The sequence below is a fragment of the Chroicocephalus ridibundus genome, chromosome 2, assembly GCF_963924245.1.
Source record: "Chroicocephalus ridibundus chromosome 2, bChrRid1.1, whole genome shotgun sequence".
NCBI lineage: Eukaryota > Metazoa > Chordata > Aves > Charadriiformes > Laridae > Chroicocephalus > Chroicocephalus ridibundus.
Genome location: NC_086285.1, coordinates 6,471,326 through 7,015,388, shown reverse-complemented (window position 1 = coordinate 7,015,388; position 544,063 = coordinate 6,471,326). Strand labels below are relative to the sequence as shown.

Sequence of the window (544,063 nt, the reverse complement as noted above, 5' to 3'; positions counted from 1 at the left end):
AAGCCTTGAGGAGGGGTGAGATTTAAGCCTGCAGCAATCAGCCCTTCCTGGTGGCCTTCCATGGACCTCGTGCTCACCTTATCGGTGTCCGTCCTGTGCACTGGGTGCTAGGCTGGGTCTCCAGGCAGTGGTCACCCAGCGGTGGGCACATCTGGACTCAGCCTCGCTCCAAGCAGCTCCCACCCCGCGGCAGAGGGCTGTGTCTGTCTGTCTAAGGAGGTCGGATACGGAATTACAAACCAAAAGCTAAATGCCACGTAACTGGTGGTTAGTGGTGGGGAAAAGGGAGATGGGATTTCTTTAATTAGAGCTGGATAATTTATTGACGGTGAGCTCAGGTGTCGATGTGTCTGTCTGTCATTTGAAGTGTCTCTCAGCCAGCGGTACAGCATGGCTTATAGGTGGTTACGCCCAGCTGAAGGTCTGAATTTATCATCCTTTTTTTGTCTTCCTGGAGGGACTGTGACAGCCCGGGGGAGGGGGACAACAACAGACAGTAAACCAGCTTTCTGTATGCTATCTTTATTTAGGAAGTATGTTTGCATTCAAATAAATGCAAATCTGATTTCCTCCCTTTTGAAAAAACAAATTTAAAAGTCTGTCGATGGCAATGAACCATCTGACTCTAACAACCCTGGAAGGAGAAGAAAATTTGCTCGTGGTGCAAAATAGTGTAGAATCTTCGCCACAACCGATCCCAACTTCCCAGCTTGGCTGCGGCACGGGCTCTCTCCGCTCCGTATTCGCTCCCTGAGAAGTGGGTAGTGTGGGGGAGGGAAGGGCTTGTTTATTAATTTAAGAAAATATGTTTCCCAGCATATTGGCACCGAGACTGGAAAGGAGCAGCTCGGTTGCCCACTCCCTCTGCCGGTCCCCGCAGGATCGTTCCCCACCAGGGATGATTAGTGCCTTCGTCTGTCCAGTTTGAAATGTCACATTTCCGTCGGCAATTAGCAGGAGCTTTTATCCGCGGGATGTTTGCGTGTGTCTGAGGGGGTGGTTTCATTCCCTCCAGGTGAATGTTTTAGTAAGCAAGGTCCAACACATAACACAAATACTTGAAAAGAAACATTTTACTATTACTAAAGACTGTTACTGCGGCTTTTACGACCTTTTAGAGATCCCTGGGAACCTGAAAGAAGGAGTGGGCTTATAAAAGGAAGCGTGACCTTGTTTTTAAGCTGGGGCAGAGGAGAGAGGCGGTTTCAGCGTGCTCAGTTCCCAAAAGGAGCTGCTCTCGCCCTTGCAGGGCTTCCCAACGCCAGCCTGCTGGGACCCAGCAGCAGCAGATGCTCCTCCTGAGACCACCTTCAGGCAGCTGGTGGCACAGGTCCACCACATTTTGGTGGGGACAGGCAGGAGATGCCAAAGGGCACATGCCACAGGTGAAATACTCCATTACACCAGCTCTGTGCCGGGGCTCTGAGGGTTCTCGGCATCCCTTCGCTGGAGGGGCTTGAGCCCAGGCTGTGGGGCTGGCTGAGCTGGGCAGGGGGCTGGAGAACCTGCTTCTGGAGACTCCACGGCAGCAGGAAGCATGCTAGGAAAATGCACAGTCCAAGGATAGGGCTTGGGTATGGCGCTGGCAGCATCTGGGCTGTGTGAGGTTTGGCACAGTTTCTGTCACAGACTTACCCCATGCCATCCAGCGCTCTTCTGTTCCATGCCTGGACATGGGTCGGGTGATGACATGGGCCCAGGACATTTCTTCTTGAGAAATCTGGATAAAAGGAGCCGGTCTGGGGGCAGGAAGAGACACGTTACTGCAAGTCACCCTGTATCGTTTGTAATAACTAGGCCTTACACTATTTAATTTACTACTACAGACATATCTGAAGATGCCTTCAAGGTCATGAAAGAACAGTCCTGCATGAGGATTTCATCCTAAATATGAAGTTCCTCTGATTCTGATTCGACAATGTATCTACAAACTTAGGATGAAATTTTAAGTTCTGTTAGCTATCAAGTAGACCCGCTCTTTATAATGATATAGTTCCAAAGGAGCCAACACGGCAGAACAGAGACCTTGACTATAAAGTGTAATTTAACAGGATTGTGTGTTTGCTTCCTGCACCTTGTGTATGCATGAGAAGACGAGGTTCCTACCCAAATGACTTAAAGAGGTTTCAGGTATGATCCTACAAACCCTTATTCACACAAGTAATCTCAGTTACTTCAAAGGGGGCTCTTCATAAAAAGGAAATTTACCTCTTTAGAGTTGAGAAGGTAGAAAATGAAAACATTGAGTCAGTCGTGCTGCACCACCTATATAATTTAGAGTACACATTTAACAATATAAGCACTAATATATTGGGCTGGGCAGCTAAGACTTTCAAAATTAGAGCCCTAATATTAGCTCTCTTCAGCTATATTTGGGATGCAAAAAGCCCTGAGGCAACAGGATTCCGAAGGAGGTACCTAACTTCAGGTATATAAAGGGGTTGTTGACCTTCTGAACATTATTTGAGGTGAAAGCTCAGTATTCTGTGAAAGGGAGGTCTGAGAAAGTGCTCTTCTTTTTACAATTACTGTACTCCAGGCTGCCATTATTCCTGTTGCTCTTGGGTTGTCACATTTAAGCACTTTTTACAGGGTCAAGTAGATCTGCACTCATAGTCCATCATGCTGGCTCCTTGGCCCACCTTTACCTTATTCATGGTTTTTGTCTCTATCTCCGTACAGTGGTGCTACCTCTCCCTGAGCTGGTTTTCAGCTGCTAGCACCATCCTGGTTTTGGCCCCTGGTAGTGCTGGCTGTAGCAGGCACCACAAAACAGGAGTGTAGGAACGGAGGAGGATCAACACGTGGAGCCCCAGCTCGGGATGTTGTCTTGGTGTTTGAGTCCCCATCATCAAACATCTAATGTCAAAATGATGTCTTGCTGGTAAAACATGGTCGTCGTCTTCTGTTGTGTCTTAAGTCTTGGTGTTGCCTAAACAGCCTCTTTCTTGTGAATAATTTGGCAATTACTCCTGCTCATCTGTGGCCTTGCCATAGCACCAGCTGCACCTTGTAGGTCAGAAACCATGTACAGAGAAAACCTGTTCTGCGTCCAGGTGAGATGCTGTTGGGCTGGCAGGGACAAGGTGCACTTGCTGTGGCCGTGCTGCTGTTACGTATAGCTTGTGGATGGTGCTGCATCCTTCACTTGGTGATCCCCAGCTCAGTAAAAGCCAAAAGTTGAAGCCTCCCAAAAATAGTCTTAAAAGCCACCTGGTACACTGAGATGAATATGATCGGACTTTCAGGAGACACTGCGGGAGATCAGGTCCTCAGTCTGCTACCTGACACAAATAATTAGAAGCCACCTTACGTGGACTGCATTAGTTTGTCATCGGTCCTAGTGATAATGGAGGCTGAAGTGGTTCTGCTATTGACCTGGTATTTATTTTAAAGTGTGCTTACGACCTAATTTTAAGCATTGACGTATGAAAATGCTGCCCTTGGTTTTCAGTAGAAAGTCAAAGAAAAAGAGAATGAGGAAGAACATAGTGAGAAAGGAAATTTGTGAGGAGGACTCGTGACAAAGGGCGCAGATATCATGGGTCTACCAGCACTCGTAACTCTCTTGCTTTATAGCCACTTCAGAGCACAGGATGAAAGCTCAAAACCCAAAAGAGAAGACTTTGTATATAGGTTAGCATCTTCTCTAAATCACTGTTATTCCACGTTACCTGACATGTGTCCGTGTGTCCTACTACATGTGTTCTCTGTGTGTCCTACTACATGTTTCCTTGCACCGCGGGGGCGTGTGTTGTCATTTCACTTTTGGGGTGACTTTGCACCGATCTCAAACGAGGCACCGAGCAATGGCCCAGGATGCTTGTGGCTGGCAGGTAGTCCCCCTCCCATTTTTCCATCTACCTTACTGTTTTTTGTGTACTTTTTCTCTCTCATTTCACTTGTTCTTCCCTCATTCCTTGGTGTTCTGGCACTGCTTTTGCCATGCAGCTCACAAGGTTTTGTCCAATTCAGTCAGGGCTGGTCTGCAGGGAAAAATGACTAAATTTTTGAATATAGAAAAGAAAAAACATGAAGCCCAACATGTTAGTAAGGGGCAGGCTTTAATTACCTGGCCATTATTGGATTACTCCAGAGTAGAGGAAATATGACTAATGCGATGTCTGTGCTTCTGGCATACGACTGCTGTCAAATTCAATAAGGACTTATTAAACATCACAGAGGTGTGACTAAAGAAAATGATGAGCCGAATGTGGAAAATAGCAATCACGGTCCTATTGTGTGTGCTATGAATTTCTAATCTGGGATGGTGGGGGAATGTCTGTGGGGGAAGAGCAGGAAGAAATTGCCATATTTTGCCATCAAAGAAAATCAAAGCCGGGCTTCAGGGAAAGCCGTCCTAACTATACCGTGATCCTCTGGCCCAGGTGACCCCGGGGTGCTGCTGAGTCTTCTCTCGTGGCCTTTCTGGGTGTTGATCCCTGCTTCAAGCATGGCTTATTCCCTTTACAGGAGACAGACGTTGGCTGAAACGTCTGTTTCAGGGAATGGTCCTGAGAGGAGAGACCAGAGCGCAGGTCTGTCCTCCTCTGCATGGCCAGCACTACAGGGTGACGGTCTCATTTTCCATCTCTCTGGCCTAGGTGTGGTGCAGCTTGGGCATCCCAGCTCCAACTCCAGAGCTGGACACAGAGGAAGTCTGAATCTTGGCATACCCACAACCTACAGGAGAGCTAGAATAGAGGAGCTGTTGGTTGGAGCCTTTTCTTGCTGCTTAGAAACTCGAGTCTCTCATCTGTCAACCCCCCAGGGCACCCAGTGCCAAAATATACCCATCCTGCACAGGCTGCCTGGTGGCTTACTGGTGGTGGTTTGGAGAGCAGGAGCTCTACTTTGATGACACAAGAGAATGCAAATTGTCTGAAGATGTCCGATGTGAGATCCAAGCTCTGGGAGAGGCAGGAATTTGGGTACACGTCTCTGCCTGGTGCCTTCTACCAGTTCATGACTCCTGCTGGCTCCCCCTCAGCTTCCTGGCTTCAGAGGTATGTCTCCTCCCACTGAAGGCACAGGGACATCCCCAATTTAGGAAGTCTGGATCATCCTAGCATAGCAAAGCACCTCGTATTTTTTCCGTCACTGTGCATCTATTAATCACGTAAGCAGGTCATTGAAAGCGTGCCGGCAGCACCCTGAATCAGACTCTTCTGAGATGGGCTTTTATTTAGGAGTCAGCACTGAAGACTGCACTGCAGAGTCAGGGCCTGCTATGAAACATGCAATTATCTCCTCGGAAGTGGTATAATTGTAGAGCCAGATTGGCTGCTAATGTAGAAACTGCCAAAAACTGTGGTGACCCCATCGGGCCCGTGCCAGCCCATGCCAGCGGCAGTTGGCCCCGTCCTCCCCATGTCTCCCCTCTCATTACCGTCTCTGTCTTTAAAATAAAGACATGATCGACAAGGGTTTGCCCGTTTTTGTGCATTGAGCAACGAGAACAGCAATCACAGGATTTACATCACTTCTCCTTTCGATACCTAACGTCCCTACCTTCCTCCCGAACGAGTTTTTAACGGCTGTGTTGTTTTGAAATGTGGCACAGCACCATTAGCGGCTTTCATGAACAACTGTATTACGTTTAAGTAGAGCATTACAGGGCTGAGTACCATTTCTTTCAGGGATGCAGTGGGGTGGGTGATGGAGCGTGATGCCTGGTCGGGTAATTGATCAAGTGCTGGTCAGCTACTGCCCCGTATGAATCGAACGATCAATGGTGATGATACAAGTTTAATAAAAGAAAGGGAAATGAAGGAACAGTGGGGTCTGAACTGGGTGCTTGTTGGGTTTAATGGGCATGCTGTGTGCTAATGAAGGCCAGAAAGAGAGAAAATCAAAGCTCGAGCTTAGTTTTCTGGTTACCCACTTACCCCACCTCTGCTGCGGAGCTGCCAGAACCTGCTGGGTACAGGGACCACCTTGGAGCGAGCGTGAGGGTGTCCTGGTGGGCTCTCTAGCCTGGATCCTCTGCAAGCTCTTCCAGGGAGGGACCGCTCAGTAGAAGCTCTTTGTGGACTTCCTAGCCAGGGCTGCAAGTTTGCAGCACACCTGTAATGCAGGTTACGTTTTGAAGGCAAACGAACAGAGAGACGCAACTGTCTTGAGGTCAAACGTGGAGTCAGTGAAACGCAGAAGTCCTGGCCCCATTGTGCAGGCTTAGCCACTTGATTAAATTATTGCACTGATTTCTTTTCCCTTCTTTTCCTGTTGTAACACTATTATTGCCTGCTTAATAAATGGCACAAATTAATGATCCGTGAACATCTTCTGGAGAAATAAAATGAATTGGGAATTTCAAGCTCTTGAAACTTCAACTGAAAACCTGAAACCAAAACCTTAAAGACACAAGTCTCAATTTAGCTGAAGTTCTCAAAGCCATCATTCAGCTTCTGTCTAATCTGTAGGTGCCCCAAGGGTCTAAGTTTCTTTTGGTCGACATTTATCCCCTCTTTCTGAGTTTGTATAGCAAAAAAAATGTATTTTAGATGGTTTCATGCATGGCAACACAATTGATCTGAAATTGTCCTCGTCAGCGTATGGATGACTGAGATGTGACGAAGCCGTTCAAGTCCCTGTTTTGCTGTACCATCCGTGCTAATCAGTGACATCAAAAGAGCGTGGCGGTGCGCTGTAAAGCTGTTGTAAAAGATCCAAGAAGCAGAAGAAAATTCCAAATTTCTGTCAACTAAAGCCAGGTAATGGGTTACACCCTGCTGTAAGGATGAAGTGCATTGACTGAATCACTAACGTCACAGTGTCCACAGTGGGACTCTTATTTTAGGTATTAAACTTTTCTGCCAACCATAGACTGTAAGTATGTCAGAGAAAGGGAGAACCTCATCTCTGGAAAGTCTTTTCTGGTATGGCAGCATCTATGTTTCTGTGATATTGCATGTATTTAGCTGAATTTTAGGGAAATGAAGGGAAAGAGATGAATCAGGCACATGTAACAGGAAGAAAAAGAACTGCATTAAACCATAGCTGGAATTTGTGGCTGAGTTATAGGAGCTGCTTCTAGATCAGCAAGACAAATATCAGAGGTACAAGAGACATTCATCCACATACTGTGGTTCCCTCTACAAGTGTCTTGCTTGCAATCATTACAAATTTTTTCCTGATCAGCAAAAAATGGGAGGACATCTTTCCATCTTATTTATTTTGCACAGTTTTGGAGAAATTTGGACCTAACTGTTGCTTGCAGTTATCCTGAACTTGTGGTGGGGAATCAACATGACTTTACACTCCTTTTCTCAGCCTGAGTTTCTGTATGTCCAATTGAAGGAATTCTAACGTCGATGGAGTACTAAAAGAGAGATCTTAGCAGCAAGCTAAATGGTTAAGTCCCTTGTGGAGTCTGCTTAAGAGATCTTAAGGTTTCACGATCCGGTGTGTTCAGGCAAACACAGTGAAAAAGAGTAGTTTCAACATTTATATTACAAATCAGGAGCCGTTAATGGTGATGGGTACATTAGGAGGCTCATACATTAGCAGAGCTTCACAAAGCTTGCCCTTGTGACTTGAAATATTCAGGGCTCCAGCCATGGACGCTTCACTGCGGTCCCTTCCCACAAAGCTGTCCAGGAGAAGCGGTTGGAGAGGTTTCCTCCACCGGTCCAAAGAGAGTCTCGCACGGTCCAAACCAAAGCAGATATCCCTGGTTTTGGTGCAGAGAACACGTCTGGAGGAGAAAGGGAACATCTTTGTCTGCTGTTATCTGTGGCTTTGGTCATGGCCTCCAGGAAATTCTGGCAACGTGTTTGGAGAAACTTGCCCACAACAGAGAGAAGGACAAAGTCTCGCTGGGCTTCTCCAGCTTGGGTCTGCATGTGCTGCTGAGGGCTGGCTCGTCGCTCCAGCACAGAGGAAGCCTGGTATTCTTTTTCTTTCTCCTGCTTTTCCTATCTGTTTCCCAGCATTTTTCATGCTTATCTATACGCCTTTGAATACAGTTCTGTCACTGCACAAGCAAGGGGACTCTCGCAGCTTGCTGTGAGATTTTTAGCAACTGGGACTTTCCTTGGCAGCCTCCTTGATGGTGCACTGGAAAATTAACGGTTCAAATCCCTCACAATGAAATGTGAGATGAAAGGGTCAGTGGCCTGTGTCTTTCTGTCTTATAAATACCCCCCGACTTCCAGATTTGTGAAGAGAGACAACACAAGCCACTTGCTGGGCTGCCCCCCTGCCTTCAGACATCAGATGACAGTCTTTCTCCTGACTTGAGGAGTAGCCTGAGAAGGGACAAGAGCTTTCTGAAGTGAAAAGTGCCCTGTGATGAGATACGGGAGCCAAAGAGACACAAACTGCTCCTGGACTCCCAGCCTGTGGATAAGAAACCCTAACTGACACTTACGAGTGAGTGGGGAAAAAATGCCTTAAACCCATGTGACGCTTCTATAACTTGAGGCCCAGGATGTTTTTCTTACAAAGGAAGGACGAGTATTGCCAGGGGCGGCTTTCGTGATAAGAGCAAGCCAATAACCTCTGAAAATGGAGAGTTACTAAAAAACAAGCCTTCAGGAGAAGCCAGGAGGTTGCTTATAAACCTTGTGCCCCTCTTGACGGTAGCAGGGCAGGGAGCTTGGGCAGCTGCTGGTGGCTCCCAAAACTGGCCTAAGTCAAGGAGCTGAGATGAACAAGCATTTTGGGTGACACAAGACACAGGCAAGCAGGATTTCTTGGTGGGAGGAGATGCTGAAGAGTGGGGGTACACAAGAAGAAGGGGAGGAAGGCGCTGTGTTGAGAATGGGGGCTGACACCCCACCTTTGGAGCAAAGGAGACCTCATTTTACTTGGTGAGGTGGGCCCACGGTAGTAATTTTTCCTGGGACCTTCCTAAAACCAGCAGGTTCTCCTTACTCGTTGCAAGCCTTTCATTCCCCTCCAAGAAGAAGAGTGAGAGAGCACAGGAGGACTGGAGCGGGTGGCCTCCTGTCCTGAGATCCCTTCCCACCTGAATTTTCCTCTGAACCTATTGGGATAGTATAAAGAAGTAGGTGCTTAGAAGTGGCCATTAATACTGCACCTTTGAGGTATGGAATATATGACAAAGACAGGGAAGGGACATGGGGTGGATGATGACAGTGGGCTACCATTGAGTGTTGACCTGTACACAGGTGTTTTGCCAGGTGACCCATAAGAAGCTGCCATTTGGTGGCCTATTAGCTGGTGCTGACAGGGTAAGTCTGGCACGCCGCACTCAGGAGGCAACCGCCAGGCTGAGCCCAACCTTGTCTGGCCAAATTTAGGCGCTTTGAGACAGGTATCAACAATGGAGGGAGTTCAGACCAACCACCTACTTTAGTTGTTTGGCCCCTTTGTTATTTTGAAAGAGCAGTAGATGCCTCCAGGTGCTTGGCACATCTTACCCAGGTGTAGGCAGACCCTTGATCTGGAGTTTGTCTCCCCTCAGAGCTTTGCCTTCCCCCCTCTATCAAAGCACAAATACTAGCACCACATTTAGCCTCTGTCTTCCTCATCAAACCATGTTCCTCATCTACAAGCAGCCTGAAGAGGGACCAGTCTTCAAACTCATCTGCCCAGCTGCTGGGGTGATTGCTAAATCACCATTTACATGCACTCAAAGTGTCTGGAGGCAAAACATGTAGCTGCAAAAGCTAACAGACAGGCTGAAAAGAGATGGGCCTTCATGCTTTCAGAAAAATGCGTCCCCCGCAAATACTTCTCTGGAGTCCCACCTAATGATATTTAATACTAGTGAGTCCCACCGTGCTCCAGGCGAAAAAGCCACCCCAGCACAAAGAGGCTCTACAGGATTTGGGTAAATCTGGTAAAACTCATCAGTCTTACCTCGAGGATTCGTTTCAATCTCAGCGTTAGGGTCCCGTGTCCATGTCTTTTGCTGTCTTGCAGCTGCTTTCCTGCCCTATCTCCATGGCTGCCCTCCTTTTTGCAAACCGATACGAGGCGGCAGGACAGCATGGATCACGAGCGTCTCCTGGGCAGTGGCAGCTCTCTTCCTTTGTGACCTGCACCCTGAAAAGCCGGAGCCACCTGACCCTGGCATCCGCATTCGAATGGCTCCCCTGGACCTCCTCTAAATCCCCACCTGAGGTCAAGCTTTGAAAGAAAGGTCAGTTCTATTTGAAGGCTGTTCAGAGAGAGACTGAATCACTTAATGATGAGTCATGTGAAAATTAAATTGATGCAAATGTTAATTTGACAGCCTGCGAGCCTGGAGAGAGTTCCGGCCAGACCACAGGCTTTGTGTGGACGCAGCTGGGCCGCCGCCGGCCCGGAGGAGGTTTGGCAGCAGGTAAACACAGGGCGGGAGAGACGTGGCTTACGCCAGAATTATCTTTTCTTCCCCGAGTCTGACTCATCGCAGGTATCTCGCAAGAGGGGAATCTCTGCAAAGAGCCTGTATCGTCACCGTGTCGCCGTCTGGCAGCGCTCCTGATTCCGGGCTGTTGGATTTTTTTCGTCCTGGGCATCAAAGGTGCTGGACACAGCGCTGCCGGCTGAGTTGCAGAGCGGCTGAACACTTGCAGCCCTCCTAATAAATCATTAACTACTCCAGAACGATCACTGAAGTGTGCAAGGAAATAAGCAATTACCTCCTGCCCTAGAGGAGCAGATCCTGTCGAGAACACGAAAGCGTCTGGGCATAACAATGTAACTGGAATAATTAAATGCTCTTTTATGTTTGCTAAATTCCGGATTATATTCATAATTTTACCCTGCCCCCCCAATGAAAGTGAGAGGTAATTAACTTTGAGGCATCGTTACTGGCATGGACCGACCTTCGCATCTTCTGCGTGAGCTCAGTCATGACGTTTTGCGCCTGCTTTGCGGGGACGTGAATGGCTACAGCAAAGGAAGGCGAAGAAGAAATTAGATCTGCCTTTGCCACGTACGATTAAAGGTCTTAAGGTTACGCGGCCGAGCTCACACCGAGAGTGGAAATGCCAGAATCAAGGTTGTCTCTGTGGTACTCGCCGCAGAACATCAAAGAGATGCTGGGCCCTGTACGAACTTTTAAGGCAAATCTAGCTAAAGATAGATTCTTGCCAAAATATGGCCATGTCAGAGCACTACATCAAGTGACATTTGAAATGCCCTTTATTTTGAGATTATGATTTAATGCAGAAATAGGATGACTTGCTTTGTCAAAAGTAGAGTCCACTCGGAAAGCCTGAATTCTTTCTATCTTTAGAAGTGACCGCTAAACCTTGGCACTTTTGTTTGCCCTTTGTCAAAAGAAAAGTTCTGGCCTGCTACGTTTTGAGTTGGATTCTTCATTATTTTTTATTTTTTTTAGTTGTCTCCCAGCTCAGGAAGCATTCAGAAAATACTTTCAAATAAGATTTATTATATTGTATACCTAATTAGGCAATTGATACACTTTTCTTAATCATGTATATGACTTTATTTATTTCAACACTGGTTGAACAACTTTGAATACCATTTCTCGTCATCGTGATAGGCTTCCAATTAGTAAATAAGAGTTTAGAAGAACTTTAATGGGGAACGCTTGTAATTAAAGGTTAAATGAAACACAGCCCCAGCTTCCTTAAAGATGATAAAACCATATCTTCTTTATATATGTAAAGTTTGTCTTTATACATGTTAAATAAATATAGAGGGTTCATAAAAGCTCTACAGTTTTCTTACCTCCTCGTTTTCTGCCTCTTCTGACTGATCTGGACTATATCTAACTGTGTTATTGTCTCAGTTGGGAACTGATAAACCAGCGCGAGTTAAACACAAGCAGTTTTAAACTTTGGCCCAGGAGGTGAACAATGTTTCTGGAGTCTCTCCTGCCTGTTTTCCTTCTGCAACCTGATTTATTTGCTCCGGAGCAGGCTGCGCTCGCCGTATTTTCTGGCTGGAATGGAGTGCTGGGATTCCCATGGGAGAGACTTTCAAGCCAAGAAATGTTCAACACAAATAATTTGGACAAAATTGGAAGGAAGTACTAAGATAGAACTGAAATCTTTGATAATCAGCCAAGGGTAGGGGAAGTGTAAAATTCCGAGGGACAAGTTCTGCTCTTTTAACCTGTATTCAGCATCATCCCCCTGCAAATAGCACCAGTAACATTCCTGCAGGGCAGGCATGCTGGAGACGGCTAAAATGTAAAATGTTTAATTTGCTTAAGCAGGAAAACAGGGAGGAACGGAGTTTCTCAGTGTAAATAAAGATCTCACGTCTGTCAGGCTGATTTTGTCCCAGAGAAAAAAAAAAGAAAAAAATCAAACAGAACCTATGGGATAAAATATCAAAACCAGAGAAGTCAATTTTTCCAGGCTCAAATTCAAAGTTTATTGAATTCCTTTCAGCAACATGTACCTCATTTGCCCCATTGCCAGCTAATACGGATTTACTGTACTTGCAAAATAACGTGATTTGACTTGGTGCTCCCAGTACCAGAGACGAGACAGTGCGGAGTTTGGCTTTCATGGCGAGGTCTCACCCCAAATAAAGCCCAGCCGCCGTGACGGAGATGAAAGTATGAGAAAGTCCAGCTCTCCAGAGACATAAACTCGCATCAACTGGGGAACAAAGAACTAAAAACGACTTAGAAAAGGAAAAAAATGAAACACATGCAGTCTCAGCAATGAAATTTGGGTTCTTCAGGACCCTTCCCAATGAGGTTTGGAGGGTTGGGATGGGGAGGTTGGTGTCGGTGGTGGGGTTGGGAGCATCAGTCCCGGGAAGAGCACGGGGGGGATGCAGGAGCGCTCTGCGCCGTATGCATCATCCCAGATTTATCCAGCAGCGGGCGTACCTCCCTCTTGGGCCTCCGATTTATTTACACAGACGAAGGCTTAGCTGGCTCCAGCACGGGCCGAAGATGAGGATGAGGGAAAGGTCAACGGTAGCGGGCAGCACCGCTGTCCTCGCAACCCCCCCATGGCCCACGCGTGGGGGCCCTGCCAGCAGCCCCCCAGGGATGCAGCACAGCCTGGGTCGCGTAGCAACACGCAAAAGCATCCGGCATCCAGCGCCGCGGCCGCTTGCTTGTTAGTTGTTGTCATTGCCATTTTCTTCTTTTTAACTGAAGGCTTTTTTTTTTTTTTCCTTCCCTTTTTTTAATTTATTTTATCGGATCTCGCTGAGCCTTTGTAAGAGAAGGGAAATGTACGTGGGAGGAGCAAGGGGGAGGTTATGGCACGGCTGTTGTTAGAGACGGGGCTAATGGCCCTGAGATTTGATAAATAATTCTGTTTAATTTAAGCCTCGGGAGCTTCTAATCGAATTGCATCACCTGGGGTTCTGCTGCTTTCTTCCAGGCCAGAGAGAGGGAAGAAAAAAGCCCGAACAGAAACCCCCGACCTTTGCTACAACCAGCTGTGAACGGAGGCTTTCCGAGCCCGAGCGAGCCGGGTGGAGGCGAAGGGAAGCGCGTTCTCTCTGACAGCCCTTTCCCCTGGGGAGCCGAGGGGATGGACACAGCCCAGGCGCCGTTGGAAGAAGCCTGGGCAGCTGGCGGGGTGATCACGGGGACCAAGTCGGCCAAATACACCGGCGGGGAGGTAGAGCAAAGGCTTTGCCTTGCTCGGTGGCAACGCAGCTGGCACACGGTCCCCCAAAAAGCTGACCCCCGAAGCCAAACACCAGCTTTTGCATCTCCTTCCGTCAGCTCACGAGTAAAACAAGCCCGGGGGTGAAAGGGAGAGGACATGCTTTGACGCCGCTGACATCGATGCGTTGTAACATGGATAAGGGCAAAAATAGCCCATCCCAGAGCAATAAGGGCTACAGGATATCTGATTTTGATAGCTACTGCTCTTTTAAAGGGAAAAGCAGTGTTTTCAACCAAAACACTGACTTTTTTAAAGTTTTTTTTTCTTTACGTGGCTTAAAACTGGGATCTGTGTCCCAGAAGTTGCATCTGCCTTGCTGCAATATTTTGAAAATACCCGGCACCTCGGGCTTGGAAAGCAAAGCTTGGGGAGGGCTGATGATGACCTGGAAGATGACCGGTATTTACCCTCCCTGAATTGGGCAGTAAATCTGGAAGGGATCACTAAAATCACCTTGATTTTAGTTTCTTTCCATTTCCAGCTCCACAAGGGCAGGGTTGGATTCCCGCTGTGCTGGGCACACGTCTTTTTTTTTTATTTTTTATATTTTTTTTTGGCTCTCAGTCATCCATGCACAGCTCCGCGCAGGTGAGAAGGGGCAAGAGAGACGTGGAATGGTCCCAGAAGCAGATGCTGCTGCACAGCAGCCTTTGTCTCTTCTGCTCATGCCACTCAGCGTTATTTCTCTCGCTGTTACTACTGAGAAGTGGCTCAGATGTAGCCGGGAGCAAAGCAGGCTGCGAGCAGTGTAAGCTAAACCAGAAAAAGGCATCCTTATTTTGGGTTAAAAAAAAAAAATAAGTAAAGTCTGCAGAGGGATTTAACTCTAGAGGCATCGTACAGCTAAAAACATGTCCCTGTTTGAGCCAGAGCTTTAAAATATGGTAAAACTGGACAGAGTGAAGGGAATGAAGAGGGGACATGTGGGACAGAGGACAGGTTTGCAGAGACAGGAGCGCAGGGTGGAGGGACAAGGAAGCGCAGTGAAGGGCTGAGAGCGTGCGTGGCAAGGCAAGCTCAGCGTGGCTGGGGGAGCTAGGCATGATGTACGCCTTTTGGGGCACGGGGAGGAAAGCCGGCAGGAATTACAGCACGCAGCTGGTTTTTCTGAGCTCAGGTTTTTGGCGAAAATCAGTGGGCTCAGAATGAGCCCCGCGGCCCAAGGCAGCACACGGGGAACTCCTGAGGGGGGTGAATGGGGACGTGGGCACGAGAAGGAAGAAGTTCTTTACAACGAGGGTGGTGAGACACTGGCACAGGTTGCCCAGAGAGGTGGTGGAGGCCCCATCCCTGGAGACCTTCAAGGCCAGGCTTGATGAGGCTCTGAGCAACCTGATCTAGTTAAAGATGTCCCTGCTCACTGCAGGGGGGTTGGACTAGACGAGCTTTAATGGTCCCTTCCAACCCAACACATTCTATGACTCTAAGGGCAGAAAGTTGTGGCAGCAGAGACCCATGGGTGCAGATGCCCGCTGTGAGGCACCCGCAGAAGCTGAGCTGGAGATACTCATCCCATCCATGGAGATAAGGTGGAGCAGAAGTAATTCTGGTGGGTCATCTGAGTTGCCCCGGGAGCACACCATCACAAAACACCAGTTCAGGTCCCCATAACTAATGCTTTCCTGCTCAGGGAGGGCTGTCACTGGCAGAGAAAGGGTGCCCGAAGCCAAGGCTGAGGCACCGTAGTGTATGTGCATGGGTGAAGCTTGCACTGAATCAGCCAAGGGCTCGCAATGAGTCCCGTCCCTTCAGACTCATTTTGAAGGATGTTTTTCCTCTGTTTTGACCAAAGACCAGGCCAGCCCTTAAAAACAACCCCACCCCATGCAGCTCCACAGACGGCTGTCTCCTGCAATCAGATCAGGATGGGCAAAAGCCGGCATCCAAACTGCGATGCATGGGCTTTTTAAGATGCCATGTGAGAGCAGGCGCTTGCCTTCGGGAACCGATCTCAGGGTGAGGAACGGGGTGACTTTTATTTTAGCAAGGACGGGGGCGAGAAGAGACCACGGCGATCATCTGATTCGCCTTTCTGCACGGAGAAGGAAGGTCATGAGGATGCGCCCAGTGATTCCTGCAGCCATCCCAGGCTTTTGGGGTGAGGCGATGGGTACCAGCAACAACATTTATAATTACGTGCCCCCTCCCCAAGTATCTACCCATAGCCCAAGGAAGCAAGAGCTGAACGCAGATTTCAAAACACTATAATAACAATTATCACCCTTGAGCTGTTTTGCCTTCATGGATATGCTTGGGGGTATGCGTGCGTCATAATCTGGGGGCACTGAGCACATGCTCATGCGATATTGACCCCTTCATTTCCCTGACATTGATTTTTTAAAAGAAACATTCAATTAAAATCCCATTTAGTCTGGCTAAGCAGGAGCCTGTATTATTCAACTGATAAAGAGAAGAGAAGGCATCAGCAGCTTCACGCATGTTACAGGACTAACTGCTGAAGCTTGCACTAGGACATAAATCCTGGAAATCTGGTTTCCTTGGATTAAACGCTACAATACTCAGCCTGACTCTTTATTGCCCTGGCATCTCGTGGACCCCGCAGCCTTGGGCTGGGCACTAGGGAGTTGCACGCAGGAGATGGAGAGGTTCGGCGCTTTAGTCTGGGACCACGAAAGCCGATGGGCAGAAATCTCCCTAGGCTGGCTCGGAGGGAGAGAGGAAAAAGCTTCATGTCTTCAATTCTGCCCTTTGCCAAGAGTTACGAGTCTTCCAGCGGGTGTTCCTGCGCGCTCAGGCTTTGTAAACAATAATTAAGGAACAGCTGATTAGCAGTTTGAAATAACCACATTGTCAACGTAGCTCTCTGAAGTTGGAATTAGCGGTAATTCTTGTGTGGATTTAACCATTTGTGAAAAAATCATGCCCTGTGCGTAAGGAAGCCCTGGCTTAGACTTTTGCAAGTGTTGGTGCCCACATTATGACCGGATCTCCAGGCTGGACTCTCAGAAGCACTGACCATTTATTTCGGTGCCTGTACAGAGTCTTTTTAAAAAACGCAGTCCTAGCTATACCTGCTGAAGCTCCCCAAGAATAACCTGCTTATAAATATCCCCTAAATTCAAATACGCCAACCGTACAGAGCCTTAAATTTGAAGCTAAATTTGCTTTCCTTTCTTGTATGTCAGACTATTTGAATTACCGAAACAATCACGGAGCCGGATGATTAGAGCGGCACATATACCCATATTTTACTTGCAGTTAAGCTAGTTTCATAAAACGAGTCACTCTTTCTGAAGAAAAACAGTCCCTAGTTTATTTAATGAAACCAAACACTTTATTTCAAAAAAAAATAAGACTGTGCAAATAGGTTCATTATATTCCAATTCCAGAAGAACTAAGACAAAGATCAATCCAGGAATTCATTAAATACCTTGTGTCAGGATGACCTTTAAGGTTTGCTAGTAATCTACATTTTCAAATTTTTAGGCCTTCTTTTTACAGAATGTCAGAGTGAACAAAGAAGCGTTGATCATACTTTACTTACGAAATGGGGAATTTTCCGACCATTTTATGTCTCCCTGTTTTATTCTATGTGAAGTTAACAGTTACGGGCTGCAGATTACAACAGAAATAAGGTGCACTGGAAATTCAAGTATTATGAGCTCTTCTTCTTCCACAAAGGAGTAACAGCTATTTCAAACAAAGCATCAGAGATTCATCTGCCGTCCAAACCCCTCAAAAAAGCACGTACCACAACTTCTCCCCCTTCCACGCAAAGCGAGAGACTTTTTCTAACCAGACAACCAACTTGCCCTAAATCTGGTGTCATCTGCAGGGTTACTCCTGGTTGGAGTCTGGCCCCATGTCCTCTTACCCCAGAAAGCTACACTTTTTTTTTTTTTGAAAACTAGTTGGGATTTGCTGAAGGGCTGTGCTCAAATCTTTATTTCATTCTGGTGGCTCCCAGGAGGGTTAATTATTGTGAAATCGAGTATTTTGGATAACTGGATTCTCGGAGCCCAAGTTAGAAGAGCAAGCCAAGGACAGGATTTGCAGACACAAGGCTGTTGCACAGGGCAGCCATCCACCAGGAGAGAGAAAATCACCACTCTCCTGACTACTTTGTCTGGGTGAAAGCTCTGAAACCTGCTGGTACTAGTGACCAAAATGCTGTCTTATGGTGTGGTAGCTCCTGTGATGTGGGACACCCAGCCCAAAGCAGGAGTGGAAGTCCAGTTCTTCAGGGCAGACCAACTCTACCCCATAGCAGGTCCCATCCCTGAATTTCTGGGGCTAAGAAAGTTGGATTTTGCCCACCCGGTTGAGATGTCACGAGAGTGCACTAGGCATGATTCAGTGCTCCTGGGGTCCTTGATAACCATCTCAGCTCACGTGTCCCATGTGCCTCCCCAGGCCAATGCTGGGCCACTAGATAAGGAGAGACAATTATTAGTCGCTTATTGGGGATGGGAAATGGTAGGGCGTGGGGTGGCTTTGCCTGTGATTACACAGAAAGGCTGGGGCAGAGCAGGAAACCCGCCCAACCTACCCCCCTTACCCACTCCTGTTGGATTTTTCCTGCGCCCAAGACTTTTGCTGCCAGAGAGACAAGGTCTGACTGACAGCACCAAGGGGCGAGAGCTTGCCTTCCCCTACAAAACAGGTACAGCCCTCTTATGAAAGGACCACCTGCTAAGTCCTCAGCCTCTCCGCTATGGCTATTAATAATCACTTCCCGTGATTTTCATAGCTTTCTGATGCGGACGCTTGACCTCTTGTAATTGTGTTCAGATTCCCCACTCATGTTACACAGGATATCCAGCAGCCGTGGCGCTGGCGATGGGCTGAGCCTCTCCTCCTCACCGCGCAGCCCCGGAGCCCCTCTGCCGGTATCCCCACTTTCATCTCAATCGGCATCCGACGCGCTGTTTTTCTTGTCGCTGCTCTTGGCAGCTCTCCATTATCCGTATTCAGATTTAAACACCAGGTTGCACCTGTTAGTTTAGCTGTTGATTGGGAGGAACCGAAGCGGAAAGTGACCCCGCGTGTCCGGCTAAGCAATCCCTCTCCGCTAATGGAAAAGAGCCGGCGTGTTCCTCCAGGCTATTTGTATCGCTGGTGTTTCTGCCTTATTGACTGCCTCCTTGGAAAATAATTCTGTTGCTTAATTGATTGTAACATTTCTTTTTTTTTTTTTTTTCTTCTTTTTTTTTTTTTTTCCTCTCCCAGTCCATCAGCCTGGGGACTTATTTCTCGCTTTTATTTGGTTGCTGTTGTGCAGCAGGAGCCGGTCATAGGATGGTAGGCAGCACACACTTGTGCATCAGGGACTTTGGTATTGTCTCAGCACAATGTCTTTCTTCAACAAAAGACAAGGGGGTTTTGTACAGCTTTGGCTTTCCAGGCCAGCTCCATTCACCTCAATCCTCTACTTTGCACAAAGACTCACGTTTTCCAAAGTTGTTTCCTGATTGTGTGGTTTCCTATGTGTCCATAGGTGGGCCCCAGAAACTGGGGCTTCAAAATTAAAAGATATGAAAGAAATGTTGGCTGGGGACCTTCACTCAAGCAGCACAAACCACTAGAGTCCCTCAAAATGCTGTATCAACACAGCAAGCCGGGTCCTCCCTGGTGAGAATAACCATCAACCAGGAGAACCGTCAACCTGGGCCCTTGTGGCAGCCCAGGACACACTCTAGGGAGAAGGAGGGACAACGCTTTTTCCTTTTCTTCTGAAGTTAAAAACTCTGAAAGTCATACATTAAGCTAGCCCTTGGATCACCCTGTTGCAGCCCATATCTGGATACCTCGCAACAGGCCATAAGGAGCTTTCAGAGGTCCCTCAAGCAAGCCTCTTCCTATCTCCCATCAGCCAGCACCTTCTCAGGGTGGCTCAGCTCAGATAAAAGATGTTCTTATTTTCTGCGGGTTCGCAGTGTGACATACGTATTCCTCCCAGTCCTACTGAGGAGGGATGATATCACGTGTATTAGGCAACGAGGGGAGAGGAGACGAAGGGCAAAACAGCTTGGCAGCTGCTTCTCAAGTAGACTATCGATGCCTATCTGCTAGCAAATTTAAAATAAATCAGGGAAGAGTTCTCATTTACAACTTTCCTTCATTTTTCACTGGCTAGCAGGCAGGCTTTTGCATCCAACAAAATAACAAGTGTTTCCATGAGCTGTTTATTTGACACCGCATTGGAGGAAGGTGAATGATTAGGTCTCGGGGGTGTTAATAGGGTCATTTCATGCTGTGGTTATTGGTGGACTGATAGAATGGATTATGTGCCTATAATTATAATTTTTTGCTGCTGGGAGGTCACCATTTCCCATTGTAAATCTGCCTGTCAGGGCACCAAGACATATTTCCGTGGGTGTTTCTTTTTGTTATTTAAAGGTAAGGAAATAATTTCAAAAGCGCAAATTAGGCTTGGTTGCCAACAGGAAGGAGATAAGGTTGAATGAAAGGAAAAAAAAAAAAAAGCCACTGGGAATCTGACAGTCCTTCCCACATGCAGCCACACTCCTGCGGGATGGAGGGATGCGTGGGCTGCTGCTGGCCCCCACGTTCGGCTCTGACGTGAAGAGCTGGGAATCAATCACTTTGATGTCTTATCTTATCCCTGAAGATAGATAGCAGTGGCTTGTTTGGTGACTGCCATAGCGCTACTTTAACAGACCCTTTTGAAGTACTTCAGCACTTCAGTGGCTGTTGTGCGAGCGGAAAAGCTGACACCAACGCTGCTTTGGGAAATGGCCACCGGGGACGTGGGGAGGATGATGGGCTTGTGCTGAACGGTGTCTTTCCTCGTCACCCATGGGTGTCACGGCTGTGACTGTCGGTGGGTGGCTTTGTGTGTACACATCTGATCCACCTGTGCCTCTGCCCTGGGCGCGTTCATGGCTCTGATAGATTTTGCTCTAGCAGAGGTGCACTTGCTGAGCATGAAGATGGCAGAAAAAGGCAGGGAGGTGTTCCAACACATTCGTCTGCTTCGTGGGGCCTAGATATCTCACTGGCATTTTGGGTATCCAAACTGAGCTGCTGACTCCATCCCTGGCGAGTCTCTGTGGACAACATGAACTGGGTTCCTATCAATGCCCTTGATGAGAGTCATCTTCTACACCTCCAAGTTCTCCCCACACGGGCTATTTCTTCTTCTGTGTGATTTGTTCTTCCTACTATCACAAGATGCAATCTTTCCTATGCTCCCACAGAGCTAAAAGCCAAAAGTTTACGTTACCCAAATTTGCAGCAACCTTTTCCCTAGCCTTGGCGAGCACAGTCCTACTGGGCACATGCCTGTTCACCCCTTTGCTCGGGCTGGCACACCTCTCTGCTTTTATTTTTCCACTGGTTTGCCTTGCCTTTCACGTCAGGCACAGCAGCCTGATGGTATTTTCAAGGCCTCTCTAACCTGCCCCACACCAGCCTCTGCTTCTCACTCATAAGATCTTTGAACAAGCACCTTCATGTTTGCCTGTGGACACCTAGAAACTATCCGCGAGGTGCCCTCATTGCCCTCCTTTGAACTTGCCTTTGCTGCAAGAGAGCCCTCGGTAGTGATTAAGTTGCTGATGGACAAGTATCACAGCCACCGTGCTGACGGACACCACTTCATCATTTCCCAGTAATCTATTGCGCCTGTTATAAATGTTGTCTTTTCTTGAGGTTGGAAACTCTTAGGAGGACTTTCCATTCAGCATTTTTACAGTCCCCAGAACAAAGATATCCTGGTCTCTCTCGAGTGCTGTAGGAACTCAGGTGATTAGCAAAAGAATAGTAATTTAGAACTGACAACTTCTGTCTAGTTCGGTGCTAAGGATAAAAATCAGCTGACTTGCTTTCAAAATTTTCTGGCCTACGCATCAGTTGAATGAAATCCGAAGGCTCTGTTCTTCATCACCTCAGCTAGTTTGTTTGCAGTGCCACTGTGAAATTTACTTCCATTAATGAAGTTTTTCCTTTTTTTATGTTTGGGTTTTTTTTTTTTTTTGGCAAAAACTTGAAGCCTTGCATTTTAACCAAATGCATTTCCTTGCCCATGTCCCCAAACACCTCCGTGGTGCATCACGGTTTTCCCTCTCCCTGTGTTATCGTGCAGAGTAAAAGCAGATCTTGGAACCAGTATGTCAGGATGCGACCAAGCCCGATTCACAAGGTATCAGCTCCTGCCACCTGCCACCAGAAACCTTCTGAATGACATTTTTTTCCTTGCAGTCTAAGTAGAAAGGCCTTGGTGGGTCACCACGCATGTTTATCCAGTCTGGGCCTCCTTTAAAAGCATCATCTCTGGTCCTCACCAGTAACAACCGCACAAGGGACATGCTGGATTAAAGGTCTTCCTCCGGTACCCCTGCTTGAAGTAAAAAGTCTAAAGTATAAATATAAAGGCAATATCTGTGTAGTATATCCACAAAGCTGGCTGTGCTGGGCCAGCTACACTTGATTGTTCTCTTCATCAGTTCAGGTCATCTTTAAGCGTCACATTTTCCTGACCTTACATGAGAGAGCTCATTACATTTTATTCCTTCTTCTTCTTTTTATCCTGTGGATTCGGAAGTGAAATTGTTTAATATAAAGGAGACCAGTTCTGCTTCAATTTATATAGCCAAATATTGAAATATAATGCTGTGAGACAAAGTCACCCAGATCCCAATTTCCATCTGGCGATAGTATTAGTATTTGCTAGTGACTCATTGCTGAAAATCTCAGTTATTTTACATTGTGGAGAAAAAGTGACTTGGTGGCAGGTTCCCTTCAGATGCCTGGACAAAACTGATTGTATTTTTTTCTAAATTACTGTTTAGAAATCCAAAGATGTTCCCTGCTATTTGCTGGCATGTGAAAAGGCACACTAAATGGCACTTGGGGGTTAATTTTCATGACCCTGGCTCTACCTCTCAACAAGATAGATTACATTTTCAATTCTATTCCTTGGTGTATAAGAGAGAATCATTTTGTAGAAAATGAGAATTGATCCAAATCTTCACCCTAAAGTCAAACGGCAGCTTTATTGACCAGAAAGGAAAAAAAAATAAAAATAAAAAGGATGCGTTTCTTTAGAACACAGCGTTCCCCATTATATCCCCCGTGCCCAAACAGCATGAAACAGGAGCAGAGCTGCCACCTCCATGGGGAAACCAATGTCTAGAGAAGGGCAGGCCATGCCTGGGAGACCCAGCTCCCTCCTACGGGCTCATTTGCAGCTTGTGTGCAACCTTCACGCCTTTTCTTCTCTGGCCGTGATTTGGCTCACTGCCTCCTTGCCCTCTGTGCCTCTTCCAGCCTTTGGGGACCATATACGGCCCGACGCAGATAAAAGGCCCAGGGGATTTTCGAAGGTGTGAACCGGAACTAGGCGCCTCCCCCCTGTTGAAAGTCCCTGGGAATTCCCTTGGGCAATAACGGGGCAAAGGGAAGCTCTGGCATTTGGGTGATGGACACCCCGCAAGAGAGTTGTCCAGGGCCAAGGACAATTGGGCACAGCTCAGGTGGACCCTCCTGGAGCTTGGCTGGGGACACCCCACCTGCAAGGCACGCAGGCTTTGGGATTTCATCACACTGCCCTGGCTGGGCAGAGGCACAGGTTTTACTGCTGGCCGTGTCCCGAGCTGGCTGTCACTTTGGGAAAGGTCATTTCATTGCTCTGCTCCTATGTCTCCTCGCTCACCTTTGGCTTTGCTCTGCATATCTGCACTGCCAGCCCTCCGGGGACGCGCTGGGAATCAGCCTTGCTGAAACAGCGTGTCCAGGTGTCCCAGGTTGGGTATAAAGTCTGATGTCATTTTATCTTCCCCTTCCCTTGAGAAATTCAACATAGTTAAAAACAACAAAACTGTTCCGCTCCTTTACCCTGGGAGAAAAACCTTTGAAAATGTGAGCCTGTAGGGCAAAACAAGCCCAAACTCTTTGCTTTCTTAAGACATATTTAAAAAAAAAATCCCCAAGTTTTACTTATTGTAGGGCTTTCATGTCCCACTCACCCCACGTCCCTGACTATTTGGGCTGGCACTACCAATGCCAAGCCGGGTGCACCGGCATTTTGCTCTCGGCACCTTGTGTGCTGCCGGGTGCCGGCGGGAGGCCAGGCTGGAGAACGCTATTTTATCACCCTGCTTCACAGGAAAGGAAAATAAAACCCAACAGATCCCCAACCCAAGAACAAAGCCTTTCTGCAGGAGGCAGAGGGCAGTGTTTGCACACACATAGTAATTACGAGCGCAAGCGGGTCAAGTTCATCCCTGATGTTGATGTTCCCCCCGCCGTCCTCTTTGGGGAGAGGGTGGTGGCCCACTGGGTTTTGGTGAGATGGGAGACAGATTTATGCCAACTTGGATGTGTTTAGAGAACCTCGTGGGGGCAGTTGTGGTGCTCACCTCCTCTGAAAAACCACCATGACCCTTGAAACGGGGGAGAACGGCTCTTCCAGAGTGGAGACCTGTGACAGGGAGCCCCTGGTGTTGTTTTTTTTCCTCCAGGTGGGGGAGTTGCCCTCCACCAAGCAAGGTCAGAAGCCAGGTCACAAATGTTATGGGCTTCACAGAAGGCAGGTGCTCACAGTTTGGATCTTTGGTCCTATCCCTGGGGCACCCATAGGTCTGGAGAGAGGGAGAGGGGCAATGTGCGTCTTCTCCCTGTCTACATGCCTCCGAGGCTAATTTGATCTTCCCCCCCCCACCGTGCCACCTCAAAACAAACCTACATCTTTGCAATGTGCCCCACAGATTAGCAAGGGGAGAAGACTGCGGGAGCGTCTGGCTTCTGGGAAATGACACCGGCTAATAGCACGACACAGGGCGCTCGCAGGCCTGGAGCCAATCCTTTGGCAGGAGTCTGTAGGTCTGAAATCAATACCCCCTCCACTGCCCCTGCCCCCCTGCTGCTGCTCGTCCCCTCCAGGGATGAGCTTTCCCAGGGTCCCAGCCCAGCTGGGAAAAGATCTGCCTCATCCGGATGCCCCCCATGGCAAAACGGTCTCTAAAAGTAAACGCGCTGAAAAACGGAATGAAAACTTTTTCCAAGCCAAGGTCAGTTTGCGTTTGCAAACCGGGCTGCTTTAGAAAACTAATACATTTCACACTTCCCTGCTGGTACCCTCAGGGGAAAAATATCACAGCTCTGAAGCCCTGTTCCTACAGAAACAGTTAGTGTGTGCTTGCGGAGCCCATTGTAGTTTGTATTCATTTGACCAGGGAGTACATAAGACTCTCCTTAACATCTCTTTGATGTCACCTGCAACCTCCGTTGCAAGAGGCAAGTTCCCCTTTCCAGCAGCAGCTGCATTTCACATCACGGTAAAGATGACAAAAGGAGATTCCTCTGCCACTCAATGCTAACCACCCCGTGATTAAATTCATCCTTACTTCAGCTTCATTGTGCCACTGGAGCACAGTCAAGGATTAATTTATCCCACATAGTTTATGAGGTCCTCAAGAGCTTATGACAGAAGAAAAATATGCTACGTGACAGTGGTACACCCAAAGAGCTATTCGAAAGTTCTGGTTTTGACCTGAACAGGCTCTAGAAGGAGAGTGGTGGTATTTAAAGAGATGTATAACACAGCCATGTCTAACTCATTGTTAAACATCATGCCTGCGCAATGCGACGTCAGCTCTGAGATAGCATTTCATACCCATCAGAGTATGAACGTCCAACGCTCTCGTTGAAGCGTGGGAATGACTGCTCCCCATTTTGAGCCAAGGAGCTACCGAATGCTGAGGGATCCCCAGGCTGTTTCCGGCAGGGCTGGGAACTGTCTGTAATCAGGTATTTATTTGATGCAGTCTCTGATGCTCATTTTTGGTCCCCCGGGGCTGCAGGAACCAAACAAGAGCATTTATCTTCTCTTCCAGGCTCTCTCCTCCAGTTGGCACCTTAACCTTTCTCTGTTATTTTTTCTAAGGGGCATCCTGTAAATGCCTTCTCACTCTGCTTAGCAACCTGCTCGCTCCTTTTCTGCCAGCCACCTCGAGCCAAGCACACACACGCAGAGCACTCTGCCTGCACCAGCGCACGGGTTTCTCCTCTGGCCTCCAGTCCCAAGGCCAGGCTCTTCTGACGTGGTTTAATTCTGATCAGCCTTACACGGTCTTCTGATCAGTCTTGCAACTCCAGCTATTTTCATTACAAAAAACTTAATTACTGCCTCCATCTCTCCTGAATAAAGAATGACCAGCCCACCTATATGGCACACAGCTGGGACTGGGTCCCAAACCTATTAAACCCACAGTGGGAGGGTGACGCACACTTAGATTCACCCCAAATGGGATTTCTTTTGTTAAAGATTTGAAAAGTTATAAAAATCCAATTATTTTTATAGTGTGTTTCTGATAGGGCATTTTGACGACTCAGACTGATTTTAGTCCTATCCAAAGCTTCTCAGAGACCCTGCGCCACTTTGTGTCCATGCCAGCTGGCCAGGACACCTCTCTGCGCAAGCCCACCCTTCTGCTGGGTGATGTCTACCTGGAGCTCCAGTCTTTTTGTTGGAGAGGAACCTCATTGCCCTCACACCTGCCCCAGCCTTTGCTATCATAATTGTATTCTCAGTTTTGGAGGTTTCCACTGTGAAATCCTGTCCAAAACCCCTGTCACCTCTTTGGGTGATCCATAGGGATAACTTTGAAGGCAGACCTGAGCCCAGCAACACCCTGAACAGAAATTAACTTTTTGAGACAGCACCGGACAGTCCTTCTGCCACAGTTTATCCATCTTAGGATTTCTAGTTTTCCTTCTTCCAGGGTTGTGGAAGAAAAAGCAGTCTTGGATTTTAAACGTTTCATAATTTAAATGAGCTCCCTATAGAAAATGAAGTAAAATCTTCTACCTATGGAATTATTTTAGTAAAACTATTAGCTTTTAGAATCCCTGGAGACCTCAGAGGGAATTCAGAGATCGGTGATGGCTGGGAGAGCCTTGGGCGGCTTTGCTGCCAGTTGGTGAAGGCATCAGTGGTACTTCCATGGGAGAAAAGCAGCGTTTGGGAAAGCACCATGCCAGTGGGAGGCTTGAGAGTGGCATGGGAAGCAGGAAGGTGGGAATGGAGATTGGAGATCTTGGAGGCTTTGGGGGACTTGAGAGCAGACAAGGACGGATTGGTGCCTCTCCACTGGTATTATAGGTCCCCCCTGAAAAGAAGTAGGAGAGAAGGACAGAAGATGATGGTGGTGAACAGGGCTGTCCCTGCTGCCTTACAACCCTTTCTTGTCCCTTGAAGCCCATAGAGGACTGTCCAGGCAAGAGGCAAGCAAAGAACAAGACCACTCACTCACCTCAGACTCTTCTCATATGCCCAAAACAAGCATAAAGCAAGAACTTCCCTAGGAAAAAGTAGTTCAGTGTTCGTGGTCAGTCATGGTCTCCATTTTAGGTGTTCTTCAAAACTTCAGCAAAGCTTCCGACAGGGTGATTCTGGGTGACTAAAGCCATAAGCTTTGTGACATGACATCCTTGTGTAGTGTTGGTGGTGCTGGGGCTGCCATTGCCTACAGCATCTCACCATGTTTGCAACAACTGGACATACCCGTTGGGAGGGGACCGTGAATGCTCAAATCACCTAAGGGAAGTGCTTTGAGAAACGCATTGTTTTAGGGCGGTCAAGTGTTTTTTGCTCCTATCTGTAGGTGAAAAAAATGGAAAAGATCTTCACTAGAATGACTTTACTCAATCTGATATTCAGAGCTGGAGAGAAGCCCAAGGGAGTAACGGGGCCCTTTGCTGCCCAGTGTGGGGGAGCTTGCAAGAGCTGCCTGCCCAGCAGCGCCTCAGCAGCACTTTGGGCACCAACCTGGCAGGAGAGTTGGTTGGGAAACGCGTGGGTTCCAGAGAAGAGCTGGTTCCCCTTTGGTTCAAGGAGGATGAGGTCCTCAAAGCTCCCAGATCTCCTTTTTTTAAAATTTATTTTTATTATTTTTTTCCCCAAGAGAAGCTTGTGCTCCATTGTCAGGGCTCCGATGTGAGCTCTGCCTGGCTCTCCTTCATGGGGCAGTGGACAGAGAGAGGTCTTTGCAGCACTGCAAAGCAGCACACGGCCCCGGGTGAACACTGCTGATGTGACAGCTGGCTTGGAGCTGCAATCGCCTGGTGGCAGCGCCTCAGGGTAGAACCAGACTAAACTTCCTACGTGGCAGGAGACACCTCTGCCTACGTGCTCCAGGACTTGGGCAACGTGCTGCCCTCAGGCACCAAACAGCAAATGCAGCAAGTGGGGTTATGGCATGCTGCTGCTGTAGCGGTTCAAGTTTATTCTGCATTTCTTTTCTGACATCAGAAGTCTCTTTAATACACTTTCAGAGCTTGTATATGAAAATTTGCTTCTTAGGAAAAATTCCTGGTAGGAACCCACTTGTTCCCAAAAGTCATGATGGGGGACTATGGTTTGTTTAGGAGGTGTCCCGCTCTCCCTGAGCACTCTTCACCTAGCAGAAGTGCTGCATAAGTAATCACAAAAAAAGCCTACCGCTTCGTGGGAAGTCAGATCTGGGAAGAATATCACTCCCTACTTACTTTGGCACAAGTCTTTAACATCAGGCTCGGTGCTCAAACCAGGACACATCCACTTAGAACCAGTCTGTCTCCATAGATGGTGTTGGTGTGCCCTGACCTCCGTGCCTCCGGGGATGCTCCATGCCAACACGTGCCTCGTATATATTGGGATATGCTCTGTAAAGACAATAGATTTAGTCCTCGGTGACACTGTGTAAATAAAACAGATTTTAACATCTGGTCTTCTGTCTTTAAAACACAATGGCACTTCATAAATAATATAGCATTATAGCTCCCAGAAGGCATTTACAAGTACTTTATTAGGTGTCACGTCAGTGCTCCATTTTGCAGCAACTGCCCAGAACTAGACGTCCTATAATTCAGTTACACTCTAAGTAGCCTCTAATGAGGCATATTATTATAAAGAGCCAATGCTGTACTGCTACACTGCAGTAAATCTGGAGTAATTCCAGTGAAATCAGTGCTAGAGCATGGATTTGCCCCTATGAAATGAAAAGCAAAGTCTATCTCAAAAAAGAAAAAAGTTTCGAAGAATTATTGTGAGCCTTTGAGGAGACATTTGTGGAAACCTCCTAATTCTTATTTTCTGCCCTTCCCTATTCTCTTTTCCACTCTGTTCTCATCTGTCACTCATATATTGAGTATCCTGATGATTAATGCTCCTATTTTGTGGGTTTGCATAGTGCCTCCTGAGTACTTAACAGGTCTTAGAGAGTTCAGTTCAGTAAGCTCTCAGATAGTCTGGCAGTCCCTAATGGCTTAATAATGTGAAATCATAAACTGGACTGCAACTCATTCCTCTTTCCCATCTACCCTTTTATCAGGGACTGCTGTGTGTGATCTGGAATACAGAACGTGTGCTGATGTGTGCTGAGTGGGATTTTCCTTTAGCAAGCACAAGCCTGACCTCCAGGTCCAGATATAACCAGGGATTTGGGGGAGATGGATTTTCTGGAGGTAATAACGCTTCCTTTGCTATAGGATGAAGTAGATCATAAAGCAGCTTTTTTTTTTTTTTTTTCCCACTCACCTCTTTCCTGAGATTGCTTACTCAAATATGCTCCTGTAGCAAAGCTGAAATTGCTATATGCTCTCACGGTATATAAATTGGGATGCAACATGGCTGCATGATGTAATCTAAAAATGACCTCACCCTCCTCAAAATCAGTCTTATTCATCCAGTTTCCAGCTGATAGATTTATTCTTAGCCCAGAATGACATTATCTCCCATAGTAGACTAAGAGGCTTGTTTCTGATCTCTGCTGATTAATGGAAAGTGGGTTTCCAGAGACAAACCCTGGTGTGTGTGTAAGGATAGGTCACTCTGTGGGCATGTGCATGTATACGTGTGCGTGTGCTTGCTGACAGCACGCCCATCCTGCTAGTAAGTCACAATCGAATTTACTGTTTCCTTTGGATCCGAACAACGTCATTACCTCCCGCTAATGTGGTTAGGAGGGAGCAGGAGATGCTCTGGGATGTCGGCTGGTGGTAGTGAAGCCAGCACCAGTGCACGTGTGCAAACCGTGGGCTCTGGGGACGATTGCTACTTGCAAGGCAGAGGGATGCTATATCCTGATCATGGGATTGGAGGAATGGTCAAATTGGATCACTGAAGCATAAAACGTCTCAAGCTGAGACTGCTTTTAGCAGCAGTAGTCAGCAGCAGGACGCCCACCTAAATTTACCTTTGTGTTGCAGTTTTCACAGTTTAAGACAAGTCAACCTTGATTCAGCAAAATACACGTGAAAACTTGAACTGGGCTTCCCTGGTGCTGCCCACGGGCTGGTGGCGGGCAGATGCCTCCATGGACCCCCCAGAGATGGTCAGCACTGTGCAAGTCCGCACCCAGCTGGGCTCGCGGCTCTTCTGCTCTTCCATGCTGGAACGCCAACTGACAGCAAAGCTGGACAAAAGGGTTGAGGTGGAAGAGCTGTGTGTCTCTGAGGCGCTCAGGGAACAGCACAGAGCAAAGATTTTTCTTTACTATTAAGCAGTAAAATATTAAGTGGACTGGAAGCCAGCTACCCTCCCTCCTAGGGGAGCACCGTAATCATGAAGCTATAAAATCACACTTCTCTCTTCTTCCCAGCCCAATTATCATTTAGTTCTTTCAGAGACCAGCATAATGTCAACGTCAGGGCATGAAGCACACATCACCGCTTCAGCACCCTCTATGATTTTGTGGCCATGGTGCCCTGAAAATGGGTTCAACTCCCATTGTTGGAGACAGAATCGTATTTTAGTCTTCCACAAATGAACCAGCTTCCTCAGCGGTGGACCTACAGGAGAAGAGCAGGGAAGTGTTTAATTTTGCAGAGGGCAAAACCTGGTCTTGCAAGAGCGCTCAGAGCACATTTGCAGCCCAGACCCCACCAGGGAGCTCCTACTTTGTGCAGTGTGATAGCTTGAGGAATGAGCTTGATGCTGGGATACTTGGTCCTCCAAAGACTGGGACATGTTGGGGAGTGCTATTGGCAAACCTTTAAGTACCTGGAAATGCCAATGTAAAAAGACATTAGCAGCTCTGAACTTCAAGGGCCTCCTGAGCCTTGCCTCTGCAGACCAAGAGTTTTTCACCTTGGAGCCCCAAGCAGCGTTTAGGCAATTGGGACCCCTGTATGGAGGTAGGGCTGTGCACTTCCAGCTGCGAAACAGGTGTGAGGAGGTGAAAAATGCTTCGAGCGTGAAGTGCTTGGGCACTGCAGCAGTAGGAGCTACCAAATAATGTAGACAAGCAGAAATGGAAAAGAAAAAGTGTTTACGCTGTGTTCCAGTGGCAGAGAAAGAATAAGAAATGATACATCACAGAATCACAGAATGGTTCGGGTTGGAAGGGACCTTAAAGATCATCTAGTCCCAACCCCCCTGCCCTGGGCAGGGACACCTCCCACTAGACCAGGCTGCTCAAAGCCCCATCCAGCCTGGCCTTGAACACCTCCAGGGATGGGGCATCCACAGCTTCTCTGGGCAACCTGTGCCAGTGTCTCACCACCCTCACAGTAAAGAATTTCTTCCTGATAGCTAATCTAGATAGATAGATCTCTCTCACTCTCTCTGTATATATATATTTATATATACAGGGTCCTAGTTCCCTACTCTGGGTATAAAAACAGACTCCTTTCCCTTTGGTGCAAAGATGCACTCAATTTCCACTTATTCTACAGAAGAGTTTCCTACACTTGCTTTTTAAAACCACCACCATGTTTTCACACAGATCTTTGTTACGCAGCATCTTTACTCTTTGCATAAAATACCTTTTTTTCCTCAGATCGCTTGTACAAGGTCTATTTGCTACGCATCTCCTCTTGCTTGGCACAGTGAGTCTCTGTTCACACAATGCAGAATGAAGCCACTAATTAAACATGTGATTTTTATTAGGCTCTAGACAGGCTATACTTACAAGACTGTGCAGTAAATGACTTGTTTGTACTATTCTTTAACTTATCTCCTGCCCCTCTCCAACTGCTTCGAGTGCAAACAAGTCTACGCTCGCAAGGTATGACGGCCAATTCTCTCCGGATTCATGCTTTTGTACACAGATCCAAATTCATAAGTAAGGAAGCCTGGAAAAGTAATTACTTGGCTGCTTGTGACTCATTTGGTTAGCCTGAAGTAGCTCCGAGGCTGGAAAGGGCCCTCTGTGCTCATGCTGAGCTGTTTGCTGACTTTGCAAGGAGTTCATTGAAGTGAACGGTGTGTACCCGCTCCCGGACTCACACGGGCAGAAAAGAAATTGGGGTGAAAACGTGCCGAAGAGCACAGCCTTATGCAGGTCTTCATCACAGAGCTGAGGTGCTCAGTTCCCCTCTTTCCCTTAAGCAGGTGGGCAGATTCGTGGCAAAGGTCTGGTTAATAATGAACCATATTCTTCTGCTGGCCCCGCTCGTGTGTGTGAAACGGCCCGGCTGGGTCCAGCCACCGTCCCCAACAGCTCTGCGCTGCACGGAGCCGAGCAGTACCGGGGGGCACCCAAGGTTTTACCTCCCCAGAAAACAAATGGGTTATGGTGATACCTCAGGGTGGGGGTGGGGTGGGGGGGGTCTGCGCAGCAGGTGAAAAATGGGTGGAAGCAGGCAAAGAAAAACAGCACTTTGCAGTCACTCTTTCCATGACTGAACAGATTAAAAGCAAACACGCAAGAAGACGCAGCATCCCAAATCCCAGCATAAGACTCTCTTGGGTTTTTTTTTGCAAAAAAACCATACAGCCTCACAAAGATAAGAAAGATGATGTTTGTGGGAAAAAAAAGCAGCTCAACTTCTGTGTCTCTGACAAACGCTCTTTTATAGTGCGGATGTGTGCTATTTTCTTATGGCTTTTAAATTGGTTCCTTGATTTGTTTCTTTATCTGCTCCCTGAGACTTTCCTGATTAGTTGAGATTTTTGCACTCACTAGTTGATTAAATAATGAATACATTTGTTTGATTTGCAGTTGCTTACTTAATTAAAATTTCTTTTCAGTGCCCCAATTTTCATTATGATTTCAATTTTGCATTTAATCACTGTGTTGTTCTTTGCTGCCACCTCTCTTAATAGAGGTCTACTCTCCTGTCAGCCTTATTGCAAAACTTGGCTCCGAGCGGCACATGGGCGCGCAGTAGAGAGAAACCTCCGTTCGTGCAGTTGGTTTAGACAGGGACTAGAAACCTGGGTGGCGGGGCAGGGGGAGGATGGGAGGAGGTTGAGATTGCAGGAATATCCAAAGAGTATAGGTGTGTTTTAGGCCAGAAAAATGAAGGTAAACTATTCTAACATTGTCTGGTCAAGGAGCACCACGTTCAGATTTTATATTTGACAGTCTGTAGGTCAAGTATAAAGACAGGGCTCTTTGTCCCATGGCACAGAGAGAATCACCATCAGTAGGGGGTTTGTAGCCACGGGACGATATTCTGCCCCTGAGTCAGAAGTGTGGCATTGGTGTTTCAAGAAAAAGGCGACTGTCATCCCATGTGCAGCAAGCTCAGCAGGTTGGGTTTTTTTTTTGTTGCCAGGCAAGGCAGAAACACTGTATGGCAAACCCATCCCCAGGCACACGATAATACTCTTACGATGGGCGTTCTTGGAGAGTAAATTATTTATGATATGTTTTGCCATTTGCACAAGTATTACAGTAAGAGTCATCAAAATATCCATCTGGAAAAACTGATCCCCAGATCGGAGGTGAAGAGGGTGCGACACGGAGGGGTTTGAGGAGACAGGCACTGAGGACAACTGATACTTTGGGAAGCTGGGAGGAGGGAATGACCAGGGTTAACGGCTTAAATCCTTATCCATCCAGGAAATCCCTTTAACTCCGCTGAAGTGAGTATATGTCAGCTTAGAAATCACAAGAACATCTGGTTTATGTATTTGCAGAAGTAAGTTTTTTTAAGGACTCATTTTTTTTCTGTGCTTCCATGTCTGCAGCTTTTAATTCAGCAAGAAATACAAAAGCATCCTTTAAAGCTGTCCACAAATAACAATGATTCTTCTGGAGTTACGAATTATTTTTGTTCACACCAAAAGCAGTAGGAACAGATCTTGTGATCTTGACAACTGTTCGTGATAAGGCTATGGCAAACGTGCCTTTTCATAGAAATTAGAAATCAGCTATTCATAAAAAAAACAGAGCCGAAAGAAACCTCTAAAATTCATCTTTTCCGTGCATAGGGCTTCTGGGAGCCAGAATCAGAGCAAAAGCTTCTCTTCCCCTAAAAGCTGTCTTGTTTTTAGAGAAAGAGAAAGAATAAATGAGGGAAAGGAAGGATCTCATCCATCATCTGTTTGAGAAGTGTCCTGACTCCGAAGCAATCCCATGAAGAAGTTTTCAGAAGGTATGTACTGCAATGTAGACCTTTAAAATAAATATATGATGTCAGGAGCATTAATCTAATGCAAACAGTTATGCTTCCTCATTCTGGATATTTCAATAGCTCTCCTGCTCAAGGAGCAGCAGCCCAAAGCTGCTCTGGTCTGTGGTTTGGATCTATCCTAGTCCCTGGTTGCAATGACTGTAAAAGTGGGTTACACCTGTTTAAACCTCTTACGCCACTGAAAACATCCATTTCTGATCTAGTCACCTGCTTTTTTGCATAGACCGTGGTGTTTGGAAGTCGGAAGAATCCGTGGTACCGGAGGCGCAATTCGCCTTGTCCTCTAAAGCAGGTCAGGTGAGCCGTGCCCTCGAAGTGCCTGTTTCTCCGCGCTGACTGTAAGGGGAGCTGTGCCAGCTGCGGTGCAGCAGCCCGCACGGCAAAAGTCTGAAGTTGGAAGGGTATTAATCTCGCACATCATGAGCCTCTGTATTTTTTCTGCTATCTGTATTGACGGACTCAGGTCTTATCGCTAGGAGAAAGATCTATGTGTGCAGCGTGGAAGGTGGGAGCGATGACCAGCCGCACAACCTGAACAAGAGGTTATCTCTTGTCTCCGTCAGTCTTTTCAGGTGGGATTTCCTTTAATATTATTTCTTGCGAAGTTAGGTGCTAAAAGGTCCATTTACAGTCTCTGGTGAGAGGCAGGTGCCTCACAAAGGACAATTCATCCCCTCTTTAATTAGATATCTCAGATAAGTGGGGTGAAACAGACTCAAGAGGAATTTATCCCTGCCCACCAACTATTTATTAGGTTCAATTAATAATGTAGTTTGAAAGTTTAGCCTTTGCTGAGCAGTAACAATGGCAGCAGGCTTGCTGTGAAAGAGCGGTTGGCATCTAAAGCTCTGAGTTAAGTTGCTGGTAGGCACTTTGTTAAAATTGCCTCCATAAATCTGAGTGCTAAAATGTAAGGAGAGAAAAATCAATCTGATGCAAGATTTGATTGGTTTTTTAATTCTCTCACCATTCAGGAACCTTCCCATTGTAATGTGTAGCAGCTCATACTGGTTTAACTTGTGGAATAACCATCCCTAAAAACATAAATCCCATTTTGCTAATAAAAGACTCGTCCCACTGTAAGGCCTATGGAGCAGTTGAGCATCTCTTGATGACAGCGTCCCTGGAGAAGACTTTTTTGACTCTGTGTTTATCACAATCCAAAGCACCGTCAGCCTTAACGCCTCAAATTTAATTATCTCTTCTTCACGCAGTTCATAATTCAGATGGCTTTGTTGTAAATCAACCACAACATAATAACCTAAGTCACTTTTAAGCACTCACTGGACAAGTGTACGTTCCGTGCTTCAATAAGTATTGATAGCAGTTTCAAGTTAGAGAACAAAGATTCAATTATATCTAGGACTAGCGAGGTCTCAAGGATTTCTGATCAGTGCATGCATTACGGAGCGAGTGCTGGAGAAAGTAAGAAATAAATCATTTACGTGAAAAGGGGATGCTGTCATTCTCTAGTCCGACAACTGAAAACAAAATGCAAAAAGCAGTGGGGGTGTCTCATTTGGAAGGCAGCTGGAGATTTTGGTAGGGCAGCACCCCTGTCCTGTACGGAAGGAGTGTAGTCCTAACCCTGCTGAATATCCGGATGCACAACCCACCACCCAACTGTTTGAGTCAAGCTGGAATCAGTGGAAATATTTGCTGAATAAGGTGATCTCCAACAAATGCATGACCGATGTAATTTGGACCTTTGGTAATATCGACTGGCCCAAAACCTGCTGGCTAAAGCCTGGGCTGTTCCTTGCACCACATCGGCAGCGCAGGGTCCTGCTGCTCCACCTTGAAGACCAGGGCTGGGAGGAAGCTGATGGTTTTGGGTGATGGTTTCTGAGGAGGTGGACCGAGAAACTGAGGTATGAGAGAGAGACGCGTTGTTACAGAGACCCACAGGCTGAAAGAAGGAGAAATATAGAGGGAAAGCCCAAATGCTGTGAAGGAAAGAAGGAACAGCTTTTGGCAGGAACAGACATCTAGAAAGTGCTTGAAAATTATGTGTGACTGAGCATCGAAATCCTTTAAATAGACATTTTGGCTTATGTTTACCCACGGTGGTTAACAAGAAAGGAAATGGAGACTAGCACTCTAATGAGCTTTTGTTCCCTGAGGCACACGTTGCCTTTTCTCAGGTAACAGCACCCTTTCTAGCACTAATGATTTTCTTCAGTGTACCAAGGCAGATTTTTTTTACCGTTTACCCTCCACCTATGCACGACAGATGGTGCGACGTGCGGTTTTGGGAGCTAGTCTGGGGTGCATGAACTGATATGCATTAGGCTCACAAATTCAATTGTGTCTTACCTGTCTGCCCGAGGAATCCATCTACTAGAAGAAGTGAAGAGCCAGAGAAAGGCAGCAGCTTATGTTTGTTTATTGTGTTTTTCTTTGCAAAAGAAATAGTTTTTTCCTTTCTGCCAGAACTTTAAATCACATTTCAACAGAATATGTCAAGGGCTTAAGGTCATCCTCTTATGAAAGCACAGGCAGAGGGTCTGGGAAGCTTCAAGCTCAAATAAGGGTTTCTGGTCTAGATAAATTCAGGGAATGTGGTAAGATGCTTTGCTTTTATGGATTTAGGCCCAAAGCCTGCAAGCTCTGAAGTACTTTACTCACACGAGTAGATCAGCCGAAGCCTGCGCATCCATTTCCGGGAGACAGGCTAGGCATGTGCATAAATAACAATAAATCAGGTTGAAATCAATGCTTTCTAACCTCTTCAGGGGGCTACGCCTGCTTGTTCAGTTACGATAACAATTCCTGTTGGTGCCCATCTTCCCCCAGTTCTGCCTCCGATGGAGGATACATGGCTGAGGCCTGGGGCGATCTATTGACCCACGCACGACCCACAGCTCGGCGAGACTGACTAAAGCAGCGATGTGGGGCTCAGCATCATATAACCATTGAAAAGGACAAATATGGTAAAATAGAGTACTAATTGCAGGAACATTGCTAGTGCACATCCTTTGGCTTCAAAGGTGTAATATTCCCCCCCCCCCCCCCCAGATTATACAGGTCTGTATTGACAACAAGGTCACACTGTGCCCATGGCAAAACTCTGCTCCTGGGCAATTCTTGCTTTCCTTTTGTTGAATTAGAAGAAGGGTGGGTAGAGAGAGAGTTAAGACATGGTGGGTCCCCAAAGAACAGACTGGGATAACTTGAGTCATCCCCCACACTTGATACAGGGTTGAGCCAGACTATTTTGCCAAAGCAAAGAGCCAGACAAGGACAGCCTGACCTCTTCTTCTGCCAGCACAATATTGCACTAATTTTTGGACTGGGAGAAGAGGAGCTGCATTATTGCAGTATACCCTTGCAATAATACTGCAAACGAGCTTTCGGAGATCAGACCTAGAGCATCTGTTGACCAGCTCACAAATTAGCTTGCAGGACAAATGACCCTTGTAAGCAAAAGTGTTAAAAACATCTCTGGCGCAGCGGTCTGGGTGGAGGAAGGCTCATAAATTGATGTACATACAGTGAAAAGTTATCATTACTGACTGTTTTCAATGAGCAATGAGATCTGGCAAGGGAAAACATGTCAGCAATGTAGTTTTATTTGTCTATTTAAGACATAACTCTCAGTTTTTTGGCCCCATTCACCCCTTCCTAGCTGTCCAAACTTATGGCCTGTGGTGAAACTTGAGACAGCTCTAACTCAGATATTCATATGCTCCTTCCTTCTCCCTTCAGATGGGTCCTTGCAATGTGTCATCTAGACCAGCATCAGCAGTCCTTGTCCTGTAAGTGTTTAACACCAGCAAAGGCTGGTTTGAAAGCGTGCATGAAGAGTTCTCCTGTAGAAGGAAGAGTGTTAAATGGGAGTGCAATGGAAAAATAAAAGTTAAAAATTCCTGAACCAAAACCTTGCAATCTCAAGTTGCACCATTTCTAAGGTCAGTTTTTTACTTTGACCCAATGTAGAGGTAGTGATCAAAGTCTGGGATGTTCTTTGCTGAGGAGCAAAAGAAATAAGCTTGTTCCTCCTGCTCCCTCTCCTCTCCACCTTCCAAGAGGTTTCTCAGCATGTTCTACCCAAAGACTCATTCCTCTATGGAGTGCAGGGCTGTAAGCAAGAGGACAGTGAAGGAAAAATTCTGGTAAGGATTATTTAAGGGAAAAATTACAAAAATATGAGAATATCATTGCTCTAGATGGAATTTATAAATTAAATTGCCTGGTTAACTTTCACTGACAGCTAAACAAAAAAGTAGATTTCTTCTTCTCCCAGTCATCCCCAGCCCAGGGCAGCACAGACACCATTCCAAAGTTACCATTATTTCCAGTTTTCAAAAGCTGAGTTTTCCAGCATTTTGTAAAAAAAAGAAATGTCAGCTAAATGAAAACTTCCTGTGGAGAGTTTTGGCCAAAAGCCAGAGGGGAATTACGAGTTCATCCATTCAAATCCTTCTATGCCAGAGCCACCAGCATATGGGATGTGGACCAAGCCCTGGCTTTAATGAGGACATTAAACAGACCTGAAGATACGGAAGTGTGACCTCATTTAAAGCAGGTTGCCGTGACACCAGTTCCACTGGTGATTAACGGGGTTCCTGGTGACTCAAACCCATGGTGATGTCGAGGTCCACTCATGTCCAACACAGTTATCACAAATGTGACACAAGGGCAGAGTTTAGTCCACGATTTCATGGGAAAAGGGCTGAGTACAAGGTGTAATGTATTAGTCACTACAGTGTAAAGAACTGAGATTGTGTGGAACAGAAATTTATCAAAAGATATAGAAGCACATCAGTGATGTCCAGATGATTTCTTTCTCCCTGACCTTCTGAGGGAGCCTTGTGCCCTACTGTAGAGACCAGACCACATACGTTAATTCTTTTTCGATCAACACCTGTATTGAGGTCATTCTGCACACAACATTTCTTAAATTTCCTTCTCAATTCTGTGCAAAAATGAATGGAAAGATTTGGTACACCTTGAAGCTTTGAACAGGAGTGAACTTGCATTTGGACCATTCCTTTCTCGATGCTGGTGTAGGACACAGCATGACCCCAAATCCTGATCCTTTTATCTGATCGCAGTGAAGAAGGTGACACTACCAAAAGTTCACCAGAGGAAATGCACTACTGAAATAATAAATGTGCTGACCTTTTCTGCCTTTCCTGATCTGATGTGACAGCAGAGGTCTAAGATGGAAAACCTTTTTCATTTTCCCTCATCCTTCGCTATTTTGATGTTTTACTCTCTTCTCCGCTCTGCGAACATGAAGCTCTTCACTTGCTTTCTCCCACCAGCACCCCCAGAAAAAACACTTTGGAATTAGGTGCTGGAATTTGGGCTGGGGAGGTAGACATGGAGCTTGAGCAGACAAGGTTCCACACTGCAGGATGATGGGGACCAGGACCTGAATGTGGGTGCAGACCTTCGTACCCACTCTGCATGGAGTGGCGCAGCAAGGCTGGAGAGACCCTGGCTCACAGGGAGGAGGGTGAGCACAGAGAAGCCAGGAGCAATGCCAATTTTGAGAAGGTGGCTTCTCTACAGCATCTACTTTGCCTTATTGCACATCTTAACCCATTTCCTTATCACGTAGTCTTGTGGAAACAGGCCTGTAATTCAAGCCATATTTGTTTTAATTGCCTCTGGCTTTCCTCGCCATTTGGCATACGTACAAAAGGAGGATAGAAGAGCTTTTATGGGAGTAAAATTCTATAATCAATCACTTACATACAAACCAGACCACATACTAATGGGGGGGGGGTGAGAAAGTTGCTTTGACCATGGGTGGTTTTGTACCATTAACTTATTACTATGCACCCCAGAAAGGAGTGGAAAACTCTTTGCTTCGCAAAGTCTCTCCTTCGCTGCGCTACAGCGATTTTACCTACAGCTACTGAATTGTACTATGTATAAAGGAGATTAGACAATGCATTTGCCATATGTAAAATTTAATTGCAGCATTTTCATGACGACAAAACTGACCGTACTGTTTCCTGGATGCTGACACGAGGTTTGGGTGTTGACTTCTCCCAGTTATAACATACTCCAGACCTGATTTCGTATTCTACATCCGGCGTTTTTGGCACCACCCACCTGGCACTAAAGACCATTATCTGACCAAACTACCCAGTTTCTGAAGAAATTTCATGGGGAAGGACTGGACGATGGCAAATCACAGAGAGAATGAGCTTCCATGCCAACTACTCCAGCCATCTCGGCATGGGGATGTTTTGGGGCTGGAGCCAACTCCTCGCAGGCACACGGTCCTTTCGCCACTCCAAGGCACGAGCAGATTGAGAAGCGCAGCCCTTTCCCAGCCCCTTATATGGAACAGATTTCAGTAAAGGAGATAATCCAGCCCGAAGGGGTTACAGATAATACCCAACAGGCGTGATGGAGGCATGCTCTGCTGAAATCCCCTTATATGGCATAGCTGAATAGACCCACATCTCCCAAATATCCGATTCATAAGACAGTTCTGCATGAGGTCATACAGCAGACGGAAAGCCACGGTGCAGGGGCAGTGCGCATCTTCCAACCATTCTTTCTAAAGCCGGACCTCAGAGCATTGCAGCTTCTCTGCCCCAACGGTTCCCGTGCACCGATGGTAGTTGTCCCTGCATCCCACCTGGGTGGCTGGATGACCACTACCGTGCTGCAGAGCGGTAAATCCATCACACACATTTGCTACGGGGCAGCACCTAAAGCGAAATGAGATGAATCCCCTCCAAAATGCAGTTGCATTTTGGAGGGGATTCATCTCATTTCGCTTTAGGTGTCTACCGTGCAGAAGAGCTACTCACCCTAAACTCCTGTTGAAGTCATGGAGAGACACATGCACTTCTAGCACCATTTTTCTGCCCTGGTTTAGGCATTGGGACAGAGCCAGACCACGGATACCATAAAGTGCTTCACTCCTTGTTGGCTGTGAAGGTTGGTGCCCCAACCAGACACTTAGACATTTGCACTTAGTCAAACAAACCCGTAGTTTCCATATGAAACCTGGCACATCTTTAGATATCTTTTTCCCACCCCCACTTCCAAAACAATTGCTCAACTTATTTTTTTTTTTTTAAGCGTGTTCTTTCATCTTCAAATGAATTGATGAAAAGCACTTAGTGTAGGTACTACCAGAACAAAATGACATGTTGTTAAGGCATTTTCAGAAAGTTGTTTGTATCTACAAAACTCTGTTTCTCGAAAGACTTTTTTTTTTTTTTTTTTTTAATAAATATGAAGTATTTCTTCCAAGTCCAGAACTTGTAAATTTATGACAAAATTCCAGCCCTGTCAGACTCAACTCAACAGAGCTATTTTACATTTCAAAACAAAAAAAATACGAAGTGACTGGTTGCTACATTTTCTGGCACACGTCTCTTTTTGAACTTTATTATAATCACTGTGCAGCTGAAGAGCAATTCTGCATAAATTTGACTTTGCAAAGCCCACGGTGCTCCAGCAAAGGATGCTTTCCATAAGCCAGACCCAGAGGGCCCAGTGCCAAGCCACCTCCCAGCAGGGAAATTCTCCTTTTCCCAGGAGACCAATGCACCTTTCTCCGTGATCCCCATTCCTTCACCTTGTTTCTCATGCATCAACATGTATTTCAGAGTATGCTGTGGAGGGATGTCTTGGCAACTGGCAATTTTGGGGTGGGCTCATGACTTGTATGGTCAGCCATTTGTTTCGCGAAAAAAAAAAAAGGTATCAGAAAAGATATCAGCCTGGCATATTGCTAAACCCAAGTCTTCTCTGACAGTGGAGGCCGTCTCCTCTTGAGCCTTTGCAAAACTTATGCCGGTACTAAGTATTTTATGTTTTTTCCCATTTACTTGATAATCACCAGTATGGTACACTTTGTAAGATGAAAAACCTGAGCTGTTCTGAAGCTTCTAAAATTCCGAGACTGATTTTTTTTTTCTTCTGGAGAATGTCATGTAATAGAAAAGGAGCCGATCTCTTGTGGCTCTGCTCTGTAGGGAAGAGTGGGAGGGAACTGAGTAGCAACTTGTCTCCATCTGAGATTTCCGAAAGGGAAAAAAATGCTTAAAAGTTTCAGAATAGCATCGTAACTAGTATATTTTACTGCTCGCTAATTGCATAATTTACTGCTTACAACTGTGTGGTTTGCACACTCTTGTAGGAACAGAGTATCCTCTACTGCAGCTCCTGTTCTTCAAGCTGTTTATTTGTTATTGCATTAAGCAGGCAAGATGCTAAACCTGAATTAATCCAAGGAGCACCGTGGTCCATTTTGCACTGAAGAGGTGGATGGTTCTCTGGCCTCCTCCCTTCTAGCAGTTTCAGTGCCTAAACCTGCCTAAATCACATTTAGATGTTTAATCCTTTATTGGGACCGGTCCTAAGTAAGGTCCCAGGAGGTGCCCTACCTACCAGGGTGGGAGACCCACTGTGCCACGACATACTGCATTCCTCCAATCACTGCTCTGCATTCATTTTTAAAAGCTTAAGGATTATGTGCGCTTGCAGCTGAATAAACATGCATGGATATCACAGGCACAGGCAACACTCATGCAACGGACACTTGGGTACCCCATGTCAACAATTACGTGTTTGAAGCACACGTAGTTGCCTATTTACATGGGTACGAAAGCACGTGTGCTAAGCAGGTGCCTGACTTAAAAACGTATCTGCTCAGTTTTGCTCTTTTTATTTAGGCTTTCTTCAGCAATTTCACCGACCAACAGATGCATCAGAAATGCATGATGCTCTGTAATGGCTGCCTAGCAACACAGTGGGATGAACAAACTCAATTTCATTTAGGTGTTAAATAACCTGAAGTGCAGTGAATTTATCTTAAGCAAACATCAGAGGGCTTAATAACAGCAGCGGCAAAACACAGCATTGGCGTAATGGTGAGGGTGTCCTAATATAATGGAAAAACTGATATTTGGTACTTCTGAAACTGCAGTTTGAGACATTTCTAAAAAGCATATATCTACTAAAATGAGTGAATTATTTTATGAGTTTTGACTTGGTAAAGATGGACAGATGAAGTAACGGTCAGATCACTGCAAGCATTCCAGGTGTGTTTATCTGGGGCTTCATGATATACTTCTATCTAAAAATTTTGAAGTTTGGGAGACCTGAAGTCACTGCTTACCAAAAGAACAGTTCTTACTTCAAAATATTTGGCTTCAACTTGTTAAACAGTTGATTTCAGATTTTTAATTCTGTCTGGTAAGCAGAATAGAAATTTACTTAGGGAGATAAAAGGTAAAAACCCCAACATTGTTTCTGAGTAGGATGTGTTTGTGTTGCAGAGTCCTACCTGGGATGGACAGAATCTGCCAGGTAGAGATGAGGGACAGGAATATATGAAAATGGTATGGAAAAACTAAACCCGCTGCAGCCCATGAGCATTTCGTGCTCTTGGATAGTTTAGTAATGCTGATTAAAATGACAGTTCAGACAGTGCAAAGGAAGGAGTCAAGACTGAGCTTTTTTATAATATATAAACCGAAGATAGCAAATTCACAGCTTGTGAGGCTCGTGGGTGGTTGCTTCTGCTCCCAATGAGAAGAGCAATAATTTGCTTGGAGGTCACCGCTGTGCCAGGCAGTGGGGAATGCAAACTCAGGTGGCTGCTATCTTGGGACATAATCAGCTCCATTCAGCTTGGACTTAATGAAGTTGCTACAGCAACCCGAGATGGTTACTGTGTGGTCCTGTAACGGCCAAGTTGTCTCAGAGATGTGGAGAACCAGGAGCGCTACTGGGGAAATGCCATTTCCCGGTGTCATGGTTTAACCCCAGTGGGCAGCTCAGCCCCACGCAGCCGCTCGCTCACTTCCCCCCGGTGGGATGGGGGAGAGACTCAGAGGGTAAGAGTGAGAAAACCCGTGGGCTGAGATAAAGACAGTTTAATAGGTAAAGCAAAAGCTGCCTGCACGAACAGAACAAGATAAGGAATTTACTCATTGTTTCCCATCACGGGGCAGATGCTCAGCCGTCTCCAGGAAAGCAGGGCTCCATCACATGTAATGGTGACTTGGGAAGACACACGCCATAACCTTCAACATCCCCCCATTTCCTCCTTCTTCCCCAGCTTTCAGTGCTGAGCAAGACAGCATAAGGCGTGGAATATCCCTTTGGTCAGTTGGGGTCAGCTGTCCCGGCTGTGTCCCCTCCCAGTCTCTTGCCCACCCCCATCCCACTCGCTGGTGGGGTGGGGTGAGGAGCAGAAAAGGCCTTGGCTCTGTGTAAACGCTGCTCAGCAGTGACTAAAACATCGTTGTATTAGCAACACTGTTCTGCACACCAATCCAAAGCACAGCACCATCGTGCCAGGGGAGGTTTAGACTTGATATTGGGAAAAATTTTTACACTGAAAGGGTTATGAAGCATTGGGACAGGCTGCCCAGGGAAGTGGTTGAGGCACCATCCCTGAAGGTATTTAAAAGCTGTGTAGACATAGTGCTTAGAGATATGGTTGAGTGATGTTTTTTGTCAGAGTTAGGTTGATGGTTGGACTCCATGATCTGAAAGGTCCCTTCCAGCCTAGGTGATTCTATGATTCTGCATGAACTACTGTGAAGAAAATTAACTCTATCCCAGCCAAAAGCTACACCCAGGCACCGGTGATGCTCTGGATACAAATAAGAGATTGTGCATCAGAATGACCCCCCCAAAGCATTGCACTATTATTAACAGAAGTGTTCCTTTTCCTAATGGATTTGCTGTGAACTTACACTGATGGGAAAAACAGAAGAAAATAAAGCACAGTTAGAGTTAGAATTAGGGTTAGAGTTGGTTGGTTAGAGTTAGAGTTAGGGTTAGATTTAGAGTTAGGGTTAAAGCTAGAGTTATAAAAAACCTGAACATTAGTTTTTACTTAATATTCTGCTTCCCCCTGGAAGTTTCCCCTTCGGCAATAATGAAGCAAAATCAATTATTCACATAGATCTATTGGAAATCAAGAGTAAAGCCTAGCACATCGGTATCATTACACAATAACAGCAACTGAACAGTCCTTAGAGAGGCAGAATCTGTTTCCGACCAGTGGGGCAGATCTCAGTCTCTGCTTGTCGTGGAAAGCAAATAAGCAAATGTTTTGCAAGTTAGCACGTGTGTGTGGGATGCAGATTTTCTACAATAGTCTTTAGATTACCCAAATAAATGTTCTTCTCAAATAATAGGTCCTCCTAATTGCAGAATATCTGCTTTGTAGATGGAGGTCTTTGTGCCAAACTGCTTGCTAATCCTCTTCCCCTGTAAATGTATTGGCAGAGAATACAAGTCCATTAAGACTCACATTTAATATTTACAGATCCCTATTTATGTATAAACGCTCTCCCATCCATTTCTCAGTCACTCTAGCATCGCCTACCTGTCTGCCTCCCTGCATCGTATGTCGGGCTGGAATATGCTTTGGTTTGGGAGAACCTGCTGCTCTGGCTTTTTGCAGAGCCTTTACAACAGTTTTTATTACACTTAAAGTGTGGCAAAACACTGCATCCTCTCACTTAAGATTCTGTTTTTCCAAAGGAAATTCGTTTAGCTTTAACGTATTTCCAACCAAATGGAAAGCCGGCCTTTGTAACCTGTATAGGTCTCCTCTGAGAAGAGTCCTTGCCTTTCCTTTCCGCTTGCTACTGAAATGACAGCAAAATCTGCTGGCCAGGCCTCCCCTTTTATCACAGGCAAAATTAACGCGTCCCTCATGTGTTTTGGATTCCAGTCTAAATATGGACACTGGGAGCTTTTCTAGTTGATTTTGACCTTGAAATAGGACGTGGGGGTGCAGCTGAGCACAGCTGGCTGTAGGGTCTGGGGAGCTGAAAGACCCTCAGGAACGAAATCGTTAGCCAAGTCCACCTCCAAACTCTTTTACTTCCCTTTATCTCACCCAGCAAGTCCCCGTTTCTTTTGTCTAAGAGGGCCTCCTAGTTTGTACCCTAATGAAATCCGGCTCAGAGATTTGAAACCCATTTAGGGCTTTTTTTTAGGATGTGATCAATTTAATGACAAGACGCGGGTATTTTGACTTCACCCCGTCTTGGGCTGCCACCACAAGTACAGATGCTCCGTCCAGCATCTTGCAGGCTGCATTTCAAAGGCCCGTTACAGAGCACCTTGCTCTGGGGTTGGCAGGGTAGGGGCGGCCACCCAGGTGAAGCGTTTTCTGAGTGAGACGTTGCTCAGAAAGGGGAGATGGGCGGCAATGACCATGTCGGGTGCAAAAGAGAGGTGGGGTACAGGTCTGCGTTCAGTCGCGAGCTCCAGTTGGAAATATCCCTGCTGCCCGCCTGAGGCTGCAACCCAGTGCTCTCATCCATCCCCTTCATCCTACCCCCTTTTCTGTGCTCTCCAACGGCCCATAATTTATCTGGGGGAAAAAAAAAAGAAAAAAAAAGATGCTTTTGTCCTGGAGCCCTTTGTCTCCTCCTCCTCAAATTCCTGCCGCACTTTGGGACTCCGACCCTTTCTGCAGCGAGAGCTGGTGATATCAGAGGTAGAGGACCGTGACCTTTAAGTGTGAACACGCCAGAGGAGGAGATAAGTTATAAGAAAGTTCCTGCATGGAATAATTCTGTGACAAGGTGTTTTGAGGGACAAAATAGCTGCAAATATATAGCCTGGAATTTCAAAGCTGAGGGGGAGCCCTAAATGATCGCCAAATAAGAAAGTGGTAAAGTAAAGAATGCCTTCAAAACCCAAGGATTTATTTTGTTACCCAAGCCCTGGGCTATCCCAGTGCATGCAGGGATATATAGGGCTGAAACTATACTGGATTAGCAGCACTGTAATGTTTGAAAGGCCTATGCTACAAAAGAGTGAAAATACACTCAGTGAAGGAGAGAGGATGGAATTTATATAATGGGAACAGTAAGTAGGAGATTGAATGAGTTTGTTTTGTTGTTGCATTTTGCCTACGCTGAAAGCAGAGCATTAGATGGCTCCAAATTTCACTAACAGTGAAGACACTTGTGCACCTGCATGGGATCGTCTCTACTGAGCCAGAAGACTAAGACAGTCCGTGGATAACTTTGGATTTGGAGCTATATCAGCTTTTCATTTTTTGGCTATATCCCCTGTCCGTACTTCAGAGCCAGATTCTTCATGCTGGCAACCTGTATCAAAGGCAGAAGTGATTTTTCAAATATATATAGACTTAGCTGAGAGCAAGATCAGAGTCATCTTGTGACTACATTTTACAAGTCTGGGAAAACGTAACTGTAGCTGAAGGAAGAGAAAATCAAAAGCAGGGAGATGCTTTTCTTTGAGGTAAGGAAATCGGATACAGAAAATGAGTGCTCAGGTCCTGCCTTTGGCCAGGTCTCAGTGTGTGCTCTTGGGTAAGTCACAGAGGTTTTGTACTGGAAATGCATTTTTAAGACTGTCCTTGTGGTTAAATTATCCAGTTGTCTGCACAGTTTGAATAGCAGAAACCTTAACATGGGTTGGAGCTGAACTTGCGGCTTTCCCTGCAACTGGAAGAGCTCCTGTTTCTGCACCCATGCCCATCGCATGGAGGGAATGGCATCTCCCAGGGCTGCAGAGCTAAAGCAATGCTGTCTGAAAAAGGCTTAAATAAAGTTTTGTGGCTGAAATCCTTTGCAGAGAGCTTTACGGAGAAAACATGGAAGAAGCACTCAAAGCATAGCCGGAGCTATGCTACTTGCCCGTGTGAAGGAGGCCCATTACGTGGCTGGGTGAGCCCCATCACAGGGGACCTGCTCGAGCAGGCAGAGGTCATTCTCAATGTTGTGTCTTGGGCTCGCTCCTGATGTGTAAAAACAGGGCTGACATTTTGAGATACTAACAGGAAACTGCTCATTTTTGGCAAATAAATGCTGCATAACAGGAACATAAAAATCCCTATACTGCGCCAAACCAGAGATCGGTCTCGCTGAGTGTCCCACCTTCGCCCATGAGCACGAGCAGGGTGAGCAGATAAGGGCAGAGTCCTGCGGCACCCAGCAGACTCTCTGTGCTCAGCAATCCTTGGAGAACTTTTCATCCACCAGTTTGCACCATCGCTTTTTGAACCCACGTGAAAAAACATAATATCTGTAGTGCCCAGCGGTCCAAGCTCCAAAACTGAAGTGGAGAAAGGGTGCAGAATATCTCCTTTTATTTCTTTCCCGCTTGCTGGTTTGTTTGTCACCTCCTTAGTCTTTGGATCAGAGGAGTCAGAGTCTCCTTCCCTACTCATTTTTTCCAGGCCAGTCATGATTTTATACCCCTCTATCACATCCTCCTTCAGTTTATCTGCCCTGCAGGCAGAAGAGTCCCAGTCTATTAAATCCTTCCCCACATGGGAGCTGTTTCATACCTTTGATCCTGCCTGTCACCCTTCTCTGCACCAACTCAGCAGCATCTTTTGGGCAAGGGGGAGACGGGAACCAGGCACGACAGAGACTCACCCCCACATCTGTGGAGCAGCACATTGATATCTCTCCCAGTAATGCCTAAGAGTTAAAAACAAACTGTCCTTTGAGCTGACATTTTCTTAGAATACCTGTTCCAGCTCCAGGATTTCTTCCCTGAGGAGCGGCAGCTATTTCTCCGAAATAGAGGCTTTTTGCCCACCTCCGTCTGAAATCAGCTGCGTGGTGGTGGCACAAGCCAGATTCCCAGCTCAGCTGGGAAAAGGATTAGAGACTTCGGTGGTAACTGCAAAGCTACACACGTGAGGGGAAAAGGGTGTCTCTTTGTTTGCTCTGGATCCAAAAATCGTGTAAATCACTGATCAAACCCACTGCTACTAATGGACTTGGAACAGGTTGCCCAGAGAGGTGGTGGAGGCCCCATCCCTGGGGACATTCAAGGCCAGGCTTGATGGGGCTCTGAGCAACCTGATCTAGTTGAAGGTGGCCCTGCTCACTGCAGGGGGGTTGGACTAGATGACCTTTAAAGGTCCCTTCCAACCCAACACATTCTATGATTCTATGATTCTATGACTTCAGAGACATGAATGAAAAGAAAACGAATATCTCCATGTAGACCTTTATTCCAGAGTTGGGTCTGCATAGGTGGGAACTAGATCTGGTGGGCCCTGGTTGCTACCCCTGCAGCAAAGGACCTGGGGCATGTATTGCTATTTTTAGCTTGTTTGATGAAGAGGACTTCCAGAAATAGTGCCTAACTCCAGAGTCTCCTCGCGGTTTCTCTAGTGCTACTAGTGTCCGGAATTCAAACTGCGGGGGTCTGCCGGTAGCCCGGGTGCCAAGCACTTTTCACCACCCCGCGCAGGATTGAAAAACAGTGACTTCTTGTAGAAAATACTTTCCCTTCATGTAGGACATGGGTTACCAGAAATCTCCAGGACTGTCAGCAGTTGGTAGCTGGAGCAGCAGCTGGTCTGATTTCTGCTTTGAGCTTTCGCAAGCTCTGGAAGGGTTATAAAATGTTTAAGTTACATAAATAAATCTCTTTCCTATAGGTTGCTTGATCTTGACTGGGTAGGGAAAATATTGTAAATTTGTGCTTCTACAGCATCTTTCACGCAAAGATATCAGAAGTGCTTTATAAACATTAGCTAATTAATCCATTAAACCACACAACACCCCACTGAGTAAGTAAGGATTTATCGGGATGTATACAGTAAGAAGATTAAGTTTTTACTCTTAGTAGTTGGGGTGGTTTTTTTTTGGCTGAAAAACGGAAAAATAAATGCAGAAATTATTTTTCAATATTAAATGACTTAAACATCGGATAAATCAGGATAATGTCAGCAGATCGGAGACAGGCGGGCTGTGGGTGGGTGGTCCTGGGGCCACAGCAGTGAGCACCCTGCCGGGAGGTTCCTCAGCATTTCCCCCGTCCTGTACATTGACGGAAGGTAGGCACAGCTCGGTGTCAGTCCCCTCAGCTTTAAAATAGCCCCTGCCCATTGGCACTTCAAAGTGTCTATGCTTTGAAGAACACAGATGCCCACACCGAAGGCCTCTGGCATTTTTCCCACACCCATCACATTAAACACATCTCTGCTGGGGGAATATAAATGCTCATAGGCTGATGGTGCATATGTTCATGCCTAAGTTGCATCCGACAGCCTGGAGGAGAAGAGAAGGGAGGACGGGGCTGACCACCGGCTGCGGGAGGACGAGGTGCACCCTGGGTCTCGGGAGGGGACAAATCCCACGCTTGTGGCGGGATGCCGCAAGAGCAGTGGTGGCGGGTTTCAACAGCCACCACCATGTCAGCACACCCGACTCAACAGCTCGCTCGAAGCTTTTGGGTTCTCAGCCACTTCGGTATCGCCCCGAGGCACGAAAGCTGTTTGGTATCGCGTCTGCCTGTCATCTGGTCTGAATCAGGGTGTCAGGGCTGATGGCCGGGAAACTTTGGAAAGTTTTTCGGCTCGCAGATAAACAGCAGCAAGCGTTCTCAGGACAACACATTCTGGAGCCCCAATCTTATCAGGGCACTTAGGACGCAGTCTGTATACACGTTTCAAGCCAGCCAGACAGAGCACACAAACAGCTATAAAGACCATGTCGACGGCAGCAGGTTTTGCTTGCTTCTCTCTTTCTTTCTTTCTTTTTTTTTGCCATCCTGATATAACAGGGAATGCTCTGCAGGGCTGGTAGGAGAGTGCTGATTAAAGCCAGCTTTGCAGAGACTGATGCAAAACCTAATAGCCCTGACTGCCTTTAGAGCTCACCATGTTGTCTTGTGGAGATGGTGGTAGAGAAAAGCAACCCAGGTCATGCGTTCAGGTGTGAGGAGGGAATTTAAGACAGTTTTGGGTCCTGTGTTCCCTGCACACAGCTTAGAGGGAGTGTTGCACAGCATTTGGGGAAGAAGTTTGCTGCCTTGCTGGTGTGCAGCCCCCATTCACCCTGCATTGCCCAGGCGAGGGTAAGCCAGGCCGGCAGTGCGAGTGTGGCCATGGGGCTTCTGCTATTGTTTGGCTCAACTTTGTCAAAGTAAGCTCAAATCTGCCTGCAACGTGTATTATAAACAGCCTCAGTCCTCGCTTAGCCTTCACAAGTGGTTCGTTGCGTAGTTTGTAAAAACTCATCCCACTGCTGTGACTCTGAGAGCTCAAAAACACAAGAAACAGAAATGAGCTCTTGTTTTTAAAAAAAATATATCTCAACAAGAACAAGTCTCTCTTCATGGCTTTTGTTTGGGTAGGGTCAGGGAGTTCTAACTGAAATATGTGCATTATGAAAAATGGAGTTGGAAAAAATCAACGTGTTTCACACCTACATGTATGGTGTTACCTAAAACACCTCCTCCTCCTTCCTCTCTGCCTGGAGACTTCCCTGCTGCTCAGTTCCTGCTGGCGGATCTCTGTGATCTTCCTCCACCAAAATGAGCTCCCCCGCTAAATTCATTACAGCCAGAGGATGTGACGGATATGAGCCCACACATCAGCTCCAACTTCACATTGAAGTCAGATGTAAACTTCAGGTGAACTCCCACATACGGTGGGAGAGAGGGAAGATGATGCCTGATCCCAGACTCCTCTTTTCTCCCCTCTCTTCTCCAGTTTGGACCGGGCGCTGTCACAACCAGGTCTGTCCAACCATGCCCCCACCTCCTCTTCCCTGCTGCTTCAGGATGGGGTTGTGGCCAAGGTCAGGCTGAGCAAGGAACATGATGGGCTTTAGACACCTTCCAGCAACCAACCTTAGACATTCAAAGGGACAACAATACAGCCAAAGCCTACTTGTTCTGCAAGCAGAAGGGGCAGGATTGCGAGGGTAAAGGCTGCATCTTCCCATTGCTCCTCAACACCTTCCCTGGGTTGTTCCCCCTAAAGGCAAATATAATTTTTGGTGCATGTTTGTAATTTTGGTGCTGCAAACACTTTCCCTGATCCTGCTTCGCTGCTGTGGGTACTCAGCGTTTACCAAGCTCTTCTTGGGGCGTCTCTGTGATGTGGGAATGGGCCAGCTGCTGAATGAAAACTGGGAGTCAAATAAAGAGTCATCAGAGATAAAACATTGCATTTTAAGGTGATGTTTCGTATTCTATTTCGAGTTGGATGTAGGTATGGCAGCACAGTCCATCCAGCAGTGCTGTGCTGTTTCTGGGTATTAAAGATGTTGCTGCAGATGTACCATTTAACCAGGAAGCCGAGCATAAAACCTCACTGACTTTTATTGGCAGCTCTTTATTTAGCCATGATTTTGTGTTTTTCCTTTATTACTTATATTAAGGCATTCTAAAATTTCCAGGTCCTTTTATTCTAACCAAAGCAATCCCCTTGCCTACTAACCTTTACAAGCTAAAAATCAGATTCTGCCAAAACTTCCTCCTCATTACCTAATGTTAGGACAGATATGGGTAGAAAAGGACATAACTTTTTCCTGCGCTTGCCTGTTCTCTTCACAGCATACCTATAAAAGCCCAGCCCATAAGTCTATATTGTCATATTATATAAGTAACTCTAATCCTGATTTATTTTTAACCCTTCTGTCTCCTGCTTTTTCTCTCACTGTCGTCTACCATCTCTCCTTCCCTTCCTATTAACTGTTTTCAGAAATCAATACATGCCAGGAAGCCTCCAAGGTCACAAGGGCTACCAAGATGATGAGGGGACTGGAACACCTCTCTTATGAAGAAAGGCTGAGGGATTTGGGTCTTTTCAGCCTGGAAAAAAGACGGCTGAGGGGGGACCTTATCAACACTTATAAATACTGAAAGGGTGGGTGTCAGGAGGATGGGGCCAGGCTCTTTTCAGTGGTGCCCAGTGACAGGACAAGAGGTAACAGGCACAAACGTGAGCATAGGAAGTTCCACCTAAACATGAGGAGGAACTTCTTTGCTTTGAGGGTGGGAGAGCCCTGGCACAGGCTGCCCAGAGAGGCGGTGGAGTCTCCGTCTCTGGAGACATTCCAAACCCACCTGGAGGCGTTCCTGTGCCACCTGCTGTGGGTGACCCTGCTCTGGCAGGGGCTTGGACTAGATGATCTCCAGAGGGCCCTTCCAACCCCTACCATTCTGTGATTCTGTGATTCTGTGACTTGCTCTTGATATGGCCAAGGCCACCTCCGAGGGCCTCATGGTCCACAGACTCCTTTGACTGGTGGTGGAAGGGTTATGGGACGTTGCTGTCAGACTTTGGATGGCTCAAGGGTTCCCAATTTCCTTTCATCATCAGAGATGGGTACGCTTTTGCAGTGGGCTCTTCACAGCACTTTCTATTGCTTATTTTTGATCTTTATCACACCAAGGATCTTGCACCAGGAGCAGAGAGCTCAGTACTCACATTGAGGCTTTTTTTTATAAAGTCATTTGACATCTTCATCCCAAGTTTCCGGTATTATCTGGTATGAGAATGCACTTAAGATAAACATCTGTCTGAGACTTATTGGGGGGGGAGATTATGTTCACAGAGAGCAAGTGAAGAATACGGGGATTTAAAACTTTTCCTTCTGTTAAAAATTAGTTTAAACTTTATATAGTCTGAAAAAGCAGAACGACAAACTTAATTCAACATTCAATGGAGTTTTTTAAAAAATTTCTTCCTGGGGTATGAGCCGACCTTTTCCCAAATAACAAAATGCCAGTGGCTTCTGTCAGAGACACTCCCAAAAATGGCAGTTAGGTGTTTTTATGCCATCTCTCCCCATATCTCCTATAGGAGCTGGTTTTCTCAAGGCCTGACTGTATTTATCCTTATGAAAACCCTGAAGGAAGCAGAGATGCAATCATTCCTACTTTACCTGTTGGGAACCGAGACCTAGAAGAATAAATCTTGGATTTTGAAGCCACTATGGAGCACTTTAGCTGGGCAGTTAACAAACTGCGGGCACGAGTCCAGGCATGAAGTACGCAGGTTCAGACCCTCGTGTCTCTGGGCATGAACGTATGGGCAAGCTGTCCATAGGGTGGCCATGGTGAATTATCACTTATCAAGGACATAGTACAGATATCGACTCTGTGACTGTATCTGTGGCTGCTGTAAGAGCCCCATGAGTTGGATGGAGACAGGATGAGACTCTTCATCCAAGGGACCTCAGCTGAACTGTTGCTCCAGGCTGTCTTTAAGTTAATGGAGAGAAATAGGTGCCTCTACAGAGTGATTTGTCTTCTTCTAATGTGGCTGTCTGTGGGGAATTGCTCTCTGAAATTGCCCGTTTCCATTGATTCCCACTGGAGCTGACGGTTCCTATCTTGGTCTGAGACACGCAGCTTTAGGTGAGAAACTCAGAGTAAGGAATTGAACCAGACTCTGCCCAGTGCCACCTAACCTTTGGAGCAAGCTTTCCTATGGCTTTGCATTACCCAGGGCACATCGTCCCCATATCTCAAAGCAGCTGGTAAAGTTTGAGTGCTCTAAAACCCACCTCTATGGCTAAACCAAATTATACTCCACAGGGGAGACACCAAGCAGGTCCACAAGGGGTTTGCCTTCCTTCCAGAGGGTTTGCTCCAGCCATTAGACCTTGTTGCCAAGCAAGCTGTCAGAGTTAGAGGGAGAACTGCCCCATATAAAATATTCTGGGTTTACATTTATAAGAATCTCAGTCATGAATAAACCACAGAAGGAGAGGAGATTACATTTCAGTGACATCATCTGCGGGCAGAAGAGCAGTGAGCGCCCCTGAAGGCGAGCACTCAGCCATTCAGCCTTAAAGACAGCAGTAAAGAGAAACACGATCCACGTCTGAATTTTCTAATTCCCTTAAAGTTTAGATTCTCCATACTTCAATTTCATGAAGACGGTTAAGCGCTTTCCAGCAGGAGTTGTGACGAGGAGGCAAAATCTTCCAGCTCACAAACACTGGCACAAACTTTCATTGCAGGATTAAATAAAAAAAGTCCCGCACTCGATCAGCGCAGTTCGACTCCCTGTTCTGCATCCAAGAACGAGCATTACACGCCGCATTTGCAGAAATTATTTCACCCCCCCTCCCCATTTCGTAGTCGTGTGTATCACAAACACAGTCAAAGCAAGATACCGGCTCACTCAGCAGGGCTTTACTTGCATAATTGACCCTTCCGTCAGTACGTAACACCCGGCGACATTTCTTGGGTGGACAGCTGTGCGCAGCTGCTGCGGGGAGCACCAGCCCTTGGCTCCATCCGCAAGCGACACGTCACAGGGGCAACTGAAGATGAGCCGCTGGGTCATTCTGCGGCACCCGCACCCTGCAGAGAGCAGATCATCCAGGCACCAAGAGCGTTTTGGGGGTTGGAAGGGCTCATTCTCCCCTCCTCACGGGTGGGCAGGGCAGTGCAGTTGGGAGCTGGGGGGCACATCCCCGAGGCTGGAGCAGGGAGGATGGGAAGAGCTGCCAGCCCACGCAAGAAAGTACCCTCCCTTGGCAGCCGTCATCTAGCAAGGTTCCATCAAAGTGGCACCGAGAGGGACTGTGCCCCCACCGTCTTAGTAGCCAGCTCATAATGCTTGCTCACGCTAATTAGGATCTAAATCACTGTTCCCATAATTATGGGTTCTGCAAGAGGCAATTCTCATCTCTTGTGAGGTTGTCCAAATTCTGGACACCTTGTCTTATACACAAGCATTTAAATGGTGGTCTGGAAACAGGGTATGGAGAGAGGGACCCAAGAAGTTACTGCTTACATCTGCTTTTCTATTACCAGCGTGAAAAAGGCTGTTATAATATTCCCAAACAACAGCTCCTTCAAGTACATATTACTGTCCAAGTAATAATATTCTATAGTAGCTCTTCCCTGCGCTATCACCTCTGTTCTCTTGAGAATCATTTTATTTTTAGCAGAAAAATAATCATACAGTTGAAATGAGCCAGCCAGAACACCCTCTCTGAAGTGATAGTCCAAATACTAGAATAAGTAGCCACTGACCCTGAGAGGAATGACGTGAATGGGATGGGAAGTCCTTCATCTTTTTTTTTTAATGCGGAGTAGATGGTAGGTTTCTAGACGAAGAGAGCCTGACTTCCATCTTGCGTGCATGCCGCGAATTTTCTCACACTGAGTGGCTAACGACTTCTTCATGTCTGCTAGGCAGGACAGCTTTCCTAACCCCGTGACCTTTGTTTCTGCGAAATACAACAAATATGGGTCAATGGCTTTTGGAGAGGTAAAACTCCAGAGCAATCCTGTACTGACGCTGAGATAATTCCAGTGCATGAAAAGTGAGAGCAGCTGTGGCTGCTTCCACATCCACAAGCAATGCGGCTTGCTCGTTGCCAGTGATCCTTAATCCTCTTTTAACTCCTGACTTTACATATCAGATGGTTGCTGCATGGAGTAATATCTGTGTATTATTGCCCATTCACTGTAAGTATTTTACAAGGTGGTACAAAGTCGGGAAATGTATTCTCAGGAGCCACAGGCACAAAGGTTACTGAATGCAAATCATATTTGCGTTGGCATCGGTATCTGACGTGTTTGTAAAACCGGGAGCAGGGTATCAAGTGTTAAAATGGGAAAAATTCCCTCTGCATCCTGTGAAAATGCCGGCAGCCCAAGGGCAGAGAGTGCCCGCGGGTGTGGTAATTCAGTATGGGCACTGCTTACTAAACAAAGTTATCATTTCAGCCGCCAAATAAAGGGATAAAACTAGTCCAGAGGGCAAAATGGAGTCTCTCTTAATCTGGGGAGAAGTAATAGAAGCCTTCAGGTCTGCGTGAGAGCCATAGATGAAGGAGTGCACTCTGTTAGTGCTTGCTCTATGAATTACTTATTTTGCAATAGTCTGTGTTTTCCTTAAAGCCCTGGCTTTGGGAGTCTAGTGATTAGGTGCTTTAAACATTTTTTTAGGAAGGATTTTTAAAAAGCAGGTTTTTTATCTTGCAGTGGAGAAAATGCTCGTCATGTTGCAGTCCGAAAATATGACCTGCAGGTGTTGAAAAGTCAGAAGCAAAAAGAAAAAAAGAGGGAGGTCGAACTTTTCTTGGTTTGTTTTTTTGTTTGGTTTTTTTTTTTTTTTACATACTGTTTCCTTCTCCCACCCTGCTGTTGGGGGCAGGAAGGGACAAACAAGGGGTAGCTGGTCACGATGTGGGAGCATGTCGTGTTGGTGATTCGGGCAGCCAAGGGTACCGTGCTCCCACAGAGAGGGATGCTTCTTCAGACCAGAGACACTCACTGCTGGGCAGAAGGTTATTCCTGCACATATATATTACACAGAGATTAAGAATATTTTTTTTTTTCCCCAGATGTTCACTGTTTTTTTTCCCTCTCAAAAAGTTTGCTTTCTTTTTTTTTTTTGTTTGTTTGTTTGTTTTTGTTTTTTTAAATAAAAAAATTTGGTTTCCTTACAAGATTGAGATTTGTTAATCACAAGCAAACATTTCTCACAACAGATGGCTTCACCGCAGAGTCAATTTCTTGGTGAGAAGGGATTTTGACAGAGGAAGAGTTCTCCGCTCTCCATTCCCCCAGTCTGTCTCTTTTGCCCAGGGATGCTGGCACTAGGGCTACGTGGTCAGAAACTTGTCAGCCGTGTAAGCCACATCCCAAGATGAACCTGCCTTGGAGTGGATGCTAGCCTTGGGTTCAAGCTGATTTTTGTCCAGTGAGAGTACGTATGGTAAAATTAATCCCTATGCCTTAGGCTGCCAGTGCATTTATGGGTGCTGTGCTGCAGGGTGTCCACCAGGACCCGTAACCAGTCCTTGCCAGGCAATGTCTCCATGAGCCTTCCTCCAAGCCTGCTTGTTGTCGTCCACATCTTCGATTGCAGACGGAAAGCCATTGATCACCAGCTTTCTCATGGAAAGCCATTTGCTTTATTTGCTTGTATTTGGGTCAGCTTGATGCACAATACCAAGGTTGGGTCTTCCACAGGGAGACTGAGGGCTCTCAAGTCTGTCCCTGGGAAAAGGGTGGGAAGAAAGTCTGTTTCCCCCACCAAATCTGCTACAGAAAGCAAATGAAGAAGAGTTACAAGAGCCAAGATGCTCCTGCGGGTAAGCCACTTGTCCTGTCAGCTGAGCAATATATCACTGTCAAAACCTTCCCACAACCCCATTGCTAATGGCTCCTGAACTAGGTCCATGCACCACTAGCATCCAGAAGTCGTCTCTGGACTGAGCCCACACTTGGGAGGCCTGACGATAGATCGCATGAAGGACGAGCTCCACATCCACGTCTCACAGAAGGCATTTGCTTTAACAAGGCTGGTGGAGCATGTGGGGCCACGTCTGTGTCCTGAAGCACTCTGACTGCAGCCGACTTTTGACCAGAGTGGAGATGACCCCTGGAATCAGAGGCAGAATGAGTTCTGCCCTCAGTTGCACACGTGGAAATCCAAATGCAGGACGCTTTCTTGAGTTTTTACCCGTGAACCTCAGCCTTTTGCATGAAAAACTGGCAGAGCCTTGTGAGAAGCAACCTGAAGGACTTGGTCAAATTTTATTTAGGGAGGAGAATGCATACGCCAGGATAACATAATCCCCATACTTCAACACACATTTAAAGATACTGCTTTGCCCTGAGCTCCGCTTACTCTTATTTTCCCCAAATAATAGAAAAAGATGAGGCTTACAAAGGAATAAGGCAGTTTCCTGGAACACATCAGCTCCTGTCCTCATTTTCTATGCAGTCATGGTGTCAGTCACTGAGCATCATCTTAGGGCAGGCATGATCCTAGCAGGAAGAAAAAATGATGATTTTCTACACTTTTAAAGTCCATTTCTGAAGCTTAAAATCCATGCTGGGGCAAGGAACAAAATTAAAATGTGAATTTACTATTCAGATACCAGGGATGTTCGTTCAGCTCAACACAAGTTAAATGTCAAGGAGATGTAATAAAGGGGAACGAAGCCAGAAGCAGTAAAACCGTAACTCATTAACATCATTATTCACCAACAGCGTATCCCACTGATGTCCTTGCAGAGCAGGTCACATGCAGAGTAAAAGAGATTTCTTACATTAACGGAGCAGACACTAGAAAATGGAAAGATGCTGGAAGTGCCGGGGCAAAGGTACCTCGAGGCTGCCTCATGTTGTGATAGGTTGTAGGGATACTTGTGTTTGTGAAACAGGCAGGTTTGTTTCTATCCTTGTAAGAGCACGTGTCTGTCTTTCTTACAAGATAAACGACAGGAAAAAGCATTTATGGATAACATACATGGAGAAAAGACTCACTTGGAAGCCATAGGCATGGAGTTCTTGCTAGGGGGTAAGTAAAAATGATGTGCTGTGATCTGCCCCAGCCATGATTTATGTCCGTGCCAGGGTCTAAATCAGCCTCGCACAGCGACTTCCCTGAAACAGTTTTCCCAATATTGCTCGGGTTCTTTTTTTCCAAATAGGAAAACCACACATTGCGGGCCTTTCTTAAATTGCCTTTGGGCATACCCTGTTAAACGGGTTCTCTGACAGGGCTGATGTTGTAATTATGGCATGCGTTGCGTGGTAGCCCTTCCTAGTCATTCCCGATACGCTGGGCAGGAGGGGTAGGGAGAAGCTGTCAGTGGTGGTGTGCAGCAGCATAACCCAGCTCCCTGGCTGCCAGCCAGGGCGGATAATAGACATTTATTTGGTAGGTGTTCCTCTGACAGACCCCAGAGAAACTTCCCCGTGCATTTGTGGCACTGGAGCGGCACTTTGCACCACCTCCACTGTCTATAGGTACTGCCAACCTTCTCTTGCAACACCCTGCTGCCACCTCACTTCGGAAGACAGACCTCCAGGTCTCACGCATTGCTCAGTGCGGCTCTCACCGGCCACTCCTCTCCTCCAACGAGGGCTGTCCTTCCTGCATCTACTCAAGCGACCCTTGCTTGAAGATGTGGACTCCAGCCAGGGCCTGGGTGACTTTCCCTAGCGCTGCAGATTTATTGCTTGAACCGGTTGCATGCCAAAACTCATTCCTGTTGCAATTAACAGTATCAAAGGAGTAACGTTTTGCCTTTCTTGCTCTTCGGTGAATTTCAACAGGAAAATTCATCTGACAGGAGGTTATAGCACATCTTCTCTGCAGGGATTGTTCTTGCACAGGGAAAAACCCCTCTTCCACAGGATCCCAGGGAGCGCCAAATCACACCAAGCTCTCAGACCTTATCTCCAAGGTGCCAGCAGGTCCCTGCTCCTCTCAGAGGTCCAAGGGTCAGACGTCAACAGCAGTGCTCTCAAGGCATTGCAGAGCTGTCTGTGATAACGATGAAGTTCACATGTGCATGAGGAAGAGCTGCAGTGGATGCCAAGTTCAGCAAGGGTATAACCCAGGAGCTGATGGCCACCTCAAACCTCAATGTCTTCTGCTCAGACCATCCTTCACCTTGCCTTTTCCATAGCAGCAAGTACCCAAACCCCACTTTTAGTGTCCTCAAAACACACTTGAGAAAACCTGATGCCGGTGTTGTTGGGGCAGCTCTGTGTGGGTGAGAGCTACTGTGCTGATAACGGCTAATGAGTTTACAGAGTATCTCCAGCACGATAGCAGCAGCTGCAGCCGATCCCAGGGACATTCCCCAGCCACTCAGTGAGTCGTCAGAATTGTTAATGCTGGGGTATTAGTGATCCGAGGAAGAAATGATGGAAGAGACACAGGCTGCTGCTCGGCCAGAGTTATGGGGGGTGTCTCCCCTCAACATAAAACTCAAATTCAGGAGCTGCAGAAGCTCTGAATGTGGCAAGCTTGGGAGGAGTGACTGCAAACGCTACACTTGGCTGCTGCTTTGTCTTGGTTTCTCAAGCTTCTGGCAGATTCCGGAGAGGGTTTTTTGAGGCAAAGGATTGATGCAGGGAGATGGATTGTCCAGGGAATGCCCAGACCCAAAGCCTAGGGGAGGTAGATGCAGATGTTGACCATTGTTGGGGTCTTGACCACAGGTCTTGTGATACCTTCTGCTGTTCCCTGATTTCATCTGCAGCTTCAAAAGCACCATTGCAATTCCTAACCTCTGCTTTAACATTCAGGGCTCTGTTTCTGCATTTCAATGACTGCTTTAGACAGCACCTTAAGTTTTGAATTCTTCTAAAACACATTTTCTCTTTCGGAAGCTGATACACGTGGAAATGTCAGAACAGGCACTCTTTCCCCACAGGTCATGCTAATGAGCGTCGCTGAAACATCCTCACCACTGAGCCACCCCAGAAGGTGACTTGCCATGTTAAGTAGTACCATGTTCCTCAGTAGAGACAGAAGAGAGCCAGGCCAGCACATAACATTCACGTTAATGGATTCGATCTTCAGCTGATCTCCAGCACACCCCTAATAGCCCATGGAGCAATGCTCTGTGGTGCATGCTTCAGAGATGCTGCAGCCTGTGCTGCAATCCAAAGTATTCCCAGGGTACTTCTTGGGTAAAGCTTAACACTTTAGGGGGGATGCCTGCATGGGGTGGCTCTACCACAGCTTGCACTTTCACCAGGTGTGACATCTATTTGACAATTTATTTTCTGAAAAGCCTCAATCATTTCAAATCCCAGGGTACCGCAGAAAATAACTAGGTGGTGGGGTTTTTTTTTTTTTTTCTTTTTTCTTTTCTATGGATAATTAAACTTTGCTTTATTCAAAGCCTTTCAAAGAACAGCTGGCAGAAAATAAACCCTCAAACTCCAAGAAATGAAGGAAGGGTTGCTTTTACAGAGACATCTAAATTACACACACTTCAAAAACAGAGCACTGGAACCAGCAAAAAAGAGGCATTTAAATAAGGGTCCCTTGTTCTGTGGTTGCCAACAAAGACATTGCTGTTACTGGACCGTGCTGCAAAGCCCTTTTTTGGCTCAATATAAACAGCCTTTTAAAATCCAAAGAAGTCTTTAAAAGGTTGTTAAATTAAGGTAAGAGAAAGATTGTAGCTACATTACATTAAAGGCTGCTCTACAAGCCAAGGGGAATGTCTCATGTTTTTGGCTGTATTTGCTTCTGCCATCCTTACTGTTCATTTCTGGCTTACCGTTAGCTGCGCTGGGATGCTGCTCCTACCAGATGCGTCTGCTGAGAAGAGACAAATGGGCAGGGCTTCCCCTCCCGCAGCGTGCCCTAAGGATACCTTGTCCTCTTGCTATGTAAAAGGCAACATCACCATTTTCAGCCAGTTCCTGCCTTTTTTAAACTCCGGTGGTGTTCACATCAAGCGGGAGGAAGAGGAGGTGTATTAGACACAGGCTTTTGTTTGCAGAAAGGATCCTCCAACCCCGTGAGCATCTGATCCTTTCCACAGTTGTGTGCCACAACTGACTCATTGCAACGGGTAAAGAGCATGGAATAGATGTTCGGCCACACAGCCCAGCTTGATTTAATTAGTGGCATTTTTAATTAAACTTTACCATTTAAGTTAGTAGCAGGAGGATGCTTATATAAAGACCATTTAATGAAGATTTCCTTGGCATCAAAGAAGAAAGGTGTGACTTCAGCTTAATTACTTAGACCAACAGAGGTAGAACATGGGTGGATCTGAGAATCGGTTGCAAACAGCGTTCATAATTCAACCACCAAATTAAGGCTGCAAACAAAGGCATTTGCCATACACCCCGTGGCTGTCCCGCAGTGTTTACTAGCATGGTGGCTGTACGATTTGATGACAACTGAGATACAGCTCTGCGGACATTTTTTACTGTTTACATTAAACAATTGATTAGACGCACAATTATACTGTGATAATTGCTAGCCAGGAAGAGAGACTTCTGCACTAAGCAGGCAGGTAATAGGGCATACTGTAATATTAGGTTCCCTTGAAATTCTCAACCCAAGAACCAGATTTATGTGTTGCCCAAACCTTGCTCACATGGAGCTGGGAAATCTGAACCTCATCTGAACCACTACCAGGGTCAGTTATCTCTGTTGGAGGGCCATGTTGAAGAAAAGGAGGAGTTGCTGAAGTTCCCTCTTAGAATCATAGAATCATAGAATCTTCATGGTTGGAAAGGACCTTTGAGATCATCGAGTCCAACCATACACACACACACACAAAACCAAAAGCAAACAAAAAAACCCAACAACCTACAATCTCTGCCCTTCAGACCATGCCCTGAAGTGCCACATCTAGACGTTTCTTAAACACCTCTAGGGATGGTGACTCAACCCCCTCCCTGGGCAGGCTGTTCCAGTGCCTGACCACTCTTTCAGTGAAGTAATTCTTCCTAATATCTAATCTAAACCTCCCCTGCCGCAACTTCAGACCATTTCTTCTGGTCCTGTCATTCTTTACTTGGGAGAAGAGGCCAACCCCTGCCTCTCTACAACCTCCTTTCAGGTAGTTGTAGAGGGCAATGAGGTCTCCCCTCAGCCTCCTCTTCTCCAAGCTAAACATGCCCAGCTCCCTCAGCCTCTCCTCATATGCCCTGGTCTCCAGACCCCTCACTAGCCTGGTAGCTCTCCTCTGGACACGCTCCAGCACCTCAGTGTCCCTCTTGTACAGAGGGGCCCAGAACTGAACACAGCACTCGAGGTGAGGCCTCACCAGTGCCGAGTGCAGAGGCACCATCACTTCCCTGCTCCTGCTGGTCACGCTATTCCTGGTACAAGCCAGAATGCTGTTGGCCTTCTTGGCCACCTGGGCACACTGCTGGCTCATGTTAAGCTGCCCATCCACCAGCACCCCCAGGTCCTTTTCTGCTGGGCAGCTTTCCAGCCACTCTTCCCAAAGCCTGTAGCATTGCTTGGGGCTGTTGTGACCGAAATGCAGGACCCGGCACTTGGCCTTATTAAACCTCATACAGTTGGCCTTGGCCCATGAATCCAGCCTGTCCAGGTCCCTCTGTGGAGCCTTCCTACTCTCAAGCAGATCAACTCTCCCACCTAGTTTGGTGTCATCTGCAAACTTGTTGAGGGCGCACTCAATCTTACTGAGAGTGTACTCAATCCTGTTCTCCTTCCAGAAAGGGGACACTTGTCTGTTTGTGAGTCACTGCACGCTTGGAAGTAAAGTCTAATTTGCCTGCTCATTGCCAGAAACATCAACATCCCCAAGCTCATCATTTTCTACCAGAGGGAGAGAGAACAGCCATTAAACCCAGCAGTGAAACAAGAAAATCATATGCACAATTTTCTGCCTGCGCCTCTCCCCTGGGACTCCAGGGTTTAATGCAATTTGGTGTATCCCAGCCAGTGGTGCTTGGCTGCTTTTAATTAAAAAAAAATTAAAGGATTTATGTTGGGATTAAATGGGATAATTATTGATTGATCTCTGCCTTCTAAATTGAAAAGCATTTGGATTAATCAGCTTTTAAGTAGGAAATCACTCGGCTCTGGACAGGATGCCAGCCTCAGGCCCTGCACTTTGCTTCTAGCAGGGCTTTATTTTGTCCTCTTCTCCAAACCCCAATGGGGAATATTTTCCTTTCTTCTCTTCTTCTTGGTTCATACTCACAGCTCAGAAGAAAATTGCTTTCATTGAGACAGGCTCTAGGTCACAAGTCTTAGGGTCCTCCTACCTTTGCAGGTTACAGAGAATATCTGCATCCCAATGCACATGGCCAGGAGGTCTGCCATCCTCCAAAACCCTTGTGCTGGGGACTGGGCAACCCACCTCCCAGGCAGGTCAAGTCATCACTGGAACACTCCATGCATGGAAAGACCAGGTTTGTACCAACAACAACGCTGGTAGATCTGTCTTGTAGGTCAAGCAGAGCAGACAGCCAAAAAGTCAGCTCAACAACCAGAAGGAACTTGCAAATAAAATGGTGTAAAGCTTGCTCTTGGTTACTTCTGGGACTGTGTATATGACCCCACCTATACAAGCAGTTGGAAATTAGGTTAAGTAGGTGAGGAAGGTGGTACAGCAATATGAACTAAAAATAATAACGGCACACTCAAAATAATAATATTCTCCATCCCCAGCTGCAGAAGTAGGCTGCTGACCTAAGCACTGTGTGTTCAAGTTTCTGCATTTATGCTGGAGCAGAAATAGTGTAGTTGTGTGACCCTCATCTCCATTTGGATTATTCCACCTGCATGAAAACAAAAGCTGTGTCAATCCCCAGGAAACCCCAAATGGAGAATCTGGAAGAAAAGATTTGCTACTTCAGGAGAAATATTGTTTTAAAAACCAGGGAGTTTCAATGGGATTTTTCAGCCTCTGAATAAAATTCCGGTTCCCATGAGTCATGTTTCCAATGCTACAACTTAGAAGCAAGTTTTGACTTTACCCTTTGTGAACGAGGAGAGTAATGCCCACATCACAGTCTTTGTCTTCTAATTTATCTAGTGCTGGGAAATATTCCTATTTTATTTTAAAAAGTTCCTCCTTCTTCTAAAAAACGTATCCCCTTTCAAGCCATTTTTTTTTTTTAAGATTCCCCATCAGAAGAATGGATGATACCCCTCCAGAGAGACTACATTTTTCTAGGAAGCATTTTTGCAGAAGTACTCCAATCACCGCCATGCCGATTCGGCATTGACTCACGCGCAAACCTCCCCCACAACTAATCTCCCGGAGGTAGGTGACCTGGCAGCATGGGGGCAGATTACAGCCCTCTGCAGATGTAAAGTAATTCATACTTGAAAGGATGATTTGAGTTCCTCACGCAGTAGTCAGCTCTATATTAATTGGAACAAAAGCCTTTTCTTCAGCTCCGTGAAAGCCGCTCCTCCACAGGCAGCCAAATTCGGAGAGCAAAGCACCCATGTTGTTTCTGTACCCACTCTCTGAGCACCCTGAAATTATAACCACCCTGGCCATAGCCCCTGAACAATCCCTCTGCACAGCTTCATTAGGAAGAGCGTACTCAGAGCTCCTCAGCCTAACTCACAAGCGTGTCGAGAACTACTGATGAGATTAAGTAATGAAGATATAAAAATGGGTGAACTGTTGAACTCTGAAGTCACTTGTCTCATCTCAGTTAGGAGGAACAGCTAGTGCATTTTCTAAAGTGGCCTGATCCTCGGACTGACTTCACAGGTCTTGGGTATGGGGCTCCCATAGGATGCCTTCTAATGGACATCAAGAAATACCTGAGCTCCACCAAATGTTGATCAGCTCCAGTGGGGCCATTCAAGCCTCTCTGCACCATACTGCTGGTGCGTGTACTGGTCTGTATTTGGAGGTGAGCAGAAGGAAGAGCAGTTTTGTCTACATGTGTGTGCAGGCATATATGTACAAGTCTATGTGCACAAGTCTATGCAAGTGCATGAGTGTCCTGAGAAAGGGTGGATAGATGCATCCCTGTGCATGGTCAGCGTGTCTCTCCACCATGTCCTCTAGCTATTTCCAGAGCTGATTCGATCAGGTGCAGCTCTCAGATGCAAAGCTACACATGTCTCTGTGTCCCCAAAGTGCTGTTCCCCTCTGAGCCTGGTGCTGTAGAGCATGTGACATGGGATGCAGACTCAAGGAGGGTCTGCAGAAGTCAATCCAGACTTAGAAAAACTTGTTGGGCCATGTGGTACCCCAGCTCCTTCTGCACAAAGCATCTCAGGTATTTTCAATACTTTCTGTTTACCCCAGGCCTATATGATGGTGGAAAACGATGGGAGCTTGGTTGTCTTTTTAAGAAGAGACTACGTATAATGAGGCACAATAAAATGAATTGTCTAGAGAAGATAACTGAATGTGCTTCTCTGCAGCAGAGTCATTACATTAAAAATATGTAAGAGCCAGTGACACAAAAAATCGAAAGCTAGACATGCTCCTTTGAATGCAGGCAAGAAAGTGTAAGATCGACTCTCAAGGAAGGACCTGAGTGCTCCTTAAAATCTTGATTGGACCTGTCCTGAGACATAGGAGACTGTGACTGAATTTTACTTTACCAGACAATGTGTAGCAGAGTATTTTCCTTAACAGTGTCTTAAGACATATTTTGGCCTCGTCCTTCAGTTAATGTGCTTACTGGGAGTCTGGTGTTGTCACCTCAAAAAAAAAGAGGCACAATCCTACCAGTCAATCAATGACCTTTTTGAATTTCCTGCTTTCCGATCTCAGAAGCCACACATAGCAGGCATCAAGTGGCGTTTAAAAGCCTGCTCATGTGCTAGATGTTACTTTCCCTGGAAACCGAGGGGAGCAGACAACATGCTGGAGGTCAATGCTGCCATTCAGCCAGAGAAACGGGCAAACGGGAACCTCACAGACTGCAACAAGCACAAATGCTCTTGCAGTTTGCTCAGCAAGAGCAAATGCCCCAGTCCTACACCCAGGGCAGAATAACCCTGCACAATCAGGCGGGCTGGGGACTAAAGAGCTGGGAGAAGCTTTGCAGAAAGGGTCCTGGTGGATAACAAGTTGAACACGAGTCTACAGGGGTCCATCGGGAAGGTCTACCACGTATTGGGCTGTATGACACAAGTAGAGCCAACATGTCCAGGCATGTAATTGCTTCTTTCTCCTGAGCCTCATAAGATTATCTGGATTACTATGTCCAGGTTCAGGCTTCCTAATTCAAGGAGGATATGACAAACTGGAGCTTGTCCAGTGGACGCGAACTTGATGGCTAGGGTGTTGGAAGGCACAGTGTGTGAGAAGATTTGCCTTAGCTTTGAGGGAAGAAAAGACTAAGAGGGGACCACACTGCTCTTTTTACCTACCTGCTGTGGGATCAATGAGAAAATAGAGCCATATTTTTTTCTTTTCCCAAGGAGCACAGCAGAACAATAAGACGTAATGGCACAATTTGCAGAAATGGAAATTTCTATTATTTATAAGAGGGGGAAAAAGTCCCCAAAAATGTGATGCAGCGTGGAACAGGGACCATGGAGGCTCCAAACAACATGATTTAACATCAAACGCTTGAAGTGTTTGATGACCAAGTGCAAGGTCCTCCATCTAGGTCGGGGCAATCCCAAGCACCGATATAGGCTGGGCAGTGACTGGCTTGAAAGGAGCCCTGAAGAAAAGGACTTGGGGGTGCTGGTGGACGAGAGGCTCAACATGAGCCGGCAGTGTGTACTAGCAGCCCAGAAAGCCAATCGTCTCCTGGGCTGCATCAGGAGAAGCGTGGCCAGCAGGTTGAGGGAGGTGATTCTCCCCCTTTACTCCACTCTCATGAGACCCCACCTGGCGTACTGCGTCCAGTGCTGGAGCCCCTACTACAAAAAAGCCCCCCCAAGAAAGATATGGACGTGCTGGAACGTGTCCAGAGAAGGGCCACGAGGATGATCAGAGGGCTGGAGCACCTCTCCTATGAGGACAGACTGAGAGAGTTGGGATTGTTCAGCCTGGAGAAAAGAAGGCTCTGAGGAGACCTTACAGTGGCCTACCAGTATCTTAAGGGGGCCTACAAGAAAGCTGGGGAGGGACTTTTTAGGATGTCGGGTAATGGTAGGACTAGAGGGAATGGATTAAAATTAGAGATGGGACAATTCTGACTGGATGTTAGGAAGAAGTTCTTCACCATGAGGGTGGTGAGACACTGGAACAGGTTGCCCAGAGGGGTGGTGGAAGCCCTGTGGGATTTCCCCGTGTGCCAGGCATTTTGCACTGTGATAGCTGGCAGGTAACAAGAAGCATCAGCAGACAAGCTGCGTCACTGGTGGGCAGAACGGGATATTTGGGTGGGGGACAGCAGAAAGACTGGATTTCTGGGTGATGCTCGCTGTAGGTGTTGCTCATGGTAGGTGGACTGGTGACTGAGCTGCCCCCGCAAGAGGCTATAGCATCAATAACCCCTTACCACCTCCTTGGAGGCAGAAATTGGGGCAGGAATGAGCTACTAACGTCTCTCCTGCCCACATCACCATAACCTGCCTAAGGTGCTGCCTCTGCCTTTAGAGCCAGCTCCGGTACAGGGTGACTGCGCAAAGAAGGTAACCTTCACCCATCTCCAAGAAGCCTCGCAGTGCGTTTCATTCTTCTCCTCCCCCAGCACTTTTCCATGACCTCAAATTCCCCCTGGGGACTGTCAGAGTTTTTGAATGATTTATTGCTGTAACGGCAAAAGCCCTGCAGAGCCCAACCCCTTCTTCTCCGCGACTGCCGGCTGTCTGGGACAGCTCAGGTCACCAGAGGGTGCTGCTGGGGCCCTCCAAGAGCCAGCCTGGCAGATTGAAAGCGAAATAAAGGTGCTCTTCTGCTCCTGCTCCTTTTTTTTCTGTGCGGTGACCCGTGTATTTTCAGGCAGGTTGGCCTTTTCTCCTGTGCACTCCCCATTCCCTGTGAAGGCAGGCTGTGAAAAACCCGCTTTTCTCAGGGTTGCGGCATCCTGCGGCGAGATGGCGGGTGTTCTCCTGAAATTTTGCTCGCGCTCGTTCAAAAAGTTGTCTGGCAGCCCCTTGGTGCAGGAGGGTCTGTAAGGCTGAGAGGTTGACCGCGGTTACAGGTCAAGAGGGTCTTCCACCACCCCAGAGAGGAAAGGAGAGGATGTGTGTGTGTGTGTCTGCGCCCATGGTACACGTGCACAAGCACACACGGGATCCCTTAAAACCAGTAAAAGCCAAGGCATTAGTTTCATGGAGCAGCAGGGAAGTCTGTCTGGACCTTTTGGCTTCTTGAGCCTAAAGCTGCTGTTGTGCCAGATTACCCTAGCAGTTTGTGAGGAGTCCTTGAATCTAGTCTTACATGTTTCTTTACTATTTGGTTTCAGACAAGTTAATCCTGGCTGTCACTTGAGTACAGTTAATGATGTTCTGCTCAGAGATTTGCAATTGGGCATAATGGGGCTAAAGGCCCTCCCTCCATTCTTCACGCTGCTTTCGTAAAGCTTCTGTCCGGCACGCAGGAGTCACCGAGCATTTTGCAAAGGAATGCCTGAAAATGAATTCTGCAGTCCTAAAAGAGCTGCTTTATAATCCTTCTATCTGCTTCAGGCTGCCTCAGATTAACACTATTTGCCAGTCACTTCCCCCTCTCTCTAAAAAAGGCACATACTTTCAGCCTCTCAACAAACCTGACACATTGGAGTTTCCCTTGCGTGTAATCCCACTGTCACCATTTCTAAGTGATTTTTTTTTTTAAAAAAAAAACCCCTCTTATTAACTTCATGTAGTCCAGGGATGGGAATTTAAGATCAGTAGTTCAAGCAGCCGGTGCCTATGGATACATGTGCATTTATAATCCTTGCAAGAGACACAGCCTCCAGATTGTACTAGGGGAAAAAAAAAAAAATACAACATAGGTTTCTAGAGCCACAGAAAGGCTCTTACTGGAGACAAGCTCTGCGGTTGGGTCAATGGCTCTCTCCTGCCCACGGTTTTAACGTGCCCTGCACAGGCCAATCGTGGTTGTATAATACTGGCTCCGGAGCAGATGCTGCCGTGCTGGGGACGGCAGATTATAGCTGGCACGCACGACTAATGGAAGCTTTCTGACAAAAGCAGCCATCCCCGTCAGGCGGGGGATCTCGGAGAGGCAGCCGCCCTCCAGCCTCCGGCTCGGCGCTTCTTCCCTGCGATCCTGTGCAGGGATGGGGACGGGGACCGGAGCGGAGGCTGCGGTGGGACCTCGTGCTGTGCTGGGAGCAGGCAGCCTTCCAAAGCAAGAAGAAAATCCTAATAAATTCACCCAATACTCTCCTGCTCAACCCATGTGCGGCTGGAGGTGTACTACAGGCAGTGACTGATGGACTGTAACAGTTGTCCGGCACGGGTGTCTCGTTCGGAGGAAGATGATATAGCACGCCCAGGATGGTTAGTGTGTTCCTGTGGTTGAGTATCTGATTGAGTATTTCTTCATGTTCCTTTGTGATTCACCACATGTTTGGTGTATCGAGTGTCTCATCACCTTTTTCAGCGCCGTGACTTGGCGTTGTGGCATGTGCGGCGCAATGCCACCGCGAAAAGGGAACGGGCCCTTATCACAGTGTGCTGGGTACAGAGCCGAGATAGGTGTTAACACTTGGGTACCGAAAGGCTATCTTAACAATCCCAAATGTGCTCTGACTCCGCTTCAGAAAACCCCACGCCTCATCTCTTGGTGGCACGGGCTTTTTCCAGGCAGGTAGGAGAGAGGAGGGAAGCAGCAAAATCTCCAGCTGCTGTTCACGGCAGCGCTGCTCCCATCCCCACCCTCGGGAGTCTTTCTATGTCTGACTGATCGATGCCAACCCCTTGCTGTCCCTGAGGGGCTGCAAACGCAGCCTCCCAAGCGTCCTGCAGTTTGACAGCCGCAGCCGCTGCAGCCTGCTGACTCCCAGCACGTCCCTTCGAAACCCCGGGCTGCTACATCGCGTTAAAGTGATGGACGAGGAAGAGCTGTACCCAGCGGATTCAAACCGCTCCTTGTTAATGCTTAAAGGTTGCTTCACATCTGGATCCCATTAAAAAAAGCTATCTGGTTTGGTTACCAAATAAAACTCACCCAGGCATAAGATTAAATGAGCAAGCACTTCTAGTAAGACCAGTATTGTCTGGTTTGAGATGTGTGCCACCACTGATGTCCTTATGCTACCTTTGCAGAAAAAGATATGCCATACTAGGCATAGGATCCAACTGGATCCTTTTCCTCATGAAATAAAATAATTAACAGGCCACATCCTACTTATCCCCATCTGGCCATTTCCAGCTTCATCTCTTCTGTTGCGTTCTGATGTCTGGTAAAACAAGCCTTTTGTTATCGCCACCTGCATCTGGGCCAAGCAGGGAGATGAGAGGGGTGGTGCATTCCCATGGTTTACTCCATGGGACATTGCATCTGTCCATATGGAGCTGTGGGAGAACTCCCAACTCACCTCAGCCATTTCCTAAATCCCCACTGAGAAGGGGTATTTCTGAGAAGATGAGCAAAAGGAGATCTGAAAAATATGTAAGTGCCTTAAATTTGCCTAATAATGTCCCTTGGGAAGGTCTACACAGGAGATTCTTCCTACAGAATGGTAGGGGTTGGAAGGGACCTCTGGAGATCATCTAGTCCAAGCCCCTGCCAGAGCAGGGTCACCCAGAGCAAGTGGCACAGGAACGCCTCCAGGTGGGTTTGGAATGTCTCCAGAGACGGAGACTCCACCACCTCTCTGGGCAGCCTGTGCCAGGGCTCTCCCACCCTCAAAGCAAAGAAGTTCCTCCTCATGTTTAGGTGGAACTTCCTATGTTCAAGTTTGTGCCTGTTACCTCTTGTCCTGTCCCTGGGCACCACTGAGAAGAGCCTGGCCCCATCCTCCTGACACCCACCCTTTCAGTATTTATAAGCGCTGATAAGATTCCCCCTCAGCTGTCTTTTTTTCCAGACTGAAGAGACCCAAATCCCTCAGCCTTTCTTCATAAGAGAGGTGTTCCAGTCCCCTCATCATCTTGGTAGCCCTTCCAGTCCCAGCTCAGTAGCCACCCCTCCACGTACGGCCCTGAACAGTGACAGGTCAGACGTGTCAGAGCCTCAGCCAAGGGAGGATTAGACCTTGCTGGGCTGCAGACACATGTATTAACTTCTAATTAACACTGTAATCATTCATTTTTTGCCCTTCCACCAGCTCTGTGCCCACACACTCCACCCCGTTTCACTAAGGGCAGAGAAAGCAGACAGATTCCTCAAGGGGTCAATCTGCAACGTAACCCTTTGGTTGCACTTCAGGATCTTCAGGGGTACCTGAGCTCGCTTTAAGCCTGCTGGCTTGTAGCAATCTAGTGAAAGGAGCACAGAGGTCAGAAAGGGCTGCATAATTCACCCAAGACAGCAGATGAATCAGTTCACAGAGGGCTCTGTGCTCATGTCTGTGGTTCCATTGCCACCAGCACCTGAACTATGTTATGCCCATCTTGCAAAGACATGTTTACATGATGCTGCAGCTCCCAGCAGTGGTGTTACCAGAATAAAATCTTGGGCTCCAGCCACTGTCCAAACCACAAAGCCTCCCTTCCCTCAGTAAACAGCAGCTGCTTCTCTTCCCAGAAGTGACCACATTTCAGCGATGGCTGTCGCAATGTAAATATTTTCTAACCCACCAGAAACACGTGGGCAGACTGTACTTAAGGGTTTGTGTTCTTAAAGTGAGAGATGCAAGCGTCAAGCTGGATGGTCTTACTGGGTTTATTTGTTCATGGGGAGCGCAAGAATAAATGATCACGTATTTGCCGTTTAAGAGCAGTGCTGTCAGCTGAATCCAACTACAAACGGTTCAGTCTGTTACTTATGCAAGAATATTAGAAGCATTGAACCGCATGGAGGAAGAGCAGTGATGCTTTCGCGAACCTAACTGCGGCGGAAGAGTGGCAGCTCCATGGTGCCATGGGTGCACAGCACTGCTGGAACTGGGGAGCCCACGCCACTCGTCTGCACCCCAGCTCCTTGTGCTTCATTTGGAAAGCAACAGGAGATGAGGTTGCAAGTCATCGTGACGGCACAGTATCTGATGGTCCCGCAGCCCCAGCAATATCCAGAGAGGCCATATTTCACTGTGTAGCTGGAAGGAGGCTATGGAAGAGATTATTAACATGACCACTACCACCAAAATCCTCTAGGACTGTGGTGATTTTCTTAGGCTGTTCTGGGGAAAGCAAACATGATAGAGGGGCCAAAAAACGTTATGGTAGATCAAGCAGACTTCAGGTAACAGCTTGCAGTTGCTGCTTCACAGCAGGATACTTCTGACCGCCCCTTTTGCAAATTTGCCTGAAGCTTGACATAGTTAAATTGTTAATAGCATATAAAGAATATCTACAGTCATTTGAAGAGATATTAGATGAACAGGGAGGTTGTGGAGTCTCCTTCTCCAGAGATATTCCAAACCCACATGGACGCGTTTCTGTCCATCCTGCTCTGGGTGAACCTGCTCTGGCAGGGGGTTGGACTAGATGATCTCCAGAAGTCCCTTCCAACCCCTACCATTCTGTGTGATTGTGTGTGTGTGTGTGGAGACCTCCATGCTGAGAGATGGAGGGGGAGGGGGTGTGGAAAGAGAAGAGGAGCCACGGTGTTTCTGGAGAGCACATCAGCATGGCTGATACCCCTGGACTGCCATGTGGCCTCCCATGGAGCCTCTTGTGGTCCACTGAGCCTTGAACAATGGCCATGAGCAACACAGGACATCAGTTGTCAGTGCTCTTTGGAGCATCTGCCCCATGGCTAGAGGAGATCAGTTGTTAGTGCTCTTTGGAAGGCAACTTGCAAAGAAAAGGGGAATCCTTGACTGATTTCCCCCTCTCAGAGACCTGGCTCTTGCCGAGCATGCAATCTTTATAGAGACTCCAAGTGTCAGCAGAAAGCTAACTCCTGGAGCTTGCCCACTGCTTCTCACGCTGATTTGTGGCAGAAGATTACACGTGCTCTACATAAAAGCCTTTGCTTGTGCACAGCTGAGTGATTACCCATTTTTAATGTGCTGTGACAAGGACGACTGGGTCTTGAACCTTTTGGCCCCGCTGCAAGATCACTTTTAGCCTGCAGAGCAGTTTGAGTTTTCCTGCTGAGTGTGGCAGGAGACATACCAAGATTTCTTAGATGCCTCTTTGCTCTGAACCGAGGGACAGCTGCTGTTACGAGAGATGCCCAGAGCATCCTTTATGGATCAGCAGTAGTCATGATGCACGTGGGGAGAGGAGGAAAGCTGATTTACTGCTGAGTCAGATGCATTTGTCTCACTCTGGCCTTGGGTCCTGTGATGATGCTGCTGTCACTAGCCTGATGGGTTGTCTCTAGCTCAAGGAGCCTTCTGCCTCCCTCCGTAATCCCCTATAAACAAAAAGGAAAGAGATTTAGCAAGCGGGAAGCAACAATAACAGCAAACTGCACTTATATCTTATGTTGCTGGCTGCTTGGGGCAGGTTTCTAGCCCAGCAGGGTTTCTCCCCAGGAGTGGCGACAGCGGTAGCCAGACCGTGCTTTGCATTCCTTGTGGTCATCTTCTTGCAAGCCAGCAAACATTTGAACTCCACCAATATTAGATTTTGCGGTCACTTTGTAATGCAAGTGTAATTGAGCCCCTTTGTGGTTTTGGCTTCATTAACGTTGCACTCGTTTTTAGAGTATAAAATAATCTACCTTCTCCATCCTCTAAAAATGAAGAGCATGTTTTGGCTCGGACAAATATCCTCAGTAGCCCCGGATGGAGACGTGGAGTCCTCTCCATGTAAATCACTCTCAGAAATTCCTCCTGCAGCCGTGTATTTCCACGTATACACACACACGCATGCAGAGCTTTGCTTTTCTGGTTTTATTTTTTATAACATGATGAGATTGGTTAGGCTTGTGGAAAAAAAAATATAAAAATCCATTCCCCAAAGTCCTCAATTCATGGGAGCCTACCAAGGAGAACTCTCAAACCAGAACGTACCACACCTTTTGATGACTTGACAAATCAGCCAGGTTTCTCATCGGGACTGAACAGATGGAGCAGCCGCCTGGCTGGGGAACTTCCCGGGTTGCTCCCCAGGTGTGCGAGCCCTTTGTCAAAGCAATTATTCCTATACCACTAAACGAGACGTGGCCAGGCACAGACCTCTGTGCTGGCACACTCTCATCTGGACTACCAAACTGCTCTGAGCGCTGCACTGCTTGCTCCCTGTGTGCTTTCTGGTAGTGGTAGCAGCTTGGTGGTGTCCCCAGGTCACCCTGTGACACCCATATTGAATTCCCCCGTGCCCTCATACCCCTTCCCTTTTCTCATTTATTCTCTCCCATAATCAGCTGCCTGTTCTACCTACATTTCATCTCCCAGCAGCTGTTTTCCCTCTCGGAAGGTCTGGAAGCTTTGGTGGGGGCTGGTCCAGCAGCAAGCCCTGACAGGTGAACAGTGAAAGATCCCGGGAATCGTTCTGCTCTGCGTTAACCTGCACTTCCCAAACATATTTCTCAGGGTTTAGACTGTCCAAGGGCTGCTCCAGCTAAGTACGTTGGAAGGTGAGACGCTGCTCAGGGAGATCGGAGTTTAGTCCTGCGGTGCTATTTAGCCTCTGGGCAAGAAGAACAACGCATTACTCGTTTTGGTGACCAGCACAGATGTTAGCTGGAAACACAGCCCAAGATGTGGACCAAAACTACTGATGTCTGAGGTTAACAGGGAGCATGTTTTCATGGTGCTCACCTAAATCCTACGGTCAAAGTGGAAAAAAACCCCACGTTACTCAGAAATGAATATATATCCCTACAAACAGGGAAATCAGCAGAAAACTAGTGCTTGGAAGCAGTGTAGGGAATCTCAACCATTTCGGAGGGGTGGGGGAATGAAGTATGTCTCATGCTGGATGCGTAGCATTGCCTTGTGCACAGTTGTATAGCAAGCGCTGTAAGCCAAGGAATGCTTGATTCATAGTGAAGGGACCACCTTCTCATAGCCCTTGTCAGTGACGTGACACCCTTAAGAAAACCCGTGTCTTGCAGGCAGACCTGTCCGACCCCATTAGCTTGGGAGGCAGATGAGTGTTTGGAATGGAAACTCTTATCTTGACTCTTTCGTAGTCCAATGAGACAGAGCACCAAGGTGCAAACATCAGAGTGACTCATAGCAAGTTGAGCTGAAATAGAGATGATATCGGAGCATTAACAACAACATCTTTGCACTGCAGCATTTAGAAAACCAGCTTTAGTGATGGCAAAATGGAGTAGAAGACCTAGAGAGCAAAGAAGCTGGTTATAGGTGGGTATGACTGGAGAGCGTGAAGTCTCCCTCCTTCAATAAAGGGATTTATTTGCTGAGTAGGTGATAACATCAAACTGATACCCCTGGAGAGAGAGCATCCCAATTTAGGATAGCATCACGAGTATGTTTTGCCAGTCGCTATGAAGGTATTTACATGCATTTAATCCACACAGTCAGCTGGTGTAAGAGTCAAAGCTCTCAAATTAGAGCTGGGTAAGGACCTTAAGCTTCAGGCTCCAGGGATTTGGACACAGTTCTGAGACCAGAACTGTGATACTTGCAACCATCAACTTCCTACACCAAGAACGAAGAGGATTACAAAAGCTCAGATTGCTAATTGCAAACATCATCAGATAAAAAGATTCCTACACGATCATGTTTTATCTCATTCTTTACTCTGGGAAGCTCCCTTTAACTTTATTTGGAGTTTGGTTCAGGACAGATCACTAAGGAAGACACACCCTGGTTGCATTCATGGAGGTGATAATGTAGTTTTATTGAAAATCCCCCCTTTTGCCCCACACCGGTTCTGAGTATGGGGGCTAAACTCCTTTTGGAGGAAAGTAAGGAGGATGGCCCACTTTGAGCATGAAGGGGTGTGCTTTGTCCACCCTTACCAATACGTGTTGCGACACTGAACTGGCTTGAGAAGTGTAAGCCAGCAAGTCAACCCCCACTCCCCACGTCATGTACAACCTTATAAAGCAACACCCCTACTACCCCTGTTAGATTTGGACAGGGGCCACGTTTACCACCTTCTGGAGCCTGGGTAGCTTTACCCCTCCCCCTGTCAGTGTCCAGGAGTGTTTCTATGTCAAACACTCCAAGAATTCAAAGGCTGACTAATCTTCAGGCTGATCTTCCCACCCTTCCCAGGGAGGCTGAGGTGTGAGGAGATCGCAGCTGCAGGGTAGCAGGTTCACGCTCTGGCCCCTAAAGCTGTTAAGTCCTTGAGAAACTACCCAAAAATAAGCCCCACAGCCTTTGTGGATTATGATTCCCAGCATACGAACACCATATGTGAAACGCAAGACCTGCTCACAGTGCAAGAGCATGGGTCAACAGGGGGGTGACAAACTGGGGCTTTATCTTTGGTGGTCACACCTGGCCTGTGGACACCCGACCAGCTTCTCCTTGCACCATGCACTCCTGCTTTCGCCAGGGACAATTCATCTTCAGCTACACTAAGGCAGCCCCGTGTCAGGCGCAGAATAGGATCAGAAACCCCACTTCACCCAGCGAGCGGTTCCCTTTCTGGTGAACCAGTAAAAGCTTGCAGCAAAATGAAGAAATCCCCTCCGGAGCCTAGGAAGCCTCCGTGGGAGAGAAGTTACATGGTGTCTCTGCTGGCCTCTGTTGCCTTCTCAGGAGAGAAAGTGGGATCACTCATTTAACCTGGCTCTATTGCAAATGCTATTGAAAGCAAATAGCTGCAAGGAGCTATTGCAAGGCACAGGCTCCTGGCAGAAGAAATTTCACCATGGCTTGAATGGCAAAAAAGACTTAGGCTTTAAAATAGGGCATTTTAATTGTGGTTTTTCTTTCTTGTCCTATACCAACACCCAAGCGTGCAGAGTGCCCTATTTTATGCAAAGGAGAGAAAGAGTTTATCTTATGACTACCAGGGGTAGCAGCACCGGGGTTGTATATTACAGGGTTTCAGAAGGGCTTTCCTCTGACAGTCATGAGAAAGAGGACTTGAATCCAAGTCCCCCAACACAGCCCCGAGTTTTAAAAACAAAATAATGAAAGAGGATCCTATTTCCCGTGGACATATTTTCTAGCCCACCTCACCTTCTCTTTGGACTTAACTGCGTCGCAGTGCTTTGTGACACACGTTCTGGGAGGTGAATCCAACCGTTGGAGCCCCACGTGCAGGAGCACATCCAGATTGCTGCCCTCTGCACCTCCCCGGCAGAAATGAATACTGGAGCACCCGCCTTGCAGATAAGCAGTTATCTGTGCCGCGCACACACGGAGGCATCCGTCGTGGCACTGCAGGCAGCCCTGAGCTGCTTACAAGTCTGCATCACCCCTGATGCTATCGAGATGAGCGCCGCCTGTTGCAAGTGATTTATGCCAATGTCATCACCCCTGAGCTTACCCCCCTCACCCACCCACCGCACTCTTCAATAGCCGCTGTACCAAAGCAAATCAAGGTATTTGTATACTCCTACCCCTCACCTTGCTTAGTATCATAGAATCATAGAATGTGTTGGGTTGGAAGGGACCTTTAAAGGTCACCTAGTCCAACTTCCCTGCAGTGAGCAGGGACATCTTCAACTAGAACAGGTTGCTCAGAGCCTCATCAAGCCTGGCCTTGAATGTCTCCAGGGCTGGAGCCTCCACCACCTCTCTGGGCAACCTGTTCCAGTGCCTCACCACCCTCATAGTGAAAAATTTCTTCCTAATATCCAATCTAAATCTACCCTCTTTCAGTTTGAAGCCATTACCGCTCATCCTATCACCACATGCCCTTGTAAAAACTCCCTCCCCAGCTTTCCTGTAGCCCCTTTAGGTACTGGAAGGCTGCTCTAAGGTCTCCCTGGCACCTTCTCTTCTCCAGGCTGAACAACCTCAACTCTCTCAGCATGCCGTCGTAGGAGAGCTGCTCCATCTTCGTGGCCTCCTTTGGACCTGCTCCAACTGCAGCTCCCACAGAGAAAAGGTGTGAACTGATCTGCAGCGGGCGCGTGGTTTTGTCTAGAAGAGAGCCTGTACGGAGGGGACAGCTTTGGCCTTAGGGACAACTTTTCCTTGCGCCTGGGCTGCAATTGCACAAACATTTTCTGAAAAGCCAGCCCTGTGAGATGCAGGGAACTTTTCTGCTTCTCAGACATCACCCAGAAAAATGGTGCTCCTGCTTTCCTCCTAGTAGGACTTTGCCAGGCCTCAAAAAAGCCAAAAATTCCTTTTCACTCCAAGGTGTCACTGAGGCCACGGTGGGCTGAATTGTCCTATGTTGCACCGGGCCCCATGACTCCAGGTTTGGGGTCCAGGCTCTGTAAAAGCCCTTATTGCCTGCACAGCTTGTCCCTGAGCTAAAAATGAAAATTATTTTATCTGTGCTTGGTCTGCACGTTTGGGAAGATTAAAAATTAAGACAAATGTGAGCAACTGGGACAGTCTGTATGAAAAAAAAGGGATGGGAATCTGGGTCCTCTAAGGGCAATTGCTAAATTCCCTTTGGCTTTAGAGTAACTGGGATTTCGCAGAAAACACAGATGTTTTAAAGTACGGGTACCTAGTTCAAGTCGCCTTTTAGCAGCCAACAGCATTTTAACTCCTTTTAGGGCCCCTTTGCATGGTTTTATCATGAGTTAGAATCACAGAAGTTAGAATCATAGAGTCGTCTCGCTTGGACAGGACCTTTAAGATCATCGAGTCCAACCATTAACTGATTCAGTCTTTGGTCTTTTCCTCTTAAAGCTCCAGGTTTTTATCCTAACATATAGTTGTTAGAAAAACAGAAAGCTTGGAAATAAGACCAGGACATAATCTTCAAGTTTGAGGGAAATAATAATAATAATAAAATTAATAATAACAATAGCAACAAAATAATAATAATAATAATAATAATAATAATAATAATAATAATAATAATAATAATAACCAAACAAGAGACATTCCTTTTGAATTAAAATCTCACTTTTTAAGCCACTCTGGTGATGTTTAAGCACTGGATCCTGGTTTCTGGGACTGTGCAGTATTCAATACAGTTATTTTCTAGGGGAAAAAAGACCCCCCAGTGCCCTGGCCAGGGACTCACTGCCCGACGTAAAGCAGCGAGACTCCAGGGACAACCACCAGCGGTCTCAGAAACTTTGCCACAGCAGAAGCACGTGGGGCCAGGAGCGTTCAAAGCCCTGTTTGTCAGCTGGCTAAAATAGCTCGCGTGGAGGTGCTGACAAACCCATACCCACACTGCAGCCCGACACCTCCGGCCCTCGCGGGGTTATCGGTGACGTTCGGCTCCGAAGCATTTTTTTTTTCTCCGCTCGCTGCCAATAGCTATTCCCCTCGGACTATTTGCTTTCGCATGCTTTCCCTTTGACACGGCTGCTATTTCTTCGCAATATGTAAACACTCAGAAGGATTTCCATGTTTGTTCTTCACCCGGCGCGGCCAGGCTTTCACAGCTCGCTGGGAGAATTGACGTGAAGAAGCAGCCGTTTCACAGGCGTTTGGTATTTATTTTATTTTATTTTATTTTATTTTATTTTATTTTATTTTATTTTATTTTATTTTATTTTATTTTATTTTATTTTTTTGATGTGCTGCACTCCTGTCCGTTTTCTCATGCTTTAAATCCAGCGCACAGCAGAAAAATGCATCGCTCTTGTCAGAAACACGACACGTACTGTCATCCTACATGGGCGTCCTTTAATACTGGAGCCCAGCAGAGGCTTTGTGCTGCAAAGCATTTTTTTTTTTTTATTTCTCCTCTTCCTACTGCAACTTTTGACAATTATAAAAATTCTCTTTAAAGCAAGCTGCTAATGTGTGGCTTTTTCTAAGAAAAGCGCCTGAGTTTGCTTGCGCTGCTGTAACTCTCTCTCTTAACGCAGACTTTTTTCCAAAATGATCCCGGTATTTAGTAAGACAACTTACATCAAAAGTAAGAAGGAACTGAAATCGCTAAAAAAATCTCAAGACGAATCTGGGAATTGCAGGCCCTGTCTCCAATCTCACAGATTTCACACAGGTTCGATTTAATAGATCTGTGGCTTTGTAAAATCAACATAATTTGACCAATTAAAAAAAAATAAACCCACTATAAAAATTCACATTTACTGAGGAGTCAGTTTTCCAGGTTCCTTGCTAGGGCTGAAAAACAAGAAATCCCTTTGGCAAAATCTTTTTAAAACTTCATCCTGAAAAACAGAAAGTCCGAAAACCTTTAGAAACTTCCCCAACATCTGTATGAAAATACAGAGTCCTGTAACCCAAAGCAGCCTCTAGCGCAGCGGTGGGAATGTATGTATAGGAGTTCAGAGATTCTGATAAAAATCTCGGAAATTTTCATAGTAGGGATTACGACCCTGAATTTCCTTCCCATGGGAATTTTGACCACAAATTCTAACCAGAAATTTCCTTAACTAACCTGACATGTCTCCACAGAGAGTTTTTATTTCAGCAAACTGCTCCTTCCAATCACAGTATCTTGCTGAAAATTTTTCAGACAGATTTATTCTATACACACAATTATTCAAAAGTCATATTATTCTATGACACGTTTTAGCGAATACTTATTTTAAAAAATGTCTTTTCCACAAGCCAGCCTGCCCCAGGTTAATGTAAAACATGATTATAACCTGATTTTATTAAACTAATTCGAAGGACTGAGTGGACTTTTTCATTGCAGTTTAAACCAGCTCAATTTTGTCCTGGTTTAATGTGATTAGGAACCTGCCGCGTTTAAATAGAAATCAGAGCACTGACACAGGGTAACCAAATTGGTGCTGGCCTGGGTGAAGATAAGGCTGATTCAATCATTGCTGGTAACAGCTAAGGGTTGTCCATGTCCCTTTGGAAGCTCCTTCCAGGATTGAGGCGTGCATGTGTTGGGAAGGATGTTACTCTATTTTTAGTACAAATTTTAACATATAACTAATAAAATAATAACTAAAATGCAAATGAATATAGTTAAACTGGAAAGACATCCATATTACTGTTAAGAAAACCTCATTTTTTTAATATTTTTTACAATCTCTAGGTGGGATCCCATGTTTACAGTAAAACCCTTCCTCCTCCAGCTAATTCTACCAGGCACGATGGGTTGAAATAACAATGCTGGGCTCATTCTATAAATTACTGTTTTTTAAGACAAGCTTTCGAGTCTGCTTCAAATCCATCTGAAGTACCCAGAAATTCTCCATCGATTTCAACAAGCTTTGGCTGAAGCCTTTAATGCCCTGTAGTTAGCCTTACAATTCAAGACGAACTGGAGGGTTTATTGTTAACAAGACTTCTAACAAAAGTCATCATGCGCTTCCCAAACAAACGTGCTGAAAAAGAGTCAGAGAAATCATAACATAAATGTTGATAAAATAAATAAAACAAAACAAAAAAAAAAGGCACAGGAAATATTTGTTATCCTTATTTATTTAATAAAGAAACATAATAAACTTGATTTTTTCCAGGTACAAACAGCTTAATATGTCCTATGATATTGGCTGATATTTTCCTTGCTCTTTTCGTAGCTTGAGTGATTCATGTGGTAGCCTTTATTGAGCAAATCAACAGAAAAAAAATGGTAGCACTCACCAGGCTTATAGACAGTGTGGGCCAACTATTGAGTTAGTGTCTTTAACTAAATCACTGCGCCGGGAGGTTGTATCACTGCTAGACTTGGATCGGCATCTCCATTAATAAAGATCTGCAAGTGAGGTTATTTGAAGTTTTTGAGGGGAGTTCTGCATACCGTACAAAGATCCCATTCCCTCTTCAGCTCTAAAGAGACGTGCCCCAAAACAATAGAAAACCCAATAGAAAACCAACCTTCCAGATACAAAGGTTTTGAAAGTAATTTACAATTCAGTTTTAGAAAGTCGCACTGTAAACATCTATAGTTAAGACCCTCTTTCAGATTTTTTTTTTTTGCATTATGACTTTTTTTTTTTACAGGTTTTGGGTAGCAGACAGAACCGTTTGTAATTGCATCAGTACTACAGGGTCTCACAGCAAGGACAATAACATGTTCAACGCAAGGGTGAAATGACCAGAGGAAGAGCTTTTCTCATAATCAGTGACCAGCTCATTGTCCCATTACATCCCCGTTCGTCACTGGGCTTGACTCTTAATAAGAACATCAGTTGAATATTTTCTAATGTAAGTTGCAAATAATTAAAATATTTTTAAAACAGCATGACCAGCCCTGCACTGCTGACTGCAGGCTGGCTTTTTCCTTGGGTTTTGAACAGTCTATATTGTATGTGAAAAAAAAATCACATAAGAAATGCTCCTTTTTTTTAGTATTTTTCCCTCTTTTTTTATTCTAAAGCTTTGAAAGGAAAATAATTTTACCAGTTGTCAGCCAACAAATGCTTGTTCAGCAAGCAATGAACATACTATTTTCTAATTAAACAGTTTCATTATAGGCAGCAGCTCGTTGCTAATGATCAATAAATCCCATTGAGAAGAAAACATTTTAATCAGTAAGTCGTGTCCTCTGAGTGTCAGCCACTCTATAAACTCACAAGATACATATATATGTATAGATATACGTATGTGTGTGTGTATATATATATATATATGCATATAAATATAAAAATCGCATACTCTTTCTGGGTGATATGTACAGTCAGAATAACATTACAGCATAAATACACGGGGATTCTGTATAAAGTTTCTCTAATTTGAGAAGCCTTGAGCAATGTTGGTTTTGTGGAGGGGGTTAGGGATGGGGAGAGAGGAAAGAATAAAGAGTATATTCACTTTAAGGAACATAAGAGTCGTTCCCTTAAGTTAGAATCTAATTACATACAAGATTTAAAGGCAACAAAATCTCCAGAGGAACAGCCCTATGTTATACACCATAGACATGGGGTTAAAAGGGCAAGAGAGCATGATTATAATAATACTTATATAGTACGTTTCATTCCCTTATAGCACTTTGCAACCAGAAAGTCTTACAACACCCCTGTGAGGTAGGTAAGTATTATTATCCCCATTTTACAGATGGGTAAACTGAGGCACAGATGGGTTAAATTATTTGCCTAAAAATCGTGTAGTAAGGATCAGGAATAGACCCCAGGAATCCTGATGGCAAATCCTCTGAATTAACCGATAGACCACTCTCAAGTGAATGCCTGAGACACCTCTCAATGAACGGAGAGAATATATTAGCCCGTATTTACACAGATACATCGTCATCCTTTTGACATGTTGTCTTTAAATGTTCTGACTTGTTTAGAGGACAGATAACAATGGCCATAAATAAACTTGACTGTAACATGTCGCTTAAATTCTTGTTGCCAACCCCATGTGAATTTTTACTCCTTTACAACCTGGGATGTAACTAAATGTCAATGACAATACACCTTAAATACATTCTTGATATCGTTGCTTCTCCAAGGAGAAAAGCACAATTACTCTTCCTTAAAGTGCAATGGCTAATTACAGAAATCTCAAGATTTTCCGTGAAGTCCAACCAAACCCAAGTACAATCAGTCTGAAAGTGAAAAAGAAAGAACTTGTCTGTAACGATGGACTTGTCTCTATATTCCATAAATACTTTCTCACACTCTATCGAGGCTGTTTTATATAAAGTTTAATAATAAATAATAATCTACGTTAGCATGTAAAACCTCTAATACTTTTCTACAGCCACACATCCATCTTTCACCCCACTGTCATTTCTTTGGCCTGAAGCTGATGAACGCATCAACTGTAAATATTACTTTGCCTACAGGAATGAGAATATATCCATTTTCTAGTAGATTCTTTTTATTGGTTCCTGTATTTCTCGTCCTTCCCCAGTAATTTAACTGTACCATCTGAGAAAATGAAAGATGGACACTGAGTAGAAAGGATTCAAAACCTCAAAATTTATGTACAGATCCAGAGGCAATTCCCCTCCCACCTTCTTGATCACACTGGCGCAGCTGTTCTGCTCGATCCAATTGGCGTTGATTTTATTATTATTATTAGTAGTAGTAGTAGTAGTAGTTGTAGTATTTTTGGAGTAATATTGATGCTCGGAGTTTCCAATAAGGCTGCTTAGCTCAGTGTTCCTGGGGAAAACGTAACCTATCCCACTACCTTAACAGAAACTTTGCCAGCGTAGATGGTGCTTTTGGAGCACTACACACAAACGTGATGCACTACTTCTATGGCGAGTTTGACTGCGGTATTCAAAGCAGATTCTTGAAACATACTAAAAAATTAGTGCTTTTATTAACAGTTTTACAAACAGAATCCATTGCTGTCTAGTTTCCTGAAGGATAGAACAAGCCATTTCTCTCATTATTTTGACATTATTTCCTTCTCTGTTTTGTTTTTTTTTTTTTTGTATTTCTGCTGATGAGCAGTTGCAAGTCCCAAGAGGGAGGGCTTAGTGTAATAAACAGTGAAAATGTTGCTCATTTGATAGTCTACTTTGCAACAACATTCCTCTTCAAACGATGGGAATCCCGCAAGTTCCTATTACCTTGACTCAGAGTTCATCATGAAGAGTGTAAGGATCATTAATCTCCATGGAAAAAGAGACTTTTTTTTTTTTTTTAAGTAAAAAAATATCAAATATAATAAATTTATGAAAGACCATTCACAACATATACAGTAAGTGTTACATTTTGCTACAGCAGCTGTGATATTTTTTTTTTTCTTTTTAGAATGCAAGGTCATACATTGCCATAAGTAAACACACTAATATGAGTAAGACCTTAAATGAATGTATACAGCCAGGCTTTATCTGTGGATAGATATACACTGTGTTTACTGTTTTACAGTCTAGCATATTCTTATTCACACCATTGATATAACCGCTATGACCCTGCAAAGATTCTTCCTGTGCATATATAAATATAAATATTGAGCCAAGTCAGAAAAGAGCAGGGTCAAAGGTTATATGACTTACTTATTAGACTCCTGTAGTTAAGGGTAAAAACTCCATTGTTTCTTTTGCAACTAATTTTTAATAAGAAGGCTGCTTCAATCATTGTGTAGTTACAGCATTACATTCTGTAAACATTATTTTAAAGCATTCTAAACAAACATTTAAACAATTGATTCTTTATCCTTGTCTGGCGAGAGAAGACAATCTATAGCCTCATCGCTTTTGCTCGAGTCCGTCATCTTCAGCTGGAGATTATCACTCGTGCCTCTGGTGACGCTGTCGTAGGATGGAGGGAAAGACGTGGAGGACAGAGTTTCTGATTTGTCTATTGGCCTGCCGTAGTTTTCGTTCATCATGAACGCAATAAGACCCTCCTTCTCGGGTGCATCGTCCTCGAGGATGCTGCCATCAAAAGTTCTGTGCCGGTACAAATAAGATGCCTGCTTCATGGAGCGCCGAAACAAATGTCTCCTGTAGGCCCGCTGGATGACAATGGCGGAGACCTCTTCTTGTTTCCGTCTGAGAGTTGTTGTAATCGGTTCGTAAGAGATCTTAGATGGATTTGCCGCCATGAACTTTTCTTCCATCTGTATTTTAAGGGCATCCATCTCTCCAGATTCTCCTAGCACCCTTTTTGTAAAAGCAAACAAAATATCCAAGCAATGGATCCTGTCTCCACTGACCATGGGCAGGTCCATTGCGATGAGTTTGATTTTGTTTGGTTTCGCTATGCGCAAAGGTTCTGACAGCGCATCTGCAAAGTCTGAAAGTGCAGAATACTCAATAAACTGAGTGGCTTCAGGGTCAAACTTCTCCCAGATTTCATAGAACATATCAAAATCATCCTCGCTTAGAGGCTCTGTACTTTCCTCAGTGGCTACACTGAAGTTCTCTAAAATAATGGCTATATACATGTTTACAACAATGAGAAATGATATAATGATATAAGTTACAAAGAATAAAATCCCTACGGCAGGGCTTCCGCAGTCTCCCTTTGAACCATTTGCATTCGGAAGGTTTGGGTCGCAATACGGTGGTCCGGTGTTTAAAATAGGATTGAGAAGACCATCCCAGCCAGCTGACGTGGTGATTTGGAAGAGACAGAGCATGCTGTTAGCAAAGGTTTGGAAGTTGAACATGTCATCAATCCCATACTCCTTCTTAACATAGGCAAAGTTAGCCATGCCAAAAATGGCATAAATGAACATGACCAGAAAAAGCAAGAGGCCAATGTTGAACAGAGCAGGTAGGGACATCATTAAGGCAAACAGGAGAGTTCGAATTCCTTTGGCTCCTCGGATGAGTCTTAGGATTCGGCCAATCCGAGCCAAGCGAATGACTCTGAAGAGTGTGGGAGAGAAGAAATATTTCTGGATGATGTCAGAAAGTACGGTGCCTTGAAAAGAAAAGAGACAAACAGCGATTTAGTACATGGGAAATAACCCCAGGCTTCCCTTTAAAGCAATCAGTAAGGATTACGGACAAAACCAATGAAAAATTCCCCAGATTGGAAGACACATGATAAAGGGAATGGCATTGTCCTTTGCGTTGTCGTGCCCATTTAGTCCATGCAAACTTTGTTGAGACCATGAGCAAAGGTGCCAATGGTAGCGGCAGTTTTATTAAGGGAAAGCTTATCTACTGGGAATGAGAAACCAGGATCAACTGAGACAGGACACAGATATCTCCAGCTTTTGGCCACGACTCACCTGAGAAGTTTACCCTGACTATAGCTGGTCAGAATTTTACTAATATGACAATATTTTTGTCTGTAAAATGTTAGCGAGTCAGCACTGGAATGCTGATGGGCTGGGCCTGTTTTTCCAAGTCACCACCGGAACAGCGCAGGTTCCTACTGGAAATACACTTTGTTGCTTGCTTGCTTATTAATTTTTCCAGTTTCCCTGATGGGCTGGGAGGGAACTAAGGGCTAAGACTAGCAAGGAAATGAGCTTGCATCCCTGCAGCTAAACTCTTCCTGCAGAAACAGAGCAGCTTGCTCCAAATCGTCTAATGCCAACAGTCCCTGGCTGCACTGAGCCGTGCTGAGCTCATGTCTTCCAGCCCAGACTGGAAGAGGGCTCACTGGCATGGCCCACCTCCTCTGACACTGAAATGACCTGGCTGATCATGGGGCAGCAACGTGACAGCTCTGGTTAACCGGCTGCTATGGGCATATCCAGAGCAGCCGGCATCAAGGCTCTGATGACAGCTGCATTGGGTGACCCAAATCTGTGAAATCCAGGTAGTCCGAGGTCCCCAAAGCACAGGCTGCTCTCTGGGCACCAGAGATCTCCTGCATTGGGATCTTGCAGGTTCCTCAGTGCACCAGAGAGAGTTTAGAGCAACAGGAGCACCAGTCAATAAGAAGGTGGCTCTGTCTTCCTAACATGACACTTTTTCTTTCATCTATTCCCTCCTTCAAAATGGAAACTATATAGGAAGAGCCAAATTTCTGAGTTCCTTCGGCTCACTGGATCAGTTGATCATCTTCCAGTTGCTACTTTATTTCCAACTTGCATGAAAACTCTTTTGGCAGGCTTTCAGATTCACATTTGACCTGCATTTCTGTAGCACCTAACATACGATCTATGGCTGGGGCTGCAGGACAGCAAAAGGCACAAATTAACAATAAAACTGTTTCTCTCCATTTCATCCCTTTGGTAGATGAGGATTCAGAGCTCCAGAGACAACAGGGCTGAGAACAGCCAGACTCACTGCATCTGCCCAAACCTGCCCTGAAGGGCTATTTCACACTGATGTAATAAAAAGTAAATAGCAAAACAACAGCACTCTGCATGTGCCTTTTTCACGTGGCTGTTTTACTTCTCTGTCTTCTGCTGTTACTCAGAACTGGGGTTAAGTGTATGGTGCCAGTTCTGGACCATGTTTTATCACCGGTAACCACCAAATGTACGTTGAAATTAATATTGTGGTGTGATAAACCTCATAATTTCACTTATTACACAAGTTATTGTCAGGCAGTATTATGTTGCATCGTTTAAATATTTTAAATAAAATGCTTAGGATCTAAGTCTCTGAGTTGAAAGTCTATTATATTGCACAAAGCCTTCAACTTTGTCTAATTAAATTTATGTCTGCCTTTTTAACTTTGGAGTTTGGGTGAAAATCCAGATTCACCTACCTACGATAGACAGAATCACGACGACAAAGTCAAATATGTTCCAGCCATTGGTGAAGTAGTAGTGTCGCAGAGCCAGCATTTTGATGATGCACTCCCCAGTGAAGATGGCGACAAAAAGCATGTTGATTTTATGGAGGATGTTCACTTTTTCTTGACTTTGGTCATCTGTTTCCACCATCATGGTAACCATGTTAAGGCAGATGAGAATCATGATGGAGACATCAAAGGCTTGTTTTGAGACGACATCAAAAATAAAACCTTGGTATTTGTTCTGGAGGAAAGGAGAAGATTTAGTTAGGAAATTTGAACACTGTCAAAATGATGACATCATTGTCTCCGGATTGATCAGAAAGTAGAGGAAAATAGACAATGTACTGCTGCTGATTAGAACTTCATAAAGATGATGACGAATGGCTGGATGATAGTGTTTTCAAACCCAATTACTCCTAATGCTTCTTGGAACTACTGAAAAAAGACCTTGGACTGGGGCCATGAATTCATTCAATGCAGGCATGTGGCCACTGCCATGACTGCATATGTAAATTGAACTTTTAGTCAATATTGCAGAACAATGGGAATTTCGTACCACACAGGTCACTGCACTTGCAAATACTGTCCAAAATCAAAACATATAAATACTAAGTGGTTTTCACCTGGAAGTGATCACCCTTCCTACACCGGGCAGTTGAGTTGCATTCATTCTATTAGATAAATATTCAGCTCACGTAATTCAGCTGAATTACGCCATTCTTACCAGTGGCCTTGGGATTGGCTTTTGAGGTTTCTTAGATCCCAGCTTTTTCATTGCATTGTAATACTTTTTCTGTTCTTCTGTCATAAAGATGTCTTGGCCACCTAAGTATAGGGTAAGAATAAAGCTATTACTTTTGATGAAAAGACCTCCATTGCCTCCATCCAAAGTTCAGGGCTGCATCCTCTTCTATTTTCTTATTTCCCTTTTCATGTAGTTTTCATCAAAATATCTAAGGGCTTGATGAGATGCGCGCTGGGAGCTGCTTGTTGCATGGAGGAGAAGGGCAGGAGACACAGAGCAATGCAGACAGGAGCAGTGGCTCCTGAGGAGCAAGACTCAGGTTCTGTCTGCGCTTGAGGTAGGCCCAGGGTGAGAAGGGAAAATGTAAGAACCTCAGCCCTTTGTTTAGAGCCTACAAAGCAGTGAGAAACACAGCTCTCAGGCCAGGCTGCTCCTCCCTGGCCCCGGCTGCACCCTGGTGTGGGGCGGTGATGGGTTGAGGAGAACAGGTTGCACCTCTCCAAAGGACGGTGGTGTTTGTGCACGGGGGACACCGGGGCAGAGCTTGTGTGGGAGATCCCATCTGCGTGGAGCTGCTTCACTGCTTTCTGTGGGGTATATAATCCCCCAGCCTGTATTTTGAGGACACTCACCCTGTGGGGAGATTAGGGGCTGCTACAACTATGCTCGTGTGAAAGTCCTGCAAGACGGTTTCTGCGGCTGTTCCGTCAATGCCAGTCTCAAGCCTATGAGATATATGGCAAAGCCGCTGCCTGTAACTCTCTCCCTTGCCCTGGTCTCTGCAATCACAGGGTGACGTGTAGCATATGCACTACTTATCTTTTTCTTTTGTTGGTTAAAATTGTCAATGATGACACCAATGAAGAGGTTCAGCGTGAAGAAAGACCCGAAGATGATGAAAATCACAAAGTACAGGTACATGTATAAATTACATTCCCATTCAGGCTGCTCCTCACACTGCAAATGGAAAAGGGAAGAGGCGAAAATGACACCGTCTCTGCACATATCACAATATTAATGCAGTTAAAATAAAACTATCCATTGACAATAAAGATTATGAAAGAGGAAAAACAGTGTAACACCCACTAGCAGAGTCAGCGCTCCTCCGTCTCTGTTTGAAGTTTACTGCTGGCATCTGCGATGCCACGGTCATTTCAGCTACATTTCACAACCCTGTCACAGCAGTCGCGCTGCTTCAGAAAGTGCAACTTCAGAATAAATCCTATAAAATGTGCTCAGTCGGAACCCAGAAGGGGAAAAGAATCAATTTTCTGATTATCCCTAATCTTATATCAACTAATGGTACTTATAAAAAGCAAAGGTACGATCGCAGTATAATTACATGCTACTGAAAAACACTGTATTGAGACTCAGTATATTTAGAAGCACGATCTTCCTTTTATGAGGAGTAGAAATAAAAAAGATCTCTTGCTGAAGGACTGAGCAATGCAGTCTGATAGCCTCAAATCACAGGTATCAGGTCTGGCAAAACTGCTCAGATTGGCCCCACCAGCTCCAGGTATCTAATCAAGATGCCAGAAGCTCCCATTTCCCTAAACACTGTATTTTCTCGTGTGCAACCCACGCGTTTCATTCAGCAGCGGGGATTCGCCCACGTATACAAGTAGTACAAGAATAAATGAACACCATGAGTTATGTTATGCAAATGTAGCTCTCTGCCCCTATGGTGCCACCAGGTTTTTCCACCCCTTATTCTTCCATTTAGGGCTCGACTCCCTGTTACTCAATTCAGCCTGTCAAATTCCCAGTACCAGACAGCTACCTCAAAAACTGACAGTAAGTGTAATCTTAGAGTCATAGAATCATAGAATGGTTTGGGTTGGAAGGGACCTTAAAGATCATCAGTTCCAATCCCCCTGCCGTGGGCAGGGACACCTCCCACTAGACCAGGCTGCTCAAAGCCTCATCTTGCTCCTTTAATATTATCAAAAGAGGGAAAGGAGCCAACAGGTCCTTCAATAAAAAATAAACAAACCGCATGTGATGTAGGAAGGAAAATGCCTTTTTTTAAGGAAACCTGAAAGCTGAACAGGATTCAGGTAAGAACTGGGCAGTCACAAGCACCCAGAGCTCCAGCACATCTCAAGCCAGAGCTGGAAGCTGGTTGCAGAGAAGCAACTTGTCCAAAGTGAAGATATAAGGAGGGGTGAGCATGTAAGACCAGGTCATATGAGGAGAGGCTGAGGGAGCTGGGCATGTTTAGCTTGGAGAAGAGGAGGCTGAGGGGAGACCTCATTGCCCTCTACAACTACCTGAAAGGAGGCTGTAGAGAGGTGGGTGTTGGCCTCTTCTCCCAGGTGAAGAATGACAAGACCAGAGGAAATGGTCTGAAGTTGCGGCAGGGGAGGTTTAGATTAGATATTAGGAGGAATTACTTTACTGAAAGAGTGGTCAGGCACTGGAACAGCCTGCCCAGGGAGGTGGCTGAGTCACCATCCCTAGAGGTGTTTAAGAAACGTCTAGATGTGGCACTTCAGGGCATGCTGTAGTGGCAGAGATTGTAGGTTGTTTGGTTGGACTCAATGATCTCAAAGGTCCTTTCCAACCATGAAGATTCTATGATTCTGTGTGGGTTACAGAGGAATATAATTTAAACCCAGCGCTTTTAAAGAGGTTCTATTATCAGAAGTTAGATGCGTGGAAAATATGACAGTGAACAGCGAGAGTGGAAGAAACAGAGAGGACAATTTAGGGCCTTGGTAGACTCAGTTTCACCCTGGAGGTGCCGCTCTGTGCTGGGAGTTTTGCCGTACGAATAGTTAAATCATTTGTGTAGAACTGGGGGCAACATTTGTTTTAATCTCAGGGTCTTGCTTCGGTACCAGCTGCAAAAAATGAAGGTCTGCAACCGTCTCAACCAGAGTAAGACAGGGACTGGCAACCTGCATCTATTTTTTTTTTAAATTGTAGTTGTTAAACACCGTCAATACGACAAAAGTCAATGGGAAAGGAAATTATTCATTTCCTTGGTGTGACCTACCTCTCGTGAATCCACTGCTGCATACATAATATCCATCCAACCTTTAAATGTGGCCTGAAAAAAACCCCACAAAATACATAATTAAGTATATACAATGAGCAGATCTTGAAATGATGATATCACCTCTGTGATGAGCTTTTAAAATGCAGCGTTGAGCATGTTCTTCACAGTTAATGAATTGCCTCTCCTTTAAAGCAATATGTATACACAAGTTTATGTTCATTTAGACATTTAAAGTCATTCCAGAATGCTTTTCCCCTGGATTCTCTCATTCATTGTTTTCTGATTTTCTGCAGTTGTAGGGAGAAAACAGAGGTTTTTAAAAGATATTTTAAAAAGGAGAGAAAACAAGGCAATTAAATCTTTGGAAGTTTTGACCTTAAGAATTTCAAGTAATGAAGAGATACGGCCACACAGCACAACCCAGAGTGCTGTCCTGCGCACGTCTCGGCCCAGGTGAGATGATCCCACCCATATCGCCTGTTCAGACTGACGAGCAGTGACTACACCGGATCCTGCCCTCTTTTAAAATGGGGTAAATCCAGGCAATGTCAAAGCCCAGGGAGTCGCGTAAATCACAGCTGACTTGAAAGGAGCAAAGGCAATCAGCACCTGCTGCGAGCCTGGCCCTGGAAACTTAATCTGCTTTACTGTTCAGATTTCCATTTATTTATTTATTTATTTAAATCAGGAGTTTTAATTTTTTTTTTTTTAATTGTTTAAACAAGGAGAGATTCCACAGAAGTCAGCGTCTCTTACTGGAATCTGCAGCGACGAAAGGGCAGTGACAATATTGCGAGGAGAAGAAAGTAGAAGTGATTTTTTTACCATTCTGTAGCAAAACCATGAGTCTTTGCTCTCCATATATGCCTCTCATTAGACACAGCCTGATGCCAAACGTACCTGGCATTAGGTCTGTCTCTGGCCTACGCCACATTGCCTTTATATTAGTTTATATTCATTCTCTGGGGTTGTTTCTCTTTTGACTTCTGACCCGTTTAGACTTACCTTGGATTTAAAATCAGCGTGAACAGAAAACGAGCCATTTCTATATTTATTCTTTTAGTCAGATTTACACTAGTGTGCACAAAAGACCCACGCCCAATATTTTTTGGCATCCTACTGACACTTAGGTTGAATTTTCTCCTGGTGTGTAGGCATGCAATTCCAGATAACATTAATAGGAATTTGGCCAGTGGTTCCCAGGAGAAACCCAGGTATTTGTGTCAAGCTAGGTAGATCCAGCATTTTTAGAAATGCTCTATTATACACTCTCCATTATTAAATTAAGTCCTGGAGGTAACGCTGCCTTCCCATTTCCCTCTGCAGGCCGCTGAGCCAAAGGAAAATGTTGTACAAGAGGTCAGCCGTATTTCACATGGAAGTTTATATTAAATAATGTTTGAAAGGTTACATTCATTTTTATCTACTGATGGAAAGAGACTAAACTCCCCAAATCAGAGTCCTTTGGAAAATCTATTCCATGGTACTGTGTGTTAAAAAACACTTCAGAAGTGTTTACAGGAATGATCACCAGTTTTATTGAAACAAATAATTATTTGAACCCGTCATGCTGATCCTCCTTAACTGTTCTAACATTTTCCTTTTTTGCTCTTCTCTTTCTAATCTGATGAAAGATTTTCTGGTGTCATTACAGTCACTTGCAGCTTCCAGCTCAAAGTGCCATTCGGGAATGGTGGACGGGATGAAACAAGAAATCCACACAAAACGATATGATCTTAGCCTGTACTTTTCTCCCACTTGGGAGGAAATCTTTTCTCTTGAGTAGCTATTTTACCCCTCCATGTGTACCACAGACACAAGAGACTCTACTGCAAGGCACCGTGGTTTATCGTGACAACAGATGATGAAGTGATCTGACAAAAATATATATTAAGAGAATAAAGTACTGCAATTTTCTGTGTTGCCCAGTTGTCCAGAAGTAAGAGAATTAAAAATCCACAGGGCTTCTGGAAAGCCTTCCTAGACACTTCATCGTCAGAGGGTAAAAGATACTGAGAATGAAAGAAATATAACACTGGGGAAAGAAATTATTTATCTGGAATTAGTAACCACTTACACTCTGGATAAGGAAGTGACAAAATCTTCATGGGAGTGTTTGTGATATTATCCTGCCTGGAAGCTATCCAGAGAAACACCATTTTCTACTGAAACTGTCATGTGATGAGATTATCTACCGATAAACTCATCTTGGGATGGGATTACATTTTGTTATCTGACTGGTGGTTAGAGCTGCAATGCAGTAAATTAGCGGGGAGGAGGATAGGTGGGGTGGCACTAGCTGCCCTCAAACCATCTATTGTATAACCAAATGGCGCCTTAAAATAAAAGAAGCCTTTAAATCTGTGAGGTTGTTGTGGTTTTGTTTGGTTTTTTTGGTTTTTTTTTTCTAGGAAAGGACTGCAACAGTGCAACAAAAATGGCTGCTTTTGATGGCAGATACACTGGTCTTCGCATTTCCGAAATGCTTCTTTAAGCGTGACTGTTGTCGAGAGAAACTTCTGAAAGCTGAAACAGAGCCACCAACGGTACAGCCAAACTACACATATTTAAGTTGGCGACGCTAACTCCACTATCTGCTGGCTTTTCTGTTGAATTTTTCAGCTTGTTCAGTTTCATCGTAGCAGCAATTTTATACCAAACATTTGTTTTCTGTTTGTTTTGCTTTAAAATGCTTTGCCGGGGAGGGCAGCCCCCAGGACTGGATCCACCAGAGCACCCCAGAAGTCTGCACCGTGCTGGGCTACGCGGGTTCCAAGGGCACTGCCTCTGCTCCCCTTGAATTTCCACCAGGAATTCCTCATGCGAATCCTACTTAGTCCTCATCTTTGGACAGATTTGGAGAAATCTACCCTGCTGCACAGGGTTGGTTCAGAAGCACAGATTTTTTTTTTTGTACATTTTGCATCCCCCGTGAAAGTAAAATCTAGCATTACGGTATACACAAGTGCAAGAGATTTTGTAACTCCGTAACTTTAGACACACGCCGCTGTCTCATGACCGTTTTGTAGCTGATTTACGAGCTCAGTCATGACTTCGAACCTGGCACGAGGAGTCCATTTAACTCTACAGCTCCTGATTGCTCTACCAGTCTAGGAGTGCTTCTGTTATCTTCCCGTTCCTTATCTGGAGTCCCAGAGTGACAAAGAGTTGTAGGACATATTAGATGTAAGCCTGTTCCCGTCTAAGGAGAGCTTTTCCAAGCAGGCCAGATGGTGTGTGACAGACCACTTGTTTTCTTGGTGTTCTGCAATGGATTGCTATGTTGCAAAAAATACGTGGAGGTGATCATAACAAGAAGGGAAAGATTCTGCAAGGGAAATGCAAAACTCCTACTGGAAATTTAAGATATTTCTTTGTTCAGCTCAAATACAGATTTATGCTGTGATCGGCAAAGCAATTCTGGGAATATAGAAGAAGCATTACTGAAGCACTGGGTTGTAGCAATAATTTTTTCCTAATAGATTGGGGTGTTAAGGGTGTTAAATCCCCAGAAGAGTGAATCATCCTTCTTGAAAATTAAAAAGTCGTGATAATAAAGATCTTTTCCTCCCTGTGAATGAGGCATTTCTCTTGCTTGTAGGGTGAGCAGAGACTACCTCCTATTTCAGTAATCTGTTGTGAGGCAGCCCGCTTGTTAGTTGGAGAAGCTTGAAACTTGACTGACCGCTTCAGGTGAATGTTTTCTGAGGCTTGTTAATTCAAAGTGGCACCTTCAGAACAGCCTGATGGATCCTAAACAAAGTAGGAAAAGAGCAAAGGATATTTGGGGAAAGTTTCATGCGGTTCTCAACTACACTGTCAGAAAGTTTGGCTCTGGACAGTAGTAAGCCTTAAAGTTTCCATAGTAGCAACTTCTCATTTCTTTCAAGGATGCTGTAGAAGTGAAGACAGAACATTAGGCAGACAGATTTGTTTTTCGTATTTCCATTTGGATTTCAGACACATTCAGGCATCCAAAGGTAACTTCAGAGTCACTTAAAGAGTGCGTTGGAGCAGCTGAAAATGTCAACAGTCAAAAGACAAGTCCCACTTAAAAGCTCATATTTTTGGATCCCGGAGGGTTGTAACCAAAACGCTTATCTCATCATTGCGGCGCAGTGTCTCAGCGTGCACAAAGATGCGTGGATGTGTCTGTCTCTTTAGGAGAGCTGAGCTGTTAACTGATCCCCTGCAATTCCTACGGTGCTTTGCTCATGAAATGTGACCCCTTATGGAGCGTATTTGGCAAGGAGCACCTGTAACCGACACGCCTCGGCTGCAGTCGGGCAAAGGAGATCCAGATGTTTGGGCCCCTTCTCTGTGGGTGTCATCTTTACACTTTATTGCCTAAGACTGTCGTTAGCAGCAGACATAAGAGCTCCAGGCACAGGATGAAAGTTAAAATCAATCCCCTGATGGCACCTGGCTCCTGCCCTTCCTCCTGGAAGAAGGAGGCAGCACCTGCCATAGAAGCTGAGCAAGGTTTTAGGGCTCCCTCATTTCCTGCCGTAATCACTTTGTCCAGCCTGCACGGACTCTACGTTTATGGTACTTCTTTTGTACTTCTGCAACTGGAAAACCTACTTCTCTGCTACCCAATACAGGATGACAGGTTTGAGAGAAACCTGCAGGGTCATCAAGTCCATTTTCAGCTGGAAAACAGCAGTGCTGGACCATCCTTTCATAAATATGCTGAGATTACCTTATGACCATCTCTGATCCCAGCAGAAGGCAGTCCCACCTGCTGAATGCAGCCAGTATCACCAATGCCTAGTGCTCAGGAACTAATACTGCAGAACAATAGAAAAGACTGCTTCAGCATACTCCTTAGGCAATGCCAATTTATGAAAGGTTGCAGGTTTTCAGAAAGCTGGAGCTTGAGCCTTATAAACGAAATGGGGAAGGAATAACTACTAACCTGACGGAGTTTTTTGTGCCAGACAAACTAGGCATCTGTTATACAGTCATGGAGGAGATGAGAAGCTTCAGGTGAGGCATACTATTTCAAACCTGGAAATTTTTGCTCAGCCAGATTGGATGTTTAAATAAAAGGCAAAGAAAGCACTACATAGAACAGAAAATCTAATTAATGACATTCAAAGTGAATTAATCCACCCAGCATGGGTGAGCTGAATATCATAATTACATGCAAAAGATAAAAGCTTTCGCTCTCAGCAAGTTCAGCTTTATGTCATGGAAAGAACCAGAAGTGGTTGTGTCCATTCTAACCTTTCCACTTTCCAGAGGGTATGAAAGCCAAGACTTGATGGACAGTGGTCAGAAGATCTCAAACTCAAGTGTATGTGTACCAGGGAAAGCTACTTCATGGAGCTATTTCATGCATCTGTGATAAAGAAAAAAAAGATCTGGAAGAAAGAAAATTTGCACCATGGGAAGGAGCAGGGCTGGCAGATCTGATGGGGGACCTGTGGGAGGCTCATGCCCTCCTGGAAGGGCAGGTGGGGGCCTGGGGCCATACCCTACTGCATCAGAGAGGCTGGATGTCTATATGTGACACCTGAATTGAGCTCCCAGCATGCAAGTTTTTTCCCAGAAGCACGGAATGCTATCAATGGCGCTTCAAGACAGTAACCTCCCCTGTCCAAGGATGTAGCGAGGGACTTGTTTCACTCTGTGTACTTAAAATGCAACACAACAGACATTCCTGGTGCGTATCCAGCCCTTGTCATCATTAGACTTCAGAGTAAATAAGGAACAACGAAAATAACTATTTTACATGAGGGTGCCATGGAATTGAAACGCAACACAATTTGTGTAAAATCACTCAGCAGTCCAGTGGCCGAGCCTGGACAAGAAGATGGAGTCTCCTGTGGCTCTATCCTACAGGTTAGAGTAGGATAGAGGTACCTGTGCTGCGTCACAATCTCAGTGCATGCAACCCGTTTATCTGTGTTTTACATTTGCTGCTGAAAAAGCTTGCAAAAGTGGCTTACTTCTGTCTTTATAGATCAAATATTGCCATCATTTTTGAACCTCAACAGTCTCTTCTCTGAGATGTTCTTGCCACCTTTCCAGAGAAATCAGGCTGTGTGGAGTTACTGCAATCTGATCACCACCACGTTTCATAGTTAGGTTCAACCAGACTCACTACATTCAGCAGGTGGAAATGAGATGAGGAAGCAGAATGAGAGGCATCAGTGTCCTTTTTGAACATCTCCATGGAAGGTGAACAGAAGACTCTAAATTACGATTTCTCTGTGACTCCAGCTTTATGCAATAACCTCAGGTGAGTAACTGAAGGTTCGGTAACTTCATTTTTCCCTGCAGGGTATAGTGAAGTCCCAGGCAGTTCAGGAAGGCCAGTGCGCTCTGTCTGCATGAATAGTCCTTCCTGGACCATGACTTTATGTTTCTGGAACTGAACTTTGCTCTAGGTTACAATATTGGCAAAATGATCTTTAGTCCACCTCAATAGTCCAATCACCCCCCAGAAGACTACGTTAGTGATGCACCAGAAACTCAAATTAAAACCAGAAGCTGCCATAAATATCTCTAGGCCAAATTAATACACCAAATATGACTCATTTACACTTGAGGAAAGGCACTCCTCTGGTGGGTAAGTCTGAAAACCCCAGGAAAGTCTAGAGGTTAACCTGAGCATATAAGCTGATGATTTCAATAGGAACAAGCAACATTTGCCCATTAGTTTCTGGTGGTCACACTTACCACTTGTAGTAGAGCCAGGTACCCAGCACCGACATTATCGAAGTTAACTTTAACTTTTGTCCAGTAAAACGTGCCTGACACGTTATAGAGTATACAGTCACTCATGTTGTTAACAATTTTGGAGTCTAAAGGCATATCTCCTTCTGTCTTATTAATGCACTTCCCAAACTTCCCAGCAAAGAGGTTCACTCCCATGATGCTAAAGATGAGCCAGAAGATGAGGCAGACGAGCAGAACATTCATGATGGAAGGGATGGCTCCCACGAGGGCGTTGACCACCACCTTGGGTGAAACAGGAGAGAAAAACAGAATTAATGTCAGCACTTACATAGATGCTTCACTAACAAGCTGTTGTGCAACCTTGGTTAACTAGGCTGAACATGGTGACAGGTGGATAACTACTAACACTAGCTAAGAGTCAGACCACCATTAAAGGCTTCACACATGATTTTTTTTTTCCCTTTTATAATTGAAGAGGTCATCCGTTGGCATCAGGAGGATTCTTTTAATTCAGGAGCAATCTGCAAAGTCATCATGACCTCTCAGATCCTGCTGGATAATACACTTCAGTCTCTAAAAATCACACTATTAATTGGAAATGGCTGAGGTGCATCACAGGGTCTTCTCAAAATAGACCAAAAAAGATTTCTGAAATCTTTTACTGAACTCAGGCCTCTGTAGTCCTTGGGATGTGAACTCTAGCTGTGACAAATTTTGCATATTTAAATAATAACCAATTGAGGCATAATGTGCTAAACCAACTTCCCCTGTCTGCTCAGTACGCATGATTAAAACGGTGAAACTATTCTAATTTAACAAAAAATGCATTATATTTTTCCATGACATGCTGAAAAGTTCCTGCACACCAAGCCAGGCGGGGCTGCAAACCCCTGTGTAAAACCAGACGTTTTCTGAGGGAAGAACAGTATCACAAAATGTAGTTTTCCCCTTCCTATGTCAGCAAGGTTTCTCCATATTCACAGCTTTTGGAGATTCTAGCATTGCACAGTCCAGGCAAAGCTGCCTGATAGCATTGCTGGGGACACCAGCCCCACCATACGAATTTGTCTCCATCTCTGTCTCGTATTTTCGAGATCAAAATCTGGTAGGCAGACACTAAGCTCTTCCTCTTATCCATCTACATTTCTGAAACCGAGACAAGGTAATATTGATCCATAAAAATTAAATTTTATTCAGTTGTGAATCTGATTATGGAAAATGTCAGCCCTTGTTTTCTCTTGTATTAGTGTCCAATTTTCTGACAAGATAGTAATGTAACATTCGTTTCCCCATCATTTTTGCATTGCTGAGGAAGAAAAACACCCGGAAGAGTGAAACGATTTTCATGCATGTATAGCAGCAGCTCCATCTACAATATACAATACAAAATTATGTAGATCTTTCAAAACCCAGATTTATATTTTGTGCATTTATGAATGAAGCTAATTTGCACACAGGAAAAGCTGCTTGACCAAGTTTTTTTAAATTTTTTTTTCTGTATAGGCCCATTCCTCATGACTTTTCAATTTCTTTCTTTTTTTCTTTCTTTTTTTTTTTTTTGCTAATTTTATGTCTTAGTTTTGGATGTTAATCAATTTCTAACCTCATTGTTTTAAGACCAAAATTACTGTGTTCACCAAAATGACGAATAATTTCCAAGTCAAGGGCTTATTTGGTTGTAGCCTTGGCCCTTGTCAAAGCTTTCATTTGCTGCTATGTGGGACAACATTTACGTTCAATTTTAATCCATGCCAGCACAAAAGCACTGCACTCATGTCACATATGCTGCCGAACCCTGCTCCCTCCCGCGAGCCCTGTGACAGGACACAGACGTCCCGGTTTCAGCAGCCCAAGCGATGGCCATGCCCGCGTCCTGCTTTTTCCCTTCTGCTGAATTATGTTCAATGGCTCGTAGATAACAAAACACGACACGAGGCTGGAGCAAATCCCGTAACACCTCTCCGAATGAATTATTAACAGGGGGTTTCATTCTTCCCTCACCGCTTCTGCTCTTACACCAGCCCGATGCCGTCTGGTCTGCTGGAAGCACTCCCGCTTTGCGCTGAGGCAGGTGAGAGGAATTAAAGACCCGAATACATAAAGGCAAGTTATTATCATAAACTCATGTTAAAAGTTCAGCTGCAAACCTTGCCACGGAAAGGGCAGTATTTCTGCTGCATCCAGGAACAGCAATACATATAGCCCTGTATAAGAAAAGGTTTCGTACCTCTGGATTTCCATCAATACCGTTACAGGTGAAACCACCTCCCACTTGGCTTCTTTAGGGATCTCCTAGAAACTGAGCCACCCTCCCCCCAAAGCCACAGTGGTGCAGATCTACAGCTTGTGGTCCAGCTATAGATTTGGTAGCCCAGCTCTCCTGATCTCACGGGCCACCTTTTCAGATGAAGCTTGTTCAGATTTTAAATCCAGAAATGGACATGCACGGTGGGTTTATCCTCCCTTTGCCACAGCAGAGCCCACCACACTTCCCACAGTAATTTCAGGTCCAGGCTTTAACTCCTACCCAAGCCTGGGCACAGCTCTGGCAAAGATGCCTAATTTACCGTGTCATGATTTCAAATAACAGACAAAAGAATTATTATTAGATAATCTATTCCTGGTGTCCTTTGCCCTCACTGTTAGAAACAGGTGCTGCATTTTCAGGTTGAATTTGCTGAACTTGAGGCACTAGTCATCTGCTGTTAGACACCTTTTCCTATCATCCCAGCCTTCACTGCAGGTGAGCTGCCACTGAACAGTGCTTCGGGTAATTAAAAAAGCAGAGCTTCTTTCTAACTGTCATCATTCCTTCAGATTTGTAATCATGCTGCAGGGACTTTCCCATTTTTAACACTCCATGTCAAGCAGTTTGGTGGAATTCCAGTATTGAAGCAAAGTGCTCTCCCTCTGCTTGTTGGGTTATTTCCCCGTGTACTGAGGGATTGTATTAGTCACCTCGGAGCTGCCCCAAAGCTTGTGTCCTGTTGAACAGTCATCCTGACCCCTAAGTCCTTCTAGGCGCCGTTTTCCAAGAAACGTCCCCCAGAGTGACCTACTTTCCTCCTCCTGAGGTGTACAATGCATGTGGTTTTATTAAAATGCATGTTGTACCATTGATCTGTTTTTCACTGTGATCCAGATCAGTCAGTATAATTCCCTTATCCGTAATATCACTTACTACCCCGCTCACTTTGTGTGTTGTCAGCAAAGATTTTATATTTTCTTCCAGATGCTGTCAAAGTCCGGATTAAGGACAGTTCTTATTCTGGAGGATCCCTCACCCTGAGACACTCATCTCCGAATTTACAGTGTCATCACTGCTTACAATTACTTTTCGAGATCCATCACCCATTTAAATTAATTTAAAATATGTTTACTTGGCTTGGTACAAAGCTCGTGTTTTCATCATAATGTCCCACGGTATCAGATTCCTCTCTGAAATCTAAGGATATTATATCAGCGCAGTTACCGTCATCAGCATAATTTGTAATCAAATCAAAGGACCATATCAGTTTTACAAGAACTGTTCCCATGAAATCATGCTAACTAGCGTTAATTATGCTATTTCTTTCCTGCGTGTATCTTGTAGCAGCCTCACCATGACTTTGCCTGGTATCATTTTCGCATTAAATGGTCTATCATCATCCCACTCATCCTTTCAAAATACTGCCATAACCTCCCTTGTTGGGAAGAAACTTGTAGGGAAATGGCACCTCTGAAATAATCTCCTGACGGACAATAAAGGAGGGGACATGGGAGACTTTATGATTTGGGACAGGCAAACCTAAATTAATGTACGCTGGGCTCTAATATGGCCTGGGAAGCGGTGGGTGACGCAGGGCGGTGGCCCAGGGATGGCAGCCCAGGGTCTGCAGTGACTGTCATGTAGGATACTGGTCTTACTGTGGTCTTTTGCGGGGACAAAGGGGCAAGATGGCAATGGTTCAGCTTTATTTTGCAGATCTCTTATGGGATGGGAGCTGCTGAGACTTGTGTCAAACGCAGACAGGTCCCAGCCTGTTTGAAGATGGGGAAAGGATTGAAGTCTGGTGGTAAGGGGTCCTCTTGGCCATCCAAGTGCTACTCTGTGCCTTTGCGTCAGGACCAATTTTTTCCCCAGTTTAGGTACAGTGTCAATGAAATAAGTCTCCTACTGCAGTATAAATGAGGGCTTTCTTATTCCTGTTCTAGTCATGCAGAAATCTTCGAGTTATTCAAGAAAAAGACATCATAATAGAGCAAACTATTATTATTTTCTTACTGTCAGTGTTTGCTTCTCAACATTATCATTATTTAATCCATCACCGTGCTGGCAATTTTCCTGTGCATTCTGGAGCATATGAACTCCTAATCATGAAAGGTCTAACTGTCCCTAGTCATGTTAAGTGTGGTTAGACAAACTAAAAATAAAATGATTTGATTTTCCAATAGCACGTATTCTCAATTACACTTTATCATAGCTTTCAAGCTAATTCACTACCTCCAATAGACTGAATATATTTCAGCTGCAGCAATGGTACCGGGAAGAAAAGGGATGTTGAGTCAGGGACCAGGGGAGCCTACAAGTATGAGACTGTTGGGAAGAAAACTTGCTGGGCTGATCTGTCGGTCTACACCACGTAGGATCTCCACCAAGCCAACACCTTGCTATTCTAGAAAGCCTCTTGATAGAGATGTGAAATTTTTCACGTTCTTTCTTTCCTATTTCATTCTCACTTTTCCAATGCTTTGAGCTAGTCTTCCCACTGCTTTTCAGGTTTGAATCCAATTCAGTTAAACTGATGCAAAGTCATGAGTGAACATTCTTATGTCAGCTTAGAATATGTTAAAGAACTTGCAAATCCACCAGTAGAAGCTAAGCCTTCATAAGCCAGATTTAAATTGATCTGAGAGAGCCCATGCACAAATCACACTGGTAGTTAAACTAGTGCAGTTTTTGCTGATACCAATGTTTGCTCAATTTACGTGTGTTTAATAAAGACTTGGAGTGAGGTCATCAGATGACATAGGAGCGAGAGCTTTAATTAATGTCAGTAGTGCAACATCACTTTGTGCTAGCTGAGGATCTGCAGATGGCTTTTGTTTTATTTTGGGAATAACCTTTAAAATATTGCCCGTGGTTGCTGAAAAGAGTGTGGTGAACAAAGCGATTCAGGTTTGGGTGCCCAGGCGAACAGAGCCTCTCGAATCTTTTTGGCTTGGTACTAACACAGAGGAGAGAGGTGTGCGACTAGATTTGTCTGATCTTCATCCACAAAAATAATCTGATTTAGATAATCACAAGGTCTGTGGGACAAAGCCGTAGATCCCCAGTTCTGGTCATCCACGGAACGGGCAAAGTATGGGTATGGGGGTTTTCATAAACTGCTCTATCACCATATTTCCTGGATGACCTGGGTCGTCACATCTCCAGCCTTCCATCTGTCTTACTGCAAGGGTATTGCAGTAAGAGCTGCTAATTGCTAGGAGCTCAGTGCATGAACTACACATTTTAGTCACTGATGATTCAGACCAAAATTTTATCTACGGGAAAGCTTTACCCTGAATATATCTCAGTATGAAAAAGTTGTAGCATTTTCTTTGACCTCGTAGGGACCATCGGGACCATCAGACAATGCAAGTAATTTTGTCACAGATTTGTTTTACCTTACTATGCAATCTGCAAGACTACCAGTAACCTCAGCTCATACAGAACACAGCCGTCATCATCTGCAAGTCATGCACGGTGCAAGGAAGTTAAATAAAGTGCTTATTTAGAAATAATTGATTAGTGTAGCAGGTAGGCTTAACAAATAAACAAGTATGCTGTGTGGATATAGCCACGCCAGCAAACGAATGCAGGAGGCAAAGGGATGGGTGCATAAGATGGAGCAACAAACACAAGCTACATACTTCCAATGTTAATCCTGACATCCCATATTAAAACTGCAATCTGTTCAAAGGCAAGATTTTATATAATCATTCATTTGCTTTCCCTGTCTTCAGCATTTCTAATTTTTCCTTTAATTATTAGTGAAAACGTCCTTAAGAACTTTCCCAGTCAGTCTCATTTTAATGCATGTCAAAAGCAGGGAGTAAACTTGTAACTTGGTTATTCCCCTGATACGCCTTATAATTGAGAGGTAATTGTTAGCCAGATGCTTCCTCGGCCAAAAAGCTGTTTTTTGAAGCGCAATATGACAAGTTAGGCAGCAGGATTAGTTTATCATTAAATCCACCAGAGGATAAAGCTGCAATAATACAATTGCCATCAAGACAAAGGAGGGATTTCTGATTTTGTTGTTTTGATGCAGCATTATCGTTCATTTCCTTTGGCAGACAAAATGAAGACAAAACCACGTGCAACTGTTCCCTGTTACGTGCTTCGTGTCACACAGTTGAGCTTTGATCAATGCTTTATCTATTCTTACCCTCATCCCTTCGAATCGTGACAATGCTCTTAACGGTCGCAGGGCTCGGAGGGTCCTGAGGGATTTAATGGGACCCATCTCGGAGTATCCAAGCGTATTGGCTATGAGGCTTATTAAAGAGACCTGAATGGAGACACAAAGCAAAAATACAATCTATTAGTACGGTCCTGCCATTTTCCTTCTCTTCTGACTTCCCTTCTTGAAAAGAAAGAGCTGGTTAGCTGGAAACTGCTGGAACAGTGGGGAAAAAAACCCCACCTTAAATGGAAGACATTAAATTAGACCAACACACAAAAAAGGAGTTTTTTACATCAACACACACACAGAACTCTTACCAACTCACAAAACCTTTGTTCCACTTTAACACAAAATTTGTAGAAATACAGACTTTCAAAGATGTTGGTTTTCTTCTAACTAAGCACACAGAAATCCTCTTGCACAAAGTGGGTGAGAAAAGAGATGACTGTTACAAAACCACCTCTCTCCGACGCCTGGGCTGGAGGTTTCCTCTACACTCCTCAAGGTGTGTGCATCTTCCACTATTGAAAATGTGAGTCACATAAGTGTTCTAATTTAGGGTTTTCTGGATGAAAGCACCTGTAAGATCTAACCATTTCCAGCAGAGATAAAAGATTTAAGCGTTACCATTCAATTACCAATCCTAAACTTACTGATTAGAAACAAGTATCCTAGATTGCTGATAGACGTGCTCTAAAAGGACGATGTGCATGACTCTCTGATTCTGTGCTTTTTCACTTTTCCTGGTTTCTGCACGGCCTCTAAGGCAGAAAGAAACTTGAGAGGTGCTCAATGTGGAGGTTCATACCTCTCAAAGACGATTTAGTTGAAATAAACTATTTCCAAAACTGGAGAAAGCATGAAGGGGTTCCAATGCTCTTTATGTTCTCAGAGCTTTTGTAGTGCCAGGCCTGGAATCCGGATGAACTGAATGGCAGTGGAGATTATGGGTCAGATTCAGAAACTTTTGGGGTTTGGATGCTCAAATCCGTGTTCACCGCCTGAATTCTTCCTGAGCAGGGAGTGAGAAACAAACAGCTCTCCAACACCACAGGTATCGTGCCAATTTGCATGTATTTAAAAAGGATCCAAAATCAATCCCCACATATTATAAAATGTTATTTTCTTAGAAGAGAGAGGCCTGCGCATACTGCTCATCACAGTTCCCTTACTCCCATCTTACTTACTATCTGTTTTCACAGCCTCATTTATCGTGGTATTGGATTATCTCACACTTACTAACATGAGTGCACAAAGCTTACCTGGAAGGAGTGTGCTTTATTGCCATTTTAAAGGTAGAAGCAAAGTCTAAAAGTAGGGATTCTTCTACACTATATGAAAAATAGGTGCTTAACGTAAAAGGAAACTCTAGTCTCCCCCATGAAGACAGCCACCCCTGGTGGGAAATCTTCCTATCCATTTTAGGGTAGGTTGACTTTGCCTCTGAACCCCACTGTTGGTTGACTAGCCCAGCGCCACCCACGAGGGCTGTGATAAAGCAGGATAAGACGACCCTGGTCCCCTAAGTCGCACGCTCATGTCCTTTATGGAGCGACCTTCCTCCTGAATACGCTTTCATTTATGAACAAGCGCTGGCTGCACTGCTAAGCATCTTTGTAAAACTTGCTCAATTTGTTAAATTATTTACCTATTGATGGCTTTATTGTGGCATGTGGGTGACAGCAAGCCTAAAGGCAGGAGGTCTCAGAGACACCAAGCCTGGGCTGGATGCAGCAGGCTGGATATCCGCTGGGATACGACAGCCCAGATTTGGAGACGACGAAGTGGCACAGAGGCTGACTGTCACCCTTTAACATGTCCCTCTTTAACAAGGTGTGACACAAACTCACCTCTCGTGTACAGACCTGCAGGCTGATGCGGAAGGAAGGTCATGATAAACACTTCTGCATTTTAGTGGTGAGTGTGCTGTGAAAACAACACAGTAGACAGGCAGACTGGATTCAAAGTCTGATGTCTTAGGACCCTTAGACACTAAGGAGGTGAAAATCACCAGTGAAGCCTTTGCTTCCATCTCTAAGATCTGAACCCGTGAGATGGGCATGCCTAAAAAGTTATTTTGATGCTATAGGTTTGACATATATTCACTAGTAATGCTTCTTTCACCTAAATCTTGCTCAGTCAATGCTCGCAGTTAAAGATGAAAATCTGGGTTTGACTTCAAAATCATCTTAAACTCACCAATGCTTCCAAATTTTCCGTCTTCCCTATTTCCTACCAGCCTTGGTTGCATCCTGTACTCTGAAGTTGCATTAACCTACAGGCCAAAGCCTTCTCCTTTCATTCGCTCTCCCCATTGACTTCATGTTGCCTAAATAAGGAGAAAGGATTTGTCTAATAGCAGTAAACAAGCGCGCAGCACACTTATATACTAAAGCCACTCAACTAAGTCATCTTAAAAGTGTAGTAAAATTGGTATTATTGAGATATCATGGTAGGAGTAACACCGTGGCATGTATTTCTGTCTTTGGTGGAAGGTTTGGTGCAGAAAATGGCCTTAACCTCACAAGGCCTTGGAGCTCCCTATCTAGAAAGGCTGGAGGTATGAGAATAACAGCTCGATGACAGCGTGCTCAGCGACAGAAACCAAGACCTCTACACTCATATATTTCAAGGGAAGCTCATTTATCTGTAAAATTAATGTGCAGATTTAAAAGAAAATTAATCAAATACAGACCACGCCACACCCTTTTTTGCTGGCTTCACCCACAATGACTGAGAGTCAGATCTTCTCAAGGTCTTCAAACCGCCTTGGTTTGTGCATCTGCGTGCTTCCCCCCTCGTGTCCTTTCACTCCCCTTCCTCTCAAGGCAGTAGATATTCCATTCAGATCCTGCAAGACCAGACTTCGGATCTGAGCGGGTTGCCATTTTCTTTAAAGTGCCGTAAATGTCACCCTGAAACACATCACAGGTGCTGTTGTCCTCCTGACGCAGATTTACACAGCATTAGATATCTCTTCAGAGGATTAGGCCGTGAAGCTGAGCGATATTTGGCAATGATCTACAAGGCTGGAGTCAGAACTGAGTTTGAGACAACTTGTTTAAATGCTCGGCTGTTGGTTTTGAAGGTATCCCCGTCAAATTTTATTTATCGGAGAATTACTAACGCGGGGACTTGACCATTTGGACTTGATGAAAAGTGACCCGGAAGGCTATTTTTAGGAAAAAAATCAAGCAGTTTTCAAAATTGGTGCTGACTGCCCCACATAATCACAGCAAAAGGTGAAGTCAGCTGTTTCTGTTAGTTTTTTTTTTTCCCTATTACAGGGCTGTGCAGCCCAGAGCTACTCTAAGGTTCTGCTTTGTGCTCTGCTCAGTATCAGAAACTTTCTGGCACCCAGAAAACACCTCCAGGGTCAACATAACCTCCAGATTCACAATATGGCACACATTTCTAATCTTTTCTGTTTGCAAATAGTTTTGTAGGTTTTTCAGTAAAAAAAAAAAACCACACCAAAACCTCCTAAGACCAGGCAGCACTGTGACATTGTGGAGAGTAGGTGAATCCTAAGGAATCACTATTGTCTGGAACCATTTCCCATAAAATGCACAACCTGCTGTTGGGCTTGAGCTTTCACCTCCACCTTTCACACGGCATGTGTGCTCACAGGTAAGCTGCTGAGTCTCTCGTACGCCTGTGCACTTCTTCTGACCCAAGAAGCCTTATTATTGTTCTTATTTGCAGATGCTTTGCTTCCAGCATCTTTCTTGGGGGTCTTTTCAGAACCTGATAGATCTTACTAAGAAGCTTTCACACCTTTTTGTCGAAACGTTCCTTCCCTTAACTTAATGAAGTAATAATATCCCCCATGTTAGCTCTAAACTCTTTCTTATCCCCTTGACTTGCTGTTTATTCAGCTCCTCTGAGGTTCTCAGGGTGATGCCCTCACTGGAGTTGCTGTCTAGCGTGAGTCCCAGTGTACAGCCTGGCCAGCAATGAGGGTCTTTAAGGTGGGGAGAGTGGTCCTCATAATTCTGTATACGCAATCCTGCCTCCACCGACATTAACGGCAGGTGTCTCACCGACCATGTGGGCTAGGATTTCAATCATGTGGCGGCTCTTCCCTTTTGCTCTCCTCAGATCATCTCAGCACAGCACAGCCTCAGCGCTGGCAGCCACTTCCCCAGACTTATTCCACCCTGAAAGAGTGGAAAAGGTGGAAAAGTCAGAAATTACTGCCTGGCTAAATGGTAAAGTTCCCCAGGCAAAGCCACGTTGATGTTTCCTACACACCTTGGCTGCTTCTTACCATTGTAGACAGGCAGGGGGTGTTGAGCTCTCTCTGATCCTGACATTTAAGCAAGTTTGTTGCCCCCGTTCCTTGCTTTTTTTGCCCAGAGATACTTATATCTATATATCTCTGTATGTCTATACTTATATAACTATATATATAGAGAGATATCTATAAATATATACTATATCTATATGCCTATATCCCTGCATTTCTGTGTTTCTCTAGTCCTACATAATCCTACATCCAAGTTTTTCTATATAGATTATACAATGTTTTGTGTGACAGCCTCCTGGAGCTGGGTAAAGGGAGAGATAAACGAACCCCCCAGCCTTCATTTTTGACATTTTCATTGCTATGCTCAAGAACAAAATGAGAGCTTCTAAATCTTGAGAGTGCATTGAGCACTAGAAATACCAGCCATGGGGATTGCCAGGTGTTTTAAAAGCCAGCCTCCTGTCACCTATGTGGCTTAGTGGCATCAGCAGCTCGGGTCTAGAGTGCTGCGCTGTATGGCATTCACATGCGTTTCCAGGGCAAAATCAAGAAGAATCGATGAATTTAGACTGCTCTAATATAGGCAATGATCTCTGAAAAGAGACTCGCCTCACTGATAACAGCTCAAAGTTATTGCTAGTATGTTCTAATGAGATTAATGTCTGAATTTCTTAATTATTTTAACAATCCACTACTAGATTATATTGGACCAAAAAAGAAAATAAGTCTTGTCTGGGAATCAAGACCTTTTTTTTTTTCAGTAACTGCCACTTTTTGTGGTTTACTATTTTAATGCATTATTGCCGTCCTAGAGATGAGAAATATGCCTTATGTAGTGTTAGGCTGCCACTGTGCTCAGCGTTGTCTCTACGTACTGGCCGTGGCGTGCCATGTGTCCACCTGTGAGAAGCCAAGCCGGGCGGGAGGAACAAGAGCAAAGTGAGCTCTTTTTAAAACGTTTCAGCTTCTTTCCAAGAGCAGCCTTTGTATGGCGCATTTCTTTAAACTATGAAAAACTTTAAACTCCTTGAAGGATCCCGTAGGGAGCGCGTTGGTGCTCGCAGTAATTCAAGATACAGACAGCGCTCTTTGACAATTAAAATTGTTCACTGTGAACACAGAGAGATAAAGTTACACGCTAGGTATATATGTCTTCACTATCATGCAGTGACTTAGGAAATCAGTGTCGTAAACCAGTGTAAACCCCAGTAAAGCTGTCAAAAGAGAATTTTAAAGCTGCAGAAAAACAGTTATAAAGGAGGAAGTGCAATAATGCAGCTTCCTTTCAGCACACACAGGGGAAACGGTCTTTAACCAAAAGATCACAGACTCTTTTTTTCCAAGGAGCTATTGCATCTATAACAGCAGTGAGGTTCCTTCCTATAGACATACATTTTTAGAGCGTAGTAGCAGCACAGACAGACTCCCTAGCCATGAAATCATGCTGGCGGCAGCAACCCGAAGGGCGAATCCTTTGGGAGCAGTGTTTCACCTGAGGCTGACAGTTTCCTATAGCAAGGAGGTGGGTTTGAGATGGAATGGGGGCCACTCCTCTCTTTTTCGTGTTCCTTCCCACCAGCCTGAAAGCACATGGTTTCAGACAACCAGCGGGCATCCACTGGACCGCGCTGGAAGCAGACCTGAGCAGCACCATTCAAAGGCAGGTGTTACTCAGCATAGAATCCATTTTTGAATTAACCCCACATCACTACTGAGACGAATTCATAGCAGAGCCCAGGGAACAAGGAGTTCTGCCTGGGAAATGGTGAAAATCCTCCTTGGCCGGTCATAAATCCTAAAACCCATGAGAACAACGGGAACCTCCACTAAATATCTGCCTGCTGCAGCACCCGGCTGCTGGCTCGGGGAGAAGAGGAGACCTCCTTCTCGCTTTGGGCAACAGCACGTGTTTTATGCAGCTAGGGATTTCATCGAATTAACCTGCTTCTGCAAATTAGAGGGGAGGCAGTGGGGAAAAATAAAGGACATCCGAAAGGGAACACCACAGCTGAGTTGAAAGCTCTGGCCACTTATTTAAATAAGCAGTTTCTGCTAATGCAGGCCCCCAGTGCTCTCAAAGAGCTTTTTGTGTGCCCCAGGAACACCTGTCTCTCCATCTCTAATTGTGCTTTTTTAATGAAAAAAGCAGAAGAAAGAGAGCTTGGGTTACTCTGGGTGCCTCTTTTCAATCCAGTCTGGTTTCTCCTGTCCGTTGCTGCCAAGGATAACGGTACCCAGAGAGCAGATCTTCACGGCCCGAGCAGCAGCCCAGCGTCTTGTGTCTTTAAAAGCCAGGGCTGCAGTCTCCAGTCGCTCCCCTTGATTTAAAAAGGAACCAAATTGGGTCCGTACCCCAAACGCAAACGGGAAGAACTACAGGGAAAGGGGAAATTTGCAAATAAATTGAAATACACGGAACTTCTTGTTGCCACTCTGAAATACTGTTGGGTGAAAAGGGCTTGTAATAAGGTTGGTATTCTCTTTAGCATCTACCTTTTCTGAGCAGACGTTTTATTATCGCCTTATTTTTTTTAAAATATCTCTTTACCCTTTCACTCTGACATTGCATTTTCTGCCATACAGATGCCTAACTGTACAACTGCATCTGACCATCCAGAAATTGCACGTTATGAATGAAAGGCATAAAGTTAAAGGAAAGTCTTAAAATTTGGACACGAGGGAGAGACTAAGGTGACCTAAAGCAAATTCCCACCCCTGCTACCTGTTTCCTTGAATCACAACCCTCACGTTCAGGTACAGACTGCGAACTCCTTAGCGCTGCTCTGGAGTTAGTCCGTGGCATGGAGATGAAAGCTCGTTTGCAAACGAGTTAATGAACAGCTTCCCTCACTGTCAGCGGAGTTCATTACCACTTGTGGAGTGCTCTCATGTATTATAATATGATGGGCTACACGAGTGGCTAGATTAATTATAAACAAAAATTATCTCCTGGAAAGCCCAATGCTACTTCATATAACTCGTTTTTAAAAAGGCTTTTACATCATGTCTTTTTCCCCGGGACATTTCCTCTCCTTTTTTTTTTTTTTTTTTTCCCCCCCATCAAACAGTCAAACTAAGGCTGTGAAACTCTGTTATCATTCCATCTTCTCAGCTTGTTTCCTGTTCCTCGTGTCCACGCTTTTCAAGGCCATGTTTCCTTTTCAGAGGGCAGCCTTGTTGCAAACAGCATGTGCCACTCCTGTTGGCTTAAACGCTTTTAAATAAATCATTCCTGCATCCTAATTGCTTCCTGGCGGTTTCCAGCAGAACCTCTTTACGTCTTGCTGTTCTCTTAATCTGTCACCTCCTTTACACCTGCTCAGGCTTTTCTAACAACTCCAGTCAATTCCCAAGGCAGATGGCTGCGAATCAAGAATTAAACCTCGGCTAATTTCTGAGGGCGAGTCGAACGACCTGCCGCTGCGAGCTTACACCCAGCGAGACGGCGAACTGACTTATTGATTTGCAGTTTCCCGCCCCCCCCTCCTTTCCAAATGGATTTTTCAGCCTGTCTCAATTCACTTCTTCACTGCAAACAGACACCCTTTGCCAAACCTGCGGCCCCCGTTTATCATCAGCGCTGGGTAGGGACGACAGAGGGATCGCTGTGATTTTTGGGGACCACACGACACTCCTTGATGAGCCAAACCTTGGCCAAGACCCAAAAGTCTTTCTCCCTGTTGCCCCAGCGGTGGCTGTGCGGGTGCAGCTGCCTTTAAAAGTCTGGTATTTCTACCGGGATTTAGAGCAAAAGAATTTCTTCATCATCAACTACGTTCTGCTTCTCATCCAGACACCATGCAGAGACAGCCTTGATTTCGGGCAGCTGAAGAGGAAAGATATAGATAAAAAGATCTCCAAAACCACCGCACGATTCATCCCAGGGTACCTTCTTGATGCTGAGTGCTGTTGTCAGGAGTAGACGGGAATATGCTTGATTACTATTTATTATTTGAAGATGGCGTTATAACGCCAGGGGTGCGTATAGTGATTATTGAGAGAACATTTCCCTGGGGGCTCAGCCCCATCGACTCTGCTCCATTTCCGTCCCAGACAGTGGGAGTTGAGGTGCTGAGCTGAAGGCATGCTTATTTCTGGGCAGGATTAGGATCAACTCCACTTATATGTGATGTGATGCCAAAAAAAAAGAGAAAAAAGGGAAAAGTCTGTTTGGGCTGTTTCCACAAGGTGCTGTTCTGGATTCGCTCGATTCCCTAAAGCATTTATTTAATCAAATGTTCCAAATCAATATGAAAAAATACCAAGTTGATGTGGGAAATATAACAGTCTTGGCTTGAAAATCATCTGCTTAATTGGATTCTTGAGCCCAAGTCGATCCTGATATTCTATTGACTATGCTAGGATGGAGAGGGACTCTGAAGAATTATAGGTTCCCTGATTTCTGCCAGAAAGTCCTACATACTATGAGTACGAGCCCTCATCTTCATTTGCCTTAGCCCAAACCACCCCAAAGACAGTCATACCAGGGTAGGAGACCAGCACAAAGTCTCTACGCCGGTGGGGCACAGCTTTCACATTTCATCCCAATTCCTTCGACCTCTCCCCCCGCTCCCCAGTAAAGAATCCCTGACCCCTCTGCAAGCTGCACCTCTCCCTTCGCTTCTTCCTTCCCCCTCCTCCTGCCATCAGTCTCTTGGGCAGGTCTGGCCATCCTGGATGGAGCCACAAGGGTGGTGGGAAGATGTTCTGCAATACCTGGGGTTGCAAAGGTCCTCAGGGAGAGGAACTGTTGGACAATCCTCCTCTGTCCTTGCAGAGCATGTGGGACTCTGGGCCGTTAGGTACAGCCTACATCTCTGTCCCAGCCCTGATCCTCCGTGCAAGGGAGAACATCTCTGTATAAGGCATTTGGCTGCTGCACTCACAGCAACGGAAAGGGCCAAGCGAGCTGCATGCGAGAGCTCCAGGGTTTTATTCATTATTTTTTTTTCAAGCATATTCTTCTAAAAAAGGACATTGAAAAGCGCTCCATCTCCAAATAACTTCAAGAAATAAAAATGTGCGGTAAACCTAGTTCAGCACAATCTGAGTTGAGGCGGGTTTTTTGCACCACTTCCCAAAGTTGAAATTCTCCCTCAGTAATTGAAATTCTTCAGTAATTGCAGTAATTCTTCATATGGCAACTGTTTCGCAAGAGGCAGTGAGCTACGCTTATTTCTGGACTTTCCTCCTCACCTTCATTTACGGTCCCTTTTCCTCCGGCTGCAGCGCGCTTTGTCCTGCTGTGCCTTGTCTGACACCGACCTTGTGCTTCCACTTGGCAAAGCCCGGCTGCTCTCCTTTTAGCATCTATGTGGTAACTAACATGAGGTGCAAACCAAGATAAGACAAGACATTTGGATGTTTTTGCATGTGTTACGTTGAGATAAAGCATGGGGAGGCAGAAGGGAGATTTACAGCGTCCGCTGACCTGCTAACACACATTAAAACCACTTATCTCATCTTCATGTGGATTTTTTTTTTTTCACTTATCCTGAATTAGGCAACATGTAGTTAACAACCATTTTTTTCTTTTTTTTTTCTTTTCTTCTTTTTTTTTTTTCTTTTTTTCTTTTTTTTTCCCATAAGCAGGCTCCCTGGCTTCTGGAGAGGGATTCTCTTTTCTCTTAGTTATCTGGGAGGCTTATGCCATCAGCAGAGGCCCAGAAGAATGTGCCCTGAGACATCTTCAAAAATCCCACCTGAGCATTTGCTTGAGGAACTTGAAGAAAACCAGTCAAAAAGCGAGCTCTGAAGTAACAGCACCCTGATGTAACTCATGGATTTTTGATAACTTGCAGACAGCACTAATAAGTTCACTTTTAAGATGCTTCTCCAAGTGACAAGCCATATTATTTTTACTTCGCCTTGGCCGTTTTTTTGCCATTCTGTTCCTGCGTGCTTTTCTGAACAGAAAGTAGATGAAATCCGCATGCTTTTAGGGTAATTTCCCAAGAATACAAATTGGATTTCAGTGCTGTTTGGGAACAAGTCATTACAGCAGATTGTGTAATTACTGGTAAAGCAAACAGAAATCACCTTGTTAATCAGCAGGGAATACAGATGGAAAAAACAATTAAAGTAATCAGAAGCCATCAATATTTACTTCACACAGCAAGTTTTTAATTGTCACTTAAAGACAATCTGAGACAAGGGCATAATTTAATTCAATTCAATTTTTAACTAGGGATAGAAAGAAGACTGTTTTAAATTGTTCATCTCAAATTCAAAGATTATTAGCTGCTTTTTAACTTGTCCGTCAGTGAAGTATCCTAACTAGAAATCTTGGAGCATGTACTTTCCAGGAAACTATCTTGGAAAATGTCCTATCTGTATTTTTTTAAGCATTCAGTGAAAATGATGGTGCATTGAATGACTGAACATCTATGAACTGTTCTCAAACAAGCAAACAGGCAATTGGGCAGCAAGCAGGACATTTGGCAAGCTGCTCAACAGGGAATACAGAGCTCTAGGTACAAACTCAGCAGATCCAGGCAAGCACCAGGACCATGTTACCTTATAACCATTCACAAAAGGTACGGGGGCCAGGGGCACCACGTGTATTATTTTACTTCCATAAAAGCATCTACAAGATCCTGCCTAGAGGACCTGTTGAATAACTCGTTTGAGGTGTCTGGCCTCCAAACCCATTGCTGAGCCTCGCTTGAACTATTTTGCAGGCAGATACACCGCTTAAAGCTGTTGTGAGCCCCTGCCTCCACGGCGGCAGCGCAGCTCTCTGGGAAAGGGGAGGAAAGGAGCAATCTTTGTTTGTGGTGGCTCGGCTGGAGAGAAACTGGTGGCGCATCAGGGCAAAAATTGAGAACTAGAGACGATCTTGCCCTCCCCGCTGCAGGACATAGCGTTAGGGCCCATTGCTGGAGATGGATGAAGGGGAAGGAGGTGGCCAGCATCACTAAAGAAGCAGTTTCTTAAGAAAATAGCGTTCCCCAAGTATCAAATCCTGAAAGATGGGATAATCTTAGAAAGAATTGATGGAGAAACCCTCATCTCCCCTCATCTCTGAAATCAGTAAATGGCAATCAATTTTTATTTTCTTTTTTTAAGCCTGGATTGGGACTAACTTTTGGTCAATTAAATTGAACCCAAAAGCTGCAATGGAGGTGGTGGATTTGTGATAATGGACTTCTGTAGAGAGATGACATTAGTGCCCATTTAAGAGGCTTTCTCTGTGTACGCCACAGGCAATGAAACTTGGCTGTGACTTTTTTCCTGAGCATTCTTACTAATGAGTTAGGGACTTTATATCCCTTTCCAGAGAGCTTTCTCGTGACAGCTTCTGTAGGGTACCCATCTCTCCCCTCTGCCTTCAATGCACGATCAGCGAGAGAAGACGCTGGTGACTGCGACACCTGCAGCCTTTGAATGATGCTAAGCTCCAGATTGATGCCTTTCCCGAACTGACCACTGCAACAGAATAATCCATCCCCTGTCAGCAGAGACTGGGACATAGCTCAGAATTAATTGGCTGAAGCTCAACCTCGATAAGCTCAAGATAATACTTATAGGTCAGAGGAAACAATTGAAAGGAACGTCAAACATGACACCAGCATGCACAACCGGTGGAGTTTATCTGCCCCTTGCTTTAAAACCCAACTGTCTCTGCCTGTCGCAAGACGCGCCTGGTCGAGGGCAGTTTTCATAAATGTTCATTTTGAATGCCACGCGCCTCCATATCAGGCCAAGTTCAAACTCCTTGTTTAATCTGCTTTGTACGAAGAGGTTTTGATGGCACGAATGCTCGGAAAATACCTGTTCTTTGTGAAAATATTTGCCTGTGCATCCTAGCGAAGAGGACGGTGCATAAACACCATTCCCGTTGGCGATACTGATGGCTGCCTACACTTCAGGTACACTATGGTCCCTGCTTTCCCCTCGTTTGAAAAGAGCTGTGAACTGAGTGCCCACCACTCCAATTCATGTGCATGGAGAAGCCATGTTCACCGTGTAGAAGGGGATTACTTTTAGTGGTATGCTTGTTATTCGCAGGGACGAAACATGCACATTAATGCTGTTTGTTCAGTATATCCAAATTTCAGCAGACATCCAAGGCATCTTTCCCAAGTGCTCTAAGTTGAAATGAGCCTGTTTTTTTGTGGTTCAATTACTCATTTCTCCCTTCCTCCCAAAGAAATCTGTTGCAGCGTTGTTGATAGGACTTTATTGTATTGCAATGTACTTAAGAGCACTCTCTTACGGTTTTGCTACACTAGCACACTTCTTTCAGATGCAGAGAAGCCCATTATCAGAGATCATCCTTTAGGGATTCTACATCCAGCAAAAATAGCTCTCCGTTTGTGGATTACTGTGTGTTTTGATGTTCAGGCTTTGCAAGACAGAATTTTCTTTAGTAATCCACAATTGTGAGATGAAGCCTTTGCTGTTCCACAGGCCCAAATCGGTGTCAAAGGTCTTTCACAAGGCAGGGCAAGTACAAAAAATCTAAAAAAAAATAAAGCAGCAGCAATATGCTTATACCCCTCCTGGGTTCACTTGCTATTTAGAAATAGTGAATACTTGTAAATTTTGAGCTGTTTTTATGAATTATTCACAACAGAAAAAGGATTCTGAGTTGCGTTTGTACAATGAGAAAACACAGATGATAGATGGCTTCACATGTCCAATGAAAAATCAACTATCACAGCTTGAATTTTGAATACCGATACCAAACTACTAATGAATAATTTGCAGATCAGGAATTTTTAAGTGAATAATTTTAAACAAATAAATTTGAGAAAATCAGACAAGTGGTTCATCTGCTTCTTTTGGAGCAGCTAATGCGCCCATTCACTCCCTTCTGCAGCTCAGTTGCAGTGATTTGGTTCTCAAAGGACCAAAAAGAAAATGTAAATTGAAGTAAAAAGTGTGCTGTGAAAATGATAGCATGTTACTCTGCCAATTCAGAGTGGCAGGGTGTGTGAGCAATAGGGTAGGAGAAGAGCATCTGTTAAACCCGCTAAAAATATAGTACCAGGTTCTCATAATCTGCATTGGGAAATGACTTTGAAGAAAAGAATGGGGCATGGGGAAAAGCTTTATTCACTGAGAACACTACAGGCAAGGCAATTTCCTAGTGTCAACTATTAACTAAAACAACTCAAGGATGGAGTAACTTTCTGGCTAGCTCAGGAGCCTGCAAAAACATTTAAATGGGGATTAAGATAATAAAAAAGTCTGGGTCAGTAACTCTGGGGTGGATTTGCTGGGGATAAAGGGAGTCCCAGGGGCCCATGGTCCCCTTTCACCCATAGCACTCCTTTACGCCATATGTATATGGCATAATGCCCAGCCCATAATATGGGTTGTGCCCAGCCCACCTATGGCTGCATCTACAATCTGTCATTGTACTCATAAACCCCACAATTAAAAAGCAAACATGTGCGTAAATTTTGGGGTTACACACTGACTTTGCATTCTCGTGTAGTTTCTGTTCCATGGGGCCTTTTCGCCTGGGGGACAGGATTTAGCTTAGTTCCCGTTTTACGCTCTTATCATGCTATCAAGTACATATTTTAACAAGTGGTAACTCATTTCCAACTGTTAATGATGCATCAGGTCTCCAAACTACTTCAGCAAATTCATTGTGCAAACTGCTGTTCCCATCAGGAAGACCCCTACTGATAGTTGTGACAGCATCAAGCCCTCACCCAGCCCTTCTAGTCTTCAGAAGTTCATTAAAACAATAACTCCACTAACAAATTCCTGGAAGCCTATACAATACTTTATGTGAGTCCTACTAGTCCCATTTTACAGGTGGAGAAACTGGGAAAGAAAAGCTGTGTCACTCGACCTGAGCCACAGTAACCAGAGTTTTCAGGGTTGGGCTATAACTTAGGAACTGGTGGTTTCCAATTTTGTGGTTAAATAATTAAACCGGGCCTTCCTCTTCTATTGAAGCTAATTTGTGAAAAATGAGTGCCTTCCCTTTAAGAGGTTTCCAGGCCTGTATGCACAGATGAATTTATGACCTACAATTTATGTAAAGAACTTCCTTTTCATAAATCAATTTATTAAAGTTCTGGAGAAGCTTCCAAAGGCTCTGATCCAGCAGTGCACTTAGACATGTCCATAACTTCAAACAAGTAAATTGTCCCATTGAAGTGCTTTCCTGGACTGGGGCCAAAGAAAGTGCAGCTCTCCCCTGAGTCAAGGTTCAGATGTAAAATGGGGAAAAATAATTTATCAAAAGTTTAATAAGTTACCCAGTCATGGCAGAGCTCTGCCAGCCTTCCACATTAATACCTCAAGCTCATAAGAAATGGCCTCAGGGAGATAATTGCCTCCTTATTGATAGGCTGTGATGAAATGTTAACCCTCATCATGGAGGATGCGGAGCTGCTGGCTTTTCCTGAATTTGGCAGATCCCATGACCAGGCAATCTGAAACTTCAGAGGGGACATGCCTGGTTCTAGCAACACTGCTGGGGCATGAGCTCCCTTTTGTTCAACTATTACTCCCCTTTAAGGATTACCTTCATAGGGGAACCAAGCATTGCGGTATTTCAAGGATTTGGAGTATTTTGTGAGGTTTTTCTAATAGTGAAATCGCTTTGACAAGAGGACTATTCACACCTTCTTCTGGACTCCTTCGGTGGTAAATACTTGGGAGACGGTACTGAACATACTGTTACATGCCCTTGGCAGTCTCGCCGGGAAACTACGCCAAGGACAGCTTCTCTAATCTGCTGAAAGACTTGTGTGTCGAGGTCATGTGCGGAGCAGTCGGAGGTAACCGGACCTTGTGCTAGCTGGGAGTGTGGAACGAGACATTAAATGCTAAAAGAAAAAACGAGCTCCGAGGGACGAGAAGGGAATGTGACTCAAATTAGCAGGGTGACACCTCTGAGTAACGACGCGAAGAGATCTCCTCCGCTCTGGCACGATGATCCATGGGGATGCAGGGTTACATACCAAGTCTCCAGACCTCCTTCAAGGTTCATCTAGGGTTCTTACTCAGAACGAGTGGCAGCTGTCATTTTGCAAACACAAAGCTGCCAGACTTAACAGCCCGTTCCTATGCATTATAAAATCCAACGCAAGAAGCATCGTAGTTCCAAAGTGATACTTACATCTACAATTAGGAAGTCAAGCCAGCACCAGGCATTGGTGAAATACTTCTTGAATCCATAAGCCACCCATTTCAGGAGCATTTCCAAGACAAAGATGTAAGTGAATATTTTGTCAGCGTATTCCAGCATGGTTTTTATGTTTTTTCGATCCTCAAGGTAAATATCTTCAAAAGCCTGGAAGTACAAAAGACTGATTACAAACTTCTGCTAAGCTGTGTTGGAAAGCAGTGGCTCTGCCCTACAAGTCTATAGTACTATTTGTATTGTCTGTGATTTCTGATATATTTTAATTCCACCATCCGAATGAGCCCACGGGCACAAATAGGACTGACCCTAAGCAAACAAAGGTCCGTTCAGCTTTCCCTTATCGTGGACACATGGCTCAGCTGTCTCTGTCTCTCCAGCCTCTACCGGATGTCTACTGAGCAAACATCCTTGGAGTGGAAGAGGAGCTCAAGCACCCTAGATTTGGGAACACGCCTCTGGGAGCAGGGAGCCACCCCAAGCTGCCCAAGGGCTCCTGCTGTCAGTGCCGCTGCTATCCTGGCACCTCAGGTGCCCCAGGCCATAGGATGCCTGTCTTTAGGAGGCAAAATGTGACCCTTACATTCAGTCAAATACTTCTTATTGCTAATGACGACAAATTGGGTTATTAACCTGCTTAAGCCTGTGTTATAGAGTACTGCAGTTCCCTGGCTTCTGTTCAGCCATCACATTTAAGGTAGCTACAACTATCTGCCTCAAGAAATGCTCATTATTATTCCCTTAACAGAACAATTATGTTTTAAAGGTCAAGATATCTATCTACCCATCTCATCTGTCTCTCTAATTAATCTTATACAGGGCATCATCAAAGGACTTTCAGTATCTGTATCAAGTATAAGCAACTTAATAACCCCGTTAAAATATTTAAGATATAAAACAATATGCCTACTAAAACAAAACAAATAAAGTTGTCCCGCAATTTAGCTTTCACTTTAGAATGTATGTCAAATAAAATGCAGGATCCTAGTGGCAGGGTTGCCTATATACGGCCTATATACGGTTTTGGGGTTTCGAGCAGCGGTTACGGTCTGCTTCCCCAGCTGCTCAAGCCACCGTCATTACGAGCTGCTCCCATGTCCCCACCACCTGGATGACCCCAGCTTTGATATATATTGGTCTTGTCCCATCCTGTGACCTGGAGCACTTGGCAGCAAGAAAGCACACCACTGCTTGAGAGGATCTGTGCTCATCTTCTTAATTATCTGCATTTGCATATTTCAAGATCGGTAGCTACTTTCTGAGGAACTTCAAATAGTTAGCAAACACCCAGTGCCCGGAGATACAAGAAGCGTGTTACTTGTCACTCAAGCAGTCACACTGCTCTTTTGCCTGCCAGGGAACAGTAATTAAACTGACAAGAAAGCTTTGGCAGCCTGTGCCAAAGCTTGTCCATTTGTCCCCACACTTTGGGGTGACGTTTTCACTGCAACTCTGTCTCCTATCTTGCCCTCAAAAATGATATTTCAAGGGTGTGAAAGAGCTGTTGGAGAAAGCCACAGAAAACAATACACAGAGAGATTGGAGTTTATCACTTCTTGTAGGGGCTCACTCACTTTGTCAGATGACTTGCTGTACTTTGCAATTACTGCAAAAATAACAACAAACTATTTAAAGCTATTTCCTCCTCTCCCTCCTTTGCTCTCCCTATTTTCTACCAACTTGTCAAAAAGTCTATTGTTTGTTTTGTCTATTAAAAACGCGCTGTGAGTCAGGAAGCAGCTTAATAAGGGATGAAAAATACACTACTCGCATGCCTCAGGTGCGCCGTGCTTCTGCAGGAGACGTGGATATTACCCAAATGACAAAACTCTGGTGCTTTGCATTTTTTTCGTGGTGACAACGGGTGAAATCTTTGCAATATAAAACATCATTAAGGGTTATTTCTTCTGCTTTGTTCCGTGTGTTAAAAAAGAGTTAAGCAGGATACCTGCAGTGTTACCTGCAATTGCTATTAAAACACAGGCTCCCAGTTTGGGTGCTTATGGCTTCAATGGGTCCTTATGGCTTCAATGGGTCCTTATGGCTTAAAGATAGGTTTTTGGATCTTTTGCAGCAAGCTATAGATATATTATGATGGTTTAACTACCACACACAAGTATCTACTGGCTTTTAAACTCCCTTAAGAACTTAGCACGTCCCAGGGATGCAGCCAGATGAACTCAGTTTTTGGAAGAGCTCACCCCAGAATAACAGAAGGGAAAAGTTGTGTATTCCCTCCAACATCTCCAGTCCAAATACTGAAGCACAGGGTTGATATGTGAGAAAATGCAGCATAATTTGCCCTTATACAGAATTGCACTGGCTAAATTGAAAATCGCAAAAAAGTAAATGAATGCACGCAATGAAAATTAAATGAGATTTATATTGCAATGTTCAGTGTCTAAGGCACTTTTAATTACATATGTAAGGATGTGTATTCATCCAAAGTGTATTATAGCAAGTGACATGCCTCCTTTAAAATGTGTTAAGAAATTAACATGCTGATCCTCAAACTGGTACAAAAACTGACAGACTCCATTGATTTCAGCAAAGCAATGGCAATTTTCAGCAGCCTACTATTTACCCAAGTTTTTCACCCTCTTGCTTTTCATAATGAAATAAAATCCACTGGGTGAAATTTCAGCCCATCCCTGGTGGACCCGGAGAACGGTCCATTCCTTTCCTTCTCCATCAACATTTATATATTTTCATCTTCTTGTCTCCCTGCAGAGGCTTTCTTTAAACTACATAAACCCAGTACTTCTGTTTTCCTCTTTTTTTAGGCCACTGATAATTTGCGCTGCTCTCCTCTGGAGTTTCTTCAATTAGCCCATGTCTTTCCCAAAGTGCAATGCCCAGAGCTGAAGCCAGTGCTCCAGCTGAGACCTCCTTGATGCCAACTGGAGTGGAAGAACATGCTTATTTATACAGCCCAGTGGGGTGTTCGGCCTTTGTGCGGGGCTGCGATGTAGTTTACTCGTTTGTCCTGTTTGTTGCCTGTTCTCTCTCCAGCTCTTTTTACTAAACGTGCTACCTTATCAGCCATCCCGCATCATGCCATTCTGCCCATGATTGTGCCTGATGAGGTGAAGCAGGCACCTTTCTGAGATTATGTTCCTTTTACTATTTAAGGCAGATTCATCTGTTTGGCTGAAGTTAATCCTCACCTCCAGAAATACACGGATAACCCGTCCAAACGTGACACTGCCTGCAAATTTGCTATGCGTATTTCTTACTCCGTTAGGGAGGAGAAGATCAGTGACCACCAGACCAAAGCCTGGAGAACACTTGATGTACCCCTTTGCTCTACGCCCAGATGAAAACCTGAGAGAAGTCCCACCAACTTCAGCGACATCCCTGACATGTAATTGAGCAAGATAAATATATGCTGCCATTGCTACAAAGAGCCCCGAGCTGATAATACGGAGAGGATAATCCCAGTACGCAGTGGGATCTCAGGAGGAGAGCATCCCTTGTTGGAGTCCTGGACAATGACCAACCAGCCTCCTTGCACACACACCCTTTTGGATGGAAGCAGGAGCTGTCTGTGCAGGGAACATACAGTGGTTTAAGCTAAGGTGTGTTCAAAACATGACAGGCACCCACCAGCTCCATGTGTAGCACCGATTCACTGCCCCCTGTGTCTTCTATCATAGATCACAGAATCACAGAACATGTTGGGTTGGAAGGGACCTTAAAGATCATCTAGTTCCAACCCCCCTGCCACGGGCAGGGACACCTCCCACTAGACCAGGCTGCTCAAAGCCCCATCCAGCCTGGCCTTGAACACCTCCAGGGATGGGGCATCCACAGCTTCTCTGGGCAACCTGGGCCAGTGTCTCACCACCCTCACAGTAAAAAATTTCTTCCTAATATCCAATCTAAGTCTCCCCTCCTTCAGTTTGAAACCATTACCTCGTGTCCTATCATTACACTCCCTGATAAAGAGTCCCTCCCCATTCTTCCTGTAGGCCCCCTTTAGGTACTGGAAGGGGCTATAAGGTCTCCCTGGAGATTTTGCTTTGCTGGTTAAAAAATGTGCTAAAAAAAAAAAAAGAAAAGAAAAAAAAAGAAACGTGCCATCCAAAAAAGCCATCCCTGGAGCAAAATACAAGCCTCCAGATGGGAACAACCACGGAGCAGTTATGGGATGCTGAAGTAGTAACTCTGGGATACTTCCTCACACACACTTCCTTAAGGATTAGCTTTTCAAAAGATGTGCACATCATAATTTTATGTTATAGCAGAAGACAGTTCCCCCCCACATACGGTAAAGGCAGGATAAATCAGAAAAGCAGAAGACCTGTTTTAGCCCCAAATATGCTTTGCTTTCAGAAGTGAGCAGTAAGAGCTCATAAACTCCTAGAGGGAGCCAACAGGAGAACACCTTCCCTGAGACCCATGTCCACTTTCAACCAGCTAGGCAATCCTGTAACATTTACCAGGGCTCCGCTGCTCAGCAGGATCATGAATATGATGAAAGTTTCAAACCAGTTGTGTTCGACAATTCTGTAGCAGGTTTTCCGCAGCCTCCACCAAATTTTTCCTGGGAATTTTGTGGTGTCCACTGAACAGCATGGGAAGAATCGCACACAAACTGAAAAGGAGCAAAACAAAACCAAAGTAATTGTTAAAAAAGGCCATTTAAAGCTGCAATAAGGAGCTGCAAAACAAGATTTCTTCTAGCAAGAAGCTGCTGCATGGAGTCACCCCTCCCTTGTTTTTCTCACCAACCTCTTCTGCCCTGCCTTCCATTTCTCCCTCTCACTCTTCTATTAAAAAACATTCAAAATCACTTCAAATGTGCCCCAGTGATTCCTCCCAATGATTTTTATGATACAGAATACATTGGCCATGAGTCACCAGTGCCCTAGGTCGATCATGTTGTGTTAGCTGAGCTCAGGCAGCACCCCTGATCAGGACTAATGACTCCTGCAACAGTTTCCACAGCCTTCTGAATGGAGGAGGAATATTTTCTTGGTATTATGGTACCACTAGAATTATTGATTAAAAGTGGCAGTCTGATGAAAGGGAGATGAGGGGAGGAGGTGTTGCAGTGCAGATGGGAACAATGTGCTGCAGAGGTTCAGACTGGAAAAGCAGGAGCAGAATTTGATCTCTTGGACTCTCATGAGCATAAGGAAATCATTAGGATAATGCTTTTGGGAAAGATATTTAGGTGGTTAAATCCCCTTTGATGTCAGCAGAAATTTAGATATCCAGTCTTCGTCCACTGTGGGTTCCCCACTGGTGCTTCAAAGCACTTTCTGACCTTAGTGACAAATGTTTTGTGACAGTTAAATGTTGTGGTGGTCCTGGGGACCACACATGGATTTCTGATAGGCAGAACCATGGCCATTTTTAGTCTTTTTAGCAACATCCATTAGTAATGGACAGATCCATCTCTCCCATTTCAAAACCCACCCTGTGCATTGTCTTGTGTTGAGTAAGAACTTAAAACTGTCTTTTTCCAGGCTGGAATTTCACTCAAATTTCACAACATCTGCTGATGAGAACGACCCTCAGAAACTACTTCATTTTCAATAAGCAATGGTTTTACCCTACATTTAATACATGTGTTGTATAGAAAGAGGGGTAGCTATGGAGCTTTATCAGTCCCATCATGAGAAAAAAATCATGGGCCAGCTGCTCCCATAGCTGAAAGGTGGTCAAGGTTGCTAACTCGTCTTGAAGCACGCAACAGCCTCTCAGAAGTGACAAGGGAGGACATCTCACCATGGTGATGTAATGCAATGTTATTGCAAGTAGAAATAATATTCAGGCAGGGAAGCTGGGGAAGGAAAGAGGGTGAGTGCCAGGGTGACACAGACAGCAGGTGCTGTTAATTCAAGGTGGCGTAACAGAGGTGCTTGGGCTGCATGTGATATGTGAGGAGATCAAGGGCAACTCCCGGGATGCTGGGATTCCCAAGCAGCTGGAAGCGGGGCGCTGCTAGCAGCAGGCTCTGCCAGGAGGACGAGAGCAGCTCAGCCTGCTGTGGTCCTCCTGGCATTTTCTGTAATTTTTCATTAGCCCAGATCCCTGCTATGGAGCAGCAGAACTGTAGGATGTTTCATGAATCGCTCCCAGATCTCCCCTTTCCCTCACGTTTCTGAAATGTTTGGTAGGCGTAGGCTCTTGGATGTGTGAGGTTTTTGGTATGGGACTAACAGGACAGCAAACCATTTATGCAAGGAGCTACCTGTCCTCTAAATGCCTCCGTCACACAGATCCACACCAGTTCCCAGTTTACCACTGCATTCTGGAATTCAGAGAATTCCGGGCTCAGTCGAAATACACTAATTTAATCAAAATATTTGAGAAGAACATAACGCTAGGAGAAGATAGAAGTGTAATAATCAGCCCTCTGCTTCTTTGTAGGTCGGGGACCACTCCAACAAAGGAAAGTTTTATCCCTCTAAGCACGTCAACGCTGAACACCAAAGAATCACGTCAGGGGATAAAACAATATCATGTTAGTCACTACTTTTTGATAAAACCTGTACAGTTCTCAGAGACGGTAATGCATGTTATTTGGGTGTGTTTTAGGAAGTAGGTACGTGGAACAGACTTCAGGCTCCCTGAGCTCAGGTACTCGTATGGCAGCTCTGCCCAGAGACGCCCCTGCAGTACAATCCCACCAGCACGACGTGACAGAGGGGGCTGTTAGTTGCATCTCCCAGCAGGGCTGCCAGAGAACTCCTACGCTCCATCTCACCCCACAACCCCTATGGTCCTCACCAGCTCTTGGGTGTCTGGTCCACGCTCTGTGCTGTTGTGCAGGTAACACAGGCCACCTCACTGTCAACTCAGATTTGGATCGGGAAGACCAAAGGCTTGGATTTAGATCCCTCTTTCGTCACGTGAACAGCCTAATGAGCAGGCTGTTCCCTATGAGAGTGTGGATTTCTTATGTGAAGTTGAAACACCCCTTTGTACCGGAGGTAACCGCTGCTTCTAGCAGAATAAAATTACAAACTTTCCCTAAGCCTACCTTGTTCCTATAAACGATTTCATTTGGAAAAAAACCAGCATTTTTCAGACTTAAAACCTTTGTCCAGAAACTTTCCCCTCTGTTCTCCTAAATTACTTCCTACTTGGCTTTTTAGTTTCTTAGATGATGCTTAGGCTCTGCCAGTAACGGGTATGACATGCTCTGTCATGCTCTCACAGAGCAGAAATGCTCTGTAAGTACTGTTGGAAAAGGTTAGGATCTTCCAGGAAGTGGTCTTCCCCACCGTAAGATAGCTGGATGAGTCATTCCCTGGAGGAGTCTGCCTCTGTCTTTCCACTACACAGGGAACCTGATTTCCTGAGCCCAGGCAGAGCTAAAATTAGGGGATCACCATCAAATTAAATACTAATGAGCAGGGCACCGTGAATTCCAAAGTCACTTCATTTGTGATGGAAAATGCTCAATAAATGGTAAAAACAAGCTATTGCTGATTCAGTCAGCTTCCATCTGATAATCTACAGGTACAGAGAGGTATTTTTAAAGACAGAAAGCCAGCTAGGACTACTAATCTTTTTTTTTTTTTTAATGCTCTTTGATGGCTTTCATGCTATTCCGAGCTGAAAAAAACGGTCCTAGTTACTGACAGTAATACCTTGAAAAATCCAAAATAGCTTCTCAGATGAGTCAGCCCAAAATCACAGCGCTATTAAATCCCATGCTTTTGATTGGGCCCAATTCAGAAATGTTTAGACCAGATTCTGATACAATTACTAATGTCAAGTAGCACTTCCGTGAATAATCATGCCGGCTGCAATTCGGATGAAATGCTATTTTTAACTATTCATATATCAAACAGAAAAAATGAAAACTGAAAGAAAAGAAGAAAACCGAGGGGAAAAAAAGAAAACTGACCACAAACAGGTCTTTTAATGAATCAGTAAAGTTCTATTTCCATTTCAAATTCTCTGATTTCCCTCACTGACTGTTATTTCATGCCTGTGCTTTTCTGAACTCTCTCATAATGCTGGTGGCTTACTGTTCTGGTGACCTTGACCCACGCTTAATGCTGAATTGGAAGCTTCACATACATACCCTACAAAGAAGTTTACCTGACGTTGGTCAGCATTTTAACAGGGTTTTGGTGTTGTGTTTTTTTTTTTCATTTCTGTGAAATCAAAATATCAAACCCATTCCAATGTGTCTAAGGCAGGACCTGGTGAGGGTCTGAGCAGTCATAACTCCAGCTGGCTTCTACACCAAGGCAGGTGGTCAGCAGACCCCAGCTTCAGGTTTTGAAAGCTATTTTATGCACACGAAGATGACTATTCATTAGCACCTTTTAGCACAGTAAGTGTCAGGGCAGGAATAAATGCTTTGGCATTTCTTATAACAGCATTACTCACACTGCCTTGTCTCATAGATTTGTGCTGTCCCCCTGAAATCAATGCTAGTAGGGAACGGGTCATGCAGAAGAAGCTGACCACCTTGTGATTTAGTCGGGACTTAGTTTTGCCACCCTAATTCATGTTGGGCTACATCTTTTTTGAGAGCAAACTGACTCGTTTACACCATGGCCTTTTGAGTAGTAGGTTACTGCTCAACAGAAACACAGAACAGCAGAAAAAGTCCTCCCAAAGGGTTGAGTTATTTGCTGGTAAATCAGTGAAGCTGCCTTAGTGGTCAACTTGTCCAAGAACAAGGTCTGTTTTCAATTCACATTACATATAATTTGTCATGAAACAGAGACCTATTTACCAAGAAACCTCTTCAAATGTATCAGTAAACAATGATATTATTTAGGTTTTGTTCGTTTTTCATAACAAGGGAATTGTTTCCTTCCATCACCGGGGGTGTCCTATAGCGCAATCACAAACTGCAGATTAAAATGTGTCCTGAACGGCAGTTTCCACTGCAGGTGTGACAAAGAAAGCTCTTCCTTAAGCATCTGCCACAATGATAAACAAGTTACCAAAAAAAAAACCCAAACAAAACCCCCCAAAAACCCAGAAAGAGCAGGAGGAACTTAATTTACAATGCATTTTGTGTGAATATTCCTTTGGTTCCACGTTCACATTTTCTAGCCTGGTGCATTACAGTCACGGAGCTGTTAGACCTGATTGCATTACTTTGGTGCACTGGGAAAAAAAAATCTCTTTATAAGTGTGGGAGCTATACTGCAAAAACTTCCTCCTGCGCGCACGACAGCCAAGCCTATTTATTTCAGGCTTATGAGTAAAGACTTTACAAATCCACTGCTTGTTCACACCAACATGTACATTTTAATTTACATGAAATGATTAGATATGTTTTGGCTGGATTGGGCTGCTGATTCTCTTCAGTAAACCAGGAAGACTAATTAATTTCTTTTATACTGTGGTCCAATACGTCTGGTACCTTATGTTCAAACCGCGGTAATTCTATAGTTACTTTTGCACAGGAGTTCCCAATTATTGGGACACTCATTTTTAGAACAAAATGACATTTTGCTTAGCTTTGAACGCTGGTTACAGCATCGCTTGGTTCGACACAGAGAAAATACAGCTTCCTCAGCATGAACTCAAGCAGGCAGGTATTCATAATGCGTTTTTATGTGTGTATATATATATATATATATATATATATGTCAATTTGGATTTCTAATGGCCAGTCTGGCTAGCTGTGTTTGCTCGAGCAAGAAAGCCAGCCTGGCTGTAGTCCCTTCGTAAGACACCAGTATGTCCCCATGCGTGGAGGGAACGTGTTCTTTGCAGACCCTCCTTATTTAACCCCTTTTTCTTCTTCTGGCCCCACTAACCCGCTGGCATGCATGGCTGGGGCTTATACTGTGCAGCTCTAGGGCTAACACAGAAGAGATTTGCCATCGCTGCCGCCAGTTTTCGGGTACCTGAGACACACATGGACATTTGAGTCTCTTCTTGTGTACTACAAGTGGTTGCTGCCAAGAGAGTGTCTGACAAAGCCACAGCCTGCCAGGTGTTTTTACTCTTCCAAGGGCTTTACAAGGGTACACTTCTTGTTTATCTGCTGCTGTTCTCCTCCAAACATATCTTCTCGGAGGTCACTACAAATAACGATGTGACGCCTTGAAGCAAAGGCGCTGGGCAGCCTGGTCCACTACCGATGTCAGCCCTGCTTTAAGCGAGGGGGTGGATGCCTTGAAATCTAGAGGTCCTGTCCAACCCGAATTAATTTAATTCTGTACACGCGATAGGACTGTAAGAATTTTATGATGTCTGAAAACTGGATACAACAAAATACTAACATGCCCTTTCTGATGGAAAACCCCCCGCTGTTATCTCAGATACTATGGCTAGAGGAAAAAAGAAACCTTAAAACTTGTTTTTGTTCTGTAATTTTTTTCCCTAGGAAGACAGTTAACTTGTTTTGTTGGGCTTTGTTTGGTTTTACTCAGCTTTTAAACATCACCTGCTGGAAGTCCCCCATAGCTCAGTTCAGATTTGTTCAGTTTAACGGTCCGTTTGAGCTCCTCTTTGCTTTTTTGTTTTTAAACAGCCGCTAACTGCGGTTGGGGAGGGCATGACGCAGATCCCACCATTAATCAGAGGAACTTCACTTTAGCGCATGGCATTTTCCAGCTGCGATAATTGCTCCTAACGTGATCACGTGAAAAACTGTTTGTGAGCGTCCTCGGTGTCACGAGTTGCGATCAACCATGCGTTGAGCAAGGTAGCTCATTCTTGCACGACCATTAGATGATACTCCTTTGAAACCTTTGCCAGCGGGCTTTGTCCGGGGAATTACGCTTGAGGACTTGGTGAAAACTTTCTCCTATTAGGGTCTGGGAGAGAGGAGCGTGCTGGGGCCAGGGGGCTCTCTTTGGACGACCTTCTGAGAGACACAGAAGAGCATGTCCAAACAGATAGCAATTTTTGTTGCAGAGAACACATACCAATGGAGGTAACAGGACTGGAGTGCTGCGAGGCATCTGGAGGAAAAAATACCCAAATAGCTGGCATTGCCTAGATGTTGCTTTCCCATCAACTGGCAACAAGAACAACCTCTCTTTTTCTATCAGGTTTTTCCCAGCAATACTTTCTAGCTGCCAGAGCTGTGACCCTACCTTGGCTTTACATTTCCTGACCCAAGAATATTCCCCGTTGACCCTAATCAAAGCTATTTTGAGATGATAACGAATTAACAAGTCTCCCCAAGAAAAAACGACCTATGGTTTATCTGGGTCACCCAACTCCGGGAAAACTGTGACCTCAGCAAACTTTCAGCAACTATTTCAAGAACATGCATTATCTTCGTTGCCTTTGTTATCTGAAAAAGGGGGCTGAATCCGGAACATATTTGTTCAGGACACAACCTATGCTGGATGTATTTAGAAATGTCATAGTTTGAATTTAGACAGCTGGTGAGCTAACAAGGTAAGAACTTAACCCTTCCCCCTGCTCTTCCTCTTCGTCTCACTTAATCTCCTTCTTTCACAAGTATTAGCTGGTCATTCTCCCAGATATACCCAATATTGTTGTATCTTTTTATACAAGCCAGTAAAGGCAACACTAGATAAACTTGCCCAGTGCTTGCCCTTCAATAATTCCACTTTAGTAGTGTATAACCTTGTCATACCTTAGCTAACTAGACCAAGCAAGCTTGTTTGCTTGCTTGTTTTTTAACCAGACTGAAATGATAACTGCATGAGGTTTAACTGCAATGGTAAATTTAGGTAAAAATACTGGAAGGCATTTAATAGAAGAAGATTATGGGAAAACACTTTATTTCTCTGCATAAATAAAAACACATGTTGATGTCATTGCAGTAAGAATCATTTAGACTTTCAGTTTATGGCACTTCGACTTGAAATTTTATGACCGAACATTCACGTGTCGAGTTTATGCATTTTTGCCAAATCCATCCACATTTAGCCTACACAGTAGCCTCTGAAAAATCTGCATGGATATGTGCTGCGCAGGAAAACAGAGCAGATATGCTGGGGAGGACGTCACCTGCAGCTGCATCCCCAGTGCCCCTGGACATCCTGCACTGGGCCAAGGGCTGGGAGCGGGTTCCCCTTCAATTCCCATTCAGAGCTCAAGGCTGAGCTGGCCATACACTGGGAGAAGAGGAAAACACCCTGAATTGAACAGGGACTGGTGAGGAACTGGGTGAGATGAGGAATAAAAGGCAAAAGGCAGGAGCAGGGATGCTCAGGGGGAATGAAGCAGGAGCCAGCAGGGTAGATGTAACCCAGGGCAAGGTTGGGGTTCAGCCTGCAGCACCTTCATTTCGACATTTCTCTGCTGCCAGGGTGATGTGTGGGCTTCAAAACTGGCTTAATGCTTCCAGTGGTCCATCTAGAAGAGCATTGCTCGCTACCCTGCATCCCATTGACAGCAGTGGAGAAGATCTGACAAACTGGGTTGGTGCTGACGTGGTCCTGCACGATGGAGTTTCAGGCAGTTTTGCTTATTTTAAGACAGAGCAAATTACAGTGCTACTGCTCTGGGGCTGAATCGGGGCTGTGCACTGAATGAAGCGATGGGTTGTGTGATGTCCGCCTTATTTCTTTTAAAAATGGGAAGGCGATCATGGCCAAGTACAGTTTCAGAATTTGTAAACTGGCGTCTGACTAGCGCTGGTCTTACGGCACTGGCTTGTTTAAACAATTATAATATAGTTTCCCACTTTGCAGTGCTGCTCACTAGACTCATTAAGAAATATATTGTGAAGGAATGAAAACACCAGATCTAATTTCTAAATGTTATTGTATGGGCCAGAATAGTTACAGCATAGTACCATGCTTTCTTCCGTCAACTGCATTAATTTTTGGCTACTGCTTTTAAGCAGAGCTGCCAAAAAAATGTTTAGATCCTAGGGACATTTGTAAGCCCTGCAGGGTTCCCTTACCTCATTCAATCATCTTTCTCACACATATAGAGATGCACATTTTTGCTGACTTTAGGGGCATTCATATACCCAGCAAATCATCTCTGTCTGATCCCATCTGAGCAGCTCTGTTTTTATTTACAATAATCCTTGAATTTTCAAGGGAGTATTCTAACATTCAGCTAACCCTATTTTTCCTAACCCAGATTTAAAGAAAAATGAGGAATTATTTTTGGAATAGAACACACTCTAAGAAGAAATAACTTAGGATGCTATTTACCTTATGTATTGACTTAAAGCTAGATCTTCTGATGTAGCTGGGTTTTAAACCTGTGTTTTGGAGCGGGTTGGTGATAAAAAAATTAATAAAATGCTGGTTTATTCGTGTATTAAAAGCAGTTATGTAAATGTGAACTGTTGTTATCTAGAATAATTAAGTAAAATACCCTATACATAGCATATCCTTGATCAGATGAAAGGATGAAAGTTACAGGACACGCTAATCTTAACACCCTTTAAAACAAATGGAAGAGAATCCTGGGACTCATGAACTCTGCAGGCAGTTTCTGTTAACTGCCTATGCACGTTTCAGCAACAAAACCATCCTGATCTGGTTAGTTTGCAACCAAATTTGATCACGCACACTTATTGGAAGGCAAAAATCTTCACTGGCCAAGTTAGAAAAATCAACGTATTAAAGAAAAACCCTCTATGGCACAAATCATGCTGAAAAAAGCCTAGCACGTTAGAAGCTGCACAGCCATTTAGAACACGCTTTTGGCTTATCTCACCCTGGAAATCCAAAGAGTAATGTTAACAAGTGATTCTGAGTATGTGTCTGGAGCATTACAGTACCTAAGAAATGAAGTGCACCCAGTGAAATACAGCAAGCAGCCAGAGCAACGTGGTGTGAAGGTGGGGAGATGTTCCCTGAGTGAAGAGCAGGATCCTTCCCTCAGCATTACAGTGAAAAGTGCAGGCCCTTACCTTCAGGGAAGCAGTCTTCAGGCTCCATCAGCTCCTCAGCAAACTCAGGGATCTGCTCCAGCAGTTCTGCAGGATTTGTCAAATCCACTGTGCTGCCTTCAGAAAGACTGATTTCATCAAGCTTGTTGTCAACAAGAGCAAAGATGAGGAAAACAAATTGATCAATCGCCTCGAAGGAAGCAGACGAGTTTTTGTTCCACTAACCAATATCCCAGCTAAAGCCACCACAACAGAGACATCGCCATGCACTTCACGCGGTGCCCAATCCTCCAATGACAGCTCTGCCTACCCTGCGGTGAACTAACAGTCGACCCATCAACAAGAACAACAACAAAAGTTAACAAGTAAAATGTACTTTTTAAAAGAAAAGAGAAGCAAACCGTAGAAAGATTGTGAACAGCCACTGAATATTAATGGTAGGTGGAAGCTTGGCATGACTGAACCACTCGTGATTTTAAGTCTTGTGTGTCCTGAAGGCTCATACCTTCAGACGGCGGGGACCAGAAGCGGCACCCAGCTCCTGTAATGCTGATGGATGAATTTGAGGACCTGTGTTGGATTCCTGTCTCTGGAGCCTCATTCCTGAGGCTCCTCACCCACAACTGATGGGTGAAACCTTCACCCTGTCAGTCGGGATCATGCTCCACTCCCTGCTGCCACAGCTTCTCCTCCGAGATGAGCAGAAGTCCCTCTATCACCAGGGTCCGGTCACACGATTGCCACAGGCACGCGTGTGTGAGAGGGCTCTTCCACCTGCCTCATCCTGGGGCTAATTTGTTCCCACCATGGGATGTGGCCCCTAGCCTGTTGGCCACACACTTCTCATCTCAAGGTGACATAGGAGGAGGGACACACAGCTATTGAAGGCCTTTCAGAGGCTCTATTGCTTGCCTGAAATATTTGACACCACCATCTTAGGTGTGTAGTTTAAATTCAGCGTTTCTCAAATCCCCCTCTGGAAAATGGGGACAAGAATAATCCCTCTCCCTGAAGCATTGGTTGTCTTATCTATTTAGAGCAGGAATCCTCAAGTAGATCTGGATAAAAATTTCTGGGGAATAGATTATTTTCAAAAATTGTTTTAAAGGCTATGCAAGAAATTGGGTTGAATACAGCAAAGGATCTTGGTAAAAGTCTAATGTTGTAGTTGGAAATCTGGCTGAATTTGATATTAAAAGAGATATGATACATGATTAAATAAGTCACCCAAATATGAAATAGAAATTTCATTTCAGGTCAAAACTTTATTTTAACAGAATTAAAACATTTTCTTTAGAATAAAATGGGATTTTTACCCCCATGTTTTATTTTTCATAATAAAACATTTCCATTTTGTATTAATCCAAAATTACATTTTACTTGATTATTCGGCTCAGCCGCTAAAGTGAAAGATCCAATATTTGCCAGTCCTGCCCACAGTTTGTTTCTCACTGTATTAGAGAACCACCTGGCACAAGTGGGCAACACCAAAGCTGGTATCTTCTACGTGTCATATCAATGCAAAATAGCCATAAGCAGGAGTCAGGAGAGGTGGGATATTTGTTAACTGTCTTATTCTGTTCTCTGATTACTTACTGAAGTCTTTCTGTGCCTTATCTTCCAATAGTATTGTCTCCATTTAAAAAAATGAGGACAATAATACTTACCCATGCTTTTAAACAACCTGTGAGATAGTTAGATGAGAGATGGCACGTACACATAAAGTATTATTTTCATGAGGATGATGGTGATGGAGTTAGAGAACAGGTACAGCTTTATATATTTATTATTAATGTGCAAATGGGGCCTCTGTTTTCCAGTATACGCAGCCAATGCAAAATTTATAGCTTTATTCAGAGAAATGCTGAACATGGGGTAAAATGGTCAAGATTAAACATTCCAGCAATGCTTGCAAGCGGGGATGGAAGCTACTTGTTTGCAATTAGCTGCAGCATCCAGAAGGTCATAGTCTTGGCTGGGGTTTTTAATGCTCTACTCAAAAAGGACTGCAAACAATTGAGAAGAGACCTTTTAAAAAGAGAGTCAGAACAGAAAGCACAGGTCAAAGACATGGATAAAGCTTCTAAAAAATCCATATTCAGAATGCAGCTGTCGTACAGAGCCCATTTTCTACAGACTACCAACGGTATATGATGGTGGGAAAAATGTCATACCAAGTTTTAGCACAGTCAGAACTTTCTGATACTTTTCATTAGAGAATGCATTTAGTCAGTATCTGTTCTGTTATGAAGACGTCAAAACACACATCACTGAAATAGTCCTCAATCATATACAGCTGTAGGATGTAGAAAATAGGGCTTCCGATGAGAAAAGAAGCCTTGTTGGATATAATTCCTACCAATAGACAGAAATCAAAGAAAACTGTGAGAACAACGTCAGCTCGATAGCATTGTCAATGAGAGAGCTGTATTTAGCAGAGACAGGTTAGGAAATTCACAGAGCACAATACGATGCAATTATAATAGACTACAAGGAAAACATCTTAAAGAATCAAGAATTCTTGAGAGTTATTTATCAGGAGGGGTTTTCAGAAAATATTAGAATCCATCAGCGTCAAAGGGAGACGGGGAACGTGCAAGACAAAACAGACAGAATTTCCTCCGAAAAGCTTCCAAAGAAGAGGCAGCAAACACGGATTCAGAAAACACCAGACAAAGGTTTGAGGGTCCAAACTGGGACTAGAGAAAGAAGGAACCGTATGTATGAGAGAGGAGGGAAAGATTAGGAAAACTTGTAGGAAAGAAGCAAAGGTTACTCTTTGCCAAAAAGGTTAAAGGGATTAAGAAGGTTTTCATGAACTCACTAATGGAAAGAAAAGAGCTGGAGACATAACAACAATTGATGAGGGAGATGTAACTAACCAAAATTCAGTTGCCTAAGAAAACAAACTCTTTTTAAAAGAATCCAACAAGGGGATCAATAAAAAGAGGGGGGAGAGCCTGTTAGGATTAATACAAATGTAAGTGGGGAAATATCTAGAAAGCCCGAGACACACGTAAGTCAGCAGATCCAGGCAAGGTGCATTGTAGGGCGCAAAGAGATCCGATAATGCCAAGTTAACACACCATTAGCAATCAATAGTGGATGCTCATGGAAAACTGGAAACAGCCCAGGAGAGCAGCAGTAAGTAAACACAATACTGAGCTTAGAGAAGAGGAAAAGAGAATAATCATGGGAATCACAGATCACTAAACACTTGGCATAGCCTGTGATTAAAGTGAATTAAATAAAGACTCAGAGGAGAAAAGGAGAGTGCTTTATCAGAGTGAAATGTCCGAGAGATGTAAAGGCGGTGAGGTGGCTCTCCTGTCTGCTAAGGGTACTGTGCACAAATGGGGTGCAAAGAGGACAAAAGATGGCAAAAAGGACAACACAGAATCCCCTCTTTCTTTCTTGGAATAAGCGAGTGGAGGAGGTGTACCAGGCAGAGACAACGGGACCTGTCACAAGCCCCTTTGGGAGACCTCCCACTAGTGCAGGAATTCATGCTGCAGAGGTTCGTTTTTAATGTGTTTTTGGGTGGAGCGGCTGTTTTCAGTAGCCAGACAGGGCTTCCACACCCACTGCTTGTGACTGTAATAGTGGCAAATTGATCTGAATGGGTTTTTCAAAAAGCCTTTAGTGGTGAGATGCTGAAATCTCATTGAAAGTTTGATGTTTGTTCAAGGCTTAACTCTCTTATCTCCCTTCCTTTCTCCCTCACCTATGAAGATCACAGCCTTAATCTGTCAAATTGACGTACGATATATAAACCTTAAGAAAATACCTGGATGTCTATTATAGAAAAGTCTACTTTTGAAATAAATTGTAATTGGCTTGGATTCACCCATTGCTGTGTGGAGAAAAGCCATCCTAAGGACCCGAATGTAACATAAACTTTGTCTTCAGGGGAGGAGATCTGTAGGGATTAGAGTCAGCATTATCTTCACTGAAGATATAGACGAGGTACTGTCCGATATAATCCTTGCGTTATCTGATAACATTAAATTGGAGAGAGTATTGAAACCAAGGAAGCAGAAAGGAAAAGACAAGTGAAACGCGGAGAGAATACAGCAAAAGGGGACTTGACTCAAAATAGTACAAATGAGAGAGTTCCAGGAAAATTTCAATGGAAATCCTGGAAATCTGGAGTAATATTAAAAAATTATGGATGTAACAATGTAGAAAATCTATATGAAAGTATCTTGTCTAGATAATGAGAGGCTATTTCCTCTCTTTTTACCTCTGTGGAAGTTGTATCTGGAATATTGTGCTTACTTCTTGGCAAAACAACTCCAAAAAGGAACAATTGAGGGAGTTGCAAAGAAAGAGGTAAAAAAAGTCAAATAAAGGGCACAGAAGAGATACTCATTTACAAGAAATAATGAAATGGAAGAACAATGGCATGTGATTTCAGGAGGTAAGCCAAAGACAAAAGGAAGCGAACAACAGCCTATTAAATTAAGTGATATTAATTCATTAAAAGACAATGATGGATAAAATTGGTAAAAGAGAGTAATGAAATGATACTTTGAAAGGAAAAAAAGAAAAAAAAGAGGGATGGTTGCTAAGGTAATATACTCAGCCATGAGATTTTTTCTAAGCAAGTGAATTGTTCCCTTTGGTAAATGAAGAAATCTAAGTTGCCTGATACGTTTAAAAGTAGATTCCACAAAGCTGTACAAAATATTTTATGGGACAGCATTTTGGCATAGAAATCAACCTGCTTGTTCTCTGAGGTCTTATCCACCTGTAACGTCAATGATTTTATTGCTCTCGTGTCTTTCAGCTGATTTATATAGGATGAATTTTTAATCATATAATGGTATCCTTTCCTGACATCAACAGTGTTTTATTCAGAACACATTCAATGCTTCCTGTTATTGACTGAATCACTCAAAGCCCTGCCTCTTGGGCATACCAAATCTGTTAAGCTACTTCCTCGCAGTTGCTGGCTTTATTTGGCTAGTCGCAAGTTCTTGGGACGTTCATCAAAAAGATGATTAATGTGTCTTTGTGTGCCGGCACAAAGATTACTTCTGAATAGGAGGACTGTAAGTATGTAACGTCCACGCGAGATCTGGCCCTCAAAAATAGCATCCTTTGGGCTTTGCTCTTTCATGTTGGCATTCATAGCCTCATGTGAACTTCCGTTTGATTTCAAGTCATCCCTGGATTATTGCCATATTCCTCCACCTCTTTCTAAGCAGCCGCAAATAGAATCAATTATACTCTACTATAGAAAGGTGACATTTGTGTCCCAGGACCCTTTGAAAGTTGAGGGAGGAAATGGGGATTATTTCCTTATCACGATGTTGCTGAATATATCAAGGGTAGAATGTTCCTGTTTTATCGTGACATTTTGTTATAGCACTAACAAAGGACATAGTTTTCCAGCCTCCGTGTTAGGGTCACAGGGTTTATTTATCTCCAAAAGACATTTAAACACGGAGGATACCTAATCCCCTGAGAGAAATGTTCCTGAAATGGTCTTCTAATTCCTCCTAGTTATAATGCTTCATCTCATTATTTTAAAATTTTGGGTTTCTTTGGTAAATATATATACATTTTTTTCCTGAGACTGGCATATCAAATATGCGAGTCTGCTTGAGTTCAGGACCTTTTCTTTCTGAAGAAGTTGTTCAATATGCCAAGAAGTATTCTGGCAAGGAAGATTGCTCCTTAAAGAAATCCTTCTTGGCTAGAGGATTTCTGGTTACTGTGAGTGGAATTTAGCTCACTTAAGCACACAACTCATCTAGTTACCCTGAGCTCCCTTTATAGTCAGTGGAGAGAAACAGGCTCTTTTAGAAGATGATTCATCTGACCTAATTTAAATGTTGATTTCGGTTGGAGATGATACACATTTACCCAACTACATTGGCTCCAGATCCTCATTGACTATAAAGGGGCCTCAGACGACAAGTTCAGATGCAGATGTCTACATTTAGCCAGTAAATTCTACCCCCTATTACAATATAAACAAGGAGGCCTGGAGAAGATGAACTCTGGCTCTGTGATGGGTCTGTTTCCTGTTGTCCTGTCAAGGTTTCTCCATGGGATTGCTCCTGCTGGGCACCAACTTGCCAGCAATTTCATAGCAGAATTGGGAGAGGTGTGATGCATGTTGGTACTATGTCATCCTTTCCCTTTCATTAATTCAGTGCCCCCAAACCACCACTGGTTCCAATCTCAAGGAGCCATGGAGTTCCCCAAACTCCCAGGACATCACCCAATCCCTCCAGTTCCTGATTTCAAAGAGAGGTATCCATCAGTTTCTAATAATAAAGGCAAAGTTATATGTCAACAGAATGCTGAATCTGAATGGGAAAAAACCCTAACAAGTCAGCAAGTAGGATACAGGAAATGTAAAGCCTGGAGTCACTCAGTGTACAGTACAAATACATATATTTTTGGTATTCATGTTTATAAGGACAACATAATGCTACAAATTGAAAATAAATGTCAGTGTGTACACATCAAGAAACAATGAGCGAGCTGCACTTTGTCAAACATCAAGTGAATGATACCAAGGCTTACTAGTTAGTTCGCATCTTCATATCAGCCACTTAAACTGTTGCACCTTTCTTGCGTCTATGTGCTAACCCGAAAAGAAATGGCAATCTGTGACAGATAGCAGATGCCCTCCAGTGAACTCAGCGTGCGGATCTGCCAAGTCAGCAGATGCCATCCTTAGAGCCACTTTTCAGTGGGAAAGCACACACATATTTGCTCCTAAAATAAGATAGTAACATTATAGATGGTTTTGTGGTTTGGGTTTTTTTGTTGTGTTTTTTTTTTGTTTGTTTTGTTTTGTTTTTTTTTTCCCCAAAGCCTCTTGGAATCTCATCTTAATTTATAATGCACATTTTCCAAGCTTTCAAATTATTTTTATAACAACAAAATCCTCTCTCTTCTTCACTAAGACTGTAATACCTACTACGTACTATTGCTTTCCTACCACTTGACAAACATGTATTTTTACAAGCCATAAACCCCACATAAATCGGTGACATGCACTACGGAGATGGTGCAATGGGTTGCATGCAGTATCAGGTAGGAAAGTTGTTTCTGTTACCTCTTTTTGCCCTACTGGAGGTGGTGGCTCAGCCTTCAACTGCTTATCCACGTGCAACTCACTTAACTCTTCACAAATCTCAGAGTTCTGACTCCGGACGCCTGGGCTTTGGCATCGCTGCCCCCTCAGCTGCAGCTGTTTTTCCTGCTGGAAATAATCCTAGATGGGTTTATTTTCTTTTTCTTTCATAGCATGCTTATTTCTTAAGGAGATCTCCCCAGCTAGAAGAGAAAATAACCTGGACTATACTTGTCAGGGAACGTCATCTTAAGGAAAATGGCAAGAAACAAGATAACACAAGCTTATGCTGCAACTTTTGAGATTTAGCAACTGTATATGTCAAGATACCTGGCTGTAGAAAATGGAAATACAAATAGGCCAACTTTTTTTCTGAGCTGTTGTCGCTGGGGCAGAAGGAAATTCCCTTCCAACCTCTATTTTGAGTCTGGTTTTTGAGACACAAGCTTTCTCCAGTCATCCGAGGCGCACAGAAAGGTGTCTGCAGTTCAGGGGAATAACCGAGGGGTGTACCCTGGGGTCACGACGATACTCAGTGTTACAGCTGGAGGAAGGCAGGAGTGCCATACCCAGTGCTGTGCTATGCGTCTGCTTGAAACAGTGCGGAAAAAACACCCAGGGGAGACAAGATACACATTGAAGGGGAGGAAAACCGAAGTTCACAGGAAGAGATAAAAGGTACCTAAAAGCAGATGTGGAAAAACTGCAGGTAAACACGTAAACGTACACAGCTCCTATTCAGCAAAACACTTCAGACTACTTTGCACCCACTGATGCCAACGGGACTTAACCGCAGCTTGAAAGGAGAGTGTATTCTTAAGTACTTCACTAAAAAGGGATGGACTCTGGAATCAGACCAATATTTTTTTTTTTTCCTGCAAACACATCTGACTAGACCCAGTGCTTGCTTATATGAGTGGTGCCATTAAATCCAGCCACTTCTTCTTGGGGTGATGATTGTTGCTGCCGAGCTTTCTAGAATTACTCCCAGGACTAATGGCAGAGGAGAGGATGTTTGCAGGGTTGGTCCCTACATCTGGAGGCCCAGGTTCTTCGCTGGTGTAAATCAGTGTGGCTTTATCGATTCACCTAAGGCAGGGGTTTCTCTGAAAACTCCATAGCTCATCACAGCACTACCATCGTTCATGCCATTACTAATGCTGCTACTAAAACATTAATAAAACTGTAGCTGGTTTCAAAGGGTTGTGCTGAATTGCTTACAGAAGGACTTCCATGCTGAGAAAAAAATTACAAGCATAACAGGATTTCAACAGTAATTATTTAAACCTATTTATCTTTCACTTGTCCACCTTTTTTTTTCCCTTGGCTTGACTGACATTCAACGTTATTCGTGTATTAAGTGAGTTTCCCTTCCCCAGGGAGCCGCAGCCTGCCCGCCTCAGTTCTAAAGCCACATCACCACAGGAAGTCCCTCAAGAGGTACCAGGAGCAGAAAAACACTTTATTCCAAATATAACTATCTGAAAGAACAGATGACACAAAGGAAGCAGTTGGTTAAGCAAATTGCTCTCCGTATAAATGCTTTCGGACTGTCAGGTTTGTACCAGCCCTCTCAAATGTCGTTCTGTGTTTCTAGCAAATTAATTTAAAATCAAATTACTTGTTTCCTGCTTCAGAGGGCATGTGGTCTAAAATATATTCTAACTTTAATAAATTAAATTACGCACGTCCAAGCCTGTATCCTCTGCATAAGAATGTATTACATACAATTTCTAGGCACAGTTTAGCACTGATGTTCACAGGGCAGAGATTGCTCCATAATCATCGAGTTACAGTTCCACCCCTGTCAAAAAGTAACACTCTTTAAGGCGCATCTTTGGAAATAGTGCAATATTCAGGGGAGAAGCTAACGTGGAAGGCACAGTACGCGCAAGTAAGGCACTCAGCCATAAAAAGGGTTTTTTTATAATGCAATGTGCATACGACACAGCACCAAGTAATCTTAATGGCGTGATATTGGTTATAGCGCTAAAACAACAGAAACAATTGTTTCATGTTAAAAGTGGAATGCAATCTGAGGTGACATCTCAAGTTCATTTATGCAGAAAGGTTGTGCGCTCAGATTCATTAGAAACTATGCAGTGTACGGGAACAGGCTGTGTAGCGCAGTTGATCTGACGAATACTCAAGTTGTTAAGCAAATTACAGCGCTAAGCTAGAGTCAAATGCCAAACTTACACCAATTCTCTATTTACTAACCCCTCTGTGTGGTACCAAGACTTAGCAACGCTTTCCAAGAGACTAAACTCCAGGAGACCTGGACCCAGCCACTTCCCAGAAATCTTACTGGTACCAAGCATTCGATGAGTTAACGTTAATTAAAACTGATGCAATACATCCTGTCAAATTATCCAATGGGGAAAATGGGCGCATGTGTTCGGACAACGATCTGGTCTGTCACCATGTGTTTCCACACTTGTCTTGCAAATTTATGAGGTGGGAGAAAAATCCCGGAGAAAAATCCCTAAGAAGAATAGACTCTTCAAGACAATCTGGTTGTATAGATTGATCCCAAAAGGAGCGTTAGGGAACCAACGGAGTTTTTGCAAACAAGTGATGCCAGCCCTGCTAAGCCACTCTCCTGGGATGCAAGAGCCTCATTGCCACCACACAGCACCCGAAGATCGGCACAGACCTGCCCGGGGAACGGTGCCTTTGGTTTACGTTGTTTAACTTCGGACTGTTTGCTTTTATTCTGATTCCAGATGATTCGTTCTTCTGGCAGCAACGGCAGCAGGTTTATCTCCTGCAAAGCTCCCCACCGTGGGTGGTTTATATAATTTGTTTTTAATTTTTGTGCCATGTTGCCAAGGCAATACACATTATGTTAATATTTATTGATTCGGTTGTTTTCATAATTTATAAAGGAAAACCATCCAGCGATGCAAAAACTTTGCGCATGGAAACGGAGGGCTGGGAGCCCAGGTCAGACCTCAGCCCCTTTAAAGCGTAAACCAAAAGTTTGCTCACCTCTGCTCTGATCTGGGCCCTAAAAAGCGGCGATCTGCCAACACCGCACCAGTAATTAGCACGTGGAGGAGGACGGACGCAGTGTCGTCCCCTTGCATGCTGCGGGTCAGTTGTAGCACCAGAAAAAACAGCAACCAGATTGAAAATAGAGCATAATCTGGGTGCCATCTCAAGCGTGTTTGTGCACGGACCCACATACTTGTTTGCTGACACAAATAAATACAAAGGCTCCACACTGCGTCCTGCCTCTGAAAAGCACAGATCGGCTAATTGTTTCAGGCTCAAATGGGGATTAGTGCAAATGCCGCTCCTCTGGAAAGAGGACTTGCTGTTGGCAAAACAAGACAAATACCTGTCATCAGCACAGATTCGCTTTGCTCCTTCCCCATGGAAATATCATTTTTTCCATCCTGTGCAAGCAAATTTAGAAAGAGGATCCCAGGACCTGCCTTTCAGACGGCGATCAGCTCGGATGGGTTCTCCTGATGCTTCACTCACTCCCCAGATCATGACCCTGGCTTGTAACATTTGTTCCCTGATTCCCTGGCCACAGTTGTTGTGGGAAAGACGACGTGCAAAGCCTGTGATAGCAGGAAGCTTCCTCTCCCAGGCAGGTGGGGAGGCAAGAAATGGGAATTGCCTCTGGAGCCCTACCCGCCTTGCAACTGTCACTGCAGAGCCAGCAAGGAATTATGAAGGATTTGGCACAATAAAGTTAATTTAAGTTATTTTATGAGGTGGACAGGGTATCCCCTGTCTCTGGTGAGCCAGTGCAAATGCAAACTGCCCTTTACATAGTCCACAGTGCAACGGGAAGCTTCAACCCTATACATCTTCTCTGCTCCCCACCGGGCTCATACGTCCCTCTGTCTCTTTGACAACCAATTTTGAGACGCTAACGCGATCTCAGGGACGTCCAGGTTCTTCAGTCACTTTCCAGGAACGAGCTGGTCAGGACATTTCCAGGAGCAGACTCAGAGCGGTGGGGGTTTGACCGGGTCCCCCCACATACAAGTCTGCACACACTTGGCCATACAGGTGGGACTCCCTTTTCCCATGGGGTGCCGCCCATCAGAGGAAGCATCAGCAGCAGGCAAGGATGCTGGCAACAGAAATATCACTGCTTTAGCCATTCATAGATGACTGCCACTATGAAATTGAGCCTCCTTGAGAAATGCAGCTCAGCAATTAGTCCCTTAATAGATGACAACATATTTTAACCTGCAAAGCTTCCTATAGCCAGTTTTCGGATATAAAAACCATAGTAAGAGTCTGAGGAGATTTTCATCTACAGTAAACCCAGTTTAGCAGTGTGACACACATAGCTACGAGAAGACTGTTTACTCTGTAGAGTAATTGTTGATGTTTATGTTCCTCCTTGCGTACAGCTATGGGTTTCATAAAATTACCCTGCCTGGTAGCAATTGGCATCCTTTCTCAGCAACAGTTTGCATCTAGTAACTGGCATCCCTTCCTCTGCAAAGAAGCCAAGAAGTAGATGATGGTGAGAACTGAACTGTTTACGCCCTACCTCTGCATGAGGGGGGAAGCAAGCAGATTGCGACGCCGCTGAACTACGGCGAGCCTGCGTTTCTGCCTGGGTGGCACCTGCTCCGTGTGTAAAATAAACAGGAGACTACAGTCTGCAGAGCTGCCGGGCTGACAACTCTCAGACATGCTGAATTCAGCCTTTCTGAAAAGTCTTGAAAAATCAGAGCTAAAATGGGAGAGAAATAAATAACCGTGAACCAGGGAAATGAATCGCGGGTTCTTATTACCAGAACAGATCATTTATGATCTTGGTTCTCTCCTTCAACAAATAAATGTAAATCCTTGTAGCACCAATAAAATCAGTGGACTTATATTTCTGCACGTTTAGCATGAGAAGAAAAATCACCAAACACATCAGGAAAATCCCCTTGCTTCCTTAATACGGGAAGGGGAAGATTAATATCACTTATTCCGCCAGGAATAAAAAAGGGCTGGTGTGCAGCTGTCAATTTTAAGTGTGCGCATTTAAGAATCTCTCTAACCCGCTTTGAAGAATTGCTTCTGTAAAGCAGAGTTGCCGCTACTCAATTTAATGAGAAATCAGAGGAAAACCTGGAGTGATACCACACCACAGCACTACGATATCACTAAGACACAGAGGGGACTCATGCTACGCTGTTTTCCTTTGCAAGTGCATTTTATTAGCAGACTACAGCATTTGCAAATACTGATGTAAAGCGTGTGAAGTCCTCCCTTAGGGTTACACATGTACGTAATTTAAGACCTTCAAGTTCCTCAAAGAATGAGGTATGAAAACAGGAAAGAGAAAGCCTAAACCTGATTATTTGAGACTGGTCATCCCCACTCTCCATCCTATGCCACCTGGCCCATCATTCCACTTCAGCAGAAACAACCAGACATCGGGCTAGCTCAGCGGACTGATTTTTGTTCAGTTTTTCAGGCCCCTCCCATTCGCCTATGCAAAAGCCAGAAACAATCTGGTGCAAAGGCAGCAGTCAAACGTCAGAATTAGAAGGTGCTGCCCGTATTTGCCACGTGAATCCATCTGGATTTTTTTTCTTTTTCTTGGTGACCCAGCCTTTTCAGTGACCCCGTTTATTAAAACCCAAATCACTAACACAGACATGCAGAAGAGCAACACGGGCAAAACACGTTAAACACAATAGTCTCCGAGTTCAGAAACAGCACAGGCCTCTTGCCCGGCTCCCAGTGGATGTACCAGTGGATGAAATGATGCCCCTCTACTTGGACGCCCACAGGTCCCAAAGGAGTTTCCAACTGAGCTGTCATTTGTCGGAGCTAATGCCACTGTAGTTTGAATTTACACTTATGTAGCTAAACACAGAACTTGTCCTCTTAGTGCACCTCAGAAACACATTATTTTTTTTCCCCCTAAAAGTTGTAGGCTATTTGGAAGCAAAGTGCAGTACTTGTTCTAAAAAATAACGCACCTCTGAGTACTTAGCTGGATAAAAATACCAGAACTCGGCCCTTAAAATTCAGAATGCTGAAGGCTAAGACTGGCCAGAAACCAGCTGCTCAGCAGGGGCTGTTAACAGCAAAATCTGCCCCGGAACCAGCCTGCCCTGGTATTTTCCTTCGTTTTGAATAAAAGCGAACTAAAACTTCGCCAGAGAAACATCATCACAACCACTAACGGCTGGTCACTGCACAAGCGCTGGATGCTTTGCCAAACGCCGTCCCACAAGGAGGGGAACAGGAGTTTAGCAGCGCTCTGTCATGGATTCATCCAGAACATTTTAAGCGTTTGAACTCTGACCGTGGAGGAGAAAGGCACGTTCTTTCTAATGGCTTCTGCCTTGCTGGCCTGAGATCTTTTCCCACACTGGGCAACGCACTGCCCATAATAAAACACAGATTCATTATTACAAGGGTTGACTCTTAAAATTAGTCTAAGTGGGAGAACTTGGCAAAAAGATGGACTGCCAAAGTTAATTTAGCCTGTTATCAATTCAATAGGCTTAAATAGGCGGTGAAAGTGTTTCATAAGTGTTCATTGTTCAGAGTTCAAGCTAATACCTTCTGCTAAATTGCATTTTGAAGTTTAATCACAATCTACTTTATGTTTCTTTTGGTAATAGGGATCTCTCCACAGTATAATGTGAAGAACTCAAACTAATGGGCTCCTCTGATGGAAGTTTAAATTTTGGAAGCTTGCCTCAAGGTGCAGTGAGTGAAAGTGCCTGAAATAACCCGGAACCTTTCACCCAAATGAGGCGTCGGTATTTTGATCATTAAGGAAGTCTCGTATTATCACAGGCAATAACAACAAAATAACCACTATTTTAAATTTTGCTATTTTGGACCATAATTAATGGGAGTAATTTCAACCCCCCGACACACGCGCTCACACACTGTCTCTCTTGGCACAGGAGCCGCTGGGGAACTGGCTGCTGTTCTTTTCGTCCAAAATGTTAAATGTCGGCATCTTCTTTACCAAAGGGAGAAACAGTGAGAAATGCTCATTTCTGGGCAGCGTTTTGCTCCAGGGAGGGATATGGATACTGGGAAATGGCACCCAGTAAGCTGTGACTGACGTGTAGTCCACGGTCTGGGCACTTGTCCAAATGCATGTTGTCAACTCCGCTACGCCTGATATCGGTTCTTTCAATGCCAGGCGCTTTTTTTGGTGGGGTTTTTTCCTCTTTTTTTTTTTTTTTTTCTCTCCCCTCTTTCTATCCTCCATCAGCTCCCTGTGTTTCCCCCACCTTAGGCATTATGCTGTGGACAAATACGTTTCCCTGCCACCGCGCACTGAATAAGTACCCTAAAACCTTTCTTTGCGGTGTGACTGCTCTAATCACGTCAGCAGAGACCAGACACAGAGTCTTCTTCTGCCCCATCATACGGAAACAAAATAAACACAAATGTCTTTCTATATCTAGAAGCAAAGATGAAGACCTAGGTGCTTTAAATCTGCTGCAGCGATTTACAGTCCTTTTTCTTTTTCTAATGGCCTTGCTGCTACCCTTCCGAAGACAGTAACTACATCAATGTTCTATTTTATTGCTAAAAATAATAAGCAAATAATTGACATCTATGCATTTTGCAAGAAACGCAAAGCAAAACATACAGTTTAAAAAGGGTGAAATCCAGGCAAAACTACGTATGTAATAATAAGGAAAAAACCCTGCTACCTTACTTAATGATTAGTAAAATATTGGCGCAAATAAAGCTGACAAGAAGAATGCTCTAAGATTTATTGCGTGCCGCATGCATGTATACACGTGGGCTCACTCTCCTGCCAGTAGGAACTGGGGAGCCATCCACAGAATTCAAAGATATTTTATCCAGTGGCACTGAGAGAGAACGTATCCCACAGACTGGAACTGAAAACAGACAGAATATAAATACTGTTTGAAAGGGCATTACGGTTCTTGACAATAAAGTATATTTCCCGCAGTGAAAGGCTGAAATTAATGCGCCCTGTCAAATAAACGCATGACTTCATGGTATCTCTGATTTATAGACGTTGGAATTATTAGGAGCATAAGACATTGTCACAAACAATTTTATATCAAAATCTTTATGCACCGGCATTTTTATAGCAATTTTCAATAATTTCAGCTACACTTGTGTCAGACTGGAAGAACTCTATTGGCTTTTATAGAATCACTTCAGGTTTAGGAGCAGGTCTGTAACGCACTGAAATTGTACAGTAAAATTTCCACTGTATGCAGAGGAAACAGATGTGCGTCCAGATGCAGATGGTGAACTCTCTGTTACCTGAGACATTTCAGTCTTGTTTTCTATCTTACAAATGATGTATCATGGCTAAAATAAACTTACGGGCTCTGCGCAGAAATTAGTGGTTGAAGTCTTTGACCCAGCGTTCAGAGAAAGCTAAACCATGATGATCCCTATGGCCCTCTCTGACCTCAAAATTATGAAACCCTTAGTGGTAGAAACATGCAAAAAAAAAAAAGCCATCAGAAATAGTTTCACCTTGTCAAATGAAATAAAACGAGTCAGTAATTCTGAAATAAACATGGAGAAGAAGAGAATAAAAGCTTGGGGTTTGATCCAGTTCAGGGCAATATAGAAACTGCAGGAGTGAGTAGAGACTGCGGTGGCAGCCAGCTCTATCGGTGATGTGTACAGAGGCATCATCTAAAGTCTAGAAACCTGGTTTTCCTGGGAGATGCGTTTGGTGGACCCCAGACAAGGTTATACATGAGGGGAGAAAAAAAAGTCGAGAAAAAAAATGTGAATATGGTTGAGAAAGCAAGGCATGCTCTGGAGCGATAAATACTCATTCAGCGTGCAAAATCCTGGTAATGTACAGCAGATCCAGACCCACACCTCTTGCAAATCACCGCAGAGGTGCTGCTCTGCCTTGGAGGGGTCTTGGAAAAGCACACTGAGAAGTGCAGCTGGGAAACTGGGAAAACCTGAGAGGCAGTGAAAGACGTGGTCCCCTTCCTGCGGGCAATATTCCCTGCCGGGTCACGGGAAGGTGAGCCCTAGCAGGCACAGCAACAACTCTCTGCTATTTAAGGATTTCCACAGCCAGGGGTAAGCCTCGGGCAAGAGGACGGGCCAGCCCTCGGCCGGCTTGGCAATCCCAGGGTGGCACAAATTGGGCACGGTGGGAGCTGGGACCTGGTCGCCACGCACGGAAAGGCAGCCAGGGCTCCCACGGCGTGTCGCGCCCGCTGTCGAGGAAGGGGTAAGAAGCTGCAAAGCGCTCCGTCCCGGCAGCAGGCAGCCAGCACTTTCCATATGACCCAATTAGCCACTCCGTCGGAACAAATCAATAATGGCATTTTCTGAAGACAAGCAGGCAAGTGCTGCTGGCTCGGCACTGCGCTGCATGTGAAAATACAAAGGTGTTATCTCTGCGGAAAGCAGCATCCGTGCCTGGCTTTGTCACTGCAGAGGCGGCGAATCTGAGATGCTTTTCAGACTGCTGTGGCCAAGAGCCACTAGCCACCACGGCAGAGACGATGTTCTCAGTGGCACGCTACAGACAGACCAAGTCGAGGGCAGTCATTTGAGTAAGGCAGCACACGTAGTAATTACATTTAAGAAAGGGGAGAAAGCAATAACAACCCTGTCGGGCTGACTCAAACAACGAGGAAATGGCAGAGCCATTTTCTTAGGTTGTACTAATAAAATTTGCTGACTGTAGGAACTCATCAATGCAGAAAACGATCCGGATAGCGTGCAGAAAGACCTGGACATCACTGACGTCTGGGGTAATAGAAACAAGACAGAGCTCAACAGTATAAGCGCAGGACACAGACTTCGGGCACTGATTTGGGACACCCAGCGTCACTCATCTGGACCCTCCATTTAGTCCGTTAATCACAGGATTCCTCTGACCCACAAAGTGATGTCACTGAGAAAAAGGCGCACACTGTTCTGGGCTACAGTTATGGGCACCTTGGAGGTTAAACATTACTAAAGTAGGAATTTTGAAGATTTAAGCTTGGGACTTAGATATCCAGTGTAAACGGTACAAACCCCTCTGATGTCTGAAACTGTCGATGTAGTTAAACTGCAGGTAAATTCTGGTAGAATCCACTGCGTCAGGGGGACTGAATTGCGCACACCGAAACGTCCCATCACCTCTCTGTCCCCATAATCTGCTTCTTACTCCTTTAGGAGACTGTAAGTTGATGTCACACATGAAAAGACGTTCTTTATAAGCAATTACAGGACATTCTACGGAGGTTCAAGAAACTAATTTCCACATTTCAATCATCTAGGAAGCCAAAATGACAACCCAAAAGAACCTTGAGAAGATGCAGCCAGCATGCTAGTGTGGCTGCTGCTGAGCTTTTGGGAGCTGTTTTCCTGCTAGGACAACCCATATTTAAATTATACATCTCAAAGACAGAGGAAAAATGGAAGACAGTTATTCTTGTTCTCTTTATGAGGCTAAAGTTATCATCAAATCCTGAAGAAATCTTGTGGACTGGCAGGGAGAGCCCTCCCCAGCACTATGAGCAGGGCAAGGAGGGGGAGTTAGATAAAGACATAAGCTAGAAGGTTGCAGTGACTGGCATCAACACACAGTAATGACAAATGAATTAAGTTCAAGGCGGTCCTTCCTCAGCCTCTCTCCTCTTCTGCCAGCCTCTTGCCCCTGCGCTGACTTTTATTGTTCAGCTTTTCTTTCTGATCCCTCGACCATCTGTGTGGGCTACAGGCACGTGTCTCCTGGCTCTCCGAGCCGGCAGAGCATCTCACTTGCATCTCAGTAATCAAAGGAGATTTAGAAACTATCAGGTGGGCTCGCTCCGTCGAAACCCTCTCAGTGACAGCGCCACAAATTGGTAGCTTTCAGGAAGACGGCAGCTGCCAGCGTAAGATTTGATAATAGAAATGGCAGCTGAAATTTAAACTTAGACATTTCTATTACTCAGAGGAAAATGTGCAGTCACAGAAGGGTTTCTCATCATCTGAAATTTCAGACTGCTGCGTTCTCATCGCCTCAAAGGATTACTTTTGAGCAGTTTTGTTACTTCTTGGGAAGAGCCCGTCTCTGGTACAGGACCTGTAAGCTCAGCTGAGCATCACCTCAAAATACCCCATCAGCATCAACAACTTTGCGGTTCTCCCCAAGACCCTTCAGCCTCTCCGTCATGATGGATGAGTCCGGACCGATGCACGAACACGATGAACAGAATATGGTCCAGGATCTTCAACTGACAGAAAAGCGTAAAGGACGTGTAAGGATTGTGTAGGTTTACCTAGCCATGCCCTTGAGAGGCATACATACATATACGCCCTGTTTATGCATCTCCTTTCGCCTCCTCTCCCCTGCTATTGCACAAAAAACTACGTGCACGAGGAGGAACGCAGGTTCTGGCAATATTGCCAAAGGGCTGCTAAATTCCAGGTCAGCCAACAACTTTAAAGTGAAGCAGGGTACATTGTCTTCTCCCCAGAAGTAAATATACATACACATTCTCGTTGTACATGCTAAAATATTTAAATATGTAAAAATATGGATTATAATTAGGGAAAAGTTAGAATAGATTTGAATGTTTAGTGTCCCCTTGGTAGTTTCGCTTCTGTATGGTGGCCTCCACACAGAAAGATACTTCACCGTAATTGTGCCCTTTCGGTGCAATCATGTAAATTTTGCTCTTGTTCGCGTTGTTCCTCCCTTGTGAGCGCTGCCGGGGTGGTCATGGCCATCCTGGAGGGAAGGAGGTAAGGACCCCCACGGAGTTGGAGCTCGCAGGATTAAAGCATCTAGGAGCGACTGGGGAAGTTTATTCCCCAGGGCTGCCCTTGATACGCAGGTTAGCCCCCTGTAACGCCCACAACTCTATATCCAGGGAGCTGGGATTTCTTATTGACCTCCAGGTGCAATAATTTCTTCTGCAGAAACCTAGGTGGTGGTCAAGAGAGGTGGGGTTTTTTTTTTGTGTGTGTGTCCAGAGATCGTACGTCTTTGGAATGGGCGCCGTTAAAAATGACAGATCTTTGAATCGTTTGGGATCTGCTTTCTCATGGCTCTGTTCCTTACGGAGACGTTTACAGCTGTGCAAATTTATGAGGGTTTTGCAGGAAAGCAAATGCAAAGCTCATCACACAATTATCATTTCTGCTGTTGAGCTTCTTCCTATTTTTGTTTGTTTATTATGCCCATGTATTTTGAGCCTTTGAGTTGCAACCCCCTTGCACGCACACATTTTCCTCTCTGGAAATTTGATAAAATTCTTTGCTGGATTTATGAACTCGCTTCGTGTCTGGACCCTTTCAGCAGCAGACCCCTCAGGCCTGCAGACAAAGGTTGAAAGCCATTGATCAGGGCTATGCACGGGGGAACAGCGGTGACCTGCAGCAGCTGTTTGTCAAAGCCCGGAAAACACTAGTGACAAGGCTAATGAATACATTTCTCAACTCCGTGCCTTCTATTTAATGCACACGCCAGCAGTGAACCATATTATTTCACTGTAATACAAATATCTTGTGGTAATGTGACAATGTTCCTCTAATTTCATGAAATTTCATGAAAAGATAGAGGGTGAAAACAGTATTTTGGATTCTCTTGCTGTTTTTTTTTTTCCTCCTATTTTGTTTCACTCTGAATCCTTGATGTTTACGTTACATACGATAATGTTTCATATTGTTGAAACAATTTGAAGAAGTTTTCATAATATCTTCAGATCAACTTTTATTCATAGTTCCATTTCGCTACAATGCCTATTTTTCTACATCAGTTCTCTCCTTTATGATGCTAATAGATCTCACTAAATGTCCAATTCCACATTTACTTGCTGTACAGCATAAAATTGACAGCTACCTGTTCTGTCTACTAACATACACACCAGCACCTACATGGACACATCGTGCAGCTAAACAGAAATCTGCGTTTCTATACTTTTAAGGTACGGTAAGACGTAAAAATCCCAAACCCTCTGCGCTCTATGCTGCAGTTTAGCTTGCAATTGTAAATGTTGCCACTTCTCTTGAGGAAGGTGGAATACAGTCATGCAACACACACACACGTGTGTGCATGAACGCACACGCACACACGCTTCCAGACCTCATGGACACTTACGTGCAAAGTGTCAACAAACTTCTGCTTTGCACTGCGAAGGAAAAATCTGAGAGTTTTTAAGACTGTGACCCTCTGTCAGATGTAGCAGAAAGGTGTGGGTATCATCTTTAAAGGCAAAAAAACACCCAAACAAAACCACAAAAACCAAAACCAAAACTCCAGAATTAAAGACATTTATACGCTATTAAACGCATTTATACTAGTCAGTATTTGCAGATTGGTTGATACGGAGAAACCCATAGACTATATTCATATTTCACTTTTCAAGTGTATCTGCTTGTAGGTTCAACTAATACAACACTGGGAATAGAGAAGGACTTCAGAGAAAAAAATAGGTATTATCCATGCCACTCACACTGATCCACAGGCCATTTCAATAAAAGTATTCCTTAAAACAGATACAAAAAAAGTCCCTAAAAGTGTTTACCAATAATTTCAGGCTTTTTTTTGTTTTGTTACCTAGGTGTCTATTTGGACTGTGGAACCTGATGATAAAGGTTTCTGACCCCTTGCTGTTCAGCTCCCCAAGGGGACGATCAGTGTGCAAGACTCGCTGGTGAGCAGATGCACTAACACTGACAAGATTTCCGCAACAGAGCGGCAGAAGTTAATGTTCAGGAGATGATTTGTGCCCGCTTCCTGACACAGAGTCCTTGCTTGGGGCGTTTTTAGGACGGCCCTTCTCTAAGGACAGTTTTGCTTCAAAACTTTCCTCCCCTCAACCGAGAGATGGGGGATCCCTCCTGACAGCTGGATCTGAAACAGGAGCTTTGATCCAGTGCCTGCTGAACTCTGCGGGTCTCAGCCGGCGTCAGAGGATGCTGGATCAAGGCTGGAGGGTCTGGAAAACATTAACTAGGTATGGTGTGTGGAGCCAAGAGATAAAGCTGGTAGAAAGGGGAAAGGGGGAGAAGGAGAGAAAGGAAAATGTTCCCGCGAAGATTTTTCTTCTCTGTTTTACACCGACACTTCGAACTACGCAGAATTTTTCAGCCTTTACTACAGGGTGCTCTGGGGAAAACGAAAATCTGCCATGTCACACCAAAGAACAGGCAAATAACTATTTTCCCTGTCTGAACACATATCTTCTCTCTTTCTGTGGTGCCTTGTCATATCAGCCCTTGCCTTGTTGTACTTCTAAGAGAACTACCTGGCCCTCAATTCTTGCTACACAAATCAAACCAAGCCACTGCCCATTTTTGCACACTGAGAAAATCCCCTGTCATAGTCACGGGACCTAAGATTTGTTCTGTAACATTCCCATGATTCAGCTGAAAGAAAAAAACCAAACAGCCTCCTGTGTGAGAAAGGGTTTAATTGCTCTGGTTAGAAGAATTAATCTAGATAAGCACAAAGAATACAAAGAAAGGGAATGCCTCTTGTTGGAGACTGAATTTGGCTCTTGGATATGCAGCTGTAACTTCTTCTGAAGTTAACAACATATCAAAGGCAGGATTAGGCCATAGGACATTTGGATCATGAGCCATGGATCCAGAGCAAGGGTGGGAACAAAGGCCCTCTTAATAAGCTGCAACAAGCAAACATTTTAGTTGCCTACCTGCTCCATTTCGGTAAAGGTGCTCTGCTCCTCATCTTCCTCCTCGATATCCGACTCTCCCACAGCAATAGGAACACAAATGGACAAGTCAGGGTTGGTCATAAAATCATCGTTATCTGTAATTCCTAGGTGTTTCTCCCCGTTTTTATTCATGCCATCCTCAGCGTGGTTCTCTTTGTGGTTCTCCATCTCTTTGCCAAGCTCAGCGGCTGTGAGACTGTTCACACAATTATTAAGGGCACCTGTATTCTGGGCGGCAAGCTTCATCATCGCCTTCTTTTCAGCTGTCGTCTTGGGGTGCCGGAGGACATTGCAGCAAAAATTCCAGGTGGCGTGTTTCACGTACTGAAGACCCCTGTTGATCCGAGCAAAAGCAAGCTGGAGGTTGTTCATCTCCCCGTCCTCATCTGGTGCCGAGAGGTTGTCAGCGCTGAAAGAGCTTAGCAGCAAGGCAAGGAACAGGTTGAGCACCTGAAACCAATGAAGTTAAAAGGAAATCAATGATTAATTGTGGAGGACAAATGTTTGGTCTTGGAAGCAGGAAGGTCTGAGTCTCATCTAAGCTGTGCCACTGTAACACCACCATTGTTCATGGAAATCCCTCTAATTATAGGGGATTTCGTTAGGAAAAGGAGTGCAGATATTTCCGAACACTTCAATTTCAGGTACAGAAGTTTAGCACGGACAATAACACTCTGACATTCCCTTTCCCCCTCCAATATCCCAAAACACAAAAAAGAAAAGACAAAGCTCAGAAACAGAATATGGGATAAAATTTTCATTGGAAGCTACATAGTGTAAGTATTCTCCTAAGTGGTGGTATAATGAATTTCCCGTAATTGCCAGTATTCCATCTTGGAGAAAATCACTAATTGCAAGACTTACTGACATCCAGAAAGGCACTGCTTACATGTAGAAAAAGACTATAAGAAGAATGTTTTCAGGACCTTTTTGGTTTTTATTAAGTGTGAGTATTTTTATTTATATTTCATCGTATATAATGATGTACATATGCATGGCATTTAAACCAAATAGTATATTTGGAAACATTTCTAAATATTTGTATATATTTTCACGGATAGTCTTGATTTAAATATCCTCTGAGCCATGAAAAAAATCTATTGTGACTGTGAATAAACACCCAAGAGGTCATACAGTTTCAAAACTTTTGCCCTCCAGGCAAAAACAAGCCATCACGCTCAGGATTAATGTGGCTAAATCTGTGCGGGGCTCACCCCCAAAGCAGGCTTGGGCCTGGAAATGCTGCTGCTAGTCAGGAAAAACTTATTTGAAGATTTTCACTGATGTATGGGAAGATCCAAATGTGACTGGAGGCCATAAATTGGCTTCCTCTTGTTCCTGCAACTTCAGAACAGTCTGCCTTTTCTGGTAGTGCACTGCAGGATCAGACACAACTACACATTTGGGTGACATATTTGATGGTTGAAACGTCTTTTTTACCTTCTAGGATTTTTTTTCTGCCCAGTATATGCAATTATAACCCATAAATAAAACCAGTTCCTTCTAGAAGGCTGTTCCCAGTGATACATCTTGCGGGCTGATCACCAGCTGCTGTGTATGGGACATTACACCTGCTTGTGGCCTGAGAAGGAATAAATTACAGCTTTCGTGATGGATTGACAAGAGCAAGAAGCTCACACCGGAGGTAGATGCCTGGGATGACTAGAATGAGGCAAAGGTGACTCAAACCAATATCAGCTAAAAGATATTTACCCAAAATAAACCAGGACAAAGTTACCTGGTATCAACTCATCTGCTGCCTGTACAAGGTGGGTGGGTGCCAGCTCCGTGGCACTGCGAGGGAGAGACCAGCGCTGCAGCACTCCTGCCGTTTGAGCAATAAAATGGACTTTGTGAAGATACTTTCTCTGTGATCTCTTGATGCTACCAGAAATACTTGTAAGTCCCCTGGCTTCTGTCTTTCTGATGGTATCTTAAATTGATAAAGTCCACCGGACCAAAATAAACAGTATAAAGAGCACTGGGCCTTACCAAAGAGCCACAAGTTTTTGCTATTATCCCCCCACCCTGTTTCCCCTTATTTCAAATATTCAGAATATATGAGCTGGAATTTTGAAAACTAGCCTGGTCTTAATCACTCTGGTGACACGGCGTTTGAAGTGTCCTGTCAGGATTGTTTTATAAAGTACTCTTTGCAATCACTGTGATTACAAAGGAAAGCAGTTGGTAGCACAGCAGATGCCCATGTCCATTATGAACTGCTGAATAAACTATCGCTGCACTGAGCACTACGCTGCTCTAAAGGAAAGGGAGATTAAAGCTAATTGTTTCTTGGCCGGTCCATCATACTGGAGCATCACTAACAGCTTGTGCGGGTCTCCTCTTAATCACTGTGGTGGTCTGGCATGAATCAATCTTCCATTGCATATCCCACTCAGAGGTATTGCAAGCGATGTCGTCTAACAGGTAGTTGATAACCAGAGTACTGGATATAATCTCAAGCAAGTGGGAATGCATCAGTAAAGGAGGCACTGGCAGAATCACTTTAGCCATTTCCAACAAAATTTGATAGAGGGATGAGGTCTCAGAGATAACAACATTGCTACAAGCATCCTGAAAGTAAGCATGTGGGTAAAGAAGAGACACGGCCCAGGCCACCTGTGCAGTCAAGGCTTGGAACAAGCCACAAACTTGTGTCTCCTTCCAACTGGCAACTTATGGACATGGGAAGGAGCTGGGGGAAGGGAGGGGACAAAGAAATCCAGAATAAAAATCATCTGGACTTTAAAGGTTCGATTCAGTTACCTTAACAGAGGTGTCTGCTGTTGTTTGAGGTTATCTGAGACGCCTGCACCAGACCTACAGGAGATGTGCGTCCTCCTAAATCTCCAGCTATCATCCAACCAGGGCATGACAGGGTATTGCAGCAGGCAACAGACTGGTAGTGTTTAGGGAACTCAACCATGCTTCAAGGATGGCAGCTGCCTCCAGACTTAAACACCAAAGTTTGAGTGTCTAATGAGGCATCTAAGCCCCATTTCAACCAAAAGAAATTCATCATGTAGACAACAGAGCCTGACCAAATACAGGTGACCACGTTAGAGCTGCTTGCATCTGCCGATATGTGGTCGTCTAGTACCAACTGACCCTTGCGTGCCCGAGTCATCCTGAGGCAACTGGCCGACACCACACACTATCATGGGAGATCCGAGTCTGGGTGGAGGCCAGGATGGATACCCTACAGTATCCCCAGTGGAGCCAGACAAAACTGAGTCAAGCCCTAGATCTCTGCAGACTGCAGTGGTAGCTCGGACGCCTTCTTCACACATGAATACCTCCATGTAGGCACCCAAATTTTCTTACCTGCATCTGAATTTCATCCTATAGTTAATGAATTCTGCTGTTCACAGAATAATTTGTTTGAAATGCCTTGTTTTACTTTTCTGTATTTATTTCGTATGTCAAACTACAGTTACATCAGTTTAACCAGATACACCTGCAGGTGTATATAATAGGTGGTAACTTTCTTAGTGTTGTTATTTACCATGGATTATTAAGGCGATGTTGTTTACTTCCCAGCAATGCAGATGACATTTTGCACAAAAAAGGTATTTGCACTTCATGCTTTTAGCCAAAAATAAATCTCAAATATCATTCCCTCCTCCCTTTATGAGCAGGTAACCTCAGAGGTGTATTGCTGGGCGTTCAAATAGAGTGAACTGCGGTATAAGCACTTTATGTTTGCTTATTCCCCCCATTTCACTGTACACTGCATTTTCCAGAAAAATATATGCTCAACCCATGACACACCGCATTTCCTGTAAAAGGTTACTAATAATATCCAGTCCTCCTGGTTGCTAACGCAATGCTTTCAGTTTAAGTAAACGCAAACTAAAGACTAATTTAGTTTTCAAAAGCAATGACAGATTTGTATATCCATATGGATCCCCTTAAAAAGAAACCTGCTTTCTGGTGACACCGAGCAGCCAGTCTCTGAAAGCAGGTCACTGTTTTGGTCTTTGAGGTTAAGAATCAGATGGCAGATGCACTCAAAGAAATCCCAACTCCTTTAGCATAACGATATTAAGCATTTACCCTAATGACAATACAGCATGTTTTCATAGGCTTCTTTATAATAATAAAAAACTCACTTTTTAATGCCTTTCCAAAGCTAGTGACTCTGGTCGTGCCATTACAAGGCACAGAGGATCAGACTCTTCCAGCCATATGTCAGCTGCTTAAGCTGGAGGACTTTTCCTAGGATGTCTGTAGATGATGGAGACCGTCTGACATGCCAGGAGATGCTGAAGAGCTGAACCCTCTCTGGCGGTGCCTACTGAAGCCTAGCCTAGCTTGGGTTTCGTATCTCACAGCTAGATTAAAGCCAGCGTCTCCACTGCGGGAGATGGAGGATAGGAAGGACAGTTGAGGGCACCTATGAGGGACCTGCGCCACTTACTGATGCAGACCAAATAGCTAACACAGAATCATAGAATTTCTCAAGTTGGAAAGGACTCATAAGTATCACCCAGTCCAACTCCCTGCTCCTCCAAGGACTACCTCAGACTAAATCGTATGACTAAGAGCATCGTCCATGACTTGTCAAACCCAGACAGGTGTCCAGAAAGTCCATCTTGGTGCCAGTCTGGTACTCCATGTTCCAGGCCAGCATTATAACTAACCCACCCTTATAATTAGGCAGCCTTCCTCAGGTGAGAGGAGAGCACGGGATGCTTCAGCCCCATCCTGAGCAGAGCTGAGCTGCGGCACACAGGTAACAAGCCTGGCATTGCACAAAGTGTTGCACCTATTCTGCAGTCACAGCAAGCGAAGAGCAGAGAAGCATGAAGTGGCGAAGTTAATTCCTAGCTTCCCAGCCATGGGGAGAAAGCCGGCTGCTGGAAGGACCCCTTCTCCCCAAGGAGCACTAGGCAGGGGCTGCTGGTGGAGTCTGGGAGCCACATATACTGCCATGGTGGGTTGCAGCCTGAACACCTCAGCTCCATCACCCCCTTTTGTTTTGGCCACCACAGTACAAAAACAGAGAGTGTAATTTCAGATGACACCTTCTGATCAAACCCTCTTAAAAAATATCTGTCTGCAAACTCTCTTGCCAAAGTTAAAATATTTTTGGAGCAAAAGCGTGTGGCTACTCCCTCATTTCCCTTCCATTCTTGTATTTACCTTGATTTGGCAAAAACGGAGGGATATAAATCTATGTATTTAACCTTCCACCTGTCATTCAGTCTAACAGCGTCCAGCCCGTGCAATCCTCCTGCTCTCCTGTGAATCGATTCAGCAATGTGTTCACTGCCCTGCACTCTCACTGGGGTCACACGCTGTGCTGAATACAGGCTGAAAACCCGCTGGAAAGTCTAAGGCCATTTCTTAGCAGATTGAAAATAATTCTATATTTCATTCAGTTAGGAGCGAGAATGATGTTGCACCCGCAAAAGTTCAATGGCACGGTTAAGTCATCTCCAAAGTGAGGTCCTCAGCTACGGGTCTTGTTTGATTGCAGGGGATCTAACATGAGTTCACCCGTGTGGCTTTTCCTGTAGAGGAAACGGTCTTGACCTCACACTGCCATCAAAGCAAGGGAGTTGGATTTTCAAACCCCTGGTCCTTTTCTGTGCATGAAGTTTATTGAACTTCACACTGAGCAGCAACTAAAGTTAGATGCTCTCATCTGCCTGGACCACAGAGGACAGATCCTAGTAGGATGGAGTCAGAGATGGGATCACCTTTTCAGGCGGGAGGTTCATAAAGCAGAGCAGTTCAGAAGCTGCTCTCATGAGCACTTATTTGCTTTTAAGTCATAGAACCATAGAATCATAGAAGAATCATAGAATGCGTTGGGTTGGAAGGGACCTTTAAAGGTCATCTAGTCCAACCCCCCTGCAGTGAGCAGGGACATCTTTAACTAGATCAGGTTGCTCAGAGCCTCATCAAGCCTGGCCTTGAATGTCTCCAGGGATGGGGCCTCCACCACCTCTCTAAGAAACGTAAGTCCAAAGGACCCTTCAAACAACTGAAGATATTCAGACTGCAGATGTGTACCGGAATCTCCACTGTGGGAGATGGAGGGTATGAAGGACAGCTGAGGGCACCTATGAAGGACCTGCATTACCTGAGGGTGCTTCTCTGTGGGAGAGGAATCTCCTAGGAGCCAGATAAGCAGGTTTTTCCAAAACAACAGGGTCCAGAGCAGAAGACGTGCCCCATCAGTGAATTCTTTCATGCAAAAAAGAAAGCAGCTAAAACAAATTGCATCCCTGTGGCATCACATTGTCACTGCTGTGACTCAGCTGCATAGAAAAGCCCAGGCAGAGCAGCATGGTGACGTACCTGCCAGGATCATCAACTACTCATTTAATATTTTTTTTTGTGGATAAAACAGGACCTATACACCTCAACCTGTTCAAACCCACTTCTCTGGTAGTGCCTGTTAGACACAGACCAGCAAGAACCCCTTCAGGCACTCTCTAACCAGTGGAAGAAACTGATTTTCTTCCTTCCCATTTGTTTTCTCATGGCAGTGGACATCTGCGCTGTTCTTTGGCTATCGCAGATGGGAAAGACGCGGTTTTCTCTTCGGAGACCTTGATGACTTCTAGCAAACCTAATACAATATGTACCAATTATTTTATTTTCTTTACTGTAGCAAAATCCATGGAGCTGCAAAGAAAAACTGCTCATAAAGGGGCTTTCACTGCATCAAGGAAGTGTGAGATTTAAATTTAAGCCAGAGACCCACAGTAACAGGTCATCTAGTCCATCTCTCTGCTACAGGAGGATTATTTCTTTCCTTGCAAGTATATTTTCCAATCCTTTGTACGTTTTCATCCCAGGGCAAAATTTACCAAGAGAGACTACTCCTGCAAAAAGCAATTTACATGATCAGTTATTTTCTATATACCCTTTTCTATTATTTCAGCTATTTGTGCTTTGTTAAGAAGCTTATATCCTCCCAGCCCAATTCCTCTTCATCCTGTAGTCAATCTCATAATGCCATTCTCGTGATTCTCGCTGTCAAAAATGATCATGATACCACAAGTATGGCATGCGGTCCTTGCGGCCAGGGGCAGGCGGGAGATAACACAGGTTGGAGCAGGATTGATCTCCTTCATGTTTCTTGCCCAAGATCAGCTAGGAAAAAATTCTTCACAGAAAGAGTGGTCAGACACTGGAATAGGCTGCCCAGGGAGGTGGTGGAGTCACCATCCCTGGATGTGTTTAAGACTCGTTTAGACGTGGTGTTAAGGGATATGGTGTAGGGGAGAACTTTGTAGAGTGGAGTTGATGGTTGGACTCGATGATCCCAAGGGTCTTTTCCAACCTAAATGATTCTATGATTCTATGAAAACACAGGGAAATGGGGATATGGATTTCCTGCCTTGCAGCCAGACATCTTCCCAAGTGGACTGTGTTCGATCCTACAAGGCAGCTAGAAGTTGTAGTTGAGAGGTTTGTGGGGCACTATGGTACTATTTTGGTGCAATAGGAATTTTTTTCTTAACAACTCCACATTAATCTGTTCAGTGACATAACTGGTTCCTCTGTTTAAATATAAATAACAATATAAATAAATATAACATAAAGAGAAAATTAATAATAACAATACACCAATTTTGGCTTATTTCCCTTGTAAGATCCCCACACTACTTTATGATGGTAATGCGAGCGGATGTTCTGCACAGGAAAGAAAAATGGAAGTAATACGGAAGGAATAATTTTCTCATATGCAAATACAAAAATGGCTATAAATTCAGTGATTTCATGCAAATTATTTCCATTTTCCCTTAGAAAGAAGAGAACAAGGCCTGATTATTTTTTTTGCCCCTAGCCTCACAGCTACCATGTGCATCTCCCCTGCCTGTGCAGAGCAGCGCTCGCAGAGAGCACGCTGGAAAGTGCGGCCTTGGGCACTCGCACTCCCTTTAGGGGAATCAAAGACATTCAGGGCTCCCTTTACAGACAGGCGAGACCCAATCCCTACAGCCAGAGGAGCATGACCCCAACGTGTCACATCCTAAAACTGACGGCTGCACCAGGTGAGATGAAATGAAGGAGTAAAAGTGCCTTTTCTCTCCATTGACTGTGAAGAATAGGTAGGGTGGGCCATACAGCTGTATCTAGCTGCACAGTAGACTGTAGGAACTGGGTGAGGTGAATGTTCCTCCCCATCCCATTAGCGTTTTTGTGGTATTTACCATAAGGCTAGGAGCTTTGCTGACCATCCTCCACTTCTGATATTGATATTACGTTTCCCCGCAGTTTCAGCGGTCTCTTGTGCAGCCGGTTGTCTTTAACCGGTACGAGGCAGAGAAGTGATGCTGGATGGCAGCTGTGCTCCCCCATGTTCGATGGTGTGTGCATGGGTGGGGGGGACAGTCCCCCTATTTCTCGCGTCAGAGTTTAAAGGGGTATGTATAATTAATGGGACAGATTCCTCGGTGCTGTTCTCGCCACTTTACGCAGGAGTAAATCTCCTTGAGTAATGGAAAGGTAGATTAAGCCTATTAATTACACTTCACAGCACCTTTGTGTCACATAGGAGTTTTTTGAGGTCGCTTTAAGCTGCCATTCATCCCTCCCTGCTTTCAGTGGAGCTACAGAGCTGCACCAGCACGGGGTATGTCAGACCTGACGTGGGTACATCCTTTTGAGAGGGGGAGGCAGGCAGAGGGCACCACATCAAGATTGGTCTTGCTGCCAGTCCAACACGCTGGACCACACAATGAAAACAGCTCTGCAGAGAGGGAAGCTGAACTGGGAGACGAGGCTGGTGCTTCCCCAGCTCCCGTCTCGCAAGGACCAGCCACAAGCCTCTGCCTCTCCTCACCCCCAGCCTCGGCAGCACCCCGAAAGCAGGCAGAGTGAGGGGACCTATGGCCCTGTCACTCTGAAACACAGACTTGAGGCAAGCCATGACACTTCTTACCTCAACCTGGTGGATCCCTCATGTTGCCAAGTATTGTTCATTTGTTATCCACCTACATGGGTATAAACACGCACGCAAACTGTGCCACTCCAAGTGCTGGTCAAGAACTGCTGAACTGAAGTTAGATTATTTTTTTTTAGCTGATGGCTTTCAGTGTTTTTTTGAAATTAAGTCCCTTAGAAGTATCAGAAGATGAGTCTCTGGAACCCAAGTGCTTCCTGATCTGAAAATCTTAGTCTCCAAGTCGTATATGAGAGAGGAGGGTGGGATCGTGAGTGGAGGTAGATAAATTCTTTCTACTACTAAAGCTGCAGCATAAAACCAAACATGTTCCTGCAGGTTTTTCATCAGATATCAAAACAACACTAATTCACCAGCATAGCAAGAGCTTCATCAGAGCTGCTGTGGACTTCTCAAACCATGGTCTAGACATAAAACGTGCTATCAGACAAGTCCTGTTACAAACCTCTCTCAGCAAGACAGCTGTGTTTGCGATGTTAAAGGCTCAATATACCCCAAAAGCATCAGGGAAACTACAGAAAGTTTATTGATTATAAACCAAGAGACAATTAGCTTTGTCCTAAGTCAACAGAAGTGTTTTAGCTGTCTTGGTGATGAGGATGTCAAGACAATTAGAGAGCCAGACAGGCTGCACAGGCTTGGACTGATCATACACACTTGAGAACCTTTGCTGCTCCCACCAAGGAGTGACGATAGGTGAGAGATGCCCACGTTATCCCTGGAGTATTTTCACTACTCATATGCAAACATCACTTCATCAGCTGCTCTACCAATTACTACATGATGACAAGGCACGAGGAAGAAAACTAAGTTGGGAAGTTGAAGCTTGGTGGTTTTTACACAGAACCGTAACCCTGCATGGCTTGGAATAGGCTGCCCAGGGAGATGGTTGAGTCACCATCCCTGAATGTGTTTAAGAGTCGTTTAGATTTGGTCTTGGGGGATACGGTGTAGGGGAGAACTTTGTAGAGCGGGGTTGATAGTTGGACTTGATGATCCCAAGGCTCTTTTCCAACCTGAATGATTCTATGATTCTATGATTCTATGGCTGGGCTCACGTGGAGGACACTGCCCAGCCAAGGCAAAGTGAGATCCCTGGAGTCATCCCTTTAAAACAAAGATCCTACACCTCTCCTTGAAGGGGGACAACCAGCCGTTACTAAAGACTGCACTAAGTTTTGCAGTCAGTCATCAAATACAGGCCATCATAGAATCAAAGAATGGTTAGAGCTGGAAGGGACCTTAAAGATCACTTAGTTCCAACCCCACTGCCACGGGCAAAGACACCTCCCACTAGAGACCTCAAAGCCCCATCCAGCCTGGCCTTGAACACCTCCAAGGAAAGGACATCCACAGCTTCTCTGGGCAACCTGGGCCAGTGTCTCACCACCCTCACAGTGAAAAATTTCTTCCTAATATCTAATCTAAATCTACCCTCTTCCAGTTTGAAGCCATTACCTCTCATCCTATCACTACGTGCCCTTGTAAAAAGTCCCTCTCCATCTTTCCTGTAGGCCCCCTTCAAACACTGGAAGGCCGCTATAAGGTCTCCCCAGAGCCTTTCTTCTCCAGGCTGAACAATCACAACTCTCTCAGGCTGTCACGTCCCTTGGGCAGTCAGGACTGGAGATCAAGAGAAAGAGGTAATAATCCTTCACACATGATGGAAAACATGTGGGGAAAGGTAAGCCATAGAGAACCAAAAGGATAAAAAAACCTCCTGGAAACAGAATAACAGAGAAAGAAAACCAGCGATAATGGCCACAGTAAGTAACGACTTCCCTGGAGCCAATACATTACAGCAAAGCAAAATCAATATGAGGGTAAGCCCAGAGACTAGAAAATTAAATCAGAGAGTCAAAAAATAATTAGTATTAAATTTTTATTTTTTTTTTAAACAGGAAGGGGAACGGTATTTCCTTTAAAATATTACTTTCTAAGCCATTTCCCAGGTTTAGTATTATAATTCGGGTTCCATCACAGAATCACGCTTTCCTATTAAGTGAAATGTGAAAAGGAGGGCTATTTAGTGAATGTGAGGAGTGTAAGGAGGTTCTAGTTTTCTGCATTTTTGCAAGTGTGGATTCCTGGGAGGGCAGAACAGAGCGACAGAGCTGTCTGCCAGCCAGGAGAGCCTCTTTCAGGAACGCTACAAAACAGATTTCTACTAGTAATTTTGCACAGTATGAAATCTCCTGCCTTCACAGCACATGGTTGGGCTTGCAGCTTCCACACACCTCTGCTGGAAAAGACAGATGGCTCAAAAGCAGGAGAAAACCCTATCTTTCATCAAAGAAACAGGGCAGGAGGGTTTACCAGCAGCGGTGCCAGTTGTATCTCCAATAGGAGAGCTGCCCTGTGTCTGCAAGGCAGGAGGTGCTGACACACACGCCTCTCTGCTGTCCTAAAAAGTGACCTGTTTCCTCTGCCATCACCTGCTCCTGCCTCCCAGTCAGCAGCCTGTCCCCTTTGGTCTCTGCACTGTAGCTGTGGCTTCTTCTACAAGTTTCTTTGTGCTTCCTAAAACCCCAGGGAGACACCCTTGTTCCTTTGCAAGGAAAGGAAGGAGGAGGTGGATGCCCTTTCTTCCTGCAGTGTGTAACTACAGGATAAAGCTGACTCTGAGCTGCGTTTTGCAGAGCAGTATTATTAAAAACTTAAGAAAAGCACTTCACGAAGGATTGGGTACCAGCATCCTTCAAATCAAGTCTGTGCTCAACCCCGTGATCAAAGCAAACTCTTCTTTCCAGGCATGATGACCTCATCTTTGACTACATTCTTATGTCAGGAAATACAAAAGGTATTTTGCTGATGTGGAAATTTGAAAGTTATCTTATTTATTAATTGTACTCTGTGTGCATGGCTGAAATCCCAGAAACTGGGGTTGCTCAAAATCTTCTTTAGTGCAAGATGGACATAAAATTGGGGAAGCAAAGGAAAAAGTCAGTGGTGTAAATTGTCCATAAGAGTATTTTTGTGATTTTATGCCCACTGCCAGTGTGCTAGAGAGAAGAAAGGAACCGAGAGCTAGGCAGCTAGTCCATTTTATGATCTAAAAATTGCATCTGCAGTAGTAAACAAAGACAAGCCAAGACCTGTTCTCCATCCCTGAGGGTAAGCAGCTGACCTCCCTTCCCCGCTTTTCCCCCAGGCAGGATTTCTTTGTGGCTGCTGTCCCCAGCCAGGGCTGTCCCCTGAATGCGCAGGCACCAGCTGGGATGGGGTGGCCAGGGAATGTGCTAACCAAGAAAGAGGAGGGACACTTATAATATTTGAGTTCATGCCCTGGCCACTTACAGCCACCTGCCTGTGTTTTCAAGCAGAAAAAGGCATTTTGCGCTTGCTGAACCTCCCAGAAATGGGACAGCATGATAGCTAGATGTGGGAGACAAGAGATTACAGGAGAGAGGAAGGGACATGGAAGTCCTCCTTGAAGAAATACCCATATGAATGAGTTTGTAGCACAACAAGCACAAGAGTGCTCTCAGTCAAGTGGCTGCAACAAATGAGTATATGTGAGAGGGGCCAGAAAGAGAAGGGAACTAGTGGTGGGGAGGAGGCAGCAAACAGAGGAGAAGAGGGACGAACTGAGAGTAGAGCTGCTCGAGAAATGTCCATCCCCAAAGACAAATGTAAAGTGCCTCTTTTCATCTCTGTGAAAATTCAGCACAGAAAATACCAACTTTTTTAACAGTACACTTCAATCCAAACCTTGATATCAGTTAGCATGTATTCATTTCCCAAGAAAATATGACAAAGACCCACACAAGGCAGAGCTTCAGTACAAGAATTGGCTTGGTCAAAAAATAAAACCACTTCTGCATTGAAATTGTTACAAGAATTTCAAATGGCTTCAGGACAGAGACTTGAAATTTGCTTGTGCATTGGGAAGGGTGAAGTCAAGATACATGATGAGCTGGAGCTTGCAGAAGATGTCATGAAAGGCAGAAAGCCAAAGCAAGGTTGAAAGAGGAGAAGATTTGCTCAGAGCATGGGGCTATGAAGACTACAGCAGAGATATGTGGCAAATCAAAGCGGGAATTACTACAATCAAGGTCAGAGCTGACCAAAAAGAAAGAAAATACATCTTAGGCAGAAGAAAAATAAAGGAAGAGCAGATTTGGGTCATATTCAATGAGAACTAATTCAAAGAAGAGTCTGGCTAGCGATGACCCAAACAAAACAGGAAGAAGAAAAGATAACACATGAAATCTAGAGACAGGGAAACAGAACAAAAGAGATTTAAATAGCAGCAAAGAAAGAAAAATGTTAAGGGGGATGAAGAAACAATAGGTCTGATTCTCCTTTCCTTTGCACCGTTTAAGGTAATATAAAATCCATGGAGTAGATCCATATTTGTTGGAGATTCTCCTTGGCAAATGTGGACCAGCGGTTTTATTGGATTTACAGGAGTTTCACAAAGCGAGAGCCAGCCAAGCTGACTTTTGGGAACAGGAGGAAATGTGGGATGGTAGCAGCAGACCAGAGGCGGGACCTCTTTGACCGCAGGAACTTCTTACTGTTCAATAAGGCCCAAAAAGGCAGGAAAGTGGTATCTAATCCTGTGTACTACATTTAGTTTACCAAATGTATTCTTCAGCATATTTCCTTGGGAAGCCACAGATCATGTTGCCATGTACGTGCTAGGTGGAGAAATGCAGATATGAATATGCACTGTACATGGAAAAGATAAATTCCAGCCTCTCTTAGATATCATACACCTCCTAAGAAGGTTAAGGCTGTCGTGACTAGCTGATTGTTTCACATATCCCTTTTAACAAGCTATTTCTAGAGGCAACTGTTAGAATGAACTCCTTACTGCTTAGTTTTGGTGGGGAGGGAAAAATAATATTTTTAACTGATATTTTTAAACAAAAGTATAAGATATTTAGGACTAATGAATAATGTATTAAATTTGTGCCACCTGGTCTATTTTAACATTAAAACGTTGCCCTTCCCTCAACACATGCTAGGAAGAATTTTGTTGTCGTGACCCTTTCAATGACATCCAGACAACTCGCACAGTAACATTAATAAAAAGAGACACATTTAGTTGTACCTGCCTTTGCACACTCTTGTACAATTAAATTTGACTCAGTGTCTTCTAGATTTTTAATAACTACCTAGCTATTAGCAAGAACTTAACCACTGACGAAACCCTACTTTACACTATTAACCACGGACAGATGTAGTTAAAAAAAATGTGCAGTATTTTATCCTACTGATGCCCACTATGCTAACAGGGCTGCCATTTCTATTTTGAAAACTCCTCTTCAATCCCTGCACTACAACAAAATCTCAACAAACAGTTCACTAGCACCGTCTTCGCAAATAAAATATGTATAATGTACATATATATATGGTGGATCCTATTAAAAATATTTAATCTTGTCAGTAGTTCATACAATGGAGTTAATGTTTAAGCAATATTTTTAGAGAAACATCTCTGCTTGGAAACACAATTAGAACAAAAGCCATAAGGATGGTTTCCAAGGAGCAGGTTGATTGAACTAGCGCGTTAGCATCCTTCTTCCTCTGTATTTCTAAGTCACCTCACACCCATGAAGGTTAATGAGATAGTTTCATATTCCCCTATATATATACCTACAGAAGAGCACCAGCAATATTATCAGATTTTATTCCTCTCTGCTACACCCCAGTGACTCATTTATAGATCAAGAAGTAATACTTATAATTCTACTGATGAAAATCTGCACCAAATGCCAAAATCTGTCACAGCCCACCAATGAATCTGGTTTGGTTTATTGCTTTTGGTTTATTGCTTTTTATTGCTAAAAATGAGCCTTCGTCTAGTTTTTGTTTTCAGCTTCCTTTGAGCTGCATCAGAAGGAAAAGCTCACTCCTCTTCTGTACACCAACTTTTATTAGGATTCTGGCTATTTGTATTTAAAATGATCTACCTTTCTGTGGATGGATGTTGCAGGGAAAAAATTGTCAGATTTTAGTATATATTCCACATGGACACCGTATCGGACCTTGAAAACAGGAACTAAACACACTTGTCCCCTAATACAAGACGTGTGCTCAGATGTAGTGACCAAGTGCCAAGATTCAACTCTTCAGAAGAAACAACTGAGCCTGTGGCAGGATACAGAAACTCATAAATCTGGAGTGACAGAAGGACGCAGATTGCTTTTCTTTTAGAAGTACATTTTGAAAGTAGTTTCTCCCCCGATCTGTTCTCAGGTGCATTTCCCTCACATCTCTTGGTCGAAGCAGCCCGACACCTCCCTGCTTTGACTGGATTTTACTTAATCTCCCATGCAGTGGCATTTTGGAAACCCAACAGTCTTTGATGGTCCATCATAAATAACCTGAGGTTAATTTCCCCAGAATTTTTAGCACCAGAATCTGGTATTACACATGCAGGTGGGATATATCTACTCAATAAAATAAACGAGAGTTATTTATATGGGCACTGATAAATCAAACAATTTTTAAAGCCTGGAATCTTAGGCTCAAGGTTTGTCTTTACAGTCACCCATACAAGGATGCAAGCTTTCCATCTCTGCTAGAAGTCATCAGAGGCAACTGGACGGATTGATGGTTGGTGTCAGGATGAATCTTTTTGATTCATCACATGGTGCTATCTGTTTCTGGTGGACCTTTAATTTCTCTTGGGGATGTTTAATACTTGAGTAGCTACAGCCAGATGTTTGCTCAAAAGCATCAGCTACCTGAGTGCTCTGCTTCCCAGACACTGCCCAAACAAGGATGGATAATGAGGAATACAAATAGCAAAAATTGCTCTGGGACACGTGGGCTATGCAGGTAGCTGGCATGAAAAATATGAAGGCAGAAGCTGGGAAATCTGCTGGGGTTTAGCTACTTTCCTCTGAGGTTTGAATTCTCCAGTATCACACTAAATGTACCTGCTGCCAGCCATAAGCATCAGTAGAAGCAAAAAGGTGGTAACATGCTGACAGTCGTTTTGACTCTATTTTGCTTGTGTCCCCAAATGTGCTTATTCATGTATTCTGGGCTGCTCTTCTGCAAAGCACCATGTGACTTGAGAAAGAAAATTTGCCTTGCTTATATAAGTGTCCAAGTTGATGAGGCAAACTCATCTGACATTTCCACCTCTCGTTAATGGTCCCTTGGGTGCCCTGGCTTCTTCCGGACCCTCTAACTCTCCAGCCCCCTTCTCCAGTATTCCCCCAGCTCTCATTATGGCTCCTGCAGCTTTCTGATGACTCCTCCTCTTCCACGGCGCCCCACACACACTCCACTTGCCGCTTCGCAGATTTTGTGTGTCCTGACGATGACTGTTACTGACATGCCTATTCTTGCCTGTTTGTCTAGTGGCCTTCTCAGCTGATGCAACCAAAACACAAATGCACATTTCCAGAATGTTGGGAGCTGCTGAAAGAGCAGATAAGGTGAACAACAGCATCCAGGATACAAACATGGGGGTGCAGAGAGAACAGAGGAAAGGCAATGATCATGCAAGACTTGGGACAGCGTGAACTTTTTGAGTGCCCTGTGGATGCACATTTCCTTGCAAAACACTGTTCTTCACCAGTTTTACATGGTTGCATCTTATCACCTCTTCTTTCTATTGTGCAAGAAGTGGAACCGGTGGGCTCCAAGGAGAGCACCTGCTTGATTGTAGAAGTACAACACACAAAGCTCGAGGACGCAGACCTCTACAGTGGTTTGAAAATTAAAAAACTAAAACCTAAAATGTAACTTAGGCTTGTAACGCTTTCTCCCCAAACTTGCTTTTATTTCCAGCAAGCAGATCCAACCTAGTATTTGCAATTAGAAGGCACACAATATTTTAAATTTCCAGTTCATTTATATTAATCATCAGATGCAATACAAATACTACATTTCCCTCCAAGGAGATTAACCTTTATTCACAGAGTGGATGTCTTCAGTGGCCTCCATGAATAACAGCATGCTTGTCACTAAATGCAAAAATAATTACTTGATTCAGGGCAGCAAGTCTCGCTGCAGCTCTTGAGTTGTACATTTCTCTAGGGATAGACAGTAAAACCCATGGAAATGGGCCTTCAGTAGTTCTAGATTTGTACAGAATTTGAAAAGAAAATAAGGAGATAGCTGGAAAAGTGCTATCATATGTCATCACTGTTCCATTTTCACTCCTTTATTGGCACAAGAGATCTTAAGGAATGAGGCCTCGTTCCTTTGGGGTAAAGCAACCCTTTATCACCCTGTAAAAAGTTTCACGGTCTTGAACCCCCCTGGTGTAATGCTTTATGTCTTTTAAAAGCGTCAGAATCTGGACGTTGCTTCCCTCAGTGACAGTCCCATCACGTCAGGCAGAAATACAAGTCTCATCTAAAGACCTTCTTTGACCATCATAATACGCTTTGGCTGTCTGAGCTCCTGAGATGTAAAATTGTAATCCACTTTTACCTAGGCCTGTTAGACGCCTAGCTATTTTGCTATTACTTGTGATTTTACCACAAGGGACAGAGATAGTTCTCTATATCCATTTCATTTAAACAAAGAGAAAATCTGACGCGTTACCATAAACCTCTTTCAAGCCCGGTTGTGATCTGCTGAGAAATTCGCAGTGATGGAGACGTATCAGTATTGAGTGAGACAGGACTTTATGGCTACTTCTACACTAACAAATCAAATGTGCTCAGGAACATTTTCTGGCACTGAGGACAAAAGATCGTCTTGCTCCACATTATTAAACATACCCTGCACCGACCACAAACTTCCAGCTGGGATAGTCCCTTGCCTGTGAAACTCCCATACAGTTGGCCAGCTGATGGATTCCCATACGGTGGGCTACCAGTTCTCCTACACAGGTGGCCACATACACTCCCTCTTATGTTCCTCGATTAGACATTTCGGTGCTTATGTAGTAACAGTCAGTAATTAACTATAGGAAATGGTTTTATACAGAAACACATGGTGAAGACTTTACAGTCCAAATAGCAGCCCCCTCTTACACGTTTATACATTATACATCACAGCTATCTCTTTTGTGAGTTTTTTGTTCTGTCTTCTTGACTGCAAACACCAAACTAAAGGCAACATTAGCAAATAAAGAAGGAAAAAAACCAAAACAATCAAAACTAGTCAGAATCGAACATTTATCACATGCCTTTACTTTGTTCTTCATGTTAAAAATACGGGTAGGAAAGAAAACAATTGATCTGGATAGACAGGAATTTGCAGGCACGCATAGAAAATGATTTTGCCTAACTGTAGGATTACAGCCATAGCTACGAAGTATTAGAGAGGCACATGGGACCCAAAGACTCCTGTTATTTAGGGTCTGTCCCCTAGTAAAGTGACTTAGGACAGGAAATTGCCGTGAATTTCTTCTCACAGACCAAGCTTCACATATACCTGTAGTCACTTCTGTTCCCCACCCAAACAATCCTCCCCCTCCCAAATCTCTCTCTTGCACATCCGTCAGGCGAGGATCTGTACTAAATGGCCCTTCATCCCTCTCACCCTTCTCCTCCTTCTAGAATATTTATTCTCATCCAGGTTGTATTGGTGGTGCTCAGGACAACCTTCTAGTGGTAGGGAGGGAGACTCTTGTGGAAGAACATTTTGAGGGGGAAATGCTGAGAAGTTATGCATTGCTCATATTCCCTATAACCTGATTTCTTTATTTCTTGCTCTGCTGCATAGACATGTCTCCGTCAGAACAGTTCTGGTAATATGTCAATTTATCAACAGACTTTGGCTGTTAAAGATCGAAACGGTGGTGAATGAGACCTAATGAGGTTTTCTTGGCACCTAACCAGTCTGAGAATCCACAGATTTTAACCTGATGGAGGTTTAGCAGCACTTTCCAAGAACATCTCTTCAAGGAACTGTCCTACACCGACTTGTAGGAAAGGCATGTAGAGAGGGACAAACCTCTTCTTTCCAAGACTGTGATATTTCCAGATTTCTGTGTGTCACAGTCCCAGGCCATGTTAAAACAGAAAAAAATATCCATTAAGGCTTCCTTAGATGTGGAAGCAGAACAAGCAGATGGGTTCCAGGCATATCTGACTATTTCAGAGGAAAAGTTTCAACTGAGTTTAACCAAAGCAGGCCACTTCACATCTCATCCAAACCACACTGAGCAGCTCTGCTGCCAGGCACTCAAATTCCCACAGGAAGACAGGACTGGGAGGTCCTCTTGGATCACCAAGTCAAGCCGCCTGCTAACATGGATTGTGTCCTTCACAAACTAATCAAGTTCCATCTCACACGCTGCAGGTTTGGGGGTAGTCAGTCTTGCTGGAAAGTCCTCCTAAACAACCTCACTGTGCCTCCTTTCCAATTCCAGCCTAAAGGTACCTACAGTGATTTATACTCCTTTGTTCTGGGATGAGCAGTATCCCATCACTGAAACTGTTCTCCTCCCATGCCTAGCTCTGCATTCCCCTCATCAACTCCATATTCCAATACTGTGCTTTTCCCAGTAGTACTTCCATCTTTCTTGAGCACCGTTAATGGGGTGTATTGCATATCCAGTATTGCAGATTGCTGTGCCACAGCATCGATACTCTCCTTTCTCCTCTGTAATTACCTTTCCTGATATGTATTAGAATCTCATTTTACTTTTTTAATGGGTGCAACGTATTGGTATATCGGTACGTTGTACTGGCTCCATAAGCCAGAGTGATACGAATGTGTGGATATCTGCAGCTGACTTACTTAGCATCTCAAGACTTCAGGGACTGAAATAGGTACTTTTGGGGTCTATTTAACCTGATGTATTTTAAATGTCTTTTTGGGTAAGATATTTTATGACTTCACAGACTCCATTAACCAGATCTGACTACAAAGGCATCTCTGCGAAATTATCTCAGATGTAGATGTCCACAGTGAATGATACGTATACTTTTATTATCCTTTCAAACATTTTCTGTTGGTAAGCTACTTGATCATAACATAAATTCTTAAATAGGGCTGAGTGCATGACCTTACACTTTGTATTTCATAATTCCATGCACCATGCATTAATTCAATGACAATGGTTATGCAAGTCTTCCTACAGGATAGCCTGATACCCTGAAAACTGGTGGTGCTTTCTCCCTTTGTGTTCTCAGAAAATGTCATTAATATTTTCCTGAGTGAATAAAATTTCCGTGGACAGTAGGTAAAAAACGCCTTGGACTGATCCTAAAAGAGCACTTCCAGCCTTATATTTCTCCTTTCGGGAAAATTCTGAAGATGTCACTTCCCTGGTTACAGACACTACACCTTAGTGTGCTTGTGACCCCAGGAAGATGAAATCCACCGTGGAAATGCAGCAGTGAATTTCCAGCTTGTGGTGGATTGGGAAGCGGTGGTGGATGTGCATGGAAGTAGATGGGGATGTTTGTAAATCAGGCAGAGGTGGGACAATGGCAGTCCGAATTTCAGGGTGAGTTAACACACTGTGGCTGTTAGCTTGGGTTAACACTAACCGATGCCTTCTGGGTGACATCTGTGTCATACACAGCCAAATCGGAGCATAAGTGGAGACAGTGTGTGCATTTCTGACCCTCATTTAGTGGCGTTCCAGGAAACGCTGGTAGAAAACAGCCTTCATCCGGGTGGCCGGGAGAAGAATAAAAGGGTGGCTTGGCCAGGGTATGTCACGCAGACACAATGAGGTTGGAAGGTTGTTCCTCCTGTGATTGAAGTGTCAGTTTAATTCATGCACGTTGTTAGCGCCCGTTACCTGCAATTGTCCCCTGAGAAGTGGCTGGTGTCACGCTCGACTCTCGCACCCGCTGACCCGGCTGAGCAGGGGGCACCGGGGACTGCCTCGCCGCCCAAATTCCCCTACATCTTCTTAATAATTCCTGTCTTAGTGATTTTCCTTATTAACCTCACTAACACAGATGTACGTAGGAAATACGTTAAGCCCTTTATAAAACTTAACAGTAAGTGTAATTATTCAGTTAGCAGTTTCAGAAGCTCTTTCTTACAAAGGAGGGAGAAACTATTTTATTATCAGTCTGATTTGGCTTTACCTTCCAAAGCAGCTTCAATGACTTTAAAAATGCCCTCTGACAACAGTAACACAGTCTTACTGTGCAGAAGGCACTTACACAGCACATGATTTTACAACTATGCTGTAAAGTTTAGTTCTTTGAAGATGACTCAAAGATCAGCTGACCATCAGTAAACACAGCTTCATGTGGCACTGCACGGGTCCAAGGCATTTTCAGGATATATGAATACAAACCAAAGCCTTAAGATTTGCTAAAATTCCTTTCAACAGCTGGACTGCTCTGTAGCATGATGCTGCCCAGGGCACTTACTACCTTTCCTGGCTTTTCTTCCACCATTCCTTTGAATTTATGTTAGCGAGGCTCAGTGAGACCTGCAAACCGAATCGACGAATGTACCACAGAATCGCAGTGGTTGTAACTCTTCCAGCACCAGTTTCCAGCCTTTACTTTACAGTAGGTAAAGAGCAGGTCTGCTCTGCAACGCATAGCCTTGTAGTTGGGAAAATAACCATATACACTACCACAAGTACTGGCATATGTGACAGACAAAGGTATTTAATCTAGACGAGCAGATCTGCTGCACTGGGAAAAACGATACAGAATTTCCTCCACGCTTTCAGAGACTAAGAAAGCATTCAGAGTCCAAACGAGATACCACCTCAGGATAACGTTTTTCTTAGCTCTTGAAACTTGACTCGACTCTTGGAACTCAGAGGAGGAACAAGGATCTCATCACGTTAAAAGAGGAATTCTGCTGGCACTGAATGCAACCAAGTTACAGGTAGAAGACTTGGTGCTCAAGTTTTCTTATTTTAAAGGGTTCATGGGGTTTTTCAGCTACCAGAATTTTTACATCTGATTATGTTCATCAAACAAGTGAGTTTGTGAATTCAACCCACTCTCACTGAAGAAAGTAAGAATTTGACTGATGCCAGAGAAATAAGAGGACCTTCTCTCTACCTGCTAATCACCACCATGAAATCTCCGTGTAACGCAGCTGACACTGGATGAGTCTCATGATTCAGAATCTGTTGTTCTTTTCACACCTATGAATCATTTCCTCTTTTTTTTTCTTTTTGAGTGATCTCCAGACAATAATCATACCTATTCACAAGGCATTGCTGCATGCTTACAGAGCTGTTGGCTGAAAAGGATAAAGCCAGCATTTTTGCTTTCAGCTGACCAGTAACTTCAGCTTATCCAGGCTGACGGAGGTTTTCAGCATATGGTTTTACATTTGGGACAGTCTTTTTTGAGCACTGATGGTTAGATATATGTAGATAATGTCAGCGCAATCTCCTCTGAATCACATTTTATATTTAACAGAACTTATGCACATTGATGAGTGTTAATATCTGAGGCAATCAGATGTTGCAAATTCACATCTTTCAATAATCCATTAATATTTCGAATGTTAACATTTTCCCCAGAATGTATTAGGTCTTATGTTCAGATTTCATTACCATACACAGAATCCACTGCTTAATGGCAGGGGGAGATTAAGCTTCTGGATCTCAGGCTAAACTCTCAAAAAGGTGTGCAGAAAGTAATGATTTGCCCTAACTCTTCTAACCACATCTAGTTCTCAACAGATCTATAAAAATGGGAACTTAGGGAAAAAACCATAAGTATTCTGCCACTTTCTGCGCAATCATAATCTTTGATTTATATAAAAAAAACCCTATAAAACATAATTTGCTCTTGCAATCAACATTTTCAGTGCAAATTTAACTGTTAAAATCTAAATTAACGTAAACAAAGAAAACGTGCTTTGTTTTTCTACAAGCTCTTTGAAGAACTTTTCTATCCCAGCAGCTGAGAACCAAAACATTGGGTACTTAAAAGCAAAACAACCACTAAAAGCAATCGGTAGCAAAACCCAACATTTTTTATAGCAGCATCTACCATTAAACAACGCACTACATAAACAGCAAGCCCATTAGAGCTACAATGTCAAAGCCGCTCTGTAAGCTGAACGGGCGAAACATTTCCACAATGACTGCAAGCCAGCAAAGCGCTCCATAAGATGTCAACAGGGAAATACAATTCAGTCTTAATAGGTTCAGAGCTTATGTAAGCCGTGCTTATGGGATAGTCTATTAAAAAAGCAAGCGAGCAAGTGACATTACTGTAAACACAACCTGCAGCTTCCTAGAACACGCAGGCTAAAAGACATTCGAAACTCCACGCAAAGACACCGTACTAGCTGTAAGGTTCACGTGTTCTGGACCAAAAATGACGGGAAATAAAAGTATCTCCCGATACAACGATAGTTGAGGTGATATTCATTCCTGTATAGAAAAGAGATCTGGAATCCCTTCAGCCCTGGGAATGGCTTAAGAAATAAAAACATTATAACCAGCCCATGTGCCTTTCTTCTAGTAAAACATTATCTTTTCTTCTGCAAAAAAACAGTAAGGCTTCATTCCTAATAAGTAATGCAATGCTAGCAATTTTGTATTTGGGATATGAACAAGCTTCTCCGTGTGACAACTCAATTAATTGAATTAAAGCAATGTGAGATTTGCCATTTCTGGATTTAAAAAAAAAATAATAATGGTACATTTGCACACACCACCAGGAAAGGAAGAAAAAAAAAAACCATCTCGAGAACTCACCACCAGGTTTCCTATCACCATGACCAACAAGAAGACGAGAAGGCACAGCGGCTGCCCAGCTACCTCCATGCAGTCCCACATGGTCTCGATCCACTCCCCACACAAAATTCGGAAGATGATGAGGAACGAGTGGAAAAAATCGTTCATGTGCCACCGTGGCAAATTGCCGGTCGTGCTTATCTTCTTCACATTGTCCAGGTAACTTTTCCCAAAAAGCTGCATTCCTACCACGGCAAAAATAAAGACGATGATTGCCAGCACAAGAGTGAGGTTACCGAGGGCACCCACTGAATTACCAATGATTTTAATGAGCGTATTTAAGGTCGGCCAGGACTTTGCCAATTTGAAGACTCGCAGCTGCGAACAAAACATAAACAACAGTGTCAGTTCACAGGAGCAACAGACATTTCAGCCGATGAATTATTAAAGTGGGTAATATGTGAAAGACGTTAAATGCCACAGTGTGTGCGGTACAAGGTGATTTTAGCCATACTTCCTGTTAACCTCACTTCATCTATTAATAAAATATCAGTTGGGCTTCGTGGATGAGAATTAAGTTTTCCAGAGCTATGCCCTGCCTTATTAGATAGACATGCTTTTAGAGGCTCCTTCCTCCGATACCATGGTGGGCGGAGAATGGGAGGAGGAGATTTCAGGTCTTAATATTTTCCTTTACGTTGTTTTTCCTCCTCAAATTAAACAGCCTGGAAGGCACTGGGGGGGACGGGGTTTAGGGTTTGATCCCACAAAGAGGGAAGCAATTCCTGTGCGTTTCAGAGCCAGCCTCAGCCAGATGCTATTAGCTGTTAGCTCCCGGGGTGAAAATCACCCCTGCGCTGAGGATCACGCAGTCTGCGCACAACCCACATCCCACTTAAGACCTATTTTAAGGATGTAAATGGTTCCTAGCCCTTGTGCTGTGTTTTCCACTGAAGGTTTAATTTCAGCCCTATTGAAGAAGGATTGCTCGGAAACCGACAGGAGACTCTCAGGACCTAGCAGCAACGGTGAAAAATCTGCAATTTTGAGCAGGGCAGAGAATTTTGGAAAAAAAAAAACCAAAAACATCTTCCGCTAAATGTAACCATAAGGGCTTATTTTCCTGGTCTTTCCATGTTGTGAAGCCCTATCATGGCCAGAATGATAAGCATGGACATCCTGGTACATGAAGTGCAACACAAATGTCAGGCTGGCAAGGAAACTACTTTTCTGTTCCAATATGTCGACAGTCTCTCATTAATAGAATGCCACTATCCCATGCATAACAAAGGGGCTGACAGCTAAGGAGTTCCCGTGAAAGACAGATGCTATGTTATGCTGATCAGTTCTAGAAAAAAAACACATCATTCCGTGAATAATTCAAAGACATTTTCTTTTGACAACATTTAAAAGAGCGGTGGCATGTTTATAACATAATTTAGGAATAACAACTTCTAAAACGACAAGTTACTGGCTCTTGCATTTCTTGGGCTATCAATTATCTGCTGACTGTGCTAACAGGTGTACAGGTAGAAAATGGCAGATCTTTATTACAAATTGGAACTCAAACATTTAAAGTGTGCCACAAGTACCTGGCACAGCTAGAAGGAATCAAATTATGTTCTCGTTTACTCTGATGTAAATCTGGAACAATTACATTTATCACGCAGCCTATAATTAGTGTCACCAGTTTGCAGCAATTAAAGTCTTTATCGGCAGATGCGTTTTTAAGAGAACACGTAGCATTCATGTCAGAGTTTATATATAATAAAAGAGGAGGGGTAAGAACAAAATAAGACTGTTACCAATCGAAAGGAGCGTAAGACAGACAGGTTTCCCATGCTGGACAAACCCAGTTCCATCAGGCTTAGTATAACAATTATGCTGTCAAAAATATTCCAGCCCTGCTGAAAATAGTAGTAGGGGTCAAGGGCAATTACTTTGAAGATCATTTCTGCTGTAAAAATCCCAGTGAAGACCTGCAGAAAGAAAATATGATGTCAAAGTAACCTTTTAAGCACACCTCCTTGCTTGTAGACTTTCCACTGATACCGTGAACGCAGCGGAAAGCCAAAAACATTTCACAAGCAAACACGTTATTTTTCATGGCCGATTCTTTATCAGTATTACAACTTCGTCTAGTCTTTTCACAATAACATTTGATAGTGCTGTAAACTTACAGTGACATCTGAGTTCAAGCTCTGGGTTGGAACATACGTTTCCATCTCCTGCCGTCATCTCAATAACCCCAGTGGTGAGAAGCAAAGTGTAAAGGTGCCTTTTATAAAGGTTAAATCTATTCACTTCAGTGGAGAAGCCCGAATGAATGGAGTGGGAGTGTTAAAGGGGTGTTTGGGTTGTAGCGTACCTGCTGTATTATCCCTTTTTATTTTGTTATTATTATCAATACCAGGGCAATGCAAGCCTCCAGTCTTTCTGAGGTTATTGCTGGCAGCGAAGGCGATTAGAAACTCTAAGTTGAGTCCCAGTCTTTTTTTACAAACAGTCACAGCAATTTTCTTTTCACAGCAACTTGGGAACACATTGCTTATTTATGACCCAGTTCAAATGTCATATGGTGGAAGTCCTAATTGGAACATTTTTCTTTAAAACAACATACAAATATTACCTACGAGGCAGTGGGAGAGGGAAAGGGAAAGCTGCTGACAGCAAATTCAGTTTTAACACATTCCTGCAAAGTATCTCAGAGATTCAGATCTTGTCCTTTCGTATGTCCTTATTAAGTACCAGTTTAAATGCACAACGCAAGGCTACAGTCAACTTAAAATGACAAAATGTGGGCATCAAGCTCTTCATATACTGTTTTATTTTTGTTCCAAGTCCCAGTACAAGGTGCACAGAGCTCTGTGTTTCTGAAAATTTCTCTGTTGCACTTATATATTAAAGCGCATGGTTTTCCGCAAAACAGCCGATATCAGTGCACCGCGTAGGCCAAAAAAGAGGGGGGAATCCAGAGCTCACATATCAGCAACATACAGTGAAGGAGAATGTTTTCCTTCCAATAAGCTGAATATTCATGGCAGTATCCCAGCAAACCTGATCGACTCTGATCAACAAAGATGAGAAATCCCTTAAGACGTGGAAGGGAAAAGTTAAGATTATATAACTAAGATATTAAGGAATAAAAATAAATTATCATAGCCTGCATTGGCAAAGGAAAGCTTGGCTTTACTTTGGAATGCTTCAGGAATTAATTCTTCCAAGTGGCCATTTTACACAGTTCTTTATGTAAAATACTTGCTCTTTCTCATGAGGAAAATAAAACCTTGGGCTGCAACAATTTGGACTGGCAGCCCTTCACCGCCTCATACCAAGAACCCAACAAACCAACCTGTCTCATATTTCTAACTAGCCAACGATTCCCGAGTCACGGTGGTCAGAGATACCCCAAGATTCCCACCAGAATGCTCCAATTTCCCTTAGGACAGAGAACAAGACAAAACTGGATGTCTGTGAAATTGTATCCAGGGGACTGCCTTAAAACCCACGATGCCACGCTGCGTGCATTATGCAACCGTCTCGCTGAGAAATGACTCAGGAGGATCACTTTCTGTGCCTGAATCATTTTAATCAATAGCCTTCCGAGAAGGAAATGTCACAGCAAGGGAGGAAAATGTCTGAGCCTTCCTAAAGGCATGGGGAATCGTGTACGTGCACCAGCTACGAATTGCAAACAGCGGTTGTCCCATCGCCGGCACCTGGTACGCGGCGACTGCGCTCGTACAAGAGTCTGGACACTCGATACGATAAAGGCTGGAAAGAAAACAAGTAACTTAACATCCCACTGGTGCTAAATATGCCGCTGCTGATTCGGGGGACTTCGTCTTAAAAAAAATTCTTATATCTATCATTTCAGCTCTTTAAACTCTAATTTTGTATAAAAGTATCTCATTTTCTAAAGGAAAATAAAATTGGGGAGACTCTTGCTCTATCTACCTATTTTTTAAGTGGTGGCACTGCACAGGCAGATGAACCATGTAAAGATGTACAAGTGCTCAGCTAGTCTTCCGATCACGTTTGGAAATGTTGATTCCTGTAAGTGATGAGCTAAAGGAGTCTGAAGGTAGCAGGTGCTGCATGAAGTAGACGGACAATCAGAGCGGGAGATCTCCGATGACTGGCAGCAGGCGAAGAATTGCTCTCGGAGAAAGCAAATCCATATTCCACTTTCGTTCTTTCATTTCTCTCAGAAACATTTGTTTTGAGGAAAAAAATGCCAAAGATCTGCCCTTTTTCATATTTCCCCGTCCCATTTAAAGGTAGCACAATCACTCAAAGAGGGTTAGATGCAATGGGAAGATGACAGCCAGCCAGCGTGGGGGTCTGGCAGTCTGCGGATTCAGGGATGCCGACACCTGGCAGCCTGCCCTGGAGCTGGGACTCCCTTCCCTTTCACGGGGGATTTAAAAAAAAAAAACAACAAAAAACCAAAAAAAACCCCACGTCAATTTTCATTACAAATGACTTTGCAAAATCCTCCGCAAAATGGAATTATCTCCTTCTGACCTGCTCTACTCGCAATCAATCCAGTTACGCAGGGGTTTAGTAAGGCTGGCGAGGGGGAGCTGGGTGGTTTGGGCTCTCACCAACCCATCCTGGGAACTCGGGAAGGGGAGCCCCGTGCCATCAGCCTGCTGCAAAAAATGTTAGCCGGCTGTTCTGCTTATTTTACTCTTTAGCACAAAGAGGAGAAATAGCTCTAGGACGTGCTGAGAAACTCTCAGTGAGATAATTTTTGGTTTTTTTTACTTTTGCAAAATTTGCTTTGCATTTCCCTGCTCCTGCTCGTTGTCTCTATTTCCTTGTCGGCACCGGGCTCAGCCCCTCTCGGTCCCGGCAGGTCGGCAGGAGCAGCCTTGGCAGGAGGGATGCCAAGGGCTAAAGTTTCACTGCCCGTGGTCTGCAAAAGGGAGAAGCTGACCTGCCAAAAGCAGAGCAAGGAGCAGACAACATTCACTCTCTGGAATGCCAGAGGGGGAAACAGCAGCATTGCCACCTGCTCTGATGGGTACTGGGTCGGAAGGGGTTTGTTTTTTTTTAAAGTCGTCTCAGAAGGCTACAAATTGTTGAGTGACAACCCCACAACTTGTTGAGCAACAACCCCACGCAAGGGCTGGCTGCAAAGGGGAGCTGGATGCAGCCCTGTGAGATGACTGTCCGAGCTACCCTTATCTCTTGCTTTCCACAGAGGGCCAGAGCATGGCTTTGAAGCAAGAGAGACCCGAACAGGTTTTTGCTTAGCACAAGAAAAGAGAGAGATTTGCCAAGACACAGCAGCTGAAAAACTAGAGACTGATCCCACAGCCTAGGAGAACCTCAACCCGCCCAAGGAGGCCCACAGCTAAAAATAACAAGGACCAGAAAAAAATCCGTACGTGATGTACCACATATTGTAGGACTGATACAAAAAGCCTGATTATTGCTACTACGCCCCCAAACCTGCTTCTCACTAAAGGCAGACATCACATCCGTAGTGTCTCTGCGTACTCCCTCTACAGTCAATGGTCACTACAGTCACTGGCCTGCAGGACATAGTTCACCTTATCCAAAAGTAAATGTCTTTAAAACGTCACGTTAATTGTGCCTTAAAATTGTCTGTTACTCTCCCCTGACCTTAAAGGGAGACAAAGGCAACCAGCTCCGAGAGAGACTCCTACGCTGTAAATACCTAAAGTTAGGCAAGGGGAATCCCACTTTGATATACTGCAGCTTTCGATTTGATAGAAATAAAGGGCTTTTCTCATCTCTGCTACGTGCTTCTCCAATTCAAACTTAGCAGTATCCACATTCCAGGGTACTCCAGACTTAGCGGATATCCAGATAAGAGATCTCCTATAGGAGATCTCTGCTTCTACCACCAGATTTTAGGGGTAATTCCACCACGCCATAGCTAGATGGCATGTGCCTTTTCCAACACAGACTATTCTAAAATTAAAAGGGCTTTAAACATTAAGTTTTAAAGCGGTAAAACATGGTAACTTTTAAACGTAAACACAGAGAAAGACAACTAAAGAAAAAGCTTCCGTTTTGTAGTAGCTGCAGAATTTTAGTGGCCCCCTGGGTTAACAAATTGTACCACGTCGCCTCTGGAAAGGCTTTTTTTGCTGTCCCTGCAGCTTGGCTGTCGATCTGTCAGTCTGCTCTTCCTCGGAGAAGCGCGGTCTCTGCTTACGTTGCAGCTCTCTCTCCGGCTGCTCCAGCTTCCACATTCAGAGTTTCCCCTCGAAGCACCAGCCGTGCTTTGTCCCCTGTCCCCTCTGCCCCGGGGTCCGCGTGGGACCCGGCACACGCTGCTGGGAGGCACAGCAGGATGGAGAGGGACAGCAAATGCACCATAGGCACCTTCCCACATACATATCTACATACGCTCAAACATCATTCTGTTTCCCTGCAAGATCTCGCCTTGGGTTTTTTTTCTGTCATTTTTTTTAACTTAAAACTCACCATTAGTCACCGAGAACTGCTGCCTTATCATTGCTTTAAAAGAAATCCCAAATAAACCTCATTAACCTTTCTCTTATCTCATTTCCCTAAACAGATACAAACGAGATACCTATCAGGAACAGCCCAGAAACATGGCTTTAATGGTTACTAATAACATTAGAATATGTTAATTTAATTAAAAATGTACCCTTGCTCTTCATTCATTTCTCTTCACCCCCAGAAAGAGGTGACGGTGTGGACTTGCTTGATACGTCATAGGCAAAGTCATGCTGACAGCATATCAAAAGGGGGTCTTTCCAAGCGTCAGCCAAAACTTATAAAAAAAAAAAGCAAGTTTCCCCCCACTCCCCCCCCCCGGCTTTCCACAAAGGAGGAAATCCACTCCTCAGGTAGCCCTTCAAGTTCACGTTCACTTACCAAATTGCCTATGTAAAGCATGTGGTCAAATTCCTTCGTCATCTTGTAATGCTCCAAGGCCATGAAGAGCGTGTTCAGCACAATGCAAAGGGTGATGGTGAGGTCGGTAAATGGGTCCATTACCACAAACTTGACAAATTTCTTGATTAAAAGCCAAAGCGGGCAGCAATCCCAAATGAGAAATTTAACAGCAAAGTGGTTCCAGCAGGGAGGACATTTCTGCTGCGATTCCTCAAGCTCTAAGTCACAAGCAGTAAAGTAACAGTCAATTCACGCTGAGTTATATGACAAGAGAACACTTAAAATGACTCATAACTTAGAGGAAGGCCCCTGAATTACCCCAAACTCTTTTTTAGGATAAAAATATTTCTGTCCTAACAGGCTGGCAAATCACACACTTTGAGGTTTTTGCCAGTTGACCTGCACTTAGCAGACAGTGACCTATTCTGAAAGGAATAACCTTTTAAAAGTGTCACAAGCCAAATGGGAGAATCACACTAAACATGTAAAGTCTAGTATTAGACTTTCACTCTGTTTAGATTTTTACTCTGTTTTCCATTTTGGCAAGCTCAAATGGATAAGAACACGCTATCTTCATTTAACATTCCCAAGTCCCATTTTAGGAGTATCTGAAGTAATACCTTTTAAAGCGGTTAAGAGATGAAAGAGCTTAAATCCAATATTTAGAGCTGATTTAAGCACTTGAGAGCCAGAGTATCACTGGTTATCAATAGGGTTTCTGTTCTTGATGTGCAATCCAAAAAGGCATTACGCATCTGATTCCTTCTGAAAGGCCCACAGAGAAAACCCGGGGAGGTCCATAAGTCGGTTTGAAAATGCTGCTAAAGCTCCAGTGTGCTTTTTAGAGGTGCTTTTAAAATGTTACCTAAAATACAACCTTTATATGTTCATTTTACTTGAGCACAAAAGAAGTGAAATAGCTTCATAAGTATAATTTGTATTAAACGGTGGAAAAGAAAAGCCCAAAAAGACAGTTAATGGCTGGATGATAATGATTAGTGGAATTGCTTAACGCTTTCCTTTTCTGATGCCTTTATGGGCATGGAATGCTGTGTAACGGTTTCAGTCTATATAATTAGAACCTGCACTGATAACAGGAAAACTTCAGCCAAGGCTGTTATTTCAATCAGTTTATAAACAGCCTCCTCTCTCAAGCCAGGATAAATTTGCTGTGCATTTTCCTTCACTGGACAACAGAACCGTGGCATTAGGTGTCCTCTAACAAGCTTTCACAGTATCAGATGACGTCCCCCACACACAGGTTTTGCACAAACATCTACACTGCTCCAAGATCTCTGTGAAACCAAATTGCTCCCAAAAAATAACTATGTCTTTCCAGCCTCCAAGCAGAGAGTTTACAGGTAAGTGCCTAAAATGATGCGAGAACCATCTGAACTCCAAACAATTTCAATGCAAAATCCTAACTTTACATTTTTTTGGAAACTCACCTCAAAGTAATTAAGACTTTGGGGCAGTCACTTCCTAAAGGACATCATTTTCCAGGTAAATCCAGAAGAACAAATCTCCCCGTATCCACATCCCTCGTAATCACTTCTAACCAACCCTGCTTATTCCACTGTTAATAATTTTGGGACCTTCATGATTGACACAGATCAGATGTGTGAATCTGGAGCCCTGAGGCTCCATGCTTGACACAAGCCCCTTTAACTCCAGGTTGCTGCTAAAAGGGGTATTTTTCATCCCTCTCAGCATCAGACACATGTTATTTCTCTGTCCTTTTGACAGCCTTTGCGCTCCTGGTCCTTCTGGTGAGCTGGTTCTGCTCATTGATCCAGTTGAAAACCAATTGCTCGTCTAATCAAACTCCAGGAACACAGCCAAGGGAGGAAGAAGGCGTGACTGTCCTCTTTTGACAGCGATGTGGCATTAGAATGGTTTAAACCTATCGAGAACCCTCACCGTTTCCCCACTATGGGCGACCTTTGGAAATCACAACAGATTTAGTAGTTTTTGAAAGACATCTACAAAAGGAAAAAAAAAAAAACCACTGCGTTTTTTTATGCTACTTTATAGTGTTTAAAAAAAATGGTCAGAAAAACACAAAGTTTGTAGTTGAAGGTATTTTTCCTCTTATTTTTAAAGGAAAAAAAACCAACAAACAACTAAGTCCATCCTTGTTTGCCAGGCTTTGCGATGTCTGGGAAAAACAGGCCTGTGATGACTACCTAAGAGCCAAGAGCAGAAACCAGGTAACTAAAACAGAGGGGATTTCTGGTCTGGCCGTTTCACGCAATTTGGCACAAATCATACAGCTATTATTATAGTTAAAGCCTGTGACACCTTTTATTCTGATTTGATATTCCTCTTGTTGTTAACAAGTATTCCATTTCAATGACTAATCAAAGCCTGTGGGTTAGAAAAACTTTCATAAGGATTGAAACAGTTTTCTTCTCTATGAGGCTAAAAATGTACATCCTCTGAGTTACCTGAGACTTAATGGTCTCTATTTCTGTGGTAAAAAGTAACAGAAAGCACCATTAAATAAATAAGCAGAAGTCCAGATCAGGCCTTTTAGGCATTCTTAACACATTACAAGAAGCAAATCAATCACAAAGCTATTTGCTAAAAACCCCACAGAAAACAAGTAAAACCTTTGCAGACTACACGAAACACTGGAATAGTTTGAAGTGATTATTTACCTATTAAGAATACAAATCTTTTTTTTTATTTAAACATATATATATATCTGCTCTGGCCACAATACTGCTGAATATAACCACAGAGGATGGTAAAAAGCTGAGGAAGAAGAAGGGCTTTGTGGTTACACCCTGGGCTGTCTCCAGAGAGTTAGATCCAGTCCATTTCTGTAAAGCATCTCCCAGATCATAGAATCATAGAATGGTTAGAGTTGGAAGGGACCTTAAAGATCACTTAGTTCCAACCCCCCTGCCATGGGCAGGGACACCTCCCACTAGACCAGGCTGCTCAAAGCCCCATCCAACCTGGCCCTGAACACCTCCAGGGATGGGGCATCCACAGCTTCTCTGGGTGACCTGCTCCAGATAAGTCCCCCCATCTTGCCTTGCCTTCCTATTTGTCAGTAACACAGAGAACAAAGCTGCAGGAGAATCCAGAAGTTCCCTTGCTCCGCACTGTGTCCTTGACAGACATTTTTCTACACTCTCAGTTGCTGCCTCCTATCTCGTCTCAATTTACAATGTAGGAGACAGGAGGAAATGCCTTCACGCTGCATGTAAAGAGCCTAGAAATGTGATGTCTTGCTATGAGTTGTCATCTTGCTGTCAACAAACTCGTGAAAGGGAAATGCGAAGTTCCTGTGTATGGAAAGACAGGGAAGGAAAATCCTCCTGCATCTAATGAGAAGCCTAATGAGCAATGGAAAAAATTTGCCGAGTAATATTTGCATGGACAAATGGGTCCTTTTGAGCAACCTTAAGTTTCACAGTGGGATTCAAACACCCACCAAACCATTGTGTCCCGCTAGCTGCTCTGCAAGGAGGAGATGTTCCTCTCCGACAACTCGGAAGTTCTGCACGTAGCTGGTGACTGCGCATGCCATCAGCTCCAGAGAGACGAGATGCAAATGGATGCACAGTCACCTAAACAGGCTGGTGCTCCACCGCCCTGAATCTTGGTTAGCCTTGTGCCTATTAAATGCCATGAGGGCACAAAATAATACCAGATCTGAATTATATGACCAGCATTTGTCAGAATTTTTGCAAGCACATGAGTAATTCAGTTGATTATATTACCTTCTGTTACAGCTTCACCTATACTGTAGGAGTTGGAATAACTATCTATAATGCCTTCTAGCAAAACAACAAAAGTTCAGTATTAGGATCTTTTGTGTCACTTGTTTCTGCCAGTCAATACGGCTTTGAGTTGGGGAACTAAAGACGTGTCTTACCTTCCAGGGCACTGGTGATGATGCTGACAGCGCTCACTGCCCTCTGCCTCTGAAAGGGTTCGTCCGAGTGGTCCACCGACGGGCGGTGGGGCATTAGAAGCTGCTTCTTGCTTGCCTCATCCGAGGGAGAGGTCTGTTTAAAGGAACACATCGGATTAGCAGAATAAAAGCCAGGCAGATATAGGGTAGCATTTTCAAAATGGCCTAAGCTCTGTTTTTCCCACCTGAGAAGTCCAAAGCTCACTGATTTCCCAATTCGACACACGCTGATGGGGTACTGCTTTTGGAAATGGCACTTTGAGCAATTTTGGAAACTTTGCCCTGCCCTTTACCTTCATGTAAACAGGTGAAAGATACAGGTGAAAATAAAGCGACGCTTCCGATGCCGGAGAAACAGCAGTGCTGCTTTACCATGCTCTGTGCTTGTGAAAGAAGCCCTGCTTAATTACATTAATTATTCCATTATTTCTGAAATGTGTTAACTGTTTAATTATACTGCTAGAAGAGGAAAAGGGGCGTGGGCAACAGCTCCATTACCGGCCTCTGGTATCATACCAAGCAAACTGACTCCTCAACACATGTTTTTTTCTTGTTCTGAAACACTGCCAAATCTCAGGAACATATTGTCATTCTGGTGATCTTTGGTGTCACGGATTCTGAAGCTCCATAATTAGGGGAGAATCTCAGCTTCTTTTTTTCTCAGGAAAAATAAAAAAAAAGCCACCCAAAGTATCTAGCTCTCGTGTTTCTCAAGCAAAAGCTTAAAAAGAAAAACAACCCACAAAGAAATCAAATACCAGAAAAACAGACCTCCCAAACTGTCTTTATTTAATGGTTCATTTTAAATTAGTTTTATGCTTTTTGAAGCCTTGGGTTTCTGAAGTCAGCCAGAAACACAGTATGGCTGCAGACACACACTGTATTAAATACTTTATATTGTCAGCTCACAGGAGCAAGACGTTAAGACTTTTATTACTACCACTCCCGCTTGCTTTACTCCTCCAGCTCTCCCGCAGGTAGAAGGAAAGGCGGTGATGGAGATGTAAGGATCTGGGAAAGCCAAGTTCAACGACATTTTCTGTCCAGGGCCTTCTGGTCAAGGCACTCAGTCTCCCAAAATGTTTTAACAGCCCCTGTCCTGCTCCTCGAAGCATACCGGCTGTGAGACCAGAGAAGCTAAACGAGCAAGAGAGAGGCACTGGAGATAGATGGGTCCTGATGGCTCTTGCAGTATAGCTCAAGGAAATGTGAAAGGAGAAGAAATCCCTACAAAGGTGATAACCCTTGGTTTATACAGATATCAGAGCAGCTGCTTTTGCTTCTCCATCGTCAAATGAGCTACAGGAATTGGAATTAGTCTTCTGGATCTTCTCTCATCACTTGGGTCTGAAATGGCCCTAACCACCCCGAGCAGCACCCAGGATGCCAAGCGAGATGAGCCATGGGCAGCAGCTCCACAGCTCTGCTGTCTGTCTGGGACATGTACCCAGAGGGACTCAGGATCCCTCCTCTTTGCCATTTCTCTATCAAAACTGCTCTTCAAGAGGGGCAATTCCATGAGAATGACAGGAGAAAAGCACTGAAGCTCTTTGAAATGTCTTTCTGGAGTGTGACCTCTTCAGGGCAATGGACAACCCCTTGTCGGGTGGTTCCAAAGGACAAAGCCACTTGGCCACTGGTGGACACTGAAAATAATAGCTAGTTTACTGGTCCCAGGTCACTTCAAAGTACTGCAGATAAAAATACCAATCACTCCAAGATCAGAGAAGAGTAAGGGCTTTTAAAGCAAGGACTTAAAATATTAGCTAAGGCAGGAAAGCAGAAATACTTCAAAAAGGCACTTTTTTTTCTTTCTTCACCTAAGATGTTCTCTTTTGTTAAAACAATTGGCTTATTGTCTATTGAGTTACTGACACAGTCATCTCAAAAGGAGAGGTGTAATCAGAACCTATTCAAAGAGACTCCTACTTGTGCACAACATAACAAGAAATCACTCTATCATTGGCTTTGGAGAGGAGGAAACCAGGAACAGTATTTCAGACGCATTAGTTTGCTTGATTCCCTTCACCTCAAAAACATCCAATAAAAACCCAAAGAAACAACAAATGTTTTATTAATGAAGAAAGCATCTACAAAGTTGCATAAACATTTGCACCAGTTTGGAGCACACAACAAATACATTGGACTGAAAAGGAATAACTAGAAAAAGAGAAAAAAAACCAAAACAAAACAAACCATGAGGGACGCAAACTCCTGAGTAAACTAAAAATGTGGAAGTAAAGGAAAAGGAAAAAAAAAGCCAGATAAACCCCCAAGTCTTCCAGTTCCCTCTGCCTGTAGAATGAACCATAATAAAACCTGAAATTTCGAATTTCTCTGGATCATCTAACTATTTTTAAACTACCATCTTCCCATCCCATTTGACTCAAAACTCAGGACATACTAGTAGCATGTCTTTATACAATCCCGTCCCCAGAAGTCCCAGTTTTCTGACTGTCAAGAAAGATTCTATATTCCTATTCATGCATGCAGAAGTGCTTTTGCAGAAGTTATGGGTTGGTGGCCTTTATCTGAAAGCCACCTTTTATTCACAGGTGCAAAGAGAATTCACTGCAGAGGTAAAAAGTAGAAGGAAAATCATTCAGAGATTCATTCTTGTTTTTTGATTCAACTAAACCAGGGCAAATGAAAAGTCCAGGTTGGGCATATCCTTCACAAAAAAAGGTAGCAAGGAGCTGACTTTTTCCCTAGGTTTGATGTGATATTCCCAAACCAAAAATGTTTTTAAGTCACCCTATTTTTCTTTCCAGCCCAGCATCCTCCATCCTGTCATCTGTGTCACGAGAAGCGGTCCCCAAGACTTCAGGAGTCCCGCTGGAGAACAAGGGGACTGTTTGCAGCGTGCTGTCCTCTGCCTGCAGATGGGTATTTCTGAAGGAGATATACGCAAGGCTCCTTCCTTCCTTCATCTCTGGAGGGGTGAGGTGGTTCACTTTGTTGCTGGCCCACGTTCAGAGCAAATGTTACCGCACGTGACAGCCTCCCATCTGCCCGGCTGCATGTGCCCCTGCTGGAGGGCAGAGCCCGCTGGTTCCCACCTCAAGGGAGGTGATTCTGCCCCTCTGCTCTGCTCTCATGAGACCCCACCTGGAGTCCTATGTCCAGCTCTGGAGTCCTCAGCATAAGAAGGACATGGACCTGTTGGAGCGGGTCCAGAGGAGGCCACAAAGATGATCTGAGGGCTGGAGCACCTCTGCTGTGAGGGCAGGCTGAGAGAGTTGGGGTTGTTCAGCCTGGAGAAGAGAAGGCTCCAGGGAGACCTTATAGCGGCCTTCCAGTACCTAAAAGGGGCCTGCAGCAAAGATGGAGAGGGACTTTTTACAAGGAGCATGTAGTGATAGGACAAGGGGTAATGGTTTTAAACTGGAAGAGGGTAGATTTAGATTAGATATTAGGAAGAAATTTTTCACTGTGAGGGTGGTGAGACACTGGCCCAGGTTGCCCAGAGAAGCTGTGGATGCCCCATCCCTGGAGGTGTTCAAGGCCAGGCTGGATGGGGCTTGGAGCAACCTGGTCTAGTGGGAGGTGTCCTTGCCCATGGCAGGGGGGTTGGAACTAGGTGATCTTTAAGTTTCCTTCCAACCCAAACAATTTTGTGATTCCATGCTCCCTGCCAGCCTCTGGCATGCAGTGGACGTTCGTCCCCAGAGCCAGGACAACGTGTCGGGCTGTAAGGAATACTCCTGTGCTCTTGCAGGAGGACGTGGTCTCTTTCCCAATAGAGCAGTAGATCTATCACATAGTCAGCTTGCCATTTGCCATAAAGTACTTTTCCAGAAAATAAAGTTTCCAGGTGAATTGCTTAAAATATTTGAAGTTACTTAGGCAAGTTTATAAGCTTTTGTTCTTTGTAAAGAATAGATATGTGAGGATCTTTTTTATTATTATTTATTTTAGAACAGAGATAACTAATAGTCATGCAAGGAAGTGGCAGCTTTTGCACTCTGAGATAGAGAGCAGTTCCAGGAACTGGACAAACAAGGCATCATAAAGGCTATTATCGTTACAGAGAGAATATACACAGGCACAGTTGTTCATCATATTTATATTTCTATAGAAACTAAACAAAAATAACAGCAGTCCCTATGCAAGAAGTCTCCTTAGGATCCAGATGAGAAATCACAATGGAGCTAAACACAGGCACCTCCAGCAGGACAAGATTATTTGTGTTGCTCCCTGATTGACTGGAAATGTTTCTCCTTTGGATTAGCTAAATTCTATAGGGACAAACATACTATTCAGTAATTTACATGTAAATGAGGATGCATAACGCTGCAGATTTATTTTCTTCTGAGTGCCTACAGTTCTGAGCTATGTCAAAACTGCTACGTGAAGATGGGCTTATACATGGCAGCATTTTAAAGACCACATTTGGGAACCTGGACAGGTTTAATTTTCCTTGTACAGTAAAAAGCTTTTCAAGCATAAGAAGAGGTGGACAGGCCACGCCATGAACAATGGACCCAGTAAGGCACTAGCACAAATATTTAATGAGATTGAAGGTGACCATAATAGCGCACAGTATTACAAAGAAGCTATTTAATTGTGTGGATGCTTGATTATTTAAGGAGATGCACTGTAAACTGGAGCAGCTTGCAATATTTGTGCCAAATGTGAACGATTTGTGCTTAGGATGTGTGAAAATAAAGTTTGAAAAGAGCAGAAAGTAGAGCCACGGTGACAACTCTCTGTGCGACAGCGGCAGAGGGCTAGGGAGCTTTTGTCCATATAACGTATTGGCAGCAATTTTTGCTTGACTTATTTTGTTGACCTTTTTCTCTGAACATGGAAACTGCTAACACTTTCCCTTTACACCAGTCCTGTGGCAAAGCAGGAAGGGAAAAACAGAAATTTTACCTCGGGGCGGTTCTAGGGTCAACAAGAAAACCTCAAACCAACATGGTCAGCAAAACAGTTTTATGCTTAGCAGCAGCAAAAGCCAAGGTCTTTCCTTTTTTTTTTTTTTTAATTAAAAAAAAAAAGGTTTATCTAGAGATAAGCTTCTAAATCCTTAATTGGGCACCTCAAAAAGCAACCTGGACTTTCTTAAGGGCTCATTCCCCACTAGTTTTCACTTCTGTCAAGCTACCAATACTCAGCATTTCTAGGTTCCTAAAAGAAAAAGCATATGTGTGACCAAGAGAAAATCCAGGGAAGGTTGTATGTGCAAGAGGGACACCCCAGATAACTCCAACCTCAGCCTTGTTGCCCATCCCAAAGCCATGTCTCTGGTGGCCCCACTCTGCTCCTGGGCTGATGGGAAGCTCTGGTGAGCAGATGCCCCAGGGAGAGCAAAGGAGTGGGGACCACCAACTACAGCCCACTGGCAAACATCCACCTCCTCAGTCCTCCTTCTCTGCCACTTCTAATCTCCAGAATAACTGGAAAGTCAGGCTAAACTAAAAACCTTGAGATATCCCTGCAGAGTTACAGAAAGGGCTCCCGTTGGGTTTAGGAGGCAAGAGGGGATGCTGTCATGTGTATTTCTTAACCCTCAAGAAATTCTTGACAACCACAGGTGATATCTTACTCATCCTCCTCAGATCCCATGGATAAATTGAGCTCCAGATAACAGCTCATTAACTTAATCCAATTCTGTTCAAACGGATCAATACCTTGTGAAGGGAGACGTTATTCTAACCTCTTAACTGAGAAACACCAAGACACAACAGAGCAATGCATAGCTACAAATAAATACTACAGGAATGCACAGAAACTTTAGGTTGCAGTGTGTCCTGAAGTTACTTACATAATGTATAGACTTTCTCTAAAAAAGGTGAAAGCCCAAACTCCCAGCCCAGCAATCAGCAGGAGCATAAAAGAGTATCATTTTTCAAACCTCTCAGTCTTAAGTTGTGCCAAAAAAAATTAGGACTTTCAGAGTAGTCATCAGGTCCTGCTTGTGTCGTATTTACGCTGGGGTAAGTTTGATGAAATCAGCAGCTGCACCACTTGAAGGAAGCTGGTAGGAGAACAGAACCATCCCTGAATCAGTCCTCTGCAGGACACACTGGAGTTTTCCAGGAGAGAGGCTAGGACTTAACCATGGGTTTCCTGGGACAAGCTCCCTGCGCCCCTCAGACCGGAACGCCTGTTGCGCTTCGTACCCAGGTGAAGACTGCCTGACCCAGAGCCACCTTTGGGAGGGTGTTTTCGGATCATACTTTCATATACTTTCATACTTTGCTCTTCATGTGATCTCAGCGGCTTTCTAGCTTGAACATTGCATTGTAACCCTCTGTGCTCCCAACAACGTTGCCACCACTCCTTGCACGTGCTCTTATGTGGCATGGGAACATCAATGGGTGTAGCAAAGTGTGCAGAGACACATGGGTTCCCAGAGGATAGGATGTCCCTGTCCCAAAGGATAGGATGTCCCTCCTTTGCTCAGGCTGTGCACTGAAGCACCTGGCGACCTGGCAGAACTGTTTTGATGCAGAAGACTGCATGGATGGATGCCATTCTGCATGTACTAATGCTGTCCACGGCCAGCAAGCCTGCTGACCAGACTACCCCCGCTGACAAGACTGATGGCCCTAAGCACCGTCCATTGCGGTTATTTCTCTAGCTGTATTTAGGGATTCGGGGAAGGAGATGGAAAGCGCAAGCACACTTGGTTTCTCACGGAAACACACTCGCATCCATCTGCGCCAAGCAGTCAGGGCCATCTGAAGAGCATTTGAAACTGACTTTTTTAGCTTGCGCGCTCTTCTGCAGCCAAGCGTCAGGAGACCACTCATCTGAGTCACCAGCCTGACTAGTGGGATAATCTGCTGCAGCCACCTCTCCCACAGGAGAGGGCACAAGCTGCATGGATGCCTTCATGTCAGCTGAGCCGCCACTCGCAGCCATTCCCGTGGGCAAAAAGGGACAGGGGGTGGCAGTAGCAATGATGCAAAGACATGAAAGTTTTTCACCGTGGTCCCAACTACCTTGCCTGGGGTAAAATTTTCAAGCTGAAAGTCGCTAAAACTGATCAAGTTAAAATTCTCAAAAGTGGCTAGAGAATTTTTGTGCTTTCCCTGAGAAACCATAGGAGGGTCCGGTTCGAAATCATCTGCTGAAACTACGGTCTGCTTAAGGGCTGCAGGTTGGAAACGCAAAACCAGAGACAGTCAGGTCCTGATAGATGTTTACTCTGCCTTTTAAATCAGAAGTGCTCTTCCAGGCTTTCCCCAAACCAGAATTCGGTGGTGACCCCACTCAGTAGCAATCAAACAGGTCTGTGTTATGCTCAGCTGACACTACTGAGCATCACAGAGGGACCTAACAGCTGCGTTTTGCCAGCTCCATCAACTCAGACGCTGCATTTACAAGAGTGAAGGCTTAACTCATATTGCAGTAATGCCTTTTCATGGACTGGTCCTTTATCTCTTCTTCAGGGAAGATACAACACACAGCACAAGCGCGTCATTCTTCACCATGGGCTTACACTCGTACAAAATAAACAACAGCGGCAGGGTCAGTGGGGTTAATGAGGTAACTACAGCTCCTACCCTGCAACATCTTTCTCTTGCCTCCCACAAACATACCAAGAGACTATAGAAAGAAGCCAGAGCTGTTAAAGAAGAACAAACTCAACTTCAAATTTTAACAAGAAAAAGGTGAAAATTATCAAACACAAAGCCCAGAAGCATGTTGATTTATCTCCAAGCACACTGAGGTGTCGGATTTGCTATTTCCCTTTGCCTGTGCTCCACAGCTGAGGCTGCACGTTTGTGCCCAGCGCTTGTAGTTCCTGTGGCGAATACATCTGTACAGCAATGGGCTTCTTGCCAACTAGCTTTTAACTCCAGCTCACATTTTCTGGATAGATTAGATACCGAACCTGTTTTGCAGAAGACACAACATCCTTCACATTGCATCACTGAACGAGCATCTGTTACTATAGCGCCTGGCTGTTATTTCCTAGATGACCGGGGAACTGCCAAGTGAGCTCACCCACCCAGGCCATTTAATTTTCAACATCCATTTTTTAAAAGGCAGAAAGCTGGCAAATGAAAAGAAATGCCAGCAGAGCTCAAAGCCTCCCTGTCACCTCAGGGCCCAATCCTGTAAAATACCGATATTTCCTGTGAAAGGTTGAGTGCTCTCATGCTTTGTTAAGCTTTTTCTGACAGCTGGGAGAGCCTCAGCAGCCCGCAGAGCTGCTTTCCTTACAGAGGAAAGGGGGACATCCAACTGCTCATCTACTGAAGCCTTTCTACTTTGGTTCGAATTACTTATTTTTTTTAAAAAGAGGTGCAGAAACTCTTTCTTGCGCAGTTTCTTTAACCCACAGCTTATTTTGCTTTGAGTCAAGTCCAATAAAAGTCCACTAATACTGAAATATACTACAAATAGTGTATAAACTGAAAACACTACAAACAGTGTTTCGGTTGCTCGGCTGTCTAGAGACTGCCCTCAGGACTGGTCTGTCTTCTCTGCGGAGAGTAAAAATGGGAGTTGCAAAGTCCTAAATGAGCAAAGGTGTGAACATCTGAAAAAGCAGCAACAGCCTCAAAACTGTCGACAAAACAGATAATTCTCACACCACCCAGCTTCCCACGCGCAGCACGGGCCCTCCTCTCGCCTACAGCGTGAGAGTCTGTTTGCAGGACTACAGGGAATGCCCGGATAGGTGAGGAGAAAAATTCAATCCGAAGCTTGAAAGGGAAGAAGCTGCCTGGCTCTAGAGAAAGAAAAGCTACTTCTCAATTTACTGATCATCTGACACCGCGTCTGGGATCCATCTCACTCGCCTTTCTCTTCAGGAAATACCTTGCCTGATACATGTTAGAATCACATTTGCTTATTTCCCCACCAATGTAACCCGGTTTTGGCACCTTGTTACTCTGAGTGGGTTTCATCTCACCTGATTTAAGACACACGCAACACAGGGTTATTCACCTTGGGCTCCCCTTGTAGTTAAAGTGAACAGAAAGAGGCACTTTTAGGGAGAGAGATTATTCTGACCCGTTTTGGATCTCTAAGATGAACTAAATCCTGCCCACGCTGACTGTAGTGACTAGACCTCCGTTGCTTCAGAGACTGTTGAGAGTCATGATCTCCAATGTAGATTATCTACATTAAAAGAGATAAATTCCCACCATATCAAACTGGCAACCTGTCCAAATTGCCCTGCCTGTGTAACAGCTCTTTCCAAAACACCATCTTATAGTTTTCCAAGCGAACTTGTGCTCGGTTCCTAATGGTACCAGCCTTAATAGTTTTATTTACAGCCTTATTAAATATTTTGCAGCAGTGGTGCTCTGCAACAAAGATCCTGGCAATCTGCAAAAGGCTTGAAGTCTGTTGATTGTCTGCTCATCTTTCCTGGCTGTTATTTGAACTGGATGCTAAACCCTTCTGGGAGCTACCTTTGGACTGTAAGAACAGTCCTCCACAAGTAGCTATACAGACGACCAGAGGTTAGATGCAAATAGATAGCAACCGGTGGGAGAAAACGCAGCCTCAAGATGGTAAGACTCACACCGAATCGTTTTAAAAACATCATTTTCTAGCCACCGGACAATGTCAGAAATTCAAACATCAAAAGAAACCAACCTAAAAAATGCCCCTACAAGAAAAGAAAATCCGTAGCAAACCCAAGGTATTTGCCTCCAGCCAGCTCTGAAGAGTAAGCGTCAGCAGAAGTCATGAACCTCTCTTACGCAGCACAAGACACACGTTGCTGTGTGAGTTAGCCCGTTGTCTTCCCACCCTGCCTAGGATGGTGGGTCTGGGTTTCTCACTGCAAACTGCGTATTGTGTAAATCAATTACAGCAAACTCCAACAACATTTAGAAGGAAACAAGAGCGTGAATCACATACAAAAGTTATAATGTACTCACCAGGTCGCCTGTCCCAGGTTTTTCCATAATAACTGGGGGGAGCAGTAACCCTGCAGGAGAAGTAGGGTCTGGGTTGAGTGCCCCGGTGCCTCCTCCTATCAGGGAAACCACACCATTGCAATCCACTGAGCTGTTCCTTTTGCCCGTCTGGGTGTAGTTGGGAGTAGTAGGGTGAGAACTATGGCTCACTTGACTTTGCACGCTTGGACGCCTCCCAGATCTTGGAATTAAGAGAGAGCCCCGGTGGCTTTCATTTTCCCCAGCAGTGCTGATCTCATCATCGGCAAAATCTGTTTCGGAGCCAGTGTCTCTACCACGGAGTCGGAAACTGAATATGCTTCCGTGGCTGGTTCTGCGCTTCACCAAGTTTGCACTGGGACCATAACTAATGCCAAGGAGAGTCTAGAAACCCCCAGAAAGGAAAAAGGGGAAAGAGAAACAACATTTTGCAACATGTTTTCAGGAGCGAGGAAGGTCGGGGGAGAGCAGTGAGTTCCATTTTAAATCAAGTGGTTCAGAGAAAGACTTAACTACATGTACTCAACCTTCGCAAAGTTAAGAGGTTGAATAGTCATTCCTAGGCATTAGGTATTTGTCTAATACTTGACAGTTAAAGATGTACTGAAATAGGAAGGGTCAAGGTGGCATTTGCCTCGTAGCGTGATACTCCCTTTGCTTCTACTCCCTCCCCGACTGGTAAGTGCCAACGGACCTGGGAAGGCAGCACAAGGAGTGGAAGAGAGGAGCAGGGAAAGGGATCCAGCTCCAGTTTACCGCATTATCACACATCTTCATAACAGCTAGGGAAGGAACGTTGCAGTGGGAGAAGAAGAGATAAAGAAACAGGGCAGGAAATGAACTGCAGGGAAAATGAGAAGAAGAGGGAAGAAGAAGAAGAAGCAGAATACGACGGAAGAAGGTGATAAAGGAAAAAAAACAACAAACAAAACAAGAGCAAGAAGAGGGATATGGTTTATTAGCTTGTAGAATGTTTATCCCAATGCACATGGCTGCTTTAAGGGGCAGGTAACCTCGGTACACAGAAGTCTCCCTCACACCCAAATATCAGCCTTGACGATCCCCTCTGACATCAGTTAGTGAGAGTGCAACTCTGACAGAGCTTCAGCAAGACGTAGCCAAGCACTAAACACACCTAAGCCCTGGCAGAGTAAAAAGGATGTTCAGAAAAATGCATAAGGAATTCAAGTCTATCCCCTGCCCTCGTATCTGGAGAGGAAATTATTGGAATAAGAGTGTTTAGGCAGAACATACTTTTGATTTTATGGCCTGCACAGAATTTTCAGCTTCTTCAGAACTTTCTCATGAGCCAAGTATATACGAAGAGAGGTCAGATCTCCACAGCATCCACAAACCAGACAAACCAAATGAAGCCTGATTTCATTTCGCACCGTAGCTCACACCACTGAGTTACGTAATGATGCTATTTTGTGACACTGGTACAAGGAAGAGTACAAAAACCAGGCCCCTTCGAACTAAAAACAACCCATTTGGATTGCTACCAAATTTTAGCTGGTCAAAAATCCATGCCTGGGTTTCCATGGCACAGTCATTGAGACTGATTTCTGATGGCAACACACTTCCAGCTGCTCAGATTGCATCTGAATGATGACTCAGCCTTACTCCCTCCAACCATGCCAGACCCAGCCTTGCAGACAAGATTTACTATAAGCTTTGAAATGTCTCTCCCATGTTTCTCATGTATGTGACATCCCGGGGCGAAAAGTGAAAGCAAGAAATATTAATCTAAGAAACAAACTGGCAATGCACAGCTCCAATCCACGGTCATTCTGGAACGTGGTCCCTTGAAACCCATCCAGAATGAAGCTAAGGAGCAATTCTAGCTTTAACAAAGGTGTCATTTGTAACGCGACCCACTCCACCAATGAGACAAAGCCAAAAACTACTAGATTAAAAAATGCGTGTCATTTACAGAAATCCAGCTCTGTGTAAATTTTGTGAGCTGGGGAGTCATTAATTGGTCACATTTACTTACATATTTTCTATGAGCTTTTTATGGCTGCCAAATATCCCTAAATTCACTGACAACAAAATAGAAAAAGACTTAGCCCATTACATGGCTATTCAAAAAAACAAACTGATTTAAACTTTGCCCTCAGTTAAGCAAAGACAAATTATCTGGAGCTATTTACCATCATTTGATACATACAGCATGTGCAGATTCATATTCATGCATGTCAGTAACATTTACATAAAACCCTATTTAACAACAGTCTCACTCTATTTTTTTCCCTGTAATAGAAGTAGAAACATGTGCCACAAAGTTTTGACTTCAAGGCAACTAGCAAAGGAATACAAAAATGTTAATAACGTCTTTATATAGCATTTATAAAAAGCCCTCAGAGACAAGTTTCCTCCTTTTCTCCTCCTCTCTCTTCATTTTAAGCTTTGCAGGTTTCTTCTAAGAATTTTTTTATCTCTAGCAGGGATAGGATAGGTATAATCAGATGAATGAAATTAAAGTAAGAAAATAAACCAGACTGTGGGTAATCTTGAAGCGGAAAAAAAAGGCAAAAAAAATTTGAAAATAAATAGATTCATAAGAATGTTTAATGGGCATTTTTAATTCATTTTGAAAATAAAGTGGTAATATGTTTCCTTCCACGTTTCTAGCACAGACGGTCTGCAGGTCAGTCATGGTATTAAATATCTGATTCTTCTCCATGGCTGAAAATTTCAGCTTTAATTGCCTATTCAGAGCCTGGCCTATCCAGCAAAGTGCAGTGTGGAATAAGTGATGTTTCTGACCATGGCTTACCATTCTCCTCTGGCCATCATCATAGTCACACTTGGGATTCCTTTGGTCTTCCCCATACTCTTCTGCCCCCAGAGATTTCTTTTTCTTTCGCTTGTTTCTTCTTTCCTTGGCATTTTTGGATGCTAAAGGCGACATTTCCAATGAACTTAGTGACATTGAATCAATTCCTTTAGCAGCTAAAGCCTAAAACAGAAGATGGTAGAAGGTGTAAAATAACTTATTATTTGAGTTAAGGATCTCAGTGAGAACTAATGATTACTCTGTTCAGCACTTACTTTTCATTTTAAGTTTTAAGGTTGTATAGGAGATAAGTTAAAAATTTCAGATGGTCATTAATCATAAAACTATCTGTCTTGCATGGTGGGAACTGGTCTTAACCTGTTCCTAACCTCTACATTTAGCCACGGGAAAACAAACAACAGGCAAGACATGTTCCTAGTATAAATGCTCACAGGCAGGTTGGACACCCAGATCCCATGACAGAGCATTAGGAATGGCTCCGCAAAATAACGTAGAGCTCACACACAAGATCCTTCAACATTTCAGGAGAGGAAGAGCCTGTGTGCGCCCACACCTGCGGGTGTACGCTGCGCACACATCTCGGGAGGAACACTGCTGGTGCCAGTCAACAAAAATCTCAATCTGGGAAACCTCAGACTAAGCATCCCCTTGAACGGGGATGGCAGGACAGGATGGCAGCCAAGTCGTCTGCCGGGATTTTTCCTCCCCTATCACGGAGGGATGCGAGGAACGGCAGGCAATTCAGCTGACACATCTTTGTAAACACTTATCTTGAGCAGCGGCGCAGGCAGCTATGATGAGAGATGCAAAGAGAAAACCGTGGGCTTAACCGGAGATAAGGGGGACTTTGCTTCTCCGTGTGCTTCAGTGCTGGGCTGGCTATCTGGTGGGATCGCTGCAGGAGCTGGCTGATAACGGACCAACCGCTGGAAACCCAGCAGAAGCCGAATGCGAAAGCCTGAGCACACAAAGCCACAGCCTTGGAAGCAAATGAGCAGCCAGGAGGAAGAATCGATACGCTCAGGGAGGAAGCTGCAGCCCACGCCAGCGCTCTGGGTTTCCATCCCTGGTGCGGGCAGGAGGAGCGAGGGGACTCCGAGCCCAAAGCACGAGGTCAGGCTTGGAGGTGGCCACATCAGTGGCCTGGAGACAAGCCCATTTGCAGAGCCCCCAGACGAAAGATGTAAAGCGAGTGAATTACTAAAAAAAAAAAAAGCAAGCCCCTCTCCAGGTTCCCAAGAACAGGAGAAATGGATGAATCCTCAGTGCTATTGTCTGTAAGCCACTAGAATCAAACAGGCAATCAGCTCTCCGCAGCAAAATACTCCCTTCCTCCCACAGGCATCAGTCCAAGGAAAGTGAAGGCACTTAACAGTCGTGTAAAGAATCAATCATGTATTTCAAGGAGTAGCGGTAGCTCTATCAAGCTGAGAGCACAACAAAACTTAATTCCTGTGGGAAATATCTTTCATGAGCAAGCTGCTTAGAGCAGAGAGGAGGAGGGCTCAGACATCGGTCTAGGCTGTTCTGGTTTGTATTTTTTTTTCTTCCCCGAGTCAATTGATTTAATTGCTATGCTGAAGTGCTTTCTCTTCATAAAGATTCAGCAAGTCTTTTGGTGTTAAGTTCAGGTTTAGGAATGTGTTAGACCAATTGTGCGAATTGACTGATAGTCCCCAAGCAGGCCTATCAATTATATTTGTGCTCTCTTGATACTGCATAGTGTAAAAGATGGTCTACAGAATTTTGGCTTTCGTTTCTGATTGTCACCATATTTTATTGATCTGGAAAATATTGTGAGTTGTGCTACTAAGCAGGCTGTTTTCTTACTGCAAAATAAGCTAATTTTCAGCTTCTTAGCATTTTCTTACCTATTGCTCAGGTTGGAATGCTTCTGCCCTGCATACCTTTTTCAGCTGTTGAAAAAGGATTTGCAATATATTGTTTCTCAGGGAATGGAGGATGTCCCCACATCCTGCCTATCTACCCTTTCTGCTTGGGTTCCCATGGCTGGACCATGTCCTGCCCCTCAGGCAATGCAAGCCATAACCCACTACACTCAATCCCAGGGTAAGGAAGGAGTTTGGGAGCGGGCACATCTGGGATGGGTGGTGGGTGGAGGATGAGAGAAAAGCTTAGCTCACGCGGGCCTTGGCATGGGAATTATGGACCACAAGAAATTAGTGGTACAGTGAGAAAGTCAAAACCAAGGTCTTGATAAAGGCTTGGAGAGCAAGGTTAAAACTGAGTAGCTCTGACTGGGGCAAAACACCCGAGGAGGACATCTGAAAGCTACGTGGTGCGGACACCCAATTCACTTTCCTGAGCCTCTTCTTCCAAATGTCTAATTTGAAATGTTGGGGGTTGATTTCCAGAATTACCAGGCTTCACTAGTGAACATGATGGACCCCAATTCCTTTCTATAAGATTAGGACAATTCTCCAGGAGTACTGCAAATACAAATGAGTATTTTTGAAGCACACGGAGTCTAAGCAGTGACAAGAGGCACTGAAAAAACCTCTGAGGACGTTAGTCATTTTGTCTTTGAAGCAGGCTTTGAATGCCTGAGTCGGGAAGTCTGCCCGAGCTGGCCTAAGGCTACAGAACAAATGATGAGAAAGCGAAGACCTGCTCTTGAGTCATGCACTGTCCACCCTTTGTACTGAACAGGGCACGGGAAAAATGAGACATGGTTGGCTGAAGAAAAGACTATGTTATAAAGTGTATAGACAAATGGGAACAATTTAGGTTTTCACGAGCAACCTTCATTTTGACACATTCTGACTTTCAGGGCTTAATGTTCCTGTTTTGTGTGTGTATATACAGGCTTAACTGAAATCAAAGCCTTCAAAAGGAAATTCTTAAATATCTTTAATTATAGCTGGGGCAACAAAGTTGACTGTTATTAGGAAGAGCTCAGCTGGAGTCAAAACACATGAAAATTTGTATAAAATAGGTACGAGTTGGAACTCAGTTTGTTCCCTTAGGTTATGGCAGAAAGTCACTCTGTTCAAAGTGCCTGTACATGGACTAAATTGCATTTACCTATTACTTAAACCATCAAAGAGGATCTTTAAAAGGACTTAAATGATGTATAAGCCTCTACTAGCACTTTGTAAAGGGTGAATTGTGTTTTCTATTTTCTTTCCAAGGATTTAAATGGGCTTTGGATTAGACTCTGAAGCCAGATGTACCCAAAAGAAAATTATGTATATTAGTTTATATTGTGTATCAAGGATTTATTTCTTTCAACTACAGTGCTACGTGTTATTTCAGACTAATTTTCTTATTGTCTTCTTGTTCACAGCTCCTAAAATGTTCTCTTCAGCTGTTTAATAAAGGCTTTCTACCCCACATAAACCCCAGGCAAATTAACTAGTACTATTAAGGCTATATGGCTACATTTGGCCTCCCTGTTTTGTTTAAATTTATGACATAACATTAAATCCATATCCTTTGTATAATTTGCAAAGCTTAACCTCAAGATCTGCTTGTTTACTTGTTCAGGAATGAAGTTATATCTGCTGCAAACAGGTTATCCTACATCTTTGTCTTCATTATTGGACAGCTGGATATTCACGGCAATTTGAACGAGACAGTGAGAAAATGAACATGAGCTGAAGTGGTGGTGGAAGAATGTTCAGCTATGGCTGAGCTACCAAAATAGCTGTTCTGTGCTCAAATGCAGATGTAGTTATATCATCATTGAAATGTCTTACATGCCAACCCATATAATTTCTTCTGCTGGCACATGTGGTACAGTTAAACCAGCACAACTCTGGGTATGTAAACCCTAAATGGCCCCAATCCTAGCAGGAAGAGCCATCATTTTTCTTTTAGAAAGGATTGTAATAACTGTCCAGGACAATAAACATTAAGCTGCTTTCAAGCAAACCCTTACTTTGATTATTACATAAATGTAAAATAAAGAGAATGTGAATCTCAAGGTACCATCTGTTCAAGTTACCCAAGGCTAGACATGTCACATAGTTTACTGACCTCCTGCTCTTTCTTTAACATCTCCATGGCTTCCCGAAATTTTCTTTCCTTCTCCTCTGTTTCAGCAATAGTGGCTTGGTTCTGCTCTTCATACGCCATGGCCACAACAGCCAGAATCAGGTTCACCAGATAAAATGAGCCCAGAAAGATGACCAGCATAAAAAAAAGCATGTAGATCTTCCCAGCAGATCTGAGAGTCTGTAAGCACAAAAGTAAAATCACTAACACTTGTTTACACTGTTCTTTAAAAGAAAAAAAAATTATTAATTTTTTTGAAAACTTAGATTTTCAAAATCTAAGAAATTCAATATAATTGAATTCAGCCTTTGTTACTAGCCCAAACAGAGTCCTTTTGATGACAAACGACAACCACATGCAAGGAAATAACCCTCTCACCAACAATTTTTTATACCTTATTCAAAAATTATGTGCCTTGCAGTAGAATTCATTTTTAAAAGAAGAATGTTTCTTTACCATATATCTCTGCTGGTTTTCTTTGAGAACGGATAATCTTACAATCAGCTGCAGTGAAAGCTTCCCCCACATAGCTCAATCTATTTTTGTCCAGTGCATAGAAACTTTCGAAGTGGATTCATACCGTATGCCTTCAGATGTCTACAGTCTGGGTCCTTTACAGTCAGTGGGGAGAAAAAGATACTTTTACGATGCAACTCATCAGAGCGTTAGTTGGACGTCTGCCTCAGGATAAGAACCACCAAACCTCGGGCACTGTTGACTGTGTTGTCTGGTTCTCCACCAGATTTATAGGCATAACTGGAGTTTAGAGTAACAGGCTGAGCTTCTATTACAGGGGTGTCCCATGGTCAATGACTTGATGCTAGTAATAGAAACCACTGTGTGACATTGTAAGGTCAAATAATAAGAGGGAGGGATTTGCCATGACAGTTTCAGCCTTCCAGAGTTGTACGTGCAGCTCTGTGCCAAGTAAGTGAATACAGTTGTTTAAAGAATCTTCAATTTAATTGTTTTATGTTTTCCGGAAATGAAATTGGATAACTGGCTGCATGTGAAGCTTAAATCCCCAGTACCTTTAAAAAGGTCTACCTCAGGACCTTCAGAGTAGTATCTGTCAGCACTAACACCTTTGATTTCCTTACGAGCATGCTCCGGTTTGGGCAATTTCGAGATGCAGAAGTAAATCTTCAGCATCTTCATGGACAGAGCATGTAATTCCGTACCAAACTATCATGTGTAGTTCTTCAGAGGTCGCATATATTTCAGAAAATGCATGCCAAAACGTGCATTTAGTAGCAGACCACCTCACACGCACGACTGTACGTTCATCTGACTCCACTGTGCCTCTGGCTCTCAGGTGTCCATGAGGAAAAGTTTGCAGGTTTGCAGCAGGGAAAACTGAAAGGCACCAGGTAGTCTTGCCATCGGCTGAATTTATCTTTATTATCATGCCTCGAAAAACCAGATACGCCAAGTACACAGATGCTTCTCTTGTCCTTTTTGGAGCTGGACTCAAAAGATTAGTTCACGTTACACCAGCCAGAAAAAAAAATCATGAAGTGGTGACATGATGACCTTTACTAAGTGGTGAATTTCATCCAGATTCAGGTAACTTACCCAATGGATATTTAACTGTCACAACATGATGTGTTTGTTTTATATTTTTAAAAATAATAAAACCATCTCATACCTGTTGATAGAGACGTTCCCAATAATCTTGAGTCATAAGACGGAACAAAGAGAGAAAGGCCCAGCCAAAAGTATCAAAGCTTGTGTAACCATGGTCAGGATTCTCCCCAGCCTTCAGACATATGTATCCCTCAGGGCACGTGCTGCAAGACATGTAAGACAATACATTAAATGCATCATAGATGGCTTCAGCATGGAGAAACTGATTTCCAAGTGAAAATATTGAATGCTCTTGGTTAAGAGCAGAGATCCTCAATGGTAAATTCCTTCACCGGGTGAAAACACAGGAAACAGGTGGATGATAACATCACAATACCAAAGATCTTGTTTTCCCTTTGAGAGGGTAAACTGGGAAATGGTAACCATAGCTCGAGCTGCAATGGCAAATGGGCATTCTTTTCAGATATTTGGAATAGATCGGAATTAGGTGCCTAAGAAGGACTTTAGTGCTTAAAAGTGATTTCTCTTGGCACTTATTCCTAATTAGGAATCATAAACTTGGTGTCTCCTATTACGGTTGTGGGTAATACTGTGATGGTGAACCTGCTTTTCCATAGTCTAGGTTACATAGTCTGACACTGGGCTGGACGACATCAGCGTGTGCCATCTGAGCACCTTCCCGATGGCTTACTACGCCTGACCTTGCACTCACCCTCTGCAGGGACTGAATCTTTAATCTGAGAAACCCAGTCCTTTGTTCCACTCACCGCCGTAGTCTGGGGTCATGGCATTTTTTCTGTTTCTGCCACAGCGAAGTTTTCCTTGTGTGTCTTGCAGGTCCTTATATTAAATGGCATGCAGACAGCATGAATTCCACCGGCTCTCATTAAAGTTTGAGCCTCTTTACAATAATTTTCTAGCCCCGTATGCCAGAAGAGAAAAAGAATGCTCTGTGCTTTACAGCCAGCAGCGGTACTATGTAAGCACCAAATTGCATCATCAGGTGAAACCCAAGGTAGAAGAGATCCCGGGCCAGTGAGCCTCCCTCTCTCCCAGAATGGTGTGATATGATCAGTCAAAAGACCCTACATACCTCTTGGATATCACAAGCCGCTTTCCAAACACAAGACATGCCCCACCAGAAACTGGAGACATAGAGCAATACGCAAAGGCTTACTGCTCTACGTATCATAGGAAGAGAATATGAGGTCAAGGATGTTGCCAGTGTCCTGGAGCTCTACAGTGTTTGGGAATTTAATAGGTAGGAAATATCTAACTATATGGAGGAGCAGAACTTGCAGTAATGCCAGCTCTCTCTGTTCTCCTTGTGCTTCAGATTGAGATGTACCTGGTACGCTTTGTTTCAAATTCTAGCTGACGCAACTAGGGATGGCTGGAACAAGAGGGATTGTGGAAGCCCTTTGTCAGAAATCAGAGACATTGAGAGAGACCAACTTCCAGGCAGGTTTCTGGTAACAGAGCAATACTCTCGGTCCTGGCAGGCAGTGAGCTTGGTGTTCTGCCTGTCAGACGGAGGGATCAAGGTTTTCTGAACTGCCTTCAGATAGGATGATTATTGTAATAGCCAGCCATTTTAGACACTTCGCCAGTCATGTAGAGTGTGTCCAAATACGTACAGCTTTTAACCTTTTTCCCCCCAGCAAAAACCCATAGAGTCTTTCAGCCACTGCTATTTTTTATCAAAGCAGAATATTGCCTCAAATTGAAATGCAAAGCAGTAATAAAAATAATGAAAAGTAATTTTTAAAATGCCACACAAAAAAAAAAAAAGAAATTGACTCCTGAGAAAGCAGAGTATGTTTCAGTACAAAAATCAAGGATTTTATTTTTTTTTTATCTCAATTTTATACTGATATAAATCAAATCTGTGCAGCACAGGATAGCAAGCCTGTATTGCATGTTGAAGCGAGAATGCATTGCTCACAAATCTATGGTGTCAGCCACCAACATTAGACATTCAACAATGCTTTAAGAAGCTTAATTTAATATCATTAGTCAAGCACAAATTTTTAAGTAAGTCCACTTTGAATGCTGAAAAAAGGAGTGCTGAAGCATAGAAAAATGTGTGCATATCCTTGTTTGCAATAGTTCTCAGAAAAAGCAATAAAAAAATGAAAAAGAACAGTTGATGTTTAATGAATTAAACGTAACACAAGTGAGAATATAATTCTGTCACCTTACGTAGACCCAAATTAGTTTATATAAGTTGAGAATTTAGATAATATTAACTATATATCACACAGAAAGAAAGAGAGAGAAACTTCTAATTTTTTTTCCCTGCCAGCCTAGAAATGCCTCCTTCTAGATCTTTCCTACTTTGACTACCTATTGTTTCCTGGTAAGAGCCACATTTGAATAAAAATGACAGTAACATTACTGAGCTAGAAGAAAGTAAAATGCAGAAATCCCTGCTTTTTGTTTTTACTCTAAAATATGCAAATGCATACTGAATCGCTCTTGTATATCCGTGTCCCTTTTTGAGGCAGCCTTTTCACTAAATCTCCTCTTTCCCAAAGGCAGCATCTGCTGTCACTCTCTGCCGTAGAGACAGGAGATTTCTGCCTCTGATCTGCTGCTGCAGGCAGCCTCCGGTGCCCGTGATGTGCTGCCGACACTGTTCACGAGCTCTGAGAAATGGATCCTCTGGGTTCCTCAGAAGGAAACCCTTTCTGCTCTCTTGCACTAAGAGATCGCGTCCAGACAGGACATGAAAATTTTTGTAAAGCTCATTCCTTTTGCCATGAGGAAATGACTGCATTCACACACTGTGCTTGGCTGGAAACTAAGTGATCATGCCCAGAGGTGGACAGCCTTTCCTTGGTCTTCCATGAAAGACCAATCCCAAGTGGGTCCACAGAGCTGGTCTCATCACTCATATTTTAACTTTATTACTAATGGCTAAAACATCTGAATACAGCTGTGAGAAACTTGATCGTGTTTACTTTAACGGTGAACTTAAGCCTAGGCAGGGCAGTTGGTTGGAAATTAGGTTTCATCTAGAAGAAGTTGCCTAAAGTCTTCGGCAAAATGGAAATTTTGCCGTTGATTTCAATATGAGAGAAAGACTTCCCTCTTGATCTCGTCACCATTTTGAACAAGAGAGTCTGAAAGAGAGAAGATATTAGGAGCATTGCACTTAGATGTATTTTCATAGGAACCTCTTGGCACCACGAATTTAGAGGCTACGAAGTCATTCTTAGTTTCACTACCAATGCTGCTTCCTGGGGAAAGTCCATTTTGATGGCAAACAACTTTTGAGCAACTACTCAAAGCAGTTTACCACAACTGCTTGGAAAGCCCTAGGACATGGAGATGCAATTCCTCTGACTGCGAACGCGAGCAATGGTACCTCAGACCTATATTTTCTGTTTATAATACAGGTAGTATTTTTTCATGTCTCATTCGGTCTTTATGTGTCTGTAAAACCTTTTCCACTCAGCGATAGATTGCTGGTGTGAAAAGATCTGTCTGACTCCGCAGTGAGTGTACACCGTTCTCTAACATTATCCTCAGGTGTAAGAGTATTCAAAAGGGGTGTCATCACCACAGAAAGCATGAACTCCAGCTCAAAAATGCTATTCATGTTAGCTCAAATCCTTCTTACGGAGGCTAGACACTTGAGACAAAATATCCTGCTCCTTATTCTTGCTCACCCTCTTTCATAGCCAGCAGAAGCGATAACCCATGGGGTGTGGGAATGTGTTAAAAACACTGAGAAGAAAACAAAATGCTGCTTCCCATAAAAGTACTCTACAGAAATTTAGGTGTGAGATTCTCACATGAGAATATTGTTCTGCAACTGACACCATTTCCTCTGAAGATTTTTTTTTAAGGAGTCCTGAGATTTTGCTGAAGCATTTTGGATGTATAATATTAAGCCTTCCCCCTTCAGATTTTTTAGCAAACTCTTCAGTTTCTGTTACCTCAGGGAAGCGTTTCACAGGATTGCGCTCTCCTCTGATGCACAGGGATGGGCAACAACAACAAGCTACATAAATATAACATCCTCCACAGGAGCCTCACAGGATGCTGTTCAATTGATCACAGTAAAATTAGTGTCATTGATTCAGAAAAGTTAAAAGCATCAGTCTACCTTCCTATCCATCAGGCTGTAATCACCATTGTAAGCTGGCATTGGTACAGGAAATTAAAGAATATAAGAAACAGCTTTGTTTTAAATAACACAGATTGGGAATGCCAGAGAGTTGTAGCTGAGGGGCATAATTACAAAATGCTCTGGCTCAAGAGTTTAATCTAGGCAAGCCAAGTAACCTGCTGATCCAGACTGTAGTGGCCAATAGGGTTGTGCAATAAAAGAAGATTTGTGAAACAACCATGTGTTGGACTGTAACATTCAGACCCTGAAAATACAAAAAGCGTTGTCCGTGTGTTACCAGGAGTTAGCGGCAAACAGCTAAGTCGGCTACCACATCTGTAAGGTAAGGCTGCACTTTCATTTGGATTAGGTTGCAAAGACACACGAATTCACTACACCAAATTGCTTATGAAAGAAGCAATAATGGAAGACAAAGTGCATGACACAGACACGCCAAAAAAATAAAAACCCCCAACAATATTGTGGTAAGGGCCCCTTAGTGTTCCTGCTTGGGTCACAGCTTAAGCCCAAGAATGCAGAAACCAAGCTGAACTGTTTAGAGCTGACGTCTTTGACACATGGCTAATTCCAGAGGAATGGAAACCCACCCTGGTGAGCACGGCGGGGTTTCAAAGCCTGGCAGTAAGAGCTGGAAGGAGAGGAGGTACCCATGGCCTCCAAGGCTTGTTGATGTTCACAGTAGAGTCTTCCTCAACCTGCCTCTTCATGACAAAGTCCTCAGGCCACAAAGGAGAAGCTTATATCTCCTTTAGGTCACAGGCCTGAGTGCTCTTCTCTGCGCTTTCCAGGTTTTCTCATTGTCTTGGCTTTGAGGGAGGAGATCAGCAGCCAAAGGAGGAGTGCATGCTGTGCAGTGGTGGGGCGGGAACAGATAAACATCCTTAGACTAACATTTGCTCCTACCTGACAAGATGAAACTATCCATTCTGAAACAGGGCAATGCTTTTTTAAAAAATGTATGTAATAAGGGCGAATGGGCAGGTAGGAGAAAGGGGCTGAAAGGCAGCAGCACCCCAGCCAAAGCTGGGCGTTGCCATCAGTGAGTGCTCAGTCTGCCTGAAAGTCACAGGTCGCTCTCCTTCCTCTGCTCTTTCTTGTTTTGTTATATTATTTACATTAAATTACTACTGTGATTTACGTCGGAATCTAGTTAAATTCATTTAAGGTATGCTGCATAGTCTGAAGGTTGGTAATAAGTAAGTTAATTTTGCTTACTAATCTGGGTTGCAATTAGGTTACTACCTCTGGTAGTTTAAACACACTTCATTCTTTCCAAAATATGCTAACTTTGGTGACATTTGAAGAAGTCACATTTGGGAACCGTATCCCCTTCCCCATTCCACCAGCCTTTCGCATCCATCAGCCAGCTACACCCCATCAGATTGAATTTGGCGAGAGTTATGAACACACTAGTCACGCTCGGCACATGCCAAAGGTCCCCAGGAGCCCATCCCCTGGGATGGACCTGCTCACACAGCGAGTTAAACACACGCTGCCAGACCACGACCTGCCTGTCAAAGTTGGCTCGTCTAGAGATCACCTGCAACAGGTTGTTCCTGCTGACCTTGCCCATTCCTGTCACCTCCCAGGAGTACAGATATGCAAATTAGACACCTGAGCAGCATCTTTACTCCAACCCATCCATGGATTGCACCTCTGAAATGTAAACCTTCCAAACCAAGGGCGCTCTTCTCACCCTACTTGTCCAACACCCAACACAACATGGTCTGAATCGGGGGCCACCTTACATTAAGGCTACAAGTAGTAGTAGTAGTAGTAATAATAATAATAATAATAATAATAATAATAATAATAATAATAATACAGATTTAAGTTCAGGCAACTCAGAGCTGCAGTGGTCCTGACTGCCAGCAGCAGAATAAAAGAACTGGTTGGTTGCATTATTCTCTGCTGCAGTTCCCCAATTTCCAGCGCAGCTGGAGTTGTGTTACTGGGCATGTTTGCTTGTAGTCAGGGGACAAAGAGCTGTGGGAGAGCGTGCTGTTGACATGTTCTTCTGGGGGACATACATATTCTTCCAGCCTCTCCGCCTGCGAAAGGCTGGGGGAGAGCTGCAGCTCTGGGCTGTGCAAAGTAGCATTGGTGGAAGCATCTGATAGCAGCTCCGCTCCTTGGTACAGTGCATGTTTCTTCTCTGCCCTTGAGGGGAGTGATAAGCCTTTGCAAGGGACTTTAAATCACCACGTGGAGGGTGCATAAAGGCAAAGGAATGTTATTACAGCTCAGAGAGATCAAAGTGCTGCATCGCTGTGCAAGCCGCAAGGAGTATGCTGACAGTACGGTGGAGTGGAGAACCTACCACAAAAATGTTGTTGTCAGTACTCACGGTGACTATGAGAGCAGGCATATGATGCAATTTTATATGTTGGCATTAATTACCTTAGTAAAATACCACAACACAAAAGGAAACAAAGTTTTTTTTTTTCTGGTGGTACTTTAGAGGACTCACTCAAAAACTTTGTGGAGCACTACACCACATGGTGCTTCCTTCATCCCTTATATGTAATAAGCTCAGTGACAGCAGAATTTACCAAACCATATAGAATCTCGCCCCACGCTGTACATTATTTTAATGTATCCTGTTAAGAAAAATCAAGGTCAGAGTGAGGATAAAGGTAGCTAAAGTTTCTATAGCAACAGTTACTAGGATGCCGTTACCAAAGGTGCTTTCCTGTTGCATCCTGAAGTAGCTTTACTGGCTGCTTTTCCTTCCTGTTCGCTAGTCTTTTCGGTAATATCAGTACAGACACGATGCAAATGTGCTTTCCTTGTCAGGATGATCTTGTAGACTATGCCTGCCCACGAGCTGAATATACAGAACATATCATGTGAAAAGGGAAAAAAAAAATTAAGCAGTCTGACCTTGAGATCTGAAGGGGACACAGCTGACTTAAACCAGACACAGTTTACTGAAAAGCAAGCTCCCTGTTGCAGTTGCAAGTGAAAAAGTGAAAAAAAACCAAAGATAAGTTTCTCTGGTTTTTTTCCTGCTTGTTTACTTTGTACATTGATAGCATCTTGTCTGTTTCTCTTTCGCCTAATGGACAAATTTCCTTGTTCTTTCTATTGCTCTTCCAAACCTTCAGGCAGAAGGGGAAGAAAAAACAACAGTCTAAGCACAGCAGAAAAATATCCCTCTGAAATTACAAGAGGATAAAAGTGGAAATGCTTTAGACCTGAAATGTGTCTTCCTTTTTCTTGCACAGATAATTCCACGCTGCTGCAGCCCCTGTAAGTCTTTGTGGGGAAGAACGGGACTCTGTAGTAGTAATAGGACGAGGGGTAATGGTTTTAAGATGAAAGAGGGTAGATTTAGATTAGATATTAGGAAGAAATTCTTTACTATGTGGGTGGTGAGACACTGGCACAGGTTGCCCAGGGAAGCTGTGGTTGCCCCATCCCTGGAGGTGTTCAAGGCCAGGCTGGATGGGGCTTTGAGCAGCCTGGTCTAGTGGGAGGTGTCCCTGCCCATGGCAGGGGGTTGGAACTAAGTGATCTTTAAGGTCCCTTCCAACCCAAACCATTCTGTGATTGGTCATCTCATCAAAATAAGTGGTTAATAATGACAGAGAAGGAGCAAACCGTACTTGCATGGGCAACACGAAGCAGGTTGGTGTGGCCTGACATGAAACGGTTCCCACAGCTCACTCACTGGGAGATATGGTCTGATGACCGCAGCAGGGCGATGCCTGGTAGAGGCACTGCTGGTGTGCTCCAGCAGGATGCCTCGTTGGATCTGAAAGTGGGATCAGGATCAGTGCGTCTCCTCCTGACAGCAGTGCCCTTGGAGGGTCCCTCTCTTCTTGCCCGGTGTTGGCCACGTCCCATTGCCTGGGGCCAGGCAAAGAGCGACAGGGTTTGTCCTTGCTGTAGGTTCCTGAGCGCACCCTAAAGCATTGTGTCCAACTACAGGTCTACCCTTTGGCACTATCACTGTAAATACTCACCTGTGGGTACGTGGTAATTTTGCCCTCAAGGGCCTCTTTCATATAGTAGGGTAGGTGGCTTCAAAAGGCCCGTGATGCCTGATTATAGGCAGTGCATGGTGCTACTTGCTATCACCTGCTCTTCTGCAGCCCTCGCAAAGCATAGTCCACTTGATGCTAAAACTGGATTTCACTAAGGCTAGAGCAGTTTTCAACTTCTGCTGCTAGCTAAGATCCGGTAAAATTTGATCATCGTATCGGATATTTACTGGACCTTCCTCAGGGCTAAAACAAGGTGTTCAAATTGGATAAGCTACTACACTGGGAATTAAATTGAAAAGTAAATTTATAGAATTTGAAATCCCTTTGAAAAATCAGACTATCTATCTGAGCTTTCTCAATTTATTTTTAACAAAATCAAATACAAGAAGATGAAATTGCAAAGAGAACCAACTTGGACAAATCCCAGTGCAGCCACATCCAAAAGAACAACCAAATCTAACCTGAAACGCATACAGAAACATGAATAATTCTGCAAATACACTACATTTTTTTTTGTTAAAAAAGCCTTGCTGTTAGCACTGCTTCCAGTGTCTGACCAATCTGTGACACACATCTCAGAGCAGAGGATTTTTCCATTAACGTAGTGCTCTGAATGCGCTTGTTGTGAAACACCGAGCACGCGTCACTAGCATTCACTTTGAGCCAAAGAACATCTTTGATCACAATCATTTGATTTTCCTTCTACTCCAAACATTACTTCTTGTTTCTGTTGGACTCTCTGTTCCTCGTAAATACAAAGCAAATTCTTGCAGTACATCAAGGGGAAAAATGCGGTTGGATAAACAAAATGATAACCAACACAAAAGTTCTATTTGATTAAATGAGGAAAAATCAAATTTCAGGAAGTTCCTGAGGCACCACGTGGGAAACCCCACAGACAGGTTAGTCCTTGTGCAAACAAGAAATATGCCATCTCCCCAGTACTCCTGCCGTGTCTCTGCAATGTGATTTTTAAAGTATCTCCTTGAGGTTGCTTGAGCATACCTAAAAACATAACTAAATGTCTTTTTCTTTCAGCTGCCAATTAAAGTACCAGAGATAGGTTTGCTGCTGCTGACTGACACACATCTATTCAAATCCCTCCTGAACTAGAATCAATATTAGCTAGGTCCATTACCTCCTGTTTTATTGGCAGTTTGGGTGCTTGTTCAGAAAACAGTCCCTCCTAGTAATGTAATAAAGCCCCCACCTTAGAGATAATTAGGTCGTCTGTGGTATAGCATACACAGATGATCGTTTCCCTGCTGATTTTGGCCTGTTACTCCAGCTCGGGTTGCAGTCTCTATCACTGCACACCCTTACATCAGACCATCTGAGTCTCATCACCTAATAATTGCTATACTAGATTTATTTAGGTTTTTATTTTTTTTTTTACTCTTCTGTGATAACAGAAACCAGCCAAACCTCAGAGTGTCATTAACGTGCTTTTAAAAATGCACTAAAACGGCTTTGCCAATTCCCTCGAGATTTAATATCCCGGCCACAACACAGATATCTCTCGCTCTAACAACAAATCCCTCCAGGAGTGCACACATGACACCACCCTTCCCTGCATTTCCTTTGGGTACCCCGGTGTACCCCAGAGGCTGATAAATTTAAGCTCCAAATTGGGAGCATGCTCCAAAAATGTTGTGAACGCTCAGACACAGCCTTGCCAACTGTCTTTCCCTACCCCTCCTCCTGGTGCCTTGATGGGTTCCCAACTTAATCATCCTCACTTGTCATTAATTTCATTTCTAATAGACTGCAGAACCACAGTCTGATGCATCCACTCACTCTTAACTCACCTCCCCTGATCCTGTGTTGCAACCCATCCCAAAAGGTCCCACGCATTCAGATTTGTGTTTTACTATTGAATGTACTTGCTCTTGGTTTTGACTGTTGAAGAATAAGAGAAAATAAATCCCGCCCTGTTAGATATGTCAGCCTGTAAGTGACGGTCTCTCTATCCTAACAGGTGGGAATATGTGACCTTGCAGGTCCCCTGAGGCCTTAGGATCATCTTCCTAATTATCTTCATGTCTTTAAGCAACTGGATGGCTGGCAGGAACTCTATGCGAAGTATAGCAGATGAGACAATATTTGCTAGTGCTGAGCTAAAAAACAGTGTACGTAGGAATATTTATTCCCCATTTTTAGACATTTAAAACTAAATCGTACCCAGTGCTATTAAATATTTAACTAAAATAGGAAGAGGTTGAAGAAGAACGAACTGATGCACAAAGGGAAAGTGGGTTTCCCTTAACGGCACTGATAGTTTTGATGTATTTATCAAAACAAGCAGAAGGACTCTAGGTGTGGAGGTGGTATTTTCCCCTTCTTTCACACAAGAGCTGGAAGTTCTCCCCTGGCTGTTGCAGGCTGTGACCCTCCTGGGCATAGTGCCTCCACTGGGAGCTTTCTCCAGTCATGGCTTTTTGCTGACACACTGCAATTTATTGACTTTTTAGGGAATGAAGTAAGGGTGGTTTTGCTAATATGCCTTGCTAGAACTCGACCCTCAAATTCATACAAGCTACTAATATATAGATACTCTGGATATTTGGTTGGTATTTAACTTGCCACCATTTGGACAATTCCAAAGCAGCCGTCCCTAAACTGTGCCTCACAAACTACCTATAATGTAATCGACCCTTTTGACATTGCTCATGATCTCAGCAGCCTGCCAGCACCACAGTTCAGGTCAGCAGGGAGAACAACGGATAATATTTCATGATGTGTAAAATATTGTTTGCTGTGCTGAACATTTTTTGCTCAATACTGTTGCCTATTGGCTAGCAAAGGCAAAAGTCCACCGGCATAGGTAGACTGCCAAATCCTGGGATTCCCAGGAAACATCCCAGTAGTCTTGGAGGCCAGCCTGTGCCTGGATAAATGCAAAGTATTACAATCAACAAAGCACTTAATTAATGAATGCTGACATTGTACCTTCCGTGGAACAAACAAAGAGGAAAGCATGGCCCTCTGCCCAAGGAGCTTACAGTCTAAATGAGACTGGCAATACAGATCAGACACACAAGACACGCAGAGGGAAGGCTGACACTTCGGCTTTCCCTTTGTTTTCTGTAAATACAGATATAGACAGTGGCAGCAGAAAATAAAGCATCTGTCTCCAGGACCCCATGGATTTTCTTGTCCTTCTGCCCATAAGCAAGTTTAGATTTTATCTTCCCCTCATCTTCCTGCTCTCTCCCTGTACACATGTGCCTCTTTTCACATTAAGTTCTTCTTAATTTAACCCTTTTTTTTTTTTCAGTCTTTCACGTTTAGTTCTACAAGCTCAAAACATGTCCTCCCATAAGTACATCATCTCACCCCCTCCCCTCATTTGACCTAGGTTGTCCACCTCCCTGGTTCAAACACTTTCATATATTTAAATCAAAAGCTCATCCATCCCACCACTCTAAAGTCTTTTCTTCCTTTTCCTACAACTCCTAACAGCCTACAGTCTTTGCATGGCTTATCGTCTCTGCCCACACGAGATCCCATCTCTCTCCATCCCATCTGAACTCTTCCATTCCCATCAAGATCATGAGAACCTGTCAAGTAAAATTGCACCCTCAGACAATGTGCTTAGATCCTGAGGGCTGGACGCAGGAGGAACCGTTAGCATCTACAGATGGTAGGCATATGAGTAAAGTCCTTTATGCAGAGTAAGTTGTATACCACAGGAATTATTCTGTATCTCTTCGCTGTTTATGCTATAAGAGAATGAAACACGCATAGTCTATAAACATGTCATGTACAAATGTAGATCATAACTCAAAACTGACTACCTTCCCACCTCCGAAGCATGTTATCTTGGGGACTAGCGTTTGTTTAGTTGTTTATCTTCCTTTGCAAAAAGCCAAGACTTCATCATCAGTCTAAATCCCTCCAGCTTTTCTGTTTCCATTCCTCTTTCAGTTGCTTTAAAATACTCTCCATTCAGCCAAAGTGTTACTTAGTTTTGACTATTTATTTTACTGAGAAATTTAAAAGTATTGAAAAAGAACTGTAATAAAGCCCCTAAAGATTTTAGACCTGAGTGAGCGACACACACAAACTTCTCTTCCCTGCAGTTCAGAAAATTGTATTACTATGCACAATATTGTCGTTATCTTCTCTCCTATTATGACTGACACAAGGAACTTGAATATCTACTTCATGCTGCTGTGAGGTGGACAGAACTGAAGGAAAACATAGCAAAAAAAAAAAAAAGCGCAACGAAACCAAACCAGAAGCGAAGATACTTTTAAAGCACTTACCCAGCATCAGTGCTATTGCCACACAGTAACACATCTTCTGTACCATTTTTTATGAAATAGTTCACTGCAACAGAAATAGAGAAATAGCTTTTTAACAAGTACATCCTGGGAACGATAACATTCACAAATATCACCCACCGAGCAGCATATTCAATTGGGACAGTAATTGAGAGATGAATGGTATGCTTTTGCTTTGTTTTGCTCATTTTAACTTTTACAAATTGGAAAAACAAATATATTTTTTCAGAGCTCTTTAGGCACCTGCTGGTTGTATTCCCAGTCTGACCAGTTCAATAAAGTGGCAGCAGGGCCACGGGCAATGTTTGTAGGAAACATCGTCTAGCCATGTCCCTGGCTGCTTTATCCGAGAGCAATGTTACTGAATTCAGTATAGAAGTACGTAGTGAAACCAAACCATAAGCTTGCCCAGAACTTTTAGACTCTAAACTGATGAGATACGTGTTAATTGAAGTTTGTGATAGAAATTCCTGACTCTTAGGTTAAAAATGCAACCAGCTATAAGTCAAAATGTAATAATGCTAACAAAGCAGCCCACTCCCCCAGTCTGGTGGATTCTGCTCAGCATAGAAAACATACAGTATAAAGCAAAATAAACAGAAAAATGCACCCTGATGAAGATCAAGCAAACAAGGAAGTATTCATAAATACAAATATTTATCAACACAGTAATCTGTGAAGGAGAGAGACAGACACTTCTCGAGGGAGACTCAGAGGAGCAAGCTAAATTTAAGTGCTCTGGATCATTCCCTGGTTGACTATCAATGAGGCTTAAGGAAATTAGCATCCCCAGGCTAATGAGAGCCTTTGTGTACACACTCTCTCTTCTGTCCCCAGCCAACAAAGTCTAACATTCAGAGAAATGGAACAGGAGGCCAACATCTTCTCAAAGGCATAAGCAAAACCAATTTTCCAGAGAGAGACTGAAGAAAAGAGATGTTCTAAGGAGCATTTCTAAAACCTAAATGATGGCATGAAAGAAGGAATAAAAGCATTGATCTAGAAACATAATAAATGCAAAACAGAGGTCAGGAGCTGAGTGACGGAGGGTAGATACATCAGTGTGCTTTGCTGCAGCAGAGAGGACGTGCTCCCCCGTTGACATACGACATGGTGGTGACAGCCTTGCACAGCATGTGTTTGCGAGCAGAGGGGCCTCTGCAGATGATGGTCAGAAGAGGTTCTCCATTCTAGGCTAACTCTCTGTTGTGAAATGTTTTAAAAATCAAGAGTGACAGCTTGCCCAGGCAGGCTATGCAAAGAATGCTCAATGGCACAAGCCACCGAACAGATGTGCTGTGGCTTTCTCAGTAAGCTGCGAGCAGTGGAAAAGCCCTGCCCTGTTGCATGCCAAGAGGGAATTACTGTCCATGAGCTTGTGGTTACAAGGGCACGTGATGGTGTTCACAAGTTATCAGAGCCTATATCCTGCTCAGACTCTGTGCTTTTCCGCTTTGCCTTACATGTGGGCTTTCTACGGAAACATCATGACTGACAGCAACACCCAGGTATTCAACATGGTTAAAGATCTGTGATCAATCACCACGGAAGGGGGAAGGATGTCATGTCTTCCATCTCCTTTCATCCTCTACTTCTGCTCACAAAAGACTTCTGCTCTCTCAGGACAGATGGTATCTTATTTGGGATACATAGAGTTAGTGACACAAACCCATCAGACTCTGGGATATGGAGAAAACATGGCACAACCATGACAGAAGTGGTAGGCAAACAACTAGAGAAGTTCTGCACCTTGTTACAAAATGGTCACCACATGGGGTACCCTGAATTTCACAAACATGCTCTGCTCCCTGGGAATTGTAAGTTTTCACACTGCAAGTGCTAAGACCAGGAGGACCATAGAACTGTCATTGTGTGTTGGCCACTTTCTTTGAGGGATGACTGAAGCTCTGGAGCACAGTCCTAGCGGAAGACCGAACCAACACCTCCTGGCCAGCCAAATCAGAAGATGAGCACAGAGTCAGAGCACGGAAGTAAGGAGGAAAAGGCAACTGCACGTGACAACAAGAAATTCAAATTCTCAAGAACAGAAAAAATTCTGTTGTCTGCAGTTGACTTAAGCATTTACATTTCTGAAACAAGCAATACAGTAAGTGCCAAAGAGTGCTATGAAATGCACGCTGAGGAACCACCTCACAGATGATGCTGGGAGGAGGTATCGTCACCGCGGAGTCTGCAACTGCGCAACAGAGTGTCACAACTACCGTGCCAAACCTCGGCCTGAGGAAGTGCTGAATTGCTGATTCCCTACTGATAAATGAAGGGGGGTTTAGAGTATTATACCCAAGGAGACAAATTGCCTTATTATCAAAAATGCACACAACAATCAATTTGTCATTCAAAGCAAGTGGGTTTGGATTTCGATCAAGATGCCGGGCAATCAGAGGTCTTTAAGAAGCAAACAGTCATCACTCTTGCTCTTAAGCACAAACCACCTTAGTATCATATTAGCCCATGGTCTCAGCTTTCCATCAGTTAACTCTAACATGGACAAAGAACATAAAAAGGCTTCTTCATTTACAGTCAGATTTTCTCTCTGAAACATAGACTGCTCAAACTGATCAATACCACCCGAAAACACGGTGACTTTTTTGTTGCCTTGGAAGATTACAATTAGTTTTTGTTTTGTTTTGTCAGTTTTGTCACTGAAAAATTTCAACATCTTAGTTGCAAACAAAATACGAAAATTAAAGTGGAAAAAAAACCTGAAAATCTACATATTAGATTTTTTTCCTAGTTTTTGAAGTAAAATCAAGCTGCAACAATGATGTCTGCACTCATGTGTGTGTGCACATAATCTTTATGCATAATCTTTCCAAAGAAATGTCTAATTTTTTTTTTTCTACCAGCTTTACTAAAATGCTGATGTCACAGTTATAGTGTATATAATGCCTTTTAGGAACTTTTCTACAGGAATTTCCAGAGTAAGATAATTACTTGATCATATTAAAAGAATTTAGAAAAATGGTCAGAATAACACTGGTTTCATACCAGTCTCTGGTCAGTCACACATTATTTACTCCATTGTTGCCAAATAAACTCATCTATTTTTCAATAATACAAAACATTTCTTGTCAGTACTTAGCACTCAAAAATTCAACAGAAATATGTTTTTTAATAACCAGATGCTATCTTCTCCAAAACAGATGCATATTTGTGCCTGAGCCTTATAAATGCATACTAAGACTCCGTATCTCCAACGCTCCTGACATAGCATTACTTGTGTTAAGTTGATTTTGTTGCTATTAAATAATTGTATGATGAATCCATATGATGGTGTTGTCTTCCTAGGGCTCGAGTTTTACAGGTGCCGAGTTCACTACAATAATCATGTAAAGTGAGTGCTCACAAGCAGCTTCTTACCTTCTTAGAGAGTTTTGTCTACCTACAAAGTACAGCGAGATGATGGCAAAATGGTCTTCAGCCAAAGTGGTTCCAGCATCAGTAATGGTAAAGATTTGTCCCAAACCCACACACCTGGCTGTGTATGGGCTATGATGAAGCTCACATTACTGTAACCTCACTGCAGCTAGCACTTGTGCCAGTTAGAAGATGGAAAATAGTGGAGGTTTACCTCCATCTACTTTGAATCACAACTTCCTTGGCATCGACATCAACACACCTGTAGCATCAAAGAGTAAACACTCCTCTGATGAATTCCCTTAATTGTTTCCAGGAAGGGGTTAATAACAAATAGACATTACATTATTATTTTGTAGGGACTACTGGTGGTTATCTTTAGATGTGACACGGAGCCCAGACAGCAAAACACCATGACTGTGGAGTGGGCTAATGCCTGCTCTTCTCCATCACCAGCAAATGGACCTTATATTAAACACAGCCCAGGAAATAATGTTCACTAATCCAGCTCTCAGTTACATTTACATACACCCAGAGTAATTCAATCTCTGCAACATCCTCAGAGCTCCTGGCTTTCCAGGGACACCAAGAAGCTTGGTAGCAACCCTAATGATCAGTGGTCCCTTAAAGCTTGAGTTTGTAACAGCGTTAGGAAGATGAAAAAATGTCACACCATTTTTTCCTCCTATAACATCATGAATCGTTGTGTCTCCTGCAAGTCCATGCTCTGCCTCGCTACACTGCTCAAAGCACACAGCATTAACCCTAGTTCTAAAGTTGCTGTAAGCAAGAAGTGAGGAAATACACAGATTCCTCTAGACTATCTTTGCAATGTCTTCCTTCCAAAGTCAATTCTTCAAGCTTCTCAGCATTTCTGCTGTTTCATTCTACACTTTTTCCCATTTATCAATATCTTTCAGGTTTCTGCATTGCTCCCTTCCACATGAGGTAATCTTAACAGAGCAAACATTCACAATAGCTCCACTTGTCAAGTTAAGGAAAAAAAAAACAAAAAGAAAAAAGAAAAGGCACGCTTCCTCAAAAAAAACCCAACTTATTCTAATTTAAATTATTTCCAGCTTGTACTTTCTACACCTACATCCCACCACTGAGCAGAAAGACACTGGGATAGGTAGAGCTGCAGGGTAGAAGTTCTCCTCATTTCTGTGCAAAGGAAAGGAAAGTTTCCAGTTCAGAAAAATGGAAAAGGTTAGAGTCAGCTTAGAAAACACAGTTTCTGAGTCCAGCTTCTCTCCCCCCTTCGAAGATGCAACTGGAATTATATTTTAACTCGTCTTACAACAAATTCATTTCAATTTGAAAAAAAACACTATATATTATCACTCTTGAATAAAGAGCAGCATTCAAATATCATTAGTCACTGCCCAGAGCAGAGTCCTCTGGCTGACTTTCTAACAAAACTTCGGAGAGGTGTCTGTTATCTCAGACTATTTATTGCAGTCACACGGGTGCTCGCTGCTTGGAGACTTTCTCCCTGAGCCACGGCTGGCACAGAGCACTAACAGCCACCAAACATCCCAATTCCAAATTCAAAATGCAATTCAGGAAGACCCATCACCTTACAGTTGTGATACGTGACACAGAAGCAAAACAGATAACACCCCCTCCTCGCCCTTTCGCCCACCGGCACAAACACACCGTACCTCCTGGTAATACATAATAATTAAAATGAATCCTTGCTGCACTTGCTGTGTGCACACCGTGTCGCGTACAGTGAAGTCTCTAATAAATGAAATTGAGTTTGAAGATGAAAAACATGCCTCACAAAAGCGATGGAACAGGCTGTGTTAAGGGTATTATTAGGGAAGAATGCTTGTGAATAAATGGCACTGCCAGTTAGTTCTTCCCTGCTAAAACGGGTTGCAAATAATTATAATAGTTACTCTCCTGTTGCTCACCCCATGACAGGGGATCTGGCTCTCCTCTGCTGTCCCCTGGCATTTGCTGCTGCCAGCCCTTCTGCTGGGTTTGCAGGCTCTCGGGTTCTCTCCTCTCCCTTCTCGCTTCCCACCCTTCCCTCCCTCTTCCCCTGGACACTCACTTCTGGCCCAGCTCTCCTGCCACCTTACCCCGTAACTGTCTGGAAGGACATTTTCAAAACTTCAGTTAAAAAAGGAACAGGAGGAGTTAACTGTGAGGATGGTTGAGCGGAAAGAGGGGGCAGAGATCAAGGGGACAACTTTTTTTTTTTGAGACTCTTATATACAGCATTGGCTAATATGTGACTTTATGGTAACTACAGCCTGGGATTCTGAGCATGAGCGATCCTGGAGGAGGCATGGAAGGGCTGGGAGGAGGTCATAGAAAACACACAACAAGGTGCTGGGAGGAAAGTGGTCTCCTTGAGCTCGGGTGTCTCCGGTAGGCTCCTATCAGTGCTTCTCCCCAGGCTTGACACAAGCCAAAGAAGCAATTTCCCAGCCAGGGCTCAGCAGTCACCACAGCACGGAAAAGAACGTGTCCAATTTCGATAGTACAGCTTTTTCCCTCTTTGAGAAAAAGCCACTAAAAATACCAATCAAGCCCTCTGCTAGATGGCTCCTGTGGACTAGGAAGAAGCTCTGAAAGGCACAAAGATCCACTGCACTTCGTTCATGCTGCCTGTATGGTTCAAGCAGAGGAAAAACGCATCAGGAGCATTAGGAGCTGCGGACCATAGGGGAGCGGAAAATTTAGATGCCGTCAAATTGGCTTGAGGACCATGCCAAGTCCGTGAGCATCCCCGAGGAAGATGAGACAGGAGACAATGAATGGCAGTAAATACGCATGCTGGCTTTTAAACATCTTCAGATAACCTCCTTCCATGTCTCTGTGCCTGACCAGTCACGCAGACCCACGCTCTTAGGGCTGTAGGCTGCATAGCACGTAGCTAAAAGCATATTTAGTACCACTTGCTTAGACTTACGCTTCACATAAATAGGCAGCAAAATGCTGAAGCGTGCACGCTGGAAGTTTTGTAGACGTTTTGTGTTTTGTGGAGTTTTTTTGTATGTTTCACACAAAGGAATTAGAATCAAAAGCTGCTACAAGGGTCAAGTGCATTTGTGATTACAGACAGATGCCAGAAAAATAGAATATTCCTGCTTGTACTGTGATAAAGAAAACAAATGAATTGGATCAAAAACTGTCCAAGAAACAGAAGACAAAGCTTAAGATGAAAAGTCAAGGATCAGTATCTTTGCAGGCTAACGAAGGGCTGTATCTGCACCACTTTATTATATTTATAAGTACAAGAGAAAGAGAGGGTGATCAGAGAGGTGACAAAATCTACTATAAACAGTATTTTCCAGGTAAATCAAGTTCAAGGCCAGAACTGAATGAGGAACACTAGATAGGCCTATTCCACTGGAAAAAAAATGAGAAATGCAAAGTGAGCTATTATGTTGTCAGAATGTGAAGTAAAGCAAAGAAGGAGAAAATCTCACCCATCCATAACCTTGTCAAGTTTTAAAATCCCTGTATCTGTTCAGGTCAGAGATATGGATTTTTTTAGGGATCCTTACCCAACACTTTTATGTAATATGAAGCTCTGATCAAAGAAAAGTGTCGTATTGAGATGCAGGAGGAACAGGATGGAGTACTCTTCAGGAAACAACCTATAAACCAGTGGCTTGTCTCATACAGTTCTGTTTAATATCTTTATCAATGACCTGGATGACAGGATCGAGTGCACCCTCAGTAAGTTCGCAGATGACACCAAGTTGGGCCGGAATGTTGATCTGCTTGAGGGTGGGAAGGCTCTACAGAGGGATCTGGACAGGCTGGATCGATGGGCCGAGGCCAGTGGTATGAGGTTCAACAAGGCCAAGTGTACTTGGGTCACAACAATCCCATGAATGCTAGAGGCTTGGGGAAGAGTGGCTGGAGAGCTGCCTGGAGGAAAAGGACCTGGAGCCGTTGGGCAACAGCCAGCTGAACATGAGCCATCAGTGTGCCCAGATGGCCAAGAAGGCCAACAGCATCCTGGCCTGTATCAGGAGCAGTGTGGTGAGCCGGACTAGGGAAGTGATCATCCCCCTGTACTCGGCACTGGTGAGGCCCCACCTCGAATACTGTGTCCAGTTTTGGGCCCCTCACCACAAGAAAGACATTGAGGTGCAGGAGCGTGTCCAGAGAAGGGCAGCAAAGCTGATTGAGGGGTCTGGAGAGCAAGTCTGATGAGGAGCGGCTGAGGGAGCTGGGGGTGTTCAGCCTGGAGAACAGGAGGCTGAGGGGAGACCTTATCACTCTCTACAACTACCTGAAATTAGGGGGTAGCCGGGGGGGGTCCATCTCTTCTCCCAAGTGACAAATGATAGGACAAGAGAAAACAGGCTCAAGTTGCACCAGGGGAGGTTTAGATTGGATATTAGGAAAAAAATTCTTCACAGAAAGGGTTATCAAGCATTGGAAAAGGATGCCCAGGGAAGTGGTGAAATCACCACCTCTGGAGGTATTTAAAAGACGGGTAGACGTGCTGCTGAGGGACATGGTTTAGAGGTGGACTTGGCAGTGTTAGGTTAACAGCTGGATTCAATGATCTTTAAGTCTTTTCCAACCTAAATGATTCTATGATCCAGAAGACAGACCACAGCATTACTTTCAATAAGGTAACTGCTGGACTGGAGGGTATTGAGAAGCTGGTAATGAGAATGACTGGGAAAAGTTTAATAAGAGCAATTGAAAAATGGAGATCTTTTATCTTAGAAAAGAGGTGACTATCTCAATAAAAAATAGCACGCATTCTGGAAAATGAGAACAGGGAGCTTTGTGTGCTCCCAGTCACAGAACATGATAATGATGTTTTTTGCCCTAAGAAAATGGAGGGGTAAAAGACAAAAAAAAAAATAAATTCAAAACTAAAGATAAAGGAAATATTTTCACTACACTTGCCATTTCAACTTCTGAAGCTACTGCTGCAGGCTGCCCCTGTGGTCAAAACATTCAAAGAGAGATTTGTTGCTTATGTAGATAAGGATACCCAGAGTTATAGCAGTTAATAAAAATTTAGAAAAATATCTATACTTCAGGCTGTATTAATTTCTTCTGGAATACGTAGGGCTGCTCTGCACCACAGACAGATGCTGCTGTAGGTACACCAAAGCCAGATTGTGCCTTGATTGAGGCAAATCCTATATTGCGTCTCCATCTCACTTGGGTGAATTCAGCATTGATGAAAAGTATCAGGAGAAAATACTTTGTCGCTTATTCCTTAAAACCAGTGCAATAAGGGAAAGCAGCAATGCAACCCATTCTCTGCCGATGGGCTCACGGTGCACCTGGGCTGACTGTTCAGAGTTAAAAGCAAAAGCTACCTCTTGCCTTTGCAAGGCACGTTATTGCTGAACCCAGAGCGAGCAGAAGTCCATGGACAGGCTCTAAAGGGCACAGACGAGGTCCTTTCGAATGCACATCACTGTGCAAGTCAAGTGGTAGAGTAGTTTGGTAGTTTATGAACAACTTGAAACTGGAGAAAAACTCTGAAAATTTCCAGTCTGAATCTTCTGTGGCAGATCTGTCCTCTGGTAGATCTCTCCTTTCTGTGAGCAGCAATGCAGTGATGAGGGCAAAAGAAAAGTACCCAGGGCACAAATTCTCCTGTTTTACAAGCTGTTCCAAGGTAAGAACTTTTCCACCACAAGGCCAAAAAAAATCCTATTGAATGGCTGGGAAGGGACTGTATTTGATACAGCACCAATTCCTATGTTTTTCTGATCCTTGCATTCCTTCTGCTGGGCCTTTCTTTTTCTATTTAGCTTAAAACATTAAAGTGCACAGGTACAATACCCATGTTAATAACACTTCAGAGCATTAAGGTTTGAGCATTTATGAAGCTGTTTGTCAAAAGATCCACAGCACCTGCACAAAGCCACAATATTTACAGTTAACGGAGGAGTAACGTGAATAGATTCCACGCTGACAAGTACAGTCTGAAAGCCCAGAGAGGTTCTTTGTCTTAATCATTGGTTCACATACAATCATACATAATAAAACACCTATTCCAGTCTCAACCTGATTTATTGCTTCCCTTGTTCCTCCCACCTCCGTAATTACTCATCAAACACTCACTGTCTTCTATTACCACCTCAGACAACACCTCAAACACTTCATCTCTCCCCAAACTTGCTACATTTATTATCTGACGTGGACATCATTATTTTCTATACAGTTCTCATACAGTTTCAGAATATCTGTTCATACAGTTCCATTTCAGTGGTTCTGAAAGCAAAAATTAAACAATTCATCAGGTGGAGCTAACAATCAGGTGCAGAGCTGAGAGAAGATATATATGTACGCACACACGCTTCTCTATACACGCATATATTTCTATACATTCATAGATATATACCTCAACATCCACGCCTGTTTATTTCAACGGCACATTATACCTAGGACATCAAAAAGAAGGATGTGGAAAGGCTCTAGAATTATTTCGCATTGGTCTGGAACCGCTCCTGATTTATCAGCTCCGAGCAGCCAGACTGGCTTGGATTTCATTCACACCAGGCGCAAGACCAGTTGCTTCCCACAAGCCTGTGATCCCTTCTCAAGTACCCAAGAAGACCATGGTTTGGGTGGGTATCACATCAACGTCCAGCAAGTTGCTCTGCAACCCAACGTCATCTACGCAGAGTGTTCGCGTCCCTCAATGTCTTACATGGCTGCTTTAGTTGGAGCATCTCCCTAGGCTGATTTAGGGATGGAAAATGAAACAGGCTCCTCCAGAGGCCACCTCAGAAAGTTCCTTCTCGAAATCACTCCTATCACTTTGTCGGGTGTAACTGGGAGCTGCAAAGACTAGGTACCTAAAATGAGGACCTAAATTTAATGTATTTTATACATCTTTCTAAATATAGAACCTGAAGCAACCATAAGTCTTCCAGGTCTAATTGGAGATGACAAAACAGATATTACGTTTATAAGTATCTGCATTTTTTTTTTAATTAAAGCTTTTTTTCCCCCAGACCTTTGGTAACTACACAGTTTGACTTCAGAAGAATAGAAGAATCACTGCAATGAAATGAATGCGAGAAACTAGTCTGGAATTAAAAAATAACAACCCTGAAAAGTCCTCTTTTAAGCTATAAAAATAGCAGTTATTCCTGCCAGTTAGAGGTTGACAAAGCTTAAACATTCTTTTTTTTTTTTTTTTTTTTTTTACTTTTTATTTCAATAGCTTGGACAGGATTATCTAAAGGAAATTACAGGGTTTTATTTTACCTTACAAGATACTGTTTTTGAGAGAAAACATATATAGAACACTTTGAAAACAAGACCCTTTCAGAGCGTCCTAAGTAGAGTATTTAAAGAAAAAGAAAATACTGGGGTTTGAGACTATAATTTCAAAAGTGATTTTATAATAATTTTACTATATTTTTACATGCTTTTTCTTATGCATTCAGCACTTACATTGAGCCCTGCTCTACAAAAGAACACATTATTTAAACTCAGATTTCTACTTAGTACTTATGACTAGTCAATAATCCATTTTAGTAATGGAATACATAAATGACATTAAAGATTCTACAACCACCAGCCATGTGAAATCAACTACACTCAGTCCATTGGTACGTCTTCTCTCTCTAAGCCAGTGACATATCTGACATCATATACCTTTCAATCCACTCTAACTCACACATTCGTAAAACTTGACTTCATCAAACACATCTTTAATTTAAACACCACAACCTAAGACAGGCTTTCAAGCATGCTATTTGCAGCTGCTTTCCTAGAAATCTTTACAAGTATTGCAATTAAGCTTGCAGTGTTTCAAACAGCTGGTATTTCTAAACTACCACCTCTCCTAAAGATAACTGACAGCTCAATAACTTTGATATTGATATATTGATCACATAATTTTCATAATGCCATGGACGTAAACTATCACTATTTTCTTTTTTTTTTTTCATGATTTCATTTTTATATATGAGCACTGCTGCATCTACAGCTTCACATTCCCAGGTTTGTTATTATTAATGTCTAAAAATACTCCTCCTTGGGCTTATCGATTGCAGTCCCTTACCAAATCTAGAATTGCAGGTAGGAAAATAATTACTTACCAGCAGTCATTGTTTTCCTAGATCAATGAGCTGTGCCTCCATTTTAACTTTACCATTGACACTTGACATCAAGAATTTTTTCGCCTGATTCTATCTAATGCTCAACTGTCCCCCATCCCACACTCCATTCATACAGTCCTAAGGAAGAGTCTGGGTGACCCGATGAGCAGCTTCTGCCCTGATCTTCCTTTTCCCCCTTCCTAAGTTTGCAGTGCTAAGCACTGCTCATTGGAGGCAAAATCTGGAATAACTTTTCCAATACGCCGCCTTCTTAGAGGTTGGTGTGGAAATTGTGAAGACCTAGAGTCATTTAAATTGGTGGAAAGAATAGCAAAAATCCTCCTGTTCATCTTGAGATAGATGAGCCCACCAAAAGGCAGATTTTAGACCTGCATCTCCGCTGTGAGTTGAGGAGCGACTAAGCAGGTATCTCACCTTACCATGACTGCTGTGCCCACTAACTAAGCTGAGAAACCAGAGGCGCCTGCAGTAGCTTAGATGAAGTTTCTTTCACAGAATTAAGCTTTTAATGGCAATGCCAAGAAAGCCCTCTTCTTGACAGTCTGATCAGGAATATTCAATGTCACTTTTGTATGCTAGGACTTAGTGATTAGTGAAGCTAAATGAAAGAGATCTCTCAGTTTGAATTTTCCCACAGAATCCCCATACTTAAGGGCTCTTCCCAAGTTACCCGGCATTTCCTTCAGCTGCAGGAGCCACAAAGAAACAATGGAAAGAACAAGCAAAGTGTTGGGTGGGTAGATAGGAATATTGCTTATGCGGTTTAGTTTATATGATGCTCTCATGGCAGATGCACAACAGGAGGAGACAACCCAACAATTCTCATCAACGTTAGCAATGTAGGATTGACAAGTTCATGCAAGAAAGATTAAGTATCAGCCAAAGGCCTGAAAGGGGAGGTGGTGGGGGCTGACTGCTTGTGGGTCTATCGTGCACAGAAATGGACCTTTTTTTTGGTTTTTTTTTTTCAGATTTAGGAAAAAAAGATTTATCTTCTGCCACCACAGTTCCTGCCATCACGACTACTAGTGCCGGTATACTGCCTTTATTGGGGGTGGAGGCAGGAACAGGGGTAGCAGAGGGGCCGGGCAGCACCTGCACCATCAGCCAAGACAGTCGTGGTGACCATGGTGGTAGAGCAAGAGAGTTCGTGTGGGTCTCGAGTGTGTAGCTCAGGGAAGGAGCTCCTGAACCATGGGGGCACGGTGGTTATTTCCTCAAGGACCAACGAAAAATCAAGTGTTACCACGTAACTGTGGTTAAGCCAGTGATGATGCAAACAAAGTTTATAAACGGACTTTTTTTCCCCCATGTATAAATTCAAAACAAGAGGACTGATTAGACAGATGAGAAAAAAAATCCTGCCTGAGGGCTGAAAAGGGCTAAGGAAAGAGGATACAATTTAGTCTGGATACCAAGTCAGTTTTGAATAAAAAAGCAGAGCTGAAGCTATCCCAGGCCTTTCACAAAACCAAAACGTGTCCTGTACCAAGTGCCTGTGGCACACAGTTATCTCAAGCTAAAAAGGGCTGGAAAGACTGAAAACCCAGTTCTTATCTGTCTTTGCACATCATGACTAAGTCTCTCAGCTATTTCCTCTGCAGCACCAGGCAATTCTTCACTGTATTACCCTTTTAAGGGGTTTCAGTCGTTTTTGTTTTTCCATTCATGCAAAAAAGTTTCAAAGGCACAAGAAGAGGCTGATACCATTTCAGAGACTCCCTGCTGTCCTTTAAAACATTAAAAACTCTCTCAAAGAATCCAAAGCAAACTTTGTGCAGAACTGGCACGTCCCCCCATTTTGAGTCTGTATTTTGGTGCCTTGATGAACAGAATTAACGATTCATTTTTCCAATTTTGCTTTTGAGAGTTTTTCACTCCTTTGTTTCTTTACATCCCTTTTTCTTTTTCAAGTATTGTTATGAATCTCTGACAGTACTTCAGGTTTCTGTTTTTCAGATTAGTATCCCTGCTCCAAACCAAGTGACTCAGCCACGTTGGCTTTGAAGTCTCCAAAGAGCTTTTGTAATTGTCTGTGCTCCCTTCGAGTGAACTCTATAATCTCAACATGTTGGCCAATTTTCTTCTCTAGTTCTTCTTCAGAATAAACACTGACACTACTCTGTTTCTTAATATATTCCTCTTTTTATCTAATTTGGTCTGCCTACACTTTAATCTAACTGTGTGTATTGCTTGATTCCCAGCAGTACTTGAAATTCGGACTGTTATTAAATTGTGGTCAGTACTACTCTGTTAAACAGTCACTTCATTTCACCATAATACTTATGCAAAATGAAATACAAAGCACTATCCCCTCTAGTTACAAAACGAGCCAGTCCTTCCATTTCTGAATTGCTTTAGCACAGTAGTCAACATTAAATGAAAATCCTACTTAATATTGTTCTCCCTAGCCTAACAGCTAAGCCACCTTCTCCAGCATTTCGAGGAACACTTCATTATTCTTATTCAGATGCCAGTACATTTTTCCTATAAATATACTTTTCTTCTAGTTCTTCAGCTGGCCTGCTGCACTGACTCAACACTTCAACTATTTAAATAATTTTTATCCATCCACCATAACTGATGGCTCCTTGCCATAACGCACCGTGTCTTTATTTTCAGACACTATGAAAACATTCATTGATATTATTATTACTTACTATTAATATCACATGGTTAAAATTTAATTCACTTTAATCCATTATCTCACCAAGTTGATTATCCTTGTAATAGGTAAATCTCCTTTAGTGATAACAAGTATATTTTCATGACCATATTAACCATTGCTGGATTTATTAAATGGATTTATGGGAGCGTCTCCCCTCCTCCCCATATCAGGACCACACAAATAAACTCGCTCACAGTATGCTGGAGCAGCTGTACAGTTCCTCCCATTTAAAGCAATGCTGCAGCTGGCCCTGACATTGACTATATTTTTATGGAGACTATCCAGTAGTACATTTACCCTACTTCCATTGCCAGAGAGCCAGGTTACCTTCACAGCTCCATTTCATCCCTTCACCTTTATTGCAGGGCTTTATAGTTCCAGCTATTTTATCTCTCGAGGCCTCTATGAGAGAGGGAGAGCAGCACCTCACACGGCTGTCAGTTATCTGTGGGTGGAGGAGCCATGAAGTGCCTTAATCCACCACAGGTGCACAAATATCTTTACTAGTTCCGTGAGCACTCACCTCCAAGCTGGAAGCACAGAGAGTATGGGTGGGAAACCGTGTCAGCAGGCTCATCACCAGCCAGCATAGGTCCAGTGTTTTTTTTTTAAGTTCTGGCACAGACCTCTTTCCCCTTTCAGCTGACAAGAAGCTCTGATACAGGGACATTGAGAGGACACATAACCTGACGGTCAGGGTCAGTCCCAAAGACAACCCTCATTCAGCCAGAGCTTCCTTCATGCTGCATCAACCACATCATGCACTAAAGACACCAATGTTGAGACTTTTATTCCTTGAATTAAACCTTTATAAGACCACTGCTTGTGGGGCTGCTCGGCCTGCAGGGAGAAGAATTGATCATAAAGGCTAGAAGTCACCAGTGGTAGGACTGCCCTTGGCTCAATCCCTGGACCATGTAGCCTCTCTGAAGAGGTGTACAATGCTGAGAATACAGCAGGAGTTGGGGGCAACTTTATACCAGGCATTCTACAAAGCCCTGGGACAAGCCAGGCAACCCCCATGAGTCAGACGCAGTGTTTTTATAGTGCAGATGACTGGAAATATAGGATGGCAGGGTCCACACATTCAGAGCAGAGGTACCCCGTGACACTGTCACTTCCTCCCGGACAAATTTCCAGTTAATGAATTGGCTATGGGGTTCATTCTTTTCCTCAAAATAAATAAAATACCAAAGGTCACTGGCCGTAAGTTCCTACCAACGCACACCAGTCTGGCTGCTTCCTTCCCTCAAGAGCATCGTTGAATTGTTTTAGACGTGAGTCCATGTCCATCGGAATTGGTGTGTAGGTCCTCTGGTGACTCAGAGGGCTTTGCAGCAGCAACAGCCGGACCACTTGTTTACATTCTGAAGTTTATTTTACATTAAATGCTTATTTTTTAAAAAGTGTTAATAAATGAGTTCAGTGAACTTATTTCATTGTAATTCAAAGTATAGCAGGCTGTAGAGTATTAAAAATTGCTTTGGCCTAGAAAACAAGCCTTTTGATAATAAACATCAGAGCACCAGATACTGCAGGATGGCCCAACCCAGATAATGAATTAGGGCCCTAATAACATAAATTTCCTTAAAAAAATGCCATTGGGATTTTTTAGATTAATAAATACTGAATTGCTCTGCTTCACCTTTTGATTTTTTAAGACCCTTAATTCAAATTTTGAAGTTTTGCTAGAAAACACAAGAGCTATAAATTGTCTTAATGAAACTGTGTAAACCAGACCCACACACAGAGTTGAAATTTTCATGTGAGTGCCTAATTCCAGGAAAGGGAGCTTAAAGAAAATATCATGAGACACCCTAAAACTGTGAAAACCATCAATGATGCAACAAAGACCTTAGTCTGTATCATAAGAAAGCACCAGAAATACTTTCAGCATGAACTGTGAAGGCACCACAGAGATCAGGAAAAGCTACCTAGATCTTTGAAATCACATCAATGTCATGAAGAGTCACATAATTCTGCATTTGCTGATTCACATATAGATTTTGGTCAATATAATGAAAAAAAAGCCATCACCCAACAAAAAACCAAACAGGGTAAAGAAGAGCTTACCTGGATCATTAAGAAATTCCTCTGAGGTGTTCCACATCCTACCATCCAAATACAACGTGCCATTGGTGGAGTTAAACTTGGTGTAGTCCCTGACACACTTGTGTCGCAAATTGCCCATGAAGAGCTGGAGGCCTATGAGGGCAAAGACACTCAAGCAGAAAACGGTCAGGATCATCACATCAGCAAGTTTCTTAACAGACTGGATAAGTGCCCCTACAATGGTCTTCAGTCCTAGGGAGATAAAAGCCAAGAGTTTATAGACTGAGAGGCTGAATGATGTCTGGAGACAGCTACTTTTCATGATGAAAATCTCCATGGAAGGGAAAATTGGAAGGGTTTCTACTACATGTTTCTAACTGGACGGTAGAAACAAGACACAAGTCATCACTATGAACGTTTAGTTTGGCCTACTTTCATCTGGACAAAAGTATTGGTATTACTATTACACAAACACTGATTTAAAAAAGAAGGGAAAGAACTGGATGGAGGAACAGTAAGATACAAAAATATTCATGGATAAAGAAAATTCGGAGTGTCTTTTATGTTTTCATGGAGCTGCAGTAAAGGCTGTAAAGCCTAAATCCCATTGAATTTTGAGAATGTGAATTAGTTTTAAATCTCTCAGGTGATTCTGATAACTTTATCCCCCACATAAACAGATGAAGAGGTACATAAATGTTATTTATTCCCTGACTATTTTACATATTTTGGTGCCAAATCCAGCTCGCTGTCCTCATATGGATAATTCCTCTGTCTTCAATTCATTTGCTTAAGACAATAAGAATTTGGGATTAGAAATAAGACAAATAATACGGGCAATCAAATAAACACGGTGGAAACTATTTGAGTAAAACAACCTGAGGCTCCAACAATACCTGGGCAAAGTTAATCTTTTTATAATATGCTGCCAGTGTAGATAAATCATCTTATTACAAACACCAAAGGCTTGGGTCGCACAAATTACCTTCTCCTGTGCTATTTCACCCTGTAACACTACCTTCAGTTTATTATTCTATAAATACACAGACATAAATAATTATACTGTTTTCTCAAAAGATATTTCTCGCTTTTGAAGTGATCCTAGAGATCAGCGCTATTTGAGCTGATTGAATATTACACGAACACGACAAAAGACACTCTTTTCAAAAAAAGACCCTTCTTCTAAACTTGTATGCTATAGTTGGATGTTAATATCAGTTGCACAACAGTAGCAATTTTGTTGTTTCTTTCCTATTTATATTTAATTAACACTCAATAAGTAGTAATCAGTGCTTCTGATAATCAGTGTCACCAGTATGGCAGCAGTAAGAGAAATTGAGTTAAACGGAAAAAAAAAAATGCAGAGAGGAAACAGGAGGAATTCTCCTGGGCAATACTCAGAAGCACATTGATTTGCTCACTGAATATGATCATACACATTAAATTTCAGTTCCCTGGAATTCCACCCTAAGAGTTTGGCAGACACAAAGGTTGAGCTCATGCTGTATAATTTAAAATAATATGAAAATGTACTTGAGGACTCAGAGGAAGGCAAAATGAGTTTTTGGTCTTGCTTAAAATTCTGTGGTTAAAATCAGGGGAAATCATAGTTTCGCAAAGGAGGACGAGCTGCCAGAATGGCCAACAGGTCCAGCAGTCCCCGTATCCAGCAGCCTAAAATATTCCACTCTTGCATAGGGTACTGCAACTAGGCTAACCTCTGAATGATATTCATGTCTCTAAAATGGCCATTTAATCAAAAGGGACTGACCCATCAGGTGTGCATGGCCCTCTTTCTCCACTAAATTCTTTGTTTGCCTCTTTAAAGCTAATTTGTGGCATGGTAAAGAGGGAGAGGTTAGACAGCTCCCTGCTCTACTCAAAAATAAAGTAAAAAATATTGCAGTACGAATGTTAGGCAAAAGCAGGATTTTCATGCTATCTGCGCTCCTCACCAGAAAGAGATTTTACAGATGAGGTCAGTTCTATTCAGGCACCTAGAAAAAGGTCAGCTTTGAACTTTTGAGTCCATCTGTAGATTTGGCTACCTATTTTGATGCCTAAATAAAAAGCATAGCTCTTCTGATAATCTAGTCTTGGGTGAACTTTATACCTGAAGTGAAAGTAGTTTTAGTTGTAGCCCAACTCTGATGAACTTCCCGGGGTTTCACCCTTATCCAATGTTAACACTATAAGACCTTTAAGACGGCCAGGTCTTAAAAATGTAGTAAGGTGGGGAAAAAGAAATATGATTTGCAAATGCACTAGAATATTTTTTTTTTATTTTCTCTAATATTGTGAAATGTTTTCGATGAGACTCATATTTGGCTGTCCTTTGAATGCACAAATGTTTCTTCAGCGAAGCTGGTGAAACTTGGGAAGACCAAACGCAAACCAAATCTTAAGAAAGGGAAAAAAGCCAAACCACAAATTCTTTTACTCCAGTACCCTCTGAGAAATCCCTGCAGCAGATTTATTTGTAATACAAATACAAGCTTGAGGCTGGTATTTGTATCATCTAAGTACTCAATTAATCTTACTCACATGGGCAAGGACAATGGGAGTCCTAATGTGAATAGGGATAATATTGGGAAACAAGACCTACAAAATCCTAATCACCAGTAAAGACTATCTGTTTTCAAAATCAGGCCCCAGTGTTGTTAATTTCCAGTTCATTTCATGAAACATGTTTTTCTCAGTTTACTTACTGGGGTTTTAAATAGAACAGTAATCCTATACTATTAGTTTTACAAGTTCATTCTTTGCAGGTGTCAAATAATTTCTTTATGGGAGGGCTTTCTGCTTTACTTTCTTTTTCTTTTTTTTTTTTTGTTTTAGTAGCATACAGGCTTCTGAACAGTTTGAGAATGCTTTAGTAATACAATTGCTGTAATTGAAGACCATTTAAAAATAACTTGTACTCTGCCTCCTGAACCTTTGTTAAAACTTTCCAGGAAAACCATTTGGGGAGTGGTATACTTAGTCTGACTGTTTTTTCTCACCCTTGAAAAACAAAATTTGCCCAGAAAATTAAGTAGCGTCCAGCAAGTTGCTTGGCGCAACTCACTGCTAAGCAAAGTGTTTAAATCACCATTCACTTAAACTTTCTGTGCCTCGTAAATGGAAGGGCTGAGGGGAAATAAGGACACCCAGAACCTCTTGCAGGTGCTCTGCATTTCTCTGAATCAATCCCATGTTTTGTAAAAGCAATGCTAGATGTATTCAAATTTAGAGCACTGTTAAATCTTCTAGATAAATAATCTTCCTTTGAAATAGTGCCAATGAGAGCACTGCAATATAGCTTAATAGAAGATACTATTTATGGGGCATTAAAGGCATTTACTTAATTCTTGCAAGTCAAACATCAAACCAGGCAGCATGCAGAAAAAAATGAGGATCTGATCCAAAGCTGAGCAACATCTACGCCCACTAATGACAATGGGTCTCTAGATTACTCCCTGTGGAGTAATCGATACAGGCTTTTCCTGAATCACTGAATTCTTTCCACAATTCTGGGCCAAATCCTGCTTACATGACATGAAAAACACCACAAGATCCAAAATCAGTGGAATGAAGGCTGTATGGGCAGCCTGACATCTGCAGAAAGCAAGCAGGATTTGGCCCAAACATTCCTGTTGGTGGAGGTAGAAATTACCACATTCAGAAGTTAATAAAATAATCAGTTTTCAAATGCAAATCAGAAACCATAGAAAATGCAAGCAACACCAAACAATGAGAAATGTCAAGATCCCACAACACCATCCATTCCTTCTACAAGATGTGTGAAATTATTAGCATAATTCAGTATGACATCCATACCAGATGTTGGCAATCACCTACGGAACATCAGACACTTTCACGCACAGTCTGGAAACAAGAGGGGGAAAAAGCAAAAACAAAAAAAGAGAGAGTGACTTGCACCATGATTGTCCTCAGCTAGCCTACTCCTTCTCCTGAGGATACACACGTGTCTTGTACATGTCTGCACGACTCATGTGTGTGTAGGGAGAGTAGAGTGCCCTCTTGATGAACGCATTTTGTCATTAGCCACTGAGACGTGGGGCAGCAAAGAGTTTAATAGCACGTTGGCGAACTTGGATGGTTGTCAGCACTCCTGTAGGCCATCTTTGCATGGAAATGTGACTGAGAGGCCAGTCTCCAAGGGAAAGACAAATATGCCATGTATTGCTCACTTCTGGGATAGCTACTTCTTGACTTCAGTGATTTACACACCAGAAGGATGACATTTATCCCTCTTCAGGAGGACTTCACTGAGATTGAAGCGGTGAACGAGGGTCAGTCTCCTCCACACAGTCTTAATTCTTGTGCTCTGAGCTCTGTTCTGGCTATCAGTAAAGTACTGGATAACATTCACAGCACTATTTATAGCCTTTAGACTCACACTAACTTAAACGGGAGCTGGATCAGGCCCCAAAGTGCCTTGGCCCAATTTTCTATGAGGTCACCTTTCACCGGTATCCTGTCGTTTTATGTGAGATATTCGTGATGCACACGTCTGTTCCAGAAAGAGCAGTGGAGCTTCTCTGGATACAGGCACTTTACAAAATCCTGGTGATGATGATGATGGCATGCATTTTGCAGGCTTTTGATGGAGAGGCATAGGAGTGTGTACCTCAGGGCTCATAATTACCTCAATTAGTAGTTATCAAAAACATTGGTGGTTTCCATGCAGATAACTATGATTTGAGACCCTCTATCGTCACGGGAAGGGTTCCTACTGGGACTTGGGACATTGGGACTTGGATACACTGGTAATGGGAGAGAAATGAGTGACCAGGGGGTTGTTCTACTGCTGACCATGGTTCCTTGTCTAGGTTGAAAATGAATGAACCCAGTTGCAACAGCAATGTGCAAGATGCTAATTAATAAATAAAACGACTGAGAGTTAAAGTTTTTATGCTCCCATAGAGAAAATGTTACCTATTTCTAAGCACCTGAACATAAGGGATATGTGAAGAAATTAAAAACTTCTTTTCTTTTAATAAGTCTGGATAAACAGATACCCAGCCACTGTACAAAGCTTGTTTTCTCTCAGTAATATGGGCAACTGGAGAAGAGAAAGAAATGGGTGTGTTTAGAGCAGAAAAGAGAAAATTGAGCAGATCCATGAAGGTCCTCCAGCATGTTAGGGGCTGCCACAGAGGGCAAGGCACTGACTTGATGTCCTACGCAGTGGCTGTAGAGTAAAAAACAATGGGCTGATAACGCACCAAGAGAGAGTGAGGCTGGATGGGGGTCTGGATTCAGAGACAGGACCTGAAGTTAATCCATGGCCCTGGGGAGCAGGAGAACATGGCATGGTGGCAACCAAACTGAGCCCCAGATCTCCAGTGAGCAGGAAGCACATGGCTTGCTGGTATATGCTAGTATTTGGTTTGCTGAATCTGGATCTGAGCCTGTCCTCCCAGGGCAAACCTTCTAACGGCAAAAGCAATGAGGTGCTGGAACAGACTTCTCAGGAGGATCGTGAAAGCTCCACCTTTGAAGGATTGTCAGAACCACTCAGGTAATAAATACCAGGCCAGGTCTGATCTATCCTAAACCCAGCCTTAGGCCAGGGAAATGGATGCTGAGAGTTTGGGAGACCTTTTTGGGTCCTGTGAGTCTGTGTCCCCTAAATGTCCCTGTGCCAGCCTGCGCACTCAGAGCGAGGCATTAAAGGTAGGTGAGATTTTTAAAAGCAGTAATTGTTAGCTTTACTGACTCCCTCTGGAGTCAATAGTGAAACTCATTGATTTCAAGTGAAGCAGAATGCCTTTGAAAACCAGCCTCTAAGTGCTTTGCTGGACAGAAGCCTTACACCACGGAGGACTTGGCCCCTTACTTTCGGTAAGCAATTTCACCGAGCACGCTGACTTCAACCATGTTTGTGCAAATATAACTACCTGATGGAAAAGCGTGATCAATTTTATTGAGGAAAAGCTTAGATATTTGCAAAGGAGAATACACCTCAGCTTTCTTCATGTAAGATGTAAAAAAAGGAAGCAAAAAATAACAACCTCCTCCTCCTCTCTCTAGCAGCTGAACCCAAAAATCTCATGGAAGATATTAGTGTTCATCATCTTTTCATTTTTAAGCCCGTTGTGGAAAAATATTTCATCTCAGCATAAGCCTATGTTATCATTAAAAACTCAGACTGATATCCAAATAAACCACAGCATCATGCCCAATATTTCTTTTAAAACATATGTGTCTAAGTGAAAAATGAACTGACTCCTCTGAAATTATCTGCGAAAATTAAAAAGAAACCTTTAACTATGTTTTACAGGCAGCTAGGTGTTCCATGACAATTTGTAGCTCCCCACATCTGTAATTTAAACATACTAAGGGCACAGGTAATCTTGTCAATAAAACCTAGGGCCAGATATTCTATTAGCATATCTTCGTGCAGTTATGTCAGCAAATAATTTAGTAACTAGTACCTAAAAATGCAGTTATCAAAAAACTAATCAAACAGTCCGTCAGAAAGAAAAAAATAGAATGCGGATTATTATGTATTACTCTAATAAAAATACTCCTCATCTTTCTTTTTTTTTTTTTCTATTAACCAACAAATGGAACAACTCGGTGCTTATTATCACTGAAGGGCTTTGGTGTATTTTTAAATAAAGTTTTTCTGAATCTCAGGACTCCTTTTTTCCCCACCAAAAACACAGACAAAATTTATCATTTGATGTAAAACGAGCTTCAGCTCCAACTCTGATATAGGGCAGCAGAAAATTGCTATATATATAACTCAGCAAAATTGACAGGCTCTGCTCTGAAGAACCTCAAGCTTGAGACAAGATGGAAAATGAAAGGTGTGCCCTGGAGATGGCTGTCCCTCCAAGTTAGTCTTCAAATTGCTACCAAAGGAAGCTAGGAAACTCTGGTTTTCTTTATGATTAGCCGCTACAATTCCGCATGATCTGTAAAACTGCTCAACACTCTGTTTCCAAAGAAAAATAAATTGTTTCTCAATGGAAATCCAATTAGACAAAACTTAAAACAACCCCTCCCTGCGAATACATTGTTCTTTTCAAAATTGAAGACAAAAATTAAGACAGGAGCTCATCTCCAGGAATACCAGACCTAATGAATGATCGTCTTAAAGTATTCTCTAGAAGCTATATTTTGACATACACTTTCAATGAAAAGTACCTTTCTCTTTCAGTCATTTCACTGATTTTCATCACTTTAATGCTGGAATGAGGGAGTAAGCCCTAGACCCATATATATGTTTTCTTAACACCTCAATTCCAGAATTCCCATTTCCAGTTTATGCTCCATGTGAGTACTGGCGATTACTTGTAATACACATCCCTATAATTTTACACTACAGAATATGTTTAGATTTATATTATAATCTGGATGTGCATAATATAAAGGGCAGAAAAGCCTTTCTAACCTTAACAAGCTGCGTGTGAGAAACCGAAGCTGTTCCCTCGATGTTTTGAATATTTTTGATGTGTAATTGCCAACATCTGTTCAGGATTATCACCGATAGGATCTACCATGCATGGGTTTTGCTATCTTCTCTACCTTGTCATGCAGGTTGGAGATGTTAAACACTGAGGCTGAATGAGACCTGTCCATAGATAACGCTTGGCAAAAAAGTATTGTCGTATGGTTAGTCCTCAGTGGACTCATCTCTGCGTAAATTACTTAGTAGTAAATATTATGTATTATTTTAAGAAATAGTAATAGATTGGATAAAAACCTATGAGAAAAAAGCTTCTTTCAGTACCAGATCTGTAGTAAAACACTGATTTTATTTTTTTTTTTTTTGGGGGAGGCCCAAAATCATGTTCTTGAATATGTGAGAAAATGGGAGTTGGTGAACTGCTGAACCTTCTGAAATCAACGATGAAACATTTTCTGATCTCTTAAGCGTCCGAAATTTAAACAGTGTTTCTACCTCATGCAAATGGATAAACACCGTGACAAATTAGGCTATCTACGCCTGCAGTCTTGAAACCTCAGCTCATAGCACAGATTTAGATTCCTCTATAGATGCGCTCTTAAACACAAATATGCATTTTGAGGTCATTAACCTTCCATTTTTAAAAATCAATATCCGAAGACTTTAAAAGAGTTTCATTGCCATTGCCATTTGGTTCATGAATGAGTACTTTACGTATGTGATTCACGAGCCACGGCATACCACTGTTCTTACAGCAGCACTCGTCCTAGCGAGGTCTGTAATTTCGGAGGCACTCCAATTCCTTCTGCCCACAATAACAGTACTGCAAAAACATATGAAAAATGTGTTCTATTGACAGGTCACATTCCCTACATTCCTCCATTTCCTGATCAGTGTCTATGGTTAAGTCATTTGTAATTACTGTGTTTACTACTGGAAATGGCATGTAGGCTTTAACTGCAGCCCGAGTGTTTAACCTGATTTTCACCTGAAATGACTGAGATTGTTTTCAGCGCCCGCAGTACTCTGAACGTTCGTAAGGCTGAGACATTGCCCAGGTCCACAAATTCAGTTATGTATCTGTAACAAGGGAAAGTCACACACAGACAATGACAAAACACCAGCAAAAAAACAACAGTCAAAGGGACAAAGAGAGACAGAGAAAGAATCACTTGTAGCTGAGAGCCAAAACATAAGGATCAGGGCTTCTTACCTGGGATTACTGAAATAGTTTTTAAAGCTCTCAATACCCTGAAAGTCCGAAGAGGTGAAACACTGCCTACATTCACAAATTCTCCTACATACCTGTAGAATTAAGTCACAGTTATTTGGAATTATACAATAGAGTATGAGACTTGTCTGAATGAAGAATGCATTCATATATAGTGGGAGCAAATGCAGCCGAATGAGAGGTGCATCCACTTTTCAGGCTGTTCTTTGATGCCATTTGTCCCAGGTTTTTTCATAGTACACATTATTTCAAATGTTTCTTGAACTAGTAAAATTATCTAATAGGCATCGATTCTTTAAAACTACTGGGTGAACTTTGTTATCGCGCTGTTCAGCAATAAATACTTTAAAGATTTTACCATCATGTAGTTTAACAAAAAGTTCTTTACATTATAGAAAACATTAAGAGTTATTTTGCTGCTCTTAAAAAAAACCCAGAAGCTTCAAATACCCAAGTAATTTTCACATCATAGCTCCTGCAAAACTGCATATAGGACAACATCGGAAAACATCGGTACAACTGTTTCCACGGGGTTATTTATTCTAAGACGCTGTACTCTGTGGTAAAGCAGATGTTGGTTTCAAGAGATGCTTAAAATTTTATTTTGTTTTGTACATCAAATCCATGCCCTTTGGCTGCAGGAAGATGGATTTTGAATGAATATAATTGCAATTCTACTAAGAACTACTTATGATTAAAATACCAATGCCAGCTCTTCATTGCCATGCCTATTTTGGTCATCATGGAGATGCACGCCGTATCTGAGCTAAATGCTCCCAGGAGGGTCAGTTATGGAATGAGTTTGGTTTTATCAGTGTTGTACGAAATGATTTCCTCCAAATCACTATACAGTGAAAGCATAGTCACCACTGCATCTCCTGAATAAAAGAGCTCTTGAACCCTTTAATTTTCACTATTAAATTGCTATTAAATTTTGTTTGCGTCTATTCTACTTCTCCGAGGCATTTTTTTTATTTTTTTTTACCTGTTAAGGCAAAAACTCACCTGGTTATTTTACAAAGCCTGCTTAAGTGGGTTTTGTGCAAAGGCCTCTGGGGAGGACAACGCATCCTCTCCATATCTACTAATCCAGCTTATAACCTGAAAGAGCAACATTGCTTCTCCTCTTCATAATCTCATAGGGGAGTCCGGGCAAAGATTTACCTGTTTGGTAATTCCTACCCAGGTTTACCCAGTGCTCCTCTCCCAAACTCTTCTGCAGCGTGCAAGGATGGAAAAAAATAATTTGGGGAGAAGCAATATCATGGGAATATGGTTTTGATAACCAGAGATTTGTAAATACATATTATTAATATGTGAACAAGCACATGAAGCAAATAGTACTGCTGCCTGTTCACAGTAGTTAATTAAGATTTATTTCTGGCCATGTATGGATGAAATTGCAGCAGACCGGTTTCTCTGTATCAGGGAGCAAGAACTAATTGGAATTCACATCCCGAATTTTCCTGTTAGCCAGGGAATTGCTTATAGTCTTTAAGGTTTTAGCAGGGCTCTTTCCAATGCACTGTTACAGCTGCCTTTCTCTCACCTGCTCGGGAAAGTACTTGATTTTCTGGGAAAGAGTGATCTAAACAGGATAAATTTCATAATTTCTCCTGAACCCATCCGTGGCCCCACGGATTGTCAGAAGCCATGGCTGTGTCTGTTAGCACAGGGGCGAAGAAAAGCCCTGGAGACCTGAGGTACCTCTTATGCTCTAGTGTGCTATTTAAAACTACTCTCTGTGACCCAATCTGTGCTCTTTCTGCCCAAAAGAGAAGGCAAGAGGTTGTTTTGCAATAACTGTAAAGCAAGTGATGGTCATTCCACTGTAACACCCACTACTGAAAGAATAAGATTTTCTGTTAGCTCAGAACCCGTGGTCCATCTAGATCTCACGGCCCCTCACCAGACTTTCCCATTTTGAATGCTCATGCCAGCTTTGTCTCCAGATACAGAAGTACCTCTACCATCACACTAGCTAGAAGCAAAGAACAACTCCAGAGTTACCTGTACAATGAGTCTTACTTTAAATTACTTGCAAATTGGATTTATGTGAAGGATAAATCATATCAGCATAGAGTCCATTATCCAACGCTCTGTACTATCTGTTGCTTGCGTACTTGGGAAGGAAGTTTCATTGTACGTATGAAGATCATATTGCAGTCACTTTTAACTCTCTCACTGCTGCCTATGGGCTCAAGGAAACACTTTTCTATTTCTTTTCTACTCCAGAATTCCAGTTCTCTTTTTTAGGTTCTAGAAATGTTAATATAATGTGCCTTAAAGCAAGAAACAATAGGAATTGATGCTGATTCTGAAGAGCACGGCCATTGCTATAATTCGAAGTTGAGAAACTTGATTTTTTGCAATTGCAGCCCCCCCCCCCCGTTTTAGGGATCTTCTAACTAAGAGATGAAATATCATTTGGAAAGAAAATTAACATGTAGCCAGAAAAGAAGGCACAGACACTCAAGCCTCTTATTACATAAGGCTTAAGGAATTTTTCATGAATCCTTGGGCTGGAGCATTGAGTGGCCGTTCATGTCTAGAAGAATCAGAAAAGCAAGAAGAGGTGTAAGACCACAGCCTCTGGCAACCAAACCCTGGTTCCTACCTGCAGGGAGTGAATCACCTCTGGGCAACTGTCCTCCTCAAGGTCTGTGCAAACCTTCACACCTCTCCAGCTCCCTAAGCCCCAGGCACCCAGAGAGAACGTGGACAGACTTTAAGGGATATCCAGACCTCGTCCCACGCTGTCTGTTCAGACTTGAATTTCAGTGACAGCAAATGAGACAAAAGCAGGGCGTGCTTGTGGCGGTGTGCTCCCCCCTCTTCCCCCTTTCCCCTCCCAGCTCCTGCTCAAGCCGTGGCCATCAGTGGGAGTTGTTACGAGTTGCACTTGAACTACAGGGGATGGCTGGCAACATAACCAAAACACTGTCTGGAGTTTTGGAACCCTGTTCCCATGCGAATATGACTATAGGTCAATTATCTTACTCTGTAAATAGCGGACAGCCCAAGAGCCCTTTGAGCTCTCCTGCACGGCAGCGGGCTGCACGACAGGATCTCCCCTTGAGTGGGGACGCTCGCTTAAGGTTCTGCTCCTCGAGGCTGAGAAATTCCTCGCCGCAACGGATTCTCGGTAGGTGACTAATAGCATGCTAAACTTTGAAATCTTAGCTAAGTGATATAAAAGATTGATTGTGCATATATAATCCTTTAGGCATAAACCATTGGCCAAGTCTGGGACTAGGATTGGATCCAGCTGCACCTGGACTCCTCTCTGAGAAGGAGTTTAGAAAGCAAGGGGGTCCTTTCTGAACCTCGTGACTCAACGGGAGGGTCTCCCTGAGAGCTTGTCTGACCCTGGCCTCTATGCAGTAAATAATCAAGTGTACCCTGGCATCGAATCTCGTAAAACACTGTCGCATTCACTACTAACTTTGTTAAATCACTGTTTTATGTTAATAAATATTTCACTACTTCTCTCTTCCAAGTGAAGTTAATCACTCCGCCTGCGACAATGCTCTCAGAGGAGTTCTGCAGAGCTGGGACTGATGCTCCAGCCTCTGCCCAAGCCAAAGAGATGAAGAGGAGCAGATGCCTCGCCAAGGCTGCAGGCTGTGGCTCATCTAGTCCTTTCCCTTTCTGACTCACTGTCAAAGCCCTCCTTCCTTGTAGAATAGAGGGAATCCATGCACAGAAGATCTCCATGTTGTGCTGAATTCAGAGACCTGCAAATAAACTCACATCCCAGCTCACAAACAGATGAACCATCACACCCTGCTTGTACCAGCTGTCTGATGGACAGGGGAGCAGGCTGGTGACACTTTGTGGTGTTCTGCCCTGCCTTTAAATGTTGCAGGAGAATTGCACTTAGCGCTTCTTGAGGAAAAGTTTAGCTGAGAAAAGTACCTAATGTGTGCTGACCTCCAAAAGCTCCTCCCCATCTGTGTTGGCATTTATTTTTTTAAAAGCTTATCATGATGGCCAGATGTCAGCTCAGCCAAATCCATAGGAATGTAGTAACAGATACCAGGACCTGACCCATGGCTGGCTTTGATCCAAAGCCTACTCAAATAAATGGGAGCCTCCCTGGTGAAGTCCACGTAAGTTTTACCTGTCTTCATGCTGTTCCTCTGCTAAATGCTGCTAAGAATATTGGTTCTGGTCCCTGGAGCCTACCAGAGTCTTTCTACCAAATTTAGTGGCCCTCGTTGGTGTTTGAACTAAGTTTGGTTGAAGAATTTTTAAGAATTTTGTTTCCATTCAAATGTCGTGGGCCCAGGAATTCAGCTCAAATGTCAGCGCTAAGAGGCGTGCATCTCACCTACGGCTGTGAACTATGAGGTTTAAAGAAGGCAGTGAGAACTAAACTAAAACCAGAACATAATACAGATATCATGAAGCAGAACATAGAGAGTGATCAGATTAAATCCTTCCACTGTTAGGAAATGGAGACTTTCGGGGCATCTCTGCTAGCTTCCGCTTCAAGATTACATGCTCTCTTCATGTGCTTTTCTCTCTTCTATGACAATGAAGAAAATCTGGATTTCTAGCTCAGCTGGAGATACCAACGGTGTCAGGCATCTGCCTTTGGCCAGAGCTTGGGCTGACCCCGCGTCCGCTGCGAGTGTGGGCTGACTGCTCCCCCACCCCCGTGTGTTTTTAGCTGTCTAGATGCCACAAATCCATCACCTCCTTCAAAGCACCAGAACCCCACGTGTCCTGAGTGAACTCGAATAATCTAGGTAGAAGCTGAAAGGGAATATCATGTTGGGGGACAAATTTCTATTCCCAAGATATATACCAAGTTTCAGAGGCCTTTAAATTAAATCCCTATAGTAGGTAAAAACAGTAATTACTTTCAGGATGAAGAGGGTTTGTGAAGTGAAGAACACGAAAATAGTTTTGGTGGTGTTACGGATGGATAGTTTATAAATAGGGATTTAAATACATGGGTATTCAGTCACACTTCTAATGCCTTCTATTCAGAGGTCTGAAGCTTCCCAAAATTACCTTAGATAGGCAAGTACTATTACACATATTTTACAAACAGTTCTCTCTGTGGAGCACAGACAGAATAAATAATTTCTCCAAAATAGTCTAGTGAATTGAGAGAACATTATTGAGAATTCCTCTGACTTCTTCCTCTGAAACCGCTCAGGAAAATAAACTCCTTCCTAATATAATTCAGCATTTTCTCATTTTCAGTACAATTTGAGTGAAAAAAAGAGAATAGTCAGGCAATTTTTTTAAAAGTTCTATTGCATACCACTGTCTTGAAAAATATAAAGGAGTGCTACTTACGCCATAACAATAACACTGAAATCCAGCCAGTTCCATGGATCTCGAAGGAAGGTGAATTCTGTCATGCAAAATCCTCTCGCCAAGATTTTTATCAATGACTCAAAAGTGTAAATGCCAGTGAAAGTGTACCTGGAGAATAAAGTGGCCAAGATAAGGAAGAGCATTAGCAAGCAGCAGACGGCAGGAATGGCAGAGACACACTCAACCCAATGCTCCTCGCGTGGGACACTCCTGCCCATCTCATTGGGGTTGCTTATGTGAATCACGGCTCCAGCACTGGGCTGTGTGTGAGCAGCTTCATGGGTAGACCAAGGAACATGTAAGAAATGGGAAAGTGCTCATGACAGCCACAGGATGAAGATAATTTTCACCGCAGGGTGTACCTTGATGACTCCTCACTCATTAAGTCAAGCACAAATAATACTACGCTGCTAAGCTGTGCTATGGCCTGCAATCACCAGTGAAAGGGGAATGGATTATGCCACATTCCTTGTTGTTTCTCTGATTTGAAGAAGGGTGGTTCTTCCATTCATACCTCTCATCTCTTCCTGCCCAGGACATTTTGAAGGACAGCAGGTTAAAAAATGTCACCACTTGGTTTTATTAGCTAAAAAGGGTATTCTTCCTGCAACTTCCTTAGTGTTTCACTACCCATGGCAAATCACACTAGCCCTCAGAATTAAACAACAGAATTCCCTCACTGAAAAAGAGGAAAACAACTCCCGCCTGAATACTGTACGTAGTAATTTTGACCTGCTTGACAGTAAAAGAGACACAAGAGTGTTTTTTTCCCTTAGTAAGGTAAGTTGTTTATTACCAACAGCCTCTTGACTGTGATGATTTTGGATAGAACATACATCTTGCCTTTTGTAATAAAGATGATACTTGTAATAAAATTTAGCTAATTCTCTGCAGAGGACAGTAATGTATCTGACTTATAACATTCAGATGCGTAGTCACCCAGGGCTCTACCTACTATCAGAGTCGTACTTCAGGGCATAGAACACTTCTTTTGAAATGTTTCTACCTGAGACATCTAGCCCAATGGGACTAGGTATTCTAGGTCATATCATAATAAAAATAACAAATGTTTAGTATCCACCATTGGCATTCCCTACGTCTTTTCTCCAACTGAATATGCAGAGGATACCAAAGCCTATTAAAAAAACCCAACAAAAAACCACCTAAAATCCCATAAACCATAAATTTCGTAAATCTAGAAAAAAACTCAAGACTATCTTGAGTTTTCTGTTCAGTCCCTAAACATCAGTAGCCGTAATGGTGCAATCACACACAAAAAATTATAACAGCTGGGATTCCTGTTTGGTAAAAAAAAAAAAAGGTGTAAGCAATTAAAGGTAGTAATGTAAGGAAGAACTTCACTATGCATAAAAAGAAAATGTTTTCTCTTAGAAGTATTCCTCTATCTGTAAATGGGCACACATACAGGCAGTGGCAAATCTCATGCCCCCCTGCCATCATGTCACACAGCAGATCAAGTTACACACATTGTAAAACCTCAATGTGCTTCATCTTAAACTGGAGGTTATCAGGACAGGTTTTGTGCAACAGTGGGCATTACATGTTTCTCACGTGTCCTTTTTGACCATACACCTAAGCATCATCTTGTATCTGACTTTTCATGTGTCTCCTGTTTAGTTTTGCTGTGATATTTCAAATATAGGTCACCCACGTGACGATCTCTTTAAGCATATGTATTCAGTAATACATGCAGAAAACACATGCAAAGAACTAAAAAAAATACTTAACGGTACATAAGCTCATTAAAATGATAAACCACTTGTATTTATTCAGCATGTCAGATGGTTTAATTGATTGTATAATCATCATCTAATTCTAAATGGATCGGGCAAAGTCCTCCAGCAACTGAACAGCTTCTTTAACAACAGAAGTCAGGATTAAAAAAAAAAAATAATAAATCATGGGGGTAAGTTGAATTGATTTCTTTTTTCAAAATGGTAAGGCAAATGTTTCAAAGGAAGATCTAGGATAAATATTTGCAGAAGGTTACTATTGTGTCCCCTGTGAGTCTCTGGAACAGCAGAACAAACTGGATTAAATGTACCTTTTCCAAATCCAATATTAATCAATTTGAATTAAAGTTCATTGGGTTATTTTGCTCCTCAAAAATACTTGCCTTTGATTTCATTCTATGCATTTGAGGAGGAAAAGCTGAGAGGTATGAGGGGACGCAGGAGAAGAGGAAACATGGCAGGGAAAGGATTTACTCCATTGCTGCATGAGTCCATTTGCATTTCTGCTCTACATTTCTTGCACGCCCTGCTTGACGCACTGATAACATCATCCACATTTTCCTGCCTATGGAAGACACAACAAGCACTTCGATATTTTCCTCCAGAATGTTTGAATTCCCGAGTGTAGAGCCACTGACCAAATTTTGACTCGTGGATGAGATGCCCATGTTTCAGCTGAATACATCATGGCTATGGTACTGCGTGACAGTTTTCAATAAGAAAAGGACAACATGAGGGGAAAAAGAAAGTCACAGACATACTTGAGTGTAACACACTATACAGAAATACATGAAACATCCTGGGATTAGGATGTTATTGTGATCGGATGAAATATTTGGTTCAGTGCTATCTATAATTAGTAATTTATGGCCTAGAAGATGTGCCCTGCATGATTTTATGAAACCTAAAATAAGGGCATTTTACCGTCTTTCCTTACAGCCCTGAGTAGACCAACCACCAGGCTATGGAGCAGCAGATGGCTGTGTTTATCATATGTCAGTCAAAAATAAAAAGTGTGTTCTGATTGGTTCAATGAGCCAAAATAATTGTTTAATGCACTGTAGGTTGATTAGCTTGTGCATCTGGTATCTGTTCCTAACAGGAATATTTTAAAGCAACTTAAAGAAATGAAATGGGCTTTCTGAAGCCCGTTAGTCTCTTAAAATTAATTTAAAAAAACAAAAACAAAGCCAACCAAAAAAACCCTTCAAGTGATACTTTTGCTATTTTTTCTGATGGTTTGACAAGCTAAAAAAATGGGAATCCTCATAAAAGTGTTCCCAGACAATATTATGCTTGCTCATAAAGTATGCCTACCAATGGTTGGAGGGGAACACTTCCCATGATGTGCTCAGCCCAAAAGAAACTTCTGCTTCCAATAAGTTTCAGTTTAAGGATAGAAATAAGTATGTCCAGGAAGTATTCTCTGAAATAATTCAACTTGAACTCCATCAGCCTATTCTACTGTGTCCAACCAGCAAATCTCTTGCATGGGAACTGAGGGAGGCTGGCCAGTTTCAAACAGAGTTCTCCTCATATGTGATTTCATTCCAAGGTAGCATAGCAGGTGCTTCTCGTAATAAGTATGAGCTTGGTAGGCTAAAACTTGTCAGTTGACTTACTAAGGGAGTTTTTACGAGCAACAAACACCTGGCAAAATATTTTGTCAGGACAGATAGTATGGTCAGTATTACTGGAAAGAAATCAGACAACAGCAAAAAAGATGAAAAGATGACTGGAACAAATGGAAGAGGAAGGACGAGGTAAGGACAGGGCAGCTGCAAACCAAGAAGGATACTTACTCAACATATTTATTCCACGACGGAGTCTCTGATTGTGCCATGAACACACAATTAGTTAAAATAGTGCACATAATAAACATACTGAACAATGTAAAAAAGCGAATTAAGGAAAACAACGCATATGTTGTAAGACTTCATAATTTTTTTGTCATTTCACACAAGATGTGTCACTCATAATTTGCAAGATGCTTAAAAAGGACTATAGGCATTCGTTTGCAAGTGCATAAGGAAAGAAATAATTATATAAACAGACAATAAAATGAGAGAATCTTCCCTGCTTTTTTTGCTTTGCCAACATCTTTTACACGTACTTTATAGAGTAAACAAATGTACTGACTCTGCACTCTTCTGAAAATACAATACCCTAAAGTTACAGCTGTGTTGGTCAGATGACAATGTGCATAGGTGCACAACTTTGTATGAAAAGAGGGATTAGTCTCATTTAAGTATCTACGGAAAAACCTGTGTCTGCAAATTCCCATTTTATTTTCCACCCTGAAACATTTCTCAGGCAGTAGGGCAAGTTATAAATCTGGACTTTCTAATCTCCCTAATGGGCTTGAGGCCTCGCTTTCAGTATAAAGTTTCACCAAAAGCTAATAGGAGTTTCAGAGCACTAATTCTAAGGCTTGGTCTGCAAACCTGGTTGGCAAATACACAGTCTTGGTCTGCAAAGCTGACTGCCTCAGCTGAAGCACCAGTTTCCCTAATTGGCGGCTAAAATGAACCTCCCAAGTGTATAGTCCATGCACTTAGCTGCTAAGCTGAAGCCATAAATACGAAAAGGAGCACCCTAAATCGAATTCCTGAAATTGAAAATATAGTTCACCGAACTGCTCTCCTAAAAGCACGTACCACTTCCTGTAAAAAAAATTACAGAACGTGATGGGATTCTCCGCATAAATAATAGGTTCTGTCCTGCTGGAGAAAGTTTAACTAATGAGTTTAAGTGGAGAGAAGATAACGCAAAGGAAAACAGCCTACAACTCAGTCAATGGGTTGGGACCCTTCTCAAGGAAGAATAGTAGCATCCAAATGTAAATTTCTTTTGCCTTCTTTAGGAAAAAAAAAAAAAGGTGGCTTTTTGTTTCACCCCTTTACTGATCCCGTTGGTGGTATTTTTTGTTTAAGAACAGCAATCAAAGAATATAATTCAAAGGTATGTCCTGAAATGTTTGCATGAAAATTGTCCTTTTGCAGAGCCAACATCTTTGCCGAGTACAAAGTGGAACATTTCCTGATGGGCCACAGGAGCAACTACGAGGTTAAATTGGTAGTAACCAACCCACATATTCCCCAGCGCCATCGCAGAAAGCAGTAATTGAACTCAAAGGGACTGCTCATCTCACAAACATTTTCCACTTCTGAGCCAACACCTCCTGCTGAAGGACTGGGAAGGACAGCTGATATCCAGTCACTTTTTCTCAAGTCAGGCTGAGATAGGTTTCTGTAAGTTGTGGCCATCTGGTTAACACAATTAGTTTTAAGCTGCAGCTAGCCTGGATTACTATTTCAACTACAGTGAAATGCTGTTAAATGCTATGAAAACAACAATAGTAAAAAAGAGTGGTATCTTCAGGCCATGCCAAACAAATACTATATTTCAATTCAATTCCAAGAAAAGAAATTCCGCTATAACCACCCTTTTTAGGATCACTGGTCTGATTTATACATCCCTGTTTCCTTCTGGTATAAGCTGACTCTAACAGCTTTCCCAGATGCTCACTTATAAGCAGGTGTCATCACCTCGTTATTGAAACACCAAAGAGAACATACAGGAGGGCACAGGTTGAAAATATAAAGGGTCAGCTTTGGGACATCAAATGCACTATGAATACAAGCAGAGTTTCATGACCAAGCTGAAAACTACAAAGAACATAAAAGAAAGCAACATTTCAGCTGGTTATACACCAAAGTCAGAGATCTGTGTTAAAAGAAAGAGAAAACAGAGATTCCTACAGAATGGAATTCACATTCCTACCTGAAATCTAATGCAATTGTTTCTATTAGAAAAAGTCAGTGATGATGATCTACTCAGAAAAAACAAAGGAGATGAAATCGGGATAACCTATATTAGCACCATTGTCTGTTACCTATCTTGGAACAGCTATTAATTCCAGTTTTTGAAAACCTACTGATCCATGAGTTGATATGGCTAAACGCTTCCAGAAGTATGGGTTGGACTCTGTTATGGACCACAAACCAAATACACTAAGCTACTCATCAGGATCTTTCTGTAATAAATTAAACCTATTATTTCCAATTTGAAGTTATAGAATAGGCTTTGAGCAAACCGATTCTGAAAGTTATGAATTTTATCTCCTAGCACAAAGATATTGAGTCAAACATGGCATACTTCTATTCTAGACTTCATTATGATGGATAATTGTTAATTAGCAGACTGAATACTAGAGGCTCTTTAAGTGATCATTTCCAAATTACATATAATATGTGCAAGCAAAGGTTAGTCCCAATCAATAGTACGTATAATTGGTGCTTCACAAGGTCTCATTTTCTCTTACGGAGGAAAGTGTGTAAAATCAGGTGGAAGAAAAGTTACAAGCAGAAAATATGAACAAAGATTGGAAAATCTTTAGGGAGTTGTTTGCTGGTTTGTTTTTGTAAAATGGGCGAGATTCCATAATTCTAGCACCAAGGAAGGTAATTTTGGCTAAACCCCCATTCTGGATCAGTGGCAAACTGAGAGCAACTATTTATAATACCTAGAAAACCTAGGAATAACAATTGCTATGGATTTTATACGCAGCAGCAAAGCGTTTGGAGAAACTAAGGACACCACAGAACGGTCCTTGGCTTCCAGACAAGAAGAACTAAGAGGAATCTTTTAAGCATAAGGTATCAATGAAACGTTAGCAGTGGTTTAATCTTATTAATGGGTGGAGACAGTAAATAAAGAAGTTAATAATAGCTAATAAAGATGCAGAAGGCAAAAGGGTTCATCCAATCGTTTTGTTTTGCATTTGATATAAATGGGATGCAGACCTATATTCCCCATGTCCTCGGTGACAGAAATGGACCAGGGCCTTGTTCTTGGCAGCCATCTGTGCCATGGTCCTTTCATGAGACCTCCCAGACTCTGAAGAAGAGGAGAAACACCTAGAAGAGGTTTAGAAGGATGCTGTTAATTGAACTAACTCACATTACTGGGAGGCTGTGGATGGTTTTTTCCCTTGGAAGGGTGTATTTTTGAATGACTAGGCTAATCAAATTTGGCTGGATGAGCAGTGAACATACAGGATTTATCCTGCCTGAAGTCTCAGAGGAAGAACTCCCTATACAGCTACTTAATGAAGAAATGTGACCCCCACAGCTTCTATATAGGATGATTTCACTCTGTCCTCTCTATTCTGTTCCACTGTTGGCCTTCAAGGTACAGTCAATGACTGGAAATGGAAATATGGCCTCTACTAAAGAAGTTGCTTCAGACACTTACGTGACAGGGCACCATTTGTTAATGCTCTTTTTTGGCTTTTGCCCTTGGGAAAATAAAGACTGCTTGATTACACTCATGCAAGACAATAGATCTGGTTCCCAGATTCATGTCTGTGATATTATCTGCTTGAGTACTTGCCGATTCAGACTCCTTTCTGCCTGGGGTATTGACTGCCTGTTCAGCCGGTTGGCCTTTGTGTTTCAGGCTGATGTGAAAGGTCTTTATTGACAGAACACAAATCAGTGCCTGGTGCAGGAACTTCACCGCTGTTTCACCGGGACTGGAGCTGTTGCCTCCTGCCTGTGCTTGCCAAAGATTGAGCTGTTGGATTTCCTGACGTTATCAACACAAGGTGACAACTTGGGTCTTTCTGGAAGTAAAATGCTATTTGCATTGTGAATTTCCACTCCCAAAATTTTGCACTCCTTATCTGACCATGTTTCTGTTCCTGACATATCTTTCAAATTCACTCCTTTGTGGTCTTAATCCTTCGAAGTAATATGATAAGGATTTCATGCATACCCATCTCTCGGTTGACTGCTACTAAGGGCATGTAGTTCCTGTGTGTTACACATGCTTGTGGCCTCTTGGCTTCACCAGACAGTGTAGAAGAAAGTGAGCAGAAAACAGAACAGGCCTCCAAAGCTGGAGCTGATTTTCACACATACATGCTTTTTTCTGAGAAGCTCAATTTTCAAATTCTTCCCCGCAAATGCATTGACCTCAATTCACTTCAGCAAGGCTGTACTGATGTAACTGTATGTAATAAACACTGTTGGGTTCTGGGTATGCAGCAGCATGTGCTGTACTCTTTGCCTGTATAACATGATGCACAAAAAAACCTCTCTGCAAAATTCTGTGGTGTATTCATAGTAACCATACTAAACTCCTGTCCGATACCACATATCATATCTTGGCCGATTTTTGCATAGAATTATTGTTACTAGAAGCTTCACCTATTTTTAATTCTTGTTAGAATATCTGTATTCTCCCTTCCCCCCCGCCACTGCAGGGACAACCACTGGGAATCAGGTTTCTTTCCTTTTTTTTTTTCCCTCTGAAATTTGATAATTAACCAATAATTCTAGAATGCTACCTGCTTAGTATTTATTATTTCTCTCTGGTGGACATGGGCATTGCAGACAAGGGATTTCCATCACTAAAACATCACATGATCATCATGGCAGCATGTGGAGTCTTTGAATTATCGCTGCCCGGTCTCCCATGCTCTCAGTAGAGAAAGTAGGCAACTCAGGAAAATGGGTGTGTTTTTAGTAATGTTCACACAAAGCTGAATATTTGGGTCAGTTCAGTCTTCCAGAGAGATATGACTATGTCAGAATTTAATGTTTCTGTAGTCATGTTAAAAAAACAAGCCAAAAACAACTGCTGCATAAATAGATAGATAGATAGATAGATATGTATTGCATGACTTCAGAACTAGAGCTAGGGGAAATCGGGCATCTCCCTTCTGTTGAAAGGTCCATCAGGCCAGCCTGTGCTTTCATTCCTAGATGGATAACACATTGCAATAAAAGACCCTAAAAAACAAACAAAACAATTTTTTAAATGTTCCGTTTCAGGAGAGCAAAAAAAAATTCAGTTCTGAGGCAGTTCAAAATTAAATTGCATCTGCATACAGTGTCACAGACTCCCGTGGGAGAGGTTGCTTAAGCGCTCAGTAGCGAAGTTCTCCATCAGTGTAGATTTCCCCAGGTGTGCTCCAGCCTCTTGATTCCCTTTCTTTCTAAGGTTCTACACCCCATTTCTTCCACTGACTCTTTACTAAACACGTTCAGGCCCTTCACACCCTTTAAACCAAAGTAAACTCACCAGACTCTCCAGCGCAGTTCACATTATCTGATGCCAGCAGTATAATATAGTCATTTTCATAGCTCACATAACAATATCAAATGAAACAAACCAAAAATCCAAGTGCATTTCTGTTTGCGCAAGCAAATTCAGCCGAAAGATTTAAAACAGCTTAATGAAATAAAATGGTTTCTGACTTCCATCCATCTGTGTTTAAAAACCATATAAAATACACAAGAAAGGAAATCAACAGAAAGGATATGAATGTACCAAAATTTTAATTGCTGCTCTTCTGATTGGATGGAAAGGACTAAGTATATACAAGGCAGGAGTGGCACTAAATCGAAAGATTGTCTTCCCTTTGTTCAGTACTATAAATGTCTGGAAAACAAAATAGAAAATGAGAACATTCAGTATTTGCATTTATGCTCAGCTTTTCCCAGCCTACGTCCCGTTGGGAAATTCCTGCCAGTATCCCCACTCCCTCCCGAGAACCCGAAATTCCTCGTCATTTCGTGAAGAGTTTTGTCCAAGACCATCCCAGCAGAGCTGTTGCCTGTCCTATTGCAATATCCCAACTATTTTTACTTCCTTCACTCCTTACAGGGTCTTGTGGTGTCTTCTCCGTCATGGGGATGGGAAGAGAGAGGAACCACCTTTAAAAATAAAAAATGACCTGGAGACTAAAATGTGGTGGAGGGACTTTTATGATGCTCTTTTTCCTAGGTGCCAGGATCCTTACTACATTCTTACTCCATCTTCTCTACCATAAGCACTTTGTTGCTCTCAGTCGATGTTTTTTGTCTCAGCTGGTAAGAAGCTGCACGAGGCACAGCTCCACAGCAGGATCTGACCTGAGGCACTCTCATTGCACTCACTCAGGTTAATATGGGCGGAAGAAACCAATACTGTGAGTTACCTTAAATCAAATGTGAACAGATGCTAGCCCAATTTACAGAGCTCTGAAGATGCCCCACCATGCACAGAGGAACTAATATTTACTCAGAGACAGGATCAGGACACCCAATAGATAAACTCTAAGCAACTCACACATCTTGAGTCTAAGACCTTCATGACACTAAAATTGCAAATCTGTATCCTGCTGCTTGTGCCCGGGGACAGCAGGCAAATTAAAAGGTAAATTAATTCTGGCCTTTCCAGGTAAGTAATCTATTTGTCTTTATCCATTTAACTTTTATTCGGTAATTCTTGCACCTGTTTCTACACTGTTTTAATAGAAGGAGCATTGTCGTCATATTAATTCATTGTTTACAGGAAATAGCATAGCCCAAAATCAGGAACATCTGTACCTGAAAGAACTAGAAGCTTCCTAAAAATACAATGCACTTCCAAGCCTTATTTTGTTCCCCGTGTTGCGAAATGTTTGGAAAGGGGAACGAACAGTAGTAAGCAACCAGCCCAGCTCTGCTGTCAACAGCTTTTTGACAGAGGCTGTTTGCGCTGTAGTGGCTTTGGTCCAGCCTACACGTGATTCCTCATCAGGTGATGCTCGCTTTGGGATGAAGCTTACCCTTCTGTGAGGTGCCAGCAATGCACTTGCTACTCGCATCTCCCTTCGGGTCTATTTTGTTCATCTTAAATGGAGTTGGACTATCCCTCAGCAGGAAAAGAACCGCTGCTCTACAGGAATGGTGTGGAGGTGCCTCCTGCTCTTATGCAGAGTGTTAGCACAAGGCTCAAGTCACCCAGAAGCCCTTAACATTAAGGGGCTTAAGTGATAAACGGACCTGTGAAGAGTCAAGGCTCACGCAGAAGGCAAGATAGGGTAGATAAAATCCTCCGGCTTAATTTAACTCAGCTACTGCTCTGCTCTTTTCAGACACTGTATATTCATACTCAGAGTTATCTGAAAACACACAAGGTTTAATTGTGCTTTTTATCGCTCTTTGCCCTCATGCTTAGGTGTTTTCTGGCAGCCCTGCTCATGCCGAAACTCTGATCCTTAATCTGGCAAAAAAAATATTTTTACTGGCTGTAGAAAGATAAAACCCAGAGCCCCCAAAACAGAGACGGCGTTTATGCTTTAGCAAAAGCAAACAAGCAGGATGGCTGGCTGGCTGGTGCTCACCTTACGGTCATTGTAGAAAGGGTCAAGGTCCTCCAATGGCTCCCCAATGAGCTCTGGAGGAACAGTCCCATAGATATCGGGCAGCTTCTTGCAAGCTTGCAAATCAAACTGGGGCTGAGGTTTCTCTTCTTCGCCCAGCTGCTCTCTATATTCCTGCTTCGCATTCCTTGCAAGCTTCTCCGCGATTCGTTTCTCAATAGCAGCCAAGGATTCAGGCGTGAACCGGTGGAAGCTGTTAGTACCCGGTGGTAACAAGAAGTCAGCCATCTTTTCATCCTGCTTTGTCTTTACTGGTCTTTACTCCTAGTAGTGGAAACAGCTGAAACAAAAGGTACCAAAGGTTAGCGACAGGAGCAAAGCAAGAAGAACAAAGCCATCAAAATGAAAAGAATATCCCGAAGAACTTACAGGCTATCTATTATCAGGAAACCCTTTGTCTATTTTTATGTGGTTAGCAGAACATCAAGGAAAACAGAAATGACTGAATGCTCGTGATCTGAGCGAAAAAGACTTTGTATATAGACCATGGAGTATTCTTAAGTTTTTCAGTCACTTGGGATCCTAAATCCAAACTAAGGAGTAGCTTAGATTCATACAAGCTTAAGTTTCATTAAAAGCCACAGCAATTTGGATTCCTAACTCATTTTTGAACATGCAGCTCTGGGAGCGGATGAACAATGTGCCCAAGATGACTGCAGGGCAGATTTAAATCAGCCGATCTCCGGCCACATGATGCAAACTCTAAAAAGGCCCCAGCTGTTCTATTCCAAATTTAAAGAATGAAGGGTCAAGTTCAGATTCTTAAATCACACAGAAATTCTTCGTAATGTCTGTCATAGAATTCTGCAACATACATTTATTTTTCTTTGGGATAGGCAATAGCATCTTCAAGATATCTGTCAAGACTTTTGAGCATTTTCTTCTCCTTCACACCCTACAATCTGAAGGATGTTGGAAGCCCAAATGTGCTTGGTAAAGCCCTTCATGAGAGCACTCCAAGCTTCGGAGATGTGGAATAACCACTGTTACCAGTACCTCACATCTGAAAACTAGGCTCCTTCCATCCAATACCAGTTTGAACATCTAACCCAAAGCTGTGAGATTTGACCATCTTGGGTTGATGGTGCTTCACTGCTAATGCTTCTCATCCCCGCCTGAATGAAAATGAGTGGGAATGGCCACGTCTCTTCAACTTACATGAATAAAGCCAAGCGTGAAAAACACAGCAGAACAAAAAGCCTTCTTGTATCTGCACTGAACAACTCGGGTAGCTGGGAAAATTAATGTAAAACTATTGTTTGAAAAGGGATGAAGTTTATCCCTGTTCTGGTAGCCTGCACAAATCCATCCAGGTTAACTGAAACCGTATTTTGCAATTTAATAATGACTCTAGTGGCACATTTTTCCAGCAAGAGAAACCGTCACTATGCAACAATTAAAACTCATTTCACAGAATAAACACAGCCCTTGGTTTTTTACTACCACCAGACCATTCATACTAATTCAGAATATAAGCTGGTGACAAACAAAATAGTAGATTTTGAGGTGGGCTACCCTATTGCATTCATCGATGCGTGCAGGATACAATTCTTTGTTCAGCCGCAATTGTTGTTTTCTGCTTTCAGATGGTATTTGTCTATTTACAGTGGATAGTTCCAGATAGTTTGCTTCTATTAGGCTCTGTGATGACAGCATTTTTGTTAGCAAACAAGACTTTAACTGGACTCTGCATGACAAATAGCATATTTATTGACTCAATTTATTTGAGTAAAGTACTCTTTCAAATCACTACTGTTTTTCCTATTCTGACTTCGTTTTAAAATGAATTCATTAAATTGTCATTGATCACAGCCTATCATACAGGAATGATTTACTGGAGCTCATATATTATACTCCGCATTACTGCGTGTTTGAACAAGCAGGGCAAAAATGAATTAGCCTTCCTGGAGTTTGGGTATTCTGACATTCTTCTTTGTTTAGATATTCTTTTTATGCCTTTCCCCTCCCCTCCTGCATCATTTGTTTTATCCCCTTCCTCCTGAAAAACAGGAAATTAGAAGCTTTCCCACAAATTGAGTTTTCTTATGCTCAACACTTTGTGACTCAGCACCAGTGCAAGTAAATAGAATTTCACTTTCTATAAATGACATCAGTACAGGTGGCCAGAGAATTCTCAGAGTTTTTTTGTCATTTTGATTTTTGTTTCTTTACAGTGAAACCTTTCTCAGTGCTGAAGGGGACAACAAAAATCAGTGGCTGGTCAGTACTCCTGGAAGGGCACAGACTAGGTTTCTAGACCGGAGAGGAGATTATTGTGGGCTGTCAGTTGAGGTGTAGTTAATCATGAGCACTGTGAAAACAGTGAATGGAGAATGATTGTTTGCTTTTTCTCATAGTAGAAGGATGGCGACATTTCAAATGAAATCACAGAGCAGCAGGTTTGAAACAACCGCTGGAGCCACTTTCCACATGGCGCAGAGTTATCGTTTGAAACTTGTTGGCTGCAAATGGCAAGGATTCACAAAGCCACGAGACAAATCCAAGGAAAAAAGAGCCATTAATGGCTTTAAACAAAAAGATACTGTTTCTGACTGAGAAAATCCCTTAGCTACACAACCTGTGTGCATGCAAGAACGACTACTTATGTTTGCCCTGTTTTTACCCTTTTTCTGGGCTACCAGTACCAGTGTGGAGAAACACATCATCTGCTCTTATGTGGTTTTGTCCTTACGTAGCACTAATGCCAACACAAGTCAACCTGCACTGCCTTGGGCAAGGGTTCAGTCTGCCCACCAACTCCGGCTGACCTGAGCTTGTGCGGACATGGAAGCGTACAGAGAACCAAAGTTAATATCCTCCACATCTGCAGATGCTCAGGACCTGCATTGCACCAACTACCTGCTTCCAGCGCTTCGGAACACGGGCTGGGTGAGTGCCTCCAACCTACGCAGGCATTCCCTTTGCTGGAAAACTGGTGGTAGCCACCTCTGCACCACCTTCTCCATACAGCCAAACTGGAGGCATGGCCATAAAGCATGAGGGACACTGAGTATTTTATTGAGATGATAAGAGAATGTGTGGAACATCTCTATGAAATGCCACAGTTTTCATGGGTGTTGCTTGATCACAAAAACTGAACCTTCACTAGAATATTCAGCATCCTCGTCAAACTTCCTTAAGGACTTATGAAAGAAGTCATTCTGGCAACAGAACTGGTCAGAATTTTACAAAAAAAGAAAAAAAAAATAGGGCAAGATGAGGGGTGATAAAATAGTCAGAAAAACTTAATCAAAATGAGAAGGGTTTTTGGTTTTGTGTTTTTAAAAAAGGAAATTATTTTTGCTTAAAATTCTTTCTTATTAGATAATTGAATCAACTTCAAACTGGTCAAAACCAGATCTTTTTAATTTTATCTGCAAATTCCAGAAAGAAAACCATCTAGGAACAAGTGGAAAATCCTACACAAACTTCCTTAGAGCTTTTGCTACTCTTCTATTTGTTTTTCCTTAAAAAAATACTTTTTCCAGAATCCTTATAATTGAAAAATCTTGACATGTTTTGTCTTCATATTGTATATAAGTTAAAGTCCCAAATTTTAATATATATATTTAGCCTAATTCTTTTTCAATTTCATATGCTTTCAGGAAATGGACAAGATAATTTCACGGGTCTTTTCTATGTCTAATTTCTTTTAATCTATGAATTGCAAACATTTCTACAAATAGCCAGGGTTAGCCCAGATGTTTCTTAAAAGGGTAAGAAAGCGCCACAACTTAAAAAGGGAAATCATCAATGACTGAATCAAAGAGCTGGAAAACCATTTCTTAAGAGATAATGGCTGTTGTGACTCACGTTTTTACAATATGAGCCTGGATTTTTCCATTCCTCTCAGGCATATTTTTGAAGTACAAGGCTTCAAACACATTGTTTCTGTGATATCACCATGCACAGAATGAACATTTCCCTCTTGCTTTGTCTTTGTTAAATTCAGTTAACATCGGTTCTTGCTGATAAAAACGTACTGGTTATGTAAACAAAATGTGCATATGAAAATAAAGCCCCAAGACGCATATTTTCTATGGCATGGCAAGAAGTGAGAACAGTACAAACAAATAAGACATTGCTAGCACCTCTATTTATTCAGAAAGATAAATGTCATTTTCCATTACAGTTTTAACCATACTCTCGTAGTCTTCAGCCACCCCAGCTCAAAAGACCTTTCAGGTTCCCAGAACATGACCTGCATGCCCTACAAGCCCTTCCCTGACTCACCATGGATGGGTGACCATCACCCAAAAGGCCGCTTTCGGCAACAGGTTGCCTGCAGGGGTGTAAATACAAGGAAAGTGGGTCCCGCTCACCTCCAGCTATCTGCTCTTGCATGGGCTTTGTGGGCTCAGACCACCACCCTAGTGCCTACCAACCCCTTACCATGGCCCAAGAGGCTGACACGAGCCAGCAGTGAGGTCCCATACCCCCAGAAGCAACAGGGGAAGCAGAGGCTGAGGTCCTTGCTGTGCACTACAGCTGGTTGGACCCTGACTTCAGAGAAGCCACAGGTTTTTGCACCTCCATCTTCTGCTTGCACAGCAGCATAGGATTGCTTGCCTGGCATGGTATCAAGGACACATATGCATATATTTCACACACTTGGCAATAATAATAAAGGAGCCAAACTTGAAGATCAACGATGTGAAAGTGGTGCTTACAGGCTAAAGGTTAGATACCTTTCTATACCTTTTCAGACATGCTCATCTTGAGTAGGGTTGTATTCATTTAACCGTACTGATTTCCATGATGCCCCTCAAGAAGCTACCACTGACCATGGGCTGGGGAGATGGATGATAGCTCATGGCAGCAGGTATGTTTCCACTGCGATTCTGCTAGATCTAAATCTAACAAAATAATAGTCATGAGTCCTAAATTCTCCTTTTGTTTGAGAAATGTTTGTGACTAAATATAGACTTTGCATTCCCAACTGCTGTGGTAACAAAAACAGTCATTAGGATGGGTTTCTTTTAAATGTTTGAGACTACATGGAGTACTGTCGTCTTTTCCCCCCCTCTCTTTTCCATATAATCTCTTTGGCATTTTCCTTTGACCTGCAGAGCACTGGAAAACATAAGAATAATAGGCTGGGGAAATAAAGAACAATACAATGACACATCTAATTTAATGTTAATTGGCCTAGATTCACACATTCTTATGCATAAATTTAAAAATGCACACAAAAATGTTATCATATTTAAAAAGACTAGGAGGTGATACAGGACTGCGTGAAAGTTTTATTCCAGCCATGAAGTAATGGCTTCATGGAGAAGAACTGGTTTTAATTAAGATTAAATAAAGACCTTCTATATAAAGATCAAGAGGCTAAAGGAGTCTAGGTGACTTAGACACTCTTCATAATTTTACTGACAATCAACAGGCAACCTTTTGAGACTTAATTCACTTGTATTTATACCGCACTTCAATTCCACAGCTAGGAGGTGTCATGGGAAATTGTCTTTTAACTGATAAATTTCAGTTGCTGTTAATACACACTCTGAGGGTCTGAGCGCTCACATCAAAACAAGGGGGAACTGAATAATACAGTCCTTGAAATTTTACACAGCACACTCATTACTTCTGCTTAAACTGATATCTGGTTTGTTTCTTTTTTCCAACAGGCATAATTTTGTCAAGACCATAAACAATGATTTTTTTTTTGTACTACACGTTCCTGACAAATGTAATCAGCCACCTCTCCAGCTGGCATAAATCAGCACAGCTCTACCCATTCCAGGGAAGTCACAGCAGCTGGGGAAGTGATCTATTAGGACCAGGAATATTCGGATAGAAACGCTTTCTTTGAAGAGGATACCTTCACACCAGAGCATGAACACCAGAGAGCGTGTAATTGAGGTTTTAAAGTAATGACCTAGAAGGTAACCAAGCTTGCAGGGAGCTGGAAAACCCTCGATATTTTTTGCAACTTGTGAAGGCAATCTGCAAATGCTTCTTCATGCAGAGACATCTTGTTGAGTGAGTTCAGAGTGGAAGGAGTGAAATGGGGTCCTGCCAAACACGGCAGAGTCTTTTGGAGACACCGATGGCTGCTGGGGACCGGGCAGGGTCCCGTGGCTGGCCTGCAGTGGCGTTTTCCACAAAAATCTGATGGAAATGGCTGCAAGGTTTAGCTCTCGAAGGAGATCTCCTAGGAAAAGCACAGCGTCGCAATCAGCCCCAGACTGACGCAGGAGGAGCTGTGAGACAGATTTCCTCTTGCTGCCCACGTCACAAGGCAACCCTGCAGGTTGATATGACATCGCATAACACAGGCTTTCTAAAACGAGCCCTGTTTGTTCACCGTGCATGCTGACCAGGGGCAGAAATAAATAAGTATAAAACCTCATTGCATTCCCATCATTGGGAAAAAAAAACAACATAAAATATCCAAATCGAAATCTCAGAGTCACCGACCCACCCGTCTTTTGTCACAACCAGCACTGCCTATGCCATATCTTCTTTTAAATCCAGTTTAATGAGTTTTGCTGGCTCCTCACTCATCAGAATCACGGCATTCTGATATTACCAATGACTTATTGATAAGATAAAGTCTTCAGAAAGCCAACATGTGCTAAAAGGAAATGAATTCAGAAGATTTCATCCCGATAGTGAAACAGTATTTGGGGATGACAAATGTTATGCCAAGAATTAAATGCTGGCACTAAGTCTTCTCTTATGATAAAATATATATTTTTAGTGAGCTAAAAATATTCTGCTTTCTTTGCAGGTGCTTTTATTTCAAATTATTCTGCAACCAAATGACATAAATAAGCAAGAGGGAAGCAGCATATTATAGTTACCAGTGCTCATCTCCACATTTTGCTGAAAATTATAATTCTCTGCACCCAACAGGTTTTCATGTCTATTTTAATTAACTAGAGATTGGCCTCAGAGTTATTATACTGGAAACTACTCAGCCTTCAGATGCGGGCTCCTTTCCTACTCTAAACCAACGGAGCTTGCAAAGAGCTACCAAGAAAGAAAAATGTTTTCAGCCCAGGATGCAGTCACTAGGTTTTGAACAAGAAATAAGAAATCTACAGGAGAACTCCATGTTGTGCCAACTATAATGTACACTACTCACCATTAGGTGCTTTGAATGCTCACATGAATAAAATATATCAAATCTGGTCCATTTCATTCACAGAGTGTTTTGTAAAGACATTGTAACGGATATAGGAAGTTGTAAAACAGCTATTAAAATATATTCTGAAGCCATTATGGGGTAGTTATGCTGCTGAAAGAAGGCAGGTTTTATGCTGGCCACCAAAAGCTTGTCTGCGTGCTTCCAGAGGAGAGGGGAGCCACGTCTGGAAAGCTGTCTGATGTATTACCGCAGAGTTATAGGCAAGACATCACTGATCCCCCCCATCTAAGTTACGGAGACGCATTTCATCAGCGGGGAAAACCAACAGACTTGTAAAAGCCATGACCAGAACTGGCATGTTTAGATTGAAAAAGATGGATGAAGCTCTATAAGCAAAGCCGGTGCCTCTTTCACAATTTTAGCACTGAACTAAGAGATAAACATGACATAACAACTGAACTCCATTTTAAACAGTAAACAGAGCAATATAGGTTTTCTTTCTGTCAGGTGACAGAAACAAAAAGGGACAGAGGTGAAGGGTCAAAAAAAAATACTAGATGTGAAAGATGGGAGAGACAGACCGAAATCACAGTCTGTTATGCTATGAGAGGTGGTAGGTCCCCTTTCCACATCCTGCAAACAGGAGGTGAGACAGGAGGTCCTGCCAAGCCTGCAGTATCGGGAGCACTTTGCTCCACGACCACTGTCCTTCCCTGAACTCCACCCCATCCATAAACCTGCACCTACACCTGGCTTCCCATCCTTCTCCACCTCTATCCCTTTCCCATACATTAGCCAAGAAAATGATCTCACCTTCTCAGCTACTTTATTCCAAGTCAACATAACCTTTCCACAAACCTCTCCATGTCCACAGTGATACGCCTCAAGTGACATTCACACCGACCCTACGTGATTTTGGCACAGCTGCTTTATTCACCTCTTTGTCCCATGCAACGCATCACTGTCTATCATGGCAAGTTCCCCTGGAGAAGGATGCAGGATCCCTGTCTGTCTATGGTTTTGGATGGTGTTCGGTTCTAACGGAGCCCCAGAGATGGGCAGGGCTTTTCAGTGATTTTGCAATAAAATAGACAGTAGAAAAATCAAAAGGCACAGATTTAGAAGCGTACTGGCAAAATTATCCTGCTCTATAATGGAAACAGAGACTCGTGAAGGACAAATTGAACAGGGACCCTTTCAGGGAGCAGCTGGTTGCTGCTTGCTGGGGTATATTGAAGATTTGATTCATTATTTAGTGCACTGTAAATTTGACAATACTGTTTGGATAAAGCCAGTGGATCTTCCACTCTGATGGAAGAGATTTTGCCCCCCAGAGAGACAGAGAGAGATTATTGCCGTCCAAACAGGAGGGATATTCAGCCCGTTTGCAGCCGAAAACCGGCCGGGTTTGGTTGCCAAGTTTAGGAATCAGAGTTAAGAGCTTACATGGGCTCTGGGGGTGCAATCCTCAGCTCATGTCAGTCAAGGGGAATATTTTGTGTGCCTGCAATAGGCGGTGGGTCAGACCCCTGGCGTCAGAGAGGCAGAATTTTTTCTTTTCTGTCATTCCTTTCAAGTCCGTTTACTCCAGCGACTCAGCGTATCTTCATGGAAAAGATTCAATGGGTGCCGGTGCCGACTGACAGCGATTTGATTTGAATTACATAATGCTCTAAACCATTATGTAAATGAGGCCAATGGAAGCAAGGAGGCACAGAAGCCAGGGATTTTTCACTGTATTTTTTTAAATAACTAGTAGCCTTTAATTCTAGCACCAAGATCGCCTTCTTTTAGCTACTACATTTTGCTGGTAGGTTAGCTGAATTAAACTTCATTTCTCCTGACACTAACCAAAACCTAAAATTTGAGCAAATGATGGGGAGCATCTAAAGAGGGGTGAACATGGATGATTTGAGAGGTATATGCGTGAGTCACATTACCAGGAGTTTGTTTTGGCTATGTCCCACTGATGTCAACAAGACTCATGCTTCTGAGAACCCTGTGGCTCTCCTGAATATTCCTCCCCTTCTCCCCTGCATAATTTCCTCATTTTTTCACATGGAAGAATTTTTCAGAGTAAATAACACATTGCACAAACAATTATTTTCCAAAAGTCATGACATTTTCTGTTAATTAGCAATAATATAATCATCCAAATAAAACTGCTGGGGACATTGCATTTACTAACAAGCTACATCCAAATATGCATTTATGTGTCAATGGTGCATGCTTGAGTGGTTGGTAATACTCAATTGGGCCCGAGGCACAATGCACTGGAAGCATACAATACTGGCCTAGTATTGCAAACCCTGTTGTGGCTTCTTGCTTAATTTAGCTTATGGGACCAAACAGTCAATGAGTAAACCAGAAAATAACACATCAAGTGGCCTGTGAAAGAGAAACATCTGATGATGGTATCAATGCAGGATGTTTTCTAAATGGAAAATGCACTAGCTCCATAATTTGGGAACTTGTTTGCACTTCCCGAAAGAAAGAAGACTATTCCTAAATATAACTTTATTATTACTAGTAGCAGTGATAAACAGCAATTGCACCAATAGATCATCCAATATCTTGACCCTAATTCCCTCCTATAGCCAGGGTCCGTTCTATGCTAGAGATCCACAATAATATATGAGTACTGGGGGCAAGGTAAGAGTCCCCAAGGGACGTTATGTCTATGAGGTATAATAGCACTTACTCTGATTAGGTCTTAAAAATATACAGAAGTGGCTACACTGCTCAAACCTTCAGTTTGTTTTTTTCTACTTTCTCAAGACGCTTTCAACTGAAAAGAAAAGTTTGACAAGAAAATGGAAGATTTTGGTCGGATCTCTCAATTTTTAATCTGCCATGTAAGGAGCTAATAATTCACATACCGCCTGCTCCTCTGTACGTTCACTTGTACCTTTTACGCATCCTGCAGCTTAGGATGGATATCATAGACATTCCTCAGCTTAGGACGAATAATGTATTTCAGAAAATTTTAGCTAAAAAAAAGTTGTCTTTGATACGCAACTCTTGTGACATAGCCTCATGCACAGCATTGAATGTATCAACTAAAATCTAGCTGCTGTGATGCATTGGAACAGACTAGCCAAACCAAAGAAATGCAGGATGTTAGACATTCGGGGAGAAGTAGACACTGTTAGGACATGAGTCATCTGTCCTGTTTTATATGTCTACTTCAGTGACATAAACTATGCTTTAGACCCTAGCGAAGGTCCCGATGATTCAATTTGTTTATAAGGACACCCAAATTTAGGTGCTGATATGTACCTGTAGGTGGGTACCCGTGAACTGAGAATCTATGCTTGCACGTCTGCTTTTCTATCACAAAGCAGGGGCATCCAGACTGAAATCTGTTCCCCCTACCCCCAAATTAAGACCATTATGGAACATGACCCAGGGCATGTGATGTGTGTTAGCTTTTCATCTGCTTGCCTTCTCATAGAGACCAGCTGCCTCTACGTGCACGGTGGTGAAGGAGAAGAGAATGGGGCTGTTCCATCCCAGCGAGTGGCAAACTCTAACACTTCTGCAACAGCTTTCCAGCGCCCACAATTAATTTGCAACATGAAGTATAGATCTTCAGCTTCAACAAACTGCATACATTTAATTAGTCAATGACAACCACATTATTGCCAGAAACATGATCACCCAGGTTATCCTAATACTCTCAAACCCACCATGGAGTCGCAAACCTGGAAAAAATTGTCTGTCCTATGTCGTGTTTCTACACGTTAAAGGGATGTTTGAGATCTGGAATGTGCAGTTACATGGGCAAAAGTTGTTTTGTGGAAATATTTTTGAAAGTAGAGTGAAATACAGGCTAGTGACTCTTAGGGAATGACAGCAAAACGACCTAAAAAAGAGCTGAAAATTCACATCCATCCCAGTTCGCAGCCAATTTCCTACTCCAGTCTTGGGCTTGTCTGCAGATTATGTCAAAGCATACAGTGATTTTAAAAGCAGAACAAGCGAGATGGCACTGTTCCTTTCTTCCCACATAAGTGTTTACCCTGGCTCCAAAATATGCTTCCCCAAATCTACTTCCCTTCCAAAAATATTCCCCAAACTTGTAGTACGAACTCCAGAAGAGCTGTCTGGCATCCAAGCTCTCTCCCACCCATCTCTACTGCCAGACAAAGAGAGAAATGTAAGTGGGGGAAAGAAAAGAGGCAAATTTGGATGGTGTTTCACAAGTTACCGTTGTCCATGTCTCCAGGATACACTTGACACTCTCCAACGGCCTAATAATCGTCTTTTTTATAGGTTGGTTGTATATTTGCTCCCCTTTACTTTAATAACCACCTGTGGTGGTTTAACCTGATACGAGGAGGGGGTAGCGAGAGAGCAGCCTGGCAGGCACCTGGCAGCCAGATGAGGTTAACCCCACACACCGTCCTTTGTGGAAACTGCTTCTCACTTGATCTCCAAGCCAGTGAGCTGCAGAGATGTTAAAGACGATGTCCTGGAAGAGCTGGTCACAGCAGACCAGATTGCAGCTTTGTACTGCAGCCTTGGGCTACAGCGTGACTTCTCCTCCCTCCCCTTTCCCTCCCCCTGAAGCGAAGGAGCTGGCAAAGAGAGCCATGTAAAATGCTGTCACAAAACACAGAAGAGAGCCCGTAAGCCAGCCCTTCAGTCCAAGCAAGAAGAATATCCAGCTTGAAAGGTCAGACCATTAAAAGCCTTACTGATACTCTCATTTCTTACAATTTATAATATTCCCGGGTGAGTCTAAATTAAATTGAAGATTCACATTAAGAATGTAATGGGAAATCCCACTTCACATGCTTAACATTTACTCTCACGGTGGCTAACAAGAATAAGATAGTCCCGGACAGACTTCTGCTGATTTATCGTAACTCCCTTCTTACACACGTGAAGCAGAAACAAATCTCAATGCCTAGTCTAATTGTAACTATTTAGGTATGGCCTGATAGCACAGACCTAGAGTTCCTGATAATGCCTCTATTTCATCCGATGCACGCTGTAATGAGCCAAATAACCGATGGTTTAATTGTGCTTTGCTTTCTGCTGGCTGCCACAGATAGGCAGGCCCTCTCTGGTCTTCAAGTCTTTCTGACGTGGCTAGCGATGCCATCAGCTCCATCCATCTCACAGCTCACTCGCTGCATCCTGCCTCCTGCCTCGGCAAACACAATCTGGGCTCATCTTCTTTACAAAACTGGCTCCAAAGCCAGGGCCAGGATGGTTCACCATGCTGACCCTGCTGCTCCTGTTCCTTCTCACATCTCCGTCTTCATTTGGAGGCTCTGACTTAAACTAACATTACTACAAACAAAATAGAAATATTTTACTGCGCATTTCTAAAAATAGGATTGCAATCATCTATGCTTCCGTTACTTTAAAACTAAATTTATCAAGAGATTATTCTTCCGTGAGGTTTAGTGCATGAGAAGTCTTATGTTTTAAAGTTCAATCATTTCACAGTTATTTATGAGCAGAAAATCTTATGGATTAATTTTATGCAGAAGCACAATCAGCTTGGGGATCAGATCTTCTTTTGGTGTAAACGGTGACAGTAAGTCTGCAGCCCACCAAGACAGTTTGGGGCTTTTTTTTTTTAATATTGTTTGCTATGTTCACAAATAATGCGTAGGTGAGTACCAATAAGATAAAATATAAGGGTTGCAATTGTGTTTCAGAAAAATCTTCCAAGCAAGAGTTAAGACTCCTGTGACTGAATAAGGAGAGAGAAAAAACCTCATATATTTCCCTGGGTTTTTTTATTAGTTTAGTTTCTACATTAGACAGTTCTGTGAGTGCAATTGATTTTGTAGTTTCCTCTGTAGTTTCCAATTAATCATCCTCCCTCTTTGTGAGGATGTTTTACACAAAAACAGGAGACAGGAAAACATTTTAGAATAGGAAAATGTGCTTATAAAACCACAACATTGGCAGAGATATGCAGAAGTGCAGGTTCTGTATGAAACCACCCTTTCGAGAGGAATTGGGAGCAGCGTTGCCTGCCGTATGTAACAGCTGACTGCAAATTTCCTATTGAAACTCTATTTCTATAGAAAAGCGCTTTTCCAATAAGAGAAGCATTTAAGTAAAGAGCATCTACTTTGAGTTACAAATTTCTTTGTACAACAAAGAAGCCTCCAAACTGAAAAGGCAACAGATTTCTTAGAGAAAATCACATTTTTTCATGGGGAAAAAAAAAAAACAACAACTTTCTCTCCAAGAATGATGGGAAACAGGCCAGAAATCACCCTAATCACGTCCCGTTGCTGGTTCTCCCACTGGCTTGACATCCAAGTATATGTGTTTCTAAAGTATATGAAAAAATTAGGAATTTTACAAAGTCATTTTGATCTCAATATAAAAATGTATTTTAAAATTACTCAGTGACCAGACAAATGACTTCTCTTTAAATCACAGAGCAATAAATGTGACAATACACATTCAAAACCAGGAAAACATGCTTTTCTTCTAAAAGTCACCATTAGAATCTCATGCAAGCATAAAACTTTTGACTGAGGACAAGGATCTTTTGGAGCTTTGAATGAGCAACAGTGGGATTATTACAAAAATAAATAAAAGATGAGCAAGCTGCCACTTAAGCTATGGATTTCCCACTGAAACAGCTTCAAAACTTTCTTGAAACACAACAAATTAAAAAAAAAAAAAAAAGGGAGGCAGACGATAAAGCTCTGTCTAACTGATAGCATGAAAACATCAAGCACTTTGATTCAGATTAATAAATAATGATGGCGTGTTATCCAGGAAACAGCGCAATGCCAAGTCTGTTTGATCTCAGACCAACTGTTGGGTAAAAGTATTCTGAAACGCTCTCCTGGGCAAACGGGCCAGTTGCATCTCATCCTTGGGACTTTGATTATTTAAATGGGGCTTTTATTAAAAGAAGGAATTTCGTCCTAGAAATTTTATACCATATCACCTTCCGAAGGGCAAACCCCAGCCTTCCCTGGCTCATTTGTGGGGCTGGGGTCATAGGAGCAGGGGAGCTTGGAGCATCCTCTGGTTTTGCCCTCCTACCTCCTAACCTGGGGTGGAAGCAATGGGAAAAGAAGAAAAAAGGGAGACTCGCAAGCCCTGCCCCTTGCATTTCAGGGCTGTCCCAGCAAAGCCAGGAAATCATCCTCCCTGCATGTCCCACAGCCCACACCAAGAGCTGCGAACCCCTGGGAGCATCTCTTTCCCCTCGGCCCTGCGCAGCAAGGAGCATGGCTGGGAACACGTGCCAGCCTGGCTTAGCTGCACGGGGATGTTGAACACTCAGTGCCACGGCACAAGGCGTGGACAACAAGACTGGGGGTGGAGGTATGTCCTCAGCACTCCTGTTGCGTCCTGAGATGGCCATGTGGCTAGGACAACTTGTGATATGAGGACGCTTTCTGGATGAACCATATAGAAACTCTCCCCTGGCTCCAGCTGCCGTATAACCCCCTCCGCTGCAAGCCGTGGCTCCAAGCCTGAGTCCAACCCCTAAATGACATCCCAAGGCTGACAGATGAGTTCATTGCCGTCCACTTTCAGAGGGCAGAACGTGCTGCCTTCCCCCAGGTCAGTCTGCCACAACCCACCTTCTCTTCAAGGGACAGTCTGGTCCGTCATCTCCCAGGCTAGCGCTTTCATTTCACACTCAGCTCTTACAGGAGAGTTATCTCTCTGTCTTTCTCAAAACATCTAAAACCCCTCTAAGTTTACAAACGTGCACTGGCCAGGCAGGTGTTCCTTGATTTGTTCACCTTTTTTCAGCACAGTCATTCTCCCCATGAAACACTCCACTGGACACGCGGCTCTTTCCCTAGCAAACAGGGCTTTGGCAGCCTGAGAGCTCAGCTGAAAAAAACCCCAAGCACTAATGCAGGAAGCGTAAAGACATCTGATAAATGCTCCAAAGCTTCAGCTTCCAATAAGCATATGAACTATAGCAACTGCCAAGAATTATGACTGCATGACATTACATCCAGCTCCTTGCTCTTACTAAAGAGTAAGCATGGGTATCCGATGGGCAGATGGGCAGCATCACACAATCTGCTCTGCCTCACAATCTGCGTTTTAACGGATATTCCTAGATTGTCACAAAGCAAAAGTTTTCGTCTTAAGGAAATGCGTGAAGTGTGCAAACAGCTGCTTGTAAGGTTCTGTCTAAGAAGAGGGACAGAAGCGAGTGACTCTGGACTTTCGGTCAGTTTTAGTATGCTCTGAAATGAGATGTCTTCCAATCTCTTTCCTACTGCAGAAAATATAATGGACTCTGATTGCTAGTTTTAAATACAGGAAGGTAAATTGCACATTATTTTGATAAATGAAAGTTAATATTTTTTGAAAACGCTAACCTAATGAGCTTCCTTTTGCCTGCAGAGCGTGAGAAGTGACAAGGTAAGGTCCTTGAAAGCGTGGCATGATTGCCGAGATACTCCACTCTAATCTGGAGAGATCAGATCTAGCAAGATGAGGATTGTTTTACATTCATAATCCCTGATTTTACAAAGTGTGAGTTCACTCAGTTTGTATTGGGTGTAGGGCTATCGAGATCTTTGCATGGTCACACCAGTGGCACTTACCCTCAGTACTCACAGCTAATAACAGAGGGGTGATGTTTTGGAGACTGTGAACATTAAACTGATTTTAGTCTATCAAAAACTTTTGGCACTATTAGCTGTAACCCTGAGCTGAAAGAAAAATATTCTGTGCCTTTTTAATAATAGTCCTGATCTATCTATCCTCAAATATCCAAAACTACACCTGATCCAAGGTGAGAGAGATGGGCAAAGAGGGATACAGAAAGAGTTGTAGGCGGGGAAAGTTTGAATTTGGCATCCTCTAAAAACAGCACCAGCCTTACTGTGCTGCGGGATCCACAATGACGATGCACTGCCAGCGTCAAATTTGCATTCCCCAAATTTCACTTCTGGAAATGTACCTCAGTCACGTTCACCCTCACGCTGAGTAGTAGCGCTATGAGTCTTTGTGGAGACTGCCCAGGTTTTCCCCTTGCTTTTATAGGTGTTGTTCCTTGGTGCACTTCTTAACAGAAATAGGGCAGCATAATTTATTAGAAGCGATGGTATTTTGATCTGTGATCATCAATAAATCCGTGGCCTTCAGACCAAACACTATTATCAAGACGTCTATTGAACTGGAAACAGCATTAGAGAAGAGACAGCTAACTCAGCGTTAATCAAGACTTTCTGTTCTTCCAGTATCTGAATATTGCCACCAGGCTTTCTGATAATACCAAACCTCTGGCAACTCCAGGCTACCACACACTGATTTATTAAGGTGGTCACATAGGCAGGTGACCTGGGATACTGCACTACAAGGATAATGTCACAGATTGACAGTTAACGTAATCGTTTCTAGGACCATGCACAGGGTCCAATGTTCACATCAGATTTTGCATGTCAAAATTCAGGAAACTCTGCAAATAAATAAGATCGTCTAGTCACAAATTTGTCTCGCTCCACCAGCAACAGAAATTAGACAAGGTACAGTATACATCTGGAGACCAGCCCAGACTGGGAACAAGCCCTTTAGTGATCTAGTGAAAATCATCAGTATAACTGGCATGTTTGCTTCTCTTCCTGACCACAAGATGCTGCCCAGTTACAGTCCCAGCTAAAACTTTATATTAACCAGCATCTACAGGCTTTTAAATCTGGAGCTCAGCTTGCAGTTGTGTTGGCCAGCTGTAAGAACAGCATCTCCACCACTGTTCTGCACAAAGCAATTGCAACTCTGGCTCTTTCCACCTTTCTTAATATTTATGTATCTGGTCTGGCAGCATCCATCGTTGGGGTAGCCTTAGTAGGTGCCCCAGAGGGATGAAATAATAGCAATTGCAAAATGAGACAAAGAGGAGTGAGGAGGGTGAGAGGGAGCTAGGATCAGGAGTCTTTCAGAGTTAGGTTATATGAGGCTGCATCTCTCGCAGCACAGGAAGAAAAAACACCGCCACAAATTAGCAACAAAGGAAAACAATGAATCTGAGCTGGTTTCGGTGGGGGCTGGGGTATACAGAATATACATTGCCAAGGGATCAAGGCCAGGGTCGAGACAAAGTACTTTGCAAGACGTCTTGCAATTCTGAGGCACGGGCAGTGACCCGCTCCTGGACAGCACAGCGCGCACCCAAATCTCCCACAAACCAACCCAGAAAAAGTAGGGGCAGCAGCTGTCTATCCTCAACCGCCCCTGGAGAGCAAATTGCCAAAAGGTGGCAGCTCTGCAGTCCCCAGGAGGAGAGGAAATGTCAGACTTCAGCTGGGAAACAGCTTTCTGACACCCAGCCGTTTCCAGAGCTTTCTTCTGGCAGCGGTGGTGGGAGACGGTGGGGATTCCCCCCAGCTGCACACCTGATGCCACCAGGATAAAGGTGGCTCAGTCCCTCCCTGAGACCAGGCTCACGGATAATGACCCTTCCCAGTGCAATGCTTCATTACGCTCTCCAGATTAATTCCCTCCTCCCGGAATTCTCCAAGAAGCAACTTGGCTGAATTTTTGCTGCATAGTCAGGGGCTTTAGATTAACACAGACAACAAAGCAAATTACTAATCCTGAAGACTAGGCACGGTACCAAGCGTTCCTTCACAACACTAAGTGCCCAGCTGAGGGGGAAGGGCCGGGAGGGATTTTCAAGTGCGCATAAACTTTCTGAGGCTCTGAGCTGAAGCCCAGCCCCAGAAATTCCTGTTGCTATTTTTCATTCTTTGACAGAAGCACCCAGAGGCCCCAAATGAAATTACTTTGCTGCTAGACGCTGGAAAAAACACGCTGTGGACTGAACGAAGGGCAGGAGGGTGTGAAGTTATTTGCATCTTTCACCAGCAAGATGAAGGGATGCCAGCTCTCCCCAGCAGCCCATCCTCTGCCTCCCCGTGTAAGACGCACAGCTGCACCATGAGATGGGGTGCGACACACTCAGAAGGTCTGAAAGCCCAAGCAAACACCAGATGAAAGCTTTTCCTTGGCAGATGTGAACTTCATCTGGTATCCACCACCTCAAACAGCCTTGTTGTCCACCAGCTCATCCAAATTCCTCCAAACGGAGTTCAAAGCACTGATTTTCAGCCATAAAACCTCTTCTGCCTGAGGGTGCTCAAAAGCCACCAGACCCTCAGCACTACAGGTGCAAGGGGACAAGGTGGTCTCTCCAGGCTGTTGTCTGGAGCTCATTCCCCATCCTGCTCTGGAAAGCCTTCTCGTGGGCCTCAGCATCACTCATAAGAGCTCAGGCACGTTGTGAGGGCCGAGGCGACGGGGATGTCGGAGGAGCAGGAAGGGAGGGAGGGAGGAGCGCTGTAGCCCAGCTGGCTCGCTGGATTTCTGTGCGTGGGCGGCAGGTTCACAACCAGCTATTCCTTTTATTTCTGGATTTGTGTGCCTGCTTGAAAATTTGTACCAGCTCTGCTATATAAACAGGAACACAGGAAATTGGGCTAGAAACGCCAAGGTAACCCAGAACCCCAAATCTTAACCTGGTACCCTTCCTTCACATTTCAAAATCCATCTCCCAGAACATGCCTTTATTTAGCCTGAAATTAAATTCCAAGTCTTAATACCTCCACAAGCTTTAACTATTTCTCTTCTTGCAACTGAGGCTGGCTTTCAGCCCAGCACCCTTCTCTCAGATGAAAGGCTCCATTAAACCCAGCCCCTTTCCTGCACTCCCCCTGGATCATGGGATCACAATTAACAGTGTTTGCTCTGAGATGCGCACGGGGATCAAAGGGTCATTGGCTTTGCTGTACATGCAAAGCGGCAACCTCTTATCTGGAGACCGAGCACAGCACCTCAAGGACTTCCCCACCTCCCAGAGTCTGCAAAATTGATTTATAGAGTGGAATGGCAGCTTCTAAACAGCAAAATGTTGCCCACTGTGAAAGGTGTCAGTAAAACGTATATTTGAGGCTGAGGTGGGCACAGCCTCATATCCCTACTCAACTAAAATATTTCAATGTTCACACCTAGACTGAGAAGAAGCAGCAAAGTCCTCATCAGCTGCTCGAGGACACACAATGACCAACCTGTTGGCTTGTCTTACAGCCCCTCAACAAACAGTGACTGGTCTACGGGGATTGTCTCCTGGCAGTTAAATCCTGTTTTGGGCAAGGGGGCGTTCAGATGTGGATAACCTGGAATCACTTCTCACGCACACGTGGCAAATTTCAGCTGGCGAGACAGAGAGGACTGATGCCACATCAGTGGGATGACCACATTCAATATTGCAGGTGTAGTGTAAATAAACAGCCAGAGCACAGGCGTTGCTGCATGTGCTGCATCACCCATTTGTAAATACTCAGCTTCCAGTATTAACCACCGCAGACACTGAAAAAAACAGGATGTACAGAGGACATCGCAGGAGTCCTTGCACTAGATTTTTTTTTTTCCCTTTTTAGCCTAGTTTTCTGAGGAAACAGGCTTATCTGATCATGCTGTCTGTCTTTTAATCCCCTCTAATAACTTTTGAATCCATTGGCCAATTTCAACCACACTTGAGACGGAAGTAGGCATTTCAGATACACTAAACACCTACTCATCCTATAGAAATGAAGAGCTAAGTAAAATAAATCAACGGTAGTTAGTGCCCCCCACTACGCTGCAGCTCCAACCCCTTGTCTGTTCTGAGCGACGGCAGTCAGTGTGTCAATCAGTTTAGGGATGCAAACGAATCCTCACTAAACCATTGCACACATCGCCACTTACCCCCAGCAGTGGTCAGGAAAAGACTACGGGCTTGCAAGGGCAAGTTAAAGATAAAAGAGCTAGATCCATAGGAAGCAATGCTGAATTCGTTTTGCTACTCACAAAGCAAAAGGACTTTTATTTTTCCCAGTTTTGAATAATAACGTTAGAAAAGCAGAATCAATGTGGCTGTGCAGGGATTAATATTGTGGCATCCTCTCTTACCCTCTTCTGCCTTGAAATAGTGAAGTCTAAAACTTAGCTCGTGAAGGAAGAGGAGGAAACCAACGCTGATAACGTGAATCAATCCCTTAAAGCACGCAGAATAGCGAGACCGTGAAAGCCATTCAGCCTCCTTGGCTGTGTTCAATCCTCATTTTGGTTCAGGGGTAGTAACTTCATGCACAGCCTCTGACCAGGGCAGCAAAGCAGCAGTGGAAGCCTCCCAAAGGAGCCTGATTGTTGGGCTGAAATCCTACTCTCCCGAGAGCAGCATATGGCACACGAGAGCTGCAAAAGCAGCCTCTGAATTTACGCACACTTTTAGCTTTATTTCCCTGCCTACACGCACCACATCGTAGATCTGCACCTAGAAATGGGACCTAGGGATCTTGACAAGAGATCTTGTGCGTGCATGCGCAGTGTGCTAAAAGCCGGTTTTAAGCCAGGAGCAGAAATGTGCTCCCAAACTCGTGTGCCCTTGCTACAAACGGATGCAGACAAGCACAGGACTAACAGGACTTTTTCCCACATGGTAAGTTCAACATGTTTCAAAGCTTCCACCAAAAAAAAAAAAAAAAAAAAAAAAAATCTAGCTCAGCTGCTGTGTATCATGAGAAATGGCTGATGCGCCCAGCACACTGGCAGACTGCCTGGCTACCAGCTGTGGTCCGATTTCTCACCCTGCTAAAAACAGAGGTCTGCCAGTGGACACAGTGCCACAAAAAGTGCAGAAGACAAAGCCTGACTTCGGATGTGTCTGCAAAGCTGCTACCGCGGCCAAAGAGATGCGCGCAACGCTGTCGGCAACGCATTAGGCAGCTGGGCTCTCTTCACTACGGCTAGCAGTGACCTGGCATCCTGGAAGTCAGTAGGAAAACTCAACCCTGGATTCTGCCTGGAGGGCAAGAAGTTCAAAGGACTCCAGTCTGGCCTGTGGCCAGACTGAGAGGAGTGTTTAACGGGGTGCCTATAAGAGGCATTTCAGACATTCCCATAAAAATGCCATTTCCATGTAAGTCCTACACAGGCAGGCTTGCTCCGCTCCTCTCCCAGTCAAGGAATGCAGCAATTATGCCCACAATGGGAGGTCATCTTCCCGCTCAACAGCCAAGCTGCTTTCCCATCAGTCAAGCTCTGGTTCTGGAGGCAGCTCTCACCTCAAAATCAGCGTCTGACATGTAAACCAGAGCTGCTGGCTTTGAAAATTGGAAGGACAATCTGGGAGGCCAAACTGGACTTGGTGGAATTGCTTTTTGTGGGTTGGTCAATGGAGGCCTAGAGATCAGTCTCCATGGTCTCTAGTTACCTCATGCTCTGTCCCTCTCTCCTTCCCATGCAAGCATTTCCCAGGCAGCCTGTAGACACTCATCTGATATATTAATCCATCATTATTAACAAGTCTGTGATTTTCAGGTTCAAATCTGCTGTACCCATCCCTGGGATTCGGGATTTACTGTTTGCATGTCCTGCAAGTCTTGTCTTGAAGGCAGCCCCAAGGCCACCATGAGAAAGCAAGGTAGTACGAACTTTTTTCCCAGAGGATAGTTCATCTAATTGTTCTTTTGCTGTTACTCTCTTCTCTGTATTCCTTTATCTTGTGAACAGCTTTGTTCAGGTCAAGATGGTGAGAAAAATCTGGGTTGCAAAGTTATATCCACCTTGGTTACGTAGTTCCACCATGAAAGCCAATGACACTCTATTTTGCAATACTTTTCCAGAAGGTGCAGCTCACTTGTCTCCCTGTTCTTCCAGTTCCTGGAACAGACAGGAACCTTGATGAAGCCAGGTGATTTTACCTCAAATAAGATAAATCAGAGCGATGTCCAGCAGAGAACTACCTTCAAGTGCTTTTAACAAGAGTAATGTGGACTTCCTTCATTCTCATCGTATCCTTTCCAGCATGTGTCCTCTGGGTCATTTGTAACATGGGGGATTATTTCTGGCTGTGCTGTAAGGAGTGCCTTTCTTTCGTTTCAGGTATCCAGAGGACTGCACATACCCTTATAAAACGGAGTTCTCACCAAGTTCATTCAGGTCTCTGCAGTTTCAAGGTTGCACTACTGCAACACACTCAACTTGGGACTACCTTTTAAAACTGGTTTGTCAAGAATCTAGCAAACTGCAGTGTGAGGCTATCTGCCTTCTGAGCAAACTAGACCACCTGAGTACGTTAGATGTGGGATATGCACACGTCTGACTGCTGATTCCCTCCCATGTGTCATTCAACGTGACAGACCTTAGCAACAAACTCAGAGAAAGGTTTGAGCCCCAGCTGTACCGCTGCTCTGATGCAGCTCTCTGTGATGGAGCTAAGCTGTGTCTGTAGGACAGATCCTACCTCTGGAATTCATCCATACTGGGAAAAACATCTCATCTCCACCATGGTTGATTTCAGAGTAAGATAAATAATGTCCTACTCATTTACAGCTGAATGCAGGTTTCTCCTTAGATTAATGTCTGAGCTGCCGTTTGGGATCTGAAGACAGCTGCTGCTGTGCCCTGCCCAGTCCTAGAATAAAGATTGGTCCTATCTTAACTACAGCAAAGTCAACTTCAGCTGTTGGGTGACAGGCGTCTTCTAAGTACTCCTAGCAAAACAGTAGATAATACTACCACTTGAGGCTTGACTTAGCACTTGGGCTTGACCAACACCCAGTTTAGAGGAGGTGGAAAACAAAGTGTGACCCCGGTTCACGTCTTCACCATTTGCCCAACTTGCTAAACGGTCGTACATCTGCCCAGGCGGTGACTGGTGCCTAGCTTATGTGCCAACATGAGCTGCGGCTCCCTGTGCTCGCTGGTTTATTGCTAATGCAACAAATAGCCTTGGGTGTGCGGTATTTGTTGTGACAAGCTGGAAGAAGTCCGTGCATCAGATGATGAAATTGTTCTTGCCACTAGCAGGTACAATTGTCTTTTCTGATGAACTAGCAGCACGCTTTCTTCTCCTTTCGCTCTTAACTTTTTCCCCTTTTTGACTACTTTTTAAATATTTTACAGATGTATGCCCATGGCTAAGCTTTCTAACACATTTTCAGCAGTTTTGTTCAGTTTGCATTTTCAGAGTCTCTACAGGGCTAGGATCAGGGTTAGAGCTACTTAAGCCAACAAACTTTGAACACTCTGTTGTTCCTGCAGCATCATAGAATCATAGAATTGTTGAGGTTGGAAGGGACCTTTAAGATCATCGAGTCCAACCTTTAGCCTGCCCTGACAAGAGCCACTTCTAAACCATGTCCCTCAGTGCCCCATCTACCCTTTTTTTAAACACCTCCAGGGATGGTGAATCCACCACCTCCCTGGGCAGCCTGTTCCAATGTTTAATAACCCTTTCAGTGAAAAAATGTCTCCTAATATCTAATCTAAACCTCCCCTGACGTAACTTGAACCCGTTTCCCCTTGTCCTATCACTTGTCACCAGGGAGAAGAGGTCAGCCCCCACCTCTCTACAACCTCCTTTCAGGTAGTTGTAGAGGGTGATAAGGTCTCCCCTCAGCCTCCATCTCCACATGCATGGCAAATTCCATGCAGAGAAAAAGTTAGGCAGGAACCCAGTAGAGGTCCATTTCAAGGACTGGAGAGCAGAATAGACCTTGGCTGAAAAACTCACCATCCCTTTTTCTGTGTTTGATCACCTAGGCAGCACATTTTAGCCACCCTACTTCAGCAAAGCACATGGTGAGAGAGCAGAAACTCTAGGTTCACATGGCACCGGTATGGAGACAGAGGCATCTCCAGACAATCACAGAATCTGCATGGTTGGAAAGGACCCTTAAGATCATCGAGACCAACCAAACAATGCCTGAGGTCATACAAGAGCATTGCCATACAAGTTGTGTTCTGTCTCTACACATGATTAACTGTATCATGCACGCTCACACGCAGTTCCTGTTCATGAAAAGCCTGAATCCAGTGCTGTCTCTTGGGGTGGGACGTGCTCTTTCTTGGAAGGAAGCAAAAGCAAGGTGATGGGGAATGTTCTGCTAAAGCAGAATTTGAGGCATGAGTGGGAATGTTTTGAGAAAAATAAATGAATGCTGGTGAAGACAGAATCTCTGGTAAGCTACGGATCCTTCATCAGGCCCCTGGGACTGGAAAGTCCATGCTGGGGCTATCTGTGGAGGTTTGAGGAGGTGGTCCAACAATTCGTTTGCTAGTGTAGGGTGCAGGGCCAACTCTCTGCTGTGCAGTTTCTACAGGACTTTGGGCATGCAATTTGGCCTCAGCTCTACCTCTGTAAAATGAGAAAAATGGTGCTCCCTGTTGTGGAAGGATGCTGTCTAAATAAACACAGGTGATATCATGTTTTGGTGGTTTATTAATTTTTTTTTCTCCAGTAATTTGTTTAAGTAGCAGCGATCTTATTTTCTCTTCATTGAGATCCAGTCCCTTGATTTTTCAGCCCAGTTTGGCAGTGTTGCCACATGCCCAGGTACCTCATTCAGACGACTCAAAAGCAACCAAGGCAAACATCACTCAGAGAGATCTCCACCTCCCATTCTCAAGGAGACACAGGCTCTCCCCCCTGGAGAGATGGCCCTTTCCTCCAAAATTACAATTCCCCTTGCCACAGCTGCTGCAGCATTTCCTCTGGAGGATCTCAGCCCAGCCCAAGCTTCCTTGAGGCTGGTTGAACTGACAGTGACTGCAGAGCTTCCCAGCCCAACTCCATCAGTCTTTGAGGAGCTCTGTCTGTCCCTCACTCCAGCCCCAGGCTCAGTCTGTCCTGTGGCTTCACCCATTCTCCCCACCCAGAGACACAAGAGAAGTGTCACGGACAGGAAAAGCCAGGAACAGTGTTTGGACAATCAAAGCCCTGCCCTTAAAAAATCACTTCTAAAAATAATGGCAGGTAACACGTACGAGTACCTCCTTTGACTTAAAGCTAAACACGCGTGTTTGTGCTCACGGTACCCAACAGTAAAATCACATCGTCATCCAAAGCTTTTACCTCCATAATACAAAATTTTTGCCACTTCCAATATGAAATTGCTACTTTGGTAACAAAGAAGAAGTCTTTAGATTTTCAAACTACAGACAAAGTCCACGTGAGTTATTCAGGCACAAAATCACCGTTTACCAAAAGAAGGTTTTCTCCACATGTATTTAGGCATCACAGAAAGAAACTGGCCTCACAGCCAAGATGTTATTGCCTGGATCAGCATTTTAAACACGGAGGGGGGAAAAGGTAGAAAACTGTACCAAACGTAAAATGCTATTAACTGTCAAGAAACCATAAAAAGCACAACAAACAGCAAATGTTCACTTTAGCAATTTGAGGCTGTAGAATGGGAAAGAAGGTCAAAACTAGCAACACCAAAACACACAAAACATAATTTATGTTAATAAATACAACTCTGTGGTAAATGCTTAAAGGGCTACAGATAGTGTTACGAGCCATTATTTTGGCGACGGGAACAATTATAAGGCAGGGGGTGGTTCTGGTGGTGGGTCAGGATGAATGAGAGCTCTTTCCCTCACCAGAACTCTCTGCAGGTTCCTCCACCTTCTTCCACCTCATCCTTCCTCTCCCCCCCAAAGGCTCAACCCGTTGGAGGAAGAAGATGGGATGGAGTAGAGCAGCCGTGGCTGCAAGACTCCCAGGCTCGGTGGTGCAGGGGACCGTGAATATGAGAAACCATCCTTTGTCCATTTTCTATTTGGACGCTTTCAGGTTTCCCATTAGCAGCAGCAGGGGATGACTCACTGCCCACTGAATCCCCTGCACACCAGTGCTTGGACTGAAACGCCCTACACACACGCGCTGAGTCCACAATGGAGCAAAAAGGAACCAACCCATGGCCTCATGCTTTGATGGGGACCACAGAGGTGTCCCTCCCTCCAGCCCCTTCCTGGCATCCCCCATCACTTTGCAGTATCCAGACCGCAGTATAAGGCAGAGTGGGCTGCTAGCCTAATCCTCCCAGTCCACAGCAATGTGATAAACCAGCTTTCCCAGCGCAGGGGGTGGTGTCATGCTGAGCACACCTAGGTCATGCAGCGCAGAGCCCTGTTAGAGATCCCTGGACCAGCTCCAAGTGAGTAAAAGCATCCATAGCACATAATACAGCAGCACACAACGATAGTAGGTCAGGTCCTAGAAGCAATAAAACCACATTAGCAGCATGTAAAACTATGCTAAGTAGCCTCTCCTGTTGTGCCCTGAAAAAAAAATAGCCTCCTCTGGTAGCTCTTTATTGCAACCACTTACATGAGCGCCTGTGATTTTTTAGGTGCACAGCGAAAGCTCTTGGGGCATGGACTGCCCCTTGGGCACAGTGGGATGGTGAGGGATGACGCGGACCCTCAAGAGCTCGTGTAATCAGCCCCAGAGAGATACTGCTGTGTTTGCAGCAGAGCTTCCTTGTGTTTGGTGTGTGGCTACCTGCAAGGTGCCTGGGGCAAGAGGCTTTGGGGGGCTGGAAGGAGCGATGCCTCCTTGGGGTTAAGGGCACTCCTTTGACCAAGAGTACAGCAACTTGGCTGCTTCTGAACTGAAGAAGGACACACTTGAATCCAAGATTAAGATTTAGAAATTCTCAAAACTAAAAATACTCTAAAGCCAGTGAATCACAGCTTTCCCACAAAGCCAACTTCATCATTATTATTAATATTTATTATTACTCTCAGGGCACATAGGAAAGGTAGATGGTCCCGGCCACAAGGTGCTTACAAAGAGCCTAAATTCTTTACACAGAACCCATGTTTCTTCCAAGGGATACCATCCTACAGCTGAAACCAGGACGAAAAGGAACCCAGCAGAGATTGCACTTTTGTTACGCATTTTTCCAGCAAATAACTGATTAAAGTTTGCATTCCAAGTATAGCTATGCTGTAGGCTTATGAAAAATCTTCTCATTTGAAAGTCATTTTCCTCCCCTGCATCTAGGACAATCAGCAGCATGAAATAGAAAATAATAATAAATAAATATGCATCAGCCCAGAGTTCAGGTTCAGTCAAAGCCAGGAGGCCTTGTGTCTCTCCCTAAGGGACCCCAGTACCAGTGGGTTTGAAAGACTGAATTCTGATACTTTCAGTAAATGAAAGAAAATCTCAGTGGCTTGTAGGGATTCAGTCATGATTTGGGAAGTTATCCTTCCTCCTCATAATCCTTGGTGTTCGGCTCATTGCCCCAGTGGTATAGCGCACCTCCCAGCCTGGTCTTTCCCACAGAGCAGAAGTCCTGGGGATTTCAGCCCAGGAAGAGCATGCTGAGGCCACTCACTATCCCAAGGATGGCGTTTTGTTGCAGTCTCCAGCTTAAGATGAAGCGAGAGAGGAGCAATTTACTGCTTGGCTGCAGAAAGACAGTGTCTGTAGGATGGTGACTCCGGTTTTGACCCTGGTATCATTTTCCCGCGTCTCAGTTATGTGTGGGCTGTTAGCAGAAACACAGAAGATGGTGGCATGATATTGCAACCACATTTCATGGGCGAAAAGGACCATATTTGCAGTTGCCATCATGCGATATGATGTGGGAACACATACCAGACCGCTCTGTATCAACAGTTTGCCCTCCTTAGTCTGCCCTGTATTAAAAGGGGTGCATCAGGGTTTGGTGATGTGAAGCAGATCTGTTTTGCTGAGGCTTTTTCTGCAGAGAAAGGATTTCACCCTTAATGAGATGCTGGGGACTTTTCCCTTTCCTCGTTTCCCAGCTCTCTCCAACTACCTGCTGCACTGTCCTTCAAATCCCATGTTGGCCACGTAGTGCAGAGACTGTACAGTCACTCTCCCTGGGCACCAAATGGCTCAAAAAAGTTTCCGTCTCCTGTTCTCTGACAACCAAAATGTCTTGCATGGTACAAAGAAATACTGTCCATAGTGCAAAAAGCTTTAAAGAAAAAAAAAAAAGAAAAAAAAGAATAAAAGGAAGTCGAGAATAATGCATGTAACTCAGATGCAAGTGATAGAGTAGAAAGACACAGTGAGAAAACTGTAGTGAGAGACATTGCTGGCCTTTTTAAGGACAAGAAGGAACTTTTCAAATACATAAGGAACAAAATGTATCCTGTAAGTACTGTCAGGCGCAACACCATGGAAAGGGCAGAAATGTTCAATACATATTTCTGTTCTGTACTTGGGAAAAATCCATGCGACGGAGCAATAACATGCCGAGAATGACATTCTTTCCAATTTAAGAGCGATAAAGAAGTACAACATACACCAGCTTCTCTAGCTGGACTTTTGAAATCAACAAGTCAGGGTAATCGCACCCAAGAGTTACTATAGACTTGGCCAAGATGTACTCTGAATATCAACGTTGCTTTCTGAGGTATTGGGGCACTGTCGTAAAGCACCAGAAGAAAGCCACGGTTGTGGCAGCTTTTTATACGGATGAACAGGAAGGTCTGAGTGACTGTCGGCCTCTGCTTTCTGGGCAAAAGAGCAGAATAGCTGATGCAGGGCTTGGTTAATCAGGGCCCGGAGGACAGTAATATAATTTGATGGGAACATTACCCCTGTCGAGTATTTCAGTTCTGATGTCCAAGACGCAAGGTTTACGGTGATAAATTAGAACGGTTTAGGGAAGTATCACTGAGGAGAATTACAGGCTGGAAAACAGGCACATAGTAAGTGCTGCGGAGAGCTCAATCATACCAAAGAGAAAGTAAAGGGATGGATTAATCACTGTACCAGCACCCTTGGACAAACACAGCTACAACAACACAACTACTCCACATATTACAGAGCACTTTGCAGTCTGTCAGACTAAGACAGAAGAAATCCAGTGTCCAGGAACTGGAACAAAAGAAACATAAATTAGGTGTAGTGTGCACACTTTTAAGAAAATAATTTTGCCATGGTTTACCAAAGACTGATAATTTACCAAAGACTGAAGGATGGAAAATCCATGCCCCTCAATTCCTGTTTTCTATATGGTATGTGCTGTAGCTCAAACAATAACAAATTATCGGGAGCCCTCTGCTATTCTGGAGACAGAGTAGATGAGCACAGTTTTAGTTTATGGTTTTAAAATCTCTAAATTATGGGGTTGAGACTCAATTTTATAGCCTTTTTTTTTAATTTTTATCCCACTACCAAATGAACAGAAAGGCGCAAGCTGAAACCCTGTACTTGGGCTACAAAACACCGTACGACACGGTGTGTATGGAGCTCTGTTATAAAACGTGATGGGAGGGGTGGGAAAGCTATCCAGTTAAAAATAAACAGATGCAATGGTAGAAAAAAAAAACAAAACAACAACATTACTGCAAATCTAGACAGGCTTGGGGTCCCCTCGCTGCAGAAAGATGGCTCAAATCTCCGCTCCTTTTCTGCTCCAGCGCCTGCCGCAGCCCGGCTGCCGTTGGGGCTGCGTTACCGCCGGGCGAGCGTCGCCCTGCGACACCACCTCATTGGCACCCAGCCGGCCAGGGAGTGGGAGATAGTCAGCCTAAAAATAGGCTTTCCTCTGTTTTGGCTCTCCCCTCCCTCCATCCCCCCGGTAAAGGCGCAGGGCTGGCGGTCCAGGGACAAACATCCAGAAAAGCAGCAGCCTCGGCGGAGGGAGCCGGGTGATACTTTTTGGAGATGGAGGAGAGGGATGGGGTGCTACGGGGGTGACGCCGAGCATCGCGCAGGGGGTCTCTGCCTGACCTCCTGATTCTGGGAAAGAGCGATTTCCACCACCTTTAGCACCGGAGCTGCAACCCGAGTGTCCCCCCCAGCCTCACTGGAGGTGCGGGGACAGAACGGAACCACACGCCCATCCCTGCCCTCCGGGATGCTGTCCCCAACCCGTCCACAGCCAAAGCAAAGCAGCTGAGCTTGGTTCTTGTGGTAGCTCCCCCGATGTTCCCCGCTCGGAGGCTCTCTCCAGCCATCCCGTTATCCCGCAGACACCTTTGCTTCAACAGTCCGTGCAATTTCTGGTTCAAGGAACCAGCATTTCCAGGCAGCAAAGCCTCACAGGACAGTTTTTAATAGGAATTTCATTGACATTGAAGATCCTCGTAGGACTTTGACGAACACTTGAACTTTAGTCTGACATTTAAGTGCCTAAAACTCTGTATGAAGCCCAAATTAAGATATCTTGCACTCTGCTATTGATGCTTTCTCTTGCATGCAGCTCTAAAAAGCTCCCGAACACCAGTAACAATCCAGAAAGCATTGGTTCTGCTTTTAACAGGATACGACAAGCAAAAATCAATTAGAGATTGATCTCAATTATGCTTTTCTTTAATTTATTTTTACTGTGCAGTTCAGTAGCCAAAGTGAAGAACTGCAATCGATGGAGCTAACTCACTTTTTAGCAAAGCCGTTGCCTAGATTATAAGACGTTTTGCAAAGTTTCCCAAGCTCGTAAAGGCAACCGTGTAAATAATGTGACTTATTGAATTCTGTGGAGTGCTCTAACAGCAAGACTGATGGGTAGCCTAATGCATTGTGTAGTTGCTATAAGCAATAATCTCCCATGCTAATCACAACTTTCACATTCATTAACATTATAGGAACCTCCTGAAAGAAATCACGTACCAGGGAACCATTCAAACATATGCAGAGCTAGCTATGACCATAAAACCAGCTTCCAAACTGGCACTGGGAAGAAAACAGCCAACATATTTTACATCCCTCAGACCTAAATGTGCGAAATGTGATTCTGTGAGAGGTGCTGCTTTTTGAGTCCTGCTTTCAGCCACGTGGTCCTGCAAACCACTGTGCATGTTCAGCTTGGTTTAAATTTAATTTAATTAAAACAATTTAAAATACTCATGAAGTGATGGTGCTCTGCATTCAAGGCGGGACCCTGGTCCTCTGAAGTGAGAGGAGAAAATGGCCTTGCAAGAGCATTCCTCCACGTATCAACTTCTTTCCTGCCTGAGCAGGACTTCGACTGAATCCCAAAAGTTAAGGCATTATTACTCCTCGGCCACCCCGAGGGACCACCTCACCGTAAAACCAATAGAGCTGTCACAATCTCCATCTTGGAAAATAAACCTATCATCAGCCACGGGGCTGATGGGTCTGGTCGTGGGTGGCTGTAGGGCCGGTCAGCAGCACTCACCGCTTTACAAAGCCTCTATCAGCCAGGGATGAGGTTGAAAATGAAGGTGCCCAAGGGCAGTGCATGGGACAGGGAACCTCCTTGAAAGGGCTTCCCCACGCACAGGGAAATACGCTCTGCCTTGTGGGGCACGAGGGATGCTGGAGCTGACGGGGACAATGCTGATGGTCCCTCTAAAGCATGTTTTAAAACACCTTCCTCCTGATCCTGGCAGACAAGCAGCCCTCCAAAATATCCTCTCGAACAGGGATAAAACTTCTTAGCTAGGCCACCCACTGCAAACCAAATCAAGGGCATTAGCTTGCCATCGATATATACCATTTTCAGTGCGGGCTGTGCACATGCCTGTGTTCTCCCCGACTCTTTATGACCTTTTAAAGTCCAAAATAACGATACATGCAGTTCCCTCCTGCTCCTTTCCTCCAAGAGGAGGTTTGGCCAGCAAGGACATTGCAGAGAACTGGGCACAGCTCATTACGTGCCTCTGCACTGGATCTGCCTGTGACAGCCTTGTGATGGTTCCTGGCCTTGTGCCATCGTCATTTATCATTTGGAGTCACAAGACCCTGTTTCGGTTCATTAAGAAAAAAGGCAGCCAGCACGTGTGCATGTCTCTCTCCCAACAGAAAGATGACTATATCCAAATTATCAGCCCAGAAAGAACACCCGGCCACAAATGCCCTACACAATGTATAGGGGAAAAAACATTCTGAGCTGCAACCAACTGCAGAGGGTGGGTTTATTTATTGGGGAAGGCAAAGGCTGCTGCAGAGCGGGGCAAGGAGGAGGAGGGGCCCGAAGGTGGCTCTCGGCCACCTCCATGCTCTTTGATCCCGGGGCCATGTTGGCTGCAGGCCAGTCCCCGCTGTGGGCTGTGTTAATCTGCGCTGGCCCCGGGTGCCTCCCGGGAGGCTCGGTGGCAGCTGGGGATTACCGGAGTCAGGGACAGCCTCCATTTTCCCTTCCTCCTACCGCTCACAGTGATGGCCACGGCAAGGGCTGGGGGAGACATAGCCCCAGCCTCGCTGCAGGAGTGCACATGTAAGGGGTATCCTCAGCGTAGCCCCCGCTGCCTCCCATCCCAGTTTGCACCAGCTTCTTGCAACAGATGGGCACACACATCCCATCTGACACCACAGATATGCCAGTTCCCAGTGAAATGAGGAGTATGCAACTGGTGGAGCTGGAAATAGCGTTTTCAAGATCCCTGCTTCATTCCTGATTTGTTTTTTTATACATATATGTATACATATATAAATAACATATATAATTTCTCTATATACATGCATATATATGGTTATTAATCCCTGTCTGATGCCTATCAGTGGTCAGCAGAGCCAATACAGTCAAGCATCCCCCATGCGTGTAGGGAGACCCAGCTGTAACAGTGCCTGGGACGGGATTAGAGCAGAGGGAGGGCCATGTTCCTCTGGGACATCATCTTTGTCCCTCTTTTACCTCCTCTGGTCTTTTGACAGGACCACAGGCGCTCTCACAGCTGGGGGCTGAAATCCCAGGACTTTGTTTCCCAATTCTTTTTAAAACTACATGCTTAGAGCCTTCACCTGGCATTACCTGACCTCATGAACCTGGTTGATGTAGGTTAAGCAGTCACTGGCCTGGCAATGGGACACCAAACATAAAATACAGTACAATATGATATAATACAATAAAAATTCTGTGAACAACCAACGTTAGCTAGGTAATCTGCATCCCTATGGATCTCTGGTGGATTCATTGCTGTGTAGTAGGGTGGCTGAGTCACCCTACACTCACTTTCTTAGGTGTGCCACTCCTCTGAGTTTCTTTACTATTTACCCAGGAATGTCCTTCAACAGCGCTTGCAAAACCCAAGTATCTTTTAGTCCTGAACCTCTGCATTGAATTGTTGAGTGGTTTCAAAAAGTACAGGATAGGACAAATGCATAACAGGTTGCCCAAGGAAGTTGTGGATGCCCCGTTCCTGGAGGAGTCCAAGGCCAGGCTGGATGGGGCTTTGAGCAGCCTGGTCTAGTGGGAGGTGTCCCTGCCCATGGCAGGGGGATTGGAACTGGATGATCTTTAATGTTCCTTCCAACCCAAACCATTCTGTGATTCTGTGATAACAAGAGCAATAGTAAACCCATTGAGAAACCAAACAACAAAAGATGATTTTCTATGGCTTGCCCAATGAAGGAATAAATACGTAGAATATTAGAATTTCATGTGCAACAACCTAATTATGCTATTTCCTTCTTGTATTTAACCAATCCAAGCACTAAAGGGATATAAAAGACATTATATCTGGCATAACAGTTAATCAAAAAACACCTAAAAGACAGCTTTAGAAAGTTCCATGGAGGGAATGATGTTTCCAAATGTAATGCCCTATCCAAAGATATGGCTCCTCAAAAGGAGCTTTACCTTTGGCTTCACTGGGCTCCGCATCAGGCCTTTAAAAGAGTTCTGGAAATGTTCCAGAAAACTTATTTCAGCTACATTTAAGCTCTGTGCTTTGCAGCTAATCAGTAATTTTCACTGTTAGTGTTAAACTGTCCAGGGGACTTTTACGCTCGTAAACAAATCCTCCATCTCCCTTATGTTGTTTTTACGTCGACGCTGCATCACCGACTTCAATAAACAGTCTCCTGATTCACCCTGTTACGAGACAGCGAGCAGAATTAGGCACCAGAGATGTGTCTAAAAGCCTTGGTTTCAGGTTCTGAACATCACTTTAGCTAATTAATAATAAAAAAAACCACAGCCCTGAATCTTTCAATGTTTTCAGACCATAACCTCATATTCAGCCACTTCTTCTGTTCCCAGGAGTCTAGAAACATCAGGACTTTTTTTTTTTTTTAATTGTTATTGTTCTTATTATTTTGGGGGTCTTTTTTGCCATTCTCCTTATTCTTTAAAAAAGGCAACGTGTGACCCGGTGCAGTCTTTCTAGGTTCTTTCTGGCCTGCCCTGAGAAGCAGCTAAAAAGCCAAGGGCTTCGCTGGGTCCTGACTATTGAGCTCACAACACACAGAGCAAGACCTGCCCGGCACCGCCCAGGTTTCACAAAAATGGGAAAAAGCTGGGGAAAACCGGAGGAATCTTTTAAGAAAAAGAACAAAGTTTTGCAGATCTAAGAGCACATGAGGAGCAGTGCTGCATTTCACGGCTAAAGGAGAAAGCAAGTTCTCCAAGCCCTTCGGGGCAGCCAGAAGGACATCTGTACCCCTTGCAGATGCTTGTCCACACACCGTGTGGTCACGACATAACTTTTGGGGGGTCATCAAGTTTAGGCAACTTCATAGAAATGCAAACCCAAGGCAGCTCCAGCAAAACTTCCACTAAAGGAAAAAGGAACCCAAGAACTCAGAGGCTTTCCTTGGAAAGTTTCTACCCCAATTTCATCCCCCTGTGAAGAATTCAGAGCTTCCATTCAAAACGGCCTGGACCCAGCAGGAACAGGAGCACAATGGACCTACAGGAAATTAGTTCTAGACTAAAGTACTTCTTTAGCTAAAGTACTACTACAGAAGTATCAGGAAAGGATGGGACAAGGGGGAAAAGCAGAGAGGATTTATTCTGCCTTTTTCTTCCCATATTCCTATGATGATTCCTTTTTTTCTTTTCTTTTAGCTATGACGTACGGTTTCATAACAACTATTTACTTTTCTCTCTTTATCTAACAGCTGTCTGCTGAGAAAGATGGAAAAACAAACTAAACATGTTAAAAATGAGAGAAACTATTCATATGCAACACATAATTGCATGCTATATTTAAATCTTCGTACAGTATCTTTCAAATTATATTTAGTTTCAACAGGAGGTGAAAAAAGTCCCTCTAGCTTTCTAAAATTAGCAACATAATTTGTACATTGTTTTCAAATACAACCGCTCTTCCACAGAAACTTTTGCCAGGGAATAATTAATGGTTGGAGACAGGGAATCTGACTACATCAGACGTACTTTGACATCGGCCCGCTAGCTGTCACCTACAGCAAAAAAAACGGGGAAGTCCTCGGGGAAAAGGGCTGCGTAAGTCTGGATTAGCTCCGCCAAAGTCAAACAAATCGATCTGGATTTACGCCGGCGGAGCCGAGAGCAGGATCCGTCCCTCTGCTTGACGGACGCAGGGAAGAAAAGAGCGATGAGGACTTCAGCGAACCAGGGGAACTTTGCCGCGCGCCGCAACTCCGAAGGGGTTATTTCCCAAGAAACACACAGCACACGCCAGCAGCCGCCCCTGCGCTCGCATGAATGAGAATTACACGCAGGCATCGAGGGAGATTAGACCTCTCGACGTGAAACACTGTTGAAAAGAGATAAAGGGGGGGGAAAAAATAAAATAAAATAAAAAAAAATATAAAAAAATTCTTAAGATACTTGCAGTGCTTTCCAGAGCCCCTTGCTGCAGACACCGCTGGCAACACCTCCGGCCCCTCCGGCAGCACGGGAGCCGCGCATAGCTCGATGTCGGAGGCTGGAAATCGGACTTGGGGAGGCAACGGAGGCGATGTGCTCAGCCCCAGGGAGGGAGAGAGGGCGGCTGCGTCACGCCGTCACGCCGGCTGTACTAATATGGGGAGCAGCGGTGGCCAGAAATCCCCGTCCAGAAGGAAAGGACAACCCCTGTAACAGGAGAGCCGGCGAGGGAGAGCGAAGCGGGGAGCAGACGCGCAACCTTGGGGGGCTCCGGGAGGATTAGGGCTTCCCCAGGACAAGTGGACGGCACCGTGGGCTGCCTCCGACGTGGCAGGGAGAGGAACAGGCTTTGGTGCAGGGGGGTCCCTTCCCCGTAGCACCCAGCTCCGTTAAACGCAGCATAATTACCCTGTTATAATCAGGCAGGTATTTTAAAGAGGCTTTAGTGTGATTTTATAATTGTGCATTATGTAACAGCTACTAACGTGTCAAGCCTCAGACAACACTAAACGCCGGTCTACGGGTCAGTCTGTAACACTTTAACGATGTGTTTGAGAGCTCTTCAGTCTGGGCTGAAACCCTCCCAATATTTCACCCTCCCCTCCCACCCCCGTCCCCATCCCGGGGCTTCAGCTGCATCCTCAGCTTCCTCCCATCGCCGAAAGCCTCCCGCTAATATTTCTCTCCCTGCCCCTGTGCCCACTTTCGGTAGCTACATCACGGGGAAAAATGAAAACTTCATCATAGAGTTCCTTCTCTTAATGAGCTTTACACAAGGGTGAGGGTTTGTTTATTTATTTATTTATTTTAATCATCACTTTTTTTAAAGCTCATGTTTTTCGGGATTCCTAGGGGCTGTGCCTGCCCTTGTACAGCCCGGCAGCAGAGATGCTCCTCGGAGGACTGAAATGGGCTGGCAGCGGGGCATAAAATCTGAGCTGGGTCCTACAGGGGCGAGTTTTTGCTCACATAACATCACCAGAAACAACCCCTCTGTTGCTGTCCTGTTTTGATTACCCAGGACAAAGGTTCTGTAAACCTGGAGCCGTGACGCACACAAAGCTTGTCAGACCCTTTTTGGCATGTTGTAAAGCCAGCCAGGAGGAACAGTGGCGTATTCAGCCACCGAGACACTAACAAACCCATCCATTTCTTTGGATAAAGTGACCATTTCATTATGATAAGAAAAATAATCTTGGAAAAATCACTTTATAAATAATATAGTCTTTGAGAATGGATTTTGGCCTAAAATTTAATATCTAATCTATCTCCAGCTAATGTGTCTTGGAAGAATTTGTCCGCAGGCAAGTTTTTCCATAACTTCCTATTGCTGAGATTTTTCAAGTTTCTCTAAAGCCTGTAAAAACATCAACCCCCCCCCACCGACAAGTCCTGCCGACAAGTCCCCCCTCCCAAGACCTCTCCAAAACCCCTAAACCTGGTTTATTTGTCAAAATCAGCCTGCAAATGCCATGGAGAGAAACTCCTTGCTTCTAACACACACGCCTCACTCCTGCCCACAGTCTGTGTTCAGTGAATGAACTTTTATGCACTTAAACATGAACTCGATACCTGTTAGACTTTTTAAATAACAGATACCAATACTGGACTTGGATTAAAATTAGTAAAGCACAACTTGCAGACATCTTTCAAATGATAACTTGGACGCAGAGCAGTTTTAGTACTTTAGGAATCCAGCAAGCTTTAAAAAGAATCTATAACCTGTTGGTAGGGCTCTCAGTACTGCAGTATGAAGCCTCTTTGGCAGAAGTTTAGTGACTCAGGGAAGTTCAATTCAAGCTGAAAGTTGAAATAAATAATCTGGTAAAAAATTGATTTGTTTTTTTCAAGATAGAAAAGAAAATCTTCTCGTTTTAAAATTAAATGCAAAAAGGCAAAGGGAAAACTCAGGGCTTAAGAGAATTTTTAATTTTTCCGCACGTTTTGGTACAACGTTATTATTTGATGTGTGATATCTCTACATTTAAAAACCTCTTGCAATATTGTGATAAAAATAAAAAAAAAACCCAAGCCATTTTTGTCATGCAGAATTTTGATTAAAAGAGGCTTTGTTCATTACAAAGAGCAAGGAGGCATATTTTTGCCATGAAAGATAAGGGATCTTTTGACATCAATGAAAATTTTGCACACCAAAGACTTCAAGGTGACCTCCTCTCAGGAGGCCGAGATGAATCTCCTCCAATGTGGGCATGTTAGAAGAGAGGGAAATTTTGCGGTTCATTCGTTACCTATCCTGGGAATACACCTCCATCAACTGGGACTGGTAAGAAACCTAAACTGGAGGGGTACAAACGGCCACCACGACAGCTCGTACTACGTGCACTTAACAAAACCAGTGTGTTCACCACATCCCCAGCCTGCTTAGGGACTGGGATGAGGGATAACTTTGGTAAATGTCTCCTCATTCTTCTCCCAGGCTGAAATCTGGGATCTCACTCACTCCAACTGGGCAGCCTGGAGCTGGTCCAGTGACACCGTCCCAGGATGAGTGGGAAACAAATAAGGAAATGCTATTAATCTAAGGAAAAGAAGGTACATTTGTGGTCCTATCACCTGCATCTAAATTTTAAAGGAAGTCACTGTCTGTATAATGGAGCAAAAAGATCCCCCACAGCAAACTTTCTGAACTATCCGGAATCTCTTCGGTGACACAAAAACTGCAAGAAGGAGAGAGGGGTTAGGGACATTCCAGTTCTGGAAAAGTTTTCTTTTCCTCATTATTAGTAACTCTAATTACTTTGAAAGAAGAGCAATGAGATAAATCCTGCAGAGCCAGAAATGTGACCTGATTTCCTTCCTGATTTAGAAACTGTCACTTTGCAAGAGAAACCCAAAGAGACAGAGCCCGGTGAAAGCAGGCCCATCAGTTTGGTTTGCAGAGTAAATAATAAACCAAGATCAATAGAAATATAGCCAGAGTTTTCATTTTGTAGATATTCATAAGGACGATGGTATTTAAAGAATAAACAAACACATCTTTATCTGAACAGCTTGCAGTCATACATGACACTGTGGAAGCGATAAGCAAACAGGAATATGCCTGATTTTGTGTATTTTCCCCCAGGTTAGACAGTAAAAGTGAGAAGCAATGACAGAATTTCAAATATAAATTGTTTCATACTATGATTAAGGCCCTACTTCAAGGCAGCATGTAAACACAAAGCAGAAAAGTCAAGCATGTACTTAAGAGTGATGCTGCTTCTGTGATACCTCAGTTTTATTTAACAGAACTGAGAAATTACTTGTTGTCACCTTTTAACTATCACAGCTATAATTTTCCAAAGTAATTCACAAGGACGGCTGGAGACAACGTACAAGGTAGTAATTTTCAGGAAGAACTGAGCACCCACCCTCTGAAAACAACAGGTCTCTTTTACATTTTTCAAATTGAGCTTCCAAAACCTAAGGTATCTGAGGTGATAACAGATAATAACCTGTTCCTTCTGAAAAGCATGACCAGGATTTCCGAACGGCCGCCCAACTTGCTTTAATACACAACGCAAAATGTCCTTTCCTCATGTACATGCCCAGAACATTCCTTCAAGATACGAAAAAGAAAAAGAAAAAGAAAAAGAAAAAGAAAAAGAAAAAGAAAAAGAAAAAGAAAAAGAAAAAGAAAAAGAAAAAGAAAAAGAAAAAGAAAAAGAAAAAGAAAAAGAAAAAGAAAAAGAAAAAGAAAAAGAAAAAGTCAATCCCTGTCTGATATCATAAATAGGATTTTTTAAAGAAATTAAAACTAGCTATATTTCATAAATTCCCTATGCCTGTCAGGATGTCATTTCCTATCAGTACATTTTAAAGTATGATTTTGACCACACATTTAAATCAAGAACACAGCAACTACTCAACGTTTCCCTGCAGCCTGTGAAAGTCCTGGGAGGTGTTAGCTGGTGCCACAGGTGTTAGTCCATCACAGCGAGAACCAAGACTAGTTTCTGATTCAAGCCAGGAATATAATGCTTTCAACTCTGATGCAGTTTTAAAGCCTGTACCCATAAGCTGTCATTCAGCGTCAGGAAGCCTCATGGTCTACTTGCACCCTTCATGGTCAAGGTATTTAGGCTACATACCTAATGATGCAACTGAATACCTTTGTGAGCTCTGACGAATGATCGAGGGTATGAAACAATATCAGTTCTCTACCGTACTGTACAGAGTTTTTACATGCTTTAAATCTGCAGGACTCTTCACGGTATAAACTACTTCTCTGTGCAAACACAGGCATTAAAATCTGACCCTTTGTGTTTGCAAACTCCTTTGAGAGTCTCAGACAGAAGTACAAAGCCAAACTATGAATGGGTTCAGAATGAGTGTCAAGAACTGAGAAAAAACACGTTACAACATCAAACTCCAATCGCGTACAAGTTAAGTAACATATTCATCTATGATTATTTCTGGCAATACTGTGCTCTGCCTCATACTAAAAGTTACGTAAACTCCACTACTTAAGGCTGAGACCTTTTGGCACATTAATCTAAAAATATCACAACTTGCAGGACAGGCTTCCATTGCTTAAACGTTGAGACACTTGTTCCAAAAAGACATGCTTTTTTTCTAATGATTCTCTATTTCTGAAGCTCTCTGTCAACCATATTTGCCATTTGAAAAGACTACACCAGAAAAAAAATTAGATATTACCAAAATCAGTGGCCATCATTCCATTCCCATTTGCACCATTCCCATCCCATCCTGACACTGAGCTCCTCCAAACTTTTTCATAACCAGGTGTCTCATCGGAGGCAATGCACTCAAACCAACAGCAGCAACACTCTCAAAAACACCACTTTCTTGGTCCATTAGAACAAGGGGGTTTCGCTCCTCACTGCTTCACAGCTCTGACCTTTCCAATTCTCTGCCACCAAAAGCTTATAGGATCTGCTGGATCCATCTGCGGCTCCACCTGGCCTGCTTTCCCACGCCAAAAGAACGGATCAAATATACGTGTCTGAAAACACATCCCTGCTTTCTCTTCGTACCACCCGGGGGGCGACCCACACACACACCGCTTTCAAACGAGAGGAAGCCTCCAAGACCACTTCTGCAAAGCCCCGAAATCCTCGGAAATCGCAGCAAAATGAACTTCAGCACCTTGGACAGGACACAGGGACGGAAAATCGCAAAATCGTGAAATCGGCCCTGAAAATGCTCCGCCTGGACATGACCCTCTAGGACACATCTGCGGGCCTGTTTATTTTTAGTATTGACAAATCCTCTTTGAATCGCCGCGTTTATTCCACCATCCGCCCTGTATTTCGGGAAGAGCTGCTCGCCAGCCCGGCGGTGGGAGAAATCGGGGCCACCAGCTCCAGATCCGACACCCGTCTGCAAGATCAGCAGCTGCCCCAGTTGCGACTGGAAAGGCTCGGCTCAAGCACTCACAAAGCTCAGATCATCCTTTCCAGGCAAAACAAGACCTGTTGCCGAAGGTGTGCGTGCCTCGTGTGTTTCTCTGCTTTCTAGAAGCTCATCTTCTCCACCTCCTCACCCAAATCTCCAGGAAAAATAAAATAAAAAGGTCTGATTTATTCCCATTCCAGCCACGCTTTGGTTGCATAAGTTTTGCTTTAATTTAGCTTTCGTTGTCTCTTACAGTGCTCCCAGTATGTCACTGTTCCCCTCGGGGCTGCCTCGATAAAATCATGATCACCTTGCTGGAGTGCAACACAGCTCTCCCCATTTTTCTTTTATTTGCATAAGCCAAGTCAAGTTTTTAAATTGCACAGGTAAAAGCTCCAGCTCTTTTAAGCAGATGTTTTCTGCAAACAGCTTTGAGGTGAGTGGTGCTGTTAAGATATACACTTAAAACATGTCAGTTCTTACAACAAGTAATACCAGTCATCTCATGGTACAGGAGAATGATACATTTTCCTTGCCACCACAGAAATACCCATTCTAGTTCATTTCTTCCCTTCAAAACGTGCCACTAAATTTCCACTCCAACACATCTGACGCCACATGACATTAACCAAACAATCTGCAGAGTATTTTCTGTGCTGTTATTTCTTTCTGGCTCTTCCGAGTACAGAGACGAGATAGAAACTAGACCAGTTCCCCGGCAGAGTTACCCTTCCAACAGCAAAATATCTATCTGTCTCCTCCGCTTTTACACCCCATCACAAGCTTTGCTGATTCAACTTCTCTCTCCTCCAGCCCCCGGTAGCCTCTCGGCCACCCTGCCCGGACGGGATGGCCGCTGTGCCGGTGCCACTGCTCCTCCCGCCTCGAGGGGAAAGTTTGGGGAAGGGAAAATCCCGACACTACCAATACCTTCTCCACGATACGTGCGGAACCGGACGTCTTTTTGACTTTTTTTTTTTTCTTTTTTTTTTATTATTTTATTAACAAGCAAACAAAAAAAAAAAAAAAGAGAAAACTTACATTGGTTTATTTAATTTTTCCTGCTAAACCAAGAGTCCCAGAGCCACTTCATTGTATCCACAAGAGTTTTTAGTCCCCGAGCGGTACCGTCCCGCGGGAAGGGCCCGGCTGCTGGGCGCGGAGCGCATCGCATGGCTCGGAGCCGCCGCGCCGTCTCTGCCGCGGCTCCGCCGGAGCGCAGCCCCGGCCGGGCGGCGGGGGCGGGCGGGGAGGGGAGGGATGGGGAGGGGAGGGATGGGGGGGAGGCACCGCCCGCCCCTCCCCTCCCCGCCCCGCCGGCCCCAGCCGGGCCCGCAGCGACCCCTGCAGCCGGTGGAGGAAGGGAGGGAGGGAGGGAGGGATTTGGGGAGGGTGGGAAAGGGAGGAGGAGGAGGAGGGATGGGCAGGGGCGCTGGGGGAGAAGGAGTGGGGAAGGAGGGGGAGAGGGAAGGACGGGGGGTGAGAAAGGGAGGTGGGGAAGAGGGAGGGAGAAGGGATGGAGAGGAAGGATAGGCAGGGGCAAAGGAGGGAAGGAAGAGAGGCGGGGAGGAAGGAGAGATGGGGGAAGGATGAGGAAGAAGGATAGGCAGGGGTGAGGAAGGGAAGGAGAAAAAGTGGGGAAGGTAGAAGAGTGGGGAGGAAGGCAGGATGGGGAGGAATGATAGGCAGGGGTGAGGGAGGGAAGGAAAAGAAGTGGGAAAGGAAGATGGGTGGGGAGGAAGGAGGGATGCGGAGGAAGGCAGAATGAGGAAGAAGGATAGGTAGGGGTGAGTGAACAAGGAGAAAAGGTGGGAAATGAAGAGGGGTAGGGAGGAAGGACAGATGGGGAGGAAGGCAGGAGAAAGGAAGGATGGGGAAAAGGGATAGGCAAAGGTGAGGCGTAGGGAAGGAGAAAAGGTGGGAAAGGAAGAAGGGTAGGGAGACAGATGGGGAGGAAGGCAGGAGAAAGGAAGGATGGGGAAAAGGGATAGGCAAAGGTGAGGCGTAGGGAAGGAGAAAAGGTGGGAAAGGAATAAGGGTAGGGAGACAGATGAGGAGGAAGGCAGGAGAGGGGAGGGATGGAGAAGAAGAGTAGGCAGGGGTGAGGGAGTGAAGGAGAAATAGTGGGAAAGGAAGAGGGGTGGGAAGGAAGGCATGGTGGAGAGGAAGGCAGGTTAGGGAAGGATGGGGAATAAGGATAGGCAGAGGTGAGGGAGGGAAGAATCATAGAAGAAAAGGTGGGGAAGGAAGAGGGGTGGGGAGGAAGGAGGCATGGGGGAAGGATGGGGAAGAAGGATAGGCAGGGGTGAGGAAAGAAAAGTGGGAAAGGAAGAAGGATGGGGAGGAAGGAGGGATGGAGAAGGCTGGGAAGAAGGGAGGGATAGGTAAGGGGGATGATGGAAAAGAAGGTAGGAGAGGGGATGAGGGAGGGCTAGGGAGCAAGGTGGGATAAACAAGACGAGGGAGAAAAGTGGAAAGGGGAAGAAGTGGTGTTGGAGCTGCAGTGGAAGCTGGGGGTTGCCACGGGGGGGCTCGGAGAGAGGGTTCAACCAGGAGGGCTAGGGAGCAGGGGCACAGCAAGGGGTCCCCAGCACACAGGGGAAGCGGGCAGGTGTGAAGAGTGCCAAGGCTGGACCGTCTGATCACCCCACAGAAAACTGAACCCAGCACCTCCAGCAGCTGCCTGCCCCAAGTATGTCAAGCCTTCAGGAACCAATGCCTGGGTCACGCTTGCAGGGCAGCAACCCCAGTGAGCAGGAACAGCAGCTTTTACCTAAAATAAGCTGCCCAGCATGACTGGGAAGGTCACAGATGGATGCTCATAGGTGAAGAGAGGGGTGGCAAGAGTTTGCTGGCAATATTGAAGTATTCAGAATGGTAAAAATGGAAGAAGCTTCTGAAGAACTGCAAAAAGACCCCAAAATACAGAGCAAAGTGAAATAGGATATACAGGGGAGATGGGCATCGCTTTACTGGCTCAGTGATGGCTGAGAAGTGGCTGTTACCACTGCAGAAAAAGAGTCTGGATCTTTATTAAACACTCCCGTGAAAGCAGCTCAGGGCTTGGTAGTGACCAAAGAAAGCGCTGAGAAAGGAGCAAATCATGTAGGATAAAACTAAGGAGGCTACAAAACAGTCCAAAAAGACAGCAGTGGCCCCAGGAAGGTGGATGAAGAGTGGTCTCCATTCAAGAACAACCTCATGCCCAAAGAAATTATCCAGTGGGAGATTCAAAGCAAATTCTCAGAACTGGAAAAGCAGCAAATGAAGGAAAAGTGTCTCTTAGGGAAGAGCAGAACGAGGAAGAGGAGGAGAGAAGGAGCTGAGAAGAGGGGGCAGAGGTGAGAGACTGGAAAACAAAGACTACAAATGAAGGGAGGTGGAGAAGAATGGAGACTAGGAGAGACAGAGGAGGATGGACATGAGCTCCCCAGTGGGAAAACAGCCTCTGAAAGCCTAGAGCAGTGCAGAGGCGCAGAACAATATGCGAGGCAGGAGATAAAGCAAGACAAATCCTCAGGGATTTAATCACTCAACGTGAAGCTGAATGGTGACTGTGCAAAGGGAGGGATGTTCTCAGGAGGACCCAAAGTGGGCAGAAGACAGGCACGTCTTCAACACCAGATAAGCAAACTGTGAGTCCTTGGCAGCTCACACCCCTGCTGCTGTGCCGGCACATCTCTGCAGGACATCCCTACCTCACAAGAGGAACAGCTGCCTTTTTTTTTTTTTTTTTTTCCCAGCAGAGTTGAATGGATTTCCAGCACCATTGTAAGTTCAACCAGCAAAAGAAAGTCACACCAGAGCAAAAAATGCTGTGTAGGGATTGCTGCCTGCCTGAACGCAGTGCGCTGGCATCAGGTTGCTCATCGCAGCAGCACAGCCCCAGTGGAAAACTTCAACGCTGGGATGGCCATGGTACGGTCCCACCATGCAGATGCTTTCAGCACCCAGAAACACCCCTAGCTCTGGGGCAGAAGGTCCAGCATCATCGCAGGAGGCTCAGAGCCATGCCTTAAGCCACTTCTGAAAATGGTGCTTTTTCCCCCCAAACCACCCAAACAGCTAAATGCTATCATGGGGGAGCTGGCCTCGTGCAGAGAGAGGACAGGTGAACTTATTGCTTCCTCCCATGGAGGAGGAGTTAATTAATAGACCTCCTTGGCTGTGGCATAGTGCTCTCTGTGCTGATGACAGGCAAAGACATATGTTTTGGGGGTGACTGACTTGTGCATGCATTTGTGGGAATTTGGGGGTTGGAATATCCTTGCCTGTGCTTTCACAGACCAGAGTTTGCCTCTGCAGGTTGATGTTATGCAGACATTGCTGGAGCTTGAACTTAAATTCAGGAATTCCATGTGGAAGAGGCCTTGATGGCTGAAATGAAATATATTAGTCTCTTTCAGCCTGTTCTTGCTCCACTCACAATCCGTGAATGAAGATCCTCATCTCTGTCCTCCCGCCTTCCTCAGTAATCTCAGCAGTGACTGTCTCAGGGTTGGTCACAGAAATGAAGTGTGAGTGGACCAGAGGAGCCAGCAGGGTCTCAGTGGCACAGATTTAGTGTCACAGCCAGGGAAAGGAGGGGAAAGCCTGCAAGCTTTCACTTGCTGTCCCATCTCTTGTCTCTCTTTTGCAGCCTGTAATAGGTAACACTACTCTAAATTTTCAACTCTACCCCTTGTTTATGGAGGGAAAAAATACTATCAAAACCTGATGAAGCACAAGGAAGACCCGTCTCTGCTTCATCTGTCTTTAGAAATTGAGAAATTATTCCTGATACTAGCAAATCCTCATTCCTATGGTAATGAAATCAGCTCAGCCTGAACCCAGCTTATAGAAAACACAGAGCAACATCTACGAAGGAAATAAATAAGATGAACAAAAGCTATGAAGGAGGACAGGAAGGGAAAGCTACCTGTCAAATTTATTCCATGCCAGGAGCAGGACTGAGAGGGTCCCCCATTTCCTAGCCCCTCGTTTAACTCACAGCCCAGAAAACCATCCCTTCCCTCAGTTTTCAGTTCAAACATGAACATGTTATTTGTGTTCTTGTTTCTAAATTGCCTCCCTTTAAGCATCGCTTCAGAAGATACAGAAATGTAACCAAGAGCATAGGCTGAAGGCAGCGCCTCAGGGATGAGCTCTGGGTCGGTGCAGCATCAAACTCAGGCGGCAAGTGGGGAACATCCTTGGCACAGGAGCAACTCGTAATGCAAAGGCTAATCAAAACGCAACAACGTTAATTGGAACTCTATAGACAGGCTGATCGGAGAGAGGGAAATTGATTAAACACACGCTGCCTTGCCAAAATCTTCCTTTCTGCAAGAACCACTCAGGTAATGCTGGTTTACCGAACGTCTGGAAAAGTTCAGGCGAGTCAGCTGAAACCCAATAAATGTGCACGTCAGATGGAAGTAAGTACCGGCAGCAAAATAAATACTATGCGGGAGATCAGTTGATGTCATCTTTCTATTCACTTCTCTCTAAAAACATACCTTTTTCCCCACAAAGCAATCACTGCTTTCTTAAAGGGATTATAGACAGCGGTGCTGGTTGCAGAGAGGCATTTATTCTCCCAAGACGTTTATCAAGGCTTTCTTTCATCCCATATCCCTACACATTTGTTGCCGCCTTTTTTAAGGAAACAAAGACATTGAAAAATGCTCAGTTCTTGAAACTGTGAGTTTGGAGCACAGTTTTTGTTTAAAACACATTCTTTCTTTGTTTTCCTTAAAAAAAAAAAACAAAAATAACCAAAGAAAACCAAAAAAAATAACAAAAAAACCCCAAACAAACAAAAAAACCAACTGCAAGCTTCTTCAGAATTACTTTTCTTGCAAAACTTCATTTGGCAAAAAGGAAAGAAAAAAAATATTTTTCTTCAGAGTTTGAAAGATTTTTCCCTGCCCTTCCACCCTGCTGGTGCTCAGCGGAGTGCTTTCGATTTCCACAGACCCCGACTTTCTATAAAGCCTTTTACTACCTGGGATAAGTGCTGCGAGAAGCTCCTTTAGCACTGGGTGCCATGAGGTCGTCGCACGCCAAACTCAGTTTAGCCAATACTTCCCTCTACCGGGAAAGAAAAATACTGCGATCTGTTATAATTCCCTTTGAAATAAAGGGCGAGAGCAAGACAAAAAGGGTTTTCCTGTTCAAAGACGATGGGAGATTCAGGGTGCGTGGGGTGCAGAAAAGGCATCAGATTCAGCGTATCAACAGGTTGCTCGTTTAAAAACCGGACAAAAGGGTTTTGGCCATCCCACATTGACCCTCCTTTAATGAGGATCCCCCGCAAGCTCCCTTCCCCGCTGGCTTCCCAACCCCGCTGTGGGCAAATGGAGCAAAACTGCAGGGCTGGTGCCCCTCCACATCCCCACCGCTACGGGACGCATGAACGCAGGCTATTATTTGCACCAGGACAGAACCCACCACCGGGTCACACCAAGGATGGTGCTAAAGCATCACTGTATAACGTTGTCTGGGATCTGGGCTTGTTTCTCCCACTATAATAAAGAGCCCTGATTTCTTCTCATCCCCCGCTTCAATTTCGATAAGGAAAGAGACCCTGACATAAACTCAGTTGCTGTGTCAGGATACATCTGTATCAACCCTCAGCTTCTGTCTTTTAATTAAGTGTATCATCCTCATGGAGCATCTCTCATCAAGCATCCATGGGGAAATCCTGTAACGCCTGGCTAAATTGCTACATTTGTTCAATCAGACTCAAAGATATAATCCTAAAGTGAGCTAATCTAATTTAATGGGAAAAAAAAAAATTACAGGCAGGCAGCGCCTCTGTCAACGAATGTGTCCAAGTGCGAAGCAAGCGTTCAGTGCCCTGATAGACACATTACAGCTCACATCATTAAAGTAAAATTTATTTCGTCGCCCTGAAATGGCTCCCCCCCCACCCTGAATTAGGCCACTTGTGTCACACTGGAATACAGCTGCGTTTTAATTTAGAAGGGGATGAAGGTTACGCTGTGCTGGGCTGAATTATGTCCCATTATCGCACTCTTGCCGTCTGTGGACAGCACAAATATTTGGTGATTATGCAGTTCAGGGAGCAGAGAAACGCTGCCTCACTAAGTGGGGAAAGCGTTTACATGGGGTTTAGTGATTAGCAGTGTCAGAAAGGCAGAGCCTGGTTTTCCAGCAAAGCTTTCCGTTCCTCCCGTGTTCCCTGCATCGTAACGAACTGCAGACTGGATGAATTTGACACCCAGAAGGTTGAAAAATTCACTTTCTTTTGCTAACTCCTGCCAAGAAGTTACCCAAGCCTTTTCTTTCCAGAGTTAGGTAAACCCTCCTACGAGGGAGCGGTGACACACTGAGCCTTTGCAAAGCGACTGAGAAATAGAATTACATTCCCTCCTTTTTTGGTTCAAAAGCACCAACTCATGACACCGAAGCTGCTTTACCCCTGTGACCTCTCTAGCGGAGGACACTGCCACCTCTCCAGTGACTTTGAGGAACCACAAGGCTTAGTTCATGGAGGGAACGAAGAGAGCTCCCGGGCGCAGCTGGCCTTAGGAAGCCCCAGGGAGATGCTTTAGGGGGTGAAATCTAAGCTTCACCAAGCTCTGTGGGAGTTTTGGCTGTGACTGCCATAGGAGAAGCACTTCAAAGCAGACCAAAGAAAGGTCGACCGTTTCTAGAAAAATTTTCCACACAGAATCTAAAGCATCTAGACGTGTTGGTGCTTTATAGACGCTGCAAGATCGACCATACGTGATGTAAAGTCACATTTGGTATGTGGTAAATCACATTTGTGGCATGTTTTCCTTCCCTCACACAGGCACACTGAGCAAATCCTTGCCTTGCTTCTGCCTCCAGAGCCACCCCTTGTGCATCATATGGAGGATCTCCAAGGTATCTCGCTGCTGTTTCCAGGCTGAAACTAATACTGGCTTGTCCTTTGCATTTCATTAAAAAAAAAAAAAAAAAAAAAAAACAACAAATCTCTAACAGAGTTAGAGAAAGTTGGTTGGTTCGCTGGTTTTGGTTAAACACTACCTGCAAGCCTGAAGTTAGAAACGTGCCTTGGGGTGCATCGTGCAGGCACAGCTCATGAGAAGACCCCCACAAGGGCTGGGGGGAAACTCAAAATGATGAAGTAATTTTTCTGCATTTAGTAAGCCGATCCCTCTTCTTTCTTTCCTTGCAGACCAGCATGCCCTCCCTTCCTCCATTTTAACACTAATTAAAGTCAAGCTTCCTTCCAGTACATTTACTTAATATTTTACATGAATTATGAAACATTTCACTTTTTTTTATTTTATTTGAATCTTCTAGTTAATTGCAATGCCTATTAGTCTGTATTCAGACGCTGCCATGTCAGTTTCTGGGAACTGCTCGGGGTAGAAAGACCCAATGGAGCTAAGCAATAAAGCCCACAATGTCTTTCAGCACGGAAATAATCTCATGGACTTCCTTAGGACTGCTTTAGGCCTATCGATGCTTGCATAGGCCAGGTCTTGGGCAAATTGTGGTTACAAGTGGTTAAGTGACTCAGAATTTCTGAAAAAAGCTTGACAAATCTGAAGGAAATTAAACTGATTTATCCTCCTTCTCTTTTTTTTTTTTTTGGTAGGTTTTCCTGTAAGGTTTCTACATCTGCTTTATCCTTCAGTGCCCTTTCTCTGGTGCTCCTCACTGATGTTTTCATCCTTATCCTTACTAAGTTGCACATCCAGGGGTTGTAGGCTGCAGGGCTTTGGCCGCCCATGTTATTTAACTTGCAAATGTCCCCAGTCCACCAGATCACTTCTTTCTGCTCACTTTTCCCTAGCATACCTGCTTCTCCATCCATTTCCAACCCAAGTCTACCACAACAGCATGGAGATGTGACAAAGTAGTCTTCCCTTCTGAAAAGAGGGAGGCACGACTGAATTCAGGAACTGTCATTCGTATTTTTTCAACATTTTCAAGCTGAGCAGCTTAAGGAGCCCCAGGTGGTATGAGACCTGTCTTGAAGCTCTTTCGATCTAAAGCTCTTATCCTAATACTGCATGTACATGGGCAACTTGTCTGAGCCCCATTGCCCTTGGGGATTGATCGTGTGAGTGCTGGTACTCATCCTCTTTGCGGGATGAAGGCATGAGGAGGACGGGTGGTCAGCAAAAGCCTGGGTGGAAGGTTATAAGTATTCAACGTATTATAAGGATTCAATGACAAACAGGCACTCACAAACTGGTGGTTGTGTTGGGCTGACCCATTCCCTACTCGGGGAATGCAAAAAGCACCAACAAGACCAAAGACCAGGAGACAATTTCATGTGCAGATCTCCACCCTCCACCTCTGAGTGAACGCCACACAACCAGAAATAATGACTAAATATATCCACCAGCTGCCTCTTCTGCCCAAGTAGAGTCAGGTACTAGCCCTCACACATCTCTTTGGGCTTTCTCCTCTCCTTTGTCTGCCTGTTTGCAAGCACAGTCTGAAAACTTCTCGCTCCTCACCTGCTCAGTCCTACTTCCAACTTGAAACTTCCACCTGGTCCCACCACAGATTTCTCCCTCGTCTTCCTTTCCCCAGCAAGCAGTTTTCAGATCAAACTATTGAGACTAAGTTAAAGCCTCTGCAAGGGGACCCTCCGGCATAAATCACCTGTAACCCTAACACAGTAAACCAGCCTGCCACTCACAATGACTAGAAAGTTCAGGAGGAGGACAGCACGCAACCAGGATCCGGCTGCTAATGCAACAGGCCCCAGTTGCCTGCTGGGATAAACTACAGTAAAGTCACTAGGTCCTCAAAGCATCCAAAAATTTGCCCTGTTAAAAATCAAGGAATCCTTTGAATCCTGGTTTGCATCTTTGGAGAGGATTTTAAACAAAGCTATAATTGCTCCAGGCTCTAAGCTTTTCAGACTTCATCCTTAATGCAATATCCTACCTCTGACAAATGGAGCCTTTAAGAACCATACCGCCCTTGACTGGAAATCTAGCATTAAAGCACATCAATGCTCACGCTGAACCACCGCATTTTGCTTTCCAAGCTGACCCCCTCTGAGTGCAGGGTCAGACCCTTGCTGGATATTGAATGCTCTCCGCAGCGTCAAGCAAAGCCCAATTTTTTTATTATTTTTTTTTCTGCAGAGTTTCTGAGTGCTCTCTCAGACAGGGTTGGGTTTTTTTATTTATTTATTCTTTCATCCATTTTCAGGCATTGATTTAGGGGTGACTTTAAATGGGACAGAACTGGGGCTTCTGCCAGGTATTGTGAAGAGAATTGCTAACCTCAACGCAAACACAGCCACCCACAGACAATAACGCAAAATCCTAACAATTGGCTTTGGTCTCCAAAAGAGTTGGATGGCGTCAAAAGCGGTCTCTCTTTCTGGGCGTTTGGGAGTCCGACGGGAAGGATGGATGCTGGAGAAGCACTTCCCGCTGCCTGCCACTTATCATATTTTGCTTTTTCTAACAGATTTTAACTTCTCTGCTTTTTCTGCAGTAATGTTCGTATCGAAAAAGAAGGGAAAAGCAACACAAAACCTGGTCTAAATGGATGGTTTGAAGTAGAAATACATGTAAAAAACAAGTACCCACTCCAGATTTGAGTGACAGCTTACCACATTTTTCTTACAAATGGGGTCACCATTTTATGATTTTTGCACAACACACTGACACCAGTAGCTCACTCAGGTCAGTCCCTCCCAAAGACCATCCCACCACTCTGCAGCCTCACTTCACATCCCAAGTTTAGTATCTGACACAAAGACAAGTGCACCTATGAAACCCAGCCGGTACAATGGACCAAAACTATTATTCATAAGCAAACAAAAGCAGCAATTTCTTAAAAAAAACCCAAACAAGCAGGATGAAGTCTCCAAATACACATGCTTTTAACGCCTGGCTCCAAAAACTTCCCCAGCGAGGATTTTTCTGAGAAATACAGCACAAATATCTATCTCAGCCCTATTATCTCAGTAGATACAGAGGCCATGACTGGTTTAGGGCTATAACGTAGCACAAGAAACCCTGGCACTGAAACAGAGGAGGGTGGTCACTAGAGTAAGCAGCTTTGGACTCACTGCAGAGTCCAAGACTTTCTCCCAAAATCGCGACTGTCCAGTAAACCCCTCAGAGATTGGTGTTTTACAACTATGAGGTTTGCGTGGTTTTTTTTTCCAATTATCTGGAGTTATAATGGGATTCATGTGCTCCCATTAAGGTGTCTAAAAGTTAGACGAGTCCAAATTTAGCCCTGCCGAGTTTAGACTCCCTACCGGGGAGCCTGCCAACAATGCGCGCTCGCAGCCCAGAAAGCCAACCACATCCTGGGCTGCATCAGAAGCAATGTGGCCAGCAGGGTGAGGGAGGGGAAATGGGAATTCTCCCCCTCTACTCCGCTCTCATGAGACCCCACCTGCAGTGCTGCATCCAGGTCTGGAGCCCCCGAGCCGTGAAGGACATGGAGTTGTTGGGGCAAGTCCAGAATAGGCCACAAAGATGATCAGAGGGTTGGAGAACCTCTCCTGTGAGGACAGGCTGAGAAAGTTGGGGTTGTTCAGCCTGGAGAAGAGAAGGCTCCAAAGAGACCTTATAGCACCTTCCAGTACCTAAAGGGGGCCTACAGGAAGGACAAGGACAAACTTTTTAGCAGGCCTGTTGCAATAGAACAAGACATAATGGCTTCAAACTAGAAAAGGGTAGATTTAGACTAAGTAAAAGGAAAAACTTTTTTACAATGAGGGTGCTGAAACACTGGCCCAGGTTGCCCAGAGAGGTGGTAGATGCCCCATCCCTGGAAATGTTCAAGGTCAGGCTGGACACGGCTTTGAGCAACCTGATCTAGTTGATGAAGATGTCCCAACTCATTGGGAAGGGGTTAGAATTAGATGATCTTTAAAGGTCCCTTCCCAACCCAAAGTATTCTATAAGTCTGTTCTAAATCTGAATGTCACATAATGTCCCCCTCCAAAGTGTCATTGGAGAGATATGTGTGATTACTCATGCCTAGTTGGATAAGATCAATCAGCCTCTGGAGATGCCTTTCCCCCCCTGCATTGGCTGTGTCATGATCCCAGAGCTGAGGTTGTGCTGGATTGTTGATAAATTGTATTATGTTTCCCTTGCCACATGAACCCAATACAGCTTTTCTAGGGGGTTCTTCCTTCCTAAACTGACTTGTAAGCAGTAAGATGTAAAGGCACCCCTTCCCAGTCCTCCCACTTACTTTCTTCAAGGCGAAGAAAGTAAGTCAACCAGAAATCTCAGCATAATTTTTATTGCATTGGGATTTAGTTCAGGTAAGAGTGTGTGTGTGTATGTATATAGGGCATTTTGTTGGGGTTTTGTTTTTAGTTTTTTCTTCACTTCAACAAACCTTCACACCAACAGTTTCTTCCGTAGAGGTGCTAAGGAGTCCAGATCTCCTGGACCCGGTAAGTTCTTGTCATAAGGAAGACAACCCCACTTATACATAGCCACTGCCTGAACAGCACCTACCTCCTAAAGATTTTTCTATCATTTTGCTGTCTGTAAGAACCACCATACTTCAGATTTTTCCTCAGCTTGAGAGAAAGGTGTAGGCAGTGTCGTCCTGAACAAAGAGCAGTGCCTGAAGGTGCACTCTAGATAGAGAGCACAGGAACAGGTCCGGTGCCTAATAAGCCACACTGTAATCAGTTTATTTGTACTAAGAGGTGTTGTTTGGAAACATCGGGACTGATGTCAGCTGCTAAGGCTTGTGCAAAAAAAAGAAAAAAAAATAGAAAAAAGGATTTTGAAGGAAGTTTGCAGAATTTAAGTAATAGAGGATTCAATAGTAATGGGAAAAAGAAATTGTGTTGTTTCTAACATATACATTTGATATTAGCTTGTCTCATGACCAACCCCCCCAAAAAACCCTCAAAACAACCAAAACCAAGAACCCAACTCAAAAACACCAAATCCCCATAGCTTCAGTTAAGCTCCTGATGATTTTAGCACACAAGGTCCCCAGCTGGTATAAATGGGCTCAACACCATCAATCAAATACACCAGCTGAGGGCCTGACTCAGGAATTGCTTGAAGAAATGAAGAGTGGATAGAAGTTTCCCAGACAAATTAAAAATGAATTAACAGACGAAATTAACTTACTTCAGGGTGATGATGGGCATCACTACCATTTTTCTTGCTACTGTGCTGCAGCCTCAATGGAAGAGGAAGCTAATTGCCATATGAACCTGAACACCCACCAGCTGCCTTTTCCCTGAAAAAAAAAAAACTCAATCTCAAAAAACTTCAGGGAAGAACAGGTGGAAAAGAAAGTGTTTAAATTGAGCAAGATCTTTGTCCTTAGATAAATGAGATATGGTAAATTAAAGCTGTATTTTGCACCTGTTACACGTAATGCAGATGGGGATGGGTGCTAAGCACCCAGGAGGGGCTATTTGCAGTGTCTCTCCCATCCCACCAGCATCCATGGAGCAGCATACAGGTTTAGGTTTGCATCAAGTGTCCTGCTCCCTGCCTAGAGAATCTGACAAATGCACTTGCAGAACCGAGTGTGTTATAGTACAGTCAAAGATGGTGTGAGGAAAAGGGGTATCCTCAGCCTCCACCAGCCACCGTGGCTTCTCACCATCGGTGGTGGCAGCAGTGCTTGGTGATACATTTTACAGCAGGTCCCAGAATACCTCTTTTTGGTGGTCATCGTCATTTCAGTCCATCCTCCACTTTAATTAAACATTTTTATCCCGCAATCAATCCAAACACAGCATGCAATATGATACCTGATCCAGTGAAACATTAAAAGCATCAATGGCTTATAACACATATAGGGGGTTGCAGACACACCACCCCCCCGTCACTGTGCTGTGCTTTGTTAATACCACATCAGGAGCACCACTGGGGTTGAGTAAGCACACACTGATGAGGTTGCCCTACAGCTGGGTATCAGTGGAAATGCTGTCATTGCATTATCTCTTAGTTGGATTCAGGAAATGGTGCTATCTGACAAGGTCACTTCTCTCCTCTGCCATTCCTGAGATATCTGTGGCAGAAGATTGCTCCCATGTTGAGCCCTGTGGTATAATGTCACATCAGACTCCCAGTTCTCATTTCAGAATAAAGTCACAATTCACACAGCGAGGAGAAACTTGAAAACACAACTTGAACCACGTTGAGGTAAAAGACCTGCCAAAAAAACACCAGCCCAAGGTGAGAACTGCATCATGCATAATACCGAGAGAGGAACTCTGGACCTGGCTGCTCCGGGGACTTCCACAGCCAGCAGTGGGCTTAGCCATTGAGAAATGCCAAACCAGAACAAGGGAACAGATCTACTTGAGACCTTCCCCATTTTTGTGGGGTTGAGGAGCGTAGAAGTTGGGTGAGAATATATTTGAAGATCACCAAGCAGAATGACTTAAAAACTTAACTAAGCAAGCACTCCCTACATCAGGGAAGACTTTTTTCTTCCAAAATTCTATGTTGATTTCAGGGGAGAAAGTATGAAGTAAGCCAAACATTTCTAGGTTATTAATCTTATGCTGATTGAATCTAATCCTGGTTGAATTCTCCAAGATGTATGCAGAAATATACATCATTTTGGTTCTCCCCTTTAGGTTAAATTAACATAGGCTAAAGCCACCACCAGAACAGCAAGCAAGCCCAACTGCCTCTCCTCAGCACACTGGTAGTAAACATCTGTTTTCCAGGCTGGCTCAGACTCAGCCTGGTCCCTCTCATAGCACAGGATCATCTTCCCCCACCAGGGAGTTTGACACCAGAATAAAGCATCAGGCTACTCCATGGTTTATCACGGGTAGATGGGTCACCTCCTTGAGATTCTCCCACCCACAGAAGCTCACACCTTATCCAAAAACATCCAGTCTCATTAAACCCACCCAAATCTTCCTCCAGCTGCTAGTCCTCACACCACTCCTTCGCCTCCTCACACGGCACCCAACTCTCCCACATCTTACCTTGATGAAGCTAAAACACCCTTCTCCCAAACATCAACCCCTATCCTAAGCACTCATCTCCTCCCTTTTATACTTCTTTTTTTTTTTTTTCCTGATCTTTTATACCTTGCATCTGGCTCCTGATGGCTGAATAGGTTAACCCTTTCCTTGCCACATCCAATAAAGCTCTCGACAGTTGGGTCCCACTCTTCAGCTCCCAGGAGAGGGAAAATTGGCTGCATACTATCAGGGCTATAATGATCATGACAGGCAGCGGGTACGGCATCGGTGAGTCAGATGTAGGAAGACGCTGAAAAGAGCCAAAAGTTTATTTGATTGATGAGAAAAATGCCTGTGTGAGATGCTGTAAGAGGTCATTCCACTCACATTAAAATAATAAATAGAGAGGTGATAGTGAATAAGTGCCTTCATTGAATAAAAATAGCAGGTACTAAAGAACTTTTTAATGTAGCATTAAAAGTATATCAAGAACCAGTGGTTTGGAGCTGAAGTCAAGCTAATTTAAATGAAAATGTAGGCTCATGATTTTAAGTGTAAGGCTAATTAACTGTGAAACAAATTACCAGGGGGCAGACGTTCTCCTTGATATTTTCAGGTCAAGAGCTGTAACCCCAGCTGGACAACTTATTTTAGTCAAATGCAGTCCAACACACACCTGCAAGATATTTGACAGCCTTTAAACCCGTGTTTCCAGTTCTTTTCAGTGGAGACATGACATAGTTAGAACACAGTGACCTGCACTAGGGTTACTCAGTTGGTTTGTGCTCATACTATCCACAAGCAGATCCTCTGGATCTTTCATATCAGCTTTCACAAACCTTAGCTCAGTACTTCTCTAACAAGCTTCTGCATTGAGGATGCCACGAGGATGATCAGAGGGCTGGAGCACCTCTCCTATGAAGACAGGCTGAGAGAGTTGGGGTTGTTCAGCCTGGAGAAGAGAAGGCTCTGGGGAAACCTTATAGTGGCCTTCCAGTACCTAAAGGGGGCCTATAGGAGAGATGGGGAGGGGCTGTTTGCAAGTGCATGTAGCAATTAGAGGAGGGACGATGGTTTTAAACTAGAGCAGGGCAGGTTTAGATCAGACATCAGGAAGAAGTTCTTTACACTGAGGGTGGTGAGACACTGGAACAAGTTGCCCAGAGAGGTGGTGGAGGCTCCATCTCTGGAGACATTCAAGGCCAGGCTTGATGAGGCTCTGAGCAACCTGATCTAGTTGAAGACGTCCCTGCTTACTGCAGGGGGATTGGACTAGATGACCTTTAAAGGCTCCTTCTAACCCAACACGTTCTATCATTCTGTAACCTATTTGCTTGCAATTACATTAATTGGATATGACTTGTTTTGCACATGACTTGTGAGCACGCCAGCCTGCTCTGCTACACCCTATACCCTCCTGCAAAAGTTACTTTGCACTTGTTGCAGGAAATTCTCTTTCCACTTTCTGGTGTTGCTGTTCCGACACATCAGAAGTCTCAGTTAGGGACCATCTCAATCAATTGGATGGGATAAGTAAAAACATTTTGGATGACCAGATCTTGCTGTACCAGAGAAACTTGTGCTCTGAGACTAATAAGGTATAGATAACAAATTTTCTAGGTGCGTTTTACAGCTTTCCTCTGTGCCAGAGGCCTGGTGCATAGCCAAAGGATCATGGAAAGCTTCCACAGGGAAACTGCACCCCTCCTATACACTTGGCAGGAAGGGTGGTTGATGCAGGCTGTATTCAAAATAAGCATTGCTCAGTGCTCTGGTTTAACCCTCGCTGACATCTATTCCCCTCTCAGGAACAGTCACGTCTCTCCTCTCGACTTTCATTTTGTGGGATTAAACAGGCTAGGCTTCCAGGCTGGTTTCTAAAGCCTTTCTAATCCCCTGTCTGTGCTAGAAACCCTTTAATTCTTGTTTGGTTTGTATGAATCTTTCTTGAGCATCATTTACCAATGCATGCACGGGTGCCGACGCGACCTCCCCCGTGCCTTCCCATCGCATTAGCACACCCTGCGCTCCACGGACTGTGCCTCAGCTGACAGATCTTCACTCGCATTTCTCCGTTTCACGATTGCAGCACATTACTCATCACAACCATTCTGTTTCAGTAATTTATCCATTCTGTTTCAGTGATTTATCCAGGTCTTTGCAGTGCTCTGCTGTTTCCGTCACCTGGTAGCAAATGTCCCCATTTGGCCCCCGGTAGATGACTTCATGCCCTGCACTATTGCGTTTTGTTCTTACTTCAGTGTCCCAGGTCATTCAGCAGGATTTCCTGCTCTTCCCGCATGCTCCTGACTCCTCCTGACTCTGACTTACTGAATTACTGCAGGTGCTGCCATTTTTGTGCTCAGGTTATGGATAAAATCTTGCTAAATCCAACTGATCGGTGTGAGAGCTCTCTTGCCAGCAGGTCTCTCATGACATGAACAGAAGCGGTTTCCCCTCTACAAATAGCACAGCCCTTGTGTAAGTGCCAGTTGCCTCCAATTCGACTCTAACTCCCCATCTGACAGGGCTTTCTCGGAACACCGCTGCATAAGATCCACCACATTCTTCTTTCTTAGTAAATGGATTTCAAACCTATTTTATTCAATTTTCTACTTCCCTTCAAGTCTTTCATTATTGCTTCTTCAAAACGTGTTCCGCAGCCCTGCAACTCACTCCGTTCAGATTAGCAAGTGTCTGATTGCTTGAATTGCTTGTTACCTCCTTTTCAAACACAAGTATTACATTTGGTTTGAGTTTCGTGGATTGTGTTTTCTCCCTCCTGCTACCTTTCCTGATTTGACATTCTCACAAAATCCCTCCTGACAGATCTGCAGTTTCATGTGCCAGTTCTCAGCAGTATGTTTGAATAGGTGTCACTCCGGCCCCTGACTCCATTGCTTTAATTCCCTTCCGTGTTCATCCGTGGATGTACTCACATTTCCGTTCAAATATTTCTTGTTAGCCAAAGAAAATCCCATATTGAGTATCATCTTCAATATCATCTTCAATTTGCCTGATCTTTATCATGTATAGAGATTATCTTTAACCCTAAAACTGTCCAAAACCTCACCCTTGCCCCATTTTAAGCCAATCAATCACACATCTTTTTTTTTTACTTCTTCTTTCTTATATAGTCAATGAGTTATAAATTACTGTTTCAGTTTCCTCTTCATGGTCTAACTCTCTTTTACACTGTAAATTCTCACTCACTTTGCTTTCTGACCTTTGAACTGTAGTTTTCTTTTAGCGCAACCCTTTCTCCCACTCCCTCTAAGCTCTCTGCTTGCTGCTAATGCTCTTTTTTGAGACAGCTAATTGTCTGTTTAGGTTTCAATCTCTGCATTTGAGATAGAGCCCCCAACTTTTTTCAGCATGTTGAATATGTCATTTTGATGTAAAACCACTAGGAGGAAGCATTCAACAAGTTTCACTGTCCTATTGCACATTCAAGCCTTAATTTTATGAAATTCAGAGAGTTTCAAGCAGGAACCAAGGGGTCTGCTGGGTCACACATCCCCTTGAAAGTGCCGCGGTACCTAATCCCTTGAGGAAATTTAGAACTATTCACCTTTTGGTCAGACAGCTGCTCTGCTCTTCCTGCAAAGTGCTTTCACGACTCCAACCCCTGAAGGACAGAAGACACTTCTAATTTCCGAGGTAAGTTTTTTCCTAAACATTCTATTTGTCTTTTGAACGTTTTTCTCCCTCACTCACCTTTTCCCACCTGCTTTATTTACTGGGAGTTATGATACATCCTCTCAGCTGTTATTTCCAGGCTGAAAAAACTAAACTTGAATCTCTTTTCATAATATTTTTTATTTTTTAATTCATTCTAGTATTGCTTCTCTGCACTTGATCCAGTTTTAATTCACAGCTGCTGAATTGCAAATGTATCCGGCAAACGGGAGGAAAAAAACTTTTCTTTAAAGTGCAGTAGGAGTTTTGTGCCATGCAGCTCCATCGATTTGCCCAAGAGCTGAGAAACACTGAACTAAATTATCCCGTTAATAAATACCGTCTCAATGGTAAAGTCAGTCTAGCTTATGCTACAGGTCCTGATTTTTGCTGAAGGAAATAGCTTTTTATTGGTTAGTTCCACATAGTCCTCTTTTTCCCTTCTTTAAGTCTTTTGACTGGGGTGCAAATATTCGAGGTCTTTGCAGTACTTTGATTTCCTGCGAAAAACGTGTGTGAAATCAAGCCCACTACAGAGAGATACAGTTGTTCTGGTATTCTCATGTCCTTCATTGCTGTATTTGTTGCACTGCACCTCTATCAAAGGAATAGACAAAGACGTCATGTTATTGAGCTGGTGTTTCTCACGGGCTGTCAAAGGGAAGAGCTCTCAGCCCTCATGTTTTTGTTGTCTATATTAATATCCCCTTTAAAAATGCAATAATTGGGGGTAAAATTTGTAAGCGATACATAGATTATGGACACGGTAACTGTTGAAGAGACCAGGCTGCTAATGTAATATTCTCAGAATAGTGGCTAAAAAGGGGCAAGCACATAAGATGTTGTTTAGTATGACCAAAAACAATGGCAATCCATCTGGAAACAAGACTGTATGCCACACAGCCATCACAAGAAACTAGGATTTTAGTACGGGCATCAGTAGGATCTAAAATTAAGAGGGTTCAGAGGACAACTGGAAGGATTAAAAAACATGGCAAGGGCTCAAAACGGTATCACCTTCACTCAGAAGGGTTTCTGCAGAAGATCAAATTCACCCTAGGAGGTACTTGTCATTTCTTGCACGAATAAACAATTCACTTCGGGTTTTGCATCTGCTCTCCTACGCTGGTGGAGCTCTGACTCAGCTTCAGGTGGCTTTCACAGACAGACAGACTTCAGTGAGGTTTGTACGTAGCTGACTGTCAATGAACTATTCTTACAGTCCAAAATGCTCCTTCCTGGCACACAAACTGGCAAAGATGAGTTGCTCTGCCTTTGGGTATGGATGTGTTTAAACGCGTAATCTCCCAAGAGGATGCGATGTCAGGACTCAAGTTGCGCCAGGGGAGGTTTAGGTTGGATATTAGGAAAAATTTCTTCACCGAAAGGGTTGTCAATCATTGGAACAGGCTGCCCGGGGAGGTGGTGGAGTCACCGTCCCTGGAGGTATTTAAGCCATGTAGTCGTCATGCTGAGGGACATGGTTTAGCGGTAACTTGGCAGTGTTAGGTTTACGGTTGGACTCGATGATCCTAAAGGTCTTTTCCAACGTAAATGATTCTGTGACTGTTCAGTGCACACACAAATCAATGATAACGGTGCATGTGGCTCGTTACTGTTTGTCAATGGACTCTGCACATCACGGGAACGAGACGTCAAACCAGACACTGGAGCTGGGAAACGCCGTCTCACAAGTGAGAGGTAGTCAGCTCCTAAACTGTTGTGGATCACAAACTGGGCAAGTGGTTTAAAAATCATTTTAGTCAACTAAAAATATTTTAATTATATTAATTCTTTTGTAGTTGTCAGCTTTTTTTTTAGTGTGAAGGAACAAAATCCCCTGGGTTCCAGTGGCATAGAGCTGTTGACTTCTCTGGTATAAAGCAGATTCACTGTGCGCCTATCTTAAAATCTGAGGAAGTATCAGTCAAAACTAAATAATGATGCTATGATGGCTAGGAGGAGCTAAGGGAATACCACAGAGGAAATTGAAATTAAAAAGTATTAAAAATATTATTTGCAATCAGTGTTCAGACAGTATTCACTGAAAACGGTCTCGTTATTAAGGTGTAATTTACCATTCATAGCGAAGGAGAATTTCTGTCCAAAGAGCTCACAATCTGAAGAGATGAAAAAGAGGAGAAGAGGAAGGTGACACAAGGCAGGACATATAACTGCCACTGTAGAGACGGGATGTTGAAAAGAGTAGGCAACTTGCTACACGTTGCAAGTGGAGGGTAGAGGAGGTCCCACTCTGTTGCAAAACCCAGTTTCCTTTCTGCCTGAAATCAGGGTGGAGGCAAAAGCTCAGCTGAACCTTGCCAGAACCTGCCAACCCCAACAGTGGCCACACAGCTACAACCTTGCGACTAAGAAAAATAAAATGCATCTTGCACTGACTTGCATGTAATGTGTTTGAAGTTTAAATAAGAAATTAAAACGTCAAGGGTAATTTATGACAATATCTAGTGCATGACAAGGGATAACACAACAGCCAATAGAGAGCAAAGTGCATCAGCTGGAAGTAAATCCAGAGAAAAATTACAAAGGAAAAAAGACCACTGTTTAGGCATGTTTTTTCCTGAGAAGCTCAAGCTATTAGGGACATGAAGAAAGACAAAGGCCTTTAGAAGGAAAATGTGGCGAAGATCATGAGAGACCATGTGCACGCGTAGTTTCATGAGAAACATAGTTTATGATTACATCCTTAGTCTTAGGTTAAATCCAGAACCAAATGCTTCAACCCAGATTTCCTAATTGTCCACATTACTCATACTTCGGTTTTTCTAATCTTTGCAGGAGAGAGAAAACTGGTCCTCCCATAAAAGAAGCACAGGGAGAAGGGAGAACGGCTCCTACCGCCAATGGGACACATCTACCTTAGGTCAAGACCTCACTCCATGGCCATGGATGACACTCACCACTACAACCAAGGGCAGCTCCGATGGGGCCCATGTGGCATCCCCCAGCCTGGGTTTCTGATGTCATCTGAAGTGATGCTGCTGATTCTCCCCCAGTGGAAATGCTTTTCTGCGTCTCTCTTCTCTATCCCATTGGCAGGAATGAACTTGAGCATGAAATTTAACCATTCTGTGAAGTTTGAGGAAAGTATGTAATAAACACCATTGTTATGGAGTGACTGATAGACGCGCAGCACGTCAGCTTTCACCCCACTGACAGATGAAATTGAGTTAAAAAATAATCCTCACAGACAAAATATAAAGGAAGGTTTTACTCAGGTCAGTACAACTTCTGTAATACTAAGAGCTGTTTTTATTATTTCATTAAGCTGCAGAAACACAACTACAATAGCATACATGCCGTGGTTTATTCTGTAAATCGATCGTATTGGAAGAAGTCCACTACATCATGGCATATCTGTGGATCATGCAGTGTCTATGTTTGTGGTACATTGGTCCCCAAACATTAAAAAAAAAAAAAAAGAAAAAGAAATCAGCAGCCATTTGCTTAACAGGTTTATGAGAGTATCAATTAGGAATGGACTAAAGGCAAAATTCAGCTCCTTTCCCTTTGGCAGTTTATCTTAACATTGATGTTCTTTTTCTGTGCTCCAGTGGATCCATTGCTGCTTGGGCTTTTCTCTGCTTCCAGCACCAGGGGTAACATCAGCAGATGTTGTCTATCGCTGCTGTGAACACGCCGCAGCGCTCAGGCACCGTGGGACCTGCTTTGCAGTGGGGTGCCCTTGATCAAACGGATCCAAAACCTTTCACAGCTTTTGTCTCTTCATACGTAAATATTGAACAAAGCTGAACATAGCACAGTCAAAGGCTGTGATTTAGCAGCTACCACAGTTAAGTGATCGTACCTAACTATGGCTAACTGATCCTGATCAACAGACTTTGTTTAATAGGGAGGTCGCCTCAGCTGACATGTATTTACAATATCAGCTTCTGTGAACATTTTAAAATATTCTGAAGAACATTGTCACTGATGAACTATTTGATGTCTGGAGATTGTTGATTACCTGTAATTTCTCCATTCTCAACCATGAGATTGCCACTACTGGCTCTCGTGGCACTGTCATATGATGGAGGAAAGGATGCTGAGGACAAAGTTTCAGACTTGTCAGGACTTCTATTATAGTTTTCACCCATCATAGATGCAATAAGTCCTTCTTTTTCTGGAGCAGCACCTCTAAGAGTGTCACCGCTGCAAGTTCTGCGATGGTACAGGTAAGAAGCCTGCTTTACGGAGCGCAGGAGCAAATGACTCCTGTAGGCGCGCTGGATGACAGTGGCAGAAGCTTCCTCTTGTCTATGCCTGAGAGTAGTGGAGATTGGCTCGTAGGATTTTTTGGATGGATTGGCAGCCATGAACTTCTCCTCCATTTGTACTTTAAGAGTATCCATCTCCCCAGAATCTCCTAAGACTCGTTTGGTAAAAGCAAACAAGATATCCAAGCAGTGGATCCTATCTCCACTGACCATAGGCAGGTCCATTGCTATGAGTTCAACTTTGTTTGGTTTTGGTACACGTAAAGGTTCAGCCAGACCATCTGCGAAGTCTGGAAGTGCAGAGAAAGTTATAAACTGAGTTGCCTCAGGATCAAACTTCTCCCAAATTTCATAAAAGATGTCAAAGTCATCTTCCCCTAAAGGCTCTGTACTTTCCTCAGTAGCAGCATTGAAGTTCTCCAGAATAACAGCTATATACATGTTTACAACTATGAGAAATGATATAATGATGTAACTTACAAAATAAATAATACCTATGGCAGGTTTACCACATTCGCCTGTAGTACCATTTACGTTTGGATCACAGTATGGTGGCCCAGTGTTTAAAATAGGACTGAGGAGACCATCCCAGCCAGCTGACGTAGTGATTTGAAAGAGACAGAGCATGCTGTTAGGAAAGGTTTGGAAGTTGAACATATCGTCGATGCCAGCTTCCATCTTCACATAGGCAAAGTTAGCCATGCCAAAAATAGCATAAATGAACATGACCAGAAAAAGCAAGAGGCCAATGTTAAATAGAGCAGGTAGGGACATCATTAACGCAAAAAGCAGAGTTCGAATTCCTTTGGCAGCCCGGATGAGTCTCAGTATTCGTCCAATCCGAGCCAGGCGAATGACCCTGAAGAGTGTAGGTGGTAAGAAATGTTCAAATGCTTTACCGATGCCAGAAAGCAGTAAGGCTAAAATGGAAAAGGTAACAACTGGTTAGAATATCACATTTCTGCTTAACTAGTAAGTAGGATGAAATGATAGAATCTGTACAGTTGAAAAATATCTGATGTGTGTGTGCTAAGACGTGAAGAGAGCAACCTTTAATAGAAGTTAGAGTGGAAAAAATAGTTGTAGAAATCAGCAATTATGAGCTATGAACAATTACGAACAATTATGAACTTCAGCCACCGGGAGATAGAACCTGTTGCACTAAAGATGGCAAGCACGTTTCTACAGACAACTTCCAATATCCCTATCAGTCGACACTTGTTGACTGATGGTTTTCTTTGACACCGGTTGTATGAATACTTCACCAGGTGTAGGTTACTTATTTACCTTCTAAATGTGACTTCAGACACTGACACTACAAAGCTAAACTAAGAAAACAAGATATAACAACAATGTCATGGTCGTCATGTAGATAACATAGTCAAGATATGTATAAACAAAGCCAGTGATGAACACAGAAGTTGTGCATGCCACTCTAGAATGGCTTTTAGTCCATTCAGGGACATAGCTACACACAGATGTTATTTTATCTTTAGTTTGCATGAAAAACTGACAGATCTAGTAGCACTAGAAGAGTTTTTTAGGTTTAGACGTTTTGGGTACATTTTTCTGAATTTCTACTCCAGGAACCCATGTTCTTACTGGAATCTTACTTACCCAAAACATAAGTAATACTAAAGAAAACAAATATTTTCTTCCCCTAAATGCCTTCTGCTCTTTTGGCAGTAGTGTCTCCAGGAATAGTTAAATTTTCAGAAAGCTCAAATTAGCAGAAGAATTCTTTTCCCTGTTCTTCCATTGCAAGCCCTTCAAATAAAAGCTAATACATTTGTGTTGTTCTTTTCTATCCTGTGAACCCTTATTTCCAATCAGCTGTACCTGAGTTCTCAGAAACTGAGTTCTATAGTCTATAACCTAATTCCAGTCTTCATATTCTCTATGTATTTTAGTTCTCTGCTACAAAAACAGAAGACAAAACCCAGTAATTTCTATCTGATCAAAGATTTCTTAGTCGGCACTAAAACTGTAACAATGGAAATTAGCACATAACAAGGTAATGGTATGATGGGTTATTCAGTCTGTGTTTCAGACTAGGAAAAAACTATCCAAAGAACCATATGAAAGATTTTATGAAACATATCCACCTTTTTTTTTTTGTAAATACTTTTGTTAAAAGAAAATAGAAGAAATGTAAAAAAAAAAATCTTATTTCATATTATTTTAATATAATCATGGTGGGGTTTTTAGTTCTTTTTTCTCAAGACTTTACAGTATTCTGATTTCCATTTCAACATCCATTTGCAGTTGATAAATCTTAACTGTTTTTTTTCTGAAAAGAATAGTAATTGATATAGTAAGAATTTGCCAAACCAATTTTACTTACCAACAAGTGACATGATCACTACAACTAAATCAAATATGTTCCAGGCATTTGAGAAATAGTACTGCCTCAGAGCCACCAACTTCAGAACACATTCTGCAGTAAAGATGGCAACGAAGAGCGTATTGATTTTGTTAAGGATGTCAGACTTCGTTTCACTTTGGTCATAGGTTTCCACCATCATGGAGATCATGTTAAGGCAGATGAGAATCATGATAACAACATCAAAAGCCTGGCGTGTTACGATGTCAAAAAGGAACCCTTGGTATCTGTTCTAGAGGAAAAAAATACATCCGGCATCATTTATGAAAGTAGGGAGGACTCATCTGTACATGTTTCTTTCCAACAGCTCCAATTTTTACGTTGCAAAGTCACTCAATTATGGTAAAGTCAGAGAAACTTGAGAAAGGTAGAATGTAAAAATGACATTAAAAATCCCTTCCCATCCTGAAATTTAATCAGTTCCAAGGTGAATGTAAAACCCAAGAATATTTATGCAGAGAACTTAATAAATATTTAACCTGTAAATTCTTTCAGTGAAACTTTTTGGTACGGAATTGACTTTAGAGCACTTTCTGAGTATCAATGTAAAGATAGTATAAATAATTTATATACAATATGTAAACTTATGCACTTTTCAGTGAATTAAATGCCACTTTTGCAATGCATTTTTGTTTTGAAGAATTCAGATAGTCTTACCAACGGTCTTGGAATGGGTTTTTGAGGTTTCTTCTTTCCTAACTTTTTCATTGCATTGTAATATTTTTTCTGTTCTTCTGTCATAAAGATATCTTCCCCACCTAAGTATATAAAGAAAGGTCACTGTTATTTGGTGAAAAGCAGCACTATTGTAGTTACAAAATCTAAAATGCTGGAAACTAACATTCCTTCCTTTTTCACATCTTGCTTGTACCAGCCCTTTTCATAATGCGGAGCAGTGTCCAAAAAACCAGAGTGGCACAAACCATACATCCACAGAGCAGAAGTCCTGGGGTGAAACCCAGCTGGCTGAGAAAGCGTGAAAACAAAGGACCTACTGAAAACCTGGACAGGAACAAATCTTTCCCTGGCTACCCACATCCTGGTCTTGTTGAATATCCAAAATACTTCTCAGAGCATCTGTACCGGATCACTTTCTAAATAATGAAGCTCCTGTTGTGCTCAGTTCCCACAAAGGAGGAACTTTTTAAGGGACTGCAGAGAGGATGTCATTGCCTTTGAAATGTTGGGAAAGGGCTGGGTGTTCAGGTTATAGGAGAGAAGAAAGGAGGAAAAAACTCATCCTGGGTGTTACTTCTGCTAACTTGATTACTAATGCTCTTGTAAATGCCAATAGAAGTTTAAGATTCTACATATAGCAAGGATCTTGTTCTCAAAAGACAGCATTGCTCGAAATACAGTAGGTGCCTGGGAGCACAACCAATATACTTATCTTTTTCTTTTGTTGGTTGAAGTTGTCAATAATAACACCAACAAAGAGATTCAGGGTAAAGAAAGATCCAAAGATGATGAAGTTCACAAAATAGAGATACATAAATAGACTGTGCTCCATTTGCGGCTGCTCATTTTTCTGCAAGAATGAGAAGCAACGTGAAAAATGACCAATAACAACATGGGCTCAATTCAGAATAGTCGTGATATTGCAGATCCTCTCACAAATTGGTTGCAGGAGGAACTAAGATTTACAGCCCTACTGCTAATTCTGACAAAATTTTAAAACTACCAATAGTGTATAACAGAAAATATTGTATGTATAAGATGCTTTTGGAAGGGGCATGAAATGATGGAAGGAAGTAACATTCATATGGTGACTACTAAGCGCATCAAAATTCTAGGACCTCGTAGGCGCATTATTGCTTGGATGCTGACTGCTATCGCTTTTGAAATTAAACACGAACCTTAACAAAATGATACACCAAGCACAGCACATGAGAGATAACTAGCCAGAGAATATGGCTCAAAATAACAGTACTACAAAGTGTTTATACTATGACAAGTCATTAACTTGATTTCCTTTACAATGTTTATTTGTGTAGTTTCAGGCCAGATCGTTGCAGAACAGGATAATTTAATTCATACTGATATATTTGCACTGAAAAACTTGTAGAGCAAAACTTAGTCTTTGACAAATGGTGGATGAGGTTTACTTTTATTTAAAATGTCTTTTTTTTTTCCACAAAAGCTGATTGTTGTAGATTTTTTTTCTTTTCCAACCTGTTTTAAAATCTTACCATTTGCAATTGATTGAGGCTCTGCTAAAGTCAATAGAAATAGTTACTGAATTGGACATTCTGACATGATTTTCATAAGCGTTTCAGAAGCATCAGTTCAGCTTCTTCCAATAACAATAGAAGCTGTAAATTGCTCAGTACTTGAAAAATCAAGCAAACTATTTAGAAGTCTAATTCCAAGCTCTCGATACTAAAAACCTTGGTCTAGATATCTCCTTAGCAAAAAAACACAAAAGAAAAACAGTTTTTAAATTAAAAAAAAGCATTGAAACGTTCCCCCCCTCATTTTCATATATGGTACTCTTAAAATTATTTGATTCCTTTGAAGGCATGATCAAATTAGCATAACCTCTTCATTTCAAATTCTTTGCTTCCAAAGACATACCGCTTTATAAATGGGGCATAAAATGCTACTGGCAATATAAGCAGTAGGCAAAACAGTATTAGTGATGCCCGACAATGTATTTTAAATGATTGTTTATCCACATTAGATCGATTCTTGATGAAGTTTGGGTTTATGTTTCGAAGTGGACTTGAGTTTCATAAAAGAAGATGCGTGAAGGTAGGTGCCTCCATGTGAGTGGGAACACTCAAGTCCCCGGCTAGCTGATGGACATCCTGTTATTAGTAGAGTCAATATAGTATAAAGAAGTGTCGAGCTGAACAATACAGATATCCAGCGTGAGCTGAAATGCTCCTAGATCCCTCTGAACATATTGACTAGATTTCCATTAAGCATAGAGGGCACTTGGAGGCAAACTCACCTGGAGACCTTACACTCTAGGTAACTGCATTTAGGCAGGTAGATCTGGAGTTGAATCCCTTTCCCCACTACAACAGATCAGCTTTAGGATACTATGAGTGATTTGCAGGTGAAAGGTTTACATCAGCTGATAAAAAATTTACTGGAAAGATTTAGCACAGACAAACAGCAGATGTAAAAGTGAAAAAATCATAACATTTTTGCAGAAAGCCATTGCATTAACAAAAAATATAATTTGAATATAGTGACTGACCTCTCGTGAATCTACGGCCGCGTACATGATGTCTGTCCAACCTTTAAATGTTGCCTAGAATGAGAGATTATGGAAAATATGTTGAACTTTCAGGGTAAAAGTCTTCACATAATTGGCAATATCTGAATAACACTAACTAGAGAAAGAGGTTTTGGTGTGGTCACACCACACCAAACTCTGACTTTAAGGAAACTTGGCTCTGCTGTATGTGTGGCATTTTCAGCCTTATCCGGATGAGAAAGTTTGCTAGAGTGGGATAGAACATGTTGTCCTAAGATGCCAACCAGGCAAAACTTCACTAGCATGGTCTGCTAAAGGCCTTACAACCCTCATGGATGAACAAATCCGTATTATGGCAGATTAGGTCAGTATTTGCCCCAGAATTCCTTCTGAGATTGACTCCAGCTCTCAGGGTCACAAACCTGCTGGAGGCGGAAACAGCACTTGTGCACCAGATGCTTACTTTATCACCTGGAAAGTCAGAGCAGGGTCTAATTTGTTCCCCTTTTTCCATTTGTGTGCACAGATAGCGCTGGCTTTTGAACAGCCAGCGACAAGGGAAGAGCAGGCTGTATGACATCAGCCACAGAGATGAGTTAGGAGTTGGCAGGAGGTCAAGCCCATCTGACATGGTACTGGCTAGTGAAGGCAAGCTGCACTTACCACCTGAAGCAGAGCCAGGTAGCCAGAGCCAACATTATCAAAGTTGACTTTAACATTCACCCAGAATATTTTTCCTGTGTTATTATACATTCTACAGTCTGTTATGTTATTGATCGAATCATTTATTTCTGAATCTTCTTCTGTCAGATTCACACATTTCCCAAATTTCCCAGCAAAGAGGTTCACTCCCATGATGCTAAAGATGAGCCAGAAGATGAGGCAGACGAGCAGAACATTCATGATGGAAGGGATGGCTCCCACGAGGGCATTGACCACCACCTCGGATGAAATGGGAGAGGAAAAATACACTTAAGCGAAGACGGGCTCAAGTATTTTCTCAGTGCAATAAGCAGTCACTTAGTCATCTCAGCAAACAGAAACCTAATGTTTTCCATGTAAATACTAGTCACAGCTGGCATTGATATCTTGAACAAAGGTTCAAAGGTCCATAGTATCTCTTAGTCTTTCAAAGGAATAGTTGATACTTTTTGGGCTGCTGTGGGGCACTACCACGTAAGTATATTACAATGTGAGTCCGTCCTCTTCCAACCCTAACAATTCTATGATTCTATGATGACTTTCCCTTGGTTTTGGAGTAGGGGATGTTTTATTTGTTTGTTTGTTTTAAACTTTTATAACATAAAATTTCTGAAGTATTCATCCATAAGCACTAGTGCAGAGGACTGTATTATTAGCACTGTAGAAATTAGCTTTTAAAAGGACCAGCAAGAATTCTCCACTAGTATTTTGCTAGATCTATTACTTTTAGTTGATTATGATTGTGCTTGGTTTGAGCCAGCTACTTTTTCCATGCTAGGTGCTGTATGATCCCACAAAACGTCCATGTAGGTTTGAAGTGCACGCTGTGACATAACAGATTGCTTCATAAAATGGGACAGAGTAAGGAAATGAGGAGAATATCTCTGAGTTTCATAGCGCAGGCAGTGAAATCAGCCATCAGGTAGCAAAGAAGAACTTGATGGACCAGAAGAAAAACGAAAAAGCTTTGATTTTTGAGGCCGTGTCACACACATTCTGCATAGTAAGACAGAAAGCATGATGGTACCTGTTTCAAAATTAACTCCAGACATGGAAATTTTGATAGATTCTTTTAATTAATTTAATGCAATTTCTCTCTGCCTTCACAGTGACAAGATTGCAGTCAGAGAGCTTTCAGTCTCACTTCCAGAAGATATCCAAAAGCAATCTGTACCTCAGCTGCACTCCCACGTAAAGGTGTGACAGTGATGCCATACGTATTTCTATCATCCCTTCTCACATGCCAGAGTGTATTCCATAGACCAGACTTTTCCTCAAATACCTCTGTGGTCATCACGCTGTTTCCCACTGCAGCGTATGGGTGTGTTTTACATGTGTCTGAGAGAATCTTTATCTGCATTTGCACAATGGCAGATATGTAATTAGAAGTAATTAATGTCCAGCAGCTTCACATTGTTCCAGGTGCTCCTTTGATGGAAAAGGGCAGCAAATACTCCACATACACTCCAGCTTTTTGAAAGAATCTGTCTATTTAGAACAATAATTTGAGCAAAGTACCTCTCAATAGTCTGAAGTTTTTGTAAATCAGTCCAGTAAAAGACTGCAGAATGGAGATGATTCTTTCATTTTAATTACCTTGTCATCAGACTTCAAAAATGAGAATTGTGCTCACAGTTCTTATTCTCTATTTTATTTTTGGCTATCTCAGTAAGACAGGAACACAAGAATGACTGAGCAGCAATGGCACAAAGCCTAGCCTAGTCTAGCTTTAGTTTCAATGGCACTCAGGATCAATCACTCAAGGATAGTCTATAAGGAGCAGCCAGGTACAGAGGAGCGCAGCGAAGCTGCCTTTTAAAAGTTCATTTTATAGGTCCTAGACTGAACTTGAGGTAGATACGTGAACTTCATAAAGTCACGGACGTGAGTTACAAACCTGTTACATGCTTATTAGTAATGAGAGCCTTTGGTTTGTGTTCGGTCTTACCCTCATCCCTTCAAATCGTGACAATGCTCTTAAGGGTCTCAGAGCTCGAAGAGTCCTAAGAGATTTCATGGGGCCAAACGAACCGCCAAACATGATTATTAAAGAGATCTGAATGGGAAGACAAAATAAAGTATTAGCAATGTCCTGGTATCTGTTTCCTTTATTCCTGTTTCTTAAAAAAACCAAAATCTCACAATATTTTCAGTGCCCAGAGTGCAATATCCCAAAGCCATCATTAAAGTAGGTAAGAGTACTGTCTTAGCTTCGCATCCACAAAACAGTGATTCTGCTGTTTTGTGGATGCATCCTGCACCAGGACCCACATAGAAACGCCAAAGGCAGAACTTACGTTTACAATGAGGAAGTCCAGCCAGCACCAGGCATTGGTGAAAAACTTCTTGAAGCCATAAGCCACCCATTTCAGGAGCATCTCCAGAACAAAGATGAAAGTGAACATTTTGTCAAGAAATGCCAACATAGTTTTAATGTGTTCTCTCTCACGTATATGGATGTCTTCAAATGCCTGAAATCGTAATATACATATAAATGGCAGAAGTCAGAGATGAACTTTATAAAACTAAAGTCTAGCATCATCAAGACCTCTTTGTCATCCAGTATGTGTTTTACACAGATCTAAACCCTGTCTTTTGCTCAAATCTATGTCAGCTGATAAACTTTTAGTTCTCCCTGTCCCTTCTCTTTCTTTTTCTCTATGTACTACACCTCCGTGGACACTCATCATGCCCAATGGGATCCTAGGAGAAAAGTATAAACGTATTGAAATGAATTTCCAGAAACATACTCTCAAAAGAACCAATTTTTTTACTATTGAGTAATTTCTTTTAATGACATAAAAAAGGTAATTTCCCAACGGTGAAACAACTTCCAGAGACACAGGAAAATCCAGTATAGAATCCAGAATAGAAACAGCTTCTGAGTTATATCTTTTTAGCATTGTTCACTCTCTCTCATAATTTGTAATAACATGAATAATAAATTTGCAGTAATTGCAATTGTGAATAAGTGTCTGTTAAGTGAAGCCTCTATTTTTTTCTCCTGATGAGTTCAAAGATATTCACTGTGGGTTGTGCTAAAAACAACTTCTCTGGGTGAAAATTAGAGCTGAAAATGCTTCTAAATAAATACATGAAACTTTGCTAAACTAACCAGGGCTCCACTGCTCAGAAGAATCATGAATATGATAAAGGATTCAAACCAGGAGTGTTCAACAATCTGGAAGCAGGTTTTTCTCAGATTCCACCATCTTTCTCCTCCAAACTTTATGGCACTACCCGCATAACAACGAAAGTATCGAACACAACCTGAAAGCGAGAGACAGCAATGAATGCATGGAAGGAAGGGTTGCTCAAGAAACTTCTGATGGCAGGGGAAAGTCCATGGTCACATAAACTCCATCATTGTTAGGGGGTTTTTTTATGTTTTCCCATGAGGAAAAAGAAAAAACAAAACAAAGGAAATATCTAATTTTGTTGGCCTTTTAACTCCTATTTATATACACATAATATAGGTGGAGTGCCTTTGGACAATTTTCCATTATTTCAAGATATTTTTGAGATGCTGGCAATGCTTTCAGTGACCTGGTGTTTCAGAGCTATGGAAAGAGTCTTGATGCTACAAAAGCCTTTCTCAGTTTCTACACACTGGAAAGCAGAGCAAGATGGCAAAATGGCTCGGAGACAAAGAAGGTAAACAGTTGTCTTTAATGTTGCAGCACTATACCCTGCCTTGCAAGATTTATTCATTTACTTATTTGGTTCTGACTGCACGGAGTGATTTTATATCACATAACTTGCTAGAATATGTCATACTCTCAGCTCCATAGAAGGAGATATCTCCTTTCAAACTCACCAGATTGCTTCTTATAACAGACAATGACTCAAGGGCCACCTAACATTTCCTCATCACCCCATTACAAAATCCTGGAACTGATTACTTATTAATTTCGCCAAGAATTAACTCACTTAGGCTAACATCTTCCTTGCTCTAGGCTAATTCATGTTTTCAGTAACACGAAAAATGTCAGTCAGAAGGCTTCTGTCATTTCCAAACATGAAAAAAATAATCTGTGTGTCACATATATATGATATCTTATATACGTATTATATAGTACTGTATAACTCATATATATAATAGGATATAATATATGCAAAAATCTTTCTTTCAATAATCCCAGTTTCCCCAGTAATGTGGATCTGGGATTTGAGGTGAGGCAGGGAATGGCACTTGCACAAGACGGGGATTTTTTTTGTTGTTGTTCATAGATCTGCATGAGGCACAGATTTGCTGCACCTTCAGCGGAGCTCTCTAATGGTTTGGCCACAGCAGGCACACTCCAGCCTGGGACTACAGAGCACAGAACAAGATATTTCACATTTCTTTTCTGGAGCAGGGAAAGAACATTCTTCATTTGTTTTGTTCTAATGGCTGTACTGGCAAAAAAAATGCCATCGATAAAGTAGTTCTGAAAAAAAAACTGTACCTCAGAAATCTGACATATGCATTATTAATGCAATATTTGTGGTTTGGTTGGGTTTTTTTCCTGGAGAAAGCAAACTGTAATGTAGGTACAGAGAATCTCAGGATTTATGATGTAAAACATAATAGTAAATATATAAAAATATATATATATATATATAAAAATTGCTACACAGAGAATACTTTGCATTCAGGTACAACACCTCTCTAGCTTCAAATAATTTCTACATGCTTCACTGTTATTGATTCAATCCTAAAACTGTGCATTACAAGTTTCACTGACCCAAAAAGGGCACAGAAAAAAAATCAAACCAGAGACCAGGGCAAAACAGAGCAATGAGGATATGGGAGTAATTAGAGACAGGTTTGATTTATCCGTGTTCTCATCAGATAAAATATCTAGCAGGAAGCAGTACTTGAATGGGAAGGCGGGGAGGAGAGAAAGGCCGTGCCTTTGGGAGCGAAGGAGGAGAGCAAACTCAGAGAGCCGTGGGACCTGCTCCTGGGCTCCACGTATGTGAGGCTGGAGAATCATCGAATGTGTTGGGTTGGAAGGGACTTTTAAGGTCATCTAGTCCAACCCCCCTGCAGGAAGCAGGGACGTCTTTAACTAGATCAGGTTGCTCAGAGCCTCATCAAGCCTGGCCTTGAATGTCTCCAGGGATGGGGCCTCCACCACCTCTCTGGGCAACTTGTTCCAGTGTCTCACCACCCTCAGTGTAAAGAACTTCTTCCTAATGTCTAATCTAAAGCTACCCTGCTCTAGTTTAAACCATCACCCCTCATCCTATCACTACATGCCCTTGCAAACAGCCCCTCCCCAGCTTTCCCATAGGACCCCTTCAGGTACTGGAAGGCCACTATAAGGTCTCCCCGGAGCCTTCTCTTCTCCAGGCTGAACAGTCCTTCACAACCATTTTGTGGTACCGGGAAGCTTGAATGGCCAGAAAATAGAATCGAAGAAAACTCGGGTGAATGGGTGAAAAACAGTGGTGGTCAGCCAGGTTGACTGGCTGAGCAAAAAGCAAGTTGGAGCACCAGGAAGAATTTTGCCACAGTTATAATTCATTTATTACAACACACTTGGAAGAAATGAGCCTATAGACTGGCTTGATGTAGCTTATTCTCTCACAACTAATACTGAGACTGCAACGATTATCCCTGTCTGTCAGTAGTGCCAGTTATTTTAGAAAAATCTCAAGAGCTATTTCTTTTCATCTTACGAAAACCACATGTTTTTACACATGTTTGGGTAGGAAGAATTCATAAAAGGACTCGGCACATCCTGTAACAACTTGTAAAGCCAGAAGTTGCACAAGGATTTGAGAAGGGGTTCCCAGATTATCACCCAGTAGTGATACCCGAGCAGCTTCTCTCTGCTTATTTCACTCCTTTGTTTGTTACAGAAATTGTTCATGAAACGCTATTCAAGGAATAAACATTTATACTGTTGCAAAGTATTAGTAAACCTGATGCGCCAAGTGCCCTGTTCCAGTGGCCGTTGTCAAGGGAGCTCTGACCACTTACACTTCTCTTATGTTAAAGTCCAAAAGTGACCTTATGTTGTGAATATTTTGAGTAAAATTCATCTCACTTCACTATAATAATCTCATTTTTTGGGACTGGGTCTATGCCATTGCCCAGGTCCTAGTTAGAAGCAATTGGCTTTTAAAGGAAGGGGGTTTTATTTTTCAGGTGCCACAATCTCTGTTGACTAGAGAGGGACAATGATTTAGATTATTTATCTGATTACCAGATAACTAAAATTCACTGAAAATAATCTCACTTTATTGGATCAGAATAAAAGAAAAGAAATAAAGGAAAAGAAATTGGCTCAGAGAAACAGGTTGGGTTTTGACTCTTCTCACTTCCCAGTAGTGAAGCCGTGAGAGCCTTACCTTCTGGAAAACATTTTTCTGGAGTCTTGAAGTCTTCAGCAAACTCTGGAATCTTCCTCAAAAGATCTTCAGGATTTGTCAGATCCACCGTGCTGCCTTCAGAAGAGCTGATATTGTCAAACTATGAAGCAAAATAAGATCAGGTATGAATTCTTTCTACATTCGGCTCCAAATGAATAAATTCATCCATGAACATATAACATTCAAAATTAAAACTTGGCTGTGTTCTAATATTTCAAACGGTGTTGGTAATGGAACAAACTTTGTGGTTTTAAAAGTATATGAGCTTAGAAATACCAATAGGTGCATTCAAATAGGGGCCAAAGCTACATCATTACAATATTTATCTACATGAACCAAATGTAACTACCTAATAAGCTGGTAAATTGATGAGCTCCTAACTTGTTTATCAGTACGTGTAGTCCTCAAAGTGGGATAAACTGCTTGGGTTAAAACCATGAAATCATAGGAAAATAAATATATCTTGTATCAAGAACTGAAACACCCATTACAGTATTGATGAAATAGAAGTTGGAATCATATCATATATTCTCCAGTTATTAAGCTTTTCTCTATCCCATCACACCACATACCATGTATGATGAGTCAGCAGTTTATTACAAATCACTTACTCTGTTTTTGTTCCTTTATGTTTGCATAGTGCTTTGCTAATTTTTTAGTGTATTCTTTATTCAAAATTATTCTAAAAATATTTTTATATACTAACTGCTATCTTTAGTGTCATAGTGAGAAACTCATTTAAAGTATTACATTTCTTGCAATTGAGATATTTAGGATACAGGCAGACTTGCTGGAATTTCCCGCTCTCTTAATACGATAATAAGACAGCATCTCTCTCTCTCAATGCCTTGTTTTTTTCCCCTTCTCTCCTTTTTTTGGACTCAAATATCAATAAATGGAAAATAGCAGAGAGAATTTTACAAATTATCTATTTGAATCAACTTTTTTTTTTTATTTTTTCCATTTCTAAACACTCTCTTCCCTATACATATCCTTTTTTTAAAAAAAATCAATACATAGAAACCTAGCACAGCTTCAATTTTATTCACAGAATTCCGTCTCTGTCATTAACCGGACAGACTGGCTACTGCAAGCTCCAGAAAATCCTTGAACAGAAACATACCCAACCTTGACCCATATTGGAAAGTCAATGCCATAGAAAAAAAATTATTACCTCCTTTTGTTCTGGTGATGACGGTTCAGCCTTCCTATCCTTTCCTAGGTAAAGTACACTGAATTCTTCAGAGGAAAATCCCGATCCTTTACTCCAGCTTCCCGAATTTTTCCCTCTTTCTCCCCTTTGCCTCAGGTGATTTTCATCCTGAAAATAATCTGTGGGTTAGAGGGGGTTTCTTTTTGCTTTTTGGAGGGTGGACGAGTTGGAAGGGAAAGAAAGAGAAGATATGCATTTCATTTAAAGGCAGGCTCTCCAGACAAAAATCATAAGATTCGATCATTTCGAGTCTCTGATTTTACAAAAGGGAAAAATTTCCCAATGAACGTTCAACAAAGTAAGGAACTAGTATTTTAGTGAACTAGTCAAAAGGTGAGAATTTTTGCGTAGGGATTAAGATGGAAACTGAAGGTGGGAAGCCTTGAGGCTAGAAAGGGAGTCTTCTGTGGTTGAAACAGAACTGAAAAATTCAAAGAAAAGAAAGAAACAGGACGATATATGTTATCACATAAGAAAGGTGACCTTAATAGAGCCACTTCATGCTTAATACTTGTACCTTCTAATAATTACAATACACAGCAAGGACAGATGATGAAGAATGGACCAGAGCAATACATTTATGTTATGAGTTCATGATAAACTTCTTTATGCAGAACATACATTTCTGATCTGTCATGTAAGTAACGCAAAATGGCATTGTTTACATAAATTTTTACATAAAGATTCCAGGTTCGCAAAAGACTGCCACAATTATCTATGGACAATCTATGGGCTATGTAATTACCTGTGTGTAACACAACGTGTCAGCCAGGAATTCCTGCAGCAAAGCCAACAATTTATGGTCTTTCTTTTAAGACCACGAAAGACCCTCAATTTTTAAAAGGCTCCAAGTGATAATTTGCACTCACTCTAAACATTCGTACTTTTGGTTCTAGTTCAGAATTTGGTAACTCTCTGGAAATGGATCAACTTATGCCACCCTGTTCTGCTATGGGCTTCTACCATACATGCGTCCATCCATACGTATATGCGCTCTACTGTTCCAACACAAATAAAGAAATTTATTACCTGTTTGCTGCATTCTATGTCTGTAAAAGTACTCAGCTTATCTTCATCTTCAAAACCCTCACTTGTATTCTCTTCCTCAGCAATAGGGACACAAACAAATACATTGGGATTGGTAATAAAATCTTCAAGACCTGAGCATTTGTCCCCATTTTTCTCAGTCCATTCATTACTGTAATTTTCTTTACAACTTTTAATTTCTTCATGTTTGAACCCAAGTGGGTTCTGTGCAGTCAATTTGATTTTCTTCCTGTGTGCTTTCTTTACATGCCTGAGCTTTCCACAGCAGGTATCCCACGTAACACTCTTCACAAAGTGAAATCCCTTGTGAATCCGAGCGAAGGCAATCCGGAGGTTGTTCATCTCTCCATCATCCTCTGCTGTCTGGAGACAGTCGGTACTGAAGGAATTCAGCAGCAGTGCAATGAAAAGGTTGAGAACCTGAAAGTCATTGAAATAATAATAAAATTAATAGTCAGTAAAGTAGCTTTCAGAAATCTAAATTGTAACTTCGATTCTAACACAGTTTAGTGTGTTAGAATCAAAGTTTAGTCTCACTGAGCAAGTCAAAACAAGGTAATAATGAAATGACTATGGCTGATCACATTATATTTGATGGATTAGACTTCTCTCTCAGAAAGTCCAATGTTCCCATGACCCTGTTGCCCGAAAAAAGTTATTTAAAATAGTAGCTAAAAGAGATCTGTGCATGCAAAATGCATTATTTAGCTAAAACAACTTTTCAAAGGTTATAGTAGTAACAAATACTATGGTCATGGCGAGTTGGTTTAATAACACCTCTTCCTCCTTCAAACTAGAGTTAAATCAGGCTTCTGTGGAGCTACTTCCAAAATCCTGTGAGAGGTCAGATTCAAACCCAGCAATTCCATCAAAACTGCAAGACGATCACAGAAATTAAAATCAAGAGAAGCTCAAAGTGAGGTTTCCTCCCTGCTTTTGAGTACATTTAAATAGAAGAATTTATAAACTCCAAATTTTTATTTTTAAGGGAATGGGAGAATTTAATTTTTTTCCTAATGTTTCAGTTTGGGATGGGATCTGTGTATCTTAATTTTTACCATGTTAGAACTGGGCAGGTAGCACCCCTGAATCATCCAGGGACCCCAGTCAGTGGAGAACATTAGCCCTCCAGAGACCAATTCATCCCATCTGTCTTAGTTATTGACCTTGGGCTGGAATAAATCCCGCTCTCGGATACCTCTCTGTTTCCTTTGACAATAAGAAAGCCTAAACAAGGAGCATAGGCTAAGCACTTAATTGTTTGACAGTTAACATTATGTGATACGAATATCACTCACAACATTGCATCACTGAAATCAATCATTGCGGTGTAGAACAGGTGGGACCCAGGGATTTGGGATTCAGCCACAGAACAGATATTTCCCATAAATGGCTGCCTAAACTTAATTCTTTTCACAGGTTTCTTAAATTAAGGGAAGTATAGGAGTGATACTGAGAACAACATGAGAAACCAAGCTATTCAAAAGATATTTTTATGATTTGGACATTAAAAAAGGACAGAACAGGGCCAGCAGGGCAGTCTGCCTCTTTATATCCCAGCACAAGTTTGCGAGGCTGTGTAGGGTATGCCATAGCAGGATCTAGCTTTTGTGGGTAAATGTACTTAGAGATGATCAAAGAAAATCCTGATTTCAGTGGTAGGAGTGTAGATTCTGCCATTTGCTGGTAAAGAATTCAATACTTGCACGAGATCTTAAAAAATAATAATAATAATAATAAATTATTTACTAAGGGACTTAAATACTCAGCTCCATTAATTCAAGCACATAAGCCACAAGCCGTACTGATTATTTACATCCAAATCCCGAGACATGAAGACGTTTAGTTGCCTATATTATATTTACTCCAAAGATATTCCTCATCACATTGCCACATGAAAAGGTCAAGTGATGCTGTATACAAAGCACACAAACTGGGAGAATACGGGCAGTGGCTTAAAGGTGAAAGGCAAAAAGAGGCTTTTGCAGATTCTAACACACACAGGTAATTCACCTGTGTTTTGGGAAACTACCTTTTTTGACAAATTGGCAATTAAGTAGATACTACCATTTACAGGATAAAGAGAAGAAAATATTGGAAAACTCACCACTAAATTTCCTATCACAAGGACTAGCAGAAAAACAAGAAGGCACAGTGGTTGTTCAGCGACCACCATGCAGTCCCACATGGTCTCAATCCATTCGCCACACAGAATTCGGAAAATGATGAGGAATGAGTGGAAAAAGTCCATCATGTGCCAGCGTGGCTCGCCACTTTTGTGTATTTTATATCTGTTTTCCCCATAGCTTCTCCCAAAAAGTTGCACCCCTACTATAGCGAAAATGAAAACGATGATTGCCAGGACGAGGGTCAGATTACTCAGTGCTCCCAGGGAGTTACCAATGATTTTAATTAGAGTGTTTAAAGTTGGCCAGGACTTCGCCAGTTTGAAGACCCTCAGCTGTGTAGAAACATAAAACATAGCGTTAGACATCGGTAGAGACAACCCATCTTTGCACCATTCAAAGACCACAAAAACTATTTTACAGATATTGTCAACTATTCCAGCAATGTAATATTTGTGGTAGTGTGGCAGTAATAGGTTTTTAAAAGTATTTATAGTTTGTTTTGGTGTGTTTTGTTTTTTTTTTTTTTTTTTTTTAACTGGCAACACTGCAAACATAAACTAACTGCCCTGTAAAGGACCAAACTAACTTGAGTCCTTGGTAAGGGTTTGGCCCACAATCCATACAATGCACGTGATGTAGATGATGGTGCCCAACTTGCACATAACACAAAGGACCAAAGTTGAGAGACCAGCTGCTGTATTACTATAAAAGGAGTCTATCTTTTCATTGCACAACCAAAATCAGTCGACAGTGTATGATATGAATACCTTAAGATCATTTCACCTCTATTTTTAAGCACTGTTTTTTTCTGTATTTGTAGTCTGACACTTTTTTTTTTTTCCTAAGTTTCATGTGCCAGTTTTTTATTTTTGACATCAGTTTTATAACATGTCTACTCTGGAATATTTTTTCCTCTGAATATTTCTTAGTATGTTCAGAAGAAATGTATATGTCATTAAACCCTAACATCACAGGGAGCTTAAGACTGTGTTTCTTGTTCGTAGTGCTGAAAGGAGAAAAAAAAAATTTAAAAAAAATAATAATTTCTTGCATCCTAACTGCAGACAACAGAAGTATCCTCTATTATATTCACAACAAAATGTTTTATACAATTGAGTAAGCGTGAGGCGTTACCAGTCTGAAGGATCGTAAAACTGACAGGGTTCCTCCTTTTCTCCTCTCTTTCTTGCTTTTGTGTTTGGGTAAACTCAGTTCAACTAAACTCAGTGTGACAATTATACTGTCAAAAATATTCCAGTGCTGCTGAAAATAATAATAGGGATCTAGAGCAATGATTTTTAAGATCATTTCTGCAGTGAAGATTCCTGTAAAAACCTGTGACAAAGAAACAGTAATATCAGCCTGAAAGCTGCCATGAATTTATTTTATCTTTAGATCATGTTCTCACAAATACAGTAACATTCACGGACAGGTCAACAAAATCCATTTTTATGAACTTCTAATGCACTTGTTGTTAAAACGGGAGGATTGTTTTCTGCTTTCTCAGGGGTGTGTTAGAAATGCATCAGTAAAATCTGGGAATTGTCTGTATTAGAAATGTAGAATTTATAAATGCAGAGTTTGCTAAACTTTAATTTTTAAAGTTACTCTGTATGTCTCTAGTGAAAACACCCATCAATCAAACCTTGGTATAAAATATCATGTAGTTGAGAATTTGCTTACCAAGTTGCCTACATTAAGCATCGATTTAAAATTATCTGACATATTATTGTGCTCCAGCGCCATGAACAAAGTGTTCATCACAATGCAAACAGTGATGGTGAGATCAATAAAAGGATCCTTTATGAAAGCAGCCACTTTTTTCTTGATTCTCAGCCAAAGCGGACAACAGTCCCAAATTAGATACTTTAAAGCAAAATCATTCAGGCACGGCGGGCATCTCCGCTGGGATTCTTCAAGTTCTGAATACAAAAGAAAACCCCACTATAATTAAATAGTTATCACTGAGCAAGACCGTGAAATAATAACTCCAAGTACTCAAAAGACCAGAGAAGAAAAAGGAAACCTCAAGTCACACAGAGCCCCAAAGCTTCCCTGCACTTACTACCATTTATATGGTCTCTTACTACCATTTATATGGTCTCTGCATCAGCTAAAATCCATGAAGATAAAATTCAGTAACAATTGGATTCAAAATTCATTCATGTGAACTTACTTCAAAAGCCTTTGGACTGGGTTTTATTTGTCTTAGACTCAGACTTGTACGACAATCATCTGACTAAATGTGGATGTTTACGATGCAGAGGCCAGGCCGGAGCCTCTTGCCTTAAAGGCTCTTTGTAGTCGATACAGAGGCCGAGACACTTTTCATAGAATCATCGAATGTGTTGGGTTGGAAGGGCCTTTAAAGGTCATCTAGTCCAAGCCCCCTGCAGCGAGCAGGGACATCTTGAACTAGATCAGGTTGCTCAGAGCCTCATCAAGCCTGGCCTTGAATGTCTCCAGGGATGGGGCCTCCACCACCTCTCTGGGCAACCTGTTCCAGTGTCTCACCACCCTCATTGTAAAGAACTTCTCCCTGATGTCTAATCTAAACCTACCCTGCTCTAGTTTAAAACCATCGCCCCTCGTCCTATCGCTACATGCCCTTGCAAACAGCTCCTCACCAGCTTTCCTGTAGCCTCCTTCAGGTACTGGAAGGCCCCTATAAGGTCTCACCGGAGCCTTCTCTTATACAGGCTGAAAAACCCCAACTCTCTCAGCCGGTCCTCATAGCAGAGGTGCTCCAGCCCTTGGATCACCTTTGTGGCCCTCCTCTGGACCTTCTCCAACAGATCCACATCCTTCTTGTGCTGAGGACTCCAGAGCTGGACACAGTACTCCAGGTGGGGTCTCACCAGAGCGGAGTAGAGGGGGAGAATCACCTCTCTGGATCTGCTGGCCACCGTTCTTTTGATGCAGCCCAGGATGCAATTGGCCTTCTGGGCTGCAAGCGCACACTGTTGGCTCATATCCGGCTTTTCATCCACTAACACCCCCAAGTCCTTTTCCTCAGGGCTGCTCTCTATCACATCTTTTGACCTGATCCTTATGTAGATGTCTAGGACACTGCCTGTGTCACACCCAACATCTTTGTCTCTGTCTCTTGAGGGAGCCAAAGTCAGCCACAGACATTCTGATTGTTGCTGAGGCAAACCCAAATCACAGTGCCTGAAATCTGGCCTTAGGCCACTTCTACTGGAAGGGTCATGGTGACCATTTCCCAGCTGATGCAAGTTGCCACACGTCTCCATTTTCTATAGGTAAATATGGGATAGAAGCTGTTCTGCCTTTGTCACTTACATCCTGTTGGTCAAATATAAATCTCACAGTCTTTCTTTCTTCACCATCAATATTAATGAGTCCTCCAAAATACTTTTGACCCTGCTGAAATCCTATGCAAATCCATTAGCCAACTGGACCTTGCTTAAAGCTAAATAAAAACACAGTAGGAATTATTAGTAATCTGGTTTTCAGAGACTTGAAAATTTTTCAAAGATCAGATGAGCTGACGAAAAAAGAAAAAAGTCTTTCTCATCCTGGTCTCCTGGTCTAGAAAATGACTAAACAATTTGGGCTGAAATTTTTCAGAAATTTCAAGAAAACTAACAGTCTGCATAATAACAGCCAGTGATAAAACACCCCAAAATTTCCCATGGAAAGGTAAGCTAAAGGAATGAAATAATGAGGTTAAGCATTCCAAATGCAGAAATTGCTACAACTGTTCCTGCTTGCATAATCTTAATGTTGGATCCTGCATGCCTACGTCTCTGCTAGTGACACATCACTGGTCACGAGGTCAGGAGGAGAAAACAACATCCCAGTCCTGCACGTCAAATGCTAGAGAAACTCCTTCTACCCACTCTCATTCCCATCCCCTTCACTGTCTGTCCTACCAAATGAGATCTTACAATAGGCAAACGATGCTTTCCAGTACATAAAGACTGTGTGATAATGCTTTTTTTTTTTGCCCCCCCCCCCTTTTTTTTTAAGGGCCAAATTAATGATGAAATTCCTCACTACATACCTACTAATCTCTGTTAACCTTTAAGAAATGTATTGACATTTTGGTCTTCCATGCTAGCATTACCTTATGATTAAAATAAGCATAATGAGGAACCACTTACCCTCCAAGACGCTGGTAATTATGCTGACCGCACTTGCTGCCCTTTGTCTCTGAAATGCCTCGTTAAAGTATTCCACTGACAGATGAGGAGGCAAATGTGTCATGCTGCTCTCATCATTTACAGCTGGCTGCTTAAAAAAGTAAACATGATTAGGGAGATACCAGGGGGATAAAATGATATAGGATGTGATGATGGGTAGCTATGAAAGTTAATAGGAACAATGACACGCAACCAAATAGATGTACCTTTTTACAAGATGTTAATAGATGTTGAGAATGAAGGTCCTACTCTTCAGTAATAACGCTGCAGTAAATGGATCCTGCAAGCACGTAATAGCAACAGGGCAAGTACAAACCTTGGAAATAAATGTATGAGGGCAAACAGGCCTAGGAAATATTCCAGAGACTAATGGAAAAGGAGAGAGATGAGGAATAAATTGGTAGAAAAGCATCTCTACCTGTTTGGGGAACTTTCAGTCAAAACTTCTGCATGATGCTAAAGGTGCTGTGAAGGAGAAAGAAAATACAGGTACTGCTCAAATTGACCTCCCTGGACAGGGCACGGGATAAAAAGACTCTCTGGTGACTTATAATTCCAGCATTAGGAACCTTCAAAAGTATTTCAGTACAAGTTGTGGAAAGCAGAAAAACATGTTGTATAACAGGAATGATGGAGCAATGAACTCTAGTTTTTGGGAATTCATTCGAGTACTAAAACCCACTTTCTACTGACAACTTACTCCCCACATCAGTATGCTTCACATCACTATTTGCCATTTCGCTGAAACTCTTAAGAAAAACCTGTCAGTTATGGAGAAACCATAATATAAAGTATATACTTAGAATAATATCTTTTACTTACCAGATCACCCTTTCCCGGGTCTTCCATCACCGTTGGAAGCATCACTCCTTCCGAAGACGCCGGCTCTAGACTGTGCACCCTGCTGCCTCCTCCTCCCGTCCCCAAAATCACCCCGTTGCAGTTGTCCACATTGGCCCACGTGCTGCTCTGCACACAGTTCGGGGTAGCGGGGTGAGAGCTGGGGCTCATTTGACTTTGCACGCTGGAGCGTCTTCCCATCTGCGTGACCGACAGCGACCGACACAGGATTTCACGTTCCCCAGCACTGCGGGTTTCCCCGTCACCGAAGTCCGTTCTGGAATCAACTTCTAAAGCAGGTATTTGGAAATTGAACACGCTCCCATGGCTGAGTCTGCGTTTCACCTGATTTGCGTTGGGACCATACACCAGGCCAAGGAAAGACTAAAAGCCCAGGAAAAGGAATAAAGAGAGAATGGCACAATATCATAGAGAAAATTTTGGGAAGCAGTTAATGTTTAGATTTTCATAACATTTCCTATCAACCATTGCAAGTCCAAAACTCTTCTTTGATTTAGATTTTTCAGGAAGGATTATGCTTAGATTTTAAAAGGCAGATAATAAAATCCTATCATCTGTAGCAGCTATTTTTTGATAAGCTGTATATTTATATTTTAAGTAAGAAATTTTTAACAGAGAATGATGTCACAGAAGTTAAATTCTGATAGGCATTCACTTTTTTCTATTTCTCTAATGTTATGGAAAATGTATTTTAACTGTTATTATAACTTTCCTTCCATCCTTTGTTTATAACATTTCCTTTTCAGATTAATTTTTACATATAATTCTTCCTTAGCCCAAAAGGTTGTTTATTTTAAAGAGTTAAGAGCGATCGGTGTTTGTAATAGGATTTGGTTTGTGCTTTCAAGCAATTTATTTTAGAATTAAAATTGGAAAAGCTGTAAGCATCTCAGATTCAGACAATAGATTACCAACTTTCGTTGACTGTCTGTGGACTGTGACTTGGGGAATTGTTGTTTTTCTTCATTATCTTCTATCCCCAAGGACTTATTTCTCTTTTTCCTATTGCTTCTTTCTTTGATTTCTTTGGTAGACAAAGAAGAGGTTTCAAAGGAGCTATCTGACAGGATATCAATTCCTTTAATGGCCAATGACTGAAATTCAAACAAAAACGTGGATGATATTTTTGCTGGGTACTTCAAATACAAGCAGCAAGAAAACACTTTTGTGCTCTATATTATTTCCTCGTAACAATTTCTGTTTCACAAAACTCGTTAAAAATCTTTCAATATGTGATATCATTAAAAGAGAGAGGAGAGAATTTCACCAACATATGGAGCACTGAACAATTTGCTATTTGCAGTATGTTACATGATCATATGTATTGGACCTGCCAGGGGCAAAATAATCACATTATAGCTCCTATTCCTCCATATGGCAGATTCGCTTACAATAAAAATACTCAGTTTGAAAATAATGCTGTAGAATATATCCTTTTCCCCAAATAAATTCTCAAACAGTATTAAAATTCTGTCTTTTCATTGGGGATTTTTGGGACTGTATTCATACTGTGGCTGACTTTCCTTCCCATACTGAATTTAGGGCGATATTTTCAAAACACGGGAGTATTTTATTCCATAAGCTTCTAAGCCATTTAAATTGCCAAGAGACTTTTCCTTCAACTGCAGTACATTTTAGCTCAGGTGTTAATGCAGTTGATCCACAGAATTACTGTGCATTTCTCTGCTCAGCAGTCCACAATGATAAAATAGAAGAAAAAATTCAAAAAACAACTACATTTGCTTTTGGAAACGGCTAGCTGATGGAATTTTACATTTTCCAGATTTTGAAATACTATTTTTGTTACAGTAACAGGAGCCTTTAATGCTCATTATCCTCAACAAAATTCATTGTTTCACAGGAAAAATTCACAGCTGAACAACGAACGGCTCCTGTAGCTCTAGGAATCACTTCTTTCAATAAGTTACCATTTGCTCTTGTTCCCATGAGTGACTACTATATACAGCCGTATACAAGGAGTGACGTGTTTTCTTGTGTGATTGACAACAGAGCACTGGGACTAATGCTTGCAAGGAAATAATTTGCATACCTCCTGCTCCTTCTGTAATAATTCCATGGCTTCTCGAAATTTCCTCTCCTTTGCCTCCGTTTCAGCAATGGTGGCCTTGTTCTGGTCTTCATACGCCATTGTTACTACAGCCAGAATCAAGTTGACTAGATAAAATGAGCCCAGAAAGATGACCAGCATGAAGAAGAGCATATACACCTTCCCAGAAGCTCTGAGGGTCTGTAAACAACACAACCCAGAGATAAAAATTACCATATAAAATACCAAATAGGCTTTCAATGTGTCTCTGTAAATCTTTAAAAGCACCCAGCTTCCTAGACACAATGTTTTAGGAAGCTTAAATGGAAATATATACCTTCCTCGGCCCTTATGGAATCACAGAATCATAGAATCGTTTTGGTTGGAAAAGAGCTTGGAGATCACCAAGTCCAACCACTAACCCAACATTGGCAAGTTACCACTAAACCATGTCCCTAAGTGCCACATCTACACGGCTTTTAAATACCTCCAGGGATGGTGACTCAACCACTTCCCTGGGCAACCTGACAACCCTTTCAGTGAACAAATTTTTCCTAATAGCCAATCTAAACCTCCACTGGTACAACTTGAGGCCATTTCCTCTTGTCCTATCACTTTTTACTTGGGAGGAGAGACCAACCTCTACCTGGCTACTCCCTCCTTTCAGGCAGTTGTAGAGAGCGATAAGGTCTCCCGTCAGCCTCCTTTTCTCCAGGCTGAACAACCCCAACTCCCTCAGCCACTCCTCATCAGACTTGTTCTCCAGACCCCTCACCAGCTTCGCTGCCCTTCTCTGGACTTCCTCCAGCACCTCGATGTCTTTTTCATAGTGAGGGTTTCCCCCTCTTTCTCCTTCTTCCTATACCATTGCCTATAAATCGCTGGTCATATACCCCATGAGGACAACCTAAGGAGGCATTGTTATATTTTTTGAAGGACCCTTTTAGTACTTTTTTTTAGAGTCCCTAAACCAGCAGGGTCATAGGAACTGGGAAGGAATAGGGATTGCTGGGAAGCACTTCGGCATCCCTTTTGTAGGAGTCACAGCACGCGGGAAGGGAGAATATGGGCTTGATGACTTGAGCTATTGCTTTTACTTGAGGTTTCTTGTCCTCTCTACACATTTTTTGCTTTGGCTATTGCTCTCCCTGGAAGAACAGCTCTGGATTATGCACAAAGTTGGTACCTGCTGGTACAGACGCTCCCAGTAGTCCTGGGTCATCAGGCGGAATAGGGAAAGGAAAGCCCAGCCAAACGTGTCAAAACTAGTAAAACCGTAATCAGGATTTGGCCCAGCTCTCAAGCATACATAGTCTGGAGGACAGATCCTAGAAGTAATAATAAGAAGTGGAGCTCTTTTAACCATGCAGGTTTCAAGGAAAACTTCAGTTTATATGAGAGTTATGATTATTGTTCAGCTCTGCATTGTATCAGGTTGCAAATCAATTTTCTACCCCAGGTAGTATTGGCTGGAAAGTGGGATGGAAAAAGCAGCACCCACAACCCAGCAACGAAGGAAGAAGACAGGCTGGAGCAGACCACCAACCCAGGACAACCCCCTCATCACCAATCCTCATCCCCTGCCCCTCACTGCAAAGCAGCCGCATCTCCCTCCTTGCCCAACCCTGTCCTCCAAAACCGATGGGGTTTTTTCCCAGTTTAACACTCATGAGCCTTCGCAGAGAGGAGGGTGTCTGTCCTTTGCTGTATCTGAGATTTTTCATGTTTCCAGTTTTTTCGTACATCCGTGGAGAAGAGAAAGACAGCACTTCTGGAAGGGCTCGAAGGAATTGAGACCTGAATAAGCCAACAGCAGGTTCACGCTCCATTCTCTGGAAGTATTAACTGGCTGTTTACTGTATTTTGTTTCTGCATCCAAGGAAAGCCTGTAATTTCTGCTTTCATCTCTTGTGACTGAGCAAATACGGAAGCACCAAGGCAGAGAAAACTTCCAAACAAAAAATATTTGTAAGCGCACTTACCCAGCCCCAGCACCACATAGCAAAACATCTGAGGTGCCCGCTTTCTTAGCAAAGTATGCTATAAAAAAGTGGGGGGAAAAAGAAATTAAAACCAAAGCATTTTCTAGCCTGAATCCTCTATCCTTTAACACAAGCAGTGATGAGTAACCAGTGACCCGTAAATGTATGTGCACACACACACACAAATTGCTGAGTAGCAAATATGAAACGAGCACTAGAGTAAGAGACCGGTCTCCCACGTTCACAGTGACTGCAGCAGATTGCAAGATGCCCTGTCCTCATTTATAAACACGCACATGTGTATGCACAAATTGCAGTCCTTAAACCTGAAATTTTTTTTAAAAACCACCACTTTGGCCACATCTGCATGAAGGAAATCAAGAATCGGAGGGCACAGGCTCAAGCACGGTCCCTGGTTTGGTAATCGTTAGTACAAACTCTAGCACAGTTTTGGCCCGTAGCAATTAGCCCTCCCCAGGACAGCATACAAACATCATTTTGGGGTAGCATGGATGAGTTCTGTTTCCAAAGAGCAATAAAAAGAAAGGCCTGTTTTGAGGAGGAAGAAAGAACACTTGGCCGTGTGGGTATACACCATGCGGTGTCATGGCCCTGCTGAGGCAAACAGCAGGTCCTAACCCCGCTCACTTGAGAAATACACACTTCTCCATTAGGATGCTGGAGCTTTGCCCTTTTTGACCTCTTCCCCTATTTTTCTTAGCGTGAGTTTCTCTGATGCCTGAACTAGCAGCAGTCTGAAAGTAATAGCTTTGGTGCTAATAGCTCATTAGCCCCATTAAGATGTGGGTTTATTAACCCAGATGCAAGGGAGGTCTCATGTCTTCCTGGTGCTTCTCAAACCTCAGCTGTGCTCATCAGGTAAGCCAGCAAGATTCAGAGCCAGCAGGAATCTTTAATATCAGCTGTACCATACCATGTAAATGCACCATAAAGGAGTGAGTCACTCTCTGGGCTACTTTCCACCCAAATTTTATTCAGCTCTGCTCCTGCAAACTGATAAAAAGTCTTTTTAAGAAGATTCAGTGACTGAGCTTCAGAGAATCGTAATAACATCTAGTTCCCCGTGTTGGAGATGGGAACTTCGCACAAATTCAGGACCATAAAAAGTCAACCCATTAAAAAAAAAAACAAACCCAAAAAAACCAATTTAATAGAAAACTAGACTTACAGTCCTGTAAGTCATAAATCCTGCAGGAAAGTCATCTAGCTTTCACCCAACCTGTATGGTCCCTCCTGTTCCTACTGTCATCACTGCGAATCACCCTGCGCACACTGTGTATGGCATGGGATGTGAACAAGGCAAAGCTTGTGAAGCAGCACAGATTTTCACATTTTTGAGCCCTACTTTCTCTAGGCCACTGCTTTTATACAGCTGCAATGTTTTGCATTATAAAAAAGCAAACAACAAACAAAAAAAACCCCGCAAGTAAAAAAAAAAAGATGGTTTTGTTTGCTGTTTTTTCAGTATAGAAAATTAGTATTTTTTGTATATGTAAATTTCTTTGTTCTTATGTGTGGTTTCTTGGTAGGTACAAGTATATTGCAAAAAGTTTTTCCTCGAAAATCTTTGTATAAAGGCTTTCTTCCCCTGGACTATGAAGTTTATAAAGAAATCCCGTCTGAACAAGTCTCCCACACAGGGTGCATACAAACAACAATCCTGCGTAAATTTTTTATGTATTTCAACATTTCCCCTGGGAGAATGCTTTTCTCCCTATATAACTGCTGCTGTGTCTGAACTCGCTGGTGGAGATTTTCTGCAGCGATGAAGCTTTCCTCACATTTCTGGCATAGATATTGCTTTCTTTGAGCGTATTTTTTTAATGCATATTGAGGCTTTTCCTTTCGGATTTGCATCTTAAAGTTGCTGCTCCCCTGAGAATGCTTTGGTGTGCTTTCAGATCTCTGCTCGTTCCATCACCAGCCTCAGTCAAGACATATGCATGAAACATGTATCTTATATATATCTTATATAAGGCATAAAATATATATCACCTCTATCAGACAGATATGATGTGAAGAAGAAAGCAACTTTGACGTTTAAACATATTTCTCTGTTTCAAAGTGAAGAGTGCTTCACTGAGCAGCAAAATGAAGATGTACGGACTCTTCAGCATGTAGTAAAAGGTGAACTTTGGGGAATTAGAGCAGAGAATGAGCTAATGCACGTTTCAGTTATTGTCATATCATTCTGGGAAACAGAGTTGGATGTTACTGGAAAATTTGGGAGTGCTTTTTCTTATAATAAAGGGAAGAGGTTCATTCCTGGATGCCTGCAAGCTGCTCTGGCAATCTGAAGGCCATTATCAGGTAGTTACTCATCAAAATATCAATCACCAAAACATCACTATAATTTACAGCAGGGGTTATACATGCACGCATAGGTGTCTATACTATCATCTGAAAAAGAATTAAGGAGAAAAATTACCTGTATCATTAACAAATAATTCATAGGATTCCCATCTTTTGTTGAGGAAATGAAGCATTTCATTGACTTCTGTAGAGTTCCTGACACACTTTTGTCTTAGATTGCCCTTAAAAAGCTGGAGGCCTATGAGGGCAAAAACACTCAGGCAGAAAACGGTCAGGATCATCACATTGGCAAGTTTCTTAACAGACTGGATAAGTGCCCCTACAATGATCTTGAGTCCTAGGAAGACAATATACAAAGGAAAAACAGGATGAAAAACTGAAATTCCTATCTCATACTGGATTAGAGTTAAAACAATGTATAACAACCAAAGTACCAAAATTACTGCTTAATAGGTGGCAAAAGTATTTGCAATGCAAACGTAGTTTGGTTGAGAGAGTAATTAATATGAGAACAATATTTTTTCCTCATTTGATTGACCCAACAATTTCCAGATGTTCCTTTAATCCCTGTAAAATATTTAGGCGAGGATGAGGAACCAGAGACTCTAGTTTTTCTTATCCAGAAAGAATAACCTGCATAATTCAAACAAAATTTCCAACACGAGGAGTCTGTGAAGAGACTGTAAACAGTAATGCCTATCATCAAAAAGACCAGAAAGAGAAGACAGAGGCAATTTACAGGTTCTTAATTTGTATTTCATCATGAGAAAGAATCTACTGGCTTTATAACTAAGGGAAAAGTGAAAAGGAAACTATTTTCCTAGGGCTGATGTAAGATCATTAATAGTAAACTCTGCTCAGTCACCAGAGGTGTTGAACCATAACACATAGACCAGCTAGAAGATCATTCTATAAAACTGACACCGTAAAGTGTTAACAAAATCTTTAAAAGCATAATGAAAATAAATTAAATACAAGATTGTTTCTAACACATGATTTATTCTGGTTGGGCCAAGTGAACCAAGACACTATTTCTGTCCACAAATTCAGCTGAGTCTGCAATCAATGGAAGATACAGAAAAACGGGTGGGGAAAAAAAAAAGAAAAAAAAAAAGAAAAAAAAAGAAAAAAAAAAAGAAAAGGCTAAAGCCCACATTTTGTTTGGAGCAAAGAATCAGTTGTAAGTAGCAGAAAATATTCAGCAAATGGAATTTCTCACCTGGGACTACTGAAATGGTTTTCAAAGCTCTCAGAACTCTGAAGGTCCGAAGGACTGAGACGCTCCCCAAGTTACTAAATGCTCCCACGTACCTGGAAACTCAGGATGAGACGCGTCAAGTGGTTGAATGGAGTAAACAGGGCAATTATTTTACAGTGGTCATTCTTAACTGTCATTCCTTTGGAGCGTATTTTAAGTATCAATAAACTACCTATCAAGGCTTTGTCTGAAGATTTATAAAATAGAAACCCATTTCTCGATTATTCAAATTTCCTTATGAGGCAGCTCTCGGCTTGCGCACAGCTGCTTTTGTGTCAGCATCTTAAAATATCATGCATTTAAAATACAAACAAAGTTAGCACTCAAAATTAATGACTTCAGGCTGAAACGTTGGCTGAACTGGTTTGATCTCCCTTCTGTAGCTGCACCGAACCAATATAAAAGCTTTCTAATTACTGCAAACTGAAGCTCAAACTATGATTTTTGGAGATAGGATAATTTAATCCACTGTCCTGGTTTCTATACAGGTGTCTATTTTCAAACTTACACTTTCATTCACGGGGTCAATATGTCTGTATTTGACAGCCCAGCCATTATTTATCACTGACCGAAATGCCTCCGTTCACCTACACACCACAGAGTGGATCTTGCTCTGCACAGCTCCATTCCCTTCTTGAAAGACTCACACCGGGTTGTTATACAGTGAGCGATAAAACAAGGGGAAGAGTCAATGTCCTAGATAGTTTCAGATGCAGTTAGGGCACACAGGGGGGTTTTTTGTACAGCCTTTTGCACCAAGAACTTCAAATACAGAGCGCGAGTGCAGGTCATCCATATTTCACATGTTCCCACTTACGCCATAACAATAACGCTGAAATCCAACCAGTTCCAGGGATCTCGAAGGAAGGTGAATTCGTTTAGACAGAATCCTCTTGCCAATATTTTTATCAGTGATTCAAATGTGTAAATGCCAGTGAAAGTATATCTAAGGAAGGGAGAAAAGTGCCAAAGGAAACCAGCAATATTAGCAATTAACAGCAGAGACACAGTTAGACTATGCACCGTCTGGGCCAAAAACCAAGCCAAGGCTGCACAGAAGTAATGGAAAGTCCGCTGGTGACTTCAGTGTATTCTATCAGTATCTGACTCATTTGTAGTTTAAGACAGTAGTTGACCACAATCTGGGCTTGGCTATTAACATGCACGCCTGCCATGCTTTTTTGGCATTCAGCGATCTTTTTCAAACTCTTCCCTGCGAGTCCCCATAATCTGAGAAACACACAACTCCCAGCTACTTGCTAAAATAAAGCTCAAAATGTGTATCTTTCTCTGGTTTCAAGTGGCCAAGTGAACATGGGGCATGCTGTGTATTATTTACTTTGGGCACGCAGCATCCATTTCTGTGCAGAATGTTTAAAACACTTAGAGAAATGCAAGAGTAGAGGGTTTTCAATTTAAGATGGCAATTATTCTTATTAATGGAAAATTAGCAGTAAAAGCTCTTCTGGACTTACTGAGTGCACTTATCATTTCAACAAGCAAGCGACCTCCCTGCGGAATTCAAAGGCCTTCATTTGGTAGTCAGCAAATGCACTAAGAAATTATATGGATGTAGTGCTTCCCTTTTCATTTGGAAAGAAGTATTCTGAAATTATCATTGAAACGCAGCTGAGCAGCAGTTTTGATGCCAGCAGCAGATACAACTCCTATCTAACCTTCAATGCTCTCATAGGTAGAGAAGTATCTCAGCATCTTCTGGAGATACGTATATTAATAGTGGGCAGAATCTTGTTCAGGCTTGCACGAGGATTTGCCATTCCCAGCTGTTCTGGTGTCATGATGTAAGTGTGAAACAATCTTAGAGTTATTTTTAAAACTAAAGTATTTTGGAATCTTTTCCTTTGCACTAGCTGTTAGAATTATGTCATAAGGTTTTTATGCCAAACTGAAAAAGTGAGAGCGGAAACATTCTTAAAGGAAATAAAAACATGGGATTATCCAGTTTAGGTGTGACTGCAAATGCATGGATTTATTGTGATCTAATGTTGTAAGTGCTGGCGGTGCTGAAGATAAGAGCTTTGCTTTCTAACAATGTCCTGCAGGCCAGGAGCTTCTGACAGAACCTTTTATTAGAGCAAATACTCAGCATTTCACCACTATTAAAAAGAATTTTAAAAGGCAGCTGCTCTTGATGTGCTTCAGCAGCATTGGCAGCAATGGGAAATGTGTCTCGATAAAGAGAAAATAATTACTGAGTAACTTTCTGAAGTGGGATAATGAAGTGGAGCGGTAGGAAGCTGTGAAGATAGTTCAATGGTGGAACTTTACGCTCCTTCACTCCTGCAACTCCACAATTATTGTAGTTATTGAGTTTTTAAGACAAAAAACACTCCCTCAAAGCAAAAAAAAATGGCAAAGTCCTAACACAAGCAACTTTTCTTCTAAATCTCCTACAAACTACAAGTGGTATCCCTCAGGGGTCCGTACTGGGATGAGTATTGCTTAATATCTTCATCAGTGACATAGACAATGGGATCAGGTGCACCCTCAGCAAGTTTGCAGCCTACAGCAAGCTGAGTGGTGCAGTTGACACGCCTGAGGGATGGGATGCCATCCAGAGGGACCTGGACAGGCTCGAGAAGTGGGTCCTTATGAACCTCATGAAGTTCAACAAGGCCAAGTCCAAGGTCCTGCACCTGGATTGGGGCAAACCCCCAGTATCAACACAGGCTGGGGGATGAAGGGATTGAGAGAAGCCCTGCCGAGAAGGACTTGGGGGTGTTGCTGGATGAAAAGCTGGACAATGAGCACTTGCAGTCCAGAAAACCAACCACATCCTGGGCTACATCACCAGCAGCGTGGCCAGCAGGTCGAGGGAGGGGATTCTGCCCCTCTGCTCCGCTCTGGTGAGACCCCGCCTGGAGTACTGCATCCAGCTCTGGAGTCCTCAGCACAGGAAAGACATGGACCTCTTTAAAGGTCCCTTCCAATCCAAACCGTTCTATGATTCTACCTTGAGTGAAGGCTGCAAGACAAGTATCAATAATTCAATATAACTACAGAATTAAAAAATATACATACCCACAGATACTTACTCAACATACTTGCTCCATGAAGGAGATGGAGAAGTCTTAGAGGACTCAGTCAGAGCCATGAATACACAATTAGTTAAAATAGTGCACATGATAAACAAAGTGAATAATGTAAATCATGGGAGTGAAGGCAAGAATATGACATTGTTTCAGAAATGTAACTAGATATTCTATCAGTCACAGACGTGGTATCTGGGTTTGAGTTCAAAGCACATGTAAGAACAGCATGCACATGTATCTGCTGATTTTGAGTCATACTAGAGGTCAACACTCTACCGTTCTTATTCATGCCATCTGGACTTCTCTATGGGGTAGAGATCTGCTGCTCTAAGCATTGCAAATTCAGTAAAAGGATCCTCAATCACTCAAAGCGTGGGAGGATGGATGATTTTCAGTTTCATTTTACAAGCATAAAAGTTAAAAACTTGCCCGAGGTCACACAGGTGGAGCCCAAATCGTACTCTAAATTGGCAGACCTGCGCTCTTCCGAAAGGTCAGTATGAAGTCTGCCAGGATACTTGGAAAGGACACTAGATAACCATGTTTAGTCAACTTTTGGGGCTGCCTAGCTGCTCTCTGGGGCCTTCTGGTGACAGGGTACGAATGGGAGCTTGGGCATCTGGCTCATATGTAGACACCTAAGCTTAAGCACTTGGCTCTGGAGGTGAATCTTATGCCTTGTGTAATACCACATATTTTGGCAATCCAGGAGGTAAATGCACAAGGGAAAGACATCCAGCCTTCCCATCACCCATCCTCTCCGTCCCCACAAAAAAAAAAAATAATCTCCTGGCCTTAGCTCTAGGCATGGTATTACTGTCACAAACCCAGGAGCCGGACCACTAGAGTTCAAATGTCAGTATCAGCCAATTTTCTGCCCAGGGAAAGCCTCAGATGAGAGGCTTCGCTCCTCCAGGGATGTCTGTACCCTGCTACGACAGCAGCTTTGGACCCATTGCAGCTAACTCAGCACCATGCAGCCAGGAGAGGGCTGGAAACCTAAAACACACACAGGGACACCGCAGACTCTGCGCTGGGCCTGATTCAGCCCCCAGCAACAGCTTTATTCCTCTGGTCTCATTCCCCATTGCCAAACTGGAGCAAAACTTCAGTGACTCCCACCCTCTAAGTTTGATGTATAAGGTGAGATCTAAATTACCCCTATATTCCAAAGGCACTCCCTGCAACTGCATCCCTGAAAATTTTCTCTTTCTTTTACTAAAGGTATATATTTTTAATGGGATTTCCTAATGAAACTAAGTTTGCATAATTTTTCTTTGTATGTAGTTTCATATGTGTGCCTGCCTATCTTGGCCTTTTTTTTCTTAAAATTGGCCAATGGTTGATCAGATTTGGCACATAGGTTGGATTTAATTCCTACAGTTGGGGTAAACAGAAGAGGACAGAGACCTTATTAGACCACAACATCATTGAGAAAGGCTTCAGCATGAAATATTTAAAGCATCAGGTAATTGACACGAGATCATTCTCAAAACACAAATCTGTAGAAGATCAGGCTTCAATACGCCCAGTCCTCTCAAAACTATTTCTAAGTAGCACAAGACAACAATAATTTCTAAGGTAATTCATAAACAGAAGTAAGCTGGAGCAAAGAAAAGGCTAGATTCATTCGATGCTCTAAGATATAAAAGCACAGAATTATGTAGATTTTTATAATGAAAGAGAGCAGATGAAGCCAACAAAAGGATATGAATGTACTAAAATTTTAATTGCTGTTCTTCGGATTGGATGGAAAGGACTGAGGATCCATAAGGCACGTGTAGCAGAAAATCTGAAGATTGTTTTCTTTTTGTTTAGCACTATGAAAATCTTTAAAGAAATAAAGAAACACGAAGTAAAAGTTTCAGGAAAGGGACCAGAGAACATATTTTTGTACTTTAGTCTATTTATATAAATGGGAAGACTCTTTTTAATACTTTACTCTCCTTTTCTCATAAACTGATGAAAGAGTTGATACACAGTAACTATCAAGCTGCAAAAAAACCCCCAAAACCTCAGCATGAACTTTCTTTTTGAACCTTAAGGCTTGCCGAGAGTTTTGCCCAGAATTAATCTTGCTTATGACTATTCTCTTAAAATAAATTGGACCTCTCATTGAGTCAAGATACACAGAGGTGGAAGAAAGAATCGCAGCCTTTATCGTTATTTGCTATTGTTGATAGTGATCCCCTAGCTCTAAGACCATAGATATTAGTTCAAAGTATTAACGATTTGTCAAGCAATAAGCTTAATTTCCAATGGATTATTTCCCATTTTTCTGTTTGTTATTGAAAATTGTGTTCTTCGATACTTCATGACTAGTATATAGAGCTTGAATAAGTAGGTTTTAAGGATTCATCAGCAAATTTTTTAAAATAATTTTTATACTTAAATGATAGTTTATTATACATTTAAGTGAAGCATAAGCATTGAGAAAGAGGAACACATTGTTTTAAGCCATAAAATTTAAGAAAATTTACAAAATTTCTACAAGATCATTTCTTGTAGATCTGACTCAAAATCTCCTATTCCTCTCTTATGCATTTTATTTTTTCTGACATTTCTAACATTCAAATGTTAATGAAGTTCCTATTATTTAGTTCCTATAATTCAAAATTAAGCTTTTTTAAGAAGATCACACCATGTTATTCAGCTGTGCCAACTGCCTGTATTACTATAACCTAGAAAGGGATGACAGTTTTTCCAAAGGGATGACAGTTTTTCCAAAGGGATGTAAGCAGAACTGCTTGATAGATCATTCACATAAACACTTCTTAGCAACACTATAAAACAAACTAAAATCCAAGCATCTTGGTTGGCTCGAACCTTGTGATCTTTATAGTAAGGGTCGAGATCCTCCAATGGTTCCGCAATGAGCTCTGGAGGTGGATTTCCATAGAGAGCTGGTAACTTCTGGAAAGCTTTTAGGTCAAGTTGAGGACGCGGTTTCTCCTCAGGTTTCTGGTCTACAGTATTTCTTCGAGAATTCCTCTTGGCAGCAATTCTCTTTTCAATAGCAGCCAATGATTCGTAAGTGAACTTGCGGAAGTTGTTGGTACCCGGCAGTAAGAACTCGGCCATTTTTCATTCCGCCTTTCCTGTCACTGATTCTGTCCAAATAAAAGAAACAAGAAGAAAGGAAGACAAGTAACTCCAAAACAGGTAAATTATGAAAATTAAACTACTGGTTGCCCATGCATGGATAATAACATAAACTTTCTGAGCCATTAGCTTCTAAAAAGAAAGAAAAAAACCACATATGATCAATACCTTTTTCAGTGAGATGTCTGTTCATAATTTTTTTAAAATTATGTGTATCTGATAGGATGTGGGCAGACCTAAATGCCCTTGAGCTGTTATTCAGAAAAATACTAAGGTGCTGGTTTAACCCAGGGTTTGGAAATGGGACAGTAAAACCCATCAAACTGCAACAACATTGAATATGTGGAAGCTGTGTCTGCACTAGAAGGAACAAGTATGAAATTAATTAGTGCAGATGTAAATGCTCGGATGGATAACCCATCCTGGTGGCATCAGCACAGGAACAAGCAGTGTCCAAGCATTAGCAGATTTAACTCAAGATCTATACAGTCAGTATTGACTGACACGGTGGACAAAAATACTTGATCTGACAAGTATTAAGCACAACATTTATATTTTATAATGGAACAACGACAGTGAGATTATACTAGAAAAATACTTTGCATTATTTAATGGAGAATTTTGGTCAGGTATTGGGTAGGATCCATTCAACTAAATGCCATGCTTTGGCAGTACAGTGAATCCAACCTTCTACCTTAAGACTGTGAAAAGCTTCAAAGCAAGTCCATGAAGTGCACATACACTGACAGCGAAAAAACTGAAAATGGGACAGGGATCAAAATGATCCAGAACCGCACCCTTGTGCTAAACTCACTCAAAAGCTGTATAAGGAGATTTTTCTAAAATATTTCCTTTGGTTATGACGTCTAGGAAGACACTATTGATTCAGTAGAGTCACGGAGCTACTGAGCCAGTGCAGTTCCACCTGCAGGCTGTGAAATGATCCCATCCAGTCAAGGACCTTACCCAGGATGGATCACTACTGGGTCTGCATGGAAGAAGAACGCATCAGAGGCTCACAGCCAGCTCTTTCCATCCCAAAGCTGCCAGCACCACTTCAATGTGTCCTTCAAAGATGACTCCATAAGTAGCAGTCAGCGCTTATCTTGGAAAGTTTAAGCTGTCCTTGCTGGACAACTGCCAGACGACCTGCTCTTGCACCTTTCCTTTCCAGGCACTATGTGTGACATCCCAGGAAAACACAAAGTCTGAATCAAGAGGCTTTGTTTTAATGAAAATCAATAATTTTTCCAACTGTGTGCTGACTCCCTGTATCTTCCCCTGCCATGCAATGCCATTTCCTTTCTCCCAAGATACAGTATGATTTCGGTGGTCCTCTCATTGCTGAGCTCTAGGAAACCATTGCTGTGGGAACAACAGCTGGAAACCAGTGACGAACTAACTGCAGTGAAATCTCTTCATTTTTCCAGTCTGGCTGCATCTCCCATTAAATGAGCACACAAAATTACACATATGAAAAGTAACCCTTGCTTCCAGCACAAAATAGGAACATTTCTGGAAGAGAAATAGGACATTCAGGCAAGAATACTCATTATTTTATGCTTTTCAAGATCAAGCGCGCAGTCTGGAAGCTGTGAGTAATATTATAGCAAAAATGAAAACGGTAACACCCACTCCCAAGTTTTCAAGTCATCAGCTAGCCAAAGTGGTATTTGTTTTGTTGATGCCCAGGGTAATTTAGATGTTGTGGTACCAGTAATGAGAGCTGTGAATGATGCATGAAATGACACAATTTCTGTGCAATGCACGGAGGGAATGCAATAATTACTTCATTCTGGTTTGTGCCAAATCATCCAAACATACCCGTCCCTCCACACAGCACTTCCATAAAAGTCTACCCAATCTCAGAAGTTCACCATTAAAATTCTGGGTTTGTTGCAGATTCCTTTGCAGTTCTCTCCCCTCTCCTGCATGAAATCATCTTCCAAATCTCAGAATAGAAACTTTGATCATCGCTTCGTTCTCCCTCAAGACTGTTAGAAGGCAGAGCAAAATCTAGGAAATCAAGGTGTTGCTGGCTAAAGCTAAGGATGGGGAAACAAGGGGAAGAACGAGGGCAAGTGGAGTCCGCAGGTCCTTGGCCAGAGCTGGAAACCATGCAGGGGAGCCTTGCCTGGTACAAGTGGTTTTATAAATTGCTCCACAGGTGAGCAAACATTAAGGAAAGGAAAGGAAATAGAGTCTTGCACTTGCTGTCTCACATGTTGGGAGCAAAGTTTCCACTGATGGCAGCTGCCAGCCTTGGAGTAGAAGGCCAAACTACGCTTTTCATTCATGTGCAATTCTGAGCTACTCAGCCTCGTCCTGAATAAAATCTAATGTTAAGTCAAAATGGACTAATCCATAAAAAATGTTCCCAATTCATTCAAGTGTCTTTAAAAATATCCCCAAAATAATTTCTGTTACTCATAGAGTCAGGGAGGATAGCATAGAAAGTACAGCTGAGATGTATTTCTTTTTTTTTATATGAGCTGGGATAGATTTAGCAGTTCGACCAAAAGAAGTAAAAAGTGTTAATGCAAACTCATTTTTGCCTTTGATGTCACAGAAGCAACAAAGTACCACTTTGGCCTTTTCTCAAGGCTTGAAATACCTACAAAATAGAGTGATGTTTAATAACTCTTTAAAATGAAAATTTTTCTTATCCTTTGACTGACTGAAGACCAGAGAATGCTGAATGAAATCAATGTGATTGAAGAAAAAATAATAAGAAAACTCCAAAAAAGCATTTATGGTTTGTTCTTTTAGCTGTCAAACATATTTTCTATGAATTATTTCTCAAATACCAAAATGTGTAGCTAGATAGCTTCTGGAAGTAAGGCTGCTTTCTTACATATGTTTTTTCCTCTTTAGGAATATTCACGGTGACAGACTAGGAAACAAGGTTATTATCAGATGTTTTCTCTCTTTTTCTTGCTATTACGATCAGCCCAATTCAATCCTCAGTTAATGAATAGAAGTTGTCCTCAATTATTTGATTTCCTGGCTTCATGATCTATTATGAAAAGAGGTGAAAAACATGTTGACGGTTACTATGATCAGCATGACCAAGGTAATTAGGATGATTAGAGCAGCCAGGATTACTTTATTACCTTTTTATTTTTCTTTAGCTTGGATGATTGCAATTCTTGTCTATTAAAACTGTCCCTTTGGTTTAAAAAGGCTTTCATAATATGCACAGAAATTATCTCTTAAGTAACTGGAATAGCAGTTTTTTGAAGACTGTATGTGAAAAACCTTGTCCTACTGGAAAAACTGAAATTATATTATTGCCTTCAGAGTAGTTGATTTTTGTGCCCTTTTGCATCTTATTCAGTGATAATATCCAATGCCTGGAGGAGCAAAGGTAGGGATTTTTAGACCGATCCAGCTGTTTGTATCTCCAGCAATTATTTCAGGAGCCAAGAACATCAATATGGACCTTGGAAAGACATGCCAACTGCACCACCTAAAGTTCCTGTGGTAGACTTGGGCTGTGCTGCATCTTTCTACATCTGAATTCCCAGCAGGTAAGACAAGTCTTTCTAGAACTGAATAAGGAAAGATTTAGCCGAGCAGTTCAAAGCTTCTGTAGCGCTGTCCTGTTCTTTCCTCAAAAACTTTTATATGTTTTGAGGCAGGTGAAGTAACCAAACCAAACTGACATTGTCTTAATGATCTTTAAAACATGTATGGAAATAACTTTTGCATATTAACACATAATTTTTTTTTACCATAGAATAATTCAGGCTGGAAGGGAACTCAGGAGGGCTCCAGTATAACCTGCTCCTCAAAAGGGGTCAGTCATGAGTTTAGGGCTTTATCCAGGCAAAGCTCCAAGGACAGGGACTGCACAATCTGCTCCAATGCTTGACTGTCTCAGTCCATTTGGACCCCTTGTTGTTTCAATTTAGGCCCGTTGCCTCTTGTCTTCCCACCATGCACCCCTGTAATAACAAAAAAAGAAATAAAATGTTGCATTAATTTGAAAGGTGAAAGGTAAATGGCACCCCCTCCCCCCAAATGCCTCTGTATAAGGAAAACAAATATTACACCTACTTCATCCCATTTCATTTACCTATTTATAGCAGCCTACGAGGAACATCTCAAGGGTCTGAATAACACCACCCAGTGTAGCTCCATTGAGAATGCCAAGGGAGACAACGATCAGCATATTTGCTCATTAGTTTCCCACCTTTAGAATATCACACCTAAGATGAACTGACCTGTGGCACCTCCCTTTGAATATTCCAAGTTCAACCCCAAAATGTTTTTACCTTCCATACACAACCTGGTGGAGGGCTCCAGTCCTCTGGGTCTCCCAGCATGGCATCTGAATGAAGGGAGATGGCAACAGCTGATCCAGCTACCCTTTACCCTCTTTGCAATCAACAAAATTGAGGACAGCTAATGTTAAGTAAACATATAGGTTAAGACACACGAAGAGTGCTGAAAAATGCAACTGGGTTTTTTTATTACCTATAAAAGAAAACTTAGCATGAATAAATCTCACTCCTTCAGTCTGTGATTTACAGCTCACAGTTCCCAGCACCAGGGAATGAAGGTAGCAAACAGTGTGGAGATGCACAAAACGATTTACAAAGACCTGATAGAGCCTGTTAGCATTCATCCAGAAAGCCCCTTTGGGTGGGATCCATCTCACCTCACTGCAGACACCTCCAAGTTAGACACTAGCTCTCCAACTGCCCACTGAGCCACCCTTTCACATTTCTTTCAGGATGAAATGACTCACATCTCAGAGGGCCAGCTGACTGCAATTGATGACCTGAGGTGTCTCAAGTGAGATGACATAAATTCACCTCTTTGCACCCATTAGGCCTACTCTTCTTGCTGCCTTAACTAATGGACAACTGCTAAATTTCCAAAGATTAGTAATTCTACAGTCAGTGGCAGGACTGAGCAAACATCATTAGTCACCAGCAGACTGTGAACACATAAAAATTCTAGGATTGCCTTATATTACATCGCTTCCTTAATGACTACTTACAGGACAAGCCTTCTCAGCAATTAGTGAAGCGTTAAGTCACATTTTCTTTTGCATGGTAAGGGTGGGCTGATTTTCAGCTACTTTGCTATCATAAATAATTTAAATCTGTGCAGAGATCACTTTCTGTAAGTGCCTGAGTAGTCAATTGACAAGTTGTCAAATGGCCAGTTGCAAGCACTGAGGAAGTCAAGAAACTCTGTGGCAGCACAGGAATCCGAGAGAAAAGAGCTGAAAAGCTTTTAATGACCATAGACTAGTCCATTGTTGTAGGAGTTGGGATCAGTTAGATATAATCAGCATAGTTATTAGCATAAACCCATGAACTTTAACTCGTAGCTTTGGTGTGCCCAAGGAAATAGCCAAAACCATGGAAACAACCTGTTGGTGATCGAGAAGTGCAAAAGTGTTCAGAAGTGGCCAGAACAAGATTGTGAACGCCAACAGTAAATGTGACAATAATGGTAAGGTTTCAAATGAGCAACCAGCAACAAGGGATTCCCTACCCAGCCCTGTAACTAAGGAAAATGGGGGTGACCAGAGGACAAAGAAAGACTAGTGGGAAGCTCCATGGCTCAACACCAGGATTCAGGACCATTTCTACAACCTCCGAGGACCACAGGGAGTGGAGAAAACCCCAAGGAAACCCACGGCCCAGGACTATGCACGGCATGGCTGGAGCCATGTAGCTCATAAAATTGCTTATAAGTGTGATTAAAGTGTGTTGATATCTGAGTCGCTGATCCTCCACACTGTGGTTTTATACGCTGACAATTTCACACAGACTTGAGATAATAATCTCCTTCCAAGAAGACTGACCCATTTCTGGGCACAGGTGACAGGGCAATAAAGCTCAGGTGTGGAGTTTTAAAAAACATAGAGAAGAGACAGGTTAGGACTCAGCCCTCTCCTAACTTGAGTACTCTGTGTGCTTAGAAACCCTGAGTGAAATGGAATATATCTTGATTTAGAAGTGCCATACCAAGAAACATCAGCTGGTCTGGGAGCGCACTTAGGAAGCATGGCCAGACAGTGTGAGTTTCTCATTTTTCAGCCCCGTGGAGTGAGGAAGAGGAGAAGGAGAAGGAGGAAGGGAAATTCATTCATTCACCAAGCTTGGCAGGCTGGGTCCTGCCAAAGGGACAACAGCAGAAGGAAGGAGCTTGTGCTGTACGTTATGTTCAGCAGCCAAGAGAGGGAAAACTGTGATTTTTAACCTCATGTTTTCTATAGTGCTGTAGTGAATCATCTGCAGATTTTATGAATACTCAAGCTTTGCAGCAGAGGGATCTGGAATTCTTTTAACCCTTATAAGAACTAATTTTCACCCATTACTCATGAGCACTAAGCTCACACTACCTCAAATTTGGAAGAGGCTAAGGACACCCAAGTAAGAGTTGCTGCAATTGTATTCCGATGACATTATTAAATGGTAACTTGGGTTTTTGCATTTGACATTTAGGGCTCTAAAGGCCAGACCACCAATATGTCAGATTTATTTCTTGCCACATATAAGCAGTGTTTCAAATTTGGTTAATGTGATTAATGATTTTATAACCTTGATTACAACAAATGAAAGCTATAGAAACCCAGTGAAATATGTGGATTGGATTTTGGACCATCACCGTTAACAAAAAGCACTAAACGCACTAAAAGTATCACAGATTTGCCCCAGATTTTGTAGTTCTGAAGACTGGTTTCATCATGCACGTTTTGATACAGAAAGGTCTCTTTAGCAGCTGAATATATACTTCGGAGGACAGCACTTTAGATAAAACATAAGAGAAACATCTTTCCTCAAGGTCATAACAAAAGTCAAATAGTCCATGAAATAAAATCTAATTTTAAAAAAATGTCATTAAAATACAGTGAGAAAATATTTAACATGTAAGTTTTCAAAAAAAATCTTATCTCGATTATACAACCTAAATTTTAACTTTTATTCCCAGAAATTTGGTGATTCACAAGTTGTATGAAATTTTCAAATTACATGGTCTTTTGTCTGCCACAATTTTCTACACAGAAACATTTTTTCTAAATAAATTAAAACATATCTAATCAGAAGTCAGTTCTGAACAACCCATTTGCTTTAGGTATGTCATTTAATAATGACATACCTAATGTCATCAGTAGGTTCCTCACTTTTCATGATTAACGTCACCATTTGCCCTTTTCATCCAAAGAACTTTTCTCCATCGATAAGCAAAATAGCCCCTGGTCAAGTCAATTACAAAGAAAATCAAAATGTAGTATAATAAAAAAATCAAAATCTATGAAACATGGTAAAGGAACAGTAAATGGCAAGAACCTCCTGAGCACCTGGTTCTGTTAGGTCTCTGTTCTGGTTACCTCCAGAGTTTATTATCCTTATCATCCTAATAAAACACCTTTGCATAATGTACAGCTCTATTCCGCTGAAAATCATTTCTCTAGAGGTTTACCTGTTGTCCCTGTGGTGAACTGAATGCACTTGTGCCACTCCTAGCAGATAAAAGCTATTGCAGCTGCTTCAACTGCAAACTTGAAATATTTAATTCTCCTGCTTCACCAAAGCAGAGACCTGTTTCCGTGAGTGTTAAAAGACTGCCTTCTTTTCTATTGCCAATTCAACCCCAAAGAGACAAGTTTGCCTTCTCCGCTTGATTGCAAGATTTACTTTCCCACCAATATTCACTTATTAGTGGACCTGCCCCACGGTTTATCTTGATAAAAGCATTCACCAAACACAGTTCAACATATTCCTCAAATAAAACCGATTTCATTAAGCCTTCGTTTACGAAAAAATCCATTTAAAATAAGAACCATTCTTCTTGTCTCAAAAACTAAATGTTAGTCTGTATCAGAACAATATTACTAAGCATAGACCTATATAAGAGAGTAATATTATAAAACTTAAGGTTATTGAAATTTTTCTGTCTTCAAAATAAAAATTATACACAAAGAATCTGAACTTTATGTATGAAATGTATATCACTGCCATTCTTACACATGAAAGAAAAACTTTCTTATAGACCTCTTCAGACTTCTGTGAGTTATTTTTGACCCTAGTTAACTCATTTCAGCAAAATAACAAGTCAAAAACATAGGCAAAGCTCCTGTGCAAACATACTGCACTGGAGGGAATAAATATTCACTTCTCCTTCCCACTTTAATTTTCTTCTATATACCACTCACCTACAAAAAAAAAGAAGTTTCTGCTCAGGTTCTTTAATGTTTTTTTAGGCAAATAAGAGGTCACTGAATCCTATAGAAGACCCTACCACAAACCACCTTTTTTCTAAGAAGAGAAAGTGCAGTAAACCACTGGACTTACATTATTTTCCATCCCTTCTAAACGAAGGCTCGAGGCGTCACTTCTTTCTACGCAACAGAAAGGTATTTCAGCCCAGTTATCTCCCAAGAAATAGTTGGAAAAACCTCCTGACTGCCTTTATCATCTCTATTTCCACTTCCAGCAATCCCTCACCACTCTGGCAATACTCTTCCTTTAGGGACTGTGTTATTTGTACAGGGGGGGTGTTGAGGGAGGCGTCTATTTAGCCATCAAAGTAGCGGATGTGATTACACCAGGTCTCACGGGAAAGGCTGTAACCTCAGTAAGCAAAGCTGGGGAAGCTCCAAGCTGAGCATTTCTTTATGATACTCTTCCATTCCTGGATTTCTGAGTGTCTTTCACAGAAAATCAGGAGTGCAGCAGAACGAAGTGGATGGAAAACAGGGGGGGAAAGGTGTTTGTCAGCCTCACAGTGAGAGCTGTCTGTACTGTAACAGTTTTTTTATAAAAGGCACTGGCCTTTGTATTTTATTTGAATATTTCATTTCTATGCTTTAGTAAAATCAGAAAATGTATGTTGCTGAATCTATAAATTATACTGAAAGACTATGACTGAAGCTGGGTAGAAGGCAGGAAAAGGACGACTGTTACATCTCTATCTGTGTGCGTATACACGTATATATGTGTGTGCGTGTGTATATGCACACATATATAAATAAAATGTCAGTGCATATATATGATTCAGATTAATTATGTATAGATGATGATACATTGAAGGAATAGGTGAGGAGCCTGGAAGAGTTCATTCCCTGCTGAAACCTGCAACTCCTCCATGGCTGAAGCCACTGTTGGATAGGATGAGAGAGAGACTTCATCTTTGCAGCTATGACTGCGCTACTAGAAAAAAGGCACAGGGCTCATTCTCTGGCCCTGAAGTTAACCATAGAATCATAGATTAGTTTGGATTGGACGGGACATTTACAGTCATCTAGTCCAATCCCCCTGCCATGGGCAGGGACATCTTCAACTAGACCAGGCTGCTCAGAGCCCCGTCCAACCTGACCTTGAATGTTTCCAGGGATGGGGCATCCACCACCTCTCTGGGCAACCTGGGACAGTGTTTCACCAGCCTCAGTGTAAAAAATTTCATCCTTGTGTGTAGTCTAATTCTACCCTTTTTTAGTAAGCCATTACCCCTTGTCCTATTGCAACAGGCCCCGCTAAAAAGTTTTTTGAGCCTTTCCTGTTAAGAACTGAAAGGCCACAAAAAGGTCTCCCTGGAGCCTTCTCTTCTCCAGGCTGAACAACCCCATCTCTCTCATCCTGTCCTCATAGGAGAGGCGCTTCAGCCCTCTGAGCATCTTTGTGGTCTCCTCTGGACCCTCTCCAACAGATCCATGTCCTTGTCTTGAGGGCTCCAGAGCTGGACACAGTACTCTGTGTGGACTCTCACCAGAGTGGAGCAGAGGAGCAGAATCCCTTCTCTCGACCTGCTGGCCATGCTGCTGGTGATGTAGCCCAGGATGTGGTTGGTTTTCTGGGCTGCAAGCACACATTGTTGGCTCATGTCCAGCCTTTCATCCACCAACACCCCGAAGTCCTTCTTGGCAGGGCTTCTCTCAATCCCTTCATCCCCCAGCCTGTGTTGATACCGCGGTTTGCCCCGACAGAGGTGGAGGACTCTGCCCTTGGCCTTATTGAACCTCATGAGGTTCGTAAGGACCCACTTCTCGAGCCTGTCCAGGTCCCTCTGGATGGCATCCCATCCCTCAGGCATGTCAACCACACTGCTCAGCTTGGTGTCATCTGCAAAATTTCTGGGGGTGCATTCAATGGCAGTGTAAATTTCTGTCCATAAAACTAAATTTTCTTATGCACCAAAAACAGGGAGGCGAAACAGGAGTCCTTATCTCCACGGAGGAACGCATGCAATTTTTGAGGATCCTGCCTCTCCTGCAGGAGAACCAAGATTTCTCTTACTGAGTGTAACCATTTCTCCGTGTGGTTTTGCTTAGGGACAGAGAGTGCGGTCTTGCTTATAGTTAGTCTGATCCAAAGGATCCTGAGTGTAGAATTTCTGAATTAGCCAGGCTGCTGAACTTTTTAAGGTAAAAGGAAGACGTCTTCTTTGCACTAAGCATTGACTGCACAAGAAAAAATTTTGATATCAGATGCTAAAGAGAGAAGTCAAGTCTGATACTTTCGTTTCAGATTGTACCTCATTTTCAGGATGTCTAAAATTTCATCTAGTTCAAATGGAATAAATCAAAGGAAGAAAGCCAACTGACCGCGGGTTGGAATAAGTGATGGTACCTCTGCAGAATGAGAATGCATTAAAAATGTGAGTACTGTTTTGACACAGAAGATCTGGGTGCCAGATCCTTCCCGATACCAAATCCAATCAAGATCAATAAAACAATTATTTACCCTATCTGTATTTTGTCCTTGGCAGCTTTGTTTGAGGTAGAAGAGAAACTTTCAAGGAAATATACTGGGACAAATGCTGATTTGTTTTCTGTTGAATTTGGGTTCATTGACAATCCCTTTCTCTTTTTAAAGTTACCTTCTTTCCAAGTATTTAGGACTGTGAGAAATGGGGGAAATAAGTTATGATGGTACACCAGGTCTCAAACTTTGATGTGTTGGTGGAACATTGCCGTCTTTTGGCTAAAGCTTTGGTTGTTTAGGCTCTACACTTAATGAGAGTGTGTTGCTGTAGGAAGCTAAACTGTCTTGGATGCTTTGGACAGGGCACTCACTGCACAGATGGCTTAATTTCATGGGAAGAAGCACACCTGCAATGATCAGGAAGACTATCCACAAATGAAATTAGGAAATCTTATGGCAGGTTAAAACAGATAAAAGATTTATTAATCCATTTGACTTCACAATTGCCACCACTATCGCACTTTAGAGTAACATCACCTACAGAAAGTAGCCTGTTCAGATCAGTCACATGAATCTCAGATTCATGACGCCAATTCATATTATCTCTTGTTCCCTGCAAGCTATCTGTCTGTCAGAGGTCTTATATAGCCTTAAAACCATCTGACATTGATTTTATGAAGTTTGAGCTGTGTAAAGCTTTGCTTAGGTATCCATGAGGATGGATGAAGTTCATCTCCTTTGTATAAATATCTGCACCTTGCATTCATATGGAAGGAATAAAACAAGTTAGATTTTAAAAGATATTTATGCCCCCCAAAGAAACATATTGTTGCCCAATAGAATTTCCAGTGTCTGAATGACACTGCAATCCATGTGACTTAAGCTTTTAACCACTTTTAAGAATGCCACTATAAAGTGTCTCTAACATCAGGTACATAGATAGCTTTCATATCCATCTCCAGTGCTAATTTACCAAAGTTATGGATTTCACCCAAAGTTATAGATGAAAAGCAGACTGGAAACTGCAGCCAGTCTTGGCTTCCTCCCTGTTAGCTCTTCTTCTCTGCTTTGGGGGAAAACTGCAGTTTCTAGGCAGAGGCAGAGGCAAGAAGGAGTTATTGTCATCTATGGCTGAAGAAAGCAGGAATGGCATCTCATGTTCATCTCAGGCTTCCCCAGGTCCTTGTGCTAACCTTGAGGTGGGCAAGTTAGCTCTGGCCCAGACTGAGTCGGAGATAAGCTTAGCTCTCGGTAATTAAAAACATCCCAGGGTGTTTCCAAAGGGCACTTTCTTTTACAGGCTGCATTCAAGGTATATTCCTTGTGTGTACTGAGTTCTCCAAGCCCATTGACTACCCATGGCAAAGAGAGAATTCAATCAGTTCTAGCAGTCCACCAGCTTTACCCCAGGGATTGCTTGAGAAACCAGGTGTCTCAAATCACCTGTGCTGCGATGTGGCCTTGGGTCACAACTCCCTGCACAGCCCGCAAAGGGCAGCAAATACATGAAAAATGCATAAATGTTGAACTGCAGTAGCCAAAAAAAATGCACATTAAGTTGAAGGTGAGAGAAGCAGCTGTTTAGACTCCATTGATTGTGCTGATGCACTCTCCCCTGAGTATAAAGAATGATTTAGACGTGTCCCACCTTCTTTTAAGCATGTAGGGAGAAAACAGAGATTCCCTGCTGCACAGGCAAGGGTGAGGCACCTTGGGCAGTGACTTTTCCTTCCCTGTCCCAAATTAAATCCTCATTTCACCCACTGTACTCACAGCAAGGCTCTTTGAGTGCCCTCTCCTCCATCAGCTGGAAAAGTGAAGAACCTCCAGCCTCAGCAAATTCAAGTCAATGAGAGGGAAATAAACCTCACGCTAAAAGAAATTTGAGAAAGTAGAAATGTAAATGCTGCCGCGACAAAATCTCAACCTTGCTAAATAAAGAAGAGCCAAAAAGCATCCCCCATCTGTAAAGAAAACATATGGAAATAGTCTGCAACAAATCAAGGTGTTTAGAGGGAAAATGTATTTAAATGTATTTAAAAAGCTGAGCAATATCTGCGTTTGCAAATGATACAGCAATGGCTTAATGGAAGCGGGCAAATATTTGATGTTAATGGATATTTGAACTCAAGAAAAATTAATACTTAAAGTCAAGTGAAACATATTCATGTGATGTATGTTTGCTATTAGAAAAGAAGAATATTCATTAAATGTAAAGTAGTCTAATCTACAATAAAGCTGAACAGTCAGCTTAAAGTGAGATTCAAATTGCCCTTCAGTTTTACCCTTCACAGCGCAGCAATAACTTCGGGAAAGGGAATGGTTACTTAAAAATAGTACAAAACAATTTAATTTCTTAGTTCTTTTAAAAATAGCCACCAACTTATTTCTGTATATTTCCTGACGATGGTGTAATGGGTATGTGTGTACATACCTATCTGTTATGGTAAATTATGTTGTTTTATAACACATTAAGAAATAAAGAATGGAAGGTAGATTGTGAAAAACTATATATCGGGTGCAGCAATCAGTATCTATCCAGGTTTTTAAACAGATTTTGTTGCTATAGTAACAGGGACGCAATAGCGAATGCAGTGGCAGCTTTAATTGGGAGAAAGCAGATGACTTGCACAAGTGCAAATGTTTTTGCATGTATTTCTGGAATCTCATCAGATTTATCATCAGATTTAGTAAAGATTAATTTTTGGTCCTTTCTGAGAAGTTGTGTATGATTTGGAAATCCTAACTGTAAATTCCTTTCGCATTTCACTATCATCTTCTTTTAAGGATACAGTGTGGGTTTTCTTTTTGTAATCGACCCTCATTTTTCATTTCCTGAAGAAGCATCAATCAATCAGAACCATTTCAACTGCACAATGTGGGATAAAGGAGCTGAAAACTAAATAACAAGTGTTAATATCTAATGTGTAAAATACCCCTGAATTCTTCAGCTGGGAAAGGAAAAATGTCAGTGTTGTGATACCTTTTCTTCCCTGTTGCTAACAACACTTTATGTTAAAATTCTTTAACGGATTTCAGATATTCAGTGCAGAATGATATGGCCATTGATCAAAAGAAACCTTACATACTCTGAGCAGCATACCTATAAGTAAAATAATAAATGATAGCTTTTCAATTGCCAATATTGGGATTTCTAATGCCAACCGACACAGACCGGAAAAAACTGATTTTGCAACTTCTATGGATGTACTGTTTGAGTATGATCATTTCAGTTATTTTAGAATTGCTTGACTGATATGGTTTTGAATAGTTAAATTAAGGACCAAATCACTCACCTTATGCTTTCTTTTTCCTGTAAAGAAATCACCGTGATGATTTCCGTTTTGGGGGGATGTGTTATTGATTTTATTCTGTCAATGAAATTATGGCATATCATTGTATATAATGATATATATATATTTATATACATATATATATATTTATACATATATATTCTATACATATATATATAATGAAATTATGGTATATAGGCTCCACAATGCATACCTGTTTGTCAGTTCAGGAGCTATGTTCCTCTGTACAACGTTCCTGTGACTTCACAAAACTAGAACCTTTTTAGTGTGGGTTTTGTTTTTTTTTTTAGAACACTTTTATAACACAATGGAGACTGACAGCTTCTGGTCAAGAGGGGAAACCCTCATAAATTGCTGTTTATGGGACGAGTGTTAACATACGTGGGATTCGTAGCCCAGCCTGAAACCAAGGAAATGATGCTGCAGAGAGCTTTTAGTGATTTACGGAGGCCTTTTACTGCACAGAGATTAGAATAGCTTTTATAATATATTACATTGCTCCTTTATTTTAAAAGAATAGCTGAAGCCATTTTCTGATCCACATAATAGTGAAGTCTAAATGGTATAAAGTAGTTAATTGGCATCTTTGTCAAAATAAAGACCTAGTATAAAGGAATCTCATTTCCTTTTATCAGAGAATTAAATTATAAAAAAAAAAAAAAATCATGGTGATGTAAAATTCAGACTCTTTTGAATGGATAATTGGTATTACAGAGTAACAGGAAATTGCTTTCTTTGTAAGTATGTATTAAAATCATTCTGTTACATACAGTAATCTTCAGCTTTCTAAATGGTCTGATGCACATTTCAATCAGGAAAATTTGCTTATCATCTACTCAAATGGAAAAATATGGATTGCTCTTTTTTCTCTCCTCAGTGGTCTATCAAAATAATACTAAGAAAATCAGGGTAGTGAAGTAAATCAAGTCAGAAAATTAATATTCCCAATACCGTTTCATCAAGCAGCATTAAGTATATCTGTAGATTTCCCTAGCTGTGTGAGACAGAAACGTTTTTTATCCATTGTATTTCTATTTTTGCTGAAGAAGCAAAACACAAAAACCTGATTATCTGTTGTAAATCAGGGGCAACTTCAGTGAGTTGAAGACATTATGCCCTGGAATGAAGGTCCAGGCTGGCAGGAATAAACTACAGCCTTCAGGAACAGCCAGTTTTAAGGACCTACACGCAGCGTACAAGTGGATAAGCCATTTAATAGATAATAAGATGATTGACTAAAGCGTCTGCTTGGCAGAGGATGGTGATTCAGAGACTGTATTATTCATCAGATTGGAAGAGCTAAAACAAATGAGCGTCAAATACTGCTTAGAAAATGAGGTCCTCTGCTGCGTGCAGAATAGTTGTGAAAGAAGATCTAAGCTGAACTATGCCCACCAGCCCGTTACGCAGCTCTGCACCTTGAACTGCGCCTTTTACTCTTTCCACCTCATCTGGAATAGAGGAGCTTGTTACTCCCTACTGCCTTTAACAGTTTTCTCCAGGAATTTTCACTTCTTCCTTTGGTAATGTAATTTTGCATCCACAACATGCTTTGAGGTCTTTCTTCAGCATCTCTGCCTCTTACTTTGTGGTTCCCTGTCTGGTGATGGCCTCAATGGTTCTTGTAGCCTGTGGTAGAAGAGAATTTAGCATAGAGTGTTTTTTATATTAGAGTGAGTTTTATATTGAATGGGATGTCAGAGAGCATAGAGTATTTTTTTCCCAAGTTTTGTACATTTTCAGTTGATCTTTAAACTTCTGTAACAGAAGGAGTGTGAGAAGAGGCAAACTTCCCAGCCAAGGCACCAGTTCACCACTACAGTGCTTTCCCACCTCGTGTCTGAAGAGCCCTAACCGTGCTGATCTGAGCATCTCCATTCCAGGTGGGATGTCTAAGTCCTCTGATTGAGCACCCAAATACCCGCTCTTTTGCGTGTAGCCAGGTGGGGGTCGGTCTCTTCTCCCAAGTAACAGGCAATAGGACAAGAGGAAATGGCCTCAAGTTGCACCAGGAGAGGTTTAAATTGGATAATAGGAAAAATTTATTCACCAAAAGGGTTACCAAGCATTGGAACAGGCTGCCCAGGGAAGTGGTGGAGTCACCATCCCTGGGGGTATTTAAGAGATGGGTAGACGTGGTGCTGAGGGACAGTTTAGTGGTAACTTGCCAGTGTTAGGTTAGTGGTTGGACTTGATGACCTTAGAGGTCTTTTCCAACCAAAACGATTCTATGATTATATCTGGGAACAGCAGCAGCAATGATTTGGGGACAGAAGAGAAGTTTTGTATACAAGGAGCCACATTAATCATAGGATAACTAGATGCGTACTTGCAAATTGAGAAATTGTTGTGTTCTTTGAGCCAAAAAAGGAATTTAATTTTATGATGTTAAAAAATAATTAATTACCTTTTAAAATATACGTGAATGCTTTATTTCATTAAATTATTTTTTTTCAGTTATGCTCATGTGGAAATTAAGATCTTTTAAATATCAGGTATCAAGTACTTTCTTTAAAGAAAAACAGGAAATGACTAATACAAATATACAGCAAAACCATTTGGTCATTTGCACAAAGGAATCTTCCTCCAGCTCTTTAATGGACTAATGCAGGCTGAATTGTAATGGGGCTAATTTGCTCGACACCTACTTAAGGAGAAGACGCTGGGGTGCCTGATTTTTCCCCTCTCTTGGGTCTGAAGAAGCAATATATTGCCTACATGAAAGCATCTGTGACACTTTGATAGATACAGTGAGCTGCAGCCAATGCATAATTGGACGATGCTAAGAGAAGCGTCTGAAATTGCCTCTCAGAAGACGTGCTTTAAAAGTCTATCAAATTCAACAAACAGAATGGAGAAAAAAAATCTAGGATTTGTTTCATCGCTCATCTCACCCTCGTCTTTTAAATCTGAAACTAGAGCTTTCAATATGTGGAAACAGGAACATGCAGTTGGAAGGTCAAGGGGATCTTCTCCTGCTATTGAAACGTGTGATGTTCTAAGCGTCTGCACTTTGCCAGCCACAAGCATTTTTGTGTCAAGATAATATAAATGACAGAGGAAGTAATAACCTGAAATAACATCAGTGTCTCACCTGTGTTAGTCATCCTAACATTTCTTGCAACATGTGGGTTTCATTATCCTCCAAAAGAGAAAATTCAAGCAATCTGTCTACTGCAGTTGGCACTTGTTGCAACATATCATAAACACACAAGGGTATTTGCACATATAAATACATAAATTTTGATTTTTCCCCAAGTAAATCAAATGTTCTGTAGCTGGGGCCCCACTTTCTACGTTATTTTATAAGCACTTTCATTCTTATTTATTTACAAGAATAGAAACGTTTCCTAGGCACCAGACATGACATACATGCAGCACAAGATTTTTAGAGGCTGGTTGAATTCTCCTGTCTTAAGCATAACTTTTTGATCATGCAGTTTCCTGCAACACATAAAATATAAGGAAATTAAAGGCAAAAAGGAAAAAAAGGTGGGAAGAGAAAAGGTGAGAGGAAAAAGAAAGGAAGGGCTTCTGTTCATCTACCAGTTTCGAACAGCATCTTATTCAGTTGCTGGAACGGGATTCAGTGTCTTGTTACAGTGAAGGGGCTTGACTTTGGACATAAAGGATCTTTTCCTTTGCAAACAGAACCAGGAGTTCATGATACCAGAGCTGGTGCACCAGGTAGAGATTACCTTTTAAGGTAGCAAAATCCAACATTTTTCACACCAAAAAAAGGTTTTATAGCAACCACTACTTCGGTATGTTCAAAGCTTTTATTTGTGAGGTGTTTGGCCCATAAACACTCTTCGGCTTCAAATTCAAGAAAAAGCTAAAGGGATATTGTTAATAGCTGGGTTTGATTACATCCAAAAATCTCAAAACTATTGGGCTTTATGGGAACGTGCAGGCCTGCTTCCACTCTTCACTTACTGGGAAACCAAAGGGCTGTCTTCGTTTATTAATCGGGGTACATAAACCACACACCATCCAATTGTTAAGTGTTCGGGAAGGGCAGACCTTCTTACAAGATTTCTGGGGATTTACTTCTCTTCCTGGAGCCTGAGGCCAGCCAGGGACTTTTCTCTCTACTGTGGAAAAGGATTTGGGAACTCAGCTTTGCATTCGGACCGATACCAGCTAAAGGCCAGCAGCATTATAAACCCAGTAAATATCTTTATGCTCTTAATGCCATAGAAAGATGGAATAAGACAAAAGCCTTATAGGAAGGATGGAATGCTCTCTGGTTATGTAGGGAAGCAGGGTTACTGAATCATCTTCAGAAAGGCAGAAGTGTCTTGTGAGGAAATGTCTTCTTACTCCACAGACATTTACAATGATCGTCTTTGCTTAAATCTATGAAATTTAACAGGCTGCCCAGGGAAGTGGTGGCATCACCATCCCTGAAAGTATTTAAAAGATGAGTAGATGTGGTGCTGAGGGACATGGTTTAGTGGTGGTTTTGTCAGTGTTTGGTTGATGGTTGGACTCGACGATCTGAAAGGTCCCTTCCAACCTCGACAATTCTATGATCTTATGATTCTAAATAGAATCATAGAATTCTCTTTAAGCAGCGGCCACAAAGCCAGACTTGAACCTTTGCATTTTCCAGTGAGAAATGTCTGGTTGGACAGTGCGCAGTGCGATGACACGAGCAGGGCAATGATGTGGCACTTGGAAATGAAAACCTCTGCCAATCAAGCCCATTCTATTCTCCTTTACTACAGCTGATGTAGCATTCAAATCCACTAATCAGCACCATCAAACCCGGAAATATGGAGATAGATTTCTCTTTACTTCTTATATATTATTCATGGCATGCTATGAAACATTATGAAGTTATTTAATTGCACTGCAATTAAAATACCTGTTTCTGTATACATAGATAAACATACAAAATTTATAATCTTAAATGAAGGTGGCTGTTGTCACTGTCTCTGTAATCATTAAGATGAGCGAATACGTTCTAAAATCGTTAATTTTTTCTTTTACTGTTGCCTCACCTTTAACAAGTAGAAAAGCCTTTCTCTAAATGTTTGCTCATTTATATTTTTGACCCTGGATAATTGCAGAAACAGCCATGCCTGGTTGGCAGAGTCCAATATTCTCTGATCAGATTCTTTTCGATTCCGTGTGTGGAGGCTGTGGTCAACTTTACTTATTTGAAGAGGTTTGATGTTACATGGGATTTTTGATTTAGCTGAGTCGTACACAATATGCTGTAATCACAACACAAATGTAAGGTTACACTTAGCAAAATACAGAAATCACAATATAGAGTTCAATCACAATACCATTGCCCTCTCTATAATATGCTCGTCGTGATGCTGGGCGTCACCAGTCACTGGGAAGAGGGACGTGGATCAAAGCCGCTCAAGCCCGTTGCTCTCTCTGAAATTCTCTTGTCAGTTGTTCACTTTTTACACTCTGTGTTGGGCTGAACCACATATACACTCCCCCTACGCTGTTCTCGCTAACTCAAGGAGACATTCCCTTTTAAATGAACCCAGGGAGAAGCATGCACACCACCAACTGATCCACTCAACTGCTGATATAGTCCATTGATCCACTCAACTGTTGACAGCTGTTTATCTAAGACAAAGGCCACCCTCTGGTCCCCTTTGTGTTGAGGTAAGTTGGCTTTCTTTGCAACAGCTGGTGGTCAGTCACACATTATTCCTCAAGGTTCCTGGGAACATCGCCCTTGCCCATCTCCTCTGAGCCTTCCTCCATTGTAGGGCTTTATTGGGCAGACACACAGGAAGAAAAATGTCTTTTTCCCTGGACTAAAAATCCAGTAAATATAGAAAACTGAGTTGCATGATATCGGTTTAAGAAGCAAAAAGATTCTTTTTTGGCAGCCAGGTATACCCATGCATGTCACCATGCACATAATGAAACAGTACGACATCACAAAACAAAATAACACCAAGATAAGTTTTGATTTTAAAAAACAACTTCTATTTTATTTGAGATGGTATTCAGCTGAAGTAGAATATCATTTTAAGCATTTATTAATTTAAGCACGTTTCAGGCTGAAACTCTTGGCTGTAAATGGATGAGAATATATAGTGCAAACATACTTTTAGGTATAGCATTCACAAAAAAAATACCAACTAGTCACATGAGCAGCAGAATAAAAAAAAAACAAACCCTAGTTTTTCTATCACTTTGTATTTTGTTGGTGGATTCCCAGGTCTATAAGAAAGTGCGGCTTGCACTGACTTTATCCATGCTTGTGGACATTAATACTCTCTTTCCTATCTGGATTTTTTGTGTGTTTGCTATCTGGATTATTGGTTGTTTGCTAAGGGATGAGGCCCTTGCCCAGGGGAAAGTAGGAGACCTGAACTGTTACCCATTATATTTGATATTCTCGTAGCCATCAGATAGTCTGCCTTTTGCACAGCTGGCAGACAAGACAATTTATAGGAGGAAGCTAAAGTTAAGTAGGGTGGATGTCATGGACATAAGCACAGGTTTTATATTGAATGGGATGTCAGAGAGGCTGAGAAATGAGTGATGGGCGCTACAGATGCGCAGGGAGGAACTGAGTGCCAGAGACTGAAGGTGCTGTGCTGAGGTCCTGTTGCTGCTATTTGGATTAAAATTTACTGTTGTTTCATTGAAAATGGGGAGAAAATTTCTACAGATGCTGCTCAGAAGGGGAGGCAAGCAGCAGCTGGAAGTATTTTGGTGAATTTCTGTGCACAGATATTGAAGGAACTGTTACACAAACATGGATTTCTGGCTGCAGCAGTTACACGCTTCACTAGTTGCAGCATCAAACAACGTATCAAGCGAAGAATAAAAGGATGACTTTCTATTTTCCTCATTATGTCTGTGTTATTACTCCAGCCACAGCCACACAAAAAAATAGATAATTGGAGTAGTGGTATGACATCTTTGCTGATAAATTCTGCAGAGAATACATTGCAGGACCACTACTAAAATACTATCTCCAGTTCTACTCTTTTCGTGTCAAGAAGGGCATGAATATGTAAAAGAAAATGTACAGAAGAGTTGATCCTTCTAGTGACTATTTTAATTTCTCTTTGGGGACAAGTTGTACCCAATGTTTGGGCAGCAAGGTAGGGTGGCTGTTGTGTTAAGTCTAACTTATGAATCTCTAACTTTGAATGCTCCTGCGCAAGCCCATCTTCCCTGGAACGTGGAGGGAAGAGGAAACTGCATTGCCCTCAATCTGCCCAGAATTCCAGCAGCTCTGCATTATGGTAATGGCCATTAGCAAAATCGGCTTGACCTGTCTTGCCTTAGCTCCATGGAACCACGAAGTAGATCACTGCAATGGATTTGCCCAAACAGCTATATTTTCCTGTGGCGTTGCCAAAACATCTCTATTGCTCTTTCAAAGGTCTCTGTAGATCAATAAAACCACTTACTAAGTTGATGCCTTCACATATTTTCTCTGGAATTGGCAGAGCAAAGAGCCCAAACTTGTGCCACCACATTCAGCTCTGAAAACACTCAATATCTTCATCCAAATATTGATAATGGATGGCAGCACTGAAGACACTCTCAGAAAGAAATCTGACATGATGTTGTAGAAGTTGCAGAGGACTCATCATTTTTTGCCCGGGGGTGGATAGATAAGAAATCACTTGTTAATTTGCACTAATTTGTCACCCTATTGTAGAGAGAGACTAGAACTGCGTACCCGAAACAACACTGATTGGTATGGACTCCGACTCCCAGATAATACAAATGGCTGTTGATTAATGTGGGTAAGTCCTGGTTGGCCATAAAATTTACATTTTAAAATCGTCTGGCTACTGTAATGGAACAATAGGGTAATTTAGATTGGAAGGGACCTCCAAAGTGCAACTAACCCAACTCAAGGCAGATCCACCTTCAAAGCTTTTGTACCAGCTGCTTCCAAACAATCAATCTGACCTTTTAGTTGTACCATTTCTTGTTCTCCTAATCTCTCATTTCGGGCTATCCTCCTCTTGCTACAAACCGATGACACTTAGGGACACCAAAGGGGAAGGATCGTTATGCTGTTATTAGGATCGTTATGCTGTTATTTGGTTTAGTCACCACAACCTGTGGCGTTTTCTTACCTTTGTCTTGCATCTGTGATGAGATATTGTGATAAGTGAATCGGCTAATGGGATTACTGATACCCCATTCTTAATTTCCTGCTGTATTTCTGCATCATTCCTGGTGTTGATGAAATGCAAGCTGGGCAGTGACTTTTTTATAATGCTACTAAAAATATTAATAACTACAAATTTGTGAATTCAGCAACTGTTAAGCTACTAAAACTGAAAAGAGCTATCCAAACCTAGTGGGTGGGATAGAGTTAATTTTCTTCATAGTAGCTAGTATGAGGTTATGTTTTGGATTTGTGCTGAAAACAGTGTTGCTAACACGGGGATGTTTTAGTCACTGCTGAGCAGGGCTTACAGACTCAAGGCCTTTTCTGCTCCTCACCCCACCCCACCAGCAAGTGGGCTGGGGGTGGGCAAGAGATTGGGAGGGGACACAGCTGGGACAGCTGACCCCAACTGACCAAAGGGATATTCCATGCTATATGATGTCGTGCTCACCAATAAAAGCTGAGGAAGAAGATGGAAGGAGGGATGGTTGGTGTGATGGTGTTTGTCTTCCCAAGTCACCGTTACGTGTGATGAAGCCCTGCTTTCCTGGAGATGGCTAAACACCTGTCTGCTGGTGCAAATTGGCGAATGAATTCCTTGTTTAGCTTTGCTTGTGCACAGCTTTTGCTTTACTAATTACTCTGCCTTTATCTCAACCCACAAGTTTTCTCATTTTTATTCTTCTGATTCAACCTGGGCGAGCGAGTGGCTGGCTGTGTGGTGCTTAGCTGTTCGCCGGGATTAAACTACGACACTAACAAACATTTCTTGCTCTACAGAGCTATAGAGATATGCTTGAAACCACCCCCTGGAGGATCCAAGCACACAGGAGAATGGTGATTTTTTTCGGGAGGCAGTACTTCACAATCACTAAGGTCTGTCAATCTGTCATGTGTGAAAATCAGAATAGCCAGCGAACCCTTGCTGAGAACTGTGGCAAGCTTGAGAGCCCAGGGCAGGAACAAGAGAGTTACAACATTATTTTCTATAGTTATTTACAATGAATTTAACACCTCCATGTTGAAGTGTAGGAGTTCAACAACTGTTTCACTTCAGTAAAAAGTAGTAAATGCTGCCATCTAATGGTATCTGATCGATGAACAAAAGCCATTGGCTCATTCCAGAATAAATAGTTTCACCTCGAAAGCATCGCTATGCACCGCAGGCACAAAAGCAATCCGTGCTGGGCAGGAGTAGGTCTCAAGCAGAGCCACCAAGTCTCTCTGCATCCCGCTGCCCCGTGCTGCTAACGCTGAGTGTCAGTTTTCTGAGTTATCCCAAGAGGTCTGCAGACCTTCTTTGTCAACCCTTTTCTGAACAGAAGTTGGTTCTGGAAGTAATAAAGCTAGTTCAAACCATGCTGACATGTTTGTCCTACAAATAGCTTAGATTTGGCTGTATCTGTCATATTTTAATAGTATTTAACAAGGGAAATGACAGTAAAAATTGAGTAATTACCTTATCGTTCCTGCTATTCTTGACCTGAAAATGCTACATCCTTTCTAATTCCCTGTAAAAAGTAAAACATTTTCAGTTTGCTTGTGTTAATAGGTAGCTATTTTTGGAAAACTATATTACTGTGGTTCTACCCCCCTAATAACAGATTATGTCCTGTAATAATCTGAAATTGAAGATACCTCTCAAAAAACAGACAAAAATGCATTAAGCATCCAAACTCTTTATTGAAGAATCTAAAATAGCCCCATTTCATTAGTCGTTCTGCGGCCACCATGACACATCACCTGGCCAACATAAATTGCAAGAAACCAGTAAAAGTAACATTAATACACATTGTTCATACATGGTTTTTTTTCAGAGTCAATGAAATAAGTACTTCCTCTAATTTTAATAAATGTTGTCTCATAAGATATACCACAAACTCCTTTTCAGATTACTAAGTAACGCTTTCTATGACATTTGGAGGAATTATAATGATGAAATTTTATGTACAATAATGCTTAAGATTTTCTGGAAACAATACCTCTTGCATAACATCCTTTGATTTTGGTAAACATCATTACCACAATTTTCCATACACTGAATGATAAAAAGAACAAATTATATACATCTTTCAAGTACAGACACCTGAGGATAATATGTTAAATCCATTTAGGTGTAAATCCACTTGTAAAGACACCTCAAAAATTCTTAAGCATCAACAAATCTGTCCAAAGGCACTTGGAGGAAGATGGATCCAAACAACATAGAAATTAGTGGCTAATTATATTCAAGTGTCTTAAGTGAGCTCTTTTACAGAAAATGCAGTAATTATTTAATTTTGCTACAATAACCAATTTTTCAAAACAGGCTTTATCTCTAAAGAGATCTACATTGTTCTACAGCCTTGTGTACTTATAGATCATATTACAGCTGCAACTGATCTTTTACAGATTTCTTCTGTAAACACAGAAATATGAAGTAATAAAAAAAATGACAGTTGTAAAAATTAACTCACCTACTCCAGCATCTGAGGAAAAAAAATACACAGTTTGATTTTCCTCTAATATTTATGATACAGTTGTTCAAAGCTGAAATGCTTAAGGAGCATTCGCAAAAAAATGAACAATAACAATACTGAAAGACTGCCATCATTATTCTGAATTTAGAATACTATGCTCTGGGATCAAAATATTTTCTCCATCTGAAAATAACCGGTATCAGTTTAATCAAAAATGCTGCAGCCTGGGCAACCTTATGTGTCCACATTATCGCTATCTGTTTCAGCAATACCATCATAAAATAAAGGGAGAGATATGGAAGATGTAGTCCGTGATTTATCTAGCTTCCTACCACTATTTTCTTTAAGCATTGATTCCATAAGACTTTCGTTCTCATGTGTTTCTTCAAAGACAGCACTGTTATAATGTTTATGACGGTATAAGAAAGATTTATTTTTAAAAGAACGCTGCATCAAATACCTCCTGAAGGCCCTTTGAATAGTAAGAGCTGATACCTCCTCTTGTTTTCTTTTAAGGGTAGTAGTAATTGGCTTGTAAGAAACTTTAGATGGATTGGTAGCTATAAATTTTTCTTCTATATGTAATTCAAGACCATCCAAGTTTCCATATTCTCCCAAGACCCTTTTAGTGAAAGCAAGCAAGATATCCAAGCAGTGGATCTTATCTCCACTAACTATAGGGAGGTCCATGGATATGAGCTGAATCTTATTTGGCTTCGGAATGCGTAAGGGTTCTGCCAGAGCATCTGCAAAGTCTGAAAGAGCAGAATATTCAATAAACTGTGTTGCCTGAGGATCGAATTTTCCCCAGGTCTCATAAAACATGTCAAAGTCATCCTCACAAAGAGGATCTGTGCTTTCTTCAGTGGCAACACTGAAGTTCTCTAAAATGACAGCTATGTACATATTTACGACAATGAGAAATGATATAATGACATAGCTTACAAAAAATAAAATACCAACCCCCTTATTTGTGCAATTTTTTTTCTGTTCACGTGTTAAATTTAAGTTGGGAGCACATGAACCAGGTCCTTTTAACAGAGGGACCAAAAGACTATCCCAACCAGCTGACGTTGTAATTTGGAAAAGACAGAGCATGCTACCATCAAAGGTTTGAAAGTTGAAAAGGTTATCAATCCCTCCTTCCCAGCCAAGACAGGCAAAGTTTGTCATGCCCACAATGGCATAGATGAACATAACCAGAAAAAGCAAAAGACCGATGTTGAACAGTGCCGGGAGAGACATCAGTAACGCAAAAAGAAGAGTTCGAATTCCTCTAGCTTTTCGAATTAATCTCAGGATTCGGCCAATTCGTGCCAAACGAAAAATTCTCAAAAGTGTAGGAGAAATAAACCTTTGAAAGCCTTCGGAAAGTCCAACACCTTTGAAATTAAAAAGAAAAAAAAAAGTTGTCAAGACATATAAGTAAAATTACCTATTTATGTCCATCTTGTTATATTCTATGCTTCAGGTGTTGAAAGTAACATTGATCATATTACATCATTTTGAACAAAAACATTACCATCAATAATGCAATTGCTTACAAAAGAGCTGAGGAAAAGAAAGACAAATTGTAGTATTTCTAAATATTAAAGAGGTATCAATATTATGTATATTTTGGAAACTGCATTCTCTCAGATTTCTTTAATTCAGGGGATGAAATTACACATTGCTCAAGTACTTAAAAAATCTTTTTAAATCCATTCAGCCCCTGTGCCGGAAGCTATGGGGCTTGACTCCTAGCTGGTGTCTGATTGCTGCTTCTTCTCCAGGCATAAGCCACGTGCTAAATGTGAGACTTTCATTAACACTTGGCACTTGAACGACATTAGAGAAGAGCAAGAAGAAAATACAGGGAAACTGTCTTTCATTATTTGTCCTTCATCACGCCTCATTCTATGACCTGCTATCAGAGTAATGAGTACCTTCAGCAACACATTATTAATGTAAATGATTGCAAACAGAAGGCTGAAGAAGTCAGCATTTTTCTGGGTTGCATGGGATAGCAAAGGGGTACTGTGCTTAGGGATGACGCAGGGAACTCAGATCGGTTTTTCTTTCCCGTCCTTTATTCTACGACATAGCCTGAGCCCCGGTAGGAAGCACAGACCACATGAACTGTACAATAAACTAAAGCTATATATGACCTTTGTAGAGGAAACAAAAAGCATCTAAACTTACTTGAAAAGCAAAACAAAACCCAAGCCAGTTTTAACAAGGCTTTTCACAGTCACAAATAGTGGCCCAGATTGAGAATGGTGCTGAGCAATTAAATTTTCCTGAGCTTTCTAAATCAGCCCTCAGGATTTGCCTTCTTAAAAGAAAGTCCTAGGAAATGAAATAAATCTTTCCCATTTTTCATACAAATGTATTCGTAACCTGAATTTACTTTTACTGTGAAAACAACAGTTAATGTGATTACCTGTAAATCAAAAGCATAAAAACATTAAGACAACAGTTTAAGTACAATAACTTAGAAGAGATGTTACTGTATTGTTAATTAATCAATAAAACTCACACTTTAAAAAAAAATAAATTGAAAACTGTCCATTTACCTTTTAGTGCTCTGCAAAAATATAAGGGAAAACAAAAATATGTCCTTTTAGAAGGAATCACTTAGCATAAAGTTTGAAAAAGTACAATGGATGTGGAATTTTTTTATCAGATATATGTAAGTGGTTACTTCGTATTGTAATTTGGCTTTTGGTTACTTCATACTTAAATTTGAAGTATTGGTAAGACACATTATCTGATCTCATAACGATTGATACTTACTAACTAGGGAAATGACCACAACAGCTAAATCAAATATGTTCCAGCCGCTGATGAAGAAGTAATGTCTTAGTGCTAGTATTTTTATGACACATTCCGCAGTAAATACCGCCACGAAAAAATAGTTGATTTTATTAAGAACATTCTTGATGTTCTCCTGGTTATTTTCTGCCATCATAATGACCATATTTAGACAGATGAAAGTCACAACAGTAATGTCAAATGCTTTGTGTGATACTATATCAAACAGTAATCCTTGGAACACATTCTGTGGAGAAAATGAGAAGAACTGCTTAATGCTATTTCTAAGACCCAGGCTACATTCAAATATTAATCAGTAATTTGTGCTCAGGAAGAGAATTTAAGAGAATATAAATTTAACAATAAGTTTCTAGAAGCATATTTATGTGATTTCTTTAGACCTTCAAAGAGAACACTCAATTCATGGCTAAGTGTTTTCAGGCATCATGCAACCACATTTCCTTAGAAAAAATTATACAGCAGGAAAACGTTCAGAGTACGTTGTGATTGCTCTTTTAATAGAAATACTTATTGAAGCAGACTTTTTAGGATAAACAATTCTAATGAAAATATCATAAGCAAGAAAAACTCTGAATAGTTACTATGTGAAGCCAGGCCTGGAATTAAGTTTAAGAAACTATAAGAAATAAAGCATAAAATTATTTAAAAGTAAATAACAGCCATGGGACATGTACTACTCACTATTCATTCTCACCTGCAATAATCCAATCTAGTTGCAGAAGCAATATCATGCAACTTAAGTAACCAAGTTCATGTTATGAATAGCAAATACTTAATATGAACCTTTAATAAATAGGTTGCACATTTGAATTGGTGACAAATAGGCTGTAAATTTCCTTAACCAATACCCACAAAGAAAGACTGCATTAGACGGAATTAGGAAAAAGAGAGCAAAATGTAAATACTGTATTGAATGAGGAAGATGATGGGCTCTAACGTGAAGTTTATTTCCAGATGCTTGGCTACTGACTTTAAATATGCTTAACATCTTTATACCTTCTATCATATTCTACTTAAGATGGTCTCACCATTGGTCTTGGGATGGGTTTTTGAGGTTTCTTAGATCCAAGTTTTTTTAGAGCATTATAGTACTTTTTCTGTTCCTCAGTCAAAAATAGATCTTTTCCACCTAAGTAAAGGGAAAGAATACTGTTGTTCAGCTGAAGTTTAATCAGTCAACTAAATAAACACCAGCAAGTTTGTTAAAAAAATGTAAGTTACAGTTGTCGTGAGTGGGATCTAAGAGAGCACAGAGACAAAATGTGACTTCATCATTTCTCCTTTCCCCTTCGTTCTTTGAAAAGACCTCCTGCAAAAAGCTGATCAGGGTTCAATGACGAAAGTCTTGTCTAGGCAGTGCTCCCGACTCAGTTTCTTCAACTGTGAGAGATTTTCTGAAGTTTTACAAATGTATTTCATATTTTTAAAATGACATAAGACTCATCAACAAGCAATACACTTTGCATTTATATTTTTGGAAAAGGTTTGAACAGAAGTATATTGCTGGGCTAGCAAGTAAGTGAAGGATTATGAATAAGCACTTTGGGACCAAATTCTAAGGGGGATTCCTGATAATGAATTTCTGGTACTCATTATCATCTATGCCACCTGTAATACTTAGCAATCACTTTGAACAGAGTATACACAAGAAGCCATTCATCGTAAAAGCATTGAATTATCAGCATTTTGTAAAACAAACATGTAAAAATGTTCAGGAGGGTATCTGCGCTTCGAATCGTTCTTGCAAGACCTCTGAAAATTAAGTTTAACTTCACTGTATGGAATCTCAATGAAAATCCCCAAGAAGCAGCGAAGAAATTAAAAAGAAAAAAATGCGCGCTTATGGCATGTACTGAGAAAAGAAAAAAGTGTTACATCAACATGAACTTCTAGTTCTTCTCTCCTGTAGGAAAGTCTATATAACTTTTTTGGGCTTCTCTTTTCTAAAACTCCCCGTTCTTTCCTCCTCATCCTCCTACTTAGAACAAATTAAGGACTTGGCATGAAAATAGAATTTACAGGTAAATTACTAAAAGCTTTGAGGAAAAGAGGACTCCTGTTTTCAAAACTTGGTATCTGAACTTCATTTTAAATTTCTCCAGTCAAACAGTTATCTGAAAATGTTAAACATCTAGATGTCTAACTAGCATTCCCTTAATCAAACTGGGAAGAGACCCTGAATTAGCTCATGTACTTATCTTTTTTCTTTGTTGGTTAAAATTGCTGATAACCACTCCAATGAAAAGGTTCAGCATGAAGAAAGATCCAAAAATAATGAAAATCACAAAATACGTATACATGGCTAAGAATGCTTCAAACTGTGGCTGTTCACCTATCTGTTAAAAAAAATCAAAACAGAAAAACATTATTGGTAAAAATCAGATAATCGCAGATTTACTGTTTCCAATTTATAATAAATCTTTTTATTGCCAGGAGAGATACACTATTGCTACACATTTAAACCTTTATTTAGATGTACAAGTAGAACAACTGTCTTGTTCTGTCTTGTTACTGTTTGTAGAAATAATTACAAACAAAAATATAAAGCCAAATCCAGCTATAGTGAGTTCTTAAGCAACAGATAATCAGTTTCAATCAGAATTGATACTGGGAATGCCTAGATTAGAAAAACAGCTCAGACTAAACACAATGGTGAATCGTCGCCCCCTTGAATGCTATCCCAGACAAGAAGCAGTTTTAAAATGCCAGCTCACTATGACCAGCCCTACAAGGAATAATCTTTTTAATTAGCAGTTATTTAACTACATTCAAGAGTACAGCGCTTGAATGAACAAGAAAAATGCATATTAAATTATCCATAGAAAAGTTGAAACACACAGTACTAACGAGAGAGTGAGAAACAACACATGGAAATGGGGAAGAAATAGGAAGGATGTCAAATATAGGGAAGAAAACCTCCAGAAATAACCGCTAAAGATGCATGCTGTTTTAATGCTTTAGAGGCACAGTCCCTCCAAGACCTTATGAACTCTGCTTCCAGAACAGACTTGTCCAAAACTTGCAACATCTTGCCTTTGCATTCTTGACATCACAGCTTTTTGTGTGTTGTCACTCTATTTTGACCAGTTTTCTTTTGTTTAAGTTCCAGATATTTGGTACTCCAAGGATTATTGTTTCACTGCGTAGTTTGAAGCATTCGTCCGCTTGTATTTCTGGCTTGATATTGCAAACAAAGCTGAAAAATTAATTGTATGGATAGAAAAGGAAAGACGGGAAAAGAACTAAAATTTCATTTTAGTGACGTACCTCTCGTGAATCCACTGCTGCATACATAATATCCATCCAACCTTTAAAAGTTGCCTGAAAAAAATGCATTATTAAGGTTATTGTAATTATTTTTAAAAATATTTATTAGGTACGATTAATATAAATGTGTTAAGAGTCGTGGAAAAGCGAGCAGCGTGCTATAAAAATGTGCATCATTTCCAAAGATCTTGGAAGTATGAGTCACTGGAGTGTAGTAAAGAGGAAAAAAAATATTTCCTGAAAAGGAAAAAAAAAAATGCCATGAATCCTGTGAAATGTGTTTAACTCTTGTTAAACTGAAATTTTTGTAAACTCTCTGCTTTTTGAAAAAGCAGTAAAAGTTTCAGCTTAACCAGCAATTGTATCCTAAAAGGATCAAAACAATTTCTAAGAAAACAGCAGATGATTCCTCCTGTGATTTTTAGCAGCTCTGCAGAATCACAGAACACTTGGGAAGATACAGGGCAAAGAACTTCATCTAGAAAAGATACAGGGATAACCACCACTTTTAGAAATGCTTTTCTCTCATTTGTTGTGGTATTAGAGAGATCAATAAATCAGCGTCCCAAAACTTCATGATTTATAGAATAAGAGCGAGTATAGAAGTATAAATAAACTGCATGATGCTTTTTCTTTCTCATCCATTCTGAACTTTTATTTGAAGAAAATGAGAATAACTTTAAACCCAGTAACATGCAGACTATTTCAGGCTTAGCATGTTAAAATTAAAACAAAATTGAAAAGCCGTGAAACACAGTGCTTGATTTTAACACAAGGTTTCACATGCTAAAGTCTTCTTTAGGAGGAACTGAGCAGCTTATTGATAAGAAAAATATTTATGGAAGCTAAAAAAATCCCCAATTTCAATGAGATAAACAGAAGCATAGTGGTGTCCCATGGCTGGTCTGCTCAACACATTTCCTTGAAGAAAACAAAACTGAGCATGTTTTTATAGAACTTACCACTTGGAGAAGAGCCAAGTATCCCATCGCCACATTATCAAAGTTTACATCACTATTTGTCCACACTCCATTATAGAAAGTACAATCAGTTTCGTTATTAATTAGACTGATATTTCCTTCCTTGAGTTTGCATTGCCAAAATTTTTTTCCAAGTAATTTTACTCCTACAATGTTAAATAGGAGCCAGAAGACAATACAGACGAGCAAAACGTTCAAGATTGAGGGGATAGCTCCCAAGAGTGCATTCACAACCACCTTAAAGAAATAAAATGAATGAAAATAATGAATCACTCACATTCAATAGAACACCTTCCCAAAAAGACACTCATTTTTCCTTCTGTGAGGAAAAAACTAAAGATAAAAGATAAAAACTAAAGATAACAACTAGTAGATGACAAATTTAAAGCTGGCCTTCAGTTCAACTTCATGCCTGTGTTAACATGTATTTCTGTGGTATCGATCTTGCATTTTTAAGGAAGGAACTATCCTTGGGAAAAAGAAACACATAAAATAAGATTATGAATCTTTAGTAGCTATGGGATCTAAGAATCAGGTATGGGGAACAGGTTGTATGATCTGCCTTTGTACAAGATCATAAATAACCCCCTCTTTTATCTTGGAGGGGGGTTTGTAAGAGAACAACAGCTTGCTCTCCATAACAAAACGAACCTCACCCAGCAACCACCCGCAACTGACTGCACAGAGTACATAAAGTAGAGAAGTTTGGTTTCCAGAAGACTGAGTTGTTTTGGTCAGCAGCCTTCCTTCATTTAAGCTTGCTTGAGGACAATGTGAATGTAAACCCATGGTGAGCTGTAAACTTCTTCCAGAAAGGGCACCAATGAAAATGGGATTCCAGCTTTCGGTGCCTGCGCTGGTGACGTCAAGGAACCTGACACGACTAGTGATGAGAACTGGATTCATGAATCTAGCACATTGAGGCTGACAGGCAGGACCATGCTTGTTGCCAGTTGGAATTTGAGGGCTATTATCTATTTCTTTTCACCATTTTTTGCCACTTTCTGGTGGGGCATAATAAAACCTCTCTGCAAATGTTTCATTGCTATCATTATGAGAAAATTCTGAGCCTTTTATCTTGGCCCTGGGTAACATCTGTACACTAGAAACACACTATAAAGTACATTGGAAGGGACCCCTGAAGATCAGCTGTTCCAACATAGACCGTAGTTGCTTGGCATCTTGTCCAGTCAAGTTCTGAATTTTTCCAAGGTTGGAGATTCAACAACCTCTCTGGACAATCTATTGCAATGCTATCCACCCACCCACAGAATCACGGAATGGTAGGGGTTGTAAGGGACCGCTGGAGATTATCTAGTCCAACCACCTAGAGCAGGTTGCACAGGAATGAATCCAGGCGGGTTTTGAATGCCTCCAGAGATGGAGACTCCAACATCTCTCTGGGCAGCCTCTTCCAGTGCTCTGCCACCCTCAAAGTAAAGAAGTTCCTTCTCATGTCTACAGGGAACTTCCTACACTGTCATCTTTTTTCCCAGGTAGCTAATTGGAATATCCCTCACAGCCAACTCATTCTCTCTCATTTTCTCACGGTGGGCCTACCAAAAAACATTAGTTCCATTTCTTGCATAACCTCCCATTAAGTCGATAAAGACAACAATTCGATCCCTTATCTAATTAGATCCCAATCAGATTCTCCCTTTAACTTTCTCTTCTCCAGACAGAATAAGCTCCATTTTTTCCACTGCTCCTCTCCAGTCCCCTGACCATCTTGGCGGCACTTTGCTGGACACTCTCCAGTAAGGTAATATCTCTCTTACACTGAGGAGCACCAAATTAGATGCAATACTCCAGCTTCAGTCTCACAGGCACCAAAAACAGAAGAGATAATTGCCTCAATGTGTTGGGCAGACTCATGCCAATACAGCCCAGCATGTGGTAGATCTTCTTTGTTGCTCAGCTGACTCATGGTTAACGTGCTGTCGACCCCAGGTCCTTTTCTGGAAAGCTGCTCATTTCTCCGTGGTTATTCTGGCTCAAGTGCAAGATTTTGCATTTGCTTTTGCTGAGCTTCCTGAGGTTTCTCCAGCCCTTATCTCCAGTCTGTTAAGCTCTCATTGCGGAGCAGACTTGCCACCAGTGTAATAACTGCTCATCCCCAGTTTTGTATCATCTGTGAACTTGCTGAGGACTTCTACCGCATCCTTCAGGGTGTTAATTACATCATTAAGCAGTGTTGGTCCCAGGACTGACCCCTGAGCCACTGGTAACCAACTGTCAGTTGAACTTCATCCTGCAGATTGAACCTGGCACTTCAGCCAATTTTCTGCCTAGCTTATAGTTCATCTAACCAAACCAGATATAACCAATATCTGAGACTACAGATGGCTCTTCCCTCTCTCAGTTATCTCATCATAGAAGACAATCGAGTCTGAGAAGCAAAAATTGCCCTTCCTAAATTCACACTGGCTGTTTCTAACTGATTCTTTCTTGTCCTTCATAGCTTCCAGGAGGATTTGCTCCATATCCAACCCGGGGCCTGAAGTTAGTGTCTCATCATATTCTGTGATCTAACACAGGTCAGATGATTTGCATTACACAATTGTGTACTTCTCCCCTTTAAAGATTACAGATAGTTCATTCAAAGCAGCTTTTAAAATTGAGTTAGAAGAATCCCCTCTGCTATTAAGAAAATCCCACCCTATTTAAGTTCAAAAGGATTGTTATCTCTCAGATCCATGGTGGAGAATCTGCAACGTGGCACGTGAGCCTGTATAGATAACTGTCAGATGAGCTGATATAAGCACAGCAGTCTAAAGAAGGGGAATTATGAAAAGGAGTTACAAAAAGTGAATAGTTTCCATTGAAGCAATGAATTAATGAATACATTTTTCAGGTCTCAATTTCTCGCCTCAGGCAAGGAGAAAAAATTAAGAAAGGATGGTGGTCACCACACTTCTTATGCCACGGAGATTAATAAACTACAACTTTCGCAGTACAGATTTCTTCCTCATTTTACAGTCTGTTTCCTGTAATAACTATATATAGCGCTTCTTTTCTATTGACAAGTAACTAAAAATGGTTCCTATTTTTTTTCAAGCATATTCATTTTTTTCAGAAGAATTTGCCAAATACACTGGATGAAATTTTTCCATGTCTAAGCTCTAACAAAGAATGGTTTTCAGAAAAGCACAAGTAAAAAAAATTCTTGTTTAGTTTGTTCTACAAATTGCACTGAACATGGAAACATGTGCCAGTGTTCACATTACTATACATAATAATTCCTTGTGGTAGCACATTATAATTCAATTTCCTTATTTCATTAGTATTTATACATTTCTGTGAAAGTGCTATTTCAAAATAACAACCGTAAGATGTAAGTAGGCGATCTGACCCATCTTAATGCCATCAAGTCGCAAAACAGAGATTCAAGTTGTCATTTTCCCAAAAATTTCAAATGCAGCTATTACAAAATATGCACACATGCCCCCAGCATCCTTACCTTTATCCCTTCAAATCGTGACAAAGCTCGTAGAGGCCTCAGTGCTCTAAGAGTCCTGAGAGATTTCAGGGCACTCCCAGAGGAACAAAGCGATGAGTCTTCGGAAACAGGATTTAGACCCCAGGAAACAAATGACAGCTGTATGCATTGAATCGAAACGGAGATTAATAAGTGGTAGAGAAAATAATATTCTATTTGCGTCAGTAGACAATCATAGGCTGAATGTTACAGTATCTTTGACCAGTAAGCCAAATGCAGAAAATACACATTCAAAGCTATCGTCATACAATTTCACTTCACTCTTTCCTAATATTTTTCAAATAATGGAATTCTTTCCTTCTAATTTGAAACACTTTTTTTTAAAAAAAAAAAAAGTTCACATAGTATTTTAGAATGCTAGTATAACAACCAAATTGGTAACTATGTGTTTATTCATAATCAGATTTTACATGTTATTCTCTACGTAGAAAATATTGAAATTCAAAATGTAAGACAAGCTGAATAGAATACTTACACATACAATGATGAAGTCAAGCCAGCACCAGGCATTTGTGAAATAACTGTGCAAACCATAAGCTACCCATTTCAGAAGCATCTCCATAAAAAAGATGTAGGTAAATATTACATCGGCATACTCTAGGAGCTTTTTCACATTTTTTCTCTCATGCAGGTGAATATCTTCAAATGCCTGGAATTTTAGAATGTAGTTTTAAAACAGTTCAGTAGTTTTATGGAAAATTATTTTTAAATTGCACAAGATACACAGTTTGGCTTGTTATATTTCATATTAAATCATGAGCAACCACCACTTAAGTTTTATACTTAGAAGTAAAAACCTAAATTGTAAAATAAGTTGTCTCATTTTCAGGTTGATTGAAAAATCCCATACTTTCAGTTGTTAATGCTCAACACTTCTTCAAAAAATACCTGATGAGGATCAATTATGGATAGCAAAAATCTTGGCTTCCCAAGTTAGTGGGATAATTTAACGGATAATTTTGAAGGTGCTGGTGTAAAATTCTTCACAATAAAGATTGATTTAAACACATTAACCACTGTCTTCCAGAACTAGACCTTCCAAAGGAGTCATCTTTAGTCAGCCTGCAGAGTTGTAACACAGATATGAAAAAACATGACAAACACCTTATCTGGAACTGTTAATTCCTGGAGTTTCACATTTTTTCACCTAAACCCTGACATTACTTTAATGTCAGTAAGGGTTTAGGAAGATGTTATATTGATTGCTGTGGTTTACATCATTGTTCACGTGTGTCACTTTGCTGCCTTGCTAATTTATTTGAAGTTTTTGATAAATTTAATTACAATTCCTTTTAACATCTGTATCATTTCCTCACCAAGCCTCTGGCACTGTCTTTACTCTTCCTCTCATTCATTTCTCCCCTACCTTAGAGCTCCATCTCCATTTCTCTTTTGCTGCCAACATTTCTAATGATTTATCCATCCACTTTGAGCACCACTATTTCCCCCTTACAAATCCATGTCTGTCATTACTTTTACTTAAATTTTTTTACATATGTAGATACATCATAAGCCACCCTGTACACAGTCCTTCCAAAAACCTACAATTCCTAGATATAAATTACTCAATCTCCTCTTGTCTCCCTCTTTTTAACTCTGTCTCAAGAGCTCAGCGTGTCTCTAGAGCACATCAGAGCATTTAACTAACAACTTCCCTTTCTCTCATTCTCATTCAATTGTGTGTCCCCTTCTCTGACATTGTCTCTGCAGCTGCTAACTTTCTATCTTATTTCTTGCCATGAGATGACTAAAAAAGTTGAAATGCGAAGTTTAAGAGTGTGTCATCTCAAGAGGAATACACCATCTCACATCCTTGGGATGTCGTAACACAACATATTTATTTTATAGAAGAGCAAACGAAGTGTAAAGAGACCAATTCATTTGCCCAAAGTCACATGGCTGTAGTTTGTGACAAAGGTCAGGAACCATGCAGAGGGTGTCAAAGCTTTAACCCATATCCAGTTCCAATCTATATCAGCTCTGCACTTAACAGCTCCTTATCTGACTGTGAAATCTCCTATTCTGCTACTATTTTTTAATAAGTTCATTAACAGTCAACACTCCCTAAGGAAATAGCAGGCTCTGTTACATGGGAGACTGACCCAGATGGTCCACAGACCTTTAGTCCAGGAGACCATGGTAGCAAAGTCACGTCAACTGTTTTGCAAGGATTAGCTCGGCTACATATCGTATCGTATCATATCATATCATATCATATCATATCATATCATATCATATCATATCATATCATATCATATCATATCATATCATATCATATCATAGAATGGTTTTCACACTAGTTGGTTATGTTCCTTCTGCACTATATAATGTTTTATTTAACAGATTACTTTCAGAAGACTTAGTGAATATGTAGAAATGGATATAATCAGACTAGCATCTACCGGTTTGCAGCCATCTTCACTTTTAGGTTCTGATCATCTTAATGTTTGGATGATTTTAAATCTAAATTTTTACTGAGCAGTAAGTCTGCTTTACAAATTTAGAAGTACTTTTATTTTTTTAAGCTCTCCTATGTAATTTCAGACTCTGGTTTAGCCTCCTAATTAAGCACACAAGTGTGCGAAGAACTTTGTTCCATGAAGAACTATGGAGAAGACTATGATTCCATATATTTAAATATCTTATCCAAGTAGAGAAGAGCCTTATAACTTCTAAGGGACACATTTATTATACTCTTGTCTCTCCCTGGGGAAAGGAATGTGAGAGTAGAAGAATGAAATTAAATATAATAATATGATTCTTTACTGGCAACCATCAATTCAAAATCTGAGAAATTAAACTAAATTTACCAGTGCTGCGCTGCTCAATATTATCACAAAAATGATAAAATTTTCAAACCAGCTATGTTTAACAATTCTGTAGCAGGTTTTTCTAAATTTCCACCAAGTGCTGCCTGGAAACTTTGTGGTATCCACTGCACAACATGGGAAACATTCAACACAACCTGAAAAGAGAAAGAACAGCATATTGGTTCCATGGAAAATGTGGAGACATGGAATCTAAAAAGTGTAAGACATCTTCAAATGAGCTTCTACAGACTATACAAAGAATGTGCTGTTTTACCTGTGGGGTGATGCTGTAGCTCAAACGGTCTAAAGCTAAAGAAAAGGCAAAATTTGTAGATGAAAATAATTTCTTTTAATAGAGAAACTCATAGATGGAAAAAAGCAGAGAAGCTTTTGTGCCTACAAGCCCTTCTGTAGAATTTGTGTGCCCACGGAAGGACTTGTGGGCACAAAACCAGCCATTACTTCTATCTAAAAACTAGCTTATTTTATTTTCTGCATTCAAATGAGATACTACCTTACTAGAGGTTTAGTAAATTATTATTTTTACTGATTATTTCACTTGATTGCACTGCAGAGACATTATAACTCGATTCTGTGTTCCCTGTTTTGCACCAGAAACATATTTCTTCATTAATCTGTAAAGGCAGTAGGATTGGACCATGAGAGTCAATGGAGTCTAAGGCACCATTCAGGCAAGCAAAGGTAGGTGTCCACATTGGGATGAGCTGTACAGTCCTCTGAATTCCATTAGCTGTATTGACCGGATATTTATCTACTGTACCAGGAGCTCAGAAAAATTCAGTTGAAGTGCCATTTAAGATACCAGGTACCAACATACATATCCTAACTGACCTCCAGCTGCCCCTTCAGAAGTGCTTTGAATGCCTTTGCTCATATACAGATACCTACAATCTGACGCCTCAATATATAAAAGTAAATCGCACTCCAAAGGTGGCATCTGGAGCCAAAACACGGGGGTTTACAACCGGTTTAGGCTTCTTCAGATATCCTACAGCTTCTGTGACAGTTCTGCCAGCTTCACGCAATTGTCTTGTATACTTGCAGGCATCTCATATGGTACTAAGTGCCTGTGCTCAGGCATCCCAACCCTGCTCCAGTTCTGTGCTGGTTTCAGATATATTTATTTGAGGTTTTATGTTTACAAATAAGCATCTCGAGAAAACTGTTTCCACCAGTTTGGAACGGTTCCAAACAGATAGCTTTGAATACTGGTTGGTTTGGTGTCACCACAATACATAAAAGATTCTTACTTTCTGCACAACAGTCCTTAGGTAGGTGTGACTTTTCAGGCTTGGGAAAAATCTCCAGAAGAACAACTGGATCCACAGTGCTGGCTTCAGAATAGCTACCGACATCACATTTCTGCACAGGAGAACAGCAAAGAGGAGAATTTATTTGCTTTTCATTAATAAGGTTACCACATTTAAAATAAATGAAACTTATTATCCTCTCTCCCCCCCAAAAAGATATCTGTAGGGTATAAATTATTTTAATTTTGCTGAACTACTAAAACAAAATTACAAATAATAGGAAAGAAAAGGCTAATCTCTAATCTTTGTTCCTATGGCTTTAATTTAATAAGTTTTTTGTTTTCTTGTAGTTGTCTGCGTTGGACTTGCAGGAAGGAAAATAGGAGAGATTACACTATGCTAGAACTTTAGAGAACAATCTGATTTCTTCGTGCCAATCCAATTCTCTTTTCATTTTCAGAGATATAAACCATGTCTCAAAAGGCTTAAAGACGGGAAGGCCTATCAGGACAGAAATGTACATATGGTCTACGCATCTCAAAGAACTGTAGCTATTGGCAGGTAACCTACACACCCTTAAAACTAAAGATGATAAGGAAAACAAGTATAAAGAAAAAGTAATAAAGCAATACATCAGCCATAAGGTGTAAGTGCCCTGTATGACATGGAAAGGGAAGGCATGTGGAATAGGGGTAAGAATGAGAAGCCAGAAGAAGGGAGAGCTGCCTCTGTTGACAGCCACGCTGCTCTACACTAACTTAAGTTCCTAGGGGAATCGTCAACATAGACAAAAATGCAATTATTTAAGTTCATGGGCATTTTAATCTTTTAAATATTATTTTTTATATAAATATAATTAGATAATTTATAAAAATCAAAACTTCTGACAACTTTATCTAAAACCAGAAAATGGTAAAGTGGTTTGACTTTTGGAGGTAGTAATCCAAAAAGTTGCTGAACTTCCATTTAATTTTCAGGGTCATTGCAGGCAAGCCATGATTCTTCACCTTTTTTGATGTGGAACTCTACTGTATTAGAATAAACTAAGTTTCTAGTCTAGAAAAAGTATGGTTGTTTTGGGAACCGTTTCTAGAGAAAAAATCTTTGCATCCAATGGTGACAGCAAACAGAATTATCTATTAAAATCAGTAGTAGGTATCGGATATGTTTAAAGTACCTTGGTTAATTTCTGTTTATTTATTTTGTACAAAATAATATATTAAGTTGCACTGTTAGCCCTGTCTGTTCATGAGCAACAAACTGAAGGTAGTAGCTTAAAGAAGAGGAGTGAATGGAGTCAAGTCGACTCTCAGGGTGGCAGGCGAACTCCCTCCTTCCCATGTGCCTCTGCACAACAGGTACAAGGCTCTGGATGTGAAAGGCCAGTCAATGGATGACGGTCCGTCTTCACCAGAGGTGCTGCCAAGGTCAGAAAGGCCTACTCCCTGCATCACAACCACCTCCACGAGGAACAAAACGTGGGCTATAGTTGTAGGTGACTCCCTTCTGAGGGGAACAGAGGGTCCAATATGTTGGGCAGACTTCCCTCGTTGGGAAGTCTGCTGCCTCCCTGGGGCCTGGGTTAAGGACACCACTAGGAAACTTCCCAGCCTGGTACAGCCCTTGGACTATTACCCATTGCTGCTCCTCCATGTGGGTGGTGATGAAGCCACAACGTGTAGTCCAAGGGGGACCAAAAGAGACTACAGGGCATTGGGATGGCTGGTAAGGGAATCCAGAGCACGGGTTATTTTTACCTCTCTCCTTCCAGTTGCAGGCAGCAACATTGGAAGAAACAGATGAGCCCGGTCTACTAATACATGGCTCCGTGGCTGCTGTCACCAACATAATTTTGTCTTGTTCGATAACGGGAGGGCCTACACGGTGCTAGGCTTGCTGGCATCAGATGGGATTCACCTTTCTGAAAGGGGGAAGAGGGTCTTTGCTCACAAGCTGGCAGGGCTCATTGACAGAGCTTTAAACCAGGCTTGAGGGGGGCAATATCAGGCTTGGCCGTGACAAGCTGCGGGACAACAGGCAATAGTTAGAGGGGTGTTGTGCTAGCGAGGGCCTGCAGCCTGTTGCTGTGAGAAATGCTGGTTACGCTGCAGCACACCTGAAGTCTTACAGAGACAAGCCAGGAGCTCCTGAGGTAATGGGAGCCACCAGGGAAACACCAATTAAATACCCCAAAGGAATCATTCAAGGTCAGGTTGGACGGGGCTCTGAGCAACCTGATCTAGTTGAAGATGTCCCTGCTCATTGAAGGGGGAGGTTGGACTACATGACCTTTAAAGAACCCTTCCAACCCAAACTATTCAATGATTCTATTCTATGAAACTTCCATGCTTTAAAAGAATTATTACCTCTAGAGAGATGTATCGTCTTCACTGGGATTATACTTGCTACTCTTTGGAAAACCCCAGCTTGTCCTGTCATTGTTGAATGTGACAATTTTCAACTCTAACATATTCCACAAGATGATAAAAGTTATAATTACCTCTTTTTGCTCTTTCTTTTGCTGTGTTTCTGAAAAACCACTTATAGTTTCAGACGTCCCAGAAATCTGACTAAAGCCGCTTGAACTCCGGCACTGTTCTCTATGTCTTAAACTGTTTCCCTACATGAAATAATGCAAAACAGTTAATTTTCTACATTTTTCTTCCTGACAGTCATTCTTAAAAACCAAAATTCTTTAGCAGAATCTAAAGCATCCACAAAATTTAGGATGTTTGGCTTTTTACAGATAATGAAATGGTATCTCTAAAAGGCAGGTAAACGGTTTCTTCCTTGATTTCAAATACTGTGGTCTTGTGGTTACACTATGGAAATGTATCATTCCTCAAGATTTACTTTTAGCCCACTGATGGATTCCTACATCCAATTCACTAAATTCTGATGAACTGGCTCAGTAGCAACCTTTGCAGCTGGACCCTAACAGCCTCGTGTTTGTAGTCGCAGGCAGAAGACCTAAGTGATCCAAATCAGCTCTCAGTCCTTTTGCAACTACAAATTCCAAGCAATACCAGATTCCATGGGAGCGGGGAAAGAATTTCTGGCATAAAATGCTTATGGACAACATATTTCAAATAGCCACAGACTATTCTAAGGTAATCAGCAATTTCTGCTTCTTTGAGAACTTGTCCAAAGGTATTCCACTGACGATGCCTCCTCTTGTGACCAAAAACATAAAAATGGACTGTATCAGTCCACCTAGACACTGACCATATGATAATCCACCCAAAAATAGCCCCTGCTTTTGACATTTCTGTCATGGAGTAACAATAGGTAACTGCACTTTTTGCCCAAATACCTGTTCTGATAGATTTAAAATATGGTGATATCACAATTACAACTGACGCTCATAAAATACCATCTTTAACAAGTTAATCTAGGTAAAGTATAGTCATCAAAGCCTGGTGTTCAACCTCAGCTTGCTGCACACACATTTGGAATGTGTTTTAAATGAACTAAACCCTACATTGCCACACGCTTACACCACCACTTTTACCTACGAAGAAAAAAAGCACAGTTACAACACCTTAGAAAAGCTCATTCCTACTTGAATGTGGCAGCTGGAGAAATAAGCAGAAATTAATACAAAGACTTAAATGAAAATCATTCATACGCTACTTTCTGTAAGAGGCTTTCTAACTTGCTTTATGTGAAAAACCTGCAAAACAGCTCATCCTTCTGTTGTATAAGCCGGCATCTATTGCTACGTCCTTTAGTACAGGTCTGAGAAGGGTTCATATTTATTTTGTTTACCTTCTGACAAAAGATTGCAGGCAAGGTATATTGGAGTCTCTTTCTCATTATTACTACTGCCTGTGAATAAGGCAGGCTTCTAAAAAAAAATAACTTGAGGTCCCTGTGTGCTGAGCTGAGCTGAAACTACTACTGGATGTTTCATACAGAGCTGCAGTACTGTCAATGGGCTGAAAGGTACCAGTTCCATGTGGATATGACAAACACCTGACATATCCCAAATATCTCTAAATGCCTATATATAGGCAAATTAATTGCACCATTATTAACTATCATGGCAGTATAAATGCCTCACTCACATGCAGAAATCTGTATTTAGGTATCTGTATTTAAGTGCCTAAAACTTGACCTTAATCCTGGCCAACACAATAAGATAAAGAGATATAAAGGGGAGTCCAAAGTATCCAAGACATGAATAGAGGGTTAAAAAAAAAACATTAAGAATTATTTTTTTAAGGTGAAGCTTTTATTTGCATTCCCTTTGGATTCCATGCAATTGAGAAGCAACATATAAGCAACACAAGAGGCCTGCCAGGCCAGGTGCCACCATTCCAGGTGTCATCGGTAAGGCAAAGAAGACAAAAAGAAAGAATGTCTCTCTTGATCAAACTTCATGCAATTGACAGCAATAAATGGAAACAAAACAGACAGAAGCAGAATTATGGCTATCAATGAGGAGAATGATGAAAAAGTGGATATTCAACATCTCTTATTGAATAACTAAGACTATTTGGTAGCTCTTGTATTTTGGAGCTACTAGAAGAACAAAAAAAGTAAAATGGCAGAAATGACAGAAGGGATAACATCTCCTGTTGAGTCTTCAAGATTATATTTACAGATGCAAATTACAATAATTTTTCAAACATTAATCTTTTACCTGTTTTCTGTATTCTGTTTCTGTGCATACACTGTGCTCATCATCCCCTTCGTTGGTGTTAATGTCTGCTACTGCAATGGGAACATGACTGGTTAAAAATTCTTCACATTTCCTTGTTATTGAGGAGCTCTCTTCAGTGTTCTGATACCCACTGTCAAAGCAATTGTTGTCTATATCCTTTCTGACATCTGTCATGGCATAGTTATTTTCCTCAACGTCCTTGGTAGAAATTTTCACCATAGACTTCCTTTTGGCTGTTTTTTTGTGGTTTCGTTTCATTATTTTGCCACAATGATCCCAAACTCTGTTTTTCACAGACTGCAGGCCCTTGTGAATCCGTGCAATGGCAATCTGACATTTTGTCATTTCTTCAGTGTCCTCTTGTCCCATTGAGGAGTCAGTACTGAATGAACTCAGCAGCAAGGCAATGAATAGGTTGAGCACCTTAAAATAGTTAAAAGTAAGTTGGAGTCACTGTTACTAACAGAAAAGACATTTCAGAAAACCCTATTTAGATAAAAAAAAATCTCAATCTCACTTTCATCAGCCACTGTAATGAAATTATTTACTGTTATACTGGAATATTAACACAGTATGATATGGCTCCTTCTGGAAGGAAAGGCAGCACAAAAAGGAAGGAAGTGAGGGTTCGGGTATATCAAATTTAGTTTCACGTGCTCTGATGTCCATAATGTATGAGGACATGTTGAAAACATGTTGAAAAACAGCAGGCAAAGTTAACTTTTAATAACAGCACCATCAAAAAGGATCTGGTACAGGCCAACAAACCACGCAGATGAAAAAGATTTCATCTCCCAGTATATACACATCGGATCTAGTATATGTCACACAAACCAGGAAATCTGTGAAGTATAAACTTTTGATAATATAAGGATAAGTTGGTAAGCATTAAAAGCACTGAGCAGTTCGGTTATTTGATACAAACAACACAAATGATGAAGAAATCGAACACCAGATTATCAAAAGCACTGCACTTCTATATTCTGGGTAGAAAGAATAATTTTGTGTATTATTTTGCTTAGCAGCTATCTCTTGGGAGAGAAAGAGAAAGATGGGGAAAAGGAAAAAAAAGACAGAAGAAAAATATATATTAAGTAACATCCAGAAAAGAGAATAGTGTGAATACTCTTGCCTTGGAAAAAAAGATGCCAGTGTAACTGCATGCATTCAATAAGGACTGAAAAATAGCTTGAAACTCACCACCAGGTTTCCTATCACCAGCACTAGCAAGAAAATGGGAAGACATAGTCCTTTTCCAGCCACTTCCATACATTCCCACATAGTTTCAATCCATTCTCCACATAATATTCGGAATATAATCAGGAATGAATGACAAAAGTCCTTCATATGCCAGCGTAAATTCTTATCTGTGTTTATTTTACAGAAATTATCCTCATAATAATTGCCCAAAACCTGCTTTCCTACTACAGCAAAAATAAATACAGTGATAATCAAAACCAGAGTGAGGTTACCCAGAGCACCAACTGAGTTTAGAATTATTTTCATAAGAGTATTTAAGGCTGGCCAGGACTTTGCCAATTTGAAGATCCTGAGCTGTAAGTAGAACACAAGAGAACAACGTGAGTGGGGAACACTGAACAGATAGCACAGCACACGTAAAAACCAGACCCTGCATTTATCATGCTGTCTTTACTTCAGTAACACCATCATAATTTCAAATAGTCCGTGCTAAGTTAAATACAAGCATGTGTAAGTCTATTATTATTAATAGCAATAAAAATAATAGTAATAATAATCAAGTGGCTTGGAGGTATTTGGACGAGGCTTATGAAACAACTGCATTTTGGACTAAATCAAATACACTCAGATAAAAATTGAAAAAAGAATTTTTTCTACCTCTCACCTAACAGACCTAAAATAGGATCTGAAAAGTCAGATGGGATCTATTCTATGCACCCTCATGAGTAAAAAGGACATTTTTAGTCAAATTAGCATTCCGGACTGTTAAAATCTCTCAGTCGTGATACACAAAACAGAATTCAACTGAATTTCTAGGTGCAATGACCTTAAAAAGGTACAAAGAATGCTAGAAATAATTAGTAAATTTAGCATACTAAATACACAGTAAGGACATAAGCAAAAAAGTTAACGTTATACATAGACATCTCAGAGCTACTCCTCCTTTTCCCTAAGATGGAGGAAAGCCTTGAGGTCTCCTTAGACCTCTCCTTACACTTTTCCTTGAGTCTAAGCCTTGAGGAAAGCTACATTACTTTACAAATCTCAACTCAAAAGGAAAAGCTGTGAAGGAACCTTTGCTATCCGTAAGCTCATGAAAACAGTCAGATAATATCTCTTCCTAATCGAAGATCTGAAATGTAGTTGAGCAGCGCTACTGTATAGACCTAACAGGGAATCGGAGAACTCTCTGCTAGGTCAAATCTCCAAGGGGGTCACTGTGCCAGAGGATTTGTAGTATCCAGTACACACAGTATAATAAACATATTGAACATATTCTTTAATATTCATTTAATATTCACTCGAATTAAACATTCATATTGTCTTACTATTTACTAAGAGAACTGATTTAACAGATTTATCAGTAAAATAATTTGAGGGTATTTCACTGTAATCTTTTACAAACCTATACAACAGGTGTACTTTTAAAAGAGAGACAATTACCAGCCTGAAAGACGACAGATTTTCTTTAAAGCTTATTAGGCCAATCATAACAACTATGCTATCAAAAATATTCCATTTCTGCTGAAAATAGTAGTAAGGATCTAGAGCGATGATTTTCAAGATCATTTCCGCTGTAAAAATCAGGGTGAAGACCTGGAAAGAGGAAAAAGAAATGCAGCAAAAAGTCACTGAAAACATATGTCTCCTTAAGGGCTTGTCCCAGTGTAAATATGGGGTTATAACTCCAAATTCAATCTCACATAGACCTTACTTACCTTGTCACTTATAAAAATCATTTTACAGTAATTGTCTGGCATTTTAGGGTACTCCAGAGCCATGAATAAGGTATTCACGACAATGCAAACCATGACTAAGAGATCAACAAATGGATCCAAAATTACTAATTTCACCTTCTCTTTGACTACTCTCCAGAATGGACAACAATTCCAAATTAGATACTTGTGAGCAAAACGTTTCCAAAATGAAGGACATTTCAGTTTTGACTCTTGCAGTTCTAAATGACAAAAAAGGAAAATGACATACAAATCATCTTATGTGGAATTTCATAGTATTAAGAAAAAGGCAATCAGACATGGAAAAGACTGAAAAGAAAAATCAATCTCATGTGAGCAGAATGGCATCATTGAAAAAAAGTGTTTCACTCATTCTACACAAACTAATCACCGGCTGTTTAAAGGCCACCATCAACAAAACCCATAATTACAGAAACAGGTGATATTATCCACCTCTTCATATGTTTATTATAAACATGTGGTTCCCTCTACTGAAGTCAAATGTATTTCTTGTACTGGGGAAGTTGGGGCTGCAAACTGGGCGTAGTATGTGATCTAGCAAGTGCTTAATAAAGGGTGATAATCACTTTTCTCCTGGCTACGCTCCTTTTAAGTCCAAGATGCTGTTAGCCATTGCTGCTGCAAGGGCATGTTGCTGGCTCAGGCTCAGCCCACTGCCCAAAAGGACCCATGGGGTCTTTCCTGCAAAGCTGCTTCCAAGCCAGCCAGCTCCCAGCCTGTATTGTCACGAGAGGTTCTTGCAGATATGCAGAAGTTTACATTTGTTCTGGTTGAATTTTCATAAAGTTCCTCTTGGCCTGTTCCTCCAGACTAAGTCCCTCTAGATGGCAGCTCCTACCTCCAGTGGTTTCAAGTGGTTCCCCCCCACCAATTTGGTGTCATCTGCAAAATTTAAGAACAAGCCCTCTGTTACCTCCTCCAGGTCACTTAGGACAAAAGGTGTCCTAGGATACATCCTGTGGTACTCGACTTGTTACCTGCCTCCAGGTGGAACACAACCTGCTCACCAGACAATTGAAGCCCAAACATCCAACCATTTTTTTGTCCAGCTGGTTGGCCGCCCATGCAGACCCTAACGGTGTGTGAAAAAACACTGTGGAAGACAGTGTTGAAAGCCTTGCTATAGTCAAGGTAAATTAAAACATTGCTCTCCCCTCATCCAAAAACCTCAGTCATTTTATCGTACAGGTCAGGCATGATTTACCCTTGGTAATTGCAAGTTACAGTTGCAGTTACATGAGATACAAAAATATTTATTTTACTGAAATTTACATTTGATCGCAGCATAATTTCCCCTAGTGACTTTTAAAATAATGCTGACTGTTTGTGACATTTTGATCTCTTAGGTCAAGTTACACTATCACCATAGGAAAAACATTAAAGAATGACTTACGCAAATTATCTGTAATAACAGTGGCTGCACTCATTAACCTCTGTCTTCGAAAAGGATCATTAATAGAGTCCACTGACAATTCATAGGACAGCAGTATCTGCCTCTTTGGTTAGAAGGACAACAGAAGACAATATAACAAGAGAATATGAATAAATGGCAATATAAAAATTATGTCCAGCCTAAGATCACAGAATCATAGAATGTGTTGGGTTGGAAGGGACCTTTAAAGGTCATCTAGTCCAATCCCCATTGCGGTAAGCAGGGACATCTTTAACTAGATCAGGTTGCTCAGAGCGCCATCAAGCCTGGCCTTGAATGTCTCCAGGGATGGGGCCTCCACCACCTCTCTGGGCAACCTGTTCCAGTGTCTCACCACCCTCGTTGTAAAGAACTTCTTCCTAATGTCTAATCTAAACCTACCCTGCTCTAGTTTAAAACCATTGCCCCTCATCCTATCGCTACATGCCCTTGCAAATAGCCCCTCCCCAGCTTTCCTGTAGGCCCCCTTCAGGTACTGGAAGGGGCTATAAGGTCTCCCCAGAGCCTTCTCTTCTCCAGGCTGAACAACCCCAACTCTCTCAGTCCTCCCACTCCATCACTCAAAGCAGGGCAAACTTCAACTGTAGGGCCTTTTCCAGACACATTCTGAATGCAAATACAAAGATCCAAAAATGTCTGTGGATGACGTGTTCTAATGTTTATCCTCTGTGACAGTGATTATTTTTTCCCCTCTTAATAACTAATTGGAATTTCCCTTGTTGCAACTGCTTCCCCTTGACTTTCCATTGTGCATCTGTAAGAAGATCTTGGCTTTTTCCTCTTTATACGCTCCCATTAGATATTAGTAGACAGCAGGAATAAGATTCTTCCCTTTCCCTTTTCTCCTTCAAGCTGAACAAATTCAACCTTTCCACCCCTCCTCCAACATCACGTGCTACAGCCCTTTAAACATCTTGGAGGCCTCCACTGGCTTGGCGTGATATCTCAATTTAATCCTTCTACTGGAGAGTTCAGAACTCGGCACAACACCCCAGGAGCAGTCACACATGTACTGGCCATGCTAAGTGAAGATACACACATGGACTAAGGTATTGAAAAGGTAACAAGTCTATCCTCTACATGGATGCTGGACCATAGGTAACATGATGGTAAGGACTATCCATGAGTTATATGGTATTTTGCCAGTGTCAAAGGTACTGGGAAAAAAACCCCAAGATTAAGCAAAGTAAGAATTAGAAGCCTTAACAGCAGTTTCTTAATGGATTTAGAAAGGACCGATGAGCAGAGGGATCTTTTCCAAAGCCAGAAGTCACTGCTGTAATCAAGATGTGAAATAGCATATATGGGATTCAGCCTAATAGTCAGACATCTGCATTTAATTCGTCCATGTGCACAATGTATCTAAAATCCCATTATGATCAATGCTTTTTTATAAAATAAGTTTGATTCACTTAAAGATAAGTATCTGAAGCCATTTGAGATGGTCTACTGAGAAATTTGGTACCTGAGACATCCACTGTCTCAGACTAAGGAGACAAGACACATCATGTTTGTACCTTTCTGTAGAGTAGGTGGAGGCCAGGTAAGACACTCTAGAAATCCTCTAAAGTCACTGGTATCAGTTTGTGACCCCAAAAATTAAATCTCCTTTCGACTCTGGGAGTTTAGAACCTAAATCACATGTAAACACCTGCAAAGAAAAACCTGGAGCACAATACAGTTGCCTAAATCTAGGAATTTAGCAACATTTGAGATACCTTAATGTGCTTAAGGTATCCACGCAGTGCTGGAAGATGTGCCACAGATGTCAAAGATATCCAGGACAGCCAACCTGTCCAAGAACATCTAAAATGGCACTAAATGCTTCTAGTGAATCACGCCCTCTAACATTAGAAGTCTCCATACTGAACTGAATCCAACCCTAAATATTTAAGCCAGAGAATTTGTGTACAAAAAAGGAAAGGGAAATTCTAAAATTTACAGGATTTTATACGTTTGTTTACGTAGTACAACAGAGATGCTGACAGATCTTACCACATTTATAAGTGCAAAGGGCTATAATGTGTCATAAGTATGCTACTGATTGCCACTTCGAACTTTCCTTTCAAGTCCATATAATGCTGTCTCTGTCTGGTCCCAAAATCTAACTTTCACATTGCTTTAAAAAACAGATTAATCCAACTCATGCCAAAAGAAGATTTAAAAAAAAAGAAAGGGGGGGGGTGTGGAAATTGCAAATAAAGAAAGCTTTTCTGCTCATCAAATTGTCATATCACATGCAAGTCTAATGAACATATCTCCTATTTCAAATACTTACAAGCTTCTTGTGGCAGTGACCAGGCTGTGAATGAAATATATGTTCTTCTTTGCCATGATCACCTAAAATTAAACTTTCTGTTGAAATAGGGTTTTCTTTCTTCATCTCTCTTTCTTTTGAATTTTCCAAGTCAGTAACTAACGTTTCAGATCTGACACCTAAGGCCTTACTGCCCTCTCCAGCAGCCAACATCTGTATAAGAAACAGCAAAAAGTCGGTCTATTAATACAAGGCAAATGAACTAGGATCATATACAGTTAAATTACTATGCTATCTGAATGCTTTCCAGTAATAATTCATCCCTTTCAAATATTAAACTACTATAAAAAGATAGGAGTACAAAATGCTATTCCCAATACTGAAAGATAGAGTAGGGTTACTTATCAGCTACTGTAATTAAAGTTTGTCCTTGCCCCTTTAGATATTGCATTTTGTATCCGAATTACACAATATTATGGCGTATCCTTTTACTCTCCTTTTCTTGCTTTGGAAAGGACCCTGAGCCCAAAGACAACAGCAGACTTAAGGGCTCAAACTGAATCCTAAAATGTTAAGACTTTCTTAACTACTAATACTGTTGAAAGAAAAACAGATGGAAGAAAAGCCTAAGTAAAGCTTTGCAAGCTGGAATTTCAGACAGAGAAACATTACAGACCTGTCAACAGCTATAGAGGAGGAATTTGGTAAACCAGTGATGCCTTTCATTTAACAATGAAAATTAATAGTTGCTAGAGAGTATTTTTATGTCCTTTTACAAGTCTGTCTTTTCTGATTGTTAGCAGTAAATCAGAGGTATTTTTTATAAGAAGTTAGAAGCTAAAATATGTCTTACAATAATTTTCCGTCTACCCTTTTGCCTCAGCTCAGAGCTTCACTCCTCAGGAATAAAATAAAAAGAAGGTGATCCCTGGTCCCCTGCAAGCCAAGGAATGAATGAATCTAGGCACTATTGTGCCAAGAGGAAACACTGTAGAAATCTGGTGTGTGTCTATTAGCTCTCCAAACCAACAGAAATGAACACAGTCTCTGGATGTCCTTCTACAGTAATATGTAACTAATGGCATTAGCCTGGCCAAAGACTAGTCCTGCCCTTGTCAACTGGTAGACCTTCTGCAAGCAATCACTCAAAAAGGGGCACGACACCCCTTAAAATAGCTGAGCACAGTGGCTCTCAGGAAGCTTGCATTTTTAATCAGTCCTGAAATCTATCAGCAGCAGAACTTCCGACCTCAGGGAACTGTGGAAATGACAACTTTTCTTATGGATGCAAATTTATCCACTCATACTTCCTTCATCAGACTATGCCGTAATAGCGAGAAGGAACACCCAGAGAAAGGAATTTTTGTACACAGCAACGGTGGTATTGTACAAGAATGGGGCAAACCACAGAGTACAGGCACTTATGCAAAGCCATAAAAGCTATATATATACTTGCAGCAGCCATTCTTATACAAGGTCAGGTCTGCAAATCCTAAAACTTGATATGATTTAACTTGGACTCATGCTGTGTGTTTGTATTGCAGAAATATTTTTATATATTTGAATATACATATTATACATACAGGTGTATTTAAGGTATATTTATAAAGAGACAGAGAAATAGAGAAATGAAGTGTGAGAAAATATTGTAAAAAGCACGTGTTTAATTAAAAATCTTATTTTTCTAATTCACAAACAGAAGAAAACAAAAGGAACCACGTATTACGTATTATATATAGCAATTTACAAACCTTTTCTTTCTCTAGAATTTGTTGGGCATCCTGAAGTAATTTTTCCTTTGCCTCTGTTTCAGCAAGAGTAGCTCTATTTTGCTCTTCATATGCCATAGTTACTACAGCCAAGATCAGATTGAAGAGATAAAATGAGCATAAAAAGATGACGCCCAGAAAAAATAAAATGTAGTTCTTTCCAGATGTACGGATAGTCTGTGAAGAAAAGGTAAAGGTTATCTAACTTTAAACAATTTGTTTTCCTATAAAATACAAAAAGTCAACATACCGCCCTGTTTTCTTTAAACAACAGTAGGATCTACCTCTGGTCTAAGTTATACAGAACGTCTAGAAATACTTCTAGTCAGGAGTTCCCCTGGTCTTCAAGTAAATAAATTTCAGCTCTTAAAAACTCCTCTGTGATCATACAATGTTTTCTCTTTATGTAACAGACCATCAGACATTCATAATGATGACCTGTACTGCAGAGAAGAATTAACAAAATCCATTTAAAATTAAATGAAATATCTCCCAGCAAATCGGTCAAATAATCATCAGTTTAGGTTATAAGAAGACAACTGCAGCTGTAAAGAGATATACAGGTGACTACAGAATAAATTAATAAAACTCAGTAATATGGATGAAAGCTACGATTATCTAAATGATCATGAAAGATTCTATAATTAGTGAATCAGAGGCAATATTTAAACTGATTGCCTATTCTTACTCCTTTAAATGGCAGCAGAGGAGGCAGCTCAAAATTAAGCTCTGAGACATTAAAAACTAAAAACCACATGACTCCAAATGGCAAAAAGATGATGTATCCAATTTTAAAAAAATCTCAGTTAATAAAGGTTGCTGGAAAAAAGTTAAAGTGGACCATATGAAAGCTATAGAACAAGCCAGAGGATAATTCCCTTCTAGCAAAGGCACTGCATAAATATATGGGATCCAGAGAGTTCCCTACATGCAATTTTTGTATCATTTTTGTCAAAAACCATAATTTAAAAGTTACATTCAACTCTCGATCAAAACATACAGGCTCCACTTTTTTTTTAATACCAGTTTGTCAAAAAAATATCTGAAATATATGTGTATATGTTGAGCCAAACAGTTTGGAGTCAGGACTTAAAAGGAAGAGAAAGAGAGTATGTAACAAGTCCTCATACACCCTGGAGCAGCAGTGAGCTCACTAGTCAGACCTGCTATATACCCCAATGCTTTGTTTTATATATATATATGTGTTATATATTAACATTTAACTATTAATCACTGGCCCAAGTGTCTTCTCCAACAAAACCATGGGCATTCACAGCAGGATTATCCCATCCCATGTCACTTGCAGAAGGTGTTACAACTTAGTCACATGAAGCTACTTCCTTAATATTTACATTAATTTTAAAAGAAATTTGGTATTAGTAATGCTAAAACAGGTACAGATTTTTCTAGTGGACGTAAAGCTCCAAACTGCATGTCTAAGTCATTCTAGCAGGTAATAAAAGTACCTACTTGTCTGTAGAGACGCTCCCAGTAATCCTGTGTCATCAGACGGAATAAAGAAAGGAAGGCCCAGCCAAAATGATCAAAACTTGTATAACCAAAGTCAGGATTCTTCCCAACCTTCCTGCAGGTATAGTTTTCTGGGCACTCTTTGCTAACCACAAAAAAAATGTTAAACAATACTTACTTGCAGTATCAGATTGTACCTGAACGCATCCAGTACACAACATCAAATATAGATTTGTTCAGTTTATCTGAAAATCGATTTCATTATTCCCCAATATAATTCTGCCAGAAGGGCTGATTTATTTCAGACAATCCTAGAAAGCCATTTGTCTAGTTGAAACTAGACAGAAACTCTTGTTCTGTCTAGTTTCTGACTTGACAGAAACTCTCCACTGATGTAGGATACATGCAAATACATAGAGAGGGGAAAAAATGGAAATATGTTTATTTTTAAATAATTCCCCAAGATGGGGAGAGGAGAGTTTATTAATATCTCACAACTCTTTACTGATTTGTTCCTCTTCTCCTTCATATCATTCCACATTACCATTATATTACCAGTGGTTAGCAACAAAGCACAAATATAACTGTCTACATCGTAGTATTTCAATTCATTCTTTTTCTGATGTGAAAGATATGGGTTTTAGTTTAATAACACACACACACTCTACCCTCCTGAAAAATATTCACCATTCCTTTAGGGCAAAAATAAAACCACAGTACATCTGGAGGAAAAAATAAGAAAATAATAAAACTGTTTTGTTCACTTACTCAGGATGTGAACTGAACCCACAGAGCAATATTTCAGAAGAATTATTCACCCTGTAGCAGATATTTTCTAAAAAAAATATCAAGGAATCATAAAATCAGAAGTTGTCAGTTCCTGCAGTACTCTGACAATAAACTATACATTACTGCACTTTAAAAAACACCCTGATGGACCAAATCTCTGTGAAAGACTCCTTTCCCAACAAAGGGCATATAAAGCTGTTTCTCAGGGGATCTGTCCCTATGGCATTTTTTTTTTTTTTTAAATTTGTTAACTGCACAACTCAAAGTGTAAAATTTTATTTGATCTCTGGTAAAAGTAAGAGTCTCTGCAAGAAGCAGGTAAAATTCCTGAACAATATAGCTTAAGCGATGGAAGAAATCATTCCCCGTGCAGTACCCCTAAAATTAGGACCCCCATGCAATGTGCAAAGAAGCAAATGCTTATAGAAAACTCAGTTGCTTCGATCGCACAGACTGCTAATCTTACTCCAAGTCCCAGATTCACTAATTTCGCATTCAGTTGTCCCAGAGACTTCATGTTACTACTTCTGCAAATGGAACAACGTAACTTCTTGTGAGAAATACACATAACTGTATTTTAACATCTCGGTGAAACAACAAGACATACACAGGAAGATACACAGGTTATGCAAAGGGAGAAAAGAATAAAATTTACCTCTATCATTTGGTACATATATCTTGGCATCCTTACATAATGTGTCATTGTAGTCAGTATTATTGAGGACACATTTGGATGTCAAATTGCCCATAAAAAGCTGGAGGCCTATTAGAGCAAATACACTCAAGCAAAAAACAGTCAAGATCAACACATCAGTGAGTTTCTTAACAGATTCAATAAGTGAATTTACGATGACTTTCAGACCTAGAAAAATAAGATTCAATAATATGTAAAATGAGAAGAGGAATGCAGTAGTGTTCCCATATGACAATATACAACTGTTGCAAATACGCTAAAAACAATCACTGTAAATGGCTTTGTAATTTCAGAGTATTAAATGAGGTAAAATAAAGCACAGGAATGAGTAAAGTATTTTTACTTAAATTTCCTAATCATAACTTATTTGGCTTTTACTTCCATCTAACACTAATTTTGCTAAATTGAAAATTCTAAATTAAGATGGCATCTAAGCAAACTCTTACCAACTTTAATGACTTTGGACAGATCTCTGTGCTTGATGAACATTAAACAAGTACTTCACATTGTGCCAAATACACATTACAATAAATGATAGCTTCTGCTGACCTCAAGGAATTCTGTCTTAGAAGATAATGCCTTACAGATGTCACCAGTTTAAAGGCAAAAGAACACTGATGACACTGGGAAAGGAAGAAATATATGTTGAGGACCACCAGCTTGAAAGCAGCTTGGCAGAAAAGGACCTGGGGGTTCTGGTGGACACCAAGATAGAATCATAGAATCGTCTAGGTTGGAAGGGACTTTCAAGATCATCGAGTCCAACCATCGAGATGAACACAAGCCAGCAATGTTGCCTTGCGACAAAGGCAAATGGTATCCTTGGCTGCATTAGGAAAAGCATGGCCAGCAAGTCAAGGGAGGTGATCCTTCCCCTCTCCTCAGCACTGGTGGGGCCACACCTGGAACAACTTACAAAAATATCGAATATCTGGACAGCATATGCAAAATACTGTTGAAAGTATTCTGCTCAATCCAGATAGTGGCTGTGGTCAATAAATAAACAAATGAAACTCTGAAATATTGTGAAGTCAGCATTCTGGGAAATAAACCACAGAAGACAAAGCTAATCAAGTAGAACATAAAACCAGAAACCTGGTGGTATACCCATATTATGTTAAGACAACATATTGAATAGGGTGTGCTGCTCAGGAAAGACAAAAGGCAAAAGACAAAGGCACTGGGCTAAGTCAAATTGAACGTTAGTGATGGGATAGAAAAAGCAGGAAGCAGGAAATACAAAAATTTGCCTGCGTCAAAATAATTTTGAGGAAAGATGATAAAAATTTTTTTGTTAGGATGTTGCTGAGAGTTACTATAGACTGCAAAACAGTCACACCTTGGGATCCCATTAACCATCACAAAAAGTGACCAGAAAAATGATGACAAGAACAGGAGAGGAAGTAGAAATAGCACACTGCTGAAGCAGAGAGAAAATTAGTAAGACATGCTGTTCCTTACCTGGTATTACTGAAATAGCTTTCAAAGTCCTCAGGACTCTGAAAGTTCGAAGAGCTGAAACCTTGCCCATACCCCTGCACAAAGAAGCATACCTAAAAAATTAAAGCACCATATAACTGAATGACAAAGATACAGATTTCAGAGCCTATGCACGTTGGGCACACAGTAATGAATAGGTTACAGAAAATAAATAGGTCAAATATGTCCTAAGGTAGATGTCTAAAGTTAGGAACCTAAGTCCATTTCTAGGTATTGATATGAAATAATGAGACTCTTGAATAGTGCCTCTGAAAAGAAACACAGTGAGTTTTTACTAAGTGGGGACTGGGAAGAGTAACTTTTGAAGTGGTTATCCATCAAAATGTCAAATAAATATAAAACTTGCGATGTCATAACCACACCCTCTCATAGTGAGGCTAGTCTGATTTAGAGCACATGAAAATATATGTTGCTGCTATCTCAAAACTACACAATATACAGTTTAGGAGAAGAAGTAAAACTAGGTTTACAATACATTAATCCTGTACCACATGGCTGTCTTTCTAACTTTTATTTAACAGTCAGCTAAAAACTTGAATATTGAAACTAGCTTCAATTTGATCATTTCAACAATTTGAAAATTTCTGAAAATGAGGATTTTAAGAGTTGCATGTTCTATACAGCATTTTAACAGGTTACCCCATATTTTATAAGATTTCTTTCATGTCAGAATGGACATGAATTGTGACTCCTCTAATGACAAGGTCATAACTAGTAACATCATTCCTCAAAATAAAAAGCCTCAATGACAGAATCTGAGAAACATTGGTTGGAAAAGGACCTCTGGAGGTGATCTAGGTGACTTCCCACTCAAAGCATGGCTTTTGAGTTAATTTCCAAATACTTTTATTTGTTGCATGATTGGACCCCCAAAAAACCCAGAAGGAGGTAGCATATTGCAAAGTGCTTATATCTACTTGAACACAAATGAATTAGAAGCATGGGTAGGGAAGTAGGACCATAAAATGAAATTGTTCATACCGCTGCTGGAGTACTTGATAGTTGCTGATGATAAACAATGTGCAAATTCCTTAGTGGTTTATAGATTACCCATAAGAATACTTTGCTTATACACATATATATGTTTGTGATGACCTCTGAGTTGTTATTTACAAATAAGGGAAAACCAGTCAGGGATATGACAATCAAACAATTCTAAGATGAGCTTTGCATTTAGGTCTTGCTTTAAGGTCTATGACTATTTTTCTCTTTGCAGATAGGGTGATTCAACCACAATATTTCTTAAGCAGGTAGGATGCCATCCACTCCAAAGAAGTTCAGCAATATCAAATTGCATTTTATCTGTGTGTTTGTCCCTTGAGTGTAAAAGAACAACTGAGTTTTACTTACGTTATGACAATAACGACAAGATCCAAGCAGTTCCATGGATCTCGAAGAAAGGTAAATTCATCCCAAAAAAATCCTCTTGCGACTACTTTTATCAATATTTCACCAGTATATATGCTAGCAAAAAGATATCTGAGAAGGAAATTGTATATTAAAGTTATAGAAATAAAAATATTAATGAGATTGAGACACAATCAGACACATTTCCACCTTTTCTACGATTTAGTCACTCCACGGAGATGAAGGTAGAAAATATGAAGTGAAATAGGACAGATTACATTAAATTCAGGAACATCAGGAAGATGTCTTCCTGAATTTTAGTAAGATTTCCATGTAAATCTATAATCACAAATGTTCACATGAGCATATGAAACTATTTCTGGATGAAGGATAGCTCACATTTCCTTATGAAAAAATTTTACGACTGTTCTAAAGCAGGCTGGAAATTTTCAAAGCCTCGACATTTTGGCAGAACAACAATAGCAAAGACTTATTTTAGCCTGTAAAGTTTGCATATTTTATACACTTATTCTGACAAATACTCTATAACTGAAAGAAATCCCACATAAAATTAAACTATTATTATCAACAGGCTTACCCCAAAATAAGAGGAATTAAAATTGTAGAACCGCTGAGGCCCCAGGCACATTTTCAAGATTTAATTCCAGAACACTAACTCCAGTTACACTGGGCACTGTGCACAATTACAAAAGGTAACAAGACATTATAAATAGACGGCTTCCTCATGTGAACTACTGAACCAGGGGTGTCTCCAGGAAACAGCAAGAACTAATGGAATGAATTATCCTTTATACTTTTTGCATGAGTCGGCCATAATGGACATTCAGGTTATTGCCTTAGAATGAGAGATATTAAGATAGAATTCTGCTGCACTATCTCTCTAAAAGGCTTAATCCTTAAAAGGAAAAATGGGACAACCTTCTGTGTTACACCAGATGGCAAAATTAGCCAACATAGAGAAAAGGGCATATGGTGTAAGCCTCTAAGAAAATGCACTGAAGCTCCACAGAAGACTATGTGATATAATAATAATAATCCATAACTCTATCCCAGCCAAAACCAGCACAATCTTAAATCTTCCTCAGAGGTCTGTCTGAGAATTTTCAAGCCCCAGAATTAGATCACCACATTACTCAAATTTTTCAGTCCAGCACGTTAGTATCCTTAGAAAAAGAGCGAACAAATAGCAACTGAGATACTTACTCAGTCCAGTCAAGTGTGCTTGGAAGCCTATTTACAGCCATGGAAGCACAATTAAGTACCACAGTACATGTAATAAAGCCAACAAATAATGTGAATAATAAGTTAAGGAAGAAGTGCTATATTATAAAACAATGAAGTTGCTGATTTACACATACGCAAAGAAATACAGATACTCAAATAATTACTTTGGTTTTGAATATGCTCAGGACTTTTCATGTTTTCCAAAGAAACTGATGTCACATCAAACTTCTGCTCAGCTTGCTAAACTTCATGATTTAAAAATAACAATGAATTATCTGCATATGGATATAGTTTTGGAAGTTAGGACATTAGTGGGACATAATATGCTTGACAGAAGAGATGAGGAACATAAATAAAAGAAAAAAACCCGATTCCTCTGCTGTCTGCTCTTAATTGAAACTTTAGAAACCTCCATTTCTTCCCAGCAGGAGCATGGAATAAAGAGAAATGGGACACAACCTCATAATAACTAGGGGTTTTAAGCCTAGGAAAACTAGATGAAAAAGCTTAATTATCAATAACCAGTGTTCTTTGAAACTGGGAGTCCACATATATATTCTTACACTTATGCTCTGCCATGACTTCAGAAAACTTTTACATTTTATGTGGCAGGTGACGAAAAGATAATAAGAAAAAACATCTGTTCAGGAAAGTTCACTTGTCACCTAATAGCAGTGGGGCTTTATTTAAAACATTGGCCTTAAATTTAGGGTTTATTTGAAAACAGACAGCAAATTTAGTAATTTCTAATAGCATGAATACACATTCAAAGTCAGACTTAAGTTTCCATAAAAGGGACCTTTCTACAAATTAATAACTCCAAATGAAAACAGATGTTTGGTAGAAAGAGCAGAAACTACTCAGCCTATTGCTTTGCACCCGCGATCCTTCACATTTTTACATTCTTCAAACTCCATTTATATTTGTGCAAAATATAAAAAATGTGCACTCTTCAGAACTTTCTAAACACGAGTGTGAAATACATTTCTTAGGTTAATATCTGACCCTTTCAGCAAAGCACTGCTGTAAATCATATCCTTCATGTTTTAATAATTAGGGAGTCACTGGTTTGGGTTTGGTTTTTTGTTTGGTTTTTTTTTTAATATAAGCTTGTCACCACAGTAGAGACTTTGAAAAGTTCTGGAAAATAGCTAAAATATCATACAGTAGCCTCTAAATGTTTTTTCATAACAATATCTGCAAGTCTGACTTTAAATATGAGCTTTTTGACATTTTTTACTTGCACCAACACCCTGTAAATATCTTAGCTGTTGAAAAACAAGAATCAATATAAATTTTTTAAAATCTGTCACAGCCACATGATCTTACAATTACATAAATATGAACAGAGAAATAGGATGAGAGTAAATAGAATAATAGAATTGTTTAAGTTGCAAAAGATTTTTAAGATCATCAAGTCGAACAGTTTAATGGTTAAATGGTTAAAAGGTGCAGTATATTTTAAAACTGAAATACGGGAAACCAATAAGAGGATATGAATGGGTCAGAATTTTAATTGCTGTTCTTCTTACTGGATTAAAAGGACCAATTATACATAAGGCAGGCGTGGCAGTAAACCGGAAAATAGTCCTCCTTTTATTTATCACCATGAAAGTCTATTAAAAAAAAAATAATTCATAATATATGAAACATTTTAATGAAACAAAATTTTCCCCAAAAATTAAATGTTTAGGTTTTCAAATCTGTATTAGAACTATATCTAACTGCAGTTATGAATAAAGCTTTCCTGTATTCTGACTTGGAACTGTGACCTGATGATACTACATTTTGAAAGGAAGACACCAGCTGTATGAAAGTTCATTATCACCTGTGAGGAAGAAATAGTAATGGGCATGAATTTGAACAGCAGGTGATCATATTCGTTTGGTCAAAGTAATTGGAGGATACTATTCTGGGACTGCAACAGTGGTGTTAATCATACTCAAAAGTACCTTTCTCTTGGATAGTTCTATAAGCTACAAAAGATTATTTACAAAATACATATTGTGTAGGACTGCCAGAATCCAGCCCAGACAAAGCAAAACATTTTAATTTTGAAACATCTCTAAATTACCAAGTACCACTGTAAATTCCCTCTGAGGGAATTTACCATAGAAGGAATTTACCTTAAGGTCTATGAAGCTCAGTAATTTTGCCACACAAATTAAAAATGAAATCTCTTAAATCAAAAACACTGTTTACCTAAATTTCTTCAACTGAATCATCCTTAGTTTCTCTTCATCAAGAATATCACTTTGATTGCTTTGAGAAAAAATACCTCTGGAAGAACAGTATTCTACGTGTTCTCTGATTAAATTATTATATTCCAGCTGGTATACATAAAAGACAGCAAAATAGGACTGGATGGAACCTTCTGCTCTTCAGGTCAAGTCTCCCTCAATAGTAAGCAATTACACAACAGACATTTCATTTAGAAGGGATTCCTAGAGCATCTACTTTACACGCTCCTATAGGCAACAACACAAAACACTTTGCAATAGCATAGAGCATATGCAATATAAATATGATACAATAAACAAAGCTGATGAGACATAAAATAACAGAAAACTAATTAATGAAAATATATATTTTTGCTACACCGAGTACTGGAAATATCTTAGTTATGTCTATCCTAATTTGTATAATATTTGTAATTCAGCAAAAACATCTGCAGTAAGTCAGCAATTCCACTGTTTGACGAGCACTGTTTATATAACACTGAGTTCAGTCCCACACACATCATAGAAACTGCTCTGGAAAACAAAGCATCAATTATCCTAGAATATATTTCCTATCAAAGTGTATCTATGAAGCGTATCATGTTTTCAAAATCAATTCTGATTGCTGACTGGAACTTAAAATACCTTTCCATTACAAATGTGGAACATGCCTTAGCGCTCCTGCCCCAAAAACCACTAGTAATATTCGAAGATCTGTCTACAATCAGCATCTCCTGAACAGAGCTTTTACTCTCTCTTACAAGTTCAGCAGACAAAATTAAATTTAAAAAAAAAAATGCTTTTTAAAGTTTTAACCTTATGATCACTGTAGTATGGATCAAAATCTTCCAGGGGTTCCCCAATGAGCTCCACAGGAACATCCCCATACAGAGATGGCAATTTTTTGCAGGCTTTCAGATCAAGCTGCGGAGTAAGTTTATCTTCTTCAGCTCCTTGGTCCTTACTCTCCTGGTTCACTTTGGCTTGCTGCTTTTTTTTCTCAGCAATTCTTTCCTCAATTGCTGCCAAGGACTCAGGGGTGAAACGTCGAAAGCTGTTAGTTTCTAATGGCCAAAAGAAGGGATCCATTTTTCCTTCTATATGTTTGTTTCCAGTGCTAGAAGTAACTTAAAACAGAAAACTATTAATAATTAGAAAAAAAAAACAGAAATAATCATAACTTCAAACTAATACCCATTAGATAAATTATTTCTTCCTTCTGTGAAACTCCATATGAAAATCATATGCATCCTGGGTTGCACCAAAAGAAGAGTGGCCAGCACGTCGAGGGAGGGGATTCTGACCCTCTACTCTGCTCTGGTGAGACCCCACCTGGAGTACTGCGTCCAGCTCTGGTGTCCTCAGCACAAGAAGGACATGGACCTGCTGGAACGGGTCCAGAGGAAGCCACAAAGAAGATCAGAGGGCTGGAGCACCTCTGCTATGAATACAAGCTGAGAGGGCTGAGGTTGTTCAGCGTGAAAAGGAGAAGGCTCCAGGGAGACCTTATAGCGGCCTTCCTAAAGGGGCTACAGGAGAGATGGGGAGGGACTCTTTATGAGGGAGTGGAGCGATAGGACAAGGGGTAATGGTTTTAAACTGAAAGAGGGGAGATTTAGATTAGATATTAGGAAGAAATTTTTCACTATGAGAGTGGTGAGACACTGGAACACGTTGCCCAAAGAAACTGAGGCTGCCTGGAGGTGTTCAAGGCCAGGCTGGATGGGGCTTTGAGCAAGCTGGTCTACTGGGAAGCATCCCTGCCCATGGCAGGGGGATTGGAACTAGATGATCTTTAAGGTCCCTTCCAATCCAAACCATTCTACAATCCTATGAAAATGGAATGGAATGGACTAGACTATTTCAGTTGGAAGGGACTTACAGTGATCCTCTAGTCCAACTGCCTGACCAATTCAGGGCTGACCAACAGTTAAAGTATGTTAGCACGACAGAGAAACAATACTCTCTTGTAATTACAGCTCTCTTCTTTAAATGCATAGATATATTTCTTTAAAAAGAATATGCAACTGCCTGGAGCTAAAATGATCGTGCAGTGATTTTCCTTTGGTTTAAGGGATTTGGGGGATGTTCTTCCTCCAGGACTTTACAAGCAAGTTCAGATCTGATCAGGGACCACAACTCAGAGATCAAAATTTACCATGGTAAGAAACTGAAAGCATATAGTCAAAGAACTGTTACTTTGCAAAACCACACAGACCCATTTCCTATGGAAAGCTCAAAAGATATAGTGAAAATCAACATGCCCTTTTTTTCTCCAATTTTTAATAATTCTGAGAAGATTAATTTTATCTTCAAAGCAGTTTCAAGGACAGCAGAGAGACTGAGCTTTTAGGTAGCTACACTGACTGCAATAAATGAAGCAGAGAAAATGGTTTTAGTAAATATAAACATTGTTTTAGTATTAAGGATTTGGGAGCTGAATTTTTATAAAAAAGGAGGATGAATCTGTCAAAAGCAGTGATCAAGAGCCAAAAAACCCTACACATTCCCTTCAGCAGATGTGACTAGAAATCATAATTGAACAAACATTCACAGACAATGTGAGATGATTTCTTCGGAAGACCTGTATCAGCAACGTACTTGGGCTCACGTGGAACAGTAGAGTTTTTGGCCTTTCATCAATTGCCCAGCATTTATAGTCTGTGACTTAGGTTAGGAAAAAGGAAGCTAAGAAGATGTGACTGAAAAATCCTTGTGATACAGATGACTAAAAAATTTTGAAAAGACAGAGTGACTACTCGGAATTCCTGAAGCTCAGCTAAACTCTGCCACCTCATCATATGCTGCTGAACCAGCTGAATTTTTAAGTCAAGATGCTGAGGTAAAGTGTTACCCTTAGAAATAATTTCAGTCTTTGCATTGGGTAGAAAAGCCTCCCTAGTAAACAATTCTGGAAGGGAAGCTACACAACGAATGTTCTCAGAAGTAAGCTAAATTACTGCTGAACGGGATTTCTTCTAGAACCTAGGAGAACAAACTTGGGTTTGTAAATACAAGTCATTCTGGGGAAATCCTAACAATACACTACCTAAAGCATGCTGCTGAAGACAAATACAAGGCTAGAGTCCCGATCTGTTAATTTCCAATACAGGATATCTAAGAACTTTCCATTTAAATTAAATTAAGAATTGCAAATCCTACGACAGAATTTTATATTCCTGGTCCCATAGTAGAGAGTAGTCCACCATTAACAGATAAAAATGCATTAGTGGGACCTTTGTTTACTAAAGGACCACCCTCTATAGGATCTTCAAATTAGAAATTCAAATTTCTAATGGAAATTACTTACTTTTCTCACCTTGAGATTAACTGAATTCAGTGCACACAGAATCTTTTTATGTCAAAACCCAAGGAATTATAGATATACTGATGAAATTTACTGAACAAATGATCTGCAAAGCATCAGAAAGAGATGAACAACAAGTCACGAAATGAAATAGGCACATGGGCACTACTACAGTAGAATTACCTATAAAAATTTCTTAAGAGAAAAACTATCATTTAGGATAATTTTTTCCAGAATAGCAAAGTACTAACAAAACCCCGAGTCTATTAATACAGTGTTTCACAGACACAAATTACAAAACACTCACTGGGGTAATGACTAATCACTAGACATGATAACTAACAGATTTAGACTTTTAGAATGAGAAGCAAAATACAACTTTAAGCCCTATACACAACTCCTTAATTTGGTTCCATTTCTGTGAATTTCAGAACTCCTTTCAGCTCCCTAAATGCATGCAGAGTTCCTTTCATATGCAGCAAGGTAATAGCAACCAAACTACTGACCATCAGATATTCAACAGTCCATAAGAAATTAATTTAAACTAATAGAACTGCTCAGCAAAACACTATCAAAGACAGGAAGGGGCGTTTTTTGAGGAGATTCCCAAGTATAAGATAGGAAAACTAGTAGGAACATAAATAGGAAAATCTCCTTACTTGTGTTTTAATCTAGTTCTAGTACATATAATAACCAATTCTGAGTCTCAAATTATTTCTATCCACCCCCTTGTCAATAGCCACCCACTGAATATTCCCTATGTGCGCCTGGATCTGAAAAAAATTAAGGGTAAACTATCTATTTAGTTTGGGTTCAATATGCATTTAGTAGATTCTTTCACATGGGAATAAAGAATAAAAATTTGTCTCTGCAGAAGGATTTTGTCTGAAAGAACAAAATAAAATAACTACATGTTTAACATAGGTCAAGAAGTATCTTAAAACGAATAAATAAATAAATAAAAGAATAAACTGTAGCAATACTTACCATGCAATTCACCACTATAGGACTGGAATTATTAAAATCTATGCTCTAGTCAGAGCCCTGTTTCTTTTTCAGTATTTATCCGCACTATTTTGAAAAATCTTGTTTTGACCATTCTGTGTATTTGTCAAAACTCATTTTAGGTGGGCACATGCAAAATCAAATTTTAATAAATCTTATTCATAGTTCAGACAATTATAATAACAAAACATCCAGAACCAGGTATTTCCAAGTAGTTCATGATGAAGTACTTAACCACACTTAAGTGCATACATTACAGAAAATTTTGGTTCACGGAACAAGATGCTTTTTCAGCTATATCAACAACATCAGTAGCGGGTTTAGTACCTTAAAAATATACCAAATTATATTAACACATAGGCCAGATATACAGAACCACAAAGATGTTATGGTTGGATACAGTCTGTAGATAAAGACAGCTTCATTGAGGTCCTGCATGTGAACAAGACATCCGAACTCCCATTACAGTCAGTGGATACCTAGTGGTATGTACAGTCAATCAAGGTTGCAGAGATATTCAAATGATCGATCAAAGGGAGTCAGCTACTTGAAAATCACCTAAAACTCCAGTAACAACATTAACTAAATCTCCACTGACTGTTAATGGGAGATAAAACACCTAGACCACAGACAGACAGCTGCCTTTGGACACCTAACCATAGGTATCAATCTTACATTGAATCATTCCATAGCTGCCAAAACTTTCCTCGCTGTTAAGCAGAGAGGTCTAACACTCTGGAGTCACCTTCCTATATGACCCACAAGTGCAGAACTGGATGTCAGCAAAAGCAATGATCTGCATTAGCTATTTCAGATTTCAAACTTTACATTCAATCAGTTCACTGCATACAACAGGGAACACATCTGAAAACTCTGAATATTATAAGCATCTCCAAGTTCATCATCACTATGGATGCCCTAGACGTATACTGTAATGAATGCCCATTATTAAAAACAGTAACTTATATTCCACAAAAAAAGGTGACGAAAAAGGAATCAAAACACTCTTTTATATGTAGGTCAAATATTTTTATATCAGATGAACCACTGTTCATCTGTTCATCTGCACTGAGAAAAAACGACAAAGCAGCTCACAGCAACACCTTATGAAATAAACTAGGAATTCTCTCTTTTCTGTGTTGTACAATACCTTGGAGAAAGCTACTCCAATCACCTACTAAGTTTCAATAGAGAGAAATTACTTCTGTCCTCTGATCCCCATTTGCTTCTATTTAACTACCAATAATTATCAACAGATTTAACAGATTGTACTTTGTACAATCAAACTTGGACAATTTATTGGACTACTGTTGTTTCTAAAATATATTTCTTCCACCTAGCACTTTTTCCCCCCCTCTCTGTTTCCCACTTCCTTCCCCCCCTGCCCCAACAAAAACTTTGTGTTTGGATATCTACCAGTGTGTGTAGGAGTTGTTAGGTTCTTTTTTTTTTTTTAACAGGTAATACAAAAAATTATTCACAATAGCAATATAATATAATAAAATCTATTCACTCATTATCTCCAAATCAGAAATGTATGCAACAGGCTAGACTGTGCATTATTTAAACATCCTGAAAATAATCACTCACTAGCATTTTTGTGAGAAAAACATTACAGATTTGTGTAGCTAAAGAAACTCCACTGTCTCGAGGTAAGTATAACTCAGATTAGACAGTACTAAAGCCAATTTGAGGAGTACTGTGCATAAGCCGATATAACAAAACAAGACAAAAAAGCCATCAGCAATTAATATGAGAAATATATTAACGTTTAGTAAAATGTTATACTGCCACACGTAAACTAAAGGAAGAGCTGCATGTTTACAGCAATATAGTAGTTGTACATTAAAGGCACATTTTCTTATGTACATGCTACCTGTACCTAAAATAAAACCACATCTAAGACTTAAAAGCATGCATGTTCATATTTTTTATGTAAATATATACACATATATACATATATCCCTGAATAATTTGATCACACACATATAGATTTAAGTTAAGAAAATTAGCAATTGAAATTTCTCATAGTATTTAGCAAAACCAAAATACTTACAACGTCCTTTTCAAGATAAAAAACCCAATTTCACACTGATTTCTTTAGGTAATTTCAGCTAGCTTGTATCTTCAAAGAGACAGAAAGTCTTCATTTTCTCACCTTCACCATTCCATTCAAAAGAACATCCTATCTCCCTAGCTAGCTCCCATGCGGAAAGTTTTCTTTTGTATTGGGATGCCTGGGGGAGGGATGGAGGGAGGAGCTTGGTTTCTCTTCTGACAGCAATAAATGAAATTTTGTGATCTCACTGGAAACACTGTAAAAAAGGAAAAAGTGCGTGGGTGATACTTTTGAAGAATAGTGACCTAAATATTAATCATTTATTTTCTTTCTGTTGAAATCATAGTGACATTTATTAAAAGCAAAGAGTTCTTTTGTTCAGTTGGAAATATATATGTAAAAACCTATGAAAGCAAAAGCTGTTGTGCGTCATATATCATTCTCAGGTTTTAACAGCATGAACTTTCCAGCACACATTAAAGATTAGCACAAATTTTGCCCTTTATTAAAAGCTTTTGGTTAGAAAATTGGGTTACATACTACTGTTTTTCATTCCTTAATTTCTATTTTTTTATTATTCCCAAGATATGATGCATGTTCATTGTACCTTATAAAAACAACATCTCAAACATACTTTCTCATATATAGAAGATCAGAGCCCAATATACATTCAATATCACATTATGCCATAACTTCTGTTAAAACAGCCAAACCTTGTTTCAGCAAAATAAGACCCACAACATTTGCCCTCATATCTGAAATTGCTTATATTTATTTAAATTAAAGTTGTGTATAAAGCCTCCTAGCAACAGGTATTGGATAGTAACAGGTATAAATTAACGGTAAACCCTACTGCTAGAGTATAGTTATTTCTCTTACAGCTACAATTTTTTTCTCTTTATTAGGTAGATTCTAAATCTTTCCTATCATCTTTCCTGATGATAAGAGCGTTACTATGAGTTTTGCTGGAAAAATTGTACTGAAGGAACTACGCTGTCCTTAAAAGCCCGGCAGCCCTAATGCATGTAAACAGAAAAACAACGGTGATCAAACACTTTGCTTGATAGGTATCATCAGCAAAGGAAACAACTAAAGAAGGTTTTAAAGAAATAAAGATGCTAAGTGTTCTGTGCTGCAAACAACAATAAGCCATTTTAAGTTCCAGTGTAAGTTATTTTTCCAGAAAGTAATAGTCTGTTCTTGAGACAAGTTCAATTAAGAGAGCAGAATTTTAAAGATCAGTAAAGCATCATTCTATAATGGCATTATATCTGCTACAGTCAAAAGAAGCCACATTTATCATGCTGCACCAGCTGATATCACTAAATACAAAAAAAGATCCTCACCCTGGACGTATTTTTTCTGCTGTATCTTCTTCATCAATCTGTCCCTGTCAAAAATGGGGCAGAGGGAATAAAGGCAGAACTCAAAGGAGCGAAGAGTTGCACTCCTCCTGCCCTTATTGCATGCTGTAATATCTATAATCAGAAAAGAGGAAGGCACGGAAAACAACAAGATTTTTATCTGTAGCTGTTAAAAGAAAGCCTTCGGACTTGCAGCTAAGAGCAAAACATTTAAACAAGTAACTTTTCTCGTGTTACTACGTAAAATTTACTTTCCCCTATTAGGAAAGCAGTTTCTTACAGGGGGGAGAGAGGGCAGGAAACGAGCTTCATAGTAAGAACATTGTTTTCTTCCCAGTTTCATTCATTATTCCTCAATATAATATAAAAAAGGCTGAAGTTTAGCAACAAAAAGATAATGTTCATTATTGAAATGACTAACTCTGTAAGTCACCATGTTCTTGACATGGATCTGTCTCTTCCATTAACTGCAAAGGATAACACTCTTTTTTTTTCCTTTTTATTGCCAGAGCCCAAGAAAAATATTTTTTTCTTGGTAGCATTAGTGCACCACCATTAGTCTAATGACTAAGAGTGTGCAGAAGTCATGACCTGAAAAAAGATTTTTGCATAATTAAATGTATCTTGTGACTGTGCCATAACTCTAAACATTAGATGCTGCTTTAAATTACAGATTAGATAAATACAGTCATTAAACATATCAAGGCTTTTGACAGTTCATGCACATTCCCTGACCCTCTTATCCTCAAATTCCATCTAGCCGCCACATCTGCTCGCTTCTATCTACTGAAAAATACTCTGTGGTATAATCCTAGAAATCTGTGTCTCCTGTATTCAGTGGGATAATAGACACGCAATGCATTTTGCGCTTCTCTCTTAGAAGGAGAAGGCTTCATACAAGGTTTTTCTTCCTATTTTTCCCACTTATAGGAATGAGACTGCAAATTCAGCATGATTTCCCTCCTTTTCCTATCTGATGGGACCTTCCCTCAATAGCTTATGGCCAGGGACCCCCTACTATACATAAGAAGTCTGAAATTCAGATCACTGAAAACCTAATCCTTCTCACTACACTCCCCTTTGAGATCCATCTCTACCTTTAAGATACTATGTCTATAATTGGTTAAAATGACAAGATGGACACAAGATACAAGATGGATACAAGAGGGAATGGAATTTAAAATTCAAAAAAATAAGTCACTATCGTCAACTGATGTATCTGTACACCTAATTCTGAAAGTTGTATACTGGTGTATTCGACAGCTTCTCTACTGATTATCCACACAACACCAATGCACAGAAAGTTTGAGTTAAAAAAGTGTTTTACAGAGAGAAAACAAACACATTTATCAAAAATTCAATGCAAAAATCCACATCACTTTAGTTACACACTAAAAACACCACATAACTTCAACCATAACAGTTGGAAGGCAAATTACTCGAGCCCGAGAAAGACATTCCATATTTCCCAGAAATGGATCCTGCAAAATAATGTCATCCAATACATAACTAGATTGTAGCATCCACTGATGAAGAACTCTATTGAATTTGATATAAAGTATCTTTTGACTGTTTTAATTTAGTTTAAGATTTTCCCAGAGACAAATCACAACTGCTAATTATGGTGCTTATTGCACCTTCTGGTTATGGTTCCCTGCTCATTAGTTGACACGAGTGAGTCTGAGACAAATATGATGATGCCGATGATCCTCCATTAGAATCAGCAAACACAAACCACTGTTTCACACAGAAAACCCCACAAAACACAGAAAATTCAGCTGTGCACACAACAGCAAATAGGTATGAACACAGACATCAAAATACTCTTCTGAAGGCAAAATCTCAATCTCTGGAGAGCAGGAAATGGAAACCATGCCAGATGGAGCACAGGTATACTGTATTTTTTGTTTCTTTAAAGACAGCAACACCACAGGAATAGAGCATGCCTCTTTTGCGCATAATAAGAATAAACACAAATCATAATCATAGCAAAAAGCCGATAATAACAGAAAACAGCTGTTATTTTTGCCTCCCTACCACATGCAATGAAAAAAAAAGTTTTCCAAGTAAATTTAGAGTTAAAAATAAAGAGTTCCTCCTCATTAATGCAACTTTCTGAAATTTGGTAAACCTGCGTAAGTGATATCAAAGCAGACAGAATTTCTCAACAGAAAATCCTAATTTTCCTATGTTAAGAGTCTGATTTTTTCTTAAGCCCTCAAATCTGCACGCTGCCCTGGATCAACAGTGCTATATACAGTCTTTTCAGAGTGCGAACCACACGGTTTCCTTGCCTCTGCTCGAAACAGAATTATCACTGACCAGCGCTGGGGAAAGCTGTTCTGCTTTTGGCGTAACAGCTCCCCAGCTGACTTTTTGTGGGGCAGCCACATGACAACATGGAACACACAGAGGTAATTGCACAAATACTGTCCCCCTGGTGACTGCATTTGACAAGACACTGATGCCAAATAGAACAAAAAATAAGTACACTTTCTGTTTTCTCTATAGATCTTCAGCATCTTTATGGAAAACAGGCTTGTGTGTTTAAAAGGAAGACAAGCTGATCAAAACCATCTTGGTTATGTCTTTCAGGTAAATATCTTTGAAATATGTGGTCCAGGATAAAACAGTCAGCAAATTCAGCGATGGTTTCCATCGTACTCAATCATTCAAATAAGAAGCGGAGACCTGACTCGATCACATCACAAGGACTTAGAGGTGAATAAAAGCTTTAATAGTTGATGGCTCTTATCCAAAAAAAGCAAGCTGAAGTTTAAAGTAGTAAAACGTGGAGCAAAAAAAGGGCACATGTGTTTAACATGATGGACAACTAAGTACCAAAACAACTTGTTAACACTTGTGGCCTTCTCAAATACTCAAAATCATTACTGTTTGATTGCATTAGACCTTCATTTTCTAATCCCCACCTAGCTCTATATACAGCTTGAGAACTGACAGCAGATTTTCATAGGACAATATTTCTTTATAACACGTACTTGGAGTGGTATAACAGTTATCAACCCTGATGCTTACAGCTCGTAAATGATATTGCTCACAAATTTACGTAATGGAGGCAGTTTGTTGCTCAGCAATAACATTTCATACTCCTTGGTAATTCAAGCATTTGCATCGGATACGCTTGCAATGAAAAGTATCTGCAGAGATTTCCGTTTATTACAGCTGCAACTTCGAAGAATTTGTTATCCTCCCTCCTGTCTGGAACACAAACTGGCATACAGAGACAGGCGTGCCCACAATTTGGGAAATTCTATAACCTCTGATGTATCACATTAAGAGCTACCTCTAAATAATTCACAGACATTTATTACTACGCAAACACAAATGCATCCTTCATGGGCTGAATTAATTCAGCTGTTGGCCAGAAGCTTCAGGATTCTCCTTAATTTCAACACCTAGATGAGATTCCAGGAATGTCTCTTACAAAATATCACATCCCCAAAGCAAAAGCAATATGGGATAGCAGGCGAAAAGAAAAGTAATGGGGAAATACACCTTCTTTGCTATACCTGACATGCAGAATAACTAAATATTACATACACAATAAAACGAAAATGGACACACACACAGAGAAACTATTACGTTATACAAAATATCTAAAGGCATGAGTCTGTCACAGAAAAGAGGGGCTCTGGCTAATAGGTACCTCTGAGATAAACTACAGATGTACCTCAATCCCTCTTAGAAAAGAATCTAATGGTGTAGAGTACATGACATATTTATCAAGATAATAATTTATATGATTGGCATTTCTCTTCTGTCATGCCGCACATTGAAATAAGAAATCACACAGACATGAAATATGGTATTTGGTAAATAGCTAATTGGCTTTACAGAACAACAGGAAATAGCTTTTATGGTAAGTACACATTAAACGCATTGTTGCACAAAGTAGCTTTCTGCCTAATGACCTAATGTACACTGAAGAAGTCTGAAAATTAGCTCAGTGCTTGAAGTTCAACATATTCCATCTGTTTCTTCTTAGCATTCTGACTGTTAGTATTTTTGAAGCGTCTTGTATTTCACAAAAGTAAGCTGCTAAGGGCATGCAGAATATTGCTACTACAATCTCCGAAAGATTTCCGGCATTTCTGATGCAATTTGCTAACACAGCTTATTCTTGAAACCTCACCTTTTATTGCATGGCTCCAAACACAACCATAAAATGACAAACGCAAGACCTCTAGCAAAGACTGAGACATTTGGTTTCAAACCCATTTCGTACTGTAGCTCCCTCTAAGATTAAAGTCTAAACTTCAACAAGTCAAGAATGCAACTCGTAAAAATTACGTAATACCAAACAGCTTTGTAAATTGAAAACAAACAAACCATACATGCTAGTGAACTAGAAGGCAATAGTCAGTAGTTGGATTAATGCGAGAAAGCAAATTTAAAACAAAGTTAATGCTGAAATAATAATTTATGTCCTTATGTCCTTTCTCCAAAGCCTCCAAAGGATTTCAGCTCTGTCCATCCCTCCTCCCTAGCTAGCTGGGGCTGGAAAACTTAGTTTCTTCCGTTGCTTCCAGTTGCCATCACACTGGTTCCATATGTCCTACTTATATTAAAAATGGCAGTCATTAAAATATATGCGTAGTCAGTGTTTTGCTACTGTACCTGCAGCACCCTTTGCTCATACATGGCCCAGTTGCGATACATGCCCAGATACGCCAACTGCCTTAGTGACTCAAGGAAGTCTCTCTCCCTCCTCTGTGCCAGTGAAGAAACTAACGCCTCATCCAGCAGTCAAAAACAGAGCGTCTGTAAACTCACTTGCAGTATTTTTCGTTAGATTCCTACAAATATTCCCTCATTGTAAACAGTGCAAGAAAAATAACGCAGGAAGTCTGGGAATCTGCCTGACTGTCATCTAAAATAACTTCATTCTAGATGATATTCTGCAACTTTTCAGGGGTTAATCCAGCAACAAGAGGCAGTTACAGACACACCACTTCCAGAGAACCACAGCAAAGACTGAGCTCATCGTACATTGTTCCGTGAATGTGTTTTTGTGGCATTTACAGCAGATTTTGGACACAAAGGAGTCTAAAACAGTGGGCTGTATTACTTGAATGTCATGCTTATGCAGACACGTAGAATATAATATCCCACGAAAATTTAGTCACGCAATAAAATTAAATAGGATTTAAGATCACCAAGTTTCACATCCCATAAATACAGAGTAAACACAGTAATTTCAAGCAGTTGCATCTGACTCAGGCCCATAAATTATATATAGGCTACAATACTTTTGGATTCAATATATGTAGAATCTACCATGTCCTTTGGGGATTTTTTTTCAGTGATTAGCTGGTCTTCAAATGCGCGTCTTGCTATCTTGACTTTATGTAGCTCTTATCCCAACTGTAGAACATATCACAGCTTTTCCTGGAGGATTAAAGAGGCCTTTGTTTATGAAAAACATTTCCTACTTGTAGTTGTATAATTATATTTTTAAAAATGGTGTTGGAAGTGATATCCTGAAGCCAACTAGTTCACATTTTAGCCCAAAACAGCATCAACTCTGCTGATGTAATTCCTGGAGATATTTCTTTAGTCTCTTGTTAAAACAGATGGTGATTCCAAAACCTTCATATGCAATGTATTTTAGTGCTTCACTGTTCTCACTGACAAAAATGGGTTTTTTGTACTTCATCTGAATTTCATGAACTGCAATCTCAGCCTGTTACTTCTTGTTTCACTCATCACGGACACAAAGATGAGTTTGTGTCACATTTCTTCTTAATTATTTGAAAACTACTACCATGTTTCCTTTCATCTTCTCTTCCATAGACAAAATCCATCTGAACTTTACATCGTAATTCATACTTCTCAGTCTCCAAATTATTCTTACAGCATACTTCCAAACCTCACAAAGAGGGAATGGAGCAGCAGACAGATGAAGCTAGGAAATTCCACAGCATTCTTGAGCCTACTATTATTAAGGAAATATAACCTTTAAACTCTTACTTATTACAATGCTTATTCACCCAGTAAACACTTACATTCTGTCCATTTCCATCCTTACCTTTCCACTTATCTTAGCATCCTGGCTTCACTGCTGAGACCTGTTCAGTTCTTCACCACTTCCTGTCTGGCTCAACAGCTCTTTGCTCACTTTAGTGTTTTCAGAAATTAACAATTTAGCCAAAGATGATTAGTTTTTCATGGAAATTGAAAAACAATCCTTAGACTCATATTTACACCACGTTCCTTCTCTTCCAAAAGCAAACAACTAACATTATAAACTAGATCATCTTACCACTTTGCTAAAATGACACAATCACGATGAAAGGCTGAGAGATTACCTGCATAACAAAGAAAATCTTGCCACCAATATTTTTTGCATAATATCGTATTCAGTTCAGGCTTCATAAGCATACACACAGAAAACAGAAAATGATCACTATTATAATACTCATATTGTTAGCACCCCGCACCTGAGTAAATATGATCTTTGTTGGATTAGGCAATCTCCAGAGATCCTTTCCAACCACAATGATTCTTTGACACAAAGGGATCACTGTACTTTTTTTTGTCCTTCACATAATGAATTGTTGATCTGAAAATTTGAAGAAACACCGTATTATAAATATTAATAGCAGTGACTATTCACAAAAAGCTCTTTGAAGCACAAAAAAAGAGGAAAAGCAATTTTTAAATTGCATAATAATGTAAAAAACATAGGTTCTCTGTCCATAAACAAAATCAATTTTAAATCAAATGTACAAAAGATTATGACTGCCCTTGAAGACACAACATTAACTTTACTAAATGAATAATCCATTGGTGATTATGGATAACAAAATGATGATTAGCGTTTATGAATGAAATTATTATTTCATTTTATGAAAGAATAACACAAAAATTATAAAAGGACTTCAATATCTTTAAGAGAAAGCAAGAAATTATTTCAAAGTATGCATGAAAATTACCGTGTTATGAAAAGAAGTCATCAGCCTCTTAATGGACTAATGCATACTGAAATGTAATAATGCACTTTGCTCAGTATTTACTTGCAGAGAAAACTTCACGCTGCCTCGTTCTTCTCCAGCCCGGAATCCAATAAAATTACATACTTTATGCATGACAGCATCTGAAACACTTCGACAATTACCATTACCCTGAGGCCAGTACACAACTAAACTCTGAACAAAAAAAGCGTTAATTTTATCCTTGAAAGAAAAAAGAAATTTATTAAACAATAAACACATTTTACATTTGTCTTATGAGATGCCTTAAATCATATGCTTCCCACTGCTGTAATAAGATAAAACAATAGAAATACTGCAGTTAAGGAAGGTCTTTGGTCAAGGCAGATTTCATTTAAGAATCATACCCTCCACTTGCAATTGTGATGAGGACACCGTGCATTCAGCAATGCTAGAAAATGTGTTCTGTATCAAAATAAGCATTTAAATTAGCAGAAGTAATTGGCCATTATGTCTTCTACTTATGGTTGCAACTAGCATTAAGCAAGAATGTGAATACCGGAATGTATCTTTTTTTCCTTTTAAACATTTTTTTCCTCTCACAGTAACTTTTTTTCCCCGATAATTAACTATTAGCACCTTTACTGTTCTACCGTAATTAAGTAACCAGTGTAACAAAAGGGTGTGCCAAGAAGACAGTCCTGTACACAACTTCATACAGATCCTCACCCAGAACACAGTCACTGCAGCAGCTGAACGTTGTTTGGATTAATGGTTACAATACCAGAGATATTTGTGAGCTGGAGCAGGGGGAAACCTTCTCTGGAAAACAGTATTGTAATAAGTAACTAAAGGTGATTTGCTGATCAAACAAGTTAAGCAAGAGGAACGAACCCATTGTGGCAGTCTTGAGAACTCCCTGTTTAACCAGAAGAGACATGTCCACAATGTTATCTTGCTACACCAACGTGGGAACTCCTGTTTGACAAAAAGCTTAACCACAATGTTATCGGAATGTATTATTTTGAGCTGATTCTGTGACATTTTATCTAAACTACCTCAAGCAAGAAGCTACACAGGGGCGTACCGATGATGTCGAAACCGACCTCCGTGAAGATAAAAAGAGCTGCTCAGCTTGCTTGAATTCGCGAGCCTTTGGTGGAGCTGCGACTCCCCAGCCGCCCAGCGCTGCTTTTGCCTTCCTACCTCAATGAATATTTATTGACTCTATTTTGGACTCGATTTATTTTAAATTCAACTATAACAGTATTAAAGTTCATGCCATCATACACTACTTTTCAGGAACCCTTTTTCATTAATACTATTTTCCCCAATTACCTGGGGAAGGGAGTTGAGTCTTTACTAATCTGCCCCGTGTGGCAGCCTCAAAGGGCAAGGCAGCATCTCACTTTTGCACACCTGCACACCTCCACAGATGCTTTAAAAAGAAGAGGGTGAAACTAGGCACTACAAGGGCGTGTATAAACCCACCAGCACCTCAGAAGCACGTCACCGTGCCTCAGCCTTTGACCTGGCGCACCTGAGGGCTGGCTCCCAGCACCACCCTTGCCTCAGCCCTGAGGGGAGCTCTGCAGAAGGGACAAGTGACCTTGTCCTTCAAACCCCCCGGGGAAAAAGCATAGTCCCTAGGGCACCGCAAGGAGAGAAGACACCCCGCGAGCAGCAGCACGGGCAAAGAAATACGCCTTATCCTTTGAGCAGAAAGATGCGGAAACCGCTCTGCAGAAAAGGCGCTCTGTGGAGAAAATGGCGGAGGCCGGGGGCAGGGCGGGAACTCTGGCCCCGCCCCCCGCCCGTTCCCATAGCAACGCCTCGTCCGGCGGCCGCCCCCGCCCCGCCTCCCTGCGCGGGCCGGCAGACGAGAACAGCGCGAGGGGGCGGGACTTCCGGGGCCCCGGCTCGCCCTCCTCGGAAATGACATCGGAGTGTCAACATGCAAGATGGCGGCGCATCATCGGCAGAACACGGCGGGGCGGCGGAAAGTGCAGGTGAGGGCGAGGCAGGGCCCAGCGTGGGGAGGCGGCGGGGCTGTGGTGCGGCCTGGCCCGGCAGGAGGTGGAGGTGGAGGACGGGGACGGGTCGCGGTGGCGAGGCGGAGCGCGGCCCGGCGGAGGGGCGGTGGCGGGGGTGGGGTCAGCAGGCGTCGGGCAGGTGGTGGGGAGCGGCGGGAGGGCGCTGGGGCAGGGAGGGCTCCCCAGCGGGGCCCTGCCGCCCGGTACTGAGGGACTGTGGCGGCGGCGGCGCTCAGCTGGGGGAGGGACAGGGATTGGGGGTCTCTATGGCAACGCGGTCGCCTCCTTCCCTCTCCAAACGACACTGGGGTGAAGGGGTTGGGCTCTGCTCCAGCTGGCAGACGATGGGACAAGAGGAAATGGCCTCAAATTGCACCAGGGATGGTTTAGATTAGACCCTAGGAAAAATTTCTTCACAGAAGGGGTTGTCAAACATTGGAAAAAGCTGCCAAGGGAAGTGGTTAAATCGCCACCCCTGGAAGCATGGGTAGAAACGTGGGTAGACGTTGTGCTGAGGGACATGGTTTAGTGGTGGTTTTGGCAGTGTTGGGTTAATGGTTGGACTAGATGATCTGAAATGTAGCTTCCAACCTAGAGGATTCTATGATTTCATGATTCTATGAAGAGGATACACCCCGTCACCCCCCAGTGGTGCTCCCCCATCTTCACTAATGTCTGGGGAGGGCGTGAGTGGCTGCTGTAAGCACCATGGCCTGGCTGGATGAGGGAAAAGAGGTGCTGCTCGCTGCCAAATGGCGTCAGGTTCCCCAGCCTGGAGGAGGCAGGGCTGAACCTCTCTACCTGTCGGTCCTTTCCAGCTCCGGTCAGTGTTCCTTAAAGGAAGACTGTGGCCTGGGCAGTCTGGTGGGCGTAAACTTTCTCAGCTCCCCTGAGAGATAATCAGACCTGGTGGTGTGGGCTTGTATGTAGCTGTAAGGACACTGTTGTAGCCTTGGTGGAGACTGGAATTACCAAAGTGTGTGTAAAAAGTCAAGACCCTTTAACAGTAAAAGCCATGAAAATGGTTTTGTTATGGTTCTCAACATTTTTTGTTCTTGTTTGTGATGATACTACCAGCAAACATTTTTACAGCTTTCACTATGGAAAAGATTTAATGCTTTATCAATGTGTAAAAGTGCCTGACTCTAGTGGCAAGTGAAGGTTTCAGCTGTGTCTATCCACTGTGACCAAAGGAAACGATCAGAGGGCTGGAGAACCTCTCCTGTGAGGACAGGCTGAGAGAGTTGGGGTTGTTCAGCCTGGAGAAGAGAAGGCTCTGGGGAGACCTTATAGCCCCTTCCAGTACCTGAAGGGGGCCTACAGGAAAGCTGGGGAGGGACTCTTTATCAGGGAGTATAGTGACAGGATGAGGGGTAATGGTTTTAAACTAAAAGAGGAAAGATTTAGACTAGATAGAAGGAAGAAATTTTTTTACGATGAGGGTGGTGAGACACTGGCCCAGGTTGCCGAGAGAGGTGGTAGATGCCCCATCTCTGGCAACATTCAAGGTCAGGTTGGACGGGGCTCTGAGCAACCTGATCTAGTTGAAGATGTCCCTGCTCATGGCAGGGGGGTTGGACTAGAGGACTTAAAAGGTCCCTTCCAACCCAAACTGTTCTATGAAATATTTATTAAGCCTGAAATAGCATTAGGATCCCTCCAAACAGAAGTGTGTTTGGTTTTTGAACACATCTTTTGCATTTTATCACACAGAGGAAATGTGCGCTTCTTTACAGTCTTTAGTGTTTTTCATGGTTAAGGTAAGCACTCAGTCAATACTGTATAAAGAATTCCCTTTCCCTACCAAAAAAACCCTCAGGCATTCTTCAAAATACAAAGAATCTGAAATATAATATTCCTTTATTGACTTCAGTGCCTGTGCCATAAACAAGTTGTTGCAGGTTGCTCTCCTAAGGAGAGGGATTTTATGGTAACTAGATATTTCTTTGATGTAGTCCTGTTTCTTTCTGAAGTATTATTTCCCTGACAGCAACATACATCAAACAGTACATTGTTTCCTTTTTTACTACTACATTCCTTTTCCAAACATTACTTATCTCAAAAGCTTGTATTTACAGGTGGGTTTGTGCTGGTTTATGATGTCGTCTTTTCCGCTTTCGCTGTGTTACATTATTATTTATTTTTTTTCCCCGCTTCATGTACTGCTACACCGATCTGTGTCTCAGCCAGTACATTGTAAGTCAAGTTCTGCAGAGAATAACTTTGGTTATATTATAAGCATATATAAAGCCTTGATTAGAAGCTATTTTCTTGCACCTTTATTATTTCACCTGCTTGGTTAAAGACAGTATTTTGTTCACGTAATGGAATTCTAGGTGGCTATTGTACCTATCAGCCACTGATGGAAAATTAAAACCACTAATAACTTGTTTTACTTTCCAGTGGCTGAGCATGTGGGGTGCTACTACATCAAGCTTTTGAGAGAGAGGGGGAGAAATTTATCCCAAACCTATGAGGCTAGAGGAAGAAGCTTTTTAAAAAAATACCTCTTGGGCATGGAGGAACTTGATTCCTTACATGGGAGGAGAGCTGGTTGAAATCTATGGAAATCGGAACTATTATTATCTTGGATGCACCTGTTTTACTGGTAACCAGAACCATCCAAAATAGTCAGTTTAGGGAGCTTCTGCATGTAATTGTATGTTTCTAAGGGTTGAATCAGAATAGATTTTTTTTTTTAGGCCTCAAAATAAATTCCATGCATAAAAAAAGTTAAGAAGTTTAATTATTTAAATGTAAGTCGGGCATTTGAAATGTCCAGGGGCACACTATTGATTTGTTTTAAGCTTAGCTGTGCGTGTGTGAAGGCTGCAGTAGTGAGGTTGTCTGATTTGAGAAGGGAATGGGGACGCAGAGGTGTGTCAGACCCTGCCGTGTGATGAGAAACAGTTGGCCATATGCTGTAGCTTTCAGATATGTTATTCCTGTGAATTAAGCCAAGATGAAGTCACTTTTCAGCAGGTGGCTTAAAGTAGCTGCCCTTGAGGGGCCGCATTGGAACTGCTGTTGCAGACTTGCTGCCTGGCCAGAATAAATTCACCCTCACACTCAAAACTTATTAAGAGAACGTGGGAATTTTGCCATAAGTGATTTGAATCAGCATCTTTCTTATAAAATTATTGAATTAATTTGAAGTTCTTTTTGTCTTTAAGCCTTGTGCAGAATCAGAAGATCTTTTTGCACTGACGTTGTCGTATTTATGCACTCATATTGCATTATGAAAGCAAGTAGAAAGTGAAACAAACCTTTACATGTAGAAAATATTTCAGCTACTGATTTTTTTAATAGTACCATTTATTAAAAGAGCACTAGATTTTGTATGCTATAATCTATCAAATTTCATATCTGTTGTTTTTATATTTTATAGATAATAAATATTTAAAATATTTTTTTATATTTATTATATTATTATAATACTTAAGCAAATGAACAGCTAGTAAGTTGACAGCGTTGTAAAAGGATAAAATTAACTTCTTAATGCCTTCCATTACTTTTATTCTAGGACCTGGAGCGCCTGATAAAAACACATTGATATTTGAATTTTTAATTTAAAAATTTATTTTAAGGGATACACGTGCCCTACTAAGATATTGAGGGAATAGTTTTTTATTTTTTTTCTTAGAGGTTGACTGATGCTTCTTTAATTTTTTGATGCAGTTTGTGTCCAATGTCATGGAATCCTTCCAGTGAGTTTTAAAAATACCAGGTTTTGAATTGTTCACAACAGCATTTGTGTCTTAGAAATTTTTCTCTACTTACAAACAAGGAATGAGTGCTGACAGAGCTCAGCTGTTCACTGTTGCCTCCACCATCATGGTGTGAGGGTATTTTTAAAAGCAGGCTCTACCCATCTATTAAGACAAAATCTGTCATAAGACATGTAATGTAACGAGTGTAACAAGATTTCAGATCAGCTGATGCACTCGTCCACGAAGGAGAAACATCATGGGTTCTGTAAGAAATTCACTTGGCTTTGTGTGCTGAAACGTATCCGTTGACAGTAACTTTTTCTCTGGAGCTCTTAGATAGTCATTAAAATGATTAGTCCTGATCCATTTAGGATACTGAATCCCATAAATTCTTTATAATGAAGGTCCATTGCCTTGTAATGTTTGTGCGCTGCTGCAGTGAAAGATTCTTATTCGTTATGGGAGTTTATAAAAGCGACAGCAGTATAAATGTAAAAGGCCTTGGATGTTATTAAAATATTTCATATCCCACAAATCTTGCCACTCCCAGGCCATCATGGCAATAAACCGACTATGATCTATATCATAGTCATTATTATCTTTGTGGTTTGCAACTGACTTTGTGAATCAACGCGATGAACAAAGTAGTAATGTGCTTTCAGTCTGCCCTGTTTGAAGTGAATGCCCGTTGGTGCTCAGAGTTGGAACTTCCTGGTGGCCTCCACAGTCCTCGTCAGGCAGAACACCGTACCTTATCTGGAGCCGTAAAGATACGTATGCTGCGGGTCAGAGTTGAATTTTATCACAGCAATTTCTTCTCTGCCAAAAGCCTGTTGCTTTTACGCTGTTTAGATATGTGTGTGTGTATACACACATACTTAAATATATACTTTATATTTTTGTATTTGTTTGTATAGTTACTATATTTACTAATAGTTCTTATGTTTCTATACTCGGTGACACTCAAATTTAAAACAAACAAACAAAAACTTTCTGACCTTTTTTCCCGAAAATAAGAATATAATGGAGAACCACATGTGGATTATCAGCAGTCTTCCTCTGTTCATGTTCGAGAACTTCTGAGTTTAATGAACTTGCCTGCTGCCCACCATGCTTACACAAGTGTAGGCCTTTTAAATCAAGTTGCTGTTGCTTTTATTGATCCATTTTAAGTTCTCTGTGTTGAGAGGCATTTCAACACCCTTTCAACTGATTTTGTGGAACCCTTAATTTGTCCCTCTGTGCTAATATATAATTAATGTATTTTAATGCAAGCCTGGATGCTTCTGATGTTATTCCTCTCTTTCTAAGAGGCTCCATGTGCTATACAGCAAATGTCTTATGAGGTTATTTTTAGTTCAGCCACATATTCTGTTAGTTTTCTTCTAGCTTTTTTAATATATAAAATGTTTATTTCAGTCTCAATGACTGGTTTTCAAGAGTGGACCATTTAACATTTTTTGTTTTGGATGAGAAAATACATTTATTAAGTATTTCCAGTGTAAGCAACTGACAGTTACTAGGATGTCATTAGGCCTCCAGTGAGAGTTGAAGAGTCCATTTTTGTGCCTTTGTCATCATTTCCCATTCATATTCTGTTCATGAAAAGTGGTTTGTCTTGTCTTTGTGTAACTGCTCAAATAGCAGTAATCCTGTGAAATGTTGTTGTGGTATCCAATAAACTTGCTGACCACAAAATCATTTTCTTTAATTTTCTCACCCTTGTGCTTTTAGAATTAGGAAAAAAGAAAGAAAAAGAATTTTATGGAGCACATGCTTTATTTGGATTAGAATCACTTTTATCATTGAAAAATGGTTGTCACAGTTTTTTCCCATCACATGCAGAAAACCGCAATTATCTATTCTTTATACGATAGGGATTTCTTTTCCTTCTTACTCTTATGTTTTTAAGGCACTTTATCAGGAAAGGTATACTATTGCTTTTGTGGATGGAAAATAAAACTTTGTAGAATTGTGAGTCTGAGAGAGACAAGAGTAACTGCTTGAATTCCATGAACAGCAGCAATCACTGCTGGGTAATTTTCGAAGTGTCAAGCTTTTATTGTTGTTTTGCCATGTTGTTTTTTTTTTTTTTCATTAAAGCTGTCATGTATTTACACAAAAAAAAAGGAACAATAAGAAGTAAGATTTTAATCTTTTTTTAATTCAGTTGTTTCAGCAGAGTTACTTTGTCAAGTTTCTCACAGGAAGAAAGAAGGATGATGTTTTATTTAACGCTGAACTGGTACTGAGGTCTAGCATTTGCTCTTAGATCTACCACAGACCTATTAACCCTGAAACAATAGAATTCCTCTCTTTGTCTCAGTTCTCTTAAAATATATAAACAATACTTGCCAAGAGATGTTTGACTAACTTCATGTGTGGGAGTTATTAAAGGGATTAAAGGGCAAATTAAATTTGGCTTTCATTTAAATATTGCAGTACTGGTGGTAGTGGGAAGTGGTTGTCATTCTTCCCCGGTCATGTCTTTGAATGATGGAAAAATAGCGCCCGGGTGAGCTGACAGCCACAGTTTCAAGGTCTTCTAGGTGGAAATTTAATAGTTATGCAAATTCCATTATAGAAAGAAGTTAAAATTATTTTACTACATTTAATCTCTGTGAGCTTTTTTTCCTGCTAGATTCTGTGTTAAGAACAATATTTAGTTCTTTATTTTAGCACAAAAATACTTTATCCGTTGCATTTTAAGAAATTATGAAATGACGTTAATTCTGTCATGATTAACATAGAAATACAACTCTCAATTTCCACAGTCCTGTGAAAGTATCGATTGTGTATGAAAAGTACCTTATTTACGAGACTAAGCCACTTTTTGCTTTTTTTTGCATTTTTAAGACAATTATTTATGGCTGTTCTTTACTTGAACTTATGTAAATTTAAAAAGTAACATTAGTATGAGCAAAAAGCTCCTTAAAATGCTTGGGTGACTAACATAGTTTGACTGTCTTATTTACAAATGGAATAAAGATAAAGAACTCTATATTATACCTGAAAATATAACGAATATGGGAGGTGACCGGCAGAAGAGGAACAAATCCAAAAATTGAGGTTTTGTCAAAAAACATCCTGCTATCACTTTGGAGAAGCAAGGGCTGAAGGGCCCCTGCTGTTCCTGTGTCTGACACTATATTTCAGGAAGAGATTGTTCTCCATAGTAACTAACATCAAATTTGATCTACTGACCTTTAGGTTTTGAGTTCCTTTAGTTTGTGTCTTACATGCTCACAGTATTTTTAACTGAACATTTTCATTGGTTTTATTCAGAGAGTTTGAAAGCAGTGTGAACTTAACGGCCATCCCTTTGCCTTGTGTTTTGTACGACTTTAGACCTTGACTTTGTATCATTCTTTTACTCAAGACGTCTGTGTGGGTCTTCTAGCGATACAGATGTGAAATGATCAAGACAAGGGGAGGTGTTGCACAAACATCTTGCTCTCTGTACAAAAAAAAAATAATAAATACTTGAAGTATTTGAAGTGTTTTAACATAACACTGTTATGCGTGGTTGACCATGTCTTCTCTCGGTAACGTCTCTGAAGCTGTGCGTAGGCGGAGACTTGAGCATGTGTAGCAAGAATGTTATGGATGAGTCTGGAATGGCTGAGGGAAGCAGAGAGTGTTGGAAATTAGGACACAATCTGAAATTGGAGGAAGAGCTGTGACTCTACAAGGACTGTGAGTTGCTATCAAAGATGGTGAGCAAGAAGTGCTTTAAGGGCATTGGGACTTGACGTAATAAATGTAGTAAATGGACTTGTGGAAAGGTGGAATGGTAATGGAGAGTATTAGGGCAGAAGGATTCAGGAGGCTCTTAATTTTGATCCTCCGGTGTTCGTCGATAGAGCTGTTGCAACCATTTCTAAAACAGAGAATAGACTGGATACGTGCTTTCTAGAAGCATCTGTTTTCTTACTGTGCAGCGCTGGGATCAGATAATTCAGTTGAGGTGTTGCCCGCATTCACTAAATGGACCTGTCAGTTCTTGTGGTATAGAATGTGAGATGCTGTAAAATGTTTCTTCATTTGTAACTGAGATCTGATCTGGAAAACATTTTCTTTATACTGCTATAATGCAGTTATTGGAGAGAAACATTACTTTCAGATCTCTAGCCCAAGACTATTCCTTGAAAGCATTTTCAAAACATTGGTATTTATGTATCCAAATGATTCCTGCTGTGGGCAGATTGGATTATACCAAGCCAAAATTTTACCTTGTTGTTCTGATTATATTTTACAGAATCTGGGAAGGAACATAGCTGTCATCTTCCCCTTCTTTATGTGTGAGGGCTTTCCTCATAGTAATGCATAAACCCCATGTAAGCCCTTTGATCGGGAGAGGTGCAGCACAGTGCGGATGGGGTAGCTCTGAAGAAGCTGCAGTGCCTTAATCACGTTTATTGAACAATAATAGTGGAGAGTGCTGTAGCCTTTGAAGTATGTCTCCTTAAGTCTCCTTTTAGTGTTTCTGAACGAAACAATGAAATAACCTATCCACACAGTACTGTCAAATCAGAAGGAAAGAAACAAAAGGAATAATTTATCTGAAAGTGCAGTAAATATTTGTACTTCTTATTATATTAGAAAGTAGGCAGTTCTTTAAAAAATTGGTTTCAAAATAATAGCTGCACCTGAAAAAGGTAGATAAAATTTGTATCTGCAGTCTTTCAATGGTTTGTAATCCTTAGCGACTGTATCTTCTGCTTTGTGAGTCTGGGAAATGCTGTCATCCCAGATAGAAACTGTGAAACCTACTTAGAACTGAGACACAAACTCAGTGTGTTTGCTGGGATCACCCAGAATATCTGTGCAGAGCAGGGAGTTGAACTAAGGATTCTCTGGGTCTAAGCTGGAGTTGTAATGATTAAATAATCATTTGGGCTCCAGTTCTAGCGCTGCTGACATCTTGTCTATGATTCTTCCCCTTTTCGAGGTGGGGGGGAGTTACAGAGGTGCTGTTGGTAACTCGCAAAATAATACAAGCACTATTTAATGCTTGTAAAGCTTTTAATATTTTCTACCTGAGAATCTCACTAAAATGAAATTATATGGTAGCATTTTATGGCCAAGTCAGTATCTTAATACCATAATTGGATTTGTGTAAATGTATTTTAGGTCTCCTATGTGATTAGAGATGAAGTGGAGAAGTATAACCGAAATGGGGTAAATGCACTTCAGCTGGATCCAGCATTAAATAGACTCTTCACAGCAGGCCGAGACTCTATTATACGGATATGGAGTGTCAATCAGCACAAGGTAAGTCAAGAGAGGATTCCTATGTCTAAACTTACTGTTTTGCAAGTTATCATGCTGGTAAGCTGCCTACAAGCATACATCTGATACTCTTTTTTTAACGGCTGCCAATTACTATGATAGGAAAACCTTTTTGATACTGCTTATTCTCTGAAGAACTAGTCACAGCTGAGAGAAAAAAAGTTAAATATAGAATTATGCCATTTCCAGTGATAAAGGAGACGTAACTACAGTCACTAGAATTGTGTATCTTCTGTTAGTTACAAACGTACATTTTGATGGATTGTTTACTTTGGTCAAGGAGTATTTTCTATATGATGAAATTTGGAAGAATCTTAAGTTATCTTTTCCCTTTTATTGTTATCTTTGAAGAAAAAAAGGAAGCATTGGTCAGACTCTTTTGGTCCACTTATTTTCACCATTGTGTTTAATCTAATAACTAAAAGAGAAGAGAAGGAGGGGAGAGAACTAAATTAGTAATCGCAGAATCACAGGATGGTTGAGGGTGGAGGGGACCTCTGGAGGTCATCTGGTCCAAACCCCTTGTTCAGTCAGGGCCACCTAGAGCTGGTTGCCCGGGAATATGTCCAGATGGCTTTTGAATATCTCTAAGGATGGAGACTTTGCAACCGCTCTGGGCAACCTGTGACGGTGCTTTGTCACCCTCACAGTAGAAAAGTGTTTCCTGATGTTCAGAGGGAACCTCCTATGTTTCGGTTTGTGCCCATGGCCTCTGATCCTGCCACTGGGCACCACTGGAAAGAGAGCCTGGCTCTCCCTTTTTCACACTCTCCCTTCAGGTATGTATATACATTGATGAGCAGCCCCCACAAACCTCCTCTCCAACAGTCCCATCCCTCTCAACCTTTCCTTATAGGGGAGGTGCTCTAGTCCCTTAGTCATTTTCATGGCCCTTCACTGGACTCTCTCCAGTATGTCCATGTGTCCCTTGTACTGGGGAGCCCAGAACTGGACCCAGTGTTCCAGGTGTGGCCTCACCAGTGCTGAGGAGAGGAGAATGATCTGCGTGACCTCCCTCAAGCCGCTGGCCATGCTTTGTCTGATGCAGCCCAGGATACCATTTGCCACCTTTGTCGCAAGGCAACGTTGCTGGCTCGTGTTCACCTTGGTGCCCACCAGGACCCCCAGGTCCTTTTCTGCCAAGCTGCTTTCCAGGTGGGTGGCCCTCAGTGTATGCTGGTGTATGGGTCCCACTGAAAAAAAGGCCAGTGTTAAGAACTTGAGCAGATTACTGGAAACCAGGGCTTCCATGTGAAAGGTGCAGAGCATAAAAGTTCATGACTTAGGGAGCCTGAGAGATTCTTGTATTGTGTTTTGATTGTTCTGTTCCTCTTCACAGCAGAACAAGTCCAATTCTATAAAAGCAGAAATAACACTAGCTTGGCAGTCCCTCTTGGTTTGGTGACAAGTTTTTCTGGGATACAAAACCAAACACTTTAATGTGAAATTACATATGAAATGAAACTGTGAGTTTAAAATGTACAGGAATTCCACTGAAAACTAATTTTTGGTGTCTTGTGTAGCTGTATAGTTCTTTCACCAAAAATGTCTGGAATAGTGACTTCAAGCAACTCTACGTTAAGCAACTTTTGGTCTATTTAAAAGTTGAAGAAAATGTCCCAACAACATCTGATAGTCACAATCTTTTCCATTTGTGAAGAGATCTTTAAACTTTTCTCTTAATTTGCAGCAAGACCCTTATATAGCATCTATGGAACATCACACAGATTGGGTAAATGATATTGTGCTCTGCTGTAATGGCAAAACATGTAAGTACTGAAATGTTTGAAAGCTACAGTGTTCAGAAATTGTGTATAAAAGTATCTAATCTACGCTTTAAGTATTTTCTGTCTTTTCTTAGCAAGTAAAATTAATTTCTCTTATTTGTATTGTAACTTTGGTAAATAATGTAAGTAGGTGTTTTACTGAAAAAATTAAATGTGTTTAGATATGATTCTTTTAATCTTTTTGAAAAGAAAATTAATGAGTAGTATGGTGATACTCTAGAGTAACATATAAGCCATTAAAATTTACTCTTTATTCTTTCCACTTTAGTGATATCTGCTTCTTCGGATACTACTGTTAAAGTGTGGAATGCACATAAGGGATTTTGCATGTCAACACTAAGGACACATAAGGTGAAAAACATTATCTGTAAATACTGTATGTTATCACTGTCAATCTTTTAAATATTAAGATGTAGACTGCAAGTGGATAATGCTGTTGATTCATGTTCTTATATTTACTTCATTGTAGGATTATGTGAAAGCCTTAGCATATGCAAAAGATAAAGAACTGGTAGCATCTGCCGGGCTGGACAGACAGATATTCCTCTGGGATGTAAATACTCTAACAGCACTGACTGCCTCAAATAACACCGTAACAAGTAGGTACCTAGGGAGGGAAGGCAAATGCAATGTGTTTTATTAAATAGCATAATCTGAGATCCATTTAAGACTATAGGTACCGGTTTCTGTGTACATAAAAAATGCGCAAGAAATTTTAAAGTGGTTTTAGTATGTACTTGGTCCATTTGTTGCATTTTATAATAGCTGAAAATCTAGAGCAGCCAACAGTCACGGCATTCAGAATAGAGGACAGGTCTCTTTGAACGTTTTCTCCTGAAATGTAATGTGCTGGTATTCTCTGAAACTTGATAGAGCTTTAGCTTCAGAAGCTTTTTGCTCCTCAGCTAACCTGTTACAGAAATTTTCCCTTAGGTTATTTATTAGTGCATTTTCAATGTATTATAATTTGGTTATTTTTTGAGGGTTGTTTTGTTTACGCAGATGCTGCAAAACATGCAGTACAGCTCCTAAAGCAAAACTTGGTACATTTATCAAATCTATCAGAAGAATAAAGTTATTAGATAAATTTAGATTTAAAAAGTGTGAAGTAATACCGAGCACCGGTTACATGTAAGGATAGCATACTGGTGAGATCTAACTTACTAGTTAGATATTAGAACACAAGGGGAAACCGTCTGTAGATTCTACTTATCAGAGTTAATCCTTAATGTCATTATCCTTTAAGTAGTTGTCTGTCCCGCTTCTCTATCACAATAAAGATATTACAGTAAATTACGAGATCTTTCCCTATAGAGCAATTCCAACACAGCTTTCTTAGAATAGTCAGGAGAGAACTAGTTAAGTTTCTCTTCTGGGAAGTACGACACCGGCCTTCAAGTTCAGTTAGATTTAATTGCTGGAGTGAATGAGGTAAATCTGGATCATCAGCATCCTGGTTTGTATTGGCTATTTTTTCAGAAAGAGGTCTAGTTTGACTGTGTGTGTTTGGCTGCTTGTAGGTAGGTTGGAAAAATAGCGTTCAAAGTGTCTGATCTCTTTCATTTTATACTTTCTGTTTGATACGTGTTTAAACAGTAGCAGAGTCTCAGATTTATGCATTGGGAAAGAATATACCATCTTGCTACACTGCCACGCTTGAATTTTCTAAATAAGACTACTTATTTCCGCATTCATAGGTTAGGAATGACTCAGGAAAAATCTGCAAAACTAAATTTGGAATTAGCACAACAGGCTTTTAAGAAACTTCAGGAATATGTGATTCTGTAAATAAGATGCTGGCATATAGTTGGTTTCATGTGTTTTCTTGGCTTACTGTTTTGGCTGATTCTGAAAGGTTTGTTATTTTTATGGGTTTGGGATCTTCTGAAACTAAAGTTGCATCTGGTGGGCAGAACTGTCAGTTTTGTATTTGTTCTGTCTACAGGGCTTTTTAATTCAAGTATAGCCTTATGCTGGCAGGTCTGTGTAGCCTTCGGAAGAGAGGTGGCCTCTAGTGAGCTGTGTTGGACTGCAGAATAGGATTGGGATGGCACATGAATACACGTAACTAAATAGGTTTACCTTATATTTCCCGGAGGTTTTCTTTCACTGAAAGTAGACTTATTTTATCACTACACTTTGCTGATATCTGTAAGTTATGCTATCTTCTTGTTGAACAGAGAATTTTTGAAGGAAGAATTCCTGGCTCGCAGGAAAACTCAGTTGGGGGCGGGGGGAGATAATATTTCTTGAACACCGCGACAGTGATACAGAACCTGAGTGATTCAAGTGAATCATAATTGGGAGATGGGGAGTACTGAGGAGCTGATGCGTGTTTTAAGCCCAAGATCAAACGGAAGCGGAGGCATTACCTCTAAGATGACAGAAATAAATTTGCATTTCCAGAGTTAGAACAGTAATGCTTCATAAGGGGGAGGAAGGGGAAGCAGGGGAGTTGTTTTTCTTTCTAGTGCTCCCAGCTAACAGTATTTCTGTTGGGAAGAACACAGTATATGTCCTTAAAGAAGCTGGTTTTCCTCAGTCCTTTAAAACAATATTGGCTTTTTTTCAGAGTGCAAATGAAGATTGTTCTTGTGCATTAATCTCCTACCTGGTTACAGGGAAGCAATATGCACAAGCCAGCATTAAAAGGGAGCCTGTTTTTAAAAAGTCTCTCAGTCAGCATAGCCATAATTTAAATTAAGTGGAGAGACTTTGCTTTTGAGAGGTGGTCCCTTCCAGAAGAGGGTGGAGTCGAGCTTTGCTTCTGTTCTGGCATAAATTTTGGCGTCTGTACACTTGAGATTCTCTCTTCCTTTCCTGATGTCCAGCTTGTGGTAACTCTGTACATTATCCTTTCATAAATTATGATGATTGCTGAGGAGTGCGCTAACCTTCAAGAGTTTTTCGTTCTGCTTTTGCCTATTCTCTGGGGACAGTGGAAGACTATCACTTTATTTTGGCTACAAATAATAGATTTCATTTGAAAGTTTACATTTGGATAATCATAGCTAGTGATTAAGAGCGCCCTGAAGTAAAGCTGCGTAATTGTTCCACTGTGACAAAATGTTCATGATTTTGGCTCACAAATAGCATATTGGAAATTTATTTCCATAATATACATAAATCATTATATAAAGTGTCACATTTTTACTGGCAATACAGTTTGTTGCGATTCTCAGCCTTTGTGGCATACTGATCGTATGGTTTTGGGGCTTGATGAAGTGTCTAATGGTGCTCTCTGAATAGATGATTTTCATTTGCTATGCCTGTGCTTTTCCCAGTTGAGGGATTGGTACTTTTGTCTGTCCAAAAGTAGGTTAAGCTAGATGGTACGGAATTCTTAACTCCGATGGTAGGTGTGATGCTAAGGCGTTGCCATATGGTTTTCCCAAACACGGAAGTAGCATCCGTGCTTAAGTAACATGTTTCAACACTGCAGTGTAACTTCAGTAATGCATCTCTGCTGAACTAAGAGAAGAGCCTTTAATATATAATGTAGAATTTCACTGCTACTTGGCTTGGAATAAGATTAAATCCAAATGCTACGTATTGCAAGATCACACAGAAGTATTCTTCTCTAATGAAGAGCAAGAGTCCCTTGACGATCCTGGCACTGAATTGTGGTGCCGAAAGAGCAGCAGGATTGTAATGACCATAAGCCTGGGGGATACTTTGTTTTTATGCAGCAGGAGATTAAAGAGTTGGGATGGGGTTTTCCTAGCAATATGCTGTCTATACTCTGTCTTTTTTTTTTTTTTTTTTTAAAGTGATTCTGTATATGGGGGAGAGTGGCACTATTTTCATGGATCACAGAGAATTAAAATACCCTAAAATACCATTTTTGAGTGAATATGTTTTTCAAATGACAGCATTAAAATTGAAAATGTAAACTTTGTTTTGAAATAGCTTCTTCCCTGAGTGGGAACAAAGACTCTATCTACAGCCTGGCAATGAATCAGATGGGAACAGTTATTGTATCAGGGTCCACTGAAAAGGTGAGCAAAAATCTGGTAAGGCTCATTCCACTTCAGTTCAAAGTTTAGTATAAAGAGACAGTTTTATTCATTTTCAATGTCATGTCTGTAGCAGCTTTTGAGTTTTTAATAGTGAGGGTAGATACCTTTTTTTGAAGAGGGGAGTGTAAGCATAGGGTACAAATACCTGCCTCATTCTGAGCGTGTGTATGTATCCATATAGCTTCAATACACAGAAAAGACAATCAGATCGTCTTGTGTAACCCACTCTCTATCAGTTATCGTTATGTTTCACCACAAGAGCTCTGATTTTGGGGGCACATTACCCAGATGATTATAGAAACTGAAGCAGTTGCCACAGGGAAGAAAGAAGTGGTGCCAGCAATTTGTAAGACCCCTGCAGGAGCTGGGAAATGAAGTGAGCTAATGAAGTCAAGCCCATGCTCTTTGTTTTAAAGGAAGGTGAAACATTCTAAAGTCCCCTACGAGTTGTTTTTTTACCTAATCTAACCTTGAGACAATTTTATTTTCAAGTCAGTATAAAAATGAAAATACGATACACCAACGAAGTATCTGAGAGGATTCGCAGAATCTCTTTTTTTACCCACATCACCCTATCCTGTTTCCAGTCACTTCCATTCTTTAATTTCTTAAGAAGACAGAAAAAGCCAGAATGAATGAAATTAAAATCTAGTGAAATCACATCTGATTATTAGAGGTGCATAAGATCTAGTTACGTCTGTCTTGTTCTAATGAATGTTTTTGGTGATGGATGTCTGTGTGTTGGGAATAAGGGTCAGTTTATTTGGGAAGGCTTAATTTTCTGGAGAAAAAATGCATTGTTGGGAAGAAAGATGTTAATGCCAGTTATCCAATGTCTATTTATGTAGGTTCTAAGGGTGTGGGATCCAAGAACTTGTGCAAAACTAATGAAACTCAAAGGGCACACGGACAACGTAAAAGCTTTGTTGTTGAACAGAGATGGTACCCAGGTATGTGCTTTAACATGAGACAAAGCCATTTTACAGAAAGCAGAAGTATCATTAGTCTTTTTAAATATTTTATGTCAGAGATTACAGAAGGCAGCTTAACATGTATTTTACAGATATTTAGTGATTAAAGGAGAGAGGCTGGTGGGTGAAAGCTCTGTTTTATTACAGGTCCATCTAGGTATGGAGGGGGCGGTTTACATAAAAGGTCTGGAGACTGCGACTAGAGTTGTTAACTGCCAGTCTTTGTTTAGCACTGTCTTAATGGAAAAATGTAACCATAAGAATTATGAAAGCTCTTTATGGATAAAGTGATTTTAAAAGACTTAAATAACCTTCTTGATTTAAGTATGATGGTTGTTGCTCAGTGTCTTTCAGGCAGCTCTGATGGGACTATCCGCCTGTGGTCCCTTGGGCAGCAGAGATGTATAGCCACATATCGAGTCCATGATGAAGGTGTTTGGGCTCTGCAGGTCAATGAAGCCTTCACTCATGTTTATTCAGGAGGAAGAGACAGGAAGATTTATTGTACAGATTTACGAAATCCCGATATCCGTGTTCTTATCTGTGAAGAAAAGGCACCTGTTCTTAAGGTAATTGAGTTGAATTCAGAGAATCACAGAATGGTTGAGGTTGGAAGTGGCCTCTGGAGGTCATCTGGTCCAACCCCCCTGCTCAAGCGGGCCACCTAGAGCTGGTTGCTCAGGACCAAGTCCAGACGGCTTTTGAATGTCTCCGAGGATGGAGACTTGGCAACCTGTGCCGGTGCTTTGTCACCCTCACAATAGAAAAGTGTAATTTTATGGCATGTTGTCTAATGAAATAGTGGCTTGAGGTATAAGTTGATAGAAGAATGCGTATTGGGTAACAGGTGTTTACTACACCATGTCTTCAGTATTTTGGGTTTATCTCCTAAATTACATCTGAAACTTAATTGTCTGAAGAAGATAAATGCCTGGCAGCTACTTAAACTCTGCAAATTCAAATATTTCTGAAATTGAAAATGCTTCGGACATGAAAAGTTGTTTTTGCCAGACTCTAGTACAGTTTTAAGAAACTAAGCCAGCATTGCCAAGGCTTTAGACAAAAATGGATGTTTCTTAGCAGGAATATCTATGGCCTTGGAACATGTAGGTGTGTCAGGAGTGTGCAATTGAAACGGATAGCAGTATACAAGCAATCTGGCTTTCATTGTGAGTGAACTCTTTTGGCCTAGTATGTTCAGATAAATCCATGGAGGTATTAATGTAGTTTTGAAAAAGTCAGAGTCTGAGAAATTTCAGTTCAAAATGGAAAATGAAAGCTATGGTCAGCTGTACGAAGATCAGAAGGGGTCTCTAATATCTTAGCTACAGTGATTTCTTATTGTCCAGGGAATGTAACAGCAGAGCCAAATGTATAAAGTTCTGTTTTTTAGTTAGCACAGAACTTCTTACATTTTCTTTTTAGCCATGTGGAGCATTTGAATGCAAAGTAATTCAGAAAAATATCAAACTGTCCATTAGACAAGATCGCATCATACTAGAGGCAACTTAAATACTGGATCTTTAGACACGTCACATCTACTGTTGTCCGTGTCCAGAATTTATTTGCTGAATATTTGAAACGAATTCTCTGGAGTTTCAAAAATTGCAGCTTAGTTATTTTTCGTTTAAACTTCGTATTTCTTTAGTAAACGGAAAGTAGTGCTGTTTCTGAGATAACATCCAAGTATGGGAGCAGGTCTGCACAGAGCAAATATTAATTGACCAATAGAAAATTAAGTTAAGCGTGCCTGAAAATATCTGTGGTTTCATTATTTAGATGGAACTTGATAGATCAGCTGATCCTCCTCCAGCACTTTGGGTTGCAACAACTAAATCCTCGGTGAATAAATGGGTAAGTGATGTATTTTACACCCTGTGAATTCAATTAAGTAGTCACAGATTTGCAGTCTTGGTTTGGGAACTGTTGGGCTGTTGCTTGCAATTTGACTGTAACTTGTTATGATCTGTAAGCTTTCTTTCAAAAAAATTATAAAATGCTAATACTGAAATTGATCAAAAGACATTAAGCTTTGAATTACTTCCTTTGCTAGCTATTTACGCCGCTTTTAGAAATAAATTATCTTACTCGGAACTGGATGGTTAACATCTAAATAGCAGCATGAACTGGCAGTTGTTACTCACAGATAAAAGCAAAGTTTATAAATTTTTACGAATGTGTCATTATTTTGTTTCTTTAGACTTTGAAGGGAATTCATAATTTTAGAGCATCTGGAGATTATGATAATGATTGTACCAATCCTATACCACCCCTGTGTACACAGCCTGACCAAGTTATAAAAGGTAAACATCTGTTTTCCAGAGTACCTTTATAAAATCTGTTATCATTAGCAGAAATGGTACATCTTTAGGACTGGCTCAAGTTTTTAGGTAACTGATACTGTGATCTCATCTGAAACAAAGACAATGTGGTTATCATCGATCTAGTGTTAGTTACAGTTAAAATAGTGCCTTGGTGATATCCAAGTCTTACATCAAATAGTGAAACCAAAGAACAATCACACGTGTTGTGTTATACAGTTTAATGTAATATTACAAAAAAAAAATAAATCACTGTAGTGACTTTTAATTCTTGTTTATTTGCTAGGGGGTGCTAGTATTATTCAGTGCCACATTCTTAATGACAAGAGACACATATTAACCAAAGACACAAATAATAACGTGGCATACTGGGACGTCTTGAAGGTGAGTATATCATTTTGGATTAAACATCTACTGTTGGATGATTAATTATTTTGTACCTTTTTTTATATATTTTTTTAGTCCTGTGGTGGAAAGTAAGTCATCTTTCTGTCCCGAGACACAATGCAAAGATTGTTTTTGAAACGGCAGGGGACATTTCTGAGCTTTTCTGCATCTTTGCCTGATGCGAGGCTGGGTAGTGACACCTTCATTCACCTGAACTTGAGACCCTTGAATTCTCTCCTGAAAATAGTAGTGTTGGTTTTGATTGGGTTTTGTTTTGAAGAGGACTCGTAGAGGCCTGTCTGTCCAGTGTGGTGTGGAATAGCATAAGACAGCTTAGGCTGCAAAAGGAAAACCTGTGCTTCAGGTCCTCCTGCAAACCCACGGATCCCACTCGAGTGTGCTGACTGGGAGTCTGTGGAGCAGTCTGAGGGCAGGAACTCACCACTGCCCTTGGTAGCTGACAAGAAAGCCAGGACTGGAAGGAGACTTAGCAGGAGGAGGCATGGCTCCCACCTAGTGTTACTTGCTCCTGGGAGAAGAGAGAGAGACTTGGCGTGGCATTTATCTTGCTTTACCCAACAATTGGTCAGAGGAGAGGGAAGAGAGTGCAGAGAGAAAGGACTGGAATCCCAGATCAGTGAGATGGTCAGCAATTTCTTCTCTTGCAAAATCCATTTTGAAATTCTAAATCTTTTCTAAATCTTTCATCTTGAACTATGCAGTGCTCCAGCCACAATTCAGCAATGAAGTAAAGCACGCCCAGCTGACTTACTGAGTTGCTAAATGAAGTAAGAAAGCAGGGAATTAAGTTGGAGAATGTAAATTTGTACTAAAAATTATCTTCTATGGAAAAGTGAATAGCTTTTCTTTCTTTCATTTACAGTTGGTATTTATTTAAGTACAGTGTTAGATTTCAGGACCAAAGTCAAATGCCAATGGTAATTTGTACCTTCATTCAATTCCTTTTCTGTTGGTAAGGGTTTCAGAACCATCTCTTAGATATGTTTGAATACATATTCACTGTAGAGATGGGGTTACTCGCCAGGTCAAAGTGTCATCTTTTGTGTAGGGTCACTGTGCTCTAAAGCCGAGACGCTTTATTGAGGATGCTGGAAGAAGAGAGGGAGGTTTTCTTACCTGTAGCTACACCCGTCAGTCTTTGCTTCCTGTAACTTTTCCTGGATTTTGAGGAAATAAGTCTTGTAATAAATTACAATCCTTAGCATTTGCTCAAAGCACGTGTTTCAGGATGACTCTGCAAGTAGATTACAAGAGTTGGGATGTTAACAGAATTACTTGAGAAACTTTAAAAATAAAAGTATAAAATAAATCAGATAGATAAAACAAAACAGGAAAAAAAGAATCTGCGTACAAATTTACTCACTGCTGTTCCCATTGCAGCAGCTGAGCTGAAGTTTTGCTAGATTTGCAACAAATATTGGTATTTGTTGGAGAATTGTACTGAAATATTGATACTGATGGGGAGAATGACAGAGGAGGCTAGAAGACAGCTTTCTGCTCAGTGACAGGGAAAATGTGTTTTATTAATGTGAAGTAATACTTTCATAGCTCTCCATGGGCTTGCTGCCACTACCTCAGAAATAAATAAGAAATAAAAAATAAAGTTTACTTACCCCATAAACTGTTGTTCAATTTTTTGAGAAAAATTTGAACCTTTAACTTGTGCGTTTCTGGGCTACAGTATTCATGGAGAAATCAGAAGTCGTAATCATTCCAGGTGTATGTGAAAGTCAAGTAAAAGGTTTGAGGTGTTGATACGACTCAGTGCTCAGAATTTTAAAACTTGTGCATTTCTTTTGGTGTACAGGCATGCAAAGTTGAAGACCTTGGGAAAGTAGACTTTGAAGAGGAAATTAAGAAGAGATTTAAAATGGTGTATGTGCCAAACTGGTTCTCAGTAGACTTGAAAACTGGGGTGAGATACAACTCCTAAATCTATTGTTGTAATGTCATATTTCATATAATTTCATATACTGTTTGTTCACAAAGGTTTTATTGTGTTAAAAGTTTTGAAGAACGATCATCATCTATCTGATGGATTATTTTGAAGCAAAACAGCAAATTTTACCTCACTTCTCAATAATCTGAATAACAGATTTTTATTTTCTTATGGTATGGTCAGTTTAAATCCACTAATACCAATAAAGTGTGCTATCATGCATTTAGAAATTCTTTGTTTTGTATTCCCAGCTAAGTATGAACAAAATGAATTTATAGACGTGTTTGATACAAAACTACTATTGCATTCCTCTTCCTGGTGGTCTTTTCCCAACAGATGTTGACAATTACTTTGGATGAAAGCGACTGCTTCGCAGCCTGGGTTTCAGCAAAGGATGCTGGATTTAGCAGTCCAGATGGTTCTGATCCAAAATGTAAGTTTTAACTAATATTAGTGTTTTATTGAGACAAAAAAGCAGAATAAATTCCAGTATTTATGTTTCAAAGTATTCCAGTGACACATATGTCAGTAGCTGGATATTAGGGCTTATTTTCTTGAGACTAAATTCTGCAGAGAATTCTCCGATGAGAATGTTTGCTTTTTTCTGAAACATTTCACTCATGTTCAGGTTTTCTATTTAACTTGGTTTAAAACCTTGAAGAAGCAAAAGAGAAAAAGTAATATTCCTAAACTTTGAACTATTACCTAATCTAGAGAATGTTACAGCGGACGAGTGATCCAACAGTAGTGATTATAAAATCATCTTTTTCTGAAAGGCAGTAATATATAGCTCTGTGATGAGCAGATTTCTTGTGCCCATAAATAGTTTAGTTTGGGAACAGAACTACTCAAACTTTTGGGAAAATTTTCAGCTGTGGATCAAATGTAGAATATTATGATGCCCACATTTTTTACGTAACTGAAGTTCTACCTCGTTACATCTTGACAGTAAACCTTGGAGGGCTTCTGCTACAGGCACTTCTGGAGTATTGGCCTAGAACACACATCAATCCAATGGATGAAGAAGAAAATGAAATAAATCATGGTTAGTATTTTAATATTTTCCTTTTTTGGGATTTGTTCATACATTCTGTTTGTTTATATTTCTGTTTCTTTAACAGATATAACTTGACTTGCTGTCTTATACCTGCCTCTCTCTGCATTATAGACTAATGTTTTTTAATGCTTTTATATCTGCTTTACACCAAAATTTGCTGAGTAGCTTTCTTCTTCTGAAAGTATCAGCAAAAATCTTAAGAATTCTAGTTCATAAAAAAAAAAAAAAAAAAAAAAAGGTGAAAAGATGATTCTGAAGTTAAAGAAACATGATGCCTTGATGGAAAAACAATTACTGGCAAAACTAAGGCTTGACTTGGAAAAGAAATAGCCTAGATAATGACGGCAAAGAGCAATAGTTCAGTTATTCAACATTAGCCAGCATTCTCTTGACATAATTCCAACTTGTTTCTAGGCATTATGAACAATATAAAATAAAATAAAGATTTATTCGAAAAAAATCTATTCAGTGGCTATTAGAATAACACATGAGGTCGGTCTATACAGAACCATCTTAGGGTGTTTTTTCAAGGTAATAATTCTAAGTCTCATCAGGCATGAGATAAAAAGCACAGCTGTATAAAACGTGAGATAGTGGCTGAATCTGGCAGAATAAAGAGCCTGTATAACTCCTACATTTGTGGATTATGCTGAAGTGAATTCAACTCGGATCACAGTTCACTGGATAGTCTTGCCTTTGGTGATTAAGAAATTACTTCCTACAGATAATGCAATTAAGAAAACTGTAAGTTCAGCAATATCTTGCCATTTTGTGACAAAGATTGTGCCAAGAGTTAGCTACTCTCTTCTTTCAAAAATTACCTCCACGGAGGGTTAACAGCACTTGGCAGGCTTTTCTCGTACAGTTGCCGATTCTCATCGTTTTGTGTATTGGCAGTCTACAGCTTGAGAGTCAGACAATACACACCAGACGTGTAACTCAGGCTTCTGTATTGTTGGAACAATGATGCTGCACTATTTATTTCCGTGAATAGTTGTGGATTAGTGGAATATTCACTACAGAATCAGTCTTTGTTTTCCCTTTCAAAAGTAATAATTAAGAAACTGACACTGAACAGTGACTTAAGAAGATAAAGTGTACCTGTTGGGCACTGAAATTTGTATGCAGAGACAATAACTTAAATGTACATATATGTGTGTATGTGTTTGTATGTGTGCAGGATTGTTCCTCTCAGTTGTTAACAGAACTGTTATGAAGAATTCCTTCAAGCTGTAGGATTTTTCACTTGTTCTAACTTCAATATCATTTCATCCTTTCTAATAGAGAATAGGTTTTCTTTTTTGGTTTCTTTGCTTGATATGATTTTTGACCTTTCTTTCACTACATGTGCTACTGGCCACAAAGCTAAGGAAATATTAATCTCATGAGACGATGCCATTTAAATTTCTTATGTTGCTTGAATTCAACGTACACAACGTTAACATACAATAGTTAGAGGCTGCAATGGAATCGAGGTGATCTTTCTCAAGTGAAAGGAAGGCATCTAAATACTTCTACGTTGTATTTCAAGATACCTGTAACTACAAGCTGCACTGTTCAAGAGCTGCATAAATGATGCTGATTTTTCTTTAATCTTACCCTATCCATCTGATGTGGAATCAGGTTCTTTAGTGTTTGAAGACCATGCTGCTAGAACTAGCTAAAAATAAATTGAATTTAGAATGCAGTAACTTCAAGGAAATGTGAGTCTGAGCTTTACTAGTACACTAATTCGACATCTGGCAAATCCAGGTAGAAAAGCAAAGCTAAGATCCTTCACAGTTCTGTACTGTCACTGGGGGGGGAGCGGGAAATAGTCTTGTCTCAGCAGAATCTCTTTAGCTGGTTTCTAATATCAGTATTGTTCAGTTTCACAAATCCTCAGAATTCTGTTATGGAACTGGAGGAAAGTAGTTACCAGATTTTGGCTCGTGAGGTCTGTTTACCTTTTCTTAAAGGCTTTTGGAATAGGCCTTCCACAAACTTCTCGTGATCTAGTTACTCTCTAGTGTTTCTTTTTATATACTTTCTATGTGTTGGAAATGGGGATTTTCTTGTTTTTTATGAAGCTTATGGTTTTGTTAATTTATGCGATACATTAACTCTAGGTGGAAAGGACACTTTTTGGCCTGTGTATACCCAGTTTTAAGGCCTCGTGAAGTCTCACTGTTGTGTATATTATTTCTTTCCAACAGTGAATGGTGAGCAGGAGAACAGAGTCCAGAAAGGAAACGGATACTTTCAAGTGCCACCACATACACCAGTTATTTTTGGTGAGGCTGGAGGACGCACTTTGTTCAGGTATAAAAATTCAAGAGTGTAAATTCAGTGGCTAAACGATCACTTTCTTTGTGCAAGCAGAAATGTTCTCAGAAGGTAATACTTGCATCTGTTCTGTACTGTATATTCAAGACAAACCTGTGACAGGCAAAATAAGTAGCTGTTAATGGCAATTTTGCCTTGTCCAACTGAGTGCATGACTTTGAACATCAACAAGGTGTGGGGTTTTACAACGGTAAGAGTTGTATATTGTTCTTAGCTGTATGTCATAGCTTTGAGATCTTTTTCGGTGCCTTCTTTCTGCAAACCAATTAAATGGACTTAGTTTTAGAAAGAAATTGTGCCACTTCAGATTCTTGTAGAACTTCTCTTACGGGTCTGTTGTGCTGGTCTTTGAGCCATTAATGACTCAGACAGGAGATCTTCCTCATTAGGGAGTTGGTTTCTGCGCCCAAAATTATAGTTGATGACCCATTAGAAGCTCCTCAGCTCTGGCAAGTAGGAGCACAGGCTCTGTACCGTAACGTGTATATACTGATGACTCTTCTGTTTCTTTTCATTCTATGTTGAAAAGCTAACTGTGGTATATGATCTGTCAAAGACAGTTTAATAGTGCTGCAAATGAAATGCCAAACTTTCAAATACTGTGAAGCATTTAATATTTACTAACAATGGATTTTAATTTGGGAGTGAGGAGTATTTAATTTGGGGGTTTTGTTTCCCAGGCTGAATAGACCCAAAGTCTACATAGTTTTCAGTCCGTGAATTGGCCAGTAAAACAGGGCAACCTGTTTTCAGCTTTGAAAACTGGTAACTTTTTGTCTGCAGGATCAATGTACTTGCTGGGGCTTAATATTTGCATCCATTCCGTACTGGTGGACGTTATGTTTTATATAGCTTGTTCTCAAGACAACACAGAAGAGATGCCATTGGAGGGAGCAAGCCATACTTATTGGACCTAAAGGGTGGCTTGCAGGAGTCTCTGACAAAATACTTGATTGGAATTTATAAAATTGTATGTGGCTTTGTTTCATATTGTATGTGCACATTTCTTAAAATTGGGTTTATTCTTTCCATTTGGTGAGAGCTTAGCAGACGCTTTACATGCCAAGCTCGTTTTCCCCAAACAGAAAAGAACTGCTTTTTGCCAGACGCCTTTCCCCTTCTCCTGACTGTTTTGTACCTCAATACACAAACACACGCAATCCATGAGTGAAGCAGTTTTTTAAATTTCTCTGTGCCATAGCCTTTAGTTTCCAGAGATACTTCTCCCTGTTTCTGCTCTAGGGATCTGTCTTCTTCCTGCAGCTGCTTTTTCTGGTCTTTACAGAAAATATGCGATCACTTCCTCAATAAGTTTGATGATGTGAAGGGCCGGCTAACCAAGTTCAAGCTCCCTGCCCATTAAGAGGGCAGGTCCTCTCCTGAGAGCTTTCTAATGCACATTACAATAATTGTTTTCATTCACAAAGATTATTTCTGTATGTCTTAGGTTATTATGTCGGGATTCGGGTGGTGAAACTGAATCTATGCTTCTTAATGAAACTGTGCCACAATGGGTAATTGACATCACTGTGGATGTAAGTATCATGTGTACAGATTTTGCTTTTTTGTTGCCCTTTTTTTTTTTTTTAAAGGTGAACTGGAGTTGTTTTAACCGTACAGGATCTGAAATGATAGTTTAAATTGTTGCTCTGTTTGTATTTAAAATAAGTGTTCTCAAGGTCTGTATCCAAGACCCTTTGAGATTCATTATTTTTTGGTGTGTCCAGTTAAGGTATTTTTGCTCACTTTCTTTTGATAGAAAGTCTTAGAAAAAGAATTCAAAGCACTGTGCATAATTGCTATCCTTTTCAAGTGCGGAGCTCAGGAACAGAGAATACTCTTCATATTGCTGCAGTCTTTTGATACTATCTAATTTCCTTTGAAATAAATGGTAATTTATATTCAAAAGCTAGATATAATATGTGCATCATCTAAATTGAAGCATCTCAGGAGTATGAGTAGTTTGGAAGTTGGCTGTGGTGCTTATGTTGATTAAGAATCTCTCGTGGTTTTTGATAATTAGGAGCTGAATGTACTTCACATACCAGCTGGTGGAAATAGGAGCTGATAACAGTTCATCCTAAATTAACACTTCTCAAATTCGTTTCCTTCTAGAAAAATATGCCCAAATTCAATAAGATTCCCTTCTACCTCCAACCGCATTCATCATCAGGGGCAAAAACTCTGAAGAAGTAAGTAATGCGTATTTGCATTTTTATTACTATTTATTTTTTATTTTAATTATACTTTTATTATTATTTAAATATACTAATGATATGTATTTATATTACGTTCCCTATTTCTAACTGTGATGAATAATAGCTTTTTAAAAGGAAAAGGTACAAAACCTGCACAGGTTAGAAATCAGTGCAGGTCCTCAGATATGAAATCAATGTCATAGACAATGTGCTTACCATTTCTGTGCAACAGTTCGGGGTATTTTCCACAAACGCCCAGTTCCTCTTTGAGTCTTTCTGAATTCTTTTCATCATTTGTGAAAGAGGAGCTTAATAGACTTTTTGTGCACTTTGTGGAAAAACTGCTGCTGCTTATTGATTTAGAACGCCCTTCTGTTCCTGTAGTAGGGTGAAAAGCATATTCTGGTTTACCTCTTTTATTATTCCATATCCTCTGTCCTTCTTGTACTAATCCCTTTTCTACAGAAAGAATGAGGGTTGTGTACAATACCCTTCATCTAAGGTTTGATTTTAATTCGGTCTTTTGAGTATCTTACCGCTTTTCTGAGTCCCTTTTGCTGTGTGAATCTTTGGATAAACAACTGTTACGGTCATGGTGTTCTGGATGATCCTGATAATTTACTAATAAACTTACTATAATGTAAAAAGCTTATCTTTGTACTTGCATAGTTTGCTACAAATAGGGTATTCTGAAGATAAGAAATAGTTTCTCAAGCTTTTTCTTGCCAAACTTCGCTTACCTTATATAGAGACCGACTGTCGGCAAGTGATATGCTTCAGGTGAGAAAAGTGATGGAACACGTGTATGAGAAAATCATAAACTTGGATAATGAGTCTCAGACAACTAGCTCTTCCAACAATGAAAAAGCAGGAGAGCAAGAAAAAGAGGAGGACATCGCTGTGCTAGCAGAGGAGAAGATTGAACTTCTGTGCCAGGACCAGGTAAGTTACTTGGGTGTTTCAGCCTGTGAACAAAAGCCGTGTCTAGCACTGAGTCAGGTGTGAATTTCTGAATGCTGAGCTTGAAATAGGCTACAAATTATTTGTTACCTTTACAACTAAGTAAATGTTTTGACATCCTGCGAACTGACTGCTGACGCAAGTTCAGATAGCTTCAGCAGCTGGATCAAAGAATTTACATAGGATCCCTGTTTAATTTGGTTCTGACGAGTTACCTTTGTGGGATTACTCACACCCAACAAACGGACTTAACACAATTCCATAGAGTTTCATTTCTAACATTTTGGAACAGTTTTAATTCTACAGTTCTAGCAGAGTTTACAATTTGTCCAAAATCATGAATTGTGTAATAAGTTTGAATGTTGACGAGGTGGTTGTAATATGAAGTTATATGTCACACTGGTAAAATCTTTCCGCACTGCAACAGTTTTACTTGCTGGTTGAAAAATCTGAGCCTTTGCATGGTTCCTCTTCGATGCCAGTTCGCCCATGGGATTGTTTAGCCCAACCAGAGCCATTTTAGCTTTGAATTTCTGACCGTCCGGCAGATTTGTCGAGTAAAAGATGAATTTTTACTCTTTAGGTTTTGGATCCGAACATGGACCTTCGAACTGTAAAGCACTTCATTTGGAAGAGCGGTGGTGATCTGACGCTTCATTATCGCCAGAAATCGACGTGAAGGGCGTGGTGGACCCAAATGGTTGTTTATTTACTTGACCATACTGTACTGGTTCCAAGTGTAGTACTATAGAAGCCCACTGAACCCCTAAGGTAGATGAGACTTCTAATGACTCAGTATGGACGGAAAGCATACATTTAATTGAAGTGACTAATAGATCTGTAATATAGAGGAAAAAAAAAAAATCTATATGACTTAAACTAAAGTCTGTCCTAGTCTCGGCCAATGAGATGGGAAGTCCCTGAGTGGTTCGTGTTGTGTGAGGTGTACAGAGAATGGATGATAATCCAGTGCAGACTTTTGCTTCCTCCTTTCTGCTTTTTTTTTTTTTTCTCCAGAACGTAATGTCCTCATCTGCTCATGCTTGATATGAAATCGTTTCAGCCATATTAGTCGCTGTGTTCACAATATAATTCAGAACTGCACACAAGGTATCTTTTAGTACATTCCATCCGTAAAGTTCCTACAGTGATTTCTCACGGGTTACTCAAACATTTCGACCACTTAAAGAAATTTGGAAAAGAAATCCAACAGAAAATAGGTATTGTATACTTGAAAGAATCGGCCCATTTAATTGCAAATGAAGGGTTAGCGTTGGAATTGTTTTAATACTGTGACGCAGTTGTTGCTTCAGAGAGCTGTTGACGTGCAGAGGAAGAACACTAGATAAATATTGTAGCAGTCGTCCAATGATGCTGTGCATCATAATAGAGTGAACATGCTTTGCAGCAACTTAAAGTTTGGGGTTTGGGTTTTTTTTGTTTGTTTGTTTGGGTTTTTTTAAAATATATATAACTACTTCCTGCACTGTGTCCTAGGTGTTCTGAAGACGCACTAGTCTCATTTTTGGTAACTGTGCTCCAAACTTCTGTGACATTTTCTTAAAACTTCAGACCATTCTGAAAATAACTTCCTATGTTTAATGTTAAACTTTAGAAACTTCTCAGCAGATTTCATATTCATGATATAAAAATACTTATTCTTCTTTTCCGAAGTTTTATATGCAGTTGTTCTTTTGTTATAGATTTATGCGGATCTTCTTTTCACTGTTATTTCTAAAAATCTGTGACTGTCATAGACTCATAGTAGTCTTTTATAGAGTTTAACTTATTGGGGGGCGGGGGTGAAGGCATTTCAGCTTTTCGTGAGAAAACGTGGGGCTCTCCCAGAAAACCATTTGTAGCCAGAACAAATTACAAATCCTCTTAAAGAAATTGTGTAAAAATGACTCTTGTCTGAAGCAGAAGCACAAAGTGCCTTCAAAGGGCAGTATATTAATGGAGTTTCTTCGGGAGACATATGCTCTTGCCCTTCCTGTATCTTGCTGTCGAGATTTAGGTTGAGGCCTAAAGAAAGTCCCAATAAATTCTATTACTGGGATTGTATCGGTCAAACAAAAAGTAAAATATTTTTCATCGTATTTTATTTGAAAAAGTAACCAAATCATTACCTTCTGCACTCTTAACCTAGCTAAACAAACTCATCGCTTAGACAAAAGATGTGGTTCAGAACTAAGCTAGCGTGTCTTTTTCCCTGTCTTTTGAGGGTCAGGTTCAGTTTTTAGTCCCCATTTCTGTGTATGCTCAGTTTGACACAATTGTGCTATAACCGCACATTTTCAGTGATATTTGTGAATTAAATGGTTAAACAGAACTGTAACTTTTATTGATAAATTGTCCTGACTTGTATTTATTAACAGCAAGGGTCTACACTTGTTCCAATAGGCACTGTTTGGGTTTGGGGTTTTTTTTTCTGGTTGTCTTGCTGTCCCGTTGTATACATTGGAATTGCTCCCAGGAATTTTGTTTTAAATCAGCCAAGGTTGTAATTTTTCTTCCCTTTTTTTTTTTTTTCTTCCTAACTATCCCGAAACACAGTTTCAGGAAAGATTGACAGAAGAGTCTGCAATGCCAGAAGGGTAAATGATGTTTCACAGTTGTATAGAATAAAAGGCTTTAGTTAAAACGTTTTCCAGTTGTTCTGTGTATTGGATCAATTATGCAGTTTTAGAGCTTGGACCGTTGCCACTTCGTGGTTGTGCTACAAAGGGCTTCAGAGTCCTTTGAAGCCTCCGGTAATGGAATGGCTGAAGAAATGGCACTGCCTTAACGAAATCCCTTAAAGATGATCTTGTAACATGGGTTGGATATAAGAATTTAGCCGGCACGCAAGCCTTCAGACACCAGTTCTGAGATACTGTCGAGGTGAAGCGCGTGCTGGAGGAGTGCCGTTCGCACGGGTAAGCGCCTGCTTTTCCACTATGAAAATGTTTTGTGCCGACACCAACGTGGTGCGTAAGACGAGACGGCCCTGACAGAAGGGACTCGTGCCAGCTGGCGCTGAGTTTTCTGGGTGTGGAAGGGTTTATAGCGCTGTAGGAGACACATGGGAAACCAAGGCTGGGTTTCCTGATGCTGAAAACGCCAGTAGGGAATACTCAAAAGCATTTGGTGTCAGGACTGTCAACTGGGCAGCTCTAGGAGAGGACGCGGTAATTCAGTGACCAAATGTATTCCCAGAGACTCCCAGCGTCCATCGGGGGCGGAGCGTGAAGTGAGAGGAGGTTTTTTTTGCTGCTCCCTTTTAATTTCAGCCTCCTTTTCTGGAGTCGTGCTGTCTGTCAGAGTCCTGAAGGCAGGAGCGGGAGGGGCTAATGAGAGTCACAGCTCCTTGGGGCGTTAGGGACAGAGACAGGGCTGCAGGGTGCCAGAAGCACAGGGACTTCTTACAAGGGCATGTAGTGATCGGACAAGGGGTAATGGATTCAAACTGAAGGTGGGGAGATTTCGATTAGATATTGGGAAGAAATTCTTTACTCCGAGGGTGGTGAGACACTGGCACAGGTTGCCCAGGGAAGCTGTGGATGCCCCATCCCTGGAGGTGTTCAAGGCCAGGCTGGATGGGGCTTTGAGCAGCCTGGTCTGGTGGGAGGTGTCTCTGCCCATGGCAGGGGGGTGGGACTGGATGATCTCTGAGGTCCCTTCCAACCCGAACCATTCTGTGAAAGGCTGCTGATTTGTCACAGTTTGTGTTTGGGTTTTTTTGGTTTGGTTTTTTTGGTTTTTTTTAATTTCCAAGTTCATAATGGAAAGGGGTTGTAAATCTGGTATTTAGTAGTGTAACCTGTCTCCCAGAAAAACATTTAATCTGTCTGTGTCAGGCAAATTTTTTTTTTTTTTTCTTCCTCTTCAGGCAGGGTGGTGCTGAGCACATGAGCACAGGAGAGCTGGGCTCAGGTGCTGCAGCTGAAGTGCAAGGATCATTTTAGGAAGAGAACTACTTGAAGGATTTAGAATTAACTTTTAGAAACACTAAAAAAAGTACTTAAAATAAGCACTAGGCGGGAGACACTAATATAGTTCTGCCTCATTGCCAAGTAGTGGGGAAAATAAGGGATTTGGGATTTATTGGTTGGATTATTCATGTTCCGTGGGAGAGGGGTGACCGGGGCACTGGCAGAGCAGAGCCGTCCCACGGTTTAGGTCACGCTGGCTGAAGTGTGGGTGTCTGGTCGACGTGTAGATCGGAGAGACTCGGGGGAGAGAGGGAAGGTGCAGAGCTCAGTGTTAGTGGGGAGGTGCCAGGAAGGGGGAGAGAAGACATTTGCCCAAGGTGAAGGCAGGAATCCAGTTACAGTACTTCAGATTTTGGCCAATCTGTTACACCGAGGTATTACTTTTTCCTTCACAGAGGTCTCATTTGATTCAGACTCTATCCCTAGAAACGACTTGAATTTGGTATTTAGCATCAAACTTTAAGCACATGATCTTACACTTGCAGATGTGCTGACGGCTCCCGAACGGAGCCGGGTGGAGCTGCCGCCCCCCAGCTCGGTAACAGAAGTGTTAAAAGCACATGCACACCTAAATATCAAGAAAGCGATTGACTAAAATAGTTTCCTGCGCTATGTGCTAGAAGCTTTTTCCTGCAAGCAGCTGTACAAACATCGTGCAGAGCTGAGGCACTGATTAGAGGCTGGGTGCGACGTGGCCCTTCTCTCCCTGAGGATATCGTGACGCTCTTCTGGCCATTTTTCATGGGACTGTGAACGCTTAATTATTTTTCGTAGCTTAGAAATGTGGCTTAAACCAAACAATGGCTTTGAAATTGCCTTACAGCAGAACCAACGCAGATTAGTGTTGGCTTAAGGCGAAAGCAAAGAGGGAGGATGTGTGGACTTTAGTGGCAATGCCCAGGAAATAACAGATTAGCACAGTCAAGGCTAATGCAGTGAGGAGCCTGTGGCTGCTTTCTCTTACGGGCCAGAGGCGGAGGTGCCTGCTACTTTCATAATTGCTTGGAGTTGGAAATAATTGCCCAGTTCTGGGGGAAGATGGAGAAGGGTGAGGGCGCTGGGGGGAACGCTGAATTAAAGGGTTTTTCCCTGGCAGGCTGCCTCCGCCGCTTTCCGTTTCTGGGAAAATGACAGTGCAGGAGCCCGGAGGTGCTGGAACAGCTGCAGTCTCCCGCTTCCCCTCTTGGTGCTGTAATCCTCAGCGCTGGCGGAGATGAAATTCTGAACCCCCCCAGCAGCTGGGAAGGCACCGTTCATCAGCACGCCCGTGAGCGGTGTGATCTCTGCTGGGTGCTGCAGTCCGCCTTCCTGCAGCGTTCCTCAGTTACGGCTAAGAGGAATGGGGTCAAGGGCAGCAATTTGGAGGAGCAGCTTCTGGACGGAGCCTGGAGTAGCACCGCAGAAGATTCGGTAAATGGTGAAGCCGGCTGTAAAAGTCTGAGAGGGCAAACAAAGCCATCGCTGCCTGAATTTGGTATTTCAACAGTTCTTGCCAGTTGTTGTGCACCTCAAAGGCACTAAATACGTTTATTCACACATTCAAGTTCAGCTGGAAGTAGCTCAGCATCCGTATTGCCGGTAACAATGAGAGTTGCGTGTTTATCGCTAGGATGGCTATTTCCTCACCGTGATTTTTGGGGGTTAGGATCTGTCACGGTACAGGGTTCTGGCTGTCGAAAGCTCCCATGAATCAAGTAATTTTCTACTTCTGGGTTCTTTCACTCAAAGATCGCTGTTTTCCACAGCCGTTCTACAAAATATTACCTTCATTAGTTCAGAGCCGGCCTGTCCTCACAGGCCTTATGAGGTCCGTTTCTTTCAGCAGTGGTACCTGGTCATTCCCTTCCTGAATTTTCCTCAAATTAAGGGGCCAGCAGCAGGGGGATAATCAGAAATGCTCCGGCTCAGTCCACAGCAGAGCCTGTGTGCGAGGGGATGGCTCTCCTGCTGTCCACACTGGCCGTGGCTCCAGGAGGACTGGATCCTGTCTGGCTCCAGCCCCTGGCAGGAGCTTCTACCACTCTTTTTTTGAAACTAAGAAATTCTAATCAGCTTTCTCACCTCTGCGCTCTCTTTGTCTCAGCAGGGAGGGAGCTTCAGGCATCTCAAAAGGTAGTCTCCGAATTGCCAAGAGAAGAGGAATGTGGTGAGGAGGTTACACTCGCCTTATTTAGCATTTAAATGATAAAGTTACAGGCGAGGAGAATGCAAATACTACGGCTAGATGTTTAACTCTTAGTTTCCTAAAGCTGTACATTAAACCATTGGTCAGTTGGATGTTAGAGGGAAAAAAGCTCCCCCCCTCCCCTTCCCACATAAATTAGGCTGGACACAGATTGCCCTAAGCGTTAAGCTGTTTATTGCTGTGACATTTCAAATGTAGCATAGAGTTTTGACATTTCCTGCCCTTAAATTTCTAAGGGGTGCTTAACGGTACAGCATCACTTAAATGAGCTACTACCCGCTTAAAAAAACAGTTTTGACAAAGGTAATAAGAGTAGAAACAGTCCTAAATAAACAACAAAAAACCCAAACAAATAGATCACTTAGATGTCATCAGGCTCTGGGACCAAACTTACCAATAGCTTAAATTGCATTTATTTTTAGTGTTTGGCTGTTGACCCTTGTAGCAGTCAGTTGGGGGAAGAAAAGAGGAAATTAGCAATATACAGAAAAAAAAAAAAATGTTTGCTATTAACAGACCATTTCAAATTTCTTAATTCTACTACCTGCAGTTAGGGCTTAATGCATTTTTTTTTTTAAGCAAAAGATATTTTAACCATCCTGTTTGAAGCCACTGTATTTTATGTGAAAACAGTATTTGAGACCAACAACAGAGGTGAAGGAATACAAAGGACAGATTTCACGTAGGGGTGTGCTCATCTGCAGCACTCTCTTGTGTTGCAGCTTCGCCTGCAGCCCTCTCGCTGAAGCTGAGCTCTTGGAGGCAAATCTGTGCGCCCCCGACTCCCCATCCCGCGCCCTTGCGGGATTCCAGCCCAGCCAGTCATTTCGCTCACTGACCCCCGCAGGGCACAGTGCAGAAACACGGCAGAAAAAAGGAAATTAGACAATATTGTGCTGAATAAGTATACTCTAGTTTATCGCTTAATCACACACCTCCCCTGTACCCCCTTCTCTTGATTTGTGGAAGATTTTCCCCGCAGTAACTGTACCAGCTGTAGTGAAGATATTCCCAGGCAGCAGCTTTAAAATTCCATGATAAATCACTACCATGAGGGGTGTACAAACACCTGCATTTCCTTCATTGTTTGTTTCATGTTTGCTATTACATTCAAAAGCTATTTGAAGACAAATGCAAACAAAAAAAAACCAATAGCTGTTGCTGCATTAACATGTTTCATCCCTGTGTCTTAAACTTACACTGACTTGTATAACAACAGAAATGGATAAACAGAAAAGCACAACTAAAGAGATGCCATTTCTCTGTCACTACAGAAGCCAGGACGTAGTCAACTCCACTGAAAAGGTTAATCACCCTGAAAACACATGGCCCTGACTTAAAGTCATCTTTGACTTCAGCTTGTTTCAAATAACCATCGTAATTCCCCCCGCACCTTTTTTTGTTTTTTTTTTTTTTTTTTTTAAATAAAACTGTGACACCGCCACGTGATGCGCTGAAGTGAATGACGGGACCCACCAACACAATTTTGTTCTATCTATATGCTGACACTTCAAACCCTGTGGTACTTCCTTTCCTGCAGAAGGAGGCATAGAGCAGGTCCATGGATCACTGTTACGGATAAGGGGCTCTAAAACACGAAAAGCAACAGTTTGCAGAGCAGTAAGTAGGAATAAAGATGTCTTGGGGTAGGAAATGCCTTGAAACTCACTAGAGCTGTCTAATCGAGGTGTACCATTAGAAAAGCTTTTTATCAAGTCAAAACCATAAATACTTTCTTTTTAGTGCTATCAATCACACAGAGAAAATCATCATTAAGTGTCACTGTTGAGGCAGAGTGCCTTCATACATACATTCAGGAGCACTTGCAGGCAGAGGTGAATTCAGGAGCTCAACATTTTGGCCGCGTCCAACTTCTCTCTGCAGTAATTTCTCCCTTTATTTGGTGATTTTGGACAGCATTCAGAGTCTGAACACAGATTAATCTATTAAACAATGATTGGAAAAGACAATAGGATGTGTATTTCATATGATTTCTTTTATAATATTGTCTACACTAACAAAAATAGCTGTAATTCTTTCAAGATCAGAAAAATACTCGAAGCTGTAGTATTACAGCATACAGCAGTCCGTAAACAAAAGCAGCATCCCGTTTCACTCATGGTCTTGTGCAGCTTCTTCCTCTTTCTGTTCACGTGCTGCTTCATCAGCTGGTGTCACCGGAGGAGCGGTTAACGAGCTCTCAGTACTGTTTAACAGCAGCTTTGTTTCTTGGTTATCGGGATCAGTTCCTAGTGTTGTTTTTGAAGAAATTTCATTAGGAAGAACAAAAGAAGGTAAAGATGGAATAGAAGGCAGTTGGTCGTCTAACTCGGGCTGCTTGACTGCGCCTTCGGAATACCTGGTTACATCTTCAGGGTCCAAAGCTGTGGCATTTTCTGTGAAATAGAAACAGTTTGTAAAAAAACCCATGAACTGTCAGGTTAATAGATGATTCCTCTGGTTACCATACAGCTAGGAAAATCAGCCTGACTGAGATACCTCGTACAGGCACATAACCAGATTCACAACTGTCGAATACACAGGCTGCATTTACTTAGTTCTCCCCAAATCCAAAAAAATCTGATGGTGCAAGTAGGTTTTTCAGAGACCACGAACCATTTGGTCTGCTGTATTCTTAGACCAGAGATGTATTTTGTGTCACAACTCTTACCCACCCCACCTTTTACAAGGGAAAGGCATTCATAATGCAAAGATTTAAAATTTTTTTAAAATAGAAAATTCACCATTAAGATGACTGCAGTTTTGTTTTCAGTTTACAACTGTGAAGACAAGCCTTTGGTACCAAAATTCATTTACACTGATTTTAGAAATACCTACTCTTGAGGTCTGTTTAATTTGGATCATCAACATTTTAAAGAGACACGCATTCTATAATCTTATAAAAAAGCCCATTAGTTTTTGTCTACTTCTACACCTGATTTCTGCTACTTTTTCCATCTCACTTCAGCCGATCCCCTTTCTGACTTTTCTTAAAATTGGCTTATTTCCAAAAAAGCATGATACTGTTGAGCAGGAATGAGTCGGTACCATTCCAGAAATTAGGTCAGAGGCCTAAAGGAAAGCTTGAAGACACTTACCAAAATAAGCAGAAGCGTCATTGTTTGACATTAACTTTTCAGCGCCTACTAAAGCATCTGCTGCTGGCATGTTGAAGGAGGCAGATGAAGACACGTTGGACATCTTTGTTAAGTCAGTGAGTTCAGGAAATGGAATACCAGACATGTCTAGAAATCCTGAAGGAGAAAGCAATTACAGTACTGTTTTACATATAACACAGAATTCTCGATTCAAGAAGACATGTTCTATCCAGACTGAAGTGCCCTCCCTGCTAAACACAAACAAATTTAACCTGTTAGGTGACATCAGTGGAAAGACTTCTGCATCACGTTAACATTAATCAGTACCCAAATTCTAAAGCTCTAAAATCTAGAGAAGTCAAAAACTTTAAGGAAAGCAACCACCAATGCTCACAGTTCTGCATTTAAGTCTCAAACTTGTTTAAGACCTTCTTAGTTTACTTAGAGGTCTTCTAAAGAAATGCTGAAAAAAAAGGACCTAAGAAAATATACCTGGATCCATAACTCTCTGGAGAGGGGGAGGAGGAGAAAGTGAGCTTTCCGGTGAGTAACCACTTGTTTCTTGATCTGTGGAATGATCCAAGTTCATAACTATTTCAGAGCGGTCACTCTGAGAAGTGGGTGCCAATAATGGAGTCTGGAATAACACAGTAAGAAGGAAAAGCATCTTTTTATATTGAAAGCTTCACCTGCAGACGACCTTCCTATGAAAGCATTCTGTCTCGGTCTCCAAGTACACCAATTCAGAGAGAACCTATGATGCCAAAACTCACAGTCAAGCCACCGATTAGGACATGTTCCAATGCAGCCTTTTAAAACCAGTATGTTCTTAGAAGAACAGTTCATTCTTAATTCTTGTAGGTGTATTTTGCTTCCTAGTGAGCAGGGTATTCTTCTAACGTGATTCTCATTGACTGATACAGCTATAACACGCCAAGTCTTCAAAACAGGAAGAAAATATCTCGCAAAAACTGGTATCAGCCAACACCGGTGACCTGTCATCTGCCCAGCATCGTCAGCTCTCACTTTCCCTTCACCTAACTCCATTTCATTCAAGCACAATTGTACGCTGTACTCAAATATACTGTATTATGAATGTTCCAACACGTAGAAATTTTTGAAACTCCACAGAATGTGCCAGAGATACGAATTAATTTCTTACATACCTCTGTGTAACCATTAGTAGGTGGTAGAGGAGTTCCAGCTTCTGGTAAGGGCGAAGGTGGTTTGCTTTCTGGCTTTTTCTTCGATACCAAGGACTGCGTTGGAATTCTGTGCAAATAGCCATATCCAATACCACATCCTAAACTGTACAAGAAATGTAAAACAAGACATGAAAAAATGGTGTTCTTAACAAAGCTAGTAAGGATTATAAATGTTGACTCTATACAACAGGAAGAGTTTGAGTCTTTAATCTACAGCAAGAAAGACCTACCTGCAAGAATCATTTCACTCACAGTACTCAAGGAGCACTCTGCAACTGACATTCAGCCGTACACAGCTTAGGTCTCAGTTGATTATTTTTATATCTTTACAAAATATATAAATCTGACCCAGTTTCGATTTTGTTCTTGCGTTAACTGAATGTTTGACTGTGAGAACATAGCAAGTGAAACTACTAGTGGGGAAGTTAACACAGGTTTTCCCACTGGTTTCATGATTGATTAGATCTAAAACATGACTAATTCTTAATTCTAAGTTTTTGGGGTTTTTTTATGGAAAGATGAACAGTTTTGTGTGACGAGTGTAAGGAAACAAGGCTTAACTTGAGAACAACAAGCTATAATCAATATTATTAATAATAATACTCTTAACAGGAGCTCATTTACAGTGAGTATATAACCTGTCATCAGCCAGTGACTGTCCGGAGATCAGTACCTTCCTTCTCCACCCCAAGCTCCATTGGGAGTCACAACTACCTCTCGAATGGAATCTGCTTCAGTGTTATAAACCATCAGCTTCAGGGGCTTCCCCTCGTGGGATTCAATCAGTGAAAAGAAATCCTCTGACTAAGAAAAAAAGAGTAGTAGTATTACTCAAACGTGTAAGACAAGGAGAAGGAAGTTAGCATTTTACGCAGTTATTTACTTCAACATGAAATATTAAAAACCCAAAGACAGATTAAAATTCACTAGTGTAGTTTGATCTTTAGGGGCAACTTTCTTTTATTGTCACATTAAAAAAAGATAATGTTTACCTCAACCATAAAGTATCTGTCATAAACAACCTCCCAAAATTCCAGAAAACTATTCCCGTACATTTGATGTACGCGCAATTAGATTTATAAAAAAACCCAAACCCTCCAACATAGACTTGGCAGGCATGAAGACAACTGCCACTTGAAGGAACATGCACCCTACCTCCTGAAGAATCTGATCAGATCCAACAACGTAGTCAGTGTAGGGCTGGAGACCAGCTACAGCTGCAGGAGATGCAGGTTCAACATCCTGTGAAAGAACAACACGTGTCATCTGCACTCGCAGCAGGATAAACTACTATCAAAAAGGAAAACTAACTCCAAGAACACCAGAAGGAAAGAACATTTTGCTTATGAGACAAAAGAGAAGTCCTTGAACAGTCTAAATCTAGGTGTGACATCTTGTAAAACATACTGAATAAGACAGACCAAGATACTACCAATTCAAAATGAGATACTCTGTAAGACGTTGAGAGTTGCATTCATTTAAACAACCAGGAACATAACAAAAGATCATGTCAGTCTTTCCTAGGCTCTTCTACCTTTTCAGCTCTCCCTCTATTTTAAAATAATAGTTTGGTGCTTTTTGCAACATTAATGTTACTTGGAGGAAGTTTAGCCAACACAGAGACACTTATCGAAGAGAATCTTTTTTGCTTTTGCCATTGATTTTTTTATCATAAGATGACAAAACCCTTCTCCCCATCACACAGTGACTGCGGTTGGGAGGGACGGAGATAATTTTCTTCATAGCAACAGGCAACACTTAACAGTCGCCCACTACCTGTCCTTGTTCAAATAACTCAGGCAAACTTTCAAGACTGTGTCCCCTTCTTCTGTGTGATTTCAGTATATAATTTACTTCTAAACATTACACTTTAAAACCAGGTTGTATGAACACAAACAAGCCAATGAAGAATTCTGTCTCACCAGAACGTGCCACACGTGTTCATTGGCTCCCTGGAAACTGCAGAACCTGACACTGGCTCCAAGAAGACCTTGTCCTCCCCACATGTTACTGGGGATCACCTCCACCTCTCTTATTTTCATTGTTTTGATATTATACACTTCCAGCTTCACTGCTTTTTCAGCATTTGCCTTCAGCAGATCTTTCAACATATTGTTTTCTTTATTCTGTAAAGCACAGAAAGAGATACACAATTAACGTTATTTCTATCTGTATCTGTAACATAGATGGCATGCCTGGGGCAGAATTTGAGTACAGAGAACCAAAACCACCAAAATTTAGGCTCTGTGTTTCACAATCTGTCCCAGCAGTTCAATTTGCTTTTATTAGAAAAGAGTCGGTACTGTCAGCTCATGTCCCTTTACATAAGTACCTACTATTGCTCCATTTCATCACTTATATTTTTTGTTCTTCTTAACTGCTATTAAATTATATCAGTCTAACAATAAGCAGCAACATTTTACTTCATGCCTCTGATCCCAGTCCTTATTCAATAATCCTTCAAAGTCATTGCAAATTGACTGTGAAAGGACAGACTATTTGGGAGCAGCTTGGGGAACTATCATTATTTCTGTTATGTTAAAAGATTAGATGGATATTCCTCCAAAATCTACCATTATAACGATCACTTCCACTAATAAAAGCATGACAAACTTAATGAATTCAGCATTAAGATGAAGCATAAAACCACAACTGTGAACCTTTTAAACCGGAAACAAACTCAACACTTTTGTCATAACTCAACATACAGGAATTGCATTCCCAGTCTTAAAGTATAAGTGAGACAGGCTACAATTCTTTTCCATGTTTTATCAAATATTGAAACAAGTTTGTTTAAACAAATATTGAGCTCTTACCATTGACTCACCAGTTCAACATTCACCTTGTGGCAGAAAATATGCATGAATGAGTAATATCATAAACATTGTATTAATCTATTAAGAAGTTAAGGTGACTAAAGGCATAAGACTCCTCAAATTTGGACCCAGCCAGAGAGGAGAGTTTGAACACCGCCAAGTTTTTCTTTACCTTTCTAATGCCATATACAATGTCTAATGTCCAAACCTTTCTTTACTGCGACAACTTTGGCTTCTACCTTTCATCATTACAAAACCCCCATTTCATGTAGAGAAAAAAAAAATAAAAAAAAAAAATAAAAACACTTGAGGCTTACAAGCCTAGTGTGTCCTATGGCAATGATGAAATCGAAGAAAGGTTCCAGTCCTCCTTGTTGAGCTGGGGAGTTTTCTTGAACCTGCAAAACATACATTTTATTTTTATTACACATTGATTTCTAGTTACAGTGACAATGTTAATCTTTACACGTGATTCAATATTTACTTTTGAGTTGAAGCAGAGATAAGATACCAAATGACAGACCTCGGGAAGCAGTCCACAATTGTGAACTTATTTTTATAAAACCATGAACAACAGGTGTCCAAATGAAGCTGTAAAAAACCAGGTTTTGAACCCCATGCAAGACACAAGTATTGTGATTCAGAGTGTACAGCATGGAATTATTTGGAGAATAAGCCCTTTGCCTTTGGAGAAGGGCTTAGTATTCAAAGTGCTGCTTCAGGATTTTCTTCCATGCTACTAATAGCCTGAGCATATTGACAGCCCCCAATTACATCACAGCCTCTTTTTACATAAACAGAATTTACAGTTAAGTTCCCACAATTTACAGCACATTAGAATAAGAACACTCAAAAGAGCATGCTAAAAACAATGGCTAACCACAAGTACTCGTCAAGAAGATTGCCATCGCTTACAGTAGGTTCATAAGAAATAAGAGTTGCAACATCTCAATTTCATTATAACCAAGTTATCGTAAAACAGATGTAATAAAGAAATATAGAGAATACCTATTAAATTGCATTCACACCAGGAGAAAACCCACCAAAAGTTACACAGAACTTGATATATGTAGAGTCTATGAGAGTATACCCACTTCAAAGTACACTAACAAAGCAACATGATATTAAGGGAACCACTGCAACCTGCTAACAGTTTGCACTGCTTTTAACTTTATTTTTTGTGAACTCAGCAGTACAGCCCTTAACTCGCAATATATGTGACTCCCGAAAGCCACCCCATGATTTAAGTGCTAAGTTACAACCCACATATCATCTGAACTACAAAGTTCATTGCTAGCAACATAAAAACACTTGTATCTTGTATTTGGTCTTTTGTCGTATATTTTTTTTTAAAATAAAATTGTATCCGTATTGGGGCTTTTGCTGGCATAACTGCCTATGCAAGTTTTAAAATATACATATTTTAAATATAGTTACTTCAGCAAAAGCTTTTACAGCAAAAAAAAATTATTATGCTTTCTTATTAAACACTCAAGACTGACCACTGTAACCACAATTGGAGTAGGAAGTACTAACTTTCATCGCAACCCTGAACTGCATCAAAACCAGACAGTTTACACTGAACCAAGCTGAAAGTTAAAACAGTTTATATCCCAATTCTAAATAATGTGCAGGAAGCCTTACAATCAAACTATCGCGTAACACAACGTCAAGGATGAAAGTATACACAAAAAGACGTACAGGGAAGTTACTACGGAGCTCACGACATCATTGTTCAGATCTCTCAAAGCCTTACAGATTCCCACAGGAAGCTGCAAGTTATAAAAAAGCCTGCAGTATTTGTTTTTTAAAATGATACCATATCAAAAGTTGCATGAACTCCCTGGAGGCAAACAAAAAAGGACTGTCTCCTGCATACTGTAGGTCACCAAAATCATCCTCCAGTACAGACAACTAAGCAGTATCCCGCACTGAACATAAAAGGAGGCGGCATTTCATGATCGATAGTCATTTTTGATGGTGTTAACTCAGTTAAGGAGACTGACAAATGCAGATTACAACACTGGTATCCTAAATGCATCTTTGGACGCTGAGAAACACTAACTGCTGATGAAGTGGAAAGCAGCATATGGTGACAACAGTTCCACTCTTATTTCAGGGAGGAAGACCACCAACTAAATGAGCAGATAACTTATGCAACAACTGTTAACTTATCAGCAAAACCTCAGCCTATCTTTAAGCTCCGAGACACACATTTAAACAAATGTGTGTGCAGACAATAAGCCAGATAGAGGAATTGGAACAAACTTGTGTGTACATATATATAGTGCCTGTGAGAAGTGGCCCCTCGGGAAAACACTGGCTGCTGCAGGAATTAACTCCCCAGATGCTGGACAGACCCGCAGAGAAATCAGTCAAATCTTCAAGCCGAGGGAATCTGGAGGGGCGCAGAGAGGAAGGGCTATATTCATAGAATGGTTTGGGTCGGAAGGAACCTCAAAGATCACCTAGTTCCAACCCCCCCGTCACAGGCAGGGACACCTCCCACCAGACCAGGCTGCTCCAAGCCCCATCCAGCCTGGCCTTAAACACCTCCAGGGATGGGGCAGCCACAACTTCCCTGGGCAACCTGTGCCAGTGCCTCACCACCCTCACAGTAAAGAATTTCTTCCTAATATCTAATCTAAATCCCCTCTTTCAGTTTAAAACCACTACCCCTCACCCTATTGCTCCACTCCCTGATAACAAGCTCCTCCCCATCTTTCCTGTAGCCCCTTTAGGTACTGAAAGGGGCTATAAGGTCTCTCCAGAGCCTTCTCTTTTCCAGGCTGAACAACCCCAACTCTCTCAGCCTGTGCTCACGGCAGAGGTGCTCCAGCCCTCTGATCACCTTCCTGGCCTCCTCTGGACCCACTCCAACAGGTCCATGTCCTTCTTATGTTTGAGACTCCAGAGCTGGACACAGTACTCCAGGTGGGGTCTCACCAGAGAGGAGCAGAGGGGTAGAATCCCCTCCCTCGCCCTGCTGGCCACGCTGCTTTTGATGCAGCCCAGGATATGGGTGGCTTTCTGGGCTGCGAGTGCACATTGCTGGCTCACATTGAGCTTCTCATCAACCAACAGCCCCAAGTCCTTCTCCTCAGGGCTGCTCTCAACCCATTCTCTGCCCAGCCTGTATTTGTGCCTGGGACTGCCCCGACCCACGTGCAGGACCTCGCATTTGGCCTTGTTGAACTTCACGAGGTTACTCTTAAACTACTTCTAATTCCTCAAAAGAGGCATAAAAAGCTCCCCTGGGCCGTCCAGCAGCCGAGACACGGCTCTGAGCCCGCTGAAGCCGGCGGGGCGGGTGTGAGGCCGGGCCGGACGAGTTCCCCCTCGCTGCCACCGGCAGTGGTGCGGCCGCTCCTCCCCTGCCGCCGTGGCAGCTCCCTGCATGGGGCCGACAGGTGGAGGGGGCCGGGCAGCCCGCGGGCCCACCGCCCCCAGCCCCTCGCCGTCTCCGGTGCCGGGCTCGGCCGCCCTGAGGCTGGAGAGGGGAAGCGGGACCCCGCGCCCTGTCGATCGCCGCCTCAGCGCCCCCCGCCCCCTCAGGGCCCTCCCGCCCCGGCGACGGCCGCCTCACCCCGTGTACGTGGAAGCCCTCGGCGCCGCCGTCGGGGACCTCGGAGCTCGATCCCAGCCCCATGCCCACCGCTGCGGCACCCCACCGGACGGGACGGGACCTCAGGCAGTGGCAGCAGCGAGCATCACCCCCCCGCCGCTCCCTCAGCGGAAGGCGTCGCAGGCCTGAGCAAGCGAGCGCCGAGCGCAGCACCCACGCAGGGCGGAGAGAGATGGAGATAGAATCTACTGCGCTCCCTGGCGGGGCACGTGACGCCCTTAGCGACGGTGGAGGGGGCGGGGGAAGCGAGGCGTTGCTGGGGGAGGGCGGGGCGGGGCGGGGCGGGGCGGGGTGGGCGCCGCGCGCCGCAGGGGGCGCTGGGCGGGAAGCGGCTGAGGGGGAGCTGGCGAGGGGGAGCGCTGAGGAGAAATGAGGGGCTGAGGGGGAGCGCTGAGGACAAGCGGCTGAGGGGGAGCGGGCGAGGAGATGAGGAGAAGCGACTGAGGGGGAGCACTGAGGAGAAATGGGCGAGCGGCTGCCGGGGAACGCTAAGGAGAAACGGGCGAGGGGCTGAAGAGGAGCTCTGAGGAGGAGGAGGAGGAGGAGGAGGAGGAGGAGGAGGGGGCGAGGGGGAGCGCTGAGGAGAAACGGGCGAGGCGTTTGTGTCTGAGTGTTATACTCTTGGGAAGAGCCAGCGTAGCTCTGATGAAGAGGTGTCCTGTCTCACACATCCGTTGGGGGTTCCTGAAGGTGTTAACAAACATACAGAAAGGAGTTATCACAGAATGGTGAGGGTTGGAAGGGACATCTGGAGATCGTCTAGTCCAACCCCTCTGACAAAGCAGGGTCACCCAGAGCAGGTTGGACAAGAACATGTCCAGGCGTGTTTTGAATATCTACAGAGAAGGAGACGCCACCACCTCTCTGGGCAGCCTGTGCCAGTGCTGTGCCACCCTCAAAGTATAGAAGTTCCTCCTCATGTTGAGATGGAACTTCATATGTTCAAGTTTGTGCCCATTACCCCTTGTCCTCTCGCTGCACACCACTGAAAAGAGCCTGGCCCCATCCTCTTGACACCCCCTCTCAGTCTTCTCCAGGCTAAACAGACCCGGGTCTCTCAGCCTTTCCTCATAAGAGAGGTTCTCCAGTCCATTCATCATCTTCGTAGCTTCCACTGGACTCTCTCCAGCAGTTCCCTGTCCTTGAACTGGAGGGCCCAGAACTGGACACAGTTACTCCGGATGTGGCCTCACCAGGGCAGAGTAGAGGGGGAGGATGACCTCCCTCCACCCGCTGGCCATGCTCTTTTTAATGCACCCCAGGAGACCATTGGCCACAAGGGCACATTGCTCGCTCATGGGCAACTTGTTGTCCACCAGCTCTCCCAGGTCTCTCCCTGCAGAGCTGCTTTCCAGCAGGTCACCCCCTAACCTAATCTGGGTGCTCAGATTTCGGAAAGTCCCTTATCGAAGCTTTATCAAGAGCTTATTGAGGAACCTAAGCAGCAGTATCGTAAGGTATCTTTATTCAGATGAGTCGTTAAAAGATAAGAAGTAGATGATAGGAGTGAATGATCGCTGCTTGGAAAGATCAACCAAAGGTTCTTCAAGAATATGGTTAGTCCCTGCTTTTCTTCACATTCCAAAAGTCCTGGAAAAAGAGCTAAGCACTGAAATGACAAAATGTAGTGATGTCATGGAATTATTCAGAATAGCAAAATTAAAGAGCAATTGCAGAATTGCAGAAGGATTTTAGGAGATTATGTGGGCAATAAAACCACAGGTATAATTAAGTGCAGATAAACGTTAAACGATACATGTCGGGGAAAGTCCTGGCTAATTACACATGTGAAACAGTGGGCTTTGAGCTGTTCAGCAGCAGCCTGAACTGAGATCTAGAGTTTACAAAGTGTCATTTCTGAAACCAGAAATAGCCAAAAAGCAAATCTATTGTTAAGAACTATCAGGAAAACAATGGAAACCGAGAGAGAGGACATTGCTGAATTACAGTATAAACTCATAGTTTTCCCATATCTTGTCCTCCCATTTAAAAAAGATAAATATTAGAAATGGGAAAACTTGAAAGAGGGCAGCAATGATTAAAAGTATCACTAGTTGCCACATAGGGAATGATAACTAAACCAGGGCTTTTTCATTTGGAAGAGAGAGAACTGAAGAGAGAATGTGCTATAAAATCACTTGTGGTATGGAGAGGGTAGTCAGGAATTGAGTGTTTGGTCTCTTTCAGTTTAATAACAAGAGAACTGTTGAAAGTGTGAGGGGACGCATTCGAAGTTAGCCAAAGGGGGTGATTTTTCACATGGCAATTAATTGAGTTCCGCAACTCACTGCCACAGGAGACTGCGATGCCAAGAGTTTGCTTGGACTCAAGGAGGCAGTGGGCAAGGCCACTGAAGAAGAATCTGGGGAGGGCCGGTAAGAACACAGAGCCAATATAACAAAAGATACTTTCTGAGCTGAAACCATCTTTAGGCTGGGAGACTGTTTGAGGGAAGAATCATTTCACTTGTCCTGATCTTAGTCTTCACTAACCACTTTAGATCTGCTGTTGCAGGTTGAGAGTGGTCTAGATGTAGCTTTGGTTTGGCCCAACACAGCTGCTGTTGATGTGAATGCTCATAGCTCATTACTCCTTCCTATTCCACATAGCTTACAAAGATATCATAGAAACGTGCATGCACTGGCAATAGCTTATTGTGATAGAGCATGCAAAGGAAACAAACTACCTAATTAGACTGTGGCTCGGAGTTAATTTAGACAACTAACTTTTTAAGTGATTGATAATAAAATCTGAATCAACCATCCATCTGCAACATCTCTGCTGATCAAATGCAAGGTGCTATCTTACAGTTTGGAAAAGCCAGAAAGAACCATTCTGATGTGTCATTGTGTTGTCTTTTGGTACTCATGTATGCACACAAAAGGTGTTAAAATATAGGTAAGGGGTTTTCCCCCATGCTTTTACATATTACATGTCACAAGTTTCAACAGTCAGAAACTTGGCAATACATTAGTTCAGTATTTCATCCACTTATCCAGGTTACATTCGGAGATGTAGAACAACTTTTGAGAAACGTAGGTATGTTTTAAGTAATATTTTGCCTAATTTGCTAAATGAAATCATACTAAAACCAGTGCTGCTGTCTGAAATTACTGAAAAAATGTAATCTGCCCTGGATCACTCTTTTGCAACACATTTTTGTTTATTAGAAATATACTTCAGTTTGTGTTTATTCAACACTTAAGCAGTGCTTGTGTATTCAATTTGCCAACTTACATGAAGCTCAGAGACTTCAATAAACTATTAAACAGCATTGCATGGCAGAATTCATAGTGATCACATTACGGCATTCTCATGAAGAGAAATCAAGTTTTATTTTCGTGTTGCTACATACATGAAAATTCTGTGTTACACTAAAGATTTGTTTTGACTAGTTGCATGGGTGTTTCTAGAAGAAGTACAAGAATATTTCAGACACTAGAGGAGAACACTAACTAGTAGCTATTTCTTCTATTAGAGGTAATAAATTTTAGGAATAGGAAGATCCTGAAAGACACAGAACACTTGCAGCTCACACAGGAGTGCCCCGAGGTTCAGCAGCAGCTGGGACTGAGCTGAAGTCCTGTACAAAGTAATGGGATATTTACATCCTACATCAGTGGAGAATTGTATATTATTTTTCAGTGTGCCTTTGTGCAAAAATAACTCAATTTTTAGAGGTAAAATTTCTAAACGAGAAAAGCTTACTAATTTACTTTCCAATCTGGCAAATGCTGAACAATTTTGATTTCAATAACACAATCTGAGAAGCTACCTACCCGTGTGTTTCAGGGTTAGAGAGACTTGTTTGATTTGTCTGTTTTTGTCATTATATGACTTTTCAAAATTTAGCACATTTTGGACATTTTTGTTTGAGTATTTGTTTTTAGATAGTGAAGCTGGTTTAGAGCTGGAAAAATAGAGGCACTAATGAATTATATTGTGCAGGAATGTTTTTATGGCTAATGGATAAAAATGATGAAGGAATTGACAGAATTCTGGAAATCATGTCTCCTGGGTCTAGAGAGATAGCGTATAAGTGGTATTTCATCCGTAACAAGACAGAAGTACTCACTATTTAAAGAGTAAAATGAGACTTTTAGCCAAATGCAAGAAAATATAAATATGCAAAACCTAATTTATACTGTACCTAAGGTTATCATTACCTAGATTACATTTCTTGTTTACAATAAAATCTGGAAAAATTAATTGATTGATTTTTTTTTTTTGTTGGATTTTCCTACATTAACCCAAAATTCTTTTTTCTGGTGAGGAGTTGGGGGTAAAACTGTTTCATCAGGTCTACTTACATTTTTGTGTAACTTTGGAATTACTTTGATGTAATTTTACGCCAGAGGCAAGGAGTCTGGAGTTAAAGGCTTTCTGAACAGGTATTACAGACTGCTCCACTAAGAGGCAAATCCTGACCTACTGAGAAAGAGGTACAAAGAGTTTAAGAAGAGTTTAAAGCTTCTTCTTCCTGTATTTCTTTCTGTGATTATTCTTCCCTCATGAATTGTGTTAGACAGGAAACAGCCTACATGTAAAACAGTTTCTGAAAATATATGAGGAGGACTGTCCGGTCCCATCTGTGACACTGCGTAAAGGTTACATACCTGCATGTTGATGTCGTTAACACTCGTGCATGAAAATTGTTGCCAAGTTTCTTAGTAAACACTTTTTGAAATCTTACCTTTTAAATTTCGTTCTGTTAATTGTGTATTAGACAGTAAGAAGAGGATTGTTTTATTGTTAGTAAATGGCTAAGAGTTATATTTCAGGCATTCTCCAAAATACATTGTCAACGGAGGGTTTTCCTTTTATAATAAAGGCAGCACACGATAAAAACCACCTAATTGGTAATGCAAGGTTAAAAACATGACAACTGGCAGGTCATTAGAAATATATTCTGATTGTTATAAGGCTTTAAGCGACTAGAAATAGTGCAGCGTTATGGCATTTTCGCACAGTTATGTCTATAGGACGTCTTTGCTTTTGCAGATATTGAATTTTGAAAGAAAAGTCATTTATCATTCATGGCAATGGAACTAAAACAACGTAATGTGGAAGTGACAGATTCTGCAGAGTACTGTAAAATTTAAGTGCTTATTTTTCAAAGCTCTTTGTACGCTTAGCAATTACAGCTTGCTTGCAATATCAGTCTTTTCTAAAAGTTCCTGTGTAAATGAAAGCTGATAAGTGAAATGTGTGCTGACCATTCTAAAACACGTTTAGATATGCAGATATAGTATAAAAAGATGAAGCTGAGTTAGTTGTAGGTTCCTTTTTTCAATCAGTGGAGAAAAACAGGCACTTCTCAGCTGTAGCTCTTATAATTAAGGACTTCTCGTCTCCATTGTACAGGTAATTGTTCAGTATGGCAGAAGAATTGCGTAGTGCGAATAAAGATCTTTGGCCTCTTTCAGAACTGTTTTCTGTAGAACTCATCAGAAATTATAAAGGAATAAACATTCAAATTCAAAATTTCAAAGGAGTAAATGTTTCCAAATATTACACGTCTGAACTCAGTAAGCTTCATAAGTGAGCTTGCAACTCAGAGGAAATTCTGTGAATGAGTTTAATTCGTTAAAAAAATCAAGAATGATGAAAAATGTTAATGGAAGATTAGTTCTCCACTCATTATCAGTGCAAAATATTTGTATAATAATATGCCTATAATAAATTTTAAGAAGAGCAAAGAAGTTGACCCTAAACAAGCAGTAATGTTTTGGTCAAAATAATTGGGAATAAGAACTAAGCACTACTGAGGACGGATCACAGAAAATCATTATGCAGAAATAAGAGGAAGAGCATCTGGTGGATCAAACCTGTTTAAACTGCATTTTTTGGAGGAGATTCATATCACCTTGAACTTGTGCAGGTGATTTACAGGACCTTTATTGTCCTGAAAACGTGTTTTTGTCCATCTCTTAAAGATGCTAAACTTATTTCAAAAGGTACATTTTATTGCTTGATCTCTTTGGAAAAAAAAAGTGAACTTGACATTGAGTTGGAAACTACTCGATAGCAGTATTATTTGCCTTGGTGGAATAGTGCTTACTAGGATGGTGTTCAGGTCAACATTAGGATGTCTGCATAATGCCTGTGGTCCTAATTCATTTGCTTAAAAATGGGGTTTGAGTGCCAGCGGAGATGCCTCAGGGCACTTGAGAAATCTGTACAAGTTCGTTGTTACACAGGAATGACAGGATACTAGTGCCTTTCTGGAACAGTACCTGAAAGCGAGGTGAGATACCATATGGCATCTCAGGTGGCACCGGACAGCTACGTGCAGGTCAATGATTCGAGCCCTAGGTGTCAAAGCTCCCATTATAGTGGATGGAGGTCTAGAATGTGGAGAATTGTCCAGCTCACCTGAAGTAGGCACCTACATTGCGTCAGATCAACAGCATTGTAGACTCCATTGACAGTACTGGCTAGATGTTGGTTCCCCTGTCTGCACTGGAGAGCTGCTGCAGATTGTGGCAGCCTGGTGTGTTGGACGTCAGCAGGGTGGTAGGGCCTGAGCACTTCCCTCCTCTCACTGTCCAAGCCAATGAGTTTGGACCAGGGCCATGGTCCAAGAGTGGGAGCAGACACAGCACAAGCTGGGGCTGGTGGTAAAGCCTCAGTTTAAAAGCGGATCTCAAGGGAAGGGGGACGCAAGCCCTCACTTCAAATACTTTGGAGGATTTCCAGGGACACTAGATGCCAATGTGTGAGAAATTTAATTCAGTCATGAATGATTATGTATCTGACAAGATTGTCCACTTCACTGGCAACTATTAAATCTGTCAAGATTTGTTAAATCAGTCATATTTGTTTATAGCTCTTTGGAGACATGGACAGGATGCTCATGATCAAGAATTCTGAAAGCAGTTGTCTCCGTAACAATGACAAAACAGTGTTTTCACATGTGCATCAAACATAAAAAATATAAATGACCATTACCTCGTTAACAGTATCACCTCTTCAGAACTTGTAAAGAAATGAATCTTGCAACCCCAGAGAAGCATAAATAAAGGTGTTTCTACACATAAAAGTTGCCAGGCAGAGGCAAGGGTTCACTTGTATCCAGTTTTGTGGATTTTTTAGTGTGTTTCAAGCTCCTTCTTGTATTCACAAGAGAGAATTTCCATTTAATATAAATAACATATTGATGTTCACTGGTGAAGAAAGTTTTGGTGATTCCAAAGCTCTAGAGCGCAGCTAAATTTAGTATAGCCGTATAGCATAGCATGTGTTTAATAGTCTTTTTTTTCTTATTATTGAGACTTGCAGAGACCAAGTAACTTGTTCTTCTGTCTGTTCCTGTACCAGTGTGCCCGTGTTGTCACAGCTGCTTGGGTGGGCTGGCGAAGGTATTTCCTGAACAAACAGAGCTCCTGGAAACGTTCCAGCATTTGAGCTGCGCTGCCTGATGGAGGAGCAGGCTGACTGCCGTGACAGCAGTCAAGCGGTAATGCAGTCCTCAGCAAATCGGAATAGCTTGAAGAGTGTTTGGATTAAGTTGCCCCAAAGCTTCAGATGTGACTGGGTCTCCCGTGGAATCACAGAATGGTTGAGGTTGGAAAGGACTCCTGGAGGTCTTCTTCTCCAACCCCAGTGCTCAAGCAGGGCTGCCAGGAGCCGGTTGCCCAGGCCCGTGTGTAGACATAGGTCCTACGTCAGACTGCCAGCCCAGCGGGGATGTGTCAGATATTCTGGGGCACTTAAAATGGCTGTATGAGCCTATGTTTATGTGACCAAATCACTCCCAAGGGACTCTAAAGGCGTGTTCTGCTGATAAAGTATAGGTTTGTACTGTGGGGCAAGCTGATTAACTCCCGAGGCTCCAGCCTCCTTATCACCTTGGTAGCCCTTTACTGGACTTGTTCCAGTATGTGAATGCCTTTCTTGCATTGGGGCTACTGGACACGCTACTCCAGGAATGTGGTCTAACAACTGCTGCGTAGGAGGGGAGCATTTCTTCCCTGGGCCTGCTGGCTCCGCTAGAGCTCATTCCGCCCGACACGTGGCAAGCTTTATGTGCTGCACAGGCTCACTGCCGACTCATGTGCCGTTTGTTGTTCACCAGGATTCCCAGATCCTTTCCGGCAGAGCTGCTTTCAGCCAGTCATCCCCCAGCCTGCACAGCTGTGTGTGGTTGTTCCATCCCAGAGGCAGGACTTTGCATTTGCCTTTGTTGAACTTCAGGAGGTTTATACCAGCCCATTTGCAGCCTGTCTACATCTCTCTGTCTCCTCCAGCCTATCAGCCACTCCCCTGGTTGGGTAATATCTGCAAGTTGAGTGGGAGCACACTCTATCCCATCATCTAGATCACTAATGAAGATATTGAACAGTATTGACCTGAGGCATGCCACTAGTAATTGGCCGCAATTGACCTGATAAGCCGCCCATCCACCTGATTACCTGGTCTTCCAGTCCGTATGCCACCAGTTTGGCTATAAGGATCCTGTGGGAGACTAATGTGTTAAAGTCAAGATACACAACACCCACTGCTGTCCTTCTATCCATACAGCCAGTTATCCCATCGTGGAAGGCAGTTAGGTTGGCCAGGTGTGATTTTCCCTTGGTAAATCCATATTGGCTGATCTCAATCACCTTCTTGTCCTCCAGGTGGCTGGAAATGACATTAAACAGTATTTGTGCCATAATGTTCCCAACAACTGAGGTCAGGCTGACCAGCCTGTACTTCCTTTGATATTCAGTGTTGAAGATGATTGCGATATTGTGTCCTGGTGGTTGTGACCTTTCCAAGATGATAGCGACTGTTATGAAGTAGTGGTTAGCTGCCAATGGAGTCAGGCCCAGAACACATGATACCAGAATGCTCAGTCCATCTGTCCAGGTGTTCTCCAGCCAACCATCCCACTCTGCCTCTACCCTGCTCCTCCTGGCAGGAGCTCACAATGAATGGGTTTGGTTTACTGTCCTGCTCCAGCTACGATGAAGAAGCCCAGGGCTGCTTAGCAGATGTGCCCAAACAGCACTGATGACATGATTTCCATACATTATTATCCCTTTTCCTGTTTCTTGACCCTACTTTTTTTCCACCTTTGTAGCTCTCTTTCTTTAACACCATCTCATTCTCTCATTCATTTTTCCCCATTGGTCACAGTTTTGCTGTATCTATAACCTCATTTGGTATTTCTGATGCCGTTAACTATGCCTTATACTGATGCACTTAACTCGGTGTTGCTGGCCTTGCAAGATTCGGTTCCACAAAAAGGTCCTCAGTGCTCTCCTCCAGTTATCTGTGAGGGTCACTCATTTCTCAAGTGACTTTTTGAACCCCCTTCGAAATCTGGCCATCGCTCATGGCATTATCTGTCACTTAGACCTCTATATGGGGGTCTAAGTGCCAGCCACTGGGGTGGGGACCATGGGTCACATGGGCTTGTGTGTCTGTGGTTCCAGCAGCTGGAGTGGGTGAGGGTATGTGTGTTAGTGTGTGGCAAATAATAAACCAGATTAGTCAGTGAGTGGGATCAGTGGTGCGGGAGCCAGGTATATATATATATATGTATGCTTCTGTGAGCGAGAAACCAATTTATACATTTTTTGAATCCATCAAAAATAGAGCAGGAATTTTAATGTAAACATAGTTCTGAAAAGAGTTCATCGAAGTGAACTTAAGAAGCAAGGGTCAAGCCAGAAGATGGGGAGAACCATCTATCCACCAGGAAAAGGCACGATATTTCAATGGATGGTTAGTTATTTAACTGTATTCTCAGTCATCCACACTTATGTATGAAACACGCTTGGAAGAAAAAAATATTCACATTTTAGTCCAATGCCCCCCCCCACAGGCTCAGGGCAGGTCGCACAAGTCTAGTTAATATGTTATTTATGCAAAATGGAAGAGCTTCAGTGGGCAATGACTGGAAGAAATTTATCTTTTAATACCATTCTGGCTTTTAGGACACAAATCTGGTGGTAGGAGAGTTGAAATGAGTTCAGTTTTTCGGACCAAGAGTATCTATATACAAGATAAGTGAGAGAAATTGTTGTGTTAGTGTCGTGTCTTGAAAAATATAGAAAAGGAAATATTTATTGATTTTTCAAGAGCATAAAATTACCATGGGTGAATTCTTAAATCATATTGTAGGATCATAGAATCATAGAATGGTTCGGGTTGGAAGGGACCTTAGAGATCATCTAGTTCCAACCCCCTGCCACGGGCAGGGACACCTCCCACTAGACCAGGCTGCTCAAAGCCCCATCCAGCCTGGCCTTGAACACATTTGAATGGAATAAGAGCCAAAAAGGAACACGAACGCATAAAGGAAATACAGCCATGTTAGCCATTATTCATCAATTCAATAAAATGTATGAAATTGAAAAATATTTAAAAATCCATGTGTAATGTAGCAAATTATCAGAAGAGAGTATCATATTACAAATGTAAAAATCAGGTCACACTTAGAACAAAGAAAATTGCTCAAGTATAATTTTCTACTCGCAGTAAAAGCTAGTTCTTAAAGCCTATAAAATATTGCTTTGGAAAAACTCCCATTTGCATTTGTGAATGCTTAATTCTTGGGGCCATTAACTGGCAGAAAATAGCATTGAATTAGATATGAATTCCATCTACGCTTTTACTGAGAACTAATGATATGCAACATATTACAAGCTTTAATGTCTAGCAAGCACATGCTGCTTCATTTAAATAGAACCGCTTTTAACATTTTCCAGGATTACACTGATTTTCAAAGAGTGGCCATCTTATTATTATTTGTATTTGATTTCCTCCGTATTTCCTCTAGTTGTTTATTCATAATAGAAATTATGTTAGCCCTGTCACTTCAGATAATTAATGATGCACAAGAAAAATCAGTAAAGAATATCCTTTGCTGATTATTCATAATTACTTGGATACTGCAATAGTTGTGCTAATGGGGAAATCTATCTTTGGTGTAATTACAAAAGTAGATTGAAATTGCATTGAAAAAAATTGATCTGCTCTGTTTCTGTCTTCTACGATAGAACTCAATAGAGAGAAAATAACAGGCTCTTGATACTTATTAAAATTGTTATCTAAATACTTCATTTTTAATTACTTCTCATTTTCTCAGACAATACTGAAGTTAGCATATTTTAATTTGAGTGCTTGATTGTCAAGATCCAATAACTGTTCTCCCAGTCTACACACCAGCACACTATTTTTACATGAAAGTACTAATACTGAAATTGCTGGCATGATAGGTTGGCATCACTAAAGTTTTTCAGAAAAAGTCCTAGAAAAGGAGTGAAGCGATGGAATGATGAAAATAAGAGATCTGTAGCCCCCAAATACAGTCTTTGGAGAACAGAAGAAAGTCTTCGCTCTGTACGCATGTATGAAAACAGAAGAAATATTTGCTTTTTGTGGGTAATTGTATACCAAAGTGGTGACATTGATCCGTCCATTACAGTGTGACACCTAACGAAGGGTTTGGACCTCCCTCTTCCTAATAAGTGGAAATGTCCCGCAGGATTTTTGGTATGGTAATTATTAGTTCTTTTATTATGTATTCTGATAACATTTCAAAGAACCAAATGTGGGATACTGTTTAATGCCAGTTCGCGTGTAGATGTTTTTCCTTGTGCATCTCCTTTTATTTCTACGGGTTATTGTCTTCTAGCTGATGGCAGATCATCTAGAAGATGAAGCAGAAACAGAAGAATGAACAAGCAATTAACCTTTACCAGAACACTGTGGGGAAATCACCACATCTTTGACTCTGTGGCTCTGCCATTATTACTTTTAAAAACGTTACATTCTTACCAAGAGATAAGCAGTATTGCTGTATCTTATTAATTACAGCCCCCAAAACAACAACAACAACAAAAAATCTGTATGATTTAAGTCAATATTTAAGTTTTTTTCCAGATTTGAAAGCATCTGAGTTATTGCAAGATGGAGATAAAATGTACTTTATTGCTTTATAATTTTTAGGTAACTTTTCAGCCCTTGAAAGATGAGTTGATTCGTTGAGAAAAGGTGGTAACCTTGATAAAACTACATTTTTCTTTGAAATAGTGAAGAAACATGATTATTTTTGGAACCTGGATATAGCTACTGCAAAGGACTCTACTGCTGGTAAGGCATACAAAGGAATATTTGCGGATTTGGGATTTTCAGAGCAATGGTGCAGAACCTCTGTCCAGTTTATGTGACTGCTTTAAGACTCAGTTTCTTAAATGTTGTTTCTTCATGTGCACAAAAATGAAACTAGTGTTTTCAGATTTGCTTATAAATTAGAGCTGATAAAAATGCAATCTTCTTAATAAGTCAAGACTTCTTTTGGAGACTACTGGAGCATGAAGATGGGGAAAGCTATATGTGTAGTGAAATAGAGTATTCCAAATAGAAAAGAAGTACATTGATGTGCATATATCAACTGCAGATACTTAACACAAGTGCTTTGACTGTAAATAACCCTCCACCTACAAACATTAGGAGACAAATCCCAGCTTAAATTATTTCAGTGAGCCAGGATTCTGACCAAGATGTTTTTCCAGACTGTAGTCAGTAAGAGAATTCAAATAAGTCCTGTAACACACTGTAAAAGACACCTGTTTATTTTTGAGATCTCAAAACATTTTCTGTACATTTGTGTTATACACATGACCTCTATATTATACAAATGTGGGGGTTTACACATTTTCCAGTTGTATATATAAGTCCAGGTAGTTCTTAGTCTACTTTTTGGCTTTAGATCTTTTTAGAATTTGGCTTTAAAATGAGAGGTTATATTTATAAGATTTTACATCTAATATTTATCTGTAAATGATTTATCAAAATACGATTAAACAAAACTAATTTGGACTATATAGTCAATCTGATAGCAAGACGGTGGTATTATTTTTTTTTCCTTTTACTGCATAATGCAGAATACACAAACCCAAATAGTTTGTAACTAGAATCTGTTTAACTTAAGTCTTTAGTGATTTCTTTGTGACTTGATTGCTCAGAGTAGGTCTGTACAAGCATAAGCGACTGGAATGTCTTAAGTATGAGAAGACGCAACAGAGAGTATATTGAGCAGACCTTTCAGCCTGCACCAGGCTGTCTTTGCAGCACTGAATGAAAAACTTAATAAAATGTTCATTGTGTAGATGTGCAATTTTTTTACTTCTGATCATTGGTGTCTAACTATATGATACAGATTCGGGCACTTGCTGTGCTGAAATGGGAAGGTCCTGCTCTTCCTCCTGCCTTGCTTCTTGCTGTATGATTCAATTCTGTACCTGCCTGATTCAGCTTTCTAAAATGCCAGAGAAATAACCAGCAACAATATAAATGTATTTTCCCCCAGGTTAGTGAGTCATATAATTTTACCATGTGAGAGGAAAAGTTCCAGAGCTCAAGGCAAGTGAGGACTTCGTTGCCAGGGGCAGAGTGATAAGAAAGTTACTTTTTTTTGTAGCAACAAGCTGTTAGAGCAGCTCAACTGCACATGTAACATTACCCTTGGCATAGCTGATGGAGCTTGCCTGATACCAGTTTTGAGCCGTGTAAGTAACTGGAGAGCACATGAGCCAATACCCTAATGCTGTAAGCTACCCTAATTATAAATCATCCTTGACAGTTGCTCAAAGAGGTTCTTCTAGATCTCGGTTGTTAAGGGAAATGCTATTCTTTAGCAATATTGCTCTTCATTATTTTATTTGTCACCATTACCATAGCACAGGTGTATCTTTGCGAATTGTGTTGAACAACACAGTTAGCATCTGGCACGACTCATCTATTATCTTGCTCCCTGCTTCATAAAGGGACCATTGTGCATTTAATAGAGCTTGTGGTTTTGCTGGGATTTCAGGGTGAGAGCATCAACTTTGACATTACATTTGGAGAAATGTAGGCATCTGTGTCCCAGAGAGAGGTTTGTATTGGCAGGTTTCCAGCGACACATCCCATTGACAGAGTTGAAATTCATTCAGCACCTAAACAAAAGTACTTCATTAAGGGGCTAAATAGAAGGACCTAACTAAATAGACCTAACTAAATAGGGGCTAAATAGAAGCCCCTACTTCATAGGGGCTAAATAGAAGGACCCAGCAGATCAATGCCTGGCTTCGAGCTTGGTGCTGCCAGCAGGACTTTGGGTTCTTTGATCATGGCCTGATCTACAAAACGCCTGGCCTGCTGGTAGCAGGCAGGAATACCTTGACCTCCAGGGGAAAAAGGGTTCTAGGACAAGAGTTATCGGGGCTCATTGAGAGGGCTTTAAACTAGATCTGAAGGGGGGTGGGGATGGTACTGGGCTTGCTGGTGAGGTGCCAGGGTGTAGTTGCTCAGCGCTCGTGGGCCAGTGTGCCAGTATTTCTGAAAGCCAGAAGGCACACCACATCTCAAGGGTCAAAACTACACACACAACTCCCTCTCTGAAATGCTTATACACCAATGCACGCAGCATGGGGAATAAGCAGGAAGAGCTGGAGGTCTGTGTGCGGTTGCGGGGCCATGATCTCATTGCAATTACTGAGACGTGGTGGGACAACTCGCATGACTGGAATGCTGTCATGGATGGCTATGTCCTTTTCAGGAAAGACAGACCAGCGAGGCGTGGTGGTGGAATTGCACTCTATGTGAGAGAGCATTTGGAATGCATCGAGCTCTCACTAGGGGCGGATGAAGAGCGGGTTGAGAGCTTATGGGTGAGGATTAAGGGACAGGCAAATATGAGGGACACTGTTGTGGGTGTTTATTACAGGCCACCTGATCAGGATGGGGAGACTGATGAGGCTTTCTACAGACAACTGAAGGTAGCCTCGCAAGCGCAGGCCCTGGTTCTCATGGGGGACTTCAATCACCCCGATATCTGCTGGGAAGACCACACAGCCAGGCATGCACAGTCCAGGAGGCTCCTCCAGTGCATTGATGACAACTTTTTGACACAGGTGGTACAGGAGCCAACAAGGAGAGGAGCACTCCTGGACCTGGTACTGACAAACACAGAGGGATTGGTGGAGGACATTAAGGTTGGGGGCACCCTAGGTTGTAGTGATCATGAAATGATTGAGTTCAGGATCATGGGTACTATCCACAAAACAACAACAAGAAGTAAAATTACAACCTTGGATTTCAGGAGGGCTAACTTCGACCTCTTCAAGAAACTGCTTGGAGAGATCCCGTGGGCTAGGGCTCTGGAAGGCAAAGGGGCTCAAGAAAGCTGGTTGATATTCAAAGACCACTTCCTCCAAGCTCAGGATCGGTGCATCCCTAAGAGAAAGAAATCGGCCAAGGGACGCAGGAGACCTGCATGGTTGAGCAGGGAGCTTCAGAAAAAGCTCAAGTGGAAGAAGGAAGTTTATAATAAGTGGAAGAAGGGACTGACCCCTTGGGAGGATTACAAGAATGCCACCAGAGCGTGCAGGGATGAAACAAGGAAAGCCAAGGCCGCCTTGGAATTAGACCTGGCTAGGGACATCAAGCAAAACAAAAAGAGCTTCTACAAGTATATTGGAAGCAAAAGGAAGACCAGGGAAGTTGTAGGCCCACTGCTGAATGAGGCAGGAGTCATGGTGACGGAGGATGTGGAGAAGGCAGAGTTACTGAATGCCTTCTTTGCTTCGGTCTTTTCTGCTCGGCCCAGCCCTCAGGAGTCCCAGGCATTGAATAAAGTAACAGGGAAAGAAGACGACTTCCCTTGGGTTGAGGAGGAGCGAGTGAGGGACCAATTAGATCATCTAGATATTCACAAGTCCATGGGCCCTGATGGGATGCACCCGAGAGTGCTGAGGGAGCTGGCGGAAGTCATTGCTGGGCCGCTCTCCATCATCTTTGAAAAGTCCTGGAGAACAGGCGAGGTGCCTGCGGACTGGAGGAAAGCCAATGTCACTCCAGTCTTCAAGAAAGGCAAGAAGGAGGAGCCGGGGAACTACAGGCCGGTCAGCCTCACCTCCATCCCTGGAAAGATGATGGAACAGCTCGTTCTGGGTGTCATCTCAAGGCGCGTGGAGGAAAGGAAAGCTATCAGAAGTACTCAGCATGGATTCACCAGGGGGAAATCATGTCTGACTAACCTGATAGCCTTCTACGATGGCATGACTAGATGGATAGATGAGGGGAGGGCGGTAGATGTGGTCTACCTTGACTTAAGCAAGGCGTTTGACACGGTCTCCCACAGCATCCTCATAGGGAAGCTTAGGAAGTGTGGGTTAGATGAATGGACAGTGGGGTGGATAGAAAACTGGTTGAAAGATAGAGCTCAGAGGGTTGTGATTAGGGGCACAGAGTCTAGTTGGAGACCAGTGACGAGTGGTGTTCCCCAGGGGTCAGTACTGGGTCCAGTCCTGTTCAACATATTCATCAAAGACCTGGATGAGGGGATAGAGTGCACCCTCAGCAAGTTTGCTGATGACACCAAGCTGGGTGGGGTGGCTGACACACCGGAAGGCTGTGCCGCCACACAGAGAGACCTGGACAGGTTGGAGATCTGGGCAGAGAGAAACCTTATGAAGTTCAACAAGGGCAAGTGTAGGGTGCTGCACCTGGGGAGGAACAACCCCATGCACCAGTACAGGTTGGGTGCTGACCTGCTGGAGAGCAGCTCTGTGGAAAGAGACCTGGGAGTCCTGGTGGACAACAGGATGACCATGAGTCAGCAATGTGCCCTTGTGGCCAAGAAGGCCAATGGCATCCTGGGGTGCATCAAGAGGAGCGTGGCCAGCAGGTCAAGGGAGGTCATCCTCCCCCTCTACTCTGCCTTGGTGAGACCGCACCTGGAGTACTGTGTCCAGTTCTGGGCTCCCCGGTTCAAGAGGGACAGGGAACTGCTGGAAAGGGTGCAGCGGAGGGCTACGAGGATGATTAGGGGACTGGAACACCTCTCTTATGAGGAAAGGCTGAGGGATTTGGGTCTCTTCAGTCTGGAAAAAAGACGTCTGAGGGGTGACCTTATCAACACTTATAAATACTTAAAGGGTGGGTGTCAGGACGATGGGGCGAGGCTCTTTTCAGTGGTGCCCGGGGACAGGACAAGAGGCAATGGGCACAAACTGGAACATAGGAAGTTCCACCTAAACATGAGGAGGAACTTCTTTACCCTGAGGGTGGCAGAGCACTGGAACAGGCTGCCCAGAGAGGTGGTGGAGTCTCCATCTCTGGAGACATTCAAAACCCACCTGGACGTGTTCCTGTGTAACCTGCTCTAGGTGACCCTGCTCTGGCAGGGGGGTTGGACTAGATGATCTCCAGAGGTCCCTTCCAACCCTATGATTCTATGATTCTATGATTCTATGAATTGCAGAAGCACTGTTTGTCTAAGCGTACAAGCAGAAGCTAGGTACTTAAACAGTCATGATTCAATGCAAGAGTTGTGGCACTTGGGGAAAAGTAAACAAACTCATTCTCCTCCAGGCTAACTTCCTTCTTCCTTGGCAGAGTTTACGTGCTTGGTGTCTGATTTGTCTCTTTTTTAAATGGTTGATTTTGCATTAATCGGTGCATCAGAACTGGCAAGCACATGATCTGTAAAACTGTAAGAGCTGTGAAGCTATAAATGAAAGGATGGCCTATGTATGAGAAAACCTGTATGTCCATCAATACATTATAAAACAAATTAAACATCTATTTGAAGAAGTTCGTACACTCACTGTTTATGGGTTTTTGTACGGATGTATACTTAATGCAAATATTTCAAAATTCTCTTTTTCTAAAAAAACTTTTATTTTTCATGGTCCTTTATATAGTTAAGTATGGAAACTCCATATTGGGAAAACTGATTGCCCTCTATTCTTTTCACATAGGCACATGGGACAATCTAAGCAACCTCTTCGATACTTTAACAAAGATAGAAAGAGCAGTGACTGCGGTCAGAGAGCTATCAACAATACGATTCAGATTTGTCTAAACCCTCTTGGACTTTGGCTCTCCATGTGCCACATGACCACAACTTTTCTGACAGACTTTTTAAAACTTATGTAAATGATTTTTCTTCTCCAATGAACTTCCTTCCATTGTTTGGGTTAAGACTACATTCCTGAGCAATGCTTTGTCTCTATCAAATCCAAGAGTTCTACCTGTAGGGATGTCTGTAAAGGTAGGTTGGCTGCTGTCTTGAGGTTTTTCTGTGCTTTTTCATTTCATTGTCAAGTACAGCACCTTTCGCAGAGTCCTTTTCAATGCCTAAACCAAATTCATACACTCTGCAAAAGACTCATTTGATTCATCAATTTCAAGCAGGTATCCCATTATCCTGCAGGGAGAGAACAATGTACCACCGTTTCCTCAGCTCCTTTACAGCTCACAATGTGCTCTTACCTTCAGTCACTGGAAGCTCTACACAACAGCATGAACCTATTAGAAGCTGTCAGTACTGACAGCGGCACCATGCTTTGTGCTTGAGGACCTTGCTACAGCCTTTAGCACCAAAACAAGCATTTTGAGTTCTTGTTCAAGATGCGAAAGCCATCTTCTCTTTCCGTTTCCTTCCCATCTTTCTGCATCAGCACATGTTCAGTGAAAAGCTGTCAGGTCTGTTACTCCAGACAAGTAGGTACTCAGCATCACATCCTGAACATTCAGTTTGAGCCTCTGTTCTCCTGCAGTCCTTTTCCTTGAATTTCTCAGGGCAGAAAGGAGATAGGAGATTACAATTAGAAACTGCTTCTGCTGCAGGCTAACATCTTACCTGGAAATACCAAAAGCCACCTGAAAATAGTTCAAAGCCGCGGTTTCTAATAACTATTTGTTAGTATTAAAGAACAGAGGAAGCTGGGAAACCACTGAGGATTTAACGAACTTGAACACGGTTCTTCAGAAACTGTTACTGAAGTTTGTCATTGGTAATCCTCATCAGGAAGACTGGCTTACTGTCTTCTTGTCTCAGTCACGTTGAATTATATTTGTTTACCATGGGTCAGAACCACGTCCGGGAGAGAGCTCTGTTGCTCAATTTCTTTGCAACATCCAGACTTTTCCAAAAAGGTGATACTGCTTGTCACATACATGAGAGCGAAAAGAGTATTTGCTTCAATTTGCCTCAGCAGCAGGCTTAAAAAGGAGGCATCTGACACGAGTTTCAGATGACAAAAATATTCATTCTGAGTCTATTAGTAAATCAAAGGGGTGGGACCTACTCTTTGTTCCTGAGTCTGACTGGCAACACACAGCTCACATCTCTGTGGTTAAACTCTTTCATCTCTAAACCAGAGTGTGTGCATCCCAATTGCCTATTGGAATTATTCCCAGCTCATATCATGCACTAAAATGTGAGCAGGAATTGTCTAAGACTGTGGTGGCTGATGTGGGACAAAACCATACCAGGAATTGTGCTACCTGTTTCACAATATAGACAGCAGGAGGAAATGCCAAACCCTTAGCTTTGGTGCGGTTTATTTCTTGGCATAGGCGGAACTCTGGGTCTCAAGATAAATGTGGAAAAGTTCCCTTTGAGCCAACTCAGCCTCTGGAATTCTGGCTTTGACTTGGGCTGAGTGATACTGAAGATGCAGAGCATGGAGTTGGTCAGTGTACCGGCTCTCCTGATCACTTCATCAGTTGATCAGCATGAATTTGTCACTTCTGTAGAAAGTCCAGGGTTTTATTTATCAATGGAAATGTGGAGAAGAGATGTACCAGAATGCCTTTCAATTATATTTGCTACCCTAGTTAATAATCACAGTTGCCTCCTTGCCTGGTTGTAAGGTTCATCCCAGTGATCTGAAAGCTCAAAGTTTGTCATGCTTGGGAATATCCCAAAGCTGCACATGAAGAAGATCCATCAACCACAGAGAGTAACAGGTAATATCACTGCTATGATATCAGTAAATAAGGCACTGCAAAGTTCCCATCTTCTTTACCAGCAAGCAGCATTTAGCATCAAGTTTATCAGTGAGTAACTTGCCAAGATCTTCAAACATACTAGTGAAAATGCTAATCTGTTTAAAGCTGATGACCATGAAATGGGGAGTGGGAGAAGAAGGGATGGGGACTTGTGTCCTAAGCAATATAGCTGAAGCACAGACCAAGAGCAAAGGCCTGAGCAACAGGCCCAATGGGTATGGCCCCAGATGAGGCTTCTCAGGTTTTTTTTTCTCATTCAGCATTTTCTCCCAGCGTTTCCACAGAAGTCTGATCCAAGGTTGCAGCTCCACTATATCAGAGCTGACCCTGAACACAGGCTGCTGAACACTCAGGGGGTGTAGGACGGGATTGCAGCACCTGCTTGTGCACTCAGGACCCTTGCCAAGTGGGATTTTCTAGTAGAGTTTCGGCTGCTCCTACTCTTGGCCAAGGACCTTCTTCTGTTTTGAGGGTACCCAGTGAGTCCAAGCACCCTGCCGTTCCTTCCACATCTTCTTGTAGTTCTTTCAGGCCAGAACGGCCATCCCAGGCTCTGCTGTGCCTGTTCAACGGTGCTTGTGTTGGTTGTCCTTCTGGATGAAAGCACAAATGCAACTTCTTAGCAAGAGAAATTCTGATCCTCAGTCAAAAATTACTCCGCTGTGCATCTGAGTACACAACATCTGGCAACTGCTGTCATCTCAGATGCTTTTCTCGGTTTGGCTGAAATACTCGGCACTGCAAAAACAATTAACTGAAGCTAAACTAGATGGGCATCTACACCAATCAGTCGTGAATACCTAACATCTCAACATCCACAAGTGGAGGCACTCAGCCTTTTTCTGCTCTTTGTGCTGTGTTTCCTGAAATTAGCTGAAATTCTGTTCTTTGAGATATGTTATTCTATGTATGTTCCTACATCGCTTGCTTTGAGGCCATAAGTATTTTTATAGAAATTCTGGTGTTGAAACAGATATTGTAGGGCATGTGCCTTTCTTTTTACAACAGCATAAGTGACTTGAAAAAGAAGAAATGGGAATAGAGGAGAGTGCCTTATATGTATCCCCTGTGCATACTACTGAGATAAAAATTTGTCAGTCTTGGGTGCGTGAATTTACGTACCGCGAAAGCGCAATGGGCGTATTGACAGCACACCTAGAAATAGAACATTAATATCTAATCGTTCTTTTTTAATGCCTTTTCATTTTAAAAATAAAGGAAAGTGTAGCCCTTCTGAAAAATTCCGTGCATGGAAGACCTGGAGCAGGACGAAATTAGCTGTAGAGCAGGTATTAATAGCAGTGTAAAATGACGCATTTTTAGTCTGAGAAACAGAGTGATTTATGAGATACTTAGAAAAACAAACGTGTAACCACTCTGATTATATATGGGGTAGGTAGAATTTATAGACAAAGTTGTATATTGCTTTATATTAGTTGCTATTTGATAAAATAGGAAATACCATATAGAATTTAATGTTACAGTAATTTAGATGAGAAGAAGGAAGCAGCACAACATGATGTAAGAACAGCAGAAAAATTATTAAAGGAGCTTTGTCCTTGTTTGTAAGAGGGCCAAAATCAGCTAAAGACGTTACAGAACTACCGTTTAATGGCTACGACAGGCATATGCAATGTAGAAAAAGCTCTCAATGTTTTTGTAGAAATGGCAAAACATGAGGTAAGAATTCTTAAGATCTTTTTATGCACATTCCTTCCTGTTATAAATTGCTAATAGACCCTTGATTTACCTTTTTAACTGTTTTTTCTTCACAATGAACAGCATTTTCTTCGTCACTTTAAGCTAAAACCTTTGAAATTAAATTAATAAGCATATTAAAATACTTATATATGAATTTGTTTACTAATTTTTTCCAGGTTGAGTAAGGACTAAAGAAGACAGAATGTGGGCCCTTTATTTTGTACTTTTTCCTCTTTACTTAAGCTCAAAATGAACTTTTCCAGTAAACACAGTGGACGAGATTCTGATGTCATTAATACTAAACTTTTCCGTTGATTTCAGTGGACTTAGGAGTACCAGTATTTATAAAGCTTCACAGAATAATTTTTCTAAAGCATACAGTTTATTTGCTTGTAGAAAATCACACACATAACTCTTAAGAGTTAGGAAAACTGTGGATTTCAGTAAACTGCTTACTAGCACAACAGTTTCTTAAAAAAAGGAAACAGATTGAATTCTGTACTGAATGTTCTGTAGAATCTGGAGGCAAGGTCAAGCTACGATGCTGTTAATAGTAAATAAATAGGACATTATTCCTCAAGACTTACTCTTTCAATTCTGTGATGTGCATGAGTGATTTGAATTATTGACATTTTGCTCCTTTCCCACGATTTTCTATATAGTCAAATCAATATTGGGAAATATTGAGACCACACCTTGAGTACTTTATTCCATTTTGGGCCCCTCTCGACAAGAAAGATACTGAGGTGATGGAGTGTGTTCAGAGAAGGGCAGCGAAGCTGGTGAGCTGAGCACAAGTCTGATGAGGAGCGGCTGAGGCAGCTGGGGGTGTTCAGCCTGGAGAACAGGAGGCTGAGGGGAGACCTTCTCGCTCTCTACAACTGCCTGAAAGGAGGTTGTAGAGAGGTGCGGGTTGTCCTCTTTTCCCAAATAACAGGTGATACGACAAGAGGAAATGGCCTCAAGTTGCGCCAGGGGAGGTTTAGATTGGCTATTAGGAAAAATTTGTTCACTGAAAGGGTTGTCAGGCATTGGAACAGGCTGCCCAGGGAAGTGGTTAAATCACCATCCCTGGAGGTATTTGGAACGTGGGTAGACATGGTGCTGAGGAACATGTTTTAGTGGTGGTTTTGGCAGTGTTATGTTAACAGTTGGACTTGACAATATTAAGGGTCTTTTCAAACCTAAATGATTCTATGATTCGATGATTCTGTGAAATAGCAGCGTGAAACTACAACTGGCTGAACACTCTGGTCCTGATCCAGCAAAGTATTTAATTACATGCCTCCCTGCATGAATATGTATCCTTAATGATTTTAATAAAGCTGTATGAATGCTCAAAAATAATCACCGATCATTAAACATATTAAAGTGGGTAAGTTGTTTAGCTACTTAAAGGAGCCCTTTGACCTTGATTTGATTAGCAGTGTTTTCAATAATTAAGAGTCGAATCATCCAAATTCTTCATACAGCACTGAGGAAACGTTGTCGCATTGACAGTACCCAGCTGTACGAGATTATTCCTGGAAGTTGTATCTTTGCCTGTAATGTGGGAGATGGTTTTCCTTTTGTGTTGTCAGTGCTCGATGTTCAGACAAGCCAAAAAGATTTCACAGGTGTTTTAATTATAAGAACTTTTGATCCATCTATTCCATCTAGTTTGTCAATAATATGTTGCTCTAATATAAATATTTCTGTATTATGAGATCCTAAAAATCTGCCTATAGGAATTCAGCTGCAAGAAAAAAGATAAAAGTACAGGTATATGTTCAGTGGAGTTTCTGTGCCAGATTGGATGTTTACTATAAACGGAAGTACTGAGGTTTATTTCACAATCTGTTAAAAACCTGTTTGGTTTTGCATTAGCCTTTTGTAATACAACAATGCAAGATATGATGCGATCACCAACATACGAAGGGAGACTGCTTGTAATTCGTGTGATTTATATTTTCTTAGAAGGAACGCATTCACATTAATTTGACAATGACCCAAGCCCTTGTGATACTTAAAACAGTCTGACAAGGCCAGAATTCAACTAAAACAATCAGCAAAAGTAAACTGGACGTTGTCAGATGCTGAAGAGTCAAAAAAAAAAAGTCTGGTGTTATTTGTTGTTACTCATCTCTCAGTTCATTGATCCTGATGTACTGGTTTAGTCTCCAAACAGAAAGTGTTCTAAAGCAGTACCCTGCGGTGCCCAGGACCTGTGCCAGCATCGGGGCTCTGAAAAACACAGCGACGTGACAGGCTCCTTTCCCATGAGTGCGATGGCTGCGAATGTGTTAGCCCTCATTTCCCGGCCCTGCCTAGTGGGATCCCACCAAGTGTCACCTGCAAACTGAACCAGGATTCAAGGTGCATAAGACCTTATTACTTTGCAAATTCTTTTCCTTGAAGCTCTCTTTTGGGGGGTTTCCTAACACAACGTACACATTAATCCAATTAAAATGTCCAGATAGAAAATAATTGTACCACGGGCCACACGTTCATTATCTTCATGTTTTCTGGGATATCACAGAATCACAGAATGATCCACAGATATCACAGAATATCCTATTTTAACTCTAAATCTGTTGTGATATCAGTTCTGGAGTGCTGTTTTAACCTCAGATTAACCTCAAGAAGCTATACAGGTGGTAAACAACTATTTTTTCTGCCTGTCTTGAAGGTTTCACACTTGCTTTCTGTTGCCTAAAGGGTAAGAGATATGTGGAGATGATAGAAGTTTGTCATGATGTAACTCATTCACAAAACTTGGAATTAAACCATGAGAAAAATAGTTTTAAATTTTTTATCAACTGTTGTTTTTTTTTTAGAACTAGGTTTTGACACTCTCTCCAAGTCATCCAAAGATTCTCAAAGACTTTGGAAAAGACACAAGCAGCAATCAAACCCTAAAAATAAGATCCTAATACAAAATGTTTGGCTATTAGAGTTGTCAGTAAACAGCAGAATTTTTTTAACAAGTCAAGTAAATATGTATTTTAGACTTTCTAATTAACATAAAATTAAAGTTTTCATTTTTTAGAAGAATCACATGGAAAGACAACTGTTTAAGAAAAGAATAAGATGACTCAGACATGAACAATAAGTCTGTGTGTGCTCACCAAGAGAGAGCTTTAAATTCACCAACAGGGAACATCGCATTTATCATAGCTGTATTAGAAAGATGATTCAATTTAAAAGACAGCGAATATCAGACCCTCTGTCTTGCAGCCAATTATATTATTTCCTCAGACTGAAAGAACCCTAAAGTGACAATAAATTCGACTCATCAATTTTAAATATCCTTTACCTGCCCAGAAGGTGCAGAAAGGTTTTAAATAAAACCAGTAAGACCGTCATATGCAGTAGTCTCTGTTAAGGACATTACAAGACCTGCCATCTCCAGCAGCCTCCGAGACCCAGGATTTCTCCTGCCCAGGAGATTCTCGCTCGGCCCTCATACCTGCTCTGTGATCTCCTACTTGCCAGCTAGTCCAGCTTGCTTGTCCTGAACAGCCCCCTTGGATACCCCAAATCCTAAAGTTCATCTTCTTTTTCCCTTCTTATCAGTAGCACCGTCCAGTGCTATGAAATTAACCATTTCATAGCAAGCATACCTTTTTGCAGCTCAACAGTACTTGTACTGAAATAAAGGCTTCATCCTGTAGCAATAGAAAGAAGAGGGAAAAGTGAAGTCAGTTGTCCCTTTATCCTCACTTATTGATGATTAAGGCCACTGTAGTGTATTTATTAAGAATTGTACGTTATATCAAGGTGTTGTCAGTGTTTTTAAGATAGTGTATCCATAGACTTTTTTACTTATGTAACAAAAAGATTTCCGCTCATGCTGTCCTAACTTGATGCCAAATGGTGATAAGCTAGGAATATTTATGGGTTTATTAGTGTTATGAACAGCTCAGACTCAGGTATGGAAGAGGAGAAATATAGAGAAAAAATAATGAAAAATTAAATACTCTGTGTGCACTGGAAGGAATCTTCTCTAGTCCTACTTAATACATTTAAAACCATCTCTGTTGAGAAGAGAAGCATGTGCTTTACATTAGCACATACTTAAGTTAACAATGTGCTTAATACTATCCTGAATAGAGATGTTACGTTGAATTGCTGCAATAAAGAAGGAAGGAAACCTTGGCATTTGCACTGCAAAAATAAACCTGAGGCTTTCATTTCTAGAGACATAGTAAATAAAGATATAAGTAGTGCTGAACTGTGTCATGCCAAAGATCCATCTAGCCAATATCCTAGTGAGAGTGGGTGACAGCAGGTGCTTAGGGAAAGTGTGGAAGAGCAGAGCAAGCATAGAGTTGCACAATATTCACAGTAAACCCTCCCAGTGTCTGGAAGTCAGTTTATGCTTTAGGAGCTCCCTGAAAGATGACTATATCCTCAACTTTGTGCTCAGTAGCATCAAGTTCACCCAAATCTCCTTATTTGCTTGTACAGTCCTGTAATCTTTCCCCACCTCCATCCTATCCCTCACAACCTCCTTTATCCCACTGTGTTTACTGGTAAAAGATTCAGAGTGCAGAAATTCATTTTTGCCTACACTTGTGAGAAAGCCTGAGATGGCTCTGGCTTGAGGTGGTCCTTCAGAGAGGAAGAGTTCTGGACTCTGATTCCTGGACTGTGCATGTTCTGAAACAGATTTCATAGCCCCTGGAGGGTTATGGGCCTCCACAATTTAGCAGTAGGTGAGATGTGTTTTGGATGGCAGCTCTAGACTTTAGCATCTCAAGCCAAGCTTCACAACTGGAGCTCTGTGGTAGTGCTGCAATACCAAAAACTAATCAGCCTTCTCATTGCCACTAACGCCAATCTCCACGTTGTTTCGTTTCCTTCCCTTACAATTAACGTTCTAATCAAAAGTTCAAGTTTTTTCACCCTGGCAAGTGCTTGTACATGGAACAGCTTCCCAGTCCCAATGGCTGAACTCTCCCGTCTCTATTCACACATGTCCCATAGGTTCACCTCTTCCACAAACTGTATATTCAGAGCCCAGAGCAAAACACAGACAGTCCCTCAAGAGCTGTACGCCTAAACAATGTCTGAAGTGGAGGAATTCTGAAAACAGCTGTAACTCATCATCCTCAGTGTAATTTATTGCTCCTTTGGGCATTACAACACAGCCCGACATCAAAGCTGCTCAGCTGCAAAATGAGTGTGATACCATCCACGTTGCTGTAGACTACAGATTACGGATAAACAATTACTCAAGCTAAATGGCATGGTGTCCAAAAGGGCAATAAACAAACAACAATGTTCTTCAACAAAATTGTATGTAAGGAACACATAAAGACTTTGGAAAAATAGATTAGCAGTAGAAAAATGAATGAGTTTGCCAGGTCTAACAAGGATGATGAATGTAGTGAAAGTGAGTGAAGAGACTGTTTGGCGAGGAGGCCACTTTCTGACCTCCTAGCCAAAACTAACTGGAAGCTAAAAATGATGTATGATGTAAGGGCGAAAAAGTGTTCAATGACTTAAAGAAGGTGTCAGTGCTAAAATATTACACCAAACTTTTTATTGCTTCCAGTAAAATAGAAAGGATTTGTTAAAGAGGACCATTGGGATGATATGGAAAAGGTCCTGGTCCTACTGTATCCATTCCATGGACAGTGGACCCCATTAGCATACCTGGGTGTAAGAGCCTTGCTTCCTTCTCCGGTTAGTTTCCTTAACTCTTCCTTTTTCACTTGACAGCTGGTCTCTGGCTGCAGTTGAAGTTGAAGGTATTACTGCCCACCTGTTGATGGCCTGTGTGTCCCAAAGGGATTTCCCCCGATCACAGAAACAAGTCTCTGGGTTTCCACCAGCTACAGGCATTTCTTGTTTTCTTTGTCACTAGATATGCAAAGCGGGGCTTTATTTTACATTTGACTGAAGAACCTGTGCATCTGCGATGGTCACAGATATATGCCTTAAATCATTAAATGGACATAAATCATCATGGTCCACGAGTATAAAATGGTAAGAGGACTGCAGTGAATGGGGACGTAAAAAGGCAAAACATCCTTCCCCCTGGAAGAAAGTTATCCATTACAAAGGCTTCTACATTTTCTTCTGAAGTGCTACATCAGGGTCACTGTCAAAGAGGGGATTCAGGTCTTGGCAATATTGCCTGGTGCCTCCCCTACCTACTGCCTGTCCCAAGCTGCTGGAAAGCAGCGTGTCAGAATAGAATCATAGAAGGGTTTGGGTTGGAAGGCACCTTTAAAGTCATCTAATGCAACTCCCTTGCCATGAGCAGGGACATCTTCCACTAGACCAGGTTGCTCAGAGCCCCGTCCAACCTGACCTTGAATGTTTCCAGGGATGGAGCATCTAACACGTCTCTTGTCAACATGGGCCACTGTCTCACCACCCTTACAGGAGGCAGTGGGACCTGGGAATCCTGGTGGACACCAAGTTGAACATGAACCAGCAGTGTGCCCTTACTGCAAAGAAGGCAACTGGTATCCTGGGCTGCACAAGGCAAGGTATTACCAGCAGCTCCAGGGAGGTGATCCTTCCTCTCTACTCAGCACTGGTGGGGCCACACCTGGAACACTGGGTCCAGTTCTCAGCTCCCCAGTACAAGAGATACGTGGACATACTGGAGAGAGTCCAGCGAAGGGCCACAAAAGTGATGAAGGGGCTGGAGTACCTGTCCCATGAGGAAAGGCTGAGAGAGATGGGACTGTTCAGCCTGGAGAAGAGAAGGCTCATGGGATCTCATCAATGTATATAAATACCTGAAGGGAGGGTGCAAGGAGGATGGAGCCAGACCCTCATCAGTGGTGCCCAGTGGCAGGACCAGAGGCCATGGGCACAAATTGAAACACGGGAGGTTCCCTCTGAATATCAGGAAACATTTTCTACTGTGAGGCTGACTGAGCGCTGGCACAGGTTCCCCAGGAGGTTGTGGAGTCTCCATCCGTGGAGATAGTCAAAAGCTCTCTGGAAATGGTCCTGGGCAACCAGCTCCCAGCAGCCCTCCTTGAGCTGGGGTCATTGGACCAGATGACCTTGACAAGTCCAACCTCAACCATTCTGTGATTCTGTGAGACATAGCCCAGGTCTCTTCCAGCTGCAGCATCCCCCTTGGCCATAGCCCAGCTCCATACCTCCCCTCCTGCCACCGAGAGCCAGCATTTTGGGGTAGGCAGAGGAAAACTCACTCAGCAGGGAGGAGGGAGCAGAAAAGGATCCTAAAGGATCAGTGTGTCCAACCAAGGTCAGTTTAACATGTCCACCCAAGGTTGAACCACCCTCAGTGGTTGTGCCTCTCCCTGTTTGCTGTTGCTCTTTTTATGTAGTCGACAAAAAGCAGTTCCTGTTACGTGGAGTAGCAGACAGCCCGTTTGACAGATAAGTTCCTTACAAGAAAATACAAGATGTGCATCAACAATTACCTCTCTGAAGTGTTGGCTTCTTCAGCCTGGGTTTGCACGGTTTTGTTTTTGACTTGGTGTGAGAGCACTCCAAAACCATCAGGTTTTCTTTTCTGCTTCACGGCCCTGTGGGAACTCTGCAGCGTGGAGGTGTTTGTGTAACCTTGGGCTCTACCTTGAGCAGGTTGCTGTTCCCCCTTTTTTTCCCCACGGAGAACTTTTTTGATCAGTTTAATGAGTCATGGGTATAGATAAATTGTATTAATCACAAATTGAGACACAGCTTCTTATCAGATATTTTAGTATAAAAAGAATTTTTCTTGGAAAAATGCTACCACTTCATCAAAGATGCTCTGGTATTTGGTTCTTCTTAGTTGCCTGGGTAAGTTGCAATTGAAGTATTTGAGCTGGGAAAGGGTGAACCTCTCAACCTCCGAGTGGTGCAGATTAGAGCATATAAATTTTTTCGGTGCAGTTACCGTGTGAGGGCAAAACCTAGTGTGGACAAAATGATTCTGGCTGGAAGGGTTTTTCTCTATTGGGGGAACAAGGTCTCCATGAGAAAGACCTGATGGTGCTCTGAGGGAGGGGATGGGAACCCACCCCCTGGAAAAAAAAGGGGATTTAAGTTGGTGCACAACCACCTGGCAGTTACGGTGAGGTTGTAGGGGCTATGGGAAACAGAAATCAATTTATATGAGAGCTTTGCACCTTGAAGCCTGTTTATGGAATTTTTCAACCATGGAGGCTTTAAAGACAGCCTTCAGGACGGAGACCGATCACAGTGTCACCATGTGCAAGCCTCAATCCCTTGATCTTTCGGACTTGCTTCCTTGGCTGTCCTGTGCAGCGCAAGTTTGTTGCTGGCAGTAACCCGTGATGACTGACGCTCATTAGGAATCCACACCACAAATTGTGCTCCTTTTTTTTTGTGTGGTCAGGGGCAATCTCTGGAAGTCCCCTCAGGGATGATCTTCAGAAAGATGAGCTGACGGGGCGAGTAATTGGAGGCCATGAGGCCCAACCACACAGCTGGAAGTGGCAGGTAATGCTGGCATCTTATACTTGAAAAAAGCCTTATACTTGTGAAAACAGTGAGAAAAGGGCAGTTTCCACGGTCTAAAGCCACACACAGCATTTCTGCAGAGGCATGGCATGGCTTGGGTGTAAAATATGTTGTCTTTTGATCCAGGTATCTCTTCAGATTGCCTACTCTGACTACCCGGGGTACTACTCCCACATCTGTGGTGGAACCCTTATCAGCAGCAAATGGGTCATGACCGCAGCCCATTGTCTCAGCACGTGAGTAGGATAAAAAGCATTAAAACTCTTCTTCTGCTCCTCATTCTTGCTGCAGATGGGAGCCGGACCCTTCTCGACCTCCGAGCTCCCCACCCGTGCCCTTCCTTGCACAGCTGGACATCTCACAGCACACTTAATCAGGGGAACGGGAAAACTCTGCTTTAGCCTTGATTTTGTGCATTAATTGCTGACTTCCTGGGAGTGAAAATCAAGCTGATTGCCAATTTGCATAAGGGGAGGTGTATTTGCATGAATGTGAGCATTTCGAATGGGTTTGCATCCTGAGAAACCTGCACAGAGATGGAGAGATGGAACAAAAGGCGTGTTGCGTAGCTCATGGGCCATGAAGTACGATTTGCTCTGCAGCATGTCTAACATGCACCACCTAAACAATACCGCGTGACACCAACAAGGGAACGAACAGTCCTCTTTAATTACTCATGCCTTTCGTGAATGTGTTTACAATAAAGCGTAACAAGCTGATCCTTCACACTCTGCTTCGGATAGATGCAGAGATGCAAGATGAAAATTCTTGTTCAAGACCACGCTCAGCGCTGTATTAGCTGATGCTGCGCCTTCACTTGCTTTGCCAGCAAACTGCAGGCAGCATTTGCCAAATTCATAAGGCCATTTCACTACAGTCCATTGAAAATCCTCCGGTGGAAAGTGCTTTAGAAATGATTACATTGGTGCAAGGTCTTGGTGGTGCAGGAATTACCCCGTAAAGGTAGCGGTGGGGAGTAGTTTTTACATTAATTTTTCCGTGATTTGTTTTCAGGCCACCAGGAGCAACCTACCGAGTGGCTCTGGGTGAGCACAATCTCTTGGAGGTGGATGGCACCGAGTACTACCTTGGTGTGGACAAAATCTTCATTCATGATGGCTGGAATCCCAATGACATTGCCAATGGGTAATTATTTTTAATATCGTCAGGTGGTTGAATGGGACTTACCACCCTGTCCCGCTAGCGTTTGTGTGTATGTTCAGTCCAGTTCCCACTGAGGTTGGACTGGTGGGAAGCACTGGAAGATGACACAGTGGAGATTTCCCAAATGACCTCCTCTCTTGGAGGAGCTACACAGTGTCTATGTGGATGACCTCGGTCCTGTTTTGCCCAAGACAGGGCAAAGATGGGCTTCACAGAGGGATCTAGGATGTAGAGCAGAGTCAGGGGCTTGCCAGCAGTCACACCACTGCTTGCGTCTGATGAAGGGAAGCCAACGGGGAAATGCCGAGGGACTGTCTTAAATCCCCGCTCAGAGTCATGTCTGTCCACCCAGGGTCCACTGAAATTTCACTCTGGGGTTGGGTTCCTCCGAAGGCATAGAAGGTTTTTGGGGGGTGTTAGCCCTTTATCAGTCTGTACCGTGGCCTCTCTGCTCTCAATTGCTCATATTTTCCTGTCACCTGTGATAACTATAAGGATAAATTCATGATGTTTGCAAGGTGCTTGGCTGTCACCATGCCAGAGGCTAGAGACCTATATAAGTGGTGAAATAAATATGAGTGAGGATGTCAGATCTAGTTTGTGACTAATTCCGGATTTTCAGTAAAAGGTCTTTTCCTGTTTCAGCTATGACATTGCCCTGCTGCGCCTCGATTCTCCTGCCTATGACAATGGATACGTTGAGCTGGGAATTCTTCCACCTGAAGGAGACATTTTGCCCAGTGACCATCCCTGCTATATCACTGGATGGGGGGTGGTTAATGGTGAGTAAGGGGGAAGGAGGAGTGTTGAGGGTCCCTCCTGATTTCAGAGGGACCATCGTGCAGGTAAGGCTGCCCGAGGCAGGGTGTGGGCTTCCTTCCTCAATGGCTGAAGCTGCTGGACCAAAATCTCACCTTTCCTCTGCTAGTGGATGGCAGCAGTGCGATCACACTGCAGGAGGTGGTGCTGCCGGTGGTCGACCATGAGATCTGCTCCCAGAACGACTGGTGGGGCTCTCAAGCGAAAGCCTCTATGATCTGTGCAGGTGGAGACGGCGTGAGGTCCGGATGCAGTGTAAGATCTGTTATTATCAGAGGATTTTCAAGCTCCCCTCTTTCTCTTTCCTTCCTATCTGACCTTGCTGTTCCTTGGGACCTGGTTTTGCCATTTCTCCACCTGCAATAGCTCCACTTACATGGACAGCTGAGGTTGCTGCAAGTTTTGGCTATGTCCAGCTGGCACCATCTGGCCCAGGTTAGGTGGGAAAGGAAGACGCTGTGAGGTCCCCTTTAGCCCAGGGGCTCCAGGTGGCCCCAGCATCAGTGCAAGGAGATATGGGGGGAAAACCTGTTACCTCTGCCTGTATCCCCTTCACCACGGAGGCGGTTTCTGGTGAAAACAACCATGCAGAGCCCTTGAAAAATAACGGACAAATACATAATATGTTTGATTATGTAAATATATGAATATAACATAGAAACATATAAAACCAAAACAGGTTATATGGCTATACATAGTACAATTATAGGTACAGTGTAATTATAGTTCTCTAGATATTTAGTGTATTTTTTTATGTGGTTTAATTATGGCAGAACCTTGTTTCAAACTGGGTTCTGGGCCAAGCAGGGACCTTTATCTTTTCATATATTTTAACTCGAGTTGCTTTCTTTTTCACCGCCTTAACTTCCCCGGGACCCTTTAGTACATATACTTGTTTGCAAAACGGGGTGTGTGTGTGTGTGTGTGTGTGAGGACAGTTAACTAAATGGTGCTCCTTAATCCTATCCAGTTATTCCTTGATTGACAAAATCCCTTGGGAGGCTGCCCTGAGGGATATAGGAGCCCAGGAAGGCTGGACATACTTCAAGAGAGAAGTCTTAAAGGCACAGGAGGAGGCTGTCCCCGTGTGCTGAAAAAACAAGTAGGCAGGGAAGGAGACCGGCCTGGCTAAATAGGGACCTTTGGCTGGACCTCAAGAACAAAAGGAGAGTCTATGACCTCTGGAAGAGGGGGCAGGTGTCTCATGAAGGCTATAAGGATATAGTGAAGCTATGCAGGGAGAAAATTAGGAGAGTCAAAGCGCAGCTAGAGCTCAACCTAGCTACAGCTGTTAAGGATAACAAAAAATGTTTCTATAAATTCGTTAACAACAAAAAGAGGATTAGGGAAAATGTCCCTCCCTTATTGGATGCAGAGGGAAACATAGTCACAAAGGAAGAGGAAAAGGCTGAGGTGCTCAATGCCTATTTTGCCTCAGTCTTTAGCAGTGGAACGAGCTGTTCCCTGGGCACCCAGCCTCGTGAGCTAGGAGACGGGGAAGGGAATCTGGACGAGGTCATCACAATTAAAAAGGAAGTGATCAGTGACCTGCTACGCCGCTTGGATGCACACAAGTCTATGGGACCGGATGAGTTACATCCAAGAGTGCTGAAAGAGTTGGCAGACGTGCTCGCCAAGCCGCTTTCCATTGTCTACCTGAAGTCATGGCTAACTGGGGAGGTCCCAATGGACTGGAGGGTAGCAAATGTAGCGCCCATCTACAAAAAAGGCAGAAAGGCGGATCCAGGAAACTATAGGCCTGTCAGTCTGACCTCGGTAGCAGGGAAGGTCATGGAGCAGATCATCTTGAGTGCCATTACAACTCATATAATAGACAAGCAGGGGATCAGGCCTAGTCAGCATGGGTTTAGGAAAGGCAGGTCCTGCCTGATGAACCTTATCTCCTTCTATGACAAGATGACCTCATTATTGGATGAGGGAAAGGCTGTGGACATTGTCTACCTAGACTTTCGAAAAGCATTTGACACTGTCCCCCATAGAATTCTCATGAAAAAGCTGGTGGCTCATGGCCTGGATGAGCATACGATCTGCTGGATCAAGCACTGGCTGGATGGGCAGTCCCAAAGAGTGGTGGTCAATGGAGTTAAATCCAGCTGGCGGCCGGTCACAAGTGGTGTCCCTTAGGGCTCAATGTTGGGACCATTTCTGTTTAACATCTTTGATGACCTTGATAAGGCCATAGAGTGTATCACAGCAAGTTTGCAGATGACACGAAGCTAAGCAGGAGTGTTGATCTACATGAGGATAGGGAGGCTCTACAGAGAGACTGGAATGGATTGGACCGATGGGCCAATGCTAACGGTATGAGCTTCAACAAGGCCAAGTGCCGGGTCCTGCACTTGAGCCACAACAACCCCGTGCATTGCTACAGGCTTGGGGCAGTGTGGCTGGAGAGCTGCCTGGCAGAAAAGGACCTGGGGGTTCTAATTGACAAGTGGCTCAACATGAGCCAGCAGTGTGCCCAGGTGGCCAAGAGGGCCAATGGCATCCTGGCTTGTATTAGAAATAGTGTGACCAGCAGAAGGAGGGAGGTGATTGTCCCCCTGTACTCAGCACTGGTGAGGCCACACCTTCAGTATTGTGTCCAGTTTTGGGCACCTCAATACGAGAGAGATCTCGAGGTGCTGGAGAGAGAGCAGAGGAGGGCAACGAAGCTGGTGAAGGGCCTGGAGAGTAAATCTGATGAGGAGCGATTGAAGGAGCTGGGACTGTTTAGTTTGAGAGGGGAGACCTCATCGCGCTCTACAACTACTTGAAAGGACATGGTAGAGAGGCTGGTGCTGGTCTCTTCTCACAGGTAATTAGCGATAGAACAAGAGGGAATGGGTTCAAGCTGCAGCAGGGTAGGTTTAGGCTGGACATTAGGAAAAAATTCTTCACAGAAAGAGTGGTCAGACACTGGAATAGGCTGCCCAGGGAGGTGGTGGAGTCACCATCCCTGGATGTGTTTAAGACTCGTTTAGATGTGGTGTTAAGGGATATGGTGTAAGGGAGAACTTTGTAGAGTGGAGATGATGGTTGGACTCGATGATCCCAAGGGTCTTTTCCAACTTAAATGATTCTATGATTCTGTGATTGCTCAGATAATTTGGCTTAATATGTTCCTCTCCTTCCTCTGATCCAGGGGGACTCTGGGGGCCCTCTCAACTGCTACAGAGACAATCGCTGGGAAGTCCATGGGATTGTCAGTTTTGGGCTAGTTCCTTACTGTAACACCTACAAGAAGCCGACAGTTTTCACACGTGTGTCAGCCTACGTGGACTGGATCTACAGTGTAAGTTGCTTGGTGCCTGCGAGGTAACCTGACCGTCTCCCATGAGGGCAAGGGAGTGTCAGAGGACTTGAATCCTTTCATTTATGAAAGCATTAGGAGCTGAACTGGGAGATCTGGGGAGATCTAAAATCAGGATATTTGGTGCTACTTTGGTGTAGTCAAATAATTGTAAGGAAGGAGCTGCTACCTTGGAGCTGGAATGCTCCTGGGGACCACAGAACAAATTCAAGCCGGACAGGAGCTAGGCTCTTTGTCCAAAAAATGACCCTCACCATTCGCCCAGACAAAACCTTACTGCAGGAAACCGTTGAAGGAATTAGCTGGCCGGGAAATGCAGCAAACATAAAGCATCTCGACAAGTCCTGCAGTGCCACATCTATGCGCTCTCAGTCTTGCATTTGGGAATGAGCAACGAGCTCTTTGCTGCCAGAAATAATGTCTGGCACAAGGAGCAGCCATTTCCCAGGCACAGGGGATTGGTTTTATGGAAATGTCGCTGTAAACCGTGGGGCCTGCTGGAAAGAAAGGTGGGGAGAGGTATTTTAGATCACTGCGAGGAAGAGGGAGGCTACTGTGGTCCATAAACCTACCTTTCTGGGTGGCCCAGCTGAGAACAAGTCCTTCTTCCGAGCACTTTGGTGGGATGGAGACACGCGTTACTCTGGCTCTCAGATGAATTCACCTCTTTTTTGTTTTCCAGACTGCATTGAATAACGGGGGTCTCTAGAGAAGGATCGACTGGTACACGAGTATGAGAAGAGTTAGAACAAAGTACCTCTGCTCGTTAACCCTCCTCTCATCCCTTCTACGCCTCTTTGGGCTATTAATAGCCAGGTTTGTCTAAGAGTATAATAAAGTATCAGTGATTTCAGCCAGTGACCTGTTGCTGTTTTTGCATTACTCAGGACCGCATCCAGGCAGGTCTTGAAAGTCTCCGGAGAAGGGGACTCCACGACCCCCCTGGGCAGCTCACAACCTTCCCTCCTCCCTTTTGCCGTGTATGAGATGAGCATCTATGAATGAAGGATTTTGATTTGGCTCTTTTCCCATTTTAAACCACCTGTGTCCCATCTCACACACACCCAGGGCTTAGCAGCATTTTTGCAAAATCCTCTTTTTTTTTGACGGGGCGAGGCGGGGAGAAATACACATTTCTTCTCTCCGAAAGCCACTAGAGGGCATTGGCAAACCGAAGGAATATCCGACACGGTTATCACTGGCTGCTCCAGAAGTTCTGTGGGCCGGGAATGATAAAACGGCACGCACGCAGCCTTGCACTCTGTCCTTCGTGGCTGCTGGCAGACACACAGATAAGCAATGACACACAGGAGCTGCCCGTATCCAGAAGTCCGATTTGCAAACAGATAAATCCTCCTTATTACGGCAAATGCAAATGAAAACGAAACCAGGGGCGCTTTCTCTGAGGCTTGTAAAGGAGTGGAGTCCCAGCTACGCTCCGCTTTACCGGGCTGCTCTTGGCAGCGTCTCCTGGGTGCTCTGTAGTTTGGCAATTCTCCTCTTCTGACAAGCTAAAAAAACCTCGAATCTCAGCTTTCCTGCTGGAATTACTGAAGTTTTCTTGCTCCTTTTAAGACAGCCTGTGTGATTTCTGCTGCGATATCAAGTTCAAATATTTAACTTGTCCTGAAGGAGAAGGAGCCTAGATCTGTTAGGCGCAGTGGTGGAGTAACGTCCCTTAAAAATTCACTTAGGAGCCAAGTGACTGGAGCATGCTGGCATCTGAGATCTTGGCCTGACTTTATTCCAACATTTCCCTTTGAGTTTCAAAAGGAATTAAAAAGACACAGACCAAAGGCTTGGGGAAATGAGATTTTTAAAGTGAGCCCCTCAAACCCCTTCCAAACATTCCTGCGATGCTGAGAAGGGCAGTTTTAGAGTGAGAAGGGCAGTTTTAGAGTGCCCGGGGGTTCTGCAGTGCCTGGGAGGGTCTAACCCTGTGTGCTCCGTGCACAGGCCGTGGGGGGATCTGGGGATGTCACACGGGGTCCCAAACTCTCATCAGCCTCCGTCCCTGGCCTGGGCTGAGCAGAACTGGGAACCGTCAGGGACATTGCTGCTCACTGGGCCAAAAGCACTCCCGGGACCACATTAGCAATTTAATGAGTATGCACGTGCCTTGCCACAACCCAAAAAGCCACAGCCATCCCCTGTTCGTCCCCTGACGTGGTGACGGGGTGTCCCTGCTTCTGCCCGCGGCCGTGCAGGAGACCCCCTGGTCTCCACGGGGCAGCCGTGGCCATCGGCTGCTTGAAACCTCTCGTCACAACCTGCTCTGAAAGCCAGGCTGGACGTTGCTCCTTTAAATCCTTCCTCCGCGTGACCCGTTCCGGCAACAGCCAGGAGGAGAAACATCGGGGGGCTGCACCCCCAGGAGCAGCAGAATCAGGCGCTGGAGACGTACAGCTCTAATTCAGGGCCATTATCACCTCCTCGGTGCCAAGAGGAGCGTTTCTTTCCGTGTTTCGATGACAGGAACAGCTTGTGCTGCTCAGCCGTGATTTATTGCGTAGGATAAGAGGAAGGCGACAGCCTGGCAGCACAGGGACAGGGTGCACGTGCTTCTCCTGTGCCTCACGTACCTCTCACGATCCAAGAGCATTGCCAGAGCTACTTGTTCCCCAGCACTGTGATCCCGGGAGCAGACCTCGGGAAGCCTATGGAAAATGCAGTGCTTCGCACAGGTTTTGCTGTGTGAAGAACCTAGATGTCCCAGCGATGCACTAGCCAATGGCATCGGGAAAACACGGCTGGGCACAGTGCTGTAATGCTCATGCATAACGTTCCCACCCTTTTCTCCAAAGCTGGGTGGTGGGGATGCAGCTAAACTGGAGAACAAACCAGATTTTGGAAAACTGGTTCTCCCCGTGTCTTTATGGGGAGCAGAAAAAGGAGACAACCATGGCAACAGGAGCCTTATCTCCTGGGGCTGGTCCCACCAGGTGGAGGGTGCTCCGGGAAGGTGTAGGACTGGCTACAGCACCTCGAGATACGTGAGGGAGGTGAGGCTGCAGGTGCTTGATACACAGCTTGGGGGTGCAAGGATCAAATACAGTGTTCAGTTGCATTAGGGATGCCTGAGGACATCCCACCCCATCCTGCTGCTGCTTCAAACAGCCCCTCTGAGGTGCCTTGTCATCGCCACTAGCCCCATGAGGATGTCTTTGTACACCTGAGCATCCCAGCTGGCCCAAAACACAACAGAGCTCAGCGATGGGGCCCTCAATCCCACCACAGCTGAATAGACATGTTCTGCTTATGGATGTCTCCTCATCCAAATCCTACCCCGGGGCTGCTTCCCTTTATCAGAATAACCCTCAAAATCTGCAGTTGAATTTGTATCGCTCCTTCACCCAAGCGTTCCCTTGCTCGCTCACTTGCAGGCAAAAATGATGGGTATTTGGGAGTATGACTACAACGGGCTCCATTGCCCCCTGACAGCTATTCAGCCTTAATTACTGGAAAGCACTTTGGGATGCTTTGACTATGAAAAGCACTTAAGGACCATTAAGTTCTCATCTCTATTTACTCCAAAGTAGTATCCAAGTATTTATTTCCAGGGAAGCGTAATAGATAATAGTTTCCTACACCGGGTATCGCAGTGGAGCAGGTTTATGTTGGAGGGAGATCTTTTTATGTTGTTCATCCTGGTGGCAGGGTTCTCCTGGAATGTTTTACCCTGGCGTGTGGCTCATGTGGTCCCCAGGGAATTGGGTCTCCAGGCCATCTCAAGCCTTTCAGCCTCCTTGTCCAGACTGACCTGAAAGCCTTCACAACCTCCACAGCTGTGACAAAATATTTCAGTTCTGCTATTCACAGATATTCCTTTTTTGGTGGGTTTCATGCACCTACTGATGCAATGGAGTCAGGGCATGTCCAGCCACAGGTGTTTTGGTCCCTCACTCAGCTTCCCTGGCCGAAATGTGGTGTAATCATAGGGGGTTGTTTTGAGCGTTTACCTTCTGGAGATGATTTCTTCCAGCTGTGGATGTGCGGGACAGGCCAGGCATGGAAACGCGGCCAAGCCCCAGAACATCCCCACCTCTCCTCCAGACCCAAGCGGGACATTGAAGCCTTGTTTTATTTTTTGTTAATATGATATCTCAGTGAGGTACATGCTGTCTCTGGTCCCATGGAGGAGGACAAGCATTGCCCAGGAGCAATTTGTCCAGCTGAGAGGCGAGATGCCAGTAGATGGCAATACTGCCATTCACTCAGCAGCGGGCTGAGAGCTATGGAGCAAGCTGGTGGCAACGTGTGGATTAAGCAGCGCTGAAAACTCCTAATGGCCATAGCTGTGAAGAAAACCTGGGTCTCTCTCTTAACTGCTTATCTGAATTCTCACCGTAGCCATGGCTCTGGCAAAACAGGAAATTTTGCTGGTTTATGGAGGGACAACGCTGAAACCGGAACACTTAGATTTATTCACTGCACTTAGCACCGCCCGTTTGCCCAGATGCTGAGGACTCGCAGCTTCTCCGGAGACGGGTGATCGCAGAGGGGCCCTCACGTGGTGCAGAAATCAAACTGCTTTCATTTTGGTGCGGAATCACGGAATCACAGAATGGCAGGGGTTGGAAGGGACCTCTGGAGATCATCCAGTCCAACCCCCTGCCAGAGCAGGGTCACCCAGAGCAGGTGGCACAGGAACGTGTCCAGGCGGGTTTGGAATGTCTCCAGAGACGGAGACTCCACCACCTCTCTGGGCAGCCTGTGCCAGGGCTCTGCCACCCTCACAGGAAAGAAGTTCCTCCTCATGTTTAGGTGGAACTTCCTATGCTCAAGTTTGTGCCCGTTACCTCTTGTCCTTTGGGTTGATGTGGTGGAGAAGACGCTTCTTTACAGTGCAATCAGGATTCAGGATTTCTGTGATGTTGAACATCATTAGCCCAAAGAATAAGGAATAACAACTGAACTGTTGTTTTTTGGTTTTGTTTTGTTTTTCTATTCCATACCATTGACAGAATAAACTGGCACCGTCCACAGGAACGGGTCAATAATTACCAATTCTGCAGCGCCTTTTGTATAGGAGAACCAGGCCAATTGCCAGGTCTGAGTTAAAACCTCATCACCCGCAGGCTTCTCCTCAGCTGGGTGGAAGATGCGCGTGCACAGGCAGCGCCTGTGGCAGTGACAGAGGTCTTGAAGCCGCGAGGATGCAGAGGCACCACCGTGGTTGCTTCCGTTGCCTTTGCAGATGTCCCGGGACAACCTCCCCCCTCCCGCAGTGTCACGCTGCTCGCCCACGCACTGCAAACCCGCCTTTTTCTTCTATCAGCCAGAGAAACGATGAGAAAATGTAATTTTTTCCCAACGCTCCCACCTCCAAAGTGGACACGAGCCCTTTGCGTGCAGGATCCGTCCTTACAGGAGCACCCCAAGAGCCGCAGAGCCAACACCCGCAGTCCCCGCCTTGCCCTGGACCTCCTCAGTTCTTGTTTTTCCCCTGCAGGAGATAAAAGTCCATCCTATCAGTCATTTTATAGCTGTTCCTGCCCAGGAAAGTCCGTGGGTGTCTCATTCCCGTGCGGCGCCAGGTCTGGAGGAGCCTCGGCCGTGTGTGGCAGCCCATCCCCGTCCCCGTCCCTGTCCCTGTCCCCGCCGGTCACCAAATGACTCATCCCTTTCCTGGAGGCTGCTGCGCCACCCGGGGAGCAACGCTTTCTAGTCCGGTGGCTGCACGCAGGGTTCGACTCGCGTAGGCACCTAAAGACGAAGCGAAAGCAGGCGATGAGTAATTCTGCGCCTCTGGGCGTTAGGAGCAAGGCAGAGCAGGTGGCTGCGTGGAGGAAAAAAAAAAAAAAAAGTAAAATAAAGAGGGCGATGAAGACCTAAGCGAGGTGGGGGGCGCAGAGATGGCTTTAATTGGGGGTCAATGGATCACTGATTCCTGGGATGGGAAGGAGCACCACCGCCCGCCGTCAAACGGGGTGTGAGTCCCAGCTCTGTGTCACCGGGTCGGGGCACGTCCGTCCCCATCCGTGCAGAAAATCAGCTGCCCTCAACCCCTCCACGGCCAGGGAGCAAATCGAGGGGGGCACCTGGTTCCACCCCTTTGAAGATGCAGCCCTGTAAAAGCGGAGTGGCCGTGGCTTGAACGTCAGCGCCTCGCGGAGGGACAATCCCCATCCAGCTCCTCCAGGGCTTCTCCTGCCTCGTTCCTCAATGCAAACCTGAGCTCCTCTGGGCGCAGAGAGGCTGTAACAAACTCTGCCGCTTCCCCGCGGAGATGCCCGATGGGATGCGGCCCCTCGGGGCAGTTTCGGCACCGTGCCTTTCGCCAGGGCACGGCACAAAGCCATTGCCATGAGCTGAAAAGCCACCAGGGTGGCAGCAGGAGCCGTATGCTTGCGGGGGGGTCTCCTCCCCCCAGTCAGAGAATAATTAACGTAAGAGGGAATTACAGCCATAAACCCCATAAAACAAAACAACAAAAAAAAAAACCTCAGGCTGCTTTTCAGTATTGCTGCTTTTACAGCAGTAATAATTTGTAACAAATAGTTTATTCAATTAATTGAGCTGCTCTGCTCCGGGGGCAGATGGCAACCTTCCGAAATGGATTCCCCCTGGAAAACTAGACAATGGCATTCTTGGGCCAATTTCCCTTGCTTTCAGGTCGATGCCAGTGGTTATGATTTACAGCCATGCTGCCGGACGCAAGCCCACGGGAGAGGTGTGCCATTCCCCGTCCAGGTTCCTGGGATTTTTTTCGGTTTTCCCTTCACACCACGGGCTGGCTCACGGCCTCACCCCCTGCCTGTTTCCCTGCTGTTGCCAGGACCGAGCGGATTTTCTCTGCTTTTCCCCCTGGAGTGCAGGATCGTGGCGATGCTTCTGTGTGACCGCATCCTTCCAGGTCCCAGGGGTGCCGTGGGGCAAGGAGAGACGGTTTGTAGCCTGCAAGGGAAAGGGTTTTCCAGGGATTCCCAAGGGTTTCCCAAGATGATCTAGTTGAAGATGTCCCTGCTCACTGCAGGGGGGTGGGACTAGATGACCTTTAAAGGACCCTTCCAACCCAACACATTCTATGATTCTATGAGTTCTCCTAAATGCTTCCTGTTGATGGGGCTGCTGCCACCACCAACACTGTCTCTTCCACCGTCCGGTGGAGAGGTGCAGCTACCACCCACAAGCCCAGCAAGCTTGGGAAACACAGCTGTATCCCAGCCCCACGCACATTTTTTTAGGGAAAACAAGAAGAAAAAAAAAATAATAGCATTTTGTCTCAGAGTGACACCGGTGGAGCAGGAAGGAAGTTGGACAGGACAATTGTCATGTGCCACCACAAGGCCGGGGACATTGCAACAGCATGGCTGAGTGGCTGGAGACACCTTGGCAGCCTCAGGAGATGCTCTCCTGGGCACGGGTCTTGCTCTGCCAAGCAAGAGGTTGCATCACATTTTTGCCCTCAAATTAATGAAGGAAATTGCCATGAAGGTCCCTTCGAGTCCCAGCCCTGGGAGAAACTGCTCTCACCGCCCAGACCCTCTCCCAGCCAAAATATGTTGGTTTAGCCTAAAATTTTGTAGCAGGGGCTGGCCCTGTGTGCCCGTTTGTGAGGGGACCCATCCCTGCATGATCTCAGAGGGACTTTGGGGCACCCCTCGTGCATCTCCAGCTGCCCCAAGAGCTTCTCCTGTGCGACCTCCCAGGGCCTGGGTAGCGTTCCTCGCTGCGTTTCGGTGCTGAGGCGACATTGAGGCTGCGATGGACCCGGGGATGCCTTGGAGGCTACCTGGGATGTCCCTGGTATACCCAGCTGCCCCGCACAGAGGAGCACTCTGTAGGGATGGATGAGCTGGGCTCAACGCCTCCTCCAGGGAGGATGTCCCCTTCGCTCTGGAGACTGACCCTACAGCTGGTTTCCCACAATGGGACTGGCCCCACGGTGGTGCTCAGCCCCCGAGGTTCCCCCCGTGTCTTTCCCCCACGTGAGGACATGGAGATGCTCTTCCCTGGGGGGGGTGAGAAAAGCAACGGCGGTCCCCAAGCTCAGGAGAAGCCTCTTGGGAGGACACCTGGAGGACACAGGACAAGGGCTGCTCCTGCCCTGGTAGGATGCTCTCCTGGGGTGGGAACCCAGGGCACCCCTTAACTTCAAAAAGGGGCCCAAAAAGCCAAAAACAAACAAAAAAGAGACAACCAGGACATCCAATGCAGCGCACACACACATCATCCAAATTTATGAGCCCCAGTAAAAGAGGGGAAAGGCGCTGCCGTCTTCAAACAAAATTCTTTTATTGAAAGTGTAATGGAAATTTCTTCATATTGCTTTGATGAAATGAGAGACAGCAGCTGTAGACAAATATGCTTTTTTTTTTTATAAACGAATGCAAATGGATAAGGTAAAAATAAAGCATTTTTTTTTAACTTGTACCTTTAAGCAACATAATCACAATATATACACAAAGAAAGCTAAAATAAAGCTATGTTGAAACCAAAGCGTTTCAATCAATACATTAGATAATTACAGATTGTGTCAATAAATACCCAGTTTTTAAACTGTTTAACAGGCAACTTTTTACACAGATACCGAGAAGAAAAAAAAAAAAAATTATATATTTACAATTCAGTGCCCTGGGGTGGGGGGGGGGGGAAAGAGAAAAAATCTTTTTTTTTTTTGGCACCAACACAAATAAAAAGAATAAATTATAGAAAAAAAAATCCACAAAGGCAGGAGTCTATCCCTGTCTTTCATTAAAAAAAAGTGTGTGTATATATATATATAAAATATATGCATATATTTTATATATATAAATATATATATGCAGAGAAAACTAGGAATGTTATAAAATATATTAGTGCCAATAAATACAGAACGGTACCAGACTTTCAACTGTCAGTATTTTTGATGCAGTCTGAAGGATAAAAACTACCACCTAGGAGATAACTGAAGGGGACTTTTCAGTCTAAAGAAACGACGACGACAACAGAAAAATAATAATAATAACAATAATTATATATATATATATATCCAGGAAATCCTCCATCTGCCAGTAGTATTCCCCCAGTCGCCCTCCCAGGCGATGATGCTCTGCGGGAGGATGCGGCGGGCGAGCACCCGCTCACGGCCGCGGAGGGTCAGCTCCGCTTCCCAGTTGACCGGCTCAATACCAGAGAAGATGTACAATTAAATAGTAATAATAACCATTAAAAAAAACAAACCAAAACAAAAACAACACCCCAAAAACCCAGCCTTTGCCGTCTTCGTACGCCAGAAGTTTCCTAAATCGCCAGGCGGTTTGCACAAGGAGCCGGTGGGATAGCAGGTACCAAAGAGCACCATCGGGTTCAGCCAATGGAAAAACCCTCAAATCCATATTTTTGGGTATTTTCCCCCCCATCTGGGTGTCTCCTGCCCCCAGGATCTTCCACCAACACCCCACTCCTGGGGTCGCGGGGCCGGGACGCCTCCCCCCGCTGTCATTAATCACTCCCATCACCACATCTCACATTTTCCAAGGGGGAATTTAAAGCCGGTAGGTTTTTAAGTCCTTTTTTTTTTTTTTTTTTTTCCTCCTTTTTTCCATACCACTGGCGTAGGCACTTAGTGTATCGCTGACGTACAGATTTTATGTCCAGTTACATCGTGTGGCCAAATAGTGTCGTGTTCTCAGACTGATTTAAACAGCAAAATGCCAAGAGGGCCCCCAATATCCTTCCTAAACACGGTGATTTCCCTCATTTTAGAAAACAAAAGCCTTTGAGCTTTTCAGCTTTGTTTTCAAGTGTTATTTTTTCTTCCCCCTAAAACCGTTCTCAAAGGACAAATAACCCGATAACTTTCATATCCATCTGTTTGACTTGATTTACCTGATTTACCTATGTTTTTCAAAAACATGAAGAGTATAAACAGGCTGACCCACTAGATTTTGGAGCTGCGACACTCTCAAGGCCGGGGAGCCCTAAGGAGCACTTGCTGGGGAGCGCAAGCATAGCCTTGGCCTTCCCAAAGCCCCCCCAAGGGCTGCGAAGGTCCTTCTCGCTACGCCCCTGCCCACCGCTGCCAACAGTTCCTCCCTCCCCGTAACCGATCGTGAAAGATCTCATGGCCAAATCCTTCGGAAATTAAATAAATTATAAAATAATTTATTAAAAGGGTTGGGGTGGTGGTTTTTTTTTTTTTTCCTGTTGTTTAAATAGAGCTAGTTCATGTTATTTCTTGAATAGTGGAGGGCTTTGCTCGTTTTCCTCTCCCTAGCAGTATTACGGAGGTCGGACACCATCACCACGTCTACTCGAGGGGCTGACAGCGACCAAAGGGTGTCGCACCAACGTTTCCCCCGTCCCTCCCCTCCCACCCGCCTGCACTCCGCTCTGCCAGAAACGCAAAGTGAAGACCAAACAGCCAACACCTTTCAGACTCGGAGAAACCAGGGTCACCCTTAGGATGGGCGCTGCTCAAGACCTTATTGCCCTTCCAGGTCGTTGATAAACCACAGTGCTATTCACGTACTACAGGTAGAAAATAAATAAATACAGATATATTATGCAAAAAAAAAAATAATAATATGATTGTACACATAATACATCTGAGGTATTACCAATTTAAATAAGGTTTCATGCTAGTTCAAGCTTCGGTGGCTAGTTAAATTCTGGGATTTGCAATAAATAGATGAAGAATGATTATGTATATAGTGTATGGACCTCTTCTGTAAACCTTGTCCGATTGAAACGTAAGAGGGTGTTGGGCTAACCCTTACGCAAACCACGGATTTTCACAATAAATACAGCTTCAAAAAGTTGTTTTAAAAAGTTCCTGCAACACTGAGACATTTCTAGAAGGGGCTGCGTGTACGACTGGCAACGTTAGCAAGGAGTATTTCTCGACAGGTCTTTTCATACAAAACACAAGGAAATTCATACATGGAAGTCTTTTTCCCCTCCCTCCCCACCCCACCCCATCATGAAAGTTTAGAAATTTTTGCACAAACAGCGACAGAACTGATTGTAGGTGCAGTATGTCAAAACGTCCACGTTCTATAAAGACCAAAAATAGTTTGTTTGCTTAGAAAGTCAGGGTTTTTTGTGTTTTTTTCCTCCTTATTTTTGAGTAGCGCATCATCCTTTCGGTGAAAGTTTGCCCGTACAACTGTTCTTCGGTTTTCCTTTCAGCGCCGGTCCTTGCCGCCCGAGCCACACGGGCATTTCACACTTTCACCGTCTCCATCAGCGATGACTTGATGGCGTCCTCCAAGAGTTGATTGTCTGTGAAAGGGGCCGGGGTTTCAGGGACGGATTCGGACAAACCGATGAGGGACTCCAAAAAACAGGAGCCCTGATCTCCGGCTTGTGGGAAGCCAGGGAAATTAGGCAACTGAAACTGTAACGCTGAGAAGTTATCGAGGTTCTCATACTCCTTTAAGGAGTTGTAAAGGGGTCCCAAGTTATAGTCCGAGAAGGACTGGAAGAAATCCAAGGAGTCAGAGGAAAGGCTGAGGTCGGCGTAGCTCTTGGAGCAGGGCTCGGCCGGGGAGGAGGCGCAGCAGGACAGCCCATCGCACCGCGCGTGGGCAGCATCCTCCAGCAAACCCCCGCCGTCCTGGTTGGCATTCTCGTCCAGGCACTCGGAGAGGTGGGACAAGTGGCCGGGGACAGGCTTGGCCTCACTGCCGTGGTCCTCGATGAAGAAGTCGGTGGGGTGGAAGCAGCTCAGGTCATCCTGGCCGCGGCCACTCTCTTCCTCGGCATCCGAGTCGTTGAAGTGGAGGATGCGTGCCAAGCCGTCGTCGTCCACGTCCGACTGGGATTTGTCGGAGGGGAGGCTCTCGTAGGGCTCCTCCAGGTCCTCGCTGGGGTGGGAGGAGATGGAGGAGTCCGTCATGTCGCTGCTGCAGCTGTTCTCCCCCAGGGCCTCCAGGTCGGGGCTGAACTGGAAGGCGGGTGCCAGCGGCACCGCACGCTCCTCCAAGGAGCCCTTCCCTGCCGCGCATCCCAGGGGCGGGAGCCGCTCCCGAAAAGGGGGCTCAGCCTCTGCCACCTTCTCGCTGCTCTGCTGCTGCTTCTCCAGCTCCAGCTTCATGATGGTGTGGATGAAGTGGGTCTGCACGCGGGCCTGGTTGAACTCGATCCTGCCCTCGGTGTTGCCGCAGCCGTCCTTGGTGCAGCCGCAGGGGAAGGAGGTGTGATCCATCTGGCACGGGGAGAAGCAGAGGCGGAGGGTTAGGACCGAACCCAGCGGCACAAAACTGAAACCGCCCGAGACAAACCCGCCCTCAGAAACCAAGTAACAGCTGAGGGGTTTAAAAGCAGACTTAAAAAAAAAAATAATATATATAATTATAAAAGACACCCTGCACTTTTGAAGAGTTGTGATAAAGAAGCTGGATTTCAGTATAACTGAAGAAAGTTAAAAGGTTCCAAAAAACCCCAAATATAACACTCCGAAAGAAGACACAAGGGGGCAAACACGAGTTTTTATATATTGCATCACGATATTTAATACCTTATCCATATCGTGAGCTTCTGCCCCTCTCTGAGATAAGGACGAATTGCTCAACAGGCACCTGCGGCACCTTCATGTCCCTGTGAGCAGCAGCTGCTGGAGGGGGGCTGCGACACACAGGGAGCACCCAGCCGCCTGTGCACAACCACCCTACACCACCCCCAGCCCGCAACCACGGCACCGAGGGAGCAAACAGCACCCCGCATAGGGAGTACAGCTCCCCAAAGACAGCTGGGCAGGCACCCGTAAGAAAGCAAATGAAAAATATAATAAGCTAATTAAACATAGAGGGATTATCCCACTTTGCAGGTGGCCTGCACAGCTAGCTGTGGGCTGGCGCTCAGCTGACACTCCCACGTTCGCCTGAGCGTGCTGGGAGTTGTGACACACACCAAGGGGAAACAAAAAAAAAAAAATATAAAATAAAACCAGGGGGAGGAGGAGAAATCACAGCCTCATGCAAGCAGCAGGAAGCTTTTGTTTGCCAAGACATTCCCCACGTGGCCCATCTCCCTCCACCTGCCGCACCAAGCGCAGGTGTGAGTCTGGCAGGGATGGACGGGGTGGGCGCATTCACGCTGCGAGCTCAGGCATATCCCCAGGGCTGCAGCGGCAGCACGGGGATGGCTGCAGCTGGGATTTGGGAAGCGGACGCTTTCGAGCGGCGTCTGCCTTCCTCGCAGCCTGGAGAGCATCTCCAAGAGCTTTTCTCGCCTGCTTTGCTCTGAGCGCAGGTGGGAACAGATGCATTTTACAGGCTGCCCTAAGTCTGTCCTGCTTGCTCAAACCCCTCCCTGCTTTAATGCACAGGTCAGCTGGAGCCACGGCTTTTCCCCCGTGCCTGGAGGCAAGGGCCGTACCTGACATTTAATGCCTGCCAAGCTGCAGCTGCAGGTCTCCGGGTCGCAGACCTCCTGGCAGTCGCAGCCACAGTCCTCCCGGGACAGGCGGATATTGTGCAGCTCCCGCTTCTCCTCCTTGTCGATCTTCTTCACCCCCATGGCTTTCAGCAGCGCGCGTCTCTTCTTGGCGGGGTAGGGCTGGAGGAAGAAGCCGTCCTCCAGGTCCACGTTGCTGACGTCGATGTCGTCGTCGGAGATGTCCTCGATGGTGAGCTGGTTGGCCTCCTCTGACTCCTTCGTGCCATTCATGGTTAGCTGAGAGCAAAAAAAATGGGCAAAGCGTTAGGGACCTGTTGGGGACACAGAGCCACCAGCACCCCCAGGTGAGGAAAAAGAAGAAAGGAAAGACCTGCACCCCCCTGGTGGGCGACCCTGGGACCAAAATCTGTGTCAGAGCCCACAAAGACCTGACAGACACCTGACATGTAGAGTTCAGCATCTTTTGCACCACCTTTCAAGGGTGGAGAACGGAGCTGAAAATCCCACACCAGAGCCCGTGTTTTTTGGAGATCCAAACAGGGTCAAGGGCTGATGCCCCCAGGTCTCAGAGAGGCTCCTACTAAAAAGTGGCCATTAACTATTGCCACGCCACGCTTCTACTCACTTTCCATTTCAATGCTTCCAACTTCTCCTCTTTTAATTTCTCTCCAAGTTTCTCCCGACGAACGTTTTCCTGTTCCTTTGAAAACTCCGCTAGCGTGAACTGCCGGGAGGAGCTGTGTTTGCTCACCATCCCCAGGGTACAGCCCCCGCGACTAGGCACGCTCGTGAAGCCCTGGCAGCGTGGGAAGTAAAACACAGTGACCCGGTCAAACTCCACATTGTTCTTCTTTAGTCGCTTGGATTTCTTCAGGATAGACGTGGCTAAAAACAGGGGAAGAAAGAAAAAAAGAAAAAAAAAAAAAAGCACCCAGTCAGTACTGCCATCCCGCAGACAGGATAGAAAATGTTACAAACAGGCAGGACCTGCAATTACTCTCTCAACAGGGACGTGATGGGACAAGGTTATGACATCGCTTCTGGTGTTTTAGGATCTAACACTTGGAAGGTGGGGTGAGGATGGAGAAGAAACTAAGCCAAGTCCTGATGCATTGGAGTGACTGATCGGATTCACCCAAAGAAACGGCTGCTGCTTCTCCTTCCCGCTTGACTTCCTCCAGGAAACACACATTTGCTTATTCTTCACGTGCAGCAGAGCATAGCGAACAAGCGATAAACCATCCTCCCTGCCTGTCTTGCTCTAAACCCAAGCACCCTGCCCCACGTTCAGGAGCTCATGGTCTGCTCCCAGGATGCTGGAGCACCAACACTCCAGCTTTTGTGGCAGGGCAGAAAATAACCAAAATAACCAAACCGGCTGTTTTTCTGGTACTTCCTTTCACCATCCACTGGGAGGAACTATGAATCTATAGTTTATTCTCAAGAGGCTCATTTGAGAGCAGCTGCAAAGATGTTAATCTTTATGCAGGTGATCCCAGGGTAAACACGGCAATACATGACTCTGGTTTATCTTAAACTGCTGAAACACGCTACACACCATTTAAAGCGGAGCCTCTCCAGAGGTACCTGGTTCTGCCCATTTGCACGGGCAAATGAAGCAGATGGAGGTAGACTAATTAGCCAGGACAGTTTGAGAGTCAATGAGTTTCCACGAACGTCGCCGGCCACGGAACGCAAAGCGAGACGTGGCGGTGCTGGGTTAGAGAGATGCTTTTTCTGCTGCATGAGCATGTCAGGAATGAGAGTCGGCCACGCACAAATGCAGTGGTGGGGTTTTTTGGTCCCATTCCTTGCTGGTGCATGGATGTCTTGGTCGCCACCATGGAGAAAAAGCAGCCCAGAAAGGATGGGTGACTACTGCAGAGCTGGGATCCGAGCCCCGAGCCACAGGCAGCCCTCCCGCAGGGAGCCAAGCCAAAGGACGGCCAAAAAACCCAAGGGGCTCGGCTGGTTTGGCCAGCCCCGAAGGCTGGGAAAGTGCAAGACCGGACAGTTAGCTGCACCCACGTTTCACAAGTCTCGCTTGCCAAAATACAGCATTTCGGTTTCATAAGGAGGAAAAAAAAAAAAAAAAAAAAAAGCGTTCACCCAGCTGTGTCAGCAGCTTCTGCTAAATAGCTGAGGGTTTCACACTGGGCTCTGCAGTCGCTTTGATGATATCTTTGCAGTGCGCGTTGCATTTTCATAATAACCTTGACTCAATCTTCTAAAACATTAGCTCTTTATCAAAAGGCAAGTTAACCACCGCGATCATCTATCGGCTGAGCTGCTGCACTTTGGCATTTGCTTCTCCTTCCCCGCACCGCCCCCCCCCCCACTCTGAAATTGTTTTCCCATTCCTGACCCTTTTCCAATTGAGCCAGAGAATACAAAAAGTTCATTGTTTTGTCACAAAACCTGGGAAGACAAGCAAGAATGAGTCTCTTTATTATTACAAGACTTCTAAAGCCTTTTCAGACCACTGCGTGTTTGTGTATGTCTGCTAAGTGGACCTTAACTGCTATATACAGTGGGTGTTCAGTATAATTTACTAGGCTGGACTATTTCTCCTCCGTGAAGATGGTCCCCTATTGTATTTTTAATTCTTCCCTTCGCATGGCAGATAAAGGATTTTACAACCTTGTCTTCTGTGTGTTTTCCTAAAAGCTCTCTAAACTGTGATATTGCTGGGAAAACAAAATAGCATTTATCTGTACTAACAGGGGAGGCAATGTCAAATGTGTCATGTTCTTTGGCAAAGTACCCAACTTACGTAGGAAACGGAGTTCTGAAATGGTAATTACACTACTGGTTAATCATTTTTAAAAACCAGCGTAATGGGCCTTTACTGCCTGTTTAGTTTTTGCCTATGGAATGGCTTGACAGAGGATTGAGGGATGGTGGGATGGTCCCACAGCACCGGTTTGGAGGGACCGGTTTCTATTCCTGGAAATTTGGACCTCAGCAAAAACACTATAAAGAAATGATAAATTCTGGAAGGAAGGGCTGAGGAAGGCTACCCTGAAGATGCGGATAAGATAAACAAGATAAGTTGATGTAATGACAGGGAGCTGACGTTACGGCTGCCTCCACCCGTAAAGGTGTGCTCCAAGGGGTTCTCTGCATGGTCATGACCCACCACCACGCTACAAAAAACCCATACAGAGGCATATCTGATCCCGGGAAAGGGGCTGCTGGAGATACTCACGGGTGAAGCTGGGCGTTAAGGCAGAGCTGGGCTTGGGCTCTCCATGGGAGCTCTCCTCGTCCGACTCCCAGCCCGAGGAGGCTGAGGAGGAGAGGGGGGAGCAGGAGGAGGAGGAGCAGTAGGTACTGTCATCCCCCAGCTCTTCGTACTTCCTTTTCAATACTCCGCTCATGGTGACGCCGTAATTTTTCATATACCTGAAAAACGAAGGAGAAAAGCAAAATAAAGCGAGGGAAATACTGGTAGTTTTTGGTGAAGAGCAGGATGGCTTTAAACCCCAGCAAGATTTCTCCAACAGGTCCACCTGGCCCCGCAGGTGTGATTCCCAAAAAGTGCTCCCCCCAAAAACCCCACACCTTACTCCCATCACTGTGCACACCTGCTGAATTTCTCTCCCATGTTATGGTGCTGCAGAAAAAAAAAAAAAACGACTATCGGAGACAACAAACTGTCCAGAAACCAATTCAATCAACACAAATGTTATCAAACAATAAGTATTACATTTTGCTTACTAATTCTTTTACGTTAACTCCTTACCCAGATCGCTTTCTATGCAGTTACAGCTTTAACGTCTTGCTAATTACAAAAATAAGCCAGTTTGCGGAGAACAATCTGTTGGCATGATTTACTTGCTACAGCCCCCTGGGGAAACAGACTTATTAAATGAAGCACTGAAATACAAATATATCAACTGTGAAGAACAGCCCTTCTCCTCACGGTGCCTTTCATAGTCAGTCCCCCATTCAATAAGCTATTCTTGTTTAGGCTGGGTTATGTATCAAGCATAGTAGCAATTAAAAACAACGCAGCTAATTAAAAACAAAGGAGCTCTGTACTTGCCCAGATTCCTAAATTTCTTGCATGCTTTTACCCTGCTCATCTTAAAAGTAAAAAAAAAAAAAAACAAAAAAAACCACAAAAAACTTTGTTGCATCTTTTGACCTTTGCTTTTATAAAGTTTGTGGGGGTTTTGTCTCCTGAAATTGCACAAGAGCCACACACTTTGCCTACAATCGGCTAACGGATATCAGAGCCCACCTAAGCTGGGATGCTCTTGCACAGAGGATGGACTGTTTCTCCTTTTAGACTCTGGCAACACCGCACCAGATGCCCCTTCTTTTGCAGAAGTCACCACCGGGCTATTTTAAAGCCAAAGCTGAGAACCGGGCTGCTGCCGGCAGAGTGGGAGAGATGCAGCCCCAGCCCAGAAACTCCCCCCGGCAAAGAGGGGAGAGCCCCAGCGAGGTGGGATGCGACCAGCTCCCCACCCCAAAAGGTAACACACAAAACCTAAAGCATCCCTAAAATGCGGATGACACTGGGACAGACACGTACAGCCCTGGGACAGTGACAGTCCAGGTACAGGGGTCCCCGTCCCCTCCCGCCGGCTGAAACTCCTTCACCGGCCAAATTTGTTCTTTGTAACCCTAGCACTTTCTCACCCTCTTTTGCATGTCTGAAGTTAATTTAAGCCTCTGAAAAATTAAAAAAAAAAAAAAAAAACCAAAACAAAACCAAACCACTAAACCCACCCTCCTGACAGCCCTGAGCAGGCAGCACAGAAACCACACCAGCTTCAAAGCCTCCTCACGATGGGATTTGCAGTATCTCGACAGCGCTGCACGGTAACACGTAGCAGGACGGGAGCACACGGGGTGCCTTCAAAGCCCTGTGCCGGCCCTCCTTAATTATGTTTACCAACAGCTTCCCAGGAGACAACAGTCCCCTAAAAGATAAAAAAAAACACCAAACCCTGGATGAAGCAGTTCCTCGGCCTGAAGAAGTTAATTATTCACCGCAACGTGCGCCTACGGGGCCAGTGCATCCCCCATGGCGAGGTGATCCACCCCCCCCATCCCTCCTCCTCCTCCTCCTCCTCCTCCTCCTCCCTCCTCCTCGGCAGCCCCAGAGCTGCAGGTGGTTTTGCCCACGGAGGGGTTGTTGTTTTTTGGGCCTTAATCCAAAACAGATGGGGAGAAGGTGGATTTGGCCACTCTCCAGCCCCAGCAGCACATGTCCTACCTGACACCTGGATTAACCCCTTTCCTGCCTGCACCCTAGCAAAGCTGAGCTCACGGGCAGCCAGGATGCCCAAACCAGCTACCTGGCTGCATTTACAAACCTTTTACTACTATTTTTTACACCTTCTTGATCAGAGAAACCCTCCAAATCCATGGTGGGGGTCCGAATCAAAGCCTGGGCTCCAGCCAGAGGTTCGCTCATCCCAGCGGTCCCTGTGGTCCACCCACAGCAGCCAAAATCTTTGCAAAAAAAATCCCACACATATCTTGAAAGAACATCAGTTCGCACCACAGAGCAACTGCTCACTGCTCCAGACGACATCTCCGATGTTGTCGGTGAAGGATGACAATGTCCAGCCACAGGAGGGAGAAACAAGCTCCCTGAGAAGCCCATAGGACACATGTCCAACAGCAAATGCCCTTGGAGATGCGATGCTGACCACATCCAAGTCTCGTGGGAGACACCGGAGGCTCATGGGGCAGCCAAAATCACACCGCTGAAACAGGGATAACTCCCAGGTCCAGACCAAAAAAACCACCAAAATCCCATGCAGCATCCATTTCTACTGGGATTTACACGGTCTGCAGGAGTTCCAGAGGAGCAAGAAGGTGGACATTGCGATGCTGCAGAGCTCCGAGGCTCAGGTCGCCTGCAAACCCAACAGCGCCCATCACGAGCCACGCCACCTCCCCCAAACCACACAGCAAGAGAAAACACAAAGCGTTTTCCTCAAGCGAGCTAACCAAATTAACACAAACACCAAGCCAGAGCCAAGGCAAGCTGTGCAATAAGATGGTGCTATTTTATTTTTATTTTTTTTTTTAAATACTATCATTTGTGATTAGCCACGTCTGGCAGGAGGATGAAGGGAGGCGTGTGCATCCCCCATCTATGAGAATAAGCCAAATGCATAAGAAAAAAACACACCTTTGGCATGCCGTCTTATTCAAAACACCTATTGTTTTGTTAATGCAAAATAGGTGTCATTCAAACAGGATTCTCAATTAATGGGAAAAAGCTGGTCAACCTGTTGCCCACCAGCCAAAACACATTAATTTTCCCCCCCATAACGCCTTCCCCCTCTTTGCTGATTTATGGCTGTGATGTTTTCCAGGTCAAGTTTTCAAATCCTTCTCAGGAGCTACATGTGATGTAGCAGGGCTGCGCCCGTTGGTGTCTACTTGTATCTACCCCCAAAAAAAGTCTTAAAGACCAAGGTTTTACTGTCAGAGCAGGGATGATCCTCTCCTCCCCTCCTCGCCCCGGCACTCGGGAGCAGAATTCACACCAGCGATCTGGACGCTGCTTTGAAAGCCCTGTCACCGAAATCGCTGGCCACTCAGACAAAAAGACCCAGAGGCCAATTCGGACCCAGCGAGGATATTTTAATTGCAGTAATTCCGTAAGTATTCTCAAATCCACATTGATACCTTACAATGAAGTCCCAAAAACGTGCACCGCAGCACTACATATGTATATATATATATTGTGCTTGCCATTGCAAATCTCTGCAGGCACCACCGAGCGCAGGATTTTGCCACCTTCTCCTCTTTTTTTTTTTTTTTTTTTTTTTTTACATAACCTGAAATAAAATAATCCTATCTTCCTTTTAGTTGCCAAAAAAGACATTCTGTTCTTGGCTAAGACTTCTTACTCATCTATTTTACTGAAAACAGCTTTTGGAACAAGTACATAATGCAATGGATCAAACCCGCAGGAATTCCTCTCTGGCACCAGAACTCCCACTATCCTGGGAATACTTTCTAACAAATATTTAGCCCAGATGTGCATTCCTTTCTTTTTCTCTCTCTCCCTCCTTTTTTTTTTTTTTTTTTTTTTTTTAAAGCATTAAAGTTTGGGTGGGGGGAATGAGGGGGGGATGGCCGCCTAGTGAGGGGGAAGGGAATCGAATCTGCAAAGTCCCATTTCTGGCGCTCGGCAAGTCGCAGGGTAAAGCCTTAATACACTGGAATGCGAGGAATTAATGTTTTAACTATCCTCCTCTTGGACGACGTCTCAACAGTAAATATTTCGAGTAATTTAGATTTAAGAAGGTTTGGCATTTGTTTAGCCAAGTGCAGAGGAAGGTGACTAAAACCCCTACCACTGTCCGGTCAGTCTATTTATAAGAGAATGCACAAAGAGGCATCATGGCTTTGTGCAGAAGTACGCAGGGAAGATGTTTCAGGGTTAGATTTTTGGGGATGTTTGTGTGCTTTGCACCGGGCAGGCAAACCCAGCAGCGCAAGCAAGGCAAAGGGAACTTCTCCCAGCAAGTCCAGTAGCTGCATTTCCTTGGGCCACAACTCCCATGGCATTGCAGGAGAGCACCTATGAGCAAGGATATTTTAAATTTTGGGGTTCCCATCAGGCGGAGTATCCTAAAGAATGGAAGGATCTCAAATCTATGCATTGAAAGCAAACTTTCTTCTGCAAAACAATTTGGGTAAAAACAAAAAAAACCCACCCCACACCTCAGTGCAATGCACTAAAAGTATTTATTTTCCATGACTTTTTGAGCCAGTTTGCTGACTTTACGAGCTGAGCTGCCTGCCTGCAGCCTAGGAAGCCAAGGTGGACCCTTCCCGGCGCACCGGGACGAGGGCTCGGGTGCCGGGAGCCAGTGAAGAATTCTGCCGAGCCGTGAGTCAGAGTGGCTCCTGCTCCCTCCCCCAGAGCCGCAGTGGCTGTGCAGGTCTAGCAGGAGTAAATATTAGTTTAAAAAACAACACCGCATATTTCAGCCAGGTACGGCTCCCAGCGCGGCTCGCCAAGCAAACCTGGGGCAAGTTTTTGGGGTCGGTGTTTATTTGCACGCTGATGTTTTCTTGGGGGTCAGGCGACCTTGGTGCAAGTATCACCAAAAACTGGTGTGGAGCTGAGCTTCCCATTGAGCTATCGCAGATATTTGATGTCTAAGAGCGGCGGTGATCCCAATAACGCCTCTGGGTTACTTAATAATCACCGTGCTATCAACACTGATTCATTGCTCGTTCATTTAACTATTTTAATTCTTTGCATATTTACTTAAGTGGTTTCCCCAGCGCTGCTGTGACAGCCTCCACGATGACACGGCTTCCCAATTTCAGGGATGACTGGGGACAAGGCGAGCGGGATCATCCCATCAGGACTCTCTGGGGGACGGTCCCGCGCGTGTTCCCAGCCACGCAAGCCCTGCTTTCCAGTTCAGACCAGATTATTTTCACCCAGCTGGGTCTAAGGTTTCATAACCTTGCTCCAGTTAAAAATAGCCTCTGCCTACTATGCAACGGCAAAACCCAAAGTACCCCGTGCCACGGAGCAGGAGCATGAATCCGTTCGTAGCACCACGAGTTTATTCTCCTGCCAGGGGCTGAACAGGCAAAACGCCTTCCCCGGGAAGAGCATCAGAAGGGTTTACTCCATCTACTAATTTTCAGAAGGCCACAAAGAAAAGAAAAAAAAAGGCTTTTCAGATTTTTCTATCAAGCCCTCATTTCTCACTGACAGCTTGAAAAGTAAATAAGAAACATTAGGAAATACATTAAAGGTTATCTGACACGGCCCAAATGAAACGAGGTTCAAATGTACTCGGCGCAGATTGTGCTGTATTAAATACAAAAACAGCGAAGTGTGCTTTGTCTAGGAAAATCCTCTATTTGATTACACCTCATGAATAATTCACACCAGGTTTCCATATTTGTCCTCCTGTAGGTACACACTGTGCATTACCTTGCCTGCTATATATACGCACGCATTTCCTGCGCTGAATTATTAAAGGCTTTGCCGGGAGCTGCAGAGTCTCTCCACGCGGAGAACAAACGCCCCATCCCGAAAAACAAAACCTCCCCGACGTCGACGACCCTCATCTGCAAACTGCGCAGCAGAGGGGAAAATTAAAAAAATATAAAATAAAATAAAATATGGCAAAAAATAAAAATAAAATCATTGCCGATGAGTGCGCTGTAACAAATTACAAGACTTGGAGGTTTGTAAATGGCCGGGAGGGTTTTCTCCCCATCCCACAGAGGTTCGTAAGGCAGAGCTGCTTTAGGAAAGGGCTGTCCCTATGTGTCACCCTCTTCCTACGGTGACATTATGTAACTCGGAGGTGACAGAGACTTTGGAAGATGCCCGGGGGGGGTGGGGGGTGGTGAAGCAAAAAGAAAAATACACACTGAGAAAACTTAGTCGTTTGGGTTGTTGTTTTTTTGTTTGTTTGTTTGTTTGTTTTTCTTTCTTTTTCTCAGGTGCGCAGGAAAAGAGCCGGTATTTTATGTCGGGAGGCGGCGGGAGGGGGGGCCCGCTCCCCGTCCGTCCCTCCGTCCCCCGGTCCCTCCGTGCGGCGGTCGGTAGGTGTTGCTGTAGCGACGGGAAAAGCATCCCCAGCCCGGCAGATTCGGGGAAGAGCCAGCCGGCAAGGCTCCCCCCCACCCCCCCAACACTCCCCCAAGCCTTTCTTTCAACATCAGAAAATTAGAACCGCAGCCGTAAAGATGGAGCAGAGCCTTAAGTGGCACGGGGAGACACTCAGGGCTACTCCTATTATATATATATATATATATATGTATTTATATGAATATACAGCAGAGCGTTTTCTGACGGTGGGAAAGTGCGGGAGGGCTGGGGGCGGCGGCAAAGACCCCCACCACGGGGAACTGGGGGTCCCGGACCCTCCCTGCGGGTCGGCCCCATCCCCATCGGGCTCCCCTCACCCTCGGGGAACGGCGGGGTGCCGGACCCTCCCTGGGGGCCGGCCCCATCGGACTCCCCTCGCCCCCGGGGAACGGCGGGGTCCCGGACCCCCCCATCCCCGCCGGGCTCCCCTCGACCCCGGGGAACGGGGGGGTCCGGGACCCTCCCTGCGGGCCGACCCCATCCCCGACGAGCTCCCCTCACCCCCGGGGCAGGACCAGTCCGGCCAGACGGCGCCGCTGCGCCGCGCCCGCCCGGCTCCGGACGGCGGGGAACCGGGACGAAACCCCCCCCCCGCTCCCAGGACGGCGGGGAAGCGAGACGGACCGCTCCCCAGGACGGCGGGGAAACGGGACGGAGACACCCCCCCCCCCCAACCCGGGACGGCGGGGAACGGGGACGGACGCACACCCTCCCCCCAGCCCGGACCGGTACGGGTTCCGACCGGGGACTCCCCGACCAGCCGAGCACCTCGCCGGACGAGCACGGAGCTGGCTCTGAACCGGCCCCCGCAGTGCGCCCAGGCGGGGTGTCCCGTGGGTCGTCGTCGTCCCCCACCTCCCCATATCCCGGCGGGTCCTACCTGCTGCGGTGCGGCCGGGTCCGGCGGTGCCGTGTCGGGCGGTGGCGGCGGTGCCGGGCGCGGCGCCTCCCGCTCTGCCGCCGCCGGGGCCGGGGCTGCGCCGCGCCGCGCGCGCTGCCCCTTTTTCCTTTTCTGTTTTTTTTTTTTTTTTTTTTTTTTTTTCGTCAGTGGAAAAACTCCGGGCTCTGACGCAGGCGGTGACAGGCGCGGGGCCGGCGCGCGCCCGGCCCGCCCGGTTTCCTGCCCGTCCCCCCTCCCTTCCCCGTCACGGGCGGGGCCGTGAGTCAGGGAGGGAGGGACGCTCCGCCCCCCCACCCCCCCGCCCCGCCGTGGGGCGGGAGGGGACGGGGGGACACGGGGGAAGTGGAAGGGGTTGGGACACACACACGGCGGGGTGGGAGACGCACGGGGGGGACAGGCATGGAGGAGGGCGGGGGGGACACAGAAGGGAGCGTGAACCCCAAAATGGGTGTGGGTCCCACGGGGAGGTTTGGGATCCACAAGGGGTTGGGCACCAACCGGCACAGCGTGAACCCCAAAATTGTTGTGGGTCCCACGGGGGGGGTTTGGGATACACACGGGGTGGGGGACCCTAAAATGGTTGTGGGTCCCACGGGGGGGTTTGGGATCCACACGGGGTGGGGGACCCTAAAATGGTTGTGGGTCCCACAGAGGGGTTTGGGATCCACAAAGGGTTGGGGACACACCAACACAGCGTGAACCCCAAAATGGATGTGGGTCCCACGAG

General features: G+C 42.7%; 7 protein-coding genes across 11 annotated transcripts; 2 read left to right on the top strand and 5 right to left on the bottom strand.

Moving 5' to 3' along the window:
• Positions 1 to 82,248: 82,248 nt before the first annotated feature.
• LOC134511030 (sodium channel protein type 5 subunit alpha-like) lies at positions 82,249 to 304,647 on the bottom strand. Of its 4 annotated transcripts, XM_063324350.1 has the most exons (28): positions 304,501 to 304,647; positions 262,651 to 262,969; positions 260,825 to 260,942; positions 255,296 to 255,386; positions 251,719 to 251,847; positions 246,163 to 246,254; positions 237,773 to 238,003; positions 221,555 to 221,618; positions 209,221 to 209,362; positions 207,555 to 207,752; positions 203,535 to 203,717; positions 200,738 to 201,139; positions 190,845 to 190,977; positions 186,935 to 187,173; positions 181,858 to 182,031; positions 180,074 to 180,430; positions 156,555 to 157,025; positions 141,934 to 142,080; positions 134,877 to 134,997; positions 125,527 to 125,681; positions 121,061 to 121,234; positions 105,705 to 105,827; positions 99,292 to 99,573; positions 92,602 to 92,655; positions 90,416 to 90,557; positions 89,580 to 89,680; positions 88,826 to 89,096; positions 82,249 to 87,076 (listed from the first exon to the last, which is right to left on the bottom strand). In XM_063324350.1, exons 2-28 carry the CDS (start codon positions 262,915 to 262,917, stop codon positions 85,842 to 85,844), a joined length of 6,096 nt encoding a protein of 2,031 aa, XP_063180420.1. In that variant the 5' UTR covers positions 262,918 to 262,969; positions 304,501 to 304,647; the 3' UTR covers positions 82,249 to 85,841. The 4 variants fall into 4 exon arrangements, with proteins under 4 accessions (XP_063180420.1, XP_063180417.1, XP_063180419.1 ...); XM_063324347.1 differs by lacking the exon at positions 200,738 to 201,139; XM_063324349.1 differs by lacking the exon at positions 200,738 to 201,139 and having other exon boundaries at positions 141,934 to 142,077.
• A 21,351-nt stretch (positions 304,648 to 325,998) lies between these two features.
• LOC134510559 (sodium channel protein type 5 subunit alpha-like) lies at positions 325,999 to 362,101 on the bottom strand. Its single transcript, XM_063323853.1, has 27 exons — positions 361,847 to 362,101; positions 360,732 to 360,850; positions 359,024 to 359,131; positions 356,785 to 356,913; positions 355,929 to 356,020; positions 354,825 to 355,046; positions 352,376 to 352,433; positions 351,580 to 351,721; positions 350,397 to 350,594; positions 349,258 to 349,440; positions 348,308 to 348,709; positions 347,447 to 347,576; positions 345,003 to 345,241; positions 344,454 to 344,654; positions 343,298 to 343,651; positions 341,173 to 341,610; positions 340,105 to 340,251; positions 338,910 to 339,030; positions 335,683 to 335,837; positions 334,865 to 335,038; positions 334,516 to 334,623; positions 332,529 to 332,807; positions 331,866 to 331,919; positions 330,047 to 330,188; positions 329,318 to 329,418; positions 328,622 to 328,892; positions 325,999 to 327,197 (listed from the first exon to the last, which is right to left on the bottom strand). Exons 1-27 carry the CDS (start codon positions 362,099 to 362,101, stop codon positions 325,999 to 326,001), a joined length of 6,021 nt encoding a protein of 2,006 aa, XP_063179923.1.
• Positions 362,102 to 386,921: 24,820 nt separating this feature from the next.
• Positions 386,922 to 430,172, bottom strand: LOC134511028 (sodium channel protein type 5 subunit alpha-like). Its single transcript, XM_063324346.1, has 26 exons — positions 430,042 to 430,172; positions 424,490 to 424,814; positions 422,952 to 423,070; positions 421,434 to 421,523; positions 420,213 to 420,341; positions 418,824 to 418,915; positions 417,309 to 417,530; positions 416,648 to 416,711; positions 415,880 to 416,024; positions 414,392 to 414,586; positions 412,662 to 412,853; positions 410,345 to 410,447; positions 408,913 to 409,151; positions 408,638 to 408,790; positions 407,195 to 407,548; positions 405,974 to 406,417; positions 401,329 to 401,440; positions 400,058 to 400,212; positions 397,707 to 397,896; positions 397,209 to 397,306; positions 393,731 to 393,985; positions 392,769 to 392,822; positions 391,696 to 391,837; positions 390,530 to 390,630; positions 389,463 to 389,727; positions 386,922 to 388,069 (listed from the first exon to the last, which is right to left on the bottom strand). Exons 2-26 carry the CDS (start codon positions 424,760 to 424,762, stop codon positions 386,922 to 386,924), a joined length of 5,334 nt encoding a protein of 1,777 aa, XP_063180416.1. The 5' UTR covers positions 424,763 to 424,814; positions 430,042 to 430,172.
• A 10,082-nt stretch (positions 430,173 to 440,254) lies between these two features.
• WDR48 (WD repeat domain 48) lies at positions 440,255 to 469,139 on the top strand. The gene is made up of 19 exons (XM_063324345.1): positions 440,255 to 440,370; positions 449,238 to 449,378; positions 451,087 to 451,165; positions 451,452 to 451,534; positions 451,653 to 451,782; positions 455,093 to 455,181; positions 456,051 to 456,152; positions 456,518 to 456,742; positions 457,953 to 458,027; positions 458,374 to 458,476; positions 458,781 to 458,878; positions 460,710 to 460,817; positions 461,178 to 461,274; positions 461,791 to 461,886; positions 464,094 to 464,199; positions 465,671 to 465,758; positions 466,339 to 466,415; positions 467,171 to 467,363; positions 467,965 to 469,139. Exons 1-19 carry the CDS (start codon positions 440,323 to 440,325, stop codon positions 468,058 to 468,060), a joined length of 2,034 nt encoding a protein of 677 aa, XP_063180415.1. The 5' UTR covers positions 440,255 to 440,322; the 3' UTR covers positions 468,061 to 469,139.
• A 4,560-nt stretch (positions 469,140 to 473,699) lies between these two features.
• Positions 473,700 to 484,339, bottom strand: GORASP1 (golgi reassembly stacking protein 1). The gene is made up of 9 exons (XM_063324344.1): positions 484,246 to 484,339; positions 480,977 to 481,057; positions 479,766 to 479,969; positions 478,999 to 479,085; positions 478,517 to 478,647; positions 477,805 to 477,946; positions 477,131 to 477,275; positions 476,639 to 476,794; positions 473,700 to 475,936 (listed from the first exon to the last, which is right to left on the bottom strand). Exons 1-9 carry the CDS (start codon positions 484,306 to 484,308, stop codon positions 475,653 to 475,655), a joined length of 1,293 nt encoding a protein of 430 aa, XP_063180414.1. The 5' UTR covers positions 484,309 to 484,339; the 3' UTR covers positions 473,700 to 475,652.
• Positions 484,340 to 513,488: 29,149 nt separating this feature from the next.
• Positions 513,489 to 520,235, top strand: LOC134510558 (elastase-1-like). Its single transcript, XM_063323852.1, has 8 exons — positions 513,489 to 513,522; positions 514,082 to 514,185; positions 514,333 to 514,442; positions 515,221 to 515,352; positions 516,016 to 516,152; positions 516,299 to 516,444; positions 519,335 to 519,484; positions 520,185 to 520,235. Exons 1-8 carry the CDS (start codon positions 513,489 to 513,491, stop codon positions 520,209 to 520,211), a joined length of 840 nt encoding a protein of 279 aa, XP_063179922.1. The 3' UTR covers positions 520,212 to 520,235.
• Positions 520,236 to 527,723: 7,488 nt separating this feature from the next.
• On the bottom strand, positions 527,724 to 543,563 carry CSRNP1 (cysteine and serine rich nuclear protein 1). Of its 2 annotated transcripts, XM_063324343.1 has the most exons (5): positions 543,316 to 543,563; positions 536,037 to 536,233; positions 533,454 to 533,713; positions 532,808 to 533,104; positions 527,724 to 531,635 (listed from the first exon to the last, which is right to left on the bottom strand). In XM_063324343.1, the coding sequence occupies exons 2-5, from the start codon at positions 536,227 to 536,229 to the stop codon at positions 530,652 to 530,654; spliced, it is 1,734 nt and encodes a 577-aa protein (XP_063180413.1). In that variant the 5' UTR covers positions 536,230 to 536,233; positions 543,316 to 543,563; the 3' UTR covers positions 527,724 to 530,651. The 2 variants fall into 2 exon arrangements, with proteins under 2 accessions (XP_063180413.1, XP_063180412.1); XM_063324342.1 differs by lacking the exon at positions 543,316 to 543,563 and having other exon boundaries at positions 536,037 to 537,836.
• Between the last annotated feature and the right edge of the window lie 500 nt (positions 543,564 to 544,063).

Bases quoted from the DNA above. Each gene is read 5' to 3' on its own strand.
- CSRNP1 (XM_063324342.1), bottom strand. From the start codon at position 536,403: ATGGGAGTAAGGTGTGGGGTTTTTGGGGGGAGCACTTTTTGGGAATCA. The intron at 533,105-533,453 runs GTGAGTAGAAGC...TTTTGCTCTCAG, and splicing joins TGGAAGCATTGAAATGGAAA to CTAACCATGAATGGCACGAA. The intron at 531,636-532,807 runs GTACGGCCCTTG...TCCCCGTGCCAG, and splicing joins TGGCAGGCATTAAATGTCAG to ATGGATCACACCTCCTTCCC.
- WDR48 (XM_063324345.1), top strand. From the start codon at position 440,323: ATGGCGGCGCATCATCGGCAGAACACGGCGGGGCGGCGGAAAGTGCAG. The intron at 451,166-451,451 runs GTAAGTACTGAA...TTTCCACTTTAG, and splicing joins CTGCTGTAATGGCAAAACAT to TGATATCTGCTTCTTCGGAT. The intron at 458,028-458,373 runs GTAAGTGATGTA...TTGTTTCTTTAG, and splicing joins AATCCTCGGTGAATAAATGG to ACTTTGAAGGGAATTCATAA.
- LOC134510558 (XM_063323852.1), top strand. From the start codon at position 513,489: ATGCTCTGGTATTTGGTTCTTCTTAGTTGCCTGG. The intron at 513,523-514,081 runs GTAAGTTGCAAT...TTGTGTGGTCAG, and splicing joins GGTTCTTCTTAGTTGCCTGG to GGGCAATCTCTGGAAGTCCC. The intron at 516,445-519,334 runs GTAAGATCTGTT...CCTCTGATCCAG, and splicing joins GCGTGAGGTCCGGATGCAGT to GGGGACTCTGGGGGCCCTCT.
- GORASP1 (XM_063324344.1), bottom strand. From the start codon at position 484,308: ATGGGGCTGGGATCGAGCTCCGAGGTCCCCGACGGCGGCGCCGAGGGC. The intron at 481,058-484,245 runs GTGAGGCGGCCG...TATGTTTTGCAG, and splicing joins AGGGCTTCCACGTACACGGG to GTTCAAGAAAACTCCCCAGC. The intron at 479,086-479,765 runs GTGAGACAGAAT...GTTCTTTCACAG, and splicing joins AACACGTGTGGCACGTTCTG to GATGTTGAACCTGCATCTCC.
- LOC134511030 (XM_063324350.1), bottom strand. From the start codon at position 262,917: ATGGCTGACTTCTTGTTACCACCGGGTACTAACAGCTTCCACCGGTTC. The intron at 246,255-251,718 runs GTAAGTAGCACT...CCCTTGTTACAG, and splicing joins TTCAGTGTTATTGTTATGGC to ATACATAACTGAATTTGTGG. The intron at 142,081-156,554 runs GTAGGCAACTAA...GATTATTTCCAG, and splicing joins CCTTTACCGAAATGGAGCAG to CAGGAAAAACAGCTGCAGCT.
- LOC134511028 (XM_063324346.1), bottom strand. From the start codon at position 424,762: ATGGATCCCTTCTTTTGGCCATTAGAAACTAACAGCTTTCGACGTTTC. The intron at 408,791-408,912 runs GTAAGTAAGGTC...TCCTCTTTCCAG, and splicing joins TGATTTTTATAAGTGACAAG to GTCTTCACCCTGATTTTTAC. The intron at 391,838-392,768 runs GTACGTCACTAA...TTTTTTTAACAG, and splicing joins CAGCAGTGGATTCACGAGAG to ATAGGTGAACAGCCACAGTT.
- LOC134510559 (XM_063323853.1), bottom strand. From the start codon at position 362,101: ATGGCCGAGTTCTTACTGCCGGGTACCAACAACTTCCGCAAGTTCACT. The intron at 356,021-356,784 runs GTAAGTGGGAAC...CTGAGTTTCCAG, and splicing joins TTCAGCGTTATTGTTATGGC to GTACGTGGGAGCATTTAGTA. The intron at 350,595-351,579 runs GTACCAACTTTG...TGTTGTTTACAG, and splicing joins GGGAGCGTCTGTACCAGCAG to ACCCTCAGAGCTTCTGGGAA.